General features: G+C 42.5%; 7 protein-coding genes, 3 long non-coding RNA genes and 3 other non-coding genes across 47 annotated transcripts; 10 read left to right on the top strand and 3 right to left on the bottom strand.

Annotated features, from left to right (window-relative positions):
- Nucleotides 1–19,476: 19,476 nt before the first annotated feature.
- On the bottom strand, nucleotides 19,477–22,742 carry LOC144580969 (uncharacterized). The gene is made up of 3 exons (XR_013531376.1): nucleotides 22,604–22,742; nucleotides 22,128–22,241; nucleotides 19,477–21,555 (listed from the first exon to the last, which is right to left on the bottom strand). It is a non-coding gene; the product is annotated as an uncharacterized LOC144580969 (long non-coding RNA).
- Nucleotides 22,743–38,516: 15,774 nt separating this feature from the next.
- LOC100403549 (retrotransposon Gag-like protein 8A) lies at nucleotides 38,517–39,715 on the top strand. The gene has a single exon (XM_008989941.4). It carries the CDS (start codon nucleotides 38,554–38,556, stop codon nucleotides 38,893–38,895), a length of 342 nt encoding a protein of 113 aa, XP_008988189.1. The 5' UTR covers nucleotides 38,517–38,553; the 3' UTR covers nucleotides 38,896–39,715.
- Nucleotides 39,716–58,714: 18,999 nt separating this feature from the next.
- Nucleotides 58,715–59,890, bottom strand: RTL8C (retrotransposon Gag like 8C). Its single transcript, XM_002763289.6, has one exon. The coding sequence runs from the start codon at nucleotides 59,859–59,861 to the stop codon at nucleotides 59,520–59,522; it is 342 nt and encodes a 113-aa protein (XP_002763335.1). The 5' UTR covers nucleotides 59,862–59,890; the 3' UTR covers nucleotides 58,715–59,519.
- A 48,905-nt stretch (nucleotides 59,891–108,795) lies between these two features.
- Nucleotides 108,796–110,651, top strand: LOC118150552 (uncharacterized). Its single transcript, XR_004738651.3, has 3 exons — nucleotides 108,796–109,223; nucleotides 109,586–109,699; nucleotides 110,272–110,651. It is a non-coding gene; the product is annotated as an uncharacterized LOC118150552 (long non-coding RNA).
- A 77,679-nt stretch (nucleotides 110,652–188,330) lies between these two features.
- Nucleotides 188,331–192,309, top strand: LOC144581197 (uncharacterized). The gene is made up of 2 exons (XR_013531750.1): nucleotides 188,331–188,581; nucleotides 190,923–192,309. It is a non-coding gene; the product is annotated as an uncharacterized LOC144581197 (long non-coding RNA).
- Nucleotides 192,310–200,749: 8,440 nt separating this feature from the next.
- Nucleotides 200,750–200,856, top strand: LOC118150744 (U6 spliceosomal RNA). Its single transcript, XR_004738894.1, has one exon. It is a non-coding gene; the product is annotated as a U6 spliceosomal RNA (small nuclear RNA).
- A 2,991-nt stretch (nucleotides 200,857–203,847) lies between these two features.
- Nucleotides 203,848–227,056, top strand: MOSPD1 (motile sperm domain containing 1). 4 transcript variants are annotated; one of them, XR_013531546.1, is made up of 7 exons: nucleotides 203,848–203,923; nucleotides 215,373–215,627; nucleotides 215,740–215,815; nucleotides 217,838–218,055; nucleotides 221,570–221,677; nucleotides 223,179–223,340; nucleotides 225,488–227,056. XR_013531546.1 is itself a non-coding variant. In XM_002763286.5 (6 exons), the coding sequence occupies exons 2-6, from the start codon at nucleotides 215,474–215,476 to the stop codon at nucleotides 225,517–225,519; spliced, it is 642 nt and encodes a 213-aa protein (XP_002763332.1). In that variant the 5' UTR covers nucleotides 203,848–203,923; nucleotides 215,373–215,473; the 3' UTR covers nucleotides 225,520–227,056. The 4 variants fall into 4 exon arrangements, 3 of the variants coding, with proteins under 3 accessions (XP_002763332.1, XP_078219040.1, XP_017824152.1); XM_002763286.5 differs by lacking the exon at nucleotides 221,570–221,677; XM_078362914.1 differs by lacking the exons at nucleotides 223,179–223,340; nucleotides 225,488–227,056 and adding an exon at nucleotides 222,970–223,096.
- A 34,359-nt stretch (nucleotides 227,057–261,415) lies between these two features.
- Nucleotides 261,416–310,811, bottom strand: PABIR3 (PABIR family member 3). Of its 6 annotated transcripts, none has more exons than XM_008989932.4 (11): nucleotides 310,696–310,811; nucleotides 306,151–306,321; nucleotides 299,448–299,526; nucleotides 286,868–286,924; nucleotides 271,526–271,569; nucleotides 271,373–271,427; nucleotides 269,350–269,442; nucleotides 268,861–268,949; nucleotides 267,933–267,994; nucleotides 263,167–263,263; nucleotides 261,416–261,544 (listed from the first exon to the last, which is right to left on the bottom strand). In XM_008989932.4, coding segments are annotated over exons 2-11 (687 nt in total). In that variant the 5' UTR covers nucleotides 306,261–306,321; nucleotides 310,696–310,811; the 3' UTR covers nucleotides 261,416–261,543. The 6 variants fall into 6 exon arrangements, 5 of the variants coding, with proteins under 5 accessions (XP_008988180.1, XP_008988183.1, XP_008988182.1 ...); XM_008989935.5 differs by lacking the exon at nucleotides 310,696–310,811 and adding an exon at nucleotides 306,633–306,713; XM_008989934.5 differs by lacking the exon at nucleotides 310,696–310,811 and adding an exon at nucleotides 306,666–306,713.
- An 8,037-nt stretch (nucleotides 310,812–318,848) lies between these two features.
- On the top strand, nucleotides 318,849–344,491 carry PABIR2 (PABIR family member 2). 22 transcript variants are annotated; one of them, XM_002763285.7, is made up of 11 exons: nucleotides 318,849–318,945; nucleotides 319,746–319,992; nucleotides 322,164–322,239; nucleotides 326,212–326,268; nucleotides 326,580–326,623; nucleotides 326,707–326,761; nucleotides 327,015–327,116; nucleotides 327,740–327,801; nucleotides 329,010–329,074; nucleotides 333,286–333,382; nucleotides 341,823–344,491. In XM_002763285.7, exons 2-11 carry the CDS (start codon nucleotides 319,895–319,897, stop codon nucleotides 341,965–341,967), a joined length of 801 nt encoding a protein of 266 aa, XP_002763331.2. In that variant the 5' UTR covers nucleotides 318,849–318,945; nucleotides 319,746–319,894; the 3' UTR covers nucleotides 341,968–344,491. The 22 variants fall into 22 exon arrangements, with proteins under 22 accessions (XP_002763331.2, XP_035143505.1, XP_017824057.1 ...); XM_035287614.3 differs by lacking the exon at nucleotides 319,746–319,992; XM_017968568.4 differs by lacking the exon at nucleotides 326,212–326,268 and having other exon boundaries at nucleotides 329,013–329,074; nucleotides 342,760–344,491.
- Nucleotides 333,012–333,147, top strand: LOC118150857 (small nucleolar RNA U109). Its single transcript, XR_004738984.1, has one exon. It is a non-coding gene; the product is annotated as a small nucleolar RNA U109 (small nucleolar RNA).
- Nucleotides 344,492–347,683: 3,192 nt separating the features above from the next.
- Nucleotides 347,684–543,963, top strand: PLAC1 (placenta enriched 1). Of its 4 annotated transcripts, none has more exons than XM_035287605.3 (3): nucleotides 347,684–347,785; nucleotides 508,812–508,883; nucleotides 543,062–543,963. In XM_035287605.3, the coding sequence occupies exon 3, from the start codon at nucleotides 543,120–543,122 to the stop codon at nucleotides 543,759–543,761; it is 642 nt and encodes a 213-aa protein (XP_035143496.1). In that variant the 5' UTR covers nucleotides 347,684–347,785; nucleotides 508,812–508,883; nucleotides 543,062–543,119; the 3' UTR covers nucleotides 543,762–543,963. The 4 variants fall into 4 exon arrangements, with proteins under 4 accessions (XP_035143496.1, XP_054107469.1, XP_035143495.1 ...); XM_035287604.3 differs by lacking the exon at nucleotides 347,684–347,785 and adding an exon at nucleotides 397,380–397,513; XM_054251494.2 differs by lacking the exon at nucleotides 508,812–508,883 and having other exon boundaries at nucleotides 347,698–347,785.
- On the top strand, nucleotides 351,867–352,007 carry LOC118150706 (U4 spliceosomal RNA). The gene has a single exon (XR_004738862.1). It is a non-coding gene; the product is annotated as a U4 spliceosomal RNA (small nuclear RNA).
- A 15,491-nt stretch (nucleotides 543,964–559,454) lies between the features above and the next one.
- LOC100894936 (uncharacterized) lies at nucleotides 559,455–565,767 on the top strand. 3 transcript variants are annotated; one of them, XM_078362896.1, is made up of 4 exons: nucleotides 559,455–559,881; nucleotides 561,001–562,541; nucleotides 564,295–564,396; nucleotides 565,176–565,767. In XM_078362896.1, exons 2-4 carry the CDS (start codon nucleotides 562,424–562,426, stop codon nucleotides 565,259–565,261), a joined length of 306 nt encoding a protein of 101 aa, XP_078219022.1. In that variant the 5' UTR covers nucleotides 559,455–559,881; nucleotides 561,001–562,423; the 3' UTR covers nucleotides 565,262–565,767. The 3 variants fall into 3 exon arrangements, with proteins under 3 accessions (XP_078219022.1, XP_078219023.1, XP_035144593.1); XM_078362897.1 differs by adding an exon at nucleotides 564,602–564,738 and having other exon boundaries at nucleotides 559,455–562,541; XM_035288702.3 differs by having other exon boundaries at nucleotides 559,455–562,541.
- The last annotated feature ends 10,949 nt before the right edge of the window (nucleotides 565,768–576,716 follow it).

The following is a 576,716-nucleotide window of genomic DNA, read 5'->3' as shown; positions in this document are numbered from 1 at the left end:
TCCTGGGTGCTAATAATGTCTATCACCTGTATTTATCCTCCAAGTACTCCTTTGTTCTGGAGAAGTGAATCCCTGTAATTTTTAGCAACTCCCCAAAAGAGAAGATGTTAGGTAGGAAAAAAAGTAACATAAACAATAATTGCCTCTGATTCGTTGTGTTCCCAGAATGTATAAACACCCTTCTCTCATTCATATGATGCCAAAAATGCTCCCTCTTGGCATAATTTAATTATTCCACATACAACCAAAAGAGAGGCAACACATACAAACATTTCCAGCTTCCATAGTCAGACATGAGGCCATGAAGCCTTTGTTTATAGTTCACGTTCTCCTAGTGATGTCTTTTCTTTCTCTGGTTCTGCCATTATCCCAACTTGATATTCTGTAATTCCATGATCCAAATAGTGAATTCACCACCACCACTCTGTTCTATTTATAAGACTAAAGAAAGAAGAGGTGAGAAAATTTTCAAAAAAAGAAAGAAAGAAAGAAAGACAGTACACAGGGAAATACAAGTAGAGGGTAGAGTCTTCATTTCTGTACATAGCCATGTTATCTACGATTTGTCTATCACTTCCACATTCCCTTTGCTTTAGCCGCTGGAGGGGCTCAGTCCTTCATTCCTAAGGAGACTGAGCACTTGGGAGTCCTTTGTAGGGTTGCAATATTATGTCATGCACCCCTCATGAGTGTAGTCTAAGAAGATACCTTAGAGGACACCCTGAGAATCATCCATATTACTCTGTCCTCACTTTATAGCAGAAACAACAAAATCACCTTTTCTTGGCCTGGTTCTGGGAGCTAAGAGTGGCTTCAAATTCAGTGAAACCGTTGTTTCGTCCCCTGATAAAAGTATTTCTTCCTAGGAAATTTAAACCTCTAATCTAGCAGAGATCAGAGTTGTAGGTATGGGAAGCAAAACTGTTGCAGTGGGTCAGGTGTAATTATGAGAGACACCTTTATTTCCACTCCTCTGCTCCCAGACTTGCTAATCTTGGCAGTGGGAGGAATAGCTCTATATATTGGTTGCTGGGTCACAGTCTATATTACATCCTAGCGGCCTCCACTGTGAATCTCCTATTAGGGCTTGCCACAGGCTCTATATAGCATTCTTTCCCCCCTTTATTTGTAGAATTTCTGTTTGCTAAACCCATATAGCATTATGATTTACTCCACACATCTTGGGCACCATTGGATCTGCTAGATGATAAGGGCCAAGGGGCAGATCTACTAGCACAGTAGCCTACAACAACTGGACAGCCTCGTTTTATCTGCGCATCCATATTAACTACATGTGGCAGGAATAACATCTGCATTTTCCGAGTCTTGAATAGTGGCAGAAATCCCTGAAATTCCCGCAAGAATGTGCTATTGCATTCATTTCCTCTGTTGATAAGGAGGGGGAGCTCTCAGAGCTTCCAATTTCCCCCTGCTTACCTTATAACCCCTTTCTCCAGAGGCAAGGTAGCCCATGTGGCCATACGTTGGAGACTAGCATCTGTTTCTGCCTGGAGATTTCTGAAGTCAGGAGGTTTGCCTGTACCAGCAGGGTGAGTAGGGACTATGACAAGGTGGAAGTAGAAAGAAACAGACGGGTAAAACCTCCCATTCTATGCCTTCGCATCTGCATTCCTCAAAGGGTGCAGAAGATAACGATAGTGTTTTCCATGACACCATGTGTTTGAGTACAGAAGTTAGAGGAAGCAACAGAACCTCAGGGCAGACCCAACAGGCACTAGCCAGATGAGGAACACTCCATCTGGAAGCAATGTGTGGATGCTGACTGATGCTGAGCCTGTCCGGGCAGTGGTGGAATAATCCCAGAGGAGGGGTTCAGAATCTCACTCAGTTTACTGGCTGGCAGACTCAGAGAAAAAAACTTGTTTCCCCTAAGCTCCATCAATGTTTCTTTCTCTCTGAGGTAGGCACTATTGCAGGGGTGTTCTGGTCTGTTGGCTTTAACATTAGCTTAAAGTCAGTTTCCAATTCCTTCCTTCCCTCCCTCCTTCCTTTTTTCTCTTTCTTTCTTCTTTCGAGATAGAGTCTTGCACTGTCAACCAAGCTGTAGTGCAGTCGCGCTATCTCGCTTCAGTGTAATCTCCACCTCTTGGGTTCAAGCAGTTCTCCTGCTTCAGGCTCCCGAGTAGCTGGGACTACAGGCGTGCACTACCAAGCCCAGCTAATTATTTTTGTATTTTTAGTAGAGACGGGTTTTTGCCATTGTTGGCCAGGATGGTCTCAATCTCCTGACCTCATGATCTGCCCACCTCGGCCTCCCAAGTTGCTGGGATTACAGGCGTGAGCCACCGCGCCTGGCCCTCTTTTTCTTTCTTTATCTCTCTCTCTCTTTTTTTCTGGGGGGGGCGGAGTGGGGGGGACACAGTTTCACTCTGTTGCCCAGGCTGGAGGGCAGTGGAGTGATTGCTGCTCACTGCAACCTCTGCCTCCCGGGTTCAAGCGATTCTCCTGCTTCGGCCTTCCAAGTAGCTGGGATTACAGGTGTGGCCACCGCGCCGGGCTAAATCTTGTATTTTTAGTAGAGGCGAGGTTTTGCTGCGTTACCCAGGCTGGTGTTGGACTCCGATCTCAGGTGATCCACCTGCCTTGGCCTCCCAAAGTACTGGGATTACAGGCATGAGCCACTGTGCCTGGCTCCAATTCATTTCTGAAAGCTTTGGGGCTATGCTTTCCACTGTCCGTTGCTAAGGTCAATGGGGTACAAGTGCTTTTGGGGAAAGATTCACAAGTGTTGTAACAGATTTCTTACTCAGGTTCTCCTGATCATCCCTCACTCTAGAGGCTCCGGTTCTGTGTAACCAATGACTCATGCCTGGGAAATGTACGTGAGCTATTCCTCTAGCTGTTAGGCTAGTGTGATGACTCAAATGCCAGGCACCTCTGTTGGCTAGACCAGATGATCATTTTGGTAGATTTCATTTATGGGAACTGCAGAGTTACTTATCCATAGCCAGAGAGCCTTGCATGTCTGGAAGCTTAGGCTGCCATTACAAAATACTACAGATTGGGTAGCTTAAACAACAGACATTTATTTTCTTACAGTTCTGGAGTCTAGAAGTCCAAGATCTAGGTGCTAGCAAGGTTGGTTTCTGGTTGGTTTCCTAGGAGAAGCTGCTGCAGACCGTTATTGGCTTCCTGGCCACAATAGGCTCCATAGAAAGAACATGCTTGCAGAGTGATAGACATTCGTTCGATTAAACCATTGCACTGTCATGCTCAAATTCATCCAATAAATTGCTCAACGTTTCTGCTCGTGCAGGCACAGACTAAAACCAAGAAATAGACTGCCATCTAGAGTCCATTTATATAACAGGGAAAAGGGTTCAGAGATGATTTGTTTTATCCAAACATGGGCAAGTCATTTCCCCTGCTGGGGTCTCAATGTCCTTGCCAGCAAAATGAGAATGTTATCTTAGACCCGTAGTTTCCAAACTCAGCTCCGCAAAGCATATATGCCTTTAATGGTTTGTAATTAGAGTCGCCCATCAGAATGATCCATGATCCTTGAAAATATACATTTCCCCATGCTTCACTCTAGATATTCTGATTCAGAAGGAGGCATGGAGCAGAGTCAGGGCCTGGACACACGTATACAACGAAACAACTTTTCACAGTTGCTTCCCAAGCCCTTCCCGGATAAGGAATCTGTGATATAGATGTTAATAGGTACTCCTCTAACAATGGTGCTATCGTTTGGATATGGTTTCTTTGGCCCCTCTAAGTCTCATGCTAAAATTTAATCCTCAATGTTAAAGATGGGGCTTGGTGGGAGGTATTTGGTCATGGGGCTGGATCCCTCATAAATGGCTTGCTGCCATTCTCATGGGAGTGAGTGAGCTCTCAAACTGTGAGTCAAATAAACTTATTTTCTTTATAAATTACCCAGTCTCGGGTAGTTCTTTAAAGCAATACAAACAGACTAAGACCAACAGCAACCAGATTTCCTCATTCCAGGACTTCTGGAAGCCTTGAATATTCTAAAGTACAGTGCACATCTTCCAACAGGTATTTATCTAATGTGCCATTCACAGAGAGGTTTGACTACCGAAACAACACCTACCAACAGCCGAGGCATATCAGTGCTCCTCAGATCATAGTTGAGAACACCCTGGGCTAATACATATACAGGGCCACTATGAGTCTACACCCAAAGATTCTAAGTAAACATTTTATTTTGATGAATCATTGTTCACGATATTAAGGAATTTTCCCCAGGAAAATAGCATAGAACAACCTTACGGGGTGCATTTTCAAAGTGTCCTTAGCGCCTTCTATGAAATATACTGTCAAATAACAAAATACTACTGTGGTGTCTAACACTTTTGGCAGTTTGTCCTTTTTCATTAAGATGGGAACCAAAACAGAAACTAACACCGTGAGCCTTCTCAGAACTGTATCCATAGCACAGTCTCACCTCTGAACTTACCACAACATTTAAATTGTGGCCTAGACACATGTTTATTTTGCCTTCTACTCTCCTGCAGACGGACATAGATACCCCTTTATTTGCAATTCTTCTCAGGGTACAGAGAGGGAAGAGTGAGCTGACATTCCAACCCCTTGCGAACCCAGAGATGGTTCCTTTAGACCCACATTTTGATTTGATGTTCAGACCAGTGGATTAGAAGAGATTCACACTCCTTGGGTAAACTTCTATCTCAAATACAGACTTTGTTCCTATATATTGGCTACAGCCCTTTCATAAGGTACTGCTCTAAGTACTGGCTCACATTTTGTATACATAAAGTGGTTGGCTGACTCGAACACAGGCCACAGCAGTTCCCCCCATCCCTGGATGCTCAGCTCTTTGCACTGTGACTTTCCCACTCCTTCCTTCAAGGAGTGGAGTCTGTTTCTCCACCCCCACGAATCTAGGCTATCCTGCTTTACTTTGAAAAGTATACTTACCATCTTATAGAAAGTGGTAGCAGAGACATTTTGGGAGTTCTGGGCCTATTAAAAAGGCTCTGAAGATTTCACTCCCATTCTCTTTACCCATATGGAGAAGGCTGAAAGCCTAAATTTGCTGGAAGCTTGAAACATATAGAGGCCTGTGAACCATACCACATTCAGAACTACTGAGCACCAGGTGAGGACAGGCAAGTCCTCCCACCACCCTGCCCCACCCCTGCCCATCTGCAAAGCTCACCTGGTAAATACTGAGTTACCCTCAGGATCTGACACACAGGATCAGTTGCTCTCGGCCCTGGCTCCCTAGGACACTGCATCGCTGGCAGCTGGTCAGGGACTGTTTTCCAGGAGGCAGAGAAAAGCTCCTGAACCCCACATTCAAACAAGCCGTCCACAAGCCACCCTCAGGGCAGCAGGGTGCAGAGGTGGGTCTGCGCCCTCTCCAGCACACATCTTCCGGGCTGCCCGTTGCCATTTTCTGAATTCTGGCTCCTCGTCAAACTCTCTCGTGTGTTCACATTCACCATAACTCATCGTATAAAAGCACTGGCAAATAGCCAGGACCCAGAGGCAGGATGGAGTGCCCACGGTAGTTTGCCCGGGCTCTGCCCTTCCTCAGCCACACCTTGGACCTCACATCCCACAAGAGGCAGCTTCGTTCACCTTGGCCCACGAGACCCCATCTGCTGTGTCTTGTGGGCTGGTGTTGGTGTCATATCCCACTGAAGCCTCACGGTCTACCGCCAATAGTGACATGTACACAGATCTTCTAGAAGCTACCGTGTCATTCAAATGGCATGAAGAAGGCATGTTCCACAGAAAAAGAGGTGAGAAAAAAATAAATGCACTTGATGCATTAATGGGGTGGGATTGGGGTTGTGTTTTCTCTCCTCATACAATTACTTTCCTTGCTATTACTATGAATTTCCACTGCTGGTTAGAATGTAAATTGGCCCAAGCAAATGGGAAACCTGTTTGGCATTATCTAGCAAAGTTAAACATAAGCATCCCCTGTGATGCAACAATGTAATTCCAAGTTCTTTACCCAGTGGAAACCTACGTATGTTCAACAAAAATATTTACGAGAACTGGCCATTATCAAGCAAGTGAAGAATTAGATAGGCTAGTTAGGAGACTATTAGAATAATCCAGGAGAGCTGTGAAGGTAGTTTGGACAAAGGTCATAACAGTGGAGGTGCCAGGAAGTGGTCAGATTCTGGTTGTATGTTGAAGGTAGACTTGAGTTAATGTCAGGCATAAAAGAATCAGAGGATTCAAGGATGACAGCAAGGCCTTTAGCTTGAGCAACGGAAAAGAAAGAGTTGGCATGTACCAAGATGGGGAAGACAGAGGAAGAGTAGATTTGGGAGATGAAAAATATCAGTCTTGATAAATCCTTCATGATTACGAAATCATTCTATTTATTAAAAAAAAAAAGCAGGCCAGGTGCGGTGCCTCGCCCCTGTAATCCCAGCACTTTGAGAGGCTGAGGCAGGTGGATCACCTGAGGTCAGGAGTTTGAGACCAGTCTGGCCAATATGGCAAAACCTCATCTCTACTAAAAATTAAAAAAAATTAGCCAGCATGGTGGCCTGGGCCTATAATCGCAGCTACTTGGGAGGTTGAGGCAGGAGGATTGCTTGAACCTGGGAGACAGAGGCTGCAGTGAGCCAAGACCTCACCCACTACACTCCAGCCCAGGCGACAGAGCAAGACTCCACCTCAAAATAAATAAATAAAAATAAAGCAAACTGATAACAGTGAAACTAAACTTCTCTTAAATGTTCCAGTATTTTATATATATATGTACATATATATGTAGTATGTGTGTATATAAAAAGTTAGAGTTCTACTTCAAATTGTAACTCTAAACCCACGATTAAATGATGTATTTTAAATTCGAGCCATCCAAGGAGGGGCTGACACACAGTAGTATCTCATAAAAACACATGATTCATGAAAGAAATCAACGTGAACCTCATTAAAACTGAGTGCCTTAAGTAAATGGCGTATTATATGCATATACGTGATTATGATGTTAAAGAAAGAAATGTAAGGATCAGATTGGCAATTCGATTTTGTGGAGCTGGTAAAACACTAAAGGTAAATGCCTTTGGTGAAATAATACAATCTTTATTTGTATATTTTCAACATCTATGAAGATGCTCTATAATTATTTTCATTTAGTGTCTTAATATAGCAAATTAATAGATTTAACATTTAACCCACCTTCTATTAACTGTTCATGGTGCATTTCTCTTTGATTATACTGCTCTGAATGTTTGCTAATATTTGGGGCTTTTCTATGAATGTTTCAAAGTAACCACATCTGCGGCCAGGGAGGCAATAATCTGGCTGAGAGATGCATGAAGAAGGAGAAAATGTGTTCACAGAACCTCACTCAAGTGCCGTCCACAGCCGAGAGTCAGTAAAGGAATACGCTACAGCTGACGAGTTAGGTGGGGGGGAGGGGTGCGGCCGGAGGCCACATCAACTTCCAGAACACGTGTCCTCTACTTTCTGGCCTTGGGGTCCATTTCCCGTCACACTGCAAACTGTCCTGGGCTCCTCCCCGGCGCACCGCCCCTCGCCTGCGCCCGCCTTGGGAAACCTTGGCCCCACCCTCTGATTCCGACCCCGCCTCCTCAAGGGAGTTAGGCCCGCCCCCGCGTTCTCACAGCCGCGGCCCCGGCCCCGTTCTGAGCCTGCGCACTAGTGACAATCTGGCCTTGGGGGCGGAGCCCGCGCACTTAGGGACGCCCATAGCCAAGCCCACATCCCGCCCTATGGACACGCCTCCACAACAGTGCATTTCCGGTGATGCTTAGGAATATAAAGATCAGAGTGGTAACATAATTTCGTGACCTTGGTGAAAGCCTAAAAGCAAATGACTCGCAAAATCATATCAACTGACTTGAAATAGGGCCCCAATGGAGACAAAAAGGGACATTTTTCTTTGCCTCCACCCTCTGACACAGCCTTTAGGGAGACAATGCTCTATGGCTGCCCCAGCTGCCTAGAATCCACTCTACCTCAGACTACGGTGACAATTCTAAGCCCATCTGTTTTACGCAGAAACCAGGAGACAGAAGGGAGCACACAACAGGAAGGGGAAGAAATGTTCGTTGAGGGAGGAACAGGTCCATTTGGCACACCTTTCCACAGATGCATCCAACCCTGACTGGAATAACTGCTGCTTACTCCTCTGCTCATTGTGTCTTTGCAATTAAAAGGAAAAATTGAAGTAATTATCTCTGATGAATGACATTACTGAATAGTTTACTTGTTATTCTCTCCTTTGAGCCATCATGAATGGACAAGTCCTTTGCAATAAAGAGAACAGTTTTATCATCAAAAAGTACCCAGTTGTTTTAAAAAACAAATGAAAACACAGGTCACAAAAAATGAAGTGATAAGGTAATGCATATAAATCGAGTCAAAGCAATGGAAAATAAATCGCAAACACAATAGAGTTATCGACAAATATGAAAAAGGACTAGATGACAAAAAACAAAATATGAATGTTTCCGTTTATATGGTAAGAAAAATGCTATTTGTTCTAACAATCTCTGTTTTCAAATCCTCTTTAATGATTAGTTACCATCCCTTGTCTGTGGTGCTGTGGGGTTAAGGTCAAACAAGCTATAGAATCACACATGCTTGGGTTTTAATCATGCCTCTGCAACTTACTAACAGTATGTCCTGGAGCAAGTGACTTGACTTCTCTGAGACATACATATAGGGCCTGGCTGCCCAGATTACTGTAAGTATGAAGAAAGATGATACAGACTAAAGCCCAGCACAGGGTCTGTCAGAGGTAGTAACTGGGCTATTGTAGCTATTACAATAGGGAACTTGATAGGTTTGTGATTTTGCTATGTATTTACATATTTGCTTATCTTACTAATCCTCGGTTAAAAATACAGGTGAGAAGTATCCTCCAGATCTCACCTAATTTTTCTTCAGTTTCTTACCCTGTAGGTCCTATTTCTGTCTTGAGGGCATTTCCCACATCTTGCTCCTCATATAATGTCTCTTTTCTCAGACATTTCCCCTCTCCATCTTCAGGATGGACTATAAGGCTCTTCATCATCACTTACAATCTCTCTGGGGAGTCAGGATGGCAGGGTAAACCAGCTTTATATACTCCCTAGTCTATGGATGATGATAGTTCGGGGAACCTCCAGCAGCAACAATTCCTGTCTCAGTGTGTCCACGGCTTCCTGAGACAACGGTCACTTAACTCACACATTCCCTCGTATAATGAAAAAATGAGGGAAGATGACATATACTTGGTCAATGACCCTCCATTATCTGGGTGCCAGTGCAACTGAGCATTGAAAGCCTTATCTGAGCTGAGGGCAGTGGCTCATGCCTGTAATCTCAGCACTTTGGGAGGCTGAGGAAGGAGGATTGCTTCCTCAGGTCAGGAGTTTGAGACCAGCCTGGGCAATATAGCAAGACCCCCATCTCTAAAAAAAGAAAAAAAAATAGCTGGGTGTGGTAGTGTGTGCCTGTAGTTCCAGCTACTCGAGAGGTTGAGGAAAGACAATCGCTTGACCCCAGGAGTTAAAGGCTGCAGTGAGCTATTATTGCACCACTGCACTCCTGCCTGGGTAACAGAGCAAGATTCATTACTGGATGCCCGTCACAAGCTTTCAAAAACTGTGTGTGGCCACCATCAGCTGAGACAGTGCTAAAAGGGAATCTGGTCGATGGTAATAACTTGAACATCACTGGCTATCTGCTCCTTGGTCCCTCAGTCCCTTTCAAACTCCCCACTGCCCGGAGCAACATCTTAGAGAATCTCTGGGAAGAGCAGCACACACATGGAGGCATGGGCAGAGCAGCTGGCTGAGAGTGGTTCACAGCCTAATGTGAGACTGATTCTGTAATACAAGAGAGGGTCATAAAAGACATATCAATCAAGTTTCAGCTGCAATTGGAGAGGAAGTGATTTGAGCTTTGCAAAGTGGTAAACCTCTCACCCAGGAGGTAAGACACTGCAGCTTGGGCCCCTCTAGACTGGATGAAATGAATAGAGTTTCTGAAACCTGCTGTTTAAGATCGTTATGGAATCCCAGGGAGACAGCCGTGCCCAACCACGCAGTGTGGCATACCTATAGGCAGGACAGAGTGTTTGCAGTGGTCTTGTTCTCCTTTTCTGTGGGGGCAGATTTTCTTTTCCTTCTTGCATTGATAGGAAAGGGGGAAGATTTTAATGATCACAATGATAAAATTATTTGATGATGTGGTTTTTTTTTTTTTTTTTTTTTTTTTGAGACAGAGTTTCGCTCGTTACCCAGGCTGGAGTGCAATGGCGTGATCTCGGCTCACCGCAACCTCCGCCTCCTGGGTTCAGGCAATTCTCCTGCCTCAGCCTCCCGAGTAGCTGGGATTATAGGCATGCGCCACCATGACCAGCTGATTTTTTGTATTTTTAGTAGAGACGGGATTTCACCATGTTGACCAGGATGGTCTCGATCTCTTGACCTCGTGATCCACCCGCCTCGGCCTCCCAAAGTGCCGGGATTACAGGCTTGAGCCACCGCGCCCGGCCCGATGATGTGTTTAAATCAAGGTAAGCTGCATGGAGGTAGGTAATTTTAGTTAATTGCAAATTTTATACGAGCAGTACAAACTGTACTGATACGTTTGTTTTTTACTTATTTTTTATTTTTTGAGATGGAGTCTTGCTCTCTGGCCCAGGCTGGAGTACAGTGGTGTAATCTTGGCTCACTGCAACCTCTGCCTCCTGAGTTCAAGTGATTCTCCTGCCTTAGCCTCTGGAGTAGTTGGGATTACAGGCGCCTGCCCCCATGCCGGGCTAATTTTTGTAGTTTTAGTAGAGATGGGGTTTCACCATGTGGGCCAGGCTGGTCTTGAACTCTTGATATCAGGTGATCCACCCGCCTTGGCCTTCCAAAGTGCTGGGATTACAGGTGTGAGCCACCGTGCCCGGCCTTATATGTTTAAAGAACAAACAATGCCAAAAAACTTCTACCCATTTAATTTAATTCTGCTATTACAAAGCCTTTATAGGACCTAGTGGTGTGGGGTAATGAAAGATGCCTCAGACACAAAAGACCAAGATTCTAATGCAGGGTTTAACAGGAATTAACTATGTGTTTTCTGCTTCCAGCTGTGATCCCCATGACTTCTGCAATAATCTTCTGCTGACATAGTGGTCACCTTGCCTTCTGCCTCACACTTGGCAGTATCAGGATATTGCTGCAACACCCTTACAGTCTCCAGATATCTGTTTGTGTCCTTCATGAATTGGTCAAAAGGATCAGTTCTCCTAAGGAGGTATTAGATGACCTACTATCTTTAGGAGAATACTTTTCTAGACAAAGGGGAGAACTTCCATCCTGGGCAGAAGACTTCACACTTTTGCCATGAAGCCCCTGTCCCCAATGTATCAGATTATAGAGCTCAGAGCTTTTCCCTGGCTCATGCAATGATGCACAAGGCAGAGCCATACTGGCATTCATTGTGAATAACTAAAACCTACAAGTGAAATCTTCTCAAACATTTTATTGGAAGAACACAAATATTTTACAAAACGCAAGAAACCAAAGTGACAAACACACTTTGAAAATACAGAAATGAGGCCAATTAAGAACTCAGTAGCAGGTCTTCTAAATTACTTTCTCTCTCGTGAAAGGGTATTAACAAGGCTTAGGCTGTCGCTCATTCTTCAGTCTAGTTTCAAACTCTAGACCCCAAGAGTATAACTGGTTCAAGTAGAGTGAGGTGAAATGTACCAAGGAGCTATGGCAAGTCGTACAGGAAACAGAAGGGTGTGGAAAGGTCTCAGAGAAAACAGATCAGCCTGAGACTGCTGCCTTACACCCCAGGACATAGATACAGTACACACATGTTTTGACCTGTCCCCATATGTAAAATAGTTGACACCATCTCTTAAGTACAAAAGCACACATCATAAACAATGAAAACAACCCAAAGTCCAAGTCAATCCAATGTCAATTCTTGTTTATATGTATAAATAGCTGATGTCATGAGGCCACTCCTTGAGACAAAGTCCTCCAGGTGAAGTGCATGGCTCCTGTAGAACTACTGTGATTTGATGAAATTCAAAAACACCTATGGACTAAAAGTTAAACTTAAACACTGCCAATGTAAAATACTACATGTAAATTGAAGCATCAAGGCAAAAAATAATATGGAAGCAGTCATGGTATTACCCATTTCTCATGTAGAAGCATTATCCTTTCCTTGAGTTCTAGAACCTAAAAATAGTTGACGAGGAGCGCTCATCTGTAATCCTGGGAAGTTCTATGCTTACCTCAAACCCCAGATTCCCAGATCCACCAGTTCTGGACTTTGGAGAAGGCAGGTGCTTGGTTTCTGGCTTAAATTATATCCCACATTCCGTAGATCAGCATGTTGACTGCAAACCAGTAGTCCAAAATGACACTGGAATGGAGTCTGTAACAGGCCTTTCTAGCATTCTGTACGGCGTTGTGTCTGATTGATGGGAGACCTGGAAATTCCATGAATCCCACTAGAATTAACTGAATACAGCCCACTGCTATTCTTTTCTCAAGTTAATCAGCAGTGCACTAGGTTTGTATGTGAATATGAAGGTACGAAGGAAGCTTAGAAAACCAACACAAATCTAAATTGTTAGGTGGCCACCGTGGCAGCTGTCAGCAGTCTGTATACTGCATGACTGGAGTCAGCACAATGGACTGGAGGGTAAACTCAAATCCATAGGAATCTGGAGAACCTGATTCAAACTGTATAGGATGGCACAAACTTTGCACATTCTTTCTAAATCTTTGGAGAGGCCCCTGCACTAAATATCCAGAAGAGCGGAACTGAGTCCTCATCTTCAGCCAAAAATTCTTTCAGGTGTTCGACGTACCAAGGCATACAAAGTAAATGTCTGTCTATTGCAGAGGACCAAACCTCTGCTAATTTAGGGCACTCAAGGACAGGAGGATACGAGCTGTACAGCCCCACTGGTCAACAGACCATTGACATCGACATAACAATTTAAGAAATCTGTAAGCAAGTCTAATGGTTTCATTCCTCACTCGAACTGGTTATATGAAAATCTTCATAAGGACACTGGTATGGGTAAAAGCACGCACAGGCTAAAGAATGGGCAAGTGCTCACACTTGATATTTGTCTTTGAGGTCCTGATTGCACAAGTCCCACATGAGAAAATTCTATGCACATGCCTGGCTTGGGGCAGGACACAGAAGTCATCATTGCGGGGAGTATACATTGTGGAAGCATACAGCACATCAGGCAGGATACAACAGCATCAGCAAGAGCAACAACTGTAACTCTGAAGAAGTCCTCCACATTATAATACTATGCAACACTATAAGAGGGTGAAGGGCCACCTACCTCTGTGACCGTTATTCACAGGCCTAACGCAATACACACAAGAAGGCTGAGGCAGCAACACCACCAACCGACAAGCCCACCACTCACTGGGAAAATGTAAATAAGAACCTGTCCCCATCATCCATGTCTCACTATTGCTAGTGAGCCATGTATCCTCTACCACATCTATCAACGAGCACTGTTGTCCTGTGTCCTCCAGCCACGCTGCTGCAAAGGTCCTGTGAGGGAAGGGGAAAAGGGACAGGAGGCACTTCCCTGAACCCTAATGCCCACTGCACCGTTCACATCAAAGTCCCTTGTCCTCTGAACTGAGTGCATTTTTATCATTTCTGCTTGATCTCCTGGAGGTATGAAGTGGGTTAACCCCTGTGCCTGCCTCTCCTCAAATGGTGGGAAATGATCGGAAGCAAAAATGTTTGGGCTGCATGAAAACGAGGTAAAGAGAAAATAACTTGCACAGTTGAAACCAGAACCTCAGCTGAGCCCTCCTGAGAAAGATACAGTGAAATGCCAGTCACTGGCAGTGCTGAAGACCTCAAACAAAGCTACAGAAGAACACACTGGATTAAGAACAAGATGAGAGTATACAGCGCATCGGCGAGGATAGAACAGCATCAGCAAAATCATCAGCAGTAACTTTGCAGAAGTCCTCCACATTATAGTACTATGTCACAACATAGGAGGGTGAGGGGCCACCTACCTCTGTGGCCATCTTTCCCAGTCCTAAAGAGATACACAGAAGAAGGATGAAGTGGGTTAACCCCGGTGCCCTCCACTCCTCAAATTGTGGAAAAGGATTGGCAGCAAAAATGTTTTGGCTGCACGAAAATGAGGTGAAGAGAGAATAACTTAAGAGGCTGAAAGCAGTACCTTAGCTCAGCCCTCCTGACAATAACAGAGGGAAATTCTTGTCACAGGCAGTGCTCAAGAGTTCCAACAATGGTATAAGAGAACACCGTGGATTATGACCAAGGTAAGGGTGTACAGCACATAGGCGAGGATTCAACATCGTCAGCAAAAGCAACAGCAGTACTCTGTAGAAGTCTGTCACATAATTGAACTATATGAGCTTATAAATCATTAACCATATACAACAGCAAAGAGAAGAAGCTGACAAGGCTAAAGGTGTATCAACAGACAAGCCCACCGTTCACTACGGAAAAGGAAAATAAGGACATGTCCCCATCATCAATATCTCAACTTTGCAGGTGGGCCATACATGCTCATAGGATATCTATCGATGTGCATTGTTTTCCTCTGGCGTATTCTAGAGATTCCTCACTATTCCTGCTTGAACTCTTAGGTAGCCTGAAATAAGGAAACCACTGTGCCCTCCCCTCCTCAAATTGTGGCTCCCCCTTATCATGTAACAGCTTCAGCAGCTGGAGTACTACACAGGATGCATAAATCACTTACGGTTGTGTCTGTAACACTCTCTTCTTGGAAGCACATGCCAGGTCACCTCGAGACAATGTAATTTCCCCTCCGAGAGGACCAAATGGCAGATGGGTCAGACCACCAAGCGGCAACTACGAGGAACAGGAGGTCAAGGTGCTAGTCTGGATATCTGATCTGGGAGCTTCCTGAACCCTCAAGCTCTTCTACAGATACCTATAAGGATCCAGATTTCACCAGCTTCATGATCTGTTCATTGACAGGAAACACATGACCTTTCTGTTCCCACCAATGTGCAGAGTATCATCAACGGAAGAGTGCAAGAAGCTAACAGAGAAATGATTGAAAAAACTTCAGCTGCGTTCCTGTTCACTCAATCAGGGGTCCTCATGATGCCTGACGTGCCATTGCTCTTCACCTTGGAAACCATGCAGTGCAGCACATTAGTGTCTGAGCACAGAATCCTGACAAAAGGCAATCACCAATTTTTTCCCTAGACCCCAATTTTCCCGTGCCCCAAATGCTGCCAATGCCAGTGTGTGTTTCCTGTATGACCTTGCATAAGCATTTCAATCAATGGAACATGGAATAAAAACATTACTGTGCCGTATGTGAGAAGAACATATCGGTAACAACACTTCATTTTCCTAATTCTCTACTGGTGAACAGAGCTCACCACAAATAGAAAAGACTGAGTGGTCAACTCAACCAAGACTGATGGCTTCCAAGAAGCAGTTGCTTCTCAGATATCTCCCTCAGATTACTCTACTAAGCTACCATAAAAGAGGTGAAGCCCACCTTTTCCTGAGCCACTTTTCACAGGCTAAGGGTATACACAGAAGCTAAGCCTTCACAGTAGCCAAGTCCAGCATTCTCATGGAAAATGGAAAGTAAGGTTCTAACTCCATCATAAAAATCCTGTCTTTGCCAAAAGGTATACTTCTCACGTTACACTCAACAATATGCTTTGTTGTAGTGCCAGGCATGGAGAAGGGTGGAGGAAACACTCCCTTCAATGCAGAGTGCCCATGGTAACTTTCCCATCAGAGTCCCTTGGCCTCAATCTCTAGGGAGCAGCTCCACACAATGCCTCTGCTTGCAGCCCTTTCCCCACCTCTAGGCTGTAGGCCCTTGGTGAAGGAATGTCCTTCCATCTTTCCTGATCATAGGTGCCCTTCACCTTTTCTGAGCCTCTAACCTCTCTAATTGTTGTTGTTTTAATAACAGATAAAGTATCCGGGGATCCATGAAATCCATTTACTTCAAAACATATCGTCAGAGGGATCGATCCAAGATGGCCAATCGCTAACATCTTGGGATTGCAGCTCTCAGTGAAGGCGCGGAGAACTAGAGGACACCACATGTTCAGACAAATTCTGGTCGCTCACAGAGCAGAAGATCCCCAGTGGAGGAATCACACGGGTCGCCAGCATGACTCTCGTGGCCGGCGCAGCGGTTCTGCCAGCGCCTCTGTGCGGCAGCTCTCGGAGCAGAGTAAACAGGTTTGGAGGACCCACACTGGCCCCCAGCAGGACACCGGAGCCCGGCGCAGCAGCTGTGACGGCACCTCATCCCGGCAGCACTCGGCGCAGAGTAAACGGGACCGGTTTCCCTTCTGACCAAGGTTTCGAGCCCCGGGAAGGCAGAGTCACCTACTACGGAAACAAGAAGGAAGCCAGACAGGAGAATCCTGGGCAGAAAAGCACCATCAGTTTTAACGCTGCTGCTCTGGCCCTTGGAACTAACAACCTGGACGCCCACTCAAGAGACCTAATCTGAAAGTTGGTAAATTCAAAGACGACAAGAGGATAAATTTACAATGACGGGAAGAAACCAGAGTAAAAAACCTGAGAATACTCCAAGTCAGAACGCCTCTCCCTCTAAAGATGATCACGTTCCACATCAACAATGGAACAAGGCTTGATGGAGAACGAGCATATCCCAATGCTAGAATCACGCTTCAGGGAATGGACAATAACAAACTTGGGTGAGTTAAAAGAACATGTTGAAGCCCAATGTAAAGAAACTGGGAACTTTGAAAAAAGGTTTGATGAAATCCTATTGAGAATAGACAACTTAGAGAGGAGTATGAGTGAATTAATGGAACTGAAGAATACAATACAGGAACTCCGAGAAGTTTGCACAGGTTTAAACACTCGAATTGTTCAAGCAGAAGAAGGGATATCAGAGGTCAAAGTCCAACTTAATGAAATAAAACGCGAAGAAAAGATCAGAGAAAAAAGGATTAAAAGGAATGAGCAAAGTCTCCAAGAAATGTGGGAATATGTGAAAAGACCAAATTTACGTTTGATAGGTGTACCTGAATGCGACGGAGAGAATGAATCCAAGCTGGAAAATACCCTTCAAGATATCATTCAGGAAAATTTTCCTAAACTAGCAAAGCAGGTCAATATTCAACCCCAGGTAATACAGAGAACACCACAAAGATATTCCTCAGGAAGAGCAACCCCAAGGCACATAATCGTTAGATTCACCAGGGTTGAAATGAAGGAGAAAATACTAAGGGCAGCCAGAGAGAAAGGTCAGGTTACCCACAAAGGGAAGCCTATCAGACTTACAGCAGATCTCTCAGCAGAAACTCTACAAGCCAGAAGAGAGTGGGGGCCAATATTCAACATCCTCAAAGAACAGAACTTTCAGCCCAGAGTTTCATATCCAGCCAAACTAAGCTTCACAACTGAAGGAAAAATAAAATCTTTTATGAACAAGCAAGTACTCAGAGATTTCATTACCACCAGGCCTGCTTTACAAGAGCTTCTGAAAGAAGCATTACACATAGAAAGAAACAACCAGTATTAGCCTTTCTAAAAATATACCAAAAAGTAAAGAGCATCAACATAATGAAGAATTTACATCAACAAATGGACAAAACAGCCAGCTAACATCAAATGGCAGTAACCCTAAATTTAAATCGACTAAATTCCCCAATCAAAAGACACAGCCAAAACCCAATGGAATGTTACATCCAGACCTGTTTCACATGCAAGGATACACAAAGACTCAAAACAAAGGGATGGAGAAAGATTTACCAACCAAATGGAGAGCAAAAATAAATAAATAAAAAGCAGGAGTTGCAGTTCTCGTATCTGATAAAATAGATTTTAAAGCAACAAAGATATAGTGGTAAAAGGATCAATGCAACAACAAGAGCTAACGATCCTAACACCCAGATACATAGAAACTTAGACTCAATGAGACAGAAAATTAAGAAGGATATCAAGGACTCGAGCTCAGATCCGGAACAAGTAAACTTAATAAATATTTATAGAGCTCTCCACTTCAAATACACAAAATATACATTCTTGTCAATACCACATCACACCTACTCATAGGTTTAAATGAAACATTGATTGGCCATTATTAATACCCATTTTTTTCAGAATAAGGCAATATTTCCATTCACTCTCCCTCTTTCTCTTCCTCTTTCTTACTCTCCTTTACTCATTTTTTTTCTTTCCTTCTCTCAAAAAAAAGAAATCAACTTGCAAACCTCTAGATCCAAGTCGGCAATGTCTCTCTCATTGCTTGATTTCCTTCCTTCCCTTCCCTCCCTCCCTCCCTCCCTTAACCCTTCCTCCCTCCCTTCCTTCCTTCATCCCTCCCTTCCTCCCTACCTTCCTCCTTCCCTTCCTGCCTGCCTTCCTCTCTTTCCTCCCCACCAAAAAAAACATCTTTTCCTATTCACAAGCCCTTTTAGCATCTGTTATCTCTGCAACTACAAAGTCACCTGTGGGTCCTCTGGATAATGATATTGACTGGAAAATGGAGAGGAGATGGAGGCTGAGGTAACTAATGCTTTTCCTAGCCACAAAAACATACTTTAAAAGGCTTCTCACAGCTTATAATTAATCCCATAGAATTCAAGGCCAGCTAAAACCTAGATCTAAGTCCTCCTCCACCAGCACTCACAATATTTTGGCTGTGATACTGTGTCAAGGTAAGCCTATGTTCTGTAGTCATTAATGTCCTTTGAAAAACAGAGACAATAGCAGTATTTAATACACATTTTTTATAGGATTAGATAAGAAACTGTTCTTGGTTTTAGTAAGGCTTTTATCAGTGGTAGCATTATCATCTTCCTTTCTAGTTGACTAAGATGTCTCTCAAAATGACCATTGTTGTCCCAGTTATACTACTGGATGCATGTAACAGGGAACTATTGTAACAAGGAATACAGTCTGTGCAGTGTTTGCGCCAAAGGCTTGAGACAGTTAGCATGACTCGTCCCATCTTGGCTGCTGGACCTATCTGCACTGCCCCCTCTCGAGGGCTGTCAAGCTGAGACAAAGGTCGCGGGCTGAGTCACTGAGGCAAAAACAGAATACAAAGCAAAGGTCTGTGGTTTATGAGGACATTGTGCTGTCTGCTTTCATGTCCCCATCAGTCTCTGTGTAAGCAATAAACTTGATACAATTGAGATGCCTAAGAGGGACAAGAGACCCCTGCCCATATTTTCCCTGGAGCTAAGCCTTTGTTTTACCTCCTGATGGAAAACAGGATTAACAAGCCACCTTAAGGGCACCATTGTTTGCTTGCACTGTGTATCTTTGAAAAACTTAAACTGCTTTGTGGGCTGTTACCACAAGCCCCTGATAACTATTTTTATGGAGTTTCTATTTCCTTTCTGTTTACCCCTTTTCTGCTGAGGTAAAGTAAATGTAACAAGAAAAAAAGGTATAAAAGCTGTAACCCACGAGAATAAACTTGCTGCATTTTGACCATAAGTTACGCAGACCTCCACACTCCGCTTTACTTTTTTCTTTCACTTCCACGCACTCTCTCCCTCAGGTTGAACGAGACATTTACATTGGCGGTCTCGGGGACTCCCGCAGGTCGGTAGCCCCCTGGCAGACGTGCCGGACCCGAACAGCAGTCAGCTGCATTTTTCTGACTGGCTAATGTCTCCCACTTGTGGCTGGCCCTTATGCTCCAAAATAACATGTTGGGCACTAAGAAGATTCAAGTTGGCATTTAAGGTAGGAGATAGAAGACTTCAATCCCAGGGATAAAAATGTGCCTTTCCCATGCCTATAAAATAAAAAGTATATATATGAAAGACTTTTTCAAATTTCTGAGTGTGAGAGCATAAATTTACTTGATAAAATTTATCATGTCAAGAGTCCTACTTTTTAAAAAATGGGTATTGTCACGGAGCAGCCTAACTGGAAATGATCCAAAATGGTCACAATGGGTGTAATTCTATGTAGACGGATTTTAGTGAATTCAATTTCATCATATTCTCCTGAAATCTCTCTACTTTGTACATGAGTGCATGTTACATCTCTAACCCAAAATGTCATTTTAAAAAAAGATAAAAATATCAGCCTTCATATTTGTTTCCGCAAATACTAGTGAAATCAATTGTCTCCTACGCATATAATCCATATACTTTCAGTCAAAAGCCTTGCCTTAAAGTGTCCATTATCATGCATTCCCTTCCCATGACATATAAATAAGAGGCATGGAAAAACATGTTAAGGCAAATGTGACATGGAACACTTCACACCAAAATTTACAGCACATTAACATTCCCACCAGCAAAGAGTCATTCATTAACTACATGCCTGATGAGACTGTATGTGCTGGCCTCGGAATGAACTCCTGGGAAAGATCCAAGGAGCAAAGTCCCACTTTAAATTCAGAGGAGGCCCACTTTCTTTTTTATCCAGCATCCTGATCCCTGAAACTGCCACCAAAGAGACACCTTTTTGGTTCCCTCTCCTTTGTGAATACTTCTAAAATGCCAGTAGAGCCAGTCATGACAGCTGATGACTATAGACCTAGCACTTTGGGAGGCTGAGGCAGGAGGATTGTTCAAGCCCAAGTTTGAAGCCAGACTGGGTGACACAGCGAGACCCCATTTCTACAAATTTTTTTTAAACCCCAAATATTAAAATACCAATAGTCAGAATTACCCACTAAACCATTCCTTTAGGTTTTCCCCACAGCCTCTTACACAACAGTGAAGTGATTCAAGATGACTGTGTCAGTGCAGGGGCAGAGGGCACAACACACGCATGTGTAACAGAGAGGAGGAGTCACAGTTACCTTGTTTCACAACTGCTTTTGACTAGGAAATAAGCTGTTCTAGGTCACTATCACATTATTTGGTTACGAAACATGGGTTTGGGGTAAAGCTCTTCTATGTGTATCTCAGGTCTCAGTTTTTCATCAGGTGGGAAATAACAATGACCCTCATCATCCAAGGATTTAAAGTAACTTAACGAAATACAGGGATAAATCAGAAGAGTACGAATATCATTGTGTGGGATAAAGGCTAGACATTTTAGTGTCTATTCAAAAGGGAATGTGGAATTTGACCTAGGGTGAGTGACTTCACGTTCTGTGATGCTACCTTCTGAATGAAACTTGTGTCAAGAGAAAAGTAGAGAAACCAAACCAGAAGTATCTATTGAGACTAGAGGTTAAAAGTCTCTTTGAGAACATTTGAGAATAGTGCATATTTTCATCTAGCACTTTTCTTCCCTCTGTCAAATGGTCAGGTGTCTTCACCTGAATTTCAATAAATTAATCACCACACCTAAAAGAAATGACTTTACAAAGGCAAAGAGAAGAGACATCTCTGGCAGTGCCAGTCAACAGGCTCCCTCCAGGCTGCACAGTTTATAGATGGTAGCGAGTCCCAACTGGTGCTGGGTAATGAGCCCTGTTAAGGTCCATGTAAGGTATCCAAGCTGGCTGGAACAGAATATGGCTCAGAAAAAGGAAAAGCCAGAGGTCCTGGCTGCCTCTTTCTTCACAGCAGGATTAATGAGCTGTGATTTCCAAGGAGATGCCTCAGTAATCCCTGAGGAAGCTTGCTGGCCCTGGGAAGGCAAACAAACATTTCAATAACATTATGGCAAAGACAAACAGCTTGGGCAGGGGCGGGGAAGCAGTGATAGGAAGGGAGTGAAACTGAGCACCTTCATGTTCTCCAATATATGGATTCAGGAAGTAGGATACTAATTCCTTGACCATCTCTTGTGTGCTAGGCCCTTAACAAGGATGATCACACTTGATTCTCACAACATCCCTGAATCCATGGTACAAATCCCATTGTGCAAATGAGGAAACTGAGGATCAAAGATGATAGTGAGAAAGGGCCATGTGACCTTCAGACTCAGATAGTGGAAACCAGGAATGAGACATGCTATGTGGTCCCAGCAATGTCTGCAAAGCAAAGAACTGGCCGACGGTGCCTGAGTGGGGGAAGATTTGAAGGTGTGTCAATATATGCATTGCTTTCATTGTTAGCCTATGTCTTCCTGGATTCCTGACAAATAAACGCCCTCCACTTCATGGTGCAGGTAGACTGGCAGAGTACCATTCTCCACCACCCACTTGGTTCACGAGCCTTATCTTTCTCCTTTTTTAGATAGACATGGCCTTCAATTACCTTCAGATCCATGTTTTTACGCCAGACATAAGGCACCTGAATAGCACTCCTGCAATCACTTCATTCCTGGAGTTTATTTTTGACGGTCCAAGTTCATCTTGCTGCTGACTGTTACTGCAAGAGTTTCCAAAGAGGAACAAAAGATCAAAACTTTGATGGCAAAATGCCAAGATCAGGTTTTTTTTTTTTGGAAATCCGAGTAATTCAAATAAATTAATTTGTCTGTAAGCAGCACCCACAGTGAACAAAGAAATACGAATAATGACTAAAAAGAGACGTCACTGCCTAGCAGGGTCTCTACCACACAGTTAATAATCAGTGTCCACGGACTGACCCTAACATTGTTGGCAGTTACTAGCTCTGCGATTCCGGGAAAAGGTTTCGACACCATCATAAATGATGGTGCACCTCACAGGAGACAGGTGGTGCCCTCCACGCAACACCTATCACTTCACACAAGTTAAGGTTGCTCTTACTTGTCTGGTTGTTCTAGACAGTTTGTTCTGGTTCCACTCTCTCCATGTTACAGGCTCACAGGCTGACCAGTCCAGGACTTTTCCACCACAGGTCCTGAAGGAGATAGTGGCTGTATAAATCTACAAGGAGACTTGCCTGTCAGTGGACAACTTAGCACCATTATAAGTATGTGCTTGGAAATTCTTATGGTAGGTGGCTAGGCTACTCATCCACTTTCCCTTCTGTAGAAGTGCTTCTGAAAATACCTGGTGGGGACTGAGTACTCAATCATGCATCCTGTGCAAGGTAGGCTGAATGAGTGAAAGGTAACTTACACTGAGCCTCGGTGTAAGACTGAGACTGCATGTATGCCATAAGGGCAATTAACATCGCTCTTGAGAGGCCTCATTGTCCCTGCCAAAGGATACCATAGGTCATCTTACCTCAAGTAAACGTCACGGGGAAATCATAAAATTTTACGCCGAGACACAATACCCCTTTTTTTTTTTTTTTTTGACTAGAAGGGGAGTTTCAGAGGAGTCCTTTTATGTTATATTTTTCAGTGATCAGTGACAAGGCAATTGATTTATGCAAAACTATGGGAAATAACCCTTAGTGTTCTCCTCACTTTGTTACTGATTAGTGACACTCATATACTGTGCAAGATTATGCATAATAAATTTCCAAATGGGTTTCAGGTGAGTATTCAGTATGTTACTGAATACTGGCATGAAGACCATGAAATGCACATAATAGAACTGTACTATTGGCATGTTACTGGCAGTAATCAGTAACATAAGTTGGAAAATTTCTTAAATTAAGATCAAGTTAACATCATTTAGAATAGTTTCATAAAGAATTCCTTATGTTAAATAATGTTTCTATCATCTGACATTGAACATAGTTTTTTCTTTGGAGAAAGCAATAGCAAAAATTGTACAGTTGCTAATATAATGCAGATTGGGAAATTTGCTCTTAATTGGCAAGTATACCCCTAGGATACTATGGGCAATGGGTATGTAATAAAAGTGACTTCATTCCACAAGGAGATAGTGTTCAAGGTCCAGGGCTCTGCCTGAAAAGCCAAGATTAATGAGGCTAGACCTGCAAATTTCATTCATTCGAGAAAACTGAACACATTCAATATGACCAGGAATTCCCTCACTTATGAACTGAACATTCCCCATGATTTTCAAGGAAAGCTTAAACAAAATACTAGGAACAGAAGTGGACTGTAGAACATGATATTTGACATACAATTCACTTGGGATATAATATTACAAACAACATTCAATCATGATCAACGTCCAGCCCTTCTCGGCATTCACTGTAATAAAACAAGCGTTGGGTCAATGCATGTGGTTTTACATTGAATATACCACAAAACTTCCTCCAGTTTTGGTGTATGTATGAAATAAGACACACAAAAACTAAAACTTTACCAAATACAATGGTATTAAAACAATTTAAAGGTAAATTAAAATCAAAGTTCAGGCTACCTGGTAATGTGAGGCCAGAACTGTTGTAAAGCAGGAAGCGCAAAGCCAATTAAAACACTTCCCTTGTTGTGCACTGAAAATAATGAAAAACTTTTTTACCCAAACATATGAAATGGACCAGGATCACATTTAATTGAATAAAATGATACCAAATACCCAATTCTTCTGTGAAATAACACCCCACACTGTTTAACTGCAGCCAACAACAGATGGTTAAGAGCATTCACTGTTGTAAAATATCAAGGATTCAGCCAAATGATTAAGTTCTGGTTTTATAAGTCAACACTATCCCCAAAACGTTTGCTTTAAAGTGCACTTATGGTGAGACAACAATGGTAAGATTTGACATTATATATATATATATATATATATATATATCACAAACAATAAGTTATCAAATGAAAGGCACTTGTCAGACATTAATTTCCTCTCTGTAAACACAAAACCTTTCAAAGGCACTTATGAGAAGCCCTGGGACCAAAATTTAATTGAATGCAAGGAGGATGAACACATAAAATTAAATGCCAAACTGGGCCCAGTCTTGGCTGAAAAGAAAAAGCAGCTAAGGAGCATCCATGGTGACTGTAAAACGTGAAGTGCCCAGCCAGACCGATTCATTTCGGAATATGCACACTGAAAATACTTTCTTTTAAAGAATATTGATTGAGAAAGTCCAAATCAAAATTAAATAAATTCAAATGACTGCAATGTTATAAAAAAATTCCATGCCATTATATTAAAAAATAAAACCAGAAATAGGATGCTTGGGCATTTCATTCCCTTCAGAGTCTTAAAGCTACAAGCTCTTGCCAACTGGACCGTTATTTTCCATATCTGTAAAGTGCAAATAACAGCAAACATTTTAGGGAGAACTTTGGGCTAAATGCAGTTACATTAAATATACAAATACATTATATAAAAATGGAAAACAGAGTTCAATGATGACTATCAGGGTATTCCCAGTGATTAGTGGAAAAGCTGAACGTCCATTTCCTTAATTTCGCCTTGAAACTACCAGAAAGAAAAAATTTTCCTGATCCGGGTGCAGTGGCTCCCGCCTGTAATCCCAGCACTTTGGGAGGCTGAGGCGGGCAGATCATAAGTTCAGGAGTTCAAGACCAGCCTGACCAATATGGTGAAACCCCGTCTCTACTAAAAATGCAAAAATTAGCTGGACGTGGTAGCACGTGCCTGTAGTCCCAGCCACTCGGGAGGCCGAGGCAGAAGAATCGCTTGAACCTGGGAGGTGCAGGTTGCAGTGAGCCAAGATCCGGCCGCTGCACTCTAGCCTGGGTGATCTCACCACTGCACTTTAGCCTGGGTGACAAGAGCGAGACTCTGCCTCAAAAAATTGATAATAATAATTTTCTTTTATGGACAATATATGAAGAAGACCAATACTGAACTTTAACCAATCATATTAAACATATAATCATGTTAAATGACTCACGAAAGTGGCAGCAAATCCAGCTAACTGCCATTGCTTGTCATAATCCCACACTGGATTCCTCTGGGCATTACTTTCCTCCTTTTCAGCTCTAAAATAATAGAAAACAAGTAACAATATGGGCAAATGCGGGCAAAGTACAAAGTTGAAACAAATAACTGGAGAGAATATCCACCCAATAACTCTGCATAATAAAGACAAGACCAGGTCCCTGGCGGCCGATGGCCACTGTGTGGTCCCGGACGGGCACTGGCGCAGTCAACTTAATCAGCCTATTCCTCATTTTTAAGTTGAAAACACCACAAACTTCAAATCACGAATAGCCGGGGTCCAAGACCAACATTTAAACAAACGAAATGATCTGAAAGACTCATCTCGTTGTTACACACAGCACAACACCGCTCCCGATGGCTAAGAAACTTCTGTGTCATCAACCCATAAGCCCGTGAGTCAAATCTGTTAAAGGTGTTAGAAGACACCATATGGCCGATTCCATCAAAACCACAACACAAACTAACAATTAAGAACGAAAATCCTTTAAACTTACACTTCTGTGATTGCCGGAGGGGAAGCCGCCATGTTCCTATATCCCCGCGGGCAACCGTCAACGGAAGCCGCACTGGACAATCCAGATTTTTTTTTTTTTTTTTTTGAGACGAAGTCTCACTCTGTCGCCCAGGCTGGGGTGCAGTGGCGCCGTCTCAGCTCACTGCAGCCTACTCCTCCCAGATTCAAGCGATTCTCCTGCCTTAGCCTCCCGAGTAACTGGGATTACAGGTGTGAACCATCACACCTGGCCGACAATTCAGATTTTAATGAGCCAGGTCACCTGCAAGGGCTTCTTTGGCACCCTATCCATGGCTCTGCCTTTAAACAACGTCATTGGAGGATGCAAAGTGATTGACAGGAAAACTGTCCACTCCAGGTCTACAAGTGGAAACCCCACCCATGCCTTAAGGCCCACCTAAGTAATAGCAATAATTATTCTTGCTTATTATAACTATTCCCATCCCTCAATGTCCAGATCTACTACTCAGGTCTTTGCACATACCATATTCTCTGTTTCTTGTTATTTCTGATTTTGGAAATTTGGCTCCCCGAGTTAATCCAGACCAAGAAAAACTGCATTCTCCTCCAGGAAGCCTTCCATGCTTTACTCCTCTCACCTTTACAGGTATGTGGGAGTTGTTCTTTGCTATTAGGAGGGCACATGAAGAGACATCAGAGCTGGGATGCAAGAGACTGATGTGATCTCTGGGATCAGATACCTGTGGGCTGGGCACAGTGTGGTGGATTCAAGGTTTGCCCTTGGGATTTTGGGAAGCCAGTTGAGGTTGCAGAAACTGAGGGAAGCCCAGGAAAGCCAATAACAAGGGAACTCAACAGCCTCCCAGGATTGGTCCCAACTGAATTCAAACATCACTCCATCACCCGTTTTTTTTTTTTTTTTTTTTTTTTTCTGAGAAGGAGTCTCACTCTGTCATCCAGGCTGGAATGCAGTGGCACTATCTCAGCTCACTGAAACCTCTGCCTCCCAGGTTCAGGCAATTCTCCCTGCCTCAGCCTCCCGAGTAGCTGGGAATACAGGTTCCTGCATCCACGCCCGGCTAACTTTTGGTAGAGATAGGGTTTAGCCATGTTGGGCTCGTCTCGAACTTCTGACCTCAGGTGATCCGCCCGCCTTAGCCTCCCAAAGTGCTGGGATTACAGGCGTGAGCCATCGCGCCAAGCCCATCACCCTTTTTTGGATTTAATGTCTTGTCCTCCCTTTCTGTCTGTGAAAATCTTGCCCCACCTGTCAAGGTCCATGCATAAGCCACTTCTGTGATGCTATCCCTCATTTCATGTTCCCCCGTAACCCCAAGAAGAGTGATTTCTTCTGTTGTTGTAAGATGAAAAATAATGGGGCTTCAGATCTCATTTTCAAAGATTACCAGTTTCACAACTTCTCAAGGTGAGACTGGACTCTGCTCCTTTTCAAGAGGCCATCTGTTACATGAGTTTTGTAGCTGCTTTTGATTTGTGAGTCAGCTGACCTAGGGTTGACTAAGCTTGAATGTTGAACTCATCGGTCCTCAACTGTGCAAGGCGGAACACGTAGTCTTTGTGTCATGTTAATTGGACTGCAGAATCAATGTGGACAGCATCCCTGAGAAGGGCGCTCTCATGATAGTATTATCCTATCTACAGCAAAGAGTATTTTGAGAGGGAAAGGTGAAACTCCATTGTGTGAATAAACAATAGTTTATGATGTCACCCTACCCACTGTGCAATATCGTAGCCAATAGTACATGGGAAAGATGACCTCACAGTCCTCAAGGTAGAAGTCTGAAGAAACAGCAAAATCAAATGGACTAAAATGAGTTCCAAACGATGGTTTAGGATGCTCAGACACCAAAGACAGACATCGGGTTATTGTGTAATGCTGAAAACACAGCTGTAATAATCAACCTGTCTGTCTCCAGCGTCTTAGCTTCCCTAACTAGAGTGTAGAAGTAACTAGAGGCAGGCTGGGCAGGGGGAATGCGGAGATGTTGGTCAGAGGGCACACAATTTTACTTAGACAGGAGGAGTAAATGTTTTAGCTCTATTGCACAAAAATAAGTATGTGAGGTGATGGATATTTTCATTAGCTTGATTTCATCATTCCAAAATGTATACATATATCAAAGCATCACATTGCACCTCATAAATATATACAATTATTTGTCAATTTTAAAAAAGAATGCAGCCATTGGCTCTGATGGATACCTTATCCACTAGAGTCTGGCTGTTTCTTTACAAGCTCAGGGAATGTTCATAAATGAGTTTTTCCAAAGTTGGGGTTTGGGGGACAAGAGAGTTGTTGCAGGCTTTGTCCAGCAATCACTGAAGTGATGAATCTGGGAACGTAAGTATCATGGGGAGGGAAGAGAACAAAGGCCATGGCTGTTGAAGTGAATTCTGTCTCCAGAAACACCCAACTCATTCCATACCTGTTGATGAGGCGTGTCGCTCTGATTAGCCTCTGCAGATGGACACATGGCTGGACCCTCTCAATGCCTGTACACCACACAGATCCAAGTTCTCAGTTCACCTATGTATCCACAATCTGTGGTCACAGACCACTCTTGTCTCATCCATAATTGGTCTCCCATCGTAGCCTGTCTGAAAAAATAATCTACTACTTTTTATCTACTACACACTATGGACAGCGATTAAGCATACAGGTTCAAGTTATGCTGCTTGGGTTAATGTCACAGCTCTTCTTCCTACCACCTGTTTATCCTTTAAAAATTTTTGTGTCTCAGTTTCTTTACCAGTAAAATGTGATACTGTCTCAATGGGTTCAGGCTGCTGTAACAAAATATCTCAGGCTAGGTAATCTGTAAACAACAGAAGCTTATTGCTCACGGTGCTTGAGGCTGGCAAGTCCAAAGTGAAGGTGCCAGTAGATCTGGTGTCTAGTGAGGGCCTGCTGGTAATAGATGGTGCCTTCTCTGTGCCCCCACATGGCAGAAGGGTCAAACAGGCTCTCTGAAGACTCTTTTAGAAACGCACTAAGCCCATTACTGAGGGCAGAGCTGAAAGGCCCTAATGATCTCCCAAAGGGCCTCACTTCTTAATACTTTCATACCAGATGTATGTTTCCAGTATACAATTATGGGACAGGCACAGGACAGGTATTTCCATTCCAAAAAGGAGAAGTGGGAAAAAAGAAAGGCATAACAGGTCCCAATGAAATCCACAACCCAACAGGACAAACATTAAATCTTAAGGTTCCAGAATAATGATCTATGACCTAATGTCCTACCTTCTGACATACTGGGCTAGGGATTGAGATTTCAAGGGTCTGGGCAGCCTTGTCCCTATGGTTTTTCTGAACACAGTCCACACCACAGCCTATGTCTGTGGCTCTTCTAGGATGGAGTTGCATGCTGGCGGATTTACCATTCTGGGGTCTCAGGGGCAGCCCCACTCCCATATCTCCACTGGGCAATGCTCTAGTGAGGACTCTCTGCAGGAACCCCACCACTGTGACAGTTCTCTGCTTGGGCCCTGAGGCTCTCTGTGTATAATTTGGCATCTAAGCTGAAGCAGCCAAGCCCCCCATAGTTTGTGCACTCTGTGCACCTGTGGAGACGGCACTATGTGGATGACACCATGGTTTATGACTTGTGCCTCCTACAGAGGCAGCCTGAACTGCACCTAGGCCTGCTTGAGCCACAGCTGGGGTGAATGAGGAGCACTGCAACAGAATTCAGGGAACAAAGACTTCAAATCATTCTGCCTGCAAGGCGCAGGCATTCTGGGCCTGTGATGGGCAGGGCAGCCCCAAAGATCTCTATAATGCCTTCAGGATCATTCTTCCATTGTCTTGATGAATAGCATCTGGCTTCTTTTTATTCATACTCATCTCCTTGTCAAACATTCGCTTGCCTATGCCCTTGGTGTTCTTTCCTGATCACATTTTTTTTCATTCTTTACAACGTGACCAGACTGAGACTTTTCCAAATCTTTAAGATCTGCTTCCCTTTTGATTATAAATTCTGTCTTTTACTCATTTCTCCCTTGCATTTTATCATAAGCAGTCCAAAGAAGCCATGCCACATCCTCAACACTTTGCTTAGAAATTCCTATTGCCAAATATCTTATTTCATAGCCTAGAAGCTCTACCTTTCACAAAGCGACCAGGACACAAACACAGTCCAGCCAAGTTTCTTGCCACTTTATAACAAGTATCTCCTTTCCTTCAGTTTCCAATAGCATGTTCCTCATTTCCATCTGAGACCTCATTAAAATGGCGTTTGCTGTCTCTCTTTCTACCAACATTCTGATCATAACCACTTAAATAATCTCTGAGAAGATTGTAGATCTCTCCACAGTTCTCATCTTTTTTCTGGTCCCTTTCCTGAATCACTTTTTCTAGTTCACTCACAGCAATGGACTTCAAAACTCTTTCAACCTCTATCCACTACCCAGTTCCAAAGCCACTTATGCACTTTTAGATATTTGTTATAGCGACACCCAACTTCATAATACAGTCTGTCTTAGTCTGTTCAGACTGCGATAACAAAACACCCTAAACAGGGTAATTTATAACAGACATTTATTGCTCACACTTTTTGAACCTGGGAAGTCCAAAGTGAAGGTGCCAGTAGATTTGGTGTCTAGTGAGGGCCTGCTGGTAGTGTCCTCACATTGTAGAATGGCTAAAGAGTTCCCTCAAGCCTCCCTTGTAAGGGCACTAATCCCATCCAGGAGGGCAGAGCCCTGATGACCTAGTCACCTCCCAAAGGCCCCACCTCTTAAAACTAGCACATTGGGTATTAAGCTCCAACATAAAAATGTTGAGGGGACACCAACATTAGGATCAGAGCAGATACCAATAAGAACCATGCTATTGGGTCACCATGACATTAGGTGAGTTAATGGAAAGGACTTAGAATAGTTCCTGGAACATACAAAGTTTTCACATGAAGTTAGCAAAGTAAGACAGATGGGACATATATACACACACATTTTAATAACTTTCTGCATGCTTTGGTTAAATCTCACCTCCTTCCTGAAACCTTCCTGTGCCATTCTAGTCCACATTGATCTACTTTCTCTAATTCCTTTTATACCTAAAGTTCGTAACAACAGTGAGTCAGCACATCCAGGCCCCAGGAGAGCCTCAGAGGAAACAACCTGGGTCCTCAGGCCCGAACCTGAGGTGCAGATGGTGAATTCACAGCAGGAGGGAGGCAAGGGAGGGATGTCGAGCTTTCGCAGGAGCAAGAGTGTGAGAAAATATAGCTTCTCACGGAGTAACTCCAATCAGGCATGGCATGGCCTGATTTGAGAAGACTGAATTATTTAATGGCAAAAGACAAGTGGCAGAAGCAGCCCAGAGAAGAGAAGCTTGAGTTGGATGCTATAGACTGGAAGAAACTTTGACAGTTTAAAGCCTTGAACAACAAGACCTATTGTGCATTTCAGATCTGTCATTTGGGTGTCAGTGCACAACAAGTAGAAATAGAGAGTCACTGAAGAAAAGAGGTCACTTAGTTACAAGCAGGTTGTTAGAGTCCAGGTGGGTGGTAGTGAATACCTGAGCTATTAAAGGTTTAGGGAATGAAGAACATAGGCAGACACTTCACTCCATGGTATGGCATGGCATGGTGTGAATGCTCAGCATCTCCTACGGGAAGTGAGGAAGGATAAAGAGTCAGGAGCTACTGTGAGTTTACTGGTGCTGCCACCTGGATGGATGGCAGTCCCATGAACTCACAAAAGAGACTAAAGGACAGAACAGTTTAGGGGAAAAGAGATGGAAAAGTAGTCATGTTGCAACCACTCGGAGATGTTTATGAGATTCTGAAAAGAAGATGAAGAGTAGATGAGTGGAAATACAATCTGGAGTTGAGGGTAGAAGAAAGACCTAGAGCTAAAGATCTGCAAGTCCTTGCACAAATTTCAGTGTCGGAGTCACTGCAGTGGATGAGAGTTCATGAAGGTATAGAATGTACTGAGAAGACAGCCAGCCAGAACTCCATGGGAAGCTTATATTTTATGGGTGTGCTCATCAGTTGACAGCAAGGAGGGAGCCATAAGGAAAAAGTCAGGGTTACAAAAGCTAAGATCCAGCAGGACATGGCTGTGTGTGTGTGTGTGTGTGTGTGTGTGTGTGTGTGTGTGTGTGTGTGTTGCATGTGTGTATGCAATGCCAGGATTATTATGACATCCTGGTGCTAGTGCTATAATCTCTCTGGCTCTCAGACTTGTCCCTCTTAAACCTAAAGGCATCTCTTTGCCTTATTTATCGGTCACCTGAGAGATGTACATCCTACCATATTGGTCAGAAAATGAAAAGTCTTGAATGTCAACTTTTGAACAGTCAAAAGAGCTGACTAGACAATTTAATCAAGTGCCTTAGGATTGGTCCCCAGTAACTGACCTCTGATTCCCTTACCTCAATCAGAGCCTTCGCTCCGATACGTGTGGCTTCCTTTCCCTCATCCATATATCTCAAATTTCCTTAGAGCTTTCTGCTTCCTTGCCTCCCAGAGTCAGAAGCAGAACCCACCTTTGCTTTCTCTCCTCTGGTTGTGCTCTAGTCTGTCATGCCAACTGCTTTGATTGATAGGATCCAAAGTAAGACAGACGGGACATTGACTCATTCCTGCACTTCTTTCCCCATGAAATGAGTGCTTGGGGATGCTCACCACATGGGGCCATTATGTCTTCATGTAGAGTACAATCTTCTGGAAGGGGATCCTCTGCAACAGAATGTATTAGCCATTTATAAGGTTTTGACATTCATAGTCAAATTGTGCTCCAGAAACCTCAGATTATTTGATTAATAAATACCCTTAAAAATCTGAGACAATGCCCATTTCCTGGTGAATTGTCAAAACAGGGTCTTAAGAACTTTCTTTAAGTTTTAAAATCTGGCCAGGTATGGTGGCTCACACCTGTAATCCCAGCACTTTGGGAGGCCAACGCGGGTGGATCTTTTAAGGTTAAGCGTTCAACACTATCCTAGCCAACATGGTGAAACCCTGTCTCTAGTGAAAATACAAAAAATCAGCCGGGCGTGCTGGTACAAGCCTGCAATCCCAGCTACTCTGGAGGCTGAGGCAGGAGAATTGTTTGAACCCAGGAGGTGCAGGTTGCAGTGAGCAATTGTGCCACTGCACTCCAGCCTGGGCAACAGAGCAAGACTCCATCAAAATAAATAAATAAATAAATTTTAAAAATCCATCAAAGAATCAGTAGTATATCATGAATGTCATGACGGTTAATTTATTGTTAACTTGATTTGGCCATGGAGTGTCCAGATATTTGGTAAATATTATTCTGGGATTTTCTGTGAGGGTGTTTTTTTTTTAATGAAATTAGCATTTGAATTAGTAAACTGAGTAAGGTAGATCGCAATCCCTAATGTAGGCAGGCTCCGTCCAATCCATTAGAGGCCTAAGCAGAAAAAAAAAAAAGGCTGACCCTCAGGAGAGTAAGTGGAAATTTCCTCCTTCCTGACTTTCTTGAGTTGGGACATCAGATTTTTTCCTGCCTTTGGACTCAAATAGAAACATTGGCTCTTTCTGGGGATGTGCCTGCAGGCCTTCAGACTAGAACCACACCATCTGCTCTGCTGGTTCTCAGGACACTGGGTTTAGACTAGAAGTATACCATAGATTTACATGGGTCTTCATTTTGCTGCAGCTCATGGGACTTGTTGGCTTTCATAATCGTGTGAGCCAATTCCTTACAATAAATACATATACACACACATAGTCACACACACACACAATTATGTTTTTCTTTTTGTAAAAAAATATATTTTATTATGTTTTAGGTTTTGGGGTACATGTGAAGAATATGCAAGATTGTTGCATAGGTACATACAATTATGTTTTTCTAGAGATCCTTGACTAATACATGTGTTGCAGTTTAGATTTCTTTGAAAGGAGAGAAGTGGCATTTATTTTGGTCCTAAAACTTTAGCTTAATGTTATAAATATGATTATTTGACCAAAGGTCATTCACATTCTTCCTTCATATTTGCAAATCTTCCTGAAAAGGGTTTTTTTTTTTTCTATTCCTAATCTCTTTGTGAATGGAATGAGAGTTCCTGATTTCTTGCACCCTGATTATTAAATTTTCCACTGTCACTATCAGGAAAAATGCCATTTTAATTTATTTTATCCACGTGACTTTGAGTAAAATTTGTATGAAGGTTTCATTGAATGCTTACTTATAATCTGTAACTTTTCTTTGGATTGCCTGGTAAGGTTCTTTGCCCATTTGTCATTTGAGGGATCCATCACCAGACAGTATCCAGTCTGGATCTCAGGACACATAGCCTCTTGTTTTAGAAGAAGAAGACTGAATGGTAAAAACGTCCTAATGACATAAATGTGAAGGCATGACATCTGGGGGCTTAACTGTCTCTATGTGATGCTGTGCTTCAGTGGTCACGTTCCATGTCAATCTCATGATCCCCTTCTGCACCTTGTTCCTTTTTACTAGAAAGAGACAATCAGTAAAAGTAATATAAATCTCAGTGTCTTTGTTCTTTCTTAACAAGTATGGAAAACTGCTGACACATTATGCTCCTTACCTCATCTTGGCCAACTAATTCCTGAGCCCCTACCTGTATGACCCTATCTGCCACACCCTATTTTACCCTGCCCCCAATCACCGACCACCAAGGCCATGCCCTACCTTCCCTGCCCCCAGATTTTCAACACAATAAAAGTGAGAGCGTCCAGGCATTCGGGGCCACTGCAGGACTCTGCGATTTGGTTGGCAGTGGACCCCCGGGCCCAAACTCTCTTTTCTCTATCTTTGTGTCTTGTGTCTTTTATTTATACAATTTCTCGTCTCCACACCAGCAGGGCGGGGCTCACAGAACCCTGTAGGACAGGACCCTACAGGATCTGAAGTCTTAGACAGAATCCTGTTACAGTGCTTCTAAGGCTTCAGTGAAATATTATTATTCAAAGTCTTCTATATTTTGTATGCTAAAACTATACATGGACAACAGGCAATTGTGGCATTTATTGAAAGCCAGCAGTTTCAGCCTAAAAACTTCTTGCATAGTCACTGGAAATCAGAGTGGAAGTTCACCATCACACTACCTACATCCCACGTGTTTGGCTTGCTGAAGATTCAGGTTCCCTATTATGAAGATGGCGATATTCTCTTGGTTAATCCTAAAAATGAACATGCTTAATTAACTGTTTCAAATGAATTCCAAACTGCCAATGAGTTTTTCAAAACTACGAGGTATGCAGAAAAAAGTATCAGACAGCAATTAGTAGAAAACTGTCAATGTCAGACACCACATTCAAGGCCTTTGCTGGCAGCTTTCAGTTACCTGCACCAAAATGGACCATAGCAGGTACTTAGCTTCAAGATTGTCAAAGAAAGGCAGAATGCTTAAAGGCTGAATGTAGGATTCTTTAGTAGGTGGAAAGAAAAGAACTCAACATATGGATATAATAATAAATAAGTGATTTATAAACAATGCTATTTTTCTTCATACTTACTGGGTTTTCTAGTCTCATAGAATACACCATCATCTTGATTCTTTTGTTTTCTACCTTGTAGTTTTCTGTTCTCCCTATATCTACTTGTAAATATATTTTTTAAAATTCTGCTACATTTAGCGTTGGAGAGCAAGATCTATCCTGGAGTCGTTTTGCTGCTTAGGAAATTTTTCTAGCCATTATGCCATTACTGATATAGACAGGTAGTATGTTCAGTACTTTTCTACCTCAAACTTTCAAATCACTTCGGGGCTTTAATTTTTTTTGTTTGTTTGTTTTCAGATGGTGTCTCTCTGTCACCAGCCTGGAGTCCAATGGCGCGATCTCGGCTCACTGCAACCTCCACCTTCAGGGTTCAAGCGATTCTCGTGCCTCAGCCACCTGAGTAGCTGGGATTACAGGCATGTGCCACCAAGCCCAGCTAATTTATATTTTTAGTAGACACGGGGTTTCACCATGTTGGCCAAGATCGTCTCAATCTCTTGATCTCGTGATCTGCCTGCCTCGGCCTCCCAAAGGGCTGGGATTACAGGCATGAGCCACAGAACCAGGCCAACCTCTTTAGCTGTGGCTGGATCAGTAAAAACTTTATGTTGGCACGGTGGCTCACGCCTGTAATCCCAGAACTTTGGGAGGTCAAGGCAGGTGGATCACCTGAGGTTGGTAGTTTGAGACCAGCATGACCAACATGAAGAAACCTCATCTCTACTAAATATGTAAATTAGCCAGGCTTGGTGGCGCATGCCTATAATCCCAGCTACTCAGGAGGCTGAGGCAGGAGAATAGCTCAAACCCGGAAGGTGGAAGTTGCAGTGAGCCGAGATTACGCTATTGAACTCCAGCCTGGGCAACAAGAATGAAACTCCGTCTCAAAAAACCAAAACCCAAACCCAACACACACACACACACACTCACACACACACACACACACACACACACACACACAGACACACCCCCCCCCAAAAACAGCCAAAGAGGCTATGTTATGTCAGAAAGTATACCTAAATGAAAGATACATTCATCCTCCTCCTTCCTGCTGTTTCGATGATCATTTATAGCATTTCATAAGTGTAGTTTTGAAAAGTTTAGATTGGGGGTTTTCAGGTCCTTTTGGGTGGGCAAAGGAAGATTTCTGGAAATTCCATTATAACCAGCTTTTTTCAGGGAAATTGTTTTACAGTCCAGACTTAAACTATGTTTCTAGTATATGAACATGTTTGTCTTTTTCCTCTTCCCTCAATGTCTCCTTCCCATCTAGTACTACTGTATAGACATCTGCGTATTTAGAAGAGTTTTACCCATTTGACAAAATATGTGAGAACTGTTGACATACTGAGGATGTAGTACAGTATAAAACTTGGAAAAATGTAGATATTGAAGGAATAATAGATATCTTGTGCTTTAATCTTTTGTGGCAGAACTGTTCTGAGGTATGAGATGAGCAGGGCTTGTTTTCAGGACCCTGCTGATCAAAACGGGATACAGCAAAGAAATGGGCCAAAACTAGATATGACTAGGAATTATAGTGTATTTGCATAAGACACTCCCGGCAGTGCCATGACAGTTTGTAAATGACGCCATGGCAATGACTCAGAAGTTACCTTATATGGTTCTGGGAATTCTCTGCATCTTTTCAAAAAGTTCATGAATAATCCACCCCTTATTTAGCATACAATTAAGAGTGGGCACAAATAAAGCTAGTCAGCATTCCACAAGTGCTACTCTGGGCCAGTCTGCCTATGGAATAGCTCCTCTCTGCCTATGGAGCAGCCATTCTGCTGCACACAGTGGCTCTAATAAACTTTTATTTTTCTCACTGTCTGCTCACTCTTGAATTCTGTCTTGAGCGAAGCCAAGAACCCTCCATGGATGGGCCCCGGATTTGAGGTTTGCCTGCATAAGCCCTGTAAGCAAATGAATCAAACAACTATGTGAATCACAAACAAAAACAATACATACAGTAAATTAGGATGTTTCCTAACGTTTAACCTTCCTTAAATTAATTGAATATGCTGCTTTGGATTATATTTTCTAATGTTTGGGAATTTCCCATTAATGTTGCAAGGAAACCACATCTGTAACCCACATGCAATACTTCTCTACTGAGAGATGCATGAAGAAGCAGGAAAACGTTCATGCACAGAGCCTCCTCACTCATTGCAAAATATCTCATATACCCCATCAATATATACACCTACCATGTACCCACAAAAACTAAACATGAAAATATTTTTTAGGGGGATGGAGTCTCACTCTGTCACCCAGGCTGGAGTGCAGTGGCAGGATCTCGACTCTCTGCAACCTCCACCTCCAGGGTACAAGCGATTCTCCTGCCTCAGCCTCCTGAGTAGCTGGGATTACAAACACGGGCCACGACGCCTGGCTAATTTTTTGTATTTTTAGTAGAGACGTGGTTTCACCATGTTGGTCAGGCTGGTCTCGAACTCCTGACCTCGTGATCCGCCCACCTAAGACCTCCCAAAGTGCTGAGATTACAGGCGTGAGCCACCGCGCCCAGCCACATTAAAATAGTTTTTAAAAGAACCTCACCCAAGCGGCATCCCGAGCCCAGGGTCTGTGAAGGAATACGCTACAGCTACTGAGTGAGGAGCAAGGTGGGGTGCCTCATCCACATCCAAGAACGTGAACTCTCTGATCCCCATTGGCAGCGGGCTCCGCCCCCGCAAGCGTACCAGCAGCCCTGGGCCCCTCCCCTGCTCCCCGCCTCTCTTCCCTGCACAGCGTGGGAAATATCGGCCCCGACTATTTGATCCGACCCCGCCTCCTCAACTGCCATTGCCCCACCTCGCGTGGTCCCTTTGCTCCCGTGTGCCTGGTGACTCTCCTGAGCACGGGCGACAACTAGGCTTTGCGGGCGGAGCTCGCGCTGGCGCTTGGGCCCTCCCCCATGGCTCAGCCCGCAGCAAACCCCCGCCCGGGCCCGCCTCTCCGAACATGCACTTCCGGCGAAGACTCTGCGCTGAGCCCCACGCAGCGAGTGCGGCGCCATGGACGGTCGGGTGCAGCTGATGAAGGCCCTCCTGGCCTGGCCCCTCCTGCCCGCGGCGCGTCGCTGGAGGAACCCGATTCCCTTTCCCGAGACGTTTGACGGCGATACCGACCGGCTCCCGGAGTTCATCGTGCAGACGGGCTCCTACATGTTCGTGGACGAGAACACGTTCTCCAACGACGCCCTGAAGGTGACGTTCCTCATCACCCGCCTCACGGGGCCCGCCCTGCAGTGGGTGATCCCCTACATCAAGAAGCAGAGCCCCCTCCTCAATGATTACCGGGGCTTTCTGGCCGAGATGAAGCGGGTCTTTGGATGGGAGGAGGACGAGGACTTCTAGGCCTGGAGCCCCTCGGGCCTGGGGCCGGGAGCTCTGGGGAGGGTCCGCTGTGCCAATGGCCGCCGCCAGGGTCACCAAACGCACCCTCCCTCCTCGCCTCCCTCTCCTTCTCGCCGCCGTTTTGTCCCCTGCGCTCCAGTTCCGTCCTGTGTAGTGCTTGCCTCTGTTCCAGGAATAGTGCTCCAGGCTGCCGCTTCTGCCCCTGGGTCTCACTCTGGAGCGAGCCGCCGCCGCCCTCTCTTGCCAGCCCAGCCCCTCCCATGCATATTTGGACGCTGTCCTGCGCTCCAGTTGCACAAAGCTGGGCTCCTGTTACACACTGGACAGACCACCCACAGCCGCCGCTGCCAACCCCACTCCACTCCTCCAGACTGCCAGACGACTGCAGCATTCTGCCCACAGACCATCGCCGTCCACCACATCCCACCGACGGACTGTTGTTCCTAGTGACCTGGACTCACCTCAGAGGTATCTGAACTGGCCACAGCCCCTGGACAATGATCCAGACAGCCGGCTGACCCGCAAGGGGCCTGTCACCTTCAGTGAGACCCATTTCCTCCCCATCCCCAGAGACGTCTTGTGTTCCTGCCACATGGCTGCCAGGGCTCAGGTGTGCCTGGCAACCAAATCAAATCTCTCATTTTCTCCTGTGGACCAGTTAGTTCACCTAGAATCCAGTTTCCTTCTGAGTTTGCAGCTGTCTCTCTGATGGGTGCCTTTTTTTCAACACAGTAACCCCTGCTCCCTGCCCTGCTCTAATACACTACCTGTACAAGGGTCTTTTCCTTATTTTTAATAAATGTCAGACATTATTAAAAAAGAGATGGAGTCTCAATGAATATGGCACCTTTTCCTCCCTAGTTCTGTAAATGGGGTCCATATCTTGTTCCAATGCTATGTGCCCTGTCATGCTATGGCTGAGGTTGACTCTTGCATTATAAAAACAAAAGATTGAGTCCTGTGGTGTCTTGTAGGGATGGAGATCTTACTGGCAGCCATCTAATGCCAAATGGTGACCCTTCTAAACCAGGCAGTTTCATGCCCCTTTTGAAGTAGACCTTGATCTGATTTTGGCCAAGACAATGTGGAAAAATTTTTTTGTAAAAGGTTTCCTTATTTTCAAAAAATGGCTAGGAAGCACAAATCTCAGATTGTTACAAACCATAAATCCCACACATTTGTTCATGAACACCTGTCAAGGTTTTATTTAACCAGAGATTCATTAATGAAACATGAGAATTGCAGAGGTACTTCTATTAAAGCATTTATATTTATAAAACCTTGAATATGGAGGTAATGGGGAAAGGGATGTTTAGGGGGGAGATCCCATAAGTGCTGAGGCTGGAGCAAAAGGCCTCAGCCTATTTCCACACAAATAATGAAGAAGAAAGTAACTAAAAACATAACTGTAGTAGTTATTAGTTATTCATATGTGATCTTAGTTATTCATAGGTGATCTTCATTCTTTTACTAATACCTCTCAGAAGTGTGAACCTGGGGTGACATTTTGAAATGAATGACACTAAGGCAAGATGCTTTGAGCTCTCTGTCATGCCCGCATAAGGGCTGCTGGAGGACGCTGTGAAAGCGCCCACTGTTTAGCCAGCCAAAATGGCCGAGACATCTCCTTACTGGGGAAGTTAGGAGAAAACTCCGCTTCTCCAAGCTCTTGTAAGAAACCCACAGACATCTGGGGGCTTAACTGTCTCTATGTGATGCTGTACTTCAGTGGTCATGTTCCATGTCTACTCTCATGTTCTGCTTCTGCACCTGGTTCTTTTTGTCTTATAAAAGATAATCAGTAATAGTAATATAAATCTTAATGTTTTTGTTCTTTCTTGATAAGTATGGAAAAGGTGCTGATGCATTATGCTCCTTACCTTACTTCGGGTTCCAGAAATTCCTAAGCCCCTACCTGAATGGCATGTGATGTACTTGACCCTATCACTGCCATGCCCTATCTACCCTGCCCCCAGTCTCGGACCATCAAGGCCACGCCCTACCTACCCTGCCCCCAGATTTGCAACTCAATAAATGTGAGGGCATCCCAGCATTCAGGGACACTGCTAGTCTCTGCGATCTAGGTAGCAGTGGACCCCTGGGCCCAAACTCTCTTTTCTCTATCTCTGTGTCTTGTATCTTTTATTTCTACAATTTCTCATCTCCACACTGGCCAGGAGTGGCTCACAGAACCTGTAGGGCTGGACCCTACAGGGATGCATAGCTGTGTTTGTTAATTATGTACATACCTGGTTGATGACCTGCAGGACAATACAATTATAATGTTCTCTAATGAGCAGAATAAAAGTTAATACCGATTACTCTTTCTCTGTAGGCTAATCTCTTAAATCTATAGTGCTATAAAAAGCCTCTGTTCCATCAACCATCTGATGTTCAAATTCATTGGTGAAACTTAAATATTCTAATAGAATCTAATAACACAGCACTCTGGTATTAAAAGATCATGCATCCAACTCTGTCCCTTATTTCTAATTTGTATGAATTTTCAGAACATGTAAAGAGGTGGGAAAAGGCTGAGCTTAGTGTGTACATGGATTTGCCTGATGCATGGGTAGATAATCAAAACAGACTCTAATAGCAGCACAAAGAGGACTGGTGCTTACAGGTCCAATCCTTATACTTTTCTGTCCTCTGCCTTGGGGAGATGAGACATTGTCTTTCAACTTTAACTTAAATTGGTGATCAATCACCCTTAGCCTTTCACTGTCTCTCTGCAACTCAATAGCCTCTAGTAACAACCATATGATTGCATAATCTTTATAATGACGACTTCCTCTGAACCTTTTAAATTCTTGAGATATTGCACCTGTCAGTAAATTTCCTTCCTTCCATCAGTATCTTATCTCACTTCACCACTGGTGAAAGTTTTGACAGTTGCACCACTACCACATAGCAGGTTACCAGTACTTCCTTTACCAACAGTGATGTAGTTCCCATTTCTAGCCAGCTGGCAGGTAATCAAGCTCCAAAATCCAATTTTATAATCTGCCTCTTAGGACCACTGCTAACACCAAATATTAAACTTGAAGTTCCCTCAGAAACACTCGTAATGGAGTGATAGAGGTAGGATTAAGCAGAGGGAGAATTTATGAAGAAACATACAGTTCCAATAAGTGCCTCACCTGATCCCACAGAGATACCTAAAGTTGAGACGGCCATTCAGAAATGCTTTAAATTGAGGCTGGACACAGTGGCTCATGCCTGTAATCCCAGCACTTTGGGAGGCTGGGGCAGGAGGACTGCTTGAGGTTGGGAGTTAGAGACCGGCCTGAGCAACACAGTGAGACCCTGTCTCTACAAAACATTTAAAACTTAGCCAGGTGTGGTAGTGCACACCTGTAGTCTCACCTACTCAGGAGGCTGAGGTGGGAGGATCACTTGAGCCCAGGAATTCGAGACTGCAGTGAGCTATGATCGCGTCACCATACTCTATCTTAGGTGACAGAGCAAGACCTTGTCTAAAAAAAAAATTGTATGAATTGAGGAGAGGCCACATTGACTAGTCTTTCATTTTGGTGTTACCTGGAGGAGGTGATGCACTTTTTTTTTACAGCATTTTAAAGGAATAAGATAGACCTATGCTAGCTGCTTTGGACAGATTCTTGCAAGGTTTTATTAAGTAAGAAACGCAATATGCAGAAAACTGCATAATGTGGCCCATTTTTAATTAAACAGATGTTAACCCCGAAGGCCTACATATGAATACACACACAGTCACACACACACACACACACACACAATAAGTTAAGTATGAAAAAAAATACAGACACATACATACTAGGGTGTTAGTGTGGGCCACAAGATGTAAGGAAATGTTGATGCCAGAGATAGAGTAGGGCCTTGGAGAGGGGGATGCACACAACAAAATGAAAGAAAAACAGGCTGCTCTAAAATGCAGGGAGATTAAATGTATGGCATTGAACACCGAAAAATCTACAGAAATTTGTGAGGGGTATATAGTATCAGTCAGGGTCCCAAAAAGAAACAGAAGGTATACACATATGGGATAATTGAGAATTAAAGGAAGAGGCTACATACAGATGTGTGGGTAGGATTCCGAGAAATTATGATAGATTGGATAACTGTTCTATAAATACTCACTCCCCACGTCCCCACATCCCTATGGGTGAATGTATTTCCCTGCTTCACTGGCTCTAGGCTTGGCCATCATTTGTTATTGTCAATGGAACATGAGCAGACATAATGTGAATTTCAATACGCTTCTGTGGTTTTGCTTGTTTTCTGGGACTCCTATGATTGCCTTGAGAAGAGCATGCCCCTGGTTGTTGCTGATCCCTTAGCTTGGGCTATACAGTGATGAACAGACCTAACACAATCTGAATCCTAGAGCAAAGCCCACCCTAACTGCATCCTGGAGAAGAATGCCCCCAGATGACCCATAGCACATGAGCAAAGAGAACAAATGATTGTTAATAAATTTAAGGGAGATTTCTTATACAGCATTACTGTAACAATAGCTGACTAATGCTGAAACCAACAATGGATTTTGAATTATCCTGGGGCTAGCCACAGTAGCAAGCTGTTGCCTCCCACCAAGGCATGAAAGGATAAGGGAGTGGTTACTGGAACCCAGAGAGAGCTCTAGCTATAGAAGAGAATCCCTGAAAAGGACTTGTGGCCTTTGACGGAGGAACTCAGCCACAGCCACCTCGCAATCTGGTAGAGATGGAGCTCTCCCATTGGCCAAATTCAACCAGAAGCCAGAGAGCAAGGGAATGGTTTATGCAGTCCATAATGGTCAGCCTCTGGGAACAGGGCTGACCCTGTTCCAGGGTAGAGGAGGGTGGAAAATGAATCTGGAAAAGCAAATGGAAAGTATCCAAGAAATACGTGAAAAACCAATTCCAAGTGAGAAACATTTGAAAAGATGCATAATTGCTCAGAGAGATTTTAAATAGAACAAAAATAAATATAGATTTTTTTTTTTGAGATGGAGTCTCTCTATCACCCAGGCTGGAGTATAATGGCATGATCTGGGCTCACTGCCACCTCCGCCTACCAGGTTCAAGTGATTCTCCTGCCTCAGCCTCCTGAGTAACTGGGACTACAGGCATGTGCTATCACACCCAGCTAATTTTTTTTTGTATTTTAGTAGAGACAGGGTTTCACTGTGTTAGCCAGGATGATCTTGATCTCCTGACCTAGTGATCTGCCTACCTCCGTCTCCCAAAGTGCTGGGATTACAGACATGAGCCACCACGCCTGGCCTCATTTCAACAGCATTAGATTGCCAAAAGTAAAATGACCATATTAAGTGTTAAGGGGATATGGAGAAATGAGAATTCTCATATACTGCTTATAACAGTGTAGGATAGTACAACAAGATTGGAGATGAATGTGGCAGCACCTTGTAAAGTTTAAGACAAACAGACCCTACAACCAAACAATTCCAACAAGGATCTTGAGTATAGCATTTTCTAAAATGTATGTATGATTAGTACCTCTGCTAAGCTGCATAGTACCTTTATCTAAATTAATAAAAGATGCCTCCTCTTGGGGAAAGCAGCCCCGTGAATGCAGAGTTTGGTAAGCTGTTAGTAATTTTGTGCTTCAAATAAAACAAACCTTATTGTGTTTGCAGTCCCACTGGTTGACATGGTGGGCTGAACAGGCACTAGATTGTAGCCTCAGTCACTCATTTGGTAAGGGGCACTTCTGAAGTGAACAATTTATAGATCATAAGCAGCAGTCCTGTTTGCAGTAGCCAAAATCTGAAGCAACGTAAGTGTCATCAGTAGGAGTTGGTGAGTTCCTCAAAATATCAAGCAGAAAGTTGCCATACAGCAATTCTACTCCTATGTATATATCCAAGAGAACTGAACATATATGTCCTCACAAAAACTTGTACATGAATATTCATAGCAGCATTATTCATAATAACCCAAAACAAGAAACAACCTAAAACTCCAGAAACTGATGAATCTATAAAATATAGTATATTCATACAATGGAATATTATTCAACCATAAAAAGGAATGAAATATTGATACATGTTACAACATGGATGAACCTTGAAAACATCTTGCTAAATAAAAGAAACAAATCACAAAATACCACATATTGTATGACTCCGTTTACATGAAACTTCCAGAATACACAAATATATAGATGTGGAAAATCATTTAGAGGTTGCCTGGGGCTAGAGAAAGGAGAAAATAGATAGGTGTAGGATATTTTCTTGGGGTGATGGAAGTGTTCTAAAATTAGATAATGGTAATGGTTGGACAACTCTGAAAATATACTAAAAACCACTGACTTGTGTTGTTGAGAGCAAATTTTGATGTGTGTGAGAAATCATTTTGTTTGCTGAGAGCCGTGGCAAGAAAAACCTAGTCGGCCCCCTAAAGCAGAACACTGCTCAAAGCGTTATAAAACAGTAACCAATACGAATATGTCTCACACCAGATGAGTGAGTTCTTTGAACACAGGATGTGTGACTCTTTCCTTTCTTCCCTTGTAAAGAGCGCTTTCTAGTTTGTTTTTAACCTATAGTAAACATACACTAGCTGCCTAGTTAGTTTATCTTTAACCGGGAAAGAACACAGAGCATCTGCTTGTTAAACTTGTTACTGGAAGTAAAGAATAAATACGTGGGTCAGAGTCTGCTCTGGGCTCTCAGCTGGAAATGCTGTGAGACCCCTGATGCCTCACTCTGAACCCGCCTTTTGCTTTCTATCTCTGTGTCTGTTTCTTAATTCCTTCCGCACCGCCTGGCTCGGGGTCTCCACAGCTGAGCTGGTCTCGGCATTGCATATTTTAAAAGGGTAAATATTAAAGTATGTGAATCATATCTCAATAAAGCTGTTATAAAAAATTAATTGTATTTCTAATAACAACAAAATAGGGGAAATAAAATTTAACAATATAATACCATTTATGATAGTGTTATAAAGTATCAAAATATCTAGAAATAAATCTATAAATAAAATGGCTGCAATACCTCAATACTAGTAACTACAAAATATTACTGAGATGAATTAAATTACTAAATAAATGGAAGGGTATAAGATGTTAATGAATTGGAAAACTCAAAATTGTTACAGTATATATTCTCCCTAAGTTTATTTTTAGATTCAATGCAACCCCAATAAAAATCAAGCAGATTTTAGAAGAAAACACAAGAGTAGAGTATATCTTCTTGATATTGGGTTAGACCAAGATTTCTTACACAAGAGACATTGGTAAGTGACTCAAAATGTATATGGAAAGGCAAAGGGTCTAGAAGAGCCAAGGTAATAATCAAGAAGTAAAAAGTTAGATGACTTAGATACCAGATATTAAGACTTACTATAAAAGAACATAAATTAAGGTATATGGTATTGGTGCAAGGATAGACAGAATAATGCAATACAATAAACAGTCCAGAAAGAAATTCACACATATAGGGTGACCTAATTTACAACAAAGGCACCATTGCAATTCACTGGGGGAAAGAATAGTCGTTGAGATAAGTTCTATGGGATCAGTTAGATACCTATATTGAAAAATGAACACTGGCCCCTACCTCTCAGCATACATAAAAATTAATTCAGTATGAATCATAGACTTAAATTTGAAAGCTAAAATACAATATTAGAGAAAAATATAGGAGACTATCTTTATGATATTAGGTTTGGCAGAGATGTATTAAACAGGACACACAAAAATACTAATAACGTCTGCCCTCCCAGATAAAATGTGTACTAAGACCCTCAGCAATATGATTAGCCCTGCTTCCTGACCACAGAGTAAAGCTTCACTTCCTTAAACTCTCTTGAAAATCACCTAACATATGCCCAAACACTTCAAACATTTTTCTAACACATTTTTGCCGAGATTCCCAACAGTTCTCCATCACTGCAATGAAAAATAAACTCAATGTTTGTTCAATGACAATACGTCCTTAGTGGTCTTTGTCTGGAAGATATGAACATCAAGAATACAGGAAGTCCTAGCAAGAGCAATCAGGCAAAACGAAGACAGAAAACGCAACCAAAAAGGAAGAGAGGAAGGCAAACTGTTTGTTCGTAGACACTATAATTTTATACCTAGAAAACCTCAAAGTCTCTGCCCAAAAGCTCTTAGATCTGATAAACAACTTCAACAAAGTTTCAGGACACAAAATTTCAGGACAGAAATCTGTAGCATTTCTGTATACTAGAAACATCCAAGCTGAGAGCCAAATAAAGAATGAAATCTCATTCACAATACCACAAAAAAAAAAAAATACCTAAAAATACAGCTAACCAAGGAAGTGAAAAATCTCGACAACAAGAATTACAAAATACTCTGAAATAAATCAGAGATGACACAAACAGATGGAAAAACCTTCCAGGGTCATGTATAGAAAAAAAATCAACATTATTAAAATAGCCATACTGCCCAAAGCAATTTAAAGATTCAATGCTATTCCCATCAAACTACCAATGACATTTTTCAAAGAATTAGAAAAAAACTATTCTAAAATTTATATGCAACCACAAAAGAGCCCGAATAGCTAAAGTAATCCTAAGCAAAAAGGACAAAGCTGTTGGAGGCATCACATTACCCAACTTCATACTACAAGGCTATAGTAACCAAACCAGCATGGTACTGGTACAAAAACAGACACATTGACCAATGTAACAGAATACAGAGCTCAGATATAAAACCACACAACTACAACCATCTAATCTTTGACAAAGTTGACAAAAACAAGCACTGAGGAAAGGAATCCATATTCAATAAATGGTTCTGGGATAACTGGCTAGCATACACATAAAACTGAAACTGGACCCCTTCCTTACACCATATACAAAAGTGAACTCGAGATTGATTAAAGACTTAACTGTAAAACTTAAAACTATAAAAACCCTTGAATAAAATCTAGGAAATACCATCCTAACATAAGCCCTGGGAAAGATTTCAAGACGAAGATACCAAAAGCAACTGCAACAAAAACAAAATTTGACAAATGGGACCTAATTAAACTAAAGAGTTTCTGCACAGCAAAAGAAACTATCAACAAATAAACAGACAACTTACAGAATAGTAAAAAATAATTGCAAACTATGCATCTGACAAAGGTCTAATATCCAGAATCTATAAGGAACTTAAACAATTCAATGAGCAAAAAACTAATAATCTCATTAAAAAGTGGACAAAGGACATGAAAAGACACTTCTCTAAAGAAGACATGCAAGCAGCCAATAAATATGAAAAAATGCTTAACATCACTAATCATTAGGGACATGCACATCAAAACCACAATGAGATACCATCCCACATCAGTCAGAACGGCTATTATTAAAAGGTCAAAAAATAGGAGATGCTTGCAAGGTTGCAGAGAAAAGGGAACACTTATACACTGCTGGTGGGAATGTAAATTAGTTCAGCTACTGTGGAAAGCGTTTGGCAATTTCTCAAAGAACTTAAAACAGAAGTTTATACCTAGAAAACCTCAAAGTCTCTGCCCAAAAGCTCTTAGATCTGATGAACAACTTCAACAAAGTTTCAGGACATAAAATTTCAGGACAGAAATCTGTAGCATTTCTGTATACTAGCAACATCCAAGCTGAGAGCCAAATAAAGAATGAAATCTCATTCACAATACCACAAAAAAAATACCTAAAAATACAGCTAACCAAGGAAGTGAAAAATCTCGTCAACAAGAATTACAAAATACTCTGAAATAAATCAGAGATGACACAAACAGATGTTGAAGATAGCATTCAACCCAACAATCCCTTTATTAGGTATATGCCCAAAGGAATGTAAATTGTTTTATGATAAAGACATATGTATGCATATGTTCATTGCAGCACTAGCAATAGCAAGGACATGGAGTCAACCTAAATGCCCATCAATGGTAGACTGGATAAAGACAATGTGGTACACATACACCATGGAATATTACTCAGCCATAAAAAAGAATGAGATCATGTCCTTTGCAACAATATGGATGGAGCTGGAGGTCATTATCCTAAGTGAACTAAAGCAGGAACAGAAAAGCAAATACCACATGTTCTCACTTATAAATGGGAGCTAAACATTGAGTACACATGAACACAAAGAAAAAAACAATAGTCACCAGGGCCTACTTGAGAGTGAAGAGTGGGATAGGGGTGAAGATTAAATAACTACCTAGTGGGTACTATGCTTATTACGTAGGTGACAAAATAATCTGTATGCCAAAGCCCTGTGGCATGCAATTTATATAACAAACCTGCACCGGTACCCCTGAAACTAAGTTTTTTTTTAAAGACTGTATAAATAGCTGCCAGCAGTCAACAAAATGATAAACCAATAAAAAAATAGGTGAAATTTTTGAATAGGTGTATTAGTTCATTTTCTATTGCTTATAACAGAATACCTGAAACAGTGTAATTTTTTTAAATAATGTATTCTTACAGTTATAGAGGCTGAGAAGTCCAAGTCAAGGGGTTACAACTGGTGAGACACTTCTTGCTGGTGAGGACTCTTTGCAGAGTCCCAATATGGTACAGGGTATCACATGGTGAAGGAGCTGAGTGTGCAAACTTGCAAGCTCAGATCTTCCTTTCTCTTCTTATAAAGCCACCAGTTCCCCTTCCATGACAACCCATTAATCCATTAATTCATGAATGAATTAATCCATTCACTTTAAGAGATGATCTAATCACCTCTTAAAGGCCCTACCTCTCAATATTGCCATATTAGGGTTTAAGTTGTATGTTAGTCCGTTCTCATGCTGCTATGAAGAAATACCCAAGACTAGGTAATTTATAAAGAAAACAGGTTTAATTGACTCCCAGTTCCATATGGCTAGGGAGGCCTCAGAAAACTTAGGATCACAACAGAAGGCACCCCTTAACAGAGTGGCAGGATAAAGAATGAGAGCCAGCAGGGAAAATGCCAGATGCTTTTAAAACCATCAGCAGCTCTTGTGAGATTCACTCATTATCACAAGAATAGTATGGGGAAAACTGCCCCCATGACTCAGTTACCTCCTGCTGGGTCCCTCCCACAACATGTGGGGATTACGGGGATTACAATTCAAGATGTGATTTGGGTTGGGGGGACACAGCCAAACCATATCAAGTTGCACCATGAGTTTTAGACGGGACAAATATTCAAACCATAGTAATTAGCATTTCCTTAAAAAAGGTAGAAAAATGGGTAAAAAGCATATGAAGAGATACTCATTATCATTAGTAATAATAGAAATGCAATTTTTTTTTACAGACAGGGTCTCACTCTGTCACCCGGGCCGGAGTGCAGTGGCACAATCATGGCTCACTGCCGCCTGGACTTGCCAGGCTCAGATAATTCTGCCATGTCGGCCTCCTGAGTAGCTGGGACTACAGATACATATCACCACAGCCAGCTAATTTTCTGTATTTTTTTAGACATATGGTCTCACTATGTTGTCCAGGCTGGTCTGGAACTCCTGTGCTCAAGTGATCCTCCCACCTCAGCCTCCCAAAGTGCTGAGATTACAGGTGTCAGCCACTTCACTCAGCCTAGAAATGCAAATTTAATACAATGAGATATCACCACAGACTTACCAATTTACACCTCAATAAATACAAGTGAACACTTGAAACACACAACATACATGAATCTCACAGACATACAGCACAAATTCTGTATAATTTCATTTACAAGGAGTTCAAAAACAGGTAAAGTTTATCTTTGGTGATAAAGATCAGAAGAATGTTTATATTTAAGAAGCTCCTGACTGAGAGTGGGCATGAGAGTCTTTTTGAACGTTGGAAATGTTCTATACATTGATCTGAGTGGTGTTATACTGATGTATACATACATAAATGTTCATCTAGCTATACACTTAAGATTTTTATCCTTTATTGGATGTAATATATCTCAGTTTTTTTAATATCAGAAAAAGAAAAAGGATTGTATATCTCAGTTTTCTTAAATATCAGAAAAAGAAAAAGGATTGTATATTTAGATAAGCAGTAGAAAAGCTACAGAACACCAATACAAAGAGATCTTTAAAACAACCAAAGAGGAAACACAAAGTTAGGCTGACAAATAATTTGTTAACAGCAAAAATGGAAGCTAGAAGACTACAGAATAATGCTGTTTCCATCAATTCTATTCAAATTTATCACTTTTAATATCTCTTATATCAAGGTATTTCTTACAATCAATCAAAATTATAAATTGTTGTTGGCCAAGGGGCTGCTGTGACATAGTAGTTACTGCCTGCTCATATGCAAACATTAAAAGTAGCTATATCATTCTCAGCAAACTTACACAAGAACAGAAAATCAAACACTGCTTGTTCTCACTCATAGGCAGGTGTTGAACAATCAGAACACATGGGCACAGAGAGGGGAGCATGACACACTGAGGTCTGTTGGAGGGGCTAAGGGAGGGATAGGGTTGGGGAGGGATAACATGGGGAGAAATGCCAGATGTGGGGGATGGAGGGATGGAGGCAGCAAACCACATTGCCATGTGTGTACCTATGCAGCAATCCTGCATGATCTGCATATGTACCCCAGAACTTAAATTACAAAAAAAACAACTTGCTGAACTGACAACAATGGATTAAGGGGAAAATTGAGGACAAAGAGTGAAATTGTCATTTAAGAACTATTGTATCACTAAAGTTTTGGTGGTACATAGTACAATATTATATAGAAAAAAGATATCAGTGGTTCTACAAATCAAAGAGACTCAAGAATAATTTTTAAAAGAATGAGGATAAAATAATGTTTCAGAAAATGAAAGATATTATGTTTTCCCCAATAGACCATTATTAAAAGAGTACATCTAAATGATATACTTTTAGAAGAAGGAAAATGTACCAGTATAAATGTCTGGAATGATAGGCAAATAAAATGGCAAATATACGGCTATATCTAAACAAACAGTAGTATAAATGTCTAATTTGAAGGTGAAGAAAACAAAGCTAAAGTAATGAGAAGAAAAACATTTACCCTGGGAGGCAATTATTTGTAATTAAAACGTTCTAAATTCCTCAATTACTTCATTACTTTTTTTTACTCATTAAGAAGTTATACACTCTATTTCCATTCCTTTGGTGATCACTCCAAAAAGTTAACATGCATAGTTAACATGTAATTTTAGTCAATACAAGGTAATTAAAGCAATACACTTGACAAAAAATTAGACTGATGGTACCAAATACTAGAGAGGACATGGAATCACATACGCTGAGGGCAAGAGTGTAAAGTAAAAGAAATATTTTGGAAAACAACTTGGCTGTGCCTTTAGACTGGGTTGCCCATAAGCTGACTCTGACTGAGGATTCCTGTGAAAGTGATGTATTAGGGAGTGGTCCAAGTAAAAATGCAGTGACCAGGAATGGGACCGTACAACAGGGAGAGGAAGAAGGCCAAATAATATTTTGCTATCAACCAAGGTACCATTAAGGATCACTTTGGCACAATCCAACAGGCGGACTCTGGAGACAATACAGGTCACAAATCAGAGTTGTCTCAAACAGGGGCAATAGAGCTGGAGTATTTATAACTGTATATCCATGAATTATTGAAGTCTACTCTCTGGAGGACTTTAATTCTCAGATACTGACACGCTTGGAGACAAAAGGAAGTTGGTTCTGTAGTCCTGTGACAAAGAGCCACAGATTCTGGCTATTCTGAGAAAAAGCAAAAGCAGAGCTGAGGTGGATTAAAATGGCCAAGAGTACCAAGGGGGTAAGGATAGAATATTAACAGGGTCTGTTTTAATGGGTATTAGTCTTAACACCATGAAAAATAATATGACTGCTAGATCCTGCTCCTTCAGCTTTGCTTGCAATTATCTGAACTAAGGGGTTAAATATATCCACTTAAAAATACCTGGAGTACAGTCATTTTACCATTTACATAAGTATGATGTTAGCTAAAGGTTTTTGTAGATGTTCCTTATCAGACAAGAGTTCCTTTCCAATCCCAGTTTGCTGGGTTTTTTTATGAACTGATGTTCAATGTTGTCAAATGCTTCTTCTGCTACAATGACCAACAAACATCAAGCTTTTGAAATTTGTTGAGACTCATTTAATGCCTTAGTAAATGGATTATCTTGGTGAATGTACCATATGCACTCGAAAACACTGTGTATGAGTTTTTTGATATAGTGTTCTAGACATGTGTATTATTCTTTAGATTTCCTATGTCCGTACTGGTATTTTGTCTAGTTTTTGTTTGTTTGTTTTGTTTTTTTGAGACAGAGTCTCCTTCTGTTGCCCAGGCTGGAGTGCAATGGCGTGATCTCGGCTCACTGCAGCTTCCACCTCCCAGGTTCAAGCAATTCTCCTGCTTCAGCTTCCCGAGTAGCTGGAATTACAGGCGCCTGCCACCATGCCCAGCTAATTTTTGTATTTTTTTTAATAGAGACAGGGTTTCACCATGCTGGCCAGGCTGGTCTCAAACTTCCAACTTCAGGCAATCCACCTGCCTGGTGCTGAGATTACAGGCATGAGCCACCATGCCTGGCTTGTCTAGTTATTATATAAACTATTGAGAAAACGCTAAAATTTTCAATAAAAAAATACCTGTAATATATTTGCTTGTTTGCAAATGTCTGTTTCTCTATCTGTATTGGTGTAAAAGAGTAGGTAGAAATATGGACTCCATCTTAAAACGATGATGAAATAAGGTTATGTGCATGCGGCACATCTAACATTTCTTTGTACATATTAGGATCTCGTGCTAGGTGCGGTGGCTCACGCCTGTAATCCAAGCACTTTGAAGGCCAAGGCAGGTGGATCACCTGAGGTCGGGAGTTCAAGACCAGCCTAACCAACATGGCGAAACCCCATCTTTAAAAAAAAATAAAAATAAAAATAAAGAAAAAAAAGGATCTCGTTACACATGTCTTCATCATTTTTAAGTATTACAAATTAATGTTTTTGTTTTGGGAAAGGGGACAAGGCTGGATCTGATGTCATGGCTACTTACATGGCAAATTCTTTACTCCTCATCTTTATGGCTTTGATTACATGCATTGTGCAGATGCCAATTCATCGAATGGGTTCAAATGACCCACGCTGGTCTGAGGTTCCAGGGTTGCCCAAGATAGTTCTGTCCAATGCACTCTGTTGTCTAGTCTTCTGCTAATACTGGAGATACAAGAATATTCATTAAACTCACTTTGGAAATGGCTGGACAGTTTGTGAGAGAGGGACTCCAAATCTAGCCACGGTAATATTCCCACTCAAGTAATAATAGTACAGGAAAGCACTGAGAACGATGATTATAGTCAGGGTATTACTCAGCTTTGGTTTCCAAGACAGTCTTCTCAGTGTGATTCCATGAAGGCAAATCAAACTCGGAGTAGTGGAGCCTTTGGAAGGATTATAGGCAGTCCTTTTAAGTTGAAAGTCAATTTAAATTACATACCCTTTAATCTTATATTCTCTACACAAGCAGCCCAGAACCACTTTAAAATAAATTCTCCTCCTTAAGATTTCTTGGTGAATGTGAATGTGGCCCCCAATTTTGTGGGTGGTTACATCTGAATTTTTTTTTAAATGTCTGATCATTGAATTTTTTCACAACATCTTATGGGCAGGTATTTTTCTTTTCTTTCACCATTATACTTGGTAATTTTGCTAACTCATTATTTGAATATACTTATATTCTTTTGGGAAGTTGAGAATACCTCGGCCGGGCGTGGTGGCTCACGCCTGTAATCCAAGCACCTTGGAGGCCAAGGCGGGCAGATCACCTGAGGTCGGGAGTTCAAAACCAGCCTGACCAACATGGTGAAACCCCGTCTTAAAAAAAAAAAAGAGAATACCTCAATGTTGGACATCCTTAAATTTCGACAAGGTCTAAATTCAATTTTGCTGTTGTCTTCATCCCTAAAAATGTAATTTAATGCTCAGCGTCTGAAATTTGATTAATATGCTTTCATATTATAAGTTAAATATTGCTCTTTATAGAGGCCTAAAATTGAATTTTTTAAATTCCTAGCTGAATTACTTTCATAACTTCAGACATCAGCTATCTCCACCAACCCCATAATTTGGGGGAATGAGACTAGGGCATGAAAGTAGAATTAAAAGTATTCCAATTGTCTCAATTATAGTAGGGTAGAAGAGAGGGAGAAAGTAAACATTTTGTAAAAGCCTTACCTTTTTCGTAATAGAGATGAAACACGACCCAAAAAAGAAATTTTATTGTGAGAAAAAGTATTTATTGTTGGGAACATTATCTTTATTGAAATTAAAATTTTAGTAATGATAGAGGCAAAAAAAATTCCCTCACATTACTCCTGAGAATATAATTTGAAAACAATCTTTCTGGAGTGAGATTTTTAACAAACAGTTAAGTGTTGTATGGACCTTGATATATACATTCGTTTTGGGAATCTATCCTAATGATTTTACCAAAACTGTGTTTGCTTCTAATGGGAGTGAATATGCAGTCCTCCACTCAGGTTGCAGAATGGGTACTATTGCAGTCTTTAGCCTAAGACCCAAATTAACAGGCTTACTGTATCTTCAGGTTTGTGAAATCCTAAATGTTCTCTTTTTGATCAAGTGACAATATGCTCTCAGCAACAGCCACAGCAGGGAGAGAAAAATAGGTTCCAGGATCAGCTGGGCACTGTGGCAGGGCCTCTGCAAGCAGTGGGCTAAAGGGGAAGGCATTAGAATTGGGGTAGTGCCTCAGGGTTGCAGAAGAGGGGAAACACTGAAGTGAGTGTCAGGGGGCAGAATGGATTTGGTGACTATCTGTTAAGGACCAGTAAGAGAGTGGGTATGAAGAGGACTGGGGACGAGAGAAAGAAATTGGTACAACCGTCAAAAGGGCCAAAAGCAGCTGTGTATGAGGAAGAGAAGGAGCTCAGTTCTGGGCTGGCAGCTACAGAATCATGCCAGGCAGCCTTCTGTGAACCATGTTCTCCATCATCATAAAGTCAGGGATTATTTATGCACATAAAGTCCAGGTACTTTCAGCATGAGGTCTGTGATGAGCTGCAGTGGTGGTAAGACAGAGGGACTTTGATTGCCCTCACCATGTTTTTTTTGGGGGGGAGGGGGGAGGAGGTTTCACCATGTTGGTCAGGAGACTGGTCTTGAACTCCTGACCTCGTGATCCGTCCACCTTGGCCTCCCAAAGTGCTGGGATTACAGGCGTGAGCCACTGTGCCCGGCCCACCCTCACCATGTTTTGACGGCTTTGTAGACTCCTTTTATTCTTTATTCTTCAGGTATAATCATTTCCCCATGTCATTAAGTAGTTTGAGATCATGATGGCCTTTCATTTTATTTCATTGGGTGTGTGTTCTGACTGACCTTTGTCCATGCCAAATCTGGTCCCAATAGATTTCATACTTTTCATTTTTGGCTCTTTGCTGCTCAGAACTGCTTATTGCAGTACCTGTGTAGTCTGTGTGACCTTCGTGATGGAAGACAGTGTCGCAATATCTATAGAAGCAGGCAGGTCATCAGACCTCTGCAGAGGCACCTGTAGGAAGCATCCCTGCATCTAGGACTTCTGGTACTCAATTACTCAGCCTCTCCTTCAGCCCTCTAGCCTCCTAGCGGACAGACAGATCAGGGACACTTACAAAAGGTCCCTTTGACATCCCCTTCCATACTCCATCTCTGCCTTAAGGTTGACTCTGTGTACAGGATTACACTTAGGCCACTGGGATTAAGTGGGGAGTGACCTTTCACTAGTATATTCTATCAGGTTTCCCCTGAGAACCAAGGCCTCGGGGCACTGAACCATCCAATGCTACTTTGTTTCCTTATTCAATCTTTGCAGATCTGAGTGTCACAAAAAAATGTGTGTAATGTTAACTCAGTTATTGGCTTCAAGTCATTACTGGTCCCAATCACCAAAAGAAAGAGGTTAATTGTATTCCTATTCACTTTCTAATATTCATTTTCCATAATGTCACTTTTTATATTTCTCTATCCTTTGGAGGTAAGGCCTCTTGCTTGGGTATTGACCACATTGCAGAGAATGAAGTGAGGGGAAAAAACAGCGACAACTGAAAAAGTGAGACTGCAAAGTAATACAAAAGAACTCCCTTCTACTCTTAGAAATGCCGTTCCTGTGTCCCTTTATGGAATCCTGTAAAGATGTACATGATTATGAATTATTACCCTACCCAAGTCATTTGTAGCATAAAAGAGGGCCTTTGAGATGATAAAACTAGCATAGATCAAGGAATAATTCTCATTCTTGTAGGAGTTAGAAAACTGCTGGGGCATTATTGTTGAGGGAGGTGGAGGGTTACTGATATTGTTCAAATGATACCCAGAAGGTTCCTGCCCATTCTACCTAACTTCAGAGCCACTAGACACAGAGCACAGAGAATATGCTGGACCTACTCAGTAATGTAAACTGCTTCCAGGCACTTTTCCAACCACTTCGGCAGAATCTGTGTTTAAAACCAAACAGCGAATATGCTTAACACAGTGTTCCTTCATACCCATCCAGGAAGGCCGGCTGTCAGCACCTTGAATTGGCCTTCATGATTAGCCCGGTTTTAGTTGTTTTAAGAGCCCTGTAAATCATAAAAACTTTATTTTATTAAGCAATTTGAATTTTCTCTCGGATTTCAAAAAGATTTTGACCTACTAGATGCCAAATTATAAATTAATGATGTTTCCACTCCTTCTGGGAATACAAATACTATCACACACATAACCAACAATAATATACCTCCACCTACCTCCACATAGAGCCCTATGAACCTCTGCTGATGAGTGGCAAAATTTCACCTATTTAAATGAAGACAGAAAAGCAATAAAGTAAAAACAAACAAACAAAAACCTCTTGTGATTTATTCCTCATTTGTATGTTCTGGAAAAATAACATGTATTGGAAATAAGGCAGAGAGGCTGGGCATGGTGGTTCATGCCTGAAATTCTAGCACTTTGGGAGGCCGAGGTGGGCAGATCATGAGGCCAGGAGATTGAAACCATCCTGGCGAAACTCGGTCTCTACTAAAAATACAAAAATTAACCGAGCGTGGCGACACATGCCTGTAGTCCCAGCTATTCAGGGAGCTGGGGCAGGAGAATCGTTTGAACCTGGGAGGCAGAGGTTGCAGTGAACTGAGATCGTGCCACTGGACTCCAGCCTGGGCAACAGAGCAAGACTCCATCTCAAAAAAAAAAAAAAAAAAAAAAGGCTGAGTGTTGACTGAGTGCTGCCCTACAAGCCCACCCTACAATAATTTGCTTCTATTGGGATGTTGAACTTTTCCCAGAGACAGATGGAGTGGCAGAGACATGTTAGCACAGATTTCAAAGATTAGCATGCAGAGATATGTTGAAGACTAATGTTCTTTCTTTTTCTGCCTATTAATTTCAGGTCATTCATTAAACAAGTTTGTACCTAAATTAACATTACAGTTCTGCATTCCTTTCTCTACTACCTACCCAATTAAAGCAATATAAATGTAAATGCTCTTTCTTAAGAATCTAAGCCATTCTGCTAGTTCCTTGATAATGGGTTAAATAAAACTATGAGAGGTATTCACCAACAATTGTGTGAGGTGTATGGCTTGTAACCACTTGGAGTATATGCTTTCAGTCAGTTTTTTGGAAACAAAGGAAGAAAAAGCACCCTATCTGACTATTCCTTACCTTATTTTGGCCAAATTCAGATTAAGGTTCATTTCCTAAGGGGCACAAAACTGACTTGTTTACAACATTAATCGTCTGGGATTGGTCACCGGTGGGATCTCCATTTGCAGGACACCACAGGACTCTGTGTCAACATCAGCCATAAGCATAGCAGGGAATATAGCTTTTGAACAAGATATGGACCCCATTTACAGAACCAGGGAGGGAAAAGTGCCATATTCATTGAGACCATTTCTTTTCAATAATGTCTGACATTTATTGAAAATAAGGAAAAGACTTTCTCCAGGTAGTGTATTAGAGCAGAGCAGAATGCAGGGGTTACTGTGTTGAACAAAAGGCACACATCAGAGAGACAGCTGCAAACTCAGAAAACTGGGTTATGGTCAAAACTAACTGGTCCACAAGAGAAAATTAGAGACTCGATTTGGCTGCCAGGCACACCTGGGCCTAGGCAGGAACACAAGAGGTCTTTGGGAGTGGGGAGGAAATAGGTCTCGCTGAAGGTGACAGATCCCTTGGGGTGCAGCCAGCGGTCTGGATCACTGTCCAGGGGCTGTGGCCAGCTCAGATACCTCCGAGGTGAGTCCAGATCACTGGGATGCGGTGGATGGCGATGGCAGTGGCAGCGCAGGTCTGTGGGCAGAATGATGTAGTCGTCTGGCAGTCTCGTGGGGTGGAGGAGGGTTGGCAGCGGCGGCTGTGGGTGGTCTAATCCAGTGTGTAACAGGAGCCCAGCTTGCAGCTGGAGAGCAGGACAGCGTCCAAATATGCATGGGTGGGGCTGGCCGGATGGAAGAAGAGGGCGGCGGCAGCTCGCTCCAAAGTGAGGCCCAGGGGCGGCGGCAGGAGCCTGGAGCGCTATTCCTGGAACAAAGGCAAGCACTACGCGGGAGGGGACAGGAGCGCAGGGGACATCGCGGCGGCTCGAGAGGGAGGGAGGCGAGGAGGGAGGGCACCGGTGGCGACCCTGGCGGCGGCCATTGGCACAGCGGACCCTCTCCAGAGCACCCGCCCCCAGGCCCGAGGGTCTCCAGGCCTAGAAGTCCTCGTCCTCCTCCCATCCAAAGACCCGCTTCATCTCGGCCAGGAAGCCCCGGTAATCATTGAGGAGGGGGCTCTCCTTCTTGATGTAGGGGATCACCCACTGCAGAGCGGGCCCCGTGAGGCGGGTGATGAGGAACGTCACCTTCAGGGCATCGCTGGAGAACGTGTTCTCGTCCACGAACATGTAGGAGCCCGTCTGCACGATGAACTCCGGGAGCCGGTCGGTATCGCCGTCAAACGTCTCGGGAAAGGGAATCGGATTCCTCCAGCGACGCGTCGCAGGCCGGATCGGCAAGGCCAGGAGGGCCTTTATCAGCTGCACCCGACCGTCCATCGCTGCTCTTCGCTTCGCTGGACGTCAATGGGCTCCACCCGGCTCTGCAGAGGTCAGTGCCGAGGCGTCGCCGGAAATGCGTGTCCACTAAGGCCGGCCCAAGCTAGAGTGGGCGGGGCCACAAGCGGAGCTCCAGTCCTCTCATGGACTCCGCCCACAAGGCCGAGTGGTCCCTAGTGCGCAGGCGCGTCGTGGGGCAAACACTGGCGAAGAGGGGCCTAAAGCCATCAAGGAAGCGGGGTCGTATCGGACTTGATGGGCGGAGGTTTCCTAAGTTGGCCGGACCGGGAGCAGGGGAAGAACCAGGGAAACTTGGTGGTGTACCGGGCGCGGGGAGCTGGCTCCGAGAAGCTGTTAGGAGCCCCACCTAGTTCTGGTAGTTGAGGAGTCCTGCCGCTGCACTCGTCCCCACCTCTCATCAGCCTTTGGGTATGCTTTCAGGGACCCTTGGCCCTGGACGCCACTAGTATGAGATTCTGTGAGCACATTTTCCTGCTGCTTCTTGCGTCTCTCAACCAGATTATTGGCTCCCTACTTTGCGACATTATTATAATAGAGAAGCCCCACATATTAGCAAATATAATCTAAAGCAGCATATTCAAAGAGGAATGCACCACGCTTGAGGGGATGGATACCCCATTCTCCATTATGTCATTATTAATATCTAGTATTTGATAGCGCAAAAGGATGACTACAGTCAAAATAATTTAGTTTTACATTTTAAAATAACTAAGAGTATAATTGGATTGTTTGTAGAACAAAGGATAAATGCATGAGGGGATAGATGCCCCATTTACCATGATGTGATTATTATGCATTGCGTGCCTGTATTAAAGCATTTCATGTACCCCATAAATACATATACCTATTATGTACCCACAAAAATTATAAATAATTTTCTAAAAAGAATAATAAATCCACAAGCAGTTAATGTAAGGAGGGTTAAATATTAAGAAATACCTTAATTTGTTATAAAATCTGCCCTCTATTCTCTGCCACATTGTGCTGTGCATAGGCAGTTCACAACACTTCAGCTTGCTTCTTCATGGAACAAAGGGAGAAAGTGTCTCCTTGAAAGTTGGAATCATGTATAAACTAACATAATCATGGGAGTTATATCTCATCACCTTTGCCACATTCTATTGGTTAGAAGCAAGCCATAGTCACAACCTGCACCAAAAGATATGACCAGGACATTGGGATTCTGGGGGCCACCTTAGAATCTGTCTGCCACAGCATGGATATACAAATTTGGTGATCCGTTCATTTGTTGGAGGATATTTGGAACATTTACAGGTTTTGGAAATTACAGAAGAATCAGCTATAAACATTTATGTACAGATTTTTGTGTGAGCCCAGGTTTTCATTTTTCTAGAGTAAATTCCTAGAGCAAAGATTTGTGTCATATGGTTCCTAATAAAAACTCTCATCAAACTTAGAAGGGCACTCCTAAATCTGATGAAAAGCATCTACAGAAAACCTACAGCTATCATACTCAAAGGTGAAAGCCTGAATGCTTTTCACTCTTAGACCAAGAACAAGACACATAGAGGGGAACAACACACACTGAGGCCTATCAGAGGGTACAGGGTGGAGGAGGCAGAGGGTCAGGAACTATAACTAATGGGTAATAAGCTTAATACCTGGGTGATGAAATAATCTATACAACAAACCCCCATGACACAAGTTTACCTGTGTAACAAACCTGCACTTGTATCCCTGAACTTAAAAGTTTAAAAAGATGAACAAAACAAGTACATATGCCCACTTTCATCACTTCAGTGCAATATTGTACTGGAGATTCTAGACAGTGCAATGAGGGCAAAAAAAAATAAGGAAAGGAAAAAGTAATAAAAGGCATCTAGATTGGACAGGGCAAAGGCAAACTTTTGTTATTCTTAAACAACAGATCATCTATATAGAAAGCAGGTTTTCTAAGATCAAAACATGCTAGAACTAAGAAGCGAGTTTAGCAAGGTTGCAGGACACAGGTGAATATACAAAAATCAACTGTATTCCTAGTAACAAACGAGAAATTTGAACTAGAATTTTAAACACCATAAAAATGTAAAAAATGTTAGGGTTAAATATGACAAAAGAGATGAGACTTGTACCCTGAAAATTACAGAACATTCCTAACATATATTATAACATCTGAGTAAAGGAGAGATATACTCATGGGCTGAAAGATTTAATAATGTTAGTATATCAATTCTTCCAAAATTTATCTATAGATCCAAAGTTCCAGTGAGTGTTTTCACATATAAAAAACCACTAATTGCTTCTAAAATTCGTAGGGAAATGCAAAAAAAAAAAAAAAAATATGCAATAGCAAAACAACCTGGAAATTAAAAAAAAAGTTGGAGGACTAATAATATTTGACTTCAAGATTTATAATAAAGCTACAGTAATTAAGACAATTTGATATTGTTATCAAAATAGAGAAATACAGTTGTTTCTTTGTATTTACAAGGGATTGGTTCCAGGACCCCTGCAGATACCAATCCCTTATATAAAATGGTATAATGTTTGCATATAACCTATGTATATCCTCCTATATACTTTAAATTATATCTAGATTACTTATAATACCTAATATGATATAAATGCTATATAAATAGTTGTTACATCATATTTTAATTGTAACCTTTTTCTAATTTTTACTTTTATTTCAATAGTTTTTGGGGTAAAGGTGGCTTTTTGTTACATGGATAAGTTCCTTGGTGGTGATTTCTGAGATTTTAGTGCACCTGTCACCCAAACAGTGTACACTGTACCCAATATGTAGTCTTTTATCCTTCACTCCCCTCCCATCCTTACCCCCGGGTCCCCAAATCCATTATATTAATCTTATGCCTTTGCATCCTCGTAGTTCAGCTTGACTTATAAGTGACAACATAAAATACTTCGTTTTCCATTCCTGAGTTAACTTCACTTAGAATAAAAAAACATCATTTCATTCATTTTTATGGCTGAGTAATAGCACATGTTGTATACATACCACATTTTTTTAATCCACTCGTTCATTGATGGGCACTTAGGTTGGCTCCATATCATTGTAATTGTTAATTGTGCTGCTATAAAACATGCATGTGCATGTGTCTTTTTCATAGAGTGACTCATTTTCCTCTGTTTAGATACCAAGTAGTGGGATTGCTGGATTAAATGGTAGTTCTACTTCTTTAACGAATCTCCATACTGTTTTCCACACTGGTTGTACTAATTTACATTCCCACCAGCAGTGTAAAACTGTTCCCTTTTCCCCAGATCCATGCCAATATTTATTGTTTCTGGACTTTTAAATTATGGCCATTCTTGCAGGAGTAAGGTGGTATCTCATTGTGGGGTTTAATTTGCAGTTTTCTGATGATTAGTGATGTTGAGCTTATTTTCATGTTTGCTGGCTGTTTGTGTATCTTCTTTTGAGCAATGTCTATTCATGTGCTTCACCCACTTTTTGATGGGATTGTTTTTTCTTGCTGATTTTTTTTAGTTTCTTATAGATTCTGGATATTAGTCCTTTGTTGAGTGCATAGTTTGTAAACATTTTCTCCCATTCTATGGGTTGTCTGTCTACTTTGCTGATTATTTCTTTTGCTGTACAGAAGATTTTCATTTAAATAGATCCCATTTATTTATTTTTATTTTTGTTTCACTTGCTTTTGAGGTCTTAGTCATGAATTTTTGCCTAAGCCAATGTCTAGAAGAGTTTGTATGATGTTATCTTCTACAGTTTTTATAGTTTCAGGTCTAAGGTATATGTCTTTGCTCCATCTTGAGTTTATTTTTTTAATAAGTTGAGGGATGGGGATACAGTTTCATTCTTCTACATGTGACTTGGCAGTTTTCCAAGCACCGTTTATTGATAGAGTGTCCTTTCCCAAAATTATGTTTTTGTTTGCTTTTTTAAAGACATGTTGGGGCCAGGCGCGGTGGCTCAAGCCTGTAATCCCAGCACTTTGGGAGGCCGAGGCGGGTGGATCACGAGGTCAAGAGATCGAGACCATCCTGGTCGACATGGTGAAACCCCGTCTCTACTGAAAATACAAAAAATTAGCTGGGCATGGTGGCGCGTGCCTGTAATCCCAGCTACTCAGGAGGCTGAGGCAGGAGAATTGCCTGAACCCAGGAGGCGGAGGTTGCGGTGAGCCGAGATCGCACCATTGCACTCCAGCCTGGGTAACGAGAGCGAAACGCCATCTCAAAAAAAAAAAAAAGACATGTTGATTGTAAGTGTTTGGCTTTATTTCTAGGTTCTCTATTCTGTTCCATAGGTCTACATGCCTATTTTTATACCACTACCATGCTGTCTTAGTAACTATAGTCTTGTAATATAAATTGAAGTCAGTAAATGCGATGCCTCCAGATTTGTTATTTTTGCTTAGTATTACTTTTGCTATGTGGGCTCTTTTTTTTCGTTCCATTTGAATTTTAAGATTTTTTTTCTACTTCTGTGAAGAATGATGATGGTATTTTGATGAGAATTGCATTGAATCTGTAGATTGCTTGGGTCGGTATGTTTATTTTCACAATATTGATTCTTCACATCCATGAGCATGGGTGTGTTTCCATTTGTATTATGTATGATTTCTTTCAGCAGTGTTTTGTAGTTTTCCTCATAGAGATCTTTCACCTCTTTCATTAAGTATTTTTATTAAAGCAGTTATAAAAGGGATTGGGTTTTTTATTTGATTCTCAGCTTGGTCATTACTGATGTATAGTAGCAAAAATCCTCAACAGAATACTACCTAACTGAATACAACAGATATCAAAAAGATAATACATTATGATCAAGTGGGTTTTATACCAGGGAAGCAAGGTTGGTTTAATATATGCAAATAAATAAATGTGCTACATTTATTGGAAGTCAAACTGTTGTTATTCACCAATGATATGATTCTATGCCTAGAAAACCCTAAAGACTCATGCAAAAATCTCATAGATCTGATAAACGAATTCAGTATAGTCGCAGGATACAAAATCAATGTATATAAATTAGTCTTTTTTTTTCCAGAATATTTTGAGCTGGCGTTGGTTGAATCGGCAGATGCAGAACCCATAGATATAGAGGGACAAGTGTAGAAGAATAGGACTGGATATCCAGTTCAGAAATAGACCCACACATATAGAGACAGCTGATTTTCATAAAGCTGTAAAGGCAATTCAGTGGAGAAAGGATAATATTTTCAAAATGATACAGGAAAAGTTTAATATCCATTTACAAAAAATTAAGTTGATCCATATCTCACACCATATGCAAAAATTAACTCAAAAATGTTAATAGACCTAATGGTAAAATGTAAAATTATAAAAATTCTAAAAGACAACAGGAAAAAAACTTTTGACGCCATGGATTAGACAAAGATTTCCTAGCTATGACACCAAAAGCCCAATTCTTTCTTTTATTTTTATTTATTTTATTTATTTTTTTGAGATGGAGTTTCACTCTTTATGCCCAGGCTGGAGTGCAATGGCAAGATCTTGACTCACCACAACCTCCGCTTCCTGGGTGCAAGCAAATTCTCCTGCCTCAGCCTCCTGAGTAGCTGGGAATATAGGCATTCGCCAACATGCCCAGTTAATTTTGTATTTTTAGTAGAGGCAGGGTTTCTCCATGTTGGTCAGGCTGGTCTCCAACCTCAGGTGATCCACCCACCTCAGCCTCCCAAAGTGCTGGAATTACAGGCATGAGCCACTGTGCCTGGCGGAAAAATGTACAATTCTTAAAAGCAAAATTTGGTAAATTGGACTTTATCGTATTAAAAAGCATATGTTCTTCAAAAGACAGTGTTGAGAGAATGAACAGACAAGGCACAGGTTGGGAAAAAATATTTGTAAGTGGCATATCTAATGAAGATTTGAATCCAGGATACATATAGAACTCTTAAAACAACAATGTAAAATGTCAACAACCTAATTTAAAATGGAAAAAAAATCTGAAGAGACACAACTAAAAAAGATAAATGTATGACAAATAAGTAATCAAAAAGATGTCCAGGGACACATGAATTTTATCTCTTTCTTCATAGTAGGAAGTAAAATCAGTCAAATGCATTTTCTGCGTCTATGTGTCTTCTGTGTTCCTAATTTATGCAGTTAGGGGATAGCAAATTAAAACCACAATCACATTTACTAGAATGACTGAAGTAAAAAAGAAAACCAACAAATGAAGAACCCAGAACAAAACAAAACCTGACGATACAGAATGTAAATGAATTTGGAGAGCAACTTAATCTCTCATATATTGCTAGTGGGAATACAGAATGTTAGCCCCTTTGCAAAACATTTTTGGCATCCTACAAGTTTCTTTTATCCAACTTTAGACACTATAATTCCTCCTCCCCTGAGATAACCACTATTCTGAATTCTATAAGCATTTAGCTTTAGCTATTTTTAACGCTGACATAAAGTGGAATACTAAAGTATATACAAATTTTGTGCCTCACGAGTTCTATTCAATGTAACATCTGTAGCACTCCTACATATTGCTGGGTGTACTAGTATAGAATTCCATTGTATGACTATGCCATAATTTATTTATCCATTTGCCTAATCTTGTAAAATATAAAAAGGATAATATGCCATGGTTAAATAAAATTGCCCCAGCAATGCAAAGTTGTTTTATGAATCAAAAATCAATTATAATTTACTGTACTAACCGAAAGGAACTATAGCAGACAGAATGGCAATTCCCCAAAGATGTGTGTGTCCCCATTCCCAGAACCTGAAAATATAAAGCAAGAAGGAATTAAAGCTGCAGACAGAACTAAAGTTGCCAATCAATTTATTACACTGAAAATACAAAGATAATCATTGATTATCTAATTGAATGAACTCTTAAAAGTGGAACATGAAGGCAGAGAGGATTAGAAAGAAGCCACATGAGAAAAATTTGACACCCACTATTGCCGACTTTGAAGAGGAAGAAGGCAGCCATGAGCCAGTAAATATGCTGGGAATAGCCCTCATATCACAGAGCAAGAACAGAGTACCTTGGTCCTACAACCACAAGGAACTGAATTCTGCCAATAGTCTAAATGAACAGGAAAAAAATTATTTCGTAGAATCTTCAGAAAGGGACGTAGCCTCCCAATACCATGACTTTGGTCTAGTATGACCCATAAGGAACTTCTGACCTACAAAACAGTAAGATGATAAATATGTGTTGTTTTAAACCACCAAATTCGTGGTTATTTGTTAAGACAGCAACAAAGCTAATACAAAGAGAAATTCCATAGGATCATATCAACAGACAGAAAATGCATTTGACTGATTCCACTTCCTACTATTAAGAAACAGATAAAATTCATGGAGGGTATCTTGTAATTTGGAGGAAATATATATAACATTTAGTTGTGCCGGTAGGACACTTTTACTGAACAGGCTGTATGGATGTTTTAGAAATATGCATGCTACTCTGCTCAGCAAGACTTATATAACCCAGTCAACCCAACTATGTTGAAAGTATCTATGGCAAACAAGTGATCATGGTACATATCACCAATAACAAAATATGCTGACATCATGAACACCTTGATATGATAACCTAACACAAAAAATCTTTGCTGTAGTATACCTGGCAAAAATAACTCATTCTAATAATGACAAAACACCAGAGGAAAGCAAATCTAGGAACATTTTACAAAATTATTGATCAATAATTTTTTTTTTTTTTTTTGAGACGGAGTTTCGCTCTTGTTACCCAGGCTGGAGTGCAATGGTGCAATCTCGGCTCACCGAAACCTCCGCCTCCTGGGTTCAGGCAATTCTCCTGCCTCAGCCTCCTGAGTAGCTGGGATTACAGGCACGCGCCACCATGCCCAGCTAATTTTTTGTATTTTTAGTAGAGACGGGGTTTCACCATGTTGACCGGGATGGTCTCGATCCCTTGACCTCGTGATCCACCCGCCTCAGCCTCCCATAGTGCTAGGATTACAGGCGTGAGCCACCGCGCCTGGCCCTGATCAATAATTTTCAAAAGTGTCAAAGCCGAGCGTCTGCGAAGGAACACGGAAGGGCAGAGAGTGTGAGACAGGGAATAAATATACCAGGCTGACTACTGAGCTTTAAAGAACTTGCAGGCTTTGCTCTCCAAGAACAATGGTCTTGGACCTCACCAAAAAAATCCTCACCCCCAACGCACCTAGAAAGACTTCGCCTCGCCAACCCCTACGGTGTGACCTCCCCTCCTCGACCGATTAAGCCAGCCACCACAATTCCCACCACCTGCTCCGCAGGGTGCCCTGGGACTGCTGGGCGCACTAATGACCACCAGGCCTTCTGGGCAGAGCTGGCTGAAGCGCCTGGGCCCTCCCCATGGCTCCACCCACACCCGGGTCCTCCTCCCCAACATGCACTTCCCACGACGCCTCAGTGCAGCCCGCCCGCGAAGCCCATCGCAGCCCAGCGAAGCCCAGTGGAGCGAGAGCGGCGAGATGGAGATGGACTGTCGGGTGCAGCTGATGAAGGCCCTCCTGGCCTGGCCCCTCCTGCCCGCGGCGCGTCGCTGAAGTAACCTGATCCCCGTTCCCGAGATGTTTGACTGCAATACCGACCGGCTCCCGGAGTTCATCGTGCAGACGGGCTCCTACATGTTCGTGGACGAGAACACTTTCTCCAACGACGCCCTGAAGGTGAGGTTCCTCATCACCCGCCTTACGGGGCCCGCCCTGCAGTGGGTGATCCCCTACATCAAGAAGTAGAGACCACTCCTCTGTGATTACCGGGGCTTCCTAGCCGAGATGAAGCGGGTCTTTGGATGGGAGGAGGACGAGGACTTCTAGGCCTGGAGACCCTAGCGTCTGGGGCAGGGAGCTCTGGGGAGGGTACGCTGTGCCAATGGCCACCGCCAGGGTCACCAAAGGCAACCTCCCTCCTCGCCCCCCTTCCCATCGAGCTGCCGCGATGTCCCCTGCACCCCTGTCCCCTCCCGGGTAGTGCTTGCCTCTGTTCCAGGAATAGTGCTCCAGGTTGCCGCTGCTGCCCCTGGGTCTCACTCTAGAGCGAGCCGCCGCCACCGCCAACACCGCCACCCTCTCTTGCCAGCCCAGCCCCTCCTATGCACATCTGGACGCTGTCCTGCCCTCCAACTGCACAAAGCTGGACTCCTGTTACACACTGGACAGACCACCCACAGCCGCCGCTGCCAACCCCCCTCCACTCCTACAGACTGTCAGACGACTACATCATTCTGCCTACAGACCATCACCATCCACCGCATCCCACGACAGACTGTTGTTCCTAGTGACCTGGACTCACCTCAGAGGTATCTGAGCTGGCCACAGCCCCTGGACAATGATCCAGACCACTGGCTTCCCCCCAAGGGGTCGGTCTCCTTCAGTGAGACCCATTTCCTCCCCATCTCCAGAGACCTCTTGTGCTCCTGCCACATGGCTGCCAGGGCTCAGGTGTGCCTGGCGGCCAAATCGAGTCTCATAGTTTTGCCCAGAATCCACTTCTCTTCTGAATTTGCAGCATTTTCTCAGGTGCTTCTTGGTCAACAAAATAACTTGTATCTTCTGCTCAACTCCTTTACACTACCTGGAGAAAAGCATTTTCCATATTTTCAATAAATGTCAGACACTTTTGAAAAAAAATAGAGTCTGAATGAATATGGCGCCTTTTTCTCCCTGGTCCTGTAAATGTGGTCCATATCTTGTTCAGAAATGATATCCACTGTTATTCAGTGACGGATGTTGACTCCAGCATTATAAAACATGTGAGATAGAGTTCTGTGGTATCCTGGGGATAGATCATCCACTGGTGATCATTCTGTCTCAGATGATGAATCCTCTAAACCAGTTAGGATTGTCCCCAGGCTCTTAAGAAATGAATCATTACCTCATTTTAGCCAACACTATGTGAGAAGTCAGACAGCAGGCCCTTAGAAAAGGTATCCTCATTTCTAGAAAGTGGTTTGAAAGCACAATTCCCAAGTTGTTAGAAACCATAAATCCCACACAGATTATTGGTGAACAGCTGTAAAATGTTATTTAACCCATGATTCAGGGAACCAACAGAATTACATAGGCGCTTTTCATGTAGGTAGTAGGGGAAATGCAGAGATTGTTAATTTAGATATAAACCTGGTTGATGACCTGCAGGACAATAGAACTATATATAAACTTTCCAAATAAGCAGAAAAAAATCACTGCTTATGGTTTAGCTGCAGTTTAATATCTTAGATTTATGGTATTGTAAAAAGCTTATGCTTCCTCACCAACTGTTGGTGAACAAAGTTTAAATACAAATCAGGTGGGCCACAGGTAGGCTTATAGGACAATGTTCTGGTATGATGTTAAAAAGCTGTACAATCAACTTTTTGCCCCGTTTTTAAATGTTGATGATCTTCCAGAATAAGGAATGGAAGAATGAATCATACTAGCACTTTTTTACACTGCTTTTCTCTTTTTCTTAATTTGAATAAATAAGCTTTTGCCATTTAGTTTAGTCCCTTTTGTGCTGCCATAACAGAATGTGACAGACTGGATCATTTAAAAAAAAAAACAGAAATTTATTTTCTCATAGTTCTGGAAACTGAGAAGTCTAAGATCAAGGCACTGGTATCTGGTAACGCCTTTTTCCTGAGTCCTCAAAAGGTGGAAGGTAAAAGGGCAAGAGACGATGAATGCTAAGTTCATGTGACATGAGTGAAGACAGATAAACCACTCCTACAAGCATTTTTATAGTGACATGAATCCATTCATGTGGGCAGAACTCTCATGACCTAAATAACTCCCAAAGGGGCACACCTCCCAACACTGTTGCATTGGGGATTACATTTCAAAGGCAGGGACAAAAATATTCAAACCACAGAATCATTTATGTGCTATAGTTTTCAGGGCTTTATATGGTGCAGGAGGTACATTTTCTAATAATGTATCTTGATTATTTTTGTTCCTCCAAATAATAAAACCATCATTAATTTGCAGTTTGCCATGTAGTAGGGCAAATTCTTGAAATTGAAGGAAAAATTGAATTGCTTAATAAAAGCAATTTATTGTTTTATTATTTATAATAATTATGTTATTGTTTTATTATTTATTATATTATTATTTATACTTAAAACCAACTGAAACTAGACTAATTATGAGATGTCAATTCAAGGTGCTGGTAGTCTGCTTTCTTGTATGAGTGAAAAGGAGAGTACGTTAAGCATATTCACTGTTAGGATTTAAACATAGATTCTGCTGAAGCAGTTGGAAAAGTTTTCAGAAGCAGTTTACATGATGGAGTAAGCCAGCATTTCCCTGTGATCTGTGTCCACTGGCTCCAAAGGTAGGTAGATTGGGCAGGGACTTATGGGTAACCTTTGAACAATGTCAGTAACTGTATTAGTCTGTTCTCACACTGCTATAAAGACACTACCCAAGACTGGATAACTGACAAAGAAAAGAGGTTTAATTGACTCACAGTTCTGCATGGCTGGGGAGGCCTCAGGAAACTTACAATCACAGCGGAAGAGGAAGCAGGCACGTCTTAACATGGTGGCAGGCAAGAGAGCATGCGAAGTTGGAACTGTCAAATACTTATAAAACCATCAGATCTTGTCAGAACTCACTATCATGAGAACAGCATAGGGTAAACTGCCTCCATGATCCAATCACCTCCCACCAGGTCCTTCCCTTGACACATGGAGATTATGGGGATTACAATTTGAGAAGAGATTTGAGTGGGGATCCAGAGCCAAACCATATCATTCTACCCCATCCCCTCCCAAATCTCACATCCTTTTTATATTTCAAAACTGATTGTGCCTCCTCAACAGTCCCCCAATGTCTTAACTCATTCCAGCATTAACCCAAAAGTCCAACCCCAAAGTCTTATCTGATATAGAGCATGCCCTCTCCACTTAGGAGCCTGTAAAATAAAAAGCAAGTTACTTCCAAGATACAATGAGGGTACAGGCATTGGACAAATGCTTCCATTCCAAATGGGAGAAATTGGCCAAAATGAAGGGGCTACAGGCCCCATGAAAGTCTGAAATCCAGCAAGGCAGTCATTAAATCTTTTTTTTTTTCTTGAGATGGGAGTTTCACTCTTGTTGCCTAGGCTGGAGTGGAGTGGTGTGATCTCAGTTCACTGCAACCTCTGCTTCCCAGTTTCAAGTGATTCTCCTGCTTCAGCCTCCCAAGTAGCTGGGTTTACAGGCATGTACCACTACAGCCAGCTAATTTTGTATTTTTAGTAGAGACAAGGTTTCACCATGTTGGCCAGGCTGGTCTCAAACTCCTGACCTCAGGTGATCTACCCGCCTCGGCCTCCCAAAGTGCTGGGATTACAGATGTGAGCAACTGTGCCCAGCCTAAATCTTAAAGCTCCAAAATAATCTCCTTTTACTCTATTTCTCACATCCAGGGCATGCAGATGCAAAGAGTAGGCTCCCATGGCCTTGGGCAGTTCCACTCCTGTGGCTTTGCAGGGTCTAGCCCCTGTGGCTGCTCTCATGGGCTGGCATTGATTGCCAGTGGCTTTTTCAGGCACACGATCCAAGCTGTCAGTGGATCTACCATTCTGTGGTCTGGAGGACAGCACCCCTCTTCTCACAGCTCCACTAGGCAATACCCCAGTGGGGACACTGTGTGGGTGCTCCAACCCCACGTTTCCCTTCCACACTTCCCTAGCAGAGGTTCTCCATAAGGGCTCTGTTCTTGCAGCAGACTTCATTTCCATACATCCTCTGAAATCTAGGTGGAGGTTAGAAATCCTCAATTCTTGAATTCTGTGCACCTGCAAGCACAACACCACATGGAAGCTGCAGGACTTGGGGCTTGCACTCTGAAACAATAGCCTGAGCTGTCCCTTGGGTCATTTTAGCCATGGCTGAAGCTGGAGTGGCTGGGACTTGGGGCACCAAGCTTCTAGGCTGCATGGGGAAAGTGGGGGGCTCCCAACCCACAAAACCATTTTTTCTTCCTTGGCCTCAACGCCTATGATGGGATGGGCTGCTGTGAAGATCTCTGACATCCCCTGGAGACATTTTCTCCATTGTCTTGGTGATTAACATTCACTCCTCATTACTTATGCAAATTCCTTCAGTAGGTTTTAATTTTTCCCCAGAAAATAGGTTTTTCTTTTCTACCACATGGTCAGGCTGCAAATTTTCCAAACTTCTATGCTCTGCTTCCCTTTTAAACATAAATTCCAATTTCAGATCATCTCTCTCAAGCTCAAAGTTCCACAGATTTCTAGGGCAGGGGCAAAATGCCACCAGTCTGTTAAAGTATAACAAGGGTGACGTTTGCTCTTGTTTCAAATAAGTTCTTCATCTCTATCTCAGACCACCTCAGCCTGGACTTTATTGTCCATATAATTATCAGTATTTTGGTCAAAACCATTCAACAAGTCTGTACTAACTTCCAGCATTCCCACATCTTCTTGTCTTCTTCTGAGCCCTACAAACTGTTCCAACCATTGCCTATTACCCAATTCCAAAGTTGCTTCCACATTTTCTGGTATCTTTATAGAAGTACTCAACTCTACTGGTACGAATTTACTGTATTTGTCTGTTCTCACACTGCTATAAAGATACTACCCAAGACTGGGTAATTTACAAAGGAAAGAGGTTTAATTGACTCACAGTTCTGCATGGCTGGGAAGGCCTCAGGAAACTTACAATAATGGCAGAAGATGAAGCAAGCACATCTTACATGGAAGCAGGCAAGAGAGAGCATGTGAAGGTGAAACTGTCAAACACTTATAAAGCCATCAGATCTTGTGAAAACTCACTCACTATCAAAAGAACAACCTGGGAGAAACCACCCCCATGATCCAATTACCTCCCACTAGGTCCCTCCCTTGACACATGGGGATTACAATTTGAGGTGAGAATTGAATGGGGACACAGAGCCAAATCGTGTATTAGTAGCCCCATAGCCCTCTCAACAACAATGCCTCAGCAATTTTCTTCCTTCTGGCAGAATGGCTCTGTCAGGGAATTGTTCCTTGGTCTACACTAGTTCTATCATTACAAGTCTTCTTTCATGCTATAAATATCTTGGGGAGGATAATACTTCACAAGAATGAATCATGAACATCTTTGCAATATTTCATAAAGAGACAGAAGAAATGGTATTTGTAAGGGGAGGAGGGAGGTTCCTTTTCATTATTGTCTTACTCAGCTTGGGCTGCTATAATAAATTATCATAGACTGGGTGGTTTAAACAACAAACATTTATTTCTCATGGTTCTGGAGATTGGAAAGTCCAAGATCAAGGTGTTGGTAGATTTGGTATCTCCTGAGGGCCCTCTACTTGGTTTGTAGACCACCTTGTTGCTGTGTCATCTAACGTAACAGAGAAAAAACACTCTAATCTCTTTCTTATAAGGCAGTGGTCCCCAACCTTTTTGGCACCAGGAGCCAGTTTAGTGGAAGACAATTTTTCCACAGACTGGGCTGGGGGATGGTTTGGGGATGATTCATTCAAGTACATGTATTATGTACTTTATTTATATTATTATTATATTGTAATATATAATGAAATAATTATACAACTCACCATAATGTAGAATCAATGGTAACCCTGAGCTTGTTTTCCTGCAACTAGACAGTCCCATCTGGGGGTAATGGGAGATAGTGACAGATCATCAGACATTAGATTCTCATAAGGAGTGCACAACCTAGATCCCTCACATGTGCAGTTTACAGTAGGGTTTGCATTGCCATGAGAATCTAATGCCACCACCGATCGGACAGGAGGTAGAGCTCAGGCAGTAATGTGGGCCATGGGGAGTGGCTGTAAATATAGTTGAAGTTTCACTCACTTGCCCAGTGTTTACTACTTGTTGTGCCACCTGGTTCCTAACAGACCAGAGAACAGTATGGGGAGGGCAAGAGGTTGGGGACCCATGTTATATGGGCATTAATGTGATCATAGGCACCCCACCCTCATGACCTCATCTAAAATTAATTATCTCACAAAGGCCCCAACTCCAAATACCATAACATTGGGAATTAAGGTGTCACCATATGAATTTGGGCATTGGGGAAAAACATAAATATTAGTCCGTAGCAATTACTTTGCAGTCTTATCACTTGCTATTTTTCTCGGTTGGTTTTTCACTTCCTTCTTAGCAATGTATTCTATCCCCCACCATGAAGTTACATCTCTAAAGTGAATATAAAAGGACAATGAACATAAAAGGCAAGACAGAGAAAATGTAATTCACCCTTTTTTTGGTGGCTGGGGCCATTATTGACTTGAATCCTATAATTAAGATAAATACCCACAAATCTTGTGACACACATGCACAAAAATTTAATATGGGAAATAGAGGCACAGAGGGGACAGTGTGACCTTTGAGTGATTTAGTGTCCTGAGACTTTGGTTTCCAGGGCAATCCTGGTGGCGAGAACTTGTGTAATAAGAGGCTTGAAAGTATAAGTCTCAAATTGTTACAAACCGTAATTTTCACACAGCCATTTGATAAATACCTATCAGTGCTTACTTATCACACTGTTCAGGGAGTCGGCAGAATGACAGAACTAGTTCACAAAGTAACGTAAAGATCTATCAGGAAAGGAATGTGGTAGTAAGATTGCTAATTTAGGAACAAACTTGGCCAATGTCCGGAAAAATATCACTCCTTAACCATATTTCTACAAGTTAACCTCTTAAATCTACAATATTGTATTTTAAAAAGTATTCTCCATAATCAGTTTTTGGTCAAAGTTAAATATCCACATAGATTCAGATGATTCTCAAGTAGGGTTATTAGTAAGCTTTCTGCCCTGCTATTAAAATGTTATGCAGTCATCTTTTTGCCTCATTTCCATTTTGGGTGATTTTTCCAGAAAAGTGGAAGGATTAATATATATCACACTGGTATAGCTTTACTTTTTTTTTTTCTTTTTGTTTGAGAAGTAAGCTTTGCTATCCATTAATTATGCCCTGTGATTTGCTGGGATGTACATGAGCTAGAGCTACATTATGTGCACTAAGACTATGAAATTTCATTAACTCAGTAGTTTTTCTGTGTTAATATAGAAAAGTCCTGTTGAAGCTAATTGAACGATTTGAATTACTTGAAAAAGGAAGTTTTAAATTTTTTATACCATCTACTGGTTAAAACAGTTGGAACTGGGCTAATAGTGGGGCCAGAGCAATGCACAGGAATCTGTTTGCCTTGATGATAGAGAGGAATAGTTGGATCAAGCCAGAGTCACAGTGATACCTATCCCTGGCCATACCTATCCCTGAGGAGCAAGCCCTCTTGGACTCGCCATGGGCAGCCATTGTGTTTGGGTCAGCAAGTAGCTGCCCACCCCAGACCCCTAAGTAGAAGCCCTGAACACTCCATCTTTTTTCATTCAAACCTCTGGACCATTCCTCTGCTGAAGGCAAAGTAAACCCTTTAGTAGAATGGGAAGGAGGTCTTCCTGCTCACCTTCCAATGGAATGAGGGCTTGGGCCTTATAAATAGCTGATCAGAAATGTACTATATGGTCATTGTAGAAATATGGGAATATGTAGAATAATACCAAATGGAAAAGGAATGTCACCAATGAGAACCAATTTAACATGTTATTTGTTTCCTTTCAAGAGTTGTCATAGAGCTCTTAAGTTATATAATAATAATCATATACAGTTGTGGATTTACCTATTTTCAGTTATAATATCATAAACCATAACTTATGTGAGTACAGCATTTAAGAAAACTGAACTTCAATGCCTGTATAATACATATATACCATAATATATCTAATCTTTTTGTGATCTATGACTGTCCAAATTATTTTGTTATTATAAGTAATGTTCTGATTACCATTTTTAAACATAAATCTTCATATGTTTTTGTACTTATTTCTTTAGGTGAGAGTGTTAAGATGGAGTTATTATACAAAAGATATGAACATTTTGAGACTCTGAATACATTTCGGGAAGTTGCTTTACGAAAGGCATGCATTAGTTCTTACTCCCGCCAGTAGAGTGAGACGGCTCTCCTCACTCACACTCACAGCACTCTTCATCTTTTCTCATGCTTTTAAATTGATAGACCACAAAATGATTTGTGATGATTTCTTCCATTTGATTTCCTATGATTATTACTTTAAGGTTGAACCATGTTCATATGTTTGTTGTTCATTTGTTTTCTATCTTCCCTAAGTTGCCTGGTCAAATAATATTCCCACATTTCTTTCAGGGTTCGACTGTCTTCCAGGTGATTTTTATAAGCTTCTTACTTATGAAGTTTATTAACCTTCAGTGATGTTATAGCAGGTATAGTCTCAATTTTGTTTTTTAAATTTTGAGTTTTTACATGCTTAAGTAATTTATATTGTGGCTATACAAGAGAAGGTAATAATCACGTGATATTTTTGCAGTTTCCTCATGTTTCATTTTTATGCTTACATTTTAAAATTCATCTGTAATTTATTATTTAACTTGTTTATCTATAATCTTTTTTTTTCATCTAAATACACTTCAAGAAACACTGGGAGTTTTTTTTTTAACAGATCTTTCATTGAATGGTTTTCATTGATTTGCAAAGGCTGCTGGTCATGTGTTTCCTTCTGTGTTTTATGGCCCTTTTCTGGGCTGCCGTGGCTCTTAGCTCCTCTACACACTGCACCTTTCCTGGCACCCAATGTTCGGCCCTGTGATAGAGGTAGTCCTGGCGATAAAACTGGAGACACTGTACCCGGATATGGTGATGAGTTCCACCTGTCACAGTTGAAAGCTATACCTCCAAACTTAGTCCACCCTCAGGGAGGTGGAATACTTACCTGTCTGACCCATTGCACCTATATGGTATCTGTATCAGGCCAATAAGCAGTGTGGGTAATACCTCATCATCTTGTCATACAAGCCTGGACAATTGCAATGCTTTGAATATCCTGAGTCCAACCCTAGTTATGAATAACAGAGTCAATCCTAGCCTAGAAGCAGATATCTGGTGTAAACTGTGATTAGCCACCTTGCTAATCACTTTTGTCTCTCTTTCTAGCAGATTTTTTACTTGATGTCATGATCTAAGCCCAATGTTTATAGATTTTTCCTTTGGGGCTGAGTACCAGCTCACTTCTTTGGCTACTGTTTTGTATTACTTCTCCTAATCCTTTGGGACTTGAACACCCATTAGAAACAATCAACTTATGAAGTGCCTGCATATGAGATTTAACCTTACCCAATTCCTCTTTCCCAAAAGAGGAGGGTGTTGTAGAGATTAGCCAGAGAACAGTCTTTGCCATCCTTTGACAGCAACTGGCAAGAGCAGTAAGCAGACGGCATCCTCAGACTGGACATCATAGGAGACACTGACGATTAGAATGAGCATGCTCTTAGAGAGCAGAAAACAATTGTCTCAGGAGTTGCACTAAGACATTGTGGGCACTGAGAAGTCCACGTCATTTGAACAATTAACCTGATGAAAAGGAGATTTATATATATATATATATATATATATATATATATATATATATATATATATATAAATATAAATATATATATAGTGTGTGTGTGTGTGTGTGTGTGTGTGTGTGTGTGTATGTAAACAGAGTCTCACACTGTTGCCGGGGCTAGAGTGCAGTGGTGCGATCTCGGCTCACTGCAACCTCCACCTCCCAAGTTTAAGCGATTCTCTTGCCTCAGCCTCCTGAGTAGCTGGGACTACAGGTGCCCACCACCACACCCAGCTAATTTTTTGAATTTTTAGCAGAGATGGGGTTTCACTATGTTGACCAGGCTGGTCTTGAATGCCTGACCTCGTGATCCAACCATCCTGGCCTCCCAAGTGCTGGGATTACAGGCATGAGCCACTGTGCCTGGCCAGGAGAGAGCACCTTGGTGCAAGTCACAGTAAGGTCTTTCCCAGCAGTAGTCATAGCTTCAGGATAGGGAATAGGTCATGATCTCCAAAGTACCACTCTATTGGAGAACAGAGTGTCATCGCTTAAGCATTAAAACTGCCCCTTCAAACTGAAAATACTCTTCTGACCATAAGGGCAGCCCTATCTAATCAGAAATATCCAGAATAATGTTTGGCCAAATATCTTGGGTACTGTAGCCAAACCAAGTTGACACATAAAATTAGCTATCACAAGTCTATCCCTTTTCAAATTGACACCCATATCCATCTTCTTAAACCATACTTAATCTCCAAATAAATACAATAACAAGGTCATAATTCTGCCTAATGTGATACCACTGTGCTGTGTACAACCTTAAATTCCATTATATATAAAATTGCATTCAATATATCTTATGTTATATGATAAGGGAATAAGAGGGAAAAAAAGATACACACTAAAACACATAAAAATGTGTTCATAGCAAAATAAAAAGGAAATATTCATTACAATTACATTTCTTATTTCTGTAACTGATCATGTGATTGTATTCTTCTTCCACTACCCACTCTGTATACCCTTTGCCCTCAGCAAGCACCTTGGCTGGTCATGGTTCTTTACCTAGTGGGGTGACCCAAATCTTCTTTCCTGAAGGTTCTGCGACATTAGTAGCCCGTCTGTATTGGCTTGTTGTACCCTTCTATTGACCTTAATCACTAGGCATGATAAAGGATCTCCTTTATTCCAGACATTATTCTTCCTTACCTCAATTGTGGAGTTGTAGTACTATTTCCTCTTGATAGGATCGGTCACCCCAGTCAGCACTGTAACTCGTTTCTTTGCCCGCTGATTCAGAGGCATGAGGAACCCAAAGTGGCCAGGTGGCAGTCTTAACTTCCAGTTCCATGGAACTGTTGTGTCTTTTGGTGGAAGATTTCCTCCCTCTGGAACCCAGAACTCCAGTCCAGCAGATCATAAAGTCACAGAAACAGGAAGCAAAAATTTTGCTAGTGGATCACTAGAAGAAATGGTGAGTGATGCTATTCCCATTTCCACCCCATGATTCCTGGGCCCATAAATCATGACTATGGGAGAAACAACCCTACATGTTACATACTGATTCAGAGCATATATAGCCTTCTGGAGAACCTTTCCCCAGTCCTGCAAGGTACTGTCACTTAGCTGGTGCTGTAACTGAGCCTTCAAAAGGCCTTTCCATCATTCCATCAAGCCAGCTGCTTCAGAATGGTGGGGAATGTGGTAAGACCAGTGAATTCCATAATCATGGGCCAACTGCCCTACTTCTTTTAGGATTTCTTTGGTCAGAAGCAATGTTGTGTGACATACCATGACATAAGGCATTCTGCAAGTCTATGAATGGTAGTTTTGGCAGAAGTATTCCATGAAAAGAAGACAAATCCATCCAGAATATCTACTCCAGTAAGAACAGAACCCTGCTCCTCCATGATAGAATCAGTCCAATGTAATCAACCTGCCACCTGGTAGCTGGCTGATCACTCCAGAATATGGTGCCATATAGGGACTCAGCATTGGCCTCTGCTGCTGACTGGACACTCAGTGGTAACCATAGCCGGTGTGCCTTGGTGAGTGGAAGTCCATGTTGCTGAGCCCACGTATAACCTTCATCCCTGCCATCATGGCCATTTTGTTCATGAGCCTACTGGGCAGTGGCAGGGGTGGCTGAGGACAGAGACTGACTAGCATCCATAGAATAGGTCATCCTATCCACTTGATTATTAAAAGCATACTCTACTGAGGTCACCCTTTGATAAGCATTGACATAAGACACACATATCATCACATTTTTTGCTCACCCTGAGAGTTCTATCTACATACCTCTTCCCCAGATTTCTTTGTTATCATTTTCCTTGTCATGTTCCTTCCAAGTCCCTAACTATCCAGCCAAACCATTGGTCACAGCCCATGTATCAGTATCTGATCACATGTCTGACAGTCTCTCCTTTTATCCCAGCTTGTATCTCTGATCACATAAGGAAGGCAAGTACTACACTACCAGTTGAAGGAGAAGGCAAAGGACTAAGCTTGGTTTATTAGTGGATTGGCCCAGTGTGAGAGCCAAACCCAAATTGGAACTGAATGCCAGTATAGCCATACTTGGCATTTTTTTTTTGACACAAGGTGTTGCTCTGTCACCCAAGCTAGAGTACAATGACACAATCATAGCTCACTGCACTCTTCAACTCCTGGGCTCAACTGATCCTCCTGCCTCAGCCTCCTGAGTAGCTAGGACCACAAGTGTGCACCAGCAAGCCTGGCTAATTATTTTTATTTTTTGTACAGACAGGTTCTCACTATATGGACCTAAGCTGGTCTTGAACTCCTGGATTCAAGCAATCATCCTGCCTTAGCCTCCCAAAGCACTGGGATTACAGGCACGAGCTACTACACCCGTCCTTCTTGGGATGTTCTTGATAGTCAGTGGAACACTAAAATCTTTCCAATGGGCAGAGCTATGAGCAGCACACTTGGCCATCCACTGTATAGAAGGAAAAGTGACCTGAGGTGAGAATATATAGACTTATGGTCATTAAACAATGACCTTGTTCTCTGGCCTGGAAAAAGACCAGAAGGTCAGAAACAAAGAATTTGGGGGTAAAAGCATACGAATGGATATAAGGGAGTTGGCACAGAGAGTAAAGATTTTTTTTAATCCCACATTAATGTGCATCAGAAAGTATACATAGACCATGGAAGAAGCACTGAACTACTGAAAAGACAAAATGATTCAGCCAATGGACATTAGACAGCCTTCATCATTAGTCACCCTAGAAATGGCATGAAGACATATGAAAGGAGTTGATATGCTGGTCAAGAGGGAAGTTATGCATATACCCAGCAGTCTGGAATCCCACATACCAAGGTTAATATAGTTACTATTGCCTATGAGTTTACAACTTTCCTGCAACTGAGACCTATGCTAAGCCACCAATATATCACAAATTCCAATAGGCCGCTTGGTGGCCAATTGATTATACTGAGCCCCTTCCATACTAAAAGAGCTAGGAGTTTGCCCACAAAGGAATAGATACGTATTTTCAGAAAAAGTTTGCCTTTCCTCCCTTCATAGGCTCAGCACTATCTTGAATCTTATAGAATGCATGATCCACAGGCATGGAAGTGGGAGTGCTCCTGAAACCATAGGATCAACTGATCATATCACCTATGACACTGCAGAAATAAGCTGTAATCATAGCATGTTCTAATGGTCTTCTAAAGACATAGCTAAAGTGTGATCTCTGAAGAAATACACTGCAAGGATGGGGTGGCATCCTTTGGACCTAGCAGATGCATTAAATCAGAGAACTCTATATAGTGCTATCTCACAAATAAGAATAATACATAGGTAAAAGAACCAAAAGGTAGATGCAGGGGTAGCCTTATTTATCAGCACTCCAAATGATACACTGGAGTAAACTTTATCTCCCATCCCAACAACTCAGATAGAGTTAGATGTTCTTTTTCTCAAGGGGGTGCAGTTTTGCCAGGGGACACAGCAAGTATCCCTTTGAACTGTAAACTACAATTATCACCTGGGCTCTTAGGACTTCTTTTCTCCCTGGATCAGCAGGTGAGAAGGGTCAATTACTAGCGGGGTAATTGACCTTAATCAGCAGGAAGAAGTTAGGTTGCCTTTATACAATTGGTACAAAAAGGAAAATGTGTAGAACTCAGGTAATTCACTCAGGCACCTTGTGGTACACCCTTGCTCAATTTTAACTGCATATTTGCAGCCACTCTGGGCTGAGAATAGGGTTGTCAAGAACTCAGACCCTTAGAGAATGAAGATCTGGGGCTCATCACTAGGTAAACCACCAAGACTTGCAAGGTAAGTGTACTGGTCAGGGTTCCCCAGAGAAACAGAACCAATAGGAGACAGACTGGATAGATTGATGGATGGATGAATGATAGATAGATAGGGATTTATTAGGGAAATTGGGTCATGCGATTATGGAAGTTAAGTCTCACGATCTTCCATCTGTTACCTGGGAGAACCAGGAAAGCCGATGGCATGGCTCAGTCCAAGCATGAAGGCCTAAAAACCCGGGGAGCCAGTGGTGTGACTCTTAGTCCCAGGTCAAAGGCCTAAGAAGCTGAGGGGCTACTGGTGCAAGTCCTAGAGTTCAAAGGTCAGAGAACCTAGAGTTCTAATACCCAAGGGCAGAAGATGGCATCTCAGCTTCAGTAGAGAGAGCAAATTCCTGAAACTATAGGATCCGGAAACTATCACCTATGACACTGTATTTTCTCTGCCTTTATTTATTATTATTATTTTTTTTTTTTTGAGATGGAGTCTCAGTGTCACCCAAGCTGGAGTGCATTTGTGCAATCTCCACTCTCTGCAACCTCCACTCCCCAGGTTCAAGCGATTCTCCTGACTCAGCTTCCGAGTAGCTGGGATTACAGACGCCTGCCACAGTGCCGAGCTCATTTTTGTGTGTGCTTTTTAGTAGAGACGGGGTTTCACTATCTTGGCCAGGCGGGTCTTGAACTCCTGATCTTGTGATCCACCTGCCTTGACCTCCCAAAGTGCCAGAATTATAGGCATGAGCCACCGCACCTGGCCTCCTCTGCCTTTATGTTCTATCCGGCCCTCAGCAGATCAGTTGGTACCTGCCCATATTGGGTGAAGGTGGATCTTCCTTACTCAGTGCACTGATTCAAATGCCAGTCTCTTCCAAAACACGGTCACAGACACATCCAGAAATGACACTTTACCAGCTACTTGGTATCTCTTAGCCCAGTCAGGTTGATATCTAAAATTAATCATCACGGTGATATCTGAAAATGATGGAATTTTAGAATGGATACTAGAGGAAGAAAAGAATGAGTGGCAATTTGGCCTGGAGACCAATTACAGTGGCGGAGGCTGTGGTTCATTACTCTCATCTATGTCTTCTAAGTTTCCTCTTAGGAAAAGAGGCCATAGAAACCATGAAGTAGATGTTCCCCTAACCTGCATGAAGATCTGTGCTGTACAGGAATAAAAAGGTAGCCAGGGAAGTGTGTCATTCAGATCTCTCTTCAACACAACTTTCTATGAGGATGATAGTGAGCGGTTACCTTTCAGCTGCTGCACTTTCAGACCCAATGCAGTGTTTACACTGAAGTCATGGTCTCCTCAGCTCCTGCCAGCCAATGACTGAGCAGAGCAGGAGTATACAAGCCAGGACAAGACATTCCTGTTTATCTGACACAGAACTTCAATAACAGATAGTCCACTCTGGATTCCCTATCAGCTGGAATGAGATTTTCTCAGACTAGAACTCCAGACTGAGGCTCTTCCTTCCTTCCTTCCCTTTTTCCTTTCATAGGTGTCAAACCTGTGTCATGGTCTGCCCCACCTTTCCCTTCTCCCCTTCTCCTTTATCCTCCACAGGTGTTTTCCCCAAGAAAGCCCTTGAATGTCTAATTCCTTCCTGACATCTGGTTGTCAGAGGATCTGAAATCATGAGAGACAAAAATTACAAATTGGACTTCATATAAATGAAAATCTGTTACTTTTCAAAAGATAACTTTCAAAAAATTGAAAAGCAAGGTACACAGAGAAAATATTTGACATACATGTATATGACAAAGGATTGGTAATCAGCCCACTATAACTTAGTAAAGAAAAGAAAAAAATGACACAATTTTAAAAAATGGATCACTTGAACAGCCTTCATAAAAGAAAATATACAAATGGGCAATAAGGACATGAAAAATATGCTTCATGTTACTATTCATCACAAAAAATAAAAATTTCCACCCCAGTTGAACATTAAAACACAAATTTGATCAAATCGATCCCCTTCAACATATTTCCACTGTTCCTCAGTGAGTACAGGAAAATTGATATATGCCTTAGCACAACATATGTGACCCTTTACGATGTAGCCTTCTATCTATGCCATCTCAACTCCTACCATGTCCTGTTCCTAACTTTTATATGATTAACCATACTTTCTTATTCTTCTATGCCTCAGATAGAGGTGGCATCTTAGAGTGGAGTCAAATCTCAACTCATTTGCCACTTCCTCTATTGAGATGGTACCTGCCAGATTTAAATGTTCGTTTTCCTATGTCCTCACTCTACCATATACAGGCCTCAAGCTATTGTCACCCTAAAAATGTAATAAAATTATTATTATAGTTAGAGTACATCCCATCTATTTAATGATCAGAAGTTTATATTCATTATCTCATTGAATGCCCATAAGGATCCCAATATACAGATGTTATTTGACCCACTTTACATATGAGAAAATAGTGGCGTAGGAAGGTTAAGGAATTTACATAATGTCATATACCCGGTGTAACCAAGCATGGTCTCAAGTCCTTCTTAATCAAATCCAAAGCTGAGACTCCACATACATGTTTTTCTGCTATAGCCAAATAGACAGTAAATTCCTTGAAGATTTGGACCACAATTCTGCAATGATGTAACAACAGTTCATAATACAGAACTGTAGGGGGAGATCCCATAAGTGCTGAGACAGGAGCCAAAAGCCTCAGCCTATTTCCGTATAAATGATGAAAAAGAAAGTAACTAGAAACATAACCGTAGGAATTAGTAGTTATTCATAGGTGATCTTAATTCTTTTACTAACGCCTCTCAGGTTGGAAGTATGAACCTGTGGTGACATTGTGAAAAATGAATGACTCTAAGGCAAGATGCTTTAAGCCCTCTGTCACACCAGCATAAGGGCTGCTGGAGGGCACCTTGGCTGAGCAGAAATGCCACCGCTGGGGAAGCACCCACTGTTTAGCCAGCTGGGGAAGGAGATGTCCAAAATAGCTGAGACATCTCCTTCCTTGGAGGAGTTAGGAGAAAACTCCGCTTCTCCAAGCTCTTGTGGTAAGGCCTGACGCTGTCAGGTAGGCCCACAGACATCCAGGGGCTTAACTGTCTCTATGTGATGCTGTGCTTCAGTGGTCACATTCCATGTCAACCTCATGATCCACTTCTGCACCTGGTTCCTTTTTTCTTGTAAGAATTAATCAGTAAAAGTAAGGTAAATCTTAATGCCTTTGTGACACGTATGGAAAAAGTGTTGATGCATTATGCCCCTTACCTCATCTCGGCTACAGAAAATTCCTGAGCCCCTATCTGTTTGACACGTTATGTACTTGACCCTGATCACTGCCATGCCCCCATCTACCCTGCCCACAGTCTCCAACCACCAAGGCCACACCCTACCTTCCCTGCCCCGAGATTTGTAACTCAATAAAAGTGAGAGCGTCCAGGCACTGGGGCCACTGCCAGACTCCACCCTTTGGTTGGTAGTGGATGCACGGGCCCAAGCCTTCTTTTCTCCATCTCTGTGTCTTGTGTCTTTATTTCTACAGTTTCTCGTCTCCACACGAGCAGAGAGGGGCTCACAGAACCCTGTAGGGCTGGACCCTACAAGTACCTGGAACACAGAAAGTACTTAATAAATGATAACTGATGATAAATAATTGAACCAGTCAATCCATCAAGGTTTGCAGAGAAGATTAAAGGAAATGGCATATGAATTGTGAAAGAAAATACTAAACTAGGCACTATAATTATATCATGTTAACCAACTAAGACATAGAACCTGATAGAGAGCTGAACGCACCAATGTAATTCACCACCAATATAATAATTTCTCAAATTTTAATGTTGTTATGAAAACATTTGTGTTGCTAGCACCCTCTTGTGTCTCTATGTCATCATTTCATATAAAGATTTTGGAATATATAAGAAATTATCAGGACAATTTATAACTCTAAAATGTTATCCAGTTCCCAAGACAAATACATAGATCTACTTATTGGGAGACACTTCTGATGAAAAGGAGATTGCAGAGGGAGTATGCTGACTTGTCATTTCTGAAAAGCTGAGCAGGACAGACCAGAAAAAAAGTTGTATATGTGCTAATGGGGCCAGTACAAGGGTTACTGTGCTGAACTGCACTGACATTAACTTTTTCTCTTCCTTTCCCTCCCTCCATCTCTCTCCTCTCACAGACCTGCTGCACTAAAAGCAGCCAAGGGCTTCTTCCTTCGTAAAGGGAGTTGAATTCCCTCACATCTTCCACCCATTTCAGAGTGAAATGACATATAGGGTCTAGAATAAAGGAGGTCATATGGACAGTCCAGGCCAGAGTATTCTTCCTCTTGAACACACTGATACAAACAGGGGACGTGTTATGGGTTGAACTGTGCAACCCCCGAAAGGATATGGTAGAGTCCTAAACCCCAGTACCTCTGAAAATGACTTTACTTGGAGATACAGTTTTTACAGAGGTAATCAGGTTAAAATATAGTTAATAGGATAGGCCCTGAACCAATAGGACAAGTATCCTTATAAAAAGGGAAATTTTGACAGATCCAGACATTAATAGAGGGAAGATGATGTGAAGACAAAGACTCCGAGAAAGAGCTGGAACAGATCCTTCCCTCGCAGACCTCAGAAAGAACCAATGCTGCTGACACCTTGATTTTGGTCTTCTCACCTCCAGAACTGTGAGACAATCAATTTCTGTTGTTTAAGCCACCTAGTGTGTAATACATTGTATGGCAGCCCAGGAAAACCGACAGAAGACCATACACTGAGTCTTGCTTTGTGGAAGAAGGAAACCTCTCAGGATTTTAAATCTACCCAAAGCCTGAATAAAATTCCTCCATAAATTAGTCAAACTTCTATCAGTAGGTTTCCATGTTGTAAGGTGTACTCTTTCAGATTACAACATTATTATACTATCCAACAATGTAATCCTTCCCTCACTCCAGGTATCTCCTCCAAGCACAGGAACCATTTGAGTCTACTGATATCTTCTGCTTCCCAGGTATGGCTTCCTGGCTAAGATTGAGTAGAAAATGAGGAAGAGAAACCAAAATGACAACCGCAAGGGGTGAGACTCCAAACTAAAGTAAAACACCGCCTTTCACCCCTTACAAATATGATTTCTTCTATCCCTTTACATAATCTTGTAAAGATGTTCGGATTGATTTCTGTGAACTATTATCCACCCCAAGATATTTGTACCATGGAAGAGGACTTGGAATGATAGAACTAGTGTAGACCAAGGAATGATTCCCCGACAGAGCCATTCTGCCAGAAGGTAGAAAACCGCTGGGGCACTGTTGAGGGAGGTAGGGGGTTACTGATACTGTTTAAAAGTTACCCAGAAGGTCCCCGCCCATTCTCCCTACCTCCAGAGCCAGTGGACACAGATCACAGGGAAGGCTGGCCTACTCCATCATGTGAACTGCCTTCACACACTTCCAGCTGCTTTAGCAGAATCTATGTTTAAAACCAAACAATGAATATGCTCAACACACTGTCCTTTTTACCCATCCAGGAAAGAAGACTATAAGCACCTTTAATTGACACCGCATAATTAATCTAGTTTCAGTTGTTTTAAGAGCCCTGTAAATCATAAAAACTTCATTTTATTAAGCAATTCAAATTTTTCCTCCGACTTCAAGACTTTGACCTATTACAAGCCAAACTCCAATCTAATCATTTTTTTTTTTAAATTTGGGCAAACAAGAGCATAATCAGATACATACTATAGATAATGTACCTTACGTTCCACATACAGCCCTGCAAACTATGGCACATAAATGACAAAAACTGTTCATATGAAGCGAGAGAGAGGAAAAATAGTGAAAAAACACTGGTGTGATTCATTCCTCTATCCCAGGTTCTAGAAAAATCACAAAAACTTAGAAATGAGGCAAAAAGTTGCTTGCACAACTGCGATGATTAATTTTACACATTAACCGTGATGGGGCCATAGGGTGCACAGATATTTGGTCAAACATTATTCTAGGTGTGTTTGTGAGGGTGTTTGGGGCTAAGATTAACATTTGAATTAATAGACTGAATAAAGCAGATTGCCCTCCTCTCATCCAATCAGTTGATGGCCTGAAGAGAACAAAAAGGATGATTCTCCCACTAGTAAGAGAGAATTCCTACTGCTTGACGGCTCTGAGCTGAAAGATCTGTTCTCTTTGTCTTGAGCTGAAACATCAGCTCTTGCTGGGTCTTGAGCCTGCCAACTTTCAGACTGGAACATATACCATTGGCTCACCTGATTCTCAGGCTTTTGGACTCAGACTGAACATCAGCTCTTCTGGGGCTCCAGCTTCCTGGCTGCAGATCTTGAGAGCTCTCAGCATCCATAATCATGAGAGTAAATTCCATATAATATATATACAACAGAAGTTGTACATACATATATCTATCTATATATATATATCCTATTGGTTGTTTCTCTGCAGAACCCAAATACAACCTTTTAACATCACACCAGAGCATTATCTTATAAGCCCAACTGTAGATCATCTGATTCTATCAGGATATTTAACTTTGAACAAGAATTGATGAGGGAGAAAGACTTTTTACAGCAAAATACATTTAGAAGTTAACCCAGGCCAGGTGTGGTGGCTCATACCTGTAATCCCAGCACTTTGGGAAGCCAAGGCAGCTGGATTACTTGAGGTCAGGAGTTCGAGACCAGCCTGGCCAACATGGTAAAACCCCGTCTCTACTAAAAATACAAAAATTAGCCAAATGTGGTGGCACATGCCTATAATCCCAGCTACTCGGGAGGCTGAGGCAGGAGAATCACTTGAACCTGGAAGGTTCATGTGATAGCACCACTGAACTCCAGCCTGGGCAACAGAGCTAGACTCCATCTCAAAAATAAAATAAAATAAAATAATTTAACCCAAATAATCATAAGGAATGATTTATTTTCTATCAATTAAAGGTTATAATTTTACTTACCTGCAGATTACCAACCAGGCTTCTACCTAAATTAGTCATAGTTTTGTATACCTTATTCTACTAACTCCACAAACTGAAGCAATATAAATGTAAATTTTTTCTGAAGTACCTAAGCCATTCTGCTGGTTCCCTGAATAATGGGGTAAATAACACTTTGATAGCTACTCACCAAAGAGGTGTAGGCTTATGTGCTGTAACAATCTGGGATTTGTGCTTCCTAGCCATTTTTTGAAAATAAGGAAACCTTTTACAAAAAAATTTTTCCACATTGTCTTGGCCAAAATCAGATCAAGGTCTACTTCAAAAGGGGCATGAAACTGCCTGGTTTAGAAGGGTCACCATTTGGCATTAGATGGCTGCCAGTAAGATCTCCATCCCTACAAGACACCACAGGACTCAATCTTTTGTTTTTATAATGCAAGAGTCAACCTCAGCCATAGCATGACAGGGCACATAGCATTGGAACAAGATATGGACCCCATTTACAGAACTAGGGAGGAAAAGGTGCCATATTCATTGAGACTCCATCTCTTTTTTAATAATGTCTGACATTTATTAAAAATAAGGAAAAGACCCTTGTACAGGTAGTGTATTAGAGCAGGGCAGGGAGCAGGGGTTACTGTGTTGAAAAAAAGGCACCCATCAGAGAGACAGCTGCAAACTCAGAAGGAAACTGGATTCTAGGTGAACTAACTGGTCCACAGGAGAAAATGAGAGATTTGATTTGGTTGCCAGGCACACCTGAGCCCTGGCAGCCATGTGGCAGGAACACAAGACGTCTCTGGGGATGGGGAGGAAATGGGTCTCACTGAAGGTGACAGGCCCCTTGCGGGTCAGCCGGCTGTCTGGATCATTGTCCAGGGGCTGTGGCCAGTTCAGATACCTCTGAGGTGAGTCCAGGTCACTAGGAACAACAGTCCGTCGGTGGGATGTGGTGGACGGCGATGGTCTGTGGGCAGAATGCTGCAGTCGTCTGGCAGTCTGGAGGAGTGGAGTGGGGTTGGCAGCGGCGGCTGTGGGTGGTCTGTCCAGTGTGTAACAGGAGCCCAGCTTTGTGCAACTGGAGCGCAGGACAGCGTCCAAATATGCATGGGAGGGGCTGGGCTGGCAAGAGAGGGCGGCGGCGGCTCGCTCCAGAGTGAGACCCAGGGGCAGAAGCGGCAGCCTGGAGCACTATTCCTGGAACAGAGGCAAGCACTACACAGGACGGAACTGGAGCGCAGGGGACAAAACGGCGGCGAGAAGGAGAGGGAGGCGAGGAGGGAGGGTGCGTTTGGTGACCCTGGCGGCGGCCATTGGCACAGCGGACCCTCCCCAGAGCTCCCGGCCCCAGGCCCGAGGGGCTCCAGGCCTAGAAGTCCTCGTCCTCCTCCCATCCAAAGACCCGCTTCATCTCGGCCAGAAAGCCCCGGTAATCATTGAGGAGGGGGCTCTGCTTCTTGATGTAGGGGATCACCCACTGCAGGGCGGGCCCCGTGAGGCGGGTGATGAGGAACGTCACCTTCAGGGCGTCGTTGGAGAACGTGTTCTCGTCCACGAACATGTAGGAGCCCGTCTGCACGATGAACTCCGGGAGCCGGTCGGTATCGCCGTCAAACGTCTCGGGAAAGGGAATCGGGTTCCTCCAGCGACGCGCCGCGGGCAGGAGGGGCCAGGCCAGGAGGGCCTTCATCAGCTGCACCCGACCGTCCATGGCGCCGCACTCGCTGCGTGGGGCTCAGCGCAGAGTCTTCGCCGGAAGTGCATGTTCGGAGAGGCGGGCCCGGGCGGGGGTTTGCTGCGGGCTGAGCCATGGGGGAGGGCCCAAGCGCCAGCGCGAGCTCCGCCCGCAAAGCCTAGTTGTCGCCCGTGCTCAGGAGAGTCACCAGGCACACGGGAGCAAAGGGACCACGCGAGGTGGGGCAATGGCAGTTGAGGAGGCGGGGTCGGATCAAATAGTCGGGGCCGATATTTCCCACGCTGTGCAGGGAAGAGAGGCGGGGAGCAGGGGAGGGGCCCAGGGCTGCTGGTACGCTTGCGGGGGCGGAGCCCGCTGCCAATGGGGATCAGAGAGTTCACGTTCTTGGATGTGGATGAGGCACCCCACCTTGCTCCTCACTCAGTAGCTGTAGCGTATTCCTTCACAGACCCTGGGCTCGGGATGCCGCTTGGGTGAGGTTCTTTTAAAAACTATTTTAATGTGGCTGGGCGCGGTGGCTCACGCCTGTAATCTCAGCACTTTGGGAGGTCTTAGGTGGGCGGATCACGAGGTCAGGAGTTCGAGACCAGCCTGACCAACATGGTGAAACCACGTCTCTACTAAAAATACAAAAAATTAGCCAGGCGTCGTGGCCCGTGTTTGTAATCCCAGCTACTCAGGAGGCTGAGGCAGGAGAATCGCTTGTACCCTGGAGGTGGAGGTTGCAGAGAGTCGAGATCCTGCCACTGCACTCCAGCCTGGGTGACAGAGTGAGACTCCATCCCCCTAAAAAATATTTTCATGTTTAGTTTTTGTGGGTACATGGTAGGTGTATATATTGATGGGGTATATGAGATATTTTGCAATGAGTGAGGAGGCTCTGTGCATGAACGTTTTCCTGCTTCTTCATGCATCTCTCAGTAGAGAAGTATTGCATGTGGGTTACAGATGTGGTTTCCTTGCAACATTAATGGGAAATTCCCAAACATTAGAAAATATAATCCAAAGCAGCATATTCAATTAATTTAAGGAAGGTTAAACGTTAGGAAACATCCTAATTTACTGTATGTATTGTTTTTGTTTGTGATTCACATAGTTGTTTGATTCATTTGCTTACAGGGCTTATGCAGGCAAACCTCAAATCCGGGGCCCATCCATGGAGGGTTCTTGGCTTCGCTCAAGACAGAATTCAAGAGTGAGCAGACAGTGAGAAAAATAAAAGTTTATTAGAGCCACTGTGTGCAGCAGAATGGCTGCTCCATAGGCAGAGAGGAGCTATTCCATAGGCAGACTGGCCCAGAGTAGCACTTGTGGAATGCTGACTAGCTTTATTTGTGCCCACTCTTAATTGTATGCTAAATAAGGGGTGGATTATTCATGAACTTTTTGAAAAGATGCAGAGAATTCCCAGAACCATATAAGGTAACTTCTGAGTCATTGCCATGGCGTCATTTACAAACTGTCATGGCACTGCTGGGAGTGTCTTATGCAAATACACTATAATTCCTAGTCATATCTAGTTTTGGCCCATTTCTTTGCTGTATCCAGTTTTGATCAGCAGGGTCCTGAAAACAAGCCCTGCTCATCTCATACCTCAGAACAGTTCTGCCACAAAAGATTAAAGCACAAGATATCTATTATTCCTTCAACATCTACATTTTTCCAAGTTTTATACTGTACTACATCCTCAGTATGTCAACAGTTCTCACATATTTTGTCAAATGGGTAAAACTCTTCTAAACACGCAGATGTCTATACAGTAGTACTAGATGGGAAGGAGACATTGAGGGAAGAGGAAAAAGACAAACAAGTTCATATACTAGAAACATAGTTTAAGTCTGGACTGTAAAACAATTTCCCTGAAAAAGCTGGTTATAATGGAATTTCCAGAAATCTTCCTTTGCCCACCCAAAAGGACCTGAAAACCCCCAATCTAAACTTTTCAAAACTACACTTATGAAATTCTATAAATGATCATCGAAACAGCAGGAAGGAGGAGGATGAATGTATCTTTCATTTAGGTATACTTTCTGACATAACATAGCCTCTTTGGCTGTTTTTTTGGGGGGGGGTGTGTCTGTGTGTGTGTGTGTGTGTGTGTGTGTGTGTGTGTGTTGGGTTTGGGTTTTGGTTTTTTGAAACGGAGTTTCATTCTTGTTGCCCAGGCTGGAGTTCAATAGCGTAATCTCGGCTCACTGCAACTTCCACCTTCCGGGTTTGAGCTATTCTCCTGCCTCAGCCTCCTGAGTAGCTGGGATTATAGGCATGTGCCACCGAGCCCGGCTAATTTATATTTTTAGTACAGATGGGGTTTCTTCATGTTGGTCATGCTGGTCTCAAACTACCAACCTCAGGTGATCCACCTGCCTTGACCTCCCAAAGTTCTGGGATTACAGGCGTGAGCCACCGTGCCAACATAAAGTTTTTACTGATCCAGCCACAGCTAAAGAGGTTGGCCTGGTTCTGTGGCTCATGCCTGTAATCCCAGCCCTTTGGGAGGCCCAGGGAGGCAGATCACGAGATCAAGAGATTGAGACGATCTTGGCCAACATGGTGAAACCCCGTGTCTACTAAAAATATAAATTAGCTGGGCTTGGTGGCACATGCCTGTAATCCCAGCTACTCAGGAGGCTGAGGCAGGAGAATCGCTTGAACCCTGAAGGTGGAGGTTGCAGTGAGCCGAGATCGCGCCATTGGACTCCAGGCTGGTGACAGAGAGACTCCATCTGAAAACAACAACAACAAAAAATTCAAGCCCCTGAAGTGATTTGAAAGTTTGAGGTAGAAAAGTACTGAACATAGTACCTGTCTATATCAGTAATGGCGTAATGGCTAGAAAAATTTCCTAAGCAGCAAAACGACTCCAGGATAGATCTTGCTCTCCAACGCTAAATGTAGCAGAATTTTAAAAAATATATTTACAAGTAGATATAGGGAGAACAGAAAACTACAAGGTAGAAAACAAAAGAATCAAGATGATGGTGTATTCTATGAGACTAGAAAACCCGGTAAGTATGAAAGCCCCAGAAAAATAGCATTGTTTATAAATCACTTATTTATTATTATATCCATATGTTGAGTTCTTTTCTTTCCACCTACTAAAGAATCCTACATTCAGCCTTTAAGCATTCTGCCTTTCTTTGACAATCTTGAAGCTAAGTACCTGCTATGGTCCATTTTGGTGCAGGTAACTGAAAGCTGCCAGCAAAGGCCTTGAATGTGGTGTCTGACATTGACAGTTTTCTACTAATTGCTGTCTGATACTTTTTTCTGCATACCTCGTAGTTTTGAAAAACTCATTGGCAGTTTGGAATTCATTTGAAACAGTTAATTAAGCATGTTCATTTTTAGGATTAACCAAGAGAATATCGCCATCTTCATAATAGGGAACCTGAATCTTCAGCAAGCCAAACACGTGGGATGTAGGTAGTGTGATGGTGAACTTCCACTCTGATTTCCAGTGACTATGCAAGAAGTTTTTAGGCTGAAACTGCTGGCTTTCAATAAATGCCACAATTGCCTGTTGTCCATGTATAGTTTTAGCATACAAAATATAGAAGACTTTGAATAATAATATTTCACTGAAGCCTTAGAAGCACTGTAACAGGATTCTGTCTAAGACTTCAGATCCTGTAGGGTCCTGTCCTACAGGGTTCTGTGAGCCCCGCCCTGCTGGTGTGGAGACGAGAAATTGTATAAATAAAAGACACAAGACACAAAGATAGAGAAAAGAGAGTTTGGGCCCGGGGGTCCACTGCCAACCAAATCGCAGAGTCCTGCAGTGGCCCCGAATGCCTGGACGCTCTCACTTTTATTGTGTTGAAAATCTGGGGGCAGGGAAGGTAGGGCATGGCCTTGGTGGTCGGTGATTGGGGGCAGGGTAAAATAGGGTGTGGCAGATAGGGTCATACAGGTAGGGGCTCAGGAATTAGTTGGCCAAGATGAGGTAAGGAGCATAATGTGTCAGCAGTTTTCCATACTTGTTAAGAAAGAACAAAGACACTGAGATTTATATTACTTTTACTGATTGTCTCTTTCTAGTAAAAAGGAACAAGGTGCAGAAGGGGATCATGAGATTGACATGGAACGTGACCACTGAAGCACAGCATCACATAGAGACAGTTAAGCCCCCAGATGTCATGCCTTCACATTTATGTCATTAGGACGTTTTTACCATTCAGTCTTCTTCTTCTAAAACAAGAGGCTATATGTCCTGAGATCCAGACTGGATACTGTCTGGTGATGGATCCCTCAAATGACAAATGGGCAAAGAACCTTACCAGGCAATCCAAAGAAAAGTTACAGATTATAAGTAAGCATTCAATGAAACCTTCATACAAATTTTACTCAAAGTCACGTGGATAAAATAAATTAAAATGGCATTTTTCCTGATAGTGACAGTGGAAAATTTAATAATCAGGGTGCAAGAAATCAGGAACTCTCATTCCATTCACAAAGAGATTAGGAATAGAAAAAAAAAAACCCTTTTCAGGAAGATTTGCAAATATGAAGGAAGAATGTGAATGACCTTTGGTCAAATAATCATATTTATAACATTAAGCTAAAGTTTTAGGACCAAAATAAATGCCACTTCTCTCCTTTCAAAGAAATCTAAACTGCAACACATGTATTAGTCAAGGATCTCTAGAAAAACATAATTGTATGTACCTATGCAACAATCTTGCATATTCTTCACATGTACCCCAAAACCTAAAACATAATAAAATATATTTTTTTACAAAAAGAAAAACATAATTGTGTGTGTGTGTGACTATGTGTGTGTATATGTATTTATTGTAAGGAATTGGCTCACACGATTATGAAAGCCAACAAGTCCCATGAGCTGCAGCAAACTGAAGACCCATGTAAATCTATGGTATACTTCTAGTCTAAACCCAGTGTCCTGAGAACCAGCAGAGCAGATGGTGTGGTTCTAGTCTGAAGGCCTGCAGGCACATCCCCAGAAAGAGCCAATGTTTCTATTTGAGTCCAAAGGCAGGAAAAAATCTGATGTCCCAACTCAAGAAAGTCAGGAAGGAGGAAATTTCCACTTACTCTCCTGAGGGTCAGCCTTTTTTTTTTTTCTGCTTAGGCCTCTAATGGATTGGACGGAGCCTGCCTACATTAGGGATTGCGATCTACCTTACTCAGTTTACTAATTCAAATGCTAATTTCATTAAAAAAAAAACACCCTCACAGAAAATCCCAGAATAATATTTACCAAATATCTGGACACTCCATGGCCAAATCAAGTTAACAATAAATTAACCGTCATGACATTCATGATATACTACTGATTCTTTGATGGATTTTTAAAATTTATTTATTTATTTATTTTGATGGAGTCTTGCTCTGTTGCCCAGGCTGGAGTGCAGTGGCACAATTGCTCACTGCAACCTGCACCTCCTGGGTTCAAACAATTCTCCTGCCTCAGCCTCCAGAGTAGCTGGGATTGCAGGCTTGTACCAGCACGCCCGGCTGATTTTTTGTATTTTCACTAGAGACAGGGTTTCACCATGTTGGCTAGGATAGTGTTGAACGCTTAACCTTAAAAGATCCACCCGCGTTGGCCTCCCAAAGTGCTGGGATTACAGGTGTGAGCCACCATACCTGGCCAGATTTTAAAACTTAAAGAAAGTTCTTAAGACCCTGTTTTGACAATTCACCAGGAAATGGGCATTGTCTCAGATTTTTAAGGGTATTTATTAATCAAATAATCTGAGGTTTCTGGAGCACAATTTGACTATGAATGTCAAAACCTTATAAATGGCTAATACATTCTGTTGCAGAGGATCCCCTTCCAGAAGATTGTACTCTACATGAAGACATAATGGCCCCATGTGGTGAGCATCCCCAAGCACTCATTTCATGGGGAAAGAAGTGCAGGAATGAGTCAATGTCCCGTCTGTCTTACTTTGGATCCTATCAATCAAAGCAGTTGGCATGACAGACTAGAGCACAACCAGAGGAGAGAAAGCAAAGGTGGGTTCTGCTTCTGACTCTGGGAGGCAAGGAAGCAGAAAGCTCTAAGGAAATTTGAGATATATGGATGAGGGAAAGGAAGCCACACGTATCGGAGCGAAGGCTCTGATTGAGGTAAGGGAATCAGAGGTCAGTTACTGGGGACCAATCCTAAGGCACTTGATTAAATTGTCTAGTCAGCTCTTTTGACTGTTCAAAAGTTGACATTCAAGACTTTTCATTTTCTGACCAATATGGTAGGATGTACATCTCTCAGGTGACCGATAAATAAGGCAAAGAGATGCCTTTCGGTTTAAGAGGGACAAGTCTGAGAGCCAGAGAGATTATAGCACTAGCACCAGGATGTCATAATAATCCTGGCATTGCATACACACACGCAACACACACACACACACACACACACACACACACACACACACACACACAGCCATGTCCTGCTGGATCTTAGCTTTTGTAACCCTGACTTTTTCCTTATGGCTCCCTCCTTGCTGTCAACTGATGAGCACACCCATAAAATATAAGCTTCCCATGGAGTTCTGGCTGGCTGTCTTCTCAGTACATTCTATACCTTCATGAACTCTCATCCACTGCAGTGACTCTGACACTGAAATTTGTGCAAGGACTTGCAGATCTTTAGCTCTAGGTCTTTCTTCTACCCTCAACTCCAGATTGTATTTCCACTCATCTACTCTTCATCTTCTTTTCAGAATCTCATAAACATCTCTGAGTGGTTGCAACATGACTACTTTTCCATCTCTTTTCCCCTAAACTGTTCTGTCCTTTAGTCTCTTTTGTGAGTTCATGGGACTGCCATCCATCCAGGTGGCAGCACCAGTAAACTCACAGTAGCTCCTGACTCTTTATCCTTCCTCACTTCCCGTAGGAGATGCTGAGCATTCACACCATGCCATGCCACACCATGGACTGAAGTGTCTGCCTATGTTCTTCATTCCCTAAACCTTTAATAGCTCAGGTATTCACTACCACCCACCTGGACTCTAACAACCTGCTTGTAACTAAGTGACCTCTTTTCTTCAGTGACTCTCTATTTCTACTTGTTGTGCACTGACACCCAAATGACAGATCTGAAATGCACAATAGGTCTTGTTGTTCAAGGCTTTAAACTGTCAAAGTTTCTTCCAGTCTATAGCATCCAACTCAAGCTTCTCTTCTCTGGGCTGCTTCTGCCACTTGTCTTTTGCCATTAAATAATTCAGTCTTCTCAAATCAGGCCATGCCATGCCTGATTGGAGTTACTCCGTGAGAAGCTATATTTTCTCACACTCTTGCTCCTGCGAAAGCTCGACATCCCTCCCTTGCCTCCCTCCTGCTGTGAATTCACCATCTGCACCTCAGGTTCGGGCCTGAGGACCCAGGTTGTTTCCTCTGAGGCTCTCCTGGGGCCTGGATGTGCTGACTCACTGTTGTTACGAACTTTAGGTATAAAAGGAATTAGAGAAAGTAGATCAATGTGGACTAGAACGGCACAGGAAGGTTTCAGGAAGGAGGTGAGATTTAACCAAAGCATGCAGAAAGTTATTAAAATGTGTGTGTATATGTCCCGTCTGTCTTACTTTGCTAACTTCATGTGAAAACTTTGTATGTCCCAGGAACTATTCTAAGTCCTTTCCATTAACTCACCTAATGTCATGGTGACCCAATAGCATGGTTCTTATTGGTATCTGCTCTGATCCTAATGTTGGTGTCCCCTCAACATTTTTATGTTGGAACTTAATACCCAATGTGCTAGTTTTAAGAGGTGGGGCCTTTGGGAGGTGACTAGGTCATCAGGGCTCTGCCCTCCTGGATGGGATTAGTGCCATTATAAGGGAGGCTTGAGGGAACTCTTTACCCATTCTACAATGTGAGGACACTACCAGCAGACCCTCACTAGACACCAAATCTACTGGCACCTTCATTTTGGACTTCCCAGGCTCAAAAAGTGTGAGCAATAAATGTCTGTTATAAATTACCCTGTTTAGGGTGTTTTGTTATCGCAGTCTGAACAGACTAAGACAGACTGTATTATGAAGTTGGGTGTCGCTATAACAAATACCTAAAAATGCATAAGTGGCTTTGGAACTGGGTAGTGGATAGAGGTTGAAAGAGTTTTGAAGTCCATTGCTGTGAGTGAACTAGAAAAAGTGATTCAGGAAAGGGACCAGAAAAAAGATGAGAACTGTGGAGAGATCTACAATCTTCTCAGAGATTATTTAAGTGGTTATGATCAGAATGTTGGTAGAAAGAGAGACAGCAAACGCCATTCTAATGAGGTCTCAGATGGAAATGAGGAACATGCTATTGGAAACTGAAGGAAAGGAGATACTTGTTATAAAGTGGCAAGAAACTTGGCTGGACTGTGTTTGTGTCCTGGTCGCTTTGTGAAAGGTAGAGCTTCTAGGCTATGAAATAAGATATTTGGCAATAGGAATTTCTAAGCAAAGTGTTGAGGATGTGGCATGGCTTCTTTGGACTACTTATGATAAAATGCAAGGGAGAAATGAGCAAAAGACAGAATTTATAATCAAAAGGGAAGCAGATCTTTTTTTTTTATTTTTATTTTTATTTTATTTTATTTTTTTTTAATTTTTTATTGGATTATAGGTTTTGGGGTACATGAGCAGAGCATGCAAGACAGTTGCGTAGGTACACACATGGCAGTGTGCTTTGCTTTTCTTCTCCCCTTCACCCACATTTGGCATTTCTCCCCAGGCTATCCCTCCCCACCTCCCCCTCCCACTGGCCCTCCCCTTTTCCCCCCAATAGACCCCAGTGTTTAGTACTCCCCTTTCTGTGTCCATGTGTTCTCATTTTTCATTACCCACCTATGAGTGAGAATATGCGGTGTTTCATTTTCTGTTCTTGTGTCAGTTTGCTGAGGATGATGTTTTCCAGATTCATCCATGTCCCTACAAACGACACGAACTCATCATTTCTGATTGCTGCATAATATTCCATGGTGTATATGTGCCACATTTTTCCAATCCAGTCTATTATCAATGGGCATTTGGGTTGATTCCAGGTCTTTGCTATTGTAAACAGTGCTGCAATGAACATTCGTGTACATGCGTCCTTATAGTAGAACGATTTATAGTCTTTTGGATATATACCCAGTAATGGGATTGCTGGGTCAAATGGAATTTCTATTTCTAAGGCCTTGAGGAATCGCCACACTGTCTTCCACAATGGTTGAACTAATTTACACTCCCACCAACAGTGTAAAAGTGTTCCTTTTTCTCCACATCCTCTCCAGCATCTGTTGTCTCCAGATTTTTTAATGATCGCCATTCTAACTGGCGTGAGATGGTATCTCAATGTGGTTTTGATTTGCATCTCTCTGATGACCAGTGACGATGAGCATTTTTTCATATGATTGTTGGCCTCATATATGTCTTCTTTCGTAAAGTATCTGTTCATATCCTTTGCCCACTTTTGAATGGGCTTGTTTGTTTTTTTCCTGTAAATCTGCTTGAGTTGTTTGTAAATTCTGGATATCAGCCCTTTGTCAGATGGGTAGACTGCGAAAATTTTTTCCCATTCTGTTGGTTGCCGATCCACTCTAGTGACTGTTTCTTTTGCCGTGCAGAAGCTGTGGAGTTTGATTAGGTCCCATTTGTCTATTTTGGCTTTTGTTGCCAATGCTCTTGGTGTTTTGTTCATGAAGTCCTTGCCTACTCCTATGTCCTGGATAGTTTTGCCTAGATTTCCTTCTAGGGTTTTTATGGTGCCAGGTCTTATGTTTAAGTCTTTAATCCATCTGGAGTTAATTTTAGTGTAAGGTGTCAGGAAGGGGTCCAGTTTCTGCTTTCTGCACATGGCTAGCCAGTTTTCCCAACACCATTTGTTAAACAGGGAATCCTTGCCCCATTGCTTGTTTTTGTCAGGTTTATCAAAGATTGTATAGTTGTATGTATGTTGTGTTGCCTCCGGTGCCTCTGTTTTGTTCCATTGGTCTATATCTCTGTTTTGGTACCAGTACCATGCTGTTTTGATTACTGTAGCCTTGTAGTATAGTTTGAAATCCGGTAGTGTGATGCCCCCCGCTGTGTTCTTTTTGCTTAGAATTGACTTGGCTATGCGGGCTCTCTTTTGGTTCCATATGAAGTTCATGGTGGTTTTTTCCAGTTCTGTGAAGAAAGTCAATGGTAGCTTGATGGGGATAGCGTTGATTCTGTAAATTACTTTGGGCAGTATAGCCATTTTCACGATATTAATTCTTCCTAACCATGAACATGGAATGTTTCTCCATCTGTTTGTGTCCTCTCTGATTTCGTTGAGCAGTGGTTTGTAGTTCTCCTTGAAGAGGTCCCTTACGTTCCTTGTGAGTTGTATTCCAAGGTATTTTATTCTTTTTGTAGCAATTGCGAATGGCAGTTCGCTCTTGATTTGGGTTTCTTTAAGTCTGTTATTGGTGTAGACGAATGCTTGTGATTTTTGCACATTGATTTTATATCCTGAGACTTTGCTGAAGTTGTTTATCAGTTTCAGGAGTTTTTGGGCTGAGGCGATGGGGTCTTCTAGGTATACTATCATGTCGTCTGCAAATAGAGACAATTTGGCTTCCACCTTTCCTATTTGAATACCCTTTATTTCTTTTTCTTGCCTGATTGCTCTGGCTAGAACTTCCAGTACTATATTGAATAGGAGTGGTGAGAGAGGGCATCCTTGTCTAGTACCAGATTTCAAAGGGAATGGGGAAGCAGATCTTAAAGACTTGGAAAAGTCTCAGTCTGGTCACGTTGTAAAGAACGAAAAAAATATGATCAGGAAAGAACACCAAGGGCATAGGCAAGCGAATGTTTGACAAGGAGATGAGTATGAATAAAAAGAAGCCAGATGCTATTCATCAAGACAATGGAAGAATGATCCTGAAGGCATTATAGAGATCTTTGGGGCTGCCCTGCCCTTCACAGGCCCAGAATGCCTGCGCCTTGCAGGCAGAATGATTTGAAGGCTCTGTTCCCTGAATTCTGTTGCAGTGCTCCTCATTCACCCCAGCTGTGGCTCAAGCAGGCCTAGGTGCAGTTCAGGCTGCCTCTGTAGGAGGCACAAGTCATAAACCATGGTGTCATCCACATAGTGCCATCTCAACAGGTGCACAGAGTGCACAAACTATGGGGGGCTTGGCTGCTTCAGCTTAGATGCCAAATTATACACAGAGAGCCTCAGGGCCCAAGCAGAGAACTGTCACAGTGGTGGGGTTCCTGCAGAGAGTCCTCACTAGAGCATTGCCCAGTGGAGATATGGAAGTGGGGCTGCCCCTGAGACCCCAGAATGGTAAATCCGCCAGCATGCAACTCCATCCTAGAAGAGCCACAGACATAGGCTGTGGTGTGGACTGTGTTCAGAAAAACCATAGGGACAAGGCTGCCCAGACCCTTGAAATCTCAATCCCTAGCCCAGTATGTCAGAAGGTAGGACATTAGGTCATAGATCATTATTCTGGAACCTTAAGATTTAATGTTTGTCCTGTTGGGTTGTGGATTTCATCGGGACCTGTTATGCCTTTCTTTTTTCCCACTTCTCCTTTTTGGAATGGAAATACCTGTCCTGTGCCTGTCCCATAATTGTATACTGGAAACATACATCTGGTATGATAGTATTAAGAAGTGAGGCCCTTTGGGAGATCATTAGGGCCTTTCAGCTCTGCCCTCAGTAATGGGCTTAGTGCGTTTCTAAAAGAGTCTTCAGAGAGCCTGTTTGACCCTTCTGCCATGTGGGGGCACAGAGAAGGCACCATCTATTACCAGCAGGCCCTCACTAGACACCAGATCTACTGGCACCTTCATTTTGGACTTGCCAGCCTCAAGCACCGTGAGCAATAAGCTTCTGTTGTTTACAGATTACCTAGCCTGAGATATTTTGTTACAGCAGCCTGAACCCATTGAGACAGTATCACATTTTACTGGTAAAGAAACTGAGACACAAAAATTTCTAAAGGATAAACAGGTGGTAGGAAGAAGAGCTGTGACATTAACCCAAGCAGCATACCTTGAACCTGTATGCTTAATCGCTGTCCATAGTGCGTAGTAGATAAAAAGTAGTAGATTATTTTTTCAGACAGGCTACGATGGGAGACCAATTATGGATGAGACAAGAGTGGTCTGTGACCACAGATTGTGGATACATAGGTGAACTGAGAACTAGGACCCGTGTGGTGTACAGGCATTGAGAGGGTCCAGCCATGTGTCCATCTGCAGAGGCTAATCAGAGCGACACGCCTCATCAACAGGTATGGAATGAGTTGGGTGTTTCTGGAGAGAGAATTCACTTCAACAGCCATGGTCTTTGTTCTCTTCCCTCCCCATGATACTTACGTTCCCAGATTCATCACTTCAGCGATTGCTGGACAAAGCCTGCAACAACTCTCTTGTCCCCCAAACCCCAACTTTGGAAAAACTCATTTATGAACATTCCCTGAGCTTGTAAAGAAACAGCCAGACTCTAGTGGATAAGGTATCCATCAGAGCCAATGGCTGCATTCTTTTTTAAAATTGACAAATAATTGTATATATTTATGAGGTGCAATGTGATGCTTTGATATACGTATACATTTTGGAATGAGGAAATCAAGCTAATGAAAATATCCATCACCTCACATACTTATTTTTGTGCAATAGAGCTAAAACATTTACTCCTCCTGTCTAAGTAAAATTGTGTGCCCTCTGACCAACATCTCCGCATTCCCCCTGCCCAGCCTGCCTCTAGTTACTTCTACACTCTAGTTAGGGAAGCTAAGACGCTGGAGACAGACAGGTTGATTATTACAGCTGTGTTTTCAGCATTACACAATAACCCGATGCCTGTCTTTGGTGTCTGAGCATCCTAAACCATCGTTTGGAACTCATTTTAGTCCATTTGATTTTGCTGTTTCTTCAAACTTCTACCTTGAGGACTGTGAGGTCATCTTTCCCATCTACTATCGGCTACGATATTGCACAGTGGGTAGGGTGACATCATAAACTATTGTTTATTCACACAATGGAGTTTCACCTTTCCCTCTCAAAATACTCTTTCCTGTAGATAGGATAATACTATCATGAGAGCGCCCTTCTCAGGGATGCTGTCCACATTGATTCTGCAGTCCAATTAACATGACACAAAGACTACGTGTTCCGCCTTGCACAGTTGAGGACCGATGAGTTCAACATTCAAGCTTAGTCAACCCTAGGTCAGCTGACTCACAAATCAACAGCAGCTACAAAACTCATGTAACAGATGGCCTCTTGAAAAGGAGCAGAGTCCAGTCTCACCTTGAGAAGTTGTGAAACTGGTAATCTTTGAAAATGAGATCTGAAGCCCCATTATTTTTCATCTTACAACAACAGAAGAAATCACTCTTCTTGGGGTTACGGGGGAACATGAAATCAGGGATAGCATCACAGAAGTGGCTTATGCATGGACCTTGACAGGTGGGGCATGATTTTCACAGACAGAAAGGGAGGACAAGACATTAAATCCAAAAAAGGGTGATGGGCCGGGCGCGATGGCTCACGCCTGTAATCCCAGCTCTTTGGGAGGCTAAGGCGGGCGGATCACCTGAGGTCAGAAGTTCGAGACGAGCCCAACATGGCTAAACCCTGTCTCTACCAAAAGTTAGCCGGGCGTGGTTGCGGGCACCTGTATTCCCAGCTACTCGGGAGGCTGAGGCAGGGAGAATTGCCTGAACCTGGGAGGCAGAGGTTTCAGTGAGCCGAGATAGTGCCACTGCATTCCAGCCTGGATGACAGAGTGAGACTCCGTCTCAGAAAAAAAAAAAAAAACAAAAAAAACGGGTGATGGAGTGATGTTTGAATTCAGCTGGGACCAATCCTGGGAGGCTGCTGAGTTCCCTTGTTATTGGCTTTCCTGGGCTTCCCACAGTTTCTGCAACCTCAACTGGCTTCCCCAAATCCCAAGGGCAAACCTTGAATCCACCACACTGTGCCCAGCCCACAGGTATCTGATCCCAGAGATCACATCAGTCTCTTGCATCCCAGCTCTGATGTCTCTTCATGTGCCCTCCTAATAGCAAAGAACAACTCCCACATACCTGTAAAGGTGAGAGGAGTAAAGCATGGAAGGCTTCCTGGAGGAGAATGCAGTTTTTCTTGGTCCGGATTAACTCGGGGAGCCAAATTTCCAAAATCAGAAATAACAAGAAACAGAGACTATGGTATGTGCAAAGACCTGAGTAGTAGATCTGGACATTGAGGGATGGGAATAGTTATAATAAGCAAGAATAATTATTGCTATTACTTAGGTGGGCCTTAAGGCATGGGTGGAGTTTCCACTTGTAGACCTGGAGTGGACAGTTTTCCTGTCAATCACTTTGCATCCTCCAATGACGTTGTTTAAAGGCAGAGCCATGGATAGGGTGCCAAAGAAGCCCTTGCAGGTGACCTGGCTCATTAAAATCTGAATTGTCGGCCAGGTGTGGTGGTTCACACCTGTAATCCCAGTTACTCGGGAGGCTAAGGCAGGAGAATCGCTTGAATCTGGGAGGAATAGGCTGCAGTGAGCTGAGACGGCGCCACTGCGCCCCAGCCTGGGCGACAGAGTGAGACTTCGTCTCAAAAAAAAAAAAAAAAAAAATCTGGATTGTCCAGTGCGGCTTCCGTTGATGGTTGCCCGCGGGGATATAGGAACATGGCGGCCTCCCCTCCGGCAATCACAGAAGTGTAAGTTTAAAGGATTTTCGTTCTTAATTGTTAGTTTGTGTTGTGGTTTTGATGGAATCGGCCATATGGTGTCTTCTAACACCTTTAACAGATTTGACTCACGGGCTTATGGGTTGATGACACGGAAGTTTCTTAGCCATCGGGAGCGGTGTTGTGCTGTGTGTAACAACGAGATGAGTCTTTCAGATCATTTCGTTTGTTTAAATGTTGGTCTTGGACCCCGGCTATTCGTGATTTGAAGTTTGTGGTGTTTTCAACTTAAAAATGAGGAATAGGCTGATTAAGTTGACTGCGCCAGTGCCCGTCCGGGACCACACAGTGGCCATCGGCCGCGAGGGACCTGGTCTTGTCTTTATTATGCAGAGTTATTGGGTGGATATTCTCTCCAGTTATTTGTTTCAACTTTGTACTTTGCCCGCATTTGCCCATTTTGTTACTTGTTTTCTGTTATTTTAGAGCTGAAAAGGAGGAAAGTAATGCCCAGGGGAATCCAGTGTGGGATTATGACAAGCAATGGCAGTTAGCTGGATTTGCTGCCACTTTTGTGAGTCATTTAACATGATTATATGTTTAATATGATTGGTTAAAGTTCAGTATTGGTCTTCTTCATATGTTGTCCATAAAAGAAAATTATTATTATCAATTTTTTGAGGCAGAGTCTCACTCTTGTCACCCAGGCTAAAGTGCAGTGGTGAGATCACCCAGGCTAGAGTGCAGCGGCCGGATCTTGGCTCACTGCAACCTGCACCTCCCAGGTTCAAGCGATTCTCCTGCCTCGGCCTCCCGAGTGGCTGGGACTACAGGCACGTGCTACCATGTCCAGCTAATTTTTGCATTTTTAGTAGAGACGGGGTTTCACCATATTGGTCAGGCTGGTCTTGAACCCCTGAACTTATGATCTGCCCACCTCAGCCTCCCAAAGTGCTGGGATTACAGGCGGAAGCCACTGCACCCGGATCAGGAAAATTTTTTCTTTCTGGTAGTTTCAAGGCAAAATTAAGGAAATGGACGTTCAGCTTTTCCACTAATCACTGGGAATACCCTGATAGTCATCATTGAACTCTGTTTTCCATTTTTATATAATGTATTTGTATATTTAATGTAACTGCATTTAGCCCAAAGTTCTCCCTAAAATGTTTGCTGTTATTTGCACTTTACAGATATGGAAAATAACGGTCCAGTTGGCAAGAGCTTGTAGCTTTAAGACTCTGAAGGGAATGAAATGCCCAAGCATCCTATTTCTGGTTTTATTTTTTAATATAATGGCATGGAATTTTTTTATAACATTGCAGTCATTTGAATTTATTTAATTTTGATTTGGACTTTCTCAATCAATATTCTTTAAAAGAAAGTATTTTCAGTGTGCATATTCCGAAATGAATCGGTCTGGCTGGGCACTTCACGTTTTACAGTCACCATGGATGCTCCTTAGCTGCTTTTTCTTTTCAGCCAAGACTGGGCCCAGTTTGGCATTTAATTTTATGTGTTCATCCTCCTTGCATTCAATTAAATTTTGGTCCCAGGGCTTCTCATAAGTGCCTTTGAAAGGTTTTGTGTTTACAGAGAGGAAATTAATGTCTGACAAGTGCCTTTCATTTGATAACTTATTGTTTGTGATATATATATATATATATATATATATATATAATGTCAAATCTTACCATTGTTGTCTCACCATAAGTGCACTTTAAAGCAAACGTTTTGGGGATAGTGTTGACTTATAAAACCAGAACTTAATCATTTGGCTGAATCCTTGATATTTTACAACAGTGAATGCTCTTAACCATCTGTTGTTGGCTGCAGTTAAACAGTGTGGGGTGTTATTTCACAGAAGAATTGGGTATTTGGTATCATTTTATTCAATTAAATGTGATCCTGGTCCATTTCATATGTTTGGGTAAAAAAGTTTTTCATTATTTTCAGTGCACAACAAGGGAAGTGTTTTAATTGGCTTTGCGCTTCCTGCTTTACAACAGTTCTGGCCTCACATTACCAGGTAGCCTGAACTTTGATTTTAATTTACCTTTAAATTGTTTTAATACCATTGTATTTGGTAAAGTTTTAGTTTTTGTGTGTCTTATTTCATACATACACCAAAACTGGAGGAAGTTTTGTGGTATATTCAATGTAAAACCACATGCATTGACCCAACGCTTGTTTTATTACAGTGAATGCCGAGAAGGGCTGGACGTTGATCATGATTGAATGTTGTTTGTAATATTATATCCCAAGTGAATTGTATGTCAAATATCATGTTCTACAGTCCACTTCTGTTCCTAGTATTTTGTTTAAGCTTTCCTTGAAAATCATGGGGAATGTTCAGTTCATAAGTGAGGGAATTCCTGGTCATATTGAATGTGTTCAGTTTTCTCGAATGAATGAAATTTGCAGGTCTAGCCTCATTAATCTTGGCTTTTCAGGCAGAGCCCTGGACCTTGAACACTATCTCCTTGTGGAATGAAGTCACTTTTATTACATACCCATTGCCCATAGTATCCTAGGGGTATACTTGCCAATTAAGAGCAAATTTCCCAATCTGCATTATATTAGCAACTGTACAATTTTTGCTATTGCTTTCTCCAAAGAAAAAACTATGTTCAATGTCAGATGATAGAAACATTATTTAACATAAGGAATTCTTTATGAAACTATTCTAAATGATGTTAACTTGATCTTAATTTAAGAAATTTTCCAACTTATGTTACTGATTACTGCCAGTAACATGCCAATAGTACAGTTCTATTATGTGCATTTCATGGTCTTCATGCCAGTATTCAGTAACATACTGAATACTCACCTGAAACCCATTTGGAAATTTATTATGCATAATCTTGCACAGTATATGAGTGTCACTAATCAGTAACAAAGTGAGGAGAACACTAAGGGTTATTTCCCATAGTTTTGCATAAATCAATTGCCTTGTCACTGATCACTGAAAAATATAACATAAAAGGACTCCTCTGAAACTCCCCTTCTAGTCAAAAAAAAAAAAAAGGGGTATTGTGTCTCGGTGTAAAATTTTATGATTTCCCCGTGACGTTTACTTGAGGTAAGATGACCTATGGTATCCTTTGGCAGGGACAATGAGGCCTCTCAAGAGCGATGTTAATTGCCCTTATGGCATACATGCAGTCTCAGTCTTACACCGAGGCTCAGTGTAAGTTACCTTTCACTCATTCAGCCTACCTTGCACAGGATGCATGATTGAGTACTCAGTCCCCACCAGGTATTTTCAGAAGCACTTCTACAGAAGGGAAAGTGGATGAGTAGCCTAGCCACCTACCATAAGAATTTCCAAGCACATACTTATAATGGTGCTAAGTTGTCCACTGACAGGCAAGTCTCCTTGTAGATTTATACAGCCACTATCTCCTTCAGGACCTGTGGTGGAAAAGTCCTGGACTGGTCAGCCTGTGAGCCTGTAACATGGAGAGAGTGGAACCAGAACAAACTGTCTAGAACAACCAGACAAGTAAGAGCAACCTTAACTTGTGTGAAGTGATAGGTGTTGCGTGGAGGGCACCACCTGTCTCCTGTGAGGTGCACCATCATTTATGATGGTGTCGAAACCTTTTCCCGGAATCGCAGAGCTAGTAACTGCCAACAATGTTAGGGTCAGTCCGTGGACACTGATTATTAACTGTGTGGTAGAGACCCTGCTAGGCAGTGACGTCTCTTTTTAGTCATTATTCGTATTTCTTTGTTCACTGTGGGTGCTGCTTACAGACAAATTAATTTATTTGAATTACTCGGATTTCCAAAAAAAAAAAACCTGATCTTGGCATTTTGCCATCAAAGTTTTGATCTTTTGTTCCTCTTTGGAAACTCTTGCAGTAACAGTCAGCAGCAAGATGAACTTGGACCGTCAAAAATAAACTCCAGGAATGAAGTGATTGCAGGAGTGCTATTCAGGTGCCTTATGTCTGGCGTAAAAACATGGATCTGAAGGTAATTGAAGGCCATGTCTATCTAAAAAAGGAGAAAGATAAGGCTCGTGAACCAAGTGGGTGGTGGAGAATGGTACTCTGCCAGTCTACCTGCACCATGAAGTGGAGGGCGTTTATTTGTCAGGAATCCAGGAAGACATAGGCTAACAATGAAAGCAATGCATATATTGACACACCTTCAAATCTTCCCCCACTCAGGCACCGTCGGCCAGTTCTTTGCTTTGCAGACATTGCTGGGACCACATAGCATGTCTCATTCCTGGTTTCCACTATCTGAGTCTGAAGGTCACATGGCCCTTTCTCACTATCATCTTTGATCCTCAGTTTCCTCATTTGCACAATGGGATTTATACCATGGATTCAGGGATGTTGTGAGAATCAAGTGTGATCATCCTTGTTAAGGGCCTAGCACACAAGAGATGGTCAAGGAATTAGTATCCTACTTCCTGAATCCATATATTGGAGAACATGAAGGTGCTCAGTTTCACTCCCTTCCTATCACTGCTTCCCCGCCCCTGCCCAAGCTGTTTGTCTTTGCCATAATGTTATTGAAATGTTTGTTTGCCTTCCCAGGGCCAGCAAGCTTCCTCAGGGATTACTGAGGCATCTCCTTGGAAATCACAGCTCATTAATCCTGCTGTGAAGAAAGAGGCAGCCAGGACCTCCGGCTTTTCCTTTTTCTGAGCCATATTCTGTTCCAGCCAGCTTGGATACCTTACATGGACCTTAACAGGGCTCATTACCCAGCACCAGTTGGGACTCGCTACCATCTATAAACTGTGCAGCCTGGAGGGAGCCTGTTGACTGGCACTGCCAGAGATGTCTCTTCTCTTTGCCTTTGTAAAGTCATTTCTTTTAGGTGTGGTGATTAATTTATTGAAATTCAGGTGAAGACACCTGACCATTTGACAGAGGGAAGAAAAGTGCTAGATGAAAATATGCACTATTCTCAAATGTTCTCGAAGAGACTTTTAACCTCTAGTCTCAATAGATACTTCTGGTTTGGTTTCTCTACTTTTCTCTTGACACAAGTTTCATTCAGAAGGTAGCATCACAGAACGTGAAGTCACTCACCCTAGGTCAAATTCCACATTCCCTTTTGAATAGACACTAAAATGTCTAGCCTTTATCCCACACAATGATATTCGTACTCTTCTGATTTATCCCTGTATTTCGTTAAGTTACTTTAAATCCTTGGATGATGAGGGTCATTGTTATTTCCCACCTGATGAAAAACTGAGACCTGAGATACACATAGAAGAGCTTTACCCCAAACCCATGTTTCGTAACCAAATAATGTGATAGTGACCTAGAACAGCTTATTTCCTAGTCAAAAGCAGTTGTGAAACAAGGTAACTGTGACTCCTCCTCTCTGTTACACATGCGTGTGTTGTGCCCTCTGCCCCTGCACTGACACAGTCATCTTGAATCACTTCACTGTTGTGTAAGAGGCTGTGGGGAAAACCTAAAGGAATGGTTTAGTGGGTAATTCTGACTATTGGTATTTTAATATTTGGGGTTTTAAAAAAATTTGTAGAAATGGGGTCTCGCTGTGTCACCCAGTCTGGCTTCAAACTTGGGCTTGAACAATCCTCCTGCCTCAGCCTCCCAAAGTGCTAGGTCTATAGTCATCAGCTGTCATGACTGGCTCTACTGGCATTTTAGAAGTATTCACAAAGGAGAGGGAACCAAAAAGGTGTCTCTTTGGTGGCAGTTTCAGGGATCAGGATGCTGGATAAAAAAGAAAGTGGGCCTCCTCTGAATTTAAAGTGGGACTTTGCTCCTTGGATCTTTCCCAGGAGTTCATTCCGAGGCCAGCACATACAGTCTCATCAGGCATGTAGTTAATGAATGACTCTTTGCTGGTGGGAATGTTAATGTGCTGTAAATTTTGGTGTGAAGTGTTCCATGTCACATTTGCCTTAACATGTTTTTCCATGCCTCTTATTTATATGTCATGGGAAGGGAATGCATGATAATGGACACTTTAAGGCAAGGCTTTTGACTGAAAGTATATGGATTATATGCGTAGGAGACAATTGATTTCACTAGTATTTGCGGAAACAAATATGAAGGCTGATATTTTTATCTTTTTTTAAAATGACATTTTGGGTTAGAGATGTAACATGCACTCATGTACAAAGTAGAGAGATTTCAGGAGAATATGATGAAATTGAATTCACTAAAATCCGTCTACATAGAATTACACCCATTGTGACCATTTTGGATCATTTCCAGTTAGGCTGCTCCGTGACAATACCCATTTTTTAAAAAGTAGGACTCTTGACATGATAAATTTTATCAAGTAAATTTATGCTCTCACACTCAGAAATTTGAAAAAGTCTTTCATATATATACTTTTTATTTTATAGGCATGGGAAAGGCACATTTTTATCCCTGGGATTGAAGTCTTCTATCTCCTACCTTAAATGCCAACTTGAATCTTCTTAGTGCCCAACATGTTATTTTGGAGCATAAGGGCCAGCCACAAGTGGGAGACATTAGCCAGTCAGAAAAATGCAGCTGACTGCTGTTCGGGTCCGGCACGTCTGCCAGGGGGCTACCGACCTGCGGGAGTCCCCGAGACCGCCAATGTAAATGTCTCGTTCAACCTGAGGGAGAGAGTGCGTGGAAGTGAAAGAAAAAAGTAAAGCGGAGTGTGGAGGTCTGCGTAACTTATGGTCAAAATGCAGCAAGTTTATTCTCGTGGGTTACAGCTTTTATACCTTTTTTTCTTGTTACATTTACTTTACCTCAGCAGAAAAGGGGTAAACAGAAAGGAAATAGAAACTCCATAAAAATAGTTATCAGGGGCTTGTGGTAACAGCCCACAAAGCAGTTTAAGTTTTTCAAAGATACACAGTGCAAGCAAACAATGGTGCCCTTAAGGTGGCTTGTTAATCCTGTTTTCCATCAGGAGGTAAAACAAAGGCTTAGCTCCAGGGAAAATATGGGCAGGGGTCTCTTGTCCCTCTTAGGCATCTCAATTGTATCAAGTTTATTGCTTACACAGAGACTGATGGGGACATGAAAGCAGACAGCACAATGTCCTCATAAACCACAGACCTTTGCTTTGTATTCTGTTTTTGCCTCAGTGACTCAGCCCGCGACCTTTGTCTCAGCTTGACAGCCCTCGAGAGGGGGCAGTGCAGATAGGTCCAGCAGCCAAGATGGGACGAGTCATGCTAACTGTCTCAAGCCTTTGGCGCAAACACTGCACAGACTGTATTCCTTGTTACAATAGTTCCCTGTTACATGCATCCAGTAGTATAACTGGGACAACAATGGTCATTTTGAGAGACATCTTAGTCAACTAGAAAGGAAGATGATAATGCTACCACTGATAAAAGCCTTACTAAAACCAAGAACAGTTTCTTATCTAATCCTATAAAAAATGTGTATTAAATACTGCTATTGTCTCTGTTTTTCAAAGGACATTAATGACTACAGAACATAGGCTTACCTTGACACAGTATCACAGCCAAAATATTGTGAGTGCTGGTGGAGGAGGACTTAGATCTAGGTTTTAGCTGGCCTTGAATTCTATGGGATTAATTATAAGCTGTGAGAAGCCTTTTAAAGTATGTTTTTGTGGCTAGGAAAAGCATTAGTTACCTCAGCCTCCATCTCCTCTCCATTTTCCAGTCAATATCATTATCCAGAGGACCCACAGGTGACTTTGTAGTTGCAGAGATAACAGATGCTAAAAGGGCTTGTGAATAGGAAAAGATGTTTTTTTTGGTGGGGAGGAAAGAGAGGAAGGCAGGCAGGAAGGGAAGGAGGAAGGTAGGGAGGAAGGGAGGGATGAAGGAAGGAAGGGAGGGAGGAAGGGTTAAGGGAGGGAGGGAGGGAGGGAAGGGAAGGAAGGAAATCAAGCAATGAGAGAGACATTGCCGACTTGGATCTAGAGGTTTGCAAGTTGATTTCTTTTTTTTGAGAGAAGGAAAGAAAAAAAAATGAGTAAAGGAGAGTAAGAAAGAGGAAGAGAAAGAGGGAGAGTGAATGGAAATATTGCTTTATTCTGAAAAAAATGGGTATTAATAATGGCCAATCAATGTTTCATTTAAACCTATGAGTAGGTGTGATGTGGTATTGACAAGAATGTATATTTTGTGTATTTGAAGTGGAGAGCTCTATAAATATTTATTAAGTTTACTTGTTCCGGATCTGAGCTCGAGTCCTTGATATCCTTCTTAATTTTCTGTCTCATTGAGTCTAAGTTTCTATGTATCTGGGTGTTAGGATCGTTAGCTCTTGTTGTTGCATTGATCCTTTTACCACTATATCTTTGTTGCTTTAAAATCTATTTTATCAGATACGAGAACTGCAACTCCTGCTTTTTATTTATTTATTTTTGCTCTCCATTTGGTTGGTAAATCTTTCTCCATCCCTTTGTTTTGAGTCTTTGTGTATCCTTGCATGTGAAACAGGTCTGGATGTAACATTCCATTGGGTTTTGGCTGTGTCTTTTGATTGGGGAATTTAGTCGATTTAAATTTAGGGTTACTGCCATTTGATGTTAGCTGACTGTTTTGTCCATTTGTTGATGTAAATTCTTCATTATGTTGATGCTCTTTACTTTTTGGTATATTTTTAGAAAGGCTAATACTGGTTGTTTCTTTCTATGTGTAATGCTTCTTTCAGAAGCTCTTGTAAAGCAGGCCTGGTGGTAATGAAATCTCTGAGTACTTGCTTGTTCATAAAAGATTTTATTTTTCCTTCAGTTGTGAAGCTTAGTTTGGCTGGATATGAAACTCTGGGCTGAAAGTTCTGTTCTTTGAGGATGTTGAATATTGGCCCCCACTCTCTTCTGGCTTGTAGAGTTTCTGCTGAGAGATCTGCTGTAAGTCTGATAGGCTTGCCTTTGTGGGTAACCTGACCTTTCTCTCTGGCTGCCCTTAGTATTTTCTCCTTCATTTCAACCCTGGTGAATCTAACGATTATGTGCCTTGGGGTTGCTCTTCCTGAGGAATATCTTTGTGGTGTTCTCTGTATTACCTGGGGTTGAATATTGACCTGCTTTGCTAGTTTAGGAAAATTTTCCTGAATGATATCTTGAAGGGTATTTTCCAGCTTGGATTCATTCTCTCCGTCGCATTCAGGTACACCTATCAAACGTAAATTTGGTCTTTTCACATATTCCCACATTTCTTGGAGACTTTGCTCATTCCTTTTAATCCTTTTTTCTCTGATCTTTTCTTCGCGTTTTATTTCATTAAGTTGGACTTTGACCTCTGATATCCCTTCTTCTGCTTGAACAATTCGAGTGTTTAAACCTGTGCAAACTTCTCGGAGTTCCTGTATTGTATTCTTCAGTTCCATTAATTCACTCATACTCCTCTCTAAGTTGTCTATTCTCAATAGGATTTCATCAAACCTTTTTTCAAAGTTCCCAGTTTCTTTACATTGGGCTACAACATGTTCTTTTAACTCACCCAAGTTTGTTATTGTCCATTCCCTGAAGCGTGATTCTAGCATTGGGATATGCTCGTTCTCCATCAAGCCTTGTTCCATTGTTGATGTGGAACGTGATCATCTTTAGAGGGAGAGGCGTTCTGACTTGGAGTATTCTCAGGTTTTTTACTCTGGTTTCTTCCCGTCATTGTAAATTTATCCTCTTGTCGTCTTTGAATTTACCAACTTTCAGATTAGGTCTCTTGAGTGGGCGTCCAGGTTGTTAGTTCCAAGGGCCAGAGCAGCAGCGTTAAAACTGATGGTGCTTTTCTGCCCAGGATTCTCCTGTCTGGCTTCCTTCTTGTTTCCGTAGTAGGTGACTCTGCCTTCCCGGGGCTCGAAACCTTGGTCAGAAGGGAAACCGGTCCCGTTTACTCTGCGCCGAGTGCTGCCGGGATGAGGTGCCGTCACAGCTGCTGCGCCGGGCTCCGGTGTCCTGCTGGGGGCCAGTGTGGGTCCTCCAAACCTGTTTACTCTGCTCCGAGAGCTGCCGCACAGAGGCGCTGGCAGAACCGCTGCGCCGGCCACGAGAGTCACGCTGGCGACCCGTGTGATTCCTCCACTGGGGATCTTCTGCTCTGTGAGCGACCAGAATTTGTCTGAACATGTGGTGTCCTCTAGTTCTCCGCGCCTTCACTGAGAGCTGCAATCCCAAGATGTTAGCGATTGGCCATCTTGGATCGATCCCTCTGACGATATGTTTTGAAGTAAATGGATTTCATGGATCCCCGGATACTTTATCTGTTATTAAAACAACAACAATTAGAGAGGTTAGAGGCTCAGAAAAGGTGAAGGGAACCTATGATCAGGAAAGATGGAAGGACATTCCTTCACCAAGGGCCTACAGCCTAGAGGTGGGGAAAGGGCTGCAAGCAGAGGCATTGTGTGGAGCTGCTCCCTAGAGATTGAGGCCAAGGGACTCTGATGGGAAAGTTACCATGGGCACTCTGCATTGAAGGGAGTGTTTCCTCCACCCTTCTCCATGCCTGGCACTACAACAAAGCATATTGTTGAGTGTAACGTGAGAAGTATACCTTTTGGCAAAGACAGGATTTTTATGATGGAGTTAGAACCTTACTTTCCATTTTCCATGAGAATGCTGGACTTGGCTACTGTGAAGGCTTAGCTTCTGTGTATACCCTTAGCCTGTGAAAAGTGGCTCAGGAAAAGGTGGGCTTCACCTCTTTTATGGTAGCTTAGTAGAGTAATCTGAGGGAGATATCTGAGAAGCAACTGCTTCTTGGAAGCCATCAGTCTTGGTTGAGTTGACCACTCAGTCTTTTCTATTTGTGGTGAGCTCTGTTCACCAGTAGAGAATTAGGAAAATGAAGTGTTGTTACCGATATGTTCTTCTCACATACGGCACAGTAATGTTTTTATTCCATGTTCCATTGATTGAAATGCTTATGCAAGGTCATACAGGAAACACACACTGGCATTGGCAGCATTTGGGGCACGGGAAAATTGGGGTCTAGGGAAAAAATTGGTGATTGCCTTTTGTCAGGATTCTGTGCTCAGACACTAATGTGCTGCACTGCATGGTTTCCATGGTGAAGAGCAATGGCACGTCAGGCATCATGAGGACCCCTGATTGAGTGAACAGGAACGCAGCTGAAGTTTTTTCAATCATTTCTCTGTTAGCTTCTTGCACTCTTCCGTTGATGATACTCTGCACATTGGTGGGAACAGAAAGGTCATGTGTTTCCTGTCAATGAACAGATCATGAAGCTGGTGAAATCTGGATCCTTATAGGTATCTGTAGAAGAGCTTGAGGGTTCAGGAAGCTCCCAGATCAGATATCCAGACTAGCACCTTAACCTCCTGTTCCTCGTGGTTGCCGCTTGGTGGTCTGACCCATCTGCCATTTGGTCCTCTCGGAGGGGAAATTACATTGTCTCGAGGTGACCTGGCATGTGCTTCCAAGAAGAGAGTGTTACAGACACAACCGTAAGTGATTTATGCATCCTGTGTAGTACTCCAGCTGCTGAAGCTGTTACATGATAAGGGGGAGCCACAATTTGAGGAGGGGAGGGCACAGTGGTTTCCTTATTTCAGGCTACCTAAGAGTTCAAGCAGGAATAGTGAGGAATCTCTAGAATACGCCAGAGGAAAACAATGCACATCGATAGATATCCTATGAGCATGTATGGCCCACCTGCAAAGTTGAGATATTGATGATGGGGACATGTCCTTATTTTCCTTTTCCGTAGTGAACGGTGGGCTTGTCTGTTGATACACCTTTAGCCTTGTCAGCTTCTTCTCTTTGCTGTTGTATATGGTTAATGATTTATAAGCTCATATAGTTCAATTATGTGACAGACTTCTACAGAGTACTGCTGTTGCTTTTGCTGACGATGTTGAATCCTCGCCTATGTGCTGTACACCCTTACCTTGGTCATAATCCACGGTGTTCTCTTATACCATTGTTGGAACTCTTGAGCACTGCCTGTGACAAGAATTTCCCTCTGTTATTGTCAGGAGGGCTGAGCTAAGGTACTGCTTTCAGCCTCTTAAGTTATTCTCTCTTCACCTCATTTTCGTGCAGCCAAAACATTTTTGCTGCCAATCCTTTTCCACAATTTGAGGAGTGGAGGGCACCGGGGTTAACCCACTTCATCCTTCTTCTGTGTATCTCTTTAGGACTGGGAAAGATGGCCACAGAGGTAGGTGGCCCCTCACCCTCCTATGTTGTGACATAGTACTATAATGTGGAGGACTTCTGCAAAGTTACTGCTGATGATTTTGCTGATGCTGTTCTATCCTCGCCGATGCGCTGTATACTCTCATCTTGTTCTTAATCCAGTGTGTTCTTCTGTAGCTTTGTTTGAGGTCTTCAGCACTGCCAGTGACTGGCATTTCACTGTATCTTTCTCAGGAGGGCTCAGCTGAGGTTCTGGTTTCAACTGTGCAAGTTATTTTCTCTTTACCTCGTTTTCATGCAGCCCAAACATTTTTGCTTCCGATCATTTCCCACCATTTGAGGAGAGGCAGGCACAGGGGTTAACCCACTTCATACCTCCAGGAGATCAAGCAGAAATGACAAAAATGCACTCAGTTCAGAGGACAAGGGACTTTGATGTGAACGGTGCAGTGGGCATTAGGGTTCAGGGAAGTGCCTCCTGTCCCTTTTCCCCTTCCCTCACAGGACCTTTGCAGCAGCGTGGCTGGAGGACACAGGACAACAGTGCTCGTTGATAGATGTGGTAGAGGATACATGGCTCACTAGCAATAGTGAGACATGGATGATGGGGACAGGTTCTTATTTACATTTTCCCAGTGAGTGGTGGGCTTGTCGGTTGGTGGTGTTGCTGCCTCAGCCTTCTTGTGTGTATTGCATTAGGCCTGTGAATAACGGTCACAGAGGTAGGTGGCCCTTCACCCTCTTATAGTGTTGCATAGTATTATAATGTGGAGGACTTCTTCAGAGTTACAGTTGTTGCTCTTGCTGATGCTGTTGTATCCTGCCTGATGTGCTGTATGCTTCCACAATGTATACTCCCCGCAATGATGACTTCTGTGTCCTGCCCCAAGCCAGGCATGTGCATAGAATTTTCTCATGTGGGACTTGTGCAATCAGGACCTCAAAGACAAATATCAAGTGTGAGCACTTGCCCATTCTTTAGCCTGTGCGTGCTTTTACCCATACCAGTGTCCTTATGAAGATTTTCATATAACCAGTTCGAGTGAGGAATGAAACCATTAGACTTGCTTACAGATTTCTTAAATTGTTATGTCGATGTCAATGGTCTGTTGACCAGTGGGGCTGTACAGCTCGTATCCTCCTGTCCTTGAGTGCCCTAAATTAGCAGAGGTTTGGTCCTCTGCAATAGACAGACATTTACTTTGTATGCCTTGGTACGTCGAACACCTGAAAGAATTTTTGGCTGAAGATGAGGACTCAGTTCCGCTCTTCTGGATATTTAGTGCAGGGGCCTCTCCAAAGATTTAGAAAGAATGTGCAAAGTTTGTGCCATCCTATACAGTTTGAATCAGGTTCTCCAGATTCCTATGGATTTGAGTTTACCCTCCAGTCCATTGTGCTGACTCCAGTCATGCAGTATACAGACTGCTGACAGCTGCCACGGTGGCCACCTAACAATTTAGATTTGTGTTGGTTTTCTAAGCTTCCTTCGTACCTTCATATTCACATACAAACCTAGTGCACTGCTGATTAACTTGAGAAAAGAATAGCAGTGGGCTGTATTCAGTTAATTCTAGTGGGATTCATGGAATTTCCAGGTCTCCCATCAATCAGACACAACGCCGTACAGAATGCTAGAAAGGCCTGTTACAGACTCCATTCCAGTGTCATTTTGGACTACTGGTTTGCAGTCAACATGCTGATCTACGGAATGTGGGATATAATTTAAGCCAGAAACCAAGCACCTGCCTTCTCCAAAGTCCAGAACTGGTGGATCTGGGAATCTGGGGTTTGAGGTAAGCATAGAACTTCCCAGGATTACAGATGAGCGCTCCTCGTCAACTATTTTTAGGTTCTAGAACTCAAGGAAAGGATAATGCTTCTACATGAGAAATGGGTAATACCATGACTGCTTCCATATTATTTTTTGCCTTGATGCTTCAATTTACATGTAGTATTTTACATTGGCAGTGTTTAAGTTTAACTTTTAGTCCATAGGTGTTTTTGAATTTCATCAAATCACAGTAGTTCTACAGGAGCCATGCACTTCACCTGGAGGACTTTGTCTCAAGGAGTGGCCTCATGACATCAGCTATTTATACATATAAACAAGAATTGACATTGGATTGACTTGGACTTTGGGTTGTTTTCATTGTTTATGATGTGTGCTTTTGTACTTAAGAGATGGTGTCAACTATTTTACATATGGGGACAGGTCAAAACATGTGTGTACTGTATCTATGTCCTGGGGTGTAAGGCAGCAGTCTCAGGCTGATCTGTTTTCTCTGAGACCTTTCCACACCCTTCTGTTTCCTGTACGACTTGCCATAGCTCCTTGGTACATTTCACCTCACCCTACTTGAACCAGTTATACTCTTGGGGTCTAGAGTTTGAAACTAGACTGAAGAATGAGCGACAGCCTAAGCCTTGTTAATACCCTTTCACGAGAGAGAAAGTAATTTAGAAGACCTGCTACTGAGTTCTTAATTGGCCTCATTTCTGTATTTTCAAAGTGTGTTTGTCACTTTGGTTTCTTGCGTTTTGTAAAATATTTGTGTTCTTCCAATAAAATGTTTGAGAAGATTTCACTTGTAGGTTTTAGTTATTCACAATGAATGCCAGTATGGCTCTGCCTTGTGCATCATTGCATGAGCCAGGGAAAAGCTCTGAGCTCTATAATCTGATACATTGGGGACAGGGGCTTCATGGCAAAAGTGTGAAGTCTTCTGCCCAGGATGGAAGTTCTCCCCTTTGTCTAGAAAAGTATTCTCCTAAAGATAGTAGGTCATCTAATACCTCCTTAGGAGAACTGATCCTTTTGACCAATTCATGAAGGACACAAACAGATATCTGGAGACTGTAAGGGTGTTGCAGCAATATCCTGATACTGCCAAGTGTGAGGCAGAAGGCAAGGTGACCACTATGTCAGCAGAAGATTATTGCAGAAGTCATGGGGATCACAGCTGGAAGCAGAAAACACATAGTTAATTCCTGTTAAACCCTGCATTAGAATCTTGGTCTTTTGTGTCTGAGGCATCTTTCATTACCCCACACCACTAGGTCCTATAAAGGCTTTGTAATAGCAGAATTAAATTAAATGGGTAGAAGTTTTTTGGCATTGTTTGTTCTTTAAACATATAAGGCCGGGCACGGTGGCTCACACCTGTAATCCCAGCACTTTGGAAGGCCAAGGCGGGTGGATCACCTGATATCAAGAGTTCAAGACCAGCCTGGCCCACATGGTGAAACCCCATCTCTACTAAAACTACAAAAATTAGCCCGGCATGGGGGCAGGCGCCTGTAATCCCAACTACTCCAGAGGCTAAGGCAGGAGAATCACTTGAACTCAGGAGGCAGAGGTTGCAGTGAGCCAAGATTACACCACTGTACTCCAGCCTGGGCCAGAGAGCAAGACTCCATCTCAAAAAATAAAAAATAAGTAAAAAACAAACGTATCAGTACAGTTTGTACTGCTCGTATAAAATTTGCAATTAACTAAAATTACCTACCTCCATGCAGCTTACCTTGATTTAAACACATCATCGGGCCGGGCGCGGTGGCTCAAGCCTGTAATCCCGGCACTTTGGGAGGCCGAGGCGGGTGGATCACGAGGTCAAGAGATCGAGACCATCCTGGTCAACATGGTGAAATCCCGTCTCTACTAAAAATACAAAAAATCAGCTGGTCATGGTGGCGCATGCCTATAATCCCAGCTACTCGGGAGGCTGAGGCAGGAGAATTGCCTGAACCCAGGAGGCGGAGGTTGCGGTGAGCCGAGATCACGCCATTGCACTCCAGCCTGGGTAACGAGCGAAACTCTGTCTCAAAAAAAAAAAAAAAAAAAAAAAAAACCACATCATCAAATAATTTTATCATTGTGATCATTAAAATCTTCCCCCTTTCCTATCAATGCAAGAAGGAAAAGAAAATCTGCCCCCACAGAAAAGGAGAACAAGACCACTGCAAACACTCTGTCCTGCCTATAGGTATGCCACACTGTGTGGTTGGGCACGGCTGTCTCCCTGGGATTCCATAACGATCTTAAACAGCAGGTTTCAGAAACTCTATTCATTTCATCCAGTCTAGAGGGGCCCAAGCTGCAGTGTCTTACCTCCTGGGTGAGAGGTTTACCACTTTGCAAAGCTCAAATCACTTCCTCTCCAATTGCAGCTGAAACTTGATTGATATGTCTTTTATGACCCTCTCTTGTATTACAGAATCAGTCTCACATTAGGCTGTGAACCACTCTCAGCCAGCTGCTCTGCCCATGCCTCCATGTGTGTGCTGCTCTTCCCAGAGATTCTCTAAGATGTTGCTCCGGGCAGTGGGGAGTTTGAAAGGGACTGAGGGACCAAGGAGCAGATAGCCAGTGATGTTCAAGTTATTACCATCGACCAGATTCCCTTTTAGCACTGTCTCAGCTGATGGTGGCCACACACAGTTTTTGAAAGCTTGTGACGGGCATCCAGTAATGAATCTTGCTCTGTTACCCAGGCAGGAGTGCAGTGGTGCAATAATAGCTCACTGCAGCCTTTAACTCCTGGGGTCAAGCGATTGTCTTGCCTCAACCTCTCGAGTAGCTGGAACTACAGGCACACACTACCACACCCAGCTAATTTTTATTCTTTTTTTAGAGATGGGGGTCTTGCTATATTGCCCAGGCTGGTCTCAAACTCCTGACCTGAGGAAGCAATCCTCCTTCCTCAGCCTCCCAAAGTGCTGAGATTACAGGCATGAGCCACTGCCCTCAGCTCAGATAAGGCTTTCAATGCTCAGTTGCACTGGCACCCAGATAATGGAGGGTCATTGACCAAGTATATGTCATCTTCCCTCATTTTTTCATTATACGAGGGAATGTGTGAGTTAAGTGACCGTTGTCTCAGGAAGCCGTGGACACACTGAGACAGGAATTGTTGCTGCTGGAGGTTCCCCGAACTATCATCATCCATAGACTAGGGAGTATATAAAGCTGGTTTACCCTGCCATCCTGACTCCCCAGAGAGATTGTAAGTGATGATGAGGAGCCTTATAGTCCATCCTGAAGATGGAGAGGGGAAATGTCTGAGAAAAGAGACATTATATGAGGAGCAAGATGTGGGAAATGCCCTCAAGACAGAAATAGGACCTACAGGGTAAGAAACTGAAGAAAAATTAGGTGAGATCTGGAGGATACTTCTCACCTGTATTTTTAACCGAGGATTAGTAAGATAAGCAAATATGTAAATACATAGCAAAATCACAAACCTATCAAGTTCCCTATTGTAATAGCTACAATAGCCCAGTTACTACCTCTGACAGACCCTGTGCTGGGCTTTAGTCTGTATCATCTTTCTTCATACTTATAGTAATCTGGGCAGCCAGGCCCTATATGTATGTCTCAGAGAAGTCAAGTCACTTGCTCCAGGACATACTGTTAGTAAGTTGCAGAGGCATGATTAAAACCCAAGCATGTGTGATTCTATAGCTTGTTTGACCTTAACCCCACAGCACCACAGACAAGGGATGGTAACTAATCATTAAAGAGGATTTGAAAACAGAGATTGTTAGAACAAATAGCATTTTTCTTACCATATAAACGGAAACATTCATATTTTGTTTTTTTGTCATCTAGTCCTTTTTCATATTTGTCGATAACTCTATTGTGTTTGCGATTTATTTTCCATTGCTTTGACTCGATTTATATGCATTACCTTATCACTTCATTTTTTGTGACCTGTGTTTTCATTTGTTTTTTAAAACAACTGGGTACTTTTTGATGATAAAACTGTTCTCTTTATTGCAAAGGACTTGTCCATTCATGATGGCTCAAAGGAGAGAATAACAAGTAAACTATTCAGTAATGTCATTCATCAGAGATAATTACTTCAATTTTTCCTTTTAATTGCAAAGACACAATGAGCAGAGGAGTAAGCAGCAGTTATTCCAGTCAGGGTTGGATGCATCTGTGGAAAGGTGTGCCAAATGGACCTGTTCCTCCCTCAACGAACATTTCTTCCCCTTCCTGTTGTGTGCTCCCTTCTGTCTCCTGGTTTCTGCGTAAAACAGATGGGCTTAGAATTGTCACCGTAGTCTGAGGTAGAGTGGATTCTAGGCAGCTGGGGCAGCCATAGAGCATTGTCTCCCTAAAGGCTGTGTCAGAGGGTGGAGGCAAAGAAAAATGTCCCTTTTTGTCTCCATTGGGGCCCTATTTCAAGTCAGTTGATATGATTTTGCGAGTCATTTGCTTTTAGGCTTTCACCAAGGTCACGAAATTATGTTACCACTCTGATCTTTATATTCCTAAGCATCACCGGAAATGCACTGTTGTGGAGGCGTGTCCATAGGGCGGGATGTGGGCTTGGCTATGGGCGTCCCTAAGTGCGCGGGCTCCGCCCCCAAGGCCAGATTGTCACTAGTGCGCAGGCTCAGAACGGGGCCGGGGCCGCGGCTGTGAGAACGCGGGGGCGGGCCTAACTCCCTTGAGGAGGCGGGGTCGGAATCAGAGGGTGGGGCCAAGGTTTCCCAAGGCGGGCGCAGGCGAGGGGCGGTGCGCCGGGGAGGAGCCCAGGACAGTTTGCAGTGTGACGGGAAATGGACCCCAAGGCCAGAAAGTAGAGGACACGTGTTCTGGAAGTTGATGTGGCCTCCGGCCGCACCCCTCCCCCCCACCTAACTCGTCAGCTGTAGCGTATTCCTTTACTGACTCTCGGCTGTGGACGGCACTTGAGTGAGGTTCTGTGAACACATTTTCTCCTTCTTCATGCATCTCTCAGCCAGATTATTGCCTCCCTGGCCGCAGATGTGGTTACTTTGAAACATTCATAGAAAAGCCCCAAATATTAGCAAACATTCAGAGCAGTATAATCAAAGAGAAATGCACCATGAACAGTTAATAGAAGGTGGGTTAAATGTTAAATCTATTAATTTGCTATATTAAGACACTAAATGAAAATAATTATAGAGCATCTTCATAGATGTTGAAAATATACAAATAAAGATTGTATTATTTCACCAAAGGCATTTACCTTTAGTGTTTTACCAGCTCCACAAAATCGAATTGCCAATCTGATCCTTACATTTCTTTCTTTAACATCATAATCACGTATATGCATATAATACGCCATTTACTTAAGGCACTCAGTTTTAATGAGGTTCACGTTGATTTCTTTCATGAATCATGTGTTTTTATGAGATACTACTGTGTGTCAGCCCCTCCTTGGATGGCTCGAATTTAAAATACATCATTTAATCGTGGGTTTAGAGTTACAATTTGAAGTAGAACTCTAACTTTTTATATACACACATACTACATATATATGTACATATATATATAAAATACTGGAACATTTAAGAGAAGTTTAGTTTCACTGTTATCAGTTTGCTTTATTTTTATTTATTTATTTTGAGGTGGAGTCTTGCTCTGTCGCCTGGGCTGGAGTGTAGTGGGTGAGGTCTTGGCTCACTGCAGCCTCTGTCTCCCAGGTTCAAGCAATCCTCCTGCCTCAACCTCCCAAGTAGCTGCGATTATAGGCCCAGGCCACCATGCTGGCTAATTTTTTTTAATTTTTAGTAGAGATGAGGTTTTGCCATATTGGCCAGACTGGTCTCAAACTCCTGACCTCAGGTGATCCACCTGCCTCAGCCTCTCAAAGTGCTGGGATTACAGGGGCGAGGCACCGCACCTGGCCTGCTTTTTTTTTTTTAATAAATAGAATGATTTCGTAATCATGAAGGATTTATCAAGACTGATATTTTTCATCTCCCAAATCTACTCTTCCTCTGTCTTCCCCATCTTGGTACATGCCAACTCTTTCTTTTCCGTTGCTCAAGCTAAAGGCCTTGCTGTCATCCTTGAATCCTCTGATTCTTTTATGCCTGACATTAACTCAAGTCTACCTTCAACATACAACCAGAATCTGACCACTTCCTGGCACCTCCACTGTTATGACCTTTGTCCAAACTACCTTCACAGCTCTCCTGGATTATTCTAATAGTCTCCTAACTAGCCTATCTAATTCTTCACTTGCTTGATAATGGCCAGTTCTCGTAAATATTTTTGTTGAACATACGTAGGTTTCCACTGGGTAAAGAACTTGGAATTACATTGTTGCATCACAGGGGATGCTTATGTTTAACTTTGCTAGATAATGCCAAACAGGTTTCCCATTTGCTTGGGCCAATTTACATTCTAACCAGCAGTGGAAATTCATAGTAATAGCAAGGAAAGTAATTGTATGAGGAGAGAAAACACAACCCCAATCCCACCCCATTAATGCATCAAGTGCATTTATTTTTTCTCACCTCTTTTTCTGTGGAACATGCCTTCTTCATGCCATTTGAATGACACGGTAGCTTCTAGAAGATCTGTGTACATGTCACTATTGGCGGTAGACCGTGAGGCTTCAGTGGGATATGACACCAACACCAGCCCACAAGACACAGCAGATGGGGTCTCGTGGGCCAAGGTGAACGAAGCTGCCTCTTGTGGGATGTGAGGTCCAAGGTGTGGCTGAGGAAGGGCAGAGCCCGGGCAAACTACCGTGGGCACTCCATCCTGCCTCTGGGTCCTGGCTATTTGCCAGTGCTTTTATACGATGAGTTATGGTGAATGTGAACACACGAGAGAGTTTGATGAGGAGCCAGAATTCAGAAAATGGCAACGGGCAGCCCGGAAGATGTGTGCTGGAGAGGGCGCAGACCCACCTCTGCACCCTGCTGCCCTGAGGGTGGCTTGTGGACGGCTTGTTTGAATGTGGGGTTCAGGAGCTTTTCTCTGCCTCCTGGAAAACAGTCCCTGACCAGCTGCCAGCGATGCAGTGTCCTAGGGAGCCAGGGCCGAGAGCAACTGATCCTGTGTGTCAGATCCTGAGGGTAACTCAGTATTTACCAGGTGAGCTTTGCAGATGGGCAGGGGTGGGGCAGGGTGGTGGGAGGACTTGCCTGTCCTCACCTGGTGCTCAGTAGTTCTGAATGTGGTATGGTTCACAGGCCTCTATATGTTTCAAGCTTCCAGCAAATTTAGGCTTTCAGCCTTCTCCATATGGGTAAAGAGAATGGGAGTGAAATCTTCAGAGCCTTTTTAATAGGCCCAGAACTCCCAAAATGTCTCTGCTACCACTTTCTATAAGATGGTAAGTATACTTTTCAAAGTAAAGCAGGATAGCCTAGATTCGTGGGGGTGGAGAAACAGACTCCACTCCTTGAAGGAAGGAGTGGGAAAGTCACAGTGCAAAGAGCTGAGCATCCAGGGATGGGGGGAACTGCTGTGGCCTGTGTTCGAGTCAGCCAACCACTTTATGTATACAAAATGTGAGCCAGTACTTAGAGCAGTACCTTATGAAAGGGCTGTAGCCAATATATAGGAACAAAGTCTGTATTTGAGATAGAAGTTTACCCAAGGAGTGTGAATCTCTTCTAATCCACTGGTCTGAACATCAAATCAAAATGTGGGTCTAAAGGAACCATCTCTGGGTTCGCAAGGGGTTGGAATGTCAGCTCACTCTTCCCTCTCTGTACCCTGAGAAGAATTGCAAATAAAGGGGTATCTATGTCCGTCTGCAGGAGAGTAGAAGGCAAAATAAACATGTGTCTAGGCCACAATTTAAATGTTGTGGTAAGTTCAGAGGTGAGACTGTGCTATGGATACAGTTCTGAGAAGGCTCACGGTGTTAGTTTCTGTTTTGGTTCCCATCTTAATGAAAAAGGACAAACTGCCAAAAGTGTTAGACACCACAGTAGTATTTTGTTATTTGACAGTATATTTCATAGAAGGCGCTAAGGACACTTTGAAAATGCACCCCGTAAGGTTGTTCTATGCTATTTTCCTGGGGAAAATTCCTTAATATCGTGAACAATGATTCATCAAAATAAAATGTTTACTTAGAATCTTTGGGTGTAGACTCATAGTGGCCCTGTATATGTATTAGCCCAGGGTGTTCTCAACTATGATCTGAGGAGCACTGATATGCCTCGGCTGTTGGTAGGTGTTGTTTCGGTAGTCAAACCTCTCTGTGAATGGCACATTAGATAAATACCTGTTGGAAGATGTGCACTGTACTTTAGAATATTCAAGGCTTCCAGAAGTCCTGGAATGAGGAAATCTGGTTGCTGTTGGTCTTAGTCTGTTTGTATTGCTTTAAAGAACTACCCGAGACTGGGTAATTTATAAAGAAAATAAGTTTATTTGACTCACAGTTTGAGAGCTCACTCACTCCCATGAGAATGGCAGCAAGCCATTTATGAGGGATCCAGCCCCATGACCAAATACCTCCCACCAAGCCCCATCTTTAACATTGAGGATTAAATTTTAGCATGAGACTTAGAGGGGCCAAAGAAACCATATCCAAACGATAGCACCATTGTTAGAGGAGTACCTATTAACATCTATATCACAGATTCCTTATCCGGGAAGGGCTTGGGAAGCAACTGTGAAAAGTTGTTTCGTTGTATACGTGTGTCCAGGCCCTGACTCTGCTCCATGCCTCCTTCTGAATCAGAATATCTAGAGTGAAGCATGGGGAAATGTATATTTTCAAGGATCATGGATCATTCTGATGGGCGACTCTAATTACAAACCATTAAAGGCATATATGCTTTGCGGAGCTGAGTTTGGAAACTACGGGTCTAAGATAACATTCTCATTTTGCTGGCAAGGACATTGAGACCCCAGCAGGGGAAATGACTTGCCCATGTTTGGATAAAACAAATCATCTCTGAACCCTTTTCCCTGTTATATAAATGGACTCTAGATGGCAGTCTATTTCTTGGTTTTAGTCTGTGCCTGCACGAGCAGAAACGTTGAGCAATTTATTGGATGAATTTGAGCATGACAGTGCAATGGTTTAATCGAACGAATGTCTATCACTCTGCAAGCATGTTCTTTCTATGGAGCCTATTGTGGCCAGGAAGCCAATAACGGTCTGCAGCAGCTTCTCCTAGGAAACCAACCAGAAACCAACCTTGCTAGCACCTAGATCTTGGACTTCTAGACTCCAGAACTGTAAGAAAATAAATGTCTGTTGTTTAAGCTACCCAATCTGTAGTATTTTGTAATGGCAGCCTAAGCTTCCAGACATGCAAGGCTCTCTGGCTATGGATAAGTAACTCTGCAGTTCCCATAAATGAAATCTACCAAAATGATCATCTGGTCTAGCCAACAGAGGTGCCTGGCATTTGAGTCATCACACTAGCCTAACAGCTAGAGGAATAGCTCACGTACATTTCCCAGGCATGAGTCATTGGTTACACAGAACCGGAGCCTCTAGAGTGAGGGATGATCAGGAGAACCTGAGTAAGAAATCTGTTACAACACTTGTGAATCTTTCCCCAAAAGCACTTGTACCCCATTGACCTTAGCAACGGACAGTGGAAAGCATAGCCCCAAAGCTTTCAGAAATGAATTGGAGCCAGGCACAGTGGCTCATGCCTGTAATCCCAGTACTTTGGGAGGCCAAGGCAGGTGGATCACCTGAGATCGGAGTCCAACACCAGCCTGGGTAACGCAGCAAAACCTCGCCTCTACTAAAAATACAAGATTTAGCCCGGCGCGGTGGCCACACCTGTAATCCCAGCTACTTGGAAGGCCGAAGCAGGAGAATCGCTTGAACCCGGGAGGCAGAGGTTGCAGTGAGCAGCAATCACTCCACTGCCCTCCAGCCTGGGCAACAGAGTGAAACTGTGTCCCCCCCACTCCGCCCCCCCCAGAAAAAAAGAGAGAGAGAGATAAAGAAAGAAAAAGAGGGCCAGGCGCGGTGGCTCACGCCTGTAATCCCAGCAACTTGGGAGGCCGAGGTGGGCAGATCATGAGGTCAGGAGATTGAGACCATCCTGGCCAACAATGGCAAAAACCCGTCTCTACTAAAAATACAAAAATAATTAGCTGGGCTTGGTAGTGCACGCCTGTAGTCCCAGCTACTCGGGAGCCTGAAGCAGGAGAACTGCTTGAACCCAAGAGGTGGAGATTACACTGAAGCGAGATAGCGCGACTGCACTACAGCTTGGTTGACAGTGCAAGACTCTATCTCGAAAGAAGAAAGAAAGAGAAAAAAGGAAGGAGGGAGGGAAGGAAGGAATTGGAAACTGACTTTAAGCTAATGTTAAAGCCAACAGACCAGAACACCCCTGCAATAGTGCCTACCTCAGAGAGAAAGAAACATTGATGGAGCTTAGGGGAAACAAGTTTTTTTCTCTGAGTCTGCCAGCCAGTAAACTGAGTGAGATTCTGAACCCCTCCTCTGGGATTATTCCACCACTGCCCGGACAGGCTCAGCATCAGTCAGCATCCACACATTGCTTCCAGATGGAGTGTTCCTCATCTGGCTAGTGCCTGTTGGGTCTGCCCTGAGGTTCTGTTGCTTCCTCTAACTTCTGTACTCAAACACATGGTGTCATGGAAAACACTATCGTTATCTTCTGCACCCTTTGAGGAATGCAGATGCGAAGGCATAGAATGGGAGGTTTTACCCGTCTGTTTCTTTCTACTTCCACCTTGTCATAGTCCCTACTCACCCTGCTGGTACAGGCAAACCTCCTGACTTCAGAAATCTCCAGGCAGAAACAGATGCTAGTCTCCAACGTATGGCCACATGGGCTACCTTGCCTCTGGAGAAAGGGGTTATAAGGTAAGCAGGGGGAAATTGGAAGCTCTGAGAGCTCCCCCTCCTTATCAACAGAGGAAATGAATGCAATAGCACATTCTTGCGGGAATTTCAGGGATTTCTGCCACTATTCAAGACTCGGAAAATGCAGATGTTATTCCTGCCACATGTAGTTAATATGGATGCGCAGATAAAACGAGGCTGTCCAGTTGTTGTAGGCTACTGTGCTAGTAGATCTGCCCCTTGGCCCTTATCATCTAGCAGATCCAATGGTGCCCAAGATGTGTGGAGTAAATCATAATGCTATATGGGTTTAGCAAACAGAAATTCTACAAATAAAGGGGGGAAAGAATGCTATATAGAGCCTGTGGCAAGCCCTAATAGGAGATTCACAGTGGAGGCCGCTAGGATGTAATATAGACTGTGACCCAGCAACCAATATATAGAGCTATTCCTCCCACTGCCAAGATTAGCAAGTCTGGGAGCAGAGGAGTGGAAATAAAGGTGTCTCTCATAATTACACCTGACCCACTGCAACAGTTTTGCTTCCCATACCTACAACTCTGATCTCTGCTAGATTAGAGGTTTAAATTTCCTAGGAAGAAATACTTTTATCAGGGGACGAAACAACGGTTTCACTGAATTTGAAGCCACTCTTAGCTCCCAGAACCAGGCCAAGAAAAGGTGATTTTGTTGTTTCTGCTATAAAGTGAGGACAGAGTAATATGGATGATTCTCAGGGTGTCCTCTAAGGTATCTTCTTAGACTACACTCATGAGGGGTGCATGACATAATATTGCAACCCTACAAAGGACTCCCAAGTGCTCAGTCTCCTTAGGAATGAAGGACTGAGCCCCTCCAGCGGCTAAAGCAAAGGGAATGTGGAAGTGATAGACAAATCGTAGATAACATGGCTATGTACAGAAATGAAGACTCTACCCTCTACTTGTATTTCCCTGTGTACTGTCTTTCTTTCTTTCTTTCTTTTTTTGAAAATTTTCTCACCTCTTCTTTCTTTAGTCTTATAAATAGAACAGAGTGGTGGTGGTGAATTCACTATTTGGATCATGGAATTACAGAATATCAAGTTGGGATAATGGCAGAACCAGAGAAAGAAAAGACATCACTAGGAGAACGTGAACTATAAACAAAGGCTTCATGGCCTCATGTCTGACTATGGAAGCTGGAAATGTTTGTATGTGTTGCCTCTCTTTTGGTTGTATGTGGAATAATTAAATTATGCCAAGAGGGAGCATTTTTGGCATCATATGAATGAGAGAAGGGTGTTTATACATTCTGGGAACACAACGAATCAGAGGCAATTATTGTTTATGTTACTTTTTTTCCTACCTAACATCTTCTCTTTTGGGGAGTTGCTAAAAATTACAGGGATTCACTTCTCCAGAACAAAGGAGTACTTGGAGGATAAATACAGGTGATAGACATTATTAGCACCCAGGAAAGCCCCAAATTTTGGATATCCTTATTTGTCCTGGAGCCTCTGCCTGTTAAGTATTTGATTACCTTGCCCAGACTCATTTAGATTTTTTGGCTTAACAAAACCTGGCTTATGAACCTGACCCCTAACTTCCCAAGCATTTTTCAGGAAAGGTTTGAAACAAAGCTATTAGATTTGTACTAAAACTACTCAAATTGGGGACTTGTGGTAAGCCATGACTTGGAAGACAGGAAGTTTATAATTCTCTGACCACTCCCACCCCTATATTGGGAGATGAGGATTCTAGAAACAGTCTCTCTGAGTTTCTGGAGAAGGACATCAATGCCAGTAGTCATTCAGGTGACCAGTATCTGTCTGAGTCTGAATGCAGTTACAAAACTGCACCCAAGGCAGAGGTCAAAGATGGCAACGGAAAGCCCAGGCTGTCGATTGGTCTGAGGGAAGTCTAGAACCTGAAACCTGCATCTCTGCCTGTAAAGGCAGAAGTCTGGAACTATCAGGAGAGGACCTAGAGGAAAGGAAAGAGGAAATTATAAAAAGTCAGGGTAGAACAGGAATTCGCCTTTGATCTGGCATGTAAGAGAGTAGACCTCTCCCATTTGGTGCTTTCAGAAAATTGCACCTTTACGAAAGTCTGAGTTAAAAGACAGTTTCTGTTGCTCAGAAGCATGTTAGCAGCGCTCAAGAGAATTGCGGTTAACTCTACGGTTAATCTGTGCCCAAAGTTGCCAGACGTATTCAGCTCATGAAAGCCCAGAAATCATGAAGAGAGCGGGTCAATAAATCAGAGGATGCTATAGTTTTACCGGCTGTCTTGCCTTTTGGGGGTAGGTGGGGCGGCAGTACTGGCGTATGAGAGAAATTACACCAGCAGTGAAGTGGAGGAAATGACTTGCAAAGTGAAATATAAAACCAAGATGCCTGTACTGTTTGCAAGTTAAAATTTAAAACTATGATTAACTTTAGAAATGTGTACATTTTAACATGTTCTGTTAATGGGTAAAAGCTGTGTTTTCTGAGGAAAAAGTGACAACTATTTACAGTCTCCACATCAAAACCAATTTGCTTCGAGTACCTTTTATAAAGAATGCTTTTGATATTTCATTAAAAATAATGTATTTTGTTACAATTCCCATCCTTGCCTGGGCATGGCAGCTCACGCTTGTAACCCCAGCACTTTGGGAGGCCGAGGTGGGCAGCTCGCTCGAGACCACGAGTTTGAGACCATCCTGGGCAACATGACGAAACCCCACCTCTTCAAAGAAATACAAAAATTAGCTAGTCGTGGTGGCATGTGCCCATAGCCCCAGCTACTCAGGAGGCTGAAGTGGGAAGACGGCTTGAGCCCAGGGACAGAGGTTGCAGTGAGCTGAGACTGCACCACGGCACTCCAGCCTGGGCAACAGAGTGAGACCCTGTCTCAGAAAAAAAAAAGAATTCCCATCCTCTTTTTTTTTCTTGAGGTGGGGTTTCACCATGTCAGCCAGGCTGGTCTCAAATTCCTGACCTCAGGTGATCCACCCACCTCGGCCTCCCAAAGTGCTGGGATTACAGGCATGAGCCCCCGCGCCCGGCCTCCCCTTCCTCTTTTTTTAGTCACTGTGAGTTCCATCAGTTCTCCATCGTGCAGTGGTGCGAGGGCTTGGAAGTGCTGAAGTGAGGCAGCAGGAGTGGAGTGTCTAGCCATGCTTTCACAGATTTCAGGATCCATGGCATCCACTTGTATCACGAATTTTACAAGAAAACTTTAAAAGATGTCTTCCAGGCATCAAAGCACATCGCCGTGTCTGTACCTATGCAACAATCCTGCATGTTCTTCACATGTACCCCAGAACCTAAAATGCAGTAAAATATATATTTTTAAAAAGATGCCTTCTAATTTCATAAAAAATAAAAGTAATATTTTTTTAATTAATATGCAGCCAGGCGTGGTGGCTCACGCCTGTAATCCCAGCACTTTGGGAGGCCAAGGCGGGCAGATCACCTGAGGTTGAGAGTTTGAGACCAGCCTGACCGACCTGGAGAAACCTCGTCTCTACCAAAAATACAAAATTAGCCAGGAGCGGTGGTGCATGCCTGTAATCTCAGCAACTCGGGAGGCTGAAGCAGGAGAATCAATTGAACCTGGGAGGCAGAGGTTGCTGTGAGCCGAGATCACGCCATTGCACTCCAGCCCGGGTGACAGAGAGCTAGACTCCATCTCAAAAACAACAAACAAACAAACAGAAACAAAAGCAAACAACATATGTCCCCACTAGTGATTTGTAAACATAACGATAGGTCTTGCATGTTTCCATGTTGATACTTTGTTGGCTGTTTATTATTCCTTATGGATGGCCAATAATTAACTGATCTTCTATTGATGCATTTCTGGACGCTTTCAGATTTTTCACAGTCATAAGCAATACTGAGGTTAATATCTTTGCATGCACATCATTTTACACCTTTCTGACATTTTCCAGGGATACATTCCTAGAGGTGGAATTCTTAGGTCAAATGTGGTCATGTAAGGATTTTGATACATACTGTCAAACTGCCTTCCACTAGTTTGTACTAATATATACATGAACATAACCTCAGTGCTTCCTAACAATTGTCATTCACATTCTTTTAATTATTTGACATTCTGATAGGTGAAAAGGGTATCTCACTGTTGTTTTAATTTGCATTTTTGATTACTAGCAAGGTCGCTCCATTTTAGCCAATATCTCATTAACCAAAGCAAGTCACAGAGCAGATTCAAGAGAAAGGAAACTAATCCAAATATTAATAGTTCATGTTTATGTGTATATACTGTTGCACATTGTATGAAAGGAACCACTCTGTCAAAAGTTTTGCCGTCTTACCTGTCACAGTGGTGCTCACCTGTAGTCCCAGCTACTTGAGAGGCTGAGGTGAGAGGATTGCTTGAGCCCAGGAGTTTGAGACCAGCTTGGGCAACATAGGAAAACCCCCATCTCTAATGAAAATAAATCAGTAAGGTAATTAATTTTAAGTTTTGCAGTCTTAATTTTAATAGCTATTTCCAATTCCTATGTAAAAAGTTGTACCAGGCTGGGTGTCGTAGCTCACACTTGTGATCCCAGCACTCAGGAGCCCAAGATATGAAGATCGCTTGAGCCTTAGGAGTTCTGCCACCATGCAAACAAATCAGATGATGAGAGATGCATGCTCTAATCATCCCTTTTGGCCCAACTCATGGCCAACCAATCCCTAGAAGTAGTATCACGGAAACCAACAGCAGCAGACCACAGACATATGAGTGAGTTCAGCTGATGCAAGCAGAAGACCAGCCCAGCTGAGCCAGCCCAAAAGGTCAACCCCCAACAATTGTTAACGAAATAAACGGTGGCTGTTTAAGCTTCCGGTGGTTTGTTTCACAGCAAAAACTAACTGATAACCATGCCCCAGAATAGAGCTACTGAGTGACAATCAAAGTGGTTTGACCCATAGTGATCTCTCATGGCAATTAACTGATCCTAGGAATCCTGGGACTGAAATAGAAGCTTGATCTGCTTAAGGAATTTTGGCAAACAGAAAGTTGGGTGACCATGACAGAGTGTCACAGCTTCTCAGTTCATATACCCAGATTCCCTAGAATGAAAGGGAGACTGAGTACCTTGAGGAAGAATGCTGTGGTAACACTGCAGTTATATACTATGAATATCTCCAATTATCCCCGGAAAAGGTCTGCAGCAATTTACCAAGGTAAATGTTCAAATACACACCCTCTTCGGGGATTATTGGACAATAGCTCTGAGCTGTCACTAATCCTGGGCACTCAGAGCAACACTATTGCCCACAGTCAGAGTGAGGGCTTGTCAAGATCAAATGATGATTGGAGTTTTGTCCTAAATTCAACTCGTAGTGGGCCCAGTGGGTCTATAAATCCACTCTGGTGATTTCCCCAGCTGCTGGATTTACAGTTGTAATCGATAAAAGTAGCAACTGTCAAAACATCCCAATTGCCTTCCTGACTTGCAAAGTGAGAATTTTTATGATAGGAAGGGCCAGGTGGGAGCTTGGAATTTACTCTCCCTTCTCATTATAGCAATGACAGCAAACACATACATAGCACTTACTACATGCCAGCTATTGTTTCAACCGCTTTCCATATGTTAACATATTATGCCTGAAAACAGCACTATAAGATAGATACTATAATCATACACATTTTACAGTAGAAGAAAGTCAGGCATTAAAAGCTTAAGTAACTTGTCTGGGGTCACTACTTAGTAATTGGTAGAACTGGAATGTAAACCAGAAACTAGCTTCAGAGTTCATGCTTTTAACCGCTATACTACACCGTGAAAATAGTAAACCAAAATCAATACTACATGCCAAGGAAACCCACAAAAATTAGGGCCATGATCAAGACTCAAAAGCTACGGAGTAGTGATCCCTATCACATCCCTTTTTGATGGACCTGTTTGACCAGAAAAGAATACAGAGGAAACTTAACTTAGAAGTGGTATATATGGACTGGACTTGAACAGGTTCTTGAGACACAACAAAGGTACCTAAGCAGTGGCTCACACTGCCAGAGTGTTCACACCTGCCACACTACCTTCTCTTTCTCAACCCACACTTACGGTTTCATGGGGACTGCTTTGGGCTCAGTTGTGTCTTTGCCGGATTCATGTGTTGAAGCCCTAACCCCTAGAATCACAGAATATGACTATGTTTGGAGATAGGGTTTTAAAAGAAGTAACTAAGGTTAAATGAGGTCATTAGGGTGGGCTCTTATCCAACACCACTGATACTCTTCTAAGAAGAGATTAGGACGGGCAAGGTGGCTCATGCCTATAATCCTGGCACTTTGGGAAGCCAAGGTGGTCAGATCACAAGGTCAGGAGTTCGAGACCAGCCCGGCCAACATGGTGAAACCCCGTCTCTACTAAAAATACAAAAATTAGCTGGGCGTGGTGGCACACTTCTGTAATCTCAGCTACTCAGGAGGCTGAGGCAGGAGAAGCATTCGAATCTGGGAGGCGGAAGTTGTGGTGAGCCAAGATTGCGGCACTGTATTCCAGCCTGGGCAACAAGAGTGAAACTCCGTCTCAAAAAAACAAAAAGAAGAAGACGACGAGATCAGGACACAGACACTCAAAGGGAATACCATGTAAAGATACATGGAGAAGACAGCAACCAATAAGCTAAGGATAGAGGCTTTCAGAACTGATTCAGTCCATTCTAGCCACTGTGACAAAATACCTTAGAATGGGTCATTTAAAATTATAGAAATTTATTTTTCACAGTTCTAGAGCCTGGGAAGCCCAAGATCAAGTTGCCAGTAAGTTCGTTGTCTGGTAAGGGCCTGGTCTCTGCTTCCAAGATGGCACCTTGAACACTGTTTCCTCACGTGGCAAAAGGGACAGAAGAGCAAAGGGGCCTAGCTAGTTTCCTCAGCCCTTTCATAAGGCACTGATCCCATCCATGACAGCAGCATCTCCTAAAGGCCTTACCTCTTAATAGTCGTGCATTGGGGATTAAGCTTCAACATGAATTCTGGAGAAAACACAAACATTCAAATTGTAGCAAAAAGAAACCAATTCAGCTGACGCCTTGATCTTGAACTTCTAGCCACCAGAGTGATAAGGAAATACATTTCTGTTGATTAAGTCACCTGCCTGTGGGATCTTCTTATGACAGCCCTAGAAAATCAATGATGGGACCTCTCTATAGCCAGGTATTTGAAGAGTAGAACATTTAAACCTATTTTAGCACATTTCTGCATGACCTAAGGGCACTAGCCAGAGCACATTGTTGTAGAGCATATTCCTACACAGGGGTAGCCCAAAAGGTCACTGAAGAAGTAAAGTCTTTTCTGAGAACATAATTTCAAGTGGTGTATCTGGTTGTTCACTTTGCTGGGAAGGAGAAGTGGCCTTAGGTATGGCTCTACACTCTATGGTTCAGGGACTTGGAATGAACAAACTTTGTAGTATTGGTAACAAGGAGGTTTTGGGGAAGTGGTATGTGGTTGGACCTCTACTAATGGTAAATACATTTGTGCTCCATATACATGTCCAACAGAGAGTATCAACTGTGATGGAGGGTCTCAATAACTATGTGAACAAGATGACTTGCATTAGAATGTCAGCCTCTTTCCCCAACTATCCTGAAGCTTACTCAAGGGGCCAATGTACAAAATGCCCATGGCTGCAGAGATGAAGGCTTGACATGGGCTCAAATGCATGGGCTTCCTCTCATTACAGCTGATCATAAAAGTCGAGTGTGCAATCCCAGCTTGCCAACAGCAGAGGCCAATACTAAACCCCCAATATATACCACCTCCTTGTGTGGGAGGGGGAGGGGACTAGAACTAGCCATCTGGTGGCAGGCTGTCCATAAGATAATAGCTTATGGGGCAGCTCTGCCTAAGGAGTAGCCATCGTTTGTTCTTCTATTTTCTGAATAAATCTGCTTTCAGTTTACTCTAAAACAAAAGATAATAACTTATGGGACTTTGGGTTTCCATTTTTGGGGGGAAGTCAGGTGCGATTTCTTTTGGTTCCCTGCCATTGTGCAGGGGACTGCAATATGAATTTGCTTTCCCTGACTGCAACACTTCAACCAGCACCACTTTCATGGGCGTACTCAGAATTATGATATCTCACACCACACTGCTTCTGGGTAAAGAACTCATTTTATAGCAACAGGAGGTAAGAAAGGCCTAAACAGAATTCACACTAACTGCACCTTATTCTTCATCATCTAGAATGGTGCAATTGCTATTTAACATCCGTTACCAAATATTTTCTTCCTGTCTCCTTGATTTTGTCCTCCACTGATTTAGAGGTCTGATTTAAAAAGGAAGGGTAACACCTACCAGTGGAAACAGCAATCATTCCACTGACTTGGATGTTAAGACTTGGACCTAGTTTTTTTGAGCTATTTATGTCACTGGACCAACAGGCAAAATATAGGTTTGATCGGTGTGATCGATCCTGGTCATCAAGGGGTTAATTTGTTGGTCTTACTTAGGGCAGGTGCGTAAAACCAAGGATGAGACGCTGGAACTCCTCCCAATACTGTCATGTTCAATGGCAAATGTTAATAAAAGATTGCAGCCCTTGAGACCACCAAGGGCTCAAGTCTCTCAGTAATGAACCTTTATCCCAGCCCACCAGGCAAAAATAATATGATAGCTAAGAACCTGAAAGAGGGCAAGGGAAAATAGAATCAATAGTCAAAGAAAGAAGTTACATAACTACCAACTATGACCTTGTGACTACTTTCAGAAACAGGGTGGAAGTAGCTGTCATATTTTTCTTTTTCCTTACTGTGTCTGCGTGTGTGTGTGCATGTGTGTGTGTATACAGGGCATTTTCTTCACCCTGCTGCCTTATATAAGATATGTTGATTGATGGTAGTTAAACTTAATAATCCAGTCTATAAATTACAGAATATCAGTACAAAATTGTGATAACCTAAAGAGGAGTGAACATTGTTCAACAATCCTGAATTTAGAGCTGAATTTAATAACTTATAAGACATACGAGAGTTTGGGCATCTTCTGGAGAGAAGTTGAGTATGGTGCATCTTCTACAAGGCATAGTTGAATTATGTTAGGTGGCAGCCTATTATATTGCTGTTGTTATTTATAATTTCAAGTATGAAAAACGAGTGTATAGGCACCTATAGTTATTTAAATATAATCCGTTGCTAAAAATGTGCTGGATATCAAATGGTTTGGATAGCAGTGGCCTATATTTAATTAATGTAAATGGGAAAAAGAATAATGTATTCACAGCTTATCTAAACCAATTTTACCGAATGTCATTAAAACTCTTTAAAAGAAATCACAGACGACACAAGCAAATGGGAACATATCCCTTGCTCATGGATGGAAAGAATCAATATTGTGAAAATGACCATATTGTCTGGAGCAATCTACAGATTCAATGCAATTCCCATCAACATACCATCATCCTTCTTTACATAACTAGAAAAAAGAATTCTAAAATGTATATGGAACCAAAAGGGAGCCTGCATCGCCAAAGCAATGCTAAGCAAAACAAATAAATCTGGAGGCATCACATTACCCGACTTCAAATTATACTACAAGCCTATAATTATCAAAACAGTACTGATATAAAAATAGGCGTGTAGACCAATGGAACAGAATAGAAAATCCAGAAATAAAGCCAATTACTTTAGCCAGCTGATCTTTGACAAAGCATACAAAAACTTTAAATTGGTGAAAGGGCACCCTATTAAATAAACAGTGCTGGGAAAACTAGCTAACCATATGTAGAAGAATGAAACTGGTTCCCCATCTCTCACTTTATACAAAAATCAACTCAAGAGAGATCAAAGACTGAAATGTAAGACCTGAAACCATAAAAATGTTAGAAGATAACACCAGAAAAAATTCTTCTGGATGTTAGTTTAGGCAAAGAATTCATGACTAAGACCCCAAAAGAAAATGCAACAGAAATAAATACATGGGACCTAATTAAACTAAAAAGCTTCCAGCTGGGTGCAGTGGCTCAAGCCTGTAATCCCAACACTTTGGGAGGCCGAGGTGGGTGGATCATGAGGTCAGGAGACCGAGATCATCCTGGCCTACATGGTGAAACCCCATGCCCCCCCAAAAATAAAAAGCTTCTACACAACGAAAGAAATAATCAACAGAGTAGACAGACAACCCACAGAGTGAAAGAAAATATTCACCAACTATGCATCTGAAAAAGGACTAGTAGTCAGAAACTATAAGGTACCCAAGCAAATCAGCAAGAGAAAACAAATAATCCCATTAAAAAGAGGGCAAATGACATGAATAGAAATTTCTCAAAAGAAGATACACAAACAGCCAACATACACAAAATGCTCACCATCACTAATCACCAGGGTAATGCAGATTAAAACCACAATGATATATCACCTTACCCCTGCAAGAATGGCCACAATTTAAAAGTCCAAAAACAATAGATGTTGGCATGGATGTGGGGGAAAAGGGACGACTTTTACACTGCTGGTGGGATATAAACTAGTACAACCACTGTGGAAAACAGTATGGAGATTTCTTAAAGAACTAAAAGTAGAACTACCATTCGATCCAGCAGTCCCACTACTGGGTATCTACCCAAAGGAAAAGAAGTCATCCTATGAAAAAGACACATACACTTGCATGTTTATAGCAGCACAATTTGCAATTGCAAAGATATGGAGCCAACTGAAGTGCCCATCAACCAATGAGTACATAAAGAAAATGTGGTAGATTTACACCATGGAATTATTACTCAGCCATAAAAAGGAATGAAATAATGTCTTTTTCAGCAACTTGGATGGAGTTGGAAGCCATTATGCTAAATGCAGTAACTCGGGAATAGAAAACAAAATATCGTGTTCTCACTTGTAAGTGGGATCTAAGCTATCAGGACACAAAGACATGATAATGATACAATGGGGCAGGGCACGGTGGCTCACACCTGTAATCCCAGCACTTTGGGAGGCCAAGGCGAGTGGATCACCTGAGGGTCAGGAGTTCAAGACCAGCCTGGCCAACACGGCAAAACCCCATCTCTACTAAAAATACAAAAATTAGCCAGGCATGGTGGTGCACGCCTGTAAGGCTGAGGAAGGAGAATCACTTGAACTATGGAGGCGGAGGTTGCAGTGAGTGGAGATCATGCCATTGCACTCCAGCCTGGGTGACAGAGCAAGACTCTGTCTCAAAGAAAAAAAAAGAGACAAGATAAAAATCATATCAAGTGCCTTTTCTGACCACAGTGATATGAAACTAGAATTAATAGGAGGAAATGTCACAAATATGTGGAAATTAAACAACATGCTTTTGAGCAGCCCAGTGGATCAAAGAAAAATCAAAAGGGAAATTTAAAAATAACTTGAGACAAATGGAAACACAGCATACCAAAACCTATGGGGAGCAGCAAAATCACTTCTAAGAAGGAAGCATACAGCAATAAACACCTACATCCAAAAAGAATAAATTTCTCAGTAAACTACCTAATGTTACACCTCAAGGAACTAGGAAAAAGAACAAACTAAACCCAAAGTTAGCAGAAGGAAGGGAGTAATGAAAATAAGAACAGAAATAAATCAAACAGAATAATAAAGCTATAGAAAAATTAGTAAAACTAATTTTAGAAAAAATAAACAAAATTGACGAACCTTTACCGAGACTAAGAAAGAAAAGAGAAGACACACAAATAAATGAAATCAGAAATGAAAGTGAAGGCATGACAATGGATGCCTCAGAAATTTTTTAAAAAGTATCATAAGGGACTATTATGAATAGTTATATGTCAACAAATTGGTTAATCTAGAGGAAATGGGTGAATTCCTAGAAACATACAACCTACCAAAATTAGATTAGGAAGCAATAGAAAGCCTGAACAGACCAGTAACAAATAAAGAGAATGAAATGGCTGTCAAAACATCCCAACAAAGAAAACCCCAGAACAGATGGCTTCATGGCTGAATTCTACCAAGCATTGAAAGGAGAATTAATCTGAATCCTTTGAAAACTTTTCCCAAAGAGAAGAACTAGGATGGAATACTTCCAAATTTATTTTATGAGGCCAGTATCATTTTGGTACCAAAGCCAGACAAAGACACAAGAAAAGAAAACTCCAAGCCAATATCTCAAGTGAATATGGATGCAAAGATCCTCAGTAAAATACTAGAAAATCCAATGCAACAACACATCAAGAAGATTACACATCTCATTATTTAATACTTAGTACACTCACTAGCTTATATGTTTGTGTATAGTATGTAATACTGTATCCAGTATGGAATGTGAATTACACCATCATTCCACACTGTAGCAAATACATTCTGTAATGGAAATGTACCATCAAATTGTATGTTTGTGTTTTAATTTGTTTCACTTTTTAAATTATCATGTATATAATATGTCATAGTAATCAAACAGTGCGGTATTAAAGAAGAGATAAAGAAACATATCAATGGAACAGAATAATGAATCTAGAAATAGACCTGCACTTATATGGCCAATTGATGTTTTACAAAGTTGAAAAAGCAATTGAACGGAAAAGGATAGCCTTTCAACAGATGTGTTGATATAACTGGAAAATCAATAGGCAAAAAGAAAAAGAAACATTAAATTTTGACCTAAAATTAGCACTTTATTTAAAAATTATATCCAAACTGGATTATACATCTAAAGGTAAGCCATAAAAGGATAAAACTCTAAAAAGAAAACACAGGCAAAAAAAATCTGTGTGACCTGGGATTAGGCAAAGGATTATTAGGTATGACACAAAAGCACAATCCATAAAAGAATTGATAAATTGAACTTTATCACAATTAAAAACTTGTATTCCTAAAAGGCATTATTAAGAAAATGAAAAGACAAGATACTGTAGAGAATTATACAGGGCATGAGATTTCACCCTACTTATCAACTAACAAGTCCACTGGTTACTGTTTTGTGGATACTGGCAAAAGACATGGGACTCCTGAGTCAGAGACAAAGAGCCTTATTATTCATGGCAAAAGCAGTAGCCAGGGCATCAGCATGATGCACATACTGACTACCCATGTTCCCACTGGTTATCCGTGCTCCCCAACTCTCACGTTGGTGAAGCAAATAACCTATCATGGATAGGAACACACAGTGGGCTACATAATAGGGGACGAACAGTGAGCTTGGGGGAATTCATTATTGTTACAGCAAGTGGAAACAAATCCTCTCAGTCTGAGGGAAGATATCATCTCATCCCTCAAGGCTATTTTCAGTCATTCAAATACAATCCTGAGAAATGGCCAGGTAGAGAGTGGCCAGGGTCTTCCATTCTTAACATAATCAGCAAAAAGGTGTGCAAAGACACCCACAGCCCACAGTGGATTAACTCTCTCAACAAGCCACCCATCAGCCCAACATGTTCTTGGCCAAGTATAAAATTATACGTAAGTATGTCACTCTGATTAATCTGACCAACAGAAATTGGGACCAAATGTGTTTAACTAATCTCATAAATCATTTTCAACAGAACTCCATGCCACAGGATGACGCCACCTTGCTGTAGTGACCCCATCCATACCTCCCAAAGTCCTGGTCTCATGTAACTCTGAAGAAATCCCATGGGCACCACTGGATCTTCTTTCAGACAGTAAGAATGTGATCTAAGGCTAGTCTGTTATGAATTACAACTCACATACAGAGTTTAGGCTATCCTGATCAGCCTTGGTGTCGTTGCCAATAATTATAAGGAGCAAGAGATGGGCCAAAAAGCAATCCCTATCACCAACAGAGAGACATTCTGTGGCTCACCCTCCCTCACATATAAACATATAACCCAAAAGTGCATAGTTCAGGGTTTGTTGTCATCATTACATTGGTTTGATTAAGCCACGTGGGTGGTGTCACTAAGTATTTATAGCCTCAATCTTCATACATGGTATAACCCAAGGCCATTCAGTTATCAAGAGAAACATATAACTTCACATTACACTGAAACACTCTTGTGTCACACAGATCATGTGTCTGTACATGTTCACATTACAGAGCTGCCATTGATGGCATCAGGCATAACAAAATAGTTCCAGATCAGTTTTTCTGTTTCCATAGCACATAGAAGGAAATTACAAACTCAGCAGCAGGTCAGATTGAGAGCAGAGCTGCTGCTTGATTCAGGTGGCAGTCAGTGCTGGATCTAGGAGACAAAGAGAACACTGATCGCCTTGCCCCTGATCCTTGCATCTCCCAATATCTAAGGTGCTCTCTCTGAAAGTACCAGGGTCGGCACTTTCTCTCCACTGCCACGTAATCAATGTGTCTCATCCCAGTACCTGTAGCTTCACCTTTTCCACAATCACTCCCCACTTGCCTCTAGACCTTGTATTCTGATCATTACACAGAAGGCAGCCAAGAGGTCCCTTTCTGGGGACATCCACATTCAGTGACCAAATTGCCTTACTATTTTGTGTAGGTCAAGTAGAAGCAGAGTCAGCAATTGTTCCATCACTCAGCAAAACCAGATACCAGTGGACGGTAAGGAGTGTGGAATGTTCATCAAGTACTTTATCGGCTCATCAGTACTTTATTACTGGGTGACATTTAAGGAAAAAAAGGTGCACCATTGTCAGACTGAAAATGAGTTGGAAAGCTGAAAACATGACATAGCTAAGACTCAGGAGCCACAGTGGTGTGGTTGGAGTTGGTTGATCACACTGGAACAGCCATATGTAATCTGAAAAAGTATTACAAGTGAAGAGAACATTGGTAGCACTAAAGGAGACAGTCAGTGTAGTCAGTCTGTCAGGGGCCAATAGGGTCAATGCCCCCAAGCATTGCGGCCTCTTTTGTTGCACGACAAACAGGTCAACTTTTGGCAGGAGTCCTAAGTGGCTTCTGCATCAGAAACATCAGGTGCTTTAGTCTGTGCCCAGTCCCTGACACCAGATGTGTTGCCATGTGTGATGGCAGTCTGGGGGATGCAGATTTGATCGACAGCTTGAATTTAGTTGATCTCATCAGAAAGCAGGCCTTTACTTTGCGCGTCTCTGTGAGCGACCCAGATGGTCCCATCATCATCCACAATTTGTTTCTACGGTTACAATCCCGAAGAGAGGCGTCTTTAGTCTACCAGTCTGTAGTCTTTCGAGTGAAAGACAAAAGGCTAGACCATGGGCAACAGTGGCAAGTCAGTAAAAATATAACAAGTGTTATCAAGGGCAGTATTGGTCAGACTTATGAGAGCAGCCTTGTATTCTGCCCATTGAGTGGAAGTATAATAACCGTGAAGTCAGGGCCATTAACTTGGAGGATTCCAATTCGCCAACCACCAGGACATAATCTATACAGTGAAAGCTCTGGACACCAGAGAATAAAGGCACTCACAATAAATGCTGATCCCCACTCCAACTCCATGGTGGCAAATGGCAGGGGAGTTTGTCCCAGTAGCACTTCTGTGCTTGTGTCAGTGCCCTAAATGGGAGAATTTCCTCTGATGCTTTATGAGCATTTACAGTGCAAGCATTTATCATGCCAATTTCCTTCTCCGTTTTCATAATGGTAGATTGAATTGGCATAGAATCCCTTACCCGTAAAGTCACTTGAACTACTTTTCTTCACTGAGAGTTTTGCTCACAGCTTATCAGTTGAGATCAGATTTTTTTGTTCCCTGTGGGAAACTCCAAGGGAGTTTAACACTTGCACTTCAGAAGTTACAAAAGCAGTTGCCAGGAGTTTATCTCCTGCCCAGGAGTTCCAGGTATGGGAGGGGGAACAGGAAGAGGGAAGAGGGAAAAGTGCAGCCCATGAGGAGTGGCTGGAGCCATCAGGGAGGCTCTTAGCCTCAGGATGGGCGCCACCTCCTCAGGGACTCTTCTTTTCTGCCTCCTCACATGCCACATCTCTACCTACCCTGGATACCTCAATGCCAATGGCCACCTCTGTGCCCAGTGCCCTCTCCTGCCATAGGACTGGGAAGGATGGTGACTTAGATGCCTGTTTCCAACCAAGCCATAAATGTTTGATTTCCACCCTAACCCACACCCTCATTCCTCTGCATACTCTTTTTGTTGTTGTTGTTCTTTAAAGGACATGAAATCACAGAAGAGTGGCCAGGCACAGCGGCTTACACCTGTAATCCCAGCACTTTGGGAGGCTGATTCAGACGGATCACCTGAGGTCAGGAGTTTGAGACCAGCCTGGCCAATATGGTGAATCTCTACTAAAAATACAAAAATTAGCCTGGCATGGTGGCAGGAGCCTATAATCCCAGCTACTTGTGAGGCTGACGTGGGAGAATTGCCTGAACCTGGGAAGTGGAGGTTGCAGCTACTCAGGAGGCTGATGCAGGAGAATCACTTGAACCTGGGAGACAGAGGTTGCAGTGAGCTGAGATTGTGCCACTGCACTCCAGTCTGGGTGACAGAGTGAGACACCGTCTCAAAAGAAAAGAAAAGAAAAATGGAAGTAAATCAGAGTAGAGGAGGAGAGAGGCAGCAGGATATGTCAAGGGAGAGAGGAGCTCTGCCCCAGCAAGTGAGGCTTTTCATTTACTTGCAGTTTGGAGTGGCTGCCCACTCGGGCTCACCAGATAGATAGACTTCCAGTGTTTCCCATCTACCTAAAGTCCTGCATTTTCCTTTCTGACTTTCGGCTTCACTGACCCCTTGACTCAGCAGCCGTAGTCACATATTTTTTTTTTTTTTTTTACAGAGTCTCATTCTGTCACGCAGGCTGGAGTACAGTGGCACAATCTCAGCTCACTGCAACCTCTGTCTCCCAGGTTCAAGCGATTCTCCTGCCTCAGCCTCTTGAGTAGCTGGGACTACAGATGCCCACCACCACACTTGGCAAAATTTTTCTGTATTTTTAGTAGAGAAGAGGTTTCACCATGTTGGCCAGGATGGTCTCTGTCTCCTGACCTCGTGATCCGCCCGCCTCAGCCTCCCAAAGTGCTGGGATTACAGGCATAAGCCACCGCATCCTGCCCATATTCTTTTTTAAGTAGGGCTCCTAGGCTTGCTGTCTCATTGCCATGATAATATTCCTTCCTCTGCCCACCCACAGGACAGGGATTAAGGTGTAAGGTACCAATGAGGTGGCTTGTTTCAGTCTTAGTTATTCTCATTTAGCTTCTAACACTCATGAACAGGTAGTAGTGATATGGTTTGGCTGTGTCCCCACCCAAATCTCATCTTGAATTGTACTCCCATAATTCCCACTTGTTGTGGGAGGGACTCAGTGAGAAATAGTTGAACCTTTGGGGTGGTTTTCCCCATACTGTTCTTATGATTGTGAATAAGTTTCATAAGATCTGATGGTTTGATATGGGGAAACCTGTCTCACTCGGTCTGATTCTCTCCCTTGCCACTGCCATGTGAGATGTGCCTTTCACCTGCCATGACTTGTGGGTCCTCCCCAGCCATGTAGAACTGTAAGTCCAGTAAATCACTTTCTTTTGCAAATTGCCCAGTCTCAGGTATGTATTAATCAGCAGCGTAAAAACAGACTAATACATGTAGTGTATTAGTGCATTCTTGCCCTGCTACAAGGAAATATCTGAGACTAGGTAATGTCTTTATTTATTTATTTTTGAGAGACAGAGTCTTGCTCTGTTGCCCAGGCTAGAGTGCAGAAGCACGATCTCGGGTCACTGCAACCTCTGCCTTCTGGGTTCAAGGTGTTCTCCTGCTCTAGCTTCCTAAATAGCTGAGACTGCAGGCATGCACCACCATGCCCAGCTAAATGTCGTATTTTTAGTAGACATGGGGTTTCATTCTATGTTGGCCAGGCTGGTCTTGAACTCCTGACCTCAGGTGACCCACACACCTTGGCTTCCCAAAGTGCTGGGGTTACAGGTGTGAGCCACTGCACCTAGCCTGGATAATTTATTCTAAAAGCGGGTTTAATTGGCTGGTGATGGAAGCATGATGCTGGCATCTGCTCAGCGTCTGGGGAGGCCTCAGAAACCTACAATCATGGCAGAAGGTGAAAGGGAAGCAGGCACATCTTAAATGGCTCGGGCAGGAGGAAGTGGGTGGGGGGAAGTGCTACACAGTTCTAAACAACCAGATCTTATAAGAACTCTATCATGAAAACTGCACTACAGGGATGGTGCTAAACCATTCATGAGAAACTACCACCATGATCCAATCACCACCCAGTAGACCACACCTCCAGCATCAGGGATTACATTTTAACATGAGATTTGGGTGGGGACATGGATACAAACCATATCAGGTAGGAGAGCAGTGATTCCTACTTCTCACTTGCCCACCAATTGGGCAAAAGAAGTCAGTATTGGATCCCAGGATGTCTTCTTTTATCTCCTAACCTGGCATATGTGGGCATTCATTCTTTCTTTACCAGAAATCTCTGTCTCTGTCAGTATTCCATCCTTATTGCCAAAACCGTCAAGCACTGTGCAGAATCTAAGATTTTATCCTACTTACAAACTGACAAGTTAGCCTGTTACTGATTCATGGATGCTGGTAGAAAACGTGAGGCTCCAGAATCAGTGACAAGGGACTTTATCATTCACTGTACAAGAAACAGCCAGAGTTTGGATGATGCTTGTGCCAGTCCCCATGCACCTCAAGTCCCGTGGTGGTGATGTGAAGGGCCCATGATGGGTGCCTGCATATGCAATGGACCTGTGTTATAGAAGAACACTGAACTTGGAAGATTCACTGATTTTATAACAAGGAGAAGCAAGCCTGTTCATTGCCTATGGTGAGACAACTTACTCCTCAAGATTGTTCTCTGCTATCATAACCCTGAGAAATGGCCAGGGTAGAGAGTGATTGGAGCCTCACCAAGAAAGAATGCGCAGGGATACACATGGCCCATGGTGAATTGCCCCTCCCAACAGATACAGATCAGGACAAAATATTGCAAATCCCATATCTAACAAAGCACTTGTATCCAGAATATAGAAGGAATACTCAAAACACAACACTAAAAGAACAACCCAGTTTAAAAATGAGCAAAAGACTTGAACAAATGCTTCACCAAAGCGAGTATACAGATGAAAAATAAGCACCTGAAAACATGTTTAGCATCATTCCATTAGGAAAATGCAAATTCCAAACCACTATTACATACTACTACACACTTAATAGAATTGTTAAAATTTTAAAAATACCAAATGCTGGCAAAAATGTACAACAACCAGAACTGTCATGTACTGCTGGTGGCAATGCGAAATGGTACAGCCACTCTGGAAAACAGTTTGGCACTTTCTTATAGAGTGAAACATATATATGCCATACACAACCTAGCAATCCCACTCCTAGGTATTTACTTAATGAATACAATAGCAAAGACCTGGAACCAACCCAAATGCCCATCGATGATAAACTGGACTGGAAAAATGTGGCACATGTACACCATGGAATATTATGCAGCAATCAAAAAGGATGAGTTCGTGTCCTTTGTAGGGACATGGATGAATCTGGAGAACATCATTCTCAGCAAACTGACACAAGAACAGAAAATGAGATACCGCATATTCTCACTCATAGACGGGTGATGAAAAATGAGAACACATGGACACAGGGAGGGGAGCACTACACACTGGGGTCTATTGGGGAGAATAGGGGAGGGACAGCGGCGGGGGGAGCTGGGGAGGGATAGCATGGGGAGAAATGCCAGATGTGGGTGAAGGGGAGGAAGACAGCAAATCACACTGCCATGTGTGTACCTATGCAATTATCTTGCATGTTCTTGCACATGTACCCCAAAACCTAAAATGCAATTAAAAAAAGAAAACTTCTGTTCATACAAAAACCTGTACATGAACATGTATAGCATCTCAATTCATAATTGCTAAAAACAAGAAACAAGCCAAATATCATTTGACCAGTGAATGGATAAACAAGCACTGGTATATCTAGAAAATGGAATTCTACTCAGCAATAAAAAGGAATGAACTATTGATATACTTAACAACTTGAATGAACCTCAAAGGCATTATGCTGAGTGAAAGAAGCCAGTCTCAAAAGGTTGCATACTGTATAATTCCATTTATATAGGATTTTTTTTTGTTTTTTGTTTTTGTGAGACAGAGTCTTGCTTTGTCACCTGGGCTGGAGTGCGGTGGCACAATCTAGGCTCCTTTCAACCTCTACCTCCCAGGTTCAAGCAATTCTCCATGCTCAGCCTCCTGAGTAGCTGAGACTACAGGCACATGCTCAGCTAATTTTTTGGTGGGGTGTTTTTTTTGTGTGTGTATTTTTTTTTAGATGGAGTTTTGCTCATCTTGCCCAGGCTGGAGTGCAGTGGTGTGATCTCAACTCATTGCAACCTCTGCCTCCCTGGTTCAAGTGATTCTCCTGCCTCAGCCTCCTCAATAGCTGGGATTACAGGCGTCCACCACCACACCCAGCTAATTTTTTGTATTTTTAGTATAGATGGGGTTTCATCATGTTGGCCAGGCTCGTCTTGCACTCCTGAGCTCAGGTGATCCATCCACCTCAGACTCCCAATGCGCTGGGATTACAGGTGTGAGCCACCACACCCGGCTTTATTTTGTATTTTTAGTAGAGACGGGGTTTTGCCAAGTTGGCCAGGCTGGTCTTAAACTCCTGACCTCAAGTGATCTTCCCACCTCAGCCTCCCAAAGTGATGGGATTACAGGCGTGAGGAAACGTGCCCAGCCCTATATGGCCTTAAAAAGACAAAACCAGAGTGTTAGAAGGTCAGTAAGCTGCTAGATTGTAGTAGTTGGGGGAGGGTGTGACTATAAAGGAATTACAAAAGGGAATCTTTTGGGGGAGGTAAAAGAAACTGTTGTAACCTGATTGTTACAATTCATAGAACTATATGCCCCCCGTCACCCCTACTCCAAAAAAAACCCTGCCTTTCCCAGCTTCAATTCCCACTAAGGTATAGACCTATGACCTAGGTTCTACCAATCAGGTGCAATAGGCTTTGATTTGAAACTAAGTTAAATATGGACAGAGGAAGGGCACGGGGGCATCCACTTTCCTGGTGTGCAGCAGCAGGGTCAGACTCTGGAAGCAAGGCTCATAGGAGCAGCTTCCTGTGGTAGTAACAGATGAAGCACGGTTCCGAGCTGTCCCTGGCTACTCCACCAGAGTTGGCCCAAAAAGCCCAGCCTCCAGTTTGTTCCATTAGTTTTTCCACAGATTCTGTATCATACCTAATGCCCTGTAATAAGTGTCTGCTAATTTAAACTAGTTACGAGGGGATTCTGTTGTCTGAAAGCAAGAATGCTAATGAACATATTTATGTGTGACTAATGGTACTGCTCAATTCCCAGCCCACGTTTCTCATGGCCTGTTTCTCAAACTTACGATGTAACCATGGGAATCAGTTATTAACCACGACAAGCAACCATTGCCAGAGGGGAATATCTGGATGTCATTTAATAATGGATAGGGAAGGAGCCGTGTGTCCTTAAATGGCTTAGTGCTCCGGAACAATTCTCTGGCACTTGAAGTGGTAAAATACTGATTCCAAGTGGACTAGTAGACTGATTGCAACAAAGGCCACAGCAGTTCCTCCCATCCCTGGATGCCCAGGCCTTTGCCACGCCTACCTTCAAGAGATGGAGTCTGTTTCTCCACCCCCATGAATCTGGGCTTACCTGTGACTTGCTTCCACCTATAGAATGTGGTAGAAGAGACATTTTGGGAGTTCTGAGCCTATTCAAGAAGATTTTGAAGCTTTCAGTCTCATTCTCTTTAAACCTACATGCAGAAGGCTGAAAGCCTAAATTTTCTGGAAGCATGAAACATATAGAAGCCTGTAAACCATGCCACATTCAGAACTACTGAGCACCAGGTGAGGACAGGCAAGTCCTCCCACCACCCTGCCCCACCCCTGCCCATCTGCAAAGCTCACCTGGTAAATACTGAGTTACCCTCAGGATCTGACACACAGGATCAATTGCTCTCGGCCCTGGCTCCCTAGGACACTGCGTCGCTGGCAGCTGGTCAGGGACTGTTTTCCAGGAGGCAGAGAAAAGCTCCTGAACCCCACATTCAAACAAGCCGTCCACAAGCCACCCTCAGGGCAGCAGGGTGCAGAGGTGGGTCTGCGCCCTCTCCAGCACACATCTTCCGGGCTGCCCGTTGCCATTTTCTGAATTCTGGCTCCTTGTCAAACTCTCTCGTGTGTTCACGTTCACCATAACTCATCGTATAAAAGCACTGGCAAATAGCCAGGACCCAGAGGCAGGATGGAGTGCCCACGGTAGTTTGCCCAGGCTCTGCCCTTCCTCGACCACACCTTGGACCTCACATCCCACAAGAGGCAGCTTCGTTCACCTTGGCCCACGAGACCCCATCTGCTGTGTCTTGTGGGCTGGTGTTGGTGTCATATCCCACTGAAGCCTCACGGTCTACCGCCAATAGTGACATGTACACAGATCTTCTAGAAGCTACCGTGTCATTCAAATGGCATGAAGAAGGCATGTTCCACATAAAAAGAGGTGAGGAAAAATGAACTTGATGCATTAATGGGGGGATGTAGGGTCTCCTCATACATTTTCCTTGTTGCTATGCAGTTGTTATGCAGCAGTTTAAAAAGAAATAGGTGTGGGCCGGGTGCAGCAGTTCACACCTGCAATCCCAGTGCTTTGGGAGGCTGAGGCAGGCAGATTACAAGGTCAGGAGTTCAAGACCAGCCTGGCTGACATGGTGAAACCCATCTCTACTAAAAATCCAAAAAATTAACTGAGCGTGGTGGTAGGTGTCTGTAATCCCATCTACCCAGGAGGCTGAGGCAGGAGAATTGCTTGAACGTGGGAGCCGGAGGTTGCAGTAAGCTGAGACCTCACCACTGCACTCCAACCTGGCGACAGAGCGAGACTCTGTCTCAAAAAAAAAAAAAAAAAAAAATAGGCATGAGGCCGGGCGTAGTGGCTCATGCCTGTAATCCAAGCACTTTGGAGGCCAAGGCAGGAGGATCACCTTAGGTCCGGTGGTCAAGACCAGCCTGACCAACATGGCGAAACCCCGTCTTTTTAAAAAAAAAAGAAAACGAAAAAAAAAATAGGCGTGAAAGAGCATGTTCTCCTTAGTCAACACTTCCAGACCCAGTGCAAGTCTACAATGACAGATGCATTCCTAAACATAATTAATGTTGCAAGCTCTGTCTAGAAGGCGCAACTCACCCTCTAGAGCTCACTTTCTCTCTCGACTAGTTCAGCATCCAAGGAAGAGCAGTGACAGGACTTTTGTCGGAGGTATTTTGGAGGCTGCAGGCCTTCCTCAACCATTACAAATTTCCCACAATAAGAATACACATTGCATTTAAAATCCCACATTTTGAGGCTTGAAACTTCCCACCTTTGTGTTCGTGTAAAAAGGAAGGAGGTTTCGGGGGTTCTGCTCAGGGACTTGGGGTGATCATTTCTGTCTAATCCCATCAGGAACAGTGACTGACCTTGGTGTATGCTGTGTGTGTGTGTGTGTGTGTGTGTGTGTGTGTGTGTGTGTGAGAGAGAGAGAGAGAGAGAGAGAGAGAGAGAGAGAGAGAGAGAGAGAGAGAGAGAGAGAGAGAGAGAGAGAGAGAGAGCGAGAGAGAGAGAGAGCGAGAGAGAGAACAAATGTATCCATACTGGGCCTTCTGCACTGGTATCTGCTTTTGTGTGGAGAGATAAGAAACAGATTTCAGCCAGGGGCGGTGGCTCACACCTGTAATCCCAGCACTTTGGGAGGCTGAGGCGGGTAGATTTCCTGAGGTCAGGAGTGAGGCGGGTGGACCACCTGAGGTCAGGAGTTCGAGACCAGCCTAGCCAACATAATGAAACCCCGTCTCTACTAAAACTACAAAAAATTAGCCAGGTGTGGTGGCGGGTGCATGTAATCCCAACTGCTAGGGAGACTGAAGCAGGAGAATCGCTAGAAACCGGGAGGCAGAGATTGCAGTGAGCTGAGATCGCACCAGTGCACTCCAGCCTGGGCAACAAGAGTGAAACTATGTGTCCACAAAAAAAAAAAAGAGCGAGAGAAGAAGAAAAGAAAAATAAACAGGGGCGGGCACGGTGGCTCACCCCTGTAATCCCAGCACTTTGGGAGGCCGAGGCGGGTGGATCACGAGGTCAAGAGATCGAGACCATCCTGGTCAACATGGTGAAAACCCGTCTCTATTAAAAATACAAAAAATTAGCTGGGCACGGTGGTGCATGCCTGTAATCCCAGCTACTCAGGAGGCTGAGGCAGGAGAATTGCTTGAACCCAGGAGGCGGAGGTTGAGGTGAGCCGAGATCGTGCCATTGCACTCCAGCCTGGGTAACAAGAGCGAAACTCCGTCTCAAAAAAAGGAAAGTAAACAAGATTTTATTATAAAGTAGAAACCAAATAGTATGTAGAGAAATACCACATTAAATTTTTTTTTAATTTACATTTAGGTGGAGGGGAAAAATTATGTAAGTAAAATGCCATACAGGCCTGAGTGGTATCCGAGCTGTGGGAGATCAGGTGATTTTTATCTTCTTTTATTGGTTTCTCTCTTTTTTTCCTTGTGTTCCACAATTTTGTAATAAGAAGCAATTCAGGCCAGGTGTGGTGGCTCATGCCTATAATTCTAGCACTTTGGGAGGTCCAGGCAGGAAGATTGCTTCAGCCCAGGAGTTCCAGACCAGCCTAGGCAACATAGTGAGAATGTGTCTCTACAAAAAATACAAAAACTAGCCGGGCGTGGTGACAGTCACCTGTAGTCCCACCTACTCAGGAGGCTGAGGTGGGAGAATGGCTTGAGCCTGGGAGGTGGAGGTTGCAGTGAGAAGAGTTCACACCACTGCACTACAGCTTGGGCGACAGAGTGAGATAAAAAAAGAAAAAATTTAAAAAGAGCCTGGGCGTGGTGGCTCACGGCTGTAATCCCAGTATTTTGGGAGGCTGAGGCGGGCAGATCACCTGAGGTCAGGAGTTCAACACCAGCCTGGCCAACATGGCAAAACCCAGTCTCTACTAAAAATACAAAAATTAGCCAGGCGTGCTGACGGGTGCCTGTGATCCCGGCTACTCGGGAGGCTGAGGCAGGAGAATGGCTTGAGCCTGGAAGGTGGAGGTTGCAGTGAGCCGAGATCGCATCACTGCACTCCAGCCTGGGCGACAGGGTGAGACTCCATCTCAAAAAAACAAAAAAACGAAAAGCAGCAATTCAAATTTACTAAACTAAAGCAGCTTTGCCCCCTAGTGGCTTGTTCGTTAAACCGCGTTTAGTCTGAGAAAAGAACGTCGTCCACTGAGATTGCAGAGCAGATACCACTGCAGGCTTTTGCCCCAAAGAAGAACTTTCTGGAAGATGTACACGTCCTTTGGTAGGATAAGTGGTTATGTCCTAGCGAAAATTTTGTAGAACTGTAATGGTTTCCTTTGGCCATATGGTGGGAGTATGCTCTCAGCAACCTAAGACACAGCCACAGCCACAGCCACAGCAGAGAGAGGAACATAGGTTCCAGGATCAGCTAAACACTGTGGCAGGGTCTTTGCAAGCAGTGGACTAAAGGGGACAAGCATTGGAATTGGGACATGGCCTCAAAGTTGGAGAAGAGGGAACCCGCCAAATTAAGAGTCAAGGGGCAGAATGGATTTGGTAACTGTCTGTAGGGGACCTTTAAGAGAGTGGGTATTAACGGGACTGGGGATGAGTGGGAGAAGGTGGTACAATCACCAAGAGGGCCAAAAGCGGCTACAGAATCAAGCCAGGCAACAAACGCCTTCTCAGGGACACGTCCTACCTCATCGTGATGCCAAAGACCACCCCACCTCACCCCTCCCCCGCAGGTTCTTCAGGGCCCAAGGTTTCCTCTTGAGGATCCCTGAAAGTCCATAGAATTTTCCATAAATAGTAGTTTCCCAGCTGACTTGTCCTTATTCACTGAGTGTGACAGGGAAGGGCATCACTAGGCCAGCAAGTGAGACTGAAACCGAGCCTGGGGCTGTCCCTGCCTTAGGCTGCCTGGATAGTCAGGTTTGACCAAGGGGAGAAAGATGAGATTGGAATGGGGAGAACTCACTGTCATAGGAGCACCCTCCCATGACTCGGGGTTTAATAGCCTGGCAAGGACACATGATGCCAGTTCTAATATGCTGCTGGGATTGCTCCTCGAGGCTAGGGAATCGGGAAGTAGAGAAGACAATGTTCTGTAATAAATGACGTGGGCATACCAGAACTGGTACTGGGGAGTCATAAAGCTCAAAATATACGGTATGTGGCAATGTGAGAATGGAGTTTGATATGGTTTGGACCCAAGTCCCTGCCCAAATCTCATCATGAATTGTAATCCCCAGTATTGGAGGTGGGCTGGATGGGAGGTGATTGGATCGTGGTGGTGGATTTCTCATGAGTGGTTTAGCACCATCCCCCTTGATGGTGTTCCAGTAATAGTGAGTGAGTTCTCACAAGATCTGGTTGTTTAAAAGCATGTGGGGCCAGGCGAGGCGGCTCACTCCTGTAATCCCAACACTTTGGGAGGCTGAGGCAGGCAGATCACGAGGTCAGGAGATCAAGACCATCCTGGCTAACACGGCGACACCCCATCTCTACTAAAAATACAAAAAATTAGCCAGGTGTGGTGGCACACGCCTGTAGTCGCAGGTACTTGGGAAGCTGAGGCAGGAGAATCTCTTGAACCTGAAAGGTGGAGGTTGCAATGAGCTGAGATCACACCACTGCTCTCCAGCCTGGGCAACTGACCGAGATACCGTCTCAAAAAAAAAAAAAAAAAAAAAAAGCGTGTGGCACCCATCATCCTGTTCTTTCTCTTGCTCCTGCTCTGACCGCGTGATGTACCTTTTCCCCCTTTGCTTTCCATCATAGTTGTAAGCTTCCCGAGCCCTCCCCAGAGGCCTCCCCGGAAGCTGAATAGATGCTGCCATGCTTCCTGTACAGTATACAGGACCATGAGCCAATTAAGCCTCTTTTCTTTGTAAATTACCCAGTCTCAAATATTTCCGTATAACAATGTGAGATTGGCCTAACACAAAGTTACAACGTGAGACCAGATCTGTTGGACCACGGATCTAAACCATATCAAACTACTTCCGGACCACGTTCCCTGGGAAAGCCGAGAAGACATTGCTTCACCAGGGGTGCACTGAGAAGCAGACACAACAGCTTTTTTGAGATCAATAGTGGTTGTCTTCTGCAGACCAGGTAGTAAAAGATGCTGTGGTGCATCTGGGCTTCCCAGTATCAATGCAGATTATAGGATTCCAAAATACAGAAGCCAAACGATGACATTTAACTGACCTAGGCAAGATCGAAGTCATCACCGTAATAGGCCACTGTGGACTGGGCTGAGTTGTTTCCTCCCAAAATTCCTATGTTGAAGTCCTAACCCCCAGGACCTCCGGATATGACTGTATTGGGGATAGGGTCTTTAAAGAGGATGGCCAGGTGAGGTGGCTCATGCCTGTAATCCTAGCACTTTGGGAGGCCATGGTGGGTGGATCACCTGAGGTCAGGCGTTTGAGATCAACCTGGCCAACATGGCGAAACCCTGTCTCTACTAAAAAGACAAAAATTAGCCAGGTGTAATGACGCACTCCTGTAATCCCAACTACTTGGCAGGCTAAGGGAGGAGAATCACTTGAACCCAGGAGGTGGAGGTTGCAGTGAGTCGAGATCACGCCACTGCACTCCAGCCTGCATAATGGGAGTGAGACTCCATCTAAAAAAAAAGATTGCTGAGAGACAATCTTTGCATTGTTTTGATAGCGCCTGTGAAATTGGACTGGATTAAGGAATGGTGTTGCTATTGGTTTTTTAATCTTCTCGAATGGGCATGGCGTGGTGGCTCACGCCTGTAATCCCAGCACTTTGGGAGGCCAAGGTGGTCGGATCATGAGGTCAGGAGTTTGAAACCAGCCTGGCCGACATAGTGAAACCCCATCTCTAAAAATATAATAATAATTTTTAAAAAATCTTCTTCAGTGAATGCTGAGTGTTGCTATTCATTATGTGAATGCTCTTGAGAAAGGAGTTTTAACATTAACAGAATTCCTGTAGGTACTTTAGTAAGTCATAGCCTCTGCAGATGCTTAGCAAGAAGCTTAGGGCAGAGATTTATTTGCCCTTTCCTAGGGCTACAGTAAACATCTGTATACAATTATTGTTTTCTGGCCAGGTGTGGTGGCTCCTGCCTGTAATCCCGACACTTTGGGAGGCCGAGGTGGGTGGATCACGAGGTCTGGAGATAGAGACCATCCTGGCCAACATGGTGAAACCCCGTCTCTACTAAAACTACAAAAAAAATAGCTGGCTGTGGTGGTGTGAGCGTGTAGTCTCAGTTACTCAGGAGGCTGAGGCAGAAGAATTGCTTGAATCTGGGAGGTGGAGGTTGCAATAAGCCAAGATCGTGTCACTGCACTCCAGCCTGGGTGACAGAGCCAGACTCAGTCTCAAAAAAAAAAAAAAAAAATTGTTTTCTATTGTAGAAAAAAAGGTTTCTGTTCTGCACATATAGGCTGATGGACCTTGAATAAATCACCTAAGCATTCTGAATCTCTAAAAGGGTTGGTATGAAGAGTCTGAGTTAATCCAGGTAAAGTGTGGTGATAGGCAGGGTCAATGCGTAATAAAAGGAAACTGTTGAAGTATTTTCATAAGACAGTCTATTGCCATTATTAATAGTGGCTGAAGAGCAATTTCATACCCTCAAAACCTAGACTAGCTCAGGAAACTGGTGCTCTGAAATGGAGAAATAGAAGATAAATTCTAGCCACAAATATTTGTTGAGATTCAAACTCATGCTAACCTTTGAGGGAACAAAGAGAAAAAATGTTATCCATGGTCTCCAGGGACTCACAAATCTAGTTGTGGGGAGAACTGACGTATGGACAAAAAAAAGAGAAAAGTTAACCCTAATTTATGCTACAGGTAATAAATAAATTTACTCTCTGCACAAATGTCCAGGAGAGTTTTCACAGAGAAAGATGACCTCGGCTTTGAAATATGGGTAGGATTTGGACCAGCCGAGAGCAGTAGGAAGAGCTTCTCAGGGAGAGGAAATGACTAAGCAGAGATCCAGTGGCTGGAGTATAAATGGGTGAAGTGGTCTGACTGAAACAGAGGGTTTGTTTCAGGAGACAGTAGGGGATAAGTATGGAGAGGCAGGCTTGAGAAGAACGTGAATCCTAGATAAAGAGTAGTTGTGGACCAATTCAAGATAAAAAGTAAGGGTGTGGGGGTGTGTGCACGTGTGTGTGTGCGTGTGTGTGTGTGTGTGTGTGTGTGGTGTGATGGGATTCTCTTCAACTAAAAGCTATGTACATAATAGGGAAGGGGATCAAGGGTGCTGAAGTTAATCACCTTCCCTATGGAATCTGAGCCAATATACAAGAGGCGGCTCTCCTGGAGGCAGCTAGCATGAGGCTGGGGAGCGCTGAGCCACATGTCATTCCCTGTGCTGTCCAAACTAGTGAACAATACAGTCAGGATGGTTAAAGGTGACCCCCAGGAAACCAAAGGGCAACATGTCTGCTTATGCCTTCTTTCTTTCTTTTTCTTTCTTTCTTTTTTTTTTAGATGGAGTCTCTCTCTTTGTTGCACAGGCTGGAGTGCAGTGGCGCAATCTCGGCTCATTGCAACCTCCGCCTCCCAGGTTCAAGCGATTCTCCTGCCTCAGCCTCCCCAGTAGCTGGGAATACAGGCACCTGCCACCACACCTGGCTAATTTTTGTATTATTTCTTTTAGTAGAGATGGGTTTTCATCATATTTGTCAGGCTGGTCTCAAACTCTTGACCTCGTGATGCCCCGCCTTGGCCTCCCAAAGTGGTGGGTTTACAGGCGTGAGCTACCTCACCCAGCCTGCTTATGCCTTCTTTGTGCAGACGTGCAGAGAAGATCATAAGAAGAAAAATCCAGAGGTCCCCATCAATTTTGCAGAATTTTCCAAGAAGTACTGTGAGAGATGGAAGACAATGTCCAGGGAAGCGAAGCCTAAATTTGATGAAATGGAAAAAGTCTGCTATGATCGGGAAATGAAGGATTACGGACCAGCTAAGGGAGGCAAAAAGAAGAAGGATTCTAATACCTTCAAAAGGTCACCATCTGGATTCTTCCTGTTCTGTTCAGATGAAATCCACAAACTCTGGCATCTCTATTGGAGATGTGGCAAAAAAGCCGGGTGAGATGTGGAATGACTTAAATGATGGTGAAAAGCAGCCTTACATCACCGAGGCAGCAAAGCTGAAGGAGAAGTCTGAGTTGCATGTTGCTGACTATAAGTCGAAAGGAAAGTTTGATGGTGCAAAGCGTCCTGCTAAAGTTGCCTAGATAATGGTGGAAGCGGAAGATAAAGAGGACAAGGAGGAAGAAGAGAAGGAGGAGGATGAGGAGGATGAATTAAAAACCTGTTTGTCTCCTTGTGAATACTTTAGAGTAGGGGAGTGCCGTAACTTTTTGTTTTTGTTTTATTTTTGAGATGGCATCTCACTCTGTCGCCCAGACTGGAGTGCAATGGCGTGATCTTGGCTCACTGCAGCCTCTGCCTCCCAGGTTCAAGTGATTCTCCTGCCTCAGCTTCCTGAGTAGCTGAGATTACAGGCACTCGCCACCATGCCCAACTGATTTTTATATTTTTAGTAGAGACAGGTTTCACCACTTTGGCCAGGCTGGTCTCAAACTCCCAACCTCAGGTGATCCACCCGTGTTGGCCTCCCAAAGCGGGAGGATTACAAGTGTGAGCCACAGTGCCCAATCCAGAGCACTGGAATTGACAGATCTCTTATTTGAGAAGTGTCTGATGCCCTCATCATGTTTAACTGCAAAATGTGATCACGATCATATTGTAGTCTCTCAAAGTGCTCTGGAGATTGTCAGTGGTTTACACTAAGTGGCCATGGGTGTCCAGAGCGTCCTGAAACTGTATCCAAGTTGTTCATATTTCCAAACATTTTTAAAATGAAAAGGCACGCTCGTGTTCTCCTCACTCTGTGCACTTTGCTCTTGGTGTGGCAAGGGACTTAAAGATGTTTCTGGCATTTTTTTTAATTTGTAAAGTGGTGTTAACTATATGGTTATTGGCTAGACATCCTGAGTTATCAACTGCGCATATTATAGTTTGTTAAAAGAACAAAACACTGGAGACAAACTCTTGATGTTTCTTGCTTGGCGTTGAGGCTGTGGGGAAGATGCCTTTTGGAGGGGCCGTAGCACAGGGCAATTTGGTATTTTTTAAACTGCTTGTTTTAAAGCAAACTATAGAATTCTTCGTTGTCAGCAAAGCAAAAAGCCACTTCATCAATGAAAGTTCAAGGACCTTCTGTACTCAAACACGACTTGCAACTTTCTGTTATCTTTTTGTATGTTTAGAATGTGGAAATGTTTTTGAAGTTAAATAAACAGTGTTACTTTTTTTTAAAAAAGAAATATATACAGAATGAGATGGGAGTCAAAGTATGAGCTTTGCTAATATTAATGCTGTACTGGAGAACACAGAAGGGCCCCAAGGCCAAAATGGACTTCCTACTTCTTCCTCCTCATTTAGACAGAATTAGCCATCCAGCCACAGGCAGGAGAAGCCCCTACCTGGTCACAGAAGCAGGAAATAGAATATTTGCCACTTGTACAGACAAAAGGGAAAGAGGTCAGATCATTTATTTGCAGTGACTTTGAACATATTAACCTGGACCATAATTGGGACCAATGAAGAGCAGACCATCCTAAGTATGAGTTACTCCTTCTCCTGTTGGGAAAGCAAATAAAATGCAGAGAAGGAGTAGAAGTGTGCCTCCTAGCCTGGACACGGTGGCTCACACCTGTAATCTCAGCACTTTGAGAGGCCAACGCAGGTGGATTACATAAGGTCGGGAGTTTGAGACCAGCCTGGGCAACATGGTAAAAGTCCATCTCTACTAAAAATACAAAAATTAGCCGGGCATGGTGGTGGGCACCTGTAATCCCAGCTATTCAGGAGGCTGAGGCAGAAGAGTCACTTGAGCCCAGTGACTTGAGCCCAGGCAGAGGTTGCAGTGAGCAAGATGGCACCACTGGACTCCAGTCTGGGCAACAGAGCAAGACTCAGTCTCAAAAAACAATAATAAAATAAAATTGCCAGGCGCAGTGGCTCACGCCTGTAATCCCAGCACTTTGAGATGCCAAGGAGAGTGGATCACGAGGTCAAGAGATCGAGACCATCCTGGTCAACATGGTGAAACCCCGTCTCTACTAAAAATACAAAAAATTAGCTGGGCATGGTGGCGTGTGCCTGTAATCCCAGCTACTCCGGAGGCTGAGGCAGGAGAATTGCCTGAACCCAGGAGGCGAAGGTTGCGGTGAGTGGAGATCACACCATTGCACTCCAGCCTGGGTAACAAGAACGAAACTTCGTCTCAAAAAATAAATAAATAAATAAATAAATAAATAAATAAATAAAATTAAAATAAAAAAAGATATGTGCCTCCTAGAGAGAACTGAAGTCCCCTCTCCTCGATGGAAACATGAGTACTGGGGTAAGAGTCTCTCTCACCTAAAGCAATGGACCCTCTTCAAAGAAAAGCAACAAGTTTGAATAGAATTTTAGGATGTTAATGGACTCCCTAGGAGTTCATGGGCCAAGTATAAAGATCACTGATGTAGACAATAAGTCAGGTTTTTTTTTTTTAAGTAGGAAAATGAACTCGCACATTTATTCATGACAGCCCAAAATTGGAAGCAACCAAAGTGTCTCAGTTGTTAAATGGTGAAGCAAATCACAGTACACACATACCTTGGACTACTACTCAGCACTAAAAAGGAAAAAATTTTGGCATATAAAACAACCCAAATTACTCTCCAGGGAATTATGCTGAGTGAAAAAAATCCAATCTCAAAAGGTTACATACTCTACAATTCCATTTATACAATAGTCCTGAAATGACAAATTGCAGGGTTGTGGTTGCCAGGACTTACGGATGCTGGAGAAGGGAGCGGGGTGGCTGCTGCTATAAAAGGTTAGCACAGTCAGTCAGCCAGCATGGTGGCTCACACTTGTAATGCCAGCCCTTTGGGAGGCTGAGGAGGTCGAGTACCGCAGGAGCATCTGGAGCCTTCAGCAACAGCTGAGAGCTCCCACCTAGAAGAGTGGCAGTGATTTGGCTGGCTTGCTAAGCCTGTGATTTAAAAAGTCCTCTACCAGTGAGTTTGAAGACACACCCCATGAGCACCTTACTACAGGACCAGTTGAGAATGTATCGATTCCAGGCATGTAAGGCCTCAGGACCCAGGGATCTGAATCTGCAAGTGGATCCTGCTTTTCTGTTTGTTGATGGTTTTCCATTTAAACACATACACACATATTTATTTTCTAAGCTCCGGGGTACATGTGCAGGATGTGCAGGTTTGTTACATAGGTCAATGTGTGCCTTGGTGGTTTGCTGCACCTATCAACCCATCACCTAGGTATTAAGTCCTACATGCATTAGCTATTCTTCCTGATGCTCTCCCTCCCCCCACCACCCCAACAGACCCCAGTGTGTGTTGTTCCCCTCCATGTGTTCTCATTGTTCACCTCCCACTTATAGATGAGAACATGCAGTGTTTGGTTTTCTGTTCCTGCGTTAATTTGCTGAGGATAATGGCTTTCAGCTCCATCCATGTCCCTGCAAAGGACATGATCACATTTCTTTTTTATGGCTGCATAGTATTCCATGGTGTACATACCACATTTTCTTTATCCAGTCTATCATTGATAAACATTTGGGTTGATTCCATGTCTTTGCTGTTGTAAACACATATATTTATTTGCCCTTAGTGTCCTTCATATTCTTTTTCTTCTTGCAAAACATGTTAATGTTAAAAAAGAAAAAAAAATACTGGGCATGGTGGCTCACGCCTGTAATCCCAGCACTTTGGGAGGCTGAGGCAGGCAGATCACCTGAGGTCGGGAGTTCGAGACCAGACTGACCAACATGGAGAAACCCTGTCTCTACAAAAAAAAAAAAAAAAAGAAAGAAAAAGAAAAAAAATCATTTCCGATTTATTTCAAGTGTTTCTTTGTTTAAATTTGCTTCAGTTTATTTCAAGTATCTTTTCTTTTCCAGTTTCTCCCAGACAAAATGAAAAAGACCTTACTGAAAACCAAAAATTAGGCATGAGAAAAACTTCTGTTTCCCCTGCTTACCCCGTGATGAGAGAATGCTTCATGCCCTACAATAGAAGAAGGAACAGGCTTGTGAGCAGCCAGTACGTTGCTGTAGCTGCATCGTCACAGTCAATAAGAACACCTGGAGTGTGTTCTTTCTCTCCCAGCTACACCTCACAGTTTCCAACAGGCTTGGCCACTGCAGCCCCCTCATGGCACATTGGCCACAACATGGCTGGAGAGCAAGCAGGTGAGGAGGAGAGTCAGATGGAAGTCCTTCTACAAATGGGCAACCTACAGAACTGTGATGGCTAGGAGCCAGGCTTGGATGGAGCCTGTGTCTCTGAGGACTCACAGGTGTGAGTCACCAAGCCCAGCCAAAAGAGATTTATTTATTTATTGAGATGGAGTTTCACTCTTGTTGCCCAAGCTGGAGTGCAATGGCACAATCTCGGCTCACTGCAACCTCTGCTTCCCGGGTTCAAGCGATTCTCATGCCTCAGCTTCCCGAATAGCTGGGGTTACAGGCACCTACCACCATGCCTGGCTAATTTTCTTTGTATTTTTAGTAGAAACGGGGTTTTACCATGTGTTAGCCAGACTGGTCTCGAACTCCTGACTCAGGTGCTCCACCTGCCTCAGCCTCCCAAAGTACTGAGATTACAGGCGTGAGCCACTGCACCTGGCCAGATATTTATTTTTTTAATGAATTGGTTTGCACAACTGTGGGGTCTAGCAAGTCTAAAGATCTACAGGGTGAGTAGACAACTTGGAGGCCCAAGAGAGCTGATAATTTAGTTCCAGTCCAAAGGCCAGCAGGCTCGAGACCCAGGGAGAGCCAATGTTTCAGTCCAAAGGCAAAAAAAGAAGTCAGTGTCACAGACTGAAGATCATCACGCAGGAAGAATTCTCTCTTACTCACGGAAGGGTCAGCTTTGTTGTTCTATTAAGGCTTTCAACTGTTGGATGAGGCCCACTCACATTAGAAAAGGCAATCTTCTTTACTCAGCCTACTGATTTAGATATTTTTCTCATGCAAGGACACACTACAGGATGGGTGAAGTGGCTCATGCCTATGATCCCAGGGCTGTGGGAGGTTGAGGCAGGAAGATCACTTGAGCCCAGGAATTTGAGACCAGCCTGAGCAACAGAGCAAGACCCTGTCTCTAAAAAAAAAATTAAAATAAATTAGCCAGATGTGGTGGCATGCACCTGTAGTTCTACCTACTTGGGAGGATGAAATGAGAGGATTGCTTGTGCCTGGGAGGTTGAGACTGCAGTAAGCTATGGTCACGCTACAGCACTCCAGCCTGGGCAACAGAGCAAGAGCAAGACCCTATCTCTATATTTTAAAAAACAATCACGGCCGGGCGTGGTGGCTCACACCTGTTATCCCAGCACTTCAGGAGGCCGAGGTGGGCAAATCACCTGAGGTCAGGAGTTTGAGACCAGCCTGACCAACATGGTGAAACCCCGTCTCTACTAAAAATACGAAAATTAGCCAGGCATTGTGGCGGATGCCTGTAGTTCCAGGTATTTGGGAGGCTGAAATAGGAGAATCTCTTGAACCTGGGAGGCAGAGATTTCAGTGAGCCAAGATCATGCCACTGCACTCCAGTCTGGGCAACAGAGCAAGACTCTGTTTAAAAAAAGAAACACACGCACACACACACACATCTTTACAGACACACCTAGAATAATGCTTGACCAAACCCTCTTGACTCTATGGCCCAGTCAATTGACACATAAAACTAACAATCACCTAAAAAAAATTTTTGAACATCACCGACCTAGTGATGAGAGATGTGAAGTCAGAGAGAGGAAGGTCTTTGATCTTCACATCTTCCTTATTGAATTTCTTTTGCTGGTTGAGTTTTGGTGCCGGCCTTCACTCCTTTGTGGAGGCTACAGAGGACAATCAGTTTCCTGGCTTTGTCTAGTTTCTAGAGGCCATCACATTCTTTGGCTCATAACTGACCCACTTTCTCTATCTTCAAGGGCATAGGTTAAGCCTTTCTTATATCAAATCACTCTGATACAAACTTTCCTGCCTCCCTAGTTTATTAGAAGGATCCTGGTGATTATATTGGGCCCACCTGGCTAATCCAGGCTAATCGCTCCATCTCATAGTCAGCTGATTAACAACCTTAATTCCACCTACAACCTTAATTCTTCTGTTAATTAAAAAAACAAACTGTAAAAGATTCTAAAGAGACTTATTCTAAGCCAACATGAGTGACTGGGGCCCAGGGAAAAACGCAAATCCAAGAAACCTTGAGTAAGTGATCATGAGGCAGTTAGGTCACAACTCTGTTTCATACATTTCAGGGAAGTAGAAGTTACAGGCAAAGTCATAAATCAACACATGGAGGTTACACATTGGTTTGGCCAAAAAAAGCTGGGTGTTCTGAAGTGGGGGTTTACAGGCCATAGGTGGCCTCTGACATTCTTTAACTTGCAGTTGGTTAAAGGAGTAAAGCTCTAAAACTTGGGAGTAAACAGAAAGGAATGTTTTAAGATAAGGATGCTATGCCCGCGAGATTGACCAGCAACTGCAATTTAACCTTTGACTTGGATAGCCTTCGGTCTTGTATCTTAGTCAAAAGCATCTGTTTTGTCAGTGTTATGATCTCTGTTTTAACATTAATGCCGGTCAGTTGTTGTGCCTAAGGTCCAAATGGGTGGGGGTATGAGGAATGTTCGATCTCTTTTCTTGTCATGGCCAGGAATTCAGTCTTTAAGGTTTTTGGGCTGTCCCCTTGGCCAAGAGGGTGTCCATTCAGTCAGTGGAGGGACTTTGGTTGTTTTAGTTGACACCTCCTTGCCATGTAATATGTTCATAGATGCTGGGAGTTACAAAATGGATATCTTTGGGGATCCATTATTCTGCCTGCCACAATACTTATGCCAGGGACATCTAAAAGAGCCTCTCCCTTCACACTACTGACCTGTTTCCAGAGCGACACGAGCTCGCTGGCTCAGGGCCATTTTCTGGCATCTGGGCCCTTCGACAACAGAGGCTTCTGGGAACAGAGCCTTCCCTACTTAGCCAGTGTTATCTTCTCAGAATTTCTTCTTGTATTGGTTTTCCTGCCTAGAAAGTGGTCCTTGCAGCCAGGTGTGGTGGCTCACGCCTGGATTCCCAGCACTTCAGGAAGCCGAGGTGGGTTGATCACCTGACATCAGGAATTCAATACCAGCCTGGCCAACATGGCAAAATCCCATCTCTACTAAAAACACAAAAAATTAACCGGGCATGATGACATAATCCCAGCTACTTGGGAGGCTGAGGCAGGAGAATTGTTTGAACACAGGAGGCAGACATTGCAGTGAGCCAAGATAGTGCCATTGCACTCTAGCCTGGGTGACAGAATGAGACTCTGTCTCAGAAAAAAAAAATAAAGTGGTCCTTGCTTTTTGGGCTCAGATTATAGAACCGACCAACCAACCTGAGGTCAGCTTCTCATTAAATGGCACATCGAACTTCTAAACAGCTTTTATACACGTTGGGGCCTTCGTAATTACTTTTCCCTCTGCTTAGAATGCTCTTACCCCAGGTTTACTTTTCTTTCTTTTAAATTTTTATTCTTTAGAGAAAAGGTCTGATATGCTTAGGTTTTGTGTCGTCACCCAAATCTCATCTTGAATCGTAATACTCATAATCCCCGCCTGTCAAGGAAGAGACCAAATGGAGGTAATTGGATCATGGGGGTTGTTTCCCCCATGCTGTTCACTGTGATACTGATACTGACTGAGCAGTCGTGAGATCTGATGGTTTTATAAGGGGCTGTTCCCACTTCACTTGGCACTTCTCCTTCCTGCTGCCTTGTGAAGAAGGTGCCTTGCTTCCCCTTTGCCTTCCACCCTGATTATAAGTTTCCTGAGGCTTCCCCAGCCATGCTGAACTGTGAGTGAATTAAACGTCTTTTCTTTATAAATTATCTAGTCTTGGGTATAGCAGTGTGAAAACTGAATAATACAGGGTCTCACTCTGTCCCCAGGCTGGAACGCAGTGGCCCGATCATGGCTCATTGTGGCCACAATCTTCTAGGCTCAAGCGATCCTCCTGCGTCAGCCTCCCAAGTAGCTGGGATTACAGGCATGTGCCAACACACCCGGCTAACTTTGTATTTTTTGTAGAGACAGGGTCTCACTGTGTTGCCCAGGCTGGTCTCAAACTCCAGAGCTCAAGGAATCCTCCCACCTCAGCCTCCTGAGTAGCTGGGATTACAGGTGTGATCCGCCGCAAGCCCCCAGGTTTCTTCATGGTTTCCTCACTTCAAGTCTTTTCTCCACTGTTTCACAGAACACCATATCTTACATGGCATGTCACTTCCCTACTTGATCCCCGCCTCCTTATTCTGCTACACAGTTTGACTCTGTAAAATAGTTGAAGAGATTTATTCTGAGCCAAATATGAGTGACCGTGGCCCGTAACACAGCCCTTAGGAGATCCCAAGAACACGTGCACAGGGTGGTCAGGGTGCAGCTTGGTTTTATACATTTTAGGGAGGTCCGAGACTTCAGTCAAATACATTTAAGATGTACAGTTGGTTTGGTCCAGAAAGCTGGGACAACTCAAAGCAGAGAGGGGCTTTCAGGTTATGGGTAGATTTAAAACTTTCTGGTTGACAGTTGGTTGAGTTTATCTAAAGACCTGGGATCAACAGAAGGGAAATGTCTGAGATGTGATAAGAGGTTGTAGAGACCAAAGTTTTATCATGCAGATGAAGCCTCCAGGTGGCAGGCTCCAGAGAGAATAGATTGTAAATGCTTTTTTTTTTTTCTTTGAGACCCAGTCTCACTTTGTTGCCCAGGCTAGAGTGCAGTGATGTGATCTCAGCTCACTGCAACCTCCACCTCCTGGGTTCAGATGATTCTCAGCCTCCTGAATAGGTGAGATTATAGGCACCCACCACTATGCCCGGCTGATTTTTGTATTTTTAGTAGAGACAGAGTTTCAACTTGTTCGTTAGGAACTCCTGACAGCAGGTGATCTGCCTGCCTCAGCCTCCCAAAGCATGTCTGTTCACCTGGATCATCTTAGGAAAATAAAAAAAATAATTAAAAAAGAAAAGAAGGCATGTCTGGCCCCCACTTCCCATTAAGATCTGAACCAATCTCTCAGGTTATATTTTAAGAGTGCCCTGGCCAAAGAAAAAATCCATTCCGATGATTGGGGTGGGGGTGGGGGAATTTTTTGGGGGGGTGGGTGGGGGAATGGAGTTTTGCTCTTTTTGCCCAGGCTGGAGTGCAATGGCACAATTTCAGCTCACTGCAACCTCCACCTCCCAGGCTCAAGTGATCCTTCCACCTCAGCCTCCTGAATAACTGGCACCACAAGATCACACCACCACACCCAGCTAATTTTTGTATTTTTTATAGAGGCAGGGTTTTACCATGTTGCCCAGGCTGGTCTTGAACTCCTGACCTCAAGCCATCCTCCTGCCTTGGCCTCCCAAAGTGCTGGGATTACAGGCGTGAACCAGCCCGCCTGGCCAATAACTTTTAAAAAGGAGCCTCTACAAATAATTTTAAAGAAACACAAATACGTCAGCTCAACAACTGTCAGGGTGACAGCAAAGCCATTCTGATCTTGTCCAGGATTTAAATGCCTGTTCTCAAACCAATACACCCACTCCATTAACATTCTAGGGCTTTTAGATACAACTTCTCATAGAGATATGATGACCCAAAAGAAATCACTTCTCTGTGGGCGCGGTGGCTCACGCCTGTAATCCCAGCACTTTGGGAGGCCTAGAAGGGCAAATCACCTGAGGTCAGGAGCTCAAGAACAGCCTGGCCAACATGGTGAAACCCCATCTCTACTAAAAATACAAAAATTAGCCAGGTGTGGTGGCTCGGTCTTGTAATCCCAGCTACTCAGGAGGCTGAGGCAGGAGAATCGCTTGAACCTGGGAGGCAGAGGTTGCAGTGAGCCGAAATTGTGCCACTGCACTCCAGTATGGGTGACAGAGTGAGACTCTGTCTCAAAAAAAATTTATTCTTGAAAGGACTGGGCACAGTGACTCATGCCTGTAATCGAAGCACTTTGGGAGGCCGAGGCAGGTGGACCCCTTGAGGTCAGCAGTTCGAGACCAGCGTGGCTAACATGGCAAAAGCCACCACACCCAGCTAATTTTTGTATTTTTAGTAGAGATGGGATCTCACCATGTTGGCAAGGATGGTCTTGATCTCTTGACCTCGTGATCCGCGCGCCTCAGCCTCCCAAAGTGCTGGGATTACAGGTGTGAGCCACCAGGGTTTGCTTTTTCTACTTCTTTTATTTTCCCATATTAGGGGAGCATGTTTACACAGTTAAATCTGCGTAAATTAAATGCACTTAATGGGACACCACTGATTTATTAGTACAGATGGCTGTCTTTATCTCTGGTTTATACATCCATGGATTCAACCAACTGAAGATCAAAGATATTTGAGAAAAATACCTGTGCTGAACATGTACAGATTTTTTTTGTTGTCATTATTCCCTAAACAAGGCAGTGTAACAACTATTTACGTAGCATTTACATTGCATTGGGTATTATAAGTAATCTAGAGATGGTTTATATAAAGAAGGATGTGCATCAGTTATATGAAAATACTATGCCATTTTGTATCAGAGACTTGAGCATCTGAGAATTTTTGTATCCATGAAGGTCGTGGAGCCAATCCTCTGTACAGAGGGACGACTATATCTAGTGTGAGCCCTATCCTTTGCTGTCTTCTTGAGACAAAAGACTGAAAGTCTTTAAATGCTGACCCTGAGATTCATTTATACTGAAACCATAGAATGCTAGAGTTGGAAAGGCTCTTGAAGGAGTTAATCAATGCATGGGGTGGCAGAATATCAGAGTTCCAGATGTGACTGCGCTACCTACAAGCTAGGTGAGCCACTTAACCCCTCTGCCTTTCATATGCTCACAGGTGAAATGATGGGAAGGCCTACGCTGCCTGTTTTCCAGGACTGTGGAGGAAATTCCATAAGACAGTAATTATTACAATAAAGACGCTGAAAAGCAAACTTTCAACGCATCAAATTGAGAAGATCTAAATGGCTTTTATTAATGATTCATGAATTGGGCAGCATACCATCCATAAAATAGAAGGAATTTCAATGAGCTGAGCAGAGGGGGTTGGTTTTATAGGCAAAAAAGTGGTGAAGCAGCAAAAACAGGGAACAAAAAGTAGACTGTTCATTTTTTTACTTTTTATTTATTTATTTATTTATTCATTTATTTATTTATTGAGACGGAGTTTTGCTCTTGTTACCCAGGCTGGTAAATGGCGCGATCTCAGCTCACCACAACCTCCGCCTCCTGGGTTCAGGCAATTCTCCTGCCTCAGCCTCCTGAGTAGCTGGGATTACAGGCATGCGCCACCATGCCCAGAGAATTTTTTGTATTTTTAGTAGAGACGGGGTTTCACCATGTTGACCAGGATGGTCTCGATCTCTTGACCTTGTGATCCACCTGCCTCGGCCTCCCAAAGTGCTGGCATTACAGGCATGAGCCACCGTGCCCAGCCCTACTTTTTATTTTTATTTATTTATTATTTTGACACAGAGTTTCACCCTTGTTGCCCAGGCTGGAGTGCAATGGCGCAACCTCGGCTCACTGCAACCTTCACCTCCCGGGTTCAAGTGATTCTCCTGCCTCAGCCTCCCAAATAGCTGGGATTACAGGCACGCATCACCACAACCAGCTAATTTTGTATTTTTAGTAGAGATGAGGTTTCTCCATGTTGGTCAGGCTGGTCTCAAACTCCCGACCTCAGGTGATCTGCCTGCCTCAGCCTCCCGAAGTCCTGGGATTACAGGTGTGAGCCACTGCACACTCTATTTTTAATAATAGAGTCTCACTCTGTCACCCAGGCTAGAATGCAATGGTGTGATCACAGCTCACTGAAGCCTCAGCCTCCTGGGCTCAAGTGATTCTCGCACCTGAGTCTCATAAGTAGCTGGGACCACAGACACTCATTAGTACACTCAGCTAATTTTTTTCTTTTCTGTAGAAACAGGGTCGCCTTATGTTGCCCAGGTTGGTCTGGAACTCCTGGACTCAAGCGATCTTCCCACCTTGGCTTCCCAAAGTGCTGAGATTACAGGTGTGAGCCACCGCACCCAGCGGATTCATTTCAAAGTTATTTCCTCATAGGGTTAGAATAGAGTGGGCTTTGTTATCATACTGGCTCAGGTAAACTGGGCCCTTTCTAATTGACCACTGTGAATATCTTGTTTTTTGGAAAGTTGGCTCATTTTAAAGTTCAGTTTGATTACATGGCACCCAGAACTAGTGACACCATGCTGGTTTGGTTTGCTCTGCTGGGCCTAGTGCAGGAGCTCAGTCCAAAACAATGGCCTCCCATAATTTTTATTTAAGACAATAATAACAATTGTTAATGTTTACTGAAGGCTATCTCATTTCATTGCCACAGTAGTCTTAAATGAGGTAGTTTCCATAATTAACCCCGATTTGTGCATGGAGAACCTGAGACAATGTACTTTCAAAACTCAAGCCCAAATTAGCTGGGCGTGGTGGCAGGCACCTGTAATCCCAGCTACTTGGGAGGCTGAGACAGGAGAATCGCTTGAACTTGGGAGGCTGAGGTCATAGTGAACCGAGATCCTGCCATTGCACTCCAGCCTGGGTGACAGAGTGAGACTCCATCTAAAAAAAAAAAAAAAAGAAAGAAAGAAAGAAAATTCAAGTGTGGCTGGGTGCAGTGACTCACACCTATAATCACAACACTTTGGGATGCTGAGGTGGGTGGATCACCTGAGGTCAGGAGGTTGAGACCAGCCTGACCAATGTGGTAAAACCCTGTCTCTACTAAAAATACAAAAATTAGCCAGGCGTGGTGGCATGTGCCTGTAGTCCCAGCTACTTGGGAGGCTGAGATAGGAAAGTTGCTTGAACCCGGAAGGCAGAGGTTGCAGTGAGCCAGGATCCCGCCACTGCACTCCAGCCTGGGTGACAGAGTGAGACTCCATTTCAAAAAAAAAGAAAAGAAAAGAAAACTCAAGCCCTGTGCAAGTGTGGAGATTGATTAGGATGAGCCTGTTGAGGGATAGAAATAGAAATGTGACTTTGGGGAAGTCATATCCCCAAACTCGGGTTAATTTTCTCATCTGTAAAATGAAGTTGAACCCTTTCAAGGTACATTCAAAATTCTAAGAGTCTAAATAGAAAAGTTGAGAGTGTGGTTAATTGTCCATACACTATACATAAATTATTTCATGAACAAATTCTAATAAATTCACTTGTCAAGCTCTTTACAGCAACTCTATTAGGTTCACATGTTGAAGCCTGCATGGCATTTCACCCATTGCCAAGTTGCCCCTTTCTTTTACGTTTATTCGACAAGCATGAATGCTTCAAAGTGTTCTGAATATTTTTTCCTTACAATGCAATAAAAGGAGCAAGGAGCATTCCCAGCAAAGCCTGCTTATAATTTATAATGCCAGATTATAGTTTAATAATACATCTGTGGCTCCTTTGGCCTGCTTGACTGAAGTTTTAATGTGCATTTTTTCTGTAAGGCAAACAGAATACATTAATTTTCCCACATTTTAACTGTAAATATATTATAGTGCTTTTAAAATTTTTAGAAAGAAGGAAGGAGAGAAGGAAGAAAGGAAGGGATGAAAGAAAGAAAAGGAAGGAAGGAGGGAGGAAAGAAGGAAGGAAGAAAGGAAGGGAGGGAGGGAGAGAAACAGAGTCAACCTATACATCTCTGCTGTAATCCAGTCCCAGTATTTTTCACTCCTAGATGCTTCCTTCCGTCCTTGTTAAGCTGCTTTCAAATTTTTCCATAGTTTGTTCATTCCACAGGTATCTATCAAGTCATACCACTTACCAGGCAACAGTCATTGTTCTAAGGACTGGAGATACAGCAGTGAGGAGGATGAAGGCCCAGGCCTGGTTGTAAGTTCCATGTACATGCACTTTTATTTACCCTCACCTTTTTTTTTTTTTTTTTTTTGGCTTAACATTGTATCTTAAGCATTTTTCCATGTATTTGCCCTGAAAGAATGTGAACAAGAAGAATAAAATAGGTTCCGTTGCTAGAGGGAATTAGTAAGTTAATAAAACAGTTGTTGATTCCATTGAAAGCATTAAAGTAGTAACAGAATGATTTTTACAAAATTAAAGAAGAATAAAACATTTGTGCAGTGCTGCCGGGAGAGAGATTTGAAGACGATAATAATCACTGTTTTTCATCCGGGGGCAGTGGCTCAGGCTTGTAATCCCAGCACTTTGGGAGACCGAGCCAGGAGGATCACCTGAGGCCAGGAGTTTGAGACCAAAATAGTGAACCCACCCCCACCTCCCCCGTCTCTTCAAAAAATACAAAAAATCAGCCGGGTATGGCGGTGGGCACCTGTAGTCCCAGGTACTTGGGAGGCTGAGGCACAAGAATTCCTTGAACCCGCGAGGTGGAGGTTGCAGTGAGCCAACATTACGCCACTGCACTCCAGACTCTGTCTCCAAAAAAATCCACCTATACACCTCTGCTGTAATCCAGTCCCAGTGTTTTTCACTCCTAGATGGTTATTTGAGTACCTCCTTTGTGATAGGCACCATCTAGATGATATACATATATTACCTCATTTACATTCATCTTCACTACAGCTCTGTGAGGTTGGAAATGGTATTATATCTTATCCCTATTTTGCATGTTAGAAAACTGAGGCTCAGGGCTTACAAATCGCAAAGCCAGAATTAGAGTCCCATTCTGAGTTGCTTCCAACATTTTCCTTTACTCTGGGGAGGGAGCGAGGCGCTTTGATTTCATTCTTTGTCTTTCTTTTTGGAGACCAGGGAGTGGGCAATCATTCTGAACCAATTTGCCCAATTTCATAACCACATCCAGTTTTAAAAGGAGCTGAAAAATGATATGCGATTTGGACGAGGTGAAAGAAAATAGAAATTATTCCCTTTTTTCTCTTTCTTCACCCTAAGCCCTGCCACTGCATCCTTTTTGTTTGGAAAAACAAATGAGAAAATGGTGTAATTTTTTCCCAACAGCTTAAAACACAATTACCAAGATACAATAACTAGACTGAATAGTGAAGGAATGCTAAAGATGCCTAGGTTTATTGCCTACAAGTGCCAATGTTTTACGGGAGGTTAGGGTCACCTTGAGTCCTTCAGATATCTCCAAGGTAATAACAGCAACAAAAACAAAATTCTAACAAAAAGAACCCCTGGGTAGTCACGCAGCTCTTATAAATTTCAATGCCCTGTGCAGCAGATTCTCAAATATGAAAAATGTATGGACACTTTTCATCTGAAAATAATTATTTCAGGCCCTCAGTGATGATCTTCTATTATAATATTACTTACATATATGATAACATAAAACAAGACATAAACACCTTATGCTCATAGCATTCAAACAACTATAAAACCAGAATGATTTTGCATATTAAATGCAAACAAAACTCAAAAATCAATACAACTCAAACAGGTAACATTAGTTTAATAGAATGGATGGTGTTATTCTGTTCAAATGAAATCACTTTCCCCCGTGTGAGTATTAGTATGTGCATTATTAAAGCAATCTCTCTGAATTAACTTTGATGTTACCTGGCTTCATTAAAGGAAATACATCATTTATACCTTAGGTCTACCTCCGTTCTTTTCCCTTGGATCCAAAGGGAAATAGTACAAAGTACAGTCATCTTTGTACTATTATGATCATAAACAGAAGTGTAAATTTTAGTGCTGAAATTGCAGGCCAGTATTTGGTTATAAGGTGGTCATTCACTGAATACCATTCTGTGAAGCAACCTGAGGACCACAGTGGCAGAAACACCAGTGACTAAGAGCATAAGCTTTGAAACCTGGCAGATCTGAGCTTGCCACTTCCTAGTTCTGTGAGCTTGGACAAGTTCCTTAACCTCTCTGTTCCTCAGGTTTCTTCCCCTATAAAATGGGGATAATAATAGTACTTTAATTTTGCCAGCAGAAACAGGCACCATGACCCACTTTCTAGACATGACGATTAAGCCTGAAACTGTTGGGAAACTAGAAGTCACTCAGTGTTCCTTCAGAGGTCCTCTGTAACTCCCGAACTGCATGAAGGTGGACAGGTTTAAAAAAGACATTTCTCTGGACCCTCACCCTCCCCTCCCAGTATCTGCATGTGCTATCCCAGGTTCATGTTTTAGGGTGGAACTGGAAAACGTGATTGAATTTTAAAAAAGAAACCGTAAAATGGCAATGCCAGTAAATAGACAATTGAGAATCAGTTTAACTCATGCCACAAGACAGCTGTTTCTACACGAAGCCCACCAGCGAAAGCTTGCTTTTTTTTTTTTTGCTTCCTGACCTGGCATGAATCCCTTGATTCCTGAGGCCCCCAAGGTTGAAAATAGCCCAGCCACCTGCCAATGGTTGATATATTTTTAGGACCAACAGGATTGGAAACAGGGCTCTGTATGCCTGGAACTTGAGCCGGGGTGCTGGGTAGGTCTCTTACCTCCATTGGGTTGCTAGTTTCTGGGCTGCTGGATCAAATGCAGCAGGCAGTCACAGAAATGGAGAGAGAGCTGTAAGAGAAGCAGATTGGAACAGTGGAAGGTGGGGTTTGTCTGGGGAGGGGCTGAATACAGGGAGAACAGAGTGAGTACAAGATCACAACTAGTGGATGTTGGGTTAAAAGATACAGGAAAGAGGCCAGGCGGGGTGGTTCGCGCCTGTAATCCTAGCACTTTGGGAGGCAGAGGCCGGCAGATCAGTTGACGTCAGGAGTTTGAGACCAGCCTGACCAACGTGGTGAAACCCTGTCTCTACTAAAAATAGCTGGAAATCGCTTGAACCCGGGAAGCGGAGGTTGCAGTGAGCCGACATCATGCCACTGTACTCGAGCCTGGGCAACAGAGCGAGACTCTGTCTCAAAAAGAAAAAAAAAGATATAGGAAAGTTGCATAAATGATAGGATCCCACAACAAGCAGAAATTACAGCACTAGACCATTTCCCTGTTTAGAAAAATGTGTAGTTAAAATATATCTCAATATCTTCCATCAGTCTCTCAAAGAAACAGCTCAGAAATTGTCCTAATACCAGGTGTTTGTGAATTTATAACAGATGAGACCAGGCACAGTGGCTCACGCCTGTAATCCTGGCATGTTGGGAGGCCGAGGAAGGCAGATCACTTGAGCCCAGGAGTTCGAGACCAGCCTAGGGAACATGGTAAAACCCTGTCTCTACGGGAAGTATAAAAATTACCTGGGCATGGGTAGTCCCAGCTCCTCGGGAGGCTGAGGTGGGAGAGTCACTTGAGCCCAGGAGGTCAAGGCTGCAGTGAGCCATGTTGGCGCCACTGCACTCCAGCCTGAGTGACAGAGCGAGACCCTGTCTCAAAAAACAAAAAGAAAAGTTATAGCAGATGAATCCGAAGCTTTCATTCTCTCCTTCGTTTTATCTGCATCCCACTCAAGAGAAAAATAAATTCTTATCCTTATGTCTCACTGTGGGTCTCACTCTCTCCTCTGAGTAATTGATCATTCTTCCAAATCAACACAACATTCCTTCTAAGCAACGCACCTGCGGAGAGGAGATGAATAGATGAGACAGCAGAACACAAAGGCCGAACTAACCTCATTTGAGAGCCAGTTAATCTGCTTGAGAAAATATTTTTTAGAATTTCATTTGAGACCTGAAAGATAAATGGTGTGAAACTGTGATGCCAGTGTCGGGGACGGGTGATGGGATGAGGGGCAGAGAGCAGTGCAAAAATGTTCTGAGTGGGAAGAGCAGGCCACGTTTCAGGAGTTTGGAAAGTGCTCTTTGGATATAGTTGAGAGATCAAAGGAAAATGTTGCAGGAGGTGAGCTGGGAGAGAGCAGCAGGGGCTAGATCAAGGAGGGCCTCTGTGGCGTTATGATCTACAGATAGATGTGGGTTTTTGCCCACGGTTCTTAGCTCATAACTCCCATAGCCCTTGTTACAGTCTTTTGTTACAATATTGGGTGTGCTAAGAACTCAGGAGCTGGCCTCAGGAAACAGAATCCGATCTTCTCCCACCCTCCTTTCATCTGACCCAAGGCAGAACTCGAATCTTTTCCCCACTTTTCTGATTATGGATCTTAAGACCCTCTCCTGACAGAGTCTTGCCATATACCCTGGGGGAAGGAATGCTGACATAATGACACATCCATCAAAACCCAAGTATAGCGGGGTGGGGTGGCTCATGCCTGTAATTCTAGCATTTTGGGAGGCCAAGGCAGGCAGATTACCTGAGGTCAGGGGTTCAAGACCAGCCTGGCCAACATGGTGAAACCGTCTCTACTAAAAATACAAAAAAAAAATTAGCCTGGTGCAGTAGTGTGTGCCTGTAGTCCCAGCTCCTTGGGAGGCTGAGGCAGGAGAATCGCTTGATCTCAGGAGGCAGAGGTTGTGGTGAGCTGAGATTGCACCACTGCACTCCAGCCTGGGCGACAGAGCAAGACTTCGGAAAACACACACACACACACACACACACACACACACACACACACACACACAAAACTAGACTGGGTTTGGAGAACAACATTCCGATAGCTGAACACATAAAGGTTCCCGGAAGGTGGTGCACCCAGGGAGATCATAGAAGCTCCGCACTCCTTGCCCCATACCTTGCCATATGCATCTCTTCACCTGTATCTTTTGCAACACCCTTTGTAATAAACTGGTAAATGTGTTTCCCTGAGTTCTCTGAGCTGCTTCAGCAAATTAATGGAACCCAAAGAGGAGATTGTAGGAACCCCGACTTAAGCCAGTCAGTCAGAAGTTCTGGAGGCTTGGAGTTGTACCTGGTGTGTTTGGAGGGGCAGCCTTGGAGACTGAGCTCTCCCTTTGTGGGATCTGACAGTGTCTCCAGGTAGAGTATTGGAATTGAATTGGAGGACTTGGTGTGTGGGGAACCCCCCGCACCGCACCACATCTGATCATAGAATCCTTCTTCTGTTTTGATGATTGCTGTGGTGGTGTGAGAGCAGAGGAGAAAACTAGCATGAAAGTTTTCTGAAACAGCCTCACATTCATCTAGGTTTTTAGCAAATATTTGCTGAGTGCTTTACTATGTGCCGGGAGCTGTCCCAGGTGTTGAGGAGTGTATTCACTTGCTGGGGCTGCCCAGTGACAAGGTACCACAGATTAGGTGGCTTAAATAACAGAAATGTGTTTTCTCACAGTCCTAGAGGCTGAAGTCTGAGATCAAGGTGTCATCAGTACGGTTGGTTTCTTCTGAGGCCTCTCTCTTTGGCCTGTAGATGGCCACCTTCGCTCTGTGTCTTCACATGATCTTCCCTCTATATGTGTGTCCTCATCTCCTCTTCTTCTTCTTCTTTTTTTTTTTTTTTTTTTGAGATGGAGTCTCAATCTGTTGCCCAGGCTGGCTGGAGTGCAGTGGTGCAATCTCAGCTTCAGTTCAGCTCTGAGCTTAGTTATTTCTTGTCTTCTGCTAGGTTTTGAGTTTTTTTTTTTTATCTTGCTCCTCCAGCTCTTTCAATTTTGACGTTAGAGGGTCAATTTTGGATCTCTCCACTCTTCTCATGTGGGCACTTATAGCTATATATTTTCCTCTAGAGATTGCTTTAAATGTGTCCCAGAGGTTCTGGTACATTGTGTCTTCATTCTCGTTGGTTTCGAGGAACTTCTTTATTTCTGCCTTCATTTCATTGTTTATCCAGTCAACATTCAAGAGCCAGTTGTTCAGTTTCCATGAAGCTGTGCGGTTCTGAGTTAGTTTCTGAATTCTGAGTTCTAACTTGATTGCACTATGGTCTGAGAGACTGTTATAATTTCAGTTGTTTTGCATTTGCTGAGGGGTGATTTACTTCCAATTCTGTGGTCAATTTTAGAGTAGGTTTGATGTGGTGCTGAGAAAAATGTGTATTCTGAGGATTTGAGGTGGAGAGTTCTGTAAATGTCTATCAGGTTTGCTTGCTCCAGGTCTGAGTTCAAGTCCTGGATATCCTTGTTAATTTTCTGTCTGGTTGATCTGTCTAGTATTGACAATGGAGTGTTAACATCTCCCACTATTATTTTGTGGGAGTCTAAGTCTCTGTGTAAGTCATTAAGAACTTGCCTTATATATCTGGGTGCTGCTGTATTGGGTCCATATATATTTAGGATCGTTAGCTCTTCTTGTATCGATCCTTTTACCATTATGTAATGTCCTTCTTTGTCTCCTTTGATCTTTGTTGCTTTAAAGTCTATTTTATCAGAGATGAGAATTGCAACTCCTGCTTTTTTTTTGCTCTCCATTTGCTTGGTAAATCTTTCTCCATCCCTTTATTTTAGCCTTTGTGTATCCTTGCATGTGAGATGGGTTTCCTGGATGCAGCACACTGATGTGTTTTGGCTTTTTATCCAATTTGCCAGCCTGTGTCTTTTGATGGGTGCATTTAGCCCATTTACATTTAGGGCTAATTGTTATGTGTGAGTTTGATACTGTCATTTTGATGCTAGCTGACTGTTTTGCCCATTAGTTGATGCAGATTCTTCATTTTGTTGATGCTCTTTAGCATTTGGTATGTTTTTGAAATGGTTGGTACTGGCTGTTCCTTTCTATGTGTAATGCCTCTTTCAGGAGCTCTTGTAAAGCAGGCCTGGTGGTGACAAAATCTCTGAGTACTTTCTTGTTTGCAAAGGATTTTATTTTTCCTTCACTTACGAAGCTCAGTTTGGCTGGATATGTAATTCTGGATTGAAAGTTCTTTTCTTTAAGGATGTTGAATATTGGCCCCCACTCTCTTCTGGCTTGTAGAGTTTCTGCCGAGAGATCTGCTGTGAGTCTGATGGGCTTCCCTTTGTGGGTGACCCGACCTTTCTCTCTGGCTGCCCTTAGCATTTTCTCCTTCATTTCAACCCTGGTGAATCTGACGATTACATGCCTTGGTGTTGCTCTTCTTGCAGAATATCTTTGTGGTGTTCTCTGTATTTCCTGGTCTTGAATATTGGCCTGCCTTGCTAGGTTGGGGAAATTTTCCAGATAATATCCTGAAGAGTATTTTCCAGCTTGGATTCATTCTCTTCATCACATTCAGGTACACCTATCAAACGTAGATTAGGTCTCTTCACATAGTCCCACATTTCTTGGAGACTTTGTTCATTCCTTTTTGCACTTTTTTCTCTAATCTTGGCTTCTCGTTTTATTTCATTGAGTTGATCTTCGACTTCTGATATCCTTTCTTCTGCTTGGTCAATTCGGCTGTTGTAACTTATGCATGCTTCGCGAAGTTCTCGTGTTGTGTTTTTCAGCTCCTTCAATTCACTCATATTCCTCTCTAAGTTGTCCATTCTTGTTATCATTTCCTCAAATCTTTTTTCAAGGTTCTTTGTTTCTTTGCATTGAGTTAGAATGTGTTCTTTTAGCTCACGGAAGTTTCTCATTACCCACCTTCTGAAGTCTGATTCTGTCATTTCATCACACTTATTTTCCGTCCAGCTTTGTTCCCTTGCTGGTGAGGAGTTGTGGTCCCTTGTAGGAGGCGAGGTGTTCTGGTTTCGGGTGTTTTCCTCCTTTTTGCGCTGGTTTCTTCCCATCTTTGGATTTATCCACCTGGCGTCTGAGTAGTTGCTGATTTTCCAGTTGGGTCTCTGAGTGGATGTCCAGATTGTTGATGATGAAGTATTTCTGTTTCTTAGTTTTCCTTCTAACGGTCTGGCCCCTCTGCTATAGGACTACTGAGGTCCACTCCAGGCCCTGCTTGCCTGGGGAACACCTGTAGCAGCTGCAGAACTGTGAGGGTTGCTACCCATTTCTTCTTCTGCTATCTTTGTCCCTGAATGTTGCCCGCCAAATGTCAGTCTGATCAGTCCTTTGTGAGGTGACTCTTTGGATATACGGGGGTCAGGGAGCTGCTTGAGGAGACTGTCTGTACTTTATACTTGAGGAGACAGTCTGTACTTTATAGGAATTCAAGTGCTGAGCTGTGAGCTCTGTTGTTCATTCAGGGCTGCTAGGCAGGTACGTTTAAGTCTGCTGCAGCAGCACTCATAAAGCCCCTTTTTTCCTCAGGTGCTCTGTCCCAGGGAGTTAGGGCTTTATTTATGAGTATCCGTTGCACTGTCCTGCCCAGCAAGGAGGCAGTCTAATCACTGCTTGCCTGTAGTGGCTATGCTGAGCTGCCGTGGGCTCCGCCCTGTTGCCGTGGGTTCTGCCCTGTTTCTGTGGGCTCCGCCCTGCTGCTGTGTGTAATTCCCTGTAGTCCTGTTTATATGGGTGTGGTTAGAGCTGCCGTGGTGATGATGGCTCACCTCTGTAGTGGCGGACTCTCTCTGTTATGGCGGGTTGCCTTGGCAATGGCAGGTTGTCTCAGCAACAGCAGGCTGTGTCAGCAATGGCAGTGTACCTCTGTAGGGGTGGAGTGCCACGGTAATGTCGGACGCCCCTCCACCTCCGAGCTTCACCATCCTGTGTTCAGTTGTGCTTGCCGTGAAACTCTCAACCCCGAGTGTTTCCAATTGCTGTTTTGTTTGTTTTTGTGGGGTTGGGACCCGCCAAGCCTGATCACCTGGCTCCCTGCCTCAGAGGCCCTTTTTTTTTTTTTAAGTTGAATGGTTGACTCTCTCCCAGGTGTTCCAGTCGCCTGCTGAAAGGGCGCTGGGATCTGTGTGATTTCCCGTGCAGCGACCCACTGCACCAACTGGAATCACGTTGCTACCTGGGAATCTCCTGGCCTGGCTTTCTGTTTAAGTCCTGTTGAATCAGATGAATGTGCTAATCTGCCTTCCGAAATCTCCAATTGCCGGTTTAACAGGGCAACCAAACCAGTGTACTTTGTACAGAGTGCCACTGCACTGCGGCCCTGGCCCAAACAGCCGCCCCGGCCAAACAGCCAGGCTGGTGGCCCATGCAGCTCCTACACCTGGGAATCTCCTGGTGTGCGCAATAAAGATCCGTCTGGAAATGCAGCGTCCACTCACCATCTGCGGATTCACTGGGAGTGCAATCCTGAGTTGGTCCTACAGCGCCATCTTCTCCTTCTGCCGATATGGATAGATCTAAGGTTTGTGAAGGAAACTGAATTAATATGACTTGGTAATTGATTGAATATAGAGGGGGAGGAAAATTGACAAAACAAGGATGACTCCTAGGGTGCTGTCTTGCATAACAGTATCATGATAGTATCATTCACTGGCATAAGGAACACTAAGACAAGACCTAGTTTGGGAGAGAAGGTCATGAGTTCTCTTTTGGATGTTGTGAGTGAAATGTTTGTGTGACGCCCAAGTGGAGATATCCAACCGTCAATAAGATATGAGGGTCTGGAGGTCAGAGTGAGACAGGAGTAATATAGGGTGGTCACAGGAGAATACAATATTTTAGGCAGCAGTTTTACATGACTAGCAGAATGAAACTGTTGAAACAGCTACAAATGCTAAGGGCCTATAAACTCTGAATAACAGGATGTGGGCCAAGCTGGCTAAGACTGACTGGACACAATGTGGCTCTACATTTGACCTAGGTTTCACCTAGGATCTCACTACATGCTCATTAACATAATCTCATATCCACCAGCATCACGACAGTTCTGGGAACATCCATATATGGTATAAAAATGGGTGGTGCTACAGTTCTGAGAAATCTTCACCTTTTTCCAGAAGTGTTCATGAATATTTCACCCCTTGGTTAAAGAAACCCACAAAAAAGCCCTGGCATGGTGGCTCATGCCTGTAATCCCAGCACTTTGGGAGGCCAAGGCAGGCAGATCACCCAAAAGTGGGAGTTCAAGACCAGCCTGACCAACATAGAGAAACCCCATCTCTAAAAAAAAGAAAAAAAAGAAACCTATAAAAATAGAAGCCCAAACCCCACTGGGTGCGACTCTCTTGAGTACACCTGCACTCCCCTTTCCTGAGGGTGTGCTTTCACCATTTTCTGACTTGTCCTTGAATTCTTTCTCACAGCAGTGTCAAGAGCCTGGACAAGGGCCAGGGTCAAGGTCCCACCACTGTTTGGGGATCTCACCTAGCCCACTGGCATCAAGAGGCAGCGAGTGCATGGACTAGAGGTACAGATCTGGAAACCAGCAACTTATAGAGGGAGAGAGAAGCAAGGGGAGAGAATGAGATCAAGATCAACACCGCCTAGCAAGACTACTTTGTTTCTTTGGTTTGTTTGCTCTCCCACTTCCTACAGTGACAATTTACCTTCTCATCTTCTTCAAAACTTCTATCACCCCTACTCAACCAACACAAACACACACCATGACCACCACCACTACCATCATCATCAGCTGAGCCCCAGATCCCAAACTCTTCCACTGAATCTTACCCACCATTACCTCCCTCTTCTGTATCTTCAGTCACTCCCTTTTTATTAGGTTGGTGCAAAAGTAATTGCGATTTTTTTGCCATTACTTTTTTTTTCTTTTTTTTGAGACAGAGTCTCACTCTGTCACCCAGGCTGGAGTGCAATGGCGCTCTCTCGGTTCACTGCAACCTCTGCCTCCCAGGTTCAAGCAATTCTCGTGCCTCAGCTTCCCTAGTAGCTGGGATTACAGGTGTGTGCCACCACACAGGGCTAATTTTTGTATTTTTAGTAGAGATGGGGTTTCACCATCTTGGCCAGACTGGTCTTGAACTCCTGACCTCATGATTCACCCACCTTGGCCTCCCAAAGTGCTGGGATAACAGGCATGAGCCACCGCACCCAGCCATTTTTTTTTTTTTTTTTTGAGACGGAGTCTCACTCTATCACCCAGACTGCAGTGGAGTGGTGCAACTTCCACCTCCCAGGTTCAAGGGATTCTCCTGCCTCAGCCTCTCGGGTAGCTGGGATTATAGGCGCCCACCACTATGCACAGCTAATTTTTTGTATTTTTAGTAGAGACAATATTTCCCCATGTTGGCCAGGCTGGTCTCAAACTCCTTACCTCATAATCTGCCCGCCTCGGTCTCCCAAAGTGTTGGGATTACAGGCGTGAGCCTCCACGCCCCGCCTGCTGTTACTTTTAATTGGAAAAATTACAGTTGCTTTTGCACCAACCTAATACTTTCTCCATCCCATCATTGTTTAAACAAGCTCAGGTCTCTCACATCTTTAGGATAATTTTCCTTGATCCCACTTCACCTTCCAGCTATCATTCTATCTTTTTTCCTTCATTGCTAAGTTTCTTCAAAGAGTTGTCCATTCTTACTGCTTCCATTTTTTCACTTCCCACTCATTTCTCAGCCTACCTTAATCTGTATTCTGTCCGCACCATTCCACTGAAATCTTTTGAGAAGGTCAGCAGGACCTTCATGTTCTTAAATCTAATGGGATTTTTTTGTTTTTCATCTTCTATGATAGCTCAAGAGCAATTGTCACACTTGAAGGCAGTGAAAAACAATGGTTGTTTTGTTTTAAGTGACAAGCTCATTTTATTCACTTATGAAGAATAATCTGCCAAATACTCAAGTCTGAATAACCATAGTTTTTCTGTCAGTTATTATTTCAAATAGAAATGGAGTTCCATGACAAAACCAGCTAGTTCAGTTTGCAATTCAATTAACAAGTTGTTTTATTTTTGAGGTAACCATCATACTTTGTATACAGACTGCTTTACACATACTTCCTATTTGGTCACATAGAATTTTCTTTTTTTGAGACAGAGTTTTACTCTCATTGCTCAGGCTAGAGTGCAATGGCATGATATCAGCTCACCACTACCTCTGCCTCCCGGGTTCAAGCGATTCTCTTGCCTCAGCCTTCCAAGTAGCTGGGATTACAGGCATGCGCCACCACGCCCAGCTAATGTTTGTATTTTTAGTAGAGATGGGGTTTCTCCATGTTGGTCAGGCTGGTCTCGAACTCCCAATCTCAAGTGATCCGCTGTCCTTGGCCTCCCAAAGTGCTGGGATTACAGGTGTGAGCCACCATGCCTGGCCTGTCACACAGAGTAACACCTATACTCAAAAGTTGATTTTAATAAAATTAGTAATTTTCACTCCTTCATCAGGTAAAATTGGATTTTTTTCTCTTCAAGCATGTGGTGGGAGAAAGTAAAAGGACCATTAGCAAACTGATGCCACTGCCTTGATTTTTGTGCCAGTGCACCCACAGTTTTACCTACCATTGCTTTTGCACCATCAGTGAAACTGTCCACAAAGAAAAAAAGTGGCAAATAATGACTATTATTTTGCAAGTTGTTTTGACTTTGTGAAACCTTGGAAAGGGACCAATATGGACCACAATTTGAAAATCGTCATTTCAGATTAATCAGGACTGCCCCCAAAGCTGAGGAATAGAATCACATTCCCTAAAAGATGGATAGTGAAAAAAAGTGGGTTTCTGTTAACATCGAAGAGGAAGAGAATCAGTGTTTATAGACAGCCAAGTGTCTCTTCGTTGAAGAATAAAACAGGTATAGTGGGGTAATTGAGGAGAAAATGGCATAAGGGGAGGTTTGATCAGAAAGGAGAATTTCAAATTAGGGCAGGGGTGTCCAATCTTTTGGCTTCCCTGGGCCACAGTGGAAGAATAATTGTCTTGGGCGACACATAAAATACACTAACACTAAGATAGCAGATAAGCCAAAAAAAAAAAAAATCACAAAAATACTGTTATAAGAAAGTTTACAAATTTGTGTTGGGCTTCATTCAGAGGCGTCCTGGGCTGCATGCAGCCCATGGACTGGGTTGGACAAGCTTGAATTAAGGTAAGTTTCTGCTGTTTATAAGGTCTAGGGTGCAACTGTTGAAGTGGGTGGTTGTGTGGAGGAGAAGGTCATTGGAAATTAGGAGGTCAAGGGACAGATTGGCCAGGTTAATGGGTGGGTTGACCATGTGGACACTGAAGTCCCCCAGTAGGGCTTACAATAGAGAGCAAGACTAAAAGCCACTTGCTAAAGTCTCCAGCGAACACAGAGGACTGGCCAGGAATTCAGCAGATAACAAGGACCAAGATGGGGAAGCATTAGCATAGATAAACAGCATGTAGCTCAAAGGAGGGAATAATGGTTTGAAAGTGCATTCCCCAGTGTGGAAGACACCAACCCCACCTCCCAGACTATAAAAGGTAGGGTGCTGAGAGATTAAGTAGCTACCATTGAATGGGGCTACAAAGGAAATGGTGTTCTCAGAGGAAAATCAGATTTCCACTAAGGTAAGGAGGTGGAAAAAATGCTCATGAAAGGTGTTAAGGATGTAAAGGTGTGTGATAGTTATGTAGCAGCCATTCCAGAAAAGGCATGATGGAAGTTTTTGGTTGCTGAGGGAAAAGTGGAACTTCAATTAATAGGAGAAGCAGAGAATTAGGGCAAGAAGCATAACTGGGAGATGGTGCAGGGTAATAAGTAACTAGAGGAGCTTAAGCTATCATAGATTTTGTCCTGACAGCCTCTGGGAGGAGGAAACTCAGGCCTCCAGAAACAGCTAAGGTTTGAAATAACAACAACATTAATTTCAAAGCTGCAAGCTGCAAGTGAAACTGACCCAATAGTCCCATAGTTATTTTTGGGGGCGGGGGGGGGCGCGGGATAAACAGAAATTGACCCTTCTGATCTTAAAGCATAAAACTTTTATTTGTTTTATCTGAGTTCCTTCCTTAGGAGAAAAATATCCTTCAGACCTCTCAGGAGAAGTATCAAGTAAAAGCATCACGTATCAAGTATCAGGAAAAGTATCAACAACTGAAACTCATCAGATAACCACATCCAGATCATGAGATGCAGGACCCCTCATTAGGTCATGATTGCTTCCTTGCCCTTCCTTAGTTCCTACTTTCTTTTTTTTCTTTAATCATTTTTTTATTGCATTTTAGGTTTTGGGGTACATGTGAAGAACATGCAAGATAGTTGCATAGGTACTGTTTGGAAAACTCTGCCCCTACCGCAAAATCTCTCTCTCTTTCCCTCCCCCACAAAGAGGCTCCCTTATCTCTCACTTTACATACCGGCCCTAGCCCTCCCGCCGCCCAGCTTCCCGCCCAGCAGTTCAAACTGACCAACAGTTGCCCACCACCTCGGCTTTTGGCTTCCCCACCCCCCAGCCCTTCAGCCCCCTATAAAACAACCCTGCCCCTCTGAGCAGCGCGGCCATTTTTCCTTTTCGTCCCGGCTGGCCTGCCCGGAGGCTCTTTCCTCTCAATAAAGCCTGAACTTAAGGAATTTCCTCTAGCCTGCGGTCCGGTTTCTTTCCCAATGAGCTCAGTCTTCCTGCAGAGGGTAGGTCGGACAAATGGTGCCAGAAACCCGGGACGGGAGCTGGAGCCATTGGCCTGGCCACGGCCCCCCTCCCCTACCTACCCAACACTGGCCCTGCCACCTCCACGTTCCGATTAAGGTAAGCCAAGTTTTTCTTGCTTTGCCTTCCCCCACTTCCCGTCTCCTCTTCCTACGGCATGGTGCAGTTGCTCCCTCTCCGGCGTTCCGCACGGACTCCTTGCCTAGTCTCGGCCGAGCCAAGGTAGTCTTCCATTCCGGCTCCAGGAGCCTTCCGAGGGACAGCCGCCAGACGGGGGACGCCCCTCTGACCGCTTCCCTTTCCGTACTTAATTGTACTCCGGGGAATTTGCAACGAACGGGGACGCCTTTTCGTTGCATCTGCCCATCCGCGCCGGAGAGTCTGTAGCTGAACCTGCCATGGGAAATTCGGAGTCCAAAATACCTCTGAGCACCCCCCTTGGGTGCTTGCTGCGAATTTTACCAAATTGGGATATTCCCAAACCCTCAGAAAGAAAAAGCTTATCTTCCTGTCTCAGGTGGCTTGGCCCCAATACAAACTCGGTAACCAGTCACATTGGCCCCCGACTGGCACTTTTGATTTCAACACCCTCCAAGATCTCGACGATTTTTGTCGCCGCATGGGCAAGGACAATGAAATTCCTTACGTCCAGGCTTTTTGGGACCTCCGTACCCACCCCGACCTATGTTCTTCCTGCTCCACCTACCAAATCCTCTTATCTCGAACCCCCCGTAAATCTTCCTCCACTACCTCTCCCCCTCCCTACTCCTCACCGGAGGATCTGCCTGAACATCTGTCCTCTCCTGCCAATCTCAGCAACCAGTCGCCATCAACGGCACGCCCTTCCCCCACTCCCTCTGCACCTCCTACCTCAGAGGCCATGCCTCGCTCTCCCTCTACTCCCTCCGAGCCCCCTCCCTCAGAGGCCGCACTTCCTCTTGCCTCTCTGGTGGCAGCCCACACCCGCTCCCACCAGCCAGCTATCCTGGCCCCACTCCGAGAAGTGGCAGGCGCAGAAGGTTTAATCAGGGTCCATGTTCCTTTCTCACTCCAAGACCTGTCCCAAATTGAGACACGTTTAGGATCCTTCTCAGCCAACCCGTCCACATATATTAAAGAATTCCAATACCTCACTCAAGCATAAGAAGCCCTAGTCTGGTATACTCGACTAGACCCAGCCTCCCAAAATGGGGCCACTGTATTAGCCTCCCATTTTATCTCCCAATCAGCACCCGACATAAGAAAGAAACTAAAGAAAGCAGAAGAGGGGCCAGAGACTCCCATCCAAGACCTGGTAAAAATGGCCTTTAAAGTATTCAATGCCAGGGAAGATGCGGCTGAGGCTGCCCGCCAAACTCGCATGAAGCAGAAGGCTGCCCTCCAGACCCAAGCCCTAGTGGCGGCTCTAAGGCCGGCAGGGAACCAGAAGCCCAAGGCCGAAACCCATGCCCCTCCAGGGGCATGTTTCAAATGTGGAAAGGAAGGACACTGGTCCCGAGCCTGTCCACAACCATGGCCACCAACTAAGCCTTGCCCTATCTGTCAGCTCCCGGGACACTGGAAGTCAGACTGCCCCAGCTTCCCCAGGGTGCCGGTTCCTCAAAACAGATACACTGGCGTTACGCAGCCGGCGGTCACCCTCGGTAGGGAGGAGCCTGCTTGCCAGGAGCCGACCTCCGAGGGAACTCCATTCCCCAGGCTATTAGGGCTGCTAGATGACTAGCGGGGCCCTGGCTTTCCGACTCCGGTTACCCTTGCCGAGCCTAGGGTCACAAGACATGGGGGCTACCTCCTCCGCTCTTCCTTCTTATTCTGGCCGTCTCACCCCTTCCCAGGTCTCGGTCATGGGAATCGATGGGACCCCGAGTATCCCCTACCAAACCCCACCACTCATGTGCTCATATAACTCCACTCCATTCACCCACTCCTTTTTAGTAATCCCCACCTGCCCAGTTCCCCTTCTGGGGCGAGACATCCTTTCAAAGCTGAAGGCCGTCATAACCTTCCCCACCGCCAGCCCACATAGCCTTTTCTCCTAGCCCTCAATACTCTGCCTCGGAACTCCAGGCCCTCCAGTCTACCCCCGGGGTACGGTTCAAGGATGACTGGGCCTTCAAGCATAACCTCCTCATCCTCCCTGAAAAGCAAAGGTACCAGATAATCCAAGACATCCACAATTCACTCTACATTGGGCCTAAAGCCTTATACCGATTCCTCAACCCACTTTTTCACCCTCACCATCTCCTCAGTACCATACAGGAAGTCCAGTCCTCATGTACTGTCTGCGCGAAAACTAATTCCCAGGGTTCCTATCATCCCCGGCGCCAGCTTCATCAGCTAAGCGGGTTCCTACCTGTCCAAGACTGGCAAATTGATTTCACCTATATGCCAAAGCACAAACAGTACCGGTATCTGCTAACCATTGTTGACACTTTTTCAGGCTGGATTGAAGCTTACCCCACAGCCTCTGAGTCTGCCGGGACAGTAGCCACTCATCTCATTCAAGACATCATCCCACGCTTTGGACTCCCGGCTACCATACAGTCAGACAACGGCCTAGCCTTTATCTCCAAAGTCACTAATGCCGTTTCTACCTCTCTAGGAATTCAGTAGAAGCTACATGCCGCCTACCATCCCCAGTCCTCTGGTAAGGTAGAACGGGCCAATGGCCTAATAAAGGAGCATCTGACCAAGCTCATGCTTGAGCTCCGCCAATCCTGGGTAACCTTACTTCCTATCGCCCTCACCAGAGTAAGAGCAAGCCCCCAGGGCCCATCACAGCTTAGCCCATTTGAGCTGCTGTATGGTTGCCCCTTCCTGCTTTCAACTCCCCCACCGCCAGAGACTACTCCTCTAGACAGCTACCTCCCCTACTTTACTCAGGATTAGGAGGAGGGGCACTAGTCCACTCTCACCTGGCCATAGCCCGACTGACCTCACAACTCCAAGCGGCTATTGATGACTCTACTGAGTCTTTAGCATCACTCCAACGACAGATCACCTCAGTTGCCCAAGTTGCCTTGCAGAACTGAAGAGCCCTAGACCTGCTCACTGCTGAACGAGGAGGGACCTGTATCTTCCTACAAGAAGAGTGCTGTTACTACATCAGTGAATCCGGCCTAGTAGAAACCCGAATCGAGAGCCTCCAGAAACTCGAAACTAACCTCTAGAGTCAGAAGTTCTCGGCTGAAGCCACAGCGTGGTGGTCTTCCTCTATGTATACCCTCTTGTCCCCATTGCTTGGGCCCCTAGTAGCTGTTTGCCTAATCTTACTTATTGCTCCTTGCTTTCTACAGTTCCTACAGCGGCGCTTTCAAGAACTGACTCGAGTCACCATCCACCAGATGCTGCTCCAACCCTACCCTGAACGAGTGCAAGAAATAGACCTCTCCCCGACCATCCAGGCTCCTTAGGAAAAGAAACCTCTTCAGAACCCCCCCCCCGTCGACCCTTGTCAGCAGGAAGTAGCCAGAGAGACAACCGACGCCCCTGACCCCCTCTTTTTCTTTTCTTTAAGGAGTCGGGAATGTTTGGAAAACTCTGCCCCTACCGCAAAATCTCTCTCTCTTTCCCTCCCCCACAAAGAGGCTCCCTTATCTCTCACTTTACATACCGGCCCTAGCCCTCCCGCCGCCCAGCTTCCCGCCCAGCAGTTCAAACTGACCAACAGTTGCCCACCACCTCGGCTTTTGGCTTCCCCACCCCCCAGCCCTTCAGCCCCCTATAAAACAAACCTGCCCCTCTGAGCAGCGCGGCCATTTTTCCTTTTCGTCCCAGCTGGCCTGCCTGGAGGCTCTTTCCTCTCAATAAAGCCTGAACTTAAGGAATTTCCTCTAGCCTGCGGTCCGGTTTCTTTCCCAATGAGCTCAGTCTTCCCGCAGAGGGTAGGTCGGACAGGTACACACGTGGCAGTGTGATTTGCTGCCTTCCTCCCCTTCACCTATATCTGGCTTTCTCCCCATGCTATCTCTCCCCAACTCCCCACCCCCCGCTGTCCCACCCCTATTCCCCCCAACAGACCCCAGTGTGTAGTGCTCCTACTTTCTTACACAGTTACATCTTACACATCGTCACATTTTTTCCCCTGCCATGTAAATCCATAGTTTTAGTGGGTCAGGGAGATGGGTTTGAGACTGAGCTCCCATCTTCTAGACTGCAGCATGCAATTAAAGCCTTCCTTGGCAATAATTGTTGTATCAGTGATTGGCTTTCTGTGCAGTGGACAACAGGAGCTAGACCAAACCCCTGGTGTTTCAGTAACACAAGCATTTTCTATATCTTAAGAAGAATGGAATTGTACATTTATTTGAGACTTCGTTCTGAAAAAAAAATTGCCTGAAGTTTTCTGCACAAGGGGACGGGCAGTCATGGGCTATCACTTCTGAACATATACAGTTAAGCAAGTTTTTTTTTGTAGAGATGGGGTTTCACCATCTTGGCCAGGCTGAGTCTTAAACTTCTGACCTTGTGATCCACCCACCTCAGCCTCCCAAAGTGCTGGGATTACAGGCATGAGCCACCATGCCCAGCCTACAGTTAAGCAAGTTTAAGCATGCCAGCTTAAAAGTACCACTGGTAGACCTGGCACAGTGGCTTACACCTGTAATCCCAAGCAGGAGGCATGGAGGCCAAAGTGGGAGGATTGCTTGAGGCCAGGAGTTTGAGGCCAGACTGAGCAACAAAGGGAGACCCCCATCTCTGCAAAAAAAAAAATTAGCTGGGTGTGGTGGTATGTGCTTTAGTCCCAGCTACTTGGAATGCTGAGGTAGGTTGGAAGGCTAAGGCAGGAGGATCCCTTGAGTCTAGGAGTTCAGGGCAGCAGTGAGCTATGATCATGCCACTCCACTCCAGCCTGGGTGACAGAGTACAATCCTGCCTCTAAAAAAAAAAATTAATAATAAAATACCACTGGTCAAAGTGAATTCTGGTGACGTAATCATGTGTAACTTAGTTCTTATTGATTTTTTATTTGGGGGTTTTACTTCAAAGACTAGGAACTTGTTTAGGTGTGTGTAACCAGCTTAAACTAGAATTGGCTTCTTAAAATGTAGTTTAAGTATTTCCAATGCTGAATTTCACGTATTTAGGAACGTTACTGATTCTAAATATGTATCTAGATGCTGGTGTTACTCCAAATGCCAACATTAAAAATGTGTTTTGAAGAGTTATACAGAGAACATTAACATTTATATAATCACCCCAATTTTGCAAATAAGGAAACTGAAGTTACAAGAGGCAAACTGGCCCAAGGTCACACACAGCTGGTAACTGTCAAAATGAAGTTTTAACCCAGGTCTGAATGCCTCTTACCTATGCTCTTAACCACTGCATAGCAGTATAGTTTACCTGCCTCTTGCAATGGACATTTGGGAAAACATTACAACTGGATTATACAGCTGGTCACTTTTGAAATACAAAATCACATGAGCTGAAGCGGAGTATAATTATATAGAAGCTACATCTTAAGTATATGTTATTGCAGAATCTCCCCTTGCCATGGCTTGCTCATCCCAATCATTGAACTCGTCTGTGCCTCTGTGAGGAAACATTCCCAGAAGTGCTGTGACGCACATGCTTACCTTAAAATCTTGTGGTTTGGCTATGCATGATGGCTCATGCCTGTAATCCCAGTACTTTGGAAGGTGGAGGTGGATGGATCACTTGGGTCAGGAGTTCAAGAACATCCTGGCCAACATGGTGAAACCCCCGTCTCTACTAAAATACAAAAATTAGCCAGGTGTGATGGAGGCTGAGGCAGGAGAATTGCTTGCACCCAGGAGGCGGAGGTTGCAGTGAGCCAAGATGGTGCCATTGCACTCTAGCCTGGGCAACAAAAACTAAAGTCTGTCTCAAAAAAAAAACAAACTTGTATATTATTAGTTTGGTCTGCCTTCCAAGTTTGCCCATGAAGAAAGGACATAAGTAGGTGAGTGTGATAAGATACATCTTGGACACTTAATGAAATTTTAGTGTTGCCCTTTGGCATATTCCCCCAACAGGGTGTTTCAAAAGTCTTAGTCCAATTTTAAGTTTTAAGTATGTTTCATTGAGCACCTACTGGATTACTAGATAGAAAATTCCAGATTAACCTGGTGGGCCTGCCATTTATGAGAAGCCAAGGAGCTAAGTATGAAGGACAGGGCCACATACTTTGGAAAGGAACACAGGAAGTACAGACTTTGGAAAGGAACAGAGTGGAAGGATGGAGATAGTGAGATAGTAGAAAGCTACTCAGGGCACGATGCGGGATCTCCCCCGTAATACTTAAGAATTGCAGTAAAATTGCCGGGAGCGGTGACTCATGCCTGTAATCCCAGCACTTTGGGAGGCTGAGGTAGGTAGATCACGAGGTCAAGAGATAGAGACCATCCTGGCCAACATGGTGAAACACCGTCTCTACTAAAAAACACAAAAATTAGCTGGGCATGGTGGCACATACCTGTAGTTCCAGCTACTCAGGAGGCTGAGGCAGGAGAATTGCTTGAATCCAGGAGGCAGAGATTGCAGTGAGCCGAGATTGCGCCATTGCACTCCAGCCTGGCACCTGGCGACAGAGCAATAATCTGTCTTAAAAAAAAGAATTGCAGTAAAATTGAGAAATTTAGAAAATGCTGATTGTATCTGGATTTCTTGTGGAAAATAGCAAAATGCATCAGGGTTTGGTACAGGACAGGGTGAAAAGAGCATGCACAAATGTCCAAGCGCATGGAGACACCAAGTATGCAGAATAGCCTGGAAATCCCTGGAGGATGCTGAGATAGGAGCTGCAATTGAGGGTGACCTAAGACGGTATCTGGGCTACATCATTACATAGGATAGACTCCCTTGATTTTTTGTTTTGGTTTGGGGTTTTTGTTTGTTTGTTTCCCCTTGATAGTTTTTCTTAAAGACCTTATTGTTTTAGAGCAGTTGTAGGTTCACAGCAAAACTGAGAGGAATGTACAAAGATATCCCATTTAGCCCCTGCCCCCCCACATACGCACAGCCTCCCTCATTATCAACAGCTTCTTGAATTTTTACAACAAAGTTGACTAATCTCAGTGGCCATGGCCTTTATTTCATTCTTCATCAAGTCCCAGCTTCTTCATAATACAAACATATATATGAGTGCCGTCTGTGTTCTAGTCGCTTTACAGACACGCGTTATTTCCTCTACTCAGGCTACCTTATGAAGGAAAGTTTCACAGATGAAGGCTCTGAGCTCAGAGATTTTTTTTTTCTTTTTAGATGGAATCTCGCTCTGTCGCCCAGGCTGGAGTGCAGTGGCGCGATCTTGGCTCACTGCAACCTCCACCTCCCAGATTCAAGCAATTCTCATGCCTCCCGTGTAGCGGGGATCATAGGCATGTGCCACCATGCCCGGCTAACTTTTTGTATTTTTAGTAGAGAAGGGATTTGCCATGTTGCATAGGCTTCAGCTCAATTTAAGCAACTTACCCCAGTTTCTCCAGCTCATGACTGTTTCTTCCAGTGAACCACACTGCCTCACAGGCCTCATTCCATGGTTGTTTTCTAGATTCACAAGGAATTCCTTAGTTTTCTTTCTTTCCCCTTAATACTATGCCTTGTACTGGGAACTTTCTCCTTGTCTTGGTCATCTTTCTCTAGCATGGTGAATAGATGATAGCCTTGCGTAACAGTGTTGTAACCTGACAGGTACAGAGAGCACAGGTACCCTGGTTGCTACTACAGAAGCTGAAAAACCATCTTTAGCTCTTCCCACAGGCTCACTAAGTCATAGGGCTTTTGGCATCCCTGAAACCACCCAAGCTCTGGAGCATGGAAAATGCTCCCACTATTTAAAGACTAAAACAAAGTCGTTCATACGTAGTGTTGACATCTAGCAGGCAATTCAAGTGTTCTTGATTTTTTTTTTAAACATTTTTTTAAAAAATGTTCATTTTTATTTATATGGGTCATGGGGTAGGATTTACATGGGTCATGGGGTAGGATTTACATGGGTCATGAGGTAGGAGTGATGAGAAATACAGGACAGTTTCTCTGTGGTTTGGTTCTTATAAGCTTGGACAAGGAATTAAGACAGGAGAAAGGCTAGTTCCAGGACCTTGAACAGAAATTTCTGGCCAGGCCTGCCACAAACTCGTTCTAGTCCAGCAACTTCATTGTATGAAGTGAATTTCAAGGCCCAGGAAGAAGAAAGGATTTGCCTGATGTCATACAGCTAACTAATGCAACCACGGAAATCAGTTCCTACTTTTACAAAAAGTGCTCTGGGCAACTAAAATGTGTCTCTATTGTCTGCTCTTGCCACTGAATGACTGCAATTATGATTCCTGTTCCTCAATTTTTTTCCAAACTGAGCTATGGCAAGAAAGAACAGGAGACGAGCTCTGGGCAAAGGCTACCAAAATTGACTGGAAATGAAATATGTCTGAACAGTCTAGGATTAAAGGTGTGATTTTTAATACCTTTTTATGGCTGGATTGACCATATGTCTGGATTGTCAGCTAATGAGAATGCAGCTGAAGCCTTGTTGGTGTCCAACCCTGTTTTAGCCACATCTTTTGGTCTCCAGCCCTTGCCTCAAGATAATGGGAGAACTAAGCAATATTCCCCACTCCTCTCATAAGGGCCTTCTCAAACTCACCTCAGCTCAAAAATAGCACACCTATATAAAGGCTATGAACAGTAGCCACTCACTGAGTCCGAGTCCTAAGACTGCCAGTGCCCATGCCTAGCGGACTCTGCATCTATCCTGAAGTAACTAACATAGGCTTTACCAAAAGGGAGATCATTCACTATTTTTGTTTGTTTTGAGATGAACTCTTGCTCTGTTTCCCAGGCTGGAGTGCAGTGGTGAAATCTCGGCTCACTGCAACCTTCATCTCCTGGGTTCAAGCAATTCTCATGCCTCAGCCTTTCAAGTAGTTGGGACTACAGGTGCTCACCACCATGCCTGGCTATTTTTCTTTGTAGTTTTTGTCAAGATGGGGTTTCACCATGTTGGCCAAGCTGGTCTCAAACTCCTGACCCCAAGTGATCCACCTGCCTCAGCCTCTCAAAGTGCTGGGATTACAGGCGTGAGCCACCACAATCCTCCCCATTCACTCTAACAAATATTTCCTGATGGATGACTCTGTGCATGACAGGAGGCTAGGACTTAAGGGTGGATACACAGTTGAAGAATGACTGCCCTCAATAACCTTCCAGTCAACTAGGTGAGGTGCAGAGTAAACAGACAATTTCACCTTTGCATCCCGTGGGCCTCATAATGTGATAAGCTCAAGTCCAGTTCTCACCGCTTAAGAGACAAACAGGAAAACAATGACAGCACTGTGCTTAAGAGCTATGAAAGAGGTCTGCCCAGGGAGCTGGGAGAGCTCTGGAGAGAGGGATCTAGTAGGAGCACTGGTTGGATAAAGCCACTGTGGCACTAAGAAATTTCTGAAACAGGCCGGGCACTGTGGCTCATGCCTGTAATTCCAGCACTTTGGGAAGCCGAGGCAGGCAGATCACAAGATCAGGAGTTCAAGACCAGCCTGACCAACATGGTGAAAACCTATCTCTACTAAAAATACAAAAACCAGCCAGGCATGGTGGCGTGTGCCTGTAATCCCAGCTACTCGGGAGACTGAGGCAGGAGAATCGCTTGAATCCAGGAGATAAAGGTAGCAGTGAGCCAAGATCGAGCCATTGCACTTCAGCCTTGGGTGACAGAGCAAGACTCTGATCTCAAAAAAAAAAAAAAAAAAAAAAGGAAATATCTGAAACATCACCAATTAGTTGAGGCAGTAAAGGCCCCTGTGTTACACTTTGACTTCAAATGGTAAATGATATTATCTGCAAATCACATAGCTCCTCAAACCAGTTCTAAGAGCTTGGGGCAAAGACAAGGAAATTCCAGGGGAAGGTCTTGTACATACTAGCTGCAGGCACAATTGTGAGGGAAGTTTGTCTGGCCCTGCTGCAGCTTCCTTCCAAGCTCCGTTCCATAGTTTTGATTGCTCCTTATCTGAAAGGCCTTGCCCAGAAATAATCCTAACGAATCCATTCTGATACATGAATGACTTGTAGAGTCATTTATACACTTTATCTCCCAGATGAGTATTTCTCAGATTTGCCGTAGGGTAAGAATCACCTGGTCTCTTGACTGGGTGTGGTGGCTCACTCCTATAATCCCAGCACTTTAGGAGGCTAAGGCCAGTGGATCACAAGGTCAGTGTGGATCACAAGGTCAGGAGTGTGAGACCAGCATGGCCAATATGGTGAAACCCCAACTCTACTAAAAATACAAAAGTTAGCCAGGCATGGTGGCAGGCGCCTGTAGTCCCAGCTACATGTGAGGCTGAGGCAGGAGAAACACTTGAACCTGAGAAGCAGAGGTTGCAGTGAGCTGAGATCGTGCTACTGCACTCCAGCCTGGGCGACAGAGCAAGATTCTGTCTCAAAAAAGAAAAGAAAAAAAGAATCAGCTGGTCTCATTCCTAATTATACTGTTAATCTTATCTTTCTCCTGGAAATTAGTACTCAGCAGGACTGGGATAGGATCTTGGAATCTGTTTTTAACAAGGGCTCCAGGCAATTCACATCCTCGACAGATTTGGGAAACCATGATTAGAAGCATTATTCCTAGTCATTTGCAATAAAGCCTTTGATTCTCAAAATTGTCATCTGAAACACTCATGCCTAAGTAGTACAGTGTCAAGATTTTTAAAAACATAATAATAAAACAGAACTTAGTTTGAAGAACATCTTGTGGTTTACATTATTACCAATGCCACTGGTCCCTTGTCTATTAAGAACCAGACTGAACAGCAGGAGGTGAGGCATGGATGGGCAAGCATTACCACCGGAGCTCCACCTCCTGTCAGATCAGTGGCAGCATTAGATTCTCACAGGAGTGCAAACTCAACTGTGAACTGCACATGGGAGGGATCTAGGTTGCACACTCCTTATGAGAATCTAATGCCTGATGATCTGAGGTGGAGCAGTTTCATCCCAAAACCATCCCCACCCCCATCCATGGAAAAATTGACTTCCACGAAACCAGTCAGTGGTGCCAAAAAAGGTTGGGGACCACTGACCTATTCCATGTACATTACCACATTAGAACCTCCTAAGAGCCTGGTAAACTGTGTAGGCCAAGGATTCTTGTCTCCATTTTAGAAATGAGGAAACCCTGCTGGAGTGTCACTTGTGATATAATTGGAAAGAAAGCAAATGTATCTTAAATGATGCAAGAACAACACAAAGCAAGATGCCCATTTTTGCAAAAGAAGAAATCTTCCAATTTATAAGATCTGAAGGGATGTCGAGCCCAAGGGTAATCTAAAGCAAACAGGAGTCAGAAGCCTCCTAGAGGTGACAGATATGTCTCCTTTTGGAAATTCAATTGTTTTTTTTGGCACCACACAATTTTTCTATACTGGTTTCTTACATGAGCTGTACCAGTTACATTTTCCACAACCACATGTTATACTACAAACCAGTCTGACCTGCAAGGGAAGTACAAGCCTTGGTCATTTTGCAATGCCCTGCTGCCTAACCAGTTTGTGTTTGCAAAAGCAACACGTGGCCAGGTCAAGTTGGTGATGTCCTAGGGAAGGGTGTGTGGTTGTTGTATGAGGCCTTGCCTAGGATCCTTTCTGGGCCTACTTGGCTTCAGATGCAGTGGAGACGAAGGGTTTTATTTCATCAAATGGTATTAATGTCATTTCCGGATTAGGCATTGTGCTGGCAGCCTGAAGAATTCATAGTCTAGGTAGAAGAGAAAGGAAGATATACACATGACTAGTGATTACCCAAGTTAAGAAGAATTGCAAAGCAGACTAAGCAACATTCTATGGTGATGGAGCAGGAGTTAATAGTTCTCAAACTAACCTGGAAGGTTATTGGAGGAAGGAGCATTTCCATTGGGCCTGGAAAGATAAATAGGTATTCCAAAGACAGAGAAAGGCATTATAAATTGAGGAGATCTGTGAACAAAGGTATCAGAGGCATGAGCCTAAGGAAGATCTACTGGCAGCTTGGGTGGGGCAACTGGGGAGAATTCTTTGGGCCTTTTTCTTATGGAGAGGGGATCAGTCAACACTTCACCTTACTCTTCCTCTGAACATCATTACAATTTAATTTTGAAAACTGTATCTTTAATTATACTCCAAGGAGCCGATGAAAGTTACTGACAGTGTGGCCTCCTTTCAAGGAAGAGTATTTGCTGTAGCCAGTGCCAGTTGATTTGTCCCAGATCCTGCTGGGACAAATCAGACATGGATGTCCAAATGTATTGGGCTAGAGTGTAGGATTGCAGTGCTTGCTTTGGCAGTACATACACTACAAATGGAACAACACAGAGAAGGCTAGCATGGCCCCTGCACAAGGATGACACACAGATGCATGAAGCATTCCATATTTTTTTAAAAAAGAAGAAGAGGATTGCAGAGATCCTTAGCAAAAAGAACAAAGCTGGAGGCATCACACTGCCTTACTTCAGAATACACTTTGGTTACAAAGCCATAGTAACCAAAACAGCATGCTACCAGCATAAATACAGACCCATAGACAAATGAAACAGAATGGAGAACGCTGGAAAAAGTCCATGCATTTACCGCCAATTCATTTTTGAAAAAAGGTGCCAAGAACATACCTCGGGGAAAGGACACCCTCTTCAACAAATGGTGCTAGGAAAACTGGATAAGCATATGCAGAAAAATGAAGCTAGACCTCTGTTTCTCACCATATAAAAAAGTCAAATAAAAATAAAGACTTAAATCTAAGACCTGAAACTAGAAACTACTAAAAAAACATTGGAGGCCAGGTGCAGTGCCTCATGCCTGTAATTCCAGCACTTTGGGAGGCTAAGGTGGGTGGATCACCTGACATCAGGAGTTCAATACCAGCTTGACCAACATGGCGAAACCCTATCTCTACTAAAAAGAAAATACAAAAATTAGTCAGGCATGGTGGCAGGCACCTGTAATCCCAGCTACTCGGGAGGCTGAGGCGGGAGAATCACTTGAACCTGGGAGGTGGAGGTGGAGGTGAGCCGAGATTGCACCATTGCACTCCCAGCCTGGTGACCAAGGACAGAGCAAGACTGTGTCTCAAAAATTGAAGAAGAAAAAGAAGGAGAAGGAGAAGGAGGAGAAGAAGGAGAAGAAGAAGGAGAACATATTGGAGAAATGCTTCAGGGCAAATATTTTTTTGAGTAAGACTGCAAAAGCACAGACAACAAAAGCAAAAATAGATTAATGGGATTACATCAAGCTTAAGAGCTTCTGTACAGCAAAGCAAACATTCAACAAAGGGAAGAGACAATCTACAGAATGGGAGAAAATATTTGTACCCATTAATCAACCTGTCTTCAATGCCCCCTTCTCCCCTCCCCATGCCCAGACTCTAATAACTGCCACTCTACTATCTATCTTTATGAGATCCACGTTTTTACTCCCACAATGAGTAAATTTCAATATTTGTTTTTCTGTCTTTGGCTTATTTCACTTAAGATAATGACCTCCAGGCCAGAGTTGGTGGCATCTCAGCACTTTGGGAGGCCAAGGCGGGCGGATCACTTGAGGCCAGGAGTTCGAGATGGGGAAACCCCGTCTTTACTGAAAATACAAAAATCAGCCATGAGTGCATGCACCTATAGTCCCAGCTACTCGGGAGGCTGAGGTGGGAAGATGACTTGAGCCCAAAAGGTTGAGGCTGCAGTGAGCCAAGATCGCAAATATCTTTTCTCATTTGGTAGATTGTTTCTTCTCTTTATTAAGTGTTTCCTTTACTGTACAGAAGCTCTTTAGCTTGATGTAATCCCATTTGTCTATTTCTGCTTTTGTTGTCTGTGCTTCTGCAGTCTTACCCCAAAAATATTTGCACTATCCTGAAGCGCGATCTTGGCTCACTGCACCTCCAAATCCCTGGTTCAAGGGATTCTCCTGCCTCAGCCTCCTGAATAGCTGGCATTACAGGTGCATGCCACCACGCCCAGCTAATTTTTGTAGTCTTAGTAGAGACAGGGTTTCACCATGTTGGCCAGTATGGTCTCGATCCTCGTGATGTGCCTGCCTCAGCCTTCTGAAGTGTTGGAATTACAGGCGTGAGCCACCGTGCCTGGCCTCTCAGTATGTTTTTCTAGTAGTCTTATAGTTTCAGAAGGAATGACAGCTAATATTCGATACTTCAGTAGGATAACTATAGTTTATAGTAATTTACTGTATATTTCAAAATAGGTTGAAGAGAAAAAATTAAATTTTCTCAGCATAAAGAAAAGATGAATTTCTGAGGTGATGGGTATTCCAAGTGCCCTTATTTGACTGTTACACATTATATGAACATATCAAAATATCAGTTGAACTCTGAAAATATGTACAACCTCTATGTCTCAATTTTTTTTTTTTTTTTTTTTTTGAGAGAGAGCACCTGGCTCCGACACCCAAACTGGAATTCAGTGGCACAATGATATTGGCTCACTGCAGTCTGGGACCACACAGATTCAAGTGATTCTCATGCCTCAGCCTCCAGAGTAGATGGGACTACAGGCGTGCACCACCACACCTGGCTAATTTTTGTATTTTTAGTAGCGATGGTGTTTGCCATGTTGGCCAGGCTGGTCTTGAACTCGTGGCTTCAAGTAACCTGCCTGCCTTGGCCTTCCAAAGTGCTGGCGTGAGCCACGACACCCGACAAATTTTTGTATGTTTAGTAGAAACAGGGTTTCCGCATGTTGCCCAGGCTGGTCTTGAACACCTGACCTCAAGGGATCCACCCTCCTCGGCCCACTTGATATCCATGCTAAGGTGTTATAGGTACTGTTGAGACTGAAAGGTTTTAAGGAGAAAAGCAACGTGGGCCATGTATACATCTTAGATCAATCCCTCTGGCTGCTGGCTGGGAGATTGTTAAGACTGAGGTAAGAGTGGAAGTAGAGTCCAAACAGGAGGCTACCGAAGGAGTCCAAGCAAAAAGTCATGGGGCCTAAAGGGGTTCTGAGATGGGGTGGAGCCAGAGGCGATCAACAAGACACCTCTCAGAGCATTAATGGAAACCACTAGCCTTGAGTACTCACTGGATGCCTGTGTGCAGGGCAGTGAGACAGGACAGGAGGCAAGAGGGACTGCCTAATGAGCGCAGAGGTAGAGAGACAGAACCCTCTGTGGGAGCCTCCAGGCTGTCACTTGTAGCGAAGACGGCAGGGGAGGGAATGACCAGAGGACAGAGAAGGAAGAAGTTTGGAGTATCAAGGAAGAAACCCCGAGAGGCCAGGTGGCAAGACCGAAGCCCCGTCCCGGGCTCTGGCCCCGCCCCCGGCTCCACCCCTTCTCCTTCCCGCCTCCCACCCCCAAACCGTGGCTCATCCTCGAGGGCGGAGAGAAGTGGCATTTGAGTCCTCCGGTATCCCAGCAGGCAGTGCAGCCTAGAGACGCTGACAAAGGAGCGGAGGAGCAGTCGCAGCTGCTTTCCGAGGAAGCCGGTGTTGCCGAGGTGAGAGTCCCCCACCGTCCCGTCACCCACTTCCTCTGACTTCGGGAAAACGTGGAAGTTACGTGGCTGAGAGCCCCCCGCCAAAGAATGACCCATCCCCACAGCCGGAGCTTGGCTCTGTGATTGACAGCGGTGCTTCGTGGCGCCGGGATGCGGGTGGGCGGCGGGGAGGAGGCGGCGGGGGTCTTTTCCTGCCCCGTGTGTTCCTGGCAGTGGACCCTCTGCCCGCAACGCCCGGCCCCGGGGTCTGGCCAGCTAGTGTGTGGCTTGCTCCTGCCTAGGCAAAGGCAGGCTCGGGATCCTGCCCAGCGGAGTTTGGTTGCCCCGGGGATGCGGCTCTAGGGACAACTCTTTGGTGGACGCAGAGAGGAGGGCTGGGGGAGGGAGGTTGACTCTGTTTGGGGTGACACGGTCCTCGCCCTTCCTCCAGCTCAGCCCCAGCGAGCAACTTGAAGGAAATCGCCTGGGCTGGAGCGAGGCGTCCCGGGATATCCTCGGCTCTGCTCTCTTTGGCTGGAGGGAGATGAAAGTGGGGTGGAGAGACGGGGTGGGAGAGCAAACGCCTTCTTGGAATAATGGGGTAGGGTGTAGGGGTTGCGTGGCCTATATCCTTCCCCCTCCCTGGACCTCTGCACGGATCCTAATGGTTGCACCAGCTGCTGTGCTGTAAACAGGCTCACATGATCGGTTTCACATGGAGCGGCCGGTGTGGGGACGAGGGCTGGGAAGGCTGGGCCCCAATCAGGTGGAGCTGAAGTCCTAGGACAGACCATTTTTTACTCTCTCTCCAGCCCTCCAGCCTTTAATCAATGTTCCCCGGTTTCCCCCTCTGAAGGAAAGTAATTAACATCTGCCCTCTCCGGCTGAAGTAGCAGTTCTGCCCCAGTAGAATGGGAGAGATCTCCTGTCGGGGAACGAGACGACAAATAAGTGAAAATTTACCTTTGAGGGAAATAAGAAGAGGACGCAAACGTGAAAATTTGGGTCCTTTGGACCTTGCCTAAAAGCAGTCCTGTTCTTTCGGAGTGCATTGCGTTCTTAATGTGAATTCCAGACAGAAAGGGGAAAGTCTACTTTTTCACGCAAGGCACACATGGGATTTAATAACGTTCTCGGTGAAGATCTTGTCCACGCTTCCTCTAAGTACTGGAAAACCTCTGCCTAGAAAATACGATATACAGGATATTAAATATGGAGTGGATGCCAACTTTTAGATTACAGTTATAGTTGGTAGTGAGAAGTTTGGAAAACAGGAAATGGGGCCAAATGTGTCTTTCAAGTTGTTCACATCTACATACCCAATCAGGATGCGAGATTAAACTAGTTTCTGAAGCATTTCTTGAACTCTCAAAACAACAGAGGTTTACTCAAATACTACGAAAGTTTGGAATTTTTCAACTCTGGAAGGGATAGCTGTGATAGATTCCCTATACTTGTGTTAATAATATATAATTAAATGTAATGGACAAATTCAGTATAAAGTTGCTCCTTTATAGGCAAAAATACAAAACAGAGCAAATAGTTTGTAAAATAATGTATGTTTCTTCCTTAAATTGTTCATGCACATTTACTTCCCAAGTGTTTTATTTTTTTCTTAGATTTTACATTTAAATCCATTTTCTGAAAACAAACAGTTAAGAAATGATCAGAAAAGCTATTCCATTCCCTAATAGGCCAATAAAGTAACTTGCTACTATTCTTTTTCTGTTTTTAAAGAAGTTTAAAATGGAATATAGAGACATTTTACATTTCTACAAAAAAACATCTTTTTTTTGGAGACAGGGTCTTGCTCTGTGGCCCAGGCCTGGAGTGCAGTGGTGCAATGTCAGCTCACTGCAACGTTTGCCTCCCGGGCTCAAGCGATCTCCCACCTCAGCCTCTCTAGTAGTTGGGGCTACCGGCGTGCCACCACGACTCCCAGTTGACTTTTGTATTGTCATTACTTTTTTGAGACAGAGTCTTGCTCTGTCACCCAAGCTGGAGTACAGTGGCCTGATCTTGGCTCACTGCAGCCTCCACCTCCCAGGCTTAAGCGATTCTCCTGCCACAGCCTCCCAATTAGCTGGGATCACAGGCATGAACCACCACAACCAGCTTATTTTTTACATGCTTAGTGGAGACTGGGTTTCACCATGTTGGCCAGGCTGGTCTTGAACTCCTGACCTTAGGTGATCCACCCACCTTGGCCTCCCAAAGTGCTGAGATTACAGGCGTGAGCCACCGTGCCCGGCTGCAACTTTTGTAATTTTTGTAGAGATGGGGTTTCACCATGTTTGCCCAGGCTGGTCTCAAACTCCTGGTCTTAAGTGGTCTGCCCATCTTGGCTTCCCAAAGTAATCCCAAAGCTGGGATTACAGGCATGAGCCACCATGCTTGGCCTTCTACCTCCACCTCCCAGGTTCAAGCAGTTCTCCTGCCCAATCTCCCAAGGACCTAGGATTACAAGCGCCCACCACCACACCCGGCTATATTTTTTTTAATTTTAGTAGAGACAGGGTTTCATCATGTTGGCCAGGCTTGTGGCTTGTCTTGAACTCCTGACCTCAGGTGATCCACCTGCTTCGGCCTCCCAAAGTGCGGGGATTACAGGCATGAGCCACTACACCCAGCCAAATATAATTTTTTTTTGTTTTAATTAGCTGGGCATAGTGGCTTGGCACCTGTGGTCTCAGCTACTTAAGAGGCTGAGGTGGGAAGATCACTTGAAACTGGGAGGTTAAAAGCTGCATTAAGCTGAGGCCATGCCACTGCACTCCAGCCGGGCGTGGGGGCCCGTGCCTGTAATCTCAACATTTTGGGAGGCCAAGGCAGGTGGATCACCTGAGGGAGTTCAAGACCAGACTGGCCAACATGGAGAAACCCCATCTCTACTAAAAGTACAAAATTAGCTGGGCGTGGTGGCTCATGCCTGTAATCTCAGCTACTCAGAAGGCTGAGACAGGAGAATCACTTGAACCTGGGAGGCGGAGGTTGTAGTGAGCCCAGATCATGTCATTGCACTCCAGGTTGGGCAACAAGATTGAAACTCCATCTCAAAAAAAGAAAAAGAAATAGGAATTGCACTCTGCAGAATTCTCATTAGGTATATTGACCATGTAGGTTGACCTATACCTCTCTTCATCAGGAAATTGGAGATGGCCTCAGCTAAATCCTGCCTCCAAAATTAGAAATAACAGCTTCAGTTGACTTTCTTAACCTTCAGGGCAGAGAACAAAGTCTGATTCTTTTGCTCATTCCAGCTCCTTCCTGAATTAGACAGACTGTTATCAGTGATGAAGTTAGAATTCTTTTTACAAAGGAGGCTGCAGCAGTGTCTTCCTTTAGCAGTACCTTGATTACATCACCAGAACCAATGTCTGGTTTTCAGCTTTTCCAGGTTCAACATTTCATTGGCACATCCAGAAATTGTCAGTCTCACTGACTGATTCACAACAACAAAACTCGAAAGATTCCTATGAGCATGAATGGCAATTTAACTCTCAGTGAGAAGGAGAACTGCCAAACAGACCAGAAGACTCATGTGCAAGCCAAGGCAAGCTTTGCTCTTGACTATATGGAAACACAAAGAACTTGCTCTTGAACTCCCCTTTTTCCAGGTTCTATGAGGACCACTTTTTTCAAGCCTAGCAGTTAATATATTCCACACTATTACAGGTTTCTTTTATATAAAAACCATTTCAGTCACACCTTTGTGTGGCTATATCCTAGTCACTGGTTCAATTGGGTCACATATAAAACATCTCTAAAAATCTGTTTCTTCTCCATTGCTGAACCCTTAGCCTAGGCCCTCATCATTTCTTCATACCACATTCATTTGACAGTTTATTTTTATTTTTTTATTTTTGAGATGTTTTGCTCTTGTTGCCCAGGCTGGAGTGTAATGGTGTGATCTCGGCTCACTGCAACCTCTCCCTCCCTGGTTCAAGCAATTCTCCTGTCTTGGCCTCCCAAGTAGCTGGGATTACAGGTACATGCCACCATGCTTGGCTAATTTTTGTATTTTTTGCAGAGACAGGGGTTTCATCATATTGGTCAGGCTGGTCTCGAACTCCTGGCCAAGTGATCTGCCTGCCTCAGCCTCCCAAAGTGCTGGGATTACAGCCGTGAGCCACCGAACCCAACCAATTTTTTATTTTTTATGGTAACTACTCAGGAGTCAGGTGTTGTGGTTGAATGGTCAACAGCAACCCTTTCCTACTTCAAATCTTATTAGATCAGTTCCCTGCTTAAAGTCCTTAAGGCCAAGCACAATTGTAGGCTATGCTTGTAACCCCTGTGCTTTGGGAGACCTAGGCAGGCAGATCACTTGGTCAGGAGTTCGAGACCAACCTGGGCAACATAGTGAGCCCTTGTCCCTATATTTAAAAGAGAAGATCCTTAGGTGGTTTCCCACTGCCTGTAGCAGTGGTTCTCAAAGTTTAGTGTGGATCAGAATCACCTGGAGGACTTGTTAAAACAGGTGGCTGGGCCCCAATCCCAGAATTTCTGATTCAGTAGGCCTAGGGTGAGAACCAAGAATTTGTGTTTCTAATAAGCCAGAACCACTGGCATAGGGAGTCAAGTCTAAACCCCCAAACGTTCACAAAATCTTTCACAATCTGCCTCTAACTTACCTTTCTAGCTGAATTTCTTGCCACTCCTCCCATATACGCTAGTTGTAACCATATGCCAAAGCTCATTTTAAACATCCCTTTTGTGCTGCTACACACATTCTTCCTGGAATTCACCTGGCCCTCCACTTCTACTGCAGACTAGCCTTAAAGCAGATGATCACTTTCTTTATGCTCCCGGAGCACTTTGTATCTATCAACAGTTTAACACTTATCATATCCTAGTTACTGCTGTGTATCTGTTTTTCCTGCTACTCCCAGTGTTTGGAGGGCTGACAAAATGTTTTCATGTTGTCCCCATATTCCCTAGCACAGTGCCTCATATATATGTATGTGCTCAGGAAATGTTTGTTGAATCTGTGATTCTTTTTTTTTTTGAAATGTTGTCTTACTCTGTTGCCCCAAGCTGGAGTGCAGTGGTGCAGTCTTGGCTCACTGCAACCTCTGCCTCCTGGGCTCAAGGTTCTCCTGCCTCAGGCTCCCAAGTAGCTGGGATTACAGGTTCCCACCAGCATGCCTGGCTCATTGTTGTATTTTTAGTAGAGACCGGGTGTTGCCATGTTGGCCAGGTTGGTCTTGAACTTTTAACCTCAGGTAATCTACCTCCCTCGGCCTCCCAAAGTGCTGGGATTACAGGCATGAGCCACTGTGCCTGGCCACGAATTTGTGATTCTAAAACAACGCAGTGCTACATGTAGCAACATATATAATAATCATATAATATGGATTTTGCTTTGGGAATTGCAAATCTTGAAATAAATGAGGACATACTGAGATATTGTAAAACATGGAAATAACACATTAATTATAACCAGGTTGTAAATAACACATTTGAAAATATGAAGTGTTTTCAAAAAGACGTTAGGGTATTCTTTCTTTTAATCTTGAAATGTATACTACTCAACTTTTAAACCTTGAATATGGACTAGCCAATCACTACATATGCTTTATAGCAGTCAATCCCATTAGTTAAAATAGCAAAGCATACCAAAAATCTAGAAAATATATACAAACAGGCCGAGTTCAGTGACTCACGCCTGTAATCGCAGCACTTTGGGAGGCTGAGGTGGGTGGATCATGAGGTCAAGAGGAAAAGAACATATTGCTCTTAATGATTTAGTATTTAGTTGGCCATTGGCACGGGATGCACAGAGTATGGAAGAAGGAGATAGCCTCTGTGCCCAGATAAAAGGGAGCTGACCTGAAGGTGGAGCTGGGAACCTTAATCAGAGTAAACAGCAAAGAGCCAGGGAGAGACAGTTAAGTAACTGGTACACTGACCAAGCAGATGGGTTGCCAGTTTCTGGGTGAAGACTGGACTTCGAATCATCCTTAACTGTTTTAAAACTTCAAACCACTTATTTCACTTGCTTCTTGCAGCCTCCTCTTTCCAAAAACTGGTTGCGGGGTACAAATGAGAAAATGCTATGAAAGCGGCTTCAGTGCAACTTAACGGTCTCTACGTTTTGTATGTATGGTGGTAAAATGGATTCCTGTTTATCTCAAAGTCTTTTCCTTCCTCTGGTCAATACAAAGTGAGGAAAATGGAGAAAATCATACTTTGGGGTGCTGGTCTCCCTGGATTGATGGTAGTGACAGGCGTGTGTGAAGATCTCAGTGTTTATGCTTCTTTTTGTCACAAAGTAGTTTGCAAACTGGTCACAAGGTGGTGTGCACACATAAGATTTTCTTTATAATTTCATTCAGGATTGCTTTTATGTGCCTTCGGTACAGGGGAGGAAGACAAGACAGTTTCCCGTATCACCAGATCTCTGCCTGTGAGGTCGGAAGTATATTGGAGCCTCAGGTTTCTAAACGCTTGCTGGCACAGTTAGGCACTGAAGAGGCAGGGGAAATCAGAGGGCAACAGAAGGAGGGGAGGGGAGAAGAGTTGAAGAGAGGCAATTGGGAGTGCTGATCCTCTCTGCTGTCCTCTTACCCCAACCCATGGTGAGCAGCCTCCTAAGACTTCCTGCTCCTCTAATTAGGATCCCTTGCTTGTCTTGTATGGACAAAGTGTGTTCAGCTGTGATGGGTGAGTGCTGGGGGGCGTGTTCCCCAGTGGAGGAGACAGTTATTAGTAGACATCTGTAGGCTAACTGATAAGCTCTTAACTATCTGCTAAGTGCCCAGCACTGACTTTGGGCCTATGAGGGGTGCAAAAAACAAAAGTGTCCCACAGAAAGCAAGACAGCCTTATGCCTAACATCTGATTGAGGAGTCAAAATCAATGCACACAAAATAAATGTCAAAATATTCCATTTTGGCTGGGTGCAATGGCTCATGCCTGTAATCTCAGCACTTTAAGAGGCTGAGGTGGGAGGATGGCTTCCTTTCAGGAGTTCAAGACCAGCCTGGACAACATAGGGAGACCCTGTCTCTACATAAAATTTTTGAAAAATTAGCCGGGAGTGGTGATACATACCTGTGGTCCCAGCTACTTGGCAGACTGAGGTGGAAGAATCACTTGAGCCCAGGAGTTTGAGGCTGTAGTAAGCTGAGATTGTGCCACTGTACTCTAGTCTAAGTGACAGAGAAAGATCATGTCTCAAAAAAGAATTCAATTCACACAGTAAGTACATTAAAAATATCATAAAATTGGTGAGATCCATGGAGATGGAAATCACTGTAGTAGAGGAATGCCACAGGGAGGAGGAATTGTTCTTTTCTTTTTTTGAGTCTTGCTCTGTTACCCAGGCTGGAATGTAGTGATGCCATCTCGGCTCACTGCAACCTCTGCCTCCCTGGTTCAAGTGATTCTCCCACCTCAGCCTCCTGAGTAGCTGAGATTACATGTGTGCACCTCCACAACCAGCTAAATTTTTTTTTGCATTTTTAGTAGAGACAGGGTTTTGCTATGTTGGCCAGGCTGGTCTTGAACTCCTGGCCTCAAGCGATCTGCCTGCCTTGGCCTCCCAAAGTGCTGGGATTACAGGCATGAGCCACTGCGCCCGGCCAGGAACGGGAAATTTGAATTAGGTTTCGAAAAATGAGCAAAATTTTGCTGTCCAGAGAGGAAGAATGGGGCGAACCTTAATTATTAATACCCTGATGAATAGTTCCTGACAATTATAGCTGTTTCATAATCAGGAAAAGTGTGTGCAATTAAGTAAGTGAAACTGTCTCTTGATTTTTTTTTATACAACTAAAAAGGAAACACAAGACAATGCGGAATTGATTGTGACATGAAGTTTGGATCTCCTTTGCATGAACTCTGATCTTCTTGATAAGTAGCGACAGTGGCTACAGATTAGGGCATGTATGGTAGTCAGCATCAGGGAGGCAGGACTTTTTTTCATACATTTATATATAAAGAAAAATCAAGAGACAGTTTCACTTACTTAATTGCACACACTCTTTTCCTGATTATGAAACAGCTATAATTGTCAGGAACTATTCATCAGGGTATAAGTAATTAAGGTTCGCCCCATTCTTCCTCTCTGGACAGCAAAATTTTACTCATTTTTCGAAACCTAATTCAAATTTCCCCTCCCTGGCTGGGCGCTGTGGCTCACGGCTGTAATCCCAGCACTTTGGGAGGCCGAGGCAGGCAGATCGCTTGAGGCCAAGAGTTCAAGACCAGCCTGGCCAACATGGCAAAACCCCGTCTCTACTAATAATACGAACTTTTTTGAGACAAAGTCTCACTCTGTCACCCAGGCTGGAGTGAAGTGATGTGATCTCAGCTCAGTACAACCTCTACTTCCCAGAATCAAACAATTCTCCTGCCTCAGCCTCCTGAGTAGCTGGGATTACAGGCATGCACTACCATGCCCAGCTAATTTTTGTATTTTAGACAGACAGGGTTTCACCATCCCAAAGTGCTGGGATTACAGGCACACACCACCACTCCTGGCTGATTTGTGTATTTTTAGTAGAAATGGGGTTTTGTCATGTTGGCCAAGCTGGTCTTAAAGTCTTGACCTCAGGTGATCTGCCCACCTCGGCCTCCCAAAGCTCTAGGATTCCAGGTATGAGCCACCACGCTGGGCTTGTTTCCAATCTTTTGCTATTAACAACAAAAAAACTAGCTCTTACTGAGTGCCAAGGTCTTTTCCATGTTGTTTCACATAAATCATTTTATATAACCCTCAGCACTGCAGAGAAAAAACCTTTCACCTACATGACTTCACACTAAGGGAATATATAAGCCAGATAAATCCCTAGACATAGAATCTCTGGATCTGAGGATGTGTGCATTTAATTTGGCAGATACAGTGGTTATGCCCATTTACCTCCTCACAAGCAGTGTAAGCACATGCTTGATTGCTCCCATGATTACTATCAAAATTTGAGTTTTACTAATGGGAGAGGTAAAAAATTGTGTCATAGTATGGCTTTAGTTTGCATTTCCTTTATTGTGAGTGAGATTAAACATCCTTTTGTAAGTTCAAGGAAAATTTTTATGTTCCTTTTTAATTAAATATTATAGTTTGCTCATTTTTTGTTGTAGTTAAAAAATTTTTTTTCTTATTTCGCTTTATACCCTTTATATCTGGAAATCTGTTGTAGTTTTCATTGAAAAGCAGTAATTGCATATACTTTTATATCAAGCTGTCTTTTTCTCAGTAATTCATAGGCCCTCCATCAAGTAGGGAAGCTATTGCCTGTGATATGGATTGCAAATGTTCTTTTGGGCTTTGCTTATAAAGATTTCTTGCCATGCAGAATTTCAAAGGTTATACAGATGAATTTATCATTTTTTGTTTGTTTCTATTTTCAGGAACAGGTTTTTTGATTGTTTGTTTTTTTCCCAAGATGGAGTCTTGTACTGTCACCCAGGCTGGAGTATGTTGGCACAATCTCGGCTCACTGGCACCTTTGCCTCCTGGGTTCAAGCTATTCTTCCGTCTCAGACTCCTGAGTAGCTGGGATTATAGGCACACACTACCATGCCCGCTAATTTTTGTATTTTTAGTAGAGACGGGGTTTCACCATGTTGGCCAGGCTGGTCTCTAACTCCTAACTGCAAGTGATCTGCCTGCCTCGGCCTCTCAAAGTGCTGGGATTACAGGCATGAGCCACTGCACCCGGCCAAGTCCTGGCCTTTCTTCCAGGTAGAATTACTTATGTAGTCTTCTGATTCTCTAGCACTATATATACCATGGTATGCATTATATTTGAGGTAGCTTCAATATTTTTGTCTTGTCAATTAGACTTCAACTTCTTGAGGGCAGAGCCTGTGCATTATTCATCTTTGTATCTCTGCTCAGCTCTGACATAGTTCCTGGCATATAATAGATGTCCAGCTGAAAGAAAAGAATAAACATTTGCATACATGATTACACAGTTCCTGTTTGATAGAAGTTGGAAAGGCCTCTATCAGAAGCAGAGCATATGTGCCTCAATAGCTGGTAAAACCAAATAATTCATTGATTTGTTTTCTCTTTGAATGTATGAGAACCTGAACTTGAAACTGTTAAGTGGCTTATAGTTTGTTTTAAAGGTGTGATCTACATGGTGAAAATCAGGGGTTTTCTCTGATGGTATGTTTTAGCTTTTGCATTTTATTTTTAAAAGCCATGCTTCAATTGTGAGGGCACGCCTATAGTCGCAGCTACTCTGGAGGCTGAGTCAGGAGGATTGCTTGAGGCCAGGAGTTCATATCCAACCAGGGTAACATACGAAGACCCTGTCTCTTAAAAGAAAAAAAAGGCACACTTGGTGTGCTTGGTAAATAAGAATGTTGATTTAAATGAGCTTAGGAAATAGAGAAACATCACACTTATCAGGCATTCAGACTTCTGTCAGTTATAGCTATCTGGAACATATTCAAGAACCCAGAGGGAATCCAAAAAAGCCTCTGAAGTTGGAGGAGAATAGCTCTCACAAAGCATGTGCACTTGATGTAGGTGGGAGAGGCACAGTGCCACTTACATGCCAAAGCCTACTTACTGACTTCACATTTCCATCAAAAAATTCCAAGGACTGCTTAGCATGTGTTGCCATTCGGCCTTCTTTCAAGACATTTTAGCTTGCTTCTAGCTTCAGTAGAAAAAAGAATAAAAGAACTCTCCCACCCATGCTGCCAAGAAGGCACTAAATAAAGTATTGTTGACACAAGTGTAAAAGTGATTCTCATGGTTTTCTCCCAGAAATCATGGAAACTTACTTTCTGTTTATTTTTTAGTCTTTAAGAATTCTGCTGGACTCATGCAAAAATCAGTTGTGATTATACTTAATTTATTCTACTTTTCAAAAAATCTGAGGTTTAAAAAGAGTGATATCCCTTTGATCTCACCTCTTTGAAAGGGGGTTGTTAATTTGAAAAAGACTTCTTTATTCCTTTGAATATTTAGATAATTTACCATAGGTTGAAATCCTTAATGCGAAAGGAGCATGTATAAACCTCTTTGTATCATTTGGTAAAAGCTATGTAGGTCAAGGGAAAAAGTCAAAAGGCATGTTTAAGTAATTTGGGGACTTTTTTTTTTTTTTTGAGTTGGAGTCTCCCTCTGTAGCCCAGGCTGGAGTGCTTCAGTGCGATCTTGGCTCGCTGCAAACTCTACCTCCCAGATTCAAGCAATTCTCCTGCCTCAGCCTCCTGAGTAGCTGAGACTACAGGCGCATCACCACACCCGGCTAATTTTTGTATTTTTGTATTTTTCATAGACAGAGGGTTTCAACATGTTAGCCAGGCTGGTCTCGAAATCCTGACCTCAAGTGATCTGCCTGCCTCGACCTCCCAAAGTGCTGGGATTACAGGCATGAGATACTGCACCCGGCTGATTTGGGGGCCTATTTTAATGCATGTTAAATATGCTTTTTGTGGAGGGGCTATGGATTAATGAAAATTGGGATCATTCACTTTTCTTCTTGCTTTCTCCTTCTATTTCTAGATTGCCAAAATGCTTTGGAGTTTTTAACTCAATCTAAGAAAAATCCAAAATAGATTTGAGAGTGTAAAAACAGAAACCACAGCAAGGGGGATTCAGTGCCAATGCATCAACAAAAAAGACAGCCAGAGTTAGTGGAAGGAAATCTTCCTGTTTTCGTGTTCCCCACGGAGCTCATATTTTATGCAGATGATCAGTCAACACATAAGCAAGTGTTGACACTGTACAATCCCTATGAGTTTGCCTTAAAGTTCAAAGGTGAGTCTCCTAGCTATATTTTCTGGGTTTTTAACTGGTCCCTACTAATTTTTTACTTGTAGAAACTAATTTTTTAAAAACCACTAATGCCCATTGTGACTTTTTCTTTCAGTTTTGTGTACTACTCCAAATAAGTATGTTGTCGTTGATGCTGCAGGTGCAGTAAAGCCCCAGTGTTGTGTGGATATGTAAGTCAAGATCACTTCCTGGTATCACGTTTTAAGTGTGTTAATATTTATATTTTTAACTTGAAAAAAAATCATTTCTTGAAGCTGTTCCCACATAGGGATTTATAATCTTTTGAATTTTTGCTGAAAGTTTTTCTATCAAATTCTTTGTAAGAAGTGTCTAAGAGATTTGGCCAAATACTTAATAATATTTCATGATGTTGGAGCTCATGTATGTGTTAGGATCTCCATGAACATTTTCTCATTGTTGTGGTTTTAGTCAGACCAGGGATGTTTATAAAGGAAAAGTTCTGACTTATTCCTTTAAATTTATCCAGCTATAATAGGGGATTTCACTTTCTTTGGAACATGCTGCTATTATAGTGAAATTTGGAAAACTATAATACTGCAGTCTAAAAACAATGGTAATATAAGTTCCTCTGAAGTGATTCAACTAAAAGCCTGGAAGTTAATCTATATAAACAGGAAGCAGTTGTGTAACTACTCATCTGTAAAATACTATCTATGCTCTTCCAGATAATTTCATCTTCGAGTGTCAGATAAATGATTGTTCAAGCTGTTCATATTTAATTTTTACTTTGGAAATAGTGGTGACCAGATGGATCCATTGACCAGCCCTTAATTTAAGTTACCGAGTACACTGTATTTGTTTAAATCTTCTATGAGAATGAGAAACCGAATTCTTTTCTTTTGAATACTTTTTCATAAGCTCAAAGCCATAAAATGATGTATCTTTGAGAATGTTTTTGCATATTTTTAAAAATTTTCGTTCAGTACACAATAAGCAAGAACTGTTTCAAAAAAATGTGGTCTCTTGCCAAATAAATGTGTTACCTTTGACCTAATTGTTTTGTGTTCCCTAGTATGAACAAATTAAAATACACGGAATTGCAGAAAAGAATGACAGTGCTCTGCCGGGCACAGTGGCTCATGCCTGTAATCTCAGCACTTTGGGAGGCCAAGGCGGGAGGATCACCTGAGGTCAGGAGTTCAAGACCAGCCTGGCCCACATGGTGAAACCCCGTCTTTACTAAAAACACAAAAAATTAGCCGGGCATGGTGGCTAATGCATCCTAGCACTTGGGAGGCTGAGGCAGGAGAATCGCTTGAACCCAGAAGACAGAGGTTGCAGTGAGCCGAGATCACACCATTGCACTCTTGCACTCCAACCTGGGCAAGAAGAGTGAAACTGTCTCAGAAAAAAAAAAAAGAATTACAGTGCTCTCTTTAGAGAAATAGAGGTGTATTATTGGCCTTCTGTTGTACTGGATTACTTACTTATTCAGTTGCTTGTTTCTACCTGCATGCCTGGAATTCAATTTTAAGTGTAGGGTGACGTTTATTGCTTGAACAATAAGTAAGTAGCAATAGAAATTTATGAGATGTTTTTGGGGAATAAACAATTGCATGTATTCCTATTTAGTAAATGTTGCTTCACAGAGATATTCAGAAAAAAAAAGTCACTGCTAAAGGGATTTTTTTTTTTTTTTTTTTGAGACAGAGCCTTGCTCTCTTGCTGTGGCAGTAATCATAGCTTAATGTAGCCTAAACGTCTTGGGCTTAAGGGATCTTCTACCTCAGCCTCCCAAGTAGCTAGGACTACACGCATGCCACCACGCCAGCTAATTTTTAAATTTTTTTGTAGGGATGGGGTCTCTATGTTGCTTGACCTGGTCTCAAACTCCTGGCCTTAAGTGATCCTGGCCTCAACCTCGCAAAGCACTGGGATCACAGGTGTGAGCCACCATGCCTGACCAAAAAGGAATTTTCTTTACCTATCATTTATTTTTGGCTTAAGACTTTCATTCTGTGTTTTAGAGTATGTGTTTTAATCAAATATTTCAGAATTACTAGTTTCTTTTGGGTTATACGGTGATTTTTGAGCATCTTAGCATATTTCTGTTTTTGAGTATTTGGTTACAGTCAGTTAATATTGTTTTAGTTTATTAAAATATCTCACTGCATTCTGTTTGGCCAGCTCCCAGAAATCTAAACAGCATTTCTTATTTTTGTTGCTTTCAGTGTGATTCGTCATAGAGATGTTCGATCCTGTCACTATGGCGTGATAGACAAATTCCGTCTCCAAGTTTCCGAGCAAAGCCAAAGGAAGGCTTTGGGAAGAAAAGAGGTTGTTGCTACTCTTCTCCCATCTGCAAAAGAACAACAAAAGGAAGAAGAGGAAAAAAGAATAAAGGAACATTTAACTGAAAGTTTATTTTTTGAGCAGTCGTTACAACCAGGTAGTTTTGGGTTGTTTTAAAGCCCTTTTGAGGCCTTACACATTATTAACTTTAAAATAATCAGGCAGCTAAGAATAATTACTAGGAAAATCATCTCCCACTTCAAACATGGTTGACTACTTAAAAACTGAACCCAGAGAATCAGGAAGCTGAAGCCTGGAGGTGGCCTTTGAGAGGAAGGAATACCCCTCACTGGACTAGGCTGTAGGGAGAGTGTCGAGGCTGCTGCAGCCTTTTAATGTATCTGTAACATCAACGTATCTAAGACTGCAGGCACCATACTTTATGAAACTCCTACAATTTGGCAGTTCTATACTTTTGTTTCCATGACTTTCTTATATCCTTTCTCATTTAATTAGTTCCAAGGAAGAGAGAGATTGTGTTTGGCAATAGGCCAAGCTTAGTGCACTGTTCATATTATTTTGAAAAAAAATCTCATTAAAGTTGAAGTTAATTAAACTAAGTAGATTATAATATCCCCTGTGGGCTATTAATTGAATCCCTCTCCAGTCCTCATTTCCTTCCAGCTTAGATATTCAGAAGTGTTATGACATATTCCTTCAACATTGACACTACCTCATATTCAACTCTTTGGGCGTCATTACCCCTTCCTCTTAACTTCTCATTATCTCCTCCTAAACCTGTTGGAATAGGAGAAAGATAAAATTTTCCATAGAAAAACAGGGAAACTGGAAACTTTCTGAGGTGATACTGTTACATGACTATGACAGCAGCTGTCCTTGAAATTGCAACATTATATGAAGGATTAAAAAAAATCTTGCTGTTACATTCAGTCATCTCAGTGTTCATCTTAGAAGGTTTATTTCAATAACAGGAAGTGGTGCCTCTTTGATTTATTGTAGCCAAAAGTCTCTTCCCGGTCCATTAGGGAGCATCTAGATTTTCTGGTAATACCAGGACTAGGGACCAGGTAGTAGCTATTAGGTTGGTGCAAAAGCAATTGCAGTTTTTGCCATTGCTTTAATTGGAAAAACCGCAATAACTTTTGCACCAACCTAGAGTGGATTATTTTATTCTCAGCAACTATTATCAATTGACTTTTGAAGCTGAAAGAGAACTTTTGTCCAATGTCCCTTTGTCAGATCAATAATGTAAAGTTAACATAGTTACGAAATGCAAGATTCCACTTTTAAAATGCCTTCACCAGTATAAGAAAGGCCATTTAATTTGTATTTGTTTTTTGAAGTTAGACTTGTAATTTAAAATGGTCTTTTAAGTCCAGTTTTGTATTTAACAGATTGGTTTAATAGCCAAAAATAATAAGGGGTAAGATTTGGGGTATATGTGTATGTAAATAATATGTAAGGAGAACTTTATTCCTTTTATTTTAAAATTTATTAAAATTCAGGTGAAGATCCTACTAAAAGGCTAAAGAATTATAGTATGTATTGTCTTATTTTGTTTTATTTTTTATTTTTTGAGAAGGGGTTTCACTCTGTCACCCAGACTAGAATGGAGTGGTACCATCATAGTTCACTGCAGCCTCCAACTCCTGGATTCAAGTAATCCTCCTGCCTCAGCCTCCCGAGTAGTCGGGACTACAGGTGCACATCACCACACCCAGGGTCTCACTGTGTTGCCCAGGCTGGTCTTGAACTCCTAGCCTCAAGTAATCCTCCCGCCTCAGCCTCCTAAAGTGCATTAGAGAATTTTTCTGATTGTAAAATTGGAGTAGGCAGATCAATGAGGATAAGTGATGCTGGTATAACATATGGTGCTCTCTGTTTTGTGGGGAAGAATTCTCTAATCCATTCCTGCAAGGAACCTCTGTGAAGGCAGGCACTTTTCTTAGTACTGTTATATCCTCAGCACCCAGCACAGGGTCTGGCATTAACTTGTAAATGGGCTGAGCTAGGAAGGCTGGACGTCAGGTCTGGTAACGGTCTGTGGCAATGGTGAGTTTGTTTTGTTTTGTTTTGTTTTGTTTTAGCTTACAAGGTTTTCATGGCTATGACAGCTCTTTAGAGGAAGGATGATACCACAGTAGAGCTCCATTCACAGTCCTGGCTAGTATATCCCATTTATGGGTAGTGACTCCAGTGTGCCTAATAACCTGGCAGTAAGTTGAGTAAAGTTTCTTCTTTAATAGAGTATCATGATGACTGATTTAGTCTCCTGTCTATTAAATTTACAGGAATTTATGTGTCATTTCCAACGTGTGGAACACTCAGGTTTTTCATTAAGTTTCTCTGAATTAAAATGTTTAAATAAATTGAGATTGTTTTGGGGAGGCTTTGAAACGTCATTACTTTTACAAGTCCTTAGCTTAGAGGACATTTCAACAATGTTATTAAAGTATTAGCATGTTATTAAAGTATTAGAGGTATGAAAGTGTTGTGAGACTCACTTTTAGCAGGAAAATGGTTGATGGCTACATTATGAAAAATTTGGATTTTGAAATATATTGAAAGTCAGTAAAAAGAAAAAATTTAAGTTTATTGTATAAAATACATATAGCAGTAAGAAAATGTACCTGTAATCTCACACATTTAACAAATCTGCTTATATAAGTGTTCCATGTTACTTTCCAGACCTTGCCTATGTGCATAAGTACAATTTTATGTTTTGTGACTTTTTTTTCATTCAACAGAAATTTGACTGTTAAGAGAAACCTGCAGAGTATACTTTTATAAAGTACTAGAGCTCAGGTTATTTAAAAAGCCATTTTAAAAGATACATTGGAATCTTAGTTGGTTTGTCTTAATTACATTACTAATGAATTGCTATGTTTATGCTATAATGTTTGAGTCAGTGCCCTCTGGCTTAAGAAAATTATGGTCTGTACACACACATACATATAAAAAATTATGGTCTTAATTGTTTATAAAAATAAAAAAATTGAAAATAACCTAAAAACCTATCAATTGGAAATTGATTAAATTATATTCGTTAGATAGCGTGCCAGGCAGACGTTTACAAGGATCTGATAGAATGATAAATGCTTATACATTGTCATAGAAAGAGCTTCAAATATGTTTCTTTTTTTATTTATATTTTTTGTGCCATTAATTATATTCAAATATATTTCTAAGGAAAAAGAAAAGCAGTTACATAACAGTATGTATAATATGGCCTTATTTATGTAAAATATTCTTCTAAATGTTTATATGGGCGTTTGTAAAATCTAAAAGGATACATACCAAGCTGTTAACACTGTTAGCTCTAGGAGGGTGGAATTATGAGGAGCATTTACATTTTCTATATCTTTATAACATATTTTACAATTATCTTGTAGTACTAGGGAAAAAAAAGCTTTTTCTATTTTGAAAAATTTCAAGCATTTATGCAAATGTTTTTGGAATACTAAAAATTCCAAATTTCTCTACATACTAAATGTTCTCTAAGTACTAGAAATTCTTTGAAATTATCTTTATTGTGGGTTTGCAGTGAATGATGTACTTGTCATAAATGTTTTCCTTGAGAATTCGTCCTCGCAAATATAACTATAAGGGTGCTCTATTAACTGAAATAAGACTTGGGGTTTTTCTTTTAGGTATTTCTGCTATTGTTTCATCCCAAGCAATAATTACTATAAAATTTGAATTTGTTTTCACCTCTCTGGCTCTGATGAAGTTCAATTAAACTCCACACAACAGCTAAGGTATTAATAATTTAGAAAAGTTCCATTTAGTAATAGAATGAACAGCATTATTTCGTTATTAAAACACAAAGATTGTATTGCTGTTGGCTGTTCCTTTTAATGAAAGGAAAGGTAGTGGGAAAAGCCATATGACAAAAAAATGCTATTATTGGGTTTCTTAAAAATATAAGTATGTATACTATACACATAGAGCCAGAACTGTAGAATAGCAGGTCTGATAACATTTTATTTATTTATTTATTTATTTACTTTTGAGACAGTCTTGCTCTTTTGCCCAGGCTAGAGTACAATGGCACAGTCTTGGCTTACTGCAACCTCTGCCTCCCAGGTTCAAGCAATTCTCCTGCCTCAGCCTCCTGAGTAGCTGGGACTACAGGTGCATGCCACCATGCCTGGCTAATTTTTGTATTTTTAGTAGAGATGGGGTTTCACCATGTTGGTCAGGCTGGTCTCAAACCCCTGACCTCGTGATCCGCCCACCTTAGCCTTCCAAAGTGCTGGGATTACAGGCATGAACTACCATACCCAGCCTTTATTTTTAAGCTTTTAGAATTTTATTTTAGGGACACTTAACGTGAGATCTACTCTCTTAATGAATGTTTGTGTACAATAAAATACTAGTTAACTGTAGGGACAGTGTTGTCAAGCTGATCTCTAGGACTCAGTTTACACGATTGAGATCTATGCCCATTGATTAGCAATTTGCATTATCCTTCTCCCCCATCCTCTGGCAACTACCATTTTGCTCTCTGCTTCTATGAGTTTGACTATTTTAGATTCCATGTATAAGTAGAATCATGCAGTGTTTGTCCTTCTGTGACTGACTTATTTCACTTAGCGTATTTGCCAGATACCGTTTCTGCTGTGTTCTTCTTTGCTATAAATGGGATAGAGCAGAGGGAAACACTTTTGGTTCCTTAACATTTTCAAAATCGATAGCAAGATGTACAGTTATTAGGATCAAACCTATCTGGAGATCTCCCTAAAATATCCCAAAAGGATAGTGGAGGTCTAGTGTGGCAGGCTCAAATTGAATATACACAGGCAAGTCACTGGGGTACTGGAAGAAAATAAAAGAACTTTAATTTATATTTATTTTAGCACATTCTTCCAAAATTTGAATTGCATATTTTATATTAAGCATAACAGTACAGAACTTGTGCATATAATTTTAAAATGTGCATACACTGATGATACATGCTTGGATACTTTCTACTGACTAGGGTGGGATGGTGGGAGGAGTTGGTGACCACCTTTCAGTAGGAACTCACTATCTCACAATGCTACGTCAGCATTCTATGCAGCCATGATTCAGACTGGTTAAGACATGGGCTTCCACGTCAGCCCAGCAGTTAACTCTCTGACGGATGAAAATGATGGGGAAGCAATCGGAGAAGTTAGACAAAAATCAGAATCCCGGTGAGTGGTGGCCAGTATATGTGAAGGAACTTTTGTCTTAAAGTTTTTAGAAGGAAGCTTAGGGATTTTTGTCTTTTTACAGAAAACAGAGCTGTCTCCTCAGGACCTAGTTTACTAACTGTCTTCCTGGGAGTGGTGTGCATTGCAGCCCTCATGCTGCCTACACTGGGGGATGTGGAATCGCTGGTGCCTCTCTACCTCCACTTAAGTGTGAATCAAAAATTAGTGGCTGCTTATATCTTAGGTAAGGGTTTTAAAGATGCATTTGGGACATATGTATAGGGTTTTATGTGTGTGGCAGGGTGGTGGTGGTTTGATTTTTTTGTTTTTTAGAAGAACAGGTAAATGCTTCAAGAGCATGTTGAGGTCAGGTGACTTTGAAGAATTTTTAGCTCACATTTATTTCTTTTTAGCTTATTTATCTAATACCTGATACTGTATTCAATTATTTTCCTTTCCTGACTTATACAGTGGCGTAAAACACATGTATTCCATGATACAGCATTTCTACCTTTAGGAATTGCTCCTAGGGAAATAGACAAACTGTATACTGTGATAAAGATGAACAGTGAAGCCTTGTTTAATATTGTGAATTTTTCTCTTTTATTATTATTTTTTTTTTACTTTTGAAGATACCATGTTCAGAACCTTTCTCTTTAAACCAATTCCCTTATTTCCTTCAGCCATCCTGGCTTGAAATCTTAGAGCTAATTATTTAAATTGAACAAACATTTATTCCGTACCTTCCATGTGTCGAGGATTAGTGTTCTGGTGATGAATGACTTTCCTCATGTTTTCCTCTCACCTTTGCTTAGATGCCAACTCTTTCAGTATTCCCTGGCACATTCCTCTCTCTTTTTCATTTCAAAATCATCTTCTAGTTTGTCTCTCTACCTTCTGTCTGTGTTCCTCCTCCTCTCTTTTCTTTCTTTTTTTTTTTTTTTTTTTGAGATGGAGTCTCACACTGTTGCCCAGGCTGGAGTGCAATGGCACGATCTCTGCTCACTGCAACCTCCACCTCCCAGGTTTAAGCAATTCTCCTGCCTCAGCGTCCCGAGTAACTGGGATTACAGGCACCCGCCATAGAGACGGGGTTTCACTATGTTAGCCAGGCTGGTCTTGAAGTCCTGACATTGTGATCTGTCCGACTCCCAAAGTGCTGGGATTACAGGTTTGAGCCACTGTGCCTGGCCTTCTTTCATCCAAGCACTTCCCCTCACCAACCATCCACCACAATATCAGATTAATTTCTCTTGTGCTTTCACAACCACCCCCTACTCAGAAATCTTCAGTGGTTCTCCATAATCCATAGAATGTATAACCCTTAGTGCCATAGTTTGTCATTTAAGACTCCACAATCTGAGATGTCTCTGAGCCAATCTTGTCTAGCTGCTTCCCTCTCTAAGTCATTGCATAAGACCTTTTAGATTATTCACTGATTCTGGAAAAGCTCCTCTAGAGGCCCGGCCCTCCAGACCCTTACTCATGCCGTTCCCTCACCTGAAATGCCTGCCCATCTCCTCGTTCTGTCTCTTTCCTGTCCATCTTTTTTTTTTTTTTAATAGAATCTCTCTCTGTCACTCAGGCTGGTTGGCAGTGGTACGATCTTGGCTCACTGCTACCTCCGCCTCCCCAGTTCAAGGGATTCTCCTGCCTCAGCCTCCTGAGTAGCTGAGATTACAGGTGCCTGCCACCACACCCGGCTAATTTTTGTATTTTTAGTAGAGACGGGGTTTCCCCATGTTGGCCAGGCTGGTCTTCAACTCCTGACCTCAGGTGATCCACCTGCTTTGGCCTCCCAAAGTGCAGGGATTACAGCCATGAGCCACCATGCCTGGCCTCTGTCCATCTTTTAAGGCAGTTTTTACCACTGGGCACAACTTTTCTGACTTCCCAGTCCCATGTGATTATCCTCCTTCTGTGTACTTTTTAAATCACACTTTCATTACCCTTCATTTAGGACAGAACATATTCTTATTTTTGTTTTACATAGAGAGTCTCTTCAAAAGAGAGAAGCAAAACAGGAATGCCCTGCTTCTGTCTCTTTGTGGCCCTAGGGCCCTGGAATATAGATAGACTCTTGATTCTTTTGTTGACAAAGTCCACTGGCTTTACCCAGGACTGGATAAAGTAGGAGATATGTTTGATGGATAGATCTGCTATGGCCAGACATTAGTGATTTAATTAAATCTCTCCAGTGACAGTCCATTGCTATAAATTGGATTTCTTTTGTATAATAGCAACAAAATTCAATTTGACTTTGAGTTCTTGGTAGAGTGCCTGCATATGTGCTATATTTCATTGTTCATTGAGGTCCAAACAATTGCTTATTGAACGGAAGATTTTGTTAGATGCATGTCTTTTAACTGTTCTCCATTTTTCTTCTTTCAGGTCTTCTCACAATGGCCATACTTAGAACATGAGCAAGGATTTCAGTTGACTTCTCAAGTAAAACTGTCTTGAACATATGAATGTGGACTGCCTTTTATCTCTATTTCACTGCATTAACTTGCTACCAACTATAGAATGATTTGAAATAATTGCAAATGTATAGTATATATTTTAAATTACTCTATAATTTAATTTGAAGGACTGCAGAGCATTATTTTACAGACAGCAAGGTTGCTTCTGAGTGACACCTAGGAAATTATTTGAAGAAGTTCTTTTTATATCTGTACCTGGTGTGCAAAAGACTTTAAAACATTTGTTATTTTCTCATCTTTTTTCTAATTCCCTTTGATTATGACGGGTCACGTATGCTTTAAAGTTACAGGACTAAAAGAGCAAACTGGCCTAAAACTAAAATGACACTTATTCCCTACCTACAAACATCAACCTGATTATGTAAATTATACCTTGGCCTCTGTCATTATAAATGGTTGCCATGGTGTTTCTAAAAATAAGTGTTTTGCCATTAATGCGTAGAGGGCAAACAAAGCATAAAGTACTAAGGGATCATGCTTATCCTAGGGTCTCACAGAAGACAGGACATACTTAGTTCATCTTGTGAATTACAGAATGGATTTTGGTCCAGACCCCAAACATCATATGGAGTTTAAAAAAAAAAAAAAAAGCCTAATAGAAGTAGGGTGACCTCTCTCTTTGGTCTAAGAGTTCTAAAGGAAGGTAGGCGTCTGTTTAGTTAGTTGGTTCAACCTGGCTTTACCTCTGGTTAATGCTTTGTGTTAATAGGAAGGAAACATCACTTTATCTTTTCTTCCAAGCCCCTTCCCTGCCTGACTTGCCCAGACTGGGATTACCAGATACCAGGTGATTTATGTGGAGATTATTTTTCACCTCTAAGCCAAGTATAGGAAACTCTTGATAGCTGTGTCTATTTTATATCAGTCACTGAGACTTTTTTTTTAAGTTTTTATTTATTATTAAGACAACTTTGCCAAAAAAGTCCCCCAAGCACAACTATTTACATTTCTTTATAGCCTCTTCTGATCTCTAACACATATATGCAGTTTTAACTGTTATTGTCATAGTAACTGATCTTTTGTCTTAGGATTTTTACCTGAAAGCACAATGCATTAAGTCTCTTGAAAATCATCTTTCAGATCTTTTTACAGAACGAACTTATGCACTGCTACTGTAGTATTCTCAAGGAATATATGTAAACACAAATGTATGCCTGAAGTTGGTTTTTGCAGAAAACATCTCTGCTTCTAAAAACTTTTGTCTAGTCTTCCATAGGAAATCCTCATTGCTTAACCACGTGGGGAGCATAAGTCATTAAATGAATCACGTCTGTACATTGTGTAATGAATGAAAAGCACATAAATGTAATCTACTTTGAACTTTGTAAAAAAAATCGTGTGGAGGCTATTCTTGTTTATCCATCTCAAGTCCTGTGTGTGCACATGTGTGCAAGTGCACATACACTTATGTGTGTGTGATAACACATTGTAAAGAACAGAAATTACTTTAAAAAAATAAACAAAAATGGAGACCTGAGCTTCACGTTGATTTAAACATTTTATTTGAGTTATCTTTGAGGATCTCAAGGTTTTAGCTTTCCTATTTCCTAAAATTCTCTAGTATTTCTGTGACTAATGTAGGAAAAATAGAAACAGTGAAATATATCAGCTAGAAATGTGTTGAGTTTCTTTATTTACTTTGTAATTTAACTTCTTGAATAGGTAACAATCATACTTCAAAAATTAAAAAACTTTATATATTGAAAAATCACTTCTCACCCTCGCTGTGCACCCAGCCTTTTACAAGTAACCACTTTTATTAGTTTAAATATATGTGTGTGTGTGTGTGTGTTTTGAGACAGGATCTCACTCTGTCACCCGGGCTGGAGTGCAGTGGTGTGATCTCAGCTCACTGTAGCCTCTGCCTCCTGAGGAGCTGAGATTACAGCTTTGCGCCACCACACTGGCTAATTTTTGTATTTTTAAGAAACAGCGTTTCACCATGTTGGCCAGGCTACTTCTGTTTATTTATGCAAAACATATACAAGTTGAGTATCCCTTATCCAAAATGCTTGGGATCAGAAATGTTTAGAATTTGGGAATTTTTTCAGATTTGGGGATATTTGTATATACATAATGGGGTATCTTGGGGATAGGACCCATTTCTAAACATGAAATTTGTTTCATACATACCTTATGCACATAGCCAGCAGGTAATTTTTTTTTTTTTTTTGAAACGGAGTCTTGGTCTGTCATCCGGGCTGGAGTGTAGTAGCTTGATCTCAGCTCACTGCAACAACTGCCTCCCAGGTTCAAGCAATTCTGCCTCAGTCTCCTGAATAGCTGGGATTACAGGCGTACACCACCATGCTTGGCTAATTTTTGTATTTTTAGTAGAGACGGAGTTTCACCGTGTTGGCCATGCTGGTCTCAAACTCCTGACCTCATGATCTGCCTGCCTCAGCCTCCCAAAGTGCTAAGATTACAGGCGTGAGCCACCGTGTGTGGCCTGCCAGCAGGTAATTTTATTTTTCCCTTGAGGACGTTGAATAAACTGTTGTCCACCTGCCTTTTGACTGCACCCCATTATATGAGGTATCTTGGGGATAGGACCCATTTTCCACTTGTGGAATTTTCCGCTTGGGTCATCAAATTGGCACTCCAGAAGTTTTAATTTGGAGCAATTCCGACTTTGGAGTTTTGGATTAGGGGTGCTCAACCTGTATATTCTTATTTCTTTTCTATATAAACAATAACAGTTTCATGAGTAGTAGAGACCTGGGGCTTAAGCTGGCTCTGGAAGGGTGAGTTTAATTCAAATACAGAGAGGAGTTAGATTCACAAGACGAAGCAAGGACGTGCCACGAAGTGAGATTTGTTTGGAAATAATGTCTAGGGAGATGAGACAGTTGTGTGTTCCATTATTTCCTGTCTGCTGTGAAGAAAACTTGACTGCCATGACTCATGGGGATGAACACAGGAGGCAAGAACTAAGCTAGCCAAGGGCCACAGGTATCACAAAATACAATCAGAGAAGAGGTAAAGAAGTAATTGTCATCGTGAAAACAAATATGATTCATCCTGAAGGCAGCTAGCAAACAGGAAACACAGCAAGAGGCATGGCAATAGTTGCAATTATCTGTCACTGCAGGTGTTTCTGCCACCTCGAAATTGTTAAGCCAGCACAGTTCTGCCTCCTGAGTTCATTTGAAAAGGAGTTGTACAAAATCCACATGGGAAATTTTAGGTTTCTAGAGAAGATTCTAGAAACGAGTGTCTTCCAGGTATTTTCGTTCACTGAATGAGTAAGTGGAAGGACTATAGCAGCTGCAGAGGCGGTATCTACAGGGTTTCCACATGTACACGGAAATAGACACTAAGGTTTCAAAACTTTACTCTTGTGAAAGAGATTGAGGATTTCAAGTGGCACCTAAAACCCTGCCATTTAGAGAAAGCATGCCTAAAAGAATCCATTTAAACCCAAAGGAAGTTGGGAGGTGGGAGGAAGTGAGACCATAGAGCTATCTTAGAAGATTCAAATGGAGGGGCCCAGCCAGCCTAGCTGCATTATCCTAGAAGCAGAATGTCAAGTTAGTGATTATTTCATTAGGAAAATATTTGCTACACCTATAATCTGGAAGTGAGAAACAACATACCAGAGCAGAACATTAGTCTCCAAGATTAAATACCAAACAGAATAACAAAGAGTTGGCCCAGCTACAGGACATTAAGAGAGGCCTGACCAGTCACCACATCAAAGACCCTTTAAGTAAGCCATGGGCAGAAAAAGGAACAAATTGACACTGGTTTGCAGAGGCTTTATATGACTGAGAGAACAAAAATGCAAATGGACTCAACTCAAGCTGGCTGTTTTGTTCATTCAGTTTTTCTGTGATTTGCCCATCACTCGGTTAATCAAAAGATGATCAACAAATTAAAGTGACACCAGCCATGGTTATGTCAGCTTCAATGCCTAATAGAAACTGGGTCCAGTTCAAGGAAGATGATGCTGAGGTATGTCCAGCTCACTAAATACGTTTGCCGATCAGCTGGGTGATTGCTTTGTGAATCACTGACTTAAACACATAAGCTAGACAGTTCAGAAAGTGAGCCAAGTAGGTGAGGGAAAGGCTTGATTTGATAAAGTAAAAAGAATACATGAAATGATTTCATGAGAATGTAGACAGATTTTTAGTCCACCAGGGTAGAGAAACACAATGTGAAATCTGTTTTGACAAAATGAAGTGTGAGTTGTGCTTACATTAAGAAAACTGCCAACCTCTGGGAAGGAAAGCAGAATGCAAATGTGGCACAGGTGCACACGCATACACACAGATGAAATCCCACAGTAAATTACTTTTGCACAATCCTAAATCACAGGAGGTACGGTTAAAACTTGATTTGTTTCCTTCCTTTCTTTCTTTCCTTCCTTCCCTTCCTTCCTTCCTTCCTTTCTTCTTCCCTCCCTCCCTCCCTTTCTTCCTTTCCTTCTTTCCTTCCCTTTTCTTCCTTTCCTTTCTTTTCCTTCCTTTCTCTCTCCTTCCTTCCTTCCTTCCTTTTTCTTTCTTCTTCCCTCCCTCCCTCCCTTTCTTCCTTTCCTTCTTTCCTTCCCTTTCCTTCCTTCCTTTCCTTTCTTTTCCTTCCTTTCTCTCTCTCCTTCCTTCCTTCCCTCCTTCTCAGAGCCTTCCTCTGTCACCTAAGCTGGAGTGCAATAGTGTGATCACACCTCACTTCAGCCTCAAGCCCCCAGGCTCAAGTGATCCTCCCACCTCAGCCTCCCAAGTACCTGGGATTCAGGTACACACCACCACACCTGGCTAATTAAAAGAATTGGTAGAGATGGGGGTCTCACTTTGTTTCCCAGGCTGCTCTTAAATTCCTGGGTTCAAGCAATCCTCCCACCTCGGCCTCCCAAAGTGCTGGGATTACAGGTGTGAGCCATCACACCCGGCCAGGAATGCAATTTATTAAACAAAAGCACCCTCTCTCCTAATAAACATGTTTTTGCAGTTAATCACTGTACTAGATAACTTGTATCTTCTGCTATTCTCAGGCTGCTAGGGAGCAGATGTTTTCTGTTTCTTTGTGTGTTTTTTTTAAATAGACTTTGTTTTTGAGAGCAGTTTTGGGTTCACAGCAAAATTTTTCAGAAAGTACAGAGTTCACACATACTCCCTCCTCCCTCCCCCACATGCCCAGCCTCTCCCACTAGCAACATTCCTCACTAGACTGGTACATTTGTTACAATCAATGAACCTACAGGGACACATTATGATCACTCAAAGCCCATAGTTTACATTAGGGTTCACTCTTAGTGTGATATATTCTATGGGTTTGGACAAATGTTTAATGACATGTTCCCACCAGTATAGCATCATACGGAGTAGTTTCACTACCCTAAAAATCCTCTGTTGGAGTTTTCTTTCTTAAAATTTTTATTATGGAAAATTATGAATATTTACACAGGTCAAGAGAATAGTATAAATAAACTCTGCCTATGTACCTATCACCTGCCTTCGGAAATTACCAACCATGGCCAATCGTGATGAGATGGATATTGTTGTTTTGTTTTTGTTGTTGTTGTTGTTTTCTGAGACAGAGTCTCATTCTGTTGCCCAGGCTGGAGTACAGTGGCACCATCTCGGCCCATTGCAACCTTCACCTCCTGGGTTCAAGCGATTATCTTGCCTCAGCCTCCCGAGTACCTAGGATTACAGGCATGTGTGATCACGCCCTGCTAATTTTTTTTATTTTTAGTACAGATAGGGTTTCACCATATGGGCCAGGCTGGTCTTGAACTCCTGACCTCGTGAGCTGCCCAACTCAGCCTCCTAAAATGCTGAGATTACAGGCGTGAGCCACCCACAGGGCCAAGATGGATTTTGTAAAGGATATGGGAACATAGCTATTAGCAGACTGGTATGACTTTTGTGGAAAAGGTGCTTCTCACCCATTTTTAAATGAGTGATGAAATTATTCCGGGATGAACAGAGTCTCGCTCTGTTCATTATTGCTTAATTAGTATTCAGCAATAACTGTGTTAGCCACTTTGCAAATGGTATCTAGACCCTTGCTACTCCATGTGTAGTCCATGGCCCAGCAGCATGGGCTTACCTGGGAGCTTACTGGACATGGAGAGCCTCAGGCTCCACCCACAACTGAATCAGGGTGAGCAGTTTAACAAGATTGCCCAGGTACTCTGCGTATTGAAAGTTAAGAAGTACTGACTGCCTGGCACAGGGTAGGCTCTGAATAGCCTCCTAACAATCTTGCAATAAGACCACAAGGCAGATATCATCATGTCAGATTTACAAATGAGATAACTACAGTGCAGAGATGTTATTTGGCTTTTCCAAGATCCCACAGCTAATAAACTTAGGTCGGTCTGGCTTCAGAGTCTATGATTTATAGCATGCTTCCTCCCAGTTAGAGAGTTGGCTTTTTTTTTTTTTTGAGACAGAGTCTTGCTCTTGTTGCCCAGGCTGGAGTGCAATGGTGCAATTTGGCTCACTGCAACCTCCGCCTCCCGGGTTCAAGTGATTCTCCTGCCTCAGCCTCCTGAGTAGCTGGGATTATGGGCATGCGCCACCACGCCCAGACAACTTTTGTATTTTTAGTAGAGATGGGGTTTCTCCAAGTTGGTCAGTTTGGTCTCGAACCCCCTCAGGTGATCTGCCTGCCTCGGCTTCCCAAAGTGCTGGGATTACAGTTGTGAGCCACCGTGCCCAGTCAAAAGTTGACTTTTTTAAAGGGAGTCTACTTTTAGGGTAACTCAGTGAAGAAAAGAAACCGGGATGGTATGTGTATACACAACACCAAAACACCCAATCATCTCAGCAACAACAGCAGCAAACCAAACTGCTACCATGCAAGCTACTTACATGCTACTTGCTCCACTAGAAGGCTTTTCACGTTTTAGCCAGTTATTATGGTGTCATGTTGGACAGCTAAATATTTCAGAGCAATCAAAAAACCTGGAGCAATTATCAGTTATTCTCTCTTGTCAGTGACTGTTAACCCAAATAGGAACCAAATTGCAAACCATATGCTCTTCCAGAACAAAGAGATTTGCTACAGTCCCATGTAACTGATAAAGGCATTTTAAAAAATCAGATCAATCTGACTTCATGTAGGCAGAAAGGGCAGGTAGTTGATTGCTAGTTCTCTTTCTAACCCGCTGGGCGACCTTAGCCTGTAGCTCTGCATGAGTGTTGAATTGCTTACACCAAGAAGAGAACCTTAAATGCTTGAGCACTGCTGGGCAAAACAATAGGCCCTTTTGTTTCTGGGTAGCTTTTTGAAAGGAATATTACTGGAAAAGGTAGAAAAAGCATAATTCCTGGAGCACAACCCTTAGTTTAGCAGGAATTCATTAGATCTCAGGAACTTCTCCCTTCTAATCCTGGGAGGAGATTAGGCCATTTCCTTCTCTTTCGCTGCCCTAATGACTCTGGGGACTTGCATTAATGGATCAGCATGGCTACTTGGTTTTGCAATGAGCTGATTTGATGATTAATTAGCCTCTAGCAGGAATCTGATGAAGTTCTTAGCTCAAAGCTCCAGGGATCCAGTTCAGGGCAATTTGCTCTCGTAATAAAAAAGACCAGGTGAAGAGGCTCACAAACTGGCCTGATGATAGGTTACCACGGGGTTATGATTGACTTTCTATGTTTTAACCAAATAGCCTGGACATAATGTGCTGTTGTGAAGCAGTAATATACTATGGAAAAGTAGTAAACCTATTGGCTCAACAAAGCTAATTGTCTTTATACATGAGATCAAATTCTTAGGGTATGTCCCCTGCCATGTAAATAACCATTTGTGTCACTTTATCCCACATTCTAATGAATTGAATATTTCATGGCCAACCTTGCCCTCATACTCAAAAAAATAATGAATAATATTAATAGAGTCAACATAAGCAAAAACAAAACCAAAAAATATATAAGGTAAAATAGATAATACTTTAAGTTATTATCAGTGTTTTTCTAAACACTGAAGAACATTTTAAAACAAGGTACTACAAATACTGCATTTTGATAACATATTAATCACTGTATTTTTCCCTCCAAAGCTTCACAAAGACTTTTCTAAGCCATATTTTTATTTCAAAGATTACCATCATAAGATTGGAAGGGCAATTATCATTTATCCCTCTTCTACAGCTGAGAAAACTGAGACTGAAAGTTGAAGTTACTTGCCTTCCGAAGAAAGGCCTCCCAGTGAGTAAGATGCAGAGCCAAAACCAGCATGCAGATCACACGCCAGCCCTGCATCTTTTTCACTTCCCATAAGTGGAAGAAAAAGACAGCATGACGGGAGCCACAAACAATGACCTCCTACAAAAACCAAGGCAGCTGAGAACATGTCAGGTTTACTAAATTAGTTGGAAATACTTTTTCACTTTGAAAATTACATTATGCCCGATGTGTTATTTGGTGAGCGGGAAAGCTTAAGACATAATAAGCTGCACTCATCATGCATATTGAGGGCCTTTGGTGTGGGCTGCAATGTAGACCCAGAGCAGTGGCCCTTGGAGTGGGCACAGAACCTGCTTCATTCTCTCCTTCCTTCCCTCACTGCTCACCTTCTCCTCACCTAAGGGGAAGTGAAGAGTATTCGGGAAAGCAGGGGTCTCTAACTCAAAAAGTAAGGAACTGGGGCCTTGTTTCCTGGACTGCAGTGTCTCCTGGATCAAAGGCAGTAGCCTGCCCTGATCATTACTTCTGGGGCTGGTTGTGGAGGGAGTCATTAGTTTGAAGTCACTTCTTTTTTTTTTTTTTTTTTTTTTTTTTAGATGGAGTCTTGCTCTTGTCACCCAGGCTGGTCTAAAATGGCATGATCTTGGCTCACTGCAACTTCTGCCTCCCAGGTTCAAGCTATTCTGCCTCAGCCTCCCAAGTAGCTGGTGGGTTTACAGGTGCCTGCCACCAAGCCTGGCCAATTTTTGTATTTTTAGTAGAGACGGGGTTTCGCCATGTTGGCCAGGTTCAAATCCCAAATCTCCTGACCTCAGATGATCTACCCGTCTTGGCCTCCCAAAGTGCTGGGATTACAAGCATGAGCCACCACACCTGGCCTGAAGTCACTTCTAGAGAGCACTACATCCTAGTGGGTCTGAGCCTAGCTTTGTATATGGGCTGCTATGCAGCTGAGGATACCAGTGTTCTTCCTGAAGTGAAGAGCAAGTGAAATTTGTGCAAAGTGGAAAGATGTCAAGAGGCCAGGGGAGATGGGGGTGGGGGATCCAAATTGATCCTACCCGTGGCATCACCATGGCTTCACTTCTGCTAGCTTCTTCAGGTTTTAACATGACTTTGAGTCATTAGTATTAACACAAGTTCTCTCATAAGGAATTTGGAAGACGAGACTTTATTCCAGGGAACAAACTGGTTGGGAGGGGGGCAGGGGATAGAGAGGAAACACAGCCTTCTAATAAAGGGAGGGTCCAGGTTTTATAGCAAACATTCTTGTTCAGGTTCTCAATCGGGTTCCTTTTATGCAAAGAAGGATTCAAATTTAATTAGTTCTGGTTGGTCAATACCGCTGAGATCCGATTAGTTGATACAGATGAGCACTGACGGTTGCTACAGGTGAGCTCTGATTGGTTGCTTCAGGGGAGCTCTGAAAGTCCCAAAGTTAAAGAGAAGTGTGGGTTTTCTGACCTCTACTCAGCAGATGGCTACTTGACTCCATTAAAAATTTAGGCACTTAGCCAGGTGCGGTGGCTCACGCCTGTAATCCCAGCACTTTCAGAGTCTGAGGCGGGCGGATCACAAGGTCAGGAGTTTGAGACCAGCCTGGTTAATATGGTGAAATCCTGTCTCTACAAAAAATACAAAAATTAGCCGGGCATGGTAGTGTGTGCCTGTAGTTCCAGCTACTCCGGAGGCTGAGGCGGGAGAATTGCTTTAATCTAGGAGGCGGAGGTTGCAGTGAGCCAAAATGGTTCCACTGCACTCTAGCCTGGGTGACAGAGTGAGACTCTGCCTCAAAAAAATAAAAATCAGGCACTTGGGACCCATCTTGAGGGATTGGCTCTTTCAGGTTTATATTTGTCGATAGTACTTTCTGATGTTATTGCAATGGGCAATAGAGTGTCGAGTATAGATTTCCTGACCACAAAAGAGTTCTGAAGAATTGGGGTCCAGTTCAAATTATCTCATGGATCAAGCCTTGTAGATATTGTATAGATAACACATTCATAATCAGCCCGGGAATGAAACTCCACACATGAACCACCTTTATTTGAAGGGTGCCTACTGCTAGAGGCCAGGCTATGTAATCTGTAGTTAGGAAAGGATTTCTGGAATTTTCTGTGAGCCTGCCAGGCTTCCTGAACCTCATCCCTCTCACTGGGTGAAAGAAACACAAAAGTAGATGCTTGTTTGGGACAGAACAGTGTGCGATGGGGAAATCAGCATGTGAGAAGGCATTTTATAATGGTTAATCTAAAGGTAAGAGTTTCACTAATTATGGAATGAGTTTATGGAATGAAACAATGTCCTTGCTCTAAATGTTTATATCAAATTCTTCAATATTTCTAAAATCCCAGAGGAGGTCCAGGTTTGCACGTGGTAGGGTCTGGATGGAAACTTGGCAGGGATATTGTGGAGGGAATTTGGGTATGGGACACAAGTCTGGGCTGGAGAAGCCTCTTCTTCAAGCCTGAGATTCTGTGAAAACTAGAGGTGCCGATCTATTTTCTTAAAGAAATTGTACCTTTTAAAGTACAAAATCATAGAGACAAAGAACAAATCAATGGTTACCAGAGGTTAACAATGGTGGGGGGTGGGAAGGGATTTGACTATAAAGGAGTACATGGGAGAGATCTTTGTGGTGATGGAAGTGTTTTGGATCTTGACTGCAATGCTGGTGCCACGAATACATACGTGTAATAAAATGGCACACAGAAGGAATAGTTAGTGTAAAACAAGAACCAACTGAACAAAAATGGTATAGAACCCCCCAATGCACATTGTACCTATGTTGAATTTTCAGACCCTTATATTGTACTATAATTACGTGAGATGTAATCATTGGGGGAGACTGGGTGAAGGGCAACTTCCTGCAAATGTATAATTATTTCAAAATAAAAAGTTAAATCTTCAAGGGCCTACAAAATCATTTTAAGGGCGTTACAAAACCTTCATTTATCCAATTTTTCTTTCAAAAGACGCCCATCTCACCCCTACCCCATATACCATAACTCTTTGACTCTTGAGAACTAGAACTACAGACTCAGAAACAAACTTTTGCATCTTAATTTCTCCAGTGGGAGAAAAAAAAGTCAGAGAACATATGTGCCCTTCTTTTATTTTATCTATGGATCCGATGTTTCCAGTGGAGCTATTCCACTAATAATGGCTTGAGCAGACTGGAAAGCTTCTATAGCTGGCTAAGCCAGCTCTTCTTCCTGCCACAGAAGAAAAGCAGAAACATGTTAAATTCCTTTCACCCTTTTGATGTGAATAGAAGCATAAGGGTAGCAAGGAGGGAGGGGCAGGCCAGGAGGGTGTGGGGGCTTGCGGTTCTGAAATGAGAAGCACTAGGCCACTGCACAAAGCAGAGGGGCTCCTCTCAGCTCAGGAGGAGCTGTGTTTGGGGGGTTGAGACACATAGAGAAATTGGCCCAGGACATCAGGCACTTGAAAGCTGGCCTCAGAGAGGGGAGCAGTTTGAGCTGAATGTAGAAATCTGAACCAGCTTCCCCTCCCAGCCTCCCCAACTACACCAGAAGAGGAGTTGGAACAAAGACTGAGCCCTTCGGTGGGAACAGGTGGTTGTAATGGGCACAGGTCACAAAGGGATTTGGGATGTGAGCATCTGCTGCAGGCTGCCCCATTCCTGACACACCCTATATCCCAGAGGCCCCATCTTGGCCTTCCTACATTTATTCCATTGTATCTTTTCTGGCTTATGCAACCCAGCACTTGACAAGTTGTCTCACAGTATTCTCTTATTTTGAGTTAGAGGAGCCTGGGTTCAAATCCCAGTTCTGCCACCTACTAGCTATGTGATCTTGGGCAAGTTGTCTAAATGTTTTTGCCCCTCAGTTTCCTTACCTGTTAAATGGGGGTAAAACGTGCTTTACAGGGTTTGTAAGGTGCCTGGCGCCTAACAGGTGCTCAGCAGATATTAGCTTTCTCCTTACTCTGTTCATTGTTTCCCATGTGAATGGCACATCACTCACTAGATTGTAAGCTCCTTCACGGAGCTCCCCTCCTTTCTTTCTCCTCCAGTACCTAGCCTAGGGTTGGGCACAGGATAACTTGTTAATGGCTCTGCATTGGCTACGCTAAATGGACCTTTCCTGGCTGCCTCAGTAATGCTGATGGGGACACAAAATGAGTGTAAGGAAACGCCAACATTCCATTTCAAAGTTATGAGGGTAACATGCTCAACTTTTTTTTTTTTTTTTTTTTTTTTAGAGTTGGAGTCTAGTTCTGTTGCCTAGGCTGGAGTACAGTGGTGTGATCTCGGCTCACTGGTGCCTCCCAGATTCAAGTGATTCTCCTGCCTCAGACTTCTGAGTAGCTGGAATTACAGGCACCCACCACCATGTCCAGTTAATTTTCTGTATTTTTTGGTAGAAACAGGGTTTTACCATGTTGGCCAGGGTGGTCTTGAACTCCTGACCTCAGGTGATCCACCTGCCTTGGCCTCCCAAAGTGCTGGGAATATAGGAGTGAGCCACCACACCCAGCCAACATGCTTTATTTCCTTGATACATTGTTATAGCAACACTCATGTGCTAAGTCCTGCCTTTAGTGCAAACATAATTTTAGACACCAGTTATGTAGCTTAAGTAAAATTAGAAGCCAATGGTTTAAGTATCTTGACAAAATTGCTTCTTGATCTGTTTTGCAGATGTGAAGTGGGAACAAGAAGCAATTACAGACTGGCATGCTCATTGCCACAGAATTCAGAAGATTATCAAATGGAGCATGAGAATCTGAAATTTACCCCGTTACATCTATACTCAATCACTGTCTTGGGACCATACCTCAGTCTGTAGTCATTTGTGAGGTGCAGTGGAAAGAGTAATGGATCAAGAAATGAAGTCCCAGATTCACTCATTCAGCCAACAAACATTTACTGAATGCCTACCGTGGGGCTAGGCTCTGTGTATCACAGACATGTTCCTGCCTTGCATGGAATTTACTACGTTTGTAGCTGTGTGACCTGCGGGAATGACTTCACCTCTCTGGTTCTCATGCTCGCCATCTGCCAAATGGTGACAGATGTATTTATATCATAAAGTAATTATTAGAATTATATGAGGGAATGCAGGGGCGAGAGCACTGCAGACTGCTTGTTCTCTATTATTGTCCTCTATGTAATTGTTACATGAATAGCTCGTGATCACTTGAAAATTATGTCCTAAGTCTATTTCAAGGGGGCTGAACATGCTCTGCCTGTCTCATTTTCCTTCCTTACATGTTGTCAAGCCAACCAAAGCCAGAGTGAGCAGGAGAAACATAGAGTGTTATGTTGTACCGGACTACGTGTTACAGAGAATAGCACTCCACTTTGTGTTCTCAAGTGGGTTGGATTTCAGATAAAGTCCTGTTATGAAATGAATCACATTCCTGCAAATGTAATGTTGAAGTCCTAACTTCCAGTACCTGTGAATTTGATCTTATTTGGAAATTGGGTTTTTTCAGATGTAATCTAGTTAAGATAAGATCTAAAGGGTGGGCCCCAGCCTGATATGACTTGTGTATTTACAAGAGGTAAATTTGGACACAGACACAGAGGAAGGAGGATGCCATGTGAAGACACTGACACACACACAAGGAAAAATGCCATGTGAAGACACAGACACACAGGGAAGGAGGCCATGTGAAGATGGAGGCATAGAGTGGAGTTATGCAGCCACAAGTCAAGGAATGCTTGGGGCTATCAAAAACTGGAAGAAGCAAGGAAGGATCCTCTTCTACAAGCTTCAGAGGGAGTACGGCCCTGCCAACACCTCGATTTCATACTCCTAGCTTCTGGAACTGTGAGAGAATAGATTTGTGTTGTAAGCCACCCAGTTTCTGGCACTGTGTTATGGCAGCCCCAGGAAACAATACAGTTCCAAAACAGACACAGCCCTTCCCTCTGCTCTCCAGCTAGTCAGATCCCCTTTCTTTTCTGTATATGAATCCACATAATAAACAATGCCTTGATCCAAGAACCTCAAAATATGGGTCTCCAGAATGGCAGAAGAGCTTGCATGGAATTCTGAATTTGATTGTACATTTTTCTTTTTTCCTTTTTTTTTTTATTTTTGAGACGGAGTCTCGCTCTGTTGCCCAGGCTGGACTGCAGTGGTATGATCCCGGCTTGCGGAAACCTCCACCTCCTGGGTTCAAGCATTTCTCCTGTTTCAGCCTTCCCAGTAGCTGTGACTACAGGCGCCTACCACCACGCTCGGCTAATTTTTGGTATTTTTAGTAGAGATAAGGTTTCATCATATCGGTCGGGCTGGTTTAGAACTCCTGACCTCAGGTGACCTGCCTGTCTCAGCCTCCCAAAGTGCTGGGATTACAGGTGTGAGCCACCGTGCCCCACCATGGCACATTTTTCAAAAAAGCCAAGGTAGAAGCCAAGGGTGCCCTCCTTTACACTCTCTCTGTTCTCAAGTTTGATGGAAAATAGCAAGAACAGGCAGGCATGGGACCCACATACATGGGAACTTCTGAGTAAACAGCTGCTGCTGCTAGCCCTCAGCATGGAGACTGGGGAAAGCCAGGGGATCCATTCTGGGCCCTGATAAAGGCCAGGGGCCTTGCAACAGAACTGGCCTCATTTAAGGTTTCCAAGAGCTATACTGCAAGTTTGTTCAACCTGTGGCCCGCAGGCCACATGCAGCCTAGAACAGCTTTATGGCCCAACACAAATTTGTAAACTTTCTTAAAACATTATGAGATTTTTTTGTGATTTCTTTTTTTAGCTCATTGGCTATTGTTAGTGTTAGTGTATCGTATGTGTGGTCCAAGACAATTCTTCCAATGTGGCCCAGGGAAGCCAAAAGATTGAATACCACTGTATGGTTTGGCTGTGTCCCCACCCAAATCTCATCTTGAATCATAGTTCCCATAATCCCCCAAGTGTTGTGGGAGGGACCTGGTGGGAGGTCATTGAATCATTGGGGCGATCACTCCCATATTGCTGTTTTCATGATATTGAGTGACTTCTCATGAGATCTGATGGCTTTTTAAGAGGCTTTTCCCCCTTTTGCTCATTCTCCTTCCTGCCACCATGTGAAGAAGGATGTGTTTGCTTCCCCTTCTGCCATAATTGTAAGGCCTCCCCAGCCACGCTGAACTGTGAGTCAATTAAACCTTTTTCCTTTATCAATTACCCAGTCTCGGGTGTGCCTTTATTAGCAGCGTGAAAATGGACTAATATACCCTTCTATACTGTATCATATGCTTCAGAGCCAGGCTGCCAGCTTGTCTCTGCCTAGACGCCTCTACTCTTGCAACCAACCAGAGGCTGCTGTCCTAGCAAAGGAGGCATCCCTTCGGTAGGACAGACACGTGATTCATTTAATCAGTGCATATGTATTATTTAAAAAAATTACTATTTGGCAACCACCGAAGTAATAACTAATTCAGGCAAGAGTCATCAATGGATAATTAAACTAGTGAGTGAAATTTTTATGAGAAACAGGATATTTACATAGTCTCAAAGTATCTCCTCATATGTCAGTCATTAAGTATAAAAAGAAAATAGTTTTTTTTTTTTTGAGATGAGTCTCGCTCTGTCACCCAGGCTGGAGTGCAATGGCACATTCTCAGCTCTCCGAAACCTCTGCCTCCTGAGTTCAAGTGATTGTGCTGCCTCAGCCTCCCTAGTAGCTGGGATTACAGGTGCATGGCACCACATCCCGCTAATTATTGTATTTTTAGTAGAGACGGGGTTTCACTGTGTTGGTCAGGCTGGTCTCAGACTCCTGACCTCTGATCCACCCTGCCTCAGCCTCCCAAATTGCTGGGATTACAGGCGCGAGCCACTGCGCCCGGCCAAGAAAATAGTATCTGTACAGTGGAAAAAGACTGGCAGACATCACCTTAACCAAAGAATCAAGGTTGACATCACCAACCATCGCATGACTTTTTATGTTTCACTCCCACCAGAAATGTGTAACCTGGCTCTCATCATGAGGACACATCAGGCAAACCCAAGTTGAGGGACATTCTACAAAATAATTGGCCCGTACTCTTTCAAAAGACAAAGAAAGGTCGAGGACTGTTCCAGATTTAAGGAGACTTAAGAAATTAAGAGACATAAAAACTAAATACGATGTGTGATCTTAGACTAGATCATGGACTTAAAAGAAAGGCTACGAAGGACAGTATTGGGACAATTAAGATTTGAATATGAACCGTAGGTTATATTTTAGTATACTGTAATAATGTTATATGTCCTGAATTTGATAACTCTAATGTGTTTATATAATAGATTGTCTTTGTTCTTAGGAAACACAGTTTGAAGTATTAAGGAGAAAAGGAACATGACATCTGCAATTTACTCTGAAATGTTTTAGAAAAAAATGTGTGTGTGTCTGTGTGCATAGGCATAGAGAGAGAGAATGATAAAGCATTTGTAACAAGATGCTTGCAACAGATGCATCTTGATAAAGGGTATGTGAAAGTTCTTTTTACTGTTTTTACATACGATTTTCTGTAAGTTGAAAGTGCTTCAAATTAAAAATTTTTAAATATGTTATTTTGAGCATTTAACTATGTGCCTGATGCTGTGCTAGGTGTGAAGTATTCAAGGGAGAACAAGACATGGTCTTTACCTTTTGCTCACAGTCTGAGGCAGGGGAGATGAAGCGGCAAGCATCCCTGTGATGAAGGATGCCGTGAGCACAGAGGTGTATGTTAAACCCAGACTTCCCAAGCAAGGGAGTCAGTGGGGCTCTCTACAGAGGAGGAAAAGAGGAGGCATAGAGTTGAGATAACTTATTCAGCTTGGGGTGCCAGTGAGACATGCAAGAAGTTGGGGGAAGAAGCCTGGGCCTCTAAGCAGCAAGGGGAAGCCACCTGCCTCCCGAGGACAGACAACAAGGCACAGATTAGCAGGTGTCGGGGGCCAGGCTGAGGTTGTCATAGCCTCTAAGGTAACGGAAGAAGTGCAGACATCAGCAAAAGTTGAGGCTGAAAGGTCGAACACAAGTGTGCTTACTGAAGACCTTTGGAGTGATGTATAATGGATGCCCGAGAGGTATCAGGACCCAGATTGATAAATACAAGTAACCTGGATAAGGGCATGGCCCAAATTAGTTAAAGTTGCTAGTAATAAACTTCACGGCAGGAAGAGAAAGTCAAGCGATCAGAAGGGAAGAAGTGATTTTTTGAGAAAAGGATGAGCTTTACCAGCAAAAAGGATAATGTAGTAGCCAATTAACACGCACCAGGATGGGGAGAGAGTGTTGTTAATAGAAAAAATCCTGAGAACAGTACTGGGTCCCGTAATAAAGGGAAATCGGGAAGGCAGTACTGCTATTTCAGAAGTTGATGTGGGAATGGGAATTTCCATTCAATTATGAGATACAACAGCCGGGATGAGAAAGTACACCCATGTTCTTAGCAAGGACCTAGTGGGAATTTATTTTTTCTTTTTAAGCTTTTGTGCTATGAAGAATTTATGAAAATAATGACACAGCATTAGTTTAAGCCCCACGAAATTGTCAAAATTTGACCATTTTTGATCTACACACATGGCAATTTTGTTTTAAATGAAAACAAACCCCCATATACCCATCAACCAGCTTCAGCAATTATTGACACATGGTCAATTTCATTTTCTCCAAATCCCCACCCATTATTCCAATAAACTGACTGGAATAAAGGAAATCTCTGGTGGAAGTTTTTGTCATGCTTTTGTTTTAATGATTTAATATCTATATAACAGATTCAAATTACATATGTACACATAATATTAAAATTAAGAGATTCAAATTATGTGTATATGTTTTTAATTATTTTCTCAGTAATTAATATATTCAGATGGTTCACAATTCAAAAGGTGCAAAAAAACAGGACATGTGAAAAGTTCCCTTCCAACGCCTGCCCATTTGCCAACAGTTCTCCCTCCTCAGGGGCAATGAATATTAACAGTTTTATTGTTTTGTCTTGTTTAGAAACAGGGTCTTGCTCTGTTGCCCAGGCTGGAGGGCAGTGGTGTAATCATAGCTCACTATATCCTTGAACTCCTGGGCTCAAGAGATTCTCCTGCCTCAGCCTCTCAAGTAGGGAGGATTACAGGCATGCACCCCTATGCCTGGCTATTACATTTTTTTTTTTTTTTTTTTTTTTTTTTTTGTAGAAATGAAGGCTTACTATGTTTCCCAGGCTGGTCTTGAACTCCTGGCCTCAAGCAATCTTCCCACCTCAGCCTCCCAGTGTCCTTGGATTACAGGCATGAGCCACTGCACCAAGCAACGGTTTTTTAATGGATCCTTCCAGAAATGTACATGCCAGTAAAGAGATTGCAAACTACTCACAGTGTTCTGCACCTTGTCTCTTCCACTTAACAATATATTCTGGAGATAATTCTGTATCAATACACAAAGATCTTTCTCTTTTTTTTTTGAGACAGAATTTTGCTCTGTCGCCCAGGCTGGAGTACAGTGGTTCGATCTTGCCTCACTGTAACCTCTGCCCCCCTGGGTTCAAGTGATTCTTCTGCCTCAGCCTCCTGAGTAGCTGGAACTACAGGCACACACCACTACACCAGCTAATTTTTGTATTTTTAGTGGAGATGGAGGTTTCACTATATTAGCCAGGTTGGTATCAAAGGCCTGACCTCCTGATCCGCCCGCCTATGACCTCCCAAAGTGTTGGGATTACAGGCGTGAGCCACTGTGCCCAGCCAGATCTTCCTCCTTTTTAACAGCTACATAGCATTCTATTTTATGAAGCATAATTAATTTAACTGATCAAATTACTACTGATGGACTTTTAGGCAGTTTCCAACCTGTTGCCATTACAGACAATACTTCAGTGGCCTGCCTTACACATTCATCTTGCACAAAAGCAAGTAAGTATACCTGGAGGAGAAGTTCCTTAGAATGAAATTCCTGGATAGACAGGATGTGCATTTGTAATTCTGATAGCAGTTGCCCAGTGGTCTCCAAAGGTAAGAGTTGTTTGAACGCAGTCTGCACCTTTTCATCACGCACCGTTTCCTTGCTTCTCCTTTCCTCTTAATCCAGGGTCAAAGGACCACTTCCACATCTCAAACTGAGAAAAGCCCCTCCAACCTCAGCCTCCTGTTGGTCTCCTTCAACCACATTTTGAGCCCCACAGCCACCAGCCTGTATTTCCTCCTCTCTCCTTTCCCAGAGACCATCAGCATCCTCCTGGTTTCCTCTCCTCTTTCCAAGTCAGCCCATCGGCCATTTTAGCTCTGCTAGCATTGATTCCCTGGACTCACTCTCCCTGTGACCTTTGGCAGCACCTGCTCTGCCAATCCCTGGCCCTGTGAAAACCCCACCATGCATTCTCTCCATTGCCCGCTCCCAGGCTGCTAGCTATTGCTGGAGAATGTCATGAAGTTGGCTCCACTACAAAGCCAGGCCAGCCAGCCTCAGCTGGGCCCCAAGGGCTGCAAGGCAGTCCCTTTATATATATCTGTATCATATTTCTCTCAGCGATTGTTCCAACTCCTCTCCCTCTCCTCATATCCCCTACCCCATCCTTGTGCCAGACCCCTTGGTACTGGGCCTGGCTTTGAATTTCAATGACAGGACATGGGTTATCAAGCAGGAACTCCCTCAAGTGCTGGGATGATAGGCATAAGCCACTGCACCCAGCCCTTTTTTATTTATTTAGAGACAGGGCCCCACTCTGCCACCCAGGCTGGAGTGCCCTGGGACAATCACGGCTCACTACAGCCTTGACTTCTTGGCTCAAGTGATCCTCCCACCTCAGCCTCCCAAGCAGCTGGGACCACAGGCTTATGCCACCATGCCTGGCTTTTTTTTTTTTTTTTTTTTGGAGGCATTGTCTCGCTCTATTCCCCCAGGCTGTAGTGCAGTAGGACAATCTTGACTCACTACAACTTCTGCCTCCCAGGTTCAAGTGATTCTCCTGCCTCAGCCTCCCGAGTAGCTGGGATTACATGTGACTGCCATCATGCCCAGCTAATTTTTGTATTTTTGGTAGAGACAGGATTTCACTGTGTTGGCCAGGCTGGTCTCGAACTCCTGACCTCAGGTGATCCACCCGCCTCAGCCTCCCAAAGTGCTAGGATTATAGGCCTGAGCCACTGTGCCCAGCTGCCCGGTTATTTTTCAAAAAAAGTTTTGTGTGTGTAGAGATGGAGTCTCCCTATGCTACCCAGGCTGGTCTTGAATTTCTGGGCTCAAGGGATCCTCCTGCCTCGGCCCCCTCTAGACCTTTGTAAGAGGGATCCTGGGTTTCCATTTATGCTAGTGTTGTGAAGTTTCCTTTGAAATAAATTTAAGTAGGGGAGGTAAGATGATTTAAAGAGAATAATTAGGTTATCAGGTATGTGGATGTGGCAAGTTGGTGATAAATGTAAGTGACGCCTACTTTTTCATTGGAGAGTAAGTTCAAAGTCCACACTGGGGTAGCCACTGTATTTCATATTGCACCTACCTGCCCCAGCTCTCAGCACTCCTGATCCCCTTTGGCCTGCCCTATTTTTTCTCTTCTCTATTGAACTTATTTATTTATTTATTTATGAGACAGAGTCTTGCTCTGTCACCAGGCCAGAGTGCAGTGGTGCAATCTCAGCTCACTGCAACCTCTGCCTCCCGGGTTCAAGCGATTCGCCTGTCTTAGCCTCCCAAATAGCTGGGACTACAGGTGTGTGCCACCACACCCAGCTAATTTTTGTATTTTTAGTAGAGACGGGGTTTCACCATGTTGGCCAGGATGGTCTCAATCTTTTGACCTCGTGATCCGCCTGTCTCGGCCTCTAAAGTGCTGGGATTACAGGCATGCGCCACCACGCCCGGCCTCCTCTATAGAATTTGTCACTTTCTAACATTGCGTATATTGTTTGTCACTCTCTGCTGGAATGTAAGCTCCCTCGGGGTAGGAAGTTTTTGTTCAGTAAGTGGACAAAGTATCTAAAACGGTACCTGGTCTGTAGTAGGTGGTCGATAAATATTCGGTGACTGACTGAATGAATAACAGTGACTTTCATGGTCCTTCATAATTTGCTCCCACTCTATTTTCCTCACTTCTTGCCATTCTCCCCTCTGTTAGTCATCGATACTAGCAGTTTCCCATGCACGTCATTTGAGCCTCCACCTCTGGGCCCTTACTCATACTCTTTCCTCTGCCCTGGATAAATAATCATGGATTTATGCAAAAATCCAGTTATAAGAATGTTCTCTGTAATCCCAGCACTTTGGGAGGCCGAGGCAGGTAGATTACAAGGTCAGGAGTTCAAGACCAGCCTGGCCAACATAGTGAAACCCCATCTCTATTAAAAATACAAAAATTAGCTGGGTGTGGCAGTGGGCGCTTGTAGTCCCAGCTACTTGGGAGGCTAAGGCAGGAAAATCCCTTGAACCCAGGAGGCAGAGGTTGTAGTGAGCCAAGATCGTGCCACTGCACTCCAGCCTAGGCGACAGAGCGAGACTCTGTCTCAAAAAAAAAAAAAGAACGTTCTTCCTGGTCTGGGTTTGCATCAGTGAAAAAATGTAAAACAGCCTCATTACTTCTTTATAAGTTAAAGAAATCACAGCAACATGCACTGGATGAAGGCAATTTGACTGTATCCATCAAAATTACAAACTCACACAGCCTTGACCCAGAAATTCCACTTTTAGGAGTTTATCTCACAGATATCCTTGCTCTTGTGCCAAACAAATGTGTGTTGAGTCACTGCAGTACTTTAGTCACTCCTCTCAGACACTGCAGTGACACAACGCATTACATTCCCATGTAGAGCTATATTTGTTGACGTGGGAAGATCGTAATAGCTAACGTTAATTCAACTTGCTATGTGTCACTGTGGTAAGTGTTTTTCTATATTTTTATCTCAGGTAATCCTCATAACAACCCTGTGAAGTAGTTACTGTAATAGTCCTCACTTTATACAGGAGGAAATGAACTCACTCAAAGAAGTGCGTTTACTTAAGCAGTATTTATACTAAGGTTCAAGTTTGTAAAAAATACATAAATACATAAAGCAGTAATTTAGTCCTAATCTCAGTTGTTGGTATTGGGAAGGCAGTCAGGGAATGCTGCAGCTGGGACGCTTGGTCCCCTTCCTGTCCCCTCTCCAAGTCTCCCCTAAGCACAACATGGAGTCAGTAGAAGCCAATGGGCCCTTCTCTCCTGCATTCCCATTACTGTCCCCATTTATTTAGGAGGAAACTGAGGTTTGGGAAGGTTAGTCACTTTACCCAAGTTCCTTCCTAGACCAAGGGAGACAGTAATGACCCCTCGTAGTGTCATTGTGAAGATGAAATTATCTGCTGCATGTGAAACCCTAAGCAACCTGGAAAATAAGGACATAATTTAGAAAGTGCTTTTTGTTGCTGTTATTTAATAACTGACCTACAAAAGGAAGGGAAGGGGCCATATAAAGATTGAAAAGAAATACATCAAAAGGCCGATCGTTTGATGATGGCATTGTGAATAATTTTGATTTTCTCCTTTTCACTTGTCAATATTTCTGATTTTTTTCCAAGAAAAGAAACAAGAAGAAAAAAAAAAGAAAAAATATTTCTGATTTTTGTATTAAATTTGGGGGACAACATGGAAGGAGGAAGGGAAGCCAGGAGTCACATGAATTACTCAGTTTTAAACATCTGGGCTGGGTGCGGTGGCACATGCCTGTAATCCCAGCACTTTGGGAGGCCATGGCGGATGGATCACTAGGTTAGGAGTTCGGGACCAGCCTGGCCTCCATGGTGAAACCCTGAATCTACTAAAAATGCGAAGATTAGCTAGGCATGGTGGCTTGTGCCTGTAATCTCAGCTACTTGGGAGGCTAAGGTAGGAGAATTCCTTGAACCCAGGTGGTAGAGGCTGCAGTGAGCCAAGATCACGCCACTTGAACTCCAGCCTGACTGACAGAGCAAGACTTCATCTCAAAAAATATAATTAATTAATTAATTAATTAATTAAAAAGGGAAACTGGAGAGTACCTAGCGCTGGCCCCTTCCCTTCCTTTTGTAGGTCAGTTATTAAATAACAGCAATAAAAACCACTTTCTAAATTATGTCCTTATTTTCCAGGTAGCTTAGGGTTTCACATGCAGCAGATAATTTTATCTTCACAATGATGCTACGAGGGGTCATTACTGTCTCCGTTGGTCTAGGAAGGAACTTGGGTAAAGTGACTAACTTTGCAAAACCTCGGTTTCCTCCTAAATAAATGGGGACAATAATGGGAATACAGGAGAGAAGGGCTCATTGGCTTCTACCCACTCCATGTCGTGCTTAGGGGAGACTTGGAGAGGGGACAGGAAGGAAACCAAGCCTCCCAGTCGCAGCGTTCCCTGACTGCCTTCCCAATGCCAACAACTGAGGTTAGAACTAAATTACTGCTTTAGAACACCTCTCCCCAGAGTTAAATTTATTAGTCACTTAATTTTCCTAGGAAGAACTTTAATCAGAATGTCCAAATTGATTTCAGCCTTGCTAGGATGGGAGGTTTTGATTAGATGAGGGGAAGATGATGTGCCTTGGGAGCATAGGCCCTTTTTTGGAAGAGGGCAGAGCAGGGTAGATACTAAGCAGTTGCGGGTGGTGAGCTGGAGGGAAAGAAGCCGCAGAAAGGTGGAAAGAAACTAAAGACGAACCCTATCAACTTCAGTTGTCTCTAATTCAAGTCCTTTTGGGGAGGAAGCAGAATCTAACTGACAATAAATAATGCATCATTAGAGAGCATGTTGGTCCTGTTAACCTGCTTAGTCTCTCAAAGTATACTACTGCTGTTCGACTTCCTGAGAAGTCATCTTTGTACCTTAAAGAAAAATCATTTTTGGCCAGGCACGGTGGCTCATGCCTGTAATCCTAGCACTTTGGGAGACCAAAGCAGGTGGATCACGAGGTCAGGAGTTTGAGACCAGCCTGGCTAACAGAATGAAACCCTGTCTCCACTAAAAATATGAAAAATTAGCCAGGTGTGGTGGTGGGCGCCTGTAATCCCAGCTACTCAAGAGGCTGAGGCAGGAGAGTCACTTGAACCTGGGAGGAGGAGGTTGCAGTGAGCCGAGATTCCTCAGTGACAGTGCAATATTCCATGTCAAAAAAAGTTATTTTTATTCATAAGAAATAATATTGGATTCTGACCTACTCGATCAAAGACTTTGAGTCAGGCCAGGTGCAATGGCTCACACTGGTAATCCTAGCACTTTGGGAGGCCGAAGGATTGCTTGAGCTCAGGAGTTCAAGACCAGCCTGGGCAACATGGTGAAACCCCGTCTCTACAAAAAATAACAAATTAGCCAGGTATGGTGGCATGCACCTGTAGTCCCAGCTACTTTGGGGCTGAGGTGGGAGGATCACTTGAACCTGGGAGGTCGAGGTAGCAGTGAACCAAGTTCGTACTGCTGTACTCCAGCCTGGGTGACAAAGTGAGATCTTGTCTCGAAGAAAAAGACTTTGAGCCAGAGATACGTCTTTCTCTGGTTTTAGTTCTCATTGAATAATGACAATTCCACAAAGTGACACAGATGAACCCACATTACCTGAAAGGCTTAATCAATAAAAAGTCAATATATTACAGTAACCATGGAATGTGAGCATTGGAGTTGCTCATAAATATTTGGTTTATAAAGGGAAGATGAACCCTTGTATAGAATAAATATTTTTAAATCACTTAGAGGAAAGAGCAGACTAAAGAAAAGCTTCTTGTGGAAACTAAAAAGCTAAGAGTAGAAGGGGTTAGATCTGTGGTGCAGGGCAGGCATTGCCTATGACCTCTAATAGCCTACAGATGTGATGGGTTATTGTAGCTCCTATGGCACCAAGGAACACAATGTTGGATCTGTTTGGTGTGGATTGCCTATGATAGGATAGAAGTCCTGAAAGGCAGGCATATTACCCCTGATTTCACTGTTGAGGACAGGAGACATCAGATTCATTTAGTTGACAGCCTGTTGAATTGCGGACTACATTATCCACTACACAAATGGCTTCCTTCTCCTGCCCGCATGTAGCGAGCTGCAGACAAGATTCAGACAACTCTAGCCCTTATGCTGGAGGTTCAATTTGTTAAAGCGGGATTAGCAAAAAGCTTGTTGCTTGGAAACATGTGCTCTTGTAAACCCTTAGATCTTGGTATGATGAAATAGACCAAGTGCCTCTATTGTTTTATTTTGCTTTGCTTTTTTATTTCTTTTTTGTTACCAAGATCCAAAGCGCGATACCATGCTTTGTGGCTTTTCCAATACCCACTGCCCCTAATCAACAGGACATTGCAAGTATCTATGAAGTCAGATTCTTTTCTGGCCAATAAGTGGAGGGCTTTGGGAGGCCACATACACATCTAGTACGCCACACTGATCACTGGAACTTTAGCAAGTCACAGCCTTTTTTTAATCGAACATGCTTTATCATGAGTTTCCAAGTTAAATAAAAGAAGTAGGAAGTCATATGGAGCTATTTCTTTTTTTTTTTTTTTTTTTTTTTTTTTTTTTTTTTTGAGATGGAGTTTCACTCTTGTTACCCAGGCTGGAGTGCAATGGCGCGATCTCGGCTCACCGCAACCTCTGCCTCCTGGGTTCAGGCAATTCTCCTGCCTCAGCCTCCCGAGTAGCTGGGATTACAGGCACGCGCCACCATGCCCAGCTAATTTTTGTATTTTTAGTAGAGACGGGGTTTCACCTTGTTGACCAGGATGGTCTCGATCTCTTGACCTCGTGATCCACCCGCCTTGGCCTCCCAAAGTGCTGGGATTATAGGCGTGAGCCACCATGCCCAGCTATTTCTAAGAATTTTATCAGCCTCTAGAAAGTCAGGTCAGTTTATTTTCTAAATCACATAGGATTTTCTTTGGAAGGAAGTATGCCATTTAGCTGATCATTTTAAACAGCAATGAATAATTGTGTTTGGTTAAACACCAAGACCCAAGATCTATAAATTAAATTCTTTAAAAACAAAAATAATCCGATTGGCCATGTGTGGTGGCTCATGCCTTTAATCCCAGCACTTTGGGAGGCCAAGGCGGGTGGATCACCTGAGGTAGGGAGTTTAAGACCAGCCTGGCCAACAGGGTGAAACCCCGTCTTGACAAAAAATACAAAAATTAGCCAGGTGTGGTGGCACACACTTGTAATCCCAGCTACTCATGAGGCTGAGGCAGGAGAATGACTTGAACCCAGGAAGCAAAGGTTGCAGTGAGCCAAGATTGTGTCACTGCACTTCAGCCTGGGTGGCAGAGCCAGACTCCCTCTCAGAAAAAAAAATCTGATCAACATTTTAAATAAAATAGACATATTTAAACATATTCCTTCACCTTCATTGATGTCTTTTTTTTGTTAAGCAACATTTAGCACAACAAATGCTTTTGAAAAGCAGGACCTCAAAATCAAAACACTGTTTAAAAGAGCTACATATATGACCTATGTAAATGAACATGCACTCCTGGCAGGGATGTAAAATGGTAATATCACTTTGTAAAACAGGTTGCTAATTTCTTAGAAAGCTAAGCAAGGCATTCACTATATAATAAATAAATTCTAGTAGGTATTTACTCAAAAGAAATTAAAATATATGTTCACACAAGGCATAGACACAAATGTTGATAGTAGCTTTATTAGTAACAACTCTCAAGTGGAAATAACCCAAATGGCCATGAACACATGAAAAGATAAACAAATTGTACCAGATACACAATGAAATACGATTAGTCAATAAAAAGTAATGAACTAGTGACAGAGGAAGCAACACAGATGGATCTCAAAGACATTATTCCAGGCAAAAATAACCAGACACAGAAGAGTACATGTTGTGTGATTACATATATATGAAGTTCTATAAAAAGAAAATCTAATCTACAGTGATGAAAAGTAGTTCAGTGTAGCCTGGAGGCAGCAGTGAGTGTGGTGGAGGATTAACTGCAAACGGGCAGTGGACATTTACTGTGTCAATGGAAATGGTGTGTATCTTGATTGTAAGCTTAAAATGGGTACAATTTGTAATTCGTAAGTTACATCTCAATCAAATTGATTTTATTTTTATTTATTTATTTTTCTTTCTAAGCCACATTTTTAATGAGCAAGGAGAGTGCCAAAGATGAGGAATAAAACATAAACAGACACAGAGAAAAATTGTTTTTAAGTCAATTTAACAGTGACAGTTCACCTGAAATAAAATTGATTTTAAAAGCTGCGTAAGACCAGGCATGATGGCTCACTCCTTCAATCCAAGCACTTTGGGAGGCTGAGGCGGGAGGATCACTTGAGGTCAGGAGTTCAAGACCAGCCTGGCCAACATGTGAAACCCTGTCTCTACTAAAAAATACAAAAAATTAGCTGGGCTTCGTGGCACACACCTGTAATCCCAGCTACTTGGGAAGCTGAGGGAGGAGAATCACTTGAACCCAGGAGGCAGAGGTTGCAGTGAGCCAAGATCATGCCACTGCACTCCAGCCTGGGCAACAGAGTGAGACTCCATCTCAAAAATAAACAATAAAAACAAAAATAAAATAAAAGCCGCATAAACCCAAAACTTCAAGCATTGAAAATGTAAAGTTATTTCTGTGTAGTAAGCATGAAATAGAAAGCATCCTGTGTGCCAAGATGCAGTACCTACAATTATACAAGTACTCTTTTGAAACACTAAGCACACAGGCACATGTGCATGGTGGAAATCATTGGGCTCAGTGTGATTTGGAGCTAGTGCACATATTTATCATGCTTTAGTAATAAGTGTCTACTATGTAGGAGGAATGGCAAAAAGAATAAAAGGCAAAGGACTCATTAGGATGGAAAGAAGACCCGTGTGTACACTAGATTTAGCAGGAGAGCAGAGAACACGTCAAGGACAAGAAGTGATATTCTACACATCACCAATAACCCTGGCCTTTCACTATCATCTTGTGAGGTGCCTCTCAGCTGAGAGGCCAATCAATCTTGATGCAGTGTGACCTTGTCTAACGCAGCTCTAATGCTGATCAAAAGCCAGAAAAACTGGGACCAACCACTGGGACAAAGAGTAGAAAATGGCAAAGGACGTGAGATTCTTCAAATTCCTTGTCCAAGATACAGGGATTTCTTTGCCTTCCCCATCAGTAGACAAGGTCTCTAATTTTTCTTTTAATGTTTGGTAAAAAGTTCTACTAACATTTTAATAAATGTGGGACGCTGGATGAGAAATTGACCTGGACCGCTTTATCTATCTATATAACCATAGAAATTAAAGATGGGGGATAGATAATTGAATGTCTCTCATCTAATCTAAATTTGTTTTTGTTTTTGAGATGGAGTCTTGCCCTGTCGCCGAGGCTGGAGTGCAATGGAGTGCACTATGCCCAGCCAATTTCTTCTTTTTTCTTTTGGATATGGAGTCTCATTCTGTAGCCCAGGCTGGAGTGCAGTGGCGTGATCTCAGCTCACTGTGATCTTGGCTCACTGCAACCTCCGCCTCCCAGGTCCCAGTTTAAGCAATTCTCCTACCTCAGCCTCCCAAGTAGCTGGGATTATAGGCATGAGCCACCATGCCCAGCTAATATTTGTATTTGTTACTAGAGATGGGGGTTTCATGATCTTGGCCATTCTGGTCTTGAACTCCTGACCTCGTGATCCGCCCGCCTCAGCCTCCCAAAGTGCTGGGTTACAGGCATGAGCTACCATGCCCGGCCGCCAATTTTTTCATTATTATTTTTCTTCCTTTTTTATTATTTCAATCCTGCTCCTTCTTCATAATCTTAGTATAGAATTTGGAGTACAGTCACATTCTGAAATTCCTTTTTAAGTCAGAGAACTCTAATACCACAATCTATGGAAACTAAGAATGAGACATGGAAAAGGTGTGGGGTGTTGTGGTCACTTCTGGATGCCATACTTTAAACAAATTGATAAACTGGAAAATGTTCAAAAGCTAACGGTCAGGATAGTATCAAGGTCTGGAAACTCTTAACGAAGAAACAGTGGGATGGAAAATCTAGAGAAAAAAAGATTTGTGAAGTCATGCTAGTCATTGCCAAATATCTGCATCGATTGGAGAGGAGATGGGTTGTCCTTATTTTGTGGCATTTCCTGGGACAAATTAGGGCCAAAAGGCTGGAAGGTAATTTTGCCTCCATGTCAGAAAGAATGTTTAAATGAGTAGAATTTTCCAACAGTTGAAAGACTCTTAGACTCTACTTCAATAAAAGCTCAAATAGAGGTGGGCTTCTGGATCCTCTCACCCCATCTCTCACACAGTTAATAACTGCATGTCAGTTTCTAAAATACATATACATTCTATTATTTCTCGATTATACAAGTAATACATATTCCATATGGAAAAATCTGAAAATACAGACAAGGCAAAGAGAAAACAAACAAAAATAAAAATCATCAATCCTGCTACCTACCCTAGAAACTTAAATGTTTTGGCATATAAGCTTACAGAATTTTTTTGTTATATATAGATATAAAATTATATACATATATACATTTTTTTAGACAGAATCGTGTTCTGTTGCCCAGGCTGGAGTGCAGTGGGGCGATCTTGGATCACTGCAACCTCTGCCTCCTGGGTTCAAGCAATTCCCCTGCCTCAGCCTCCTGAGTAGCAGGGACTACAGGCGCAATCCACCACGCCCAGCTAATTTTTGTATTTTTAGTAGAGACAGAGTTTCACCATGTTGGCCAGGATGGTCTTGATCTCTTGACTTCATGATCTGCCCGCCTTGGCCTGACAAAGTGCTGGGATTACAGGCGTGAGCCACCATGCCCAGCTACATACACTTACTTCTTAAAAATAAAAACAAAGCATGGAGTGCAATGTGAAACTCCATCTCAAAAACAAAACAAAACAAACAACAAAGAAAAAACACCAAAAAAAAAAAACACCAAAAATGAGATCCCATTAATCACACTGCTTTTTAACTTTATAAGCTAGTGTAAATATCCACGTGAAGTGATTTTGACCATGCCATCATTCTTCATTGGTGCCAAGTTTTCCGTGGAACGAACATACTGCAATCTATTTTAACCCAATGTTTCCCAAAGGGTATTCTACGTAACAATCCCACAAGCTGTCCCTTAACAAGAGAATGTGGGTTAAACAGTTTGAAAATGCTTCATCCACATCCTCTTTCTTGGGCTTTCAGAATGTTAAAGAAACAGGTCAACTGAATTTTCCAAGCTTACTTGATCGTGGACTCCCCCGGCCCTTCCTCTTCAATTCTTCAGGACATTTACTTATTCACATTTTATTAGGTTGATACAAAATGAACTGCGGTTTTGGCCTTTGCTTTTAATGGCAAAAACCACAATTACTTTTACACCAACCTAATATAAAGTACCCTGAGAAATGCTAATTTAACTGATCTTAGTGCGACTAGACATTAGTTGTTGGGTTTTTTTTTTTTTTTGGTGTTGTTTTTGTTTTGTTTGTCCTTTTTTGTTGGTGTTCACTGCAGAGTTACCAGGCACAAGAGCCATACAAGAAGTAAGCCAACTTAACGTTAGAAGTCTTTTCTTATTGCCATATCATAATTATCAAGGAAAAAGGAAAAGCTCTTTGACTGGTAGTCTGCTTTTTAGTGCGAGTAGAGCACTTCTGAATTTGTATTGGGATGGTGTTTTCATAGGTGATGTAGTTTTTGGACATGTCTCCCTTGCTTCTCTGAGACAAATATACCAAGTATATCTTTATTTTGTTTTGTCTCAAGTTGTTGTTACAGTACAATGAAAATTTTGTGGTGAGTGCTGTGTCAGTGGGAACTTGTTATTAATATGGAAATCCTGAGAGGATCATTTATTCACACAAAACAAGAAACCAGGGGGAAATTAGCTCTCCACATTTCATCATAAATCATGTGTAATTCAGAAAAGGGAGGAAACCATTGATGAAGCTGAGCAAAATGAGTTTCTTGTTGCCAGAAAGAATGAAAATATTAGGTATAAAGCTCTCTAATTTCCCAAATATTTTCAATGCCACCATGACTTTTGCAGATATTGTCACAGAATCCATAACATTTTAAGAGGCAGAAGGGACCTTATAAATAACTAGTCTGATCTCTTACAGATTGGATTCCTGAAGCCCAGAGAGGTGAAGTGACCTGCCCAAGGACCCACGTAGCTAGTCTCCTGACTCCTGTACCTGCTACCAATGTAGTTTGGTCACTCCCCAAAAGGGCTGACATGAGCATTTATGTCACTGATTTACTTTGCTGTCAGTAAAGCCACAGAAATCTGCAGTTGCACATATGTAGCTGTTGGTCAATTTATAGGATTCAGTTAATAACTGCATTCATTTAATGCATTTCTTTTGAGAGACCGGGGTCATCAAGTCTCCCTTAATAAGGGGGTGGAGCAAGTTTCCAAGATTCCTATATGATGTATGATTCTCTCCCCCTATACCTTATAGACACTTGTGGAAATCAATCTTGTTTACCCTTGGGTTAAGAACCACATTGTAAGAATTCTGCGAGACATTATGGAATTTCAGGAAAACAAAATTACATATTTGCTGGAGTATTTATGGTTCCCTGACCTTTTCTAAATACACAATTTTAACTATCCGACACTGAAGTCTACCTATATGATAGATTTTTCAAGCTCAACTTTTAAGATCTAAAATATTTAAAAACACTCTAGGCAAATTGTAATTAGTTTTCCCCACATATCTAAAGTATCATACATGCATTTTCATCATGGATATTTATATATAGTTGCTTCTAGGTGAATTTTAAAAATTCATTTAGGAGATGAGATTAAATATATCCTGTAGTGGGAGTACTAATAATTCAAGGAGCAGGGACAAAGATTAATGCAGAATTAGAACCTTAACGCGTGTGCTTTTAATAGCTCATTTGATTTGCCTCAATTCTAAAGAGCCAATGAAACAGGCCACCTAAATACAAACTCTACACCCATCCCCCCTTTTAACGTGAGATTTCTAAATATGAGAGCTGTCCAACAATAGAATGAACTGTCTTGTGACAGAGTCAGTTCATTCCTCCAAGATTTCAAACTAAGGCTAAAAAATAATCTGTCTGGAATTCTTTCAAAGACTTCTAAAATCCCTGAATACTAAGATTACATGATCTCAGTATTAGCTTTATATCCTATTTTACAGTAGAAGTGTCCTTTCTTATGTGCATCTATAGTCATATTATCACAGACTATCTTGTATCATTGTTTTTGTACTTAGTTATCCTGCTTGAAGACAGATAAGGTATCTCACTCATCCTCATATATCATACAAGTTTTACTAAAGTTTCCTGTCACAGAAAGTATTCATTAGGTATTTATTGAATATACTTAAAATCATAAATGTTATTGGTTGATTTAGTAATTATAAATTTTAAAAACCATATATATTCTTTCCTGATCTGACAACACAACTCATTACTTCAGTGAGTTTTCATGTTGAATCTCCGTGAATCATTAGGGTAAATTTGGAGCACGGTTCTTTCATAACATTGTAAGTAAAATAGGAATACTTGATTGAACACATATTTGAGGCTTAATAATGATGCTTTATAGTCACCTCTTGTTCTCACATTTTTAAGACGAGTTAGCCGGGTGTGGTGGCTCATGCCTGTAATCCCAGCACTTTGGGAGGCCAAGGCGGGTGGACGACAAGGTCAGGAGTTCGAAACCAGCCTGACCTACATGGTGAAACCCTGTCTCTATTAAAAATGCAAAACACTAGCTGGGCATGGTGGTGCATGCCTGTAATCCCAGCTACTCAGGAGGAGGCTGTGGGCAGGAGAATTGCTTGAATCCAGAAGGTGGAAGTTGCAGTGAGCCAAGATCTCCCCACTGCACTCCAACCAGGATGACAGAGCGAGACTCTGTCTCAAAAAAAAAAAAAAAAAAAAAAAAAAAAAAAAAGACGAGTTACAGGATAGACAATTAAAAAAAACCAATTTAGGAAAGATAAAACAAGCAAAATCAAAATTCTAAAAGTATACTGTTGTGTGTTAAATTGTGTCCTCTAGAAGATATCTTGAAATTCTAACCCCCAGGTCCTGTGAATTTGACCTGGAAATAATCAAATTAAGATATGTTCATATTGGATTAGGGTTGGCCCTAAATCCAGTGACTGGTTATCTTTATAAGAAGGCCATAAGAAGATACAGGACACAGAGAGAATCCCATGTGACGGCAGAGGCAGAGATTAGAGTGATGTATCTGTAAGTGAAGGATTGCCAGCAACCACCAAAAAAGCAAGGAACGGATCGTCCCTCAGAGCTTCCTGAGGGAAGCAACCCAGCTGACTCCTTGATCTTGGATTGGTAGCCTCCAGAACTGTGAAATGATACATTTCCATTGCTTAAGCCACCCAGTTTGTGATGCTTTGTTATGGCAGCCCTGGAAAACTAATAAACGTCCTTCACTATAGAAAACTGATATGATAATTCTTTGGCATGTTTAGGAAGACAAAATATAGCCTTATCATATTTTTTTTTTCTTTGAGACGGAGTCTTGTTGTCGCCCAGGCTAGAGTGCAGTGGCGTGATCTCAGCTCACTGCAACCTCTACCTCCCAGGTTTTAGTGATTGTCCTGCCTAAGCCTCCAGAGTAACTGAGATTACAGGTGCCTGCCACCATGACTGGCTAAAATCTTTCATTTTTAGAAGAGAAAGGATTGTGCCATGTTGGCCAGGCTGGTCTCAAACTCCTGACCTCAGGTGATCTGCCCACCTCGGCCTCCCAAAGTGCTGGGATTACAGACGCGAGTCACTGTGCCCAGCCACCTCACCATAGTTTAAAAAAAATCAAACACAGAATAGCAAGTAAAAGTTAGAATCATTTTGGTCTTAAAATCAACAATAAATGGAAAATCACTTTAGAAGTGGATCCTCCCAATACACAAACTCAAAAGGCAACAGACAGAGTGGAGAACCAGCTATGGAATCCTCGAGTCTGAGCATATTATAGTGAGTTGTGGCATCCTAGTGTGCAGCTAAATCAATAAAAACTAACTGACTAGAACTGGGTTGGGTGGCTCATCCCTGTAATATCAGTACTTTGGGAGGCCGAGGCGGGTGGATCACCTAAGGCCAGAAGTTTGAGACCAGCCTGGGCAACATGGTTAAATCCCATCTCTCCAAAAAATACAAAAATTAGCCAGGCATGGTAGCGTGCACCTGTAATCCCAGATACTTGGGAGGTTGAGGCAGGATAATTGCTTGAACCTGGGAGGCAGAGGTTGCAGTGAGCTGAGATCACACCACTGCACTCCAGCCTGGGCAACAGAGCACGACTCTGTCTCGAAAAAAAAAAAAAAAACTGAATAGAAGGAAAAGAATTGTCTGAGTTGAGAAAAGTATATTGAGACAGTCAAGATTACCAAGATTTGCTGATACAAGTTCCTTATACAACTGAATAGTAATCTAACACCCATTAGTTACTTTGTCCATCCTTAGTCCTTGAACTTGAACATTCTGTGAAACTCTCTTTGGCTAAGGTATCAATACTACATGTGGACCTTTGCCTGTCAGTGATCTACAGTTTCAGCAAGAAACATCGCCACAACCACAGCTCATTCTATTAGGGGCCCTTCTCGCAATCGGTCCACTAAAGGTCTGGCAAGTAAAAAAGCAAGTAACAATGGCAATATTTACAGTTTACTTGTTCTTAGCCAATTTATAGAATCCTGTCCCAGTTTCAAGAGGCCATCATGATCCTAGTCATTTGATAAATACTTGGTTTCATCTATTCATAATTGAATAGACTCTTCTCCCACTTATTATATCAATTCTGATCAGTTCCATCAGGGTCACTGTCAAAAAATTGTTAGTTCCACAGTGTTTTTCCCATATGGCAGCATACCCACATCAGATTTCTATCATTCTGAATCTTCTTGATGAAAAGAAAAAAGTCTTTTATACATATTTTAGGTAACTGTTCCTGTCTTAGCGGAGGCAATTTAAACCAATCTCAGCTTCATTTCATAAGAATAAGTTTCTATTTTTCAAAATGCTAATACTACCGCCAATTACTTAAAGCACTTATTTTAAATTTAAAATTTTTAACACACAATTTTTCCTATTTAAAAAAAACCCATAAGACTTTTGAACAGAAAATTAGGGCTTAAACAAACATTTATAGCCCTTAGGGAACAATTGGAAGCACATGATTTTGGCAGAAAAGCCCTAACATATTAAGCCTGTATTTAATCAAATCAGTAGTCATGATGATGAATAAAACGTAATTGATAAAAATGTAAAAGACTACAATATATCAACATTTTTCAAGACTTAATTAGAATACAAAATTAATCAGGGTTAATCAGGTTGAGTACAAATTGAGTGAAGTCCCAATTACATATTATTTTCTTTCTATTCAATTAACTTTAATTCATCTTGCTCTTCTCCTACCTACTGCTTCCAAACAAATTGAACATCTGAGGATTCATGTGCAAAATAAGCAATCCTTGGATGAGTACGGTTTAACTAACTTAGTTGTAAGACTTGCCTTTGATAGGTGACTTTTCTTTACCAACTGGAAGCTAGTAGTTACTGAAAATAGGATTAAAGACTAGCATGGACCATTAAGTACATAATTGTCAAAAATCATTTCACTTTGTTAATTGAACAATTATATTTTATTAGGATTATACTTCTGATTATTTTAAAAAGTCAATGTACAGCATTTCTAGACATTAGCAGCTTAACAATGGATGCTTCTATCTTAACATAATTCTTATTTGGGAAACATCTTTGAAAATATTATAACATTGAATACATGCAAGTTCTGTAGATAAACAGAATTTTAAGAAATTGAAGAAAAAAGATAAAGAGGAGATAGCTTTTATTACACAGTACATTTCTTGGTTGCTTTCACTTGGTTTGCTTGATACGTGTGTTTCTCCATTGGTTGAAAGTCTTCGGATGGGTGAATCATTTAGTTGAAAGTTCCTCTTCTAGAAAAAATAAGAACCAGTATCAGAAGGTGACACAGGAGAGTTTGTGACCATGCTAATTTTAGCTGATGAATTACCAGAGGATCCAGCATTGCTATTGTTTCCATCAAAAGTAGCTGGAAGTAGACTAGAAGAAAATGCCACTCATTGATAACAGAACTAAAGAGATCTCTCTATGTACTCTGCTTTGTCTACATATGAGTGCAAAATCCATGACCAAGAACTGGCACTTCTCATAAGTGAAGTTTTGTAAGAGTTGTATAAGAAACCACCAGTAACAATAAATAGAAATCCATGGCCAGGCACTGTGGCTCACTCCTGTAATTCCAGCACTTTGAGAGGGTGAGGCGGGCGGATCATGAGGTCAAGAGTTCAAGACCAACCTCACCAATATGGTGAAACCCCGTCTCTACTAAAAATACAAAAATTAGCCAGGTGTGGTGGCTTGTGCCTGTAGTCTGAGCTACTTGGGAGGCTGAGGCAGGAGAATCGCTTGAACCCGAGAGGAGGAGGTTGCAGTGAGCCAAGATCTCCCCTCTGCACACCAGCCTGGGTGACAGAGAAAAAAAGAAAAGAAAAAAAAGAAATCCATTCCGGTATTTCCCATTTTTATCACTAAAACACGCTTTCTTACACATGCATTTCAATAATACTCTCAACACAAAAAAATAGACAAAAATCCAAGGAAGAAAAGATGAGCAGAAGATGCTGTTTTCCAAGGATGCATTTCTATGTATTTCTTTAATATCTCTTCATCTAACGCCCAAAATCTCACTTCTAAAAATGTATCCACCATATATTAGTGCCACACACACCTTATGAGAAAAAAACTCTGCCAGGTGCCATGACTCACGCCTGCAATCCCAGCACTTTAGGAGGCCAAGGTGGGTGGATTGCTTGAGCTCAAAAGTCTGAGAACAGCCTGGGCAACATGGCAAAACCCCATTTCTACAAAAAAAATACAAAAATTAACCAGGCGTGGTGGTGCACACCTGTGGTCCCAGCTACTCAGGGGCGAAGGTGGGAGGACTGCTTGAGCCTGGGAGGCAGAGGTTACAGTGAGCCAAGATTGTGCCACTGCACTCCCAGCCTGGGAGACAGAATGAGACCTTTTCTCAGAAAAATAAAATAATAAAAAATAAAAGAACTCAAGTTTATAGTATCCATTTGGAATATCAGTTTTAAAAATTCTAAGAATAGTTAACAATGGGCTGGGCTGGGTGGCTCATGCCTGTAATCCCAGAACTATTGGAGGCCGAGGCAGGCGGATCACGAGGTCAGGAGTTCGAGACCAGTCTGGCCAATATAGTGAAACCCCGTCTATACTAAAAATGCAAAAAAATTAGCCGGGCATGGTGGCAGGCACCTGTAGTCCCAGCTACTTGGGAGGCTGAGGCAGGAGAATCGCTTGAACTCGGGAGGCAGATGTTGTGGTGAGCCAAGATCATGCCACTGCACTCCAGCCTGGGCAACAGAGTAAGACTCTATCTCAAAAAAAAAAAGAAAAAAAAGAAAATAATAATAATGTACCATACTTCTGAATACATGCAATAATCAAAGTAGACTTAAAAAAACAAGTAAAAATGGTCAATGAATGTTTAGAATCTCATGTTAATACTTACCACAAATTATTTTCTGATAGTTGGGAAGTATCAGAAAAAAGCATGTTGGTTGTGCCTTGGAAAATCTTCTTTGGCTGATTTTGAAATGCCATTTCACCTATGACAATATAGCAGATCAAGGTAGATATGTTTTGTTTAACATGTATATTATGATTTTAACTGCAAAAGTAATGCTTGTTTACTGCAATTAATTTATAAAATACAGAAAAGTACAAAGTAAACAGTTTTAAGTAACCATTATCCAGGCATAACCATTCTTCAGTAATTTTTTAATATGTTCTATACACAATTTTTAAAAATAAAATTAGGTTTGTCCCATATATAATGTTTTTAAATCTACTTTTTGTTTTCAATGATTGTAATTTTCTTTTCTTTTCTTTTCTTTTCGAGATGGAGTCTGTCACCCAGGCTGGAGTGCAGTGGCACAACTTCAGCTCACTGCAACCTCAACCTCCCTGGTTCAAGCAATTCCCCTGCCTCAGCCTCTGGAGTAGCTGGGATTACAGGCACTTGCCACCACGCCCAGCTAATTTATTTTGTATTTTTAGTAGAGATGGGGTTTCACCATGGTGGCCAGACTGGTCTTGAACTCCTGACCTCAGGCAATCTGCCCGCCTCGGCCTCCCAAAGTGCTAGGATTACAGGCGTGAGCCACCGTGCCTGGCCTGATTATAATTTTCTTATATTATTAACTAAATTCTACAAGATTATTATATTTTATTGTTTTATTATTATTATTATCATTCTGAGAAGGAGTCACTCTGTCTCCCAGGCTGGAGTGCAGTGACGCAATGTCAGTTCACTGCAACCTCAGCCTCCCAGGTTCAAGCAGTTCTCCTGTCTCAGCCTCCTGAGTAGGTGGGATTATGGGTGCACATTACCATATCTGGCTAGTTTTTGTAATTTTAGTAGAGATGGGGGTTTCACCATGTTGACCAGGCTGGTCTCGAACTGTTGACCTCAGGTGATCCACCCACCTTGGCCTCCCAAAATCCTGAGATTATAGGCATGAGCCACTGTGCCCAGCCCTGCAAAATGATTTTATATAGCTACGTAGTAAGGCTGTTTAAGTTTAATCTCATTCCTTGTTTTAAAACTTTAGGTTGTTGCTATCCTTGTTTTGCTAACCGTATGCAATGAACTAAATAGAGACGGTCTTTTACAGCACCCAATGAACAAAGTAAGTGGATCTTTAGAGATTAAGGAGGAACATCTAATCTCAAGAAAAACTGCATTTGTGTAAACTTTGCCTTGAAGTAAATGATAAAACCTGCACAAAACCTAAAATGCAATTTAAAAAAATATAAATTGGGTTATAATACAATTCGGGTCTAAATTCAAAAATTAAAAAAAAAAAAGATAAAAACCCGCACAACGTTTTACATTCATATGGTAACTATTTCCGGACCTGAGCAAGACTGACATTCGAACCCATAACTTCTATTTGAATGAAAAAACACTAAGGTCACCATTAAGATATTGCATAGACCTTCCACAGAAATGTAATCATGACTCAAAGTTCAAAAGAAGTCTGGCATCCTGTGCCTTGCCAGATTACACTTATGCCACCATAGAAAAACTACTCAGTTCTCCTTTTTTGGTTTAAAATTGAAAACATGACAAATCAAAACAAATTCCTCATCAAAGAAAATTTGATCTTTCTTTGCTAAAACCAGCATTACTTATCAAATGATTTTTTTTTTAGATGAAGTTTTGCTCTGTTGCCCAGACTGGAGTGCAATGGCACAATCTCAGCTCACTGCAACCTCCATCTCCTGAGTTCAAGCGATTCTCCTGCCTCAGCCTCCTGAGTAGCTGGGATTACAGGCGCCCACCACCACGCCCAGCTAACTTTTTGTATTTTTAGTACAGACAGGGTTTCACCACATTGGCCAAGCTGGTCTGGAACTCCTGACCTCAGGTGATCCGCCCACCTTGGCCTCCCAAAGTGCTGGGATTACAGGAGTGAACCACTGCCCCCGGCCTCAAATGATATTTATAGGTGTCCAATTTCTGTAGTATTCCAAGGTGAAGGCTTATTTGCTCTTGCTTATTACTTTTCTTTTTCTTTCTTTCTTTCTTTTTTTTTTTTTTGAGATGGAGTCTTACTATGTTGTCTAGGCTGGGGTGCAGTGGCGTGATCTCAGCTCACTGCAACCTCCGCCTCCCGGATTCAAGCAATTCTCCTGTCTCAGCCTCCTGAGTAGCTGGGATTACAGGCATGTACCACCATGCTTGGCTAATTTTGTATTTTTAGTAGAGATAGGGTTTTGCCATGTTGGCCAGGCTGGTCTTGAACTCCTGACCTCAAGTAATCCACCCCCCGCTTGGCCTCCCAAAGTGCTAGGATTACAGGCGTGAGCCACCACACCTGGTCCATGCTCTCGATTATTCCTAATGGAAGTACCTGCTGCTTCTTACCATAAAATGTGACTTTGGAGACTCTAACCTTGATCTCATACTCTCCTTCACTTCACAGAACCCTCATTCTTTTTAGCTCCCCTGCCCACTGCCTCAGGACCTCTCTTTTATTTTTATTCTATCTTTCTCCCACATTTCATTTGTATTAATGGGGTCTGAATAGTACATAATTTATTGTTTCCCAAATGAATATGCATATTCCAAAATATATGAATAAATTTCAATTTCTGTTTATCTGTTATTTAGCCAAAAATGACCAAATGAATTTTCAGTACATTTGCATAGGGCATGCTTGAGAGGGTGGGCTATGACTTAAAATACGGAGTAGGTGGTATATTCATAATTCAGTTTGGAGTTCCCTTAGGGACATCTCAAAGAAATATGGCAGTCGTCTTTCAGAGCACCTAAAAGCAAAGTGTGAGACAGGTCACATCTCCGAAGATACTAGGCAGAAACTACATCTTTTGTATTTTTTTCTTTCTTTTTTTTTGTATATTTGTTTAGAAACTATGTCTTTTATGTTAAAATTGATCTGTAAAACTCATTTTTAAATCAAAAATTCTAAGAAAATTCCAGATAGTTTTCATGTAATAACATATTTTATGTATATATGTCTCAAAAGGAAAAATGTTTTAATTTGGTGAAACATTCTTCAATTTAAGTGTACTTTATTTTAAATACTCAATTGACCCTCGACTTCTAACAGCTCTTAAGCTGCTGATTTGAATATTTGAATATTTTTTCAACACTAGCCCAAACTTCACGGCACAGGCAAAAGACCCCTAAGCTTAGTAACTGAAGCATCTTCATAAAACAATGTGCTTCCTTTGGAAAAGAGTGTTTTCCAGAATTTAGCCCTTAATCTTCGAATGCAAAAAGTACATGCTGAGTTAGGTATGTTGTTAGGAAGACTGACATTAATTAATCCAAAATACACAAAGAACATTAAAGCATATTTCAGTATCATTTTTCTTCTTATTCTTCTTCCTCCTCTTTCTTAGTACATTTTCACAACACACATTTTTAAGTTTAATCTCCTTTCCTATTCATCCATTTCTTCTCCCCATTGTAATTAAACATCGTACTCAATATACAAATTCGATAGTGGTACTTAGGAAGAAGAGTGAGGCCTGGCTCACACCTGTAATCCCACCACTTTAGGAGACAGAGGTTGGCAGATCACCAGAGGTCAGGAGTTCGAGACCAGCCCAGCTAACATGGTGAAACCCCGTCTCTACTAAAAATACAAAAAAATTAGCCAGGCGTAGTGACGAGCACCTGTAACCACAGCTACTCAGGAGGCTGACGCAGGAGAATCGCTTGAACCCAGGAGGAGGAGGTTGCAGTGAGCCAAGATCGTGCCACTTTACTCCAACCTGAGTGACAGAGCAAGACTCTATCTCAAGTAAAAAAAAAAAAAAAAAAAAAAAAGGCAAAAGAGGATAATTTAGTGAGGTACCATTGAGAAGTGGGATCCAGGATTGTAGGAGTTTTTAAAAAACACTTCTGTTTTTTCCACTTCCCTTTTATTACTGAGTATGGGTCACTTTCCATATATTTAACCAAAAATAACTGCCATACAGAAACTAAACATCATGGGGCTGTAATCCCAGCACTTCGGGAGGCTGAGGAGGGTGGGTCATATGGTCAGGAGTTCGAGACCCGCCTGTCCAAGATGGTGAAATCCCATCTCTATTAAAAATACAAAAATTAGCTGGGCGCAGTGGTGGGCTCCTGTAATCCCAGCTACTTAGGAGGCTGAGGCAGGAGAATCACTTGAATCTGGGAGGTAGAGGGTGCAGGGACCGAGATCACGCCACTACACTCCAGCCTGGGTGACAGAGCAAGACTCCACCTCAAAAAAAGAAAAAAAAAAAAAACTAATCAAGGAACATACAACTTCATATATATTTTTAGTGTTGTAAGTTGATCTAATTTGTGTCAACTTATTCATATTATATCAATGAGTGTGTGGCAGTGAGGCAGGGGTTGACATTCAGCAAAATACTTGACTGACTCACTCTATTTGTTCATTCATTCATTTATTCTCTACTTTGTTTTAGAAAGTAATGAAGATAGCTAGCTTGGTGAGTTATATTGAAAATCTTAATAACCAAGTAAATTGGAATTAAATTTCTCATTTCACATTTATATAGAACTTTAGAGTTTTCAAAATACCTTTATACATATTTCTACTTGCGTAAAATGAAAGGACTCTAATAACTTATCAAATATATTTTAAATAAATAAAGCCTTTAAAAATAAATTCTTGTATAACAGTTGATTTTTGATATTTTATAAAATAATTTAAAGTTATAATTATCTCTGCTCATATATAAAAGTACCTTTTCTTTTTAATGATCCAAGGATACTTGGTCTAATAATGTTGGTAGGATTTTGACTTCTTCTAAAATAAAATCATCATGATCATTATAAGAAATATTTTTAACAAAATCAGCAATGACTTTCATTATAACAGATCTAAGGACATATATAAAAACAGGACTCTGTATAGGACATGGTATTACATCATTTTACTGCTTTTCTTTACATATGGGTAAAAACAGGAATGCCGTAGGAGCAAACTATCTTCTAATTCAAAAGGATTCAGGATTTTGCATCCTACAGTCTACAAAAACCTACAGTCCTGGCTGGGACTTGCCTTGAATCAAGGTGAAAATCATGGATGAAGTTGTTTAAAGTTCTAGAGATACCTCTGATCCTTATTAACAAACTTGGTCAGAGAAAGATTATGTATAAGCAGGGTGAAGGAATTATTAAATTATTCACATGTTCTTAGTCACCTGACTTTTTCAATACACAAAACGATAAACCGAAACAATGACATTTTAATGTCACTAAAAAGAAGTCACTTCTGGCTGGGGGCGGTGGCTCACACCTGTAATGCCAACACTTTGGGAGGCCAAGGTGGGCGGATCACGAGGTCATGAGATGGAAACCATCTTGGCCAACATGGTGAAACCCCATCTCTACTAAAATACAAAAAATTAGCCAGGTGTGGCGGCCCACGCCTGTAGTATCAACTATTTGGGAGGTTGAGGCAGGGGAATTGCTTGAACCTGGGAGGCAGAGGTTGCAGTGAGTCGAGATCGAGCCACTGTATTCCAGCCTGGCAACAGAGCAAGACTCCTTCTCAAAAAAAAAAAAAAAAAGTAACTTCTTTGGCACAAAACTTGGAGCTATAATTTCTTTCAAGTTTCTATAATTCTTACTTTATAAGAAATTTGGTATTTTCATACAACATAAACTTACCTGATGTATTCTTGCATAGGACTGGGAACAAGACTTGAAGGCGAATAAGGGCAATTCACGGAAGTTTGCAATGATGGAGAAAAATATTGCTAAAATCAAATTGGAACAGAGGTTTTAAAACTGCCACTCTTTTCACAAAGCAAATCATTGGTTTCCTAGGGAGGGGCAGGGATGGTGGAGAGGGAGACTAGGGTACAAAAGATCATGAGGAAATTGTATTGAGTGTGAGAACTTTATGATATCTTGATTACGGTTGTGGTTACAGAATTGCACACAATTACCAATATTAATCAACTCTGTACTTTAAAGTTGGTGAATTCAATTATATATAAGTAATACTTGAAGAAATGAAAAACTGTTTGTTAGTTAGAATCAGATGTACTGTGGCAAAATATACCCCCCAAAAGATTTGAGTGAGTGACCATTAATGTTTCTAAATATTTCCTAAATATTTCAAGGGACATAGACTTTTAGGTACTCCTTTCTTACCTTCCCAGTCCTCCTGATGGAAGAAGCCACTGAGGATACTGGAGTTAAATCAATGCACTTTAGAGAGGATGATTTCTGTAAGCTGTTGTCACTCTGTAAGCAGAAAGCAGTGGACAATTGTAGCACCAATTGCTTACTAATCAAATACCTGAGATACCTGTTGCACAGGGAAGTGAGTCCTTACTACTGACTGCACCACGGTGAAGAGCTCTCACCATCCTAAGGAAATCAGGGAACCCAAGATTCACTTCAATAAGCAAAGGTACCCTTTGCCTTTTGTGGACGAGAGCTATTTGGTGTTTGAGGGGCTACCCCACATGCCAGAAAGATCTAGAATGTGAGTACTCGATACTATAAACACAAATCCTAAATTTAAGCTCTTTGGCTTTGACCTGTGCTTTGTTATTGAAAACTATAATGGTACATCCAGGAAAGGACCAAAAAGGTTTTGGCTAGAACTAAGGTGCAAATGAGACAGTAGGAATAACTACATTTATGAAAACTATCTCTAGATTTTATATAGACAAAAATCAGGGCTTCGTAGTTCAGGATTTTAAATTCTGCCTTTTTCTTTCCAAAACAAGACAAGTGTGTATTACATGTGGCCTTCCTCTTCCTAATACACTCAGAGATTCTCTTACTCATCCATGCCAATACCTAAAGTACTTAGAATTGGGCCAGTTAAAGGACTCCAGCAGTATCGATCAATTGTATTAGCACCAAAACATGAAAAGCGATAGGCTCCAGAGATTATCAACTCATTCTCCCGGACCTACTCCAAAATCAGGGATAACTGCTCATGTAAGGTACTCAGGGTGCAAAGGAAAATAAGATGCCATCGCTTCTGTTGATGACCCATTTCTGTATCAAATAACTTCCATATCTGAAGATTGACAGTCAGAATCTCTCCTATTCAAATTTCAGTTCAGTTCCTGTTTTGTCACTATCTGGGATCTCCATGGAAAAGGACACTAAATATCATTCAGTAACCACAACGTGTACCCAGACATTTAAAAATATTAAAAAGAGATGAAAGTAAATTCTAAGTATGTTTAAATTAAAAAAGTTTTATATTAAAATGTTAGTGGGAGAATGTGTTACAGGCTGATATGGCTTGGCTGTGTCCACACCCAAATCTCATCTTGAATCATAATCCCCATAATCCCCATATGTAGTGGGAAGGACCTAGTGGGAGGATATTGAATCATGGGGGCGAATTCCCCAATGCTGTTCTCATAATAGTGAGTGAGTTCTCACAAGATCTGATGGCTTTATAAGCATCTGGCATTTCCCCTGCTGGCACTCATTTTCTCTCCTGCCACCCTGTGAAGAGGTGCCTTCCTCTGCCATAATTTTAAGTTTTCTGAGGACTACCCAGCCATGCAGAACTGAGTCAATTAAACCTCTTTCCTTTGTACATTACCCAGTCTCAGGTATTTCCTTATAACAATGTGAGAACAGACTAATACACAGGCATAAAAAATGCAATATTTTTCTAGTAAGTCTATTGTCTGTGGTTTAAGACTGTAATATATAATTCATAAATTATGGAGAAGGGAGTGAAATCATTTATTGTTTTGTTATCTAAGCATTTTAGCTAGTGCGACTGAACTTTTTTTAGGCCTGCTGGGACAGAGAAGAAACTGGTCCACAACAGCTATGGTTATGTGTCACAAAACTGTTTACTTTGAATCCCACTTTCAAACAATGATAGCTATTTTTATGAGTAAATCATAAAGCATTTCTTAAGAGTAATCAAGGGCTAGGTGCAATGGCTCAAGCCTATAATCCTAGCATTTCCCTTGAGCTCAGGAGCTCAAGACCAGCCGGGACAACATAGTGAGACCTTGTCTCAAAAAAAAAAATTAAAAAGAGCAATCAAAAATTATTTATGCAGCAGATACAATTTTTGTTTCAAACTAGAGCCTAGATTTCTAGAAATTACCACAAAACTAGATAGGCCAACACTGCAAGTCAATAAAAATTTGAAATTGTCTACAAAGCTGAAGTTATAATACCATACCAGTTTCAAGCTTTCTTCCCAAGATCGACTTATCTGTATTTCAGTTTGTATCTTCCTACAAAAGAAATCAAAATTGCAGTTTGCCCGTCTGAAAGAAAAGATATAATTAAATATACAAATTTTCAGAATAGTAATTCAAAGTACAGTACTCACCATTCATACATTGTTTCTCTATTTATTAAATCCATGGCTTCTTCCTGTAAAGGTAAGAAACTGAATACCAAGTTCCTATGATTTTATAAAATTTGATTTCATTTGGATGCACCATTATTTTTATTCACTGGGCTATAGAAGAACTAAAGAATAAACAAATCTCTGAACAAGTATCTGGTTCTCTACCCTTTATTGCTTCACAAATTATCACACCAAAGATCTATTACTTATGCATTACAGTACATCAGATATGCAGAACTGATTAGATGAAAAACTTTGTACCTTTCTTTATTCAAAAGCAAAAACATTAAGCATTCAAAATTATACGATTTTCTCTGAACTTTTTAAAGGCCTACTAGGACAGAGAAGAAACTAGTCCACAACAGCTATGGATGGCCATTAATATGATATTCATAAAAATCATTCACAGAACACAGACAACAAATGTCTATCAGGATGAGCTTGCTTAAGTAAATGATGAAACAAACATAATTTAAATCTAGTCATTGACATCAAAAAACAAGTATTACATATTATATAGGAGACAAATGGATCCTATATATGTAGAATTCTAAGAGAGGTGCTCAGAAAGACGTCCACCAGAAAGTTAACAGTGGTTATCAATGAGTAGTAAGATCTGCAGTAATGTGTTCTTTCTTCCTTTGTATATTACTATATTATTTGACTTTGTATTAATATGCAAGTATCATTTTCACATAAGTAGTTTTTTTAAAAAAAATCCACCTGTAGAAAGACATCCATGTTCGTGGATTGCGACACTTAATATTTAGATGACAGTTCTACCCAAAGTGATCTACAGATGTAATGTGGCCCTTACTGAAGTCCCAATCACAGTTTTTTACAGAAACAGAAAAATCTATCTTAAAATTCATATAGAATATCAAAGGACCCCAAATAGCCAAAACAATCTTTGAAAAGAAGAACAAAGCTGGAAGACTCATACTTCCTGATTTCAAAACTTCCTACAAAACTACATAATCAAAACAGTGTAGTTCTGGCATAAGAACAGATGCATACCCAGCACTTTGTGAGGCTGAGGGGGGTGGATCACTGGAGGTTGAAAGTTCGAGACCAGCCTGTCCAACATCGTGAAATACCGTCTCCACCAAAAATACGAAATTAGCCGGGTGTGGTGGTACATGCCTGTAATCTCAGCAGCTCAGGAGGCTGAAGCACAAGAATTGCTTGAACCCTGAAGGCAGAGGTTGCAGTGAGCTGAGATTGCACCACTGCACTCCAGCCTGAATGAGAGAGCAACACACTGTCTCAAAAAAAAAAGTGCATATAACAATGGTACAGAATGGAGAGCACAGAAATAAACCCTCACATATATGTTCAAATGATTTTTTTAAATTTCACCTGGGTGCAGGCAGGCTGAGGCCGAAAAGGGCGTCAGCCATGTTCAAATGATTTTTAACAGGGTATCAAACCATTCAATGGGGAAAGGACAATCTTTTCAACAAATGATATTGAGAAAACTGGAGATCTACATGCAAAACAATGAAGTTGAACCCTTTTCTTTTACTCTCTGTAAAAATCCACTAGAAATGGATTAAAGACTTTAACTTAAAAGCTAAAAATCTAAATCTCTTAGAAGACAACATAAGGCTAAATCTGCATGACACTGGATTTCACAATGATTTCTTGGATATGATACCAATGGCACAGGCAACAACAGAAAAAAATAGATAAATTGGTCTTCAAGAAAATTAAAAAGTTTTGTGCATCATATGACACCATCAAGAGAGTGAAAAGACAACCAGAGAATTGGAGATGATATTTGCAAATCATATATCTGAAAAGGAATGAACATCCAAAATATATACAAAACTCCTACAACTCAGCAACAACCAAAACCAACCCAATTAAAATATGGGTGAAGAGACTGAATAAATGTTTCTCAAAAGAATGCATACAAATGACCAAACAGTACTTGAAAAGATGCTCAACATCATTCATCATTATGAAAATGCAAACCGAAGCCACAGTGAGATGCCACTTAACCCCCATTAGGATAGTTATTTATTTATTTGTTTGTTTATTTATTTGAGACAGGACCTCACTCTGTCACCCAGGCTGGAGTGCAGTGGTGCAATCTCAGCTCACTGCAACCTCCACCTCCCAGGTTCAAGTGATTCTCATGTCTCAGCTTCCCGAGTAGCTGGGACTTTTTTTTTTTTTTTTTTTTTGAGACAGAGTCTCACTCTATTGCCCAGGCGGAAGTACAGTGGCACAATCTCAGCTCACTGCAACCTCTGCCTCTTAGGTTCAAGCGATTCTCCTGCCTCAGCCTCCTGAGTAGTTGGGATTACAGGCACCTGCCACCACACTCACCTAATTTTTGTATTTTTAGTAGAGATGGCATTTCACCATTTGATCAGGCTGGTCTCAAACTCTTGACCGCAGATGATCCACCCGCCTCGGCCTCCCAAAGTGCTGGGATTACAGGGGTCAGCCACTGCACATGGCCAAATTTCTAAATTTTCTAGAACATCATTTCATCCTTATCTCATCCTTTTTTATATTATTTCTACTTTATATATATTCTATGATGCACATGATATAATAGCACAGTGGTATATGTCCAAAATGTATAAGTAAATGCAGTATACCTATGTTGGGGGCATGTGCTTAAACATTTTCTCCTGAGATGTGATGTGTGATCAAAAGAGTTTAAAGATTGTTGTCTATATAGTATAAATAATAAATGTTTGGGGTAGTCCATAATAGAAGAGTGGTGTCAGTTGTGTGAAAGCAATAAAATTTGGCGACATACTGTGGCTCATGCCTGTAATCCCAGCACCTTGGGAGGCCAAGGCAGGAGGATTCCTTGAACTCAGAAGTTCAAGATCAGCCTGGGTAACATAGCAAGAACTCATCGCTACTAAAAGAAAAAAAAAATTAGCTGGGCACATGTGGTATGCATGCCAGTAGACCTAGGACTCAGGAGGCTGAAGTGGGAGGATCTCTTGAGCCTGGGAGATTGAGGCTGCAGTGAGTCACAATTCTGCTACTGCACTCCGGCCTGGGCAACATGAGATCCTGTCTCAATCAATCAATCAACCTATCAATCAATATTTGACCTAGTCCTTCAAAGATGTATAAAATATGAATAAGCAGTGAGTAGAGGGAAAGGTATTCCAAGCAGAAGAAACCATATGAACAAAAGTTTACAAGAGGGAAAAAGTACAGCAGATTTGGAGATAGTGAGACTATCTTGTTTGAAACTGAGTTTGTGCTCCAAAGTAGTGAGAGAGAAAACAGGAGAGGTTAAGACAGGGCCAGATTTATAGGCTCCTAAATAATCAGAGTTTGAATGTAAAGGATTTGGGCAGAATTACTTAGTTGTCAGAACCACAGCCTTTGGAAATAGAAATGAGTCAACCCCCAGCTCTATAACCTGTGCAAACTTAGGCAGGAGACGTCACCTGAGAGTCAATTTCTTCAGCCATATGAAGATGATGATAAGAATGAGGGTGATGAGGTGGCTATACAGTTCTCGTCACAGTGCCTGGCAAACAGTTCAGTGCTTAACATATGTTAGCTATTTTTATTATTATTCAATAGGTAATGGGAAGCCATTGTAACATTTTGCATGGGGGGAAGAAAGTGAAAATAATGTTTAAAAAAAGTTGGCTGGGTGCGGTGGCTCACGCCTGAAATCCCAGCACTTTGGGAGGCTGAGGCAGGTGGATCACTAGGTCAGGGGTTCAAGACCAGCCTAGCTAAGATGGCGAAACCCCGTCCGTACTAGAAATACAAAAAAATTAGCCAGGCCTGGTGGCATGTGCCTGTAATCCCAGCTACTCGGGAGACTGAGGCAGAGAATTGATTGAACCTGGGAGGCAGAGGTTTAAGTGAGCGGAGATTGCTCCACTGTACTCCAGCCTGGGCAAAAGAGTGAGATTCCATCTCAAAAAAAAAAAAAAAAAAAGTTGGTATTGATTGTGGAAGTTGGATTAAACTGGGGGAGACAGAAAATCTATTGGGATATTATTTCAGTAATATAGACCCAAGGGACAGAAGAAGGAAGTGGCAGTGAGAACAAAGAGGATATTGTCAAAGAAGAATTAGTAGGATTAGAAGCCTAATTGGATACAGTAGAAAAATAAGGAAGAACTGAAGATAAATCGAGAGCTTCGAGTCTTAAAACTGGGACTATTTTGATACCATTACAGAAAATGAGGGAATTGGAGAAGGTAATTTAAGAAGATAATTAGTCTTTTAAAAACAATGGAATAACAGTAAATTCAGCAAAATGTAATTGTTAGTATAGTTGTCTGATTTAACATTATGTAGATATTCTCCTCCAGTGTGAAGCTCAAAGTATTTTGTAGTTCATTCGGTCAACAAGTAAAGAGCAGGTAGTTTTGTGAAACTGAGATCGAATTCTGCTTAATATTCTTTCCACTGAAAGTTGGAGCATTAGCCAAAATCAGCTATTGAAGGTTGTTAGGAGGAATGTTGACTCTTTTTCATTTATGTCTTGCCTATTTCCAAAATGGATTTGAGATGGCTTATAATAAAGTCAGATTGTTAAAATAAGTATAAAAGGTCAAGAGCCATGCACTATAACTGTAAGAAGCAGAGTACAGTATACTATAAATCTAGTTTAAGGAGAGTTGTTATACTTGGATGTTAAAGTTAGCTTTCCATTTTTTAGGATGCATGGTAAAAATGGGAACTATAAGTTACCAACTTCTGCTCTCTGAGGGAAACTACGCCTGAAAGATTTTAGTTGCAGAGTGCCTGCAGAGTACCCAATAAAGGCTTGTTGAAAGAAGGAAACAATCTGTAAACTAAGATCAAATTAAAAAAAATTTTTTTTTTTTTTGAGATGGAGTCTCACTCTGTCACCCAGGCTGCAGTGCAGTGGCGCAATCGCGGCTCACTGTGCAACCTCTGCCTCCCGGGTTCAAGCTGTCCTCTGCTTTAGCCTCCCATGCCTAGCTATTTTTTTTTTTTTTTTAGTAGAGACGGGCGTTCACCATTTGGCCTTTGTCACCCAAGCTGGAGTGCAGTGGTACAATCTCAGCTCACTGCAACCTCCAGCTCCCGGGTTCAAGCAATTCTCCTGCCTCAGTCTCCCCAGTAGCTGGGATTACAGGCATGCGCCACCATGCCCAGCTAATTTTTGTATTTTTTAGTAGAGATGGGGTTTCACCATGTTGGTCAGGCTAGTCTCAAACTCCTGACCTCAAGCGATTCACCTGCCTTGGCCTCCCAAAGTGCTGGGATTACAGGCATGAGCCACCGCGCCTGGCCCAAATTTATTTTAAAACAAGTTAGGCTATTCCCTTAAATAACTCCTCTTCATAAAAGAGACTAGGTGCTTATTAAGTTCCAAAGAAAACTCAAAAACATATCAGAAAAATATAATTTCATTGCTTTACTAGACTAGAAAATTGTGACAAAGTCTCTAAGACAGACATTGTAAAACCTGGCCAGCAGCAGAAAAAGCCTCCAAACACAGATGATATCCAAATTGTGCCTGTTGTGATCATAACCTGTACTCCAGCTAGTGCAATCTGCTTTAAATGTCTTCATCTCCTAAAGTTCCCCTATGTTTGTGTCTAACTTCAGTTTGAACAATCCAGCTAACATAAAATGAAAACTGTAATATGTATTATTAAAGTTTATATTTGTGAAGATATGACTACAAGGAATTCTAGAAATGCAGAGGTAGTACACCAGAAGACCATTTTCACATTTCACATGAAGTATTCACATTCATCAACGCTTTAAAAAATACCCTGAAAAGGCTGGGCACCGTGGCTCATGCCTGTAATCCCAGCACTTTGGGAGGCCAAGGCGGGTGGATCACGGACTCAGGAGTTCACGATCAGCTTGGCCAAAATGGCGAAACCCCCGTCTCTACTAAAAATACAAAAAAAAAAAAAAACCCACAATAGCCAGGCATGGTGACCGGTGCCTATAATCCCAGCTATTTGGGAGATTGAGGCAGAGAACTGCTTGAACCCGGGAGGCAAAGGTTGCAGTGAGCTGAGATCACACCACTGCACTCCAGCCTGGGCGACAGAGCAAGACTCCATCTCAAAAAAAAACCACAAAAAACAAAATAAACCAAAAAAAAAAAAAAAAACAACCCTGAAAATAGCCGGGGTGGTGGCTCACACCTGTAATCCCAGCACTTTGGGAGGCCAAGGTGGGCAGATCACCTGAGGTCCAAACTTCAAGACCAGCCTGACCAACATGGAGAAACCCCATCTCTACTAAAAGTGCAAAATTAGCCAGGTGTAGTGGCACATGCCTGTAATCTCAGCTACTCAGGAGGCTAAGGAAAGAGAATAACTTGAACCCGGGAGGCAGAGGTTGCGGTGAGCCGAGATTGTGCCACTGCACTCCAGCCTGGGCAACAAGAGCAAAACTCTGTCTCAAAAAACAAAAACAAAAACAAAAAGAAAACCCTGAAAAATGTTGTTTTTCTGTAATAAATTTCTGCCAAGCAGCATGACTATTTACATAGGCTATTGCAACTCCTAAACATGCACAGATGAGGATAAAACTGAGTTGTAACAGATTCAAGCTGCCGTAGTCTAATACATGGGACTTTTCTTTTCTTTCCCCTTCCCCCTTCTCCACTTTTCCCCTTCTCCCCCTCCCCTCTTCTTCTTTTCTTTTCTTTTGAGATGGAGTTTCATCTATAGCTGCCCACAACTGTGCCCAGCTAATTTGTGTGTGTGTGTGTGTTTTTAGTGTAGACAGGATTTCACCATGTTGGCCAGGTGGCTCTCGAACTCCTGACCTCAGGTGATCCACTCACCTCAGCCTCCCAAAGTGCTGGGATTACAGGAGTGAGCCACCACGCCCAACCTTCTTTTCTTTTTTAAGAGATGGGGTCTCACCCAGGTTGGAGTGCAGTGGCAAGATCATAGCTCACTGCAGACTCAAACTCCTGTGCTTAAGTGGTCCTCCTGTCTCAGCCTCTTGAGTAGCTGAGACTGTAGATGTGTGCCACCATGCCCGGCAAATTTTTCTCTTTTTTTTTTGAGATGGAGTTTTGCTCTTGTTATTCAGGCTGGAGTGCAGTGGTGCTATTTTTGGCTCACTGCAACCTCTGCCTCCAGGTTCAAGTAATTCTCCTGCCTCAGCCTCCCAAGTAGCCAGCATTACAGGCATGGACCACCATGCCTGGCTAATTTTGTATTTTTAGTAGAGATGGGGTTTCTCAATGTTGGTCAGGTTGGTCTTGAACTCCCGACCTCAGGTAATCTGCCCGTCTCTGCCTCCCAAAGTGCTGAGATTACAGGCATTAGCCACTGTGCCCAGCCAGCCAATTAAAAAAAATTTTTTTAGAGATGGAATCTCTCTATGTTGCCCAGGGTGGTTGAACTGGCCTCAAGTGATCCTCCTGCTTCGGCCTCTCAAGTTACTGAAATTATGGGCATGAGCCACCACACCCAGCTTAATTTCTTTTTATTGAGTTTTACTTAAGACACTATAGAGAAAGTCAATTTCTTACTGGGTGCCAATGACTCATATCCTGTTTAACAAATCAGGAATTAAATATAAAGTTATATAACAAAAAACTGTGAGGAAACTGTTAAGGGTTGAATTGTGTCCCCCAAAATTCATATGTTGAAGTCCTAATCCTCAGTGCCTCAGCATGTGACCTCATTAAGAGACAGAATATTTGCAGAAGCAAGCAAGTTAGGATGAGGTCATTAGAGTGGACCCTAATCTAATATGACTGCTGTCCTTCATGAAAAGGAGAAACTTAGAAACAAACACATATGCAGGGAGAACACTATGTGAACTTGAAGATAGCCGTCAGCAAGCCAAGGGCAGAGGCCTAGAGCAGATCCTCCTTCTCAGCCCTCAGAAGGAACCAACCCTACTGACATCTTTATCTCAGACTTCAAGCCCTAAGAAATGTGAAACAATATATTTCTGTTGTTTAAGCCACCCAGTTTGTGATATTTTATTACGGAAGCCTGAGCAAACTAATATACAAACTGTTTCTGTATGGCACTTATTTATGTTTAGAGCTTTGGGAAACAGGGAACTATAGACTGAATACATTAAGATCTTTTGGAATACAAGCTCAATTTGTATTAGGGGCCACACGTGGTGGCTCATCTCTACAAAACTTTAAAAAATTAGCCAGGCATGGTGGTGTGCCCCTGTAGTCCTAGCTAGTTGGGAGGCTGAGGCAAGAGGATCACTTTAGCCCAGGAATTTCAGGCTGCAGTGAACTATGATCATGCCACTACACTTCAGCCTGGGCAACAGAGCAAGATCCTGTCTCACAAATAAAAATTTTTAGGAAATGAAAATTACACAAAAATAATTTCTATTTAGGAATAATGACTCTTTAGAAAATTAACTTCCAGCTTGATGTTCTCAAGCTCTTTAATACTTAGAAAACAGCTAACAACAACAGTTGAGAAGAAATTGTCCATTAACTGCCTAATAGGAAAGGTGTAATATAAAGCAAATGTTGGCCCAGAATCTAACATTGACTTGGGATTGCATGATTATTTAAAATTAAAAGTAAATCTCATCAAACTATTTTAAAGGAGGCTGGGTTTCGTGCCTCACGCCTATAATCCCAGCACTTTAGGAGGCCAAGGAAGGCGGATCACCAGAGTTCAGGAGGTCGGGACCAGCCTGGCCAACATGGTGAAACCCCATCTTTATTAAAAAATAATAATAATACAAAAATTAGCTGTGGGAGTGAAGGGGTGTGGGCACCTGTACTCCCAGCTACTTGGGAGGCTGAAGTGAGAGAATTGCTTGAACCCAGGAGGCAGAGGTTGCAGTGAGCTGAGATTGTGCTACTGCACTCCAGCCTGAATGACAGAGTAAAACTCCATCTCAAAAAAAAAAAAAAAACAAAAACAAAAACCCACAAAACCAAACAAACTCTTTTACAGGAAATACAGAGGATAAAAGAACATATTAACACCACATGGAAGCAAAATCAGAATGTGGGATATTTTACAGTACAAATGGCCCGGATTCTTCAATAAATAAGAGGCACAGAACAAAAAACAGGCAAAAAATTCTGTTTTATAGCATGGTACTGGTACCAAAACAGACACATAGACCAATGGAACAGAACAGAGACTTCAGAAATAACACCACACATCTACAACCAACTGCTCTTTGACAGATCTGACAAAAACAAGCAATGGGGAAAGGATTCCCTATTCAATAAATGGTACTGGGAAAACTGGCTAGCCATGTGCAGAAAACTGAAATTGGACCCCTTCCTTATACTTTATACAAAAATTAATTCAGGATGGATTAAAGACTTAAATGAAAAACCCAAAACCATAAAAACCCTGGAAGAAAACCTAGGCAATGCCATACAGGACAGAGGCATGGGCAAAGACTTCATGATGAAAACACCAAAAGCAATTGCAACAAAATCCAAAAATGACCAATGAGATCTAATTAAACTAAAGCTTCTGCACAGCAAAAGAAACTATCATCAGAGTGAACAGGCAGCCTACAGCATGGGAGAAAAGTTTTGCAATCTATCCATCTGATAAAGGTCTAATATTCAGAATCTACAAGGAATTTAAATTTACAAGGAAAAAAGAACAACTCCATCAAAAAGTAGGCAAAGGATATAAACAGACACTTCTCAAAAGAAGACATTTATGTGGCCAAGAAACATATAAAAAAAAGCTCAACATCACTGATCATTAGAAAAATGCAAATCAAAACCACAATGAGATACCATCTTATGCCAGTCAGAATGGCATTTACTAAAAAGAAACAATAGATGCTTGCAAGGCTGTGGAGAAATAGGAACACTTTTACACTGTTGGTGGGAATGTAAATTAGTTCAACCATTGTGGAAGACAGTATGGCGGTTCCTCAAGGATCTAGAACCAGAAATACCGTTTGACTCAGAAGTTCCATTACTGAGTATATACCCAAAGGAATATAAATCATTCTACTATAAAGACACGTGCTTGGATATGTCTTTGTAGCAATCTGTAAGAAAAAAATTTAAAAAAAAAACACATGCATACGTATGTTTATTGCAGCACTATTTACAATAGCAGAGACATGGAGAACCAACCCGAATGCCCATCATTGAAACTGGATAATGAAAATGTGATACATATACACCATGGAATACTATGCAGCCATAAAAAAGGATGAGTTAATGTCCTTTGCAGGGACATGGATGAAGCTGGAAGCCATCATCCTCAGCAAACTAACACAGGAACAGAAAAACCAAACAATGCATGTTCTCACTCATAAGTGGGAGTTGAACAATGAGAACACATGAACACAGGGAGGGGAACAACACACACCAGGGTGTGGGTGGCGAGGGGAGGGAAACTAGATGACTTGTCAATAGGTACAGCAAACCACCATGGCACATGTATACCTATGTAACAAACCAACACATTCTGCACATGTATCCTGGAACTTGAGTAAAATAAAATAAAAACGTTGTTTTAAATAAAAGAGATCTAAGAGGCCGGGCACAGTGGCTCACACCTGTAATCCCAGTACTTTGGAAGGCCAAGGCGGGTGTATCACAAGGTCAGAATTTCAAGACCAGCCTGGCCAAGATGGTGAAACCCCAGCTCTACTAAAAATACAAAAATTAGCTAGGTGTAGTGCCAGGTGCCTGTAATTCCAGCTACTCGGGAGGCTGAGGTAGAGATTCATTTGAACCTGGGAGGCGGAGGTTGCAGTGAGCCAAGATCATGCCACTTCACTACAGCCTGTGCAAAAAAGTGAGACTCCGTCAAAAAAAAAAAAAAAAAAAAAAAAAGAGAGAGATCTAAGAGATATATATCAACTAAATGTCATATTTGGATTGTGTTTAGATCAGTTAAAAATGCATTTTTGAGAATTAGGAAAAGTATAACATGGCTTTACATGACATGAAGCAATAAGGTAATTTGTTATGCATAATGATGGCATTGTGATAATGGGGGAAAAAAGTCCTTCTCATACTCATAAACTTGGGTAAAAAGATATGTCAGAGATTTATGTTAAAGTACTCTTTCCTACCCCTAAAAAAAGAAGAGGATAGATGAAAAAGGATGCACAAAATGTGGATAATTGTTAAAGCTGGGTGTTAGGTACATGGAGATTCTATAGTGTATATGTTTTCAATTTTCCATTTAAAAAGATTTTTTAATAAAGTACCCCAGGCACCATGCATAATTACTTACAGTCGTCCCTTGGTATATGTGGGGAATTGGTTCCAGCACCCACCACCCCCACATATACCAAAATCCACACATACTCAAGTCCACAGTAGGCCCTCTGGAACCTGAGGATACAAAAAGTCAGCCATACATATAGAAGGATTTCACATTCCAAGAATACTGCATTTTTTATCTGCATTATCTGTGTATAAGTGCACCCACACCATTCAAATCCACGTTGTTCAAGTTTGGGGGTTCCTTAAAAAACAAAAAAATAGAGTTACCACATGATCCAGCAATCCCACTCCAAGGTATATAACCCACCAAAAAGGAAGTCAGTATATGGAATTGATGTCTACACTCTCATGTCTGTTGCAGCACTGTTCACAATAGCTAAGATTTGGAAGAAGCCTAAGTGTTCATCAACAGATGAATGGATAAAGAAAACGTGACACATATAAACAAGGAGTACTATTCAGCCATAAAAAGAATGAGATCGCCAGGCGCAGTGGCTCATGCCTGTAATCCCAGCACTTTTGGAGGTTGAGGCGGGATCACCTGAGGTCAGGAGTTTGAGACCAGCCTGGCCAACATGGCAAACCCCCGTCTCTACAAAAAAATACAAAAATTAGCTGGGCGTGGTGGTGCAGGCCTATAATCTGAGCTACTCGGGAGGCTGAGGCAGTAGAATCGCTTGAACCTGGGAGGCAGATGTTGCAGTGAGCCAAGATGGTGCCACTGAACTCCAGCCTGGGTGATAGAGCGAGAATGACTAAAAAAAAAAAAATGAGATCCAGTCATTTACAGCAACATGGATGAAACTGGAAACTGGAGGTCATGTTAAGTGAAATAAGCCAGGCACAGGAAGACAAACATTGCACATTCTCACTTATCTCCTTTTATCTTTTCTTCTTCTCTTCTTCTTCTTCCTCTTCTCTTCTCTTCCTCTTCCTCTTCCTCCTCTTCTTTCTTCCCCTTCCCCTTCCTCTTCTTCTTCTTCTTCTTCTTCCTCCCTCCTCCTCCTCCTCTTCTTCTTCTTCCTCTTCTTCTTCCCCCCTCCTCCTCCTCCTCCTCTTCCTCCTCCTCCTCATCTTCTTCCTCTTCCTCTTCCTCTTCCCCTTCCCCTTCCCCTTCTTCTTCTTCTTCTTCTTCTTCTTCTTCTTCTTCTTCTTCTTCTTCTTCTTCTTTCTTTTCTTCTTTCTTTCTTCTTTCTTTCTTTCTTTCTTTCTTCTTTCTTCTTTCTTCTTTCTTCTTTCTTCCTTCTTTCTTCTTCTTCTTCTTTCTTCTTTCTTCTTCTTCTTCTTGCTCTGTAACCCAGGCTGCAGTAGAGTAGAATGACCTTGGCTCACTGCAACCTCCTCCTCCTATGTTCAAGTTATTCTCTTGCCTCACCACCACCATGCCTGGCTAATTTTTGTAGTTTTAGTAGAGACAGGGTTTCACCATGTTGGCCAGGCTGGTCTCAAACTCCTGACCTCAAGTGATCTGCCCACCTTGGTCTCCCAAAGTGCAGGGATTACAGGCGTCAGCCACCACACCCAGCCTCATGTTCTCACTTATTTGTGGGAGGTAAAAATGAAAACAATTGAACTCATGGTGATAGAGATTAGAAGGATGATTATCAGAGGCTGGAAAGGGTAAATGAGGGGTGGCGAGGAAGTGGGATGGTTAATGGGTACAAAAATTTAGTTAGAACAAATAAGACTTAGTATTTGCTAGCACAACAGGGTGACTATAGTCGATAATAATTTAATTGTACATTAAAAATAACTAAAAGTATAATTGGATTGTTTGTAACACAAAGGATAAATGCTTGAAGGGATGGATACTCCATTTACCCTGATGTGATTATTACACATTGCATGCCTATATCAAAGTATCTCATGTACTCCATGGCACCTGTAAAAATTAAATTACTTTTTAAAGACCAAGGTTGTTAAAGGGTCAGTTGTAATTCTTTTCATACTCGTAACAATCCTATGAGATAGCCAATATTATTCCCCTTTTTTGATAAAATCAACACCCTTATTGATGTTGTTAAAGTGAAAGTTTAGAATGTAATGGGGAGAGAACTAGACATTTCCGTTTTGCACTTAAAATGTTAAGTTTAATAAGGACAACGAAATCAGTCAAAGAATGCATGTAAAGAAATATGTAATTTGTGCCAGGCGCAGTGGCTCATGCCTGTAATCTCAGCACTTTGGGAGGCTGAGGCAGGCAGATAACTTGAGGTCAGGAGTTTGAGACCAGCCTGATCAACATGGTGAAACCCCATCTCTACTAAAAATACAAAAAAATTAGCCAGGTATGGTGGCTCACACCTATGATCCCAGCTATTCAGGAGGCTGAGGAAGGAGAATCCCTTGAACCCAGGAGGCAGAGGTTGTAGTGAGCTGAGATAGCAGCACTGCACTCCTGCATGGGCAACAGAGTGAGACTCCGTCTCCAAAAAAAAAGAAATGAGCAACTTAAGATATCTATCAGGCCATTAAACCGCTGAAAATAAGTCTTAATTTTCCATTCAATCAGTATCTGGACTGAAAATTAATGTTTTTCTATTTTCCCATCTTATTCATTTTCTACTTTTCATGTAAAATGTTTATATGTCACTATGGAAATAAACTGTGTTAAATTTATATTCCTAACCAATGTAAATTAGTATTTATATCAAGCTTCATCAGCAAATAGCAACATATAACCCATCTTCAAATATTTGGCTTAATTTAGGAGAAGCAAAGAAATGTATTGCACAGATAAACCAGAGGTCACTTTAACTACTCATCCGAAGTTGCTGAATTCTTTAAGAATTTCTAAAACAGCTACATACAAAAACGGGAATAAAAGAAGTTTTACCCACTAAAAAGTAAAAAACCGGCCTGGTGCAGTGGCTCATGCCTATAATCCCAGCACTTAGGGAGGCTGAGGTTGGCGGATCACCCGAGGTCAGTTGGAGACCAGCCTGGCCAACATGACGAAACCCTGTCTCTACTACAAATACAAAAATTAGCTGGGCACGGTGGCAGGTGCCTGTAATCCCAGCTACTTGGGAGGCTGGGGCAGGAGAATCGCTTGAACCCAGGAGGAGGAGGTTGCAGTGAGCTGAGATCGTGCCACTGCACTCCAGCAGGGACAAGGCAACAGAGTGAGGCTCTGTCTCAAAAAAAACAAAGGTATGAACAACCGTTTTTACCATACTTTCTTGGTAGTGTATAAACTGACCTTAGGAAGGCATGGCACTGGGGTGAAAGGGAGAGAGGGAAAGGAAGCAAGAGTTGGAGGGCTAATAACTAGGATTACAAGAGAGTATTATGGGCTTTGTAACACTGAAACAGGGAAATGGGAGCTGGAAAATAATCCAGTAATTTTGGGCCAAATCTTGGTTCTGACATTCACCAACTCTGGACATTGGGTAAATTGCTAAATTTCTCCCCTTTTTAGTTTCTGACCTTGTAAAGTTGTTGCAAGATAAAATGAGGCCACAGATGTAAAGCACCTATTAGTGCTAAGTGAATAACTTAAGCCTCCCTTGGGGGGAAAAATGTCTGCTTGTAGCTGGGTCAAAAAAAAAAAAACACCACCTCTGGTGGAGTGGTGATTTGATCTTTTGAGTTCTGTGGCTAATCCTTGGATAATTAAAAGGCTGAATTCTGTATTAGGCTTGTGCTATTAAGCATCATGTACATATGAGTGCACACTTACCAACCTATCAACATCCACCCACCCTACCACACACACGCGCGCGTGCACAAATGCGCAAAATATAAACCAGTGAGGTACAATGTGTCCCTGATCTCAAGTCACTAAGAAGTGAACACAAAACAATAGCATGAAGGCCATTTTATCTGTCAAAAAATTAATGATAACTATGGTAATTATGAAGCTGAAAATTAATTTTTATGTATAGCATTCCACTTTCAGATCCCTGGAAGAAAGAAGCCAGGCTCAAGATAGAAAAGTATGCCATATTTCTAGAAATTATTAATTATTAAAATAGTGAATAAGCCAAATATAGGGCTCCTTAGTTTGTTTTCTTTTTTTAAGAAATCATTCCTAGAAATAAAAACTTAATTACATGTGACCTCACTTAGAATTACTGAAACACAGTTATTTTTATAAAGAAAAATAACACTTACTTTTTTAAATGAACAGCTCTCAATTTGGAAAGTCTTCTTACCTGTTTGATTCGATGAAGGCGGCTGATGGAACCACGAAAGGGAGATGGTGGCAACAACTGAAATTTGAAATGTAGACGTCAAGCTTGCTTTAGTGTTTCTGATTAATTATATCTAAACCTTAAGTCAATTAATTGTATATAAACCTTAAGTCAATGGGAATCAAAAGCAAAATATTTATTTAGTGCCTCATGCACGCCGGCAACAGTATCAGTTAAGTTCAAAGTTAAAAAAAGATCCAACTGGATCTTGACTGAAAATTATACTGATCAAAAAATCAACACTTTCCAAAACAGAACAAAATCACTGTTATCATGAGAAATATAGAGCAGAACATCAACAGAGGATTTTGTTCATCTCTACCTTTTCTTTCCTAAGGCACTAGATCTTAAAATTGCCTCATTTCTCTTGCCAGTTTCAGCCATCATTAAAGCTGAGTGAGAGGTGTTAACCCCCACAAAAAAAAAAAAAAACGCTGAAACAGTCATTGAATCAGTAGCTTGCTTGCCAAGCATACCGCTCAAAAATCATAAACAGAATAATGACATCAAAGAAACTGAAATCTAGCTGGGGAAACCAAACTTTCATAATATAGAATGACTTTAAGGTAGTCACTTTCAAGTCATTTAGCACATTTTACTTTTGGTTGCTAAGATACTTCCTGTCTAGGTCCTTTCTCTTTTTCAGGGCTACTTTTTCCTTTTTAGTCTTTTCTCAAAGCTCATGAGGACCTGTACAAGAGGGGAATGAAAGAATGGAGGGATTTAAAGCTAAGTGTGAAAATGAGGCTTGAAAATTACCTTCAGAATTCATTTGTAAACTCTTTCTGTACCGTGCCTATTTCTTGAAATGCCAGATAATGTGTTTTCAAATTCTATAAAGAGCACATTGAGTTGTACATTCAAAATATTGAATGAGGCTGGGTGCAGTGGCTCATGCTTGTAATCCCAGCACTTTGGGAGGCCTAGGCAGGTGGATCACTTGAGGCCAGGAGTTCAAGACCAGCCTGCCCAACATCACGAAACTCTGTCTGTACTAAAAATACAAAAGTTAGCTGAGCGTGGTGGCCCGTGCCTCTAATCCCAGCTACTTGGAATTAAAAAAAGAAAAAAAGAAAAGACCAGGAGGCCAGCCGCCATGGTGGCTTATGCCTATTATCCTGGCACTTTGAGAGGATCACTTGAGGCCAGGAATAAAAGACCAGCTTGAGCAAGATGGCAAAAACCCACCTCTACAAGCAAATACATATAATGAGCACTGAGCTAGGCCCTGAGGACCCAAAGATAAATACGAGATTTTCCTGTCCTTGAGCAAGTCCAAGTCTAGTTAAGGGAAACTAGGTCACAGTCAAATGGCAGAACAGAGTTTTATGATTTGAGTTCAAAGCACAGAGAACACTGTGTGGGGTCTTAGAGAAGACTTCATAGAGGAGTAGCAATTAATTAGAGAAGAGGAGGGAGGACGTTTCAAGGAGTGAGAGGAAACAGGCAGAGAGGAATGTTTAGGGAACAGGGAGGTTCAGGGTGGATGAAACTTAGTATCTGAGAGGGTTCAGCAGGAAACAAATTTAGGGAAATTAAGCTAAAACCAGATTGTAGTTTTTGGACTTTGGCGTTTGAGCACAGTAGGAAACCCAGAGCAGATTCCTCTGAGTTCTCAAACCTCAAAGGTTCTTTTAAACAAGATCATATCTGCTTTAGAAAGGTATCCCTAGCAGCATCATGCATCGATGGTGGATGGAAGAGGGACTAGAAGCAGGGTCACGGGTCAGGTCACAGATGGTGAGAGTCTAAATGAAAACGGGAGGGCGAAGAGAAGGAGGTAGATTGGAGAAATGACCAAAAGGAGGGCAAAGAGGTTGCTAAGGTTCCCAGTGGAAACCAATAGATGGAGCGTGGCCATGAAAGGCAGTAAGAGGAGTGAGTTAGTGAGTGGTGAGAAGATGAGTGTTCGAAAAGTATGTGTTGGGCCAGGTGTGGTGGCTCACGCCTGTTATCCCAGCACTTTGGGAGGCCGAGGTGGGCAGATCACCTGAGATCAGGAGTTCGAGACCAGCCTGGGCAACAGAGTGAAACCCTGTCTCTCCTAAAAATACAAAAATTAGCCATGCATGGTGGCAGGCACCTATACTCCCAGCTACTGAGGAGGCTGAGGCAAGAGAATTACCTCAGCGATTGAACCCGGTAGGCAGAGCTCGCAGTGAGGTGAGATCGTGCCACTTCACTCCAGCCTGGGCAAGAGAGCAAGACACTGTCTCTAAATGAATAAATAAATAAAATAAAGTATGTGTTGGATAAATAAATGTTTCTATGAAGCAGATAGTCTGATATTTTATTGGGTTTTAAAATGTATCAGATGACTTTTTAAGGAATACATTACCTCACTCATTATATGTTGCTTAAAGTATTAAAATCCATTTGTTTTTTCATATCATTTGCTAAAAAGTAGAAGAAACAGCCAAGGTTGCAAAAAGAACTACAGAAAATTGGTACGTGGGTAACTGAAAATTCACTACATATAAACTTTGACAATTAGCAACAGCTACTTTACCACAATAATTTGCTATTGTCAGAATATGACTGTTAAGTAGTGCAGTATTTTTTGAATGCTGACTAGGTTTAATGAGCTATTTTTCTGCTCAGAGGGGGATGAGAGTTTTTTGTTTAAAGAAAAACAACTAATAAGCTGCAGTTATTACCCTCAGAGACCTTACAATCCACTGAAGAGACCAGTGTCGGAAGCAGATTTTATATAAGAGACAAGGAAGTGCTCGTTAAATGAAAACAAAGTGGGGTGGGTATCAGAAGCAAAGATGAAGTGGGTGTGTGTAGGCGGTGGGAGGTGGGAGACAAAGAAGAAAGGCTTAAGGTGGTATATCAGTTAGACCTTGTAGGACAAAGAGTTTGTCAGCATAAGCAACAGAAAAGTGAAGGTGCCTGGCATGTTTTAGGACAGTTTACTGGCCCTGTGTGAGTGGAATGCCAAGAGTTGATGGAGGGAGAAGGGACTGTGAGGCCAGAAGTGTGAAGATACTAGAAAGCTTTAAATGCCTTGCTCAAAGAGTTTGAACTGTGAAAAAATAATCTACTCTGGTACATATAGGAGAAAAGCAGGTTACACCTAATGGCACCATCTACATAACTTTGGAATAGACATACTCAGGTATCATCAGCCCTGAGCCTGGTTCTGTTGCTATCCAGAGGATGGGTATAAACATGTCACACTGGACGTGGTGGCTCATGCCTGTAATCCTAGTACCTTGGGAGGCCGATGTGGGTGGATCACATGAGATCAGGAGTTCCAGACCAGCCTAACCAACATGGTGAAACCCCGTCTCTACAAAAAAAATACAAAAAGGACAAAGAGCCAGGTGTGGTGGTGGGTGCCTATAATCCCAGCTACTCTAGAGGCTGCCACAGGAGAATCACATGAACCTGGGAGGTGGAGGTTGCAGTGAGCCAGATCGCACCACTGCACTCTAGCCTGGACGACAGAGCGAGACTCTGACTCAAAAAATAACAACAAAAAAAATGTCTGACAGCTGTGGACTATTGACTGGTGTGTAACTCAGACTGGCCTGTACTAACCATGTTCCAGGGTTGATATTTTAAGAAAATTTGTAATTCAAATCAATAATGCTACTAGCTGACCCTTCTCACAAAAGTCAGAAATCTTTTCTGGATAGAACTTACATTAAAGGGATGTATTGGATATATAATTTGTTGCTATAGGCAACAGTGTTATGAACAAGAGTTGCTGTTTCAAGCATCTATTTATATTAAATGTGATAATGGTGATAATGCATGTAATGTGTTCAGCACAGCATCTGGCACATAGTATGTGCTAAATGAATGATAATTATAACTACTACCACCATTATTATTACCATCATCAAATACTCTAGAATTCATCATTTAATTATACATAAACAACTTGGATTATATGCTGCACATTTATAAAACTAGGCTATCTGTCCTCTGCTACGTAGCAGTTTTTAGTATTTTCATATACTATTGGATCTTTTATTTATTTTTAATAGATTTTATTTTTTAGAGTGCTGTTCGGTTCACAGCAAAATTGAAAAGAAATTATGAAGAGTTCCCACATACCCCTGGCCCTCACACATGTGCAGCCTCTCCTACTATCAACATCCCTCACTAGAATGGTACATTAGTTACAACCAGTGAATCTACATTGGCACATCATTGCCACCCAAAGTTCATAGTTTACATTTAGGTTTACTCCTGGTCTTGGACATGCTAAAGGTTTGGACACATGTATGACATACATCCACCATTAGAGTATGGTACAGAGTAGTTTCTCTGCCCTAAAATTCCTCTATGCTCTGCCTATTCATCCTGATTTTTTTCATCTTCCTCTTCCTCCTCCTCCTCCTCCTCTTCTCCTCCTCCTCCTCCTCCTCATTCTTCTTATTCTGTCTTAGTCTGTTATCCAGGCTACAGTACAGTGGCCAAAGCTTGGCTCACTGCAACCTCTACCTCCTCGGTTCAAGTGATTCTCCAGCCTCAGCCTCCCGAGTAGCTGGGATTACAGGTGCACACCACCATGCCCAGCTAATTTTTGTATTTTTAGTAGAGACAGGGTTTCACCATGTTGGCCAGGCTGATCTCAAACTCCTGGCTTCAAGTGATCCGCCTGCCTTGGCCTCCCAAAGTATTGTGATTACAGGTGTGAGTCACTGTGCCTGGCCGTGATCTTTTTGGTTTTAACAGAAATTGACTTACATTTTGGCTCATTATAAAGCATATATATTTAATATATATAATTTAGTACATTCTGAGTCTTTCCATGTTAAAATTCATGTGCAACACCATTTAAGTGCTGAATATTATACTATAAGGATGTACCATAATAATAAGCAGCACTTTTATTATATGTCACATATGTTTTATCTCAATTCTTTCTTTTTGGAGATGGAGTCTAACTTTGTCGCCCAGGCTGGAGTGCAGTGGCACAATCTCAGCTCACTGCGACCTCCGCCTCCCGGGTTCAAGTGATTCTCTGCCTCAGCCTCCCAAGTAGCTGGGATTACAGGCACCCGCAACCACGCCCTGCTAATTTTTGTATTTTTAGTAGAGATGGGGTTTCACGGTGTTGGCCAGGCTGTTCTCAAACTCCTTACCTCGTGATCCACCTCAGCCTCCCAAAGTGCTGGAATTACAAGCATGAGCCACCCCACCTGGCCTTATCTCACTCAATTCTCACAGCAAACCCATGAGGTAGGCATTATTATCACCCTCATTTTGCCTCAGGAAAACTGAGGCAACTTGCCCAGGGGGTTATGTAGTCATTGCTAGAACCGGAATTCAAATACAGGTAATGAAGAATCTGTCGATTAACCTAGTCCCTATTGTTAGACATTCAGACTGTTGCCATATTTTTTGCTAGCTCATCTAAACAATGTTGTAATAATATCTTTTAAGCTAATGTTTGTGTACATCCTTAATTCCTTGGCATAAATTCATAGAGCTGGAATTTCTGGGTTGGAAGGTTGTTGACACACATTGCCAAGCTGCCTCCAGATAACTTACACAAATTTACTTCCCAGTAGCGTATTAGAATGCCGACTTCCTTGTACCCTTTCAACATTAGATACTGCGATTTTTTTCTTTTTCACCTTGAACCTCTGATGTTGCTAATTCAAAAAAATATTTATATGCCCATTCTTAAGGCATACTATAAAAATAATCAAATTTTCAAAGCAAGCAGAAAACACTGTGATTTACACAGTTTTGGAGATTCTTCCCCAGTGTTTTCCTTCAGTAGCACTAATTGAGAGGTTGTGCAGTAGCACGAACAGAATCTGAAAAATTTAGTTTTTCCTGAAAAAATCTCATATACACGTGGATATATGTGTACATGTGTACATTTTGTGTGTATATGCATATACATGTATACATGTATGTATACGTGTACACAGAATACACATATACAAATATACATATATATACACAAACACACCTTTCAAGAAGCAGAATTTTATTATTTTATTATTATTATTATTATTTTGAGACAGAGTTTCGCTCTTGTGGCCCAGGCTGGAGTGCAATGGCACAATCTTGGCTCACCACAACCTCCGTCTCCTGGGTTCAAGTGATTCTCCTGCCTCAGCCTCCCAGGTAGCTGGGATTACAGGCATGTACCACCACTCTTGCCTAGTCATGTATTTTTAGTACAGACAGGGTTTCTCCATGTTGGTCAGGCTGGTCTGGAACTCCTGGCCTCAGGTGATCTGCCTGCCTCGGCCTCCCAAAGTGCTGCGATTTCAGGCGTGAGCCACCACACCCAGCAATGAAGATGCAGAATTGTAATACGTTTAATTCATGCTACTGAAGTTCACATCTTCATCAATCAAATGCACAGAAAATTCACAATATATAATATGAAGCTTTATGGTTTGTGAAGTTTATAATTTAAGGAAAAAGATCTGCTAAACTGAACTTAAATGTATACATATATTTTCTATAGAAATTATGACACTGGCTGTATTATAATGACATGTCATAAATAAGACAATTACTTTTTATTTTTTATTTAACTTTTATTTTAGGTTTGGAAGTACATGTGAAGGTTTGTTACATGGATAAACACGTGTCACCAGAGTTTGTTGTACATATTATTTTACTTTTTGTTTTTGTTTTGTTTTGTTTTTTGAGATGGAGTCTTGCTCTGTCACCCAGGCTGGAGTGCAGTGTCGTAATCTTGGCTCACTGCAACCTCCACCTCCCAGGTTCAAGCGATTCTCCTGTCTCAGCCTCTTAGGTAGTTGAGGCTACAGGCATGTACCATCATGCCTGGCTAATTTTTTTTTGTATTTTTAGTAGAAACGTGGTTTCACCATGTTGACCAGGCTGGTCTCAAACTCCTGACCTCAGGTGGTCTGCCTGCCTTGGCCTCCCAAAATGCTGGGATTACAGGTGTAAGCCACCGCACGTGGCCTGTTGTACATACTATTTCATCACCCAGGTATTAAGCCCAGTACCTAATAGTTTTTGTTTTTGTTTTTGTTTTGAGACGGATTCTCGCTGTCACTCAGGCTGGAGTGCAGTGGCATGATCTCGGCTCACTGCAACCTCTGCTTCCCGGGTTCAAGCGATTCTCCTGCCTCATCCTTCTGAGTAGCTGGGACTACAGGCACATGCCACCATGCCCAGCTAATTTTTTTTTTCTTTGTATTTTTAGTAGAGACAGGTTTTCACTGTGTTAGCCAGGCTGGTCTCGATCTCCTGACCTGGTCTCGAACTCCTGACCTCAGGATCAGCCCGCCTCAGCCTCCCACAGTGCAGAGATTACAGGCATGAGCCACCACGCCCAGCTAATAGTTATCTTTTCTGCTTCCCTCCTCACACCCTCCCCACTCAAGTAGACCCCAGTGTCTGTTGTTTCCCTGCGTTCATAAGCTCTCATCATTTAGCTCCCACTTATAAGTGAGAACAACATGGTATGGCAAATTTGTTTCATAAAATAATGAAAGATTTCCTAGAAGAGATTATTTTTAATGGCTACCTAAGGGATGGGAAGGAACCAGTTTAGATTCAGGCAAAGGTTTAGGATTTCCAACTGAAAAACTTTATCCAGGAAATCGTGAGAAGACTGACTGAAATTGATGATACCAGCAGGGAGACAGTGTGAAATGTCTGAGGTAGGTAGGATTTGAACTTGAGCTACAGAATCCTAAGCCACAAGAAGGCCTTTTAATTGGACAAAATGTGGATCAAACATTGTATTGGCTGATTCTTTTAGTAATAATGTGAGAAACTAATTGTAGAAAACAAGATTTCTGGAAGAGAATTGTCCCCAAATTAAGTACTACAAGTGGCGTTTGCAAAGGAATTACCTTAGATATTTTTTCCAACAGGAAACAAAATATTAAAATAGAAATAATGAGTTTCCTCAGATGTAATAAACCTCACTGATATCTTTTGTGTAAATTTCCCACTGTGCCTTTCTCTCACACTCCAGGAGAGTAAAAAGTCCTTGGAAGGAACTAAGAGTATCAGCACCAAGGAACAATGTCATGGTGTGAAGCAGGCTGGGAGTGGAAGTAGGTGAAGGTTAGGGAGGGTTCTGGGTGAAGCTAATTCCCAACAGTTATCTCCAGTGAAGGAATTAAGATTGGAGGAAAAACCAAACTTAGTTCCATTTAAGAGAGATCACCATAAACTAATGTTGCAAAGAAATTAAGATTTTTAAAAATTATTTTTCAGTTTCCTAGGTTTGCTGTTTTTAAGCCATCTTGAACTACAGTAACTAGAGATAAAATGCTCAGAAAATCCTAAACAAAGAGTTGTACACTATGTTCATATATGTCTCTGCCTAGTTTCAGAAATGATTTAAGGTGGCCTATAATGCTACTTAACACCAACTGAACATGGACTGGATGCACAGGGCACAAAGCAGGGCAGGAATGTACTACATGCTCGTGACTTTGTGGGCCATACAGTAGATTTGGGGTTTGTGGTTGCCAATGTGAAAAGCAAAATCTAATGAGATGGATGTCAGTAGGCATAAAATTAGAACAGATGAATTGCTCAAGAAAAGCACAACCTTTTTTCTTAGGCAGATGAGACATTCCCCTTGCTTCCTTTGGAAGAGGAGGGGGTGGGGATGGAGAAGTGAGGCAGTGACACGCAGATTGAGCAAAAGTGCCAGAATTCCTGGTGGGAGAGAAAGAAACAGACATGCCAACTTCAGAGTTGTTAAGAGATAAAGCAAAAGGGTGATTTGAGAGAAGGCAGTCTCAATGTCAGAAGAGGTCTTCAGGCTTCTGCTCAACAGAAGTGGGTGGAGTGATTTCCTGAGAGAAGTGAAGAAAATATTTGCACTTAATTAAACAAAATAATTGTGAGAGAACAGTTTTTTTTAACGATGCTTAGAAAATATGCATCTTTATTTATTTTTGTGTTGAATGAAACCTATGGTTCTTCAATGCCTTCTGTCACAGTGATTTGTTTCTAAAACATTGCTTTACCTACATATGTAGACACACGCGCACGCGCACACACACACACACACACACAAACACACACACATTTTTTTCTCATATGAGTCTCTCTCTGTTGCCCAGGCTAGAGTGCCATGGCGCAACTACAACCTCCACCTACCAGGTTCAAGCGATTCTCCTGTCTCAGCCTCCCGAGTAGCTGGGATTACAGGCGCTTGCCACCACACCCAGCTAATTTTTGTATCTTTAGGAGAGATGGGGTTTCACCATATTGGCCAGGCTGGTCTCAAACTCCTGACCTCAGGTGATCCACCCACTCTGTCGCCTCCCAAAGTGCTGGGATTACAGGCATGAGCCACCGCGCCCAGCCTGTTTAAGTCTCTTCTAACTGGATTTGATTGCTTTTGCCAAAAGCATTCTAAGTCATCATGTCATTCTCCTAGATAATTCAGCACTTCTATGCTACAGGTAAGTATATACTTATAAATGTATTATAATAATAATGAAGTGATACTTTGACACAATAAAGACATGCACATAGTATTGTTATAGCAAGCTAAACCAACAAGCTTTGAAATCCCCATCATCCAATAAGGTAAAATGACTTCCATTCTATCAAACACAATCTGTTATATAAGATGGTTTATTTTAAATATGCATTATATTAAACTGAATGTTATGCAAATTAAGAGCCTAGAATTCCTAAGGAATGTTATGCATTTTAAAAATGCCTAGTATCCTTTTAAGTGTTTGGTACTAGAAAAAAAGATTTAATAATAATAATTTTTAAAAAGCCAAGTATACTGGTTGCTAACTATATGTACTATCACTGATAAACACATGTAATACTTATTGAGCATTTAGTATGTGCCAGTGCTGTGCTGAGTGCTTTATACTGATCAATGTAATCCACAACAAACCTATAAAGCAGTTACTTTTACATTCCCATTTTACAGATGAGGAATTTGCCCCCCAAATAACTGAGCTTGGATGTACAGTGCCATTTTTTTCTTTTGAGACTGAGTCTTGCTCTGTAGCCCAGGCTGGAGTGCAGTGGTGCAATCTCGGCTCACTGCAACCTCTGCCTCCCAGGTTCAAGGAATCCTCCTGCCTTACCTTCCCGAGTAGTTGGGATTACAGGTGCCTGCCACCATGCCTGGTTAATTCTTGTATTTTTAGAGATGGGGTTTTGCCATGTTGGGCAGGCTGGTCTCACACTTCTGACCTCAGGTAATCTGCCCACTTCAGCCTCCAAAAGTGCTGGGATTACAGGTGTAAGCTACTGCACCCGGCCGTACAGTGCCATTTATAGGTCCTCGCCTCTCAGTCATTCTTCAACCCAATTAAATCTGGCTTCATCTCACCCCACTCCTCCTTCAACTGAAAGTGTTTTCAAATATAAAAATTTGGCCAGGCTTGGTGGCTCACGCGTGTAGTTCCAGCACTTTGGGAGGCCAAGGTGGGTGGATCATGAGGTCAGGAGTTTAAGACCAGCCTTACCAACATGGTGAAACCCCATCCCTACTAAACATACAAAAATTAGCCGGGCGTGGTGGTGGGCACCTGTAGTCCCAGCTGCTCGGGAGGCTGAGGCAGGAGGAGAATCGCTTGAGCCCAGGAGGCGGAAGTTGCAGTGAGCCGAGATGGTGACATTACACTCCAGTCTGGCAACAAAGCCAGACTCCATCTCAAAAAAAAAAAAAAAAAAAGACTGGATACGTATGGAAGGCTTTGAGAGGTAAGCAGGTGATCAACAAATATTGTTGAATGAATGAGTAAATAAGTGGAAAGAAGAAAGATTCATTTAATGAACAGTTCTAATTTCTCCCACTATAACATTAATGCATTTGTGGAAATAATATTGAGTATCAAAATCTATGAAGAGGAAAATGTTTAGTTTTATGATTAGTGAGCAGTATTTTTAAATTGATATCAAGATATAATATTTCACTACAATGTATTCAATAGATTTTCTCACACTAAAAAATCATATTATAAGAGAAATCTGTAATACATAACATATAAATTACCAAACTGATTCAAAATGAAATAGAAAATCTCAACAGACCTATAACAAGAGATAGAATTGGTAATAAAAAACCTCCCAACAAAGAAATGTCAGATGGTTTCAATGCCGAACTCCATCAGACATTTAAAGAATCAACACTAGGCCATGTGCGGTGGCTCATGCCTGTAATTCCTGCGCTGTGAAGGCCAAGGTGTGCGGATGACCTAAGTTCAGGAGTTTGAGACCAACCTGGCCAACATGATGAAACCCCATCCCTACTAAAAAACACACAAACAAAAAACAAACAAACAAAACTAGCTGCGCAGGGTGGTGGGTGCTTGTAATCCCAGCTACTTGGGAGGCAGAGGTTGCAGTGAGCCAAGATTGTGCCATTGCACTCTAGCCTGGGCAACAGAGTGAAACTCTGTTTCAAAAGAAAAAGAAGGAAAGGAAAAGGAAAAATACTCAGCAAGTAAAAGAAAACTTCCTTAACATGATAAAGGGCAGTTACTAAAAACTCACAGCTAATATCATATTCAATGGTGAAGGACTGAAAGCTTCCCCCCTTGGATGAGGAACAAGACAAGGATATGCACTTTAGAAACCAGAGAGAGGTGGTGGGTGAACAACATTGTGAATGCACCAAATGCCATTGAAATGTATACTTTAAAATAGTTAATTGAATGTTATGTGGATTTCATCTCAATAAAAAGAAAATCAGCCAGGGGCAGTGGCTCACGCCTGTAATCCCAGCACTTTGGGAGGCTGAGGTGGGTGGATCACCTGAGGTCAGGAGTTCAAGACCAACTAGGCCAAGATGGTGAAACCTTGTCTCTACTAAAAAAAAAAAATACAAAAAATTAGCCAGGTGTGGTGGTGGGCACCTGTAATTCCAGCAACTCAGAAGGCTGAGGCAGGAGAATTACTTGAACCTGGGAGGCAGAGGTCGCAGTGAGCTGAGATCAGGCCACTGCACTCCAGCCTGGGCAACAGAGAGAGACTCCATCTCAAAAAAAAAAAAAAAAAATCATATAATGAATCATGTATTCACTTTGGCTTACTGATGTACAAGTATATTCCCTATGTTTACAGGATAATTAGTAGAAAAGAGTTATAATTTAGAGATTACATTATAACACCATGAAAAGCAAATTTTATTTACAATTCAAGATAAATCTGAGATAAAAGTCTAACTAAAAGCCTGAAAACTACTTTTAGGAGAGTCTGCAAATTTTCCTCTCAAAGTTAGAATTTTCTTTAAAAAAAATTGGCAACCAGATGGTCTTATACATAAAATCTCAATGTTAAATCCATATGGGATTTAAAAATTAATTCTGTTGCAGCTGCAGCAATCATAACTGTAGTCAGTGTGTTTATTTTTCCTTCAGTAATGTTTGGAGCAGTGTTTCTCAAAGTGGGAACTTGTTAGAAAGGCAGATTCTCAAGCTCCACCCCCGATCTACTTAATCAGAAACCCTGGGGGTGAGACTCCCGCTGGCCATCTGTATTTTAATAAGCCCTCCCTGTGAATGCTCATGTTTGAAGACCATTAGTTAAGACCAATAAGCACCAATCTTGGACAGGGAGGCCACTATAAGCATTTTCTTACCAGAGAATGTTGATTCCCAAACGTTTTTCTGTTTGTCCTAACTCTTAATGTGTCAGCTTGCAACACCTGTGAATTAAAACTAAAAAGAAAAAACATTTGTTATATAAAATCCATTACAAAATTCTTTTAAAGCAGATTTCAAATACTTAAACAGCAAGGGTAAAGGCAAGCTGTGAAAAGGTAGAAATTCTCTCTCTCTCTCTCTCACACACACACACACACACACACACACACACACACACGGCCTTAGTTGGCTGAGCCTAAACAAGTCTCCATATAAGGTAAGGAATTCTCTAGCATACTACTTTACTTCTAATTATGCTACAGAGAATAAGTATAATTTATTGTGACCTTGGAAATACATCGTTTTCAGTGTAAACCTGTAAATGATTTAAATTTATGGTCAGAGCAACAATGTGCAAATACCAATTCCCTCTCAACTCCCAAAGTGTCACATGAATAAGAGGAATAACCAATAGCAGGGGTTGATGGAACTGAGATTTTTCACAGATGTGTTTTGTTTGGCCTACACAGTGTTAAAAATGTTTTTGAATTTGTTTTGTACACTGTGAGATTTCGCATTAAGAAAAAAACCCAGATTCCAACTTTCTGGCTTCCATTGAAAAGTGGCAAGATTTTGCAATACTGGGCTGCATTCCCATGATAACAATGGACTGAAGTTGTGCAGCTGCAGCCCACTGAAGACGGATCTGTGTCCTCAGGTTTGATGGTTGCCCACCCAAGTGAATCCTATTTGACCTTGTAATCCCGAAGAAATCATCACGTCATTTTTTTTTTTTTTTTTTGAGAGACGTGGTCCTGCTGTATATTCCCCAGGCTGCCCTCAAACTCCTAGGCTCAACAATGCTCCTGCCTCAGCCTCTCGAGTAGCCAGGACCACAGATCCCAGCTGTGCCTGGCATTTTTTCCTTTTTATTATAACTTTTTATTTTGAAACGATTTGAGACTCACAAGAAGTTGCAAAAAGAATACAGACGGTTCGCATGCACCCTGCATCCAGGTTCCTTCTATATGAGAAATCATCTGTAACCTTTTTTTGTTTTAGCTGCCTATAGCCAATCAACTGCCAGTATTTTAGATTTTACCTCTATACTCGCTCTCTCTGATATCCACCTGATTCTTTTCAGGCTCCTTGCCAAAAACCAATTCAAGGCCTTTTTCCTTTTCTGCAGACTGCCAGAGTCTAATTGGGCTCCTTGCCTCTCTTCTTTCCGTTCTCCAGGCTATCTAACAGACTACCGGGGGCACCTTCTTAAAGAACAGTTTGCTCACAACGTTCAGTGACTCTCTTCAGTGCCTGTCAAATTCAATTATGTTCTTTACTATGACATTCAAAGCCCTCCACAGTTTGGCTCCAGACTCTTCTATTTCATGGACAAGTACAATTTCAAAACAAAATCTAGGCAGAAACATACAGTTGCCACCTTTTTCTTTTGCCAAGTCATTTTTTTAAAAAAAAACTCCACCATTGGCCGGGCGCAGTGGCTCACACCTGTAATCCCAAGACTTTGGGAAGCCGAGGCAGGTGGATCACGAGGTCAAGAGATCGAGACCATCCTAGCCAACATGGTGAAACCCCATCTCTACTAAAAATACAAAAATTAGCTGGGCGTGGTGGCGCCCACCTGTAATCCCAGCAACTCAGGAGGCTGAGGCAGGAGAATCGCTTGAACCTGGGAGGCGGAGGTTGCAGTGAGGAAAGATGGTGCCACTGGACTCCAGCTGAGTGACAGAGTGAGACTGTCTTAAAAAAAAAAAAAAAGAAAAAAAATCCCACCACTGACCAACACCATCATTTCATTTGTAAAAGGACATTTTGGTATTTAAAAAATAAGAGAGTAACAGTCTCAGAGTACAGTACAGCCCTGCCCAGGAAGGACAATTAGCAACTACATAATGACATCTTTAATTATGCCGTACTTAACTTCTCTAAAAGCATGGATTGGTAAAAACTTTGTCTGAGATCAGCACTGATCAGCAGATGAACATTTGGGAGTCAGGAGTTCAGGCAAAGTGGACCATTCAGTTCTCTGAAATATATCTATGCTTTTCTGCCTTCAAGTCTGTTGTATATGTAATACTTAAAATGCTATCCCAACCATTGGCCCCCTCTCTTCCAGGGTATATCCTATCAATCCATGAAGACCCATCTCAAATGTCACCTTCTCCTTCTCCCTCCCTTTGAATTCCCTAGCACTGTCTTTAGCTCCCTAAGCACTTATCTGACTCTACATTTAAGTCCTTTGAATATTAATATTCCCTATTAAAGCTTATTGATCCCCGAGATACATCTTTGCAACATAATTTGCATACAAGAGATCGTAATTCAGTATTTTGTGAATGAGAAGGTATATGGATGTATCTAATTTTACTTCCATTCCCAGTCATTTTCTTCGTGAGAATAGGAATATGTTCTGTCAGTCACTTATAAGAAAACTGGAGGGACAGTAATGGGCTATTTCTTTCCACTCTCTTTTGTGTATGCGTGTAGGGGGCCTAATACGTAGGGCTGGCAATGATATATTCTCCCCTAAATTTGTTTGCCAATTTTAGTAAGACTGTAACTGAAAGAAAGAATTCAGGCAGCATATACTTCGACTGGTATGCATCATTCAACATGAATTTATAAAACGCTAGGTGATATCTGAACTGAGCTAAGTGCTACTTCTAACTTGGAAAAAGCAGAGATAGTATATGACTGGATGGATGTTCAACGTTCCACATCAAATGATCAATAAAGAGCTCTGGCTAAACTATAATAGATTTATGTCATAATATTCCCAAAGCAGTAATTTTTCATGGCTGCTATTCTTCCAGATCCATAAGAGTTCAATAAACCAGAGGGTGGGCAAACTTTTTCTGCAAAGGGCCAGAGAGTAAACATTTTAGGCTTTGTGGGCCATATAGTATCTGTTGCAACTCCTCAGTTCTGCCACTGCAGTGGGAAAGTAGCCATAGTTAATAAGTAAATAATCGGCCGGGCGCGGTGGCTCAAGCCTGTAATCCCAGCACTTTGGGAGGTTGAGGCGGGTGGATCACGAGGTCAAGAGATCGAGACCATCCTGGTCAACATGGTGAAACCCCGTCTCTACTAAAAATACAAAAAAATTAGCTGGGCATGGTGGCACGTGCCTGTAATCCCAGCTACTCAGGAGGCTGAGGCAGGAGAATTGCCTGAACCCAGGAGGCGGAGGTTGTGGTGAGCCGAGATTGCGCCACTGCACTCCTGCCTGGGCAACAGAACGAGACTCCATCTCAGAAAAAAAAAGAATTTAGGAAGTAACAGTTTAAATGCAGGGTCAAGGTAGAGGTTTTTAAGGTAGGGAGACACTGGCAGGAATACAAGAACCTAATCTCTGAGTCTTTGAATAATGGTCAGAGAAAGAGAAGTAAAAAAAAAAAAACTCCTAGCTTTAAATATAGTTAGACACCAGTAATAAAGTCAGTCACCTACAGAGATAAAGAATATAAAAACCAAGAGGTTCAAAACTTTTGACATTGGATTTTTTATTAATACAAGATATACACAAAACAGTGCAGAAACTTCTTCAAAACAGTAATACTGTATTGAAAAGAGTTGACATGAAAGAAACAAATGTAAGGAATTTAATTCTGCAAACACTGGTGCAAGAGGGTCCTTATATAGAAGAAACATCAAGCAAAATTCGAAAACTACTTGAAAGAGGTGCAATAATGTATAGCAAGCTAAATTTTTCTACAACAGCACAAAACATGCCCTCAGATTATTTGGGTGACCTCAGGCATGTCACATCATTCCTATGTTACTTCTTTCCGATGGATTAGAGTCCCTGGACTCCGTCCACTTTGTGGTTTCTAGATCTTTAACTCCTACTAAAGAAATATGCTAGTGACTCTCACCTTTCTGAAAATAATGCTTTACTACCAGGTATAGATTAGAAAGAGGGAGCACACAAGTATTAGAGGGCCAAGGAAGGAAAAAAGAAAGAGAAAAGTGAGCATAATACATACGCAAATGAGAACTGAGGTAAAAATGAATTCAACTAAGGCTCAGTGTAATCCTAAATTTTTCTTGCTTCAGACTAACTTTTCTGACCACACCCTACATCTTCTTTTTTTTTTTTTTTTTTTTTGAGACGGAGTTTCGCTCTTGTTACCCAGGCTGGAGTGCAATGGCGCGATCTCGGCTCACCACAACCTCCGCATCCTGGGTTCAGGCAATTCTCCTGCCTCAGCCTCCCGAGTAGCTGGGATTACAGGCACGCGCCACCATGCCCAGCTAATTTTTTGTATTTTGAGTAGAGACGGGGTTTCACCATGTTGACCAGGATGGTCTCGATCTCTTGACCTCGTGATCCACCCGCCTTGGCCTCCCAAAGTGCTGGGATTACAGGCTTGAGCCACCGCGCCCGACCCACACGCTACATTTTCTACAAAAGCACAAAAAATGCCCTTAGATCATTTGGGTAAGTTCTCTGACCTCAGGCACATCACACATCATTCCTATGTTACTTCTTTCTGATGGACTAGAGTCCCTGGACTCTGTCTACTTTGTGGCTTCTATATCTTTAAACTCTTAGTAAAGAAATATGCTAGTGACCCTCATCATTCTGTACAAATTTTGCTTCACACATCAGGATCTTAAGCTATAGAATCCAACATTGTAGCTATGCTCTAATATGATAAAAGCAAAAAAAAAAAAAAAAAAACACACAAAAACCAAATCACTTGCAGAGCAAAACAAGGTATGAAGGGATAACCGAGATCTGTTTCCAGAACTTTGAGGATTAGGGAAGGGGCCTAGCCCACGCCTTCTCTGGCGTATTTAATACATTAAATAGGATCTAAAGGTTCTTTCAAGTCAACATCCTCCATCATTTATTTGCAACCTATTTCTTTGTTTTACATTGTCTTCAATAAAGCCAGCATTCTCCCTACTGCTCTCTTCTCCTACTAGAATGGGTCCCTTAATTCCTTTATTGCCACAACAGGATTAGAGCAAAATCCTGAGTGTATAAAATGTTCTTGTTCTCAGCATAACATGCAGAGTTCCCATTCTATTTTTTCTGCCAGCCTATTTTAAAAAGGCCATGTATTTTCTTTTGGTCAATCTGCATTTGCTTTTCACTTTGTGAACAATATATTTTCTCCTACTTCAAATGACCCAAAAGTAGCATTTATTTAGAGTTAATCAGCTTAAACATTGGTTAGCAGTGGACAGAACAGTCGTTTAGGAGTAAGGAAACAGAGATTCCTAGTACTGGATCTGCCGCTAAACATGTCATTTTGGAGATTTATGGGCCTCAGTTTGCTCATACGCTAAACGAGGAGGGTAAAGCTGGTCTCTGAATCCCTTCTTGATGGTCTATGGTATTGTGAATTACAACTATCAATTAGTATGACGCCACAAAAGGTGAGGAGCAAAGTTAGTAATGTATGTAGTGAATGCATTTTTCAGATATTTTTACACTATCTAGAAAATCTTATAGACTGAAATGTGAGATCCAAAATCTCATTTTAAAACTCTAGTTTAAGAAATAAGATTTAGTAATGCTAGACCTTCAGAAATACAGTTAACTATCACTTAGTGTAGTGTTTTAAAATCCTTTTTCCATTATTGACCCTCTGAAAAGTCTCTTTAGACATTTTCCCCAATTGCTCCCCCATGAAATTTTAGTAACACATATGTACTATATATATGTACTGTATGTATATCTGTATACATAAAAAGAGCAAAAATTTTTCACACTCCCCCAAGAACTATTTTCTCCCCCTTTGGGGAGTTACCACCCAGCATGAATGTGTAATTTAGGAGATCAAGCTTCTGTGGTATCAAAACTTTTTGCTCCAATAAAAAATAGGTGTAGGCAGGGCCCGGTGGTTCACATCTGTAATCCCAACACTTTGGGAAGCTGAGGCAGGCAGATCACCTGAGGCCAGGAGTTCCAGACCAGCCCGGCCAATATGACAAAACCCCGTCTCTACTAAAAATACAAAAAATTAGCCAGGTGTGGTGGCGGGCTCCTGTAATTCCAGCTACTAGGGAGGCTGAGGCATGAGAATCGCTTGAACCCGGGAGGTGGAGATTACAGTAAACTGAGATCATGCCACTGCACTCCAGACTAGGCGACAGAGCAAGACTCCGTCTCAAAAAAAAAATATATATATATATATATATATGTGTGTGTGTGTGTGTGTGTGTGTGTGTGTGTGCGTGTGCGTGTATGTGTTAAAAAGTCCAAAGCTTATCTGCTTGACAACCATTTTCATTCGAGAGGCTGGAGGTGAAGGTCAGAGGTGACAAAGCAGCTGAAATGACAAATATTAGAGTCATGGCAGAAGATCTGGAGGCGAGTGGGGGAGGATGCTAAATTTCTTCAAAGGAGTAAGAAATGGGGTGAAGATAGAAAAAAGTCCTGCTCCACACCAATTGGCTGCTGCCTTCGGGTCCGCGTGGACTGTCAGGAGAGGATATTCAGGTTTAGATGTCTGTCAACCTCAGGGGTGGGTGCGCACTCTCCCTCAGGTCAGCCCATCCCACTACCCCCACCCAAGGTTGAGGGTGGGATTTCTGGACACCAGGAACAAGGGAGATACCTGCGGAACATCAACAAATAAAGGGACGGGAATTCTATAGGAAATCACTTTCCAGAGCACCTGCTCCCCACCCGCTTGCCTCCTCCAGTATCTCAACCCGGCTCACCCAAGTCCATTGATCAAAGGGGCACTGCTGCCTCCTCTCAGAATGTTGCTGTCTGAGGTGGTGGAAGTCGGCGGCGATTCGAGATTTAGTTCCATTTTCTCCTGCGCCATGTCTGGGTCGACGAATAAGTTCTCAAGGTTTTCCCGCTCCAGTTCACACAAGGAAAGCCGACTGAGTGGCAGATGATGTAAGAAGAGAGGCAAAGGGGAAAAAAAAGAAGAGGGGAGAAAGCTCTTAGGTGAGTGGGGGTGCCCACCTTTGCAGCCCTAACATGCCTAACATCAGGGAGCACAAAGTTAGGCAGGACTGGCTCCGAACCGCCTATTTCCCATGATCTGGGTCTCTAACAATGAGAAGGTCCCCCACCTCCAACTCTACAATGTAACTGGGAAATTTAACCTGTCACCGCCGCAAATCCTCTTCGTCTCTCTCAGCCCTGGCAATTCATGGTAAGCCTTTCGGGACAAAACAAAAACTACAACCTGTCGCCTTTGACAATCAGCTGGGTTCCGTACCTCAGAGCCCGCGCCACTCTTCCAGCGAGACCACAAGCATTGTGAGTCACATGACGTCACTTTACGCGCCTTTGTCAGCTTTCCCAGTGGCGCATGCGCAAAGAGGTCGCTTTCTTCCCCACGTCCCGCCCTCTTTCCTCTTTCCCCAAAGCCCACCCGCCGTGGTTGTGCCTCTTTTCTTTTGCTAACCCTGGCATGGTTTCCCTAAGCATAATTTAGAAATGAAAGCGTTGGGAGGAGTGAGTTCCTTTTTGCTCTATGCCTGGTACTCAGTTTTCTCATCATCCCTTTATGAGGGAGGCCAACAAGCTTCTAACCTCCCATGATGCATTTTTCCATCCTGTGGCAGCAGACACACTACACCTCTGCAATTTTACAAAAGCAAAAGTCTGAAAAGGAAAAGATACTACTACCTAGGTGCTTAGAGGCCACTTGGTCCCAAAGAGGCTTGCTAAGGCGCTAACCTAATTTAGCTCATTCGGCAAACTAATCACTGTTTTCGGTGTGGTTTCTTTCTTTTATTTAGCCATAATTGTACAGTGTGGATTTTTTTGTTTGTTTTTGAGGGGGTGTTCTTTGAGACAGAGTTTCGCTCTTGTTGCTCAGGCTGGGGTGCAGTGGCCATGGTCTCGGCTCACGTGATTCTCTTGCCTCAGCCTCCCGAGTAACAGGCACCCACCACCACACCCAGCTAATTTTTGTATTTTTAGTAGAGACGGGGTTTCACCATGTTGGCCAGGCTGGTCTCAAACTCCTGACCTCAGGTGATCCGCCCACCTCCGCCTCCCAAAGTGCTGGGATTACAGGTGTGAGCCACCACGACCAGCCACTGTGTGTATTTTTACATTATATATAATCTGGCTCCTCACATCTATTCATATAAAAAACAAAGACCTCAGCTAATTTACAAGATTTGAGTTAAAGCAGTAAGACTTCTTTTTTTTTTTTTTTTTTTTGAGACGGAGTTTCGCTCTTGTTACCCAGGCTGGAGTGCAATGGCGCGATCTCGGCTCACCGCAACCTCCGCCTCCCGGGTTCAGGCAATTCTCCTGCCTCAGCCTCCCGAGTAGCTGGGATTAAGTAAGACTTTGCTTAAAACAAATATCGCCCAGACACGGTGGCTCACGTCTGTAATCCCAGCACTTTGAGAGGCCGAGGCGGGCGGATCATGAGGTCAGGAGATCCAGACCATCCTAACCATAGTGAAACCCCGCCTCTACTAAAATACAAAAATTAGCCGAGCCTGGTGGCGCGTGTCTGCAGTCCCAGCACTCAGGAGGCTCAGGCAGGAGAATGCTTGAACTCGGTAGGTGGAGGCTGCAGTGAGCCGAGATCGCGCCACTGCACTCCAGCCTGGGGACAGAACAATCAAGACTCCGTCTCAAAAAAAAAAAAAAAAAAACCTCAGAATTTAGTATCTATGTAAATCAGTGTTTCCGTTTCAGCTAATATTAGAGGCTCTATACATTCTAACAATGCTGCCATGGCTCATATCATTTTAAGAACTGCTCTTTTAGAAGTTTTCACCACCAGTTCATGAGCCACATTGAGTACTGAAGTCTTAATCCCATGCTAATAACTTTGCAAAACCACACATTTTAGTAACCACAGAGAGAACTGGCAGAGAAGGCAAATAAATCTAGTGAAATGGGAGTTATTAATTAAAATAGTCGTAACACGGCCAGGCACAGTGGCTCACGCCTGTAATCCCAGAACTTTGGGAGGACGAGGCCGGCAGATGACCTGAGGTCTGGAGTTCGAGACTGGCCTGACCAACATGGAGAAAATCCATCTCTACTAAAAATACAAAAAAATTTGCTGGGTATGGTGGCACATGCCTGTAATCTCAGCTACTCAGGAGGCTGAGGCAGGAGAATTGCTTGAACCTGGGAGGCAGAGGTTGCAGTGAGCCAAGATCACAGCATTGCACTCCAGCCTGGGCAACAAGAGTGAAACTACATCTCAAAAAAAAAAAAAAAATAGTCATAACACTGGAATAGCACTATACAGTTTATGAAATGTTTCTTCTTTTTTTTTTATTTTTATTTTTTGAGATGGAGTTTCACACTTGTTGCTCAGGCTGGAGTGCAATGGCATGATCTTGGCTCAGCAATCTTGGCTCACTGCAACCTCACCCTCCCAAGTTCAAGCAATTCTCCTGCCTCAGCCTCCAAGGTAGCTGGGATTACAAGCATGCGCCACCACGCCCGGCTAATTTTGTATTTTAAGTAGAGACAGGGTTTCTCCATGTTGGTCAGGCAGGTCTGGAACTTCTGACCTCAGGTGATCTGCCCGCCTTGGCCTCCCAAAGTGCTGGGATTACAGGTATGAGCCACCGCACCCAGCCTACAAAATGTTTTCACATACTTATCTCCAGTGGTTCAATCATCAATCCTGCTCAGCTAGCCAGTGGTGAACTTAAAATAATGGGACAGTCCTGAGATAGTTCGTGACAAGTCACGACATGTAAGATCATAATTATTTATTCTTTGTTCATTGTGGGAATAGAATAAGACAAACTTGATTCCATTAAATAGAATTAGATTACTTAAATCCCAGACATCAGAATGATTTGGAGTCTCCGTTCCTGATATAAGACAGATTACTAATAGCTACCATTTATTGGTCACTTACTATGTTCGAGGTACTGTCCTAATCACTTTAAATATATGATTGCATTTAAAGTTTACAATAATTCTGTGAGGTAGGCACCATCACAATGTCCACTTTTCAATGGAGGAAACCAAAGCCAAGAGGGGTTACTCACGTTACAACTACCAAGTGGCAAAGCCAAGATTCCTCTGCCCTTCTGTTTAAGTAAAAAAAAATGAGGTGCCTCAGAATATCTCCCTGGACACAATTTCTGTACTCATAAGCATTTGGTAAATCCTTATTAAATTATTTTATGAATACATGCAGGTTTAAATAGCCTATCTTGCATTGCTATCTTGTAGAGTAGGTAAATCATTTCTATTTTACAGTTGGATAAAATTCCAAAGAGATTAATAGCACATAATTAGATACCAGCAGAATTCAGGCTAGTATCAAGATCTCCTAAATGCGGCTGTTAAAATTCCTAGGGTACTTGGAAAGTTTATAAAAGATGATGGTTAAAGCTGAGTACATTCAGGGTGAATGCAGAAGGCAGTGATTAAAGACAGAACAGAGTCAAAAACAAATTGTCTGAATAACAGAAAAATGTGGAGCACACCAGCGAACAAGTGAATTTTACCTCCACTCTGTTCATTTTACTTTTCACCATTTGCTGGTATTTTTGGCAGGTAATAAGGTTTCATACGTATATTTTGAATAAATGGACAAAATCTCATCCTGCCTAAGCATGACAAATATCTAATTTTTAAATAAGTACAATAACACTAAGAAAATAGGTATACTGGGCCAGGTGCTGTGGCTCACACCTATAATCCCAGCACTTTGGGAGGCCGAGACAGGTAGATCACAAGGTCAGGTGTTCGAGACCGGCCCGGCCAACATGGTGAAACCCCATCTCTACTAAAAAAATACAAACAAATTAGCTGGGCTTGGTAGTGTGGGCCTGTAAACCCAGCTACTCAGGAGGCTGAGGCAGGAGAATCGTTTGAACCCAGGAGGTGGAGGTTGCAGTGAGCTGAGATTGCACCGCTGCACCCCAGCCTGGGCAACAGAGTGAGACTACTTGGTCTCAAAAAAAGAAAATAGTATAATAAAATGACAAGGAAGCAGTGACCAAGGGACTATGTTTCTAAGAAAAGGATTTAGTAGTATGAAAAACTAAATATATGAGATAGTAATAAGTTTACAGCTATTATCAAAGAGAAGGAGCTCTCTTTAACTAGAGAACAACTACGTGTCAGGAACCCCAAACCTGTAAAGATAGAAATAGGACTCATAGTACCTACACAAATTGGAATATCAAAAGGAATAAGTAATACAAAAACACCGAGAATTCTATATGCTACAATGGCAAACACAACATTAAATAAATTGCTTTTACTTCTCCCCATTTCCACCCACATAGTATTATACCAACCTCGCTGATCCGTTCTTTCAGTTCAAGGGAAATACGCCATGATCTTGGGATACTGGTTTTCTTCGATCTAGACTTGACACTTAGGCTACTCTTCTCTTTGCATATTCCAGTCTGCTGCCGTCTGTCCCAGGCCTTCACCTATAAAAGTAACCAACAAACACGTGATAATCAGCTCTCTATTCTCCCAGTTGTCATGGCAACCTGGAAGCTACTACAGTGTAACCTTTTGTTAACACAAGAGTAAGTCAAATACAAGTCGGAACCAAATCTACAAACAACAAACACCCCAAACCTTCCCAAAGGATTTACATGAAAGGTAAAAGAAACTGGCAGGCAAGAAAGATGTGAATAAAACCTGAAAATGATGGCCCCAGTAGCACTCTTCTACTCACCTATCCTTGAATTTCCCCTAAATTGTTAAGCTCCTCAAATTTAGGGATTCAAGGAAATTGTTTGACTTCTCAGAGTTAGGGTCAGTGCAAGCTGCGGCCAACAAATGATTGTTTAGTAGCTATTGTGAACAAAAGAATATATTGTAATTTCTTTTGAGCGTGGAGTAGGAGGTGGAGCTGGCCTTAAGGGTTGCTGAGACCTTGAGATAAAAACAGATGCAGAAGTTGCTCAAAAACAGAAGTTGTTATTTCTAATCTAGCTGGGAGAAAAATACAGGCAATGTAAAAGAAACTATCTAAAAGTACTTATAGATCCCTTATTCTATACAGGCAGAAAGCATAGACAGTGAGGAATAAAATGACAATTGGCCTTGGCAAGTTTCGTATGGGACAATGGCAAGCAAAATTATTATTTCTTGCTGAATTTTGAAAGCAATTTCATAAGTATTACATTTCAATGCAATGGTCTTCTCTTCCCCAGGGTCATTCGAGTGGGGAGGATTCGCAGGGTTTGTGGAGTCCTGATAAGATATGTAAGCAATAGTGAGAAAGGGGCCCCAGGTGGAGAAGAACAATGAACAACTGTTCCGAGAAACCTAGGGCACATGTACCTCCTTCCACAAGTGGGCCCGCAGCACGGCTTCTTTCCACAAGTGGCTCCTCCAGCTTTCTCCAGCCCATGCCTCTTTGCAGACAGCTCCTCCTCTGCAGCTGCCTGTTGCATCCTTGCAACATATTTTCCTACCTTCTCTAATAAATCTGCCGTTTTTTACCTACGACTATCTTGGTAAATTCCTTTACCACCTGCGCCACTGGCCAATCACACCTGCAACATTTTGGTGGCCTGTATAGGGACAGTACTTGGGGACCTCTCCCCTATTCTCTCCCTTTCCTGCAATTCCAACGTCTTGGTGGACAGCATGAAAACCCTGAGACAATTGAAAGTCCCTGGTCAGGCCTGCTCCCCAGTGGAGCAGAAAGTCCTGGTGGAAAGACATCTGACTGCTGCCCCATGATCGAGTGAGAGTTCAGAGTTTGCTTTACTTTTCAGTCTTCCAGGGGGCAAACTCTAGTATCCCTCTGATAATTGATGGCAACTTGTCACGGCCATGCTCTGGTGTGGCCTGAAGGCCATTGTGGGTGAACAGGTTTGGCTACCTTGCCCAGAAGAAAAGAAGGCCCTCTCCTATCCCTCCTGGTGAAAAGTTCTGCAATCTCTATGTGATACAATTGGCACATATGATCTGGGGAGCTCAGAGGCCCTCTTTCTTACTCTAAATTCTCCTGTGAAAACAGCCAGACCTCCTGCTCTGGACATTCCCAAATTAGGTGATCTCAAGCTGGCTCAAAGCAGTGAGTCTCCCCATTCTGGTCGTCTCTCCCTGGATGGCACCAGGCTGAGTTCTTCCTTTACCCTTTTTCCTGGTTCCTGGCTAATCATCCAACGCAAGTCTCCAGAACCAAGATGTTCTTTCTTTTCTTTTCTTTTTTTTTTTTTTTTTTTTTTTTTTTTTTTTTTTTTTGAGACAGAGTTTCGCTCTTGTTACCCAGGCTGGAGTGCAATGGCCCAATCTCGGCTCACCGCAACCTCCCCCTCCCAGGTTCAAGCTATTTTCCTGCCTCAGCCTCCCGAGTAGCTGGGACTACAGGCATGTGCCACCACGCCCAGCTAATTTTTTTTGTATTTTGAGTAGAGACGGGGTTTCACCATGTTGACCAGGATGGTCTCGATCTCTTGACCTCATGATCCACCCGCCTCGGCCTCCCAAAGTGCTGGGATTATAGGCGTGAGCCGCCACGCCCAGCCTCAAGATGTCCTTTCTAATAGGTGCACTGCCCTTTAGAAAGTGCACTGGAGGCCGGGCGCAGCGGCTCACACCTGAAATCCCAGCACTTTGGGAGGCAGAGGTGGGAAGATCACCTGAGGTCCGGAGTTCAAGACCAGCCTGTCCAACATGGCAAAATACCATCTCTACTAAAAATATAAAAATCAGCCACGTGTGGTGGTACATGCCTGTAATCCTACCTACTCGGGAGGCTGAGGCAGGAGAATCACTTGAACCTGGGAGGCGGAGGTTGCAGTGAGCCGAGATCGTGCCACTGCATTCCAGCCCGGGTGACAGAGTGAGACTCCATCTCAAAAAAAAAAAAAGTGCACTAGAATCCTTCAGCAGATGTGTGTTGAGTCCTCTTCCTTGGTGGCAGGGGGGTGGAGGGCGATGGGTACTGTCAGGGGTGCCTCAGAGAATGTGATTGGTGTCCGCAGCAGACATTAGCCCCCAGCAGCTCATCGTTTTCCACTCCCGCCATGGGACAAACTCTCTCTATTCCTTCAGACACCTCTGGGTCGCATCCCAAAACATTGAGACAAATGTAACCCTGAGATTCAAAAAGAAATGTCAAATTTCCTTTTGTAATACAGCACGGCCCCTATGCAGAAAATCCTCTAATTAGTCTCCTCAGGCTTTTATAACCAAGAGCAGAATAAGAACAGGGCTAAGGAGAAAGAAAAACACAGGGACAAGAAGCAGCCTCAGCTGTTGGCTGCTTTGCAAGCCCCCTGCCCCTACTCCAGCTATACACCCCCAGGCAACTGCCTTCAGTGCAGAAGGCCAGGCCACTGGAAGGCAAACTGGTCCTACGAGAAGAAAACCCGAATGGCTTCCCCTTCTACCACAAGCTTGGCCACTGGAAACCAGACTGCCCTGAGGGCCAATGGGCTCCTGGGACAGAATCCCAACCCCTGATGATCATCAGACCTTAAACTGAAAAGGGACTCTCTGCTCTGGCTAGCTTCCAAATTAAACACGAGTCATCAAGAAAACAAAGCCAAGGGCAACTCTGGAGGTGGCAAGTAAAATTATAAACTTCCTTCTTGAGTTAAAAAGCCGCCTGTCATGGAGATGCCTTCTCTACCCCTTTCTGGAAATACCTTTTGCTTATATGGCAAAAACCTGGAAAATTACTATCTGGACTTTAACAGGCTTTTATTTAGATTGAATCACTATTGGAATTGAGTTCCCCATGAAAAGAAAATGGTTAAATTAAAAGAAAGATGCATAATCCTAACATGGCTAGTCTTAGAAAATTGTCTTGAGCAGTTAAAACCCTTTGCAAGCTTGAAAATGCTCTAAACTTCTGGAAAAACCACAGTAGTCACCCTGTACTGTGGGTCAGTTTCTAACACTTTGTCCTATCATAATGGCAGCCTGGGTTCAGTCCCTGACTTTGAAGGCCAGTCCTCTGTGGTTTAATACTTGGGGTACTTTTGCCATGTATTGATTCTTTTTCCCTCCATGGACAGCTTCTGATTTCCTGTCCTGAAATTTCCTTTTCTCTGAGTTACCTTTGGGGCAATTCTAGATCTTATAAATTGCTTACCATCTCTTTGGAGACACCTCGTGCGTCCATGTTTCAATCATCCTCTTAGTTAAGGTTTCTTAATTTCACGTGAGAGGTTACCATTAGTACAAGGTTCCAAAGCCAGAAATATCAGCTTTGTTGCCCAGGCTGAGTGTAGTGACGCGATCTCTCACTGCAACCTCCACCTCCCAGGTTCAAGCAATTCTCCCACCTCAGCCACCCAGATAGCTGGGATTATAGAAGCATGCCTGAGTAGCTAGGACTACAGGCACCTGCCACCACCCCCAGGTAATTTTTTTGTATTTTTAGTAGAGATGGGGTTTCACCATGTTGGGCAGGCTGGTCTCGAACTCCAGACCTTATGATCCGCCAGCCTCGGCCTCCCAAAGTGCTCGGATTACAGGCGTGAGCCACTGCGTCCATCCTGTAAGGAAGGTTTTAAAGAAAAATTTTATATGAGAAAACATCTTTTTTTTTTTTTTTTGAGACGGGGTCTGCCCAGGCTGCAGTTCAGTGGTGTGATCTCAGTTTACTGCAGCTTCTGCCTCCTGGATTCAAGTGATTCTCCTGCCTCAGCCTCTGGAGTAGCTGGGATTACAGGTACACACACCACCACACCCGACTAATTTTTGTATTTTTAGTAGAGACAGGGCTTCATCATGCTATGTTGGTGTTATGTATAAAATTTTTCTTTTTGGTGTTGCAAAGAAAAATTAGTACTGGGACAAAGGATCTCTCAGCAAAGCAATTCTTTTTACTTCCTGCAGAAAAGATACTGCCACTAGCAATCTTGCCGCAAGAGTGCAATGAACAAAGGAAAGCAGACATATTTATTTTTTTATGTATTTGGGGTTGTCCTTATTGCTGTGTCTGATCTCCATTGGCTGGAGCCAGACCTCATAATCTAAATTAAAACCTGATTGTCTAATAACTTGAAACTTTTCTAAACAGATAAAGGCAATGGAGAGCAAAAAAAAGGAAGGGACATAGGCTGGGAGCTGGGACATGCCTGTGAGCATGTCCAGCACGATATTTTGGTTTAAGTACGAGGACATAGAATGTACTATGTGCCTGTAAGCATGTCTAACATCTACATAGGATAGATAGGATAGGGCTTCTATCAAAAAGGCAAGAAGGCTTCTGAAGAAGGTGTTTAAAACAAACTATTATTACTAACACTTATGAATTTTTCTTAAACAAGAAAGGAAACTTTGAAGATAAACTTTTTTTACTTCCCACAGTTGGCCAGGCTGGCCTTGAACTCCTGACCTCAAGTGATCTGCCCATCTCAGCCTCCCAAAGTGCTGGGATTACAGGCATGAGCCACTGCACCTGGCCAAGAAAGGACCGTGTATGAAAAATTTTTGTCCTAAAGTAAAATGACCGGTTGTTTAGGAAAGAGGAATGTTTAGGACAAGTCAGAAAGTCCTGATGTCCAGCTCAGAAAGTCCATGTCATAATTGGGTCTGTGTACATTGTGAGAAGGTTTGCAAAGAAGTTATGTAAGAATTTTGTATGTGTTTAAGTTGGTTATAATTGAAAAGGAATTATTTAGGATAGTCTAACATTGGTTCCCTGTGTTAAAAACAAGGTTTTCTTTCTTTATTTTTTTTTTTTTAAGATGGAGTCTTGCTCTGTTGCCAGGCTGGAGTGCAGTGGGGTGATCTCAGCTCAGTGCAATCTCTGCTTCCTGGGTTCAAGCCATTCTCCTGCCTCAGCCTCCCAAGTAGCTAGGACTACAGGTGTGCACCACCACACTCGGCTAATTTTTGTATTTTTAGTAGAGACGGGGTTTCACCATGTTACCAGGATGGTCACTACTCTAGACCTGGTGATCTGCCTGCCTTGGCCTCTCAAAGTGCTGGGATTATAGGCCTGAACCACCACGGCTTTTCTTAAGGTGTTAATCTGCTCTTAATAAAATTGTAAGAAGTTAAAGCTTCACAGAACACTACCTCAGTTCAACTTTCTCTGTGCCTGCTGCTTTCAGCTTTTTCTCCCCTGGAGAAGGCTAAAGATACTAACTCTCCTTCACTTTTTGTCAGTTCTTGTAACTTTTTCCTCCAGTTCTGTTATTGTGGCCTAATGCTGAAATAGTTCATCTTGAAAATCAAAAAGAATTAAGCAACGTTTTCCTCTAATATAACTTAATTCTGTACCCTTGGCTTTTAACAATATGTCTAAATTTTTGGCTGGGTGCGGTGGCTCACACCTGTTATCCCAGCAATTTGGGAGGCTGAGGTGGGCAGATCACAAGGTCAAGAGTTTCAGACCAGCCTGACTAATATGGCCAAAACCCATCTCTACTAAAAATACAAAAAAGTTAGCTGGGCTTGGTGGCAGGTGCCTGTATTCCCAGCTCCTCGGGAGGCTGAGGCAGGAGAATTGCTTGAACCCAGGAGGCAGAGATTGCAGTGAACCGAGATCAAGCCACTGCACTCTAGCTTGGGCGACAGAGCAAGACTCTTTCTCCAAAAAAAGTCTAAATTCTCGATGTAATAAAAAAAACTTTTCTTGCTCTTCCTAAGAGTCATGTATTTGCTTGCTGTATTCATAACCCTGGATACACTCGTATTGTGTCTAATTAAATTTAAACACTTTTTCACCGAGTTTAACTTTCAGGCTATCTAAATGGGCTTCCAATAAGGAAAAACAGTCACACTGCAAATGGTTATGGTCCCCCCCCCACCCTCCCACCCCCACTGTTTCAGTAGCTGGCTTAAGAAACCAACTTTTATCTTCTAGAATTCGGCAGTTTCACTTTCACATGATGCTGTGAATGGGATATCAGTCTCTCCCCAATGATGCCTGCTACCTTTATGAGTCTCCCCGGGATTCAGCTGGTCACCAGTTTTGCCTTAACACACTCCCACTCTGCGATGAGTCCTTTCCCCCAGCAATCTGGGACAACGACCCAAGGGGTCTTCTGACAGACCAACAACCATAGGTAGGAGTCAACTCTACACCCTGGTCAGCAGGCCGCAGTTGGAAGACGAGACCTCAGCCCCAATGCCAAAGATTTGTCATTGTCGTTCTGACGGGTGTTGCGGGGTGGGATGTGGAGTCCTCAGAAGTAAGCAACAATGAGAAGGGTGAGGTGGGCCCCAGGTGGGGAAGAACAATGAATACAAACAAACGGAGGGCACACATTCCATACAATGGCTCCAGCAGCATAACCTATTTCTGCACCTACCCCTCTCCAGCATGACCCTATAAAACTTTCCTCCAGCCCCTGCCTCTTTGCAGACAGCTCCTCCATTGCAGTGCTGCCCATTGCATTCTTGCAACGTATTTTCATATCTTCTCTAATAAATCTGCCTTTCATTATCTATGACTGTCTTGGTATATTTCTTTAGCGCCTGCACCACTGGCCGGTCATACCCTGGACAGAGTTAATATTTCTAAAACTCTTAGAATAGTGCCTAGCACATAACAAGTGCTATGTAGGTGTTTGTGAAATACAAAATCCAAATCTCGTCTGGGCGCAGTGGCTCACACTTCTAGTCCCAGCATTTTGGGAGGCCGAGGTGGGCAGATCACCTGAGGTCAGCAGTTGGAGACTAAGCCTAGCCAACATGGCAAAAGCCCGTCTCTACTAAAAATACAAAAAATTAGCCAGGCATGGTGGCGGGTGGCGGGTGGCGGGTGGCGGGCGCCGGTAATCCCAGCTACTCAGGAGGCTGAGGCAGGAGAATCACTTGAATCCGGGCCGGGGTGTGGAGGTTGCAGTGAGCTGAGATCGCACCACTGCTCTCCAGTGTGAGTGACAGAGCCAGCTTCTGTCTCAAAAAAGAAGAAAAGAAAAGAAATCCAAATCTGACACTCTGAGTCATGATTGTCAGGGATTCCGTCATTCCTAGTAAGAAAAAACATTTGGTTCTGCTTGCTACCTGTTCTTCAGGACTTTTCCCAGTTTTGTTGAAGCTAAAGGTGCTTGCAAAACAGAGCTGATTTTCTCATTAGCTGTACGAAATCTCATGATGCTCGCTTTATTTTTATCCATTGCTTTTGTTTTCCCACTCCTCTTTTGTCTAGTGCATCCAAATGGATGATCTGAAAAAGAAATCAGCTTCTCCAGACACAGACTAAGAAAATCGAGGGATTTAGGGCATGAGTGGGGATCACCGAGGTCGGAGCGTACACATTTGGAGTGAAATCAGGTGGAAACCCTATGCTTTTGTTTTTCCCATGAATATTGGACCAAACTCTTCCTGACAGCAGATGCTCCAGCTTTTCCAAACTATTGGTTCTTTTCAAAATTGGGCGCCAGGGTCCCCAGGCCAATGCCATCGAGGAAGACGACAGGCCCCCTAGAAACGCTCCTCCCTTTTGGAGGCGGATTTCGAGGCGGGGCTCCCACGCACGCTCCGTGCCCGCGGGCCCATTGGAGTGGCCGCTGGACGCGTGCGCAGGACCCGAGGGGTGCCCGGACGCGGAAGAACTGGCCCCGCGGAGGTTCCCGCTTCTGAAGCGTGGGAGGCGGAAAATACTGCAGGTTGTAGATTTCGGTCTTAGCCCCAACTAATTCCCCCAGACCATTAGAACCCGAGACAGGAAGAGGAGGCACCGCGGCGGCGGCTGAGAGGCCGAACCCCCAACCTGTCCTCGAGGCGGGAGGGGGGCAGGGAGGGGAGAAGCACCGACCCCGGGGCTGAGGAGCCTCCGGGACAGGGTCCGGGAGCATGGGGGGCTGGACCGGGTCCCCGAGCATGGGGAGCTGGAGCCGCCAAGGCCGCCTGGCCGGGTCCCACCCGACTGTCAGGTCCTCGGTGCTAGCGCTGCCCGGGCAGCCGCAGCATCTGTAGCCGGGCCCCGCTTGTGGTCCTCAGCCGGAAAGATAGCAGCATGAGTTCCGCCGCTGCCTAGTTCCTCCCCCACCTCCTCTCCCTCTGTCCTTCTCCTTCCTCTCTCCTTTCCCCCGGACCTCCTCCTCCTGCCCCTGCGCTCCTCTTTCCCCTTCCCTCTGTCCTCCTCCCTCCCCTCTGCCCTCTTCCTTCCCTTTCCTCCCCCGCCCCCTTCCTTTCCTTCACCCTCTCCCCTTCCCTTTCCCCCCTCTACCCTTCTCCTCTTATCCTCTCTGTCCTGCTTTTCCATCTATCTTTTCCCTCCCTCTTCTCTCCTCCCTCCATCCTTGTTTCCCCTCCATCCTCCTCTTTCCTCCATCCTTTTCCTTCATTCTGTCCCCTTCCACCACTACCTCTCCGTCCTCCTCCCCTGCCTCACCATCATCCTCCCTTCCTCATCAGCATCCTCCTTCCCTCCTCCTCCTCCTCTCCTACTTTTCTCCGCCCCCAGCCCCCGCCCCCGCCCCAAGCCTCCGCCCCTTAGCCCCCGCCCCCAGCTGCCAGTCCCCAGCAGCTCAGTCCTGCAGTGAGAGTCTTGGGAGTCCATAGCTAAGCACCAGGAGCTGAGCACTGCCCGCTGTGCCTGCCTGCAAGTCTGACATGGCTCAGGAGAAAATGGAGCTGGACCTTGAGCTTAACACAGCTGATGGGGGAACCCTGAGGAGATCCAGCAGTGCTCCCCTAATCCATGGACTCAGGTGAGCAGGGTTGGGGAAGATGGAATGCAGGGTTCAGGGCTTCCTTCCCTAAAGTACACGTTTGCGCTCATTTGGGCTCTTCAACCTGACGGGGTAGCGATTTGTTTGCTTGACAGTGACGGGTCCCAGGGTGGAGTGAAAGTTTGACCTCCAACTTTGGGCATTGTGGAGGAAACGGCCACCCTCTACCTGGGGCCGTGTTGTCCCACTGTAAAAAGGAACTGCAGAAAGCTTCTGGCTCTTCTGACAGGTTGCTCGCCTTGACTAACTTACACCAGAGAATGTCAGACCGAAGCCCCTGGAACTAGACGTGCAACTTGACACCTGTCTCTCAGAGCTGCTATTTCTAAGCTTAGTTTAGGAATCCTGGCATTAACAGAGGTTTACTTTAATAAATCACAGTTTATCTAATAAATTGTAATTAAGTGGTGTATTCACATCATGGTACACGATTTGGATTTGCCCTGATGTTTTCAGGTTCCAAAACTGCCTGAAATGCGTTGCAGTGAATTAAAAAAAAGAGAGGGTGGTCTGTAGCTTAGGATCAGTGAAAAGACACGTTTTAGAAAACAATGAAGAGAACGAACTCTTGAATTTCAGTGGTAGGGTCTTATGTTTTCATATGAATAAATCACCGAGGGTCTATTTTCAGGTAGCATCTTATAATAGTGACGGTTAGGTTGGCTCACCTCCTGAGCCTATTGTATTTCACTTTTGTAAGTAGACAATTCATCTTAGGTAGAAAGCCAATTTTCGAGACCCTTTAGAAATGGCATTAATTCAAAAAAGGAGATGAGAGTACAATTAGCCAAAAACATATTAATCAAGCACAGTGAAAGCAAAGAAAGATAATCCTTGCTGTTGAACTGATTACAACATCCATATTTTGGGGAAAAAACGTTGACTTTTTCATTTATGAAATATAATTATGAAACTGAGGGAATGTAGGAGTGACTTTTTGCTTTTCTGTTGCTGTCCTTGGCCCTGCATTTATTTTGTTACTGTAACAATAAACTGGTCTTTTTCTAGTTGTCTTTTGAAATCTGGTAAGCAAGCAATTGCTGGGACTTCAGCAATTCTGTGGACCTGCACTTAGACTATTGTAGCAAAAACATGCTGTTTTTTGAATCATGATTTAAGTAATCACTGAAAACATAGCATGATGTGACACAAGAAGGAGCGAGGAGACCAGGCCTGGTCCCAGTTTTCACTGACTGCTATGATCACGAATGAGTCATTTAACCTTTCTGAGTCTGTTTTCTCATTTGAAAATCAAGAGAGCTGAAATAGGTGATCTCAGTGGGCTCTGGAAGCCCAGTGCAGTTCAGTTCTGAAAATGCGTCTTGAACTCTCATCCTTATTATGGGCATCACCCTTGGCTAGGCACTGCAGGGATATTATACCAAGACGAATAAAACACCTCTGTAGCAGTGGGTTTAAGACACATACACATTTCTCTTTATTAAGAGACAAAAGTAGATGTCTCAAGAAGCATCTCATCTCCCATTGTATTCTTTGGGTTCAAAGAAGGGAGTGATTGCATTCCGTTTGTGGAATGAAGAGAGGTTTGTGCCACGTCTTCACTGGAGGGCATGGCATTCAAGATGGATATGGAAGGAGAGGGAGGATTTTATTAGATGGTGGCAGGAGGGACAGCATTTGAGGCAGAAGGGGCAACGACCTCAGGTATGTTTATTCAGTCGAACAGCAGGGTTCAAAGGTAAGACGCATGTTTAGGTGAGAGGGGACGATGTCTTGATCCACCTCGTATTGTAGAACAGTGCTCCTCACTCGTTTTCGCGTCATGGCATACACAGAAAACAGAACTCATTGGTCCTCTAGGGTAAACAGATGAGGCTGCTCAGGTCTGGTGGGAACCGGTTTGGGGGCGTAGCTCTGATCAGAAGCAGCTAGAGTCAACCAGTCTGGAGCTCTGCCTGCACCACCTCTCCCAGCTGCCCCCCGACCACTGAGATCAGTATCTCTGCAAACCTGTAATCCACAGCATACCACTTGGGAAGCTCTGCAGAGAGGACGGTGAGGAGTTCATTCTCTGTATGAAATGAGGAGCCATGGAAGATTTCGTTGTTAACTAGAGAACCGGTGCTAATGTATTTGAAAGAGATCTTCCCTTAGAATATATTACTAATTTTGTTTTTTTTTTTTTTCAGTGACCTTTCAGAGGTTTTTCAACCTTACACAAGAACTCGGAGGAATAGTACAACGATTATGAGCAGTCACAGCTTGGTAAGTATAGAAGTAAGTATCTAATGTGATTTAGATTGAGGAAAATACTTAGAAATGTAGTTCTTTCTTAAAATGATGTGCTATGCACAGTTGTTTAGGAAAGAAAAGATTGATTGTTTACTGCTTATGCTGTGGCCGTTCAGCTTTGGTACAAAAAGAATACGTGGTTAAACCATTTTTCTTTGCTGTGGGATTTTGTATTTTTTTTAAATGGTTCATTGTTATTTGTCACTATTTGCATCATGCTTGTGAGGAAAGTCAGGATTAACTACTAATTATAGCTGAGAACAGTGGTCTTCATTTGTCCTAGGATACACAAATCACTTCAAAGGCAGCAGAGTGTGTGTGGCTGACACTTAACCTGTTAAACAATGCTGGTTTTCCGAAATGAAGACTCGTTTAAAATGCTCGTATTTATATTCTCTGAAGAGTTATTGATTGTGACTGATCTCTAGCCAGAGCTGTCAGGGATTGCTTTATTAGTTGGTCGCATTGGGAGAAATTACAATGAGATTTTTGTTTTTTTTGTATATACATAGTAGCAGTTCACATGTAGACCTCACTTATCCAGCAGCTTCAATTCTCTGGAAGACATCTGAGATGTAAGAAGACAGATCCCTAAATGGCAGAACTAGATTTCCATAGTCTGTGCACAGAGGTTCATCGGTTTATTTATAGGAGAGCCTCTGACCTCTGAATCATCTAAAATGTATGCACAATTATAATAAGCTTCCAATCCAATAGTGTGTGAGAAGCAGCAAATTAGAAGAGATGCATTTTGGTTAAAGGTATACTAATAGCTGCTAGCAAGGGAGGAGAGGGAAACATGGGAAAGCAGAGGTTTTTCAAAAATTAGTTTGTGACTAATTACTATAAAGGCTAAGAGCCTGTTAGTGCACCCCAAGCATGCCACTGGTGGAGCATCATATAATAATGTTCTTAGGGATGCCTGGGTCATTAACTTATTCATAAATTCTAGTAATACCTACACTTATATCATATTTTACATATTACAAAGTACTTTCACACATTTAATTGTCATAACAACCCCTATGAAATAGGGAGGGCAAAGATATTTTTCCCAATTAAAAGCAGCAGCAGCAGCTAAAACTCAAGATGATGTAAGTGACTTGCTCAGAATCACACAATTAGTAAATGGCAGGACTAGGATTAGAATAGAGATCTCCCAGTGCCATTCCGATAGGGATAATTTGTTGAAGAAAGGGAAAAATAGAACATATTTTAGAACTTTCCATTTCCAACTGAAATGGCTAAAAATACTTACAGGGGGAAATGTTTGCTATCTGGAGGTTTGATTCACTTCATCTCCTTCTCTGAGGATACTGGAAAATATTACTTATTTTTGCTGGATGTATGAAAAATCTTTATACATGTTATACGGCCATGCTCCTGATAACAGTAGCAAAGAAGGGAAAGTGAATTTGCCTTTCTACACTTCACTTACCTCTTTTGTAAGATGAGAAGATTTTTATCAACCGTGGTCCAGGTTCATCTCTCACTGAAATACCTCGTTTTCTGAAAGGGCCGTGGTGACTCACTGCTCTTTGTGGATCCTGATGAATCTTTTCATTCCTACCCCTCTCCTTTCTAGCTTTTCGGTCTCTCAAAACTCAGTTTAATCCTTATATCTCCTCAGGGCAGGCTTCCACAACTATCATAATATTAATTACACTGTATACACTCTATCACAGTATATGCTATAAATCTTAACATGCTTATCTGTGTCCCATAGTAACCTGCGATGAGTAAGGTGTTGGCAGATGAAGTGGACTGGATATGCAGATGTAGGGTCTTCATGGCTAATCAGCTGATTAGTTAGAAGGACGAGGAGAAGGAAGATTCCAAGTGATGGAAATTTTGTATGTTGGTGAACAGGGGGTTGGTGCTGCCTTTAGAAGGAGTAGAGAAAATGAGAGAATTGGTAGGTTCAAGGGGAAGGTGAATTCTTTGGGACATACTGGATTTTAGGTGCCCCTGTCCCCATGATATTCTTCAAAGCAATATTCTCAATCTTTTTTTTTTTAAGATTTTATCAGCTTCTAGTGTCACCACTTTGTCCGTTGAGCAGATGACCCTTCTTACTTCACAAAGAAGACAGGCACCCATCTTGTGTAAATGTCAGTTTTCTTTGCCGTGAAATACCTTTACCTTCACATATGGCATTTCTCCCTAATATCATGGGGCCAAGAGCACCATAAATCCAATATGTCCCAAAGAATTCATCTTCTTTTTTTCAAACTGCCAATCCTCTCAAATTCTCTACTCCTACTACATATGCTTTTGACTCTTCTGTTGCTTTGCTCAGTCTGTCATCTCCTCTCTATCTTGTATCTTTTCCCCATTTTTTACGGGCTCTCTTCTTTCCACCTTCTCCAGACTCACACATTTGATGAGGGAAAACAAACTGTTTTCTTTTTCGTAGGTCTCTCCTTCCCTATTCCTTTCTGCAAGCTCTTTCAAAGCATAACCTGCACTCCACTGCCTCTGTTTCCTTGTCTCATTTCTTGCCAGTCTGTAATCATGCTGCTTCAACCACAACTCCATTAAAAAACTGTTCTTGCGGCTGGACGAGGTGGCTCACACCTGTAATCCCAGTACTTTGAGAGGCTGAGGTGGGTGGATCACGAAGTCAAGAGATCAAGACCATCCTGGCCAACATGGTGAAACCCCGTCTCTACTAAAATAGAAAAAATTAGCAGCCGTAGTGGCACATGCCTGCAGCCCCAGCTACTCGGGAGTTGAGGCAGGGAACTGCTTGAACTCAGGAGGTGGAGGTTGCAGTGAGCCGAGATTGCACCACTGCACTCCAGCCTGGCAACAGAGCAAGACTCCGTCTTCAAAGAAAAAAAAAAGTTAACCAGTAAACATGTATTATTTCCATAATAGAAAAACTACTTGAAAATGGATTTTACTGCTAAAGATTTTCTCTTTTCAAAGCCTAATAGAGGAAAAAGTAAAAGGGGTGGGTGATGAATGATTATCTTTTGTGGTAGTGATATTTTAGTGGATAATTTACAAATTTTTCCTGAATTAGCCTTTGCCTAAAGAAACTTAGAGCATTTTATCACCATTTTATACTGTTCACTACATTAGTATTCAAAAAAGTTTTAATAGTGTAGGGCCTCTTAAACAGGATACTTGTTATTTGGTTTTATAGTATTACAAGTTCATTTGCATTTCATTATAGGCTAAATAGTAGTTGTTAATATTATGACCACTACAATTCTCTAAGACCTGTTGATATAAATTGTGTCTTACAGTTTGTGGCCATCTTGTAATTATTGTGAAGGAACATAATTTGGCCCCCAAATCTTTTCTGCTTTGTGTTACTAAAAAAATGATTATCTAAGGGAAAGCATCAGTTATTTTAAAGATAGAACTCATCTTTCCAGATTGTTGTTTCTTAACTAGTAAGGTTTGTAGTGTTAGCATGTGATCAGGTTTTAGAATGGATTTGGATTATGTAAGCCAAACCTCCTCACTGCAGTTATAAAGTGTTTTTGAAAAGCATCAGTCGTAGACAAAATATTACATACTAGACTCACTAGCCTGTCTTCCCCATTGCTGCATTGGTAATAAAAATTAATAGCATTGGTGGTTTTTTTTCTTTCCCTTCTCATATAGTTCTTTCTTTTAGATAAGTGGGATAAGGGATGTTTCTAAGGCCCAAAGTCTTTATTTCTCTAAATTTACGTAGCTTCACATTCATTTGGGAAAAGTGCTGATGTCAGTGTCTGTCTAGCAACAGATGGTGCTTTGAGGTTGGACACCTGGTGTACTTTTTGAAGACTGAATGTACTGCCTCTAGTGCATTAATGTTCAGTGATCTAAAGAGCTAAATTTCGAAGAAGAATATGAAAACTTACCTAGGAAGAGGTTGTACACCAGTACTGACAGCAGACTGCTGCTTTGTGATTCAGAAAGTAGTAAATGTTTACTTTTTCTTTGCAGTTGCTGTCATCCTCACCTAATCGTATTCCTAGTAGCAGATTGCATCAGATTAAAAGGGTAAATTTTACTTACTAGCTCAGATTGGAAGTTTTTTGAATTTTACATTTTTATTTTGAAGATTTAGATATTAAAATGAGTTAGGATGCAAATCTGGTTAGTTGGAGACAGATTATAATTCTTCTGGAGCATGCAGATAAAATATACAAGTGGCATGAATGCTCTGCTGTCCTGTGCTTATGTCAAATGAGGTAGAAAAGTCTTTTTCTTTTATTTGAAGCAGAGAGCTATGTGGATTAAAATTACAGTGTGTGGAAGACTTAATATTTTGTCAGTGATCTTACCGTTTTAGCACATGTTTGTCTTTGCAGGAAGAAGGTCTGGATATGATGAACAGAGAAACTGCACATGAAAGGTTAGTTCTTCACAAGAGCAGGGCCTCTGCTAATAAGTGTCTTGTTTGTAAACACTGACGGCCCTTCCCTTTGTTTATTTTAGGGAAATACAATCGGCGATGCAGATAAGCCAATCTTGGGATGAGAGCTTAAGCCTGGTAAAGTTTGCTCATGGCTGTTTGGTTTTCCTTTTCTGGAAACTTTTATGTTGCTCACTGGCTTCATTAATTTTTTTTGCACACTTCTGCCCCCTCCACTTCCAAAGTGATACTTGTTTTTTGATTTCTGCTTTTCCAGCTGAATATTAGAGTCTATACCGTCTTCCTTGGAAAATCTGGGTGTGTTATAGTTGTTAATGAGAGCTGTGATATGCTGAATTTATTATGAGGAGATGACACTTTATGTTTACAGAGTGACAGTGATTTTGACAAGCAGGAGAAATTATATTCTCCTAAGAGAATTGACTTCACTCCAGTTTCTCCAGCACCTTCGCCCACCAGGGGATTTGGAAAGGTAGGATAATTGACAAGATACTAAGTCTCTTTCACATACTGAGCTGTTTACTCTAAAACACACACAAATCAACCTGCTTTGAAAGTATCCAATGCCTTGAAGGAAAATCTATGGCTATAATTTAGAGGAAAAAAAATATATATATATACACACAATTTAGTTATGAGGCACACAGACAGCTAAGCAATTCTAAGGATATTGTGTCTGTCTTTTTGAAAAGAACCTTTTGATAATGACTGGGGCCCTGGTATGGTGGCTCGTACTTGTAATCCCAACTCTTTTGGGACGCCAAGGCGGGAGGATCACTTGAGCTCAGGAGATCGAGAGCAGCCTGGGCAACATGGCAAGACTCCATCTCTACAAAAAAAAAAAGATACAAAAAATTAGTTGTGCATGGTGGTGCACACCTGTAGTCCTAGTTAATCAAGAGGGTAGGGCAGGAAGATGGCTTGAGCCCAGGAGTTTGAGGCTGCAGTGAGCTGTGATCTCATCACTGTACTCCAGCTTAAGCAAAAGGGAGACTCTGTCTCTAAAAAAGAAAAAAAAAAAAGAAAACAGGAGTGCTAGAACTATTTAAATATTGAATATGTTTTTTCTAGTAATGCTTTTCCCCATCCTTACAGATGTTTGTGAGCAGCAGTGGATTGCCACCAAGTCCAGTTCCCAGTACAAGACGATTTTCAAGGTAAGCAAACTTGAATTTTAAATGTGGCTGAAGTGCCACTCATTACATTTATCTCTCAGATTAGCTTTTTGTGGCCAGGCACGGTGGCTCACACCTGTAATCCTAGCACTTTGGAAGGCTGAGGCTGGTGGATCACCTGAGGTCAATATTTCGAGACCAGCCTGGCCAACATGGTGAAACCCCGTCTCTACTAAAAATACAAAAATTATCTGGGTGTGGAGGCACATGCTTGTAGTCCCAGCTACTCGGTAGCCTGAGGCAGGAGAATTGCTTGAACCCAGGAGGAGGAGGTTGCATAGCTGAGATCACACCATTGCACTCCAGCCTGGGCAACAGAGCAAAAGCTCTCTCAAAATAAAAAAAAAATTATCTTTTTTCCCAATATTTCATGCTGAAATTTTCAGACATCAAAATTGAAAGAATTTCACAGTGAACACCCATATACCACTGCCTGTAATCTACCATTAACAAATTACCAGAGTTTTCTGAAAGGGATTTAGAGCTGATTTATATTTAGAGGGGAAACACACACACACACACACACACACACCCCTACCCCCACACAATTGTACATCCTTTTTAAGAATAAGGAAAAATGTTAAAGTTCACAGTCAAATCCAAATAACCTTTTTTTTTTTTTTGAGATGGAGTTTCGCTCCTTTTGCCCAGGCTGAAGTGCTATGGCGTGATCTTGGCTCACTGCAACCTCCCAAGTTCAAGTGATTCTCCTGCCTCAGCCTCCCGAGTAGCTGGGTTTACAGACATGCACCACCATGTCCGGCTAATTTTGTATTTTTAGTAGAGATGGGGTTTCATCATGTTGGTCAGGCTGTTCTCAAACTCCTGACCTCAGATGATCCACCTACCTCGGCCTCTGAAAGTGTTAGGATTACAGGCATGAGCCACCACGCTCGGCCCCAAATTACTTTTTAAATAAAGCATCTTTTTTCTTTAAATTGTTGTGGGTATTTTGTCATATGGACTATTTTAAATGGCTTAAAATGCCCGTATTATTCCAGGTTGTCATATGCTGGGTCAAATCATGTACTGGCATTTCAGTTACTCAATGCCACAAGAATTTTCCATTTCAGTAATTTTATTTATACAGTTTATTGTCCATTTTATTTATTTTTTTGTTGGGTTGGACTGCTGTTTTATCTTGCATCTTGGATGTTCTTCACATTATCCTGTTTGTTTTTTCATCAAAGCAGGAGAAGTCAGAGTCCAGTCAAGTGCATTAGACCCAGCGCTCTTGGTCCTCTTAAAAGAAAAGGTATGTAGCAGCATGGTGACTATAGTTAATGCTATTGTGTGATATGCTTGAAATTTGGTAAGAAAGCAGATCTTAAGTGTTCTTACCACACACATAAAAAAGGTGACTAGGAAAAGCAAAAGATATGCTAAAAACTTGACTGTAGGTGGGGGGCAGTGGCTCATGCCTGTAATTCCAGCACTTTGGGAGGCCGAGGCAGGTGAATCACAAAGTCAGGAGATCTAGATCATCCTGGATAGCACGGTGAAACCCTGTCTCTACTAAAAATACAAATATTAGCTGGGCATGGTGGCATGTGCCTGTAGTCCCAGCTACTTGGGAGGCTGAGGTAGGAGAATTGCTTGAACCTGGGAGGCGGAGGTTGCAGTGAGCCGAGATCACGCCACTGCACACCAGCCTGGGTGACAGCAAGACTCCGTCTCAAAAGAAAAAAAAAAAGCTTGACTGTGGGCCAGGTGCAGTGGCTAATGCCTGTAGTAATCCCAGCACTTTGGGAGGCTGCGGAGGGTGAATCACCTCAGGTCAGGAGTTTGAGACCAGCATGCGCAATGTGGCGAAACCCTGTCTCTACTAAAAATACAAAAATTAGCTGGGAGTGGTGGTGAGTGCCTGTAATCCCAGCTACTCAGGAGGCTGAGGCAGGAGAATTGCTTGAACCTGGGAGGCGGAGGTTGCAGTGAGCCAAGATTGTGCCACTGCACTCTAGTCTGGGCGACAGAGTGAGACTGTCTCAAAAAAACAAAACTTGACTGTAATCATCATTTCACAGTATGTACATACATCAAGTCATTACCTTGTATACCTTAAATATATAATTTTATTTGTCATTTATATCTCAGTAAAGCGGGGGGGGGGGCGGGGGGAAGAAAAAACCTATGCATCATGCTTCTGCTCTTAAACCTAGCCAAGCTTGAATTAACAGCTAGAACTCCTGTCTGAAATGAGCTAACGGCATTGCTCTCTTGTGTTCTAGGGAATTCTTCCAAATATTTGCTCTACTGATTCTTAATTTTGTAAATGAGTTATTTGATACATTTATATTTTCTTATACTTCATAACAGTTTTATTCATATATTCATATTATCATTATATATTCAAAAATTGACTCTGATCCAAATATGAAAGAGATGCATAGTTTATCAACTGCAGAAATATATGCTAATGCCATAGCAAACATATCCATAAATGTGCTGTATACTGAAATACAAGGTGAGGTTTACCCCCTCTTCAAATTATGCTTCATCAAAGCAAGAACTGCCTTATATTCAATTCTAGAGAGTTTTTTTTAATATATAACAGGATGCTCTCAGTTACCTTATTTTGAACCACAAAGCAGTAGACTCAAATAGTTTAGTTTAGCATCAGTCAACACTAGTGTTAGATGCTTATAGAGGACACTGATGGCATCTGTTTTTAAAAAGGCAATACAGGTCTGTAGTCACAGCACTTCAGGAGGCTGAAGAGGGAGAATTGCATTGAGCTCAGGAGTTGAGACGTGGCAAAAACCCATCGCTACAAAAAATACAAAAATTAACCAGGCATTGGTGGCTTACACCTGTAGTCACAGCTACTTAGGAGGCTGGGGCTGGAGAATTGCTTGAGCCCAGGAAGCAGAGGTTGCAGTGAGCCTATATCGCAGCCTGGGCCACAGAGTGAGACCCTGTCCCTTTTTTTTTTTTTTTTTTTTTTAAAGCAACACAGGTTTTTGGGTTTTTTTGTTTTGTTTTTTATTTTGGAAATTGAGTTTCGCTCTTGTCCAGACTGGAGTGCAGTGGTGTGATCTTGTCTCACTGAAGCCTCTACTTCTCTGGTTCAAACAATTCTACTGTCTCAGCCTACCGAGTAGCCCGTCCCCACACCACACCTGGCTAATTTTTTTGTATTTTTAGTAGAGACCAGATTTCACCATGTTGGCCAGTCTGGTCTTGAACTCTTGATCTCATGTGATCCACCCATCTTGGCCTCCCAAAGTGCTGGGATTATAGGTGTGAGCCACTGAGCACGGCCAGCACCACAGGTTCACTCATCATTCCTGGGGATGTGACTATATGATTGCAACTGTCAGGTGTCGTTAAAAAGAGTCTTCACAATAACTTTTTTTTTTTTTTTTTGAGGCAGGGTCTCACTCTGTCACCCAGGCTGGAGTGCAGTGGTGGGATCTCAGCTATTGCAACCTCTGCCTCCCAGGTTCAAGCGATTCTCCTATCTCAGCCTCCTAAGTACTTGGGATTATAGGAGTGAGCTACCATGCCTGGCTACTTTTTGTATTTTTAGTAGAGACAGGGTTTTGCCATGTTGGCAGAGCTGGTCTCGAACTCCTGGCCTCAAGTGATCAACCTGCCTCATCCTCCCAAAGTACTGGGATTACAGGTGTGAGCCACTGCACCCAGCTAATAACAATAAGTTTGTTGTTTTTTTTTTTCTTTTCAAATTGAGATGGAGTCTTGCTCTGTCACCCAGGCTGGAGTGCAGTGGCGTGATCTTGGCTCACTGCAACCTCTGCCTCCTGGGTTCAAACGTTTCTCCTGCCTCAGCCTTCGAATAGCTGGAATTACAGGTGTGCACCACCACGCCTGGCTAATTTTTGTAGTTCTAGTAGAGATGGGGTTTTGCCATGTTGGCCAGGATGGTCTTGAACTCCTGACTTCAGGTGATCTGCCTGCCTTGGCCTCCCTAAGTGCTGGGATTACAGGTGTGGCCAAGAATAACTTTTAAAAGCAATTCAGCAAGTGATTTCTTTATGCAGATCACCTTCAGGGCCAATAAAGAGACTAACTTTTCTGTTAGGGGAACAGGTATTTGTGGCTTTCAGAACTTTCCAGTCATAGGATCGTACACAGATTCCAACAGTGCTATATTTCAGACAACTTAAAGATGGTGTGCTCTAGAAAATAGTTACTGATATGGTGACAGTATTTGTATTTAGTGTATAACTTTTATTTTATAAACAGTCTTCCCTTAATCTTGTAGGGAGTTATTTGTAGTCCTGGGAATGTTCTCAGTAGCTAGCAAGTGAAAATAACAGTTGGAAATAAAGCTATTATTGTCGTTATTATTATTAACTTAAAATTTGTTGCAGGAAGTTGAAGGAATTAGTATGGTGGTTTAGTTTTACAGCTATTCCGAAACACACCACCAGATGGAGGAATTCTTTGCTCAAAAGGGCTTTAGTCTTTTGCTAACGAGGTGAACTGAAAAGCCCAGCAGCAACTTTTAAAAGCTGCATTTTAAAGCGTGGAAAAAACCAACTTCTCCAGATCTTCAGCATTTTTCAGCATCGTTCCAGAGGAAAGATAATATGAATTAACTGATAACATGGACAAAGTGAATGTTGCATTTATCCTTGCTTGATCTTTTTTCATTCTAAGAATCTTGTACACTTTTAAGTTCAAAGTTACTCATTTTCTACTGGAGTGTAGACAGGCTCATGAATTAAATTGTCTTGAACGTTCTGTTTTCAAAGTCAGAGGAAGAACTTCAGAACCAGGAAATGTGCATGGTAGAAATGAAATCAGAGCCTCTTTTTAAAGCAGCTTATTCTAACTTAGGGTTTTACTCTTAGTACTCCCGGTAACAAAATGTTACGCATTATCCCTGTTGGTGCAAAGTTTTTCTATTAGTAATTCTGAGAAAATCTGTAGGATTGAGGTGGTCGGTACAATATCAGTTTTGTGAATTGAGTAAGATTTGCTTTTGATTACAGATGTGTTTTCAAACTTACCTTTTTAAACTTCACTAAATAGTGTGAAAGCAACTTTTTACTTATACACTACTTATCGGACTACACATTTTTTAATCCATTTGACACCATCTCCGGAAATCTTCAGATATCAAAATATATAAAAAGGCCTTGCTAATCATCTAGCATGAAATAGTCACTGTGAGTTTCAGCTGTTTGGGAATTCTTTATCTCTGCTGTGGTTAGCTTTGCTTCATTTTGCCTGATGCAGTCAGTGTTCTGCTTTCCTATGAATGTGAGTATGTACATAGCACGCTGTGGATATTGAGTGAAGTTTTTTAGGGCTGCTGAGCTTTTGGCTGAGTTTATGTGGCAGCAGATTTCTTTCATATAAAGCACATGGGAAAATAGCTTTTAAGCAATGGCTTGAAGAAGTATTCTGAGCTTTGGTTAAACAAAGATCATCCCATTTTAGCACCACACCTGTATTTGTAAAATTGTTTTATAGCAGCATCATCTTTTTCTGTTTTAGGTGAAATGGAGACGGAAAGTCAGCCCAAGAGACTCTTCCAAGGCACTACCAATATGCTATCTCCGGAGGCTGCGCAACTGTCTGATCTCAGTTCATGGTAAACAAATGAAGTAAAATGAAAAGGATATTAGAGTATAATCCATTTTAAAAGAGTCACTTTGAAAGCATATTGGGATAATTTAAAATGTTTTCAACTTCTTATCCATGCTCCCATGAAGGGGAAATCTCTACGGAGGATAATGTGAAAAAACAGATTATTCAAAAGTCAAGAGAACTTCCTTTGGAAATGTATGTGTCTTTCTGACACCTTTGCTTTCCTTCTCAGCTCCTGCTAGGTCAGACTGTCACTAGCTGCCAATGGTGTGGCAGAGTGTCAACTGCTGGCTGGTGTGAGAAAGAGTCCCTGGGTGGCTGTGGGCAATGTGTACTGATGGTAGCTGCTCTGCCTTTATTTTGTATCAGGTCCTTTAGACTTAGAGGATACCAGGGTTCTCACAAGCATAGTATTCTCTGATTAGCATTATCTATTGTTATCTTTTTGAAAATTATGAGATATTTCGTCACAATGCTAAGGTTTGATTTTTATAATAACAAAATCTACGGTCTAGTCACACACAAGTTTTTAAAATCTTACTCATTTTAGTTTAGGTCTTTAACTTGAGGGCCTTCAGTGTTTTCATGAGAAAGCTGACTTCTTTTCTTATACCTGAAGTTGAGCACTTGAGTGCTTATGCATATACTGGAAGGAAGGGGAAGGGATAAGTAGCAGTGACCAGGTAATAATTTGAAATCTTTCAGTATGTTCTGATCAACTCACTAATACTTGTGTAATCAATTGTGTACTGCTTTTCAGAATTTTTTTTGTTACCTGAGTTTTATGGGTGAAGGTCTTTTTTTGTTGTTTTATTGAGATAGGCTCGCTCTGTTGCTCAGTCTGGAGTGCACTGGTGTGATCTTGGCTCACTGTAGCCTCAGCCTCTTGTGTTCAAGAGATTATCCTGTCTCAGCCTCCCGATTAGCTGGGACTGAAGTCGTAGGCCACCATGCCAAGCTAATTTTTTTTGTATTTTTATTGGAGACAGGGTTTCGCCATGTTGGCCAGGCTGGTCTCGAACTCCTGAACTCAGGTGATCCATCCACCTCGGCCTCCCAAGGTGCTGGGATTACAGGTGTGAGCCACCGCGCCTGGCCTGAAGGTCTTTTTAAAAAGCCCACAAAGTCACTCAGTTTAAAAATAGCAAGATCATACCCTCTAAATGGAAGAAGTGTATAAGCCACTTATAAGGTATAAAGATGGACGATCCCTTCTTCCTGAATCCCTTATTCATTGTTCTGTGTGAAATAACCTGTACTTCTAGTTGACCAAGAAGTCACAGATTATTCTAATTTATTAGTCTTGTTGATCAGTACTGTTCCAACCTTGGGACAGTTGCCTTTTAGATTGTTCTAGCTATTTTCAGCCCACGGTCTCTTTTTCCTCTCATCTCTGTCTGTCCTTACTACTTCAGTGTGCTAATTTTGGTACAGAGTGCCTTTCCAGGTATGTAGATGATGGCAAAGAGAAAACTTCTGAAGCTTGTCAAGAGGACTATTGGATGAAACTCTATCCTTAGTGGAAAGTGCATATCACTTTTATGGTAAAGTGTGTTTTAATATAGGCACATGACTATAAATAGGTTTGCTTACCTAGTTACTAACCAAGTGACCAAGTTAAGTAAAAGGTATGACAGCATTTTACCAAGCTAAAAACATATAGGGTGAGGTGACTTATTTTTATCTTGTCTTTGGCTCACAGTGCAGGATGCCATAAAACAGGTTCATGGAAATAAGCAGGAAAGGAAAGAGAAGGTGCAGTATTTGCCAAGGGTCTTCTCTCATTGTCCAGACCTTTATTCCTCTGAGCAGCAAAAACTAGAGATGATTTCATCTCTAGCAGTGGCTATTGTGAGGCTTCTATTTCCTTGTCGCTACTCCCTACTCCGTAGACCCATGAATGGCTAGGAGAGCCTTGGGAACATCAACACTAGTGATGAAGGAAACTTTTTGTTCTATTTTTTTTTTTTTTGAGATGGAGTCTCGCTCTGTTGCCCAGGCTGGAGTGCAATGGCTCAACTCACTGCAACCTCTGCCTCCCAGGTTCAAGCGATTCTCCTGTCTCAGCCTCCCGAGTAGCTTGGATTACAGGCATGTGCCATCATGCCCAGCTAATTTCTGTATTTTTAGTAGATACGAGGTTTCTCCTTGTTGGCCAGGCTGGTCTTGAACTTCTGATTTCAGGTCATCCACCCACTTTGGCCTCTCAGAGTGCTGGGATTATAGGTGTGAACCACCGCGCCCAGCCAACTTTTGATTCTTAAACATAAAAAGCTGTTACCTCACACAGGGGGCCTTTGCTTTATTCATAGCCACTCATAGAATGTCAACAAGCCAAGTATGGCTAAAGTAATATCTTACTCAAAATTCACAAAATGAAGTGTCAAAGATAGTTAGGTGATTAATTAACTTCCAGTTGAGGTTTTTAGTCAACTTGCAGCATCTGTACTTCTGAGGTTATTAAAGCTTAAAATGGTGCTAAGACTTTGGGGACACCTTATATACTAATGATGCTGACATTTTTGCCTATAATTAAGAGATTTTTAAATACGATTTGTTCCTTTTATATTAAAACTGGATCCTGGCTGGGTGAGGTGGCTCACACCTGTAATCCCAGCACTTTGGGAGGCTGAGGTGGGTGGATAACTTGAAGTCAGGAGTTCAAGGCCATCCTGGGCAACATGATTAAACCCGTCTGTACTAAAAATACAAAAACTAGCTGGATGTGGTGGCACACACCTGTAATCCCAGCTACTCGGGAGGCTGAGGCTGGAGAATTGCTTGAACCTGTGAGGCAGAGGTTGCAGTAAGCCAGGATCGTGCCACTGCACTCCATCCAGCCTGGATAACAGCGAGACTCCACTCAAAAAAAAAAAAAAATCAGATTCTGCTTTTCTGGAAACGTTTCTTCTCTTTCTCCTTTCCTTTTCCTTTCCTTGTTTGGTGTATTGCCCAGACTGGAGTACAGTGGTGTGATCATGGCTCACTGCAACCTCTGCTTCCTGACCTCAAGCCATCCACCCACCTCAGCCTCGCAAGTAGCTGGGACTACAGGTGCACACTATCACACCCGGCTAATTTTTGTTTTTGTAGAGATGGGGTTTTGCCGTGTTGGCTACACTGGGTCTTGAACTCCTATGCTCAAGTGATCCACATGCCTTGGCCTCCCAAACTGTTGGGATTACAGGCGTGAGCCACCACACCCAGTCTTTTTAATGCAGTTTCATTAATCAGAATCAGACATGCATATTTTTAGAAATGGGGATAGAGATAGGAACCAGCTGTGTTCTGGTTTCTGCTACCACAGGTGGCAATCTGCTTGATAACAAAACTAAGAAATCTGTGCTAGGCTTGATAGGACTGTGGCTAATTTTGTTTATTTACCTGCCTGCTGTTAATCTGATAGAACTGAGTTTATTGACTGAACAAGGCCCAAAGTGGTTCAGCCAGATAGCATGATAGCATGAATCACACCAAATATCTTAGTTTTGTGATACTCTATCATTGGATGGTTTTAATGATCACTATTTTAAGGAAACTACAGAAACAGCTGCCCTCTATCTTTTAGAGAGCAGTAAAAGGATCAGATCATTAGTAGATGTTATCTTATAATTTAAATCTTTATAGTTTATTCCCTGCCCCACCCAGCAAAAGGAGAGATGGCTTTTACAGCCTTTAAAGTTTATATATTACATAACAATCTTTAAAAGCTGACATCTTTGAAGCATAAATTAAATTTGAGACTTGAGTGTGGACCCATTTGGAGTTTGTATCCAGTTAGGCATACTTTTTATTTATTTATTCATTTTACTAAATGAAAATTCTTAAATCTTTGCCAATCAAATCTGGAGGACATTATCAACCACAAGACAGGAATTATGTCATTTTGCATTTATTTAGTCCTTACGGACATCAAAATTTGAGCGTAACTCAGCCTACCTTTGTGCTTTGATTCTTTCTGCATGTTGCGAGCTCTTAATCTGCTCTTCGTTCTGTTGGGAGTGAGACTGTGTGTATCTGCAGCATACTATATAAAATAAAGGAGTTTTTGGGGCTGCTGGCCATACAGTGACAATTAAGTGATAGTCTGTTTCTTTTTCATGAAAGGAAAACTTCTCTCATGAATTTTCTTACTCTGTGCATCAGTGTTAATGTGATAGTTTTAACACATTTTTTGTTAAATTAGTCTTAGTGGTTCTAACATGTTGCCCAGGCTGGAGTGCAATGGTGTGATCTCAGCTCATCACAACCTCCACCTCCCGGATTCTCCTGCCTCAGCATCCTGAGTAGCTGGGATTACAAGCGTGTGCCACCATGCCCAGCTAATTTTGTATTTTTAGTGGAGATGCAGTTTCTCCACGTTCGTCAGGCTAGCCTTGAACTCCTGACCTCAAGTGATTTGCCCACCTCGGCTCCGCAAAGTGCTGGGATTATAGGTGTGAGTCACTGTCCCTGGCCTCTAACATTATTTTTAATGTTATATGTGTCATGTCAAAATTTCATCATGAATATGTGACAGGTACAGAAAATAAGTTTTAGTCATTAATTAATAGGAATGTGTATGTATACACATTCATCTCTAAAGTATATGTATACACACACACAGAGTATACTTTAGAAATGTCGATGTGAGCAACTTAGACATCTGTGCTCATAGTTTAAAACTCCTGTCTACTTCCACCATAAAAATGAGCAAGCCTGTCCTCAGCATGACTGCAGACTGATATTTAAATATGTGATCTTAAAAACATAGAGGTTATTCAGAAGGATAATACTGGGACCCTTAAGACAAAATAGTAGAGACCAGAGAACATGCCATATATATCAGTTTAACCCACAGCAAGCGGGGTGCAGGTGCCCTGTCATCATACCTTATACCAAAATCTCTGCTAGGCTTGATAGGGCTGTCACTAATTTCTAGTGTATTTACCTGCCTGTCATTAATCTGATAGAGCCCCGCTTATTGACTGGACAAGGCACAAAGTGGCTCACCCAGATGGGGTGATAGCATGAATCACACTGGATATCCTACTTTCGTTATTACTTTATCATTGGACTGTTTTAATGAGTCACTTATATTTCATCTTTAGTTTTTCTAGATAGGACACTCCTTAAGTCAAAAGTACTTTTGGTTGTATGGTTCAAATATTGCCCCAGTATGTATATTCAGTGGCGGGAATGAATTCGTTCCGTTTTGATTCAGGGATTCCTATGTCCCATTTAAATTGTCTAGATCCTTTTTTACTATTGTCTGGCTTTCAGCCATTTGTCTAAGTAAGGCTCATTAGCACTTCCATCAGAGCTTAAGCTAGGAAAGAAAGAAGAGAGAAACTCAAATTAGACCAGACCTCGTTGCTTTTAGAAGCTCTAGAAGAAGATTTAATAGTAGACTCTGTAAAAATTACTTTTGTGCAGTGATGTTTCTGTGGGTTAAAAAATCATGTAAGTCTTACTTGACATGGATAGAATAACACCGAGTGATTTGTGACGTGAAGTCTCTGCTTCCATGACCATGAGTAATTGTGCCAGATTAATTCAAACGGAAACTAGATTTTAGTTTAGTGAAAATGACTGGTTAAAGATTTACCAAGTTCTGAATCTAAGTTGCAGTGGAGACTAAATGTAAGTGTGCTGTTTTCTGTTAACAAACACAATTATATACATTTATATTTTAATAATAGGGAAGACATTCTGAAATGAAATGCTCAGGGTTTTTTTTTTCTGCTCCTCCATTAGTTTATTTCTCTTAAGGTGATCAATAGTGTTAGAAGTCAGATTTTACCGCATGAGTTTTGTGTTTTTGAATGAATACAGGATTCACCGAAGTAGGTAGGTCTTATTACAAATGGAATCTCTTAACCCAGGGCTCACCGTAAGTCTGGTGGATGGAATAAAGAATTCTTTATTTATATTCAGATTATCTGCTTGGTGGCCAAATTTTAATCTAAGCCCATTTCTTCCTGCCAAGTAGCATAGAGCGTGTCCTTCGGCTGCCCAGCCAATATGTGCTTTAGGAAAGTAAATTCATTTTAATATTAGTCTAGGCAAAAAGCTGCAGGAGGAAAAATCACATATGTTCCAAAGGCAAATAGAAAGGTCTTTTGATTTTCCAGTGTCTTGGATTATCTGTGCAACTTTCTTTTAGTAGTTTTAGTAATTCATATTTTAGACCCATTTTGCCATTTGGTTGAAAAAATATCAGAGCCAGCTAAATTTTCCAAAGTTCTTACTTAAAAGTGGTATTATTAATGATGCATTTGACAGCAGTGAGCATAGAGTAGACGTAGTATGGAATATACTGTTTCCATTTTTATTTTTACTTTTCCAAAGCCTATTTGTAGTCTGTCTCCACCTAAAAACAATCTACAAGCAATAGAGTGAAATGACATTTGGAAGAAAAGTAGAAAGAGCAGAGAAGCAAGGGGTGGGGTGATATATTTCATTGAGGGTAGTATAGGGCCCAGAAACTTTCAAGTGTACTATAGGTTACTTTTAACACTGGAAATACATTAACTTGGAAATTCAGAAAAATGATAATATTAAAGGCTCATAACATTTCGACCCAGAACATGTTAGACTAGGATGGGCTTTTTCAAAGGTGCTAGTGACCAAACTTAAACTAGAACCCGTATTTCCTGATTCGTAATTCCTTCTCCAATTCTATGCTGTTTTCCTTTTCAAAAATAAAAAGTGTCTGTGTAAATTCTGCAGCTGCCCATTACCTCTCTCGCTTTGTCACTGTGTTTTCTTCACTTTCCGTACCCCAGCCACAATAGCCTGCTTTGATTCCTAGAACTACCTTTGCTTCCTCCCAAACCTTAACTAGTTAATGCCTGCTCATCCTTCAGATTACAGCAAACATCATCTCTGGGGAAACTTTTCTCATTCCCCAAGTTAGATTAGGTTACCCATTTTATAAATTCTCATAGCCCCTTGTATCTTTCCTTTATCACTTTTATTGCAAATTAGAATTATATATTTATTAGCATGATTATTTAAATGTCTGTCTGCTGCACAATACTGTAAATTCAATGAGGGCTGGGACCACGTCTGTCTTAAACACCATTGAATTTCTTTCTTTCTTTCTTTTGAAATGGAGTTTTGCTTTTCTTGCCCAGGCTGGAGTGCAGTGGTGCGATCGCGGCTAATCGCGACCTCCGCCTCCTGGGTTCAAGTGATTCTCCTACCTCAGCGTCCTGAGTAGCTGGGATTACAGGCATGCACCACCATGCCTAGCTAACTTTTTGTATTTTTAGTAGAGACAGGGTTTCTCCATGTTGGTCAGGCTGGTCTTGAACTCCCTACCTCAGGTGATCCACCCTCCTCGGCCTTCCCAAAGTGCTGGGATTACAGGCATGAGCCACCACACCTGGCCGAAACCATTGTATTTCTAACATCCAGTGTGCTTCCTTCACCTGGCAGGCACTTGGTAAATATTAGAATAAGTGAATGAATTGAGGGCAAATATAAAGCATAGAGCTTATTATTGGATTGATGGAAATCAAAGCCAGAAAGGCAACTTGATGCCAGACTGCAAAGGCTCTCAGTTCCCTGCTGAAGTATGGAGCCAGATTCATGATGCAGGCCAAGTTGATGGCTGGGAACAATAAGTCCCTGGGCCAGATAGGGAAGGAATCACTGGGCTGGGTATAGAGGTTCTCGATGTCCAAATTAGAAGTTTTACTGGAAAGGTAGGAACAATAGTCAGTTGTCAGGATTAAAGAGGCAATAGACTATGGGTATTGAGAGCATGAGTGTAGATTATTCATTTTAGAAGCTTAACTGGAGAATAACTGAAGGGATCAAAGAAATGGAATCTTCTAGAAATAGACCTTTGGGTTTTGAAAGCAAGAAGAAAGGAAACAGTGTAAGGAATTATAAACGGCATAGAATGGGAGAGGGAAATCATTTAAAAAATGTGTTTGGATTGAAGGCCCTTTGGGAGTGGGGAAGTGATCAACACCAGGGGAGTTGAAAGACTTTATTTAGAGTAGAGGAACTATGAGGACTGCCTCACAGTGTACTTGATCGAACACCTCAGATAGTCCAAGTATGGTTACCTCAATAAATAACCATTCTTCTTGCTCCAAGTCTGATGGGAAGGTAAAAAGATAAATATAAGGATAGAAATGTCTTGAGCTGAAGTGAAGTGAAGGAACTCCCTCCCGAAAACCATGGCATGTCAAGAGGAACGTTTATTGTAGGTTGGACAGTCTGGTGCCTCCGGGGGGACACTCAAATGATACAGGACCTTGAAGAGTCTTACTTCGCATTTTTGTGGCTTTATAATGTAGTATATCATTTAGTTCATTGCTGTGGCTTTGATGCTTTTTTATTATTTACAAGTGATCTACTGATTTGTGAGCTCTTGGAACTGTGTCATTGCATGTTATGTTTACCCCGATAGTTGCATTTGCTTATAATTCTTTTTGCTTTGTCTTCAGTTCAGACATTTTGGATGGCAGTAGTAGCAGCAGTGGCTTATCCTCAGACCCGCTGGCTAAAGGCAGCGCTACCGCAGAGTCTCCAGTAGCATGCTCCAATTCATGTTCTTCGTTCATCTTGATGGATGATCTCTCACCCAAGTGACTTAACCATTTCTGATTCAGCGTTTTAACTGCTGTTTCCTACATAAAATGTTTAGTGGGGAACGCAGAGAACTTTGATCCATAATGAGGATTAAAGTTTTACAGATTTCACCCATTCTGATGCTATTAATACTCTTTGGCATCTCTTCCCTCCAAAGTTCAATTTTGTGAGCCTAGTGGCCTTACTAAGACCTGGTTTTACAGATCTCATTTTGAATTTAGTGACTAAATCTCAAATGCTTACTTTTGATTACTTAGAGGAATTTTTTTTCTTAGTGCCTCAAAGAACACCTATTTTGAGTCTATACATTTAAGAAAGGCACTGATGTGTATTATCTTGAATGATTCTTTTCCCCAGCAGTGATATGACAGATTTGATCAGAAATTCTCTTGCTTGAGAGATTTTTTTTTTTTTGTTCTCTGTTGACTACATGGTTGCAAATCTCTCTCTCTTTATTTCATGATAGTATATAAATTGCTTTTGATTATATTAAATTTTTATTTTTCTGCATCAGCTTAAAGTACATTATTTTGTTTCCCTTTCCTGTTTGAGCTGCTTATGCCATTTCTCACAGAGGGGAAGAAACACATAGTCGCTTTCATTACCCTTATTGCTTCTTTGCTGTTGGGGTGTGTGAAGTGAGCATTGATTTTAGTGCTGAGAAGGTAAATGGACTTACAGGATGCCTGGATTAGTCACCACAGGTTTTTATGACTTTGGTACCACAGTTGATATATTTCTCCTCAAACCTATTGCCCTAAGGAATATATAAAATATTGTTGATATTTCTAGGTGGTGTTATCAAGGAGAAGAAATTCCTGCCTTGACCAGATGTGTGGAGCATCTACAAATGAATGAATAGTTATTTACACACAAACCACTGTGTACAAAAGCGTCCATGGAGCTGTCAGTGTCTTGGGTGGTATTATGAGGCCTTAGGTGCCTTGGGGTACATTGTTGTGCTATAAGGGATGTATATCATAAGATATGGTGGAAGAGGGGCTTTATGTATATGATTGCCACATACTGTTTCTGTTGCTGCTTTTTTCTGGTTCCTTTTTGTCATTAGATTTGTTTTGTCATGCGGTGAATGGTGTTTTAGTTATTGTGTTGTCACCAGACTCAGAATCCAGTTCTTGTTCATACTGCCTTATAGTGAGGGCAGTTTAATATCTACAAAGAAGCTTTTAGGAGCTGAAAAAGTCAATGTGATCGTGCATTCTGCTTTTAGGAAGCTGTTTCAGCTGTGAACTGTGTACATGCTGTAAGTGTGAGGTACCATACGTTATTTAATTTTTAGACGAGGAAGCTCCTGAGTGAGCTGTTTAAGAAATCTGAGTGTAATCAACTGTTACGTTCTTTATAACTAGGTGAAATGTCTGTCGTGCTAGATTTCTTTTAATGTTCAGATACTGTGGTTGGATTGTCTATATTTAATATGCAGATTTGCCTGCTGGAATCATACTATTCAATTTTTAAGTGAATGTAAGAAATGAAAACTACTGCATTTGTGTCTTTTGAAGGCAAAGATCCTTGGATTTTAAAGGAAGATTATGTGCTTTGAAGGCACTCACAGACTGGTAATAGCATATGGCTTGAAGGAAAACCCATTCTCTTTCAATTACAAGAGAGCACCACTTAGTGTGCAGTAGTTCTGTTACAGCAGCCGATGTGCCCTTTATTTTAAATTGTAACCGTAACAGCCATTAATGGCTTTATTTCTTTTATTGCTCTCATCTGGGAAAAGTCCCTACTTCTTCAAACCTAACATAAATATATCTATTATGAAGCTTGTCCCCTAGTATGCCATTATAAAGAAAAAATTCTTTGATGGTATGCAGTGTATCTATTCCATTTGTAAAAGATCATGTCAAAATGTTTCTGCCTCTATAATGATAATAGACAGTTTTGTCTTACAGGAGATTTATCCACCTACTGTCCTCTTTGCCTTAAAGGGACACTTGGCCATCACTTTTAGGCTCAAACTTAACACTATTAAGAAATAACTGAAATATGATGATATTTACAATAATTTTTGAAATTCAGTGGTGGGGTAGGATTAGGTCGGGAAATGGAAATTGTTCCAGTGGTATGAGAACTAGGAGACAAGATGATTCACTTTATTATTTAACCCAAGGTTCATTTTTAGTTATTTTTTGTTTAAATGGACTGGAAAATTAAGTTTTTTGCAGGGATTGTTTTAAAATAAAAACATAGGCTAACTCCCAGGTGAACTTTGTTGATAAGACCCCTTTATTTTTATATAAAGTCTAATATTTGAAAAGTGATTGTTATAAAGTAAAATTCTCTCTTCCTATTCTAATATATATCATATATTTCAGGCTTCTATTTGAAAACAGGTGTAAGAGATGATATGATAAAACTATAATTTTTTTGCTTGATTAACTTATATAATCACTGTTTCATGATTACTGCTTTTGAAATAATCGGAAGTTTTGTGAAATGCTGGCCTTGTGTATATCTTAGAATGCAAATTTAATAAAGTGTGTATACATGCATAAAATTTAGTAATGTTTTAAAAGTCTGTTCTTTGTTCTTATTAATAATTATTTTCTGCCTCTGTATCCCAATAGTTTATTCTCTGTGTCTAATTGCTGGTCAAGTTTTGAATAAAAGGATATCAGAAACACAAAAGAACTAATAGCTGTGTTGAAGTTGGGGCTGTTTCCCAAAACAAAGTGAAACTTCACCACATAATCAAATTTTCAACAGTATTTTGTAGAATTTGACATTTAGAAGGTTATTGCCAGTGTCATACATCTTTCTTCCTCATTTTCAATTTATCTTGTTATATGTTTTTTTACATATTGATAAGCCTCTATAAATCTTATTTAGAACAAGATGAGGGTGGGCAATCCGGCAAAAAGCCTTTTATGCATGATTCAGATTAGCAAGTTTATCTTCAGCTTTTTTGTTTTTTGTTTGTTTGTTTTTTGAGACAAAGTTTTGCTCTTGTTGCCCAGACTGGAGTGCAATGGCGTGATCTCAGCTCACTGCAACCTCCACCTCCCGATTTCAAGCAATTCTTCCTGCCTCAGCCTCCCAAGTAGCTGGCACTATGGGTGCCCACCACCAAGCTTGGCTTATTTTTTGTATTTTTTAGTAGAGATGGGATTTCACCATGTTGGCCAGGCTGGTCTCGAGCTCCTGACCTACAAAGACTACAGTGAGCCGAGATCACACTGCACTCCAGCCTGGGCGACAGAGCGAGACTCCATCTCAAAAAACAAACAAAAAACTTTACATTTTAAAATTAGAGATAATTTCAAACTTACAAAAAAGTTGCAAGTATAGCCCAAATAACTCCTCTATATCCTTCACCCAGATTCCTCAGTTGTTAACATTTAACCACATTTGCTTTGTCTGTCTGTCTCCCTTCTTCCACATATGCACTATCATTCTGTGTCTCTCTGTGTGGGGGGATGTATATACACATACACATTTTTTTCTGAATCATCTGAGAATGAATTGTAGTTATGATACCCCATTACCCTTATATGCTTCAGCGTAAATTTCTTAAAGACATTCTACATAACCACATTACAACTATCAAAATCAGAAAATTAACTGACACAAAACTGCCATCTATTAGCTGAGCATAGTAGCTTGTACTTGTAATTGCAGCATTTTGGGAGGGTGAAGTGAGAGGATCACTTAAGTCCAGGAGTTTGAGACCAGCCTCAGAAACATAGCAAGACCCTGTATTGAAGATTTTTCCTGGCCCCAGCCCCTGGGATCAGTCATTTCTCTAAGGAGTCTCTTAATTCCTTTTAATAGAGAATAATATTTAAAAACCAAGGTGGGGAATTAGGTATATCATTGCTATTGGGGCATCATTGTTTAAAGGCCTTCTCAGAGCACAGAGAAAAACACGTGTATGTATACACCATGAAAATGTATATACACATATATATTTGCTTATTCTGAGTTCAAACTATATCTCTGATTCCAATTCAATACCACAGGTTTCATTCCAGTGTTTATCTCAGTGTAATTACTCCTTGCTCCTGTGTGTAACCAGTTTCCTACCCTGCCACTTGGCCACCCTGGCTGCCTCCCCAGCCCCAATCCATCTCCTTGGCTCTGACCCTGATGGCCTTCCAGTCCTGGCTGCCTGGATGGAAGGAAAGAAAGAGAATCTAAGTCATCAAGTTTTAAGTATCCCTGGTTCACAACCACCTGAACCATCCCAAGCTCCTTATCTTCTGTGCTTAACTGTTCACAGCTTGGGACTGTCTTACATTCATCAATTTAACAAATATTTATTGAGCCCTGTGCTGTGAACTGTAAATGCAGATTAATATGCCGTTGGCCAGACGCAGTGGCTCACGCCTGCAATCCCAGCACTTTGGGAGGCCAAGGCAGGTGGATCACCTAAGATCAGGAGTTCAAGACCAGCATGGCCAACATGGTGAAACCCTGTCTCTACTAAAGATACAAAAGTTAGCCGGGTGTGGTGGCGTGTGCCTGTAATCTCAGCTACTCAGGAGGCTGAGGTAGGAGAATTGCTTGAACCTTAGAGGCAGAGGTTGTAGTGAGCCAAGATCGTGCCACTGCACTCCAGCCTGGGCAACGGAGTGAGACTTGGTCTCAAAAAAGAAAAAATCATGCCTTCAAGGAGAGCAGTAGAGCAGAATAGTCAAGTACACTGATTACTGGAAGCACTGATAGAGTGTGCTGGGGAGCATCAAGGGAGAGCACCCACCATGCTTCCCGGAAGAGGGAACGCTAAGGTTGAATCTTGAAGAACAAACTTGGCATGAGTCAAGGAGTTAGAGGGAAATAAGATACAGGCAAGAAGAGACTAAAGCACCATTACAGAAATGCTAGTAATTTGCTAATATAGGAGATGAAGCTGGAGAGGAAAACAGTGCCCTCATTTGTTCCTTGGGGATTTGGGAGTCTTCAGCTCATGTAGGTGGAAGCTATGGCTGTAGATGTAAACACGGAGATCATCCAGACAAGATTAGCGACAAAATCCTGACAAGCATCAGCATTTAAGAGGGCAACTGATGATAAGAAGGGCTGGCCTAGACGAAGCAGCTAACAATATCAGTGAACCTAAGGAGGGAGTGCTCTACAGGATCAATTGAAATGAGGACTGAAATTTTCCCCTTGGATCTGAAAATTAGAAGGTCCTCTGGAGGCTCTCATTAGTGTACTGTTAGGTTGAAGGAGCCAACGTTGAATTGCAGTGGCTTAAACAAGCAGGGACTTAGGGATGGAGACAAGGAGTGTATGTGTACAGATAGAAGGCGTGTATCTGCCAACTTCCTTTTTCCCTTCTTTTCTTTCCCAACCCTTGCTCAATCGTAATCCAGACTCTCCCATTTTCTCCTGTATCCTCAGCAGCTAGCACCCTATCTGAAATAGAACAGTCACTCAGTAAAATTCTGTTGAACTAAGTAACCCCACGCTATCCTATCTGAAATAGAACAGTCACTCAATAAAATTTTGTTAAACCAAGTAACCCCACACTATCCTATCTGAAATGGAATAGTCACTCAATAAAATTGTGTTGAACTAAGTAACCCCACGCTATAACCTATAGAGGGAGTAAAAGAAAGTCACTCTTACCTATAGCAGGAGCTGAAAGAAAACCACAGGGACTGTTAACCTATAGGGGAAGCTGAAAGAAAATCGCAAGGAAATGAACCTATAGGAGAAGCTGAAAGTAAATCTCTGGGAAATGTTAACCACACACTTTCACCTCTAGGAGGAGGGTGAAGCTTCTTTTCTTCCAGACATTCCCGAGGAAAAGTTGCACGAGGAGTCTGGCAAGGAGTGCCACCCTTTGGTAATCTTTATTAATATATACCTAATATGTACCTTCTGTTTGTGGTATGTGATACTGATGTTCCATTTATGATAGTGACAGGAAGCTTTTTATTACAGTAAATTCGGCAAGTCGTATGGTAAAGGAAAAGTGACTTGATTTAAATATGTCTTAAGTGAATGATAGTATGAATGATCCATAGCCAAATATGGCCCAAATCTTAACCATATGCATAATTACTTTGATCCAGGAAAGTATTGGGTCACAGTGGTGTGTGGAACTGTTTGTATGAAGAAGTTAGAAGCTGTGGAATCTGTGTGGAATGCTCTTGCTGGATTCTTTTTACATTTTCTCTTTTTTTGGATTCTGCACTTTATTTATTTATTTATTTATTACAGAGTTTCGTTTTTGTTGCCCAGGCTGGAGTGCAGTGGCATGATCTCAGCTCACCACAACCTCCACCTCCCGGGTTCAAGCAATTCTCCTGCCTTAGCCTCCCGAGAAGCTGGGATTACAAACGCCTGACACCATGCCTGGCTATTTTGTGTGTGTGTGTGTGTGTGTGTGTGTGTGTGTGTGTGTGTGTGTGTTTTTAGTAGAGACGGGATTTCGCCATGTTGGCCAGGCTGATCTCGAACTCCTGACCTCAGGTGAGCCACCGTGCCCGGCTGATTTTGCACTTTTCTTATCCTGTGAGGAACCTCTCTCCTTCAGCTTCTAGGGCGAACTTGAGTGGGGCTGAGAAAAAGTGGGCCTAAAGAGAATTTCAGGCCTGGTTTTCTTACCTATGTCTTCTGATTAAAAAAGTGGTTAGAACTCCAGAGCTAATATGAGCATGCAGCCCTCAGAGAAAGAAGCTTCCAGTCCGGATCACTGAGGCCTGCCTTCTTTAGGCAAGAGGAATTTTTGGTCTAGTTCCGCTGATGACTATTGAAGTAGTCGGGTGAAAGCCGTAGCTGGTGAAGTGGTTTTTGAATCTGCCCTGCAAGCGTCCATCTCCTTGGAGACCTGTGGGATGCAGGGAGGAAGTGGGGAAGAGGGGCTGGGGTCAAGAATTCTAGGATTTGTAATCCTGATCACGTATATTTCTTCCTCAGAGACAAAATTAACATCTTATAGCAGTGGTTTAATTTCTTTTTTATTGTTTTTCATCTTTATTCATTTTTATTTGTTTTTTTAATTGTGGAGGAGAAAAACTTGTTATAAACAGTTGAAACCTCATAGAAGTATGCAAAGTTAAAAAAAAAATACTCCCATCCAGCCTTTTCATCTGTATTGTAATAGTTTGATTTGGATACCAAATTATCTTTATCTTTTTTTTTTTTTTTTGAGGCAGAGTCTCACTCTATTGCCCAGGCTAGAGTGCAGTGGCATGATCTCAGCTCACCGCAACCTCTGCCACCCAGGTTGTAGCAATTCTCCTGCCTCAGCCTCCCGAGTAGCTGGAATTACAGGTGCCTGCCACCACACCCACCTAATTTTTCTATTTTTAATAGAGACGGGGCTTCACCATGTTGGCCAGGCTGGTCCTGAACTCCTGACCTCATGATCCACCCGCCTCAGCCTCCAAAAGTGTTATGATTACAGGCATGAGCCACTGCGCCCAGTCCTAATTATCTTTTTCTATACATAGGCAAACATATTTGTAATAGATGCACATGCATATTTTAAACTTTTTATTGAAGTGTAATGTATATACAAAAAAGTGTACAGGCTGATGAATTATCAGAAACTAGACCTGGGTGATGGTTACATGGGTTTATTCATTTGTGATAATTCCTAGAGAGTAAATGGCTGAAAGTAGGCAGTAGGGAGCCCAAGAATTCTGGAATGTTCTCTGTGGACCTGGGTGATGGTTACTTGGGTTGATTCAGTTTATGATCATTCATAGAGTGAATGACTGGAAGTGGTCACTTGGGGGCGCCTCAACAGTTCTGGAATGTTCTATGTGACCTGACTAATGTTTACTTAGGTTCATTTTGTCAGCATTCATAGAGTGAATGACTGGAAGTAGGCAGTGTGGCGGGGGGGGGCACCTCAAGAGTTCTGGAATGTTCTCTGTGGACCTGGGTGATAGTGAGCGGGGTTGATTCCATTTGTGATCATTCATAGGGTGAATGACTGGAAGTGGGCATTACAGGGCGCTTCAAAAGTTCTTGAATGCTCTACGTTCAGATAGGTGATGGTTTATGGGTTCATTTTTAGCAATTGTATGAACATTCCATAATATAACCCTCAATTGATTGCCATTGAGGGTCTTTATAATTTATTAGTATATATAAGTAAATGTTGTTATACATCTAAATTTGTCTGCTTCTGTAAGTATTTTTTCAGGAGAGACTCTTAGAATTGATTAATTGCTGGGTCAGAGGATGTGCAGTTTATTGTTTTCTTTTTGGAAAGAGAAAGTTCAATGTAAAAAAAAATTAAACAGCAAATAAAAGGCCGGGCGCGGTGGCTCAAGCCTGTAATCCCAGCATTTTGGGAGGCCGAGGCGGGTGGATCACGAGGTCAAGAGATCGAGACCATCCTGGTCAACATGGTGAAATCCCGTCTCTACTAAAAATACAAAAAATTAGCTGGGCACGGTGGCGCGTGCCTGTAATCTCAGCTACACAGGAGGCTGAGGCAGGAGAATTGCCTGAACCCAGGAGGCGGAGGTTGCAGTGAGCCGAGATCGCGCCATTGCACTCCAGCCTGGGTCACAAGAGCGAAACTCAGTCTCAAACAACAACAACAACAACAAAAACCCAGCAAATAAAAAAGACATAGAGAAAAAAAAAAAAAGAAGAAAAAAGACATAGAGAAAAGTCAGTTTTCCTCTTACCCTTGACTTGCAGTCCCATCAGATCCTTTCTCAGAAGCAACCAGCGTTATCAGCTTCTGGCAGGTTCTTACAGAGATAGAGTGTACATTGCATATACATTTACATATTTTTATAGGCATTGCTTAAAGCCATACTACCATCCCATCAAGATTGTACCAATTTGTAATCTGACCAACAGGGTTTGAGAGTCCCCTCGCCCACTGACCTCCAACCAGGGATAATTTGGGGGTTCTGAAAAGATTTGCGTGAAAATGAACAGGTTTTATTCATCTATCCACTGGCAATACATTAATGTACTTCAGAATTCAAAAGGTCTGCCTCCCACTTTCAGCCCCTAGTTGCCATGGCTCCTTTTCCACAGAACAATTGTGTTTTCAGTTTCTTGTGCATCCTTACAGAGAAAGTTTGCATATGTAAACAAATTCATCTATATGTTCTTTTTTTCCTGAAATTTTACACAAATAGCAGCATATTAATATGTGTGATTACTACATGACCTCCCTCTCCTTTTCCCCTCAAAAACCTAAGTGGCTTAAAACAATAATTCATTTTTCTCATGAGTCTAAGGGTAAGCTGGGAGTAGCTACTAGTCAGGGCCAGGCTCAGATCATCTTGGCTGGTCAATTGATGGGTCAGTTGGGGATTGGTTGGTCTAGAATGGCTTCAGCTGGGATTGTTCAGCTCTACTCCATGAGGCCTCTTACCCACAAGCAGTCTAGTCTGGGCTTCTTCTCATCATAGTGTCAGGATTCCACAAGAACAGAAGCACAAAAGGCCCCTGGAGGCCGAGACTTGGCTCTGGCACAACATAACTACTGTCTTATTCTGTTGATCAAAGCAAGCCACAGGCTAGCCCAGATTCAAGGAATGTAAGGAGCTGCAAAGTGACATTGCAGGGTATATGGGCTTAGGGAGGGGAAGAACTGGGGTCATTTATTCTATCAAATACGATGCTATACGTATTGTTATGTACCTTACCTTTTTTATTAACCTAACACTGTATCTTAGAAATGACTTCATATTAGTCCACAAAGAGCTTCTTTGTCTTTTATTCTATTTCATTTTGCCAGCCCCCATTGAAGGAAAATATATTGCTTACAGTCTTTTGCTATTATCTAACAATGCTGCAGTGAATAACATTGAACATCTGTCAAATAAATTCCTAGAGGTGGAATTACTAGGTCAAAAGGTATGCATATTTATTATGTTTGATAGTGACTTCCAAATTAAACTTACAATTTTGTGTGTTTTTTCACTCTAAAGAAATGGAAGATCCGGTTTCTGCAGTGGCAGCGTCATATCCAATGAGGTTTATCTGAGGAGTGGTTATCGCTAATTGAAAACTTTTCCCGATACCCCGCCGTGATGGCTTGAAATATAGTTGGCATTGGCAATTTTTGACACTCTCTGTGGAGACTGAACTAAAAATAAAAATTAAAAAAAAGAAAATGTAAATTCATAATTTAAAATTTTTAATTTTTTGCACAAGTTGATGGGGTACATGCAAAATTTTTACATGTATATAAGGCATAGTGATGAAGTCAGAGTATTTAGGGTATTCATAACCCAAGTACAATACATTTTGTTAAGTATAATCAGCCTAATGTGCTATCAAATACTGAATTTATTCCTTCTATCTTACTGTATATTTGTGCCCTTTAACCCATTTTTCTTCATCCTCCTCCCTGTCCCCCACTCACCCTTCCCAATGTCTGTTACTTGTTTGTCCACTCTCTATCTCCATATGATCAAGTTTTTTTGCTTCCACATATAAGTGAGAACATTCAATATTTGTTTTTTTGTGTGTGTCTGGCTCATTTCATGTAAGATAATGACTTCCAGTTCCATTGATGTTGCTGCAAATGACATGATTTCATGTTTTTAATAACCATATAGTATTCCATTGTGTATATGTACCACATTTTCTTTATCCATACATCTGTTGATGGACATTAGGTTGATTCCATATCTTTGCTATTGTGAATAGTGCCGGAGTAAACCTGAGAGTGCAGGTATGCCTTTGATATATTGATTTCTTTTCCTTTGGGTAGATACGTGGGATTGCTGGGTCAAATGGTAATTCTATTTTTAGTTTTTTGAGAAATCTGCATACTGTTTTCCATAGTGGCTACACTAGTTTACATTTTCACCCACAATGTGTAAGAGTTCCTTTTCTCTGCAACATCTCCTATTTTTTGTCTTTTTAGTAATAGCCATTCTGACCGGGGTAAGATCATCTCACTGTGGTTTTGATCTGCGTTTATCTGATGATTAGCAATGTTGAGTATTTTTTCATATACCTGTTGGCTGTTTGTATGTCTTCTTTTAAGAAATGCCTGTTCATATCCTTTTCTCACTTTTTAGTGGCAATGTTTGTTGTTTTCCTGTTGAGTTATTTGAGTTCTTGGTATATTCTGGATATTAAGCCCCTGTTAGATGAATAGTTTACAAATATTTTCTTACATTCAACAGGTTGTTTCTTCACTCTATTCATTGTTTCCTTTGCTGTGCAGAAGATTTTTAGTTTAATTTGCCTATTTTTGTTTTTGTTGCCTGTGCTTTTGAAGTCTTAGTCATAAATTATTTGTCTAGATCAATGTCCAGGAGAGTTTTCCACAGGTTTTCTTGTAGTGTTTTTATAGTTTGAAGTTTTATGTTTAATTCATTTTGAGTTAATTTTTTATATGATAAGAGATAGGGATCCAATTTCATTCTGTATGTGGCTATCCAATTTTTCTAGCACTGTTTATTGAAGAAAGTATCCTTTCCCCAGTGTAAGTTCTTGTTGGCTTTGTCAAAAATCAGTTGGCTATGTATGTGGCTTTATTTCTGGGTTCTCTATTCTGTTCCATTGGTGTATGTGTCTGTTTTTATACCAATATCATGCTGTTTTGGTTAGTATAGGCTTACAATATGTTTTGAAGTCAGGTAATGTGATGCTTCCAGCTTTCTTCTTTTTGCTCAGGATTGCTTTGGCTATTTGGTCTCTTTTTTTCATTTTGTATGAATTGTGGTTTTTTTTCCTAATTTTGTGAAGAATTGTGTTGGTATTTTGATAAGGATTGCATCGAATCTATAGATAGCTTTGGACAATGTGGTCGTTTTAACTAGATTAATTCTTCCAATACATGAGCATGCGTTTTATTTATTTTTTTCATTTGTCTATGTGATCTTCGATTTCTTTTATCAGTGTTTTCTAGTTTTCCTTGTAGAGATCTTTTTATTTTTGAGACAGTCTGGCTCTATTGCCCAGGCTAGAGTGCAGTGGTACAATGGCTGACCACAACCTCTGCCTCCTGGGTTCAAGCGATTCTCCTGCCTCAGCATCCTGAGTAGCTGAGACTATAGGTGGGTGCCACCACATCAGGCTAATTTTTTTGTGTACTTTTAGTAGAGACAGGGTTTCACTGTGTTAGCCAGAATGATTTCAATCTCCTGATCTCGTGATCCACCTGCCTTGGCCTCCCAAAGTGCTGGGATTACAGGCCACCATGCCTAACTACTTGCAAAGATCTTTCATCTCCTTGGTTGAAATTATCCCTACATATTTTATTTTCATAACTACTGTAAATGGAATTGCCTTATTTTCTTTCTTGGCTAGCTCATTCTTGGCCATTATATAGAAATGCTAATGATTTTTGTACATTGATTTTGTATCCTGCAACTTTTTATTTTTAAAAGTCAAACCTTCATAAAAGTTGAAATAATAGTACAATAAAAACCCATATACTTTTCATGAAGATTAAACACTTGTTAACATTTTGCCACATTTGTTCTCTCTGTGTGTATACATATATGTAACACTATATAGCACACACATATATATATACACAGACATATTTCATGAGCCATTTGACATTAAGTTGGAGATATCAAGACACTTTTTCAGCCTGTATTGCCTAAAAACAAGGGTGTTTACCTACATAATCCAATTTTGTTAGCATACCCAAAAAATTAATATTGACAGAATAATATTATTTAATTCATAGCCCATATTCAAACTTCCTGATTGCCCCAATAACATCATTTAGAGCTTTTTTTTAAAATCAAGGATCCAAAATTCAAGATAAAATGTCATACAACTTCATGTACTTGTCATGTCTCTAGTATTCTTTCATATAGACATTTCCCACTTCTTTTCATCTTTCATGAAATATTCATTTTGACTTTAGGCCAGTTATCTTGTATCATGACCTATAATTTGGATTTGTCATATTGTTCCCTCATGAATATATTCAGGTTAAACATTTTTGGCAAGGATACCACATAGCTGGTTTCCATTGCATCACATCAATAGGTATCACATCAATCAATTTGTCCTATTGCCAAGTTTTATCACTTGGCCAAAGTAGTGTAATCCAGATTTCCCCATTGTAAAGACACATTCTCCTCCTTTGTAATTAATACAAATTAATATCTTTAAAGTGTGACCGTGTACATGTTCTGTTCCCCAACAACTTACACCTGATAGTTTTAGCATTCATTATGATCCCTATCTGAATCGGTTTTTAACATAGTGGGTACAAAAGTATGTTTTCCTAATTCTGTTATTCCTTCCACATTTATTAGCTATCTATTCTTCTGTAAAGGAAGCTGACCTCCTTCTTTTTGTATGTCACTTCAAATTCTTTTTTAAAATTAATCAGTGTGTTATAACCTGTTACCATTATTGGACTGCTGCATGAATAGACAGATCAACAGAACAAAGCAGAAAGTCCAGAAATAGATCCAAGTATATATGAAAATATAATATATAATGAACGTGGTATACCCCAATTACTGGGGCAAAGATGGACTTTATTTATTTATTTATTTATTTTTTGAGACAAGAGTTTCACTCTTGTTTCCCAGGCTGGAGTGCTGTGGTGAGATCTCGACTCACTGCAGCCTCTGCCTCCCAGGTTCAAGCAATTCTCCTGCCTCAGCTTCCCGAGTAGCTGGGATTACAGGCATGCACCAGCACACCTGGCTAATTTTTTATATTTTTAGTAGAGAGAGGGTTTCATCATGTTGGCCAGGCTGGTTTCAAACTCCTGACCTCAGGTGATCCACCCATCTCGGCCTCCCAAAGTGCTGGGATTACAGGCGCGAGCCATCACAGCCAGCTAAGATGGACTTTTAAAATAAATATTATTGGCATAACTGGATAGCCATTTGGATAAAAAGGTAATTTGGTCCCATACTTCACATTGTACCCGAGAATAAGCTCCAAATGGAGCTTATTATATAAAATATAAAAAATAAAACCATATAGGTACTAGATGGTCCAAATATAAAAAATAAAACCATATAGGTACTAGAAGAAAGCATGGATTAATTTCTTTATAGTCTGTGTGTGGGGAAAGCCTTTTAAATATGACTCCAAATCCAAATGCCATAAAATGATAAGTATTTTCAAGTACATAAAAATTGAAGTAAAAACCTTTTTTTGCATGGCAAGAATTAGATAGGCAAAGTCAAGAGAAAGATGATGAAGGCTGGATGTGGTGGCTCACACCTGTAATCCCAGCACTTTGGGAGGCCGAGGCAGGAGGATCACCTGAGGTCAGGAGTTTGAGACCAGCCTGACCAACATAGAGAAACCCCATCTCTACAAAAAATACAAAATTATCTGGGCATGGTGGTGCATGCCAGATAATTTTGTAATCCCAGCTACTCAGGAGACTGAGGCAGGAGAATTACTTGAACCCAGGAGGCAGAGGTTGCAGTGAGCTGAAATAGCACCACTGCACTCCAGCCTGGGCGAGAGAGCAAGACTCCGTCTCAAAAAAAAAAAAAAAAAAAAAGATGATGAAACTGGGAAAATACTTATAATGTATATACTAAATAAAGGATCAATATACCAAACATGTAAAGAACTTTTAAAATTTAGAGAAAAAAAGGCTAAAAAAGTCTCAGGAAAATGGGCAAAAACATGAATACACAAATTATAGAAGAAAGTATACAAATGATCCTTAAATGTATGAAAAAGACACTCAACTTCACACATAGTAATAGATGCAAATATATTTAAAATACACAGTCAACTGGACCATCTGGATCATTTGGAGAGGAGGAGTAGTGCCAGGTTAGGTTAGGTTCTCCCATTAGGCTCTCCTTGATCTCCCTGGGCTTCACCTTTTATGGCACTTATCTGCCTTATAGTATTTTTTCAATGTCTGTCTTCCATACTAGTTACAAATGTGTAAGAACAGTGACCAAGGCTATCTTATTTGCACTGGCTTGTTCCCCAGTTCCATGCACAAAGTAAATGCTCGATTAACATTTGTCAAATGAATGAACAAACTACAGAGTTTTTATCTTCACCAATGAGAACTATCACCTAATAGTTGAATGAATGAATGAGTAATGTGGAGGCAAGGAATTGAGTCTAAATCTATGTTTTCTGTAGTTCTCTCTCTCACTTCTCTTTCAATTCTTTCCCCCTTTCCATGACAAACTCTCTCTCCTATTTTTTCCTCCCTAATTTCCATCTAACTTTCCATATGCTAGCTAAAGTAAAACCTTCAGCATGGCCCATGCTCATAAAATGTTTGCCTAGATCAAAAATAAGAAAAGTTACAAATTTACAGGAGAAATTGGATGTTAGCATCAGCTTTAAAATGTCTCACTTTCTTATCTTTCTATAATTATTTTCTTATGCACCAAAATAAGAAAACTGAAAAATAATTTATTGGTAAAATCATTCCAACATTTATCTTATTTCTAAAATTGCTTCCTACCATTTCATTGCAAATCTACAGTACTTTAGCTTTCCTTTTGTGAATCAAATTGAAACTCTAACCAGTACTAATTTTGTCTCTTCAAGATAATGCATTGCAGGCACCAAAATAAACAAATAAATAAATAGACCAATAAATGTTGGAAATGTAGCACATTTGTAAATTCGAAGATAGTGTGTGTAGAAGTGCCTGTTGGTTAAATTGTTAATGGGCCTTTAAGAAATTGCCCCTTTTTCTCCTACCACTAGAAATCCTTGATGGATTTTTCTATTACATTGAATTTTCAGCACATAGAATAAGGCCTTCCATGTTGACTTTTACCTCAGAAGTTGAGTAAATCACTTGACTTTTACAAGCCCAGAAAAATAGGCCTCCCACTAGACAGTCATTGTAAAAGAAGTCTCTTGGTAGCAGATTCCATTTTTTGTAGTACTGCAGTTATAGATCGATCCAATAAATGTTACTTTAAAATTTTGCTCAGCGGAAAGGAACTATAGAAGAATCACATGTATTAGACTAAAGCGGCTTGAATCTACTCCAACTCTGTTTTGTCCCTCTCTTTGTGAATGTTTGGGAATTTTGATAGCCTATGTAAATAAGTGTGCTGCTTAGCGGCAGTTATTACGGTAAAGCTATATTCTGCTGGATTTTGTTGAAGCTTTGATTAATGTGAATATAAATTGGTAGGGACAACAGAAACTTTGAAGTTAAAATTTAGGTAGCAACCTCACAATAATGTATTGTAAAAGTACCATATGCCTATTGGAGAATATATGAAAAGTAAAGGAAAATAGAAAAAGTTTAAAGTGAAAATAAAAATCACCAAAATTATGCCAGGCAGAGACAGCTACGTGTTTGTGGGGTTTTCTGTGTGATGGAACTCATGTGCTATCTACAATATTTTAGTCTATGAAAGCACTTAGACATTGATAGTATTTTTTAAAGAAATACTTGCGTCATTCAGGGTATTTAAGTTTCATGGTTTAGCACACTACTGTGGCGAATGGTTTGAGACTCCTGAGTTGAGAAACCAGTTCGTAGGAGTCCTGTTTCAATTACCTGCAGATGTCAGTATGGATCTGAGTGTGATTCAACACTTGTTCCAGGATGTGGTGGGACAGTTGAAGTCCTGTTGTGAACCAGTTGCTTATTAAACAAATAACAGTTTAGTTTGGATAAGAAATGGGAGCTGTAAAGACCTCAAGTCTCCAAAATTTCTTTTTACAAAATCTAAATAAGCATGGATGTATGTTCTCCAGTTATACCCAGTTCACAGAAGATTATACCATCTTGTTCCCTATCCTGATTGTTTAACCAGCCTTTCAAAGATTAGTTATAGTGCCGGAGAAGTAGAGTTGATGTTGCTGGGCTTATTAAATTTGACTTCAGCCCAGATGGCAGGTCTGAGGGATACATTAGGGAGCTGTGTTGGTTTACTGTCTGCCGTTATTGTATATTTAAACACAAAGTTTAAAAGTGATGATTCCAACTCCGAGAGAATGTCATCTTTGCCATTGCTTCTGATCCTTCCCTGCTTCGCTGCATGTTCCTGCTGTTTCATGCAACTTCGTAACATGAAAAGTCAATGTCGATTAGGCTAGGAAATGTCAGAGAGACTTGCAGTGGCTTATTTTACCAAAACACCATTGTTTCTCAGGCCACGACACAAATCTACCATCTGTTTCATAAGCTTGCAAGCTTCCTCTCAACTATAATTTGCTATATATATTGGTACAGAAATTGTTGGTAGCTTATGTTTACCTAGCAACATAATCTGTTTGGTCAAAATCTGTGGGAAAGGAGGCTTTGTGGAGGAGGATTTTCTTTTTCCTTCTTTCTTTTTTTAAAGACAGCAGTTTCTTCATCTACAAATTATCTTTAAGTGCAAGAAAGGCGGATGTGCTGGCCCAAACAATCTGCCTTTTATACCATTTTAACCTAAATTGTCTAGAAAATGCTCACTCTGGGGGTTATTTTTGCTATGTCAGTTATCTCATATATACATGAATGCCCTCTTTTCAATTTGTTTTCCTTTTCATACAAATCACTGTGAAATAACTTCCTTGACCTTGTAGCTGTGAAAGATCACCGAGCTTTGGGACTGCCTGCATCTGTCCAGTGTATATTTCTCCTGCTTCCCAGTGCTCTTAGTGTGACTTGTGGGTTTTGAATGTTGAATTTACATTTCAAGGATGTTTGTCAGGGCCTGGTAGTCTTTAAGTTAAATGTAACAAAATCAAGCAGCCTGCACTGTGTTGTCTGCATTACATTAATTTTCATTTAGTTGAATGAGCTGTATATTTCTACCTACCCACTTTCTTAGCTTTCTTATCAGCAGAGCAATGTGTCTGTCAAAAGAAAAAGAAAGCCCAGAGGAGAATAAATGTTGACTTTCGTTCATGTTAGTTATAGATATCATATGCTGGTAAAGGTTAGGGTGTACTTTCTACATTCGTTTTGAGAAGGGAAGGAAAGTGTTGTCCTGTCAAGTTCCTTCATGTAACACCAAGGTGTAATTTGCTACAGGCTTATTGCATGATATTGCCCTTGTGAAAGTAACTGGTTTTCCTTTTTTTTTTTTGAGACGGAGTTTTGCTCTTGTTACCCAGGATGGAGTGCAATGGCACGATCTCGGCTCACCGCAACCTCTGCCTCCAGAGTTCAGGAAATTCTCCTGCCTCAGCCTCCTGAGTAGCTGGGATTAAAGGCACGTGCCACCATGCCCAGCTGATTTTTTGTATTTTTAGTAGAGACGGGGTTTCACCATGTTGACCAGGATGGTCTCGATCTCTTGACCTCGTGATGCACCCGCCTCGGCCTCCCAAAGTGCTGGGATTACAGGCTTGAGCCACCGCGCCCGGCCCTGTTTTTCCATTTTAATCTACAGCTATTATGTAGTTCTCAATGAAGAGGCAGTGTGGAGGTTACTAACCCAATTCCCCCTCCAAATAAACAACAGAAAAAGAAGAAATCAAAAGAAAAACGAACTTCTATGTCATCCTGAGACTTTGAAACTAGTCCTGAGAAAAGACTGTGGCAGAATTATTATGTGGACAAAGTTCCTTTGGCCAGAGATATCCCATGTCTTTCATTTTGCAGCCTTTGTTTCTGCCCCCTTGAGTCCCTAACTCTTCACAAGCCCAGAAATCTCCTCAAAATGCAGCCTCACAGGAAAGCACTGATGACTTCTTACAGAGTTGGCCCTGACAGTTTTGCAAGGGACATATGAATTAACTGGGTTGGAGGGCAGATTTCCTTGCATCACTGGGGCCAGTCATTGATAACACAAACATTTATTCTTAGTGCTCTCCAGTAATGCTAGTCATGGAAGTGAGAAATTGGCAGCTTGAGCTGTGAAACTGACACCCACTTTTACACAGAACAGATAGTGAAAGGCAAGTGAGAGAAGATGAGCTCATGAGTGAAGGGCTGACAAAAGAAGAGCAGAGGAATGGGATTTTGCAACAGAAGGGAGACGCAGGATGAAAGATCCTGGCGGAGTGAATGATCAAGGAAGGAAGCTCATTGTCTTATTTAACCAACACTTCAGTAATGGTAGCATGCTAGGGACAAGAGATGGGAGGAACAGGATTGAGAGGAGACATTTTTAGGAGGGTGATGAATGAAAATAAAATGGTAGAAGATACCCCAAAGTCTGGTGGGTTTATTTCTGTCGAGGTCAGAAGTCAGATTGCAGAGGAGCAAGAAAGGAACACACCATTTATTGTAAAAGTTTGGCAGCAGTCTAGAGACTGGCAGCTGGAAGGGTACAAGGGCAACCTGTAGATCAGTTGTTGATGTTGTTGTTGTTGATGGTGATACAGTTGTCTGCATGAGATTGAAGGGCCCATGGGATAAAAAAGAAATCAGAGGTCCCTGGTGAGTAGTGCTGTCCACTAGAACTTTCCACGATGATGGGAATTATACACATTTGCCCCGTCCCATTCAGGAGTCGCTAGCCCCATGTGGCTGTTGAATACTTGAAATGTGGCTAGCATGATCAAGAAACAAAATTTTTAGTTTTATTTCATTTGCATTTTTTCTTTCTTTTTCTTTCCTTCCTTCCTTCCTTCCTTCCTTCCTTCCTTTCTTTCTTTCTTTCTCTTTCTTTCTCTCTCTCTCTCTTTCTCTCTTTCTCTCTTTCTCTCTCTCTCTCTCTCTCTCTCTCTCTCTTTCTTTCTTTCTTTCTTTCTTTCTTTCTTTCTTTCTTTCTTTCTTTCTTTCTTTCTTTCTTTTTTGAGACAGAGTCTTGCTCTGTTGCCCAGGCTGGAGTGTGGTGGCATGATCTTCGCTCACTGTAACCTCCGCCTCCTGGGTTCAAGCGATTCTCCTGCCTCAGCCTCCTGAGTAGCTGGGACTACAGGTGGCACCCCCACACCTGGCTAATTTTTATTTTTTGTGTTTTTATTAGAGACAGGGTTTCACCATGTTGGCCAGGCTGGTCTTGGATTCCTGACATCAAGTGATCCACCCGTCTCAGCCTCCCAAAGTGCTGGGATTACAGGCATGAACGACAGTACCTGGCCACAATTCATTTACTTTTCAGTAGCCACACGTGGCAAGTGGTTACCATCTAGGACAGCAGAGGTCTAAAAGGAGGAAATAAATGTGGGAATAAGAAAGTAGGAAGAGATGAATTCTAGAGCAGAGGCAATAACAGTATTTAGGGAAAACCTTCTTCTGATGAGAGATGTTCTCGCATCTCCAATAGCTAGGGGAGTTCAGACCCATAGCTTACATGTTTTCAGCAACCCAATTGTCAAGCTCATCTACTAAAAATGAGAGAGTTGAGAGGAAGAAAATTTGGGAGGCTGAGAAGAAAGACTGGGATATTCACAGCATACGGTATACCAGGAACAACTGGGCAGTGAGGGGAACCAAACTGTGGTTGACAGCATGAGTTCGTGGTGGGCCAAGTCTAAGAGGCTCAACATGGGCCGAATTTGTACTGAGCCAAATGCATGCAATTCCATATAAGGTTCTTTCTGGAATAAGAAACAAATTAAAAATGAGAAGATAGGAATGGAAACTGATCAGCTAGGATTTTTCTGTATGTTAATAACACAGAAAGAATTAATTATGAACTCAACAGTTTTCTTTAAAGTCCAGGTATTAGGTAGCAATTTAAAATCTTGAATTTTTGATAAAAATATCTCAACAAGCTCCATTTTTAAAATACTTTCCTCTATGAGAAAGAATTTGGTTCAAGACAAGTTCAAATTTTTCACTTCAGAAACAAGTGCGCTCTTTGACTACCTCATGAGTCCTGTGGATATTTCTGTGTAGGTATTTGGTTCTTGTTTTCCTCTGTCACCCAGGTTGGAGTGCAGTGGCCCGAACATGGCTCACTGCAGCCTCGACCCCCCAGGTTCAAGGGATCCTCCCACTTCAGCCTCCTTAGTAGCTGGGACTACAGGCGAATGTCACCACGGGACTACAGGCGAATGTCACCATGGGACTATAGGCAAATGTCACCATAATTTTTTTTAACAGACTCTCACACTGCTGCCCAGACTGGAGTGCAGTGGCATGATCTTGGCTCACTGTAACCTCCACCTCCCATGCTCAACAATGCTCCTGCCTCAGCCTCCAGAGTAGCTAGGACTACAGGCAGGTGCCACCACACCCACCTAATTTGTATTTTTCTAGAGACAGGGTTTCACCATGTTGCCCAGGCTAGTCTCAAACTCCCGGGCTCAAGTGAGCCTCCTGCCTTGGCCTCCCAAAGTGCTGGGATTATAGGTGTGAGCCACCATGCCCAGCCTGATTCTTGTTTTCACTGAAGCCTAACACTCTTACAAAAGACTGATTCATGTCAAAAGCCCATGACACTGAGCAACCCTTACTAGAACTCTTCTTCTAACATTAAGGTTTAAAGTGAGCACAGCGTGTCTTTTTCAATATGTTCCAGTGGCCAGAAAGGGACAATATGACTTCTCCAGTCTCCATAGTTCCAGCTAGGGATTTAAAGAGAAATAAAACAGATGTTAGAGCCTCAACCTGCCAATATCAGACCTAGGTAATTGCCTTGCCATTCATTTCATCGATCTGCTGTAAGATTTGAAGACGTTTCCCCCGTTTAAACCCTGATGCCGGAGTAATTCAAGCTGTCTAAGTAACTCCAGTAGCTGCAACCAAATTAAGTTTTCAAAGATGAGGATGAAACCTCTGAAAGTAGAATTTAGCATGACAAATACATGACAGATAAGGAGTCACTCAGAAATTTTAGAATTTCAATTCGTTCATCCAGGCATTTATTAAACGTCTTCCAAGAACCCTTACCATTGGTGATGTGGAGAGAAGACAGGAGATTCAATAGCAGTATCAGATATGAATCTGGCCCTCAAAGATTTGTACTCTAGTTGGGGTTATAGATCTGAAGCTTCTAAAGCAATTTGAGAACAATTAGAACAAAGAGTCTCGCTCTTGTCGCCCAGGCTGGAGTGCAGTGGCATGATCTTGGCTCACTGCAACCTCTGCCTCCCAGGTTCAAGTGATTCTCCTGTCTCAGCCTCTCAAGTAGCAGGGATTACAGGCGCCTCCCCCCACACCGGACTAATTTTATTGTATTTTTAGTAGAGATAGGGTTTCACCATGTTGGCCAGGCTGGTCTCTAACTTCTGACGTCAGATGATCCACCCACCTCATCCCCGCAAATGCTGGGATTACAGGCGTGAATCACTGTGTCCAGGTCAAAACTGTGTCTTTAGAAATAAAAGAGACATGTGATAGCATAAAGAGAACCTGAGATTAGCATATCTGAGGCCAGTTTTGTCACTACCTGGCTGGATCACCTTGGCCTTAAACTCTAAATCCTGTTTGCTTTTCTATAAAATGGAGATCGTGCTACCTGCTAAACTGGCTTTCTCACAGGGCCTCTTGCCTGGGATGGGAAGACATACTGGATCATTTCTGAAGTCCCTTTCTGCCTCCTAAGATTCTATGAGTTTTGGTAGTGAATGCAAAAGCGCTTCGAAAAGTGTTAAGGGGTGTACGTTGCAACATCTGTGGAATTATCATCATTATAAATGCCTCTTTGGGATTCCCAGAGGCTGATGTTCTCCCTGCATCTGCTAACAGGCCCATCACACAGCAAGTTTCCTGACTCTCAGGCCAGGCTTCTCTTTCTGATCCCACAATGTCTCTTTTAAAAATTAATAAGCTGAGTGACTAGCAGAGAATTTCCCAGGGAGGTCCCTACCATTTCCCCACTCCCACAGACATTTATTTTCTCTTCCTTGGCAGAGTGCAAACTTCACTACAGGCCACTGAACAAAATAATGTCCTCTTTTAAAATCATTAAGCTTAGTGACCAGGCAACTCGAAATATAGCAGGGTGTTTCCCAGGAAGGTCAGGTCACCATTTCCCCCACCCCCTCCTCATTTATTTTCTCTTCTCCATCACAATGCACGCTGCCACACCAACCTTTGGGTATATGCTCTTTCGGCCTCCTGGATAGGCCAGTGTAAGTCATAGGAAACAAGCAACTCAACAGGCTGCTCTTGATGCTGATTGGCCATGGGTTAATGAGAGGTTTCATCTAACTCTAGGTGGTCAGTGGTGTTCCACCCCACCTCTCCCAGAGTATGTCATTGTCCTGAATGAGAAGGCCTAAGGGCAATGCTTAGAAATGAGTTTAAGCTGTTACACATCAACTAAGGATAAAGTCCTCTGCGCTTCTGTCACATATAGCCTACTGTATACCATTCCTCTTAGCATATACTGCCTTGGGCTCTTTTTATTTTTTCCGAAGCATGTGGCATATATCCCTTTCCGAAACCCTTGTAGCCCCTTGAACATTGAGCATGATGTTCTGTAAACAATATTCACGTGATTTGAAAAACAAAATCCAAGCAATGTCAAAAAATACAATCTTCTGAAGTATTTACAGTCCAAAAGAAATTATACTGATACTAATCCAAGAGACTTGGAAGTCTGTTCACTTCCACCCTTTCACCTCAAATTGTGCAGATTGGTTTAACAGCCACCATGTCTCACTAAGGTTAATGTATGGTTACCTCTGGCAGTCTCCATGCTGAGATCTGTGAGTGGAGCTTGGGCATCAGTTAACTTTGCCAAGACTGTGATATATCATCTATAATATATGATACGTGATATGGCCAGTGGAGCCAAACAAGCCATTGGAGAGTGAGTTATGGGCTTTTTGGACAGAAGAGGTATTGGGTCAAGTCCAAAAACAGCATTGAATTTTCCTACTCTGTAAGCAGCAAGAAAAATGAGGGCCAAGGTGACCACAATCCTATCTAGCCTCTACATCTGCCTTTACCAAGATGTTTTTAAAGTCCTTGATGTTAACTCCAGAAAGGCAGTAAAAATGGACCCACAGCAGAGAGATGTAAAGGGTGCCTTCCTGTCTCTTGGGACAATGAGGCAGCCAGCCAGCCTGGCCAGCTGAGGAACAAGGCAACCTGCCCAGCGAGACAAAGCAGAGGTCAGGCAAGGAAGTTTTGAAACTATTCTGTAAGAAGGGTGGGAGTATGGAAAAATTAAAAACAGGTCAAGGAGGAAGCTGCTGATGGGAACTGAACCTCAGGCCACAGGGCTTTGATTGTATACCCTCCAGAGCAGAGTGTCACACTGCGCTCTGCAAGTCATCTGGCCTTGCCTGTGTCAATGTGTGTTATCCTCAACCTTGGCTTGGGTGAATCTTCAATTCTCAAGCCGATTCACTTTAAATTCAACAAAAACAAGGGAGAGGTGGGGAGGGGAACAGATTTTAGGGATGACTTACCTCCGTCTGAAACGAACGCTGGTGTTTTCTAATGCAGCACCTTCCAACAAAGGGAGAGCATGTTGGCTTCCTTCTGGGAAAGGAAGGAACTGGACTCACTGTGGTTTGGGTAGTGCTTGCTACTGAGGCATTAATCAGGTCCTGACATAACTGGAAAGGGCTGGTTTCCTTTTCATGTATAGAATCATAAAGGGGGCACAATATTCAAACAAAAGGCCAAGGAAACCTCTCCCAAAGATCCTATCAACTGCAGCTCTGGACCAAGGAGTCTGGCCAGAAGGGAAAGCCCATTTTAGTAAAGGACCCTGTTTTTCCAGGCAGTGACATTCCTGTTACTACGGATATGACTATAGTTCCAAAGCGGTCACTGAGATACAGCTTAACTTCAACTGGCTTTCAGGGAGTGGCCAGTTATTTATGGTAGGGTTATTTTTCATTATCTGTAACTTTAAGAAGTACAGCTCTCCTATGCTAATATGATAGCCATTGTGGTTTGATATCCCACCATCCAGTTTACCTCTTACATTGTTTAACGTAAGTATAGTTTTGAGGATTGCTTCCAGCTGTAGTGGGTGAAGCCTAATTAGTCTGAGCCAACCTTGGTAATGCCATGTCCCTGGATTTTTCTTTCAGCTATACCTTTCTACAAGGATTGGCCTGGGAGTGGGCATATGACTAAGTTCATATCAATGACAGATGATGGAAAGTTTGCAGTGGGCTTCTGAGGAAATCTTCCTCATTGTTAAGAAAGAGATATCTCTCACTCTCTAAGTTGTCATACATGGGTGTGAGGTCTGTAAGTGCTGAAGATGTCTCACTCAAGCTTGCCGGTAAAGTCAACTGAGGGAGGAGGTCAGGACAAAGAGAAGAGTTGGGGAAAGGAAGCAGGGCTACAGAATTATGTCGGCCCTGAAGCCATGTGCCTCTGGATTTCTAGTTTAGTGAGCCAATAGCTTTCTTATTTTGGAAGGTAGATGGTGAAAAGAGAGGCTGGCTGGTCCCTGAGACAGGAACTCCCAGATCTTCCAGTGGAGACTCTGTGAGACTGATACACACAAACTGGACTCAGAAGAGACTATAATCTGGAATACCGATTTATTCAGTGACAATGAGGATGTGCCTTTCCAGGACCTGAAATCCTTGTGTCCTCTAAGTTCCAGTCCCAGTATATCAAGGTACCTAGGAACCCACGCTGGTAGTACAAAAATAACAAACAGCGAAAATAATAATTAACAACCTGATTTGCCCAAAGTTACATAGCTCATAAATAGTAGAGCACAAGAGAATCAACAGGTAGACTCTGATCTATCTGAGTCCAAAGCTGAAACTCATAAGTAGTTTATCTAGCTTTTAGTGGCAATCAGGAGGTTATTCCAATTACGAAAAACAATAGCTAACTCATACTGAGCCCTTGCTCTGTGGCTGGCCCCATGCTAAGCACTCCACGTGTATTACTTAACTGAATCCTGACTATAACCCAGTGGGGACAGGTATTATAATAATTCTCATTTTTCAGCAGTGGCAACAGAAGCTTGAAAAAATGAAATCAGTCCTCAAGGTCATGTGGGTAATAAGTGGCAGGGTCACCTGATATGATTCTAGGGTATCCACTATTCTTTAAGGAATCATAACCAAGGGAGGGGGAGAAAAGCAACATCTAGGTTGTTCCCCCGGTCCCATCCAAAATATACCTTTCTTTTTCTTTTGAGATGGAGTCTCTATGTTGCTCAGGCTGGAATGCAGTGGCATGATCTTGGGTCACTGCAACCTCTGCCCGCTAGGTTCAAGCAATTCTCCTGCCTCAGCCTCCCTAGTAGCTGGGATTACAGGTGTGCACCACCACACCGGGCTAATTTTTATATTTTTAGTAGAGATGGAGTTTTCGCCATGTTGTCCAGGCTGATCTTGAACTTCTGTCCTCAGGTGATCCACCCACCTCAACCTCCCAAAGTGCTGTGATTACAGGCGTGAGCCACAGCACCTGGCCCAAAATGTACCTTTCTGATGGCCGAAAGAACTTAGGTCCTCTTCCTTAAACAATGCCACACACTTACTGAGAACGTCTTACAATCCAGATGTCCTTATTCAGTATTTATGTTAGGTTACCAAAAACGTTCGTCACAACCACATCAAGAAAACTGATTTTGTGTCGGTTAGCCCTTTAAATTGATCCCTTGTGGTTGAGATTTTAGAAACCACTCCCAGTCTCTTGCTGATTTTGAGATAGTACCCTAGTCTTAATACCATCAATGCCTAGAGTTTTTAGTGTTTCAGAGAGTGACACTGGTTGGCCTTGTCCCTACATCCCAGCAGTCTACCTTATTTGTATCCTGCAGACCTCTCCCTACTGTTTTCAGAATTTTTATGTTGTTTAATTGCTCATTCTTGCCTGAACCATACATCTTTGAGGTAACGTATGTTTCTTTTGGTTCTTCACTATGTCTTTATTTTCTAATTCGGTTATTTAAATTGTTTATGTTTGGAAGTCGTCTCTTCCCCTCCAACACAATGGCAAGCTTCTTTCAGGCATTGCCTGTGTTTTCTGCTTTCTACACATTCCCCAAAGCACCAAGCAGAAAGTGGAGCACATAGTAAGCATTCAGTGAATGCTGATGGAATTGAATTATGAACTATTGTCTCATGTTCAGTCTTTCCCCAAGGGCTTTTGGTTAGAACATTTGGCTGGAATGTCATACAGACAAAACTGAATTAGGAAAAAAACATGCAATATATGTTAGAGTCAAGGTTTCAGGCTTAGAATTTGCATTACCTAATGTTTTGACTTCTTTTCAAGTCAGTTAGTTATTATCTGGCCTCACAAACATTGCCTTTCTTGTTACATCTTCTAGGTGGGACATTTTTTGCTCTTTGTCCCCTAATTTCACATTTATCCCTCTCAAACAAATCCTTGAGCATGGTTTTTCTTCTTGCTGAAGAAGCCACTGTTGTGGCCATCCCAGAGTGGCCTGCTGTGAAACGTGACATTTCACTTCTGTCTTCATTTTTATTTTCTTGCCTTTCTGTTTCTTTTTTCCTTTCATTTCTCTCTTTCTTTCTTTTTACAGTAACAATTGCCTGTAGATGACAAAAGCTAGAAGGTGACAACAGAAACAGGAGGCCCAGCCCTTGCTATAGTTTATACCCTGAAAGGGGAAAGACAGGACATCCAAATGGAACAAAACACACACATTTGAGAATTCCAGTGCAGGATGGGACAGAGGAGTCATCAGTTTGAACCTAACTTAGCCCCTTAAGGAAGTCAGCACCCAGACCATTGCCAAAACGATACTGATTCCTACTTTGGACTTTAAAATCCCTTACAGAGTTGAAAGAAGACCACTGTTGTTGTCGTTGTCATCATTGTCTTACTCCTCCTCCTCCTCCTCCTCCTCCTCCTCTTCTTCTTCTTCTTTCTTCCTCTTCCTCTTCGAGATGGAGCTCTGTCACTCAGGCTGGAGTGCAGTGGTGCGCTCTCTGCTCACTGCAACCTCCACCTCCCAGGTTCAAGTGATTCGCCTGCCTCAGCTTCCCAAGTAGGTGGGATTACAGGCATGTGCCACCATGCTAAGCTCATTTTTGTATTTTTAGTAGAGATGGGGTTTCACCATGTTGGCCAGGCTGGTCTCAAACTCCTGACCTCAGGTGATCCGCTGCCTTGGCCTCCCAAAGTGCTGAATTACAGGCGTCAGCCACCATGCCCAGCCCACTGTTGCCTTCTTTACTTGGAACTCCATGCCCCAGGCTGTGCAGCCACAGTCCTGTGCTCTCAGTGCCTGGGCAGGGATAATCAGGAAGGATCAAGTCTGTTATCAAGGGAACAGCAAGTCTGTCTGCCCATCTTCAGTGATGGGGTCTCTTTGAATTTACACATTCAATACCTGGATTTAGGCAGCCGTGGCCCCCTTTAGACAAACAGACATGAGAACTGACTGCATGAGCGTGGAAAAAGCCTCTTCCCCACTGCCATCCCCCACCCGGCCCTTGCACCTGTGACTGTTCAAAATCCCCACTCTGCCAGCTTTGTTCCTCAGTAATCCCTGCTGAGGGAATTTAGGCCTGCTCTCCACAGCCACTTCCATCTGCACTTGGCTTTCTTCTTGAGTCCACAGTTCTGGCAAGGGCTGACTTCTTCCAAGTCAGTGAGAGGAGAGTGCACATTCAAGATCATCTGCCTGGGGTTGGAGGGAGTGGAAAATGGGAAACATGCTCAGTTTGGAGGCATCTCATTCTTTTGGAAAAATCTGAAACCTCCACTGGTTTACTGTTTATAAGCTGCCAAGTGTGTCTTTTTCTTTTTCTAGGACACAGGACACCATCTCTGCATCTCATTCTAAGTAACAGACAAACTATGTCCAGTGCTTCTCCCACCCATTACAAAATTGCCAAGTAAGGTGGGGTTAGGGTTTGGCTTATTATCGTTATTGTTTACCACAAAGGGTTCACAGTTGATCTGCTTTGAGCACAAATAGGGTGTTGTTATTCTCTCCCTCCTCTGTGATTGGGCATGTCTTTTCCTTATCCAAAATTTCCAGACAGCTCCTGTCCCAGAGACTTGTTACCGCTAAACTACCCTGCTACTTACTTTAACAAAAAGGGAAATATGAAAATTTGATGTTTGCTCATTGCTTCTGGGATTTTTTTTCTTCCAAAGTTCTCCTCACTGTACTACAGTGGAGAGAAAGACTATGAAATACATTCGTTACAGGTAGACTGTTTTGATTTGGTAAAAAGGATCTGCTATTGTAAAGCATGACTTAAACACAGACGATGAAAGCTCATAAAGCCAGCTTCTCTTTACCCAAAGTGGTGGGTAATTGGAAACCAGATTATAGATTCATAGATTTTTTAAAAATAAAACTGTTATCAAAGCATAATATCCATCTTAAAAAGTACACAAATCATTATTGTACAACTTGCTGGATTTTTATAAAATGAGCATACCCATGTAGCCAATACTTAGATCAAGAAACAGAACACCTTCCTTATATTAGTTTCTGTAGTCACCGTAACACATTACTACAAATTTCATGGCTTAAAACATAGAAATTTATTCCTTCACAGTTCTAGAGGCCAGGAGTCTGAAATGAAGGTGTCGGCAGGGCTGTGCTTCCTCCAGGGGCTCTACAGGAGACTCCTTCCTTACCTCTTCCTTCCTGGAGCGAGCGCCGCCAGGCATTCCTTGGCTTGTGACTGTGTCACTTCAGAATTCTCTGCCTCTGCCTTCACATGGCCTTCTTCTCCCTCTTCTGTGCCTTCTCCTTTGCCATCACTTATCATGATACTTGTCATTGGATTTAGGGCCCACTCAGATAATTCAGAATGATCTTACCTTGAGAGCCTTAGCTTAATTACGTCTGCAAAGGTCGTTTTTCCAAATAAGGCCACATTCACAACTTCTAGGACATGGACATATCTTTTCTGGGGCTGCCATTCAATCTAATGCCCGTCTCAGCGACTTCCATGTCAAAGGTAAACACTGTCCTGACCTCTAAAGGATAGATTCGCTTTGCATGCAATTGAATTTTCTATAAATAGAATCATAGAGGATGTAGTCTTTTGCATGTGGCTTCTTTTGCTTATCATGCTTGTGAGATATCCATGGTTGCTTACCACTGTTGATCATTCACTCTCATTGCTGTATAGTATTCCATTGAATGACTTTATCACAGTGATCCATTCAACTCTTGAAGGGCTCTTGGATTACTTTCAGTGTTACCATTATGATAATGTGGTTATGAACACTCCTGTATTTATGTATTGAGGCAGATGTGCCTATATTTCCATTGGGTGTACCTAGGGGTGGAATTTTTAGGTCCTAGGATATGTCTATGTTCAGCTTCAGTAGACAGTGCCAAAAAATTTTAGATTTTTTAAGTTAGAATGAATCTTTGAAATCAACACCAGATTTAAGTAATGCCTCATTCAAACAAAATGCAAATAATAATCCCAAATCCACTAATCCACAAAACACAATATTTCTTACAAATCAACAGGAAGCTGGGCAACCCCCGCCACCAAAAGAAAACACTGTTTCTCCTGGTGCTCAGACCTTTTGAATGGGGCAGATCTTATTGTACATTCCCATTCTGGCTCGGGCACCCCCAAAACATGCTGCATTGCCTTTGTAGTATCACACAAGTATGAGGGAACTTGGTAGCACTGGCCATGGAGAGAGGCAAACCACGTGGCCAAGAACGTTAGCTGGAATCAATCAGCTTCCTCTCTGCACTGAGGCTTCCTGTTTGCTCTGGGAGTCAGCTGGCTTGGGATAATGTTGAAAGCAGGCTCTCTCATTCTCACTCGTGTAGGCATAGGAGCGCTGTTGCCTAGGAAAGAGCATTACACATGAAGCTTGCATTTCAAGATGTGTCTGTTTCAAAAAACAGTTCCCACTTTTGGACCCTGAACTATGAAAAGCCAAAGGCACCTCGAAATTGAATAAAAAATCAATTTAACAAAACGGTCCATGCCATACACACTCCCACCCTGCTGTGTTATTTTTCTAAAAACCATTTAGTGTCATTAAGCTGTTGCCTCATAAAGTTGTTTCACCAGGAACTTCAGTTTCCCCAGGAAGAGATGAAAATAAACTGAACATTTCATGTCACTGTTCTCATGAGCCTTAAAAAATCATGTTTGTCTTTAACAGCATGATATGAAACATCTCTTATCGATAAGGGGTTGTACTTGAGGATCACAAGGCAACAGAATCTACAATGATAAAATTTACCCACATTTTAAATCAGAATTCCTCATATAGATTACCAGGCATGTTTGACTCCAACCACAGTTTCCCACATAATTATTTCTTTTAAATCTCTTAATTATTCCATTCTGTTGAATACCATCTGTCCTTCTGAGAGACAATTGTGTCTAAACAAATCAACAGGTTTTGCGTCATTGTCTAAATATGAGGGAGAAACAACAGCCCCAAAACTCTACTCTGGCACTTGGGTGGAAATGAAGAGTTCTAAATCCCACATTGGGAATGCCTCATCTCTGGCTCCCCTGGAAGCTAACTTTCATAACTTGTGGAGCCCAAAACAAAGCCAAATGAATTTTGGAAAGGTCAGTGGGAAAGGGATTGGGGTGGGACTTTCCCAGAAAATGTTTGAGCCTTTGCTCCATGAGCTGTCTGGTCACCCGGACAGCTTGTACTTCCCAGAGAGGGTGGGGAAGAGAGCAGAAGCAATCCTTTTCTCTGGGTACCTGGGTCTGGTGGGGGCTGGAAGCCTGGGATTTGCTCAGTTGGCTTGGGGGCAGTTGTCTTACCCTGCGAACAAGCCTGTTTGAACCCGATGAACAGTGTAGTTATGTCAGGAACCTTGGAGATAGAACAGAACATCTGTGGGAAGAAAATAGCTGAGGATTGTCTGCCTTGTGTCTTGTTTTCAAGAGAACTGCTGATGTGTTTCAAATAATTGAATACTGTGTGCTGGGAAAGCACTTCTCCCTGAAGCCAGTTCCAGGCACCTCAGAGCTCCAGTGCTTCTGCAAAGGGCTTGCAGACATCACTATTAACACGCCACCTTCCAACAATAACTGACCTTTCTTCTTTCAGTTTTCTTTTTTCTCACCCTCTCTGTCTTGCTCTCACTACTCTCCCCTTTTCCCTAGTCTTCGTTTTCTCTTTATATGTTTATTTCTTCCCTCAAAGATGTGGCCAAGAAGCCCCGATGGCTCTCAGTCACAAAGGAGGTTAAGTGGATTGGTGTGAGTATAACTGGGAGTTCTGAGAAATCAGCAAGTCCCTGAAGATTCTTTTTCTCCCTCTGTGATTGCATCAGCCTCGCTCTCCCCTACTTGTCTGTGTTATCCATTCTCCTTGTATCCATGCTTACTTTTAAATCAGTTCATTCAAAGACCATAAGCATTGGCCTTCAGCGAATTAACTCCGATCGGGTTCAAAGTTCAATCAAAAGGAGCCAGAATAAAGGAATAGAGTGGACTTTCCTTTCAGCACCCCCACCTGACTTCCCATAAACCAAACTGGCTTTTTCGTAGACATTAGCATGGTTAGAGCTTTCACATCTGCTTTCCCACCGCCTATACAATGTCGCGAGGAAGGGTAATGGAGCACGTTGCTAGAATGTTGGGGATCAGTGGTGCTCCCAATCAGGGCAGGCACATTAGCATACACACACACTTCCTGGCCGCTCCCCTGGCCCCTGTCCAGAACTCCAGCAAGCTAATCATAAGGAAAACGTGTGTGCCTGGATGTCAAGAGTGAACAGGCAGGTGACTTGCTTCAGAATTAGCCTGCAGCATCTCTTTTTCTAGCTGCCATCCAGTATTGGATGTGGTAACCACACCAGTTAACACCCCGGGTCGGCTTGGGATTATGAATGGAAGGAAGGGAGATCCCCATGCAAGCAAGCAGCTGTCCCTTTGCTTAATTATTGGGATCCACAAGCCCATCCCTATTGCCAGGGCTTCAGTGTCAAGATGATGAAATAGGTGATTAAGGGACTTGGAGGCCAGTCCACATTGCAGCTTTGTCTGAGTGTTCCAACGACAAGTGTTATTAGTCCACTAATCATAACATTGCCTGCAGTGGAATTTCCTTGGGAAGGAATGGGGCAGCGCCTCCATGCCAGAGGGCTGCGCAGCATGAAAATACTAACACATCACAATTGGCTGTTCTGTGGGAAGACGATTCCAATATCCAATTCAGGAAATAGGTCACCAGGATGCTAGATGTACTGCTATTTTGATTTACTTCCTTAGACTCTCGCAGTCTTCATAGACTTCTCTCTGGGTATAATCAAACTCCTCTGAGTTACTGGCTTCTGAAGTGCCACATTGGGAAAGATGCCAGGAAGTTCTGAAAACAGAGGCATGGATTTCTCATGATCAGTCTTGTGGCGTCCACTTGCTTCTAGAATCAAACACGATACCCTTTAGGGTACTCCTCACCTTAACCCCTTTCAGGGGACCCTCCTAGAGGTCTGGGGTCATGGCTTTTAGGAGCCTGCAGCTGTGCCTGCCAGACAACAAATGTTTAGTGAGAGTTTGAAGAGATACAAATGGGTCGAAGGGCGCCAGAGCCTTCTCAGTAATGAGCATAGCAAAGCTTCGATTTCCAAGGATCTTTGGAGGATGAGATGTACTCATTTGAGTATCGCACTGCCAGGGCTGTTTGTACCAGCTGTCGGGTTCAGAGACCACCCTGTTGGTGGAGTCGGTGGCCCAGCCAACCCTTTCTTTTATTCTATACCTCTGGTCACTTGGGCCTTAAGAAGCAGAAGTCAAGGCGGGGTTTGGGGGCTCTCACCAAGCAGCTGCCTCTTTCCTGGATCAGTCTAGAGTTCCCCCTGAGTTTTCCTAAACCCATGCAGTTGTCTGCTGCCTTGGAGTGTCAGCAAAGGGTATTTGTGCGTCCATGGTATTTGCAGATTTCATATTAGGCAAAAGCTTTTATTTCCTTTTTCTTTATTATTATTATTTTTTGAGACAGAGTCTCTCTCTGTTGCCAGGCTGGAGTGCAACGGCACCATCTCGGCTCACTGCGACCTCCACCTCCTAGGTTCAAGCAATTCTCCTGCCTCAGCCTCCCGAGTAGCTGGGATTACAGGCACCCACCACCACGCCCAGCTAATTTGTGTATTTTTAGTAGAGATGGGGTTTCACCATGTTGCCCAGGATGGTCTCTCTCTCTTGATCCTGTGATCTGCCTGCCTCAGCCTCCCAATGTGCTGGGATTACAGGTGTGAGCCACCACACGTGGTCCCTTTTCTTCTTTTTTAAAAGTAGACAGATTATGTGATATAGGGAGCTCTGAACTTACCCACTGCCCACTTTTTGTTTATAGCCATTCAACTGCTGGGTAATTCTGGCATTTTAACATCTTTCTTGGTGTCCAGAGACATACTCTATTATGTTGGGATTATACATTTTGAGCTCCAGCTCACCTGTCCAGAGATGCCATCCCAAGGCAGTCTTTTGGGAGACGAGGAGTTGTACCAGTAGAGATACCATGAGAGCGTTTGGAGAGGTGTCTTGCTGAATAAGACCAAAGGGTGTTTTGTCTCTCTGTCTCTCTCTCTTCCTCTGTCTTTGTTTCTTGCTTTCTCTCTCTGTCTCTTTCTCTCTCTCTTCCCTATTAGCCATGACCTATGTATCAGCAAATAGGAAAGGGGAATCTTTGTGATAAACTCTCCTGGCAAATCCATTTGTTTGGGCTCTGGACTTGAGAAGAGCTTTACTGCCTTTTAAAATTAGTACGTAGTCTGTTAAATCCTATTTTGACCCTCTAATTCTTTCTGCAGTTCTTTCTTTCTTTTTTCTACAAATCTTTAGAGCAGAGGTTGTCACACTTGAGTAAGTGGAGTACAATTTATAGTCACTCCAGAGCAACCACATGGTTATTGCATATACTGCAGAGACAAGCAAAAGATATGGGTCAAAATTTGCAAGAGCAAGCACCTCCAAGTTATCCAGCAGCCAGTAAGGTTAGAGGCTGCTACTGGTTGCAGAGGCTCTGATGTGAGCTGAGCCTGAGTTTGATCCCCAGCTGTGCTGGTTATAGCCGTGGCACTAGGCAGGTTCCCCGGCCCCTGCTTCCTCCCCTCCAGATGAAACAAGAGTTCTTAGTGCAAAAGGGTTGGGAAGGCTAATGAGAAAATAGAGGTGACATGCTTTCTCAGCCCAGTCCTGGAAATTAGCAAAATGGTCACTAAATGGTGACTTTTCTCATTATGAAAATCACCTCCTTGGCTTTGTAGTCCCATTTCCTGTTTAATAGCAACTGAAGTAGCCACAGGAGCCACCCCCCCCATTTGAGTCTGCCTATTTTCGAGGCTCCATTTGGAAGGGGATGGCCCAGCAGTCCAGGGGGTGGGAGGCGGTGGGGAGGGAGGCGTTATTCTCTGGGTTGCAGCTGTGGCAGCAAGTACAGTATCCCCCACATGCCAGATGAATCAAGCTGAGGGCCAGATCTGGGCTGCGGGCCAGAGGTTCCCCACCCTGATTTATAGCGTGGACAGAGATGTGGGTGTTTTGTGAATATATTTTGATGATGATAAAATAAAGCGAGAGGGGAGGGAACGCCATTCCTTAAAAATGTGCTGAGGGAGGGAGGTTCAGGCCTATCTTTGAGATTAGAGCAGCCTGGCTGTTCGCGGTAGCAAGTCATTAGAAAGAGGCCCATGGAAGAGCAGCCTGTGAGAGGCCTTGAAACACAGTGAATTGTGAATGAGGCCCCTGTATGCCAGCCATTGGGGGCAGATTAGGCTTGCTGTCCCCTCTGCAGGTGTGGAGTGGGGGACTAAGCCTGCATTTTAACTCCTGCAGGTCCCAAGAGCAGAGAAAGGGAGTACTGGGCCTGCTGAGCTGTGGAGAGCCCCCCGGACCCGTGCGTTCCCAGTGCTAATAGTTCTCCCGAAACCAGCCAGGCTTTGCCATAGAGATCAGGTCTAGGTCATTGCCAATGGGCTGAGGACAATAGGCTAATTGTGGAAGTTTGCCCTGGATGGAGTTTGGAGAATACTCACATGGAAGATTTATTCTCAGCCTTCAACCGAACACATTTGAGAGGGCTGGCTGAGCAGGGGATGGGAGTTCGGGCTCCCTCTAGAATGTTCTCCTCCCAGACAAGGCACAGTTGTCCTGGTTTATTGTATTTCATCCAGGAAGGAACCTCAATCAGGTTTCCTAGGACCCATATAGATCTTTGAAGACAAGAGATTTATTCGCCAAAGGTGAAGCCACCAAACAGACAGAGTTCTAAAGCTTGCAGTTCGTAAAATCACATCAGTCTGCAAACATTTTTTTTTCCCCTGAGGGAAGGGCAGTGAACGCTCTCATGCCAACAGCCTGCAGTATCTGACAAGTACAATCTGGTTTTTTTCCCTCTCACCTCTCACTGCTCCCAGCCTTGAGCCTTCTGTTCAAACCAGGCCTCATCCTCATCCCTAGCACCCCTGCCAACCCACCCTGCTTAGATTTGCCTTTAAGCTTTCGCTCCATCTGGAATCTGCTTGCCCTTCGAGGATCCAAAGCCTCTCTGTCCTTTCACGTGACCAGTTCTCTGAGGAAACAGCTTTAGGTATTTCTCAGGCCCCCATGACTGCCTGGCCAAGGGCTTTGGGGCACATACTGCTTCTGTGTGCATCCTCACGAAATCCAAATCTCCCCGCCACTCCAGAGGACAAAGAAAACGAGACTGACAAAGACGTTTGAAGGAGAAAGGCAAGTATCTTTCTGGTGGACTGCCCCTCAAGACCTAGCACAAGTGAGTTTTTCCCTGTGAGTTTTGTGTGTGCTTATACTCGCCCCTTTTCTGTGTTCACTTAACTGAAACACAAATCCACCATACCCACAAGGCCGACCCTGGGTTACTTTTTGAGCCTGCAGCGATGTCCCCTAACAGACAAAACTTCTCTTGCCTTGAGCCCCAGAAGTTCTCTGGTTTATATCTAGGATGTGAACTAAGACTCTGTGAGAGGGGTTCTGGTCTATATCACTCGGGACTGCCTCCTTCAAGGGATGGTGAGAAGCCCCCTGAAATGAAATAAAATGGTTTCTCAGGCTCATCCTTTTGAATTTCCCATTTCCTGCCTCAGGGCTCAACAAAGGACTTGTGTATGACGGGGTGTGTGAGTGTGTGTACCATGGCAGGAGAAGGCACACAGGATCCTTGTTCATTCACTTTTCTTGGGAGGAAACAGAAGTGGGTGTCTATTCCCAGCAGTATTACGGAGCAGCGGTGGGGGCCCCTCGCCATCTCTCTTCCCAGCTTGCTGGAAACGTCTTTGACTCCTAGGCCGGTTAAGTAACCACAATGTTGCATCTCTGGCTTCTCTAACTACCTCCCACTCTCCGCTCGATGCCCACAAAAACGGTGTGTTCACTGATGTTTGGGTGACACTGTGCATATTCCTAGCAAGGAAATTGGACATATTCCTTGCAGATAAGAAAGGTAGGAGCCGTTCCTGACTCAGGAGGCTGATGTTTCATCCTAATCAAGCTCAAGGTTTCTCCTCGCCCACAGTCATGCTTTTTGATAACCTGGCAACAGCCTCCGTCACGGCTTTGAATGGCCCTATCTCAGCACTTAAGAGCATTTTCCAGAATGTTCTTTTATGGGCTTCATAAACATGGGGTTTTCTTTGAGATCCTGTTAAAAATGGAATAAGCATTGTGGGTACATGCTCATCACAACCCTGGGAACAAACTGTTGGCGAGGAGTGTACTAGAGCCCACATACAGACCAAACGCATTAATTATGAATGGTTCTTATCCTGTGATTAAAACAGATCTGGCAGGCCTGGAACTTGGCAGCCCTTGGTTAGCTATTAGTTCTATGCTACTGTACCGGCTGGATAGTCATAAAACTGTATCTCTTTGAAAAATGGTCTATCATGTAGCACAGCCTCCTCTGTACCCATTAGCTCAAATTGATATGACTTGACGGCCCAATCTTGGGCTTTTCAGATGGTGGATTTAATTTCTCTCTGGAGCTTTAGGAAATCTGGAGGAAGGGACCCAAGGGCTGCATGCAGTGAGGTAGGGTCAGAGGATGTATGCACCAGCCCCCACCTCCATCGGTACCACTCCCCTTCCTGCTGGAAGGCATCCCTCTAGTTCATAGTGCCATTGTGTGCCACCACTCTGTCAATCCCTGTTAAAGTAGTGACTACAAGTTGGGAGTTCATTAGTAAGACCCTGGGGCATGACTTGCAGGTGCAATCACAGCTCACTGCAGCCTCGACCTCCTGGGCTCAAGCGATCCTCCCACTTCAGCCTTCCATGTAGCTGGGACTACAGGTATGTGCCACCAAGCCCGGCTAATTTTTTATACTTGTATATTGACAGGAGTCTCGAGAAGGCAAAAGCACCCAAAGATGGAGGCCATCGTGTGGGATAAGAACTCATAGGGTAGATATTTTTGGACTGAGTCTTATCAGAAGACATTGTGGGAATTTCAGGCATCCGAAGGGTGTGATTGGGGAAAGAGGGGCAGAGCTTTCCAATGCCCCAGAAATCTCACCAAATAGACCACACTGAATCTCTAGTCAGATGGTGCCAATCTCTCTGCTCCGCCCTGGCAGGAGTAGGATTACAGTATTGCTAGGTAGCATTTCTGAAGTTCCAGGCTTTTATTTGATTATTTGATTTAAATGTCTCAAAAATGGAGCAAGGACCTAATCTATTGACAAAAACATGAATTTGGGAGTCAAATCTAAACATTGCTCATTTCCTTCTCAGAAACTTAATGCTGGCTGTGAAGAAGAGTTTCCAGAGCAATGACTTTCTTTTGACAAAGGCTGGCCCTCTCAAAAATGGTAACATTTGTCTGTTGCAGCATGTGAGCTCACACCTTTCTCTCATACAGAGCCTTCAGGTCCTCATATGCTCATGCTTTACCCCCTGGATCAGCATGCATCTTCATGTGCTGTCCACATGTGTACAATAAAACTATCTCTCTGGGGCCAGGCATGGTGGCTCATGCCTGTAATCCCAACACTTTGGGAGGCTGAGGTGGGTGGATCACTTGAGGTCAGGAGTTTGAGACCAGCCTGGCCAACATGGTGAAACCCCATCTGTACTAAAAACACAAAATTAGCTGGATGTGGTGGTGCACACCTGTAATCCCAGCTACTTGGGAGGCTGAGGCAGGAGAATCACTTTAACCTGGGGGACGGAGGTTGCAGTGAGCCAAGATCACCCCATTGCACTCTGACCTGGGCAACAAGAGTGAAACTCAATTAAAAAAAAAATTATCCCCTATCTCTCTGGAAAGAATATCATAATGGCTTATACGCTGTTTTCTGGGCCTCTGTTTCACAGGACAGGAACCGTAAGCTAAAGGAACAAATCCCTAACAGTGGAATTTCAGGCATCAGCCTGAAGGTGGGTGGGTTAATAAGAAGAGATTGAAAGAAGGCACCTTTCTAGCACTCCTGAAATCACACTCCTGGCTCTGAGCATCAGTCCCCTGTTTGGAAACTAGTATCTATAGCTGGGAAAGTCTCAGCCGCCCCTGACATGGTCAAATGGAAAGTGCATGGGCTCTGAAGTCAGACTGTCTGGGGTCTTGTTCTAGCTCGGCCACTTACTAGCTATGGGGCCTCTGTTTTCTTATTCTATAAAACAGGATAAGTATAGTACATGATTCACAGGGTTCTTAGATGGGTGAATCTAAGTAACTCGAATACATAATAAACACTTAGCAGAGCCTGTGTACCTGGCACAATGAGAGGCACTTGATAAATGGCACCTAGTCTTATCATTTCCTTGCTAAATCTACGTCTTCTTTTAGGTCCCTTAACTCGGTAGGTCACTTTTGAGAAACTCAATTCAACTGGAATTATTGAGTGTTGTGTGCCTAGCACTGTACTAGGGACACTGTGAGGAAGACAGGGGAAATTTATGAAGGAAGAACTGTTCTCAAGGAGCTTATTAGGTAGGATGTTTTGAGCTTCCTCCAAGAGCCCTACTAGCAGCCACGTGGAGAGGCCCACGGCTCTTCCTTACATAGGAGCATAGCCAGGGATTTAAACACATGGGCTGTGCAATCAGGCAGGCACATTGTCTCTGCCTCCTGACTGACGTGTGATGTTGGGAAGGGTACACTACCTCCCCATTTCTTGGTTTCTTCAACTATGAAATGTGCATCATAATGACATCTTTATACACTGCACGCCCATCAACATGGATTTATAATGATTGACTTATGCAATTGTCTTGTCAATCAGAGAAGAAGAAAAGGAGTTACAAAATCTCTTAAAAGCTTTAATATTTACCTTTAAATATTACATTTTCTCATGTTCTTTTCTTTCTTCCTATGGATTCAAACTATTATCTGGTGTCCTGTCATTTCAGCCAGAGAGATTCCCTTTATCATTTCTTGTGGTGAAGATCTCCTAGCAACAAACTCTCATGTTGTGTCTGGCTGGGAATGTCTTCATTTCTCCTTTATTTTAAACAACAGTTTGGTTGGGAATAGAATTTGTAGTTGACAGTTGTTTGCCTTTCAGCACTTTGAATATGTCATCCCACTGGCTTCTGGTCTTCGTGGTTTCTGATGAGAAATCAACTGTTAATTTTATTGGGGGTCTTTGCATGTGATGAGTCACTTCCGGCTTGCTGCTTACAAGATTCTCTTTGCCTTTGGCTTGTGACAGTTTGATTACGATGTATCTAGATATGGACCTTTTTAAGTTTATCCTACTTGGAGTTGGTGGTGCTTTTTGGATGTGTAGTTAATGTTTTTCAGCACATTTGGAGAGTTTCTGCCTATTATTTCTTCAAACATTCTTTATACTCCTTTCTTCCTCTCCTCTTTCTGAACCTCCCATTAAGTGTACGTTGTTACGCTGGATGGTGTCCCACTGGTGTCCGAGGCCCTGACATTTTACTTCATTCTTTTTTCTTTCTGTTTCTCACACTAGATAATATAAATATCTTCAAATCTGCTGATTCCTCCTTCTGCCTGTTCAAATCTGCCTTTGAACATCTTTAGTGATTTTCTCATTTCAGTTATTATATGTTTAATTCAAAAATTTCTATTTGGTTGCTGTCAGATAATTTCTATTTATATTTTCTATTTATTGAGATATCACACCCATATTTTATTTCTTTAGACATGGTTTTCCTTAGCTCTTTGAACCTATTTGAAATAGCTGATTTAAAGCTCTGTGTAAAAAGTCCAACATCAAGCCTTCCTCAGAGTTTCTATTGGTTGTTTTCTTTTCATGCGTGTGGGCTACTTCTTTGCAGATCCCATAGTTTTTTTTGTTGTTGAAAACTGGGAATTTTGAGCATGTTAGGGTGGTACCCTGGAAATCACATTCCCTCTCCTCCTGAGGGTTTCTTGTTGTTGCTACTTGTTGCAATAGTTACTTGTTTAGGGAATATTCTGTTTGAACTTCTACCACAGTAGGCTGGCCCTATCTCATAGCTACAATTTGCAAAGTATATCTCCCCCTACTGTTTGCTTTGGCTGCCCCACAACTCTTTTGATGAAACTTAAAGCCAGTCATTCAGAGAAGCAAGATATAAATATCAAGCTTGTCTTGATGCTTCTTAGATCTTAACTGAGCAACCTCTATTTAAATAACTCATAAATTACAAGGGAAATCGGCATTTATTATCTGCCTTTATGTCAGATTGAGAAAAAAATAATGAGAGATTTGCATGGCATGAGAGAAGATCCCATTCCACTCCGTTAAGAGGCCTTAAAGGGGCCAGCCATGGTGGCTCACACCTGTAACCCCAGCACTTCGGGAAGCTGAGGCGGGCAGATCACGAGGTCATGAGATTGAGACCATCCTGGCCAACATGGTGAAACCCTGTCTCTACTAAAATGCAAAAACTAGCCGGACATGGTGGCATGCACCTGTGGTCCCAGCCACTCGGGAGGCTGAGGCGGAAGAATCACTTGAACCCAGGAGGCAGAGGTTGCAGTGAGCCGAGATTGCGCCGCTGCACTCCAGCCTGGCAACAGAGCAAGATTCCGTTTCAAAAAAAAAAAAAAAAAAGAGGTCTTCAAGGGTCCCTTTTAAGTGAAATAAGCCACAGTCCAGAAGGAGAATGGAAATCCATGTCTCTTGAGAGAGATACTCATAGCCTTTCCTTCTATTTGCAAGCCTCCCTACTTTTGAGGGAGGGAGCCCTCACCCCTGCTAACTGGAGTTGTCTAGGTCCTGTGGTATTACCAGGGACAGGGGTGCCTATGTGAGGCTCTCCCTCCACAGCAAAGAAGGCAGCCCTAGGAAAGTGGGAGGTAATCAGAGACTCTGCCAGAAGGACTCATAAGATAGCCCAGAGGAGCATGGGCAGAGTGTCTCCAGCACTGGATGGGGGTAAAGGGGAGGGCGAGAAAGGGGGAAAGGGAGAGGCAATAAGATAAAAAAATGATCCATAAATTCTGTTGACACTGGGGCAGGCTTAGAGCAAGGGGTAGTTTGCCTTTTCTGACTCCATATTTTCACCAGGAAGTTTTTTATATTGTTATTTGGTTCTTGAAATATTCCTTAGCCATCAAGCTTATGCATTAATTCAACAATTATGTACTAAGTGTCAGGCACTAGAAATACTGAGATGAATAAAACAGGTCTTGATTTTAAGGGAAAGTAACGTATAGAAAATTACAGTAGAGTGAGAGCAGAAGTGTGACTGAGGGAAGGCTAGGGAGGTGGGTCTGCAAGGAGACCCCTAACTCCAGCTTGGAGTGGGGGTAGGAAACAGAATTTGTAACACTTCTAGAAGGGGATAAGCTTGGAGTGGGGGTAGGAAACAGAATTTCTAACACTTCTAGCAGGGGATAAGCTTGGAGTGGGGGTAGGAAGCAGAATTTCTAACACTTCTAGCAGGGGATACGCTTGGAGTGGGGGTAGGAAGCAGAATTTGTAACACTTCTAGCAGGGGATAATGCTTGAGATGAATCTCTAACCTTAAAGCACAGTAAGTTTGTCAAGCATCATTGGCAGAAGGAGCGTGTGAGGATTCAAGCATCTTAGCGAGAAGGAACAGAAGCCAGAAGGGGCTTCTGGTATATTCTGATACATTCTGAGTTGGAAAAATAGCTTTGGAGGATGGACATCGGGTATATGGAGGGTTCCAGAGGAGATGCAATTAGAAATGTAAATAAAGCCAGATCATGAAATGCCGTGCGTGTTTTTGTTTGATTTTTGAGACAGTCTCACTCCATCGCCCAGGCTGGAGTGCAGTGGTGTGATTTCAGTTCACTGCAACCTCTAACTTCTGGGTTCAAGCTATTCTCCTGCCTCAACTTCCTGAGTACCTGGGATTACAGGGACCCACTACCACACCTGGCTAATTTTTGTACTTTCAGTAGAGACAGGATTTCACCATGTTGGTCAGGCTGGTCTTGAACTCCTGACCTCAGGTGATCTGCTCACCTCAGCCTCCCAAAGTGCTAGGATTACAGGTGTGAGCTACTGTTCCCGGCATGCCCTACATGTTTTAAGGAGGCATCTATGCTTTATCTTAAAAGTTACGAGGGAATCAACAAAGGATTTCACAGTAGAATGACCTAGGTAGTACAGTAAGGTAGTTAAGAGTGCAGAATCTATATATCAGTGAAGTTCAAAGTGTAGTTCAGGTACCAGCCTTCTCAGTGTTACTGGAAACTTGTTAAAAATGCAAATTCTTGAACTCCATTCTAGACCTACTGAATCAGAAACTAGAGATAGGCCCCAGTCATCTGTGTTTTAACAAGCTCTCCAGATGACTCCAATGCGTGCTCAAGCTGGAGAACTACTGCCCTACACAGACCACCTAGGTTGGAAGCCAAGCTCTCTTACTGTATGACCTTGGGCAAGTTCTAAACTCAAATGAAGAAAGAGGATACAGGGAGGGAACGGAAAGTGAGGAAAGAGCCATGACACTAAACTAAGACCCACAGGCCAGATAAAAATGGTTGGTCATCCAGAAGGATCTGAGCGACAATGACATTCATGGTAATAGCTCACATTTGTTAAGAGCTTACTGTGGACCAGGTATTACTCTAAGAACTTTACAAATATGAGTTTAGTCAGTCGTCACAACAACTTTATAATCCTATTTTTCATCTGAGGAAACTGAGACTCAGAAAGGTAAAAATATGGAGTGATGTTTACAATTAAAGTGGGATTTTTCTTTTTCTTTCTTTTCTTTTTTTTTTTTCTTGAGACAGGGTCTCACTCTGTCACCCAGGCTGGAATGCAGTGCCACGATCACAGCTCACTGCAGCCTCAACCTCCCAGGCTCCAGCGATCCTCCCACCTGTCTCCTGAGTAGCTGAGACTATAGGCGCACTCCAGCATACCCAGCTAATGTTTGTACTTCTTGTAGAGACGGGGTTTCGTCATCTTGTCCAGGCAGGTCTTGAATTCCTAGGCTCAAATGATCCTCCTGCTTTGGCCTCCCAAAGTGCTGGGATTATGGGCATAAGCCACTGCACCCAGCCAAGTTTTCTTTTTATTAAGAGAAAAAACCCCGTAAATGATGTATATAAGCATGGCAAAAGATTAGGAGGAAATAGCCCAACATACTCATTGTGGTGGTACAATTGGAGGCATTTTAAATTGCTTTTTTGTAGTTATCTTTGCTTTCCAGAATTTCTACAAAAAGTTTATATTGCTTTTGTAATCAGGAAAAACACCTTTTTGAAAAAGAAATTGAATACATGCACTTGAGGAAGACATGAGCATCCTCTCAGTGCACAATGCAGACCCACAGAAAGAAAAATGCGCCCTGCTTGTCGCTATTTTCTGCAAGAGGATTCTGAGGACCTTATCACATTGGCACACAGTGAGGGAACTGGTGGAGGAGTTTCTCTCAGGTCTCAGAACTGTGCTGATTTGCTTTTTAACATAGTCACTGTGACTCATGTAACTCAATGATCTTTCAACTTGTTTTTTTTTTTTTTTGCCTGAGACTCCTTTGAGATTCTTTTTACCTTTTTGTTCTGAAGTAATTTTTGGTTTACATGAAAGTTGGAAAAATAATTGGTGCAGATACATAGTTCCCAAACGCCCTCCATCCAGCTTTCCCTAATGTCAATTGAGTTAACCATGGCAGTTTCCAGATCAAAACTAGGAAATTTACAGCTGTACAATAATATTGACTAAACCATAGAGTTTATTCACATTTTCCCAGTCTTTCCACTAATGTCTTTTTTCTGTACCAGAAGCCAATCTAGGATCCCGTATGGCATTGGGTTGTCATGTCTCATTAGCCTCCTTCGATGGGACAGTTCTTCAGTCTTTTGCCTTTGTGGCTTTGATGCTTTTTTTTTTTTTTGAGATTGAGTCTCATTCTGTCGCCCAGGCTGGAGTGCAGTGGTGCGATCTCGGCTCACTGCACCCTCTGCCTCCCGAGTTCAAGCAACTCTTCTGCCTCAGCCTCCTGAGTAGCCGGAATTACAGGCATGCGCCACCACTCCCGGCTAATTTTTATATTTTTAGTAGAGATGGGGTTTCACCATGTTGGTCAGGTTGGTCTGGAACTCCCGACCTCAGGTGATCTGCCTGTCTTGGCCTCCCAAAGTGCTGGGATTACAGGTGTGAGCCACTGCACGTGGCTGCTTTGACACTTTTTAATATCCTGGTCAGCTACTTTGTAAAATATCCCTCGTTTTAGATTTGTTTGATGTTTTTTTCATGATTAGATTGAAGTTATGCATTTTTTAGAGGAATATCAAAGACGTGATATTATGACATTCTCAGCACTCCCTGGTCTTTTATAACTGTGCCCCCTTGCACATTTTTATCATGCAATTTTATAATTATAAATGTAAATGGTTGCAAAGATGTTTATTTCCAATCCATTGTAAATATCAGCATTTAGAATGCAACTACTTGACTCTTTTAAATTATCCAGTGGAATCTAAATACCAAAGTCATTTTTACTTGCTATTGTTTTATTTTAAAATACATGAAAATCTTTTTTAAACATTTAACATTTTACTTCTGGAAGCTGAATTTCTAGTCCACTTTCATCAGATAATAAATATTGTCTTAAGGTAATACATTTTTGGCTGGGAGCAGGTGCTCATGTCTGTAATCTCAGCACTTCGAATGGCCAAGGCAGGAGGAGTGCTCCAGGCCAGTAGTCAACACCAGTCTGGGCAATATAGAGAGAGCCCCGTATCTACAAAAGAAAAATTTTAAAAAAATCAGTCAAGTGTGGTGGTGCATGCCTACAGTCCCAGATACTCAGAGGCTGAGGTGGGAGGATGGCTTGAGTATGGGAGGTTGAGGCTGCAGTGAGCCCAGGTGACAGAGGGAGACCTTGTTTCAAAAAAAAAGGTAAAGCTTAAAATGCTTTATAAACTGAAATTGATTTTTTACTTGACTTTTACCATAAAGCACTAAGTATTAGAATTATTATGATTATTATACACAGTGATCAAAACAAGTATATTTAAAGTTTAAAAAAAATTACTTATGAAAAGTAAATTTTTATTTAAATATATCTCTTAATGAAACGAATGGGACTTTTTTTTCAGGTATCCAGGATAACTAATACTTATTGCTAGAAAGACAGTATGCAGCATCACATCTTATTTATTTATTTATTTATTTATTTATTTGAGACAAGGTCTCACTATGTTGCCCAGGCTGGACTCAAACTCTCAGGCTCAAACAGTTCTCCTGCCTCAGCCTCCTGAGTAGCCTGGACTGTAGGGTCTTACCTTTCAGCATCAATTATTATTTTTTTTTTTTTCTTAAGACAGAGTCTCGCTCTGTCTCCCAGACTGGAGCGCAGTGGCACCATCTCAGCTCACTGCAACCTCTGCCTTCCAGGTTCAAGCAGTTCTCTGCCTCAGTCTCCCGAGTAGCTGGGATTACAGGTACCTGCCACCATGCCGTCCTAATTTTTGTATTTTTAGTAGAGACAGAGTTTCACCATCTTGGCCAGGCTGGTCTTGAACTCCTGACCTCGTGATCCAGCCATCTTGGCCTCCCAAAGTGCTGGGATTACAGGAATGAGCCACCACACCCGACTCAACATCAATTCTATTTCTACTTTTTAAATATATGTGAGGGCCGAAAAACTTGTTTATATAAGTAAGAAGAAAATGAAAACGTTTTATTATAGGACTGTCATGTAATCCCATGAACATCTTCTGGGCTAGAAACCAAAAATCAGAGTTACCTCCCAACAAAAATAACTTTTTTCATTTTTTACTGAGATATAATTCACATACCACAGAATGCACACCTTTAAACTATATGATTAAGTGGTTTTAGTATATTTAGAAAGTTGTACAACCATCACTACTATTCAATTCCAGAATATTGTCATCATCCCAAAAAGAAACTCATTACATGTTAGCAGTCACTCTCCATTTACCCCCGCCCCCACCCCTGGCAAACATTAATCTTTCTGCCTCTGGAATTGCCTATTCTGGTCATTTCATGTAAGTGGAATCACATAATATGCGGCCTTTTGTGCCTGGCTTATTTCACTTATTTCATTTTGCTGAATGTTTTCAAGGTTTATCCGCATTGTAGCATGAATCAATATTTCATTCTTTTTTATACCTGAATAATATTCCATTGTATGGGTATACCAAATTTTTTTATCCATTTGTCAGTTGATGGACATTTGAGTTGTTTCCACCTTTTGGCTATCGTGAATAGTGATGCTATAGACATTCACTTATGTCGGGTGCAATGACATGTGCCTGTAGTCCCAGCTACTCGGGAGACTGAGGCAAGGGGGTCACTTGAGCCCAGGAGTTCAAGCCCAGCCTGGGTAACACAGAGAGACCTCATCTCTAAAACAATAAAAAGAGCACATTGATTTACAAGGTTTTCGGTGGGCACATGTTTTCATTTCTCTTAAAGTGGAATTATTGGGTCATATGGGAACTCTATAAAATTTTGAGGAAATGCCAGACTTTCTCAAAGTAGCTGTACTCCTTTAATTCCCACCAGCAATGTATGAGCATTCCAATTCTTCTGCATCCTTGCCAACACTTCTTGTTGTTGTTATTATTATTATTATTATTATTATTATTTACTTTTTTTTTGAGACCGAGTCTTGTTCTGTTGCCCAGGCTGGAGTGCAGTGGTGCGATCTCAGCTCACTGCAACCTCCACCTCCCGGGTTCAAGCAATTCTCATGGCTGAGACATGGTGCATGCCACCAGGCCTGGCTACCTTTTGTATTTTTAGTAGAGATGGGGTTTCATCACTTGACCAAGCTGGTCTTGAATTCCTGACCTCGTGGTTCACCTGCCTGTCAAAGTGCTGGGATTACAGGTGTGAGCCACCAAGCCTGGCCTTTTTTTTAAGAACAGGTTCTCACTCTATTGCCAAGGCTCGAGTGCAGTGGCAGCAATCATAGCTCACTGCAGCCTCAAAATCTTAGGCTCAAGCCATCCTCAGCCTCCTGAGTAGCTGGGACTACAAGGTGTATGTGCTACCACACCTGACCAATTTTTAAAATGTTTTTCAGAGATGGGGTTTTGCTATGTTGCCCAAGCTGGTTTCAAACTCCTGGCCTCAAGTGATCCTCCTGCCCTAGCCTCTCAAAGTGCTGGGATTATAGGCATGAGCCACCATGCCAAACCATCTTTTTGATTATAGCTATCCTAATAGATGTCTTCACTAGGTATCTCTTTGTGGTTTTGATATGCATTTCCTTAATGGCTAATTAGGTTGAGGATCTTTTCATGTGCTTTTTGACTATTTGTATATCATCTTTGGAGAAATGCCTCTTTAGATTCTTTGCCCATTTTTAACTAGGTTTTTTTTTTTTCAACATTTGGTTGTGAGAATTCTAGATATTCTAGTTACAAGTACTTTATCAGATTTATGACTTGCAAATATTTTCTCCCATTCTGCATGTTGCCTTTTCACTTTCTAGGTGGTTTAATTTGTAGTACAATAGTGTTTCATGCTAGGCAGGCAAAGTGGCTCATGCCTGTGATCCTAACACTTTGGGTTGTTGAGGCAGGAGGATCACTTGAGCCCAGGAGTTTGAGACCAGGTTGGGCAACATGGTGAGAGTCCATCTCTACAAAAAATTTAAAAAAAAAATAGCTGGGTGTCGTGCCGCACTCCTGTGGTCCCAGCTACTAAGGCGGCTGAAGTGGAAGGATGGCTTGAGCCCAGGAGGTCAAGGCTGCATTGAGCTATGATTATGACACTGCACTCCTGCTTGGGTGACAGAGTGAGACTCTATTTCAAACAACAAAATAAAAGTGATTCATTCTCCTACAGTCCAATTTATCTCTCTCTTGTTTTCCTTTGTCACTTGTGCGTTTGTTGTCCTATCATCCTAAGAATTCCTTACCTAATCCAAGGTCAGGAAGATTTATACTTGTTTTCTTCTGAGTTTTAGTTTTAGTTGTTACACTTTTAGCTCTGGGTCTGTTACATTGCTGTGTACATTTTAAGATCAACACATCAATTTCTTCAAAGAAAAAAAAGCCAGCTGGGATTTTATTAGAGATTACATTGAATCTGTAGAGCAATTGGGGGAGTAGTGCCATTTTAGCAGCATTAAATCTTCTAATCGATGAACGAGAAACATCATTCCAGTCACTGAGGTCTTCTTTGTTCTCTGTCAATGGTGTTTTGTAGTTTTCAGTGTACAAGTTTTGCACTTCATTTGTAAATTTATTTCTAGTTAATTAATTATTTTATTGCAAATAGAATTGTTTTCTTAATTTAATTTTCAAGTTGTCCATTGTTAGTGCTTAGTCATAGAATTGATTTGCGGTGTTTTCTGGTATCCTGCAACCTTGCTGAACTTGATTATTAGCTCTAATAGTTTTCTGTGGATTCTTTAGGACTTTCTAACTAAGGTTATGCCACCTGCAGATAGAGATTTTTTTCCTTCTTCCTTTCCAATCTGGATGCCTTTAATTTTTTTTCTTGACTGTTTAGCCCAGCTAGAACTTCTAGTACAATATTGAATAGAAGTGGTGAGAGTGGACATTCTTGTATTGTTTCTGATCTTAGGGGGAAATCTTTCAGTTTTATGCCATTAAATTTGATGTTAGTTGTGGGTTTTTCATAGATGTTCTTTACCAGATTAAAAGTTACTTTCTATTCCTTATTTATTGAGGGGTTTTTTGTTTGTTTTTATTTTTATTTTTTTAATTGACATGGAGTCTTGCTCTCTCACCCAGGCTGGAGTGCAGTGGCTTGATCTCTGTTCATCGCAATCTCCACCTTCCGGGTTCAAGCAATTCTCCCACTTCAGCCTCCTGAGTAGCTGGGATTACAGGTGCCCACCACTACACTTAGATAATTTTTGTATTTTTAGTAGAGACGGGGTTTCACCGTGTTGGCCAGGCTGGTCTCAAACTCCTTACTTCAAGCGATCTGCCCGCCTTGGCCTCCCAAAGTGCTGGGATTATAGGCATGGGGCACCATGCCCGGCTTATTGAGTGTTTTTTTTATCATGAAGGAATATTGAATTTTGTCAAATGTTTGTTCTGTATCTATGGAGATGAACAGGTTAGTTTTTATTCTATTAATGCCGTGTACTACATTGACTGATTTTCTTATGTGGAACCTTGCATCCCTAGGAAAAATCTTATTTGGTTATTGTTCATAATTCATTTTATTTGTTGTTGGATTCAGTTCAGTAGTATTTTGTTGATGATTTTTGGATTTGTGTGATAAAATACATAACACAAAATTCACCATTTCAACAATTTCAAAGTCTACAACTCAATACTCACCACTATAGTTTCAAGACATTTTCAGCAGGACAAAAGGAAACCCACACACACTAAGCAGTCATTCTCCCCTCCCCCTGGCAACCACTAATCTGCTTCCTGTCTCTATGTATTTTGCTATTCTGAATATTTTTTGCCCAGGTGCGAGGTGAAAAGGGTTTGGGTGAAATCTCCTCTATTTAGAAAATGACTATCAGGAATTCTTTATCAGTCAGCAGCCAGTCAGTAGCCTGTCCAATACAATTATTCACAGGCCCCTTTTGTACCTCCTGCATTTGGCAAGAAAGGGAGGTAAGCATGGAAAAGGAAGAGGGCCATCTTTCAACTGTGTGTCCCCTCCTTCTGCTAGAGAAGGGGGGCTATGAGAAGAGAACTGCCCAGGATGGCTCCAGGCAAAATATAAACATTTATCTCCTTTGCATTCAAATCTCCCCTTTCTGCTGCTATATCCAGGCCCTGGTGGCCTCAAGTAGCCAGGACCCAGGATATCTCTAAGATCTCTTTCCTCCAGGAGGGGCTGCAGGCCCTGACATTACTTTCATAATTGGTTTCCTGTTGGATGTACCTTGCCTGGCAAACCTTACTAACTGGCCAGATGGCATCCACTTGCTTGAGCCACGTGTTCTTGTTTGCTAAGAGCCTCCCTAGGTTATCCCGTCCAAATTCCCTGAACGTGAGGAATGTCAAGCCCCAAAGCTTGACTCACTCAAGTCAAGTGACTCACTCAAGTCCAAAAAGGAGGTACTTACGGAGAGCAGGGTGATCTTTCTGTACTTTTCAAGTAATGCACATGGGCAAATTTGTTATTTGGTGAAGCAGGATCAGGGATTGGGAAGAGAAAGGTGATACCTCCACCCTCTCAGGATGCCTTGCAGCCCAGTTCACTCCACATCTTTGTTAGGAGATAAGTCTCTGGAGAGGTTCTGGGGAGTTTTTTTTCTCCAGGGAGGCTTTCTGGCTTACACTTCTCCAGACCCCGAGGACACTCGCAGATGCAAGGTGATGTCATTGGAGTGTTTTCAGATAGAGAATTTCAGACTTGCTCTGACCTCATGTGCTTTGTGTTTCCAGTTAAACCCAAACTTTCCAAGACTTGAGTTCATTTACCTTTAATCAAAATTCCCTTTCTGGGCTCCACTTCTAATTACACATGGGCCTCTGAGTCTTCTTGGCCATCACATACCAGTTGATCAAAAGTGTCACACATTTAGGTAGGGCCGGTGTGGCTGACATGCCCTTTGAAGTTCAAATAGGGCTGGAAATGAGTGCAATATTGCTCACATGATGTCAAATCTCACATGTTTGAAATAGAGTGTGTGACATTTGACAAATACAAGCACATGGTGAGGCAGCTATTCTGCTTACAGAGCAAAGACTCCCCTAAGGAATAGGGGAGTGACACCCATTGGGGCCTGTCTCTTTGTTGACAGCAGACTCAAGACTGAGGGCTCGTTGATGAAGAATTAGAATGCTATTTCCAACCCATAGGCATATAATGGGCTAATGAATGACTCTAGGATTTTAGGAGGCAGATCTCACTCTGGGGGACAGTCCCCACTGAAGGAAAAGTTCTTTCCTCACCCTCACATGTGTGGCTGATAAAAGCTACTTGTCTAACTGGGTGTGATAGCTCATGCCTGTAATCCCAGCACTTTGGGACGCTAAGGCAGGCAGATCGCTTATGGTCAGGAGGTTGTAAACCAGCCTGGCCAACATGGTGAAACCCTGTGTCGACTGGAAATACAAAAATGAGCAGGGCTAATTTTTGGCACACACATTTCAGCTACTCGGAAGGCAGAGACAGGAGAATAGCTTGAACCCAGGAGGCAGAAATTGCAGTGAGCTGAGATTGCACCACTGCACTCCAGCCTGGGTTACAGGGTAATACCCTATCTCAAAAAAAAAAGGCTAGTTATCATATGTACGCAGTGTACTTCTCCTTTAAGACTACTCCAAATGGTTTGAGTTTGGCCATCTACCCAGAATGCACATGTACCCAGCAAGTGCATTTCTATTTCTACCATATTTACCGATAGCAGGCTTTAGGGCAAGTACGCTTTTTCACTGAGTATGGTTTAGACCACAGAATTCTCAGGCCAGCACTCCCAGCAGCATGGGCCAGTTGCTTGGAGTTGGTATACAAGATAATGATAATTGCTATCATTTTACTGAGGACTTATTATGGTTGAGGAACTGGCTAAGTGCATTAAACGCATTATCTCTTTTTGTTCCCACAATGGTCTTGTTATGCACTATTATTCTCATTTTACAGACAAGGGACCAAGTGAAGGGAGGGTAAGTAGATTTTCTCAAGGTCAAATTGGCAAAGTGGTCTGGAATTCCAGTCTGTCTGACTCTAGAGACTAACCTCTTAACTGTTACGTTATGCCACTTCATTATTCACTCAATAGGGTATTTAATCGGCACTAATTCTGTGTTAGCATGGTTCTAGGCAGTGGGGATACAGCAGTCAGAAGATCTTTGCCCAGTGGAACGTGACACTGTGTGGGCAGAGGGGCAATGGCAAAGTTTCAGCTCAGTGTTGACAGGGCTCTGTGTGCATGGTATAGGCTGCAGCCCATCCTCCAGTGCTTGAGAAGGAGAACATGCCCTACTGATCTCTGTAACCCTGTGAAGGTCAACCACCCCAGGCCCTCCCAACCATAAGCCAGCATTAAGTTTTTCAAGTATCCCACGTCTGCCTGTCTTTTTTGCCATTAGCAGCTGAATGTGTGAAGCTTGTGGCTCCCGCAAGGAACCCTGGGGGTGGGTCGCAAGTGGGGCTGAGCTCACTCTTCCTATAGATACATTTCCCCCTTGTAAAGAGCAAAGGAGACAGATCAAAGGCCACCTGGGCCCACTTGCTTGCTGGAGAGACCCGGGGGAGCTGGAAAGGAAAGGGGAGGAGAGGACTGGGGCCGGCTGGAGCTGTGCTGTGATTGATTGGCTTGTTTTGCTCCTGCATTTCTGTTTACCCAGCTGGGCCTGCTGCTGCCCAGAGGACCAGCATGTGCATGGCCACTCTGGCCGGCCTTTGGGGCAGTGTCAGAGCGAGCTGTGCACTCAGCCATCTCCTGGCAAAACTGAGGCAGAGACGTTTGTGTTTTATGTCTGCAACCTTCTTGCCCCACTGGGTCTTCTCCCACCTCCAAGGACACTCCTCCATAACACACACACCCCAGTCTCAGCCACAGAATTCTTCAAGTTTTCTTCCTCTTAGTGGAACCTCGCGCCACTCAGGCATCTAAGACACTAACAGGTAAACATCTGCCAACAGCCTCTAGCTTAATTCTTCTAGCATTTCAAAATGTCAGGCTTCTCTGTAATTAATTAGTCCATTCAACGCAGACAAGAACAGAGGGCCTCAGGAGAGGGAAACAAATAGCTTATGAAAGAGCTGCAGATCCAAGGACACAAATGAAGTCCCCGGTCTTCTAGGTCAGTCTTTCTGCTAATTGACAAACAAGGTTAAAACAAATCCCAGCATCTTAGTAGTGCTCTCTGCTCGGTTTCAGTAGCGGTAGTCCAAGGTAGAATGGATTCAGAACTCAGTGTGTTGGGGAGGTGGGGGCCGTGGGCAGGGATTTGAGGATTTGAAGGACCCATCCAGGCGCATGTGGCCAATGGTTTGTCCGTATTTAGAGCCAGCTCTACTTGTCTTAAAAACCAACCCAACCCCAAACCAGAAGCAAGGAGAGACTGGTGGCAAAGGACTCCTGGGCTTCAGGTAGGCACTAGAATGGTGGTTTAGAGTGGCCTTTGGAGTCAGACAAGCCTGAGTGGGAGTTTCAAATCTCAGCTCTGCTACTTACAACTGTTTGACTTTGGGTAAGTTGCTTAGCTTTTCTGAGTCTCAGTATAACCTTCTGTCAAACGAGGATAACATCTACCTCCCTGCATTGTTGTGAGGATTAAATACCATGAAGTGTGCTAAGTGCTTAGCAACTGATCTGTGTTATCTTTTTTTTTTTTTTGTCCCTAGATAGCTTCAGGAGATCTGTGTTATCAATATACACAGAGGGTTGTGATGATTAAAGAGGAGGATTATGGAGGGAGGAGGATGCGATACCTCATTGTCATCCTGAAATGTTCAGCACTTTGGGGGTGCATTCCTATTGTTTACACAGTTCAAAGGCAAGTTCAGAAGGTGGAAACAACCCAAATGTCTATCAGCAAATGACTGGACAAACAAAACGTGGCACACACATGCAATGGAATACTATTCAGCCTTTAAAAGGAAGGAAATTCTGATGCATGCTACAACACAGATGAACCTGGAGGACATTATGCTAAGTGAAATAAGCCAGTCACAAAAAGACAAACACCGTATGATTCCACTTACATGAAGTTTCTAGGATGGTTTAATTCATAGAAACAGAGAGTAGAATGGGGGTTGCCAGGGGCTGGGAAAGGGGTGAATGGGGAGCTCATGTTTGATGGGTACAGAGTTTCTATCTGAAAAGATGAAAAAGTTCTGGAGATGGCGGGTGGCACAACATTGTGAATGTACTGATTCGTACGCTTAAAATGGTTAAAATGGGAAATGGGAAATTTTGTGTTATATGTGTTTGCTGCAATTTTGGATGGATGACAGGTATGGCCTTTCTCTTTGTAGGAGAAAAGCCATGACAGGTCAGTACCCTGGTGAAAACCTGGCTGGGATTCTATTTTCTACTCCATTATTAGAAGGCAGCCAGTTTCCATACAGGGGAAGGGGAGAGAGTGAGAGGGAGGAGGATGGGGGGATATATAGACAGAAGCAGGAGAGGAGGGAAAGGAGGATGCTGGGCTGTCAGTGTAAAACAAAAAATACAAAAGTTGGAGGCTTTTCAGCTTTGAAAATGCAACAAGCAAGGAGAGTAGGCGCCATCCCTAGGTGAGCCCCAAAGCCCACTTGGGCCACAGCTATAGCCAGGCTGGGAGACCACAAGAGGGAAGGAGGAGGTAATTTGGATTGGCCTGAGGTAAAAATTGCAGAGATTTGCAAGTGCAATCAGCTCTTCAACTCCCCACCACTTCCAAGGCAGAGTGGGTGGGACCAGCTTCTTCTCTTCCTCCAATCCCACTCCTTCCAGGCTACAAGGGGCCCCTCAAGGCTGCCCTTCTCATTCGGTTCCAGCTGCCTGATTTCCCTGGAGAGGAGGTTGTGGAGGTGGGGCTGCCAGTCCCTACATCCCTAGCAGACCAACCTCTTCACGGGACCATCCGGACCCTGTACACGTGGACCCTGGCCGTGTAGACACACCTGAGTCCAGGAACGACACAAGCCGCAGGGATCCCAGCCTAGGCACGGAGGTAATTAGGCACGTCTTCTCTGCTCCTGAAGTAATGTTTATTTGTCTTTCAAATTCTGCCAACCAAAATGGCTTAGGCTGTGATTTACCATCACACCATTATGTCATACTTCCTTACTGCTTTTATGACCAAGAAAGACTTCAGGCACAGTAGCCATATTATGTCCTAGCGAACTCCTGCCCAAATTGAGTCACTGTTTCTGGTCCCTATCGCTGGTCAAATATGACATCTAAGGGTAATTGCTGTTTTAGGGCACATTTTAAAGCAAATGCAAAAAATAACTAATGTACCTATTTTGTGACTGAAATTTGCATCTGTCTTTTTACCCTCTCCCGGCAAATATGTTTTATGTTTATTTAAACAGCCTTTAATAAAAATGTACAGCTGCAAAGCATCTTACTACTCAATGTTTTCTGGTTAAGAAAATTGCCCATAATCACAGTGGACTTTACTATTCGTAACTGAATATTATTTTTCATCTGTGTATGGCTGCAGCCCAATGTATGAGTGTTGTCAATGCAATGTGAGGCTTATCTGAGGTCAGAAGCTCTTCATTCATTCATTTATTCAATCCATCAACAGACTTTTTTTGTGGACTTATCATATGGAGTTTAGGACCTTTGGGGAACAGAGGGGAAAGCATGGGCAGAGGCATGAGGGAGATGGTCACTGGTATGACAAGGGTAGCCATTGTCAACCACAGTTGATGAATTGTGATTGGCTGGAAAGTGTGACACAAGGAATTTGTTACTGATAATAGTTGATGTACCAAAGTTGCTGAATAATTTACTTTAGTTGTACGGTAGAGTGGATTCAAGGTTATCTTTATAATAACAGCATAACACTCACCCACTTGCAGTTCAGTTTGTTTTAATGACAATTAGAGGAAAGGGCCCAATTAATAGCTGGCATGCCAAGTAGGTTCCCCAAGGACACTCATGGGAGTGTGTCATGCATGTGCACATCACCTGTCAGTTTTATCGTAGTTTAGAATTGAGTGGCCTACACAGAGAGTGGAAAGAGATGAACCTAGAGAGGCAGGATGGGTAGATGCGGCTTTTCAGAGCTGGAGTAAACAGTTTCAGCTGGATTGGCCCCCAAATTTTGCAGATCTAATTGGCAGTAATGCAGAGCTACTGCTTGTTTATCAGCTTCCAGTATTTCCCCAAGTACAGAGATGTGATCTGTTTAAGTAGCCGCTGTCAACCCATACTTGTGAATTTGACCTGTCTTGGAAAGCCTGTAATTATACTTCTCAGAATTAAGTAATTCTAGCACTGGCTGTGTTGCACATTGAGTTTCTTCAAAATGAGGATGTGACCCAAGAGGTAGCTTCCAGATTAGGTTTCAAGGAGTGATTGTACTGGGGACCACAGCTACCTGTCTTGAGAAACAGATGGAAATTCTCAGTCATGAGTCCAACTAGAAAAACAAACTTACTAATAATGAACTTGATATGCTATTTTTACTGGGAAGTCAGATGGGGTACGGGGAGCTGTTGGGGTACAGAGAAGGAGTGCTACTTTTCCTTACCTTTCCAATATAAAACGGATTTCGAGATTAACCAGGAAATGACACCTTTCATGAAAATGGAATAAACGATCAGCTTGGGGTCCCGATTTGAAGGGTACTAGAACTGCTTCCCTGCCCCTAAAAATACTCCCCACTGCTGCTGGATTTTCTAATATTAGAGATTGTGGTAGAATCCCTTTTTATATGTTTATGGACTATGGTTTGCTCTGTTTAACTAGTTTTCATTTTCTTTTTCAAATGTATGCTGGAGGAAAAGAGGATAGTACTTTTAAAAACAAGAAGCACATTCAAGAATGAGCTGGAAGCCTGCTGGAATTGTTAAGGAAACCAATTGTGTGTAGATGCAACCTCAGTAATTAATCAGTGAACATCTAGCAGCCAAATATCTGATGGGAGGGAGGAGGCCCTCTCCTTAGAGAGAGGGAAAATGACTACTCCCTTCTGATTGAAAAAGCACCATCTCAGACCTTCTTGCTGCTGACATGCAGATGTACATCTGGCTGTAATCTCTCACTCCCTGCTAGCCTTTGCCAAACTGTGTGGAACAGAAATCCAGTTTCTCCTCCATGTAAAGAGACAGAGAGAAATTGAATAGTTAGATAGTTAAAATTCTGAGCACTGGCTAGGAAAAGGAACATCCCCAAAGCAATAAAAAGACTCTCACTTAAAAAACTGCGGCTGAAGAAAAATTTGAGCAGTTTAAACAACTGGTGGAGTTGATTGGGGTGAAGGGAGTAGAGGTCTCAAAGCCACAGACAAGCCTTGATACTCTGCAGACAAGCTAAGAAATATTTAAATTGTGTGAAATCTACTCAAGGCTGATGAATAAGGCAGAATAAAAGCTTGATAACATTTGAAGGAATTTATTTGCACTTAAAGTGTCCGTGTTTCTATAAATCTTGCCCTAAATTTTATGTGGTGTTGTTTTAAAAACAGAGTTATTTATAAAGAATGAAAGCATAATTCAGTGTTCCCTTTCTCCTAGCTGCCAACCTAAGGGAAACCTATCATTGTGTCAAAAGTGGTGGCAACCTACTCAAATTGTAGGACTAGTACATAGGAGGAAAACGAGACCCTTTGAAGCTTTGCCTAGGAGACCCACACTTCATAAGTGCCTCAACTTTTGGATTAAATATTGCAGCCTTCTTTAAAAATAAAAAATGCCTCTGGGTAGGTTAACATATAGAGTTATTAGTATCTTAGTACAGCGGTTTCCCAAAGTGGGTATTTAACACACCTTTCATTTATATCGAGAACTTTTAAAATACAGGAAAGTGCAGAAAAGAATATAGCAAACACTTGTATTCTCACCATGCACAGGAGAAATACACTACTACTGTATTTACTTTGTCTTCCATTCTTTTTCAATTAAAAAAAGTTCTACAGGAAAAGTTGAAGCCCCCTTTATCTCCTGCCTCTAGTCAACTGATTTTCATTAATTTGGTATGTTTTCTTCCAAACAATGATACACTTTTGTACTTTTTTAAACTTCACATTATCTTCTTGAGATCAGTCCGTGTGGGTGCCTATTGATCTAGTTCATTCTTACAGCTGAACAGTGACCTATGGTACAACCATGTCACATTTAATTTATTCATTCCTCCTTTGGTGGATATTTATTTCCAAATGTTTAGTATTAGAAACAACTTGGCAATGAACACTGAGGTATGCGTGTCTTTGCACACTGGATTGGAATTTCTATAGAGGACATACCTTTTAGAAAGTAAGATTTCTGGGTTAAAGAGCATGCACACTTTTCATTTTGCTGGGTACTGGCAGGTTGCTCTCCAATGTGGCTCTACCAAATAACAGTCCCATCAGTGGTGTATGAGCGGCCATGACACCATACCATCAACAACTTTCGAGTTTTAATTTTTGCCTGTCTGATGAGTAAAGATAGTATCTTGTTTTATTGTTGTTTTTATTTCCTTGAATACTAGTGAGGTTAAGTATTTTTGTGTATATTTCTAGACCATTCCAGTGCCTTCTGCCAGTTGTCTGTTGATATTCTTTGCCCCTTTTCCATTGTGTTGATTGCCTTTTAAAATTGACCAATAGCATTTATTTTATGTCTTAAAAAGCTGATTCTTTTTCAATTATATGTGTGGCAAATGTCTTCGCCTACTGTATAGCTTATCTTTAACTTTATGCTGTCATTTTTTCTTATAGACATTATAATGTTTATTGTCACATTTATCCATCTTTTCTATTAAAATTCATGAGTTTTTAAAAATTTATTTATTGCATTTTAGGTTTTGGGGTACATGTGAAGAATATGCAAAATAGTTGCATAGGTACACACGTGGCAGTGTGATTTGGTGCCTTCCTCCCCTTCACCTATATCTGGCATTTCTCCCCCTGCTATCTCTCCCCAACACCCCACCCCCCGCTGTCCCTCCCCCATTCCTCCCAACAGATCCCAGTGTGTAGTGCTCCCCTCCCTGTGTCCATGTGTTCTCATTGTTTAACATCAGCCTATGAGTGAGAACATGCGGTATTTTATTTTCTGTTCTTGTGTCAGTTTGCTGAGAATGATGATCTCCAGGTTCATCCATGTCCCTACAAAGGACACGAACTCATCGTTTTGATGGCTGCATAATATTCCATGGTGTATATGTGCCACATTTTCCCTGTCCAGTCTGTCATCGATGGGCGTTCGGGTTGTTTCCAGGTCTTTGCTATTGTAAACAGTGCTGCAATGAACATTCGTGTGCATGTGTCCTTATAGTAGAACGATTTATAGTCCTTTGGATATTTACCCAGTAATGGGATTGCTGGGTCAAATGGAATTTCCATTTCTAGGTCCTTGAGGAATCGCCACACTGTCTTCCACAATGGTTGAACTAATTTACACTCCCACCAGCAGTGTAACAGTGTTCCTATTTCTCCACATCCTCTCCAGCATCTGTTGTCTCCAGATTTTTTAATGATCACCATTCTAACTGGTGTGAGATGGTATCTCAATGTAGTTTTGATTTGCATCTCTCTAATGACCAGTGATGATGAGCATTTTTTCATATGTTCGTTGGCCTCATGTATGTCTTCTTTTGTAAAGTGTCTGTTCATATCCTTTGCCCACTTTTGAATGGGCTTGTTTGTTTTTTTTCTTGTAAATCTGTTTTAGTTCTTTGTAGATTCTGGATATCAGCCCTTTGTCAATTTAAGAGTTTTTTGTGTATGATTAATGAATTATTCTATTCTGAGGTCATAAAGGTATTATATATTTGTATCAAAACTTTGTAAAATTTTGCTTTTAACATTTAGATTTTTAATTCATCTTGAATTGATTTTTATGTAGGGTTTGAATAAGTTATCTAATTGTTTATTTTATCACATGGATAATTTTAGTACCATTTATTAAATAATCTATATCATATCCTCCATGATTTATAATCAATTGCTGTTCTATACCTAGTTCTTATAGACTTACCTGAGATGTTTGTAGGCCCTTTTTATATTCCACTGGTCTATTTGTTTATCCATCTGCCAATACTACGATGTTTTATTTTTTGAAATGGAGTCTTGCTCTGTCTTTCAGGCTGGAGTACAGTGGCATGATCCTGGGTTCAAGCGATTCACCTGCTTCAGGCTCCCTAGTAGCTGGGACTGCAGGTGCATGCCACCCACCCACCTAATTTTAGTATTTTTAGTAGAAACAGGGTTTCGCCATTTTGGCCAGGCTAGTCTCAAACTCCTGACCTCAAGTGATCCATCTGCCTTGGCCTCCCACAGTTCTCAGATTATAGGCATGAGCCACTGCACCTGACCTACATTGCTTTAGTTGCTATAACATTATAATAAGCCTTAACAATATGCCCTTCATTACTCTTCTTCACAATTGTTTTGTATATTCTTGATGCCTTACTGTTCTTTTTAAATCTTACTCTCCATGTAAATCTTCTGTGTAAATTACTTTGTCAAAATCCATAAAAATCCTGTTGTGACTTTGGTTGAACTTGCATAGAATTTATAGACCAATTTAAAGAGAATTGTGATATTTGTGTTGAGCCTTCCCATACATGAACATGGCGTATTTCTCCTTTTTAGGTTACTTTATTCTAAACTTTTTATTTCAATATAATTATAAATTTACAGGAAGATGCAAATATGGTACAGAAGCCCTCTCTCTGTACCATTCACTTATTTTCTCCCAGTGATTATATTTTACATAACTAGAGTACAATATCAAAACTAGGTATTCAACATTAGTACAATATGTGTGTATAAAATTCTATGCCATTTTTATCACAGGTGTAGATTTGTGTAAGATACAGGATTGTTCCATCACCACAAAGATGTTCTTTATGCTACCTTTATGCTACCACCCCACTCTGTCTCTAACTCCCAGAAGTCACTAATCTAGTCTTCACCTTTACAGTTTTGTCATTTCAAAAATGTTATATAAGTGGAATAATCCAGTATGTGACTTTTTGAGATTACCTTTCTTCTTTCCCTGGAGATTCATGCAAGTTGCCATGTGTGTCAGTAGTTACTCCTTTTTAATTGCTGAGTCTGCTAGTGATGAATTCTGTTAGTTTTCCTTCATCTGAGGATGTCTTGATTTCCCCTTCATTTTGAAGAATATTTTTTGCTGGGTATAGAATTCTGTGCTGGCAGTTCTTTTCTTTCATGGTATGAAGGTACCATAGCTGGTTATACCCATTCACTTATTGAGGGACATTTTGGAGGTTGTTTCTGGTTTGGGTGGTTTCTGTTTGTTCTCTCTTTTTTTATTACTCTGTTTTCATTTTCTTGCCTTCCTCTGTGTTACATGAGTATTTTTTAGAATTCCATTTTGATTTATCTACAGGATTTTTAGAGTTGTCTCTTTGTGTAGCATTTTTGTGGTTGCTCTAGGTCTGACATGACATACACATAACTTATTGCAATCTACTGGTGTCATCATTTTTCCTGTAAAAGTACAGCAACTTTATTCTTTTACTTTCCCCAGTTTATAATCATCTTAAATATTTTGTTTACATACATTGAGAAAACTAACAGTGTTTTACTTTTTGCTTTAACCATCAAACATAATTTAGAAAACTCAATAGAAGAGGACAGCCTATTGTATTTATCCATATTTTTTGTTCTTTCTTTGTTCTTTCTTGTTCCTGATGCTCGGATTCCTTCTGTCACCTATTTCTGTTTGAAGACTTCCTTCAGCCACTCTTTAAATGTTAGTTTGCTAGTGATAAATTCTGTTAGTATTCCTGCATCTGAGGATGTCTTGATTTTCCCTTCATTAAGAAGGATATTTTTGTTGGTTGTAGAATTCTGTGCTGGTAGTTCTTTTCTTTCAGTACTTAAAGAATATCATGTCACGTCCTTGTAACCTTCACAGATTTTGATGAGAAATCTACAGTCATTGGGATTATTCTTCCCTTATAGTAAAGAATAGTCTCTCTCTGGCTACTTTTAGGATTTTTTTCTCTGTTGTTTGCTATCAGAAATTTGACCATGATGTGTTTTGGCCTTGATTTCTTTGGGTTTAACCTATTTGGGATTTGCTCAGCTTTTTGAACCTGTAGGCTTATGTCTTTTGCCACATTTGAGAAAATTTCAGCCACGATTTCTTTGAATACATTTTCAGCCTCACCTTTTCTTTCCTCTCCTTCTGTGACTCTGATGACATGAATACTTTGTTAGAGTCCCACAGATCCCTGAGGCTCTATTCATATATATTTTTTTAGTCTACTTTCTCTTTGTTGTTTGTCCTTGGTAATTTCTATTTTTGTATTTTCAAGTTTACTGTTTCTTCTCTCTATCTCCTCCATTTTGCTACTGGGCCCATCCATTGAAGTTTTGAAATTTTGGTTGTTTTTTCATTCTAAAATTTCCATTTGGTTCTTCTTTTATCTCCTATTTTCTTCGCTGAGATTTTTTGTTCTTGTTTCAAGTGTTATAATTACTTGTTCAAAGGTTCTTATGATGGCTACTTTAAAATCGTTGACTGGTGATTGTAATATCTGTGTCATTTCAGTTTTGGCATCTGTTGAATATCTTTTCTCATTCAAATTGAGATGTTCCTGGCTTTTGGTATTATAAATGTTTTTTTGTTCAGCTTCGACATTTTGGGTATTTATGTTATGAGACTGGATCTTATTGAAATCTTCTGTTTTAGGAGGCCTCCTCTGACACTGCTCCAATAGTGGAAGAAGAGGCACCACCTCATTACTCCCAACTGGAGATGGACATATAGCTCCCTGTGTGGTCTCTACTGTCACTGTGGAGAGAAGGGGTTATTAAGCTCCAGCTTCTCACTTGGCTGTCTCTGACTCCACAATGGCTACGAGATTGGGATACTTCCTTACAGCCTAGGGAGGTGGGAAAAGTCAGTCACCCCACTCAGCCTTTGCTGGCATGAATAGGAGTGGTTTTTTTCTGTGGATATTTGCCAGGAGTAGAGAGCAGTTATTGTTAAAGGTGTTCTGTTCTATGTGGTTGTTCTTTTTCTGATGCATTGGCTAGAGAGAGAAAGCTTATGTTGGGGCTTTTTTTGTCTGTGCTTGTTGGTATTTCTGGATTGTTAACTTCTCTAGTACCCAGTCTGGTATATATGAGGCAAAAAGGGAGCAAAAGAAACTCACCAATACATTGCCTCAGTTCCCAAGGTCCCTACCCAGTCTGCCCTTTTTTCTCTACCTGTCAGAGTCATCTTATGTCTGCCTTATACATAATGTTCAGGGTTTTTAGCTGTACTTGGCAGAAAGAGTAGGGAAAAGTACTTTTATTTCATCTTGTCTTGGAAGTGAAGTATAAGATCATCTTTTATTACTTTCAAAAATTTTAATAGTTTTCTCCATAAAGATCTTATAGAACTGTTGTGTTTGTGTGTGTATATATATATATATATATATATATATATATATATATACAACGTTGTTAACAGTGTTAATTCAGTGAATGGAAATGATTACCACTCTGTAATGCATTCAATAAAGCACTTACATGTACTTGTTTAAAAGATGTTTCTTGGAATGCTACTCACACACTGCTCACGCTCCTAGCTCTTTGCTAATAATGTGTATTTTAGATGATACCACTCCTCTTTAAGAACTACATATTCTAGCCGGGCGCAGTGGCTCATGCCTGTAATCCCAGCACTTTGGGAGGCCGAGGCAGGTGGATCACCTGAGGTCGGGAGTTTGAGGCTAGCCTGAACAACATGGAGAAACCCCTTCCCTACAAAAAATACATTATTGTCCGGGCGTGATAGTGCATGCCTGTAATCCCAGCTACTCAGGAGGCTGTGGCAGGAGAATTGCTTGAATCCGAGAGGTGGAGGTTGCAGTGAGCCGAGATTGTGCCATTGCATTCCAGCCTGGGCAAGAAGAGCAAAACTCCATCTCAAAAAAAAAAAAATTACATATTCTAATTTATTGTTTCTGGTATATTGAACTGATAATGATTTTTTATATTAATATATCCAGCACTTTTGTTGAATGGTCTTATTAGTTCTAATAGTGTCTAGATTCTCTTGCATTTTCTTTATAGGCAATCGTATCATCTGCAATTATGATGATTTTTTCCTTTTTCTAATATATATTTGAGATGGAGTCTTGCTCTATCGCCCAGGCTGGAGTGCAGTGGCATGCGATCTCAGCTCAGTGAAACCTCTGCCTCCCAGGTTCAAGCAATTTTCCTGCCTCAGCCTCCTGAGTGGCGGGGATTACAGGTGCACACCACCACACCTGGCTAATTTTTTGTATTTTTTTAGTAGAGACGGTGTTTCACCATGTTGATCAGGTTGGTCTCCAACTCCTGACCTCATGAACCACCCACCTCGGCTTCCCAAAGTGCTGAGATTACAGGCATAAGTCACAGCACCTGGCCATATATATATACATATATTTGCAATATGTTTAATACTTTATATTATATTAAAATATTACATATAAATATTATATAAAAGTATATATTATACTTTAATGTTTGTATTTATTATTTCTGTTATGCTTAGATTTATTTTTTCATTTTATTTTACATTTGTATTACTATGTTTTATTTGTTGTTGCTGTTGTTGTTTTGCTTTTATTAAGATGGTGTCTCACTCTGTCGCCCAAGCTGGAATGCAGTGGTGCGATCTCAGCTCTGTGTATCCTCCATCTTTCAGGTTCAAGCAATTCTCCTGCCTCAGCCTCCCGAGTAGCTGGGATTACAGGCATGTACCACCATGCCCAGCTAATTTTTGTATTTTTATGGAGATGGGGTTTCACCATGTTTGCCAGGCTGGTCTCAAACACCTGACCTCAAGTGATCTGCCTGCCTTGGCCTCCCAAAGTGTTAGGATTGCAGGCATGAGCCACCGTGCCCAGCCTGTATTTCTATTGCTGTGTTTTACATTGCTTCTTTTTTATTTTTTTCTGCCTTGATTGAGTTGATTAATTTTTTTATTTCCCCTGCCTTATTCTGAAATTTTGGAAGTTGTATTTCTGTTCATTTAGTGGTCACCTTTAAAAATTTACATACGCCCACAGGCTGCATTCACACAAAAATTCAAGTTAATGAATATATTAACTTGAATTTTTGTGCAGTCTGTGGGCGTATGTAAAAATTTTAAAGGTATTAACCAGAGAGAAAAGATAGATTGCATAGAGATATTGCTCCATTTGGAGATAAAGATAAATTGAGATATATTTCTATATATCCTTTGAGTAATAAAATAAGCTAAATATGTTTTAACTCTAATCTTCTACTTTCTATCTTAATTGGGATAGTTGGGCAATATTTTTGGGCCATTTTTGTCTTCAGTACCCCCAGAATTGGTCATTGTAATCTTATTGTTATTGGGATTCTTTTGTTTTCTTTAAAAAAAGCTTTATTGAGATATCAATTATCACCATTTTAGAACATCATCATCTCAAAGGAAACCCTGTTTTTTTTACAGTGGAGGTTTACTTAAATTTATCTATATGTTTACCAAGTTTTTTTGTTCCATTGTTTTTTGAACTCCAGTCCTTTATCTTAGGTTCAATTTTCTTCTTGATGTACATCATTTAATATTTTTTTTTGCTGAGGATTTATTACTGACAAACTCTCTTAGTCTTAGTTGAAAGATCTCATTTTAATCGCCCTCAGTTGTGAATAACTCCTCTATGTAAAATTTTAAGCTAATGAGTATTTTCCCTCAACATTGTAAATATTATTCCATTGTCTTCTGAGTTCTGTTGCTGCTGATGGGAAGTGTATCATTTATTATCTATTTTCAGTCTATATCTTTTATGTTAGTTTTTGAATTCAATCTGTTTTTGCTCTTTGGTTAAGAATTTTCTACTTATTTTCACTATGATTTGTCTAGGTTTGTATTTATTTTTATTCATCTTAGGATCTGGGCTTCTTCAATCTGAATTCCTATTGTTTCACATTAGACTACATTCATTATGCATTGCTTTCAATTTACAGTTTCTATTTTTAAATAGTGGATCAAGATCTAAAGACGCTAACCGCAGTGGCCTTCCCATCATTGTTATTTCCCTCAATCTTTTATGGCCATCTTGCCTATACACAATTTAATACCTTTTTTTTGGTTGTGTTCTTTTCTATTATACCTCCCTAAAGTATTCAACTTCCATAGAAATAATTCTTTATTTTCATACCCATATATCATCTGTTTACAGAATATTTATTTAAATTACATAGCAAAACTGTCATTAACAGGATTAGGAACAAATATGATTGGCTCTTGGTCAATATCCAACTTAACTGGTGTGAGCAAAAGTTCACTGGTGTCCTAGAGAAGGTCTACTAGCTTCAAGCATTCACAATGTTTTCTAAAATAATTTCAACTTTTATTTTAGATTCAGGGGCTACAGACGCAGGTTTGCTGCATGGGTATATCGCTTGATGCTGAGGTTTGGGATACAAATGATTCCATCACCCTGGTAGTAAGCATAGTACCCAACAGCTTTTCAACTCTTGCCCCCCTTTCTCCCTCCCCCCTCCAATAGTCTGCAGTGTCTATTGTTGCCATCTTTATGTCCATGATGTTTAGCTCCTACTTATAAATGAGGGCATGCAGTTTTTGGTTTTCTGTCCCTGCATTAATTGATTCACTTAGGATAATGGCCTCCAGCTGCATCCATGTTGCTGCAGAGGACATGATTTCTTTCCTTTTTATGGCTGCATAGTATTCCATGGTGTGTATGTACCACATTTTCTTTATCCAATACACCATTGATGGGCACATAGATTGATTGCATGTCTTTGCTATTGTGAATTGTGCTGCAGTGAACATGCAAGTGCATGTGTTATTTTGGTAGAACATTTTATTTTCTTTTGGATATGTGCTCATTAATGGGATTGCTGGACAAATGCCAGTTCTGTTTAAGTTCTTCCAGAAACCTCCAAACTGCTTTCCACAGTGGCTGAACTAATTTTCATTCCCACCAACAGTGTATAAGTGTTCCCTTTTCTCCATTTTTTCCCTTTTCTCTCACCAGCATCTGTATTTTTTTACTTTTTAATTAATAGCCATTTTGACTGGTGTGAAATGGTATCTCATTGTGGTTTTTTTTTTCTGAGACAGAGTCTCACTCCATTACCCAAGCTGGAGTGCAGTGGCACGATCTCGGCTCACTGCAACCTATGCCTCCCAGGCTCAAGCAATTCTCATGCCTCAGCCTCCCAAGTAGCTGGAATTACTGGTGTGCGCCACCATGCTCTGCTAATTTTTGTATTTTCAGTAGAGATGGTGTTTCACCATGTTGGCCAGGCTGGTCTCAAACTTCTGACCTCAAATGATCTGCCTTTCTTGGCCTCCCAAAGATCTGGGATTACAGGTGTGAACCACTGCGCCTGGTCTCATTGTGTTTTGATTTGCATCTCTCTAGTGATTATTGATAAGGAGCATTTTTTCAAATATTTGTTGGCCACTTGTATGTCTTCTTTTGAAAAGTGTCTGCTCATGTTTTTGCCCACTTTTTAATGGGTTATTTGTTTTTTGCTTGTTGAATTATTTAAATTCCTTATAGATTCTGGGTACTAGACCTTTGTTGGACGCTGCGCAGTTTGTGAATATTTTCTCACATTCCATATGTTGTCTGTTTACTCTGTCGATAGTTTCTTTTGCTGTAGAGAAGCTCTTTCATTCAATTGGGTCCCACTTGTCAATTTCTGTTTTTGTTGCAATTGCTTTTGAGGACTTAGTCATACATTCTTTCCCGAGGCAGATGCCCAGAATGATGTTTCCTAGGTTTTCTTCTAGGAAGAAAATTTTAAAAATTTTTAATTTTTACAGTTTGTGGTCTTTAATTTAAATTGTTGATCCATCTTGAGTTAATTTTTATATATGGTAAAAGATAGGAATCCAGTTTCATTCTTCTGCATATGGTTAGACAGTTATCCCAGCACCATTTATTGAATAGGGATTCCTTTCCCCATTGCTTATTTTTGTTAACTTTGCCAAAGATTAGATGGCTGTATGTGTGTGACTTAATTTCTAGATTCTCTATTCTGTTCCATTGGTCTATGCGACTGTTTTTGTACCAGTATCATGCTGTTTTTATTACTGTGGCTTTATGATATAGTTTGAAGTCATGTAATGTGATGCCTCTGGCTTTATCCTTTTTGTGTAGGATTGCTTTGGCTATTTGGGCTCTTTTTTGGTTCCATGTGAACTTTAGAATAGTTTTTTTTCTAATTCTGTGAAAAATGACATTGTCAATTTGACAGGAATATTGCTCAATCTGTAGATCCTGTTGGGCAATATGGAAATTTTAAAGATACTGATGCTTCCATTCCTGAGGATAGCATGTTTTTCTATTAGTTTGAGTCATCTATAATTTCTTTCAGCAGTGTTTTAGTAATTCTCATTGTAGAGATCTTTAATGTCCTTGGTTAGATGTATTCCTAGGTATTGTATTTTTTGTGGCTATTGTAAATGAAACTGCATCTTGATTTGGTTCTCAGCTTGGACATTATTGGTGTATAGAAATGCTACTGATTTTTTTTTTTTTTGAGGTGGAGTGTCACTCTGTTGCCCAGGCTGGAGTGCAGTGGCACGATCTCAGCTCACTGCAACCTCCGCCTCCTGGTTTCAAGCAATTCTCTTGCCTCAGCCTCCCAAGCAGCTGGGACTATAGGCACACATTACCACACCAGTTAATTTTGTGTATTTTAAATAGAGGCAGGGTTTCTCCATATTGGCCAGGCTGGTCTTGAACTCCTGACCTTGTGATCTACTGATTTTTGAACACTGACTTTGGATCCTGAAATTTTACTGAAGTCTTTTATCAGTTCCAGGAGACTTTTAGTGGAGTCTTTAGGGTTTTCTAGGTGTAGAATCATATTGTCAGTGAAGAGGGATAGTTTGACTTCTTTTCCTATTTGGATGCCATTTATTTCTTTATCTTGCCTTATTGCTCTGGCCAAGACTTCCTTAAGCATTCATAATGTTATACAGTGTATTTTACAGGAGGAATGGAAAGAGTTAATTAATCAGGAGACTAATAAATGAAGAGGTTAGATAAGAGAACTTCCACTGAGCACCTTACTATGGGTCAAGTACTGAAATAGTATATTGAAGTTATAGTAGCAAATAAGATAGACAAGGCTTTTGCTCTCATGGAGTTAGGGGAGAAGAAACAAGTAAATATATAAGTAAACAAGATAATTTCAGATAATCATAAGTATAATGAAGGCAATCAGACAGAGCAATAAAAAAGAGGGTAACTGAGGGATGGAGACTAGTCTATTTGAGATAATCACTAAAGACCTCTCTGAGCAGTGATATATGAGGTACAATCTGAAAAATTCGGAGGCAGGAACCTGAAAGTTCAGAAGGAGAGTGTTCTAGGCAGAGGAAACACTTCTGGACTGAGGCAGGAATGAGCTTAGTGTACTGAAGAAATAGAAAGGACTCTGTGGCTGGTATATGGCTAGCAGAAGAGAGTGTATATGAGATGGGGTGGATGATTTATACAGGGGCTAGATGAGACAGGGTTTTGTAGACTTGTAATGAATTTTTATTTGATCTTGAGTATGATTTGAAATCAAGGGATTTCAGGATAGGGATAACAAGACCTGATATATACTTTTTACAAGATAACTGGCTACTGTGCAGGGTCAGGACTGTAGAAGAGCAACATATGAAGCTGAAAGACCAGTTAAGAAGCTGTCTTAGTCAATTTGTGCTGCTTTAACAATGTACCGCAGACTGGGCAATTTACCAACAACAGAAATTTAAAAATTTTTTAAAATAAATTTTATTTTGCATATCTGAGGTTTACAGCATGATGTGTGGGACACGTACAGTTAGTAAAATGGTTATCGTGGTGAAGCAAATTAACATACCCATCATCTCACGTAGTTACTTTTTAACAATAGGCATTTATTCTCACAGTTCTGAAGACTGGAAAGTCCAAAATCAAGGCACTGGCAAGCTTGTTGTCTATGAAGGCCTTTTTTCCACTTCCAAGATGCTGCCTTGTTGCTGCATTTTCTGAAGGGGAGGAACACTGTGTCCTCATTAGGCAGAAGGGCAAAAGAGGCAATAAGGGACAAACTCCCTCTGTCAAGCCCTTTTTTGAAGGTATTTAATCCCATTCATGAGGGAGGACTCCTCATGACGCAATCACCTCCTAAAGGCCACACCTCGCACATATATACCATGGAATACTATGCAGCCATAAAAAAGGATGAGTTCATGTCCTTTGCAGGGATATGCATGAAGCTGGAAACCATCATTCTCAGCAAACTAACACAAGAACAGAAAACCAAACAGTGCATGTTCTCACTCATAAGTGGGAGTTGAACAATGAGAACACATGGACACAGGGAAGGGAACATCAAACATCAGGGCCTGTTGGGGAGTGGGGGACTAGGAAAGGGAGAGCATTAGAAGAAATACCTAATGTAGATGACAGGGTGATGGATGCAGCAAACCACCATGGCACGTGTATAACTATGTAATAAACCTGCACGTTCTGCACATGTATCCCAGAACTTAAAGTATAATAATAATAGTAAAAGACCACAGCTCTTAATACTGTTGCATTGGGGATTAAGTTCTTGCACAAATTTTGGAGGGGGCAAAAACCATTCAAACCATATCAGAGGCTAATGTTGTAGCCTGGATGAGATTGAAGTGGCTTTGATTAAGATGATAGTAAGTGGCTGGGCGCAGTGGCTCATGCTTGTAATCCCAGCACTTTGGGAGGCCGAGGCGGGTAGATCATGAGGTCAAGAGATCGAGACCATTCTGGTCAACATGGTGAAACCCTGTCTCTACTAAAAATACAAAAAAAATAGCTGGGCATGGTGGCGCTTGCCTGTAATCCCAGCTGCTCAGGAGGCTGAGGCAGGAGAATTGTCTGAACCCAGGTTGCGGTGAGCCGAGATCGTGCCATTGCACTCCAGCCTGGGTAACAAGAGCGAAACTCCGTCTCAAAAAAAAAAGATGATAGTAAGTGAACATCACAGTAGATATAGATAGAAAGGTAGAGATTTGAAGTACATTTTGGAGGAAGACTTGATAGATTTAATATATGGAGGCTGATGGTAAGGAAAAGAGAAGAAACAGGCTTGCTGCCTTGTTTTGGGCCTATCTGGGTGGATGATGATGCCATTTTTTGAATTTGAAGAGCAGCATGGGAATATATTTTAGGGGCAGAATTAAGGGTTCTCTTCTGATCACATTATATTTGAAATTCTGTAACAGCTATCCAAGGAGATATTTTAAGAAAACAGTTAGATATGTGAGTCCAGAGCTCAAGGGGAGATGTCAAGATTGTAAATGTTGATTTAGTAGTCATCAGCATATAGATAATGATTAAAGTCATAGAATTGTATGAGATCATCTAGGGTGTAATGATACTAGAAAAGAAGACTTAGCCTTGGAATACTTTAACATGTGGAGATCAAGCACAGAAGGGGAAGGTAGCAAAAGAGACTGAGAAGAAACAGCAAGCAAGATAGGATAAAACCAGCTATTTATCTTAGTAAGATGACTGAACAAGAATGTAAAGATATAGACACACAAGTATATTCATCACAGTATTTTTATAATATCAAAAATTGGAAATAAATGTACATAGGGAGATAATTAAATCATGGCATACATATAGTATATATAATACACACATATATATACTATAGAATATGCTAGGCAAACTTTTTCTCTTTTTGAGATGGAGTCTCACTCTGTCACCCAGGCTGGAATGCAGTGGTGCGATCTCGGCTCACTGCAACTTCTGCCTCCCAGGTTCAAGCCATTCTTTTGCCTCAGCCTCCCTAGTAGCTGGGAGTACAGGCACATGCCACCATGCCCAGCTAATTTTTTTGTATTTTTAGTAGAGATGGATTTTCACCATGTTAGCCAGGATCTCGATCTCCTGACCTCATTATCCACCCTCCTGAGATTCTCAAAGTGCTGGGATTATAGGCGGGAGCCACCGCACCCGGCCACTAGGCAAACTTTAAAAATGATGACACCAATCAATATTTATTGACATATAAATAGGTCCACAATACATGTAAGAGCAGATTACAAAATAACCAATATAGTATGAAGATATCAATGTAAAATTATATGTGTGTATGTGTCTGAGCATGTATGTAAATAGGGTCATAATGGTAGGTGTTTTTTTTTCTTTTTTTTAGACAGAGTGTTACTCTGTCGTCCAGACTGGAGTGCAATGGCATGATTTTCGCTCACTGCAACCTCTCCCTCCCGGATTCAAGTGATTCTCCTGCCTCAGCCTCCTGAGTAGCTGGGACTACAGGGACATGCCACTATGCCTGGCTAATTTTTGTATTTTTAGTAGAGATGGGGTTTCATCATGTTGGCCAGGCTGGTCTCGAACTCCTGATCGCAAGTCATCTGCCCACCTTGGCCTCCTAAAGTGCTGGGATTATAGGTGTGAGCCACTGTGCCCAGCTGGTGTTTTGTTTTTTTACTTTGTTTATTAATGTATCCCTTGAGCCTAAAACAGTGTTTAGTATCCATTAGACGCAGATGAATATTTATTGAAAGAATGCATAAATGAATGAACAAATAAATTATTATAAAATATTAACCACAATATTAAGAGTGGTTATCTCTAGGCCCTGTGATAAAAGGTCTTTTTTTCCTTTCTTTTGTATTGAATTAGTTTTTTTTTTTTTTTTTACAATGAGCATATGTTCTTTTTATCAGGAAGAACATTCTTTTAATTTTTGAAACCACCCTCACCTTTGACACTTGCCTATGACTTCCACGTACCCCTATTTGGCTGAATTCAGAGAAAAACAATTTCTTTCCTACTGAAAATCCATATGTGGGCAGGAATATCAGAATGATAACAGGAAGATATGTTGGCTCTTGGAAAGCTGGAGGCAGAAAAGGTGAACTAGGAGTGAAGACCAACAGGAGCTGTGAGAAAGAAAGACTTGTGCCTTGGAAGAAAAGAACTGAGCTGAGATTTTCAAAGCAGAACAACATAGAACGAGAAGCTGAGGGCCTCTTGCAAGCCTGACCTTGGGGAGAAGAGCACGTGAAACACGTAGAGCACAGTGAATTTTGTAATCTAAATTCTTGGTTCACAGTGTAGACAGATACAGGAATTAGTAAAGGAGCTAAGCTACGGCTCCCAGATTGTGTTGTTTGGTATAGAAATGCCTCATTCCCTTTGCTGGTAGCAGTGGAAAATGAAGGCAGTTTTCTGTATGAAGAAGTCCATGGTTCTTTGTTTTTCTCTGAGGCTGTAAGAAAAACAAGTTGGATTATGTATTTTGAATAACTGATTGGATATTCTTTGGGATTCCATGTATGTGTTTGCCTAATCTCTATCCTCCCTGCCAGTCCCCCTCATTACCTACCCACTCCCTATCACCAGAAAATACTTAGATTTCTCCAGTGTGGGAGGTTAGTCTCCTGCTAGCATTTCTCCTGTACTGTACCATGTGAAATGACTGCTCATTTCCTCCCTGGCCTTGAGTTGCAAAAGTCTCTCTGCTGTTGCCCAAGTCTTGGAAAGTGCAGGCTCCCGGAAAAGGGTGGTGGTAGATAGAGTTGCCAGATAAAATACAGGACAGCCAGTTAAATCTGAATTCTAGATAACCAACGGATTTTTTTTTTTTGTATAAGTATATCCCAAATGTTGCATGGGACATACTTATACAAAAAAAATAGTCACTGTTTATCTGGAATTAAAATTTAACTGGATGTGTTTTTTTCTAAATCTGGCAATCCTAGATAAACGAAAGAAAATCCCTCTTGTGATACAAGGGTTTTCTCAGTGCTTTTCATCTAAAACTTACCAGATGTTTCTTAGATGGCCCTTCAATTTACAAAAGGGGAAAATGACTAACCGATTAAGTCAAGGTTAGACTGCGAATCAGTGGTAGGGCTGAAAATTTAAGTTTTCAAGTTTTTCAGCACATGATCTAATTCAGCAATCTTTTATTAATAATTTATTGGCTGGAAGGAAACAGGATTAGAATGATCGCAAAGGTAACATATTCCCATGAAAAGTAAATTTCCAGAAGATGCTAAAGGTGACAAGCATTAAGGTTTTACTTTACTCCACGGTCATGACTAGGCTTAGCCTCTAAAGACGTGTTTTTCACGGGGCAGTCTTTATTCTACCTGCATCAGAATCGTCCGGGAAGCAGTCTGTAGATAAAGACAGAAAGTGAAGGTAATTGGTCCTTTGAAAGTTTCAGTTCCCGGTCTTTGTCTTGTAGGCACCTCAATAACTTCCTCCATTTCCACAGCCTTTAGTTCTACTAACAGCCTTTATCTGGAGGATCTCAATGACAGAGAACTTTTTGGTTATTTTAGGTTTTGTTTCTCCCATTACATATTTTAAAATGTAATTTATTGAAAGACAGAACTGAGGAGGGGTTTGATATCCCCCCCAGCACTGCCAAATAAAGGAATCCAAAATAACCATTGGATGTAAAAGGACAAATGATTGACCTGGCCTCTATTAAGTCACCAAATTTAACTGGATCTTGGAAGCTGAAGAGTTCTCCATCACCTACATCTCTTGCATTGGGGCCTTGCCATTTCACAAAGTTTATTCTCTACTTTTCCTAGGCCTGACTCCAAAGAACTAATCATATCTTAATAATTTGGTACAGGGCCATCCAGGTCAGTATTGCATCCAATCAGATTGGAGTACAGAAATGAGTATCAAATATTAAAAAGAATGAGGTCAAGAGGTACATCCTGACTTTCGAAACATTCCTAACCAGAATGACTTTTTCAGTTGATGAATTATGATTATCTCTAATAGAACAAAGCAAACGTATACAGTCAATCTGTTGTTTCAGATTTATAGCAAACAATCTCACATTTGGTCAATTCCTCAATTGTATGCTCATGAAAATGATATAAATAGTTTGGTAACTCACCCTGTGGTACTAAAATGCAAGTAACCCAAGATGGGTTGGCTCTGTTGTTCTCATCTCCTTTTATCACCAGAGACTTAACTCTTCTTAGCTGGCATTATATGCTGCCAGTTGATACTTGCCTAAATATTTCCTTCATACTCAGAACATTATAGTTACTTTTTCAAGCTTCAAATATTTCCAACTAATTCTAGAAATACGTGAGGTACGCCTGAAACGCTGACAGCTGTAGCTTACACCCAAAATAGTCAGGCCTGCTCAAGGAGATGCATTGAACAAACAGAACCAGGAGTTTGAAGGTGACAGCTGAACAGGCATCAATAGGAAATTGCCAGGTGCTCAGTTGATCCAGTTAGAGATGGGAACAGACAGATTCCATTTCTAGAAATAGCACAGAGGATGCCAACAGGTCATGGGATATAAGCTACTGCACAAATCTTCCCTTCCGTTTTCTAGGGAGCTTGAAGGGTAGCTCAGAAACCTTAAACTTGCTGAAAAAATTAACATGTCTAATAAATAATCTTTGACATTGACTTGTTGAGCCCCTGTTAGTTTCAAGTCACTTTCCTAGGCACTGTTGGGGGCAGGGATACAAAGAAGTTTAATCAAACAGAGTTTTCACACCAGTTGGGGAAACAAGACCCATATGGCAAAGGCTTATAAGGGGTTCGGTTCTTGGTGAGAACAAAAATCACTGATAGGCAAAATGCACTCGAAAATTCCTTTGAGAGGTGCTATATTAGAGACAGACATACCATTTGTCAGTAAGTCAAACTTATTTTCTTTTCCCCCACAACCTTATACCAGATCACTCTTTCTTTAATCGAGAACCAAGCCAATTGGCTTGCACTTAGAGGCTGTGTTGAATTTTTTAAAGTGCACATATTTAAGCATGAGAGTCTCACCATGAGAAACCCACAGGAACTGACACCATCTGAAGGAACATCAGATTCACATCTCTCAACTCAATTTAACTCCAGGGCAAAACTTGTCGAGTGGAATAATAGTTAGGATTGCCCACATAATTTTGAATTGCTTGCATGCGCTCGCTCTCTCTCTCTCTCTCTCTCTCTCTCTCTCTCTCTCTCTCTCTCTCTCTCTCATATATCAGCCAACTCATATAAAAATGGTGTACTTGTGATGTGCCTCTCCATACCCATGTAAGGAGACAGGCGAGGCTGGGCGAAGGCGGACTTCCCCACTTGCTGACTGTATGACCTTGGCCCAGTGAGCCCCTGTGAGCCGTCATTTCCTTACTAGTAAAATGAGGATAATAATTGCGTCTTCCTTGCAGGATTGTTTTGTGGATTAAATGCAATGATGTTTGCAAAATTTTTAGTCTAATGCCTGGTAGCACAAAAGCCTCACTATTAACTATTATAGCGAGTGGTTTATCTGTGGTGTGTCAAATGAAAGAGACATGCCTTATGTGTTATAACGTACATAACTGAATAGTGTGTTAGCAGGGAGGGCTTCATGCGTGAGATGATTTTTGAACTTGGTGAGATATGAGTAACACTGAAGAGTTGGAGGGAGGAAGGGAATAACGGTGGAAGCAGGGAGAAAGCCAAGACAGGGATGAGTCGGGATGTCTAGAGACCAGAAGTACATGGGGGTGAACACTGAAGCCTGTGGAAGGGAATATTGAAAATGGTACTGGAGGGGGAAGGCAGGGCCATGTGATTGAAGGCCTTGAATGCCAGGCTGTGGTGCTGGAAGCAGTAAAGAACTGTTTGAGATTTTTCACTCAAGGGTGATGGGATGATAAAACATTTAGTATTCTTTCAAATTCAGCTCATCTGTCAAGTCCGGCTCATAGCCCCTACCCCCCTGCATCTCACTCTTCCTTTTGCAGACACTGTTGACACTGATTGCTCCCCTGCCCCCCAATAAATTTGCCCTTAATCTACCACCTTATCTCAAGGGTAAATGTTTTCTCTGAGTTGTGCATGTTGGGGGAGAGAGAGAAATATTTTTCTCCAGAGATAGGGCCCTGCCTTTGACTTCCTCTGTCTACCACACAGAGCTTAGCACATTGTGGACTCTGAAGGAAAAATTTATGAGTTAACTCAGTGATTGATTAGGACATGCCTAATTGGAGCACCAAAAACAAAGTGTCCCTCAGACAGGATGAGTACTGGCTCTGTGAGGAATGTAGGAAAATTAAAGGTGGACAGGGTTATAGGTCATGGGCTTATTCCTGAAGCCCCAGAATCAAGTTTTTTGAACATTTTCCTAAATGTCTTTGCCTAAAGACATTTGTTAGCCATGAATCTGCCAACTCAAACAAAGGCTGACTGGCTGGGCTAACTAGTGTCCTTACCAGGAAATGCAGGAAATGGAGGGCTGTCCTGAAAGAGATGCCCCAAATGCCGCCCTGTGGGGGAGACCAGCTTCCTCAGATCCCGGAGAAGGAAGAGAAACAGCCTCTATCTTTAATCACAGCTATTCAAGAAACAGCCTCTGCTGAGAGCAGCAGTCTCGGGGCGGGGGGAGGGGGGGGCGGGGGAAAGGACAGTCTTTGCAAAGGAAACTTTTTTCTAACCTGAGGTCAAGACCAGGAGTCAAACTTTGAAGGGACTGGGAAGGAGAGCCTGGGTATGTAATGAAAGGACAGAGCCTGTTAAACCCTGGTTCCGAAGAACCACAGCTCCATGCCTGTCACCATCCGTCTTCCCAAACGCTCATCAAATGAAATAACCCATCTGTGACAAATCTTCATTTGTCCGATGTGGAAATGCACAGCTTTTCTAATATACATCTGCATGTTATCCTGGTTTGCCGAAGCCTCCAAGCACATCAACAAAAGAAGCTGCTTGAAACAGATTCTGGTTAGCACTTTTCCCCTTGCTCATGTTCAAAGTGGCGTCGTTGCTGACAATTCAGAACTCTGCTACCTGCCACCTCCGGCAGGCTCCCAGGCTGTTTTCTGAATTCCCAGAATAAACTGTTTCCATGGCTCCAAAATGAACCCTTCCTAGGCCTCTACCAATCAGATCTCATTCCTCAGCCCACCCATCTCATCTAGCTGCTAGGGAGAAAGCATTCTTATTTAACTAATGCACACTAAGGTGTAAGTGAGGTCATACACGAACTAGCCCAGGTGTGTTTGCATTTCCAGAAGGGCCATCCTAAGAAACAGAATTCTAAACAGTCAAATTTCCAGAGTTATTTCGGGGCGTTGTGTGATGAGACAAGCCTTATTGGGCCAACTCAAATATACCACATGGGTAACCACCTCAGCGACGTCTGATGCCGTTCCTTTCTTTTGGAATGTTCTGGCCTCTCCTGTTTCTCGCTCCAAATCTTATTTTTCCTTCAAGACTCAGCTCAAGTCTTATTTTTCCTTCAAGGCTCAGCTCAAGCCTGCCCAGAGCACACCTGGCTTGAATTCCTGCCCTGCTCGGAAGTCATTGCTCCTCATTTGTTCCATCTGGGTTAGTCTGGTTTCTTCAAACAGATCCTGAGCTCTTGTGAGAGCAGGAATCATGTTTTCAACTTCTTGCCACTCTTCTACAACTCCTGGCATGATGCTAGCCTCAAAGGATATGTACAAGAAATTTTCATAGTAACAGCCATTGCTTTCCCACATACATCAGATTTGAGTTCCAGCAGCCCTGCAAGGTAGGTGTTATTACACCCATTTTACAGAGAAACTTGTAAAAGAGAAAGAGAGAGAGAGAGACAGACAGACTGCTCAAAAGGAAGAAGTTAAAGTCTTGTCTCCTTTCTATTTCTGGAGATTCTCAATGTATCAGTCAATGAGATATTTTTGTGTGTGACCTCTGTGCCTTGCACTATTGGAAATGTGAAAAAGGTGTAGACCTGGAGCCCCGCCTTCAAGTCAGCCATGGGGCAGTGACTTCCAAACCCGGTTAATCACCGAAAATACCTCAGGAGCCTGTTAACATAGAGACTCCCAGGTCATCCCCAGAAATTCTGACTCAGCAGGTCTGGGATAGTGCCTTGGTATTTTCTCAAAGCCACCTGAGGAATTCTGATAATCAGCCATGTTTGAAAACCACTGCCACAGTGATCCATATCTTATATACATGCACAAGTCAGGTGTTCCTGGAAGAGTGGGAGGCATAGCACTCATGGGACTGGGAACACACAAACTTCATATTTTAATTATATGTTTATTTTAGTGTGTATTATAAAGACTATAACCATTCTACAAAACAATGATTTCCCAGATACGATGCTTTTCTTTCATTAATAGTGTATTTAGGCCGGGCACGGTGGCTCTCGCCTATAATCCCAGCACTTTGGGAGGCCGATGCAGGTGGGTCACGAGGTCAAGAGATCGAGACCATCCTGGTCAACATGGTGAAACCCCGTCTCTACTAAAAATACAAAAATTAGTTGGGCATGGTGGTGCACGCCTGTAGTCCCAGCTACTTGGGGGGTTGAGGCAGGAGAATTGCTTGAACCGAGGAGGCGGAGGTTGCAGTGAGCTGAGATCACACCATTGCACTCCAGCCTGGGTAACAAGAGTGAAACTCCGTCTCCAAAAAAAAAAAAAGTTTAAAATTGGTAAAAGTAGACTCAGACTGCAGATATGGCAATCAGGAAGGTGGTGTGCAAGTGATTGGTGTTTGGGAAACTGTTGTAGTTTGACTCCCTCGTTGTACTTAGTAGGGCATCAAGGCTCAGAGAAGGGCAAGGACTTGCCCAACATCACACACTGAGTCAGTGGCAGGGCCAGTACTGATATCCAGGCCTCCCAACTCTGTCAGTATTTTCAAATTTATATCATCTGATTCATTGCTTAAATGTCACTGTGTTGGCAACAGACACAGGAGGCACCCCGTGGATGCTAGAGAAGTTGGGGAGGTCTTGATGGAGGAAGTGGGACTTGATGAAGGCCCTTAAACATGAAAGGATTTGTAACTCAGAGAAGATGAAAAGGAGCATGAACACAAAAGTCTATCAGCAAAAACGAATTTGGTTTTTGGTTTGTATGGATCCCTGGCTGCAGCAGTTATGTTTCGAAATACTAGAAGCCTCTCAAATAATATATTAATTTGCACTTGATACAGTAAGCAATAGGCAGCCCTTGTAGAATTTTGAGCACAGGTGTGATATCGTGAAAGCAGGCTTTTAAAAAGATTAATCTAGCAGTGGCCAACAGGATGAATATAATAAAACCCGGCCAGTGAGTGGGTTCTTCTAGGAATTCAGCCATGGTATGACAAGGACCAGAAATGGGATGGTGGGAGTGAGAACAAAGAGGTAAAGGTAAATCAATGACTCATTCAAAGACAAGTCAAAGGCAGAACAGCCAGAACTTAGTCATCTATGAAAGGACAGATTTAAGATGCTTCTTAAGTCTGGACGATGGAGTCATAGTAGTGTCCTTAACTGAAATGAAAAGCAAAGGAAGAGGAGATTGCGTGGGCAAAGCTGTGACAGTTAGTTTTGGACGTGAGGAGTTGGGGGTGGTAAAGAAACATCCAAGCAAAGGTAGTTTCCAAGCAGCCTGAAATATGAGATTGGCGCCTGGGCTACAGGAAAGACGTCATTAAATTCTCATTTTTAAATATGCATAATTTACACAAGGATGGTGTTCCAGTGACATCCTCATTTGTGTTTAGCATTAATTTGAAAGACATATTGTTTTCATAAAGAAATTGTGGTGTAAGACTTTGAATGCAAGAGAACAAGCATTTAAGTGCCTTCAAAGCCAGAAAACATCAAGCAAAGGGTGGGACTGGCCCAAGTGAATAATTATAAATCTTCTCTTCTGGAAAGAAAATAGAGAAAAGTCATGGTGTAATTTCCAGTTGTCCTTTCTTGGAGCTTTAATGCATAGAAGGATTTAGTGTCCTTATCACCCAATACAACCTTTTAAGAACTGCTGGATGAGTATTTAGTAATGAACCTTTGGGAACACCTTGTATGGAACCCAGCTCTTCTGCAATTAATACAGGATGGCAGCTGCCTGAATGATTCATATCAGAGCATCAGGTAATATCACATAATTTGACAAAGTGAGAATGGGAGAGTTGACAATATTTGCTCTGTTGTCTGTTACATACTTGCTCAGTGAATGAAAGGTTATACCTCCTTAAGCATAACTGACAAAACTCTTGGACTTGCTAACCCAAAAAATTTCATCTCTGATTTCTATGAGCCAAACTGCAATAAACCATCCAAGTTGGGGAAAACAGCAGGTTCCGCAGAGATTCTGGTGTGCTCTTAGAGCAAGCAGGGAGTTGGTTTGCTCTGGACATTTTTACAGGGAGAAGGACTGTGGGAGCCTTTGATTTCTCTTTCCTGGAGTCTGAGCCAGTCATCAGGGAAACTTGTGAAGTTTCTCTTTTAGCCCTTCCATCATTCTTCCTGTCTTCTCTCTTCTCACAGCTATTTTTGATAGTGTACATGCTTGCCTCTAAGTTTCCAGAGCTAGCATGCCTCCAGGTCCCCACTGTGAGATGTCACTAAAACTCCTAATAACTATTGTGTATTGAGAATTGACAATGTGTCAGACATTGTGCTAGGTGCTTTATATGTATATGTTATCTCAGTTACTCCTATAAAAACTTACGAGGTAAGTACTATTTTTCCCTTCATTGTACAGATTAGAAGCCTGAGGTTTAAAGAGGTTGAGTAGATTCCACTAAGGCACAAACCTGAGTCTGGAACTCTTTCCACCACATCACCCTTCATCATAAAGTAATAGGAAAGACAGGGGCAGAACCTAACTAGCGAAAAGCACCCAGATCAACCCTAGCAACCAGCAGACTCTCACATCACTTTTTTGAGCAGGGAAGTTCCTACAGGCCCTTACATCTGCACCCTAAGGCAGACTCCACTGATGGCCTGAAGCAGGGGTGTCCAGTCTTTTGGCTTCCCTGGACCACACTAGAAGAGGAAGAATTGTCTTGAGCCACATAAAAAATACACTAACATTAATGATAGCTGATGATCACAAAAAAACTTATAACGTTTATGAATTTGTATTGGGCCAAATTCAAAGCTGTCCTGGGTCTCATGTGGCCCACAAGGTGTGGGTTGGACAAACTTGGCCTAAAGGAAACCGGAAAGATGGTTTTTACTTTTAACATGGGCAAGGGGAGAGTTTTGTTTTGGCAGGAAGTTTACAGTCACTCTTTAGATGCTTTCAAGTTAAATTGTAATACACAATTTTTTTCTTGGGAATTTCCATTGATTTGGAATTTGCCCTTGGATTCTATCTAGCCCTGCCATAACTGATCTGTGACAGGGCCGTGATGCCAATATCCCTTTCATAATCTCTTTCTACTGAAACATCGGTCTTAAGAGTGGCATAGGAGTTGAGGGGCAATAAGAAGCTTTAGGATTTGCATTTATCCCCCGTTAAATTGCAAGTCTCTTGAAAGAGTAGACTATCGTCTCTTCTTGCATTACCACCCAATTCTGTATTGGGATTAATTCATCCCACTGGTTTCCAAGATGAAGGCTAAGAACCATGATTCTTGGTCATATTGGAAGAAGAAATGGGACAAGAGACAAGCAGAAATATTGAGGCTCTAGAAGGGGACAACCAAGAGAAGCCTGGGCTTCTTCCCAAATTTATCAAGGCTCAGTGCTGGTCCTGAGCACATGGCAGTCTGTACGGGCAGCCAATGCAGAGGCTTACACTAAGACCCATTGCCTTCTGCTATGATTCACAAAAGGTTGAAGGAGGATCTTTAAAAAGTTATAATAACATAAGTGCTGTGCTGCCTTAATGAAGCTAATCACTGCTGATGTACCCTAAGGGTTTCAAGGGGTTTTTCCATTAGTGGACAAGACTCAGACTGAGCATGTCACACTCTCTCACTTAGTATTGCCTGGGCCAAACAAGATGGCTAGCTGAGATGAAGGAGGGTTTCTAACCAGGGAAGCACATTTTCCTTTGTTTACTTACTTTTCAATAAACTATCCCACCAATTTCTGGTCAAACCAGCAATTCTGCCCTCTTTAGTATACCCTGGGTTTGTCATTACACCCTGCAAGAGATACTTACGATCACCACCTTTCCCATCTTCAAACCAGAGAATGACAAAACTCAAAGAGAATTCTAAACTCATCTCTTCCCACCCTTAGTTACATGGATGGGGAACAGAGAGGCCTAGAGAAGGAGATGGGTTTTCTTAAAGTCGTGTAGTGTCTTAGATATGGGCTAGAACCCAGATTTCCTGATTCCTCTATGAGCCCTCTTCCACCCCACCACAAGGTGACTCCATCAATAGCTGACCTCCGATTAAAGGCTTCTTGGCTTACATGTGTGTCAGGTTCCAAAGTATTCTCCTCACTGGCTTTTCGGACTCACTTGATAATTCAACGCTGTTTGGATAGTGCCTCGGTGTCATCCTGGATTGTTCTCCCCAGATCAGTTGCAATCCAGGCCAGGATGGAACGTTGCCACAAAATCAGTCCTCCCTGGCCTCTGCACTGTGAGTAAACGAAAATGAATGTCTCTGTCTTCTGTCTGGGGCTTTCGGATTGCTGAGCAGATGTCTGTCTCAAAATGACTCCTTAGATACTGGACAAGGAAAAATATTAGCTATACAAGCCCTGATAAGGGAACACAAGCTTTTACAGTGTTAAAAATCTATTGTTGCCTAGTTCCCGCTCGCCCGCAAGACCAAATGCACAAAATATTGAATTTTTCCTTTTTAAAAAGATATACATAAAGTCCCCTGATTTGAATAACCTTTTAAGCCTTGTGTTTTTAGAAAACTGGCTTTTAAACCCAAACTTGAGCTCCTCTGAGGAGCTCTTAACCTGTTGTTCCACCAGGCATTCGATTTTAGTTACCATTTTTTCCATTCACATGAAGTGAGCACTATTTCCTAAGTATTAACCAAAAAAAAAAAAAAAAAGAAGAAAAACAAAGAAAGGATGCTGTTTTGTTCAGCCTGCTGTATTCCATATATTTCCATGTTTTACCTCCCCTTATTCACCAGACTGTGACCCAATATGGGCACTATTTTTGGAGCTAACCTAAGCAATAGAACCGCAGCACTGGGATGAGGAATTTGAGAAGGGATGCCTATGTATCTGGTGCTAGGCTCAGCTCTTGTTTCACTGCAAGCCTCAGCCCAGTAAAAGTTATGATATGGTGTTGCTACCTAATGCTGCAGATGTCTTGTTCCTGCTGGATCCACTTTCAACAACTCAAATATAGCAGGGGACACAAGTTGGAGCATGTTCCTCAGGAAGGGAACATGACACACGGCCATTCACTCAGGAGGGCAAAAGCTACTCCTCTGTAGAGACTGACAGCTGCTCTGCTGAGGCCCTCTGGAGCAGCCAGTCAGCCTCTCCAGCCAGGAAAAGCCATTTATTCTCCTCTACCACATTTTGCCATGAATAGAGAAATTCAGGATAAGACTGTCTTTCTCCTGCATAGTCCAAGTCAGGGATGGCCCTGTGTACACTTTATGGGATTTGAGGGATGTGCCTAGTGCCAGCTTTAAGCCTAACTGAAATAAATGACCATCTCCATTTTAATGCAAGGGCTGTCCAATAAGGCTCAAATCATCTCCCCTTTCCAGCCATCATGCTGGCAGAAATCCTAGACCAGTCATGTCAGTCATGGAGAATACCATTTCTACGATTTCCTTCTAAAGGAAACTGCACAGTCCCTTGCTGAAGAAAACAGCCCTAAATTATTACTTGAGAATGGAGTGGTAACTTCTTAGATTATGGATGGGTACCTGACCCAAGCTGACGGATGATCTTTGTATGAAGTGGCCTAGCAAGAAAAAAACTGTGCTTAGTAGGGAAATGGGAAGTAGCTGGGATGGATGACCTGTCTTCTGAGGATGTAAGTGTGAAAATACTGAGATTTCCTGTTTGTTGGCAGCAGAAGTGTAAATGAAAAGACACTAAATCAAAGCAGAGTTCAACCTAGAGTGCTTTTTTTTTTTTTTTTAGTGGCAGAGCACTCAGTAACATTCAGGATATTGAGGAGATGGTAAGATTTAATCCCTACAACTCTCTTAGTTCCTGAATGATGCCAATTCCTGAGTTTCTACTAAGAGTTTTAGAAGGACATTCATTTGCCTTCATATAGTTGTGGCGAGGCTGAACTAGGCAAAAGGTAGTTTTTCTGTTGAGGGTTTTTAGCACCAGGTGGGCTCCTTTAATTGGAACTTGATTGAGAGAGACTTCGGTAAGCCTACCAATCTCTTACACATCATATAGAAGTCCCATTCTCCGTCTCCTTCTCCCATTTTACCCCCCTAAAATATAGTCCCAGATTGATCATCACTGGATGTGGCCAGCTTCCCATTAGGACCACAAAAGATTACCCCCTTTCTTTCTGACTGGGCATTCCAAGCCAGGCCAGTCTAGTCAGAGAGTGTGCAAGAGATTTCTGATCCCTTGCCTGTAGTGGGCATGCCAGTCTAACTCATTCTTTTAGACCTAGTCTAACATGATTGCAGATGCCCAACTGAATTTTCAGGCCTTATGCATGGTACCCACACAGACTGATGTTGGCACAAAGTGAGGTTGGGCACAGAGCCAGTATTGACTCCATGGCAGCTCTGGAAGCAGAAGGCCTTTCATGGAAGTGTAAGTCCTTCCAAGTTTCTTGTCACAATAGCTAGCATGGATGGTTTCACTGTATTTTTCAAGCCACATAGACACTCCATGTTGGGCTCCATGTCAGAGACAGCACTCTGGAAGAGCCCTATCCCTCACTTTACCAAAAGCCATCCCTATCATCTGTTTTCAATCCGGGCCAAATTAGCCTGTGATGGGAAGCAGAGAAAGATAAATGATTGAAGGCCACTGTTTGCAAACCCCTGGCAATCTGCAATGAAAAGGACTTGTGACACTCAAATCCCTGTGCTGTCACACAGTGAGAGCAGACCAGCATCTCTTCTAGTCTCCACTGAGTAAGGCCATCTGAACCAGTTTGTGATATTCACCTCTCTATTTTTTGTTGTTTATGTCGGAGATGAGTAGGCCCGCAATAATGGAGATAAGGTGCCCTAACTGACATCTCTAGGATCTCTATAGATGGAGGCAGAAATGGCCATGGAAGGCTAAGATGATTCCAAGGCCCACTAGATTAAGCCAAATCTCATTTTATTGCTCAACCCCCACCCCCCAAATCAATCAATTGCAGCTTCAATCACAGGAGAAAATGAAAACTTTAAAGCTGTCTACTTCTTGATTTTTCTTTGCATACTGAGACTTCACAGAAAATTCTGGAGTTGGAGGGAGGGATGAAGAAAGCATTGAAATTGAACAAATAAATCACACATGAAATAATATTGCACATATTTCCTGGGCTTGTCTCTACCACTTATAAACTGGACATGGTGAAATGACATCTTGGTTTCACAATTGAAGAGTCCATTTGCCTTTTTACTTTGTCTCCAATTACTGTCTGAGTTTGGGTTTTAAGGGACACTTCTCCTAGGCCATCTGATTAGCTGACATCCTCTAGTCAAGAGCAGACAGAGGGTGGGCATGGTGGCTCATGCCTGTAAGACCCAGCACTTTGGGAGACTGAGGTGAGCAGATCACCTGAGGTCAGAAGTTCGAAACCACCCCGGCCAACATTGTGAAACCTCGTCTCCACTAAAGATACAAAATTTAGCCGAGCTTGGTGGTGGGTGCCTGTAATCCTAGCTACTTGGGAGGCTGAGACAGGAGAATTGCTTGAACTCAGGAGACAGAGGGAGGTTGCTGTGAGCCACGATTGTGCCACTACACTCCAGCCTGAGTGACAGAGCAAGACTCCATCTCAAAAAAGAAAAAAAAAAGCAGATAGAGAGGTATTTGAGTCATCCATGGCAAGACCAGGATCCAATAACTATGAAGAAAAGAGGAGGAGTCATTTGGCCAAAGGGCCCTTCCTTTCCCCTTGAGCCCCTGAGAGCACACCTAAGCTTGCTCATCTCCCTGGCAGGAAGAGAAGTCGGGGCTCCCTGCCCCATCCAGCTGCCCTGTGAAAAGCATCATTTGCCAAAGTTCCTATTCTTCAAAGTGCCTGCTACCAGACAAATTAAATCTGGTTTAATTGACATCTGAGTCAGAAAGGGCCTTAAAATCACTTTGCCCAGAAGAATCCAACGCATCAATACAGAATTAAAATATCACCATTTCACAGCCATCACCTTTACAATGAATTTAGACAATGATCCTCAACGTACGCTGAAACTGTAGGGTGCAAGTCTACATTAGTTCGATTTCTTGGTTATGGTGGTATCTGTTCAATTTTTCCATTATAAAACTGTCTTTTTCCCCTGTGAAATTACAAGCCCAACAATAATAATAAATAAGCCTACAATGGAGCAACTTACATAATGTGTCTCCTGATGTGAATCAATATGAGGACACAACATTATTTTAAAACAAAAAGCTGGAGAAAAAGCATCTTGTCACACAAATTGGGAAACTGATATCCAACAAGGAGAAGGAACTGAGTCTGAGCTGGGATCAGAATCTTTGTCCCGTGGCATCTTGCTGCACCATCTAGTTCCAGCCATAATGATATTGTTGGTGATGATGATAAAATTTTCAACCAAAATTTTTTTTTTAGTTTCTACTATGTGCCAGGTAGTATGCTTGGCACTCAGGTGTCATCGGCGAATTAAACAAAAGATGTCTGCCTTCATGGGGCTTATATTTGTTTTCATGCTTTTTCATCCTTACCTTCTTCATCCTCATCCTCGTCGTTGCCATTTCATTGTATTCACCTATTTAAAAAAAAATGTCCTCCTTTGCAGAAGGAGTCCTAAAGAGATATATCTCTAGGACCTGGCACAGCATAGGATTTTAATAAATAGTTGTCTTAAGGAATGTGTGTGTGGACATGTGTGTATGTGTGTGTGTGTGTGCATGTCGTAACTGTGTGTATAATGCCATTTCACTTTTACACCTTAGCTCAATCTATTCCCGCCTGCTTGAAATAGCATCTCCACTTCCCTCACATTATCCTTCAAGGCAGCCTCATTTCCTTAGTGATGGCTTCCCAGGAGGACCTCCTCCTCTTAACAACCAAAGTTGTTACCACTCATTTGAATTGTTTTACCACTCATTTGAATCTAATCACATACAGTATTGTGACAGCTTGGGGACTGTAGTTTATTCATTTAACTCTGCTAAGGGCCACTGATGAATATGGGTAGGTAAAATGGTTTCCAGTTTCCCCGGGGCCCTGTGAAAACCACGATGCCCTAACGAAAGAGCAGCTATTACAATTTTAGGCCCCAAAAAGACAGATGAGGCCCTTTCTCTGATGAGGATCTTGGGCATACAGAGTCTTCCTGGCCTGGTCACATGAGCCTGATTGCAATTCTGCCCCCAATCCGGGTGAAGTCTTAGCCCCTTGAAATTTGATGAACTCACCTGTACAATGAAGCAGTTGTTCTCTGGGCACTTGAGTCTTTTGCAGTTTTCTGTCTATTAGGCTTGACTCTTCCTGACTTCAGGAAGGGAGGATACAGCCAGGATGCTTGAGAAACTACAGTGCCTTCTCAAATGGCCCCAGCACCACCATGTCTGCTCTGCTCTAATTACAAGTGCACTGCACAGACACTTGGATATCGGCCTTAATTGAGGTACCCAAACGAAAAGCCTAGAATTACAGCGAATGTACCACATATAGAACTGATTTTCCAAACCCTTCGCTGGGTAATTTTCTCAAGAGGCTACACACAAGTGATGCGCGGATTGTGGAAGGAAGGTGTTTACTTTAGTTTAGTTTTGGAATACTTCCTCATAGACAAAGAAATGGCCAGTATTTCGGGCAGGACCCTCTTCTTCTTTTCCGTCCCTTCACTGCTTAACAGCTCCAGGGCATGTTGGCATGTGATGTGGCAGCCAGTATGGTAGAGTAGCTAACATGGTGTGCTCTGCCATCAGGATACCTGGGTCTTACTCTTAGCTCTATCATTCGCTGGCTGCATGACCTTAGCCAAGTTACTTAACCTCTGATCCTTAGTTTCCTTTTCTGTAAAACGGAATAATAATGGTACTACTTCTTAGGGTATTTGTGACGATTAAATAAAGGGATGCACATAGAGTGCTTAGAACAATGCCTGGCTCTTGGCGCTCTGTCGGTGTTAGAAGAAAATGTCCAAATTACAATATTGGGACGCAAGAGTGCCCATGTCCTTCTGAAGATTCGAGGTGGTAGCATGTTTGAAGCTGGGGCTGTCCTGTAGAATTCATTCTCTGTGTAGGAAGCCGTTTGCACTCTGCTCTTTGCCTTAAAGCTCTGCTCAGTGGCGTGACCAAGTGGGAATGTACCACTCCATGGCAGAAAGAACAGAGACATAAACTCTAAGGCCCAACCAGAAGCTCAGAGAGTAGCTAAGGCAATCACCCTCTTGTTCACCTTCACCCACCACCACCAAACAGAGCCAAAAACTCCGAAAAAGGAAGTGAATCTCTCAAGGTCACACAATAAATTAGTGGCAGACAGTTCCTCCTCTTGATTTTTTTACTGCCTCTTTTATGAATAAGAGTTGGGAAAGAAAATGTGTGCAGCATAGAACAGGTTCAAAAACAAACTCTGTGAATCTAGGAGACTGAAGCTAGTCTCTGTATACCAGGGTTTCTCAACTTCAGCACTATTGACTTTGGAACCAGATCATTACAAATTACCACATATTGCATTGTAGAATGTTTAGCAGCGTCCCTGGCCTGCTCCCCCAGTTGTGTGACAACCAGAAATGTCTTCAGACATTGCCAAATGTCTGCTCCAGGGGTGAGGTGCGGTGGCGGAACCTCAGGCTGAGAACACAGCTGAGTAGGACAGCACTGTAAAGGCAGCTTGATCCTCAGTGTTCTTTTTAGCGCTCTTCTCTCCACTATATTGTCTCCAATGGTGATATCATCCAGCCTCATGGCTGATGGCTTCCAGATGTGGATCTCTAGACTTGACCTCTTCCGGCCCACTCCTGTCTTATATATCCACAGCCTACTCGACGTCCCTCTTGCATCTCAGACAATATGTTGAACACTGAACTCCTGACTCCTGAGCCTGCCCTTTCTCCAACTCATTCTTGCCCTCATTCATTCCTTCTTGCATTAGACAATATTGCACACCTAGTGTATTCGTTTCCTGTGGCTACTGTTACAAACGACCACAAAGTTGGTATGGTCTAAACTACAGAAAATGTATTCTTTCATAGTTCTGGAAGCCAGAAGTCCCAAATCAAGCTGTCAGCAAGGTCTTGCTTTCTTCAAAGACTCCAGGGGAGAATCTTTCCTGGCCTCTTCCAACTTCTGGTGGCTCCAGGTACTCCTGGCTTGTGGCTGCATCACTAAGATCTCTGTGTTAGTCATCACATGGTCTTTTCCTCTTCTCTCCCTGTGGCTCTCCTATGTGTCTCTTTTTTTTTTTTTTTTTTTTTTTGAGACAGAGTCTCACTCCATCACCAGGCACCAGGCTGGTGTGTAGTGGCGCGATCTCAGCTCACTGCAACCTCTACCTCCTGGGTTCAAGCAATTTCCTGCCTCAGCCTCCCGAGTAGCTGGGACTACAGGAGCGCGTCACCATGCCCAGCTAATTTTTTTTGTCTTTTTAGTAGAGACGGGCTTTCACCGTGTTGGCCAGGATGGTCTCGATCTCTTGACCTCGTTATCCACCCACCTTGGCCTCCCAAAGTGCTGAGATTACAGGCGTGAGCCACCGTGCCCAGCCCTCTGTGTCTCTTATAAGGATGCTTGTCATTTGCCTTAGAGCCCACCTATATAATCCACATTGACTTCATCTTGAGATCACCTGCAAAGACCTTTCTTCCAAAAAAAGTCATGGTCGCAGGTTCCTGGGGTTAGGACACAGATGTGTCCTTTTTAGGGGCCATCATTCAACCCACCACTCCTGTTATGCACCAGGGATCTTACAGATGCTGGGGATACAATGGGGAACAAAGCAAAGTCCCTGATCTCAAGGAAATTACATTATACTTTAAGAAGATAGATAGATAGATAGATAGATAGATAGATAGATAGATAGATAATAAATGGATAACTACATAATATAGAATGTCAGGTAGTGGTAAGTGCTAGGGAGAAAGAGAAAGCAGGATAAGAAGATAGAAAATGACAGACTATGCTACTTTTGATAGAATGCTCATGGAAATTCTCTTGGAAGAGGTGATGTTCAAGTAGAGAATCGAACCACTGGAGCAGGCATGGGAAGGTTAGGGAAAGGTGTTAGAGGCAAGGGGAACAGAAAGTGCGAAGGCCTTTAGAAAGGATCATTCTTGGCATGTTTGAGAAAAAGCAAGGAGGCCAGAATGGCTGTAGCACAGAGAGTAACCAGAAGAGTGGCAGGAAATGCGTCTGGAGAGCCTGGTAGGAACCAGCGCACACAGGGTGTTGTGACCCGTGGAAAAGACTTTGGTTTTATCCCAAGTGTGATGAGAAACCATTAGACTGAGTCTGTAGATCAGGGGAGTGACATGACCTGATTTGCATTTTGAAAATATCAGCCAGTCTGTGATGTGGAGAAGGAAGCACAGCAGCAGGGTGAGTGCATAGGCAGTGAGACCAGCTCATGCAAAGGGAGAGGCACTGTCTTCATCAATCCCCTTGCTCAAGGAGTCATTCCCGATTTCTCTCTTTCCCTTATCCCCAACATCTAATCCACTGGAAAATCCCATCAGCTTCATGTTCAAAATGTATCCAGAGTCTGACCACTTCTCATTACCTCCATCACTACCCTAAGTCTAAGCCGCTGTTATCTCCTGCCTGGACCACTGTAACAGCCTCCCAACTGGTCTCCCTGACTCAACCCTTGCCTCCCAGTCTATTTGCAACACAAGAGCCAAATCAATCTTTTTAAAGCATAAATCAGAACATGTCACCCCTCCTTCCCGGGCTTAAAACCTGTGATGGTTTTCCAGTGCACTTAAAATAAAATCCAAAGACTCTGCCTTGGTCTCCATTATCTGACTCCCACCTACCCCTTCAGCCCCATTCCCTACCACTCTCACCCTTACTCACTACATTCCAGCCACTCCAGCCTTCTTTCTGTTCCTTAAACCCTTCCAGTTTGTTCCTACCTCAAGGCCTTTGCACTAGCTGTTCCTCTAGGTGATAATATGGGTTTTTCCAGCTGCTGTCACCTCCTCCAAGAGGTCTCCCTGATTATCCTCATTAAAGTAGAATTCTGAATGTCACCCTGTTTTCTTTTATTTTCTTCAGAACATGTATTACTTACTTTCTGAAAGTATATCAGGTACTTGTTTGATTTCGTATGTGTTTAAATGGTGGCTTATTTACTACCTGTTTTTTCTTACTGGAGGGTAAGCTTCCTGAGTCAGGGCTCATGTCTGACTCATTTGCTGCTATGGCCTCAGCATCTAGTACAGTGCCTGGCACACAATAGTCCCTCAGTTAATATCTATTGAGTGAATGAACCTCTCTCCAGTGCACAGCTGGACAGGAGCTTAAGGACTATCCAGTAAGTGGCCATTGGAATCATCCAGAGGGCTTTTAAAACAATCCATGTTGCCTGGGGCCCCTTCCATGCCTACTGCATCAAAATCTCCTGGGGCAGGGTCCAGAAATCTGCATTTTTAACAAGTTCAGTTTTTACCAAACAGTTATATAGCATTTACTGCTATTATTCTAAGATTTTACATATATTAACTCATTTTATCCTTATAAGAATAATTTTAGTATTCTAATTTTATTGCCAAGGACACAGGCATAGGGAGGTTTAGTAATTTTGCCCAGGGTGACCCAGGCAGGAAGTAGTAGAGTCAGATTGAACCCAGGCAGTCTGTCCTCTTAACCACTATTCCGTGCTACCTCTGCATAGGAGGTTCTGTGATCAGTGCTGATTGGGACCCATAAATAAAATTGGCTCTGATAAGGACACTGAGACCCAGACTAGACAATGGACCTGATTAAAACCACAATCAGAAATGAAATATATTTTGCGTCTTTCCATCTGATGAGCATTCCATTCTGTCTAGTCATTCTGTACTCTGCAGAGGGCTGGACTGCGGAGCATGCTGCCTACATAAAAATTCAATCACAAGAAACTGTCTAGAAATGTTTTTGTCAGCACTGGTTGTCAGGGAATGCAGGAACACCTCCTGGTATTGGGTTTTCTCATGATCTCTGGAGCAATACAAGCTTAATGTGGGAGACCACCTTCCCTCAGTAGAAGGTTAGCAAAGCCACAGGCCATGAAGCCTGCTGCTGCTGGCCGAGTTGAGGATGGAGGTGTAAGAGAAACCCCCATAATGTCAGCGGAGGGAGCAGTATGTGCAGCGGAGCTTATCTGCTCTGGTCACAAAAAGTGCACCAGGCCTCGGCAGGCAGCCTCACTCCCCCATCCTCGCCAGCCCCCACTGAGCGAAGCAGGGGATGGCCCAGCCAGATGACATGCCTCAGTTACTCTCCGATGAGGCCCCGGGCCAAACAGGCTTTTCAATTTCCAGATGCTTTTTAATTAAAATAAAGGCCACTCTGTGACCTGACTTTGAATGGACAAAGTTTCCTTAGTAGAATGACTGTACGAGTTCACCCTTTTTCCATTACTTTTCATTGAGCAACTGAATGTTTGTAACCAATAAATTATGACTTGAGTCACATGACAGCAAGGGGCATGGAAGGGTTAAGTGACTTATGGAAGGTCAGTCTGCTAAAGAAAGACTGCTTTGTTTAGCCTCCCCTCTTGCTCCTGCCTCTGCGAGCCCATATTCTACCTTTAGGGGAAACAGAAAGAGGGCTACACTAGCCTCACTCAGAACAACAGACAGTTGTGCAGTGGTGTTGTGACCTGGTCCATCTGGGAATTCAGAGTCTCCATCTCTGCTCCAAAATGGATCTCAAGGGCTCAGATTTTCTCTACTGGTTGCCCACACCATGAGTTCTAACCCAGCTTCCATCCTTTGGGGACATAAATGGCAGGAGGGAAAAAAGGCCACTTTATTTCTATCCAGGCTACATGGGTAGAGATATCTGGGGAGGCCTGTGGGGGACAAGACAGTCTCACCAACATCTGTCTTGGACTTGCCTGGTCTAGAATTCTAGCACGGAAAAGGAGCAAGAGGCCTGACAGCAGGGTTGGGCTCTGCCCAGATGTAACAGCTTACTTTTCCTCCCTAATTATAAGCCAGCTCAGCCTTCAGCAGGGTTCAAAGACAATGAGGCTGTGTGTGGGCTCAGAACAAAGCCCACTGATCCTGGACTCCAGAGGTCGACGTGTTCAGTGATGACTGATTCAGCTCCTCTGCCTCAGATGGATAACTGTTCTTGTTCACCACATACTATGGTGAAGACATCTGAGGTCCAGTAGGTTACATTGGTCCAAAGAGCCTCAGCTAATAATTGAAGAGTAAAGGATGAGTATTTTCCTTTATGAGTTTTCCCTTCCCAAACTCCTGTCCTGTGTTCTTTTCATGAAACCACAGCTTGGGTCGAGTTCTCTTTTCCTGTTCTGCTGAAAGATTGGATCTGATCTGTATTGCCAGCTGTAAAGACAGGACAAGGAAGGAGTGAGAAATCAATGATAACTCATTTCAAGTTTTCCTTGAATGCTCCAAAATAGTTTCTTCCACATCCTGGAAGTACTAAAGCTGTCAGTGTGGTCTATCCCGGGCCACATCTACAAGAAACCAACATAGCCCATAGGAAAGCGGAGGACCCAGCCAACCACTCTTTGAGAGGCTGCTGATATTTGTTTTGTACGGTTCTAAATTACCCATTTCTGTGCACCACAGATGCTTGTGGGTCACGGTGCATGTGATTGAGGTTATGGGTTGAATGCTGTAGGAACCATGCTTATTTTGTCCTGGGTCCTTTCTCGCTTTGGGCTTCTTTTATTGGCTGTGTCAGCTTTTCTTGTTTGGATCTCCTGAAGACATAGAAACCTCCCTGCCCTTATCCCAATCTTCCATTTCATTCCTGAGTAGCCTTTTGGCTGGAGACTCTCTTGGCATTGCAGAGATTAAGGGTGTCTCCACAGGTCTGTTTCAGGATTCCCAAGAGAATTTGAGGCATAAGGCTGAGAAAGTGAGTTTTAAGATTCAGTGCTTGGAATCTTTTGCCCCAACATGTCATCCTGAATCTCGGAATTCTGGAGACAATCCATAATATCAGCTAGCTTTGGGCAACCTTGGTGTCTTCCTTTACCGTTCAACTTGTGAAGTATCATGAAAGGGCCATATCCTAAATGGCTCCCAAGTGGCTATTGGGCCAAGATTTTGATGTTCAAGTAGAGTGTCTTATGTTTGACCCCGTAGGGAGTTGTGATCATACCCAACAGATGTGTAGCTTCAAAAAAGGAAAGGGTGGTAAGCTTCTGAAATATCCATCTGTTGAACATTTTTCCTTTCATCTGCAGGATAGATAAAGACCGTGTGAACTGTCCTACCCCAGTCCCACAGAAGATTATAGCCACATTTCTTCTCATGAACAGAAGAGTTGAAGGCAAGTGAGGGACATTTGAGAAATGGCTGGCAGCACCTAGGTCAGGTTGTTGGAAGGTTTTGGACTCTCATTCTGGGATTAAGTTATGTCAGGGAGCAAGGCCAGCCCCTTTCCTCCCTCAACAGATGGAGATCAAAAGGCAGTGTCAGCCTAACCATCCACAAATCTCTCCAGCGTTTGACACTATCAACAAATTCCATCTCTCTGTGAGGGAGGCTGCAATCTGAAACAGCCTTATTAGGGCACAGGGCTTGGGGACCAGGGTGGGCTCTGCATCCTATGGCCACATCTTATTTGGAATCATTTGGTTGACTAAACCTCTCTGTTTGAAAAAAAAAATTAGGACTATGATGAGATTTTCACATGATAGAGTTTCTAGGCTGAAAAGAAATGCTCACAGAATTATGAACCATTTTCTTCCTCATCCTGTCACAAAAATCCAGTCAATTTTTCCTTTTCCCTGTTCCTCTCTCTGTCCCTTCTGTCTCACCTCCCTCTCTCCCTCCCTCCCTCCCTCTCTTCCTTCCTTCCCTCCATCCTTCCTTCCTTTCTTCCTTCTCTCCCCCTTCCCTCCCTCTCTCCTTCCCTCCATTCTTTCCTTCTCCTTCCTCCCTCTTTCCTCTTCCTCCTCCTCTCCTCCCCTCTCTTCTTTCTTTTCTTCCTCTCTCTTTTTCTTAGTTTTAAAAATACTTTAGCCTGCAGAGGCTTACCCAGTTTAATTTCAGCAAGTTCACAAACCTGGGATCTTTCTCTCTTTTTCACCTTTTCCCTTGTCAGCACTTACTGGGTTCTCCAAAATGGCTATTTCAGTTTCAACAGACACAGAGGAGGAAATCCATATTCTTGTGACTTACATAAGGAGTTTGAGCCTTGACAGCCCCCAGACTCCTTAGGCTATATACTCTTAGAGGCAAACTCTAGACTTTTCCTCTAATAATATATAGCCGAAGGAGTCTCTGAAATGACAGGATTTATAGAGGTGCCTAGAAGTACATTCAGATCCATTCTGAAATCTTCTCACCCACCAACCAGTTGCCTATTATAGGGCATTGTTAGTGCAGCAATTTATGTGTAGTAAATAATCAGTCCCTAACTTGTTTACTAGTATATTGTGAACTTTTTTTCAAATGAAGCCCCCTTTTGGGTAACATTCATGACTTATGAAAGAATCCTTTGCTCTGATTCATCAGAATCATCAGTTTTTATTGAGGTTCATATTGATCAAGAATATTTTTCTTCAGAGAGTGGAGATGTGCCTCCAAGCAGCTGATTAGCTTAGTAGCACCAACATTTTCATCAAAGGGGAAGATAACTGAGTATTGCCTGATTTTAGTACCGCTACCAAAGGACGATGCTCCAGAGACACCACATAGCATCAAAATAGAAGGGAAGAGAGAGCACAATAGAATATACAGGGAAGTACACAAGAGAACCAGGCTTTGTGGGCTTCTGAGAACACAGCCAGCTAGGGTATTGGGACCACCCAGAGATACCCTGTCAGCCCCTGCATTCCCCACAGAGGATGTTATGATAAGCCCTTGGAATTTGTCGGGGGACCCTGGGAAGTTATCTAATGATGCTGGAATCCCCTGCACAGTTCCCACACCAAATAGCTATCCTTCCTCTTCCTGGACTGTTCCAATAGTAGGGTCGTCACCACCAGAGACAGTTTTGCACTCTTGAATGGCTCTGAAAGGATATTTATTAATTCAAGCTCTCAGTTTTATTTACTGAGCTTATACTATGTGACAGGCAGCGCACTTTGTACTGGGGATACAATAGTGGATGAAACAAATGGGCTCCTTGCCCTCCTGCAGTTTCCATTCCAGTGAGGGGATAGATAACAAAGGAACAGAACTTTCTTCACCCAGCTCTATCCCTCTCTATGCCTTTACCTATGTGTTGGTGGTGCATAAAATGTAACCCAATGACTTGGGAGGGTTTTGCTTGATTTATGAGGCCGGGGCAGAACTCCTTTATTCAGAAGACTAGACTCACGAATGCAATTTATGACTACTTTTGCTTTTTGTTTCACTGGCGATGTGGTTTGGATTTGTGTCTCTGGCCAAATCTCATGTCAAATTGGAGGAGGGGCCTAGTTGGAGGTGACTGGATCATGAGGGTGGATTTCCCTCTTGCTGTTGTCCTGATAGTGAGAGAGTTCTCATGGGGTCTGATGGTTTAAAAGTGCCTGGCACTTTCGCAGCTGCTCTCTCTCTCCTGCTCCACCATGGTAAGATGTGCTTGCTTCCCCTTCACCTTCTGCCATGACTGTAAGTTTCCTGAGGCCTCCCAGCCATGCTTCCTGTACATCCTGCAGGACTATGAGTCAATTAAACCTCTTTTCTTCATAAATTACCCAGTCTCAGATAGTTCTTTATAGCAGTCTGGAGTGACAGTTACAACTGGTCATATTATACATTGACTTATAGTGACCTGTCATTAGATACCCCTAAGCTTCCCCCACGTTTCCCCCTTTTAAACATGTTTTACCATTAGGCCAGTTTTTTCCTGTTTTATATTTGTGCAATTGATTTTTTGGACCAAATTACAACATTTTACATCTATTTCTGTACATTTCATTTTACAGCTATTACATCTGTTAAATATTATTTTACTAGAAATACTCTGTCATGCCAGTCTATTAAGCTAGTTTGTGATTTAGGAGGACAGAAAGCCCTTTGCATTTACGCAGGGGCCTGTATATAAAACCTATACCACTGGGCTATCACAGAGAGAAACTTGGTCTGAGCCAAAAGTTGAAGTCCTGACGTCCAAGATGTCATAGGAGTTTCACCTCGTGAGGTTAACTTTTTTTTTTAACAAAGGAACAACCAAGGCAATCATATTATGCTTTGGTTCAGCAGAATAATGCAAGGAACTCCCAAGCATGTTATAGATAACAGCCGTCTCAGAAAGATCCCCAACTGCTCACCATGTGATTGAATTGGAAGTGTGAACTTGAAACCAGCAGGTTCTTTGTTAGGTAAGAATCTGGTAGGGGAGTTTGCAAAGGCCAAATCCTCAAGGCAGTGGGACGTGATCGGCAAATGTGTCTGTGGCTGCTAGTTCTTGGTATAAGTTGCATGAACTGGGACATCTTCTTGTCTTATTTGCATGGCAGGGCTGGAGGCAACATTGTGACTCGGTGTTCATGGGACAACAAAATGACCAGCCAATTATTCTGTTCCATGGAAGCCTGTCAAAGCAGGTTACTTGGTGGTGGGCTCAGGGACGGGGTCCAGTGGCTTGTGAATTCAACCAGCTAGGCAGGCTGGCAAGATGGGCAAACATGCCAAACCTCACCCACCCCAATCCCCACCCTCACCCAGCTCCACATTCTTGAGGTTTTCGTTCACCAAGCCTGAATGAGAGACTAACTGCCTGACTGCTAATTATTCCTGGCAATGGCATGATATGAAGTCTGCAAACATTTTCTGCAAACATTGACCCACAAGAGGCGAGCTGTTGAGTTTTGGAAGCTGGGAGGCAGGAGGTAGGAGGGGGCTCAGGAGGCATTCCTCAAGCATGAAGCAGTCGGGTCCCATTGCCTGCTGGATTTCTGCTGTAAGGTCAGCAGGAAACAGATGTGTGGAGGACAGTCCCCAAGGTGGCATGGGACCACCCAGGGGTGTTAGACTTTTCAGGTGAACATAGGAGGCTGGGCTGGGAGCTCCTAGGTAGCAAGAGCTGGATTGTTGGTGCCTTTCTGTTGTCAAAAAACTGTTTCAGCTGCCCCCAAGCCAAACTTTGCTTGCACACATGTTTTCCAGAGACAGAGACAAAAATGTGTTTCTCAGGGTGGGGGTGGGGTGGGGAGACTGGAGTGACAGTTACATTAGCCGTATGCGGGGCCATCCTCATCACCTCGGCATTTCCTGGAGATGGTTGCAGCCTAGCCTCCTGTGAACCCTAGCCAAGGTTCTTTCGAGATCCAGGGCAAGACCCATGTCCAAGAGCAGGCTGGCCTGACTCAGAGGCAGAAATAGGAGACTTCAGGGAGAGTAGCCAGGCATGTAGGCCCCTCCACCGCCAAGCCCACCACCTGCTTCAGCCTTGTCTTCCACTACTGTGGGCCTCCAGCTCCAGAAACACCAGGCTGCCCCAGCACCCGACTCACATCAGGCAGTTCTCAGCTGCTCTGCCACTGCTCGTGCCTCTTCCCCCATCCCGAGTGTTCTTTTCCCACTGCTTCTTTCTCCTAATTCCTACCCGTTCTGCAAGACTCTCCTCTGGGATCACCTCAGTTGGAAAGCCTTCCTGGATTCCTTCTGTCTGAGTTTGGCCTTCTTCTCTGTGCTCCCCCACAAAATGTTGTATTTCCTCCAATCACAGCATTTCTCAGCCTAGAGAATAATAGCTTACACTCCTCTCCAACTTACAATGTACAAGTTACTCTTCTACCTTCTTTACACATATTAACATCAGTATCTTGATTTTATTGATGAGGGACCTGAGAAATTCAGAGGTTAAGTAACTTGCCCAACATCACACAGCTAGGGAATGAAGTCAGGATTTGAACCCAGGCTGTCTGGGTCCGAAGTATGTCCCACTGGGAAATGAACTCTTTGAGAGCAGGTGAGTCAAATCATCCCTGAATTCTCAGAGTGGGCACTCCAGAGATGTTCGGTGGACTTAACTGAACCACACGAAGCCAGGAAGACCATAGGGAAGATCCTGGAAAAATGGGATGGGCCAAATAAGAGGTAGTCCCTAATGACTCACACAACTCTCCCCCCTGCCCCTGTGGATGGATATTCAGGCATAACAGATCCTGCTGTGGGTGATTTCTGGGGAGCACAAAGGCCAGAACGATGTGGGAGGCCCCACCTTGGGAAGCAGCCTCTGGGAGGCCGTTTTCCAAGGCCAGACCCATTTTCGCTGGACCTGCCTGCTCTGTTGCCACCCAGCGTAGCCACTACTGCTCATTTGGTTTTGGTTAAAGACCACAATGTACTTGCTCTCTGGGGGAGGAGGGTGGGGTGGTAGAGGGCTTGGCTTCTCTTTGTTTGGAGTGTTCACGCTTAGCCCATCCTGCCCCGATCTCAGGGAAATTTGGAGAGGCCAGGAGGAGATCTTTCCTGGTCCTAGAATTTTCTGTCTTCAGCTTTGAAACCTTCATGTGAAAGCTTCACCTGTGTGGAATTCCTATAGACAAGTGTTAGCTGGCCATTATGGCCAGATTTAGACCCATCACTAGTCCTTCCCGGAGCCCTTGGAGGCCCTTTTGAGGAAATAAACAGACATCCCTCAAAAAAAAAAAAAAAAAAACTAGAACGTGTTACCCAGGATCCAGAATACTGAATTGTAGGTCTGGGCATCCAACTCTACACAGAGTGACTCTGGGTGTGGGTGCCGGAGTAGGACTGCCTGGACTGACATCTTAGCCCTGTCATTTGATATATGTGTGACTTTAGGTTTAGAGTTGTGCAACCATCATTACTAATTCCAGAATATTGTCATTACTCCAAAAAGAAACGGCACCCGTTAAACAGTCATTCCCATTCTCTCCCCACTCCATCCTCTGGCAACTCCTAATCTCTTTCCGTCTCTGTGGATTTGCCTGTTCTGAATAGCTCATATAAATGGAATCATGCGTATGTGATCTTTGTGTCTGGCTTCTTTCACTTAGCATTATGTTTTCAAGGTTCATCCATGTTGTAGTATGCATTAGCCCTCCATTCTTGTTTATGACTGAGTAATATGACTGTGCCACATTTTGTTTAGCCATTTGTCAGTTAAATGCCCAGATGGGCATTTGGGTTGTTTCCATTTTTTGCTTATTGTGAATATTGCTGCTATGAACATTTGTGTACAAGTGTTTGTGTGGATCTGTGTTCAATTCCCCTGGATGTGTGTGTACCTAGGAGTGGAATTGCTGGGTCATAGGGTAACTCCACAGTTAACTTTTTTTGAGACAAGGTCTCATTCTGTCACTTACACTAGAGTGCAGTGGTAAGGTCTTGGCTCACTGCAATCTCAAACTCCTAGTCTCAAGCAGTTCTTCTGCCTCAGCCTCCTGAGTAGCTGGGACTACAGGCATGCACCACCACACCTAGCTATTTTTTAAATGGTTTTTATAGAGATGGGGTCTCCCTGCATAGCCCAGGCTGATCTCAAACTCCTGACCTCAAGTGATCTTACTGGCTTGACCTCCCAAAGTGCTGGGATTACAGGTGTGAGCCACTGTGCCTGGTCCATGTTTAACTTTTTGAGGAACTGCCAAACTGTTTTCAAAGCAGCTGCATATTACAACACCATCAGCAATGTGTAAGCGTTCTGATTTCTCCACATTCTCACCATCACTTGTTATTTTCCATTGTATTTTTTATTACAGTCATCCTAATAGGTGTGAGGTAGTCCCTTACTGTGGTTTGGAATTGTGTTACTGCAATTATTGATGTTGAGCACATTTTTATGTGCTCAGTGGGCATTTGTGTATCTTTTTTTGGAAGACAGTCTATTCAGATCCTTTGATCATTTTTAATTGGGTTATTTGGTTTTTTACTTTATGGAGTTTTAAGTGTTCTGTACATAATCTAGATACAAATCTCTTATGTGATATATAATGTCCAAAATTTTTCTCTCATTCCATGGGTGGTCTCTTCACTTTTTTGATTGTGTGCTTTGAAGCATAAAGGCTCTTAATTTTCATGAAGTCTCCCTTTCATCAAAGAAAAAAGAGACGTATTTTTTTTCCATGGTCGCTTGTGCTTTTGGTGTCAAATGTAAGATTTACATGTATGTTTATTTCTAAGAGTTTTATAGTTTTGGCTCTTGCATTCTGACCTTTGGTACACTTTTATTTAATTTTTGCACATGGTGTAAGGTAAAGATCCAGCTCCATTCTTTTGCATGTGGCGATACAGTTGTCCCAGCACCATTTGTTTAAAAGACTATTATTCTTTCCCCTATTGAATTGTCTTGATGCCCTTGTTGAAAGTAAATTGACCATAAATGTGAGGGTTTATTTCTGGTCCACAGCACTTTTAACTGACAGAAAAGAATGGTCAGATATGGAGGGCCTACAATAGTCCCAACGTCTCAGCCTAGCACACCGAGAAAGAAGCCTCTCATTCCTCCAAATACTTCGTAGAGGAAGGACCGCTCCCCAAGGAAATAGTGATCACTGACATTAGGTCTAATGACTCAACCTGGAAGGAGATCACGTGGAAAAGTTACACGTTTGCAGAGCCAACCTTCCTTTCTCTGGAAAGTTAGGCTTCAGTGTAGACCCCATTCCTCTTTCTGAGCATGCTGTCGTGTGTTTAAGAAAATCTTTTCTCCTTTCCCCTTACCTGGGAAGTTCATCCAATGTTCACCCTCCTGAGACTGCACACTCTCAATTTAAGCTACAATTAGAGCGCAGAATTTCAGAAAGCAGAGGGGTTTGGTCGCATTTTTTTCTCCAAGGAAAAATGCTCTTGCTTGCATCTTCTTCGCTCCTCACAAAGCTTCACACTTTGGGCAGCCCCCCAGCAAGCGGCAATGAAATTCCTCTGGACATGTCCTTCCCACTTTTGTTGGGAAGCGAGCACCTCACAGTTGCAGTGGACTTCCCAGGACAGAAAAGGAACGTGATCTCCCACTAGCTTTGGCCCTACCTAGCACCTAAGGATCCTGACTCATGCCTTCGGGAGATTCTTGACCTCTTGACTATAGGGTTCCCTGAGTTAGGGAAGGCAGAATGGCAGAGTGAAGAGGGGATAGGCTTTGACACCAGACAATCTGGGTTTGAGTCCCTGATTCTGCATTCGCTTGCTATGGCAGACACAGAGATACACTGCTTGGATCCCCTGTCAAGAAAGAACCCGCTGACCAGCTGGAAGCAGTGTGGTTACTTGACAGCCTCCAGCTGTTAGCTCCTTCGGGGTCTGCTTCAGCTTTTGAGCCAAGGTCATGCTGTTCTTGAGGTGGCCTCTAGCCAATGACTGATGAAGGAGGTGATACAAAGCCTATATCCACCACCCAGAAGACTCCTCTAAAAGGCAGTATTTGCTCCCGAGCTCCCCATTAGGTACAGACTTTGACAGGTCTGCATTGTGCTCTGGGCTCCTCTTGCCTGGTCCTGCTTTCAAACCCTTTTCTTTCCCAGGTTTTTCCTGCTAAACCTCTTGCACTCCCAACTGTCGGAGCATCTGCTTCACAGAGAACTCAACCTGTCTCTCTCAGCTTGTGTCTCCTCCCCTGTGACAGGGGAATCATGGCATCATCCCACAGGGTTGGTAAAAAGATTAGAACTAAGTAAAATACCTGCCACAAAGGAGGCATTCCATCAAAGGGAGCTGTTACTACTAGGGAATCTATCATTTCCATGTCTACATCCAACTTTTAAACAAAATAGGCCTACCCATAATAATTCAAACCTGGAAATAGCCTCAATGTCCATCAACAGAAGAATGGGTAAATGCATTGGGCTGGGTCCATACAATATAATTCTAATCAGCAATAAAATGGGTAAATCTCATCAGCATTAGATCGAGCTAAAGAAACCAGACACACAAAAAATATATGTTGTATGATTCCTTTTCTCTAAAATGTGAGAATAAACAAAACTAATGGGTGATGGTAAAGGCCAGTCACTCAGTGGTGATCCTTAGGGGATAATGACCAGGGGCAAGAGGGAACCTTCTAAGGAGCTAGAAATGTTCTCTATCTTGATCTAGATTCTGATGGTACACACACACACACACACACACATGCACACGAACACATATACACACATACCCACAAACACACACACATACACAGATACAGACACACACATATACACACAAACATAGACAAACACACACAGACATACACAGACACACACACACACACACACACACACACACACACTCCAAAATCACAAAGCTTGCAATTAAGGTTAATATACTTGATGCACCTACCTGCGTATGTTATGGCTGCATTTTTACAAACGGAAATATAGTGGGGAGTTTTAAAAAATTATTAATTAACATATGTACATGTTAAGTTTTTTAAATTTAGAAAATGCAGAAAAATAGAAAGAAAAAAATCTCCTAAGGCCCCACCTCCCAAAGATAACCAGTAGAGACATTTTAGATATTGCGTTGCATTCTCTATCCCTCTTCTGACTCTACTTCTCTATGGTCTCGCTCTGGCTCAAGGTGAAAGAAAGTTCCACTATCATTTAAAGAAAGTTCCACCATCATTTCCACCTTCTTGGAAATAGTACTTCTGACCCCTCTTTCACTCCTTCCCTCAGATAAAACCTGAAGCTTAATAGTGCCAAAATGTCAACGTCCTCATCTGCACGTCACCTTGCACTGCATCTTCTGGGCCTCTGGCTCCCTTTCTGGACAGCGAAGTCACGAAGCCAGGTTCACTGTGTCTTCTGCCTTTACAGGCCCCAAAGGACTTTCTGATGGGAATGTACCAACACTCCCTAAGGCTGAAATGGTGCAGGTTCTGAGCAGCCAAGCTTTTTTGCCTGGCAGTTGTGCGAATTATGAGAGAAGGGCAATTTCTAGCTTGCCTAGATGACCAGGAACTGTCAAGGTGACCCTGTAGGAAACATCTCAAGGCAGACTATAATCAAAATCAGACATGTGAAAAACTGGAGCTTTCTTCCTAGACAGCTGATTCTCAAAGTGTGGCTCCCAGACCTATAGCATCAGGATTTGCATCACTGGGGGACTAGTTAGAAATGCAAATGGATGGCGGGGGGGCCCACCAGGGACCTAGTGAAAGAAACTCTGGGAGTGGGACTCAGTCATCTGTTTTAACAGGCCCTCCAGGTAATGCTGAGGCACCCTCAAGTTTGAGAACCTTTGTTCTAGTTGTTTCTAAATTCCACTGCCAGAGAAAACAAGGACACATTCACACCACACGTGCTCTGCTCATGCGCATAACCAGTGTCCTGTGTCCTTGGGATGACTTAGAGGCACACGCCAGGTCCATATAACTTCAAAGTCTCTTGTTCTTTATATCCTGAACCCAAGGAAACACATTTAACTTTTTTTTTTTTCTGTTGGCGGAACAAAGATGAAATATAGCCCAATGTTCCCTGAACAAAAAGATTTATTAATTTGTACTAATGACTGTTTAGAGAAAAACATAAAAACCAATGTCCTTGTTGAATGCTTCTCGAGGGTAAAATGTGGATGTTATCTGCAAAATCAACAAATTTGTCACCAAAGTGAAATGTTATCTTTTCCTGAAGACTTTCCCAGGCAACCCAAGGCCTCAAGAACTAGACAGCCTCCCCCATCACCATGATCAAATAAAGAGGGTTAGAACTTGCAGCCATAACTCAAATGCCTTAAGATGGCTCAGATGTCTGTTTGTTTTCAGGTTAGGAACTTTGCTCAGACTCCCCTGAAGAAAAGGGACCATGAACCCATTCAGAGACTCAAGGAATCCAAGACTCAAGGAATCCTCACAGACCTATGCCCCTCCTTACCAGTGTGTTCTGATGAAAGCTTAACAATCTGCGTGCGTGCGCACACACACACATGCACGTGCATACATTAATGTATGTGTGTGTATATACACATATATCTTTATTCTAAATGTATAGCACATGATCCCAAAATAACAAAATATACAATATTAATTATTGTACATTTCTTACAGCTAATTAACACTCATACTCATGCTTTAGTTGATTTTTATCTAATTCTTGTATTCATATCCAACCTAAGGTGGCAATTAACAAACAAGCGTGGTTCTGACATAAGTATTGGTTTAAATTAATGATCAAGACAAAAGCAAACAGCAAAATGCATGTCGAAATTTCTTTGACTCACATTAGTGACACAAATGACTTCTTTACTAAATCAGATAATAGTCTTTAAATACTGGAAGGATATTTCCTGAAATTTTTTTGTGCTGTTTGCAATGTAACAGCTACAGAGACGACACAATTTTTAAGTTTCGGCTGTGCTATTAACATTTTCTCTGTCTTTCTTAAGCCTAGATCAGGGGTCATCAAACATATTTCATTGAGCCAGATAGTAAATATTTTAGGCTTTTTTTTTTGAGATGGGGTCTCACTTTATCACTCATGCGTATGAGTGGTATGATCTCGGCTCATTGAAACCTTCGCCTCCCAAGTTCAAGCAATTCTCCTGCCTCAGCCTACCAAGTAGTTGGGACGATAGTCGTGTACCACTATGCCTGGCTACTTTTTGGGTTTTTTACAGAGATGAGGTTTTGTCATGATGCCCAAACTGGTCTTGAACTCCTGCACTCAGGCAATCCTCCTGCCTCAGCTTCCCAAAGTGCTGGGATTACAGGCATAAGCCACCGTGCCTGGCTAAATATGTCAGGCTTTGTAGTCACATAGTCATTCTCAATTTTTTAACAACACTTTAAAAATATAAAAACCATCCTTTGATTGGGGGCTACACAGAAACAGACTGTGGAGAAAGTTCTCAACTCTCGGTCAAGACAATCAACACAATAGATTAAGCACTGCTTTGTAGCATTTGCTAGTTTTCATGACATAAATAGTCCTACCGTGGCCAACTTCAGACTACACAACTTGATGTCACTGAATATGAAGTTGGGAAGACATGCCCAGTGGCAGAACACTATATAGTATTTCTACTATACTGATACAAAAAATGTAAGTAACCTCAAGAACATGAATAATAGCAAAGTGTAGTAAAATAATTAGAAAAGGATGAGTTTTGTATATGTATTAGCTTTGCGAGTGTTTTTGGTTTTGTTTTTTGAGACAAGGTTTCATTCTGTTACCCTGACTGGAGTGCAGTGGCATGATCATAGCTCACTGCAGCCTTGACCTCCTGGGCTCAAACGATCTTCCTGCCTCAGCTGGGACCACAGGTGTGTGCCATCACTCCCAGCTAATTTTTGAAACATTACTTTTTGTAGAGATGAGGTCTCCTTATGTCGCCCAGGCTGGTCTGGAACTCCTCGGCTCAAGTGATCTTCCCGCCTCAGCCTCCTAAAGTGTTGGGATTAGTCACGAGCCACTATACCCAGGCAGACTTTGTGTTTCATATAATTCATTTAATTGTAAGGTTATATAATTTAGTTTCTAATAATGACTGGATTTAACAACTCAGCTCTCAAAATTAATTTGTCTTTTGTGAGTTGGTATGAGCACACCACTGACCATAACAAATTTCACCCTGTCTTTTTTGTTGGGGGGTGGTTAAAAAGAGACTCTTCACTCCACCTGGTCCATTATTCCTCGTAACAAAAGAATTTACTACAGGGTTTCTTTGAAGCGGGGAGTTTCCCTGGCTCTTCTAAAATAGGAAATGATTTTAGATGTTATTTTTACGTATTTTCCAAAAGAGGTCTGTCTCTATTCTCAACTGCTTCCTGACCACCTTTTGCTTCCAAATGATGAACTATTTAAAGGAAAAAGCAACTAATATAGTGTGGTTTTAAGAAAAGCACATACTTTGCTCTTTCACAAGCAGTTAAACAATACTTCTGCCCATACAGTGGGGAAGAGTTAAAATAGCTTTCCAAGTCTCCTCCCAGGGCTGTGACTTGCCTCTCATCTGCTCAGGTAATGCCGCTCATGGTTCTCATTCATTTATTCAGCTGTTTGAGCATCTACCAACTGCCCACCAGTGTGCTGAGCCCCAGGGATACAGCAGAATGCAAGAGAGACATGGCCCCTGCTGAATAAATAATTACGCAGATCATTATTTACTTGTACTTTTCATTAGCACCTTAAAGGAGATCATATAACATAGCAGCCTGATGTATTCTGGGGGGCTCAGGATGTGGCATTTAACCTGACACCTGCAGAATGAGTAGAAAGTCATGCCAAGGAAGAGGCAAAAAGAAGTAGAACAGTCTCCTTCCAGGTGATGGGGACATCCCATACGATGCTTGCCCAAAGCACAGGTACACATACAATACATACACAGGTATACAGTAAGTATTTAGTATTAAAATTTAATGGGGGAAGAAATTAGAAAAAAAGACATCCAAAAAGGCTCCTGGGAGGAAGGTGATGAAAATATTTTTAAAACAACATTGAGGCGGGGTGCAGTGGCTCATACCTGTAATAATCCCAACACTTTGGGAGGCCAAGGTGGGCAGATCACGAGGTCAGGAGATCGAGACCATCCTGGCCAACATGGTGGCTGTCTCTACTAAAAGTACGAAAAATTAGCTGGGCATGGTGGTACGTGCCTACAGTCCCAGATAATCGGGAGGCTGAGGCAGGAGAATCACTTTAACCAGGGAAGCGGAGGTTGCAGTGAGCCAAGGTCACACCAATGCACTCCAGCCTGGGTGACAGAGCGAGACTCTGTCTCAAAAAAAGAAAAAAAAACATTGAGAAACATTGGTTTATATAAACAACTTGGTGTTCTTAAGCTATTATCATAGCAACGGCAGAGTTAAGAGGCTGACTCCTCCCATAAGGACTAGCTATAGACCTGCAGGCTCCAGAGGCTGATACTAAGACAGGAAGTTAGAGGATTCATGGTTTCCTACAACTCCAGAAAATATCCTCTGTTATCTTTCAAGTATTGCCTCTTCCTCATTCTCTCTGTTCCCTCCTTCTGGAACTCCAACTGGACCCCCACTGGAATTTCTCGTTCTGTCCTCCATGTAGGTTAACTTCCCTTTCTTTTCATCTCTTTACTCCTCTATCTGCATTCCAGATAATTTCCTCAGCTCTGTCTTCTGGTTCACTCGTCGTCTCATCAATTGTGTTTAGTTTGTTGTTTAATCCCTGTTTTGAGTGTTCTTTTTTCCATTACAATGCCTATATTTCGATTCTTTTTCACATTCACCTGTATTTTTCAAACTGTTCTATTCTTGCCTTCTAGTTCCTATTCTTTTTTAAAATCTCTTTTGGCCAGGCATGGTGGTTCATGCCTGTAATCCCAGCACTTTCGGAGGCGGAGGTGGGTGGATCACCTGAGCTTAGTGGTTCAAGACCAGCCTGGCCAACATGGTGAAATCTTGTCTCTACAAAAAAAATACAAAAATTAGCCGGTGTGGTGACAGGCACCGGTAATCCCAGCTACTCATGAGGCTGAGGCAGGAGAATTGCTTATACCCAGGAGGTAGAGGTTGCAGTGAGCTGAGGTCACACCACTGCACTCCAGCCTGGGTGACAGAACAAGACTCTGTTTTAAAAAAAAAAAAAAAGAAGGCAGGGTGCGGTGGCTCAAGCCTGTAATCCCAGCCCTTTGGGAGGCCAGGGCGGGTGGATCACGAGGTCAAGAGATCGAGACCATCCTGGCCAACATGGTGAAACCCCGTCTCTACTAAAAATACAAAAAATTAGCTGGGCACGGTGGCGCGTGCCTGTAATCCCAGCTACTCAGGAAGCTGAGGCAGGAGAATTGCCTGAACCCAGGAGGCGGAGGTTGCGGTGAGCCCAGATAGCGCCATTGCACTCCAGCCTGGGTAACAAGAGTGAAACTCAGTCTCAAAAAAAAAAAAAAAAGAAAAAGAAAAAAAAAAGAACATTTTCAGCATACTTATTTTAAAATCCCTTTCAGATTTGTCTATTAGCTGTGGTTCCTAAGGTATGAATTCTCCCATTGGTTGCACTGGTCTTTTTTTTTGAGATGGAGTTTTGCTCTTGTTACCCAGGCTGGAGTGCAATGGCGCGATCTTGGCTCACCGCAACCTCCACCTCCTGGGTTCAGGCAATTCTCCTGCCTCAGCCTCCTGAGTAGCTGGGATTACAGGCACGTGCCACCATGCCCAGCTAATTTTTTTTTTTTTTAGTAGAGACGGGGTTTCACCATGTTGACCAGGATGGTCTCCATCTCTTAACCTCGTGATCCACCCGCCTCGGCCTTCCAAAGTGCTGGGATTATAGGCTTGAGCCACCGCGCCTGGCCTTGCACTGGTCTTATTTTGGTTTATTTCCTCATGGACTTAGTAAGTTCTAGCTATGCATTCATCCTCAGAGTCATAGTTACAAACACAGACTCATGTCCTATATACTACATGGGTTTGAATTCTGGCTTTAGTAACTGTGACTTTAGGTAAGTTATTTAATCTCTCTGTTCTTCAGTTTCAGTATCTGGAAAACAGGGCCGTTCTACAAATGAGTTACTAGGTTGGTGCCAAATTATTGCAGTTTTTGCCACTAATTACAATGGCAAAACCTGCATCAACACAAATAATAAAGCACTTAGGATAGCATCTGGCACATAGTTAAGCACTTGGCTAGTGTTATTACTGTTATGTGGCAGGAATTGTTTTACCGTGGAGTCTTGTGTACTTTGAGATATGTGACTGCCTACTGTCAGCTCAAAGTGGTCAGTACACTTCTGAACTGTGTTTTCTCCCCCATCCCCACATACAGGCCAGCACTTCCCACTGCTAACTTTCCACAGGCGCTCAGATTCCACTCCTGTTCCCTCCCTGCCGTTCAAACCCTTCACCCAGGACACATGACCACCTTTGGATCTTCCATAGGCTGTGTAGTTGCTGCTATGGCTTTGGGCTCCCTCTTCATTGCTGGCACTACAATGTGTTTATTTTTGCTTTTGTTCTCTATGACATTTTAAAATTTTTCAAAAACAATGTGTTTGGAGCAGGGGAGGCACTTCCTGAAGCAGCTTAGCCAACCATACTGACCAGCAATTCCTGAAAATTCTTTCTTTTTTTTTTGAGTTCTGGGGTTCACGTGCAGGATGTGCAGGTTTATTACACAGGTAAACATGTGCCATGGTGGTTTGCTGCACTGATCAACCCATCACCTAGGTATTAAGCACCGCATGAATTAGATATTTTTCCTGATGCTCTCCACCCACCCCTGCCGCTGCCCGACAAGCCCCAGTATGTATTGTTCCCCTCCCCGTGTCCACGTGTTCTCATTCCCTCTGAACATTCTTCCTGAAGAGGCTTGCCTCTCATTTGGCAGTGGGCTCCTTGAAAGAACTCAGGACAAAGGCTGGATTCCTGGCGGGAAGGGACATATTTTATTTGTTTTGTATTCCCTATGCCTGATATACTTGACATATGTTTACTGAATAAAGAAATGAAAGACTACCTTGGCAACAGCGAGCACTACAAGTGGCCAGCTCACTGCTTGATTTCTCTAAGAATTACCACCACTGGGCTGTGTGCGGTGGCTCATGCCTGTAAGCCCAGCACTTTGGGAGGCCAAGGCGGGTGGATCACGAGGTCAGGAGATCAAGACCATCCTTTCTAACACGGTGAAAACCCGTCTCTACTAAAAATACAGAAAAATAGCCAGAAGTAGTGGCACATGCCTGTAATCCCAGCTACTCGAGAGGCTGAGGTAGGAGAATTGCTTGAACCCGGGAGGCAGAGGTTGCAGTGAGCTGAGATAGTGCCACTCCGGCAACAGAGCAAGACCCTTTCTCAAAAAAGAAAAAAAGAATTACCACCACCATGACGTGACCCTCTGCCCCACCCTTCTTCCTGTGAATGGCCTCTGTCAAGGTGACATGGCTTCTAACACATGACTGTAGGTATCATTCAATCATTGATGATCTCAAGGGTGAATACCACATGTGGGTTTCTTTCACTCTGTAAACAAAATGCCAAACTGGGAAATGCTGTAGAGGCCACAGGTTATTCTGACTTTCAGAGTGTTGTTTTGAAAGCACCAGAGTAAAATGTTAAGCAGGTAGCTGATGCAATCTGACAAAGTTAGTATGTAGCTCTATTTATATCAAGACACACACATATATCAGGCCATCAGCAGGATTTATATAAAGAGTAACTCTCCTATGAAGGTAAAGGCCACCCCCACTTCAGTTCCAGTGACTGAGATACATTTTTCCAATCCTGAGGGCAAATATAGATGCAGCAAGTTCCTTCTTCCCTTTGGAAATTTGGCAGGTAAGTCAAGTGTGTCACTGTTGCCACATTCTCTTGAGAGTTTATGACTGTGCACATGGCTTGTGTGAAAGCTTCGCTCAGGTCACCTTATGCCTTGGCAGCCAGCATGGCGTATGACGATTCAGGAAGACCCTGGTGTTTCCCAGATGGGGCCAGATCTGGCCATGCAATTATTGCCCTCCAGCTGGGAAATGTGACGTGGGGGTGATAAAGTGGCTGCTGAGAAGGAGGCAGTTAGACTCTGCGTTTGGCCTGTCCCTAATTAAATCTAAAGATTGAACACACACACACAGATCTGAAATCACTATCAGACACACATGCACCCACACACGCACCACTCCCCAGCTGCACGGGATATTCTTTAGGAATTCATGTGGAATTCCCCATAACATTATTTAGCAATCTGATTGCCATTCCTTCCCCTGTTTACTTACCATCTCATTGTTCTTGTCATTCTCTCTTCCTTTACTCTCCTACTTACTTTTTGTTTATTTGTTTGTTTTTGTTTTTTTGAGACGGAGTCTTGCTCTGTAGCCCAGGCTGGAGTGCAGTGGCACGATCTCAGCTGACTGCAACCTCTGCCTCCTGGGTTCAAGTAATTCTTCTGCTTCAGCCTCCCAAGTAACTGGGACTGCAGGCACATGCCACCATGCCTGGCTAATTTTTTTTTTCTGTATTTTTAGTACAGACAGGGTTTCACCATATTGGCCAGGCTGGCCTTGAACTCCTGACCTTGTGATCCGCTCGCCCCAGCCTCCCAAAGTGCTGGGATTACAGGCATAAGCCATCACGCTGGGCCTACTCTCCTACTTATTTCTTTATCATTGCTTTTAACTGTCTGTGTTTCCGTTAATCCAGATGATCAGTTTCAGACTCTTTGAGAAAGAGACACAGACCCGAAATCCATTGTGAGCTGCTTTGCGTCATTCTCTCCCATGACCACAGAGAAGCATGTCTCTGGACCTTGATTCTGAGAGGAAACAGATTCACAGAAGCTGTACCACCACTGGTAGCACAATGCTACTCTCAGGGTGGGCATTCTCATTTATAAAGAAGAGTACTAGAATAAAATAAATTGCATCTGTTCCCATCAGCTCTAATAACTCGTCCTTCTTTCTATCAATATACTCTTCACTGTTACTACGGAGGCAGCAGGTAACAAATATGGGCTCTGTATTTAAACAGACTTTGGTTCAAGTTCCAGCTTCAGCAGTTAATAGCTGGATGACCCTGGGCAAGTTGCTGATCCTCTCTGAGCCTGTTCCTTTAGCTGCTAAATTGGCATCAAATAAAACATACAAACAGTCCCCAACTTGCAATGGCTTGGCTGGTAGGTTTTTGACATTATGACAGGTTTATTAGGGTATTGAATGTATTTTCTGTATATGATATTTTTGATTTATGATGGGTTTATGGGGATGTAGCCCCATCATAAGTCAAGGAGCATCTGTATATTCAAGGTGCTGGACCTTGAGAATGACAAGAACATGATCGGTGCTCTATAAATAGGTGGAATTACTATGATTATTTGGATGATGGTTGCAGCCCTTGGTCCTTCCTGTCTCACTGGAGTTAGACACAATCAGAGTTGAAAGGAGAACTCTAAAGTTGAACACAGCCTCTTCTCATGGTCAAGTGACAACTCTGAGCTGCTGGATGCTCAACATAGCACTAGCTCTCTGGAAGGCTCTAGGAGAAACAATGGTTAGATCTACTCTTGCTCTCAAGGGGCCACGACCATCCAAATGAACAGATAAAATGAAAATGTCTACAAATGTTAAAAAAAAAAAAAAAGGTTGGGCATGGTGGTTCATGTCTGTAATCCCAACACTTTGGGAAGCCAAGGCGGGAGGATCACTTTAGCTCAGGAGTTTAAGACCAGACTGGGCAATGAAGGGAGACACTGTCTCTACAAAAACTAAAAATAAAATGGCCAGGCATGGTGGCGCACACCTGTGGTCCTGGCTACTCAGGAGGCTCAGATGGGAAGATCACTTGAGCCCAGGAGATTGCAGCTGCAGTTAGCCATGACCACTGCACCACACTCCAGCCTGGGGGAGAGCGCAACCCCGTCTCAAAAAGGAAAAGAAAGAAAAGAGAATAAAACATAAATATGAGTGGGCAATAAGACCAGTATCTGCTGAAGTAGTCCCTGTAGACCACAAGTGCTCTGGAAATTCACAGAGGGGATGCTGCTGTGAATAAGAAGTCCGCCCACAGGAGGCAAGCCTTCAGTGGAGATTTAAAGAAAGGATGAGGGGTCCGGGCGTGGTGGCTCACGCATGTAATCCCAGCACTTTGGGAGGCCGAGGCGGGTGGATCACGAGGTCAAGAGATCGAGACCATCCTGGTCAACATGGTGAAACCCCGTCTCTATTAAAAATACAAAACATTAGGTGGGCATGGTGGCACGTGCCTGTAATCCCAGCTACTCAGGAGGCTGAGGCAGGAGAATTGTCTGAATCCAGGAGGCAGAGGTTGTGGTGAGCCGAGATCGCGCCCTTGCACTCCAGCCTGGGTAACAAGAGCGGAACTCCATCTCAAAAAAAAAAAAGAAAGAAAGAAAGGATGAGGTTTGGAGTGACCCTAGAAAAAGTGGGAGCTCTGTGGGCAAGTGCTACTTAAGATTGAGAGGTAGGCACAACTGTTATTTCCAATGTACAGATACGAAAATGAAAAGCCAGATAAGCCCAGTGATTTCTCTAAGGCCACTCAGCAAGTAATTGGCAGTGCTAGGATTTCGGTAGAGGTCTGGCTCTGTCTGGTGTTGAAGGCTATGCTCAAAGCTGGCTCTGACTGAAGAAAGATGGGAAATAGGAACTAGCCATCGATGGTTTTCCAGATAGGAGTGACATAGAAAAGGCAGTGTGTTTTCTGTATTCACAGTGCAGCAGATGTTCAGGGGAAGATTCTGGCACTAGAGGGGTCAATTAGGAGGCAGTTGCAATACTTTTGGGCTGAGGCATTGAAGGCCTGATCCAGAGTAGGGACATGGTGGGACTAGAGAAGGCATTAAGCCATTAGACATATCAAAGGACAAATTCACAGGCTTGGGAACTGGCTCAATATGGAGAACGAAAGACAGCGGGATGATTAAAGAATCTGATCTGGGAACCAGAAGACTGGGCAATGCTGCTGCTAGGCATATTGGGAACACATACTCATTTTAAGGTTGCTATTTATATAAAACAAAGCCTGGTTTCTTTTATTACTATTGCTATTCAATCCTTTTATTTAAAAAAAAACCCACACACCATGAGAAAATAGACAAATTCAGAATATGAGATATTCTACAAGACGACTAGCCTGAACTCTTCAAAAATTCAGTGTCACACACTAAAATTAGGAGCATGCACTGTTCTAGATTAAACAACATGAAAGAGACATAAGTAGATGCAATACACAAACCTTGGTTCTGGATTCTGGATTTTACAAAGCTACAAAAGACATTTGGGGGCTACTGGGGCATTTGAATGTGGATTGGAAATTAGATAATATTAGGAGATTATTGTTTATTTTCTTAGCTGTGGTAATAGCTTGTGATTAGGAGGGAGAATCTTCTTATTCTTTAAAGAGTCATTCTGAAGAATTTAATGGAAATGTGTTATGATGTCTGTGACCTTCAAATATATGTGTGTGTGTGGGGGGGGGTATGTAAATAGATTGATAGAAACAGAACTACACAGCAAATATTTTGAAATGTTAATAGTGGAGTCTTGGTGGTTATATGTGTGTAGATTGTTCTACTTCTTTGATCTATTTGTACATTTGAATTTTTTCAAAGAAAATTCAGGGGAAAAATAGTGCATGAACCTTGTAAAAAAAAAATACAATACAAAAGGGTATGGTGAGAATCTTTCTACCCCAGTCACCCAGTACTCCTTCCCAGAAGCAGCCTCTGTTCACATTTCTTGAAATTTTATCTGCATTTTAAAGCCTATGTGTTTGTAAATTCTGTTCATGAATAGATAGGTTCATACTATGCATCTTTTTGTTAGCTACAAATAGACTCTCTTATCTATTCAACTGGGAGAATAGATGGTCGGTTAATTAAAAATCAGTAAAAATGGAAGTGCTTGAACTGACTAGGGAGCAGTGACACAGGAAATGGAGAGTATCCTTCAACTGTGAGAGTTGACTCCACAGACGTCAGCTAAGCGAGCTGCCACTGTAATGGTGGCAGCCTGCTTTTTTTCTCACTTCAGGAGCCTTCTTGGAGGTGTCAAGAAGGGCCAGGCTTGCCAACATTGCCCCTGAGCCACTGGTAGAACCTTCAGGAATGAGAGAGATGAGCCATCGGGCCTGGGGAGAGCTGAAGTCAGCAAGGGCATGAGGGGCCTGGGCCAGGACTCTTTTCAAATGTGGCCGCATAGGCACACCCTGACTGTTCTCTATGACCACCTGTAGATCTGTCTCACCTTTCAGTACAGCTTTTAGGATGGATTGCTTTTAGGATGAGTATGGTTTTAATCATTTTGTGCTCCGGGTGATGGTGGAACATCTGGGTAGAAAAAACATTGCCTAGGCTTCCTGAACTTGCCTGATCATAAGAATCATTTGGATATTTGTCGAACAAGCTTTCCAGCTAGGGCAGTGCTGTCATACGCAGTTGGAGAACCAGGACTGGGGTTTCAGAGACAGGACTGGACTGAGGGATGGAAGTTCCACTACTGGTGCTAGTTAAAGGCATGAGAATAGACAGAAAAGGCAGGACGCCAGAGAAATGCTGAAGTCCAAGGACGGAGCCCACTAACTCCCATATGAGCTTCCTCCCCCAATCCCTCCCCTCCAGAGATGATTGCCTCCTCTTGCAATCATGAGAGTCACATTTCCAAAGCATGTGCAGCTTTGAATATGAAAACCTTCCCCAACTGCCAGCACCTGGGCAAATTCAAATCGCATACTTGGACACAAGACTCCTTGCAAATGGGAAGGATGATTGGAAAAATGTGACTTCAGAAACCAGATCTGGACTGAACTGAAATTGCCTGAAAAATGAAAGCATTGGCAGAATTAACAAAAAGGGACTGGATTCCTTTATTTATTTTATTTATTTGCAGCTAAATCCTGCACAGCTTGCAGACCTTGGGAGACAGCCATCCTGTTATCATTCCTGATATGAACTTGAATTTCTAAGAAATGACTTTTTTTAATGGCCTCTGGAATTGAACTCCTACTAGAAGCAGTCCTAAGACTCCCAGTCACAATGCTTTAAGAACATTCCTGAGACAAGAGCAGGAGCTCTGAGGGGCCTTGAGTGCCCAGACCCATGAAGCCACGTGCTGATCTCAAATTGGTCTCTTCAGGTGTCCTAGAAAACCCGGCTTTGCATCAAACTTGCCCTCTGCATTGGGACAAGGGAGAGCAAGTCCCGATATCATTGTAGCGCAAGTCCCATAATGCCAGAGGACTGCATTGGCTTGTCACACTGCCTGAAACGTCCGCATTTCAGTGTCAAGCACCAAAGTCCCCTGTCTTCTCTAAATCAATGTGTCTCAGAGGTAAAGACAGGAACTCTAATTTTTTTTTTTTTGAGATGAAGTTTCCTTCTTGTTACCCAGGCTGGAGGGCGATGGCGCAATCTCTGCTCCCACAGTCTCTGCCTCCTGGGTTCAAGCAATTCTCCTGCCTCAGCCTCCTGAGTAGCTGGGACTACAGGCGTGCGCCACCATGCCCAGCTAATTTTTTTGTATTTTTAGTAGAGACAGGGTTTCACCATGTCGACCAGGATGGTCTTGATCTCTTGACCTCGTGATCCACCTATCTTGGCCTCCCAAAGTGCTGGGATTATAGGCGTGAGCCACAGTGCCCGGCCCTCTAATTTTTTTAATACAATCAGCTTTTCACTTAAGGTTAAAAAGCAAATGGGGAAGGGTGGGTAGTGATGTGTCTGGTTTTTGGTGTAAGCCTGGAGGGTGAGCAGGTGGTTAGGAGAGGGAAGGGTGTCAAGAAGACCCAGGCCTGCCAACATGGCCCCTGAGCCACTGGTAGAACCTTCGGGAATGAGAGAGATGAGCAGAGATGAGCCATCGGGCCTGGAGAGAGGTGAGGTCAGCAAGTACATGAGGGGCCTGGGCCAGGACTCTTCTCATAGGTGGTCCCACAAGCACACCCTGACTGTAATGACTATGGAATCGGGAAGCCATCACCACAGTTTCCAATTCCTTACCACTATTATTACCACGACTGTGCTGAGTGCATGTGCTTTGAGTTTTCAGTGAGCCTGGTTGCCCAGGGACACTCCCACCTGCCCGATTATGCAGTGACACAGACTGATGGGCCACAGTAGCAGAGGGCAGCCATGGGCCTCACATCTGGGGGATCAGGCCTCAATGATCTTGCATTACAGTTTATTCCAGCTCTGCCATGTCTCTTAAGAAATCCACAATTTTGATTTTCTGTAACCGCTCCCCTCTATGCTTTTAAAAGCACATATTGTGTGCCAGATGCTAGAGCAAGCATATTAGATATATCATTCATTTTATCCTCAGCACAATGCTGTGAGGTAGATGTTATTATTAACCAATTTTACAGATGTGGAAACTGAAGCACAGAGAGATTAAGTAACTTGGCCGGCACTGCTCTGCTCCAGCCCAGCTTCTAGAAGTCAGCTGGCCAGCTAGACTCTTTCAGATTACTTTTCCTAACTCAAGCCCACTTCGGAATTGTCTCTTCCTACTGACTCAACCCCTGTGTTGAGGGGTTTATCTTCAAATGAGGTTTCTAACCCTGCTGTGGAGTCAACCTGACCAAGGATAAGCCTCAGCATTCACCTGGGGGCAGCTGCCTGTAGAACCATAGAACAGAAATAACAAGCTTCACTGGGGTTAGCCACAAACCACAAGATCCTTTAGAAGGACCCCAAAATGTCCATGAAGACCAATAGTCTGATCACGGACCATGCCGCCAGAGAAGGAAAGGGCAGCATACCAACTAGCCATCCAATTGGAGTCACGTGGCTTGTCAATGTGGGTGTTTTCAGAGGAAAGCCTTCAGCTCACCCAGCGATTCCAGCCTAAGTTCTTTTCAGAGTCTGCCTGAACTAGCTAGATAGTTGCCTCTGGGTCACTGTAACCCAAAAGGGCTTAATTAAAATCAGGAAATGGGCTCAAGTTCTTCTGCTGCAATGCTATAAACTCCAGATAGGCAAAGTAGGCTGCAAGGACACACAAGCATAAAAGGTACTTAGGGTACAGCCCAGACATCTGGGGTCCTCTTACACACACGATACCCTCCTTCCCCCGTAGAAATTAAGAAATGAGAAAAGGGAAGTATTTGGCTCTAGGTGAGCTTCCTTTGTAAAGGCTGGAGACAACGGCATTGTCTACTGAACACATTTTGTCTGGGTATGGGGGAAGCAATCTCTCCAGTCTGAGGGGCTCAGGCGGGACTTGGTCTGATGGGTGCTTGGGGCCAAATGGGGAATGACTGGCAGGCTGAGGGCATGAGGAGGACAGAGGAAGAAAGAGGGGGGCAGAACATGGGAGGGGTGAGAGACTAGAAAGTGAAGGGAACGGGCACAGAAGAGAGAGAAGAGGGACGCCAGAGATATTTGGCGTAGGGACAGTTGGGAGGACCCGTGGCACTGGCAGTCAGCTCTGCATCTTGATAAAGCCATTTCCTGTTTATCAAACATCATTACGGCATTAGAGTTCTCATACCAAAGATTTATCCAAGAGTAGACGTTTGTGCCCTTTGGGTATTAATCCTTTTGGAACTCAGTTTTGCTTTGTGTTGTTTTTATGTGTTTGTTTTTACTGTGAATATACCTTGTTTAGTCATTTCTGTTTACAAGTGAAACTCTGGGAACTCAAAATTAACATCATTATCTATGAGATTCTTATAGACCCCAGAAAAAGTTTCAACCTTGTGTGCTACATTGTTCTGCTGTGCTTTGTCCAGATAAATCTTTCCAAGGCAGCTGCCATCCAGTCTCAAGTAGATTCTCTTGCCCACAGTTTCACTTGGAAAGGTCAATTCCTTAATATCACATGGTACGCAGCTATCAGAGTACAGCTCCTGTGATGCTTTTGCTTATTTTTTTGTATGACTTTTTCAAGTTGGCTTAGGCAGAATTCTCCTCTGAGCAATGAAGAGAACATACCTTTCACTGAACTTTTTCTCCAATTCACGTACTAGCCAGACTTGGATTTTCTGGGAAGATTTCAGTTGAGAAACAAAATCAAAGATTCTGATAGCTTTCTGACTACCACCAACCTTAATTTCCTTGACTGCTATGATATTCAGCTCCCTGGGCTGAGCCTTGAGGTCCATGTTCATCTTTGGCTCCAGAAGAACCTGGGAGATGCCGAACTTGAACGTGTCCGGCTTCTTGCCATTGGGCTTCATGATCCTGGTGTTCAAAGTGAACATGGCCTTCTCCTTGCTGAGTGTCGGCTTAGGAAGAAGCCCAAGTCTCAGTGTGGAATAGATAGCTTTTTGAAATGTCTTCATACTCCACTGCTTTCTGAAACTAAACATCCTGAGTCCCTTTTCTGGAAGCAGTGGTAGAAGAGGCAAGGAGTTTGCTTGTGAAAATTGGTTTCATTCTTTAAATAGCTATTCGTTTATTCAGGGCCTTCTATGCACTAAGAACTGTGTTGGGTGCTGTGGACACGATGGACATGAAGCCTTCTTATGGAGCTCGTTCTGCCTATAATTTGGCCCATTTTGAGGGAGTCAGAGTATGAACACTTACATTTCCTAAACCGTGCTGGGCTGTGATGCAGTGAGGTCTTTGAGGGTCTTGGGAATCACTTGGGTTGTTTGCCCCTATAGTAAAAGGCTCCAGATTGTGGTGCCAAGACTTCCCAGTGTCAGCTGTCACTTCATGCTGCTGTCATTGTGTTGTTTCTATAGGAGGAGAAAGGTGTGATGTCTTTCCTCAGCCATCATAAGGGTCATGGGCAACACTCCTATAGCAAAGGCAGTTAACAAAAGCATTTAACACATTTATTAAATCAAAGTTTTACATGACATGGGAGCTTTCAGAAATGAATACCCAAAGACTGAGGGAATATTGTGAATTTTCATGCTTAGGTTCTATGAAGAATGCATAGAAATGTGATTGGACAAAGGGTATGATCTAATGGAAATAGGCTGAAGGCAGAGGGTATCCAGTAAGGCCTGTATGTTTAGATTCCTGACTTCTCTGTGTAGCATTCCTGCCGCCCAGGTACAGGGCAGGACCTGTCTGGCATGAGGGTCTACAAGGGAGAAGTGACCTTTCTAGATTTTATGGATTGCCTTGGGGGAGAGAGGTTCTGGTTTCTATGATTCACCGCAGAGGAGAAAAGAGGGGCGGAAGACAGGAGGGGAGGAGAAGGTCAGAGAGAGATTTTGCTTCTGAGGTGGCTTCTGAGACCTTCCAGTCTCCTTTAGTTCAACATACTCAGCATGACAAAGCATCATCGTTTGGGGTATGATTTTCTGAGCCCCAGCACTTCTTATCTGCCATGTTATTTAACACAGCAAACGTGTTTGTCAAGGCTGGGGCCTTACAGTGGCTTTTCTCTCCCATGGAGTATAAAATGCATGTGTTTTATGATAATGGTTGGCCACTTGGATGTATTTCCTCTTCCTCCTGAGTTCTAAACTGCATTCCACGTGGCTGAGGTTGCTAAAGTACAGCTTCCAAAGAAGTGAGGACTGACAGTATGGTGTCTGTAGTCCCAGCTACACAGGAGGCTGAGGCAGAATTGCTTGAACCTGGGAGGCAAAGGTTTCAGTGAGCCGAGATCGTGCCACTGCACTCCAGGAGGAGAAGAGAGGGGTGGGAGACAGTGGTGTGCTGACAAATGTCTAACAATTGCCTCCCTCAGTTGAGCAGGGAGAGGAATGCTGGTTTATTGTGTTTGCTGATTTCTATGGTGTAAATGCTCCCACCGTAGCCAATTTCAAGCTCCCAACATGACATCACTGAACAAGGAATCGAGAACAGATGTGCAACAGCATGGCATCATAGAGGATTTCCACCACACAGATAAAATAGATGTAAATAACCTCAAGAGCATAGGTAACAGTAAGTGTAGTAAAAGAATTAGCAAGTGATGAGTTGTCACTATTAATTAGCTTTGTGTTTAACATAACCTAATTGTAAGTTTAGATCATTTCACTTTTAACGATGACCCTGTTTAACAAACTGGTTCACAAAGTTCATTTTGAAGCATCGATTCTCACTATCTGGGTGAGTGTGATGCTGCCTCACCTTTCTCTTAGCTTAAGTAGTAGAGAGTCTGAGTAGACCGGATCCTGTCTGAGTAGACCAGATCCCAAGGCTCTTGCCCCCACTTTAACCAGAACAGCCCTGCTTGTATTCATTTTATGCATAATGGGGTTCTGTGTTTGAGCCTAAGAGGGTTCCAATTTTTTTTTAATCTTTTTTTTTTCTTGTTTTGAGACAGAGTCTTGCTCTGTCACCAGGGTGGAGTGCATTGGCATGATTTCGGCTCCCAGCAACCTCTGCCTTCTGGGTTCAAGCAATCTCCTGCCTCAGCCTCCTGAGTAGCTGGGACTACAGACACATGCCACCATGCTGGGATGATTTTTATATTTTTAGTAGAGACAGGGTTTCACCATGTTGGCCAGGCTGGTCTTGAACTCCTGACCTCAAGTGATCCACCCACCTCGGCCTCCCCAAGTGCTGAGATTACTGGCATGAACACCCAGCCTCCATGTTTTTAAAATGTCTTTTTAAAAGGCATTGGTATAGATAGTCTATGAGGCTCCTTCCAATATATGGTATCTTAAGTTAGCTGTGTCATGCTAACGTTCCATTTTCCCTTTCAACCTTTTGTCCTCTCTTGTCACTCAGGCATCCTATTCCTGCTATTCCCAGAGATCCTCCTGTCCTGTCCCAAGTCTCTCCATCTTCACTGAAGAGATAGCTGTTATCAGCTGATACGGTTTTAGGTGATATTCTTCCCAGGTGTATTTTACTCTTTAACACATGACTCCCAAAGACACATAAGATCATTCAAATACAAAGGAATGAATTTCTGAAAGCTGGAATTCCAAGAAAGGTGCTGGGCCCAGGTGACGGGTGGGGTTCTATCTGTACTCAGTGCCCTTAAAATCATAACAGTGAACAGTCAGACCTGATTCTACTTTGCAGTAGCCTTCAAAAATCTCTTGATCTTGATGGGTTGCTAGGTTACTCCCGAAGAACTGCCCAAGAGTGTATCTCTATTTTTCTTTACACAGCACAGTTTTCTTGCAGTGAAAACTAAAACAATATCCTAGCAGATATTTGGATGAAAATGCAAACTTTTCATCCACGGAAATGGTCGAGAGGCTGCAAGGGTTATGGATGTGACACAATCCTTTCTGAAGGCAAATTCACCCTCTTTAGCATGCCAGAGAAATTATTTTTCCAGGAAAACTAAACACTAAGCACATGCTTGGATGTTCCTTTCAAGCAAGAGAGGAGCCCTTTCTATCCCATTAAGGTCAGGCAATTGCCCAAATGATTTGCTTCACTGCCTATCATAACGGGGAGTGTGGGATGGAACCAGCAGGGGTCTACTCTCATCTCTCTCCTTTCAGCGGGCTAGCCAAGCAAAGTTCATAGGCACAGGCACCCTCTGAAGCCTGGAGTCAGAGAGGCTGAGGCTGGGGGCCACTAGGGACCCTTCCAACACACACACACAAGTACACACACACACACACACACACATGCATGCAAGCACACACACACTAGAAGCCCACAACATTCCCTCAGTTCAACACAGCAGTTCATGAGAGTCAGTATTATGGAAGCAAAAGTAGAGCAGAGCAGTGGAATAAGATGCGTGGAACCTGGGAACCCAGGAGGCCATGGGATGGGGCACAATAACGAGCTTCTTCGACAGCTGCCCAGCCTGCTGGGTGCATACTGTTCAAAAGCAGATAGGCTAGCCAGTGGTTCCGGAGCTGTAGAGGACAAGAGGGCTGCTATTTCCTGCCTACATGGAAGCCTAGGGGTACTCTCCAGAGCTGTGCTTCTCAAGTTCTGTCCCCACTTCCGACACCAATAGCAATCTCCCTTTGGCCTCATTTTGCTGAGGACATGGCTCATTATCTGAAGGCTTCATCTGTAAGGAGGTATGTATGCATACCCAGCACACAAAACAGACCTAAGGCCAAACTCTGTCCAGTTGAGGCCAACTTAGGCAATAAATCTTGCTCAATTCCCTGGTCGGAATACCTCTGGCTACCTCTGCAAGCCCGGTCTAGTCTTGATCCAGGGCCCTTTGGCCAAAGTCCCTGCACAGTCGGCACTCTTTCCTCTTCTCTGTCCAAGCTGAGCTCACTCTCCCCTGGCCTTCCTCAAAGTCCTTCACTTTCAGAATTGGAATCTTTTGAACCAAAACTTTCTTTCTTACAAAAATCTCTAACTCTCACCTCTTGCCTTCCTACACTTCTAGGTTCTCTTGTGTCTTCTAACACTTGAATTCTGAGGGAATTTGGTCTCTCTGGGGAAAGCAGAGAGGCACTCATTATTTATCCAATAACATCCAAAGGCTAATTATTATTTACAGACCATCACAGAAGTCATCAATCTCAAAGTGTGTTTTTCCTGTGTCACTTGCTCCTGACCTTGGAGAGAGATTTGAAATCTAAATGTAAGCCGCCAGCAAAATGTTGTCTCTTCAACACACCAAAAGGAGGAAAAGTGAACTTATCTTGTAGCACCCTTCAGAGTACTGTGGACTAGCTGAGGAAGGGTAATTAGAAAAAGGAAAAGGGAAGTCAAGGACAAATTCCCATGTAGTTGAAGAAGTCTCAAAATACAGTAAAATTACCCGAGAATTGCCAGAAAGCAAGTCTTACAACCACTGGGAAATGATGAGTCCAAGAATTTCAGAAGAACCTCCACCCTTCACCTGGCCTTGAAATCACCAAGGCGCTCCTGCTGCTCCACTCCAGGCTCAAGAAGCAAGCTGCTTTTCATTTCTGCTTTTCAAAGTGTACTCATATCCATTATCTCACTTGATTCTCACCATGACCCTGTGAGGTAGGTAGGACAGCTATTAGTTTTCCCTGTTCACTTCTGGAAGATTCCCAGGAGTCAGATTTTGCACAATTGTAAGTTGACAGGTTTGGCTCTATTTGCACATGCTAATGAAACCTGGCCTGGTCCAATCATTATGTAAAGGGAAGATTTGTCATTCAACATTGACCTAAGCTGTGCCGAGAGAAGCCTGATCATCGGGAAAGGGGACTAGGGGAAATTTAATAATTTCTTGGGAAATGTAATAATTCTACTCCTCCCTTCCCTTCCTGGGGCTAAAAACCCAGCCTTGAATTGGAAGGGCTTGAGTTATCCTCAAGCTATTCAAAAAGTTTCTTGGAGACTGGATACCAAGGCCAAATTCCTATATATTTAGCTATATTTGATCAACCTTATCAATGAATCAACTGTGCATCATGGGCCCAGCTCTTGCAGGGAGGAAGAGACAGAGAAGAATGAGATCAGCGTCAATGGATCCTGACCTCCAAAAGCTTACAGTTTTCCTGGAAGCTTAACTTGTACGCACTACAAAACAATGTGTAGCAGCCAAACAAAAGGAAGAGAAGGTCAGAGAGGGTTGAGGCAGTGAGGGGAGGCATCCCAGAGAGTCAGAACAGAGGGATGGTTAGGAGCATGACCTCTGAATTCCAGCTCCACCATTATCAGCAATGTGAACCTCGAGCAAATCACTATATGTGATCCATAAAATGGGATGAAAATGAATAAATACTTCAAAAGTTGCTGAGAAGATTAAACGAGCACAGTATGGTATCCATTATCTCACTTGAGAAAGTAAAACATGGTGCTGTTTAAGCTGACCAAAAAAAATGGGGAAGATTTGGAGACACTCACAGGGAGAGACAGGACAATACAAGGCACTGAAATAAACAAAGGTACTGAGTTAAAAAGGAAGGAGGTGGGTGAGGATATTGAAAATAGTGATCTTGCTAAAGCAGAGGGTACACATAAAGGGAGTAGGAGAAAATAAACTTCGTTAGATTGGGTGCAGCACGATGGTAAAAGGCCACCAAGTGGAGGAGTTTAGACTGGATATGATAGGAAGGGAGAAGCCACCAGAGATTTTTAAGCAAGAAAGTGACTTGACAGGGCCGGGCGCGGTGCTTCATGCCTGTAATCCCAGCACTTTGGGAGGCCAAGGTGGGCAGATCACAAGGTCAGGAGTTGGAGACTAGCCTGGCTAATATGGTGAAACCCCGTCTCTACTAAAAATATAAAAAATTAGCCGGGTGTGGTGGCACGTGCCTGTAGTCCCAGCTACTTGGGAGGCTGAGGCAGGAGAATTGCTTGAACCTGGGAGGCAGAGGTTGCAGTGATCTGAGATCACGCCACTGCACTCCAGCCTAGGTGACACAGTGAGACTCTGTCTCAAAAAACAAACAAAAAGAGTGACTTGACAATAGTAGTCTTAGAATAGGATTGGCCTGTCGTACACTTGGTGACTTGGAGAGGGACTGGAGGATATCCATTGTTTCAGGCGTGAGTTGATATGGGTCTGGACTAGAGACATGAGAGTGAGAATAGAAAACATTTGAAAAATATTTTGTAGGAAAAACTAACCAGATAAAGTAGGTAATTGGATATGGGGGATGAACAAGAAGGAAGAGTCCAAGAGAATTCCAAAGTTTTTAGTCTGGGTGATTTCAAAAGTGGTGGTGCCATTGTTCTCACTTATAAGTGGGAGCTGAACAATGAAAACACAGGGACACAGGGAGGGGAACGATGCACACTGGGGCCTGTGGGGGGCGGGGGGAGGGACAGCATCAGGATCAACAGCTAATGCATGCTGGGCTTAATGCCTAGGTGATGGGTTAATCTGTGCAGCAAACCACCATGCCACACGTTTACCTATGTAACAAACCTGTGCATCCTTCACATGCATCTCAGAACTCAAAACAAAATTCAGTTAATTAAAAAAAAAAGAGAAAGTGGTGATACCATTGACAGAAAGATGGGAGTCAAGAAGAGCAGTCGATATGGAGGGAGAATGATGGATTCAATGTTGAATTTATAGAAATGTCTAGAAAAATACTAGTTGATATTGGAATGCTCTAGAGAGTAGAATTTCCTTCTTTTACTTCCTTTCATGAGATGCAGACATCATTTTTTGTTAGATGATAATATTGTCTACAAATATTGACAATTTTGTTCCTTCCTTTCTGGTGCTATTAATTCTGTTTTTTTATTGTATGGCATTGGCTTGGAGCTCTAGTAAAATGTTGACTAGCAGAGTAGCAGTAGAAATAGACATTCCTGTCTTGTTCTTGATTTTAAGGGTGAAAACATCTAATATTTCAAAATTTGTTGACAAACAGTTGTGTAATGCTTCTGTGTGTGAAACATTATTATGAACACTTTACAAATATTGGGCTCTTTAATCCTCCTACAATGATATGAGATAGATACTTATTATTATTATTATTATTATTATTATTATTATTCCCCTTTCACAGATAAGAAAACTGAGGTACAGAGAAACTGAGTAACTTGCCCAAGGTCATACAGCCAACACATGTTCAAAGCTCCACTGCTTTGGAGACTGTGTTCTTAACTACTCTGCTATACTTGCTGCCTCTTTAAGTATGAAGTTTTCTGTACCTTTCTGAAAGTTACTCTTTATCAAGTTAAACTTTCCTTGTATTCCTAATTTTCTTAGAGCTTTCTAAGAGCAAATGAGTTTTATCAAATATTTGTGCTGCATCTATTAAAATGATCGTACTATCTTTTCCTTTGCTATGGAAATATAATGAATTACATTGGTATATTTTCTAATGGCGAACCAGCCTTGGATTTCTAAGATATATCCTACTTGGTTACAGTATAGTCTTCTTTTACCAAAGTGCGAGATTTGATTTGGTAATAATTTATTTAGGGGTTTTACTATAAAGTTAGTTTTTGGTTTTGTTGTTATGATAACTTTGGAAAATAAGTTGGAAGTTTCTCGTCTTCTCTAATGCTCTGAAATAGTTTGTGTGGTAAAGGGATTGTCTGTTCCTTAAAGCTGTTGTACACTTTAACTTTAAAGCCTACTTGTGTGTGTTAAGGGGGCTGAGGTGTCCTCATCGTTGATTCTATTTCCATTTCTTTTCTAGTTTTGTTGATATAGTCAGATTTTTGTCTTACTCTCAAGCCAATTTTGGTAAAGTCTGCCAGAAAATTGTCCGTTTCATCTATGTTCCAAATTTACTGCTATAAATATTAATACAAAATGCCAATTATTTGTAATTGTATGCTGATAACAGGATTTCCACAATTCCTAATAGTATTATATTATGCTTTTTAATATGTTCTTTTTTATTTTTATTTTTTTGTTTACTCATATCCTTCATATCTGATTTTTAATGTATTCTAAATGCAGTCCTGTCCTCCTGCTCTCTCTTTTCCCTTTTCTTCTTCTCCCTCTGGCTCCCCCTGTCCTTCTCCCTCTCCCTTTCTCTGCCTCTTTTTACTCTTGAGTGGTTGTTGCTTTGTTTTTTGCTAACCTTTGCCTATTTTCATGGTCTTTCCAAAGAGCTGGCTTTTGCTTGTATTGATCAACATTTCATTTTTGATGATTGTGTATTTTGTACATTTTTGCTTTAATCTCTCTTAGCAAACCTTATTCCTGCAAAGCTCATCTGTCTGGCATATCCTTTCCCCCTTCCCTTTCACTTGGCTGACTCCTACTCATTCTTCAGCTTATGCATCATGTCTTTCAGGAAGCCTTCCCTGACACTTCAGAGTGATTTAAATGCTCATCCTCTGTCCTCCCCCAACAACTTCCAGCCCTCATCATTCCATGTTATAATTAGCTGTCTGCTTTACCTCTCTTCCCTATTAGACTGCAAATTCCTTGAGGGCAGGGACCATGTCTGGTTCATAAACATACCTGCAGTTACCTAATATAGTATTAATACTTGCCATCCCCAATAGGAGTTTAAATGGAAATTTTATTGGAGGTAGCAACCCACCCATAAGCTGGTAGGTAGATCTCACAAAGGAGCTCCTAGTACAGTCTGTTGCCTGAAGTTTGGGGTCTTTTTTTAAAAAGGAAAAAAATACCCTTGGTAGTTTTAGTTTCTTGATTTTTAACATAATCAAATCCCTTCAAATGTGTCATTCCATGGTCCACCCTTTGGGGAAGTGTTCTGTGCGTTCCACCTCTGCACTCCAGCATGGATCTAAAGAGTTCAACCCCAAAGGGGACAAGGCCAAGAGCTGGCCCCAAAGGAGCTGAGCCTGACTATAGCTAGAGTCCGCAGGCTGCCCCAGGGCTTTATTATTTCAAAGCAGTTTCCTGCATGAGAGCCTTTCCTTCTCTGTAGTCAAGGTTGGGGTACCTCACCACCACTTCCACTCCTCTTGTTTCCAATCTCATCTGAAACACCTTTCCCTCTATATATTCATCTTTCCTCTCAATTCCCTCCCCTTATTTGCCATTGACCTTGTAGTTTTTATTACTTGTGTCCAGGAGGTGTTTTGAGAATGTGAACTGAGGTAGTAGTTTATGAAATTGGCAACATCTATGCTTTGCTGCCCTCAGTTTTCTTCTAGAAATTTCTGTGGTTAGCACTCAGGTCCAAGGAAAGCAGAACACAGAACTAACTGAAAGAGAGGCATGCCCAAATCATGGAACACCATCAGCATCAGGGCTGGCTCCTGCCCACGTCTCAGCTCCCACCTCCACCCTAAGCTACAGGCTGATAGAAGGCTGTTTCTAGAGACAAACATCAAGCTGGTGACCAAGCTTGATGGGTTTTCCTGCTCATGGTGAATTTGCTTCCTGGGAAAGATGGTCTCACTTCCTCACACCGTCTGGGTTCCTCTTTGAGGAAGGCATCATGAAACTAAAAATATAAAAACACTTCTGAAAGAAAACTCATTCGAAATTGTAGGGAGCTCAGAGGATACAAGACCCAAAGGGCACTCACTCTGTGCTACATGCCTCACACAGAACTAAGGGAAGAGAGATGGATACAGGGAACCATGCAGGCCCCAGCGGTGCTAGGAAAAGGTGATGAACTGATACTACCAGCCAGCCTATATCAGACTCTTCTTCCGTCCTTTTCTCCTTCTTGTTTTTTTTTTTTTTTTTTTAAAGATGGGATCTCACTGTGTTGCCCAGGCTGTGGTACAGTGGTGTGATCATAGCTCATTGGAGCCTCAAACTCCTGAGCTCAGTGATCTTCCCCTTTCAAGCTCCTGAGTATCTGGGATTACAGGCATATGCCATCATGCCCAGCTAATTTTTTTTTTTTTTTTTGTAGAGATAGGGTCTCACCATGTCGCCCAGGCTGGGCAAACTCTTGGCCTCAATCAATCCTCTCTCCTCAGTTTCCAGAGTAGCTAGAACTACAGGCGCATGCCACCATGCCCAGCTAATTTTTTTTTCTTTGTAGAGACAGGGTCTTGCTATGTTGTCCAGGCTGGTCTCAAACTCCTGGGCTCAAGTGATCCTCCCACCTCAGCCTCCCAAAGCTTTGGAATTACAAGTGTGAACCACTGCATCTGGCCCCTTACCTCAGACCTTTGTAAGGTTGCTTTGCTGACAGCAAATGTGCTCCAGGTACTGTGCTGTATTCTAGGGATGTAGCAAAGAATAGGACACAGTTACTGCCTTGAGCAGCTTAAAATCTGGTGTCTGTGTGAGACACAGTGTCCACATTTGGAACTCTCCTGGCCCCTGTGCTGTCTGGCACCTTGACTTTATTATGTACCATCTCTTCAGCATTTTCAGTGGCTCCAGAAACAGAAACTGCATCTCATTTATCTCTGTACCACCCAACATCTAGCACACTACTTAAAATATGGTAGGCACCCAGTAAACATCTGTTAGATGAATAGAGGAAGGAAAGAAAGGTGAAGGGAAGGATGGTAGGAAAGAGGGCTAGATGAGGTATCCCAGAAATGCTTCATATTGACTGGAGATGATGTGGAGTAACTTTCATAGGATCCAATCTCAGAGACATGCTTGAGTCCCTGATGATCATTGACTTGACCCTCCGGAAACAACCCTCCCAATCACGATGTCTCTGAAGCAACTAGAATCCTGAAGCAGTTCCCAAAGTCATGGGACAAAAACTCAGGCATACCTAGCTCAGCTTCACAGATGCTCGTGACTTTGAATTGGTCACTTTTATTGTAGTGTTTACTCATCCTCGAAGGTATTAAAATAATAGGATAGGAAAATCATTGGATGGTTCCTTAAAAAGTTAAACATGGAATTACCATATGACCCCACAATTCTACTCCTATGTATATACTCCCCAAAAATTGAAAACAGGAACTCAAACACATGTGTTCACAGCAGCACTACTCACAATAGCCAAAAGGTGGAAACAACCCAAATGTCCATCACACGACGAATGGATAAACAATAATACGGTGTATCTATACAGTGGAATGCTATTCAGCTATAAAAAGGAAGGAAGTACTAATATGGGTTACAATGTGGATGAACCTTGAAAACATGCTAAAGGACAGAAGTGAGACACAGAGGCCACATATTGTATGATTTCCTTTACATGAAATATTCAGAATAGGTAAATTTGTAGAGCTGGGCACTCATGATTTCCAGGGTCTGGAAGGAATGAGAAGAATCTGCTTAATGGGTAAGGGGTTTTACTTTGGAATCATGGAATTGTTTTGGAACTAGATAGAGGTGATGGTTATACAACATGTGACTATACTAAATGCCACTGAATTATTCAGTTTAAAATGGTTCCTTTTACGTGAATTTCACCTCAGTCAATTATTTTACCTTGAAAAAAGTCAGAGTAGAACAGCCTCAATTCTGTGGGCACACTGGGTAGTTGTGGGAAGTGGTAGACGAGGTGGCTGTAGTTTCCTTCCCTAACCACCATACCACCACACCCCAATGCTTGCTGTTTTCTTCACCTAAGTCAAGTGTTTATTCCTATCTCCATTCCTGTTCATATCAAGAATCATCTGGAATTATTCTTAAGAATATTCTACTTCTCTAAGGACTGTTCGTCAGAAAAAGGCAGTTTTAATTTGTTGGGAGTCCTAATAAACCCCAAATATCAAAAATTTTAAGAATATGGAAAGCCAGTATGTAGCCATATGTCAGCTTAAGAAGGCCATCTTTTGAGGAGAGTCATCAGAAAATGATGTAGCCAACATGATGGGTGCATACAAGATGCTGCATACCTGGGGGATGCTAGGAAATGCTTGTTGATTGACTGATTCCTTGGTTGAGTAAACAAAGACATTTACATTATCCTAAGTGAACTAATACAGGCACAGGAAAACAAACACTGCATATTGTCACTGATAAGTAGGAGCTAAACTTTGGGTACACATGGACACAAAGATGGGAACGACAGACACTGTAGCCTAACTGAGAGTGGAGTGTGGGAGGAGGGTGAGGATCAAAAAACTATTGGATACTCTGCTGAGTACCTGGGTGGTGAAATAATGTGTACACCAAACTCCCATGACACAAAGTTTACTTATATAACAAACCTACACATGTACTCCTGAACCTAAAGTAAAAGCCTTTTTTAAATATAGAAGGAGCCAGCCATGGCAATAGCCAGGAAGGCACACCCAGCAGAGGGAATGGCGAGAGTAAGAGCTTAGAGGCAGGACCAAAAAAATATACCACCTGGAATTATGCTGCTGATGTTGACCCAGCAGACAGCTTCAGTAGAAATAGAGGATGGGAATCTTTCTTCACGTGAGTCTTCTAGTGAGATGCTTTGCAAAAGTAGTGATGAAATGAAAAATACAAATACCAAGGCAACACAATCGGAAACAAATAGAATTAGTAATGAAATATAATTAACCGATTTTCTCTTTGAATTGTCGTATGACATCGATAGAATACTTGCACCATGCAGCTATTTATAAGATTCTTCTGCTAATAGTCAACACCGAAACAACTGTCAGCTCACTTTTTGCACGTTTACAAAAGTTTATCTTAGAAAACTTATTACGGAAAGCAACTATTGAGTCTGAATGACAAGTCTTGTTTTACAAAATCATATCTCAACACAGCTGCATGTGAAAAATGGTAATTTTTGAGCAGTCTTTGTGAAAGTAACAAGGAATTTTGAAGCAGAAGCCGATGCTTTTTGTCTTCTGCTATTTGTGTGGTCACTGACACTGTCACTGCTCCCAATGTCAACGATATGTGCTAATGAATATTTTGTGCAAGTTAAATGCTCATTATCCTCCTGCTGAGAAATATAAATGCATTCCTTTAAAAACAACCAAAAAAAGGACATTTAAACAAAGGATTCCACTCCAGTAAAATCTCATTTATGGGCTTCAGACCACATTTTATGTAAGAGCTTTCAGTCGTCCATTTTTTCTTTCATTCTGCAAATAATTTATTGAGCACCTGCTGTGTTCCAGAATATACAGTAATAGGGATGCACCATCATAGGCACGGGTAAAGGAAATTCACATCCAATCCCCCAAATTCTTTTTTTTTTCCTTTTGAAACAGAGTCTCACTCTGTTGCCCAGGCTGGACTGCAGTGGTGTGATCTCAGTTCACTGCAACCTCTGCCTCCCCAGTTCAAGTCATTCTCCTGCCTCAGCCTCCTGAGTAGCTGGGATTACAGGCATGTGTCACCACACCCATCTACTTTTTGTATTTTTAGTAGAGATGGGGCTTCACCATGTTAGCCAGGCTGGTCTCAAACTCATGACCTAAGGTGATCCACCCACCTCGGCCTCCCAAAGTGCTGGGATTACAAGCTTGAGCCACCATGCCGGGCCTACAATCCCCCAAATTCTTTGTAGACATAATTTCAACCCTTTACTACCTCTAAACTTTGAGCTTGAGTAAGCTGATGGGCAAGAACAGGACAAGTTATGGTGATGATGGTGGTGTGTCCACAAACTGGAATATGTGATCCAATAAATACGGTTAAGGGACAACAGAGAAGAATACTTGAAAGTAGGGCTATTGAAGGAGATGGCCCTTTGACAAAGAAGGTGGAACAGTTGGGAAAGCCTGATCAACGTCTTCTTCCTTCTGTCCTGTCCCCTTCCCCATGCCTGGACCACCTGGAGGCCATGGATTAAAGCAGTATTCTCTTACACTGCCATGGCTACACTCACCCCTGGGTGCAGCAGCTGTTTCCCCTATCTCCAGCATAGTTCATGAGGGACTCCATGTGAATGCTGGGTTGCCTGAAATTGAGGGAAAGCAATCTGGTCAGAACTAAGTAGGGCCTGCTTCTTGTTGTCTATGCTACAGTTAATCCATTGCCATCTGTCTTTATTTTGCTGACTCACTGCTTTCATTTGGGTTGGCAGTTCTTTTGCTGTTGGCTGCAGTCTTTAACTGTTTACAGAGGACTGAAATGGATGGAGAATTAGGGGCTTTGCATTCATTCCCTGAATGAAATCCTACCCAGGTACTGTGGGCCTCTTGTCGAGGGGCTGAGGCCAAGGCCCCTGGATTTTGATGGATGGCGGAGATTAAGTGTAGGGTAACACATCATTTAGTCTGATTGCAAGGCCAGATTTCTCCCAAGCGCTGCCAAATGAGCTGGGAGGTCATGCGAATTGTCTGCCCGAGCACAAGAGAGCGCGATATCTTTTAATTACAACAAGGATGAAGGATATTTGGGACCTTGGTCTGTCAGAGAACTTGGAACACTCAATTGCTATACTTCATTCAAGTTTCTCTTTCAGTTTCACCTTATCCATGAAAGCTTTTCTGCATAAACTTTCATCCCCACGCTGCACCCCATCCCTCCTCCAAAATTCACTTCCCTGCACTTTGAATCTCATCAGCATTTGGTTTCAACTGTGTACAATCTTGGCTCCTACAGCCATTTTGAAGCTGTCCTTCAGCAGATTTGAGACCTATGCTTTATCCTGTGAGATAGAAGCTCATCAAGAGATGAAACTGGCCAGGCACGGTGGCTTATGCCTGTAATCCCAGCACTTTGGGAGGCTGAGGTGGGCGAATCACCTGACCTCGGGAGTTCGACACTAGCCTGACCAACATGGAGAAACCTTGTCTCTACTAAAAATACAAAATTAGCTGGGCATGGTAGCACATGCCTGTAATCCCATCTACTCAGGAGGCTGAGGCAGGAGAATCACTTCAACCTGGGAGGCAGAGGTTGCAATGAGCCGAGATCGTGCCATTGCACTCCAGCCTGGGTGACAAGAGCAAAATTCCATCTAAAAAAGATGGGCAACTGTAACTTTTACAGGTCATTTTGTTATATGGCAACTGGATCCTGGAGGAAGCCATCATTGGCCTCTGAGACCTATAGGAATTCAGTAGAAACACTCTCAGGAGGCTTTGTCAAGTGACTTGTGTTAACATGCTAAGGGTTTGTGGTGGGTTCATCTAAGTGTTAACCCTTTCAAGGCTACTTTCTGTCAGCACTTTGTCATTACTGGGATAGAGGGAGTTGAGGGTTTTTGGGTATATCTGCCTACTCAGGCTTGGTATCAACCAGTCCTTCTTGGAATTTAGGGTAGGAACAATAGAATTTTGAAAGAAACCTTGTGCTTAGGTAGGGGGAGCTGGTTTGTTCAGCTATTTTACACCTGCCGTCTCAGTGTCATTACGGAAGCATTGCCGTTCACCCACAAAAGTGTCCCACTTTGTATAATAAACTTAGCTTTCGGCAGCAAATATGTAATGTACAGAATCACACTCAGAGCTAGAAAGACCACAGAGTTTTGCATCTTGATGAGCTTCTACCTCACTGGGATAAAGAACGGCCTTTCAAGTCTGCTGAAGGACAGCTTCAAAATGGCTGTAGAAGCCAGTATTGTACACAGTCAAAACCAAATCCTGATGAGATTCAAAGTGTAGGGAAGTGCATTTTGGAAGAGGGATGAGGTACAGTGAGAGGATCAAAGTCTATGCAGAAAAGCTTCCATGGATTCAGTGAAGTTTAAAGAAAAACGTGGCTGGGTGAGGTGGCTTATGCCTGTAATCCCAACACTTTGGGAAGCTGAGGCAAGGGAACTGCTTGGGTCCAGGAGTTCAAGACCAGCCTGCACAACATAGTGAAACCCTGTCTCTACAATTTTTTTTAAAATTAGCTAGCCAGGTGTGGTGGCTCATGCCTGTGGTCCCAGCTACTGGGGAGACTGAGGTGGGAGGTTTGCTTGAACCCAGGAGACTGAGACTGCAGTGAGCCCTGATCACATCACTGAACTCCAGCCTGGGCAACAGAGTGAGTCCCTGTCGAGAGAGAGAGAGAGAGAGAGAGAGAGAGAGAGAGAGAGGAATGAAATACAGCATTTGGGTGTTCCACGTTCTCTGACAGACCAAGGTTCTGAATATCCTTCATCTTTTTTCTAATTAAAGGATACCACACTCCCTTTTTCTTGGGCAGATAATTCACATGACCTCCCAGCTTGTTTGGCAGCACTATCTTTTATAATTATATATTTTATAAGCAAGTATAAAAAGTACGTGCTTATAAAAGTTGTTCCCTTGACAAGTTAAGATTGCATGGTCAAACTATCCTAGGGAAATGGCTTCTCCAAGCCACCAACCCTAGAAAGTATCCTGTACCAATGGGACAGAATCAAAAAGTAGCCTCCAGGAATTGGAGCTCTCAGACACTGCTGGCAGGACTGTAAAATGTTGCAGGCATTTGGCAAAAGTTTGGAAGTTCTCAAACAATTCAACGTAGAGTTACCATATGAGTCAGCAGTTCCACTCCTACATATTTGCCCAAGAGAACTGAAAATATATGTCTACACAATAGCTTGTACATGAATGTTCATGGCAGTATTATTCATAATAGCCAAGAAGCAGAAACAACCTCTATCAACTGAAGAATGGATAAACAAAATGTAGTATATCCATATAAGGGAATATTATTTAACCATGGAAAAGAGTGGAGAACTGATATATGCCACAACATGGATGAACCTTTTAAACATAATGCTAAGTGAAAGAAGCCATCACAAGACTGTATCATCTTATTCCATTTCTTTTCTTTTCTTTTTTTTTTTTGAGACAGAGTCTTGCTGTGTCTCCAGGCACCAGGCTGGAGTGCAGTGGTGTAATCTTGGCTCACTGCAACCTCTGCCTCCTGGGTTCAAGCAATTCTCCTGCCTCAGCCTCCCGAGTAACTAGGACCACAGGCACGTGCCACCATGCCCAGCTAATGTTTGTATTTTTTTTAGTAGAGATGGGGTTTCACCATGGTCTCGATCTCCTGGCCTCGTGATCCGCCCGCCTTGGCCTCCCAAAGTGCTGGGATTACAGGCATGAGCCACCGCGCCCAGCTCATATTACTCCATTTCTAGGAAATGTCAGAACAGGCAAATCCATACAAGTAGAAATAACATCACTGGTTGCCTAGGACTGAGCAGGGTGGGGATTTGCGGATGGGAGAGTGACAGCTGAAGGGTACAGAGTTTCTTTTGGGGGTGATGAAAAGATTCTAATATTGATTGTGGTGATGGCTGCAGAATCCCATGAACATACTAAATGCCACTGAACTGTGCCATTTCAATGGCTGAATTGTATGGAATGTAATTTAGATCTTAATGAAGCCAGTAAACGTGGCCTCCAGTTTAGGCTGCACTCCTTTAGCAAAGACATGGGCACTTTCTTCCAGACAGCTCTTCTCAGACTTCAAAATGGGCAAGTATGAACTTAAGCAAATGCCTCATAAGCGCAGACCAGTGGGAAAAAGCCTTGTTAACGCCCATAAGCCTTTGGGTTTTTAAAAACTTTACCTTTATAGAAACATCCAACCCAAAGCCACACGCTTCAATACTATTTGACAGACAGGGACCTTAGAGCTTGCCTACTCCTATCCCTCTGTGTAGATGCCCAGAAACAGCAAGTGACTTGCTCAAGCCACACAGCTAGTCAGTGGCAGAACATAGACCAGAACCTGATTCTCCTAACTCCCACTCCAGTGCTCTTTCTCCTGCCCTAGCTTTCCACTACTTTCCTTTTCCCAGCCTTACCCAAATCAGCCCCGTTGACCCTTTCTGCTGAAATCTAGGAGTCAAGTCTGAGAATCCAAGCACAAAATCAGGGTGAATTTACAATTTGGGAAATACGGTACAACTTTCCTAAGTAGTAGATTAGAAGATCTGTATTATAGGTCTCCCAACATCAGGATGTGGACGGAGTACAGGATTTGACCCCTGGTACAACTAAATTTGTGGAATAATCACATGCTTCTTTTTATACTGTATTTGGCAGTATTAGAAGAGAAAAATAATATTCATCTTAGGAAAACCTTGGTAACTGCAAATTTGCTGGCAACCTTATTTCCTCTTGCTTTCTTGGAAGAAACTAAACGAAAAAGCAGCTGTACAAATGAGCCCTGACCAACAGGCTCAGGACCAAAACAAAACAAAACCAAAAATAATAAAGCCAAAAACTAATTAAGCTTAATATTTAAATCAGAACGGAAAATGGGTCCAAGTATACGCCTACTGAAGCCCTTGAAACTGCTAATCTCTACTTGATTATTCACAACCTGACCTTTGCAGGAGGTCAGGACAAAGCTGGGGACGGTCTGACCGAAATGTATCAGCAATTTTCCAAACCTCATCATCTGCATTCACAGATTTTCCTGATAGCCCTAAGAGCAGTGAACCCATTGATCATGCTTGTTGGAGTCCTATTCGTACCACAGTGAAAAGAATGTATGCTTAGTAGGCCATTAGTTAATGGACCCTGTGTGCCAAGTACAATGCTTGTGCCAGGGGGAGACAGGAAAGGAGAAAGAAATGATGCCTGTCCAACAGGAGCCATATACCCCCAAAATAGGGTTAAGGTGAACCAGGCATGGTGTAGGGCAAGGGCATGGGGCAAGAGCAAAGCTGAAGGGGTAGGAGAGTTGATATAACAGTGAGAAGACCAGTCTTTATGGAATAGACATTTCTTTTAAGGGAGTTAATGGGATGTTTGATTGAAAAAGAAGGTTGAAGACAGATTACAGAGGCAAAATGGAGCGTTTTCAAGAGGTGAGTGGCCAGATGAAAACCGCATCAGGGGATCCTTCTCTTCAACCTCCCCTCAACCCTTGTTTTGGTGTTCCCTGGGCTCCCACAACCCCCTGGGCCTTATCCTAGCACTTTACACATTTTCCTATAATTCGCTGCTTCCTTGTTCTTCTTCCCTCAAACTGATTTCCTTGTGGGAACATCTTACATCTGGTTGACGTATATATCCCTAATGCCTAACAAAGAGTTTAACACATACATGGTCAGCACTCAGGAAATGTGTGTTGATGGGATGGGACACGACGGGATGGGACTTGGTGGAAGGTTAGATTTGTGGAGGAGCCATCTGGAAAAGAAGGCAGGAAGAGGAGATCAGTTAGAAGGATGTCACCCTGCGAGATAGGAGGAAATCTAACCCTGACCCAAAGCAGTAGCAATGGTGACAGAGAAGAAGGGAGGATGTCTGATGTATATTGAAAGAATAGACAGGACTTGGGAACCTTACTTAACACTGACCTGAGGAAACAGTGCAAAAGGATTGTGGAACCAAAGTAGGTTCCCCATGAGGCAATGTGGTGGGTCCTACAGACCCCAGTAGGACTAACCAGCCTCCACTTGCACTTTGTGGACAACTAGTTATAAGCCCAGCCGTACTTTTCATGGCTAGAGGTGAAAGGGACTAGACCATTGCAGAGGGGACTTTGCCCAGCTGTCTCTGTACCGGCTGTGCTAAGTCACCAGAGAGCTCATGTTGACCAATAAGGCAAGGCTCAAGAGTGATGAACCGCCGTATGGCTGTCTTAATCCTAAGGTCTCAACTCAGCTCCCACCACCTGGAGGTGTCACACAAAGAAGTCCAAAATAAAGAAGAGTGTCAGCCCAAGAAACAAGAGTCTCCTTTTGCTAGCCATGCCTGTTTCATCCCACCTTCAGTCTTTCTGCAGCTCAGGAAGGGGGGTGGTGAGAGAAAACCACGGAACTTTTCAAAATCCCATTTTCCAAAAGCTAAATCAGATTCATTCTGTGTCTCCTGTGCAGACTGCATTAGTCTGGGTAATGTAAACACTGTGAGGCCACAGCTGTCTGCCAGCTGCAACGTTAAAGCCCGTTTTGGGGGGCATGAAAAAACCTGTCTGTAACTATCACAGATGAGAAGTGTTAGTTAATGAATGGTCCCTGCTGAGTCCAGAGCCCAGCTGAGTTATTTCAGTCTTGAGCCTTAGCAGAGATTTTTATTGGGTAACAAATTTCAAATGCTCCAGTCACCCCTAGACCCCGGATTGAAGCCTGTTACTCAATCCAACCCCCACCCCCCCGGCCAAAACTAATTCACTCCAGGGACATTCCTGGTTGCAGCTCGAGAATCTTGGTGTTTGGAGTGTTGGGTGATTGCTCAAGGGGGATTCGGTAAGGGCTGAATAATAACAGCAGCCTCCTTACACTCCCTGCAGAAGTGTGCAGAGTGATCTTTTTCAAGAGTAGGGCCATCCATGGCTTCCACCGGGGCTGGTCAGCTTGGAGCAGCCTAAGGAATGGTGGCTTTGAGTGGGACACCACTGTTTGTGCTGGGCCTCAGCTTAAAGCTCTGGATTTTGCTGGCACCTTTCCACTCCTACTATTCCTTCTCTTCATTCATGGGCTCACGTCAGGGGCAAGGCCAAGAGGGCCAGCATACTACCAGCTGCATTGAGACAGGGGCTAGGGCCCAGGCCTGTACAGGCACAGTTCAGTGGCATTTAGTACATTCACAATGTTGTACCATCATGACTTCTGTTTAGCTCTGGAACATTTTTATCACCGCCAAAAACGATTCCCATATCCGTTAAGCACTCATTTCCCATCCCCTCCCCTCACCAGCTCCCGGAAACCACTAATCTGCTATCTGTCTCTGTGGATTTGCCTATTCTGGACATTTCATACAACTGGAATCATACAGTATGTGGTCTTTGTTGTCAAGCCAGCATTATTTGAGTACCCACTGTTACAGACATGAGGATTCCTCCTCAGGTGCAGCAGTTACTGCTTTTTAGAATACTTAGCTTACTCAAGGCACATGCTGGGCGATTGATTCTCACCATTCTGATTAATCTTCACAACTCTCTAAAGTAGATAATAATAATGTGTCCATTTCCAAGACGAGTAGTACAAGACTGAGAGAAATTGAGTCGCCTGGCCAAGGTCACACTACTAGTTAAGATTCCAACTCAGGTCCTTCCATTATTTATCATGTATTCAGCCCCACTTAGAGCCAGTCTGCTTACTTAAAGGCAACATACTCTTCATGGTATCTGCTGCCCGTCCCATCTTGCCTACCCTTAAATCCCCACCGTGACAGACCCCATAGGCAAGGGAATAATCTCATGAGGCCCTTGTGAAAATACCTATGTGTTACCAGGGCTAGTAGCCTGGCACGAGTATCCCTAGTATTCATATGCCCTCGGGTACATCCAGAGTTTTCTTTAATTCCAAGAGAGCTGAATGTAACCCACCCCCTTCTCTCCCACTCATGAAAGCATATGGGAATGTTAGTGAGAGTTATTTATAGAGAAATCCTTGAATCTGCTCAAATTTATTTTTAAGTAAATCATACACAAGCTTTGGTATTTGATTATTCAAAATAAATAATAAATGATTGTCAGATACCAATGTGTCCTGACATCAAAGGTGAGAACCTTTGGCCCAAACTTATCTAGAGGCTCCAGAGAGCCACAACTCAGCTCGGTCCGCTCCAGTTTGCAGGTGAATTCCCAGATCAGTGAAGTTCTCCCTGAAGACTGAAGATCAGATTGTGTCAAACAAAGGTCTGGAGAGGCCTTCATGAGGCAGCCTCAAAGGCTGTGCACCTCATGTCTGGACTTTTGGGTAGTGATTCTGGTTACATCTGATAGAGAATCTCATGTCCCAACCACATGTGCAAGAAATCACAAGAGTTTGACCCAAGCTCTACAACAAAACTAGAGAAAAAGGAAAAGGAAAATGGGAGTTGTTCCACTGTTTTCAAGATTTCAGGATATATGTTTTACAAATTCACAAATGGGAGCGGCACTCAGGAAAGTTCAATGGAACTGAAAGAGACAAATATTGATACTCAACAGTCAGCTTCTATAATAATAATAATAATGGGACCGCCTGAATTCAAATAAACGGAACAGATGTTCCTCATGTATTATGAGCTGAAAATCATTCCTCCATGTGAGATCAGTTAAAAGTCAAGCTTGGGACTTAGTGTATGTTTAATATAAAAACTCTCAATAAAAAGACTTTGGAGGGAAAATCCAAGTGAGGGCACGCTACAATCATCATTGCAAATAATCAACCAGTCAGCATTTGCCTGTAAGAGACAAGATGTACATGTGTGAGGATGAGAATTACTGAGGATAGAGGTGGCGATAGAAAGTTCTTTGCCATCACGTCTGACCAGAGCTCAGCATGCAGGGTTTTTCTCAATATAAGTGGAACCTGGAACTTGAAGCTGTGGTGAGCCCTGGAAAAATGGAAAAGTCAGTTCTTCTGATATTTAGTGGACATTAGAGGAATTTGCAAAAGATGGGCTCTTAGAAGTAAATGAAACTTGAACCAGCCCAGCCCCAGTACTGGGGTGGATATAATGGGAGGACTTTAGCCATAGTTTCTGCCATCAGGACTCCATCCACACCTAACAGCATTGGAGCTGGAAGACATACTAGGAACTATGACCCAACATTCTCGCTTCACTGATAAGGAAACAGGCACAGTAGTCTCTTAGACACACCCAGGGTCACACAGGGAATTCACCACCTGGCAGAATTCAGGAAACCCACTAAATGAAAGAGGCAGAATCAAAATGGAATATAGAAAACATTATTGCCCCTTCACAATACAGGCATAACATTAGGATTCTACAAGAATCACCAAACTGGCATGCTCTTTCGTTCCACAGTACCAGCTAACAGCCCTGTTGGTTTTTAAAGAATTAGTGGAGTAAAACAGTCATCTAGTCCAAAAAAAAGAGAGACACCAAACAGGCAGCCACAAAGGAGGTATTGACGAAACTAGGAAAGGGTCAAGGGCATTGGCAGGAAAGATTAAACCAAAATAGTTGGGGAAGATGAAGAAGGCATAGAAGGGATGTCACATAATCAAAGTATATGGAGAACCTCCTGAAGGTCATGGATCCAGAGGAGTTAGACCCATTCACCAGATTCTGGAGTACAAGACAGATGGACAGCCTTCGCAGTGCTTATCAGGAAAAGTAGACCGGGAAAAGCAGCTTTACCGAACACAATGATATGAGACGCCCAGTAAATGTGAAGAAAGTGTGCAAACCTTCTTATTCTGAAGGTCTTGTGAAGTTAAAAACATTTTAATGCTTCCAGTAAAGCAATTCTTGGTTTAATAATGACGATATGAATAATAGCTACCATTTATTGAGCACTTACATCGTTTTCTTATTTCCTCCTTTTACCTTTATTTCATCCTGTGGTTGTGATGTAGGCACTACCTCCATTTTTCAGATGAGGAAACTGAGGCTCAGAGAGGTTAACTCATCTTCCCCAAGTCAGACAGCTAGTCAGTGGTGGAACCTCTGCTCAAATCCAGGTCTCCCTTAATTCCAGAGCACAGAAACACTCCCCCATCTTGCATCCGTAATTGGGATGGCTTGGTTGCTTGAGACTCTCCCTCTGACAGAAGAGAGATCTGACAAGAGTGGTATTTCAGAATGTTCATTCTGGCTGGTAGCAAAAGGGAACTGGAAATATAGGCCCTGGGACCAAGAATACAGTTAGGAGGCAGAACCAATGAAAGGGAATGAAAACAAAGAATTCTGTGAAATAGAACTGGAAGCAGAAACTGATAGACTCCAAAGATGAATAGGATCTTACTGTGTTGGGATCTGCTTTTGTCATTTAGGAAATCATGGAGATCTTCCTATGACAAGACATATAAATCTGTCTTGTACCTTCTGTGGCTGCTTAGGCATTCATTCTTTTGAGTACTACTACTACAAACACTGTCCTAGTGAGCACGCTGGATGTACGTATATCTTTGTATACTGGAATGTATATAGGATCAATTCCCATTAGTGGAATTTCTGGGCTTAAAGCAACATATTTTAAATTTCAATAGACATTTTGGGGAGGATTTTCATAGTTGAGTGATTATTATTTTAAATTAGGGATGTGGGAGGGAACCTTCCTTGGTAGATATACTATAGCAGAAATAAATGAGTTGGTCGTCATTCAAAAGTGTAATCAAAAAGCACAAGGCCTTCCATACCATTCATACCAAGCAACATCCGTATTGTCGAAGCTAATTACAGGAAGAAAGGGAACAGAAGGCACGGTGACCCTTTTGGGAACCATTTGCAAATGGAGAACTTGGAACTCATCTCTCTTCGAGACTTAATTTTGAGGGAAGGGGAACTATGCTGCAGGGTTGAGCAGCTGGATTGCTGTGGCTGTCATTTTTTTAAGGGACAGGGTCTCACTCTGTCACCCAGGCTGGAGTACAGTGGTGTGATCATATCTCACTGCAGCCTCCAACTCCTGTGCTCAAGCGATCCTCCTGTGTGGCTGTCATTTAATAGCCCATTAACAGGCTCCTAGGAGGAAGATTGGCAAACTGAATGGAGGGCAATTTTCAGATATAATAATAACAAGTTGATTTTATTTGTAGTCGAGAAGGTTGGCTATTGTTTGAATTTGGCTAAATAAATTCTTGAAAGCAGTTCCCAGAAGGAGGGAAGGTAAACTTGAGTGTTATTATGAAATATAATGGTCTGTCCCTCCAAGTGATAAGTTTGATCCACTGCTAGTAGAGCCAGTCCTGCCTGGCACCTCCCCAGTACTAACTGCCTCTGGCCAAAAAGCTACCGGGCCCTGGTGCCAGATCCTGGGTGTCATGAGCCAAGTAAGAAGGGAGTAGATAGGGAGAGAAGATAGCTGATGCTGGCTGTCTCTTCCAGACAGATGGGTTACAACAGAATCCAGTGCAAGCTTTTACAGAGACCTCTGTGTGGAGACAATAGGACTGCTTTTTAAATTTCCACAAAATGAACTAGGTACAGAATACCACCATTTTATTCACTCACTTGACAAATGTTTACTGAGCATCTACCATGTGCCAGGTACATTGATAAACATTGGGAGTAAAGTGTTGAACAAAACAGAAGTGTCCCCTGCCCTCAGGGAGCTTACTGTCTCATAGTCGAGGTGAGTGAAGAGCAAGTAAACACACAAACAGATACAGAATTACAGATGGCAAAAGAAAAAATGCAGGTGGGGCATGGATTAAGTGTCAGGATGGCCGCACCATTCTGGCCTGGCATTTAGAGTGAGTTCCGAATAAACGGAAGGGGGCCAGTCACTTACAGAGCCAAGAGAAGAGCCTTCCAGGCTTAAGGGAACATGTGTGAAAGCACTTTTGGGATTCAGGCTCTTGAAGTTGCTGGTCAGGCAGGAGGCTCCCTGAAAGTTCCTCCACTTTTTGTTCCCCACTGTGTAAACCAAAGTGCTCCGGGCTTTGTGGTTGCTTGGGGCACAGAGGACCAAGTGGGTTCCAGAGAGCAGCCTGAAAGTTGCCCAATAGCATACTGATAGCCTGCTAGCTTCAGCCAGTTGGATGAGGTGAGCTTCCAGAATATTCTTAAACCCTACAGCCTCCAAGACCCATTTCGCAGTGATTTCCATTCCTGATCATCACTTTCTTTCTGCAGGGGATGCTTGCTTGCAGATAAGGGGTGCCTTGCCTTGGTTAGGGTTAAAGAGTGAGGCAGTGCTGGCCTTGAGGAAAAGTGCAAGCAGCAAGGGAGAGAGAGCAATAACTGAAGCCAAGGAAGCAGCCCCTGCCAACAACTTCCGTTCCTTCCCTTTCCTTCGGCATGGCTGCCCAAAGAGTCCCCAATGACTGTTTATGGTGATATGTTTGTTTTGCAATTGACAAAGAAGGAGGGAGCCCTTTCTGACATTTTTGCCCAGAGGCCCCAGATTTCTCAGTCTGAAACTGCCAAATATGCAACCTTGGGTGGATATTTGGCTGAATCACTTTGAAGGGCTTGTCAGTGCCTAAAATGGAAATTGTTAGAAAGCAGAGAAGGGTGGTTGCCAGCAACCATGAAATGGTAATGACCAAATCATTTATTTTTGCAATGAAATGTCATCTCCTAACACTACAAAAGCAGGTTTTTTTTCTAGCTTAGAAGTACTGACTACCTATAAAAATCTCAAAAGTGATTCTGTGTGCCATGCACGTGTACACACACACCCCATCCCTCTCCCACCCTCTGCCTTCCCTCCTAAATCAAGTTTCCTCCACGTTCCTGGAGCCCAGCTGCAACCTGGGATGAATTAAGATATTGGCTGATTATGAAAGGTAATCAGGTTTCAGCCATCCTATAAAACGAAGGGGAGTTCATTTGCTTATTTGTAAGGTGGTATGTGACCGACTTGCCATGTGGGGAAGTTGGTAGGCTGTAATAGATCATACCCCAAGACACAATGTGGGTTGTTTTTTTTTTTTTTTTGAGACCACGTTTCGCTCTTGTTGCCCAGGCTGGAGTGCAGTGGCACGAACTTGGCTCACCACAACTTCTACCTCCTGGGTTCAAGCCATTTTCCTGCCTCAGGCTCCCGAGTAGCTGGGATTACAGGTATGCACCACCACACCTGACTAGTTTTGTTTTTTTGGTAGAGACGGGGTTTCTCCATGTTGGTCAGGCTGGTCTCTAACTCCTGACCTCAGGTGATTCGCACACCTCGGCCTCCCAAAGTGCTCAGATTACAGGCATGAGCCACCACAGCTGGCACAATGTGGGTCTTCTGTTCAAGTGTCTAGCTGTGGTTGCACCTACGAGACATGATACTTAATAAGGTCTCTCTCTCTCTCTCTCTCTCTCTCTCTCTCTCTCTCTAAATATATATATATATATATGAGTGTGTGTGTGTGTGCACACATACATAGGTATATACATATATATATGAGTGTGTGTGTGTGTGCGCACATACATAGGTATATACATATACATATATATGTGTATATTTATGTATATCAGTTTATTTGCAGCCAAATCACACAAGATCTCCCATTGTGTACTTTGTATTTTTAAACTCTGATACGTTTTTTTCTGAGTTTAGGAGGAAAAGACTGGAAGATACATTGTGGGTTGACACTGGGGAATGCAAGAGGATCTTTCTTTGAAAACAGCCATTAAGATACTGTTCCCTTGGGCCAATTCCTGGGCGGCTGTAACCACATACAAAGCCCCAAGTCCTTCTTGTAGCTTTTCCATATTGACTCCTGTGTTAGGATCAGTGAAAATTTATACTATCATAAAACTTATTTTAAAGTAATGCTTTACAAACCTTTGGCTGGAAAATATTTCAATAACATCTGCACATTCAATACTGAAAAGTAAGATGGCCCCATTCCGCTCTCATGGTAGTAGGCTTTGAGAAATGTCTTTTCTTTGTATTCCAGTCATTAGTCCAGTGGTTGATTGGCTTCTTTTTCAACAGAAGTGGCTTTTCCCAAAGTGATTGTTGGTGTGGGATCCATTTTGTAAGCAAGCTTGCTGTTAAGGAGGGTTATAGGAACGTTACCATTTAGCCATGAACCCTGATCATCTGAATGTGGCAGCTGGGTGGTATCTCAATGCGTTTGAAGCCCATGCTTATGGAATCCCTGTTATGTAAGGGGTTGGGGCAGCATGCAGGAAAAAGTGGCTCCAGCGTGGTTGAATTCATCCTTCAGATTCCTTTGTAGGGTTGGCTTAAAGGAGAATTATAAGTTAGGCTAACTGTGTCATTTCTGTCCATTTCCCTACCTTTTAAGAGCTCTCTCAGCCTTCGATTTACATATATCTAATACCACTTTCTCAACCTCAGGTTCCTCATGTGTTACATGAAGGACTTGGACTAGACAAGCTACAAGTTCTCCCCAAACTCTGACATTTGACAAATCTAATACACTTATCAGCAGAGAGGAATGTGGCTATTTTCCAACACTTTCTTTAGTTTGGGGAAACTCATTTTATATAATGTACTTTCCCTGTATTTCCCTTTTAAAAGGAACACATGACCCATTTCCAGTGTCATAAAGTCAACACTTTGCAGTTCTGCACGAAGAAGCTTCTTTCCGTGTAGAATGGGCACAGAGTGCCATGAACCAGGGTGGGAACTGACACCTGACAAGAGAAGCAGGCACATGTGGCATGTGGGGCAGGCTGTCCCTTACAGGAGCCAGAATAATAAGTACTAATCTCAGTCCTCCCATGCAGCTGGCCCCACTCAGAAGCATAATAGTGTGGAGCACAGATCCCTGAGCCAGCATTCTTGGATTGGAATGCTTACTAGCTGTTTACCTTGAGTGAGTTAATTAACCTAAGAAGGTTAATTAGGAACCTGTGCCTTAGGTTCCTAATGTGTAAAATATGAATAATAATCACACTATTGCAGAGTATAGTTGCTAGGATTAGATAAGATCATGTGAGCGTGTAAAGTGCTTAGAACAACATCTAGCACACACATAGTAAGTGCTTAGCAAATGTTAAATATTTGTCCATTGGGCTCAAATGTCCAAGTATAGATCCAGGAGTTGAAAGGGTTGGTTCCACAGGGCTATCCTCCCTCTTGAGTTCAAGACTCTTTGTGGTCTAGGACAACATTTGTAAGAACAACTTTTATCTGCTCTGCAATAGGTGACTTTCCCTTTTCTATACAGCTACTGTCCAATTAGACCAGCCTTAGTGTCCCTGGGTTCACAAATCAGTGATAATGACCAAAAATATGAAAAACTATTTGATGAGAGGAAAAGTGTGGTCAGTGAGACTCCAGCCATAAGCTATTGTCTGCCATTGCAGAGGATTTAACAGAGCTCAGACGTGAAGACTCTTGGATTTGACAAAGGATCTTTAGAAAAGAATGTTCCCTGAGGGTGCTCCATGTCTACAGAGGTCTAAACAAGAGAAAACAGATTGTGGTGAGATCCAGGGAAGACATTTTTACCACACATGAATAAAATGCTAGGCCAGATTCCCGAAACAGGTTATATAGTGTCTTCCCCTGGTGAACTAGGAAAAGAGTGGCTGGCCATCTGTCCTAGATCATTTCACAGACCACCAGGGCAGGAAGAACTCTTAGAGGTCATCATATCCGAACCTCTATTTTAAGGATTGAGAATGCTAATACACAGAGTGAGGAGATAATTGCCCTATAGTCATATAGCAAATCATTAGCAGGACAAAGATTGAAATCTTAGGCCAACGCATCATGCCGCTGCACCCTAGTTATCTCTTAAGGCACTCTAAGTGCTGTCTCTTCTAGTTCTGGGGGGCTCCATGGTCTCAACGTACTAAAAGAGTAATTGAGGCCCACCCAGAAGGACTCAAAGGTATTGAGCAGTGTCCAAATTGCAATTCCTCTAGTTTGCCCATCCGATTTTGGAGCTCCAGCTGTCAAAGTGTTTCAGCCAAGCCTCCTCATTCAATTAACTGGTCTTAACTTACCATTTGAAAGCAGCTGTGGTTAAAGCAGAGCTTGCTGACTCAGCCCATGTAGTAAGGATGACTAAACACAAGAATTTCCTGTGCGGGGGGGAGGCAGAGGGTGGAAAATATCTTTCAAATGCATTTGTTTCAGGGATCCCTTCTGATCAGCCAGGAGGTAGCCCGCCGTGGGCCCATGAGGAAAAGCAGCAGGCTGTCCCCGCTCAGCACCAAGGCAGGATTTGCAGATGTTTCCTTTCTTTTTTCTAAACAACATTGTGGCTGTCTCGGCACCATTTTGGTCTGGCCAGCATTTGCACAGAGCTTCATCTGCCAACTGATACAGCCCAAAGCCAAGCGGAGCAGATGCCTTCCCTGACTGGAGAGGCCTTTCACATTCCTCTGCTCAGAGCCCTTCCCCCAGGGGTGAATTGGGGCTGATCTGCCTTATCTCAAGACAGTTTCAATTCTGAGCCTACCTTGAACTCAAAAGAGAGGATCATTTATGCTGACCGATCAGAAAACATTGTGGACTGGCTTCCATCTGCAGGATGCACCCTGGGGAGTTTGCAATCTGGAGTAAAGTTATCATTTTTGGGTCTGAGTCCCGCACAGACATTGGACAATTTTAGGAAACAAACATTGACCTTCAGTTGGGTTGCTCACCAGCTTAAAGCAGTAATCCAATGAACCCAAAATGTGGGTAAATATTTCAAGACTCTTGGCTGGGAAAGAGGCTGCCTTTCTTTCAATCAGAAAGTTGGAGACACCTGGTGCATTTGGAGGGTGACACATTTTATTTATAACTTGCAAAATAGGAAAGGGCAGCAGGGAAAAAGAGAGTGGACATACTCAGTCATATTCTGAAAGCCGTATATAACTTGAACAGTTCAGTCATTGAGGAGTCAAGTCCAAGGGGCTTGCCTCAGCATTTTCCCATCCCCTCCCCACCCTCACCCTCATGTTCACAAGAAGAAAACAGGACTAACTGCCTCTGAGGTCTCAAACAAGGCCAAGGATTTTTTTGGAGGGGGGGATGGAGCCTGCTCTGTTGCCCAGGCTGTAGTGCGATGGCTCGATCTCGGCTCATGGCAACTTCTGCCTCCCGGGTTCAAGCAATTCTCCTGCCTCAGCCTTTCAAGTAGTTTGGATCACAGGTGGGTGCCACCACGCCTGGCTAATTTTTGTATTTTTAGTAGAGATGGGTTTTGCTATGTTGGCCAGGCTGCTCTTGAACGTCAGACTTCAAGTGATCCACCAGCCTTGGCCTCCCAGAGTGTGGGATTACAAGCGTGAGCCACCATGCCTGGCCAAGGATCTATTTTTTATAAATGAGAAAAAATTTCTTCATCTCATGGGGAAAATGTTCTGGGACAGGCAATGTGGAGTAATGGAAAACAAACTGGCCTGCCAGGGGGAGAGGGGAGAAGGAAGGAAGGAGTGTCCTAGTTCCTTTGGGTGTGAAGGGTGACCCAAGGAGTATAAGCTTCGAAGTGTTATTTTACTTCTCTAAGCCTGTTTCTGATTCTGATTCAGTAAATACTGACTTTAGCTACACACAGTGCCTAGTAATAATATGTTTTCTGAGTACGTGATAGTGAGAGAGAAAAAGAAAGCAATGAATATATGAATGAATATATAAAGAAAGTGAATGAATATATGACAGAATGGTAAGGATTTGTGGAGTTCACGGAGTTGGTTTGAAGCTTAAATGAAATAATGTTTATGAGTTCTCATTTTCTAACACTTTATACACTTAATGCATTATCTGTATACTCATTATCTTATGTGATTCTTTCGAGGCACCTGTGGGATAAAAGGGTGAGGACTGTTACCTGTCTGATAGAGGGAATTGAGGCTCGGAGAGGTGAAGAGGCAATAGATGAGGGAACTAGGGGCTTCTGCTTCAGTGCCCCTTCAAATGTACCACACAACCTCTGATTTTCAGATGAAAAGGTTTTTAAGGTTGGGTGCAGTGGCTCACACCTATAATCCCAGCACTTTGGGAGGCCAAGGTGGGTGGAGGACGCTGGGAGTTGAAGACCAGCTTGACCAACATGGAGAAACCCCATCTCTACTAAAAATCCAAAATTAGCCAGGTGTGGTGGCACATGCCTGTAATTCCAGCTACTCGGTAGGCTGAGGCAGGAGGATCACTTGAATGCAGGAGGCAGAGGTTGCAGTGAGCTGAGTATGCGCCACTGCACTCCAGCCTAGGCAACAAGAGCAAAACTCCATCAAAAAAAGAAAGAATAAAAGAAAAGTTTTTTTAAAAAAGAAAGTGTTACAGGACCACCACATAGGATATGTGACTTATAACTAAACACCTTTTCTATGAGGACTTAAACACTGGAGGTGGGCTTAGAAGAAATATCAAGCTAGGACTAACAATGCTGTTGAAGATCACAGTAAGACCTTGTCAACTCAAAACACAAGAGGCCGGGGGAAATGGTGTTGGAATGACTTGGGTTTGGATTATCTAATATTTTTGTAAAAGAACAATGAGACCTCTAGTTGGCAAGGAACTAACAGTTGCTATTTGGAATAACATGTGCCAGTATAAGAAGGTTGACTTATAGACTCAAGCGAGTCAGGCAGCATCTACTTAGTTTGTCCCCATCCACTGCTTAGCAGGAGCAGACCTGTGAGCTGACTTTTCTCCAGGTTTACATAGGTCTTAGAACCTTTGACTAATGATACTGAATAGAGCTGTTTAGTAAAGTCATATAGTCTAGTCCCCATCCAGTAAAGCTATTCCTATCTGCCCACCCTCCACTGACCAAAAAAAAACTTACTGCTTACTGTACCTGTAGTTTCCAAGCTCTGTATTCTGAACAGTTCTGATGATGGTCATCTGTGCCATCATCATTTCTAATGCATGGGCCACTAGGGAAATTTAGACATGTTCATCATAAGTGTGCCTCATGCAGGCAATTAGACATTGAAAACAAATTTTTTGTAAAGCAAATCTCTATTTTTGTGCCCTAGATAGCTTGTTATTTAAAAGAATCATTGATCCCTACTAGTTTATCATTTTCTAAAACATAGAATTAAGTTTTCTTTTTTTCTTTGTCTTTTTTTTTGTTTTGTTTTTTTGAGACATAGTTTCGCTGTTGTTACCCAGACTGGAGTGCAATGGCACGATCTCGGCTCACCACAACCTCCGCCTTCTGGGTTCATGTAATTCTCCAGCCTCAGCCTCCTGAGTAGCTGGGACTACAGGCACATGCCACCAGGCCCAGCTGCTTTTTGTATTTTTAATAGGTACAGGGTTTCACCATGTTAGCCAGGCTGGTCTCGAACTCCTGACTTTGTGATCCACATGCCTCAACCTCCCAAAGTGCTGAGTTTATAGGTGTAAGCAACCATGCCTGGCCAGAATTAGGTTTTCTTAACACAGGAGTTTTAAACATGGGGTCTGTTGCTCTTGGATTAGCTACAGGAAGCTGGGTGAATTTTTCTGAAACTATGTGCACAATTGTATTTTTGCTTTTATACATTTTTCTGAGAGGATCTACAGCTTTCCTCAAGTTCTCAAAAGAGTTAACACCCAAAAAGATGAAGAGAAACTGGCTGAAAAAAGAGTGGAACTGTAATTGTGTTTGTGAGTCTTAATATATGCAGCTTCAACCACAATTATTAAGAAGGTGGCTTTGTCTCTGTCAATTGCATGGTCTGGTTCTCTTCCTTCTGCTGCCTCTGAAGGATAGGTACCCATGGGACATAGTGCCAAGCTTTGACTTTCTGTCGGATGTGCAGGGGATAACCATGCTAATAGGAGTTGAGTGGCAATTGTTGTAGACTGAAATAAGGTATTGTTTGATAACATTTCCAAGTCCTTGTTCTCAGTTGTCAACCCCAGAGTACAGCCTATAAGGCAGACATCTTTGTTCCATGACTTCAGCTTTAGAATCAGAGTGCTCTATGATCTTGGGAAGGTCACTTAATCTCTCTGAGCCTCAGTTTTTAATCTGACAGATGGGCATAATAACAGGGTTGTTCTGAGGATTATAAGTGAGATGATGAGGCTGGGCACGGTGGCTCAAGCCTGTAATCCCAGCACTTTGGGAGGCTGAGGTGGGCAGGTCACGGGAGCCCAGGAATTCAAGACCAGCCTGGGCAACATGGCAAAAACTCATCTCTACTGAAAAAAAAAAAAAAAAGATTAGCCAGGCATGGTGGGGCACGCCTGTAGTCGCAGCAGCTAGGGAAGCTAAGGTGGGGGGTTTGCTTGAGCCTGGGAGGTTGAGGCTCCAGTGAGCCATGATCACACCACTGCGCTCCAGCCTGGGCAACAAACAGAGTGAGTCCCTGTCTCCAATCAAAAGTGACACGATGTATATAATGTTCTGGAAACAAAGTAAGTGCTTAATAAAAAGCAATGCCCGTGGTACCTGTGCTGATGACCAAGTTCTTAAGAAAATCCAAGCTCTTTCCTGAGGATATGGATAGCTCTGTCTGCAAGCTACCTCGCTGCCTGGCGCCATATTCAGTGGTCCATCCATGGGCATGGGAACAAAACCAGATGGACCTTTGTCACTTCATTCAAAACATAGGGTTTGGCCTATTCAACACGTGCCCTCTGCTAGAAACTGTTGAGGAGCCCTGAAACCATGTTTGACTATTAAACCCTGATGTTCTATGTAGGAAAAAGGGAAGAACAACTGGTGTAGTCAAATCAGCTCAATAGCTCCAGTTGGTGCTTTGACCCAGCAGCAATAATAGTGTCCAAAGGGCCTTCCCATGCCTGTTCTCATTTGATCCTCAAAACAGCCATATGACGTAAGCAGAGCAGGTGCTGGAGAAGCCACTTATTGAGGCAATGACACAAGCAAGTACAGAAGTTTTGGGGACTTTGTGAAAATGCAGTGGTTTGTAAATAAGCGAAATTAGTGTGTTAGCAAGAAATGTTTATTGAGTATTAGTTTTTGAATATTGAGTTTATTGAGTATAACTGAATATAGCACAGAGCTGGGCACATTGAAAGGCTTATACAGTCAGATTGGAGTGGCAATAATTTCATGACAATGCATCAAAAAGATTATAGATCATGACGAAGTGGGATTTACCCCTGGGATGCAAGGTTAGTTTAACATACACACATCAATGTGATATACTACATTAACAAAATGAGGCTAAAAACCACCTGATCATCTTAATAGATGCAAAAAGTATTTGACAAGGTTCAACATCCTTTCTTAATAAAAACTCTCAACAAACTAAGTATAGAAGGAGCTTACCTCACACAGTAAAGACCATTTGTGAAAAAGCCCGAAGCTAACATCATAATCAGTGAGGAAAAATGAAAGCTTTTCTTCTTCTAAGATTAAGTACTAGGCAAGAATCCCACTCTAGCCACTTGTATTCAACGTAGTATTGGAAGTACTCACCCGAGCAACCACAAACTTGTTTTAAAGGCATCTAAATAAGAAAGGAAGAAGTAGGCCGAGCACGGTGGCTCATGCCTGTAATCTCAGCACTTTGGGAGGTCGAGGCAAGCAGATCACTTGAGGCCAAGAGTTTGAGATCAGCCTGGCCAACATGCTAAAACCCTGTCTGTACTGAAAATACAAAAATTAGCTAGGCGTGGTGGCTCACACCTGCAGTCCCAGCTGCTTGGGAGGCTGAGGCATGAGAATCACTTGAATCCAGGAGGCAGAGGTTGCAGTGAGCTGAGATCATGCAAGTGACTCCAGCCTGGGCAACAGAGCCAGACCCAGTCTCAAAAAAAAAAAAAGATGAAGAAAATAAAGGAAGAAGTCAAATTATCCCTTTGTAGATGACATGATCCTATATGTAGAAAATAGATTCCAGTAAAAGACCTGTTAGACCTAATAAATGAATTTAGTAAAATGGATGATACAAAACCAACATACAAAAATCAGTGGTGTTTCTATACACTACAAACTATACCAAAAAAGAATCAAGAAAACAATCCCATTTACAGTAGCACCAAAAGGAACAAAATATTTAGGAATAAATTTAACCAAGGAGAAAAAAGATCTGTTATACTGAAAACTAAAAACATTGATGAAATAAATTGAAGAAGATATGAATAAATGGAAAGATATCCCATGTTTATGGATTGGAAGAATTAATGCTGTTAAAACGTCCCTACTACTACCTAAAGTGATATTCAGGCTGGGCTTGGTGGCTCACGCCTGTAATCCCAACACTTTGAGAGGCTGAGGTGGGTGGATCACTGGAGGTCAGGAGTTTGAGACCAGCCTGGTGAAACTCTGTCTCTACAAATATATATATATATATATATATATATATATATATATATACACACACACACACACACACACAAATTAGCCAGGCATGGTGATGGGCACCTATAATCCCAGCTACTCGGGAAGCTGAGGCAGGAGAATAGCTTGAACCCAGGAGGCAGAGGCTGCAGTGGCCAAGATAGCATCACTGCACTCCAGCCTGGAAGACAGAGCAAAATTGTCTCAAAAAAAGAAAAGTGATATTCAGATTTGATGTAATCCCCATCAAAATTCCAGCAGCATTTTTCGCATAAATAGAAAAAACAATTCTAAAATTTGTGTGGAACCACGAAAGACTCCAGATAGCCGAAGCAATCTTGAGAGGGAAAAAAAGAGAAAGTTGGGGGCATCCCTCTTCCTGATTTCAAATTATATTACAGGCAGGTGATCTAGTGGCTCATGCGTGTAGCCCCAGCACTTTGGGAGGCCAAGGTGGGAGGATAGCTTGAGTCCAGGAGTTTGAAACCAGCCTCAGAAACATAGCACGATCCTGTCTCTACAAAATAATTTTTTTTAGCTGGGCATGGTGGTAGTCCTGCAGTCCTGGCTACTTGGGAAGCTGAGGTGGGAGGATTGCTTGAGCCCAGGAGTTCAAGGTTACAGTGAGCTATGATTGTGCCACTGGTTTCCAACCTGGGTGACAAGCAAGACCCTGTCTGTAAAAGAAAAAAATAATAATAATTTATATTAAATATCTATAGTAATCCAAACAGTATGGCTCTGGCATATAAAAAGACACGTAGACCAATAGAATAGAATAAAGAGCCTATAAATAAATCCAAGTATACACTGTCACCTAATTTTTAGCAAGGGTGCCAAGAAGACACCATGGGGGAAGGGCAGTGTCTTCAACAAATGCTGTTGGGAAAACTGGATATCTGCGTGCAAAAGAATGAGATTAGACTTTTACACCATACACAAAAATCAACTCAAAATTGATTAAAGACCTACATGTAAGACCTGAAACCATAAAACTCGAAGGAAACATAGCAGAAAAGCACCTTAACACTAGCTTTGGCAATGATATTTCAGGTATCACACCAAAAGCTCAGGTTACAAAAGCAAAAATAAAGAAGCGGGACTACATCAAATTAAAAAGCTTCCATGCAGCAAGAAAAAAATCAACAAAATGAAAAGGCAGCCTACAGATTGGGAGAAAATATTTGCAAATAACGTATCTAATAAGGAGCTAATAGCCACAATATATAAGGAACTCACACAACTCAATGGCAAAATCAATCAATAAATAACCTGTTTTAAAAATGGGCAAAGGATCTGAAGAGACATTTCTCTAAAGAGAACATACGAATGGCCAACAAGTATATGAAAAGGTGCACAGCATCACTAATCACTAGGGAGATGCAAATCAAAATCACAATGAGATATCACCTACATCTGTTAGGTTGGCTATTGTCAACAAGTCAAAAGATAACAAGTGTTGGCAAAGACATGGAGAAAAAGGGACCCTCCCCCAATACACTGCTGGTGGGAATGTAAATTAGTAAAGCCATTATGGAAAACAGAATAGAAGTTCCTGAAAAAATTAAAAATGGAATTACCATATGGCCCATCAATTCTCCTTCTGGATTGGATATACCCAAAGGAAATGAAATCAACATCTCCTAGAGATATCTGTCCTTCCATGTTCATTGCAGTGTTATTCACAATAGCCAAGATTCAGAAACAATTTGTGTCCAGGAATGAATGCATGGATAAAGAAATTGTGTCCAGGCACAGTGGCTCATGCCTGTAATCCCAATGCTTTGGGAGGCTGAGGCAGGAGGATAGTTTGAAGCCGGGAGTTCGAGACCAGCCTGGGCAATATAGTGAGAGCCTATCTTTACAAAAGTAAAATAATTATCTGGGCATGATAGTGCACATCTGTAGTGCCAGCTACTCAGGAGGTGGATGTGGGAGGATACCTGAGCCCAAGAGTTTGAGGCTAAAGTGAGCTATGATTGTCCCACTGCATTCTGGCCTGGGCAACAGAGTGAGACTCTGTCTCTATATAAAAAAAGAAATTGTGGTGTGTGTCTGTGTGTATATTTTTTTGTGTGTATATATTTTGTGTGTGTGTGTGTGTGTGTGTGTGTGTGTGTGTATTACATATATGGAATATTATTCAACCTAAAAGAAAGGGTGATTCTACCATTTGTGACAACGTGGCCAAACCTGGAAGACATTAGGCTAAGTGAAATAAACCAGGCACGGAAGGAAAATACTGAATAATCTCACTTATATGTAGAATGTAGAATTTTTTAAAAGTCAAATACAGAAAGTGAGGAGATGTAACTGAAAGGGTACAAATTTGATTTATGTAGGATGAATAACTCTAGAGAGCTGATGATGTACAGCATGAGGACTATAGTTAATAACATTGTGTGTAATTTTCTAAGAAAGTAGAGTTTAGGTGCTCTTTCCACACAAAAAATGTACCCCTGTGAAGTGATGGACATATGAATTGGCTTGATTGTATTTTACTATATATATATACACACACAACATGTTATACATCTCAAACATATATGCAGTAAAAACATTTTCAAAGAATACGTGAAAGTACAAATCGTAAAAAAAGTATACTAGGCACTGGGTGATCTGGTACAGCTAAGAGCTGTGAGACTGTAGTGAGGGGAAGATGTAGGTCGGTTGCAGGATCCAGGGAAGGCTTCCTGGAGGAGGTGGGCCCTGGGCTGCCAGGGAGGCAGTCTGGTAGGCAGTTAAGCAGGAGCATAGAGGCTGGGATGAGTAGGCTTGGGGAATGGAGGGGCTCACACAGTGGTCAGCCAAGGAGTTCACTTTGAGAACGATGGGAATTTTGGTTAAAGAGGTTATGGAAGGCATTGATTTCTCAAACAAGGGAAGGGGACTGGACTTGATTTGGGAGGCAGTGAGCAGTAAGGCGTGGCAACAGAGCGGCAAGAAAAGGGAGTAGAGTCGGAGAGTCCACCTGGGAGCCAGGAATAAGAATCCAGCCATCAATGGTCAGTCTGGGCTAGGATGAAGCCATGGAAACAAAGAAAGAGGAAGGATGAAAGCACTCGCTGGTCTCTAGAGCCTTTGGCTAGAGTAACACAAAGACTTTTCTCTCTGTAAGAAGCAAGTCCATTGTTGGTCTTTATATTTCTACAACATGAGAAATGCCTCTTTCATCCAGGAGCACGTGTCCTGCTTGAAGAAGACCAGGCAAGACAGCTTGCAAAGGAGAGCCTGAGAGGTGAATTTTCAGGTTGCACCATGATTCTTCACCAAAGGAGTCACAGAGGGTCCTTTGACATAGAAACTGCCCTAACTTATGTCCAAGTTACTGCCCTAGGGACACTTTGAGGCGTGGGATGACAAAGTACCTCCACAGTCCCCTTCCTCCGCCTCTGCCCAGAGTTCTACTTGATGTAACAGGTCTTGTGAGCCTTTTTGGGTGGAAAAATGGTCTCTCAGTTTTCACAGGTGAGTCATGAACCTGGTCCCACATTGATGCAGTTCTGTTGACATTTTAACATGAAAGGTACAAAAGGGAGATCTTGCAAAGGTCTCTCGGGATTCCGTTCCCTGGATTGTCATGAGCGTTTCTTTCTCAGATTTGAGCTTTTTCCTTTTATTTTGGAGATGAGGGTCTCACTGTGTTGTTCAGGCTGATCTGGAACTCCCAAGCTCAAGCGATCCTCCCACCTCAGCCTCCCGAGTTGCTGGGGTTACTGGTGTTAGCCGCCCAACCCATCTCAGATTTGAGCATTTCTTTCAGAAATATGAGTGAGGTGGTTTCATGTAGAGACCCCTCTGAGGCATCACTTCTACGTGCTATGTGTGCCTGAGAAACCCATGCCTGACCCAATCCCCATATACCCTCAAGTACAAATGGGATAACAGGAACCCCCACAGGGGTTCATGCACTTGACCAAGATTGCTCTTGGAGGCTGGATTCAGTACAGGTTCAGCTACTCCAGCTCAGGGCCAGAGCAAAGCAAAGGTACCAATACATTCATCTGGCTGGAAAAGGAGGATTTTGTTCTTATGAACTTTTAAATATAAAAGTAAATATATTTTTATATATATTTAAAGGAATATAAAAATGACATAGTTGTGTTTCAGTTGCCTTGCTGGATGAAGTGTCCTGTGGCTCAGAGGACACAGGGCTTAGAGAGGACTGTATGGAGATTGTGTATTTCCTTATGTATATTTCCATATAGATATATTTCCTTATATACAAACGTCTGCATAATTGCGTTTGGGAGCCCGAGACTAAAATTAAGACCCTGGCATTTTTGAAATTTTGTTGGATAGAAACTAGGGGTGGAAAAATCCCATTTAATTGCTGAGAGTAGTTTTTAGCTTATAAGAGATGAAACCTTTGATATTCATTTAGGACAAACTCTTCCTGTTTTAATGATAGCATCTCCTATATATTGAGAGCTTTCTCCGTGTTCAGTACTGTGCTAAACCCTTTACATACATAATCTCATTTACTCTTAGAGCACCCTTAAGTGAGATAATATTGTTGTCCTCCATTTACGGAGGGGGAAACTGATGGAAACAGAGACTTAGGGACTTAAGGCAAGGTGGCTAACAGGTGGAAAGCTGAGGTTTGAACCCATAGTCTTAATGACTGTGCAAAAGTTCCTGGAGAGGACTACTTAAGTTTCTTCTCCCTGCAAATTTAAAGAAAATACTTTCTAATGAAAATCAAATGTAGTTCAAGAAGCAAAAATGGCTTTTCAATGAGGAAGATGTATAAAGTTCTCTACCAGAGAGGCAGAGCAGCACTTCTGCAAACTAGTTTGCTGTTGGAGCAATTACATCTTGGCTGAAGAGAGAACAAGTACGATGAGGTGATGGAATGCAGTTTGACTTCAAGACCCTTGAGTGTGCGAAGGTCAAGGGCCAGAGGCTGACAGGCCTGAGAAACCCTAGCATGCATGGAGCTGCTCCTAAGCCCAGGGGTCCAAGTGTGACCTAGAGTTTGGCAGAGCAGACAACTAGCTCTTTGCACTAAACCTACATCTGCCTTGTGTCTCATGTCTTTTTATCACTGTAGTTTTTTGACTGTTTATTTCTGGCCCACTGAAAAGAACTACCATATCGAACTTTCTTATTCATTCTTTTGTGAAATTACAAACCACTTACACCTCTTGGGTTTCAAGATATCCAAGCATATCATTACAAATATATATGCATATATATGTATATATGTAGTAAGGTGCTCAGAGAGGCTTAGTAACTTACTCTAGGTCGCACAGCTAATAAGTGATAGTGCACAGATTTAAAAACAGGCCTACCTTCAGATCCTGAGTTGTAAATTACTATGCAATATCTCTCATACATAAATTACATTTTTTTGTAAAACTGAGATGATACTGTATGCATTCTTTGTAACGTCCTTTCACTTAACAATGACTTTCCTATATGCCGAGATATATTCAAAAACATAATTTTAATGGATATATAAAATACCTTTATCATAAAAGCATAGGCTGGGAGTGGTACCTGACACTGTAATCCCAGCACTTTGGGAGGTCAAAGTTGGCAGATCACTTGAGCCCAGGAGTTGGAGACCAGCCTGGGCAACATGGCAAAACACCATCTCTACAAAAAAAGACAAAAATTAGCCAGGCATGGTGGTATACACCTGTAATCCCAGCTACTCAGAAGGCTGAGGTAGGAGGATCACTTGAGCCTTGGAGGTGGAGGCTTGCATGAGCCTTGATCACACCACTGCCCTCTAGCCTGGGCGACAGAGTGAGACCCTGCCTCAAAAAAGTATAATAATAAACATTTATTGAGTGCTTCGGATGGGTAAGGCATCTTAACATGGATTATTTCAACTAAATTTGTTTATGTGAGACAGGATTACTGGTTGTTGGAGTTATGTCAGTTCAGAAACTCCAGCCTGCCACTATCCTACTTGCTAGCATCCCAGCCTCTCACCCCCAACCAACTTTGGAGCTGTGGGATCTGCATGGATTGTTATGCCATACAATGCAAAATGGCCTTGTCTTATTCATATGGGTAAAGAGTAAGGAGCACGTATCTAGACTGAGCACTGAGCACAGGCCATGGCAACGGCGGCCAAAGTGACCCTCCATGTTGACAAGGGGCTCATGAGGCTGGGTGTAGTGTCTTATGCCTGTAATCCCAGCACTTTGGGAAGCTGAGGTGGGTGGATCATGAGGTCAGGAGATCGAGACCATCCTGGCCAACATGGTGAAATCCCATCTCTACTAAAATACAAAAAATTCACCAGATGTGGTGGTGCATACCTGTAGTCCCAGCTACTCAGGATGCTGAGGCAGGAGAATTGCTTGAACTCGGAAGGCAGAGGTTGCAGTGAACCTAGATCGCGCCACTCCACTCCAGCCTAGCAACAGAGCAAGACTCTGTCTCAAAAAAAGAAAAGAAAGAAAGAAAAACAATGATACAAAATGATAGAATAAATGGAACAAAGCACATTCACAGTGTTGTCCAACTACCACCACTATCAATTTCCAGAACATTTTCATCATCCCAAAAGGAAATCCTATCCCTCTTGAAGTACTCACTCCTTGTTCTTCCCCTAACCCTACATAACCAATGATCTATTTTCTGTATCTGTGAATGTGCACATTCTGGATATTTCATATAACTGGAATCATATAGCAGTCCTTTTGTGTCTGGCTTCTTTCACTCAGCATATGTTCTCAAGGTTCATCCAAACTGTAGCATGTATCAGCATTTCCTTCCTTTTTATGGCTGAATAATATTCCACTGTACTGATATACTACAGTTTGCGTCTCCATTCATCAGCTGATGGACATTTGGATTGTTTCAGCCTCTTGGCTATTATGAATAGTGTTGCTAAACATTTGGGGTACAAGTTTTTGTTTCAACACCTATTTCCAATTCTATTGGATATGTACCTAGGAATAGACTTGCTGGGTCATATGGTAATTCTGTGTTTAACTTACTGAGGAACAAAACAATAGCACTACTTTTATTGTTGTAAAAAAAATCTCAACAACCAAAACGTAATTATATGGAGATATATATTTTTGTATATTTCTTTTGCAGTCTGGGGAGATGGTCTTGGGTACAGTCTCTCTTTGCATTGCTCCTGCAGGGTACTGAGCCACCTCTACCCTCACAGCAACCTCCTCTCCATCATCCATCACTTCAGGTCACTCAGTGATGAGCAAGCCAGCTTATAGCACTTTTCAGCTGAACGAATTCATAAATCACAGAAACCAACATTTGTCAGACCCAGCAATTCTGATTCTTGTTGTGAATAAAATGCTCATAATTCTCTTGGACAAGTCCCCTAGTCTCCAGGCATTTGTCTTCTTTCCCCATGGGGAAATAAAAACAGGAATCTTATTAGTGGTCTCTAGTCATCTCACAGCATTGTGGGGGGAGCTGAAGCTGGATGAATGGACATCCCTGGGCTTGTGGAGTTCTCATCAAGTGGGCAATGACGGGTATGATCCTCTTTGGAGCCTGTCACTGATGTTGACATTGAGAATACCAGTGTGGAAACAAATGCTGTCTTTGTCACAGGCTCAACTACAGGGGCCTCTCCTTCCCAAAGCTGGCAGCTGAGGCTAAGTACTTGAGATCTCTGGGCCAGCTGTTGTGGAGTAAACGCCAGGCAGTAGGTAAGGCAAGATTCAGAACTGGGCGAAAAGCCAAGCTGGAGTGGGAGCACTGATAGGAGTGGAACATAAAAGTTGGCAAACAAGTGCTTTCCAAGTAGGTTTTAAAAAATCCAGTCTGGCCTCTAAAGTAGACAAAGCACCAATGGGGCGGAGGGGGGGGGGCGGGTGCAGGCCTGGGGGTGCTGCCTGAAAATGTCTGCTCTAACTCACTATCAGCTAAAGAAGATTCTAGAACTGGAACGGCACTGTGAGCAATGTTTCCCAAGGAGCCTCCCCTTGGAGCACAGAAAGATAGCCACACCCTTTGAAGTAAGCTGGCAGCTTACAAAGGGCAGTGTTGTTTCCACTAAGGAAGAATGATAACCCTGCATAATGGTGTCCTTATTCTGTAAACCCCAGACCTTCTGCGATGAGGGGCAAGTGAGCTTGCAGGCCCCAGCAAAGGGGGAGGGTTGGCAAAACACATACTTTTAGCTTGCTTGCTGGTCAACGTGGAAGGTCTTCCCTAGGAAGACCATGTGGTCAAAGTCAGGGGTCTGTTTCAACTCTCTTCCAAGGATGATTGCTAAATCAGATCAAAATACCTTTTTAATTTGGTGATGGCTGATGCAAGTTTCCAAATGCACATATCTTCTATATTTGATGTATTTCAGTGAATCATGCTACAAGCTGAGAGGCTCTAGAGATGAAAGGCTGATGAAAAAAAAAAAATGGATGAGCCCATTGTTTTACATCAGAATGAGAACGGTGATATTTCTGAGTAGTGGGATTCCTGTCACACAAAAGGAGAAGTCAGTAGGCTAGCAGTAGCTGCCAAGGGCAGCTGATTGGACAGTTATTAGGGAATAGAGTCCTAAAATTGGAATTTTAACATAGGCTTGACCAACTTTGGGATGCCTATGGTATTGTGTCATACATGCTTATGTCAGGGACCACTTCCAAAATTCTGACTCATCTCCCAGGCTAATGAAACCATTTCAGTATGTGAATTACACTCCTGGTGTCATCCAAGGGAGTTTTTGTCAACCTAGTGCCCAGGACTGATTCCATTAGGCCTAGGAGTAGCTATGTGTTGCAACAGAAAGCGCCACGAAGAGCCCTGAGCTCCAGTCCTAGCTCTCTTGCCAATTAACTGTCATTCCAAGTGAATCTTTTAATGAATCTGTGTCTTGGTTTCTTCAACAGTTAAAAAGAGACTGTTGAATTTAATGAGTTAGTCTCTTCCGGCTTTAAAATAAAATATGCATGTTGCATAGCTTGGCATTCAACAAAGAATTGTTGTGGATATATGCAAGTAATCGAATTTTATAATTTTCTTTAGGTATGAAGGAGACCTTAAACATCACATAGTCCAGCCCCTTTATCATACAGATGTAGAAACCAAGGTCCAGAGAGGGGAAGGAATTTGCTCAATTAGTGCAGAATTAGGGTTAGAGAACAGGTTCTAGATTCCCAGTCCAGTGCATTTTCCACTACATTCATTTTTAAATCTAAGTAATACATGACCATCGTTTAAAAATATCAAATAATACAGAGAGCTGGTAGTAAAAAAACAACAGTTCTCTGCCCCACTCCTCCCCATTCCCAGTCCTACTCCTCAGAGGCAGCCATTGTGAACAGATTCTGTTGGCAATTCATCTGATAGTTACGTCTGTATCTCTAAATATTACTCTATTCCTATTCTTGATGTATCCATTTTGGACATTGTCTATTGATTCCCTGTTATAAAAATGGAAGATTTAGCTCACTTAACATTATTCCCAACTGCCTCTCTTTCTTCCACCTCCCCATGTTTGATAGTATTATTTTTATTTTACTTTTTAAAATAGTGTGCTATTTTAAAATTTGCTTTTTTGGTGTACAGTTCTATGAGTCTATGCAGATACATAAAGTCACGTAACTGCCACCATGATGATGATACAGAACAGTTCCAGTACCCCCAAAATCCCCTCATGCTACCCTTTGTAATCAGCTCCTCCTTTTAACCCCTAGATTGATCTGTTTTCTTGCTACAATTTTGTCTTTTTCAGAATGTCCCAGAAATTGAATCATACACTATGTAACCCTCTGAGACTGACTTCTTTCAGTGTAACTATTTTGAGATTCATGTATCTGCTATTCATTCTTTTGTATTGCTGAATAGTATTCCATTGTATGGATGTACCACAGCTTATGCATTCACTAGTTACAGATCGTTTCAGTTATTTCTGGTCTGATAGCATTAATTTTTAGTTATTCTATTGGTTACTTTTTAACTGGAAATCATATGAAACGTCTACTTGTACCATCATCCGCTATATAGTAAGTAGGTCTTCCTTTTCAGAATAGTAAATGCTTTGGATTGATTGAAAAACATAATAATTTCATTTCTTTAGTCACAGTTTTAGACGGATTTAATTTGAGGGTGTGATTTTTCTTGGGGGTGGGAAGATTTGTTCAAATACCATCCAGCACACAAGAACAGAAAATGAAACACCGCATATTCTCACTCATAGACGGGTGATGAAAAATGAAAACACATGGACACAGAGAGGGGAGTACTACACACTGGGGTCTATTGGGGGGAAAAGAGGAGGGCCAGTGGGAGGGGGAGGTGGGGAGGGATAGCCTGGGGAGAAATGCCAAATGTGGGTGAAGGAGAGAAAGGAAGCAAAACACACTGCCATGTGTGTACCTACGCAACTGTCTTGCATGTTCTGCTAATGTACCCCCAAACCTAAAATGCAATAAAAAATTTAAAAAAAAAAAACAAAAAAACAAATACCGTCCAGCAGCCCTATTCAAGGCTACAGCCATTCTAAATGCCTCCTGTCACATCGGGGGTCTTCTTTAGTACCAGACATGTTTGTTGCTGGGAAGATATACATGTACTTTCTGTTCTGACTGTTGCTAACTCAGGCAGTAGTTTTTGGGAAAAAGACCTTTCTTCATGTGGATTTCAGCTTTTGTCTGTCATGCTTTTTCTGTTCCAGCTGCCTTCACCAGTGAGCACAAAGCCACATTTCAAAAGAAACTGACAAATTATACCCAGCTGCCAGAAGGAGGTTAGTTTTCTGCGTGTTTTGTGTCCCCCTTCTCTGATAACCAACAGGTTAACTTTCTAAAGGGAACTGACAAAAGCAGAAATTGTCTTTTCACTTAAATAAGTTGTGATTGTTGATTTTTTTAAAAGATGTGGATTTGTAATTTTCCTTTCCATTCCTACTCTAATTTGTACCAGGAAATAGAGTGTAAGTGATCACAATGAAACCTCTATTGTTTGCAAGATTTATATTATGTGTTCTGGATTTCTAAGTGCTTACAAAATCTAAATTAATTTTTAAATTATCTAGCACAGTGTCTTTACTCAGTGAGCAGCCATTTAAAGGCTGAATGATGTCAGCCCTGGCCGTAGAAATGTATGTGTTGTTATATTTCATGTGCATTTTAACCATCTTTGTACATGTCTTATGCATCTAGCATTTATGCTGTACAACAGGAGAGATGCCTAGCACAGCACCCTACACACAGTAGGTGCTCACTAAATGCCATTTGAATTGAAATGATCCCAAAGAGTATCATGTATACATGATGATAAAATATTCTGTGTTAATGCAGCGAGTCTGGCATTCTCAAACACTAATAGGAATGCAAATTGGTACAACTCTCCCACAGGGCAACTTGGCAAAATGCTCCAAAGCCTTGACAATGTTCTTATCCTTTCACCCAGTAATTCGCTATCTAAGGATTCATCCTAAAAGAAAGTGGAGATGCACAAAATACAAATGCACAGAAATTCATTTAAAATAGAGAACAAGTGGAAACAACTTCAGTTGTCCACACTATGAAATCCTATGCAGTAACATTTACACTCCAAAATGCAATGTAGTTATTTAAAATCATGCTTGCAAGAATATTTAATGACATGAGTAAATGCTCAGAGTCTAAATTAAGTGGTGAAAAGGAGGATACACAGACGAACATATGGTGAAATCCCAAGTGTGTTTGTTTGTGTGTGTGCATGCAGAAAAAAAAAAAGACCAGAAAGAAATAACAGAAATTAACAATGGGCCGGGCACAGTGGCTTATGCTTCTAATCCCAGCACTTTGGGAGGCTGAGGCAGGTGGATTATGATGTCAGGATATTGAGGCCAAAATGGTGAAACCCTGTCTCTACTAAAAATACAAAAAAAAAAAAAGATTTAGCTGGGTATGCTGGCACAGACCTGTAACTCCAGCTACTCAGGAGGCTGAGGCAGGAGAATAGCTTGAACCCAGGAGGCAGGGATTGCAGTGAGCTGAGATCGCACCACTGCACTCCAGCCTGGTGACAGAGCGAGACTCCATCTCAACAGAAAAAAAAAGAAAGAAATACTAACAATGATTAGCCAGCCGTAGTGGCACATGCCTGTTGTCCCAGCTACTCGGCAGGCTGAGATGTGAGTATCCCTTGGATCCGGAAGTTTGAGGCTACAGTGAGCTGTGATCTCACCACCTTGCTCCAGCCTGGGTGACCACGTCCCTAATCAACAAACTACAAAACAATAATTATCCCTGTGTTGTGGGATTGTGAGTTATTTTCATTTTATTGTTTTTGTAACGAGCTTATCTTACTTTAAAACCCAATTTTTTTTAATTTGAAAGAAGTAAATACTACTCAGGCTAGAGGGCTGACATTCATAAGATCCTAGTAATGAGATACCCATTTCTCCAACCAGTGTCAACTCTTCATCCTTAAAAAAAAAAAATGCAGATAAGGTCTCACTATGTTGCTCAGGCTAGAGTGCAGTGGGGTAATCGTAGCTCACTGGAGCCTCAAACTCTTGGGCTCAGTGTCAACTCTTGAGATGCCACATGGATGGTTATGACAGTAGTCAGTTTTTAGAAAAACTAAAGCCCAGAAGTCATTTCAGATTTAAGTGCTCTGAGGGGCCAGGTACAGTGGCTCATACCTGTGATCCTAGCACTTTGGGAGGCCAAGGTGGGTGGCTCACTTAAGCCTAGGCATTCAAGACCAGCCTGGGCAACATGGCAAAACCTCATCTATACAAAAAATTTAAAAATTAGCCAGGTCTGGTGACAATCGCCTGTAATCCCAGCTACTTGAGAGGCTAAGGTGGGAGGGTTGCTTGAGGCCAGACATTCCAGCGCAACCTAGGCATCATAGGAAGACCCCATTTCAACAAAGAAAACATGTGAAAAATGAGCAGACATGGTGGTATATGCCTGTGGTCCTGGCTACTCAGGAGGCTGAGTCTGATCATAGCCTCAGGAGGAGGATTGCTTGAGCCCAGGAGTTCAAGGCTGCAGTGAGCTGTGATCACACCACTGCACTCCAGCATAGGCGACAGAATGAAATCTCAAAAAGAATAATAAGAAGAATTCTCTGAGCCTTCATTTGATATTGAAAGGCAAATATGTTTATCCTTTTCTCAAGGCCTAGTTAATTTTCATCCTTCTCTCTCTATCCCCACCCCTTTTTAAACTGTCCAGATCTGTGGAACAAATGTTGAGCAAACTGGAAATAAATAAAATCCAATGCCTTTAAGATACCACAAATCCCTCCCTTCCTGTGTACTAATGGCTACCTGCCCATTCTACTCCCCAGAGTGAAGGGCTAGAGTCAGCCAAAATGGAGGCTTTTCTGATTCAAGTGTGAAAAATGCAAATGCTCAAAAGATAGAAACACTTAGGAAATCTGAAAAGATTGAGACACAACATGTATAACCCTCCCTCCCCTAGTTCTTAGCTTCACATGATAAAAACTGGTGGGCTCTGCTGGAGGAAAAACTCAATCATAGAAGGCAGATGTATTAGTCTGTTCTCATGCTGCTCTGAAGAAATACCCGAGACTGGATAATTTATAAAGGAAAGAGGCTTAATTGACTCACAGTTCCACATGGCTGGGGAGGCCTCAGGAAATTTATACTCATGGTGGAAGGGGTAGCAAACACGTCTTTGTTCACATGGCGGCAGGAGAGAGAAGTCCCAGCAAAAGAGGAAAAAGCCCCTTATAAAACCATCAGATTATGTAAGGACTCATTCATTATCACAAGAACAGCATGAGGGTAGTCACCCATATGATTCAATTACTTCCCACCAGGTCCCTCCCATGACACTTGGGGATTATGGGAGCTACAATTCAAGATGAGATTTGGGTGGAGACACAGCCAAACCATATCAGCAGATATATTAAGGACAGTTCATATCTCAAAGTAATCACACAATCCTAGATCATTAGAGCTGGAAGAAAAATATTCCAGCAAGTATAGGGCTCCTTCCAAATACCAGATACTATGCTAATCCAATGTTATCTCATAAAAAAAATACCTACCAATGCACCTCATTTAATACATGAGGAAACTGAAGCCCAGAGAGAGGTTATTAATTACCTTAGCTCACATCATTTGTTGGCTGCTAAGATGGGATAGTTCCTATGTCTTCTGGAGACTCTCAAGTGAAAAGACGGGTTTTTCTAGTCTAATCTTTTCTTCAGCTCCAAATATTCCAAATACTGTGGACTTGTGCTTGGATGTTTTGCTAACAGCTCAAGCTAATCAGGTACAAAGATAAATTCACGGTGTTTCCCTCATCTCCCTGCCACCCAGGATCTGAACCAAAGTCTGTTTTGCTTTTTACTGAATTTCATCCCCAACAAACAGTCTCTTAACAAGTCCTGTCAATTTTTCCTTCAAAAACTACCTCCAGGTACTAACATACTGTCAAGACAACTCAACCTCTACCTTCTTAAAAAAAAAAAACCCTTCTCGACCACTTCAGCCATACTACTGCCTCTCTTCTGGCTTCAGACAGCACTTTTCATCTGCATCACACAGTTTAGTTTAGCACTTCTCATTCAGGGACAATTAGCATGTGCTCAGCAGCATTCACTCATGCCACAAGCATGTATTGAGTGTCTACTATATTCTACATCCTGAAATGGAGAATTTGCTTTTCTTGTTTTCCCAAATAGACATAAAATACCCTGAGAGTCAAGGTCACATCTTTCTTCATAGTTTCTTAAACACCCAATACAGTTCTTGGCACATATTGAACACTTGTTAGTTAAAGAGCAGTACAGACTCAAGGAAACTGTCACCAGCTCAGCAGCTGACGAGCTCAGGGGACACTTTAATCTATAGTTCTGCTTCAACATCTCACAAGCTACATGAGTATGATCCACTCGTTCAACAAAGACAGCATATTAAAATGTGAGCTTTTGACACCATAGCTCCAGAGATAAGTAATGAGATTTAATAACTAATCAGAGGTGTGAGACCCTAAAAGTTAACTTCTGCTTTTAGAGAGATCGAATAGATAAACTTTTCCCTATTCCTTTCACTAAGTACAACTATAAACCCTAGTTATTATATATACAACAAACATAAGACAACCAAGAAAGATGGAGAGAAGATAGACTCACTAAGGACCTTGAGACTCAAAGAGTGACACGTTCTTGAGTTCCCCAAGCTTTCTTTTTGCCTCAAGTATCCCAGACTGGCTGCTAGAGAAGCTAGCAATTCAGAAAACACCAATGGGAACAGATTTTTCTTTTACTTTTTCTTTTTTTTCTTTTGAGACTGAGTCTCACTCTGTCACCCAGGCTGGAGTGCAGTGGCATGATCTCGGCTCATTGCAACCTCCGCCTCCTGGGTTCAAGCAATTCTCCGACCTCAGCCTCCTGAGCAGCTGGGATTACAGGCATGCACCACCATGCCTGGCTAATTTTTAAAATATTTTTGGTAGAGACAGGGTTTCACCATGTTGGTCAGGCTGATCTCGAACTCCTGACCTCGTGATCTGTCCACCTCAGCCTCCCAAAGTGCTGGGATTTAAGTTGTGAGCCACTGTGCCCGGCCAAGGGAGCAGATTTTTCTAAAGCCCCAACAAAAGCCTATTCTCTCTAGCCAAAGGACTAGGAAATGGGGCACCCTAGAAAGACAGAAAACTTTGACACAATTACTGCTCTACTGTAGCCAAACGTGGGAGGAAGAACTGTAACCCTCACCTCCAACTGCAAGCAAAGGCTGAGTGGCGAGCCTGATCTTCTACTCCAATCTGGCAGTAACAAGGCATCCCTTCCCCTTTTTTCTACTAAAGCACTGTCAGAACAAAAATCACTAAAACATAAGGCTTAAATAAGATCCAGAGTTTCATAACACAATATCCAAAATGAACAGTATTCAGTTGAAAATCATCCATCATACCAAAAACCAGGAAGATTTCAAACCGAATGAAAAAGACAATCAATACATGCCAACAATAAGATGACCAAGATAGAATTATCTGACAAAGATTTTGAAACAGTTATCATAAAAATGCTTCAATGAGCAATTACAAACAAGCTTGGAACAAATAAAAATAACAGGGGCCAGCATGGTGGCTCACGCCTGTAATCCTAGCACTTTGGGAGGCTGAGGCGCGTGGATCACAAGGTCAGGAGATCGAGACCATCCTGGCCAACATGGTGAAACCCTGTCTCTACTAAAATACAAAAACTAGCTGGGCATGGTGGCACATGCCTGTAATCCTGGGTACTCGGGAGTCTTAGGCAGGAGAATCACTTGAACCCAGAAGGCAGTGGTTGCAGTGAGCCAAGATCACATCACTGCACTGTAGCCTGGTGACAGAGCAAGACTCTGTCTCAAAAAAAAAAAGAACAGAAAGTCTCAGCAAATAAGAATATATAAAGAACCAAATGTAGATTTTAGAACTGAAAAACACAATAATCAAAATGAAAATCTCAGTGAATAGGGTGAACAACAGAATGGAGGGGACAAAGGAAAAAAAATCAGTGAACTTGAGTATATAACAATAGAAATTATGCAGAAAGCAAATAGACTGGAAAAAAATAAGAGTCTCAGGGACCTGTAGAACTATTACAAAAGATACAACATTCACGTCATTGGAGTCCCAGGATGAGAGGAGGAGACTAGGACTGAAAAGTATTTCAATGAATAATGGCTGAAACTTCCAAACTTGGCAAAAGACATAACCTACAGATTCAAAAAGATTAGAGAATCCCAAACATGCTAAACCCAAAGAAATCCACACTAAGACATATCATAGTTAAACTGCTGGAAACTAAAGACAAAGAAAACAATCTTGAAAGCAGACAGAGGAAAAACAATGATTTAGCCAAGCATAGTGGTTCATGCCTATAATCCCAGCACTTTCGGAGGCCAAGGTGGGTGGATCATTGAGCCCAGGAGTTTGAGACCAGCCTGGACAATATGGTGAAACCCCATCTCTACAAAAAGTAAAAAAATTAGCCAGGTGTGGTGTTGCACATCTGTAGTCCCAGCTACTTAGGAGGCTCAAGTAGGAGAGTCTTTGAGCCCAGGGAGGTCGAGGCTGCAGTGAGCCGTGATTATGCCACACTGAACTCCAACCTGAGCAACAGAGTGAGTCTCTGTGTCAAAAAAGAAAATAAAAACAATGATTTGACAGAGAAACTGAGAAACAATTATTTTAATGGCAGTTGATTTCTCATCAGAAACCACAGAGACAGAAGGAACTGGCACATTTTTCAAATATTGAAAGAAAAAACTAAATCCTATATCCCACAAAAATGTCCTTCAGGAATGAAGGGAGAATTGAGACATTCTCAGATGAAGGAAAATTAAGAAAACCTGTCTCCATCGGAGCTACTCTCAAATCAGAGCTAAAGGAAGTTCTCTAAACAGAAATGATCAAATAAATCTTGAAATAGCAATAAGCAAGAAAGAACACAATAAGCCAAAACATGAGCATGATAGACTTTCTTTCCTCTCTGAGTCTTCAAATGCTGTTTGATGGTCATAGCAAAAATAATAATACTGTCTGATATAGAAAATATTTAAGATGATTATATCATAAACTAGGGAGATAAAGGGACATTAACAGAAGTAAGGTTTTTTTTTTTTTTTAAGGCGGAGTTTTGCTCTTGTTACCCAGGCTGGAGTGCAATGGCACAATCTCGGCTCACCGCAACCTCCACCTCCTGGGTTCAGGCAATTCTCCTGCCTCAACCTCCTGAGTAGCTGGGATTACAGGCACGCACCACCGTGCCCAGCTAATTTTTCTTGTATTTTCAGTAGAGATGGGGTTTCACCATGTTGACCAGGATGGTCTCGATCTCTTGACCTCGTGATCCACCCGCCTCGGCCTCCCAAAGTGCTGGGATTACAGGCTTGAGCCACCGTGCCCGGCCGAAGTAAGGTTTTTACACTTCACTCATACTGGCAAAGTAACATTACCAGTAGACTGTGATAAGTTATGTATATACACTGTAATACCTAGAGCCACCACTCAAAATCCATACAAAGATATACACTCAATACACTAAAGATAAGTCAAAATGTTACAGTATTCCCCAAAATATTCAAATACTCATAGGAAGGCAGGAAAAAGAAAACAAAATTAAAAATAAAATGGCAGACATAGATCCTAACATATCAATAATTACGTTAAATGTATATAGGGTCCAAATACACCCATTAGAAGACAGAGACTGGCAGAGTGGATAAGATAAAATGACCCAAGAGTATGTACTCTATAAGAAACTTGCCTTAAATATAATGATATAAGATGACTGAACGTAAAAGGAAGGAAAGATTATATATCATGCAAGCACTAGTCAAAACAAAGCATGAGTGTCTATATTAATATCAGATAGACTTCAGAGAAAGAAAATTACCAGAGACAGAGAGGGACATTATGTAATGATAAATGGCTCAACTCACCAAAAAGACCTAGCAATCCTAAATGTACATGCACCAAACAACCAAGCTGTTTGTGAAGCAAAATATGTGAAGCAAAAACTGATAGAACTGAAAGAAAATCCATAAAGCCACAATAATAGTTGGAAATTTCAACACCCCTCTCTTAACAATTGATAGAACAACTAGACAGAAAATTAGCAAATATATAAATTCAACAATACCATCAATAACAGGATTTAATCAACATGTATAGAATACTCCATCCAACACAAGCAGAATACACATTCTGTAGAACATAGCACAAGACAGACCATATTTTGAGCCATAATAAAAGAAACCACAACAAATTTAGAAGAATTATAGTTGTACATAGTGTGTTCTCTGATGGTAATGGAATCAAATTAGAAATTAATAACAGAAAGATAACAGGAAAACATCCAAACACTTGGAAAATAAACAACATTCTTCTAAATAATCTATGGGCCAAAGAGGCAGTCTCAGGAGAAATATTTAAAATACATTGAACTGAATTGAAAATAAAAGTGTAATATTTCAAAGTTTGCGGGACATGGCAAAAGCCACACTGAGAGGGAAATTTATATCACTAAATTATACATTAGAAAAGAGGAAATGTCTTAAATCAGTAATCTAAGTTCCCACCTCAAGAACCTACAAAAAGAACAAATAAACACAAAGCAAGCAGAAGGAAGGAAATAATAAAGATAAGAGTTGAAATTGAAAGAAAGGAAAACAATAGAGAAAATTAATGGGAAAAAATCCTGTTCCTTTGTAAAAAATAAAAATAAAAAATAAAATTGACAGATCTCTAGCAAGACTGGTCAAAAAAAAAGAGAAAGAGAGAGAAAAGAGAGAGGGAGAAGAAACAAATTACCAGTATCGGGAACAAACAGGGGATACCACTACAAACCCTGTAGATATCAAAAGGTTAACAACTTTAGACACACAAATGTAAGAATGAACCAATTCCTTGAAAAACACAAACTGATACTAAAACCAGACAAAAACACTACAAGAAAACTGCAGACCAATATCACTCGAGAGTAGATGCAAAAATTAATAACAAAATATTAGCAAATAGACTTCAGCAATATGAAGGAATTGCATACCATGACTGAATAGGGTTTATTCCATGTACGCAAGTCTGGATCAATATTTAAAAACCAATCAATATGAACCACCATATTAACAGCTAAAGAAGAAAAATCGCATGATTTTATCATTTGATGCCAAAAAACATTTGACAAAATTCAGCATCCATTCATGATAAAATCTCTCAGTAAACAGAGAATAGAGAGGAATTTCCTCAACTTGATGAAGAGCATCTGCAAAAAAACAACTCTACAGCTAACAATTTACTTAATGGTGAAAAACTGATTGTTTTCACCCTTAGATCAAGAAAAAGGCAAGGATGTCCACTTTCACTACTCTTATTCATCATAGCGCTGGACATTCTAGCTAGTACAGAAAGTCCAGAAAAGGAAATAAAAGGCATACAGATTAGAAAGAAAGAAATGAAAATTTCATTATTTTCAGATGACATGATGGTCTGTATAAAGACTACCAAGAAAACTATTTTTAAAAAACTCCTAGAACTAATAAATGAGTTCATCAAGGTCAGGAGATACAAGAAAAGCATACACAAATCAATGTATTTCTATATACTAGTAATGAATACATAAACACCAAAGTTAAAAATACAGCACCCTTTATAACTGCTCAAAAAAAGACTTAGGTGTATATCTAACAAAACATGACTAAGACTTGTATGTTGAAAACTATGAAGTGCTGAGGAAATAAATATCTAAATGGAGAAACATACTATGTACTTTAAATGCTTTAAATCCATTTAAAAGATTATGCATAAAGGTGTCAATAATTTCTATATTGATATACATGTTTAACATAATTCCTATCAAAACAGCAACAAGACTTTTGTGTAATTTTATGTCAAATTTATACATAAAGTCAAAGGAACCCAAATAGCTAAAGCAAGTTTGAAAAAGAAGAATAAAGTGGGAGAAATCAGTTGACCCTATTATATATATATCTACAGTAATCAAGACTGTGTGGTGTTGGTAGAAGGATAGACACGTAAATCAATAGAACAGACCAGAACCCAGAAATAGACCCATAGAAGTATGGCCAACTGACTTTTTAAAAGATACACATGCAATTCAATGGAGAAAAGATAGCCTTTTAAACAAATGATGATGGAGAAACTGCACATCCGGTGGGGAAAAAAGAACCAGGGTTCTCCAGAGAAAAAGAACCAATAGGATGTGTGTGGGGTGGTGGGGGTAGCGTGTTTAGAGAGAGAAAAAGAGATAGAGAGGGAGAGATGGATTGATTGATTGATTGATTGATTAAGGAATTGGCTCATGGAATTGTGGAAGCTGGCAAGTCCAAAATTTGCATGGTAGGCCAGCAGGCTGGAGACTCAGGGAAGAGTTAATGTTGCAACTTGAGTTCAAAGGCAGTCCGCTGAAAGAATTCCCTTTTCCTGGGGAGGTCAGTCTTTTGCTTAAGGCCTTCAACTGATTGGATAACGCCCACCCCCATTATGGAAGGTAATCTACTCGAAGTCTACTGATTTACATGTTAATCTCCTCTAAAAAAAATACCTTCACAGCAACATTCAGAGATGTTTCATCAAATTTCTGGTTACTGTGGCCTAGCCAAGTTGACACACAAAATTAACCATCACAAACCTCAATCTAAGACTCACACGTTATACAAAAATTATCTGAAAATGGATGATGGAGTTAAACATAAAAACTATTTTTAAATGTTTAAATAAACAGTAGAAAATGTTTGGGATCTAGGGCTTAGGCAAAAAGTTCTTAGACTTAATACCAAAAGCACAATCCATGAAAGGACAAAAATCAGTAAGTTGGACCTGACCAAAATACAAAATGTTTACTCTGTGAAAGAAGATGAAAAGACAAGTTATATAACATAATGGGAGAAAATAAGCAAACCATACATCTGACAAATGACACATATCTGGAATACATTAAGAACTTTTAAAACTTCAACAGTAGAACAAAATCCAATTAGAAAATGGGCAAAGGACATAAAGATATGTTTCACCAGAGAGGAAACATGGACTGTAAGCCATGAAAATATGTTCACCACCATTAATCATTAGGGAAATGCAAATTAATACTTCAGTGAGATTTCACTACATACCTATTAGAACAGCTGAAATAAAAAACAGTGACAATACCAAATGTTGGTTAGAATGTAGAGAAACTGGATCTCTCAGACATTGCTGGTGGGAATGTGAAATGCTACAGCCACTCTGGAAAACTCTGGCAGTTTCATATAAAACTAAACGTGCAATTACCATAGGACCCAGCAATCACACTCCTAGGCATTTATCCCAGAGAAATGAAAACTTACGTCCACACAAATTCTCATACATGAATGTTTATAGCAGCTTCATTTGTAATAGCAGAAAACTAGAAACAACCAAAATGTCCTTCGATAGGTGAATAGCTAAACAGACTGTGCTACAGTAAAAAAGAATGGGCAATAACTTGGATGGACCTCAAGGGTATTATCTTGAGTGCCAAAATTTTTTGCACAAAGATCTCCACTCCTCACTCCTCTGCCATTGCAAACATTATAGCTTCGATTCATTAGGATTCAAAAGACAAATTGGCACAAAGAAGCACCCAGGTGATTTCAATTTTGTAGCAGTGTATGAGAAGTGGCACTCTCTAAGGCAATGTTTCTTAAATATTATCATCCCATAGCTGCAAGACACAGGCATTCACACATGTATGTGTGCACACACACATTTCCAAGATGACGGATTTTCATGCAATGAGATTTTTGCCTCTATTGATTCATTTTCAAAGATGAAAGATAGAGACCTACCTGAGCTGTGCTTGAATGAGGGGAAAGGGTGATGGTTGGTAGTGGCATAGGGAAAATAGCAGGAAAGAGAGGAAGATTAACGCTGAGCTGCATGAAGAGGATTGTGCTGACCTGGATTCCAGCTCTGTAATGCTGGTCTTGGCCATTCTGTGGACATGTACTCACTGTCTTCCCCATCTGCAGCCCCAACTCTATATCTGACAACTGATGTTAAAATGTCTCTTCTGGCCGGGTGCGGTGACTCATGCCTATACTCCCACCACTTCGGTAGGCTAAGGCAGGTGGATCACTTGAGGTCAGGAGTTCGAGACCAGCTGGGCCAACATGGTGAAGCCCAGTCTCTACTAAAAATACAAAAAATTAGCTGTGTGTGCTGGCTTGTGCCTGTAGTCCCAGCTACCCGGGAGGCTGAGGTGGGAAAACTGCAGTGAGTCAAGATCATGCCACTGCACTCCAGCCTGGGTGACACAAGTAGGACTCTGTCTCAAAAAAAAAAAAAAAAAAAAAAAAGTCTCTTTCAGGGAGAGCTTGCCAGGTCCCAAAACTGGGTTAGATCCTTCAGTTAGGCATTTTTTATTATAACACTTGCATGTAACCCATGTATCATTTAGCACAAATGTAATTACACATTTTTTAAATCAACTAATGCTAAATAATGATGTGTGAATTTATCTGTTTAGTTCCTGTCTCGCATTGGGGACCGTAAACTCCAGGAATGTGGAAACCCTGTGCTATTTCCCTTTTTGATATTCCCAGCACCTAACACAATACTGGTCCAAAGAAGGTGTTCAGTACGTATTTGTTGGATGAATGAAGCCAGGTAGCAAGACCCTGATTGACTTAAACATAGTGACTCAAAATCATGTTAAGGAAAAATAAACTTACATTTGTATTTATTTTCTCTCTTACAAAAGAGGAAAAACATTCCCTACCCCATATTGGATAAGACTGAATAGCTACAGGGATGCCATGGAATAAAAGGACTGTTTGACTACATGGACTGTGATAGTAAAACAGCAGCTTCCTATCCTTTGAGGCTGGAGGTCCGTCATACTTTTTTTTTTTTTTCATGGAGTCTTGCTACTATTACCTAGGCTGAAGTGCAGTGGTACGATCTCGGCTCACTGCAACCTCTGCCTCCTGGGTTCAAGTGATTCTCCTGCCTCAGCCTGGTGAGTAGCTGAGACTACAGGTGCCCCACCACACCCAGCTGATTTTTGTATTTTTAGTAAAGATGGGTTTTCACCATGTTGGCCAGGCTGGTCTTGAACTCCTAACCCCAAGTGATCCATCCCCCCTCCTTTGGCCTCCCAAAGTGCTGGGATTACAGGCATGAGTCACCTCGCCCACCCCCATTGTACGTTCTTTGAGATACAGAATCCCAAGCTCTGAATCTTCTGCACATGAAATTGTAGACATCCGTACTCATGTATCCATCATTGGAGGGGTTTCTTTCCACCCACCAAATATCCCTTGAAATCATCCCGTAGAGCCCAGGGGTGGAAGGAACCATTTGCTACCCAAGCTAAAAATGATTATTTCCATTCCCTATACTATTTCCCCTAAGGGAACAAGCTGAGCAAGCACAAAGGATTTGAGAGGGAGGCTGCGCTTTAGACTTTGACCTTAGGACCCCAGTGCTCTTCCTCAGGCTTCTCCAGGTTTCCCATTTCCTGTCACTCACATCGGAGCCCTCCCTGCCAACCGGTTAGGAAATAGAGATTCCACCAGTGGGAGAAACTGGAGGGGCACAAGCCCCAAAGTCAGAACATTTCAGGGACAAATCCAACCTGTTTAGCCTCTCACACATAAGCTTGCCTTTTCTTCTCAACGTACCATGATTTTACACCAGGCCACATAGGTTCCCCGCGCCTCCTCCACCCAGTCCCTTCAGGGAAGGTATTCAGATATTACCAGATTACCGAGTTTGAAGATGAGAGTATTTTTCATCAAAACAGCTAGAAAATCGCTAACTTTCCCCCTAAAGAGAGGCTAAGCTAATCAAATGGTAGTCAAGGAAAGTATATTCAAGGGCATTTTTAATAACATTTCCTATATGCAGACTATTTGTAAATTAACCTTCTTGAAAATGTTCTGAGAAATAATACAAGTACCAGAACCTTATAAATTGGTTTTTTTCTAGGGTCAATCACATTTTTCAAGTGGGGGTAAAATTGTACCAGTTCATAAAAATAAGAAATATGTTGACAGTTTTTTTATTCTGCATGAAACATGCCCTTTTTTATGGTTTGGAGGTTGCGAAGGGAGGCAGCCCCTCCCCGCACTGCCTGCCTCATTTAAAGCTACTGGGTCTTGTGAATAACCTGAAGATGCCCGAGAGCCACGGCAGAGGCCACCATGAATAGCACTTGAATGAAGTGAGAGCAAAAGGAACATTGGGAAGCCTCTCACTGGTGCCACCTCTCCCACTCAGCGTTTTGTGTGATGTACCTGGGCCCTCTCTTCATGAAGTTGTTCTGGAGAACTGAGGGATTTAAAGGGCTCGACTCCTTAGAGCAATCTGCAGCTTAACAGTGTCCACAAGTGGAGGCTTTTTTTTTTTTTTTTTGAAACAAGGTCTCACGCTGTCGTCTAGGCTGGAGCGCAGTGGCAGAATCATAGCTCACTGGCTCAAGCGATCCTCCCACCTCAGCCTCCCAAGTAGCTGGGATTAAAAGTGCCAACAACCATGCCCGGATAATTTTTAAATTTTTTTGTAAAGACAGGGGTCTCATTGTGTTGCCCAGGCTGGTCTCAAACTCCTGGCCTCAAGTGATCCATCCTTCCTCCTCGGCTTCACAAAGTGCTGGGATTATGGGCCCCAGACACCACACCCAGCCCATAAGGGGAGGCTTAAAGTAATGTCTGGCTTCTATGGGGAGGGAACCAGCTGTGGAGTGAGCTCAGTCTGGCCTTGACTCCTGATCACTTACTAGGATGTGACCTGCGTGAACAAGTCATCCAAACACTCTGGGCCTCAGTTTCCTCCTCTCTCATGTGGGAGTAATAACAGTGCCTACCTCAGAACACTGTGAAGCCTACACAAAGCAAGGCTCACAAAGGCCTAAGTGCAGTGCCTGGCATGTTGTTAGTGCTCCAGACATGTTAATGAGGGCAGGATGCAGTGGCTGATGCCTGTAACCCCAGCACTTTGGGAGGCTGAAGTGGGCAGATCACTTGAGGTCAGGAGTTAGAGACCAGCCTGGCTAACATGGCGAAATGTCTACCAAAAACAATACAAAAATTAGTTGCGCGTGGTAGTGCACATCTGTAGTCCCAGCTACTCGGGAAGCTGAGGCAGGAGAATCACTTGAACCTGGGAAGCAGAGGCTGCAGTGAGTCGAGATCATGCCATTGCGCTCCAGCCTGGACGACAGAGCGAGACTCCATCTCAATATATATATATACACACACACACACATACACACACACCTATGTAATATATATACATATATATATTTATTTATTTGTGAGGAGAAGAAAGAGAAGGAGGAGAGGGAGGAGGCGGCAAGATGACCTTGGGGTCCCCTGGAAAGAAAGGCTTAGCTGCCCTCTGCGTCCTTCCCCTACCACTCTCCCTTCTACAGCCTAATCCAAAGGCGGCTTCACAGCCCCTCAGGTTTAACAGCTGAGACTTTGTTTCCGAACTCACAGGTGTGCCGTACTGAGCACCTGGGTGGAATGTTGCTCTCTCCTTCCTGCAATTACCAAATCTCTTTAAGGGGAACGCTGTACATTTGTTTTTTTTTTTTTTTTTCAAATGAAGTCTGTGCTTGTATTTCCTCACAGTGAATTTAAAATTGAGGAGATGATGAGCTTGTTCACTAAATAAATATGTGTGTTTGGATCCCTTTGCTGTCTCCTCCCTCCAGATGCCCTTTCCCCTCCCCTTGCTGCAGGCAGTGGGGTAGGAAAATGCAAGTTGTTGGTCTTCTTGGACCCAAAAATTATTTACAGAGCACAGGATTTACAGTCGGGAATAATTTTTTTTTTCACAGAAATGGGCAAATCCTAGATGCTCTCTATGTATACAAACCTCCTTTCCAACAGTTATGAAAGGACATTTTACATTTTAAATGAGAGCCCTGTTGGCGGTACATTCTCAAACGTGAAGTTCCATCACAACACCATATTGAGGGAAAGGAGGGCACATGGCAATGGCCACCTTTGGGTCCCAACTTCTCCCCAATAATGCTGTGGTTCAGGAAGTAGGCGGGGGTCCTTCTTTTCACCTCTAGTTCCCTCCCCCAACTCCTTGTACATCTGATGTCAAAGCATAAGCTGGTAACCTGTACCGAGGGGGAGAATTCCATCCAGGGGCAGCTTAACTTGAGCAGCTCTGCACAGAAGTCCAACTTTCAATACTACCCCCATAGAAGTAGTTCCATTCCTGCAGCTGCTCTCTACCAGCTGCCTAACCAGCTGCCATTGGGCCAAAATTACCCCCACCTCACGGTCCCCTCCTCAGAACATCACAAACACACTCCCTGGGGCTCATTCATTAACCCATGAGCTGGAGTTGCCCACTTTGGAAGTCAGCTGTGGTCTTCAGTATTTTTTTTTTAAACTTTAACAATAAAGAGCAACTCTCAGATATCCCTCACGCTCATTGCATGTGGAATGAGGTAAAAACAAAAGCTTGCTAAGTCAGACCCCAGAACCAAATCAAGGCAGCGATGATGTGGATATGGAACTAATCAAGGAGTTACATGTGTTAGCAAGAGCTGGCTTAATGGTTCTCTTTAAAATATTTTTAAAACTTTCAGTGGCATCATAAAAGGTGGAATCCCTGCCCTGTTTTTCTGATTCCTTGTTTTTATTTATTTGGGGAGAAAGACGTTCTGCCTGTGTTTGTGTGTCAGTTGTAGAATATGTGGGGACTAGGAGATCAGGTGTGAAACTGAGGCTAAGAGCTCACAGGGAGCAAGAGATAAAGAATCCAGGATTCAAGATTCAAATCGCTATTGCTTCTGTGGTGAGAGGCTGTCACACAGGCAATTCATTGTGAATTAATTTTCCAGTGATGTAGTAACAAAATCAGCACATCAAATAAAACATTTAACACCCAGGAAAAGCCAAATGCATATTCTGCATGTGTGCCCTTAAGTGGTATTTTTATGGAAGGAAATCTTATTTGAAACAAATGTTGGAACAGAACTTGAGCTTATGAAGGGCACCGAGAAACCCTTACACATAAGGGTTTTAAAATGTTGCCCATAAAAAGCATAATCCTCAGTGTCAGTCCCTTGGATGGTCAGTGTGCATGTTCAATGCTCGTGTTTATCCACCTGTGTGCGCAGGTGTCTTGACTCACTTGCAAATCCTTCATGGCAAAACCTCATAGTCATATTGCTCACATGTGTTACATGGAAAATGGAAGTGGACTGGTGGATCCTGTTGTCTGGCGCCCTACTGCTTGGTCTCAGCACAAGAAGGGAATCTCAGAATGATGGGTGGGGTTATATCTGGATACCCCTTGCTGAGCTGCCTAAGATCAGCATTTACACTCATAGCAAAGCAATTCAGGTGCTCTGAACCCAAAGTGGCGAGCCCCCAAGCTTCTATGTGGATCTCTTGAAGGGAGCATGTAGGGTGTTGCGCCTGACCTATGCAAAAGGAAGCAGCGAATTGGAGTTATTGAGTGAAGCCATAGCCAGGGGAGGCCTCTGAGACAGACACATGTCATGGAGGCATAGTCGGGAAAAGTTTGCCATGACTCGTTTCTTTCTCTCCCTGCCCGGATGCCTGCCTGCAGCCTTTTTTTTTTTTTTTTTTTTTTTTTCATTGACTTGTACATACATTCCTCAAGTATTTACCGAACACCTATTTCAGGCATGAACCTGGGCTAGCGAGGGTAGTAGTATACAGAAGTCGTTTGTTTTCTCCTTTCCCTCTCAATGGGTCTTCTCTCCTTCTCTCTCTTTCCCCATAATTCAGTGGTAACAGGGGTGGATGGAGGAATATCCAAAACTGGTCTCTGTAAGAGACATCTGTGCCAGGAATTTCCAGCAACCCCTGAGGAGAGTGGCAGATTGATGGGACTCTAGTTGGGACTAACCAGGGGGTGGAGGGAGGTAGGGGCGGAAAGAGCCCTGCAGCCAGGCTGTCTGCCTGAGCCTATTCTATAGCTCCCATTGATTGGACACTTGCTCTGTGCCAGGCCCTGTACGTGCAGTTTTTCAGACCTCATTCACTCCTCCAATCCCGTTGAGATTGCTGTTATAACTGTCCCTACTTTATACGAGGCAACTGAGGCCAGGACAGGGAAGGGACTTACCCAAGGTCACACAACTAGGAAGTGACAGAGCCTCAATTCAAGCCTAGGTCTGCATATCTCCAATTCCCTGGGCATTTAAAAAAAAAACTCAGATGTGATTTAGATGTAAGCAATAAATAAATAAATTAATTAAATAGCCAGGCATAGTGGCTCATGCCTGTGATCCCATGCTTTGGGAGGCTGAGGCAGAAACATTACTTGAGGCCAGGAGTTCAAGTCCAGCCTGGGCAACATATCAAGATCCTGTCTCTACAAAACATTAAAATAAAAAAAAAGAAGAACCTCCTATTCATTACATCAAAAGTCCAGACATTTTTTTAAAAAAAGAGGAAGATTAGGAGCTTCTAAAAAGTACTATGAACCCTGTTTCCATGCATGGTTTAGTCTGATTTCTATATTAAACAATAATCATTTTAATAATAACTCTTAGTGAGCACTTGCATGTCAGGAACTAAATAGTTTTACACTCATGGAGTCATTTAACAATCATAACAACCCTAAATATGCAGTTATTGTTATTATTATTTTCCTCATTTACAAATAATTAAAACAATGCTTAGAAAGTAATGTCCAAAGTGTAAGACAGCACTATCTTATTCCAAGTCTCTCTTGGTATGTCAAAGCCACTCACCTACTAGACTGTCCTGCCTCAAATCCTCTAGGACCTCATTGCTTCCAAAATTCTTTCCCTAGACTTTCTTCTCACCATTCTTCTGTCACTATAAGTCTGTCCAAATATATTGCACTCATTTCTGTCCCATGAGTGAGTTAAGTCATTGTCTCCTCCATAACCTTGCCTCTTCTCCTCACCCAAAAAATCACTTCTGATCACCAATATCCAGTTAGGCAGAATCTGGAAGTTTCAAGGATGTGTCCATATAGGGAAATCAGAACAAGAATACTACTAACACCAAGTTTTCAGTCACCCTTCTAGATTCACAGAATTTTAAGAAGACAGTGCAAAACCATAAGCCCTTGTACTTAAAAATAATCCCTTGGTATTTATTTTATTTTATCTTTATTGACAAACACTATGGTGACTTTAAAACTTAGTTTAAAAAAAATTCCTCCCCTAGGTCTATAATCTCCCACAAACAAAATCTCTAAAGGAGAGGCTTAAAAGAGAAGTACTCCTCCCTGAAAATCAGACTATTTTAAAAATAATGATAAGGCAGCCCTTTTGAAAATATTGCTTATTTAGAGGCTCAGGATTTAAACTTAGATCACCAGTGAGGGTGTGTTTCAATCACCATATCCCTAGATAAACATGACCTTCTTTAGTCAGCTTTTGTCCCCTACTTTCGTAACTGAGCGGCCAATGAGCCAGGGCAGCTGCCATTTTGTGCCAGAGTTTCTTTTTCCATTTTCCAACGAAGCAAAGAATAAGGAATGCCTCACTTCCCTCCCCATTCCCTGTTTGCAGTTGTGCCCTCTGAGAACTTATTCTATTTCAGTTTCTACCTCTCGGCATTCAGAAAAATGATTCCGAAGAACCCATAGAATGAGCACCTGCTTCAGTTACTGTCCCAATGTGAACATGCTAATCCATGGGTTTAGGCGAGCTTTGCCTTCCACACAAAATGGTCAGGCCGTTCTGATAGGCCAGCACTTCTGGTTTTAATACCCCAGTCTTGATTTCTAACAGGTGGGTGCCACAGTTGTTCAGCTCTTATTATAAGCAAGTTCATAGCTTGAACAATATAGGATTCTTCATAAAGAGTCTGAGAAAACTGGGCTGGGCACAGTGGCTCACGCCTGTAATCCCAGCACTTTGGAAGGCCAAGGCGGGTGGATCACTTGAGGTAAGGAGTTTCAGACCACCCTGGCCAACATGGTGAAATGCTGTCTCCACTAAAAATACAAATATTAGTCGGGTACAGTGGTGGGTGCCTATAATCCCAGCTACTCAGGGGCTGAGGCAGGAGGATCGCTTGAACCCAGGAGGCTGAGGTTGCAGTGAGCTGAGATCTCGCCATTGCACTCCAGCCAGCATGACAATGCGAGACTCTGTCTTGAAAAAAAAAAAGAGTCTGAGAGACCACCAGGTAGTATCATTAGGGGGAAATACACTCAGTTCCTTTCTTCAGCAACTCAAGCTAGTGGTTTTTATCAGGAACGAAGGGCGCTTCCACCCTGCTGCTTTCTTCAAACTCAGTAAGTTTCCCCCACTCTTTGTTCAGTTTTTACACACTAAAATGTTTGTGAAAACCCAACTTATGTCAGGGAACTGGGGCTGCGTAGCTCTGGTTGTTTCCAGCATGGCACTAATGAGACATTGCCCACTGACTCAGTCATTCAACCGTCTGTGCTCCCTCCCTCCCTCCCATCTAAGCCCTGACATCTAAGTCCAGAGTGTCACGAACATTCAGGCTTGGTAAGAAAAGCCCATTCTTTTTAAAGACATGAGGAGATCAGAAAGACACACAATTCCTGTCCTCAGAGTGGAATCAGGAATATATTAGTCTCCATTTCCGTAACAAATGCAAAAGTTTGAGAATGTGTGGTACCCTTTTTCTATTCAGGAAGATTTATGGGGTGAGTCTACAGGCCATTCTTCTTAGTTTGGGGTTGCCATATTTGGTGGCTTTGTACAGAAGCCATACACATTTCCCTCGTCAAAACAGATTGAGAGGGCCTGAATATACGGTGTGTCCCGAGATTCATTGTGTTCTGGGCATGCACGTAGCCCACAGAATAAATGTGTTACATTGAAATAAGGAATGACTGCTTGCTGTCAAGAAGTCTAAAATATAGAGAGTGATAAAATACAAACAGTGGTCCCGACTTATCTACTCTAAATGCCCTTGGATTTCTGTCTCCTATTTATTGCTTCTATTTTTCTCAATTTCCCCTGCTTGAAAAGCTATTAACTTCCCCACCTCTCCACCACCCTAGACTCTGATACTCATAAACAACCAATGCCATTCTTTTGTGTCCTCTGTTTTGAAAAACCTTCCCTGTGTTTACTTTCTTGGCACTGGCATAAACAGACAACTATAGAAGCTTCTCATCCTGGATAACCTTTGTGTCTTTAGTGAATTTCCTAACCTTTCTGATCCTCAATTCTTCTTCCATAAAAGGAAGCTAATAAGAATTCCACACAGAGTTACCCTGAGGGTTAAGTGAGATACTGCACGTACAGCCCTTAGCACAGTAACACAGTGTCTCAATAAATATCCATTTCCTTCTTTCCTGTGTTCCTTCTTTTCTTCCTTCTGCAGAAATCTCAGTTGCTACACTTAAGCAGCTGCTTCTGATGAAAGGTTTTGTCTAGTGGGTGGACTCAGTTTCTGCCTTTGTTCTCCTCCCTTAGGTGTAAAAAGAAAGCTTTAAAAAGTGGATTATTTTTGAGGGTGCAGAGAAAAGAGGTTTATCTTTGTGCAAGATAAAAGATCTGAGTTTCAAATAATTTCAGTGGTCTGTGTATCATGAACCTCTTTCTGTTCTACTCCTAAGAGTGCTCCAGTTGGCAGAAGGTAGCCACGTGACAAATTCAGCAGCCTGTCTATATCTCTTTATACCTAGCATAAATGCAGTGCAGTGGATTTTAGAACCGGTAGCTTGGCCTAAGAAATAGCTCTGTTTGTTGGAAGCAGGGCAGGTTCATAGAGAAGTGCACAGAACTCTTGGAATACAGGATTTATCTGCTCTTCCTGGACATGGGTGTCCTCCTAGGGATAAGCATCTGCCCTCACTCTTGTAAGTTCTAGAGGCCTCAGCTTTCCGGGGAAGCACAAACCACCTGCTCAGCTGGGGTCTATCTGGGTTTGCCCTCTCCAGCCTGTGATACAAGTCTTGTGTGAAAGCCTGAGAACACTCCGTTCTTTCTCTTGTTGTTTTCAAAAAAGTTTTGTCCCTATCTCTCACTGCCACCCACCATCTTAGAGCTTCTCTCAGCTTCCCCCAGTCCTACATGGGAAATGGCTCCCAGAGTCCCTCTGTGCTTCAGTTTGCTCAGTTTGAAAGTTGTGTCCCCTCTCCTAAATAACTCAGCCATCAGACACTATGGCAGAGTCACCCGAGTGTCTTAGAGCCACAGTCCAGAAGCCACGCCACCTCAGAACTTGCCTTCCTTTCACAGTGATTAAACTCATTATAATGTCTGACCATTTTTCTCTGAGTTGTAAGGCAGAGAAGCCAGGCAGACTGGTGGAAAGGCCTGAGGCCCCAACTGACTTACCCAACCTTGATCTCGGCCAAGGCTCTCTGCCCTTCTGGGGCCCCCGTTTTTATAATTTTAACATGTGATGCTGTCTTCGGGGCCCTTACAGGAGAGCTGCAAGGATCAAAAGGGAAACCAGGAGGGAGTGCACTCTGTTGCGCCAGGGCTGGGGAATCTCTAGACAAAAGATATCCAAATTAAATCGAAAGTTGATTTGTTGCCGTCTGTAACTGTCTTTTTAGGACCCTTGGATTCTGTAATCACTTAAGACATTGCAAAGAAACATGAATATATATATTTTAATGTCATCACTGCTACTCCTTTCGAGGTGAAATAGAAAATATTTCTACTTTTGAACATCTGCCCTGTAACTGTGACAGGGCCTCCATAGGCTGCAGTTCCAAAGATCAGAGCCCCAACCTTTTCAATTCGGTGCAAGAAACTTGCTTTAATTTGGATATCTTTTGTCTAGAGATTCCCCAGCCCACCCCAGTAGATAACTCCCTCCTGTTCTCTCTCTTGATCAGCTCTCCTGCAAGTTCCCCAAAGACAGGCATCATATAAACCCCCAGTTCTGGGTTCCAGAGACCATGCTACTTAGAAAGACCATTTCCTCAAAAAAAAAAAAAAAAGTAGCCAGGCATGGTTATGCATGCCTGTGATCCCAGCTACTCAGGAGGATGAGGCAGGAGGATCACTTGAGCCCAGGAGATGAGGCCACAATGAGTTATGATTGCACCACTACACTCCAGCCTGGGCAAAAAGCAAGCCCCTATCTCAAAAAAAAAACAGAAAGAAGGAAGACCATTTCCACTGCCCCAGCCCCAGGCTTTAGAGCTAGGCAGTAAGCCCTATTCTGAGTTTTTTTTTTTTTCTTAATGACTAATACTTAGAATCATTCTGAGTATTTTCCTCTATATCATGATCTGCCCTCCCTTTTCCCCTTCCACCTTCCCCTTGTAATTGCCACCAATACACAGTCATATCCAGTCAAAACAATGACCTGGCTGAGAGGTCAGGTCCCTGTTAGGAAGTGTTATATAATCTTCTGTATATGAGGATTAGAGGCTTCAGGCATCGATGACATTGTAAGACTTTCAAGAGAAGACCTACATAAATAACCTCTGCATGTGTGCATAACATATGTATGTGTGTGGTGTGTTCCCATGCATGCATGTGTTCATAATACATGTGATAATACATAATACATGTGCTAATATCTGCTACACACACACATACACACAAACGGGACATTCTGTGATAGAATTTTAAAGACCATCTTTTTTGTGAGGTGGAGTCTCTCTCTGTCGCCCAGGCTGGAGTGCCATGTCACAATCTCAGCTCACTGCAACTTCTGCCATTCTCCTGCCTCAGCTCACAAGTAGCTGAGACTACAGCCATGTGTGCCACCATGCTCAGCTAATTTTTGTATTTTTAGCAGAGATGGGGTTTTATCATGTTGGCCAGGCTGGTCTTGAACTCCTGACCTCAGGTGATGTGCCTGCCTCTGCTTCCTAAAGTGCTGGGATTACAGGCATGAGGCACTGTGCCCAGCCAAAGACCATCTAATCTAGCCTCCAATATAGGACAGGATCTCCCTCTCCAGTCACCCCAACAAGTGGCCAGCCAGCTTCTAACTGAATGCCTACAGGGAACAAAGAGATCTTAGGTATTTCCTAAGATCACTCCAGGTATTTCCATCCATTTTTGGACAACTTGTAGAGTTACGAACATCTCCCTGATATTACACTATAATTATTCTAATTCAGTTTCTCCTGTAGGCATCAAATATCAGCACCAACACCAATTTTAACTGGCTCCTTTCTAAGTTTTTGTCTGTATTCCTTGTTGCCTCAACAGATTTCTAATTCTAAATGGAATTTAAGGTTGTAGCAAAACACAGAGTCAGAACATTAATAGTTGCAGGCTCCTATCTCAGAAAGAAGGCACATGTGTCTGTTCCATTTGTTGGGAAGATAAAGTTGTTAGTTTGCTAGGGCTGCTGTACACAAATTGGGTGGCTTAAAACAACAACAAATGTATGGTCTTCACAGTTCTGGAGGCCGGAAGTTCAAAATCAAGATGTCAGAGTGGCCATATTGTCTGATAGCTCTAGGGAAGCCTCTTCTGGTTCTGGTATTTGCCGACAATTCTTGGTGTTCCTGGGGTTGTAGGTGCGTCACTGGAGTGATGCACGTGGCCGCCTTCTTCCTACATGTCCCACACTGTCTTCCCTGTGTATGTCTGTCTCTGTGTCCACATTTTCCCCTTTTGTAAAGACATAAGTCATACTGGATTGGATCCCACCATAATGATTTCATTTTAACTTGATTACCTCTGTAAAGAGTATATTTCCCTGTAATCTCAGCACTTTGGGAGGCCGAGGCGGGTGGCGCATGCCTGTAGTCCCAACTACTCAGGAGGCTGAGGCAGGAGAATTGCCTGAACCCAGGAGGCGGAGGTTGCGGTGAGCCGAGATCACGCCATTTACCAGCCTGGGTAACGAGAGTGAAACTCCATCTCAATAAAAAAAAATAAGAGTGTATTTCCAAATAAAGTCACATTTTGAGGTACTGGTGATTAAGACTTCAATATATCTTTTTGGGAGGACACAATTTTATACATATATATGTAATTATCTAGCAATATAGAAAATATAGACATAGAATAGATATAGATATATAGAGAATATATATCTATCTATAGAATATTAGCTATCTGGATATAGAATACATACATATGTACTTTTAAACATTTGTAGTCCAGTGATGTAAGCTCAAGTCTCAGTCCTAGAAAAAAGTTTCAGAAAAAGGTCCTTCATTCTTTGTTAAGGCAAGATAGATTACCAGTGGGGGGAAACTTCCTTTTTGTTGTTTATATATTATCAAAGTATTATATTAATATCATATATATGTATATTATTAGCTATAATAGATGAGCCTTTTATATTACTTTTTAACAATATATAGGCTATATTTTAAAATATTATATATTATAATATGGAAATGATGAACACAAGTTTAACCAATTGCTTTTTTTTAACCAAGTAACTAATTCCAGGAAAAAGATGTCAAGCCTTAAGGCAACACTTCGTTGTTGCTGTTTTTTTGTGTGTTTTTTTTCCTGACAGGGTCTCTCTGGGCTCAAGCAATCCTCCTGTTTCAGCCTCCCAAATAGCTGGGACCACATCCAGCTAATTTTTAAAAAATGTTATGTTTTTCAATATTGCTAGGAAAAGGAGCTATCACACCCAAAGTCACATCTTTGTTATATAAAAAGTCCAGATGAGAGAGGCATATAGTGATATTTACCAGTAAAATACTCTATCATATGCGGAGATGGGATCAACTGCAAAGCACTTTTGGGAACATTTAGGCTCGGGGACCCTCTAACAGACCTGATGTTGGCCTGGATCTATCTTTCAGTCCAGAGTTGGCAGAGTGAAAAGCCCAGCTCAAAGGGAGCCAACGGTCAACTTGGGGTAGAGGAGAATTCACCCAACTGGCCTCTGATTTCCCTGGAACCTCTGAGGCGTTTTCTGATTTCTGTGTCTACGCTTGGAACTGGAACTGGAAGTGGATGTGTAGGTCTGCTCTCAGGAGGAACAGATATCCAACCTGTGATTTAGTTTTTTTTTTTTCTGGCTAAGGGAATCCTTGGAAAACCTCAGGGGCTAAGTTCATTTGCCTGGGAAAACCTGGGGACTCCAGGAAGCCCCTTCTAGGCACCCCACCGTTCTTCAGTATCTCGTGGACCTGAGGCTTCCGTTTCTGATTATGCTATCTCTCAATGGCCTAGACTTGGTCTATGTATGGCTTGATAATTTCTTCTTTCCTCCCATGTAAAGCCAGACTAGGGGAGAGTTCCATATTGTCTTCTTTCCAGAGGATGCCTTAGGGATGGAGGGAAAGGGTTACAAAAAGTTCTGGCTACACTTGGGGTCACTGGCTAAGAGCTAACTGAAAGGGCAGTGGGTACTGTTGAGTGGGACAGATATGGAGCTCTTGGCATCAGTGAGCCTAGAAGGCAAGCAGGTGTGGAAGTGGACAGGCCAGGACCCTTGTTAGGACTCTGTACTCTCTATTATAGAAAGGCTCTACTGCTACCCCAGGCCTTCAACTGGGAGACTGGAGAAGGAGTGGGGGAAGGGGTTAGACAAGGAGGCACAGGGGCAGATGGTGATTTCTGGTGGTCATTCATTAATTTCTTCATTCTTTCATTTAAAAAATATTTACTGGCCAGGCTCAGTGGCTCACACCTGTAATCCCAGCACTTTGGGAGGCCGAGGCGGGTGGAGCACAAGGTAAGGAGTTCGAGACCAGCCTGACCAACATGGTGAAACCTCATCTCTACTAAAAATATAAAAATTAGCTGGGCGTGGTAGCACATGCCTGTAATCCCAGCTACTCAGGAGTCTGAGGCAGGAGAATTGCCTCAACCTGGGAGGCGGAGGTTGCCGTGAGCCAAGATGGTGCCACTGTACTCCAGCCTGGGCGACAGAATGAGACTTCATCTAAAAGAAAAGGAAAAAAAATATTTACTGAGTACTTACTGTGTACCAGATACCATAGTAGACCAAGACTCCATTTTTAAAGGAATTTACAGTACAATAATTAAGGAATGGGGGGAAATAGTAAGGATCAGGGCAATAGTAGGAAACAGATTTGGGAATTTTCGTCTCCTCAGTATGTGTGTGTCTATCTGTCCATCACATATGTGTGTGTGTGTGTGTGTGTGTGTGTGTGTGTGAGAGAGAGAGAGAGAGAGAGAGAGAGAGACTGAGAGAAAAAAAGGTTTTTTCTCTTCCTACAATGTCCTGATCACAGACCAATGCATCTTTACCTACTCCAATATGCACGCATGCTCCAAATTGTAGGCTCGCTATCAATGACCAACAGCCTTCCTATCAAAGGAACCTTTTCTAAAACCTTTTCTACCTCTCAGGAGCCAAAGGATGGTGAATGGCCTCAGTCAGGGCATATACACATGCACCAAGTGAGCACATTCCGGGTGGGGCATACACAAGGTAGCTTTGGGTTTTGGAAAGATGCATTTGGGTCCAGTCAGTGAAAAATCAGTCAAGTAGCCTATAAAGTCAACTGTGGTTTGTTTTGGATTTAAGCCATACTTAAGGGGCCATATGCATGTACCTCGCTTTAAGAAAACCTGTACCCAAAAATCCCAATTTTGAAAGGGAGACAGGAATGTGCCTGACCATTTTTGTAAGCCAGCTAGAGCCCTCATTTATTGACACAGGTGTATCAAAGAGGTGGCGAAGCCCTTGAAGGAACATCTGATTCAATCCTCTGCCTTCTGATGATTTCAGATCATCTCAGGCAAATGGGCCTTTATCTGGTTTTGGCAGACTCCCAGAGACTACCAATGAGTTAAAAATGTGGCCGTGGCTGCCGTGGGGTTGAGAGGTCTGCACAGACACAAACCTGCCTTGTCTTTTAAAATGAGAAGGGACTCTGGGGCCTTGTGGCAAAGGGTGTAGTTTTCTGAAAAAAATCAAATTCAAATAAATTATTAAATTAAAACATAAACTGAATTAGGGGCATATATTTGGGATGTCCCTCATACTTCATGGAAATTGTGAAATACATCTCTTTGTTCAAGTTTAAAATTCAACCAACTAAGCTTCTCTTCACAAAAGGGGAGGAGTTCTCATGATCTGATCTTTGCAATTTCCTCTAAAGTATGGCTTTCTGTATTTATTTAGGAGTACTTATGTTCAGTCAGGGCATGGTTTACCCTTGTCGTGTAGCCTTATTATGGCTTGATTTCACAGTGGACTACTCACCTTTTAGTAACCAATTTGTGACCCAGCAGAAATTTCTCTCTTACAAGGAGTTTGGAGTCTTATTTATTTCGCAACCTTTATTTGTGTATGAGATGAACCATGACATTTAAACTATGCTTGATAGCTTAACAGATTATAAGAACAAAACCAGATGGCCCAAACAAAAATAATGCTTCGATTGCTTTAAAATTCAATGTCAAAAATTAAAAACAGCTTTCTAAAAACCTTGACTCTTTTTTTCCCTGAGATAACTTTGAATCATATATGCGGAAGTATATTTTCCCCCCAAATTAGAAATATATAAACCAAAAACGTAACAATGGTTATTTGGGGGTTGAGAAATGTGTTTCCTTCTTTTTTCCTTTGACAGTACTCAATTTTTCTGCAGTTACTTTTAGAATGAGAAAAAAAAAATTAATGGCTTCTTTATAATTTAATTTTAATGAAGACTTTTTTTAGGGTTTGGTCAAGGTGTTTTTCTCTGCTGAGAAAATGGACATTGTTAAGCATTAGCAGTTCATAATTCTTCTGCCACACAAAATGATGAATAATGTGCGGTTACTTTAACACTGTGCTTCATGAGGCTGGAAAACTGAACCGATCTCAGCGTCTTGAAAATTAATGTAAATTCTACAAAAGTAGTTACTTAATTTTCTAACTCACTTTAATGTACTTTCAACATCATTAGTATTAATCACAATTGTCACTTTCTTTGAGAGCAGTGAAATCAACTAATTCCTTAAAACTGGGCTTTAAAAAGAACGTCTATTTTAAAAGGCTCTCAAACCTTGAGAGAAGTCAGAATGTGACTGCTTGAACGTTTAAACTACAGCATCCACAAAGTGTTTGGATTCCTTTTTGTCGTTCTTGTCTTGTAAAAGAATCTGTATTCTGAGTCAGATTCATTTTTCTTTAAATCAGCTGCAAGAGAGTGAACAAACTTTGTTGCAAATCAAAGCCCTGACAGTTACATTTCCCTGAGATAATTGCATGCTGCTTTGGAGTTTCCTTTTCCCCTCTGTTTCCTTTTGTTTTGACAACAAGTTTCTGGGAAAACAATATACAAATGATAACTATGCTGTCGCGAGTATACTGAATTTTAAAAATAAATAGCTGTCGACCCAAAAAGCTTCCAGGAGCCTATGGAGTGAGTTCTTTTTCCAAACCGTTCCAAAACCAGATGTGGAAATGTTTAGCTAATTCCCCTTCCCATTCTTCATGCAAAGAGTTCATACGTGTCTCTAACGACATCAGAGGAGATGGGGAGCCAAAAATCCTGTCTGCTCTGAAAGAGATTTCTCTGAAACTTCTCAGTTCACTCTGTAACGTCACAAAACTAATCTGAACTTCTGCTTTTGTCTTTTTTATAAGGATTTTTTGGGGGTCCTGAGATTAAAAACTTTGAGCTTAGCCCAATATTCAATCTCTTTACTATAAAACATTAAGAAATAGAGCTCATGGTAAGAACATTTGAAATTTACCCTCTTAGCAATTTTGAAATATGCATTACTATTAGCTGAAGTCACCATGCTGTGCAATAGATCACTAGAACTTATTCCTCTTGTCTAACTGAAACTTTACTTTTTGACCAGGATCTCCCTTTATCCCACCCACTCCACCCCACCAACCACCACTCTACTCTCTACTTCTTTAAGTAAGGCGATGGACATGTTAACCAGCTTGATCTAAAATAATCATTCCACAATGTATATACATAGATCATTGTTACATGTATATATATAGAACACTGTATCCCTTAAATACATACCATTTTCATTTGTCAATTTTAAAACAGAACAACGCTGAACTTTATAAGCAGCATTTTCAGCATAAAAAAATTAATGATGGAGAGTTACGTGGCAGCTCTTCTTCCTCTTTCCTTTTTTTTGTTTGTTTGAGCCAATCCATTCTCTTCCTGCCTATAAGAAGAAAAAGCCTGTCTTGGTTTTACAAGTACTATAAGATCTCAGTCGGGCTTTGCTAATCAGATTGTACCATTGTCAGTGACTGATGTAGATATCTCTCAAACATAAACACTGGAATTTTTCTTAACTTAATTAAAAGAGCAGATTTGATTATGGGAGAAGAAAGGAAATGTAGTTTATATCCCCAAAATGAAACTTTTTATGATTTTTTAATGTAAAGAACTTGTTAAAGCTTATTAGGGAGTTCTTGAAGAAAACTGGTAAAGGAGCCAGTGGGAAACGTATATGCATAAACTCCATTTAGAAAAAAACAGAAAGCGACTTGTACTCTGCAGCTTCAAGGAAAGCAAACATTTTGCGTCCAGGTGTTATTAGCAGCTCTGAGTTTGCCTGACCCCTCTATAGCTCAGCTCAGGACACTGTGTACCAACAGCTGAGCCCTACTTGGCTATACAAATGCATCTAAGCTCAAACCCTGAGACCTGCTTTCTTTCTCAGCCCATAGGGCTCCCCAAGAAGCTGGACAGTAGTCCCAAAATGAGTGTTCCCTTCTTTGCATTTATTTCTTCCCCAGTCCCCAACTCCACCTCAGCTCTAAAGAGTTCTGAAGACTTTAAATAGAATTCTGCCCTAAGCTCCTGGAATACTGTGCATGCCTGAATGATGGTAAAAAATACCTTCAGCTGAGCACCCCCACACTGCCCTCTCTTCTGGCACCTCCTTCCCATCTCTAGGCCCTCAGCCTTCTTTTTGCTCTTCTTCCAGTAACTACAGCCCACTTTCTCCCTCTCTTGTTCAGGATCCCATTCTTCCAGCACATCTCAGCAAGGTGTTAGAAAAGCCAGCTGATGAACTCTGTTGTAAATGACTTGTAACTATCCCCGCCGGGAGTGGTGGCTCACGCCTGTAATCCCAGCACTTTGGGAGGCCGAGGCGGGTGGGTCATGAAAGCAGCATGGCCAACATGGCAAAACCCCGTCTCTACTAAAAATACAAAAATTAGCCTGGTGTGGTAGCAAGCACCTGTAATCCCAGATACTCAGGAGGCTGAGGCAGGAGAATCACTTGAAGTCAGGAGGTGGAGGTTGCAGTGAGCTAAGGTCGTGCCACTGCACTGCAGCCTGGGTGACAGAGCAAGACTCTGTCTCAAAAAAAAAAAAGAAAAAAGAATTAAACTAACCATCCCCCATCTCTCTCTCTCTCTCACACACACACACACACACACACACACACACACACGTGGGCACACCCTGCATACACTGTTCTACCCTTCCCTAGGAATTGCAGGTAGCAGGAGAAGGGAGGCTGCCTTGCTTTGAGGATCTGTACTCAGCAGGAAGGAGACAGTCCCAAAGTGTGCCAGTGAGCTAGGCATTCACAAGCTCATTGGAAAGTACATTCTGCTCTCCCCCTAATCTCTTTCTCTCCCCTTAGACATGAGCAACCTTAGACCTGGGTCTCAGTGACCTCCTCTTTAAGCTTTATCTGAGCTCAAGCGTATCCTGTCACACGCATAGTCATCTTCATTTATTTCTGTATCATATGGTGAGCTGTTCTTGGCTTTATAAAAATCAGAGGAAACAGATTCTACCGTGTTCACATTTGGAGACTTGTGCTAAATGAACCCTAAACTCCATGACGTTATTGAACTCCTTCCTTTGAGCCTGAGTCAGTGCAGCATAATCAAGAAGTGAATGTGCGGGGGTGAGAAGTGAGGTAGTCTAAAATGATTGCTTGAGGGGCCCATTTCTCAGAAATTCTAGACGTTTTATAATTATATTTGGATTATCTATGGGGACAGAGGAGGAGGAGTACAGAAAAGATGCTTGAAGGAGGGAGAGGAAATGGATGGCTTTGCTCCCTGGAAAGGAGTCACCACTTGGGTGTTAGTTTTGGGTTTTCAGTAAAAAGTTGTTTCGTTGGCCTAGTCCAGATTTACTTAAGGAGGTTTTCATTCAGGGCAATTAGGCCCAGGTTGTGGGATGATGTTAGCGAGAGAGGCAGGAAGGGAAAGAAAACCCACCTTAAGCACATTTAGGACAAGGTGGTCTTTAGACCAAGACAGTAGTGCCGCAAGTGATGGGCTGATTATCTCAGCTGCCCAAAGGCACCTCAGCAGATGTGCCGTATTCCAGAGCAGGTGGTTGCTTTGCTTAACTGTCGAGTCCTCCGGAACCAGCTCACATCAGAATTTACTTCTTTGTGTTGTTATCATTGTTTCCTTTTTGTTTGTTTTGGGTTTTTTTTTTTTTTTTTTTGGTGTGGGGGGGGCGGAGGTGGGGAGAGAGAAAGGAGATAAGTTTTTGTTTGTTCCTGCTGCTTCTGCTTTTGCTTTGTGAAAAACAAAACCCCAAAAACTGGTCCCAGGAGAGACATTTCAGAAGGAACACAGAGGAAAGAAAGGAGCCTGGCAGATCTTTGGGGGTTTCTCCTTTACACCCCCAACACCTCTGAGAGAATGAGGAATCATTAATGGCAGAGTGAGAGATAGTGAGACCAGTCTGTACCAATCAGAAACAAAACATTTCATCCAGGCCAGTGCACTTTTCTAGTGGGCTCCTATGCCATGGTTTCCATTAAAGAATGCAGCAAATTTGTCGCTATCAAGGGAAGAGAAAGAGCTGCATTTTTGCAACTGGGGAAAAAGAGAAAATACATGTCTTGGGACACTTTTTGGCCCATTGCTATGCACATAGTAGGCATTCAACAAATATGAGTCAAAGAATGAATGTGTGTAGGGGTTACTTGTCTCAGCAGGGAACAAAAGTGAATTCCTATATGCATGTACATTTCCTTCCAAACTGTAGGCACTTTATGTGATTTATGTCATTTTCGCTTGTAAAATGAAAGTTGACTTGGAAAACATTGGATGATGTTGCTCTTGCTTTCTTCTTTCTTCATCTGTTACCTCCTTCTGATAACATGTTCTAGATACTTATTCCTAGCACCACTTTTTCTCCTTGCTGGTCTGCCTGCCACTCTTTGACAGCTAAAAGCAATAGGACTAGGAAGTGGCCACAGAGCTTCCTATTGAAAAAGAAAACAATAAAAAGCTAGAGAAAGTAAAAGTAGGTAAAGCAAAGATTTAAGGTGATATCTTGTCAATCAGTGTGTAAAGTACAGACAGTCCTCCCTTTCTTCCTTTTTTTTCAATTTGAGGCAAAGTTTTTCTCTGTTGCCCAGGCTGGAGTGCAGTGGCTCAGTCTTGGCTCACTATAGCCTCAACCTCCCAGGCTCTAGCAGTCCTCCTACCTCAGCCTCCTGGGTAGCTCAGACTACAGGTGTTCGCCACCATGCTCGACTAGTTTTTTGTATTGTTTTATAAAGACAGTCTCTCACTATGTTCCCGGGGCTGGTCTTGAACTCCTGGGCTCAAGCGGTCCTCCCACCCCAGCCTCCTAGAGTACTGGGATTACAGGAATGAGCTGCCACAACCTAGTCCCTTTCTTTAATATAAGATTTTTACAGTAGTTTTCATGTGTAATATTATTGAAAGTTTTAAAATATAAAACCAGCATGTTGGCCAGGCACAGTGGCTCACGCCTATAATCTCAGCACTTTGGGAGGCCGAGGCAGTCAGATCACGAGGTCAAGAGATTGAGAACATCCTGGCCAACATGGTGAAACCCCATCCAAAAATTAGATGGGCATGGTGGTGTGTGCCTATAGTCCCAGCTACTTGGGAGGCTCAGGCAGGAGAATTGCTTGAACCCAGGAGGTGGAGGTTGCAGTGAGCTGAGATCGCGCTACTACACTCCAGCCTGGCGCCCACTGACAAAACAACAGTCTGTCCAAAAAAAAAAAAAGCATGTTTTCATGTTTCTGCAATTTCACTATTTTACAAGGTGTTCCAAAGAATATATCAGGGAGTCTATTGGTCATAATTACTTATGATGCTGCTGCCAGAGTTTATGAAGCATTTGTTTGATCATTTTAAGTGCCACTAGGCAAAATTTCAATATTTGGTTCTTAGGAATAAACCACAATTCCTTATGTTTTTATTTGATCAAATTTGTTGATAACCACAACAAAAAAGCAATAGGGAAGGGTTCATTAGTATGGTCTATGGGAGGACATTGAGACCCCTAAAGAGGCAAGTATTGCCATCTTGAATTAAACGCTATCTCCTATCTCTTTATTCAATGTTTGAGACAAAAACTGTTCTGTTTTGGGTTCGTCTTGAGGTTAAACACAAAAGAATGCCAGTCCTGATCAGTGTAAACTGTTGTTCTACATACTTGGGATATATGTTTTATACTAGAACAGCATGGGAAAGTCACTTTTAAAAGCTATTGTAATTGTTCATAAGCACTTGAGTTCCAACAATGAAATTCAAATTCAGTTCTCTCTCAAATGAAAGTTTTCCTCTTCTTAATGCCTTAGGGACAGACTTTTGCTTAAAAAATAGATCATGTTTGAACTTTCATAGAAAATAAAATGATTTGCCTCTTGTGTTTTTATGTGCTCTAGAAATCCTCACTGGACGGCTTCCTGTTTCCTGTGGTTCATTATCTGATTGGCTGCCGGGATGAAAGTGTTTGAGTTCATAGGAGTGATGGTCCTCCTCACCTCCACGTTTTCAGCCTGTTCAGGACAAAGTCCAATGACTGTGCTATGCTCCATAGATTGGTTCATGGTCACAGTGCACCCCTTCATGCTAAACAACGATGTGTGTGTACACTTTAATGAGCTACACATGGGCCTGGGTTGCCCCCCAAACCATGTTCAGCCACATGCCTTCCAGTTCATCTACCGTGTTACTGAATGTGGCATCAGGGTCAAAGCTGTCTCTCCAGACACGATTATCTACAGCACTGAGATACATTACTCTTCCAAGGGCACGCCATCTAAGTTTGTGGTCCCAGTGTCATGTGCTGCCCCCAAAAAGTCCCCATGGCTCACCAAGCCCTGGGGTTTCATGAGAGTAGCCAGCAAGAGCAGGGCCACAGCCCAGAAGGATGAGAAATGCTCCAAGGTATTCACCTCGTCACAGCCCAGCCAAAGGCCCAACTGTGATTGTCCACCTTGTGTCTTCAATGAAGAAGAGCATACCCAGGTCCCCTGTCACCAAGCAGAGGCTCAAGAGGCCCAACCTCTGCAGCCATCTCACTTTCTTGATATTTCCGAAGATTGGTCTCTTCGCACAGATGATCTTATTGGGTCCATGTGATCCCCGGGGTTGGAATCTCCTGAACGTGCTATTTCTAGAGTTAGTATGCAGTGTACAAATATCTCACAAATAAGTGCTCTTATGCTATTCATGTGAGCACTTCTGAGAAAGAGCAACCCATAGCAACCTCATGAATTAAGCCTTTTTCTATATTTTTATAATCATGTGTAAACAAAAAAATAAAATTCTGATTGCATAAAAATATGTTGGGCATTTTTATTTAATAAGCACATACTTCATTTTTAGTATGGGCCAGGCATTGTTCTAAGTGGTTTGCAAACAGTGGTGCCTGGTCTCATCTCTCTAGGATGCCTTCCCTCTCCTTAAAGTTCCTCTAAGAAAGCCTTCCGCAATTGACCCTCTATCTATATCCCCATTTCCCTTACACTCTGCACCCCTAACAGTACTTAGCTACATTGTTTCTTAGTTCGATCTATACACTTCTCAGCTACATTGTTTCTTAGTTCGATCTACAACTGTGTCACTTTTTATCCACAAAAAGCATAGGATGCACTGGTGATTTATAAACCATCAATGGTTCTAAGAAGCACTCAAGTCACTACCCACCAGCTAAATGGTAAACTCTTCATGTCGAGAGCCAGAGCTTATGCTTTAGCCACAGACTGATAGTGCTTTGAAAGTTTTTTTCCCCCAACATCTATGATCGGAAAATTTTTGCCAAATTTTGGCTATTAACTTTCTCAAAGGGGTAAGAGAGAAAATAAGGCATAACAGGAAATGAATTGTTAAGAAATTTATTATTGAGGCCAGGAGCAGTGGCTCACTCCTGTAATCCCAGCACTTTGGGAGGCCGAGGCAGATGGATCACCTGAGGTCAGGAGTTCATCACCAGCCTGGCTAACATGGTGAAACCCTGTCTCTTCCAAAAATACAAAAATTAGCCGGGCATGATAGTGGTGCACGCCTGTAGTCCCAGCTACCCGGGAGGCTGAGACTAAAGAATCTCTTGAGCCTGGGAGGTGAAGGTTACAGTGAGCCGAGATCATGCAACTGTACTCCAGCCTGGGTGGCAGAGCAAGACTCTGCCAAAAAAAAAACAAAAAAGAAAAGAAAAATTTATTATTGAATGCTACTACATGATGCTAGGCACTGTCCTAGGCACAGAGGATATGGCAGTGAATTGAAAGGGACTCAAAAAAATTGAGGCCACATAGAAAATAAATAAATAAAGATAAATTCAGATTGCAACAAGTAACAAGTGCTATGGAGACCTAAAATTTAAGGAAGGCCTCAGAGTACTTGTCATTTCAACTGAGTCTTGCATGTGAAGAAGGAGCCAGTTCTGAGATGATCTGGGGAGAACACATTCCAAATAGTAGAAGCATCTCATTTAATCTTCACTACAACCTGTAAGAGAAATACTCTTCCTATATCTATTTTATAAATGATGAAATGGAAGCACAGAGATGAAGAGAATTGCCCAAGGCCACATACCTATTAAGAAGCAGACTAGCTCAAAGTATCGTATTGTACACCATATATATATATATATATATATATGTACTTTTTATTTGTCATTAAAAATAAATTCACTGACACAAGAACAGAAAGCCAAACACCACATGTTCTCACTCACAGATGGGTGTTGAACAACGAGAACATGTGGACTCAGGGAGAGGAGCATCACACACTGGGGCAGTTGGAGGGGGTAGGGGAGAGACAGCGGGGGGTGGGGAGGGAGGGGAGGATGGGGAGGGATAACATGTGGAGAAATGCCAGATACAGTATGCACCTAAAGTTAAATAAATAAATTTTTAAAAAATTAAATAATTAATTTGGCCAGATGCAGTGGCTCACACCTGTAATCCCAACATATTGGGAGGCCAAAGCAGGAGGATTGCTTGAGCCAAGAAGTTTGAGCCCAGCCTGAGGAACATAATAAGACCTCATCTCTACAACAATTTTAAAAATTAGCTGGGCACGGTGATGCACACCTGTAGTACCAGCTACTTGAAAGTCTGAGGTGGGAGGATCACTTAAGCTTTGGAGGTCAAGGCTGCAGTGAGCCATGATCATGCCACTGCACTCCAGCCTTGGTGACAGAGTGAAACACTGTCTCAAAGATCAATTAATTAATTAAAATTACACAATGTTGACACAATGTTTGCATATTGAATATAGGCAAAGTGCTTCAGTAGATGAGTAAATTTAGAAATTCAGTCATGGTAGCTGAAGAAACAGCTGTTCATTTAAAAATCCCCTACCCCTTCTTGAGGAAAACTGAGTAATAATCCCTGAAAATAGTGTATTCATACAAAAAATGTTTATTGAGCCTGTCTTAATGCCAAGTACTATGTTAGATGCTGAGGATGCAATGGGAAATAAGACTGACACAATCTAATTGGGGTGAGGGAGACAAGTAAAGAGGCCTACAGAGGTAGAGGCTATAGAGGCTACTCCAGCTCAGAGCATGTGCCTGTGCACAGACGTGAGCACTGGGCTGAGGTCATCAGAGAAAGTGCAAGTGGTCTGGTCCAATACAATGAAGGTAGAGTGGGGGGCGGTGACGGTGATGAGTGATGGGTCTAAAGCAGTGGTGGTATATGAGACTATGCGCAAGAGAGCCAGCACGTCCCTCCGCCACTCTCTCTTCAGAAGCTAACAGATTATTTAATACTAAAACACAGACAAACAACTTAGCAAACAATCGACACTAGAAATATTAGACTTGGGCTATGATGTGCAAGTTGGGCATTTCATAACTGGAAGGGTGATATTCACAGAGACTTTCCCTGCAGTTGCAAAATGTATCAGTCCTTGGAAAAAACTCAAGACCTCCATTGTAATAATAGGAGTTACTATGTGCCAGACACATGATATGCATGATCTCATTTAATCCTCACAAAAGCTCTACAAGGTGAAAGTGAGTTTCTCTGTTTTATAGATGAGGAAACTGAGGCTCAGAGAAATGGAGATTGTACCATTAGTAAATGACATAACTGGGACTCAAACCCATGTTTGTGTAGCTCCAAAGTCCACTTTCCCCTCTGTACTCAACACTCCCTCCCAAAGAAGGAGAGTCTTCCATGTAGACTAGAAGATCCAGGAAGGCTTCTTGGTAGAGGTAAGCAAAGACCCCACTGTTAGAAGATGAAGAGGACTTGGCTAAGCAGAGAAGAGGAAGTAGAGTATTCTTTGTGGTCATAAGCCCTGGGACAGAGTGGACAAGTGCACTGTGCTGGAGGGAGGCTACTTAGGGGGCTACTGCTCTAACCTAGGTGAGAGGAGATGAGAGCAGATGGGGGAAGGAGTTGAAGAGTAGGAAGAGAAGAAAATGAGATCCATTTCAAGTGAAGAACAACAGGACTTCATTCTAGCCTACAGGAAACAGTTAAATGTCCATAAAAGCCTCATTCATGATTAAGAGAGAAATTGAATTTGGAGCGTGGAACGCTCCAGACCTTAGAGCAGAGAGACAGGTTTCATGGAGGGCAAGACTTAAGCTATGCTCTGATCTGTCTTACTGGATATATGTGAAAAAGAAGAGGTTGACTCAAAGAAGATGTCACCATCAAGAGCCCTAGAAGTTCAGAAGACATGGTAAGTTCTGGATTTAAGTAAGGAAATTGGGGTGATGGTAGAGGATGGGGGAAGATTATTCTAGGTTGATCATGTTGAGCTTGAGATGACAGTGACATCCAAGTGGATATGTCCAGGAATCAGCTCGAGAAATGGACCTGGAGCTCAAGTAAAGGGTAATTACTAGAAGATAAAGCCTTGGGAGATCACACGAGTACAGGAAAGAGAATTCCCTAATACTCAATCCTCAAAGCATTGTTAGGAAAAGGGCAAGAGAAGAACAGTCATCAAAATAATTAGAAGAGAAGTGATCAGAGATACAGAAGAAGTATGACTCATGAAATTCTAATGAGGAGCGTTGGGTGGACTCTAATCTCCAGTACAACAGATAAGCCAAGAGGTAGTAAGCACGGGCTTCACAAAACTGGAACCTTTTCATTAGACCTGAAGTGAGAGGTACAATGTAATCAGGTGAAAATGTAGGGGAAAGGCATTCTAGGCAAAGGAAACAGTAAGAATGAAGACGCAGGCCAACCATGGTGGCTCATGCCTGTAATCCCAGCATTTTGGGAGGCCGAGGTGGGAAGATCACTTGACTTCAAGAGTTTAAGACCAGCCTGTATTTTTGCATTTTTGTATGAAAAAAATCAACTGAGCATGGTGGTTCATGCCTGTAGTCCCAACTGCTTGGGCGGCTGAGGTGGAAGGATCGCTTGAGCCCAGGAGGTGGAGGTTGCAGTGAGCCAAGATAGTGCCACTGCACTCCCACCTGGGTGACAGTGAGACCCCATCTCAGAAAAAGAAAAAAAGAGGCAAATAAACATTGTGGTCAAGATCATATTTTGCATATGATGGGTTAATGTCTCAGGATAATTGGGCACAATTTTTCAAAATTTAATAGTAATTTGCACTTGTTGGCTTGGACATACCATTACTCAAAAAGTGTTCTTCGAACATTTCAGGTGCATGTTTGATCTTCTCAAATCCATATTTCTTGAGCCAGAGGTGAGTGGGTGGGGGGCTGTCTCCTGTTTGTTTGTTTTGCCTTGCTTTTCTATTATTTGGTGAAGGTACCCAGTACAGGGTCAGTCCAGGTGACTGACTGGTACTGAGAAAGGGCATGGGAGTCTGTAAGCTAAAGGAACCATTCTAAAGATGGGAAGATAAAAACACCTTGTGAAAAAACTGCATTTCAAGTTCACTAATTTATTTGCCTTTTGAAATGCCACTTCAAAAGAATGTTTTTCTCTTTTATTGTGGTAATGTTCTTTAATTTTTAAGATGACATGATTTATAAAACTCCATAACAGTGTTAATCATATTCGTGATAACAAGATGAAATGTTTCATTGCCAACAAAAGAAATGAACATTTCACCTTTCAATCTCTGGGAAAGCCAAAAATGTCTGAAACCATTTGTTATGATAATTGCTTGTCAAATATTTAAAACTTAGGGAAACAGCAAAATTTTTCACCCATAAAAGGAAACTCAAAGTAACGTTTAAATTTTTATTCTTGTAGCCTGAAAGTAGCCAACCAGATTTTTTAGAAAACTGTGTAAAGTACATGTAAATGTTAAGGGCAAAAGGTATTTTCTTATTAATTTGAACCTATAGCCCACTTTGGAAATGCATGGAAATACACCCGTCCCTCCTTCACCAGTAATGAAGGCTTAGTCAAGCATTAAATTAAGCACACACGCACACACACACACACACACACACACACACGTTTATAAGAAATACATTCTTAGATCCTGTCATTTGCAACAACATGGAGGGAACTGGAGGTCATTATGTTAAGTGAAATAAGTCAGGCACAGAAAGACAAACATTATGTGTTCTCATTTATTTGTGGGAGCTAAAAATCAAAACAATTGAACTCGTGGAGATAGAGAGTAGAAGGATGGTTACCAAAGGCTGGGAAGGGTAGTGGGATGGGTGGTGGGAGGGAATTGCGGATGGTTAAAGGGTACTAAAAATTAGTTAAAATAATGAATAAGACTTAATATTTGATAGCACAACAGTGTGTCTACAGCCATAATAATTTAATTGCACATTTTTAAATAACAAAAAAAGTATAACTGGATTGCTTGTAACACAAAGGATACATGCTTGAGGGGATGGACACCCCATCTTCCATGATGTGATTATTACACGTCATGCCTGTATCACAACATCGCATGTACCACAAAAAATATATACACCTACTACATACCCACACATTTTTTCATATGAAAAAGAAATACATTATCAAGGAATGAGTGTTTATTTAAAAAAAATTAAGGCTGACTTTCACAAAAAAACATCCTTTAATTCTAATTAGTGTTAATCTCTACAATGGAGCGATACGATATCCTGTTTAAATTGTGATTATATTTGAGAATAAAGCAATGGGTTTAAAAATTGTAACTATGCTTGTTTATTGCCCCCAAAAGAAAGAAAGAAAGTGACTTGCAGTCCTGTAATTTTTCTACAACTTTTTCAGGAAAAAACAAATGAGGTCAGATTTCCGCTTATAAACTCACGTTGTTTATACAATTACAAGGCCTTCTGTATTTGTTATCTATTGCTGAATAACGCATTACCCCCAAAACAACAAACCTGCATTGTCTCACAGGGTCAGGAATCTGGGCACGACTTAGCTGAGTGCCTCTGGCTCAGTGTCTCTCCTAAGTTGCAGTCAAGCTGGCGGCTGCCACTGTGGTCATCTCGAGTCTTAACTGGAGTTTGGAGAATCAACTCCCATGCTCGCTCAAGTGGATAATGGCCAGAGACCTCAGTTCCTCTCTTGTGGCTTTCTCCATAGGCTGTCCAAGCGTCCTCATAACATGGCAGCTGATAAAGAGAGAGAAGGGGAAGGGAATGACAGAAGGCCCAAGTTAGAAGCCACACAAGTGACATCCCATGGCTTCTGCCATATTCTACTTGTTAGAAGAGTCTTTAGGTCCAGCTCACATGCTAGGAGGGATTACACAAGAGTGGGAACACCAGGAGGCAGGGATCAGTGGGGACCAGCGTAGAGGCTGCCTACCACCCCTTTAATGTCATCACACTTGCAAACTCCACAAATGCAACATTTTTCAGTTTATTTGTGTAAATACAGTTAATGTATTCCACAGACTGGGTGGAAAAGGACACGCTATGCCACTGCCGTTCTTTGTGTCCATCAGTTATATTTTTCCTCTTCAAGGAAAACAGGTTACAGGACTTGACGGATTGGCTTATGTGAATCATTCCACAAAAAGCTTCTATTGATTTTTGTAACAGGATATTGATGAAGACAGTTAAAGCCAAAGGAATAAAGCATATGATGTAAATCAAATAATAGCAATGATGATACTACATTGATCCTAATTATGTTCCCCACATTAGCGGTAATATGAACTCTTTCAACAATCCTCTAGTGTAATGTAATTCAGATCAGGCCAAGAATACTCTAAAGGTGTTCAGAGTGGGGTGAGGAGGTAGGGGAATCCAGGTAATGCATGTCTGTGTGTGTGTGCACGCAGACACATACATATGTATGCATATATATTACGTATATTTATATTTATTATTATCCAGCATCCAAGGACAAGAGGCAGGGGACTTTGCTTATTGACTTGCATATAAGTCATATAGTACACTAAACTCCCCACCACTTGCTACTTCCGTTTTTCTTTGTTCTTATCCAATTCAGAACCGTCTAGTGGGGCCAGTGGTGACGTTCCTGTGGCTTACCTGAAGGGCAACACATGAAATCAAAGTAGCTCACAGAATTATGAAACATCAGTAGCAGAGAGCGGCTCGCTGGGCCTGGGCAGGTGGTGGGGTTGAAGAAGGGTGCATAAACAAGTTTCCAAAAGGGAGGTGACAGGTGTGCCCTTTGCTATGGAGCTTTGTTAGCTGTCCTTGCTAGCTGTTCTCTGACAGGTAAGGGGGAATTGGACTGAGTCTGAAAAGTAAATGCCATACCAGTTTTCAAACCTAAGAATGAGAGAATCCCTGCCAGTGAATGTACCACTGGAAAGCACCTTGACTTTACAGTTACTAGGAGGGATATTTAAATTGGTCAAGGTATTTTCCGTGTTGTTTTGGCTTTGTCATACACACCCTATTATATAAACACCACAGGGATGTAAAAATTATTTGCATTTTAAAGTCACTTTAAAATTTTTAACTTTTTGCCAAATATATTTCTATCAAGGGCTCTTTAAAGCTCTGTCTGCAACTTAAACGGGCACACATCTTTAAAAGAAAAGCTCATTTTCCAAGTAATGCCTACAGAATATTCTATTTTTGAAGCTATATTTACATAACAAAGCACTAAAGGAAGCCCAGTTTCTATGGGGTTAGAGAAATTCTAGCTCTCTCCACTGCCAAGGGTGGGTCAGGAACAAATTGACCCAAAAGTAAGCCTCAATGCCATTCCTCCACAACTCCTGTGATAATTTACCATCTGCAATCAAAGTAAAATAATCTCTTCAAAAGTCTCGTCCTTTTATGGTTCATTCTACAAATTAATTCTCATTTTCATTTCATATTTCACAGGTTTAACTTTCTTTCGCTTTACCCAGGTAGAGAAATCACACGCCTCTAATGATAGATGCACCTAAATTCTAAATATGTTTTGGTATTTGAGTTACAGCAAGTACAGGGAATATCTAAGTTGCCCAAGTTACTTTCCATGTTGTTTTAACTTCATGAAAATATTTGATGACAATTTTTAAGACTGCCCATGAAAAAGAACATTCTGCAGTTTGAAGCTCTGCCACTACCGAAAAACGAAAACAAACAAAAACGAAAACCACAGTCTCAATCCAGAAGGTGTGTACTATATTTTCACCCCTCTGTTCCATCAAATCAGCACACAGTAGTAAGTTTGTCTTTCAACTAATTTTTTAACCTGATATTTACTGTTATTTCACAGCATACTTTGTATGAGTAACTTAACAAGAAATTGATTAACTTTAAAGGTCAATTAAAATTAAATCCTAGTTGGAACTTTTGGTGTGTGCAAGTGCAGGTAGGTGAGGAAGGGAGGGGGAGGAAGGGAGGGGAGAGAGGGATGGAATACCTGGGGTGGGGGAAGAGTCTGGTACATCTCCTGATATGCAATAGGCATATGATAAATAGTATTTTTCCACTCTTTCTCTTCCCAAATAAAAATGTTCACTCCAGTGTGGAATGGAGAAGATATTCTAATTTTTCAGATAGTCCTGGGTTTACCATAGTTTATAGTGCATATGGATACCATATAAGCCAGGTGAATCTGTTAAAAAACATTGCTTTCATTACATCACACCCCTGCCCCTTTAAAAGCATCACACATACACACACCAAAAAAAAAAAAGAAAGAAAAGAAAAGAAAAAAAGCTCCATACCATCCTGCAACTAAAGTCACAACTCCTCTGCCTACTTCCAGGCCCCCCATAATCTTTTTTGGTTTTTTTTTTGAGATAGTTTCTCTCTGTTGCCCAGGCTGGAGTCCAGTGGCACGATCTCCACGCACTGCAACCTCTGCCTCCCGGGTTCAAGCTATTCTCCATTCTCCTGCCTCAGCCTCCCGAGTAGCTGGGATTATAGGCGCATGCCACCATGTGGGCTAGTTTTTGTATTTTTTAGTAGAGACAGGTTTTCACCATGTTGACCAGGCTGGTCTCAAACTCTTGACCTCAAACAATCCACTCGCCTTGGCCTCATAAGGTGCTGGTGTTACAAGTATGAGCCACCACGCCCACCCCATGCCCCGATTATCTGACATCACCTTACTTGTCCAGCCCGCTCTCTAAATCCCCAGTATAAAGGCTCTGCCCAACTAGGTCCATCTCCTTTCAGTTCTTTACCTCCTGGCTTCTGAAAATGCTGTTTTGCCCATTCCATCCAAATCTCACCTTCCCTTTAAGGATTGGCTTGAAGCTTTAAAGTATAAAATGATGGTGATAGATTTTCAGGAGAGAGTTTATAGTACTGAGCAGCTAATTTAAAAGCAAATTAATTCTACATTATTCCAGAGGATGTGTTCCAAGTATCAGTCCCAGATGGACGTTTGTGAAGCCAACATGTTAGATATGGGCTCAACAACCCTTGGTCGGCACCAATAGTACCAAATAGTGCCAAAGCCAGCTCTTGAGGATGTTAGCCATCATCTTTACCACCAACACAGCACCTTGTTCCTACTTCTTCCAGCTCCCTTTCTCCCTTCTCCAGTATACACTCACTTAACAAATATGTTCTGGATTCCTTTCTAACTTGGCCGGGCGCAGTGGCTCATGCCTGTAATCCCAGCACTTTGGGAGGCCAAGGTGGGTGGATCACTTGAGGTCAGGAGTTGGAGACCGGCCTGGCCAACATGGCAAAACCCGTCTCTATAAAAAATACAACAAATTACCCGAGCGTGGTGGCGCACACCTGTAGTCCCAGCTATTCGGGAGGCTGAGGCACGATAAATGCTTGAACCTGGGAGGCGGAGATTGCAGTGAGCCGAGATAGTGCCAATGCACTCCAGGCCGGGTGACAGAGTGAAACTCTGTCTCAAAAAAAAAAAAACAAAAACAAATATGTATTGGACATCAATGGAAGCAAATTATTGTGCAATGCGCTGAGAAGATGCCTATAGACAGACATGTCCCTACCCTCTAAGAGCTTACTGTCTGCTAAGAGTCTCAGAACAACTAAGTTCATTGAAGTACTATGACAGGACAGGACAGAGGCAGTTAACTCCAACTCTGAGGCCATCTGATAAGGCTTCAGGGAAGAGGTGGCATTTGAGCTGGGCCTAAGAAGGATGAGGAAATGGGAGGAACAGGGTATCCAGCATGAATGCATGAAGGAGGTGTGGCTGGAAGGTAGGAGGTGCTACACAAGGCGCAGATTGGAGCCAGACTGTAGAAGGCCTTGAATGCCACATTAAGAAGTTAAGTTTTTAGTCATTTGCCTTTTGTGCCAAGGATTAACATGATCAAAATTGTCTTTTCCCAACAGAACTCCATGGAGAGGGGCAAAACTCAGCTGAGAGATCAGTGGGCGGCCTGAGTGGGTCCCCTTGATGACCTCATGGTGGCAAGTGGAGACTCTGAACTTGAGGACAGATAGTAGGAATGGAGGAGGACTTGGTTTTCTTTCTTCTTTAATCTTGTTTCTTTTTCTCGTCTGCCTGGCCCTTGCTCTCCACTCCACTCTCGTTTTCACTCTTCCCTGCCCTTGGCATAAGCGTTCCTGCGGACTCTGGACTAAAGAAGCTATTGAGCCCTGGGTTTAGGGCAAATGCTAAAATTTAAAACTGGATCGTGATTTCCATTTCCTCTTCCACGCAGATGGCAGGGGCTTACTCTGTTCATGAACTGCTGCAAAATCCCACCTGATCCTAAGCCCAAGAATCATTTTAAGAAAATGATATTATCCATCAGTTCTAGATGCTCTTTCACTTTTTTTTTTTTTTTTTTTTTTTTTTTTTTTTGAGACAGAGTCTTGCTCTAGCACCCAGGCTGGAGTGCAGTGGCACGATCTCAGCTCACTGCAACTTCCAACTCCCTGGTTCAAGCGATTCTCCTGCCTCAGCCTCCGAAGTAGCTGGGACTATAGGTGTCTGCCACCAGGCCTGGCTAATTGACACTCTACCTCTTTCGTTTTATTTTTTAAAATGGAAACAGGGGTGTTCAGGGGAAAAGAATGGCAACCATGAGTCAGTTCATTTCTGGATGATTCCGTGTTACCATCTCTCATGTAAACACTTCAGATATGCACATTGACTTCCCCACTGCTATTTCAACAACATATTTCATGCTTTGGAAACACTCTAGCTGCATCTTGGTTTTAAACAAGGATAGACTCCCTTAGCACCCTTCAGTTTCTTGTTCCCTCCTATTCTCTACCCAGCAAGGTATTTGCCCCCAGGAATGTTTTCTTTCTACATAACAAGATCCTGAAAGTGATGTCATTCAGACATCACAAAGCAGAGCTCTGTGATTTTTAAACGACATCCTTCGCGCTGGTCACTTTTGGTTGGTGTTTTTTGTTTGTTTGGATTTTTTTCAATTTTTTTATCAGTGGAGCAACAAACCTTTCACAGGTACTTCAGCTTCCCTGAACAAGATTGCATTTGACAGGTCGACACTGATACATTTGGATTTCTTTTTCTTTTCTCTTTTTTATAATTAGCTGGAGTTAAAGGAAAGTGCTAGAAGTGTGAGGTGAAAACTAATTACCATAATTTTATGGTGAAAGCAAGTGACTAAATCTAGCCTAGTACTATACTTGAATCCCTATTCTGGCCACCACACCTACAAGAGATGGGTTTTTGGTCTCCATGGCCCCGTCATTACATTTTGCTCTGTCATTTCACACGCTGTATAAAGTACAGCAAGTCATGCTATAGGGCCAGCACAGTGTAGAGACACTGAGGCTGTCCTACACCCCTTCATTCTAGCCCTCCTTGGCAAAAAGTTTCAATCATTGCCGTCATCTGAGGCAGTCTTTGATTTAATGGGTAAAAATCCAGGAATAATTAAGAAAATAATAACACATATCAAGCAAAAAAAAAAAAAAAGCCTGGTTTAAAGAAGAACTCCCAGCAGCACTGAAGGCAGTGATTCTGCATCTTTGAGGAGGGAAAAGAGCTCTAGAAATCAAAAGCAACAGCTACCAATGACTTACTAACCTTCTCCTAGGCAGAAAGGAAAAACTTACTAATTCATTCTACTTTTTCCTGGTGAGATCATGGGGGTAGGAGAAGATTAAAAATTTTCTCCCAAAGTTGTGAGGTTTGCAAATAACTATTTTTTATCATAACTAATTTCATAAAATAAAAATTACCAAAGGGCATTGTTGTTTTTGTTTAATCTGAGAGTAGGACAAGCATTCTTACATTATGTATTACATTATACTGTTATACTATTCACTGCTAGCCATTGCTTGAGCCCTGAAAAATGCATTTATAAATTATACAATAGAAGCTTCATAGCACAATTCCAGTTGTTTTCCTTCTGTTAAATTTGTAACTGTATCCTGATTTTCTCTCTGAAGACTTCTGGATATTTACAACATAAGGAAAGTCTTGTTTCCCTAACTCAAGGCCTTCAATAAAAACACAATCATAAACGGCATTTCTATTTAAAACAAAAATAGAAACTTCTAGAAATCTTCTTTGTAATTTACAAACAAGGAATTTTAATTCAACTGGATTCTCCAGTATCTATTTCCCAGGATTCATTCACAGTTGCTTTCCAGAAAACATTTTCCAAAAATTATGCCAAACACAATGTTATGCATAACTTCCTTGCTGAATATCTCTAGTCTAGAGCTAATTTATTTTTCTCAGCTGTGCCTTCCGAGCCTTCGAAACTATTGCTAAAGTCTCCTCCCTCGGCTGACTTTAATTATTCCTTATCAACGTAATTTCTGAATGTTTCACGGAAAAAATAGAAAGGAAAATATGAACTATTTTCCTGAAAACACCTGCCTTGAAACAATATTTCAGAAGTAACCAAAGAAAACAATAGATGGTGTGCAATTTTCATTTCAGGTTCCTAGCTGCCCAGTGAGAAGTTGCCTGACTGCCAGTTGGAGGCCTCCTTAAGGCCCCAGTTGATGAGCTGTGCCTGTTTCCAATCCTAGGGTGACTTTCTCACCACTTCTTAGGGGCAATTTATATCCTGTGAGTTTTGTCAAGTTGGGAAGGGCCTACCAAATGAGAAGCCATTTGCAGAATCAGGGTTTGCTTCAAAGGTCCTAAGAAAATCCTTGAGCCATCATAGTTGAAAAACATTTGAAGATTGTTCACTTGAGTAAATGCTTAAGCTTGTCCTCCCTTACTTTCTCCGGCCTGTAGCAATATTACTCACCCTCAAAGAATTCATCAATATTCAACTGACTCTCCAATTTGCTGAGGTGGCAAAAGGAGTTTAATAAAGAAAGCGGTTGCAGTTTTTCTTTAGAGAACATGCTACAAACTCAACTTTTGTTTTATGTAGCTGGAATCTTCTGCCCTTTTACTAATTTAGGTGGGGAAATAAATGCTTACGTGTAGCAACCCAAGCAAATTTACCTACGAAGGCAAGCCTTAAAAGCCCAGCAAAGCCTTTCATCCCAAGGGCACAAGAGCTTAATAAATGATTTCTCTGAGGATTTAGAAGCGTGTTCAGTCACGTCTCACAGCCCGGCAAACTTTCGGTCTTGTCCATGAGGGGTTTTGAAAATGTTAGCAGGGAAACTGTAGCGTAGTAATAAGAGTGTTCAGCGCCCACCGAAACTAGACGAGTATCAGCTGTTTAAAAACCTTTCCTGAAAAAGAAAATCTTGCTCTGTTAAAACCTTTTTGGTTAATTTTTCAAAACCAGCTTTGCAGACCCTGGAAGACGCTACTCTCTTTTCCCTCCCCGCGCCCCGGAAAAGAGCCGCAGACGCCAGCGAAAGGCTGCGCAACGCTTGCAGTTTGCAGCGTCTTGGGTCTGCGAGATCGCCCTTGCAAAGACATTTCAGATTTTCCATTAGCTTTACATAAATATCACAGTAAAATGCATGCGAGAGAGTTAAGTAGCTCAAACTCGAGCGCTGAGCACAGGAGACTGCGCGGTTTTATTTTGGTAAACTGATTTAGTGTGTGTGTCCGCGCGTGTGTTGCTGTTTTCATTTGGCACCTGATTTTTTTCCCCCAGCGCTGGCACGCGGTTCTGGACTACCCCGCGCGCCGTCTGCAGGCTGGGACAACTACGGCCTCCCTCTGGGAATGCGGGGGCCGGCCGCGGGCCGCGGTGGCGGCGGCTGCGGCTGCAGGCTCGCGGCTCAGCTCCTCGCGGCCTGCCGGTTTCTTTGCTCTTCTGTGGCGCAGCCGACTCGCCGAGTCTGAGTCGGACCGGGGGTTGCTGAGAGCTGCCAGGAAGTCCCCAACCCGCAACGCCCCCGGGGCCAGCGCGCTAGGCAGCTCCTCCGCGGAGCTTTGCGCTTGGCAGCCAACCTTCCCCGAGGCTCCGATGGCCCCTCCTGGACTGCCCAGGGCAGGGCCTCTGCAGGCCAGCTCTACCCATTGCTCTTCCCGTCCAGACCCCGCTGGCCTTGAGCCCTGCTTGCTCGTAATTTGTCCCACCCGGGACAGGAAAAAGAAAAGAAGCCGGCTTCATTTTCTTAGCATTCAGGCGCTATTTTATAAGGGAACTCTTCCAAAATTTTCATTATGGCATTTTGCAAATATTTAGGAAAGTTGAAACAACGGTACCACGAACGTCTGTTTACCCCCCACCCCCAAAAGGAAGCAACAACTGTTAACATATTGCAATGCTTGCTTCCTTTCTGTTCTCATAATGTGTGCATATGTTAGCTGCATCATTTGAAAACTGCAGATACCGTGACACTTCACTTCTGTACACTTCAGCATGCATCTTCAAGGATAAGGACCTCCTTACGTTCAATACCATTCTCACAAATACAAAATGTTGCATCTAACATTCAGGATAAGGGCTCGTTTTTCTCCGGTTTCCCCACTTCAATCTTAAAAATCAGTTTTCCTTCTTGTACTGGGCATATATGGGTAAACAATTACTTCTCCCTGTGTTATGCCCACCAAAGGACTATGGGGCTCACCCTGTCCCAGGGCCTCTCTGAGAGCTTGGTGGGGTGGCGAGGGCTGGGGCGTCTCGACAGACCGCCACTCAAACGCGTGGGGAGAGCGCTGCACTCACGCGGTCTGAGACCCCGGTTCCTTTCCCAAACCATCTCAGGTACCCCCTGGAAGTAAGAAGCCTCGCTGAGCCACCTTGCGCCCTCCCGGCAGCTCAAAGTACACCACCAGAGGAACGGTGAGCGCGGGGTGGCGTCCGTCGCGGAAGCCTGGGGGTGCACGCTGCGCTACCTCGTGCCCTTGGCTTTGCCGTTTGCCATCCTCGGCTTTTTCACCCCAGAGTGTGATTAATTTCACATTGTCTCTCCCTATTCGGCTTATTGTTGGTTACTCAGGGCGTCCTGTGTCTTTTTTGGCCCTCCCCCGCCACGGGCCAAGGCTGCGGAGTCGAGCGCCTGCACAACCCCCTTCCCTCCCGCCCCCTCCTCCCCTCCCCCTTTCCGCCCCCGGGCCCCGGAGCCAAGCGGGGCCACCGGGGGGGGGGGGGAGGAGAGCGCCAGCAGCGCGTGGCCACGCCCCCGGAGCCGGCTTTTTCTAGGGCGGCTCCTGGAGTCTCTCCGCCGGCTGCGCCGCTCGCCTCCCAGGGAGCGCTCCGCGCTGGCCCCTCGCTCTGCTCCGCCTCTGCCACGCCGCTCTCCGAGCTTCGGCCTCAGCCAGCGCCTCCTCCGCGCTGAGACCCCAGCTCTCAGCTCTTCGTCCCTGTCGCTCCGTGTCCGGCACCTCGCGCCCTGCAACCTCGCCGTCTCCCAAGTCCCGGGTCCCGCTTCTGTCGCTGTCCGTCGATGTCCGTCTGTCTTTCGCTCGGTCTGTCTCTCCGCCTCCCCAACCCTTCCTTCCTCCCTCTCTCCCTCGCTGGCTTGCACGTTCGCTCGCTCTCGAACGCGGCGAAACAGCTTCGCAGGCAAATCCCAGAAACCTTTGCAAAAGCTTGCAATGAAATTTAAGAAGTTCTTCGATTTCGGCGCCATTTTCGAGTCGAGCCAGAGGTGACATGCGATTTTTAAAAAAAGGTCTTGGTGGCTGGCGTCTTTCCCGATTGTAGCGTGGGTTGCGGCAGGCAAAAAAAAAAAAAAAAAAAAAAAAAAAAATGGGGGATAATTCTGAAAAAGTGCTGTAGCTTTTGGGGCTTGTAAAGCATGTTTGGGGGGCGGGGTGGGGGGGCAAAACTGACCTTTAAAGTGTTTAACAAATGAGTGCGGCCGGGAAATTCTCAGGAAACGGACTGGGGGAAAAAAACTAACATGGAGGGGCGGGGAGGGATTACTGAGTAAGGGGCAGTGACCGACTGTCAGCCTCGCTGGGGTCAGGAGCGACTGGTTTTGACAGAATATAAATGAACTTTTCCTGACTCTTATTTGCAAGCAGTACGTTATGTCTTGGAAAGAAATGTGTGATTAATTTTACATTGTCTCTCCCGATTTAAAACTTTCAAGATTGTTCAGTTTTCCCTGTAGGGAACTTGACATTGGGAAAGTTTGACTAGAATGCGCCGAGGGAAGGTACATTGTATTTTGGGGGTGTGGGGGACGAAGGCAGATGCAAAATTAAAAGACAAAACGTTGTAAAATGTGAACAGAGGAAGAGGCGTATTCTTTGGCTCTTAAATCATTTAGCCAAACACATTGCAGTTCAGAAGTGGGTGGGGCTATGGCCACTGGAAAGTATCAATTCTTTGTCTATTGTATCAGCGAATGACCCTCTCCTGAAGTGACGAGAAGCCCCTTGGTATTCTCTTTTCGTAAGTAAATTTCAGTCTAAGGGGAGATATGTAAAGTAGGGGATCGAGGTGGCTTTTTAGGGGTATAACTCGTTGTACTATCACTCGGAGAGATGAAAGGGGTAAAGGTGAAAGGTATAAATGAATTCGATTCCAGTAAGTTTCAGAGCAATCTGGAAGGGACCTTTGCCTTAGATACCGATGTTATTTTGAATGAACTTTTGTTTTTCTAAGTAGTCAACTAAAGAAATGTTAAATTAGGAGTGAATTTAATTTCTGACATGATGGCTCATATATTTATGTGGAACAAAATATTGGGAGAAAGTTGTGGAGTTTTAAATTATAATTGTACATTTGCTAAACTTGTTTTTTTTTTTTTCTTTTTAAGGGCAGCCAACGACATTTTTCTCCATTAATCCCAAAGTCAGTGTAAAAGTTTGTAAATATCATTGCCAAAACAAGATGGAACGTAGAGACACTTGATTGTCCCAATTTAGGGAATGGGGTTATTATCACTAATGACTTTGTTTACCATGACGTGTAGTGTATTTGTTAGCACTGGATCTCAGTCTGGATGTTACTAATTTTATACTTAATCTCCTTAAATACTCTGCACATTTTATTAACTAATAGGACACTTAACATTCATTGTACTAGTTTTGAAAAACCAACATAATTTGTAAATGTAACAAAATACAATTGGACACTTTAAATGTTTATTACTTGTGCTGAAATGTATTTTGACTTTCAAAACCATTACAGTTAGTGGTGATTTGGTTGTTTTAGGTTTGTGATTGAGGATTTCGGAGTCGGTTTTTTTCTAATGCTTAATTGAATATTGTATTTAAACAAAAAGGCTTGCATGTGACTTGTTGCTAATATGTGTCCATTTTAAAAAGGAAAAAGTGGTATCTAATGAGTTAATCATTAAGGAGTATGCGCAGTGCCGGCCATTTCAGGACATGTAAGAGTTTCTGTGGAGCTGCTTGAAACAGGAAGGAGCGACTTGACATCAAGTATGTCAACTTTTTGATTTATGTTTTCATAGATGACATTGATAGGTATAAATTATTCATGAATAAGTTTGAGTAACTACTTTAATATGTAAATGTCCAGGTATTTCATCTACGGAAAGTTCTGTCATTCTTGAAGCTCTTCAAAATAGCAGGGGTGTTTACTGTAAGCATAAAAACACTAGCAGGGCATCTAATGCTTTTAAAGATATACACTATCGCTGCAACATATATTATATATATTAGAATCAGCTAAAGCTACCAGTGAGTTTTGGTTATTTCCTTCCAGTCATCTGCATCCATTTCCAATAAAGGGGTTTTTTTTTTTTAATGGGGTCAATGAATAAGACTTGTAATATGAAGCAAGAAGAATTTTCACCAAGACTTTGAAGCTGGCAAGAATGATCCAGATGTACAATTGCCTCTACCTAATGTTATTCATCTATTTTCAAAGTAATTAGATTCTCTTACACACTAATTCCTATTTCCCATCGCTCTTCTTTTCACCACTACATTTTTCCAAGATTCATCCTCAGGGGAAAAAAATTGAGAGCCACAACTTCGGCTCCACCTGCAGCTCCTGGAAATCAAATGGTGAAGTTATAAAAAGTACCTCAACTTGGAGTGAGGTGGCCTAGTCATAACTGTTACTCTATTCCTTGCCAAGGGCAGCGTGGGGTGGGGTGAGGCGGGGCTTCCTCCAGTCATCCAGTCTCTGTACCCGCAGGTACCCCGGTCAATCCCCCTTCGTTGACTCCAAGGGGATACAGCAGCAATTCATGTTTTGAAGTGCTCTAAATGGTTCAAAACGTGAAGTGCTGCTATACCCCCTTGTGGGGAAGGAAGAAGGTGGGATATGCCGGACCGAGTTCCTGCCACCAGGTGCCCGCTCCCCACCAGGCCGGCTCAGAAGCAGGTAGGTGGGTGGGGGTTTGCGTCTTTCTGGCGGGTCCTTGGCCCTTCCTATTCCACGGACAGGGCGGTATTCGGGGGAGGGTAGTATTCCCGGCCAGGTTGGGGGTGGCCGGCCAGGGGCGCGCCCGTCGGCGGTGGGAGCCGAGGAGGGAGGCCGTGCCCGTGCTCAGCCGTGCTCTAGCAGCGAAAACAGTTCTGCAGTTAGCTATCAATACTCTGGAGTATTGTTTCCGCTGCCAGAGTAAGTCTGGGACTGCCTTGAGGGCCTACCCAGCAGGTAAGTCTTACGCCACCGCCTGCGGCGTCTGCCCCAGGAGCAGCGAGACCCAAGATTCCATCAAACGTTTGCCTCGTCTGTGCATATGTGACTGGGCGTGAATAATGCATCATTTTGGCAGCCCCTTTCCTTGCTGAGGGAGAATTAAACATTTGGAAAAAATCCCAATCAGAATACCACCCACAGGACAACGAAGAAAACCCATTTTTAGTCCCCAACCATGAAATGGGGGGGGGGCGGGGGAAACTGGAAAAGGAGTAAGGGGAGAGGAAGGGTGCACAGCTACAAGAGGTCCTCACGTCTCTGCGGTTCCTGGTAAACGCGCTCCTATCCTGAGTGTGGAAGGAACTTAAGAGTTCAGGAAAGATCAAAGTAACCGGCCTCTTCCCCACACTCGCGTCCTCCCTTCCCCGCTGCTGGGTTGGGGGGCTCCGTGGAGCTCCGGCACCCTAGAAGAATTGGGTGAGGCGCGAGGCCTTGCGGGCGGGTGAACCCAAGACGGCGTGAAAGGCGCCAACCTGGATCTGAGCCCAAGGCTGCTGAGAAGTGTGGGGGCCTTGAGGGGATCAGCGTTTCTAGCTTCTTTGCGCCCTCCTTTCCCAAAGATCTACCACAATTCCACCCTGAAGGCGTCCCCCGCCCAGCAAATCTCCTTTGTAGCCCCAGGGGCGGGACAGGAGCTGTTGATTTCAGGGGCCCTTCTGGACTCCAAAACTCCTGGGCACTGTTGCTTGTGAGTGCTGCCCAACTGTCGTCCTGTAAAATCACCTCCGTCCCTCACTGGGCTGGCCGCCTGAGCCTTCGGTGAGGAAATGGGGTTCCGCATTGCCTGCCTGGGAGCTTGACAGCCTGACTAGAAAAGGGCTAATAGTCTTTTTCTGTGCAAATCACTTGAGCTAATTATTTGATCTGAAGCATGGGCAGGTAAAGGATCATTGGTGGGCATGGGGAAGCAGGCATGGAATCTTTTCCACACTTTTTATCCCCTTTTAAAAAAAAGCAACCAAAACACACACCGAAACCCCTCTGGTCTTAATGGGCTAGCTGGAACTGGGCTTTCCGGGCCAAGAGTGGGCCCCTAGAAGTTTCCCAGTTTTGGGGATGGAGGGGGCGGGGTTCCTGAGTCCAGAGCTGGAAGTTGGGTTCAGCGGCCCAAGACGCTGGCTCTTCCAGACTCCTTTGCGCTGGGGCAGTGCGTGGGGGCTGCTTGGGTCCCTCCCGGCCTGCCGGGACCCTCAGGCTCCCGGGGCAGGACCAACCCACCCGACCCAGTGGCGACTTCCAGGCCTAGAAGCCCCCACTTTGCTCCCTCCCCACTCCGGTCAGCCAGCCCAGGGCCCCTCAGGCCCAAGATCCCCAGGCCCAAACGGCGAACAGGTCCCAGTATCTGCCTGCTTTTGCACTTGGGGGTGGAGGAGCCACCTCGTGACGCCCCTTCTGCCTCTCACCAGCTTACCCCTTTCTCCCCGTTCTGTAGGCTTCCCTCTGGAGCCAGAAGGAAGCCCGGTGCCAGCCAGCCTTCCCGAAGGACTAAGCCCGCACCATCCGGCTTCCTCCAGTGGGCGCCTGCAGGACCCAGGTGAGACACCGGAGCGGTTGGGGATGTGAGGGACAGAGGGCAGCGAGCAAGGGATCCTGACTTGGGGGCGTTGCCTTCTGGAATCCAAGAGGCCCTTTGCCTGGGTCTCCCGAGATGCATCGAAATTGAGCTTGTCCACGTAGCCCCCTGACTGCGTGGTGCCCTTTTCTGACTTAAAACATTCCTTGCACCTTTATTTACACAGTCCAAGTTGCAGTGTGCCTAGATTTCCTCCAAGGACAAAAATGTGAATAAAGCAATATTTTAGCCAAACATTTCCGTGTCAATTAAGAAGATGGCAATTCGTTCCAGACTATAAATTCTCTTTAACAACTCCCTAAGGTATTCTTTTAAATTGTTTTTCAACATTGCTAAATATGCATCATAATGTGTGGGAGACTTGTATAAAGTGAATCAATTTATAGTCTACTGATTAATTGACTCGATGTTACCACCTCCAAGGAGGCACCTTTTCACTGTTTTCTCATTTTTTCCGCAGCACACGTTATCTGTTAGTGAGGAAGCTGTGTGCACGTGGCATTGTATAAAGTTTATTAGACAGACGTGGCTTTTAAACTAGGAGGAGCTTAGTCTAACTCTAAATATAAAATTCCACATTTCTGTAAGTTGTGAGACAAGATACATAGGTTGCTTTGATAACTCAGAACTGAGCATAATTTTTAAAAACTTTAAATCACAGGAATGTTTTTTTGAAGGCATCCAGCATCTCCAGTTAGCAGTACTGATTTTTTTCTTTTTTCTTTTTTTCCTCAACAAAGGAACACTACATCAACACTCTTGGCGGGGATGTGGACACAGAAGACTCCTGTTTCAAGAAAATACAATCATCTCTCAAAGGCTGTAATTTATATGCATTTTAAAACTCTAGGCATTGAAAACCACCCAAGTGTCCCAAATAGAAGGGTAAAATATAATCAGTCACTCAGTGTAATATTATACATCCTTTAAAAACGTTATTGGAAAATGTTTTATGATCTGTAAGTCCAAGGAATCCTCTCCCACCATTTCTTTCTCCCCACTGTTCCCCCATACCCACACTTCTTTGTTCCAATTGGCATGTAAACTTGGTTTTCCCGCCAAATGAGTCAGTCATGATGGGAACGTCAATTGATTTGAACAGATGTGTGTCAATGTTACTTGGAAAACTAGATGCCAATAACCAGGGCCACAGAAAAAGGCAGTGGTTGCAACTCTGTAAAAATTTATGCATGCACACAGACAAGGACTAAAGTGGAACCCCACACAGGAAAACAGTGGGCTGTACCCCTGTGCTGGGACATTGAATGACTGTATTCTGCTTTTGATTTTCGTTAATATGGGCAACTGTCCAATTAAAAAAACTCCTAAGGACTCTGTAGTGCAAATTGTTTTGCTGATTGTTTTAAAACACCATACCTATCAACTCATCAAGGCAGATGGGGCAGCAGGGGACTGGGTTCATTTCCTGAATCCTGGACTACTATAAAGCTCAGGGCAACATTTGCAGAAAACCTGAGCCTGTGAGATGGGAGCTAACTTACAGGCAGCTTTCCTGAGACTGTGCAAGATGAAAATAAAACTAGGTTCCTAAAATGTCTTGGGAAGATCAATGAGTTTTTCAATAGAAATGGACTTGAGTCAGGGGCTATATGCAAGTTGGCATACATTTTTAGAGATCTTTTTTCCCGTTGGCCTGCAGTGTGACTTATTCTCATAACCCTAGAACTTTATATATGCATTTGTAGAGTTATTACATGACTCTTAAGTGAAAAAGAGTATATATACATCAAGTGTAGAAAACGTGTATCTCCCTGCCCCCTACATCTCACTCAGGCCCGCCCATTAGTTACCGCTCAGTGAAGGAACAAGGATTGGCTAGCTCTTTCATAATATTTCACCTATCTGCCGCCTTTTCCCCTCCCCAGCTCCACTGCTGATCTCTTTGGCACATTCAGCCAGGCTTAAACCCCCTGTGGGAATAGTAAATTGAGCCAAGAGGGAGGACCCCTGAAGACATCTACTTCCTGTGGTTGCTCGGGCCTTTGAGCACTGCCCCTTCCACTACTGAGCTCTATAATCTGAGCAATTGGTGGGAGTTTGGAAACATGGCCTTGGCTCCACTGCTGGAGTCAGGGAGCTCAGAACACTGCGGCAAGCTGAGAGTGAGAGTCTTGGTTGCTTTGAAGTCTAAGTCTCCCAAGGCAGCTCCCTCACTTGTTCCCCCATGTCTGCCCCTACCTGCCACCCAGACGAGACTATTACCCTAAGACCAGACCTTCTAAAGGCGTGGCCACAGAATCGTAGGAATCCCAACATCCTGCCTTTGTACATGCATTTATGGACTTTTCCAAATACTTTCATTTTTATTAAATTTGTGACAACCTTGAAAGACAGTTAAGGCAGTCCAAAAAGTATTTACAGACAAGAAAACGGGGGCCTCTGGAGGTTAAGGATTTGCCTGAGGCTACTCTCTGTGGCCTCTTCCTCCAGGCTTCATGCTATGTTCTTTATGTCATTACCTGTTTATCAGAACCAACTATGCAGTAGTGACCAGAGCAAGAATGTGTTTGGTTACAAAAATTCCAGGTGAAACTGACTAGTCTTAGGATGAGCTTTGACCTACACACTGGACCCTTCCTGGGTGAGGCCCAAGATTGGCCCCAGGATTACTAAACAGTGACTGTAAGTTACCCAGCCCTGTACAAGTCAATCTGCCCAAACCAAAAAAGCATGATTTAAATTCATGTAAAACCTCTGTCCCATATGTGTTATTTTCTGTAGATTCAATCAAATTAATCTTAAGGAAACGAAGTGTCCAGCTATAGGGGTTAACTTAATCTAGTCACTCACTCAATGGAACCTTTTTCAGCCATTACAAACAAAAATGATAGATTACTCAGAAACCTGGAAAGTGCTTGTGATATCAACTTTAAAAAAATCAGGGCAACAAAATCACATGGACCCCATGATTGACAAATAGGAGCAGAACCTGGAGGAAACTTTCGAAACATACTTGTTACTTAAGGGTGTTGGGATTAGAGCTGAAGTTTCTTCCTTCTCTACTTTTTCATGTCTTTTTTTTTTTTTTGTGCGTGTGCATGTGTCTGTGTGATGCCATGTTTTCTTGTTACGTTGTCAAAATATAAATCTCTAAAAAGTCTTTAGGGGTCATGGGTGATACAGAAATTTGGGATCGGTCAAGGATGCACAGACCTCAGACATCTCGGGGATCATCGTGTCACGAGATATCACTGTGCACTTGTGACAGATTGATAACTGAAAGGTCTGGGAGCCACTCGTCTTCATAACAAAACACGTGGTAAGTATTACAAGACGAATCAATAAAAAGATCAGGAGCAAAGTAGGCCCTAAGCAAAGAAGAAAGGGGTTGCTGTGGGATTGTGGGGATGAGTTGTGTTTTCATAGGAGTGTAATGGGAATGTCCTTAATTATTTGTGTCTTTATTGCTTTAAATGTCTGTTGAATGAATTGAAACTTACATAGGGTATATAATTTTATATGTTTGTTAGAATGTGAAAACAAAGAATTTATGCTCAAGAAAATGACAATTGGAAAACACTTTGCTATAAGCCTTACAGACACAGGGTCATTTTTTTTCTTTTTTTGAGACGGAGTCTCACTTTGTCACCAGGTGCCAGGCTGGAGTGCAGTGGCACAATCTCAGCTCACTGCAACCTCCGCCTCCCGGGTTCAAGCAATTCTCCTGCCTCAGCCTCCCCAGTAGCTGGGACTACAGGCGCACGCCACCACGCCCAGCTAATTTTTGTATTTTTAGTAGAGACGGGGTTTCACCATGTTGGCCAGGATGGTCTTGATCTCTTGACCTCGTGATCCTCCCGCCTCAGCCTCCCAAAATGCTGGGATTACAGGCTTGAGCCACCGTGCCCGGCCCACAGGGTCATTTTTAATGTGTTGAGTCCACATAAGTGGTCAAGAAAAACCATAAAAATGACATGAACAGAAAGCCCCAGTAAAAAAAAAAATGCATAAAGATGCTCATTTCAATATTTTTAAGAATGGAAGTTGGGAACATCCCGAATGACCACCAACAAAGGATTGGACAAATAAAATATAGTATGGCTAGCACAATAGAATAGGATGCTTTCATGTAAAATAATGGTTCTGAAAGTAATTTTCATGTCAGGAGAATGTGCTCCTAATAAAACGTTTAGTGACTGAAAGAAGCTATTTTCCCATCTCTGCAGTATAGGTACATAGAGAGCCTTCTGCTTGAATAGTTTTGTATCAACATGCAGATAAAAGGCTAGCAGGAAACATAAAAACTTTATTGTGATTATCTCTTAGTCGTGGTGTAAAAGTGACCAAGGAAAGATGCTGAACTATTTTTGCGAAGTGTTCCTAATATGTAATATAAATGTATTGGGGACATTTTGCAATCATAGTTTTGTATCAATAATATTGGAAAAAAAGGTTATCAGAAAATACACCAGAAGTCTAGAGGTGGCTATCGCTGACTTGGTCACTACAGGGAATTAAAAAGATACTAAACTGTTTTTGCGATGTGTTCCTAATATGTACTATAAATGTATTGGGGACATTTTGCATGCATAGTTTTGTATCAATATACAGACAAGAAGATGGAGAGAATAAACCAAAAATCTAACGGTGGCTGTCTGTGGTTTACTTCTGTGATAAACATAAGATGCAGAATTATTTTTGCAATTTGTTCCTGAATATATAATAAAGTGTATTGGGATCATTTTGCATCCATAGTTTTGTATCAAAACTTGCAACAATGTTGTAGTATAAACGTATAGGTGATTTTTTTGTACTTGTTTATTTCTTTGTACTTTTATGTGTTTTCCAAGTAATATTTGTATAAACAACAAAATGCATTACTTTTATAGCAATAAAAATTATTTTATTTTTAAAAGGAGTTCGTATTTTTTTTTAAGCGTGGACTCCTGACATAAGGGCGGGGGAAGACTTCCCCTTTGGCCAGCAGTAGGCCTAGAATGCTTTTTCAAACATATCTGGGAAACTTTTGCACAGCTTCAGTTGGGTCTGCAGTGCAAATTTGTGTTTTCATTTGCTCTTGGCAAAGGAACGCGAAAGTGTAACTTAAAAATATAACCACACCGGAGTTGTAATCGTACTGTTACTAAACAAACTGCTATCTCCTGTCTAATCAAAGTAGCATTCAGAGAAGTATAGAAAGCTGAAACAGGCTCCTTTTCCTCTGGTAGCAATTCAGGAAGGTGGTACTTGGATGCTAGCCCAGGGCCTCAAGACACATTGGCCAGTTTGAGACATGCCTGAGTCAGGAAAACACCTTACAGAAAGGTTATTTCCATGCAGCCAACTTTCTGCAGATGCAGGTAAAGCCCGTGCATTTTCCCACAAATTTGGCCGAGCTCCATAATAACTCTGGTGTTACGGAACCCATGTGACACCCCAATGTAGGTGATCCCTGTTCTGGTAAGAGAGATGGAACCATTTGGTCATGCACCCGGCCTGCGGTCTGAAGGGCACCTACCAAGGTTTTAACGTTCCTCAGTGGCATTGATTTGAACAGAGACACATTACAGGAGGATCCAGGATCCTGCCTCTCCTTTTAGTAGCACTTGGGGAAACTGTCCCCCGACCAAGGACATATTTTGCACTCTAGCAAGTCCATATGACTAGCCATTACTTTCAAAATAGAGCCATCATATTCCTTAGAGAAACTGAGTTGTGAGGCATTTTGCAGAGATATATATCCTTTTACAAAGATACAGGAGAGCACTCCTTCAATTTCCTGATGTCCTGCCCTTGTTCTGCTGAAGAACAATCATACAACTGAACTGGTACCCTCGCTTAAATGTGTGCTCCTTTTTAAGGAGTGCAAACAGTTTTCTCTGCCACATTCTGTCAATCAGAGCATATTTAGTGGGTGCCTACCTCTGTGCTAGTTACTTGTGGGTAGAGGAGAGAGTGGGGGAAAAACAGGGGTTAAGGTGTTACTAAGCCAGACAGGCCTTGAACACACGAATACTTTGTCTGCCACAGGGTACAGAGCAGGGATCCGCCGAGGCTTTGCCCTTTGTCTGAGTCTGAGTCAGGTCAGACCACACAGAGAATCTGCTTCGCTAAGCAACCGTCTAAGTGGCCCCCTTTCCCTGAGGCCTCACTCTAGTCCCTGCTGGACACAAAGTATGGAATAGGGGCAGAGTGTGGGAGGGACCCCTTTCTACATGGGAGGTCTCGCCTCTAGGCCTGAGAAAGAGAGAGAAATCACCCCAAATTGAGCATTGATCTTAAACTCCTTTGGCTTACCAGTGAAAACAATCTTCAGCCCCTGAATTTCTTTCCAGAGAGAGAGAGAGAGAGAGAGAGACAGGGTCTCACTATATTGCCCAGGCTAGTCTCGAACTCCTGGGCTCAAGCAATCCTCCCATCTCAGCCTCCCAAAGTGTTGGGATTACAGGCGTAAGCCCCTGCACCTGGGTGAAATTCTGAACCAATGAAATGTCCTAGAATTTGGCCAGTACAGTGCACGCTTCTCAGAGTCGGAAGTATGCCAGGAAGGGCTGAGGAGGGGCAGGTACAGAAGGTGCGGAGAGCTTCCCTTTGCTAACAGGGTAAACCCCTCATTTTACACAAATCCAGCCCCTCATTTTACAGAAGAGAAAACCAAGTTTCAGAGAGAGAAAATAAGTCACATAGAGGTCATGCAGAGAATTGAGCAACGTTAAAACTTGAACCTTGAGTTCCAGGGCTTTTCCCATTGTAATACACTGGGTCTAAAGGATGCAGGGAGTGATCCAGGAAGACTCTACAAAGGATATGGGACTTGGTGAGCACCTGAAAAAGCGGGTGGGGCTGGGCATGGTCATGCTCACTCATAGGCCCAGCTACTATAGCGGCTGAGGCAGGAGGATCAGTTGGGCCCAGGAGTTCCAGGCTGCAGTGCACCCTGATTGTGCCTATTAATGGCCACTGCACTCCAGCCTGCTCAACAAAGCGAGGCTCTATCTCTTTAAAAAAAAAAAAAAAAGATGGGTGGGGCCAGAAGAGGCAGAGAGGACAGGGGTGGACATTCCGGGCAGGGGGTAATGACATAAGCACTGGAGGAATGGATGTGGTGTCACCACAGGGCAATCTGGAGGAAATTAAGGTCAAATCTTGCTTCTCAACATGGGCTGTGCAAGTCCTTGAGGGTATAAGACAGTGTCCCATGGGTTGCCAAAAGCCACAGAATATAGATGGCACAATTTCCTAGAGCACAGCTTGGATTCAATAATGAAGAATTTAAAGCACTGTTTTTCTGTAAAAACAAGCACAAACTTAAAAAGATAAAACTGAGACCTCAGAAAATCATTTCCAGTTCATTGCAGGCCCTTCCAGGCCGCCCCAGGACTCCACTCCAGTCTCATTCCGAGGGAGTATTTGTGCACTGGTCTCTAGGCATTTGGCTGTTTGTTTTTCCTGCCAGCACTCCTTGTCTTCTGATAACAGTTCCCTGGCTCTTTCCTTTGCTGAACTGCCCCTCCTCCACTGCAATCATGGGATTCTGGAAGGGCTACCCATCTCTGTAAACTGCTGAGACTTTCACCAAGCACGTGACCCAGGTCAGGCAAAGCACAGTATCCCATCCTCTCTTCCACATTGACTGTGCTAAAGGAAGTTCACGTGAACCCAGCCTAACCACTCAAAGTACTTGCCTGGGATTATTGTGATTATTATTATTTTGAGACAGGGTCTCAGTCTGCCACCCTGGCTGGAGTGTGGTGATGTGAATTCAGGTTGTTTCAGCCTCAGACTCCTGGGCTTGAGCGATCCTCCCGCCTAAGCCTCCTGAGTAGCTGGGACGACAGGCGCACCACCACACCTGGCTAAGTTTTTAATTTTTTGTAGAGGTGGGATCTCACTCTATTGTCCAGGCTAGTCTTGAACTCCTGGGCTCAAGTGATCCTCCAGCCTCAGCCTCCCAAAGTGCTGGGATTACAGTGGTGAGCCACCATACTTGGCCTTGCCTGTTTTTTTTTTTTTTTTTATGTTAAATGCTGAAATGGAAAGAGCCTCTCTTTCTTCTGTGGCTTGTAAACCTAAAGCTGTATATGGTTATGCCCTGCCTCACCCTGCTCTGCCATGTCTCTCATCAGAGGAATACCAGCAGGAAAGAATGAAAACAGGATGCGCATAAAAATGTAAAACATGCACATAAAAAAAGAGATACGACAGACAGAGAGACAGAGACAGAGAGAACTAATGACATCGATTGAGTCCTTGAACCCAGATGGTTCTGGCGTCAGCTCCACTCCTGTCCCTCAGTGACCAGAGCACATATTGTCCCTTTTGTTTAAGCTAGTCTCATTTATTCATTCAGCAAAACTTATCAAGTACTTTCTAAGTGCTGGGCACTATTCTAGGGTCTGGAAATAGAGCTGTGAACAAAAGAGACAAAGACCCTGCTCATGCAGCGTTTCCCTACTACACTCACTGAGTTGTGCCTCTGTCTCTGTTACTTGCTATAAACAAGAGGGAGACTTTGCATGTTAGCACCAGGACTACTGTAAACAAGGGCTGGGGGTGGGCTTTGAATATTTTCAGCAGAGGAATCATATGATCTTTCACAAATGTCCAGATTTGAGGCTGGACTAGGTTGGAAGCAGTGACTACTAAAAGGCCAGAGTGGCTGGCACCCTGATTTGTTCAATTTTTGAAATACCCTCATGACGAAGGTGGCCTACCAGAATCAAGGTCTCTGGAAGGAAACCCAATGTGGGAGGACTATAAAGTGCTTCCGGGAAGTGTTCCAGGCCCAGCTCGTCCTGCCCTCCCACCCTCCCCTGGCCGGGTCCTTTGGTTCCGCCTTCCGGGCTTGCTCCTCTCTCTCGCTCTCTGCCCGTGTGCTGGACTGCTGCTTGGCTTTGGGACCCACCTTGCACTGAATTTGTCTCCCCTCGACCCCATGCCTGTCTGCACATGGAGTCCTTATGCCACTGATAGGAACATGCGAGCTGCAGGGTTAGGGTTCCCTCTCCCTGCCCCAATCCACCTACTCTTTTTGTTTTTTTTGTTTTGTTTTTGTTTGTTTGTTTTTTCTTTCCAGACAGAGTCTCGCTCTGTTGCCCAGGCTGGAGTGCAATGCCCTGATCTTGGCTCACTGCAATCTCTGCCCCCAGGTTCAAGCAATTATCTTGTCTCAACCTCCCGAGTAGCTGGGACTAGAGGCACATGCCGCCATGCCTGGCTAAGTTTTTGTACCTTTTTTTTTTCCTTTTTTTTTTTAGTAGAGACGAGGTTTCACTGTGTTGCCCAGGCTGGTCTCGAACTCCTGAGTTCAGGCAATCCACCTGCCTTGGCCTCCCAAACTGCTGGGATTACAGGCATGAGCCACTGCACCCGGCCACAATCCACTTACGTTTTAAGACCCATTCCACATCCTTCTTTCTTTTTAGGACTTCCTTGACCACCCCACTCATACCGAACCTCCTCTGACCTCTGGCCATTCCCAATGTCCAGGTACTGGCTCACAGATGTCCATTTTCACAGGTGTGCCTACTGCAAATCAGTAGGAAGCACCAAGAGGGCAAGAACCAGGCCCTTCTCCACCCCCAGATCCGCCATGGAGCCCAGCACTGTTCCTGGCACAGCAGGGGGGCTGTTCCATCCATGTTGACTGATGACACTGAGTACAGAGATGGCCCAGGGATAAGGCCATCCTTATCCTTTTCCTGGGACAGTCCTGGCTTAGTCCTATTTTATTGTCATAACTATTAGTAGCATCTTCTTTCACTCTCAAAAGGTTCCCATGATAAAATATATTGTCCCCATATTTGTTTAGAGGATATTGAAGGGGCTGTTGTCACAACCCAGTTGAAGAGATTCCTGATATAGGACAAAATATTTAGACAATCAAAACAGCATCATGGCCCAGAGCAATGGCTCATTCTTGTAATCCCAGCACTTTGGGAGGCCGAGGTGGGTGGGTCACTTGAGGTCAGGAGTTTGAGACCAGCCTGGCCAACATGGTGGAACCCTGTCTCTTTTAAAAATACAAAAATTAGCTGGGCATTGTAGCTCTGGCCTGTAGCCCCAGCTACTCGGGAAGCTGAGGCACGAGAATCACTTGAGCCCGAGAGGTGGAGGTTGTAGTGAGCCAAGATCATGATAGTGCACGCCAGTCTGGGCAAAAGAGTAAGACTCTGTTTCAAAAAAAACCGAAAAAGCATTCTGGCAGGGTGCGATGGCTCACACTTACAATTCCAGCACTTTGGGAGGTCACAGTGAGAGGATACTGTGAGACCAGAAACTTGAGACCAGTCTGTATTTTAAACACACACACACACACACACACACACTTAAAAAAAACCCAGTATTATGTTGCAATTCTGTGCTCTGTCACTTGGAACTGAACATGTTCCTTAGAGAACGCCAGAAAGTCTTGCCTACTCAACTGCAACAGGCTCCCACACGCTCCCTGGCACATGAACCATTAAAGCCACAGTCCAGTCTGTCACAAGACACAGGGATTGCCTCCATTTATTTCACGCCATGGGTATGCAAAATAGCACCGTTATGCACCTCCAGGACTGGGAAGGCAAACAGGCCCAGTTCAGGACCGGAAAGAATTTAAAGGCAACCATGAACAAACCTCAAGTCTAGCCAATGAAGCAAAGGGTTGCTTCATGGTTCTTTTCAGAGTGGCTTTGGTTTGTGAAAGTCCACATCACAGCAGCAATCAGAAGAAATAACAACCTCATCCCATCACCCTTCCATCTTCCTCTTCTACCTCTCTCTCCCCTGAGTTGTGTCCTCATCCTACCCCTGTTCCTAGTGTGATCGCCCAATGGGTTCACCATGCCACTGCCTAGACAGAGCAGATTTATCAAAGATAGGGGAATTGCAATGAAGAAAAAGTAATTCACACAGAGCTGGCTGTGCAGGAGACTGGAGTTTTACTCTTCCTCAAATCAGTCTCCTCGAGCATTAGGGGATCAGAGGTTTTGTTTATTTGTTTGTTTGTTTTTTGAGATAGAGTCTCACTTTGTCACCCAGGCTGGAGCGCAGTGATCTCGGATCATAGCAACCTCCACCTCCTGGTTCAAGTGATTCTCCTGCCTCAGCCTTCCGAGTAGCTGAGATTACAGGCACTTGCCGCCACACCTGGCTAATTTTTGTATTTTTTAGTAAAGATGGGGTTTCACCATGTCGACCAGGCTGATCTCAAACTCCTAACCTCAGGTGATCTGCCTGCCTCAGCCTTCCAAAGTGCTGGAATTATAGGCATGAGCCACCATGGCTGGTGGAGGCTCAGAGTTTTTGAAGATAATTTGGCAGGTAGGGGCTTGGGAAGTGGGGAGTGCTGATTGGTCAGGTTGAAGATAAAATCATATGGGATTAAGGTGAATTTTTCTTGCTGTCTTGTGTTCCTGGGTGCGATGGCAGAACTGGTTGAGCCAGAAAACCAGTCTGGGTGGTGTCAGCCGATCCACTGAGTGCAGGGTCTGCAAAATATCTCAAGCACTTATCTTAGGTTTTACAATAGTGATGTTATCCCCAGGACCAATTTGGGGAGATTCAGACTCTTGGAGCTAGACAAAAGAAATTACAGTTTAGGGGTCACTGCATGACCCCTAAACTGAAATTTCTTTTTCTTTTTCAATATGGAGTCTCACTCTGTCACCAGGCTGGAGTGCAGTGCCGCAATCTTGGCTCACTGCAACCTCTGCCTCCCAGGTTCAAGTGCTTCTCCTGCCTCAGCCTTCCAAGTGGCTGGGACTACGATCGTGCACCACCGTGTCGAGCTAATTTTTGTCTTTTTAGTAGAGATGGGATTTCACCATGTTGGCCAGGATGGTCTCGATCTCTTGACCTCATGATCCACCTGCCTTGGCCTCCCAAAGTGCTGGGATTACAGATGTGAGTCACCGTGCCTGGCCACCAAACTGCAATTTCTAACCTTGTAGCTAATTTGTTAGTCTTGCAAATGCAGACTGGTCCCCAGGCAAGAAGGGGTCTTTTCAGGAAAGGGTTATTATCAATTTTGTTTCAGAGTCAAACCATGAACTGAATTTCTTCCCAAAGTTAGTTCAGCCTATGCCCAGGAATGAACAAGAACAGCTTAAAGATTAGAAGCATGTTGGAGTCGGTTAGATCTGATTTCTTTCACTGTCATCATTTCCTCAGTTATAATCTTGCAAAGGCAGTTTTACTGGCATTCAACCTGGGCAGCTGTGTTTGACTGAGATGCTCATATTCTTTTTTTTTCTTTTGAGAACCAGTTTCACTCTTGTCACCCAGGCTGGAGGGCAGCGGCGTGATCTCGGCTCACCGTAACCTCCGCCTCCCAG

This window comes from Callithrix jacchus, chromosome X (genome assembly GCF_049354715.1).
Source record: "Callithrix jacchus isolate 240 chromosome X, calJac240_pri, whole genome shotgun sequence".
Taxonomy (NCBI): domain Eukaryota; kingdom Metazoa; phylum Chordata; class Mammalia; order Primates; family Cebidae; genus Callithrix; species Callithrix jacchus.
Note: the sequence above shows the minus strand (reverse complement) of the source record. Positions and strands in the feature narration are given on the sequence as shown.

What these genes read in the sequence shown, in the direction of transcription:
- LOC100403549 (XM_008989941.4), top strand. Translation starts at nt 38,554, where the DNA reads ATGGACGGTCGGGTGCAGCTGATGAAGGCCCTCCTGGCCTGGCCCCTC.
- RTL8C (XM_002763289.6), bottom strand. Translation starts at nt 59,861, where the DNA reads ATGGACGGTCGGGTGCAGCTGATAAAGGCCCTCCTGGCCTTGCCGATC.
- MOSPD1 (XM_002763286.5), top strand. Translation starts at nt 215,474, where the DNA reads ATGCATCAACAAAAAAGACAGCCAGAGTTAGTGGAAGGAAATCTTCCT. An exon ending in CCCCAGTGTTGTGTGGATAT is followed by an intron (nt 215,816 to 217,837) that starts GTAAGTCAAGAT and finishes TGTTGCTTTCAG; the next exon opens with TGTGATTCGTCATAGAGATG. An exon ending in TGAGCAGTCGTTACAACCAG is followed by an intron (nt 218,056 to 223,178) that starts GTAGTTTTGGGT and finishes GTCTTTTTACAG; the next exon opens with AAAACAGAGCTGTCTCCTCA.
- PABIR3 (XM_078362913.1), bottom strand. Translation starts at nt 306,260, where the DNA reads ATGGCGCAGGAGAAAATGGAACTAAATCTCGAATCGCCGCCGACTTCC. An exon ending in TTGGGAATCAACATTCTCTG is followed by an intron (nt 286,925 to 299,447) that starts GTAAGAAAATGC and finishes TTCAAATTTCAG; the next exon opens with TTGTTGCCACCATCTCCCTT. An exon ending in CCTATGCAAGAATACATCAG is followed by an intron (nt 267,995 to 268,860) that starts GTAAGTTTATGT and finishes ATTTTATTTTAG; the next exon opens with AAGAAGTCAAAATCCTACCA.
- PABIR2 (XM_002763285.7), top strand. Translation starts at nt 319,895, where the DNA reads ATGGCTCAGGAGAAAATGGAGCTGGACCTTGAGCTTAACACAGCTGAT. An exon ending in CCACCAGGGGATTTGGAAAG is followed by an intron (nt 327,117 to 327,739) that starts GTAGGATAATTG and finishes CCATCCTTACAG; the next exon opens with ATGTTTGTGAGCAGCAGTGG. An exon ending in TGGTCCTCTTAAAAGAAAAG is followed by an intron (nt 329,075 to 333,285) that starts GTATGTAGCAGC and finishes TTTCTGTTTTAG; the next exon opens with GTGAAATGGAGACGGAAAGT.
- PLAC1 (XM_035287605.3), top strand. Translation starts at nt 543,120, where the DNA reads ATGAAAGTGTTTGAGTTCATAGGAGTGATGGTCCTCCTCACCTCCACG.
- LOC100894936 (XM_078362896.1), top strand. Translation starts at nt 562,424, where the DNA reads ATGGTTCAAAACGTGAAGTGCTGCTATACCCCCTTGTGGGGAAGGAAG. An exon ending in CCAGGCCGGCTCAGAAGCAG is followed by an intron (nt 562,542 to 564,294) that starts GTAGGTGGGTGG and finishes CCCGTTCTGTAG; the next exon opens with GCTTCCCTCTGGAGCCAGAA. An exon ending in TGGGCGCCTGCAGGACCCAG is followed by an intron (nt 564,397 to 565,175) that starts GTGAGACACCGG and finishes TCCTCAACAAAG; the next exon opens with GAACACTACATCAACACTCT.